General features: G+C 51.0%; 6 protein-coding genes and 1 long non-coding RNA gene across 17 annotated transcripts; 3 read left to right on the forward strand and 4 right to left on the reverse strand.

Moving 5' to 3' along the window:
* Nucleotides 1-1,180: 1,180 nt before the first annotated feature.
* On the forward strand, nt 1,181-95,385 carry Nfix (nuclear factor I X). Of its 5 annotated transcripts, none has more exons than XM_038312544.1 (11): nt 1,181-1,295; nt 28,625-29,156; nt 72,452-72,514; nt 72,719-72,793; nt 73,161-73,281; nt 74,090-74,226; nt 76,906-77,028; nt 78,960-79,135; nt 84,354-84,501; nt 86,525-86,616; nt 91,504-95,385. In XM_038312544.1, exons 1-11 carry the CDS (start codon nt 1,269-1,271, stop codon nt 91,516-91,518), a joined length of 1,509 nt encoding a protein of 502 aa, XP_038168472.1. In that variant the 5' UTR covers nt 1,181-1,268; the 3' UTR covers nt 91,519-95,385. The 5 variants fall into 5 exon arrangements, with proteins under 5 accessions (XP_038168472.1, XP_038168475.1, XP_038168474.1 ...); XM_038312545.1 differs by lacking the exon at nt 1,181-1,295 and adding an exon at nt 27,216-27,563; XM_038312547.1 differs by lacking the exon at nt 84,354-84,501.
* A 229-nt stretch (nt 95,386-95,614) lies between these two features.
* Lyl1 (LYL1 basic helix-loop-helix family member) lies at nt 95,615-98,163 on the reverse strand. The gene is made up of 4 exons (XM_038312550.1): nt 98,003-98,163; nt 97,019-97,374; nt 96,836-96,927; nt 95,615-96,200 (listed from the first exon to the last, which is right to left on the reverse strand). Exons 2-4 carry the CDS (start codon nt 97,348-97,350, stop codon nt 95,788-95,790), a joined length of 837 nt encoding a protein of 278 aa, XP_038168478.1. The 5' UTR covers nt 97,351-97,374; nt 98,003-98,163; the 3' UTR covers nt 95,615-95,787.
* A 2,026-nt stretch (nt 98,164-100,189) lies between these two features.
* Trmt1 (tRNA methyltransferase 1) lies at nt 100,190-114,282 on the reverse strand. 6 transcript variants are annotated; one of them, XM_038312230.1, is made up of 19 exons: nt 114,145-114,282; nt 112,013-112,284; nt 111,772-111,854; nt 111,148-111,339; nt 110,466-110,521; nt 110,078-110,226; nt 109,633-109,820; nt 105,042-105,157; nt 104,840-104,952; nt 103,047-103,195; nt 102,802-102,888; nt 102,648-102,717; nt 102,425-102,559; nt 102,234-102,319; nt 101,709-101,817; nt 101,532-101,608; nt 100,725-100,844; nt 100,510-100,633; nt 100,190-100,374 (listed from the first exon to the last, which is right to left on the reverse strand). In XM_038312230.1, exons 4-19 carry the CDS (start codon nt 111,327-111,329, stop codon nt 100,213-100,215), a joined length of 1,923 nt encoding a protein of 640 aa, XP_038168158.1. In that variant the 5' UTR covers nt 111,330-111,339; nt 111,772-111,854; nt 112,013-112,284; nt 114,145-114,282; the 3' UTR covers nt 100,190-100,212. The 6 variants fall into 6 exon arrangements, with proteins under 6 accessions (XP_038168158.1, XP_038168160.1, XP_038168157.1 ...); XM_038312232.1 differs by lacking the exon at nt 112,013-112,284 and having other exon boundaries at nt 114,145-114,170; XM_038312229.1 differs by lacking the exons at nt 111,772-111,854; nt 112,013-112,284; nt 114,145-114,282 and adding an exon at nt 111,644-111,727.
* On the forward strand, nt 113,000-131,266 carry Nacc1 (nucleus accumbens associated 1). Of its 2 annotated transcripts, none has more exons than XM_038312233.2 (6): nt 113,000-113,154; nt 124,911-125,822; nt 125,912-126,085; nt 127,117-127,222; nt 127,319-127,416; nt 128,444-131,266. In XM_038312233.2, exons 2-6 carry the CDS (start codon nt 124,919-124,921, stop codon nt 128,704-128,706), a joined length of 1,545 nt encoding a protein of 514 aa, XP_038168161.1. In that variant the 5' UTR covers nt 113,000-113,154; nt 124,911-124,918; the 3' UTR covers nt 128,707-131,266. The 2 variants fall into 2 exon arrangements, with proteins under 2 accessions (XP_038168161.1, XP_038168162.1); XM_038312234.2 differs by lacking the exon at nt 113,000-113,154 and adding an exon at nt 113,262-113,437.
* Nucleotides 131,267-132,437: 1,171 nt separating this feature from the next.
* On the reverse strand, nt 132,438-137,257 carry LOC119801637. The gene is made up of 4 exons (XR_005283267.1): nt 136,075-137,257; nt 132,945-133,204; nt 132,748-132,853; nt 132,438-132,495 (listed from the first exon to the last, which is right to left on the reverse strand). It is a non-coding gene; the product is annotated as an uncharacterized LOC119801637 (long non-coding RNA).
* A 2,013-nt stretch (nt 137,258-139,270) lies between these two features.
* On the forward strand, nt 139,271-140,818 carry Ier2 (immediate early response 2). The gene has a single exon (XM_038312851.1). It carries the CDS (start codon nt 139,389-139,391, stop codon nt 140,055-140,057), a length of 669 nt encoding a protein of 222 aa, XP_038168779.1. The 5' UTR covers nt 139,271-139,388; the 3' UTR covers nt 140,058-140,818.
* A 30,473-nt stretch (nt 140,819-171,291) lies between these two features.
* Cacna1a (calcium voltage-gated channel subunit alpha1 A) lies at nt 171,292-441,754 on the reverse strand. The gene is given in 52 exon segments (XM_038312389.1): nt 171,292-172,316; nt 172,664-172,917; nt 174,972-175,158; nt 176,028-176,063; nt 177,853-177,966; nt 178,074-178,212; nt 178,309-178,418; nt 181,126-181,226; nt 181,306-181,413; nt 191,709-191,814; nt 193,890-193,986; nt 197,338-197,465; nt 198,720-198,870; nt 204,549-204,664; nt 204,769-204,834; nt 205,075-205,191; nt 212,208-212,291; nt 217,686-217,796; nt 219,610-219,774; nt 232,809-233,010; nt 234,802-234,939; nt 235,815-235,975; nt 236,699-236,798; nt 244,579-244,685; nt 245,233-245,292; nt 246,079-246,208; nt 247,758-247,896; nt 249,170-249,615; nt 253,852-254,526; nt 256,629-256,722; nt 260,054-260,134; nt 260,248-260,365; nt 264,245-264,279; nt 264,282-264,346; nt 264,587-264,648; nt 264,650-264,719; nt 264,822-264,934; nt 266,713-266,825; nt 270,469-270,678; nt 275,325-275,414; nt 277,384-277,440; nt 280,981-281,096; nt 282,952-283,055; nt 292,816-293,009; nt 297,109-297,261; nt 301,126-301,217; nt 349,862-350,001; nt 350,991-351,096; nt 398,041-398,071; nt 398,074-398,101; nt 398,103-398,340; nt 441,683-441,754. Coding segments are annotated over 52 exon segments (7,167 nt in total). The 5' UTR covers nt 441,721-441,754; the 3' UTR covers nt 171,292-171,845.
* Between the last annotated feature and the right edge of the window lie 24,838 nt (nt 441,755-466,592).

Here is a 466,592-nt window from a genome sequence, read left to right on the forward strand (position 1 = left end):
AGCTTCTGCATGCAGGGATTACAGACATGTGCCAACCCACCCACCTCATTCCCATCTGCAGTGGGAGTGGGGAGTCCTGGGCCTGCAAGAGGAGCTGCAGCACAACCACAAAACACAGATAATTCTCCTAAGTCCCAGGACACATGCAAAGGTATGGGAGACATATGAAGTGTGTGTGTGAGTGTGTGTGTGTGTGTGAGAGAGAGATATTTGGAAGAGTCTCTAAGGTTTGGTTATCAGGATTGTAGATCAGTGTGCCCTAGGGCTGGGCAGCACAATGTGTGATGTGTGTGCCCCTGTACAGCGACACTTTGTGTTCTTTGTATGGGAGTTGCAATGTGTCAGTGCATCCTTTTTATCAGTGTCACCCCGTGTCTGGGTGGATTGTCACAGCTGCCTGCCAAGATATTTTGGCTTAGCTGTGTGTTGGTGTGTCACTGTGTGTCTGGAGTGTGACAAGGTATGGTTGTGTGATCATACGTGTATCACTCCGCAGTTACATGTGTGGCACGTGTATGTATGTTTGTATGGCTCTCAGCGTTGGTCTGCATTGGGACGACATGTGACAGTAGGTGGTGTGTGGATCTTGGTTGTGTCTGTGCCCGGTGTGCACCTCCGTTTCGTGTGACTCCATAAGGATCAGGCCCTACGTTCCTCCGTGACATTTGTGCCCATCCAAGCCCCGCTGCGTGTCAGCGTGTGTCGGCGCCCGAACGCCGGCCAGCACGTGTCGGGGCGGCCGCGTCGGTGTGCGTCCCCGCGTGTGTGTGTATGTGTGTGTGCGTGTGTGTCTGTGTGTGTGCGCGCGTGTGTGCATGTGTGTGCGCGCCGGCCGCGCTCACCCGCCCCGCCCGCCCCTCCCCGCGCCCCTCCTCCCGCCCGCGCCGCCCGCCCGCTCCCTCTCCCCGGAGTGCGCCGCTTCCAAACTTTGTCTAAACTTTCACTTTCACAGCGCGGCGGCGGCGGCGGCGGCGGCGGCGGCGGGCGAGGGCGACCGGCCGAGCGGCGGCGGCATGGAGTAGACGCGCGGCGGCGGCGGCGGCGGACGCGAGAGGCAGCGGCGAGCGCGGCGGCGGCCCGGAGCCCGCGGGGCCGAGCCTGTGAGCGCGGAGCGGCGGTGGGCCGAGCGGGGCCGCGGGCCGGGCGGGCGCCGCGCGGCGGAGGCCGGAGCAGCGGAGCCGGAGCCCGAGTGCCAGCCAGCGCGACGCCGCCTGCCGGGCCTGCCCTCGCCGCGGCCGGCCTCCGCGCTCGCGCCCGGGCGCCCAGCGATGTACTCCCCGTACTGCCTCACCCAGGTACCGGCCGCCGCCCCCGCGCCCCGGGAGGGCCGGGCCGGGGTCCCAGCAGGCGCGCGGGCTGCGGGCGGGGCGCGGGGCGCTGCCCCGGGGCGCGCGGCGGGAGTGCGTGGAGAGTGGGCGAGGGGGGCGAGTGCGCGCGGCGGGGCGCGGCGGACAGCGGACCCCTGCTGCTGCGCGGCGGTGCGGCGTGGTGGCAGGCGCGGGCAGGCAGGGTGACACGGCGGCAGGAGGCAGAGTGGCCCCGGGGCGCCGGGGAGCGCGGGCGGGCGGGCGGCGTTCCCTGAGCGCGGCGCGGCGCGGCGCGGCGGCCCCCGGGGTGGCAGTGGCGGGCGTGAGGGCGACATCTCTGCGCGCGGCTGGGGTGCCCCGAGCGGCCCGGGCGTCTCCCCAAAGTCTTTGTTCAGGCCTCGCATGGGAGCGGGGCTGAGAAAATGGCGGGGCTCCCAAATTTCGGAGGGGCAGGGGAGGGGAGGGAGGGACGGGCGTGCTGCCAGCCCGGGCCGCGCCTCTCTGCGGATCCTGGACGTTTGCAGACGCGGCTTCCCAGCCCCAAACTTTCCTTCATGCAAACTTTCCGGTCTCGGAGACCTGGACCGCCGCGGTGTGGACCTGGAAGTGCCCCAGGGAATCCCGGCCCGCCACCCGCAGGCGGGAAAGGCGGGAGCAGCGGTGGACACCGCAGGCCGACCCCGTTGGGATCAGCCGTCGGGTCAGCCTCTGGCACAGCAGCGCCGACCTTGGCGTGCGGCGGGAGCGCGAGCGCGAGACCGTGTCCCGCCTCCAGCGAAGTTCCCTGCGCAGTGTATAGCGGAGGTTGAGGCCTGGAACAAGCCTGGTGTGCCACCCCGCTCTTCCCAGCCGTGACTCCAAGCACTGAATGGGGCACAAGCTAGCCCAGCCCAGACCTAGAGGGACCCTCACAGTGCTACCTTCAGGACCAGGCCAGGGCAGGTGACAGACAGCAAGCAGAGGGGATTTGTAGAGGTTGTTTAGCCTTGCCGGCCGGTCAGGCCTGTCTTTGGGCGCTCTCTAGGCTAGCCCTGGGTCTCTACTGGCACCCTCTGCTAAGCCAGGGCCCTGTCAGACAAGTGTTAAATGTGCCCCACCTTTGAGTGGGAGCTCATGCCTGTGATGCGTATATATACTGCCAGGTATGTTGAGGGGCATGCCGGCACATTTGGAAGGGTAAAAAGATACATGCAGGTCCGTTGCAGTTCCGACGACACAGCAGTCTTGTATTCCCAGGTACCAGTGTGTGTTTGTGAGTCTAGAATCTATGTGTGTCCACTGTGGGCCGATGGTGGCCAGGCTGTGTGGCACAAACACAGATGACCAGGGGAGATGGTCTGTTTTCCAGTACATACCACATGCAGGTGGGTGTCAGCGGAGGGGCCCATCCTCGCCTGCCCCACACAGTGTACACACATGCAGGTGTCAACAGGCAGTCTGACCACCACAACGGTGTGGCTCTGCACCTCCAAGTTGTCAGCTACCGTATGTTGGGTCCCCCACAGGAGGACCTTGTCAGCTATCTAGATCTGAGCTGGGGCTACCTTCAGGGTGACAATTTGCTGGTCTTTGTGGCTGGTGTTTGAGGCCTCGTAGGACAAAGACCCCATACTCCAGCCGCCACCTTTTCCCCCAGGCTGCTCGCCAGCCTCTAAGACACGCTTGTCAGGCATCTGGGCTTGCCCCCTCCTCACCCCACGGGTCAAGTGAAGAACCCACCCCTGGAGAGAAAATGCCAGCTGATACCCTGGTGACAAGGCTATGAAGGGACTGGGATGGCCCCCAGGATTGGGGTGATGGCCTCGGCTTGGCTCTGTGGCACTCCAGAAGGGAATATGGGCTCCAATCTGTGCGAGTTACATCTTGCACGCGCCAGGCTGCCTGGGAGGGGAGTGGGCACAGTCTCACCAGTCTGCCAGCCCTGCGTGGTGGGCAGGGAAACCCCTTTGCTTAGGGTCCTTGGCAGCCTTCGGTCAGCAGGGTCTGGCTGTCCCTGCCTTTCAGCCACATCTCTCTTCACAAACCTTTCTACCGCCATAGTTTGCCCGCCGTCTTTGCTTTTCCAACCAACCTCTTTCGCTGCCTGCCTTTGTGTGTGTGTGTTTCTCTATCTCTGCTCTTTGTCTGTTCCTTGCCATCTCTGTCCTTCTGTCCATCTAGCTGTCTGTCCCTCTGTCCCTGGCTCTGCTCTGGCTCTGGCCTCTACCTCTGCTTCCCCCATTTCACTCTCAGCCTCTCTTCCCCCACCTCTCGGCCCCCTCTCCCTTTCCTTTTTTTTTTTTTTTCAGACCAGGATTGGCTTCAATTTTAAAGTCAATAAATAATTGAGCCGAACCAAGCTTGGAGCAGCAGGGCCCTGTGGGGCGGCAAGGGGAAGGGTAGTGGGGGGAATCTCCTTCTAGAAAAGAGAAACAGTGATCCATTGGTTGCTGGAGTTGCTGAAGGGCTTTATAGCAGCCGGGCTGGGGCTCAGATGGACATCAGGACTGAGGTGGACTCAGTGGGCCCCTCAACAAGCGGAGACACACACATGTGCCATCACCACCAAGGGGAGGTCGTAAACATCGTATTCACGTTGACATCTACACACACACAACTCTTAACATACACCTCAGCACACATGTGCCCCTGGAGATGGACTGCGTGTATCCGTGTAAGCTCAGACATGAAAACCTCCGTCACATCGCCATCAAGGCCAAACTGTGCGCCTGTATTCATAACCACCAACAATACACACATCACCCCCAAGACAGGCTGTGAGTGGACATGCACAGAAACAGTGGTATCTCCCAGAGTCATGGATTCCTCAGTACACCCTCGACCACGGCAGGTGTAAATGTGCACACAAAGCCCAGGACAGACGAGCCATGGACATACGTCTTCGTATGGAGTCTTGATTTTCAAGTTATGAGCAGAGACTCTCTAATATCTGTATAGGTACACACCCATGTCTTCCCACTCCTGGCCACAAGAACACATATGCTGATATGTGGATAATTGTGAACACACACAAAGACACACATGGAGGGGCACAGATAGGGTCACACTCCGACACGCATCTCTGTCAGTCCCTACAGAACCTTTGATCGTGCGCAGATGTGTACACGCTTGAAGGTGAGCTGGAGCTGCCTTATGTCTCTTTCCCACCTCTGTGGCTTTTCCTGGGTCACTGTGGCCACTCTTCTGTCCTTATAAATTATGACTCGTGCTCACGTTTTGTCTTTTCATTTGTTTCTATGGTGGATGCCTTGCCACGTAGCCCAGGCTGGCCTTGAACTTTTAGTGGTCATCTTGCTTCAGCCTGGTGCTGAGACAGCAGGGCTGGACCTGGTAGTCTTGCTTTTTTGTTTGCTTGAGACAGGACTTCACGTAGCCCAGGCTGCCCTTGAAGTAGTTCTGTACAGATGATAACCTTAAATTCCTGATCCTCTTGCCGCTACCTCTCGAGCCTGAACTGCCATGCCTCGAAGTGCTTGCTGGCTTTTCTCTCTGGCTCTGGCTCTGTGCACACCTTCTGCCCCTAACAGAAGAATGAAACAAGCCAAGTCAGGCTACTTTGGGGACTACAGTGGCGTCCTAGGAGATGTTCCAGTGCTGGATCTGGTTGAGCTCAGAGCCACGGCTTCGCTGGGTTAATACATCTCCAGAAGGAGCCTGGGTTCTTGACCTAGACACGGATGTCTCATGTAGTTTCCATGGCTGCCAGATGGAGGCCGTGAGGGCAGAGGTCAAGGACTAGTCAGCAGTCTCTCTGCATCTCTCAGTCCTGGTCTGTGAAGTACATGTGTACCTTGGCCCTGGGATGTAACTCACTGCTGGGCAATGACTTGTGCTTGAGAACTGCTCCCGTCGCCATATTGGCGACAACTGAGCCTTCCCAGTGTAGAGAAGGCAAGAATACAGGGTAGAGCCCCATGTCACCGTGGCAATCCCAGTGAACAGCCTGGAGGAGGAAGCAAGAATTTGGAAGGACAGGGCTCGGCTCTTTTCCTATTATTGGGGTTTTGTAGGCTGGGCAGAGTGGCAGACTTCACAGTAGGGCGAGGTGACTGGCATGAGATGAGATGACGTTCCCTGTCCAGTGGGAGCCAGGTGTATGCAGGCACAGATTGGTCTGTATAGGAGTGGGACGAAGCATAGAGCCTTGTTCATCCTGATAGTGACTTAGAGATGCCCCCTCTGCTCTAGAGCCGCTTCGCAGTCTGCAGGGAGTTGATTGTGATGGGGACACTCCAGAGAGCAGGACCCCGTGTGAACACTTGACTGAATGCAGGCTTTGTCGGGGGATGCCATGTGGGAAGAATCCTGGGGTGAGCCTGGTTGGGCTGCAGACCTGCCCATGTTTTCAGCTGCTTGGATTCTCTGTCCTTCAGGGATAGGGCTGCAATTTGGGGTGTATCTCCTGCTTGGTATTGGAGATACAGCTTCTGTCCCTGGTGAGATGGGTGTCTCCACCGTCCTGCTGGGTCCAACAAGATGGGTGTCTCCACCGTCCTGCTGGGTCCAACAAGATGGGTGTCTCCACCGTCCTGCTGGGTCCAACAAGCTGGGTGTTTCCACTGCCCTCCTGCATCCAACAGGAGGGGTGTTGCTACTCTCCTGTTTCCAAAGTCCTGGATGTGGAGTTGGAGGTTGAAGGGATGACTGATAGACAGACAGGGTTCTCGAGATTCCAGTAAATGATCAGTAGGCTGGGTGGTTTTGTAGCCACCGTGTCCTCATGGACCCCTGTATGAGCCCATGCGTGTTCCTTTATATTTGTCTTTGAGGGCCTATTGATGGGTGCTACCTGCATTTCACCCTAAGGACTGTCGCACCTTCTTTTATGTATTTAGTGACGGTGTAGTTGGGGTGTGCATTGCCATGCATGGCCGTGCGGCTGTGGCGTGGCCTTGCCCAGCTCTTTGATAGCACTGGGCCTGTTACTTTCACCGTTCTTTTGCCTGTGCTTCAGAGTGGAGTGACTGTATGTAGATCCCACCTACAACAATGGATTGGCCTGTGTCTTTCTGGAAGGATAGCAGTCACATAAATAAATGTGTATTCATAGGTCACATGCGTGTTAGCGTGTACATGCCAGGATGTGTCTCTGTGTGCCGGCAACCCACCCCATGTCATTGTGCATCTTGGGCTTGTCCCTGTGACTGTGGTGTCTCACCACATGGCCTTTCTCTCAGGCATTCCTTGGCTTCTAGACACCATGCATGATGTCCATGTGTCCATGATGTATTCTCCCCCCACCCTCCACTGAGCAGCTGGAAGCAGGCTGGCCTCTTGTCCTTCCCATGAGGTTGTGTGACCATGGTGGCCCTGCTGAGCCTCTGCCTGTTGTGGACAGGAGCTCATTGTGTGGGCAAGGTGCGGTGTGCCGGGACAGCCCATAGACCTCCCTCTGTCTGTCTGCTCAGTGCACATTGATTTTGGCTTCTGCCTGTGGCTGCTCAGGCCTGGCCAGCTGGGTGTATGACTGTCTCTGTGGTCCTGAGACCACTGTTCCTATGGTCCTCAGCACCCTCATTGCTGGGGTCCATAGCCCAGAGCCCCTTGATATCCCTGGGAGGCTCTGAGGGTTCGGATTTGGAAACTGAGGTCCCCTTTCCTTCCCCCTTTCTCTAGCTCTATCCTCTCTCCCTCCTCCTCTCCTCCCCCTCCCGCTCCCTCTCTCCCTCTCTCTCCTGCCAAACGCGTCTTGGCTCTCTCTGAATATCTCTCCTCCTCGATTTTTGGCTCCAGCTCTGGGCTCACTCACTAAAGGAAGAAGGGCTAGCTCCCCACCCCCACCCCTTCCTCAACACCTCCCCCTCCTCAGGAGCCCCTCTGAGGGCGGGAGCAGCCTCTAGCAGGGGCCTGGGCCCCAGAGTAGGCTTGGCCAAGGGGGGCCCAGGCCCAGAGGGTGAAGGGATGAGGGGGATTGGGCCTGGCAGCCTTAGGGGACAGTGGGCAGGGTGACTATGCTGCCAGGCTGAGCAGGCGGGCAGGGAGGGGTCGGGGCACAGAGCTGGGGTGTCTGGCTTCTGGTGGGGCTGGCAGGCCTCTGTGAGGCGCAGCTGTGCCCAGAACTCAGAGTTGCGTTTGCCACCACTACCGATGTGGCTGCGCCAGCTAGAGAGGGGAGGTGGGTATCGGGCACTGCGGCTCTACGCAGCCAATCAGAAGCTGGGTTGCACTGGGGAGCTTTCTACCCACTAAACCCCACCCTGAGGGGAGCTTGGGGTAGTGGCCAGTAGTGGGCAGGGGTCAGTGCTGGGACCCAGCTCTGTCTGCTGGAGCGGATGCCAGCATTCCTAGCATAGGTTGACCAGAGCAGGGTCTGTCTGTCCCCACCTGAATCTGTAATCCAAGCTGGAGGAAGGGACCATTCTGAGGTGCAGTCAACGCCATGTCTCGAGAGGCGACTTTCAGTCTGAAGCACAGGGGAGAGGGGCACAAATCATCCAGGTGGGTCCAGGGAAATACCAGCTTCGATGCAGTCATCTGGTGGGGGAGTTTGTTCTGAGTCCATCTCATCCAAAGTCATACACTCGCTGGCACAGGCGGCCGAAGAGAATCCCATTGGCAGTCCAAACCTCCCTCTATCAGGCACAAACATGTGTGCACACGCACACACACAGACGTGTACATACAAAGAGACTCCCCCCCTCAGACACCTACAGATACCTAGCCGCACCCCAGCATGTCAATGCGCATGGCAGGCAGGGAGCCACGTGTGGGTGGAGATGCACAGGGACTCACAGTCACACAACCACATGCCATGAAGCACCACCACTCAACACACAGTAGCACATGGAACCCACAAACACATGCACACAGTGTCACTGCACACACGAGAACGCCCCCCCCTGCCCCTGCACCAAACACAGGAGCAGGCCTGAGCACACACATGCAGTAGCATACTCGTGGAAGCATGGGCACATAGCCTTCAACCCAGTGTTTCCAGAGTGATTTTACCCAACGGGGGATGTCTGGAAACGTATTTGGTTGGCACACGTGAAGGGGTGTCACAGGCAATAGGTGGGTGGAAGCCAGGGAAATTGTACAGGTCACCCCACTACAAAGAACAATCCAGCCCCAGATACCAGCGGTGCTAAGGTCTGAAACACGGCCTCGCAAATACATTCGGTAACAAACGCACGCGTATGACTAATACATATCTATAGTACATCTGTACATGTAAGACAAAAGGCTGGCTGGCACAGGGTCCCACACAGACCTGGACATTGTCCCATGTGCTGCCACACATATGTGAACCCAGGCAGAGTGATATCCATAGGTTAGTTTGCACTCGGCCACAGCCAGGCCAGGTTAGAAATAAGAGCACCCTTACGGGAGCCATGTCACTGGCTGACTGAGCCACTTGGGCAACCCTGACCTGTCCTGGAGCCCTGGCTCTCTCTCTGGCCTAGCTTGTGGGACACGTCCATCTGTGCCCAGGACATGGATTTCTGGACCCAGCAGCCGAGGTCCCTCCCTTCACTGCCCAGCCGTAGAGAACAGGAAATGGGACAAAGCTAAATTTGAGACCTCGTCTTTGTGGGGCTCTAACCGTTGGCCTTCATTCCTTTGCAGTGCTGGATTAGAACCCGGGGCTCATGAGTGCTACTGCTGAGCTATGCTGAGCTATGCTGAGCTATGCTGAGCTATGCCCTCACGCCAACCCTTTACCTTTTGGTTCTTCACTTCTGACCCTGAGAAAAGAGAGGAAAGTCATAGGTGGCCGAATAGCAGGGAGAGGGAGTCTTCTGTAGAGGGACAGCAAATTGTCCTAAAATCATGCCGACAGTTAGTGTGTATACAGGGCTCACTGTGTTGGGTCCTGAGCTAGGCGACCCTGAGCACATCTCGTATTCTGTGTGAGGCAGGGCTGTCTATTAGCAGAGAGCTGTAGAGCTAGTTTTCTAGGTTGGAATCCCGGCTCTGTTAGGCTAGGCTCTCACTAGCTGTGTGACCTCAGATAGATCACTCAGCCTTTCTGGCTTTTATTTTGAAAGCAGGGTTGTGACCAGCCTTGTAAAAAATATTTCTTTATTTTAGGTGTTTAAGTGTTTTGCCTGCATATATGCCTGTGTACCACATCTGCTCCTGATACCTAAGAGGTAACAGGCCAAAAGGTGTCCGATCCCTTAGCACTGGAACTAGGGATGGTTGTAAGCCACTGTGTGAGTGCTGGGAACTGAACCTTGGTGTTCTGCCAGAGCAGTTATTAAGCCAACTCTCCAGCCTATGGGGGTGAACCCCTTTGATCCTAGTACTTGGGAGACTGAAGCAGAAGGATCAAGAGTTCTAGACCAACTTGATTTATAAATAGCCCAGCCCTGTCTCAAAAATAATGTTCCTTTGTTTGTTTGTTTGTTTTTATTGAGCATGGTGGCTTGCCTTTAAATCCCAGCACTTCAGAGGCAGAGGCAGAAAGGTCCCAACCCAATCATCTCAGCATAGTTTACATGGGAAGGCCCAGGCTAGTCAAGGTTACATAATGGGATCTTGTCTCAATAAACCATAATAATAATAATATAATAATAATAATAATAATAATAAATAAAAAAGAATGTAAAAGAGAAGAGAAATCAGAGGTGTACCTTGCAGAAAATGCTCTGAAATTGAACGGGGATGTGGACATGGGCACTCGATTTTATATACGACAAAACGGGATCCAGAGAAGCATGCCTAGTGCTAGGGTCAAAGGCAGGAGGCCATGTGGTCTCTGCTGGTTTCTGATCTCAACTCTGGGAGTCCTGGGGATGAGGCAGCTCCATAGCCATTTCCGTGGTCTTTCCCTGATTCCTGCAGTCACTACAAGATTTGAAGAGTGCTCAGCCTCAGTCCTGTTTGCACCCCCCTTATTCTGACCTTTAAGGTCTTCTGTTTAGTGCTCATAAGAAAGGTGGTCTTCCAATGCTTGCACCCCACAGGTCAGGCCCCTCAGCATAGCAGGCCCACTGCCGTCTCCCATACCTTACTGGGCACCCAACTGGAGCCTGCATGTAAGGGGTGCAGCCGGGGGGCCTTTACGTTCCTTGACAAATATTTGCCAGGCACCTCCTGGGTGCCAGGCCCTGTTCTAAGCCCTGGGGGCTCGGCATGGTGCAGAACCAGCAAAGGTGCCAGCCCCGGTGGGAAGGCAGACACTGAGCCCGATAAACAAGGGTGTGTCCCGTCCTTGGGACTGTGCTGGGTGCTGTGGGAAAGAGCTCAGCAGGGCCTTCAGAGTGTAGGCAGCTGCAGGATTAGCAGAGGGGGCCTGGGTACCCACTTCTCCTACCCTCGGTCACCCTTTCTTTCTCAGACTGGAAGCGTGGGGGTAAAGGGTGTAGGGCTCAGATTGGGGCTCAACATCTGTCTAAAACCCGAAACTGATCGCCTCTCTGTAACCGCCTTCTCTGCCTCTGTGATATAACGTATGTGTCCACCTAAGACCTGGAGACATAATGACTGTGCCTTCTCCTGTACAGAATCTGGGCCTGGACAGGCACTGAAATTCTCGGCCATGGCACTCTGAGCCAGGGGCGGGGTGGGGGCAACTGGTAGCCCAGCGACGCACTTCCACCTGGAGCCCTAGATTTAGCTCCTGGGGGTGGGCCTGGTTTATTTTTACCTCTGCCTGTCACCCTGGCAGCACCAGGCTACACCATCTTTGTAGAGTCTTGGGGTCCTGCCATACTTTGGGGGAACCTGGCTTTGCATGCTGGGCCTCCAACTCTCACTGGGCCACCAGACCCCCTATATTCATAAAGTTCCTGAATCAAGGGCACTAGGCTGGGGACCTAGGACAAGATCAGTGCTACAGGCTGGCAGCTACCATACCCAGCCTGGTGGCATTTGGTTTGGCCCCCTGCCTGCCCCACCCCCACCCTGTGCCTGGGCAGAGCCGAGCGGCTGCTAGTGCCAGTCTCCATTTCGGAGTTTGCAGTGGGGGGGCATGCTGGGCATCTCCAGTCCGCTGCCTGTCCCGTGCAGCCTGAGGCTTGTTCTCCCCCATGCCTACTCCTTGGAAGGGCTTGGGGCTGCTTTGCCCGCTGCCCGTTTGCAGCCTGGAGCTCGGCGAGGATGTCTGCCTGGCTTCCATCTTTCCTTAGTGATCTTTCTCTCTCTTCATCCTTCTCTGCCTGCTATGGCTCACCATTCCTGGCATCACCTCCCTCCCCCTCCCGTAGGTGCCAACTTCACTTCCAACCCTGCCATTGTTGGCTCTCCCAGCCTCTGCCGCCTAGGGCTGGGACCAAAAATGGGGGTTTGGGAGGTGTGGGCATGTGGGCATCGGGGGCTTGCTGGTTGCTTATCTGCATGTCTGGAGTGGGCATGTTCTCTAAGCCAGTTGGCTGACCTGCCTCTTCATTTAACCTCAAGGTGGGCAGAGCTAGGCTTCTGCAAAAGCAGGGATTCTTTCATTTCTGAACCCCCCCTAGGCCTTGTGCTGGCCTCTGGACATCCAGGAGAGCAGAGTGGCCGTTATCTGCACGCCAGGTGTGGGTAGGCAAAAGCGAGTCTTCATGGATGGGATACCCACACCCTTCCCCTCAAGTTTCTCCCAGCACTACTGGGTTCCCTAGAGCTGGGATGGGGCTGACCAAGCCTGGTATTGGGCACTTGTGCCCCCAGAGGGACAAGGGACTTTGGAGGAACCGGTTTACTGCCCCTCCTCCCCCAAGCCCGCTGCCCGAGTCTCTCTGCACTAAACAAAGTTTGCTAAGTAACTTCAAATGTTATTTGAGGACGGCCTGGCCTCAGCCCAAGGCGGCCCTGTGGAAACTTGTTTTTCGCTGCCGAGCCTGCAAGTATCAAAGACACACTTTCGGATGAGGATGAGGGGGTGCTTCCATGCCTCCCCCCTGCAGCAGGGGCTGGCCCCGAATGGACACTCAGAGCAGACACACTCAGGACACGCGTACCTTCCTGGGACATGCACACCAGAGACAGCAACAAGCCAGCCATAACATGCGGCACACACACTGATGGAGGCCTGAGCCACGTGTGTCTTGTATGTAACACGGGGTAGCGCCCCTAGCCCATGTCCCCAGTGCCTGTCACACAGTTCATATGCTCAGACTAGTTTTTTGTTTTGGGTTCCTGGATATACTTGGATAAATCTCTTCAGCCTCAGTTTCCCTACCCATACAGGGAAGCTGGCCAGTGGGAGAAGCTGAATCCCACACTGGTTGGAATTCCTAGGTTGTATCTAGAATTCCTTGGCCTGGCTGCTTTTTGGCTGTGTTTGGGGTGCCTGGTCTATCCTGAAGGCTTGAGTCCTGAGAATGGGGCCTGTTGTATGAATGCCGCTTATAGGAAGTGGCTGGCGTCGTGACTGTGTGACATGGTGTACTGGCCCCACCTGGAGGCCCTAACACCCACAGACCCCCCCAGCAGCCTGTGCCTACACTGCTGACAAGATCCCCTCTAGCCATCCCTTCCCTCCAGCTTTCATTCTTTCTCCTTTTTTCCATTTTCCCCAGTGCTGGAGAATTCAATCCAGGCCTTGAGCAAGCGAGTGCCCCACCACTGAGCCTGCACCTCAGTTCTTCTTGTTTTGTCCCTGCCTGTCTCAGTCTGTGTCCTCTGTCCTCAAATCCCTTTCTTTCTTCTCCAGGTCTCCATGCCTTTTGCTAGGTCAGAAAAAGAGAGAAATGTTTACAGGACATTTGTCCCTCGCGGAAGCCAGAGAGGCCTCAGGTCCTCCATTCATTGAGGGCCCCAGTCACTCCCTTGGGGCTGGGGGTCACCGAAATCCCAACAAGGACTGATCTCTTAAGTGGACACAGTGGGGGTGCTTTGTTACATGATCTCTGTCTCCTCTGAGGGTAGTGAACTGATGGACCCCCTGGAATATAACAGAAAAAACAAGATTTGAGGGGACCGTGGGATACCACCCCCACACCATGAGAGCTTACCACCCCCACTGTCAAATCCTCACTGAGGTGGGTTTGTAGGGTCTCCCAGCCCCAGCCCCAGCCATTGCTCATCTCCACTCACAGGCAATGCCCGCAACACCCGCCACCCGCAGTCTGTCGCGCGGTGACAGCCTGTCACAGGCACTGCCGCACACCGGCACAATCTGTCGTCCACGCACAGTCTCACACACAACCTGTCACACACACACACACATACACACATACACACACACACACACACAGCGGCACAGTCACACAGCCAGCCTCATGCGATCACACCAAGCGTCACAGCTTGTCACAGACATAGATTCCTCACAATCAAAATAACAGCTACAGACCCATCTCCAGAGCAGTTAGTTCCCTGGGGCCGGCGGGTGCGCAGAGGTACCTGTGACCCACCACATTCCTAACACGGGGCAGCTATGAGTAACCTGTTTATAGAAAAGAAAATAGAGGCCAACAGGCCAGGTACCCTATGGAGCTGGGGAGCGGTTAACCAGGTCACTTCACCTTTCCAGTCCCGCTCCTATCCCCCCAGACTTGACTCCTCCTCCCTAGGAATTCCAGGTGTCCCAAAGCCAGGCTATGAAGTAGAACCTGTGGCTCTTGCTTAAGGGTCATCAAACTGTCGGTAGCTGGGGCAAATTGAAGTGAACCCTCTGACCCAGATGCTCTCTGGTCCCAAATGGTGCTCTGGTGAGCACCGGAATCCTATGGAGTTCCATGCATGATGTGTGCCTGTAATCCCAACACTCAGGAGGCAGAGGCTGAGGCTGAAGGATCGCTGAGAGTTTGAGGCCAGCCTGGTATTCATAGTTTCAGACTAGGCTGGCCTAGAGTGAGAACCTTGTTTCAAAGAGTCAAAACCAAAATCCAAACCAGGAAGCCCAACCAATCACCTCCCAACTGAGAAAGACGACCATAGTAACACAAAAAGCCAGTAGGCAATGCAGGGCTATCCGAGGCTACTGTGTGTACCATGGGCACTGAGCTGTGGGTCTGATGTGTGTATGTATAATGGTAAGGCTAGCGTGGCCATGTGGTCTACAGTGGTGGCAGTCTGTGGTCCTGGGGGAGGGGGGTTCCAGCTGGTAGACTCAGATCTGGCAGCGAGGCGTCAGTGCCTGCCCTGTACACGTGGCTGGAATGGCACTGTGGCTTCTAGGTCTTACCCCTGTGCCAGGCCAGGCCCCAGCATCTCCAGGCATCTGCACCTCTACCCCCAGGGGCCCTCTGCGTTCCAGGGTGCTCCATCCTCCGTTTAGCTGCCTTCTTTAGCTTTCCCCTTCTTTGTTCCACCCCCGCCGGCTCTTGGGGCTTCCCCCATTGGAGTTGCCTCAGCCAAAACCAACACTGCTCCAACGACAACCCTCCGAAGCCTGCAGGGTGAGGGCCCTGCCCCTTGGCCCACTCGGAGCCCAGCTCCCAGCTCCTCTGGGTCGCAACAGCAACCAGGATACACGTGGCCGTGGCCGCAGCTTGGGCGTAGGATGTGTGTGTGGGGGAGCCTGCAATGTAGACTCTTGAGATACCTCAGTAAAGCTTTGGGGGAAGTGCACACACCTAAATAGGATTCAGCGGTGAGGGTCCCACAAGAGTCTCTAGTCACCTCGGATCAGGATCTTAATCTTCTTCACTTGTAGGTCTACCACCCCAGAAAGGCTGCAGGGGGCACACATACTCCTAAAGAAGCCCGGTTGGGCCTTGGAACCCCCTCAGTCCCTCCCCTGCGCATGCCGAGATGAGGGAATCCTACATAGCACGTGTACTACAATGCGCCTGTTCACGGAGGTTCCTGACTCAGGTGGTCTGTGTGCTTGCAAGATCCTCTAGTGCCCACGCTTGTGGCTCCAAGTGCACTGGCACGCAGCATCTCCTCAGCCTGCACACGAGTGTGTTTCACGTGAACTACACACCTGCCAGACTGCCCAGGGCACTTGGCTCCAAAGTCTTATTCAGGCTGTTGGGGGGGGGGGGGAAGGGGCCAGTAGGGGAGGCCTAATTCCCACTCTCCCTCTTTTTTTAAGAACATCCGCTCCCTCAAACGCCCTGGGGGCACAGGTAAGTAGCCTCAGAAGGCTGCTGCCCAGTGGCGCTCCTGCCTGTGCAGAATTTATATTTGCAATTTTATTTTACCTTTTATATATATTTCAGTAACCTCGCCTTCCCCGCTCCTATATGCCTTGGACATTCCACTCCCCACTAAGGCTCCGAACCAAAACCTGCAACCCCCCCCCCTCTCTCTTTTGCGTGTCAGAGACATGAGGCCTAATGCGGGGCTCTATTGAGGATGCCCCACGTTGTTAAAGGCCGAGGTCGGATTGGGCTGCTTGTTTGGATCCTTAGGCCCTCCCCAAACACTATCCCTGTAGTGGGTGCTGGAGACCAGGGGATGTGCATTCTCTTCTCTCTCTCTCTCTCTCATCTCCTCTCTCTCACTCTCTCTCTCTCTCTCTCTCTCTCTCTCTCCTCTCTCTCTCTCTCTCTCTCTCTCGTCTCCCTCCCCCCTCCCTCCCTCCCTCTCTCCTTCTCTCCCTCCCTCTCCCTCTCCTCTCTACCTCAATTCACAAAGAGGACATTTAATGTCCCCAACACCCACCCTTGGCTAAATTGCCACCCGCCAGCAGAGTCCAATGTGGCCACTGGGGCTGTGTGCTTTCAAGTGCTTCGGGTATGTCCAGCGGCCTGGAGCGCCGGACTTCCGAGACCCTATGGGAGTGGCTCAGAAGGAGCACAGTGAGGACTCCCCAGAGAGCCCCGACGTCCTGTCACTGCTGCCCTTTGTGATCTTAAGTCCCCTCTCCAGTCCATTAGACACCATCACGTGCCTGCACGCAGCTCCAGTTCTGTGCTCCCCGTAGGTGCCGCCACACGCTCACGGGTGCCTTCCGTAGTAGCCCCCGGGTGTTCTCTTGGCACCGCAGCGTGTGGCATTCCCCCAGACCCGCTGCCGCCACTGGCTCAAGACTCAGCAGGGGACAGGTGTGGGTGGGGATGGTGATGATGTCTCCCGAGGGCCCTGGCTGGAGGAGGAAGAGCAGCGCCTACTGACTGTCGCTCCTGGCACTGTCCTAACTGCATGGCGGTTCTGCCTAGAGGGACAGCAGGGTCGCGCGGGCCACAGCGGGCATCGCGCACCAAGGCAAAAAGGCGGGAGTGGGCGTCGAGGCCCCGTAGAGCAACGCGCCTGTGGCACTGTGGCCGCGGAGGACTGGAGTGGGTCTTGCCGACACCTTGTCTCGTGGGCAGCGAAGGGGACTAGTGTGAAAGGGACCACGGGCACCCCACACCTGACCGTTTACACCCGCTAAGCACTCGCTGGGGTTGGCGCAGGGAGCCCGTGCCTTCCGTGAAGTCCCTGGTGCGCAGGCGTGTCCCGGCTTCTGATTCAGAAACTACCCGCGCGACCCCACGTCGGTTGCCTCGAGGGTCCCCTCCAGGGTGCGGGGTGCTGTCGAGGGCTGCTTTGCCTCAGCTTTGCCTCAGTTTCTCTGCTGGCGTTCAGCCTACGGGAGAGAGCCAGAGCCGGGTTGCGGCTGAAGCGCTATGGACTCAGCGCGGCGCCTGCTGCTGGTTTTTTTTTTTTTTTTTCTGAGAGGTTCAAAAGCCCGGCGTCCGCCGGGACGCCAGTCGGGTCCAACAGCCCTGCGGCCCCAGGAGCCCGACGACCCTCGCGAAGCCGCCGCTTTGTAGGGAGCATTGGCGGGGAAATATCCCGAGAGATTTTTGTTCCAGTGCTTGGCTGGGGTTGGGGGCGTTTGGCCTTCAAGGAGCGTGGGGAAGAAATGTGACCAAGCGGCAGAAAATGCGCTTCCACCTTTTCTTCAGGCTGCGAGAATCGAGTTGCCTTGTCCAGCCTGGTTTTTGTTCTCTTTTGTTTTGTGTTGTTTAAAGAAAAAAAAATCACCCTAATTTTAAATTTTTGTTTTGTCCCCATGAGCAACATGGTTTTGTCTCTTGGGGCTGACTTCTTGAATTTAGGGAGCCAAAACTACCAGCTCTGTCGGGAGACTTCGTGTCAGGGCGAAAAGAGGGAAAAGTGGGGGAAGAACCTGTACCGATTAATCTGAACCTGTTGGAGAAGGGAGCTGGTGTAGGCTAATGCCCACGAGTCAGAGCCACCCCCAGGTGTCCCAAGAAGCTGCCTGTGGAACCCTCAGGCGCCACGGGAGCAGTCTTCTGAACTACTTCAGTGCGCTTTAATGGTGGGTTCATTTCGTTCCCCAATTGTATATGACTCAACTCGCTTGCAGTTGCTTCCTGCGGGGAGGTGACCCTAGGCAGTGGTTAACAACTAGGCTTGCACCGTGGACTCTGGACCCCAAGACGACCCACCTGAGCTGCAAACTTCTTCTGCACCACTTGGAACGCCCCGGCCACACTTAGCGCCTTAGCGCCCTATTATTGTTTAGGTTCCCTCCCTCCGCACTTAATTTTTTCCATATAAAGTTTTATTATTACTTTTTTAAGTGTGCGAAACTGAGGCTGAATGGTAGAAACAGAAAATAAGAAAAATATACGTGAAAAATGCGGTGGCCTCCGAAAGTGGGGCGGCAGCATCCCCTTGCTCCGTCTTTGTGCTCAGTGGCCGATTTCCCTGGTAGAACCAAGCATGGGGGTGCCCTCCGCTGAAAAGGCGCTATTTTGATTTTAATAATAATAAAAAAAGCCCCGTGTTTCATTTAGGAGTGCACTTTTGTGCTGCCCCTGTAGACAGAGCCCGGGTTTGCCACGGCCGAGTCTGTAATCAGAGAGAAATACCAGCTTTGTTGGGGGTTAGACTGTATCATTGGCTAATGTAGTGGTTTAAAAAAAATAATGCTAAGCATTGGAATAATTAAAGCGTGAGGAATAACTCCTGTCTTCTCTCTCCTCTCCATTCAGCATCGTCTTATGTAAAGACCGAAAGAGCGCTTTTAGGCCAGCCAACCTAGTTAGTTTTAATTCCCGCTCTTTCCCTCCTTACCGCCTTCCCCGGAACTCAACTGATTTGAAAATCCCCTGACTGGTAGAAAGTGGGAAACTTGCTGCCGGGAGGCAGTTCTCCCAGAGTTGGAGACGAGTCTCCCCCGCCCCTGGGCCCTGACCTGCTGCCTGGTTTTCAGTAGGTAGAGCCCGGTTTTAAAAGAGAAAGGAAGAAAGGAGCGGGGGCTCTGGTACCCATGCCAGTAAGGGCACCTTTCCCAGGCTTCTGGCCGGCTTAGGGAGAGCCAGCCCGGGGATAGGGAAGTAGCTTCACTGTATTTTGCTGGTTTTTGTTTTGTTTTGTTTGGGACAGTGTCTCACTGTGTCCCTCTGGCTGTCCTGGAGGTCACTTGTGTAGACCCTGCTGGTCTTGAACACTCAGAGATCTGCCCACCTTTTCCTGCCCTGTCACCCCAGAAAGGATCAAGTGTTTTTAAAAATTGTCCTAGGGGAGGACTTATTTCAATTTAAGCTATATAATTCTTTTCCCCAGCCCATGTGCAAAGAGAAAGTGTGGCTCTGGAGAGCTGCCTCGGCAGTCCTGTGTCCTTGGAGGTCCTGTGTCCTTTCTAGGGGAGATATCTGCCTGCTTGGGCTGGACCTGGCATCTCGTCTTTAGGCAGCACAAATGCTGCTACACATAGGCATAGGCCTGGATTCCAGAGGAAGAATGCTCAGGGACTGGCACTGCCCAGAGAGATGTGGGAATCCAATCCGGATGGGGTTGTAAACAGGGCTGTGGAGGTTTGCCTGGGCCACAGGCCTTCCCCCCAGGAGTTGCGGGGACCACTGAGAAGTAAAGGGCCAGCGGAGTATGGGGGGGGGAGAAGGAAGGAAAGTGAGCCAGAAGAGATGGTGGGGGCTTATCCCACAGAGTGCCTGCAAGCTGCAACGGAGTTATTTAGTATTTACTTATTTGCTTCAGGTGTCTTTAATTAAATGTGTTTCTCTATTTTCCTGGTTATTTGCTGCTCAGACTTTTCAACCATCCCTTGCATCCATCTTTTTACATAAGCAGAAACTTTTTTTCCTCCTTAGAGAGATATCGTGGGAGGTATTTTGCCTTCAGTGCTTTCTCTTTCCTGTTTTTTTAAATTTAATTTTAAAATTATAAAGTAAATTTAGTGCTAGTGAAAGTGGGGGGGGGAGCCAGCTGGGTCTAGTGAAGGGGTAGGCAGACATGCAGAGCTCGGCCTTCCTCAGGGGCAGACTGGTCCCAGAACCCCAAGTTAGCCTGCAGCTGCCTGCTTCTCCCTTGGCCTGCTCCTCCTGTGCCCTCGTCCCTTCATCTCCTGGCAGGAATCTGGTGGGTAGTAACGGGCATGGGCACGGGCACTATTGCATTGCCCGGAGAGTTCATTCACACTTAGGAGCTTCCTGAGCCACAGTCCCTTTGCTTCCAGGCAGGGAAAGAGGAGGGGCCTTGCTCCCCAGTCACTGAGGCTGTTGGCTTTTGGCTCCGTGGGTCCTGCCTGCCTTCCCCCACATGTGCTGCTAGGTTTGCTAAACTGCTGCACAGTTGGATGCCCTGTTGATGGGATCAGTGTTGGGCAGATACACACAGAGAAAGACTCTCTCCCCTGCATTATTGAGGAGAGGGGCTTCTATTCACCACACATTTCTGGGGTCACATGAGCACACACTGGTCTCCGGTCTCCAAGGTGCGTGCACACACAAGTGTTCACATTGGGGCCTTTGGTTTTTGCAGAACTATTCTTCAGGATTCCTAAATTATGGAAACTCTATAGCTTGGGATGTTAAGGCCTGCTCAGTAATACTGAAAATGTTTCTTTCTTAACCTGGGTGGAGTTGCATGGGTGTGTTCTCTTTGTGAAAAGGTACGGAGCAATGCACTCACAATGTGAACATTCTTTATATACAGTGGCTTCTACTAAAAATTTTGTTTAAAAAAAAAAAGAAAGAAAAAGAAAAAAAGGTAAAGGAAAGGCCACCCATTACACATTTAAAATTCAAATTTAAATAAAAATGTGCTCCAGCTTGCTTTACTCAGTTCTTCCTGATAGGAATGGTGGCAAGGCTTGTAAAAATTAGTGGGCTGATAAAGAAATTAAACAACCCCCCCCCCAAATAAAACTCCAAGGCGTGTGGTCCATCCTGAGGAGAGCCCGAAGGCCGCCTGGAAGACTTAGGTAGAGAAGACTCCTTCTCAGAACCAGAGGGTGAAAGTAGTACCTTCCTTGCCAGTTACATTTTGCTGTCAACATCTGGAAAGCAAAATTGCAGCTGTTCTCCCTGCCCCCTCCATTACCACCTCTTTTTTTTTCTGCACTTAAATTTTTTGTGTGCTTGCCATCCATACTTCAATTTTCTATAGTGTAAAAACATTTTCACGGCTGTGTTCAAATTGGATTTTTAGATTTGGACTTTTTAAAAAGCATGCATCTTTTAGTCTGACGGTATAATTTTTGGAGCACTGTGTTTGAACAGGCCAATGATAGCCGCCACAGTTTGCCTTCCTTCTCTCTGCTTCTTCTCTGGCTCTGGCCAGAAGCGCGAGGGAGGACTCCTAGCCGCCCAGGACAAGCTCCCTCTTTTCTCCTCTATGCTTCTTGGGCAGGTAGTGACTGCATCGCCCTCCACCCCCCACAGCCCTTCTGCGGTGTTTTTGTTTTCTCTTTGCCCCCCAAAAATATTTGAACCAAAAAGCCTCTCTTTTTTTTCCTCCACCCACAGCAAACTGAAAGGACTAGTGAACCGTGATTCAACAGAGCGAGGGCGCCTCTTTTCTTCCTTAGCATTAATTAACTCAAGTTCGTTAGGACGTTGGGTCTGTCGCCCACAGTTTTCTCTTGTGTGTGCTGAATCGGGTCATAGAGGGAGACTTCCCGTGCAAACAGTTTGTGTTGGAGCTGGAGGACGCAGAGGGGGAGAGAGGGTGAGAAAGAAAGGGAGCCCGGGAGGGAATGAGCGGGAGGCAGAGGGTGGGCACCATCCGAAATCCTCCCGGCCCTGGTGCCAGCCTTTCTCTGCAGGGGCTAGGCACCGGGGAAATGAGGAATCTAGGGTTTTCTTGGCGGTGATCCTGGCCATAAAATAATTGGGGAGCAGTATATTTTGAGGGATTAGAATATGTCTGAAACTGAACATTTGGGGGTAAGCTGTTTGCCCAGACAGAGCCGGCCCAGCTTTCCCAGAACCCTTGAGCAGTGAAAACCCCAGAGCTCGGGCTCTGCCTGTTGCTGCAGCAACTAAAGAAAGAGGCTCCCTTAGGGCCGAGGGTGCCACGGTGCAGGCTGGCTGGGTACAGGGATCTAGAGAGGCCTGCCCTCTCTGCGCCCCTCTCCCCTCTCGAAGCACAGAGAAGCAAAAATCAAAATGGGGTGGAGTGGATCCTGACTGAGCTCTTGGGGGTCAGGGTGTCTGGGAGTGCAGGTTGTGTGCTCGAATTTAAGGGGGGTGTTGAAGGAGGGGCCTGCTGCTGCAGCACCTACAGTATGCTCCAGCCCGGCCTCCCCAACCCGGCAGATGCTTTTTTCTTGTTCTAGAAGCAAAGACCTTACCTAGTGCAGCCCCCTTCTTTTCCTTCTCTCGCCTTTTGTCAGTTTTTCTGTTCTTTAGAGAAAGTTGTGAAGCTGGTCTGTGTGGTTCCTCCCTTTTCCTGGGCCCTGGGACACTTTCAAAGCCAACCAGGTGGGTGAGGCACCACTCAGCCTTGGCCCCTGAAGCCTTTGGCCTTCACCTGTCCTGCTGGTCTTTGAAAGGATCCCCCATCCCCACTCAGCCCATTGACTAGAGAGAAGAGCGTTCTGGCCTTCCCAGCATTTACTTGTATTTGGTGACACGGAAGTTTCAAGCTAAATAATGAATTAAAGACTAGGGTTTTGTTTCCTATTCCCCATAGAAGACAAGATGAAAGTAAACAATCTCCAGAGGCACTGGAGAGAATAGATCATCTCCTCTAACACCCCCATCCCTATCCTAGCTTGTTCTGTGCCAAGAGGGTGAGGGGAGATGTGCCTGGAGCAGGGGAGCCTTCCAGCCAGGAACGAGGCTGCTTGTTGGCCCGGTCCCAGGCCACAGCTCCCGATTTGTAGCAAGGAGGAGAAAAGGCAGTGCGTGGGGGCGCTCAGGGGCATTTTACAGGAGTATTATGTGGCCTGGTTCTGAGATAGACCCCAAGAGAGACCCAGCTCTGGTGTGGGCAAATCCATCTTCTCGCCCAAGGACATTTTTCACACAAGCCCGGTGGTGGTGGCTGCTGTTCCTGAACGGAGGCCCAAATCAGCCAAAACCCGCTTTGTCCAAATTATCAGGAGCCTCCTCGGAAAGTGCATTTTCCGGTTTCCATTTCTAGCGTTTCCAGACTCTTGGATAGCCTCACTGAGCAGCAGAGCCTCTTTCTGCCTCCCCTCCGAGAGGGAGGCCCCACCCACCCCTAGGACAAGCAGCCAGGTCTCTTCCTTTGCTGAGGCCTGAGGTCCAGTGTTTGCCCACAGCCTCTCCTAGTTTTCTGAGGGAGGAGCACAGATCTGACAAGATGGGAGGTGTGTGTGTGTGTGTGTGTGTGTGTGTGTGTGTGTGTTTTATGGTAGGGTTGTGGTTATGTATGAAGCTGCCCCCTTTCAGCCCAGACCCAGGCAGAATTATAAATGCCAGGAATTAGGCAAACTCACTGGGCCTCTATTTGTGGCCTTTCTGATATCCTACACCTTCTTTACCTACTCTGCATATACGCGGTAGGAAAATGGACCCCGGAATATCTGATGCTTTCTCCTTAGAGCACAGCCATGGGCTTAAACTGTGAGTGCTTAACAAGTATGGGCTGTGGTGCCCAGGAACTGAGAGAATATTCTAGGCCCAGAAAGCTAGCAGCTTGGGGACAAATACGATTTTGTTTTTAAAGGTAAAGAGACCTACCTATGGCTGGGTGTTTGAAACAAGGCCTCTTGTGCTTATTAGCCTCACTACTGGGAAGCAAAGGCCAGTTACCAAATCTGTATCAGTTTGGGGAAATTATTTTGTTTCCTGGAAGGATTTTTAATATTGTACATGTAAGTAAAGGACTGGGTGTGTTCTCTATTTTCCTTAAATAACCCACAAGACCTCAGCTCACAGGACATTGCTCTGAGAGCCTCATGGTTTCCACCCCTGGAAGCCACCATTTTTCTAGTTTTCTTTCTCTTTCCCTCTTGTCCTGGAGCCCTTCTTTATTTTCTTGCTTATTCGTTCTTTCCTTTCTCTTTGTTTTTGACTTTTTTTGCAGCTTCCAGCCAGTTCTGTGCTCTGGGTTTGCCCTCTGCCTCTCTTTCTTTTCTTCCAGTTGCATTTCTGTTTCTGTGGCCTGCTTAATCTTTGGGGTGGAGGGGACGACACATCTCTCTCTCCGTGGTGGCTGGACGTGCATCAGAGCAGCATCTCAATAGAAACTCCTGTGTTTTCACCAAGTTTTATCTTCTCAAAAGTAAGAAGCTTTTCTTTCATGAAGTTAAAATTTTCTCTTCCAAAAACCAAAAATCCATGTTGATTTCGAAAGTGTTATCTCTGGTGTCTTGACTTCTCTTGCAAATGGAGAAAGTACTTTCCAAACTCCCCCTTCTCTCTGTCCTTCCCCTGTTGCTCTAAGCAATTCCTGCTTCCTTTCCCTTTGGTTGATTTTTTCTTTCATTTTCTTTCTCTCTTCCTTTCTTCTCTTCCCCAACAATCTGTAGGTTCCCACATTTGCTCTTTCCAATCCTTGAACCATCATTTCTGTTTGAAATCAGACCTGGAAGCATCTTAAATCATCAATAATTTTCCAGTCTTGGCTTGGGTCTGGCGCATCAGGGTGCAGGAGTGTGACCTCCAGATGGAGGGTGGGATGGGAAAGGAAGGAGTTGGGACAGGGACAGGTAATCTTCCAAAGGGTGCCTGGTGCCTAGATTGTCTCCTAGTGAAAGGGGGAAGGTTCTCTTTTGTTTGGGGGTCTAGGGGCATACACACAGACACACACACACACACACACACACACACACACACGAATAAAGAGCTGTTTTCTCTACTGGGACGGCCTGCTTACAGGAAGCCAGCATGTTCTGCTGGCAAAGTCACAGCAGGCCAAAGACGCTGCCCAATGACCTTCTGCTTACCTTCAAGGTTATAGCCCCCAGCTAGGAGAAAGACAGTTGACAATTGTTCTCCCTTCCAGATTCATGAGGAAGGGCCTGTTGCTGTCCTGCCAGTCTCTGAGGCTTCCTGTAGACATTCCTTGGTTCTGTCACTCCCTCATCAGCTCACCACCCAGGGACCTTTGACTCTTTCCTTCCTCAGCTCTCACACCGTCCTAACATCTGTGGATTTTCTACTAGCCACAGAACTGTCGCTACCCAACCCAGACTTTCAACTGGGTTGTTCCACCACACTGTAGTCCTGAAGAGGAACAGACCAGGATTTGCCACGGAACAATATTGGCCATTTTCTTTTTAATATTTAAATCATAATCAGAATAGCAACAACATCCCCACCACCCTTTGGACCGCCAAATACAAACTCACTTGCAGCTTTTATGACCTCATCTTGACTTTAGAAAGTGAAATTGCTTCCTCAAGGTGGAGAAGGCAGTGTTCATTCTGTCCCTTATGGCACTAGGCGCTAAGCTAGCATCCTTGACTGGTTGGACCAAAGCCTGTTATTCACAGGACGTGAATTATTGAACACCACCCTAAGAGGCCTGTCTGTGATGGCACCTGCCTCCTGCACTGTTCTCTCTAACTGTGTCTCTCGGGTCAGCTGTGAACTCACTACACTGAAGTTGGCCATTTAGGGTTTGGGGTCCCAGGTGCTGGATGGCACCTCCCATTGTGGGGGGGTCTTTTGTTTTGGCACAGTCAGGGGGGTCTTTTGTTTTGGCACAGTCCAGGCGGTCTTCCTGGAGCCTCTTTGCCATTGAACAGAAGGCCACAGAGCACAGGGTTTCAGCTGGTGAGGAAAGGGGCATGAGTGAGCAGTGACCTTTTTCCCTTTGCCAACTTCGGGTTGAGTCTGCAGAGAGGGTGGCTGTGGGGACTGAGCACTGGTCACTGGGCAGTCTGTTGATATCCTACCTCGGCTCTCCCATTCATTTTCTGCCTTCCTTTTGCTTTCCCAGAGGCCTAAAGCAGCTGCCCAGAGCTCTTACTGGAAAGTCCTCCTGGAGTTGCCCCCCCCCCCAGGAAGTGCCTAGTCGGGGACCCGGAGAAAGGACTTTGGCATCACCTCTCATGCCTCTGGTTCCCGAAGGCCCTTGCCTTCTGTTTTGCCATATCTTTTCTCAAGTCTTCTTTCCACCCAGGCTTCTCAGGTTTATATGCTTTTGCACCTTGCATTTTAGTCTGATTTGAGGGACAGGTAAGAAAGCTACCCCGGTGGCCAGCGGCGTGAGTAGCCAGGGCAGATCTGGAGGAGGGAGGAATTGCAGAGGGTGGGAGGTGGGGGTGCTGAGGGGAAGTAGTGCCGGTCTTTCTGCCTCTGTCACTTCTCCCAGGGGCTGGCTGTTGTGTTTGTAGCTGCGTGTGGTGCTTGCCAGAGGAGCGCTGTGACAGGAGGCTATTTTAATAAACTTGCAGCTTCACGAGCCGAGCTGCATTGCGTTGGCATCTCCCGTCACCACTAATGGAGTGTGCGTGGCTGGGTGTGGGCCGAGGGAGGCTGTGAGCTTACTGGGGGCTGAGGAGAAGGCAAGGAGGTGCAGGGTTCCTCGTCCCCGTGTTTGGGAGTGCTCCTGAGTCCTACAGGCGGCAGGGTCTGAGGGACCAAGAGGTGGCAACACCCAACCAACATTCTGTGCTATGCTGTTGGCACGGACACTTTCCGAGCTCTTTCTCCTATTTAGAGTTCTGTAGGCTGGTGCACAGAGTGGAGGAGAAAATGTCCACTTGCCCCACTGTGCTCCATAAAAAAAAATCTAAAAAAAAAATCTAGAACCAGAGAGTGCTGGCCTGAGAGAAGGACTGAAAGCAGAACACAGAGAAGGCGCAGCTGCTTCCCCAAGGCCTTCTGGGGCTCCCGCCCAGCCGCCAGCCCGCCAGGAGTCAGGCCTTTATTTATTTATTTTCTGGCTTAAAAAAAAAAAAAGTCCGCGTCTTCCTCAATCCTAGTGTTCCCACCCCCCAAGTTTGCTGGGTGGCTGCTGCCAAACAGACCCAAGTGGGCGCCTGGGATGAAAAATTCATAACTGCTGGACTTTGCTTTTGCTTGTTCATTAGACGTGAACTTGTCGATTGGGCAAATTGTTTTTGGTCTCCAACTGCAGTGGGGGGGCTCTCCCCACCCTCTCAGCTAGCCCAGCTCCCTCCTCCCCTTGGACTCAGCCATTGGCTGCACGAGGATGCCTCTTTGCCAAATAGGTGGATTCCCCCCACTCTCTTTCGGGCTCTCTCTCTTTCTCTCCCTCCCTCCCTCCCTCCCTCCCCCCCCTCTCTCTCTTCCTTCCTCCCTTTCTCCCTCTCTCCCTTTCCCTCCCTCCCTCTCCCTCTCTCCCTCTCTCTTTCTCTCTCCTTTCCTCTGGCTGTCTCCCTCCCCCTCTTTTACTGACTTGGCACACACAAATGGATGGGGATTGAGCATGAACGGGGAGGGGGGAGTTTGAGAGAAAAAAAGAAGCCACAACCCCCCCACCCTAGCGGTGCTGGTGCACACACACCCTCTCCCGCGCGCGCGCTCACATGCGCACCATCGCACACCCCATCCCATCCCCGTCTTCCTGAGATCCTCGCTCTCTCCCTCCCCCTCTTCCTTCCCTCCCTCCCTGGCTCCCTCTCTCCCTTTTGCTGCGTCTGCCAGCAACGGTCTGCAGCCGGTCAGAACTCGTCCTCTTCCCGAGAATCTGCGAGCTCCCCCTCTTCCTCTGGTCGGGTGGAGGGAGCAGCTCGAAGTTTACACCCTTGTGCCGCTGCCAAAGCCGAAAGCCTTTTCTTCAGCTGCTGCTTTTTCCCTCCTGGTTTTTGTTTTTGTTTTTCGGGGGTGGGGGTGGGGTAGGGTACGTTGTCGTGGGTGAACGTGGGGTGGTGGTGGTAGGAGGTTGGTTTTGATCTTTAATTTTGCATATTTTTTGCTCTTTTATTTTAAACTGCAAGAGGATGCACAGGGGAAGAAATTGAAACAATTTGTTGGCTTTTGTTTACCTGGTGTGTGTAAGAAGCCACCTCGCTCCCTCTCTGCTCGCCATCCCTGACCTTTCTTTCTTTTTACTCCTTAAAAAAATTAATTTCCCCCTCTGTGCAATGGAGCGTGGGGGGTGGAGGGGGAAGGGTTTGAGAATCCACCCAAGCCCGGCCCCTATTCCCCAGAACACCAATAATAACCCCCTTTAAAACATTTACCTTCCTCCCCTGCTCCTCCTCCTCCCCTAGTCCCACCGCCCCTAACTCATAACTCTGTTGAGTCCAGAATCTCAGAATCAGGCGTTGGCTTTGCCGGGTGCTTCACATCAATGGTAATTATTTGATTTTTTCCAGCTTTATTTTTGTAAAAAGAAATCAATTATTATTTAAACTTCAAACAAGCAAACAAGCAAAAAACCAAAAACCAAAACAAAACAAAAGGAAAAAAACTGAGAGAGCCCAGCCCTCTGTCACCTGATTGAGGGTAAAAGGGTTGTGGGAGATTGGGGAAGGGGCCGCAAGACGACCCATGTAGCTTTTAACCCTAATGTGGCTGAGAAAAGCACCTTATTTGGGCTAACAAGAAGTGTTTTGTTCATTATTACTGTGATTAACGTTAGTATCGGTGCCGATAACAAAGCTGAAACCACATATTTAGGATTTAGATCTGATTTTAAAAAATGCTGGGGTGGATGTTCCAGCTGGATCTGAAGGAAAGAAAATGCAAGCAGCCTGGTGAGAGGGGACCCAAAGCCTCTTCCTCCATCTCAGATGGCATTTTCTGTCTTCTCAGGGGGGCAGCCAAACATTGGCCAGTCTGGACAGGAGGACAGAAGGCAGCAAGGCAGCTCTTGCTTGCCCTTCCTTCTGCACCCTCAGGCAGCCGGACACTGCTGGGACCAGCTGACCCTAGTTCACAGCTGCCTTAGAACATGGAGATGTCGTGGGTGCGACAGAACTTGGGGGGGGGTAACCAGCAAGCCCGTGGTGTGTGTAGCAACATTGTCTGTGTGTGTGTGTGTGTGTGTGTGTGTATGGGGGAGAGAGAGAAAGAGAGAGAGGGAGAGAGAGAGAGAGAGAGAGAGAGAGAGAGAGAGAGAGAGAGAGAGAGAGAGAGAGAGAATAGGTGTGTGGACAGGCTCCCGTGCCTCTGTTTGGTTTCTGAGGCTGAGATGGGAGCAAGTGGCTTGCAAAACTGGTGGTGGCTTCAAACCACACTTCAGTAGAACAATCTCAAGAGAAAATTGCTGGGGGGAGGGAGAAGGAGGAGAAGGCGGTTTTCCTAGTGCCCCCTTCTAACGCTGCGTTTTCTCCTTCTCTCTTTCCCCCTCATCCCGTCTTCCCCTCCTCCCGTCCTCCCTCGCCCCGCATGCTCCCGGCTTGCCGCCTGCAGGATGAGTTCCACCCGTTCATCGAGGCGCTGCTGCCTCACGTCCGAGCCTTCTCCTACACCTGGTTCAACCTACAGGCGCGGAAGCGCAAGTACTTCAAGAAGCACGAGAAGCGGATGTCAAAGGACGAGGAGCGCGCGGTGAAGGACGAGCTGCTGGGCGAGAAGCCTGAGATCAAGCAGAAGTGGGCGTCCCGGCTGCTGGCCAAGCTGCGCAAAGACATCCGGCCCGAGTTCCGAGAGGACTTTGTGCTGACCATCACCGGCAAGAAGCCCCCCTGCTGCGTGCTCTCCAACCCCGACCAGAAGGGCAAGATCCGGCGGATTGACTGCCTGCGCCAGGCTGACAAGGTGTGGCGGCTGGACCTGGTCATGGTGATTTTGTTTAAGGGGATCCCCTTGGAAAGTACTGATGGGGAGCGGCTCTACAAGTCGCCCCAGTGCTCGAACCCCGGCCTGTGTGTCCAGCCACATCACATTGGAGTCACAATCAAAGAACTGGACCTTTATCTGGCTTACTTTGTCCACACTCCGGGTAGGTTGTTTTCAACACCCCCTCCCCAGTTTTATTTCACTTGCTGGCATTTGTTCTGTTTATTGTTCTTCCTGTTTCTGAACAGTACTGCTCTGGGCCTCACTGGCAGCTTGTCCTACTGGCCTTCGTATGTGGTGCCCCTCTTACCTTTCCATCCTCTTCCTCTCTGCCCCTTCCCCTTTGCTCTTTCTCCCCTCCTCTCTTGCTATGACACCCAATTTGTGCATCTCGTCTTTCCTAAAGTGAAGATGCTGTCAGTTTTAGGACAGGCCCAAGATGTCTCATAATTACCCACGATGGTGAGAGTTGGAGATGAAGATGATAACATCCACATTAACCACAGCTGATACAGAAAATGAGACGGAAGCGCTAGGGGCTGGGAGAAGGTGCAGGCTGGTGTAGCTTTACTTCATCTCAGGAAAAGCTGGGTTTGGGGGAGGTGGCTGTCAGCAAGTCCAGGAGAGAGGGAAATGTGGAATCTGGCATTTGGGACCCCGGAAGAGGGCACCAGCAGTGGGATGGTTCTGTAGGAGCTGCTGTGCTGGATTTGTTTGTTAGGGAAAGAACATAGTGAGGTTCCTTAAGTTCTGGATGCACACAGTGGTACCAGTGGCCCTGGGCCCCTCTGGAGCAGAGGGGCTTTGTGGGGAGCAGGCCTGCCAGGAAACAGCTTGCTATAGAAGAAGTCTTAAACGAAACCTGTAAAAAAACCTCTCCCTTTTTGTGCCCTAAGTGTTTCCTAGTTGCCTTTGCTCTTCTAGTATTGCCCTGTGTCTGGCCTGGGCTAGTTTAGTGCTCTGGCCTTGCCTCCCTACCCCCCAGCCCCATTTTTCTCTTTCTTTTCATAATTTCTTTCCACTTTTGTTTTCGTACAAATTGAAACAGAGATGGCTGGTTAATTTTTAGCCTCCACTCAGCTACGCCCAATTTACCGCCGCCTTTGAAACCTGGTACTCTGTGATTAAGCAAGGCAGAAGTGTGTTTACATTGTGCCCAACCAACTTGTAATGAGAGGCTAACAAACCTTGTGTGTGTGTGTGTGTGTGTTTTCCTTGCCACTATTTCGGCATTTCCCCCTCATTTCCCTCCTTCCTCCTCTTTGTGTGAATGTGTGAATGTGGCTTTCCTTAAGCTCTGGAAAACTGAAAACCTGCCCTTCCCGAGACAGTGCCTCTGTGTCTTCCTTTGTATTCATTCATAAAAAAAGGCAGTTCATGCCACTGTGGTCACCCCTTGCCTGTTGGGAAAGTTGGGAGGAAGTGGTGTGAGTGGATCCAGGCACCCGGTTGGGAGATGCTTCCAGGAGGCTGTCCTTCTTAGAGAGGACAGGGCTGAGTGTGTGTTGGAGCGAGGAAAAGTGAATTCAAGGTCTCTCTTCTTGCTCATTCCCTCTCCATCTGGCTTGAGGCAGTGGGTATTGCCATAGACCCTTCTGCTCTATAGATCTTTTCAGGCCTGCACGTGGCCTTAAGTGACCCCTCGTTTAGGAAGGCCAGTTTCATGCCCTTCCCTCTCTCCCTGTAGCTTGGATTTTCTCTTATCTTTTTTTTGTGTGGGGTGGGGACGGGGGAAGAAACTAAAGGAGACAAAGTTATTCCTTATTCTCTGTCTATACAGCAAGTCAGGTTATGGAGGGTGAGAGCTTCTCAGTATTGGGGTTACGTGGGGCTGCTCAGAGCGGGGACCTGACAGTATTCTATCCCATAGCTCTTGCATCCATGGAGTCTGAGCCTTCCACTCCTAGAGCTTGGAACCCCAAAATATCTGTAGGGAAAATCAACATCTATCTTCCTCCTAGGCTTCCTCCTCCTCCTCCTTCCTCACTTCTGCTGTTTAGACCCTGGTAGCTGCATTGTTTCCCTGGCCTTGTTGTCCCCTCCCCCCTTTTTTTAAAAAACCATGTATTTGGCAGGGTCTTACTATGTAGCTCTGACTGGCCTAGAACTTGGTATATAGACAAGGATGGCCTTGAACTCATTAGAGATCCACCTACCTTTGCAGCTGAGTGCTGGAATTAGAGACAAGACCAACCAGCCCTAGGCCACATGCTTGGCTACTGCCAGTGTGGGGCTGAGATGGGATGGTGTGCACAAGGAAGGAAACCGTTTCCCAGCCAGGCTCCTGGCTTCTGCACTGGTCTGGCAGGTGGAAGGGGCAAAGGGAAGGAACAGGGCTTCCTCTCCCTAGCTCATGAGATCATTCACCCAGGAATATGAGTGAATTCATAGTACACCGATGTTGCCAAGGCCTTTTCTGGCCAGGCTGAGGCCCAGTCTCCTCAGCAGATACCCGATACGTAACTGAGAACATATTCTTTAGACAGTAACAATGAATGTTCAGGATTTCTTGCTGGAATGGCTAGAATTGCACCTCTCTAGAGGACATTTGGGTGTTGGTAAGGCCAGGGTCACTCCTAGGACGTCGTTGCTTGTTCTTTCCTAAGCCATTCCTGTGTGGCTGGTGTTCATGCTGAGACACTACCTTCCCCTGTACCCTCCCCCCCCCAGTGCACCCAGTGAGCCACAGTGTAAGAACGGAGACCTAGGGCTGGCAGCTGGATAGATGGTCCAGTGCTTAAGACTACTGTTGTTCTTCCAGAGGACCTGGGTTCTGTTCCCAGCGCCCTTAACACATCACAACTATCTGTAACTCCAATTCCAGAAAATCTGACCTCCCTCTTCTGACCTCTGCAGGCACAGGCATGTAGGCCAGACACTCATACACATAAAAATAAACAAATCTTTAAAAAGAAAAGCTGGGTTGAAGAGCTGGGTGGGGCTGAGCTGATGGTGCCAGTTTTTATGACCGATCTTGAGAGGGCAGGAGGCATGAGGGTATGGCTTTGCTTCTAGGTGCCACTGTCGTCCAGGCCCGCGCAGGCCTTTGTGCCCCAGAAGATCTGAGAGATGACATAGTGAGAAGGAATAGAGGATACATATGGGTGACATCTAGAATTTGGGTCTGAAGGGCTGCCACAAAGCCACCTAACTGCCGTGAAGGAATGTCACCCTGTGTCTGTCAGCTTCAGCAGGGATGAAGCAGAAAGCCCCATTGTGGAGAAGAGGCTGTCCAGAAAGGGTGTCCCAGAGCAGGGGATGTGGCAGGGACAGCAGGAGTGGCAGGAGGAGGGCTCTGCCATCAGGAGAGGTGCAGCCCAGGAGGCCTGGCAGACTTGCTGACTGTCTCCAAAACCCGGGAGTGCTCTGGAAGTGGGATGTGACCGTGGATCAACCCTCAAACCTTGGTTTCAGTCCTAGAAAACAGAACTCAAAACTATAAACCACTTCTTTACTGTCGGTAGACAGCACCTCCTGCACCCATGACAGCACCTCACACGTCACATGTCACAGGACCTCAGGCTAGGCGGGAATCATGCGTGTCCCCATTGCCCACAAGGACTGGACCTCACAGCCTGTCCTCGAGCACAGTCTGTGTACACCTCTTGAAAAGCTGAGCCAAATGCGACTGTCACATCTTGTGAGATTTCAAAAAGTCAGCAATTTTTTTTTTTTCCTGAGACAAGGGTCTCAACTGTGTATCTCTGACTGTCCTGGAACTCACTCCGTAGACCAGGCTGGCCTTGAACTCACAGAGATCCACCTGCCTCTGTCTCCCTAGTGCTGGGATCAAATGATCAAATGCATGCTTTGCTGTGTGCAGCTCGACTGTCCTGTACCATGAGGTACCTAGCTGATTAATTGCCAGCTTGCTTTTGTTTCTAGTTCACGTAAATCAGAACCCAAATGAGACGGTGGTTGACTTGTCTAGTAGTGCTGGTCATGGTCATCACTCTCTCTCCGCCTCCACAACTTTTCTGTCAGTTTTTGTTGAGGGAACTGGGTTGTTTCTCCTGTGTGGTTTCCCGTGGAACTTCTGCAGGCTGTGCACTGTGGTTTGGTGTGCCACCAGGCCCTGGGGTAGGCAGACTTGGCCTTATTTGTCATAGGAGATTAGCTAGTAACTCGGGCTTCACCTAACGAACCTTTTCAAGCATGAGATATTCTGATTGACTCTGTTCCTTCCAGGAGTTGGGCTTAGAAGTTCGAGGTGGCTTAGAGGCCTGAGCAGGGAACTCCTGTGTCCTTCGCTGGTGGTGAGTGTTGCCTGTTCCTGTCGGCTGAAAGCGAGTGGAGACCCCTAAGCCTTTTCTGGGCTCCCAACCCTTCTGGCGAGTCTGGTGTCTGTGGGAAAGACTGCCAGAGCACAGCTCCTTTCCGAGCGCTACCCTGAACATGGACCGTGTGTCACCCACTTGTCTGTGTCTTTGAGGCGGCGCCATCTGGTACCAGGGTTGGCAGAGACCACAGGGTCTAGGAACACACATTAGCGAGATCTACGGGTTATTTTGTGATGCAGTGTCTAGTCCCCTTGAGATTTTGCTGTAAGCAGTGCCACCATTGCTTCGGTGATTGGCTCTTATTCTCGCTCAAGGTATACGGCTCACAGGTTAGAACCAGCTTATACATCCACAGACGGCAGTTGTCACAGTGACCACTGTTAAGATTTGCCGAGCCCAGCATGGCTGTCTGTCTCCTTCACCTGTCTTCCTGGGATCATCCAGGTAGAAGCAGATTGTTCTGTACTGTGGCGGTTTCCACCTGAGTAAGGCCTCCGAACTTCCCTTCTTCCCTCTCTCCAAAACGTCCTGGGCAGTGTCCCCAGCCCTGCCAGAGCCCTAGTGCACTTGCCATCTTCTGGGCGGTCCGGCTACATACTAGGAAGGTCCCAGAGCAAAACAAGAGTGCATGGCTCCTGTCCGCAGTTATTGGGAACTGTGACCTCATAACCGCAGCAGAGACCTTGAACCAAATGCAGGGCCTGCAGCACTACACGCTTGTGAAGCCAGCCCGTGTTCTCCATATCGTCCGCTGTCAAGCCTTGGGGGCCCTGGCTGTGGACAGATTACCCTTACCCTTCCTCAGGCTTGGGCGTATTTCCAGAGCCCCTTGACCACCTGCTCCTGTCCTCTTTGTCCATAGGGCTGCCTGCCCAGCCAGGCAGGAACCCCACTCCTCGCGGTTCATAGGGGTCTTAGTAGTGTTCGCTATGCTGGCCACGCTGGAACTGTACCACGAAGGAGAAAATGAGATATCCTTGTCTGAACTGATGCTACAGAGGTCGGACCTTGAGGAGCCAAGTTGGCTGGATGATCCAGTCTGTAGATATGGGCAAGGTGACCAGCCATACTCCGTCATGGGCCCGGCGGGAACCGGCCTTCTGCGGCAGGAGTGCTGGGAGCTAGCCACCAGAAGGACTTCCTGAGGAACTGTTTCACTTTTTGGCACTGCCAGCAAGGGTGGAAGAATGCCCTTCATGAAACACACACTTAGCCTATGGCAAGCAAGGCCCTGGACTTAAGGACTCCCGAGTCTCTGAGAAGGAGGCCCTGTACGTGCCCAGCAGGCGAAGGCCTGAAGATGGCTTCTAAAAGCTCTGTCCAGAAAGCCCAATAGACTTGAACCTGAAGTAATTCTTGCTGGAGAGAGGAAAGGCCCTCAGGGCTTCCTAGGGGGCAGCTTAGTTCAAGGTGACCACAAAGAGGAGTCAGGGGCCTTCTTGCAAAGTTGGGGTGCAGACAGGCAGTGAGACCCTTGTCCAGTATTCTGTGGCAGCAATTGCTCCCACTTTTTCCCTGGAGAAGGTGGCTGCCTCCCCAGCCCCTTCTGTTCCCCTCCCCAAGGAGCTGCCACGCTTAGGTTATTTTATCCTTTGCTGTCCGATTCAGCCGTCTTTTCAAAGGCCCCAGCCGTGTCAGCGCAGGGCTTGCACAAAAGGCCTCTTTGATTTCTTGTTTGTTTTCATTTGCCAGCAGAGGGGGAGGGGGCAGGAGAGAAAGAGCTTCTGGGTTTTGAAATTTTTATTTGGGTTGTTTCATTCTCGGAGCTGGCTCCCTGGAACTCCTGTCTGAGTCGGGGGCTTGGTGGCTGGGCAGAGGGTGCCCAAAGCCATGGGACAAGGCGTAGGGCCCAGAATGTTCATCCCGCAGGACAAGGCTGATAGGCCATTTGTTCGTAGGGGTGAGGCCCAGAGGTGGGAAGGCTCCTGTGGAAGCCCGTGTCTTGGGTAATGGAAGGTCCCAAGTGCCTGACAGCAAGTGACTCCCCCTGTTTGTTGTGTCCCCAGAGGGCTTGAGTGGTTGTAAATCTTGACTTTGCTGGGTTCCCTTTTCTGCTCCCAGACTCCACCACTTGCTTCTTTGGTTCCTTGGACGAGAGTGGGAACACCTCTAAGATACAAGCTTCTCATTTAGGGATTTTAGTATCTCCAGATTCAGCCAGAGCCTTTCCTGCCCCATGCCGGAGAATGGAGCGAGGGTGAGGGTCTGCTCAGTGACTGGGTGGGTGGGTACCTTCCTAGGGATGGTGTCCAGAGGCCAGGCATGCCACTTGTGTAAGGCTGGAGGCAGAATGGCACTGTGGAGGCCCATTTTAGCAGAGCTGAGGCTGAAAGGAAATGGAGGATCTTCTTGGTCCACAGATGCAGACGAGGGACACTCAGGCCAGCCCCTGCCAAGTGTATGCCTGAGCCCCATGTGAGTGTGCCCCGGCACGGACAGGAGGAATGGTGTTGCATACTGTCAGGGCCCTGAAAGGGAGTGGTGGAGACTTGGGTTTGGGCAGGTGGTCACAGTCATCAGTAACAGGGACATGTGCCCACTGGGTGAGGGGGGGGGCGCTGCGCAGGGCCTGGTTGGCAGACGGGAGGAGGAGGCTGGGGGGCTGAGAGATAGATAAATATAGCTGATGGCATTTCTGATGATAGGTTTTTCTTGGCACTGAGGGCACCGTGGAAAACAGCACGACAAACGCCCGGCCCTACAGGCCGCCGTCGCCATTTTAAGCGTGTCTGAGCTGAAGGACTGTTGGCATTAGAACAGGGTCCCAGAAGGTGGAGGGGCTGGGGTGCAGTCATGTGGCTGGATCAGGCTTCCCCCCCTCCTCTCCAAGGGTGCCTGGGTCCCTTACTTTATTTCTGTAGATACTAACACCTGGCTTCTCTATTGGTTTGTAAAATCCGTATGTTTGGAGTTTGCTCTTTGTGTATCTGCTTCCCAGGTGATGGCCCACCCTCATCAAGTGCCTTTACCAGGCAGGAGGAGATATTGGGCCCTTTCCCCGGTTGTGATGACACAGCATGTTGCTGCCGCCCTTAGGGTTAGGCCTCCGTTTGTTGGTATTTGGGGCATATCCTGTAACTGAACGGTAGTTGTCCACCCAGTCTCCCAGAAACTTTCCTGTCTTTTATTGATGGAGGACGGGGATTGCCCCCCTTTTAATTCCAGTTTTCCACTAAAGAGCCAGAGTGGTGTCAGCTCAGCTCAACTCCTCATGACGATTCCTCCCGGATTCTCCCAGTAACCTGCTTTAACTCCATGCTCCTGGCTCTGGGTGTGTGTGCTGCTCTGGTAACAGGGAGGGAGGCCAGACCGAGCTAGACTCAGGGACCCAGGAGGGTGATCTCCCTGCTCCACACAGGGAGGCGTTAGCTCATTCTGTTGGCCGACCGAGTGGACCTTTTCAGGCGGCTTTTGAAGGTTGATTTCCTCCTCTCAAAGGGTGACTGATACAGGCAGGTGTCATCTTATTCATTCCGTAGAGGAGGAAACTGAAGGAGATGTCAGCGGACTCAGGTCACAACATGAATTTCTGGCAGAAGAGGTTCCAGGTCACCTTGGCCTGAGGGTCTCCAAGTTCCTTGAACTTAACCAAGATTACTGGCCTTGGTGGAGTCTCAGAGGAGAAAACCTCATGAGTCCCCATGGGACTCAGTCCCATCTTCCTGATAGTAGCTGCTGCAGCCCGGAAGGGGCCAGAGCCAGGCTGGTAAAGCTCAGCTCAAGGGCTCCCCCAGCTGCTAAGCACGTGGGGAAGAAAACAGCCGACCCCTTGCCCACCTTTTCTCTCTCTCCCCATCCTTTCTGGAAAAGCTCCCTGCTTCTGACCTACACAGAGAGGAGCTAGAGCCCAGGCTCTCTGGACTCTCCTTTCTGCAGCAGCCAGGTACAGCTCTTATCACACCACCTTGGGACTCAGGGGAGATCACTTGCTGGTCCTAGGCTGGGGAGTGTGCAGGAGATCCAGGTACATGGCTAGCCAGGCAAGCAGGATTTGGGATCCATAGTCCTTGTTCTGCCACACCCTTTCCCTGGGAGTCTATTTGGGGTCATAGTTTGAAATTTTTTTAAAAAAGTAATTATCTTAATTAACCAGACGATTGCTGGAAGTTTTATAATAGTCAACAATTCGTTACCGTCTAGGAGCCTTTTCAGTGGTTCTCAACCTGTGGGTCGCGGCCCATTTGGGGGTTGAGTATCAGATATTTACATTACGATTCATAGCACAGTTATAGCTATGAAGTAGCAATGAGAATCATTTTGTGGTTGGGGGTCACCACAACACGAGGAACTATGTTAAAGGGTCGAAGCGTTAGGAAGGTTTAGGAGGGCTGATTTACATGGATGTACCTTTTGTTTCTTTCTTATGCCATTTCTGTGGTGCCAGGGCTGAAACCTAGGACTCTGCCCACGCTAGGCATGTCCTTTGCCACTGACCCATTCCTTACCGCTTCCTTAACATTTGAAAAGTCTGGCACCGCGTATATAAAAACCTCTCCTAATATACCAAGGGCTAGGCTAGCCGAGAGGCTGGCACGTGGCTCAGAATTCCCCTCTGCTTTAGAGTCTAAGACAGGGCCTGACCTCTCACCTCTGGTGTCAGCTCCTCTACCGCCGGGCTTCCCCCGACACCGGTCAACACTCTAGCCAGACCATTCTGTGCCATGGGAACAATCCTGGGCACCGTCAGGCGCCTAGTAGCACCTCTTGGACTCCACCCCCACTAGCTGCTTGTTATGCCTCCCTCATCCAGGTGTGACAGTCACCATGTGCCCAGATATTTCTGGTGTTTTCTGAGGACAGACTCATCCCTGGTCGAGAGAGAACCCCTATCCTGGAAGAAACGGGGTTCAGCTAGAACACCACCTGTCCTTACCGCTTGCCTCGCGAGTTTGGGGCCTCCCCTTTACCTTTGCTTCATGGAGACTGGATCTTTGAACCCTTGCTCTTCTGTGCTCTTCCCAGATGCCTGAGCAGCAGGACCCTTGGGTTGAAGTGGGGCACTGGAGCCACCTGTGTTCTGTTTCCATGGGGATCACACACCTGCCTCTGGTTCTTGGCTTAGGGTGCCATCTTGATTCCTTGTGTTTCATCTCTCTGTGTGCTGTGGCTACTGGTCTGGCAGCCAGTGACCCTTCCAGGATCATCCGTGATCCTTCAGTGTGGAGTTCAGACCGGAACTGTCATGGAAGGGTCTTGTTGAGTATTTGATTTTCTTTATTACATAGTAAAATACTCTTCTGAAAATTTAGACAATGGAGAAGCAGAGAAGATGCTTTCTCAGGCCACCATGTCACGTCTGCAGAAGGCTCACTTCACAGTTCCATGATGGTGCGTGTGTGTGCGTGTGCGTGTGTGTGTTTTAGATCAATTCATATATCAAGTAACCTTTAAATATAGCAATATCTGTTTTAAGAACAGATGGTATATTTGGGATAATTGAATTGGCTTTACCAGTACCACTGTGGCCTTAACTCTTCCCACCCCACCTCTCTGTCCCTGTGCCCCCTCATGCCAGCATTCCTGACCCTGCCTTTCCACTTCCCCAGCTGACAGTTTCATCTTGTCCTTCCTAGGAGAAAGGTGACCAGCAGAGTATGTACTGGTGTCTGAGCGGCCCACATCCTGCTGTGTGTTTGTGGAGAGGGTGTTCCTAAATCAGTGTAGCCCCGATTATCATACAAGTCAGGAAGGCAACCTCTCATATTTGGGCTCTTCCGCCTGCCGGAAGGAACTGAGGAAGGAGGGGAAGAGGCCTGACTGGACCCAGACATCCACATCTGGCTTCGCAAGCCTCTCTTAGAGGGTGAGGACACTTGGGTGTGGGGTAGACCCCCCACCAACTGACCTGGCTTCTTTGAGACTTCCTGCCTTACAAGGGTTGAATGTCATGGAGATGTCAGTGGCCTCTAGTGTTGATTCCATTACATTGTTGTTTCAAGCTTAGAGGAGGGGAGAGAGGGGCACTCAAGGCCAGAAGCTGGGATGGGAGCACCAGACACCAAAAGACTTACGAAGAAATCCAGAGAGGGTTTTGTAGCTGGGCCTACGGGTCTAGGGAAGAAGGCTCCTGTTGAGAGACTGAGAGACAGGCAGTATGGTGACACCTGATGACTCTCCTGGACTGGGTGGAGCCTCAGGAAGAGATCAGGAGATTCCCCAGAGGCAACTTGCAGGAGGCCGGCTGGCCCAGTGCGGCCCTTGGGGAGTGTGTCCTTATTATGCCTGCAGATTATATCCCCATTAGTGCATAATTATTATATAATGGGCATTATTGCATAATGGCAGTTATATAACAGGTGGCCCAGAATACAGACAGGGGGTATAATAAGTGTGTATCCTTCGGCTATAAATAGCCACCAGCCCCACACTGAATATGTGGTCACACCGAGCCATATTATAAATACCCGTTCTGGGCTATAAATTTCTGAGCAGTGACGTCAGCGGCTATGGTACCTAGTTAGGGGGTGGTAGGAGGGACCTGATCCCCACTAGCCACATGACATCATTGTTTCCTTAGTAACAAGACCGCTCCCCAGGGGACCAAGTGAGGAGAGGCCTTTAAAGGGAGGCAGCAGATGGGTGGGGGTGAGGACTGAGCCTGTGACTGACCAGAGTAGGGTTCCCCGGGTGGGTGTTCCGCCCATCTGCTGACAGGGAGGTAGGCAGGTCAGCCTTAGGGCTCCTTCTGTGCAGGCAGCATGCAGGTCAGCTTTAGTCTCATTTCAGACAGAAAAGATGAGCCGAGAGGTTTCTTCTGTCTCTGTGTCTCTCCATGGTTTGGGGGACTCTTGCTGAAAGGGAGTTGACTATGGCCAGACTTAAGCTCTGTGCCATTTCCCTAGCCGAGGTTTGAGGTCAGAATCAGCCAAGACAGAAGAAACATGTGAGCCATTTGACATAGGCCTGAGAACATTGTTGCTGTGGTGGGGAAGAGGAGACAGGACGGTGTCCTGACCGCAGCAGAAGCTGCAAGATGGAGCATAGACGTAGGAGACATAGTTCCTTATGGAATGATAGCGAGCCAGTCCTGTGTTCCTGCATTAAGGAGGTTCATGTTGTCAGCTGGGGCAGGTAGTGAAGTTAGTTCGGGGCAGTGTGTGTGGAAACTTGTACCCTTTGCCAGGAGCTCCCTGGTTGTACTACTTCCCCAGGAAGCTCCTCAGTCCCTGGGAGCCAGGTGGCTTGGACACTGAGTTTTAACCAGTGGTTATTTTGCCTTTTAGAAACATCTGGTAATCATTGTAGTTTCTTTTTTTTTTTTTTTTTTTTTTTTGGACACAGTCTCGCTACGTATCCCTGGATATCCTAGAACTTGCTCTCTAGATCAGGCTGTCCTTGAATTTACAGAGACTTGCTTGCCTCTGCCTCACAAGTGCTAGGATTATCAGGAGGCAGAGGTAGGTGGATCTCTGTGTGTTTGAGGCCAGCCTGGTCTACAAGAGCTAGTCCCAGGACAGGCTCCAAAGCTCCAGAGAAACCCTGTCTCAAAAAAACAAGTGCTAGGATTAAAGATGTACACCACCACTCCCAGCTGGTGGATACTTTTAAAATGTTATTATTGTGTGAATGTGATTGTGTTGTGCAGTATGTGCATGTATGCCACCCCGACTGTGGAGGCCAGCGTGTGTGCCACCCCGACTGTGGAGGTCAAGTTTTGGAGATCAACACAGACCGTCAGGCTCCTTCAACAACTGCTCCCTCATCCTGCCAGCCATGTATATACTTGTTTGTCCCACATTGGGTACAGTCTAGTGCACAGGACAGTCCCTCAAAAACAAAGAAGCAGTGGTCACATGTATCACCAGTCCCGAGATGGAGTTTTGCAGGCCTTGCCGTGCCATGCACTCTCTTTAGAACGTCCCTTGTCTCTGCTGGTGACAGAGCTACTCAACTTGCCTGTGAATTTCTTAAAGTTGTTCCCAGTGCTTTGGTTACGTGTAGGGAGCCCATGAGCCCCACCCCCAGTATACAAATCCCAAGATAGGGAGGACTCGTTTCTACAAAAGCTGGTTTCCCAGACCCCTTGGCTAAGACTGGACAGTGCCCCCAGAGAGGCTTCAACTGATGGGACAGATGAACGGACAGGATAGGAGAGCCTTAGTCCTACTGCGGCATGTGCAGTTTACAGAGGCTCTGTGATGTCTTTTGTATGTGAAGTGCCACCAAAGTGCCCAGCAAACACTTTCTTCTTCACCTGGGTCTACTGTCTGTCACTCACTACCTGGCTGCACTTGGCGCCCTCTGCCTCTGACCACATGCATAACATAGCCAATTGGATTGTGGTTTCCACTGGCCTTTGCTGGAACCCACATACGAACCAGGATGGTGGTGGTACATTGGTCTAGTCTTCAGAGTGGGAGACCTGCTGAGTGGCAACCTGAACCCTGTGTGTGTGAAACCTGACTTTGGGGCTTGGATCTGAGTTGGAGACGGCGAATGAGCTTTCATGGGGAGGCAGGGTGCAGGGTCTGTGTGATGGGCCCTGCCTGCAAGACCAAAAGGAGCTCTGTGGGGAGCTATGCTGTCTTCAAACACAAAAGCTTGTGCGTCTCAGGGCAGTAATCCTCGGTATATTGCCAGCTAGAGGGATGGGGCCAAGGGAGCTGCCCCTGCCCTGAGGATGGGCCAGATGTCTTTCACTTATTTATGGTACTGTGGCTTATAAAGTAGGCCTCGCACACAGTTCTCTGGGCATAGTTTCAAATACATGAATTTCTTTTAAATTAAACAGCATACACACATTTGCCTCTCTCTCTCCTTGCGTGTGTTCATGCACACTCGGTCTGTTCAAGTCATGCGCTGCCCAGAAGTGTTTGTAGCCATGTGGGACAGTAACTGAAGTGATGGCACCAAAGCCACCAGCTAATATTAGATTTTATAACCCAGAGATTCATTAATATAATTACTCACATGCCAGCCTGACTTGGCAAGGACTCTTGAATTGTGTTCCTCTCCAACAAAGTACTCTGGCTGCGGGATGCCCTGGTGAGTTTGAGCCTGTTTTTGTGTAGGCAGAAGACATGCCTCCTTAGTTCCACTCTGGGAGAGGCCAGGTACTTCCATGGTAGCCGGGCCAGGCCTGGCTTTTTGTTTCTTGCCAGGAGACAGGCCCCTTTGGAGCATCTGTGGCAGATGCGGGAGGTCCACTGGGAGGGACCCAACTCTGCTGATTTTACTGGGGCTGGAGTGGATTTTTTTCCTCCCAAGTGACCCTGTGCACATAATGGCATCGGCTTCTCTTGCTAGGCTTCCATCCTGGAGCCGGGACTATGTGTTTTTGTTTTTTTTTTTTTTAATATTTTCTGCCTTTGTGTATAGTAAACACTATATATACGATTCAAAGTCCATTTTGGATTTTTTAAAATTTATTTTTATTTTATCTGCATTGGTGTTTGGCCTGCGCGTATGTCTGCATGAGAGTGTTGGAACTCCTGAAACAGGAGTTACAGACAGTCTTGAGCTGCCATGTGGGTGCTAGAAATTGAACACGGGTCCTCTCGAAGAGCAACCAGTACTCTTAACCTCTAAACCATCTCTCCAGTTCCCATAAGCCCATTTTGAATACAGACTCACCTTCCAGTGGGGATAGCTGACAACGTGTCCTTGAGACAATACAAAGGCCTTCAAGTGGCATAAAAATCAGGAGAAAGGCTGAGGAACAGGGAAGTCAAGGTAGGGAGAACAACAGGCCTTGAAAGTGGGTACCCCAGGGGAGAATCCTGTCAGTGCTTCTGAAACTAAAAGCAGCCTGCTGTGGGGTTACGGGTTGAAAGGGAGCTGGTTTTTCAAAGTACTTCTCTTCTGTTTGTATGAATGAGATGTCAGAAAAATGGAGGGAAACAGCCCTCTTCTTGGCTCTTCTGCCTGGTCATCTTGTTGCAGGTGCTATTGCTCAGTGTATACTCTGGCCCCGGGTCAGCTGGCTCCACCCTCACCCAGGCCATCCCGTCACCGTCACCGCAAGACGTTATTTTTGCAGGTAGAGCCCTTCTAGGCGTAGAACAGACGTAGTCTCCAGTCTCCGTCCTCTCTAGTCAGCCCTCGGGACATCCCGATGGCCTCATTCCTGTGCCAGGTCTCCTCGCCTTTCTAGCCTGATGCCCTGTGGCTTGGATTAACAAGGAGTAGCCCTGGGCCCAGTAGAAAGCTTGACTTCTGTTCTGTGACTCCTTCTGACCTCCTGGCCCTTCAGGCTCCTCCTGCAGCAGGCTGGGAACCTGCCTTCTTGCCCTTTCTCCTAGGAACTGCTCTAAGCCAGGGTCTCCTGCTGAAGACGACTCCCATCCTCTAGCTGGGACGCTAGCTTCCAGAGCTGGAGGCTGGGTTTGGTTATTAGCATTGAATCATGGAAGGAATGTGAGCAGGGAGGGAGGTTTGCTCCTCGGCTTGGAACACATACACCGTTGACCGTGCTGCCACTGCTGTCCCTCACTTGCCCAGACCTCCAGTCTGCCTTTCGGCTTTAAGAGTCTCCAGGTGCACTTCTTCCCTTTCTGCTAGTCCTCAGCCGCCCTCCTCAGCCCTACCTACCCATCCTTGGCGTTAGAAACCTGTCTTTCTTTACAAAGTCCCCCTTGTTGGGTGGACCGGCAGCAGGGACCCTGGATGCAGAGACGTGGACCTCAGTCTGCCACACTGTGATGTAATTTAAGGTTGCTATCTATCCATCTGCTGTCTGTCTGTCTGTTTGCTTGAGACAGGGCCTCTGTGTAGCCCTGGCTGTCCTGGAACGCTGTAGACCAGGCTGGCCTTGAATCACAGAGATCCACCTCCGCCTCCTGAGGGTTGGGATCAAAGGTGTGTGCCACCCCCAATCCCTCTAACCTACCCCTGCCCTCACGGCCTCTCCGGTTGCTTTTTGTTGTTTGGAGTTTCTTAGAGAACCGAAAGAAAGCTCAAGAGGCTAAACCTGCCTTGGGCAAACTTGGCTAAATTTGCGGTGTGTGTGTGTGTGTGTGTGTGTGTGTGTGTGTGTGTGTCAAGGATTTGCCAAGGTCCCATGTGTGCTGGTGGCTTCTCATTTGCTTCTCACTCCATCCATCCACAGTCTTTTTTTTTTATTCTTAAAACTTTAAAAAAAATTTTTTACATTTACTTACTTTATTTTATATGTACTAGCGTCCTGCCTGCCTGCATGTTTGTGCACCACGCGTGTTGTGCCTGATACCCACATAGGACAGATGAAGATATCCGATCGATCTCCCTGGAACTTGAGTTAAGACAGCTGCGAGCTGTCGTGTGGGTGCTGGGAACTGAACCTGGATCCTGTGCAACAAGAGGTACTCTGAACCCCGAGCCCTCCGGTCCCCTCTTTCTTAAAACATTTTTTGAGGGGTGAGTAGCTTGAGATGGGATCTCATTCTGGAGTCCAGGATGACTTTGAAATTGTGGCAATCCCCGTGCTCCAGTCTCTGGAGGTCTGGGACTGTAGACATGTGTCTGTTTAAAAAGTATATATATTTTTAAAACCAGGTGGTGGCGGCGCATGCCTTTAATCCCAGTCCAGGGAGGTATAGGCAGGCGGATCTCTGAGTTCGAGGCCAGCCTGGTCTACAGAGAGAGTTCAGGACAGCCAGGGCCACAGTGAAACTCTTTGTCAAGTAAACAAAAAAAAAAATGAAAGGAAAGATGTTTTACATCCATACAGTACATGTAAAATAAGCTTAAGGAAGTTCAGAAGAGAAAAAGAGAACTGTTACGAGTCTCCATTTAACAACTAATCTTTTATTACATTTCCTAGAGCTATTCATATATATATTTTGAAATTTTATTTAAAATTAGAGTTCTGGATGGTGCTTTCATTTGGAGTGTCTTGTTTGTTCTGTCAGGAGTTGGGGTCCACTATGTTGCCTCGTTCTTGCAAGGCTCCAGGGATTCACCTAACTAGGGAGCTGAGGGAATGAAGAAAACACACACACAAAAAATGACAACAACCAGACACACAAAGACATGGATACATGAATACACAGACAAAGAAGGTGGGATTGGGTGGACTGTGTTCTCTGATAGAAAAGCCTCAGTCCCCCAGCCCAAGCTCAGTGTGTTTATATTTGTTTATGTATGTATTTATTTTGTGGGGCTTTTCGAGACAGGGTTTCTCTGTGTAACAGCCCTGGCTGTCTGGCTGGCCTTGAACTCAGAGACCGGCCTCTGCCTTCCGGGTGCTGGGATTAAAGAGTGCTTCTCCATGCCAGGCTATCATTGTATTTATTATATTCAGCTGAACTGAGAGGCAGATTGGTTGCATGCAGCTGAACAAGGAGGCAGGTTTAGCTAATATCTGTAGTAGCAGACTGTATGGGAAAAGCCGTCAGGCTATCAATATTTGGGGAAGAATGCTATGGTGGACATTTTCTACACACACACACACACACACACACACACACACACACACACACGTCAACACTCTTACTCAGACCCAAGGAAGGCTTTGCCATCTCTTTTAACCTCACCTGGAGACAGCTTTGCCATTCCCGTGGGGGCTGAGTCTTTGTGGTCCTCCGCACGGTCATCCTCATGGCAACAGCACACTTTTACTGGAGACTTCATTCATTCAGAGCTTCCTCTGCTCTCCACACTGTAGACCAGGCTGGCCTCGAACTCACAGCAATCTGTGCCTCTGCCTCCCGAGTGCTGGGACTAACGGTGTGTGCTGTTGTGGCTGGCTTGGGTGCTGCTCTTGGACTTCAGCATTATCGTGCGTCCCACGGCACTCTTGAGTGATTCGGCGCCTTAGCCGTGTTGCCCTTGATTCTTAGCATTTCTAATGACATTTGTTCTTTTTTCCTGTTGGGGATAAAATATTTCCTTTTCAGAAAGTGCTATAGGTACTCATTAAAACATCTTAAAAACGAGGAGCTGAAGAGTTGGCTTTTCAGTTAAGAGTACTGGCTGCCTTTCCAGAGCCCCGTTCAATTCCCAGCATTCACTTGGTTGCTCACAACCGTCTGTAACTCCAGCCCAAGGGGATCTGGCGTTCTTTTGAGGCACTTACGTGATGCAAGACATATATGCAGGCAAAACATCCATACACATTAATAAAAATTAGATAAATTTTACTATAAACCTAAATTAAATAATACTCACTATAAAGTTAAGGATGACCTCTGGTCCTCTGACCTCCACTTCCCAAGTGTTGGACTTACATATGTGTGCTACCATATTCAGCTTACTTATTTTATAAAGAATTAATATAATAAATAAAAACAAAATTTAAAAGAATGCAGCTTGTATGGTAGAGCACATCTATAATCCCAGCACTTGGGTGGCTGTGGCATGAAAATTTTGAGTTCGAAGCCAGCCTGGTATATATATCAAGACCCTTGTTTACTAAAAAGAAGAGGTAAATCACATGTTTTTTAGGGCTTGTGTATGGTTCAATTGGTAGATTATTTGCCTGGCATGCATGAATCCCTGGGTTCTTTCCCAACACCACATAAAATTTAGTGTATAGTTCCATCACACGGAAGAGGCAGGACGAAGGTCATGAGGTCGTGACAAGCTCTAGGCCAGCCCGAACGATGTAAGGATCCCATCTCAAATATAGGAGTCGGTGCAGTGGGTAGGAGGCACCTACTGTGCAAACCTGACCCCCTGAGTGCAGTTCCAGAGTCCATGGTGAAAGAGCCCAGCAGCAAAGGGAGGGACTTCCAGAAGCTGTCTGATATCCACACGCTAGCTGTATCATAAATAAAAAGTCAAAAATTGTAAATGTCAGATATATTTTTAAGAAGTATGCTTTTTAAACGGCAGCATGAAATTTCATGATGTACAAGTGGATGTAACTTCATCCCAATTGTAAATTCAGCCAGGATACTTGGCGGTCACAGCTGTTTACCGGCCTCAGGTGACGCTTCCTAGGGACTGAGTTGCTAGTTGAGCCATCTAGACTCTTCGGAAGATTTTTCTCCTCCTTCAGTACTTACAGTTGCTGCTTGTAATCAGACACTGAAAGCATCAGACCCAGGCTAACTCTTTACATCTGGCTGTTCCCTGCTTACATGCTTTGAGCCCTATAAGAAGGATGCTACTGCCATCACCTGTCCTGTGGGTGCCACCTCAGCATGCTCCTTCATCCCCTGCCAGTGGACCATCGCTCCTGTCTCTCCACCAGCCTCCTCTCCATTCTCCAGCTGTGCTGTATGGGAGTCTGGTCCCCTTCTCTGGGCCTCTGGAGCAGCATTCCTCTTTGGGCAGTCCTTGAAGGGGATGACCGGATAGTCCCAGCTTTTGGTCCAGGGACTTCAAAGTGGCTCTTAATACTGTCTGGTGGTGAGCGGCTAGCTGCTGGCAACACATCTCTAGCACCCTGCTAAGGTGGGTACAGTCTATGCTCTAGCTCCCCTGAGGAAATAGGGCCATCCCTGGCCTACCTGGTACAGCCCATGTGGCCCAGAGGTGGTGTTAGGTCTCTCCCTCCCTCCATCCTTGAGACAGGATTTTACTTGGTATCCTGGGTTGGACTAGAACTCACTATGTGGACCAGGCTAGCCTGAACTTGTGGTTATCCTCCTGCTCCTGCCTGCTGCTAAGGTCACAGGTTCTTGCTATGCTATCCCAGGCTGACCCCAAATCTGCCTGAGTGGCAGGATTCTAAGCCTGTGACATCACACTCCACTTGGAGTTAGGACTTGGACTCACCCACTCTCACTCCACACTCAGGGCAACCTTTCCCTGGGTATCATTTCCTACCTCTTGCTTGGCCAATGGGAGCTGATCTGTCTTGGGGGTACCTGATGTCCCCAACTCCTGTGTGATGTTCCTTCTTGTCTCAGGCCCTGGAAGGTAGGAGGCCCTAGGGGCCTGACAGGAAGTTTGTGCAGTGCAGCACTGGGAGGGGCTAATTGTGTGGGACAGACAGAGGGAGCAGGTGCCCTCTACCCTTCTCCCAGCATGGCAGTGAAGCACCCTCTACCCCTGAGCGCCTGTACCATGGTGCTCAGATAGGTGTGTTTCTGGAGCTTGGCCTGTTCTTTCTAGAGGTGCTCAATACTAACTTGTGGGTGTCTGCTTGCATGTGTGTCAGGAGGTAGGTGTCTGTGTGCAGTGTGGGTCAGAGAGGGGTGTGCGTGTGAACCGGACACATTTCTCTGGTTAGGGGGTTTAAATTCTTGTGAATCTGCGACAACTTGGAAACCAAAGAGAGTGTAGTGATCATTGTCATTCCCAGGGAGCAGGGGCACAGCTGGTGTGTCCCCCAGTTCCCTGACTGGTGCCCTATGGCCGCAGCAGCAGCAGCAGCAGCAGCCTCTGGTCGGGATGTATGTTTGCTGAGAAGTGTCAGGCTCTTCCCGCCCGCTCAGCAGCTGAGCAGTTCCCTTTTGGGGCTCTTTGTGAACCTGCCTCGCTATTAATCTACCTGTTAGTAAAAGAGATTACAATTGCTGTAATTACAGGGCGCTATGTCTCCAAGTCAGGAGTAGGTCTGAGTGAGTGGTGGAGGGTGGGGGTGGCAGAGCCAGCCCCACAGGAAGCAGCTATTAAAAGATTGTGTTTGGAGTGGTACAGGGACAGCAGCCCTTCTGTTGGGCTGAGACCTGAGACTAGGGCCAGTCGGGTCTGGGACCGGGGAGCTGTGGAACCTGTGTGCCTCATGACTGAGGGCGTAGACAGCAGGCGAGGCTCCCAGATGGCAGACACCTCTGAGTAGCACAGGCCCTGGCTTTGCGTCCCACAGGCTCCATGCTGTAGGCTGCCTCTGTTACCGGAGGGACCTCTCAGGCAGAGACACCACCACTCTGAAGTAGTCCTTGTGTTTGAGGTGTGGGTGGGGGATTCTGATGGGGTCCCTTAGCAACCGCTGCTGCTAATTTGAATGGACACACCAGAGAGACTGTTCTGTGCGTGGCCTGGGTCTCAGAGCTGTGTGACTGAGGTGCTTCTGAGGGAAGAGACATGGAGCTATCTTTATAACCTAGGTCTTTTGGGCGGCATCTTTTCTGTCCCCAGGGGTGCTTGGCTGTGGGGGATGCTGCTGGCACTCACCAGATGGACGCCACACTGGACAAGAGCAACCTCCACAGCAGAGGTTCTCGGGCCCTGGTATCTGAAGTGTCAGAGTTGAGGAATCTGGAGCAGAGCAGAAAAGAGTGAGAGCAGGTTAAGATGAGTGAGGGGCACCCCGGGGGCCTCCTCAGTGCAGGCTGGGGCGCTCTGCTACTTCCAAGTGCGGGACCACTCGACCCCATGACTGTATCCCAGGCCAGGGACTAACCCTTCTTGTTCTAACAGATTCTCCCTTCCTGCAGTGGTAAAAGCTCGACCTGAGGTCGGGAGTCTGTCCATCTCACATCTGGGATAGTAAGGTCTGTGTTTGAGACAAAGCTATACTGTGTAGCATAGACTAGCATAGAACTAGCAGCCTTCCTCAGCCTTCCTTAACTTACGTGCTGGGGCTGCAGACTTGTGCCAACACACCTGACCAGTGTGTCCTTACTGCCCACAGAGGCACCTGGGTTGAGGGATTTCGGGCGTTACGGATCCTTCTGAGTGGGAAGGGCTGGCACTTTCCATTGCCCGTCCTAAAAGGACGCTGGCCACACTTGGCCCATCTCTCCTATGTCTTCTGATAACTTGATGGGCCCCATGCGGTGGAGGCTGGCTGCTATCCAGTGCACTGCTTCCTGAATGTCCCTGGGACTCCCCCTCCACTGCCCTGTCTTGATAAACATGGCACCCTGTGGGCACTACTGCTCCCAGTGGGCCTTATTCCTCCCATTGCCGCTTTGATTTCACCTTTGACCCTGGCGCTTGCTCCCTGGGAGAGGACCCCAGACATGGGTTAGGATGGTAGTGTGTGTGTGTGTGTGTGTGTGTGTGTGTGTGTGTGTGTGTTGGGGGGAGCAACCTACAGTGAAGTGGGTGAAAGCATCTGGCCCTATATTTTAGGGTATGTGCATTGCTTGCTTGCCACGTGTGGGGGCTTCTGTGCCCCCTCTGCCTTTGGGCCATGATGTCTTATGTTTTCTGCAGACAAAGCGCTGGATTTTTCAGCTGTTGTGAATGCTGCATTTCACAGCAAGTCCCTAATAGTGGAGTTGCTTTGCACCCCCCCTTCTCTCCCCCTTGACAGCTCCAACCTTATAATTTTACCTTCCTTTACCTCACACGTGTTCCCTTTCTTCCCCTTCCTCTTCCTGGGGTTTCTGCTGCTCATCACTGGGGACCCCCTTTAGGAGGGATTGCTCCTGACAAGAGAGGAGTGGCTCTCTGTCAAACACTGGGAGTTGATATTTTGTTGGTGAAATGTCTGTAAATAGGCTATGAGGTGGTGGTTCCGCATGGGGCCCTGTGCACACGGATCTTTTTATCTGTGCATGTCTCCTCCACACATGTATCAGGGTACGATAGGGAGGGGAGGAAAGCAGGGGGTTTATTTTCTGGGGGCAGGAGTGTAATCTAGGATGTAACCTCGATGTGAGTCGCGGTCCCTGATCAGGAAAAGGCTCTGAGCTGGCTGTTTGAGAGCTGAGCTGGAACAGCTGGCACCTGACTTCAACATCCAAGTATCCTGACCCTCAACGTCTTGAAGGTCAGTGTTGAAGAGAGTCCCTCTTGCCCAGTCCTGAGTGACTGTGGGAGCCCATCTGTCTCTGGGGCTGGCCTCTATAAGGCTCTACCCTGCCCTTGTTTTAAAAGTCGAATGTCTGTTGCCTTCTATGGGCCCCCTTTCTAAGCGTCAAGCAGCTTACCTTTCCTGGGGTTGGCTTTCAGCATTCTCTATGGAACCCCCGGCCGATTTGATTTTATAAGCTCGGCCACATCCGTTTTCCCCACCATTAGCTTTCCAGACCGCGGAATGCTATGCCTGGGAGCCGTTCCACAGCCGACACCCTCCCTGAATCCATTTTGAGTTGCTCTTCTCTGGCCCCATTAGAAAATGTCGGCTCCGACTACACTGCGCTCGCGAACAAAGGTGCAGAACGATTTTGGCTGCTTTGTCCAGGAAATAAATTCCTCTCTGGTGCCAGAAACCATTGAGTGGTGCCATGTGCTGAGCCACAGGACGGGTAGCGTGGAAGCTGGGGTAGGAGCCCATGGGAAGAGACCTTTGTGTGTCTCGTGTTAGCCTCCTGTGGCAGGCTGGTCCCCAGGCTTGGGAAAGACTCAACCCATCTCAGTTAAACCTATGATAAGCTAATGAACCAGGCACTGTGTTTCCCTGTAAGCTGAGTGTTTGAGGCCTGTACACAGGATGAGCCACTAGCCAGCAACAGCCCCAGAGCCTGTCCCCATGCAGCCTGCCACTGATGATGGGGCATTCCCAATACCTGATTACTCCGAACTCTACTTTCTGGCTACAGACAGACATCGATAGGTCCACAGCCTCCAGTGATCTCCCAGCCCACCGACCTTCCCTTTCTCTCTGGTTCCATGTCTTGTGAGGGCACTGCGGCCTAGTCGAGCATATGAGACCCCTCCCTCCTGACACCCCCCCAAACTATCATCTTCTGAATTCTGCTTCTCACTTCCAGATTGTACTGCACCTCACATTACAGACTCCACTCCCAGCAGTCTCAGGCTGACATAAGAAGCTTTGGCCTGTGGTGGCTGGAAAGCATACCCGTACAGTACAGCCATTCTTTACCATGGTTACATTTCTTTATTTTGGGGGGAGGAGCACATGTGCACCGTGACACACATCTGGAGGTTAAAGGACAGCTTTCGAGAGTTCTCTCCTTCCCTCACATGGTCCCAGGGATCAAGCTAAGGTCGTCAAGCTTGGCAGCAGGCAGCTGTGCCTGCTCAGCCGCCTTGCCGGTCTTCATACAGTTATTCTGCTTGTCACTTTCAGCGCCGTATTCAGGAAATGACCCAGAGTCGTGTCTTATAAAATCGGCTCTGTCGGAGACTGACCCTGCTGCAGGCTAATGTCATTGCCCTGAGCACTCATCTTTTTGTTGTATTTAATTAGGTAGGATTTCACCCAGCCTGTGCTGACCTTGAACTCCCCGACCCTCTTGCCTTACTTCCCAAGTGCGTCCCCACTCCTGGCACAAGTACATTTAAAGCAGGTTAGGCTGAGCACTGCTGTTTGCCATATTAAATACATTTTCAACTAATAATACTTTCAAGTTATGATGTGTTTGTCAAAAGGCCAACCCATTGTAAGCTGAGAAGCAATTGTAATTTATCTTAAAACCTTTCATCATTATTATTGTGTGTGAGAGAGTGCATGGGGTGTGTGTGTGTGTGTGCGCGCGCGCATGCGTGTGTGCATGCGTGTGTGCGTGCGTGCATGTGTGTGTGTGTGCGTGTGTGCGTGCGTGCAGGTCAGAGGACAACTTAGTGGCGTTGGTTTTGTCCTTTCACCTTTCTGTGGGTTCCAAGGACGCAGCTCAACTCCTAGGCATATGCAGCGAGTGCCTGGCTCATCGAGTCTTCCCTTTGGCCTGCAGCTTTATTTTAACGTTAAAATTCTGTGTCAGGTAATAGATGCACAGTACTCTGCAGTTACTGCCTCTAATCCTAGAACAATTCCATCTTCCAAGCAGAAACCCCACACCCGTAAGTAGTTAGTCTCCTTTTCTCCATCTCGCCCAGCCCCTGATAACCACCAGTCTGCTGTCTTCTCTATGAGCTGCCCATTCTGACATTTCATGCAGACAGAAACATACACTATGAGTAGGGCTTCATCCGTGTTGCCTGCTGTAGCCTTTATTAATAGTTTATTCTTCTGAAGGGTGAATAATCTTTCACATTATGGATGTGCATGTTGTGATGATCCATTCGTCCACTGATAGACACTGGGGGTCTTTTCCTGCCTCCCCTTTTTTTGAGACAGGGTCTCACTCTGTCACCCTGGCTGGCCTGGAACTTGTTGTGTATCTTTGATCTCCCGGGGATCCATCCTGTGAGTGCTGGATTAAAGGTGTGAGCCACCATACTTGGCTTGCTTTCCCTTTCTGGTGGTGTAAACAGTTCTGTAGTAGCATGTTGTTCCCATGGCCATGTGGATCTACATTGCCTCTCTCGAGCTACCTGGGAGAGGAACCACTGCCTCCTGGAGGTGTGCAGTTGCATCTCACAGGCAGCTGGTCCCACATTCTTCCTCGTCTGTGCTCCTGGCCCGGAACAGTTGCTACCTGCTCAGGCAGGGGTTGTTCCTGCTCGGTTCCCTGATAACCCTTTGGTGGCTGCATCCCTCCGTGCCACCACCCCCACCCATGCCATGTATGCCAACATTAGCAGCTGTCTGCAAGCCACAAGCTCTAAGTGCTGGCCTCTGGACTCACTCATTTCTCTCTGCCCGGCCTTTCTTTTTCCTCTTGTGTTTGAGTGTCTCTCTCTCTCTCTTGTGCCCTAGCCCAGCTGTTACTCCACCTCACTTCAGTTCCTCCATCTTCATGGAGTATCCCGCTTCCAGGGGCCTTTGTCTAGGCCGGTCTACCAGCACGCATGAATTTGTAAGATGCTACACAGGATGTTCTGAGTGTGTGTGCCCCTGGACTAGCCATGGCACATGCCCATGCCCCACAGACATGCACGTGAATGCAGGATTCAGTGCGCCTTGGGATATACCCTAGACCTCTGGGTGTCAGCTCCTCGGTGGCCCCATGGATCAGTTAATGGTGAGGAATGTGACAGGACCTTCAGAGCTCCAGAGTGATGCTGAGCTCCAGATAGGTGACCAGCTCTCTGTTCCCTCCAGCTCTCTGCTCCCTTTTCCCATAAGGCAGGCACTGAGCAGCCCGAGGACAGATGGGGCTGGGAAGTGGCCCTGGACAGAGAGCAGGCAAGCCCTGAAGCGCCTGCCCTGAAGCTACCTGGTGGTAACTGGAGAGAGGTGGGGGTTCTCTTCTTTGCACACCCTGAGGGCCTAGAAGAAGCTACTTTGCTGTTTGAGTCTTGTGTTGTGGTCCTGTAGCTCATGGTGGGCTGGGGCTATCCCATGGGGTTGGGGACACTCCTGCCATGCACTAGCTCCCTTTAGAGCTGGTCACAGTGAATCACTTAGCTCAGCCTCTGCCAAATGACCTAAGGTGGATAGAGTGCCACCTCACTGCAGGCCCAGGGAGGAATAGGAGTGTGTCTAGGGGCTCATGGAGGTGGGGATAGAGGAGCAGAGAGGAGTGCTGTGTGGCCCAGAAGAGTCTGTTTAGTCAGGCATGGCAGCCTTTCCTCCCTTCCCATGGAGCTTCCCTGGCTTTGCCTAACTGGTACTCCAGCTCAGGTCAGCCAGTCACACGCAGACATGCACACACATGAGTGCACACACATGTACACGCACGCGTGCACACACACACACAGACACCAACGCAGAGAGACATAGACAGACAGACAGACACACACAACTCTCTCTCTCTCTCCCAAAGCCTAGCAGGTTCAGGGGCCAGACAGGCAGCAGCGGTGGTAAAGCTCGCTGAGAGGCCCTCCTCCTCCGCCCCCTCCGCCCTCCTTGCTCTGTTCTCCCTGGGCCTCTTCCCCACGTGGCTCATTACAACTCCAGTTGTTCAGGTCCTGACCTCGAGAGCCTTCCCTATTGACCCCTGACCAGCGATACTAATCTGTGTCAACAGGCCCCAGGGGTTAAAGAAACACAACCCGTTGCTGCAGCCTTAGCAGGTGCCTGGAGGGGGCAGGGCAGCTCTGGGAGCTGCTGGACACCGAGGGACAGGCTTAGCGCCCCCCACCCCCACTCCACCGCAGTGTCTACTCTCCCAGCTCCTTCTGTGCTCTTAGACTTTCTCCTCCTTCCCCTCCTCAGCCCTGTCTCTGGCTCTCCGTTGCAGGCCATCACTTCCTTTCTGCCTCTCTTCCCTTAGGTCTCCAGGTCTCCAGGTCTCCACTCCTGTCTGCTGGCATCAGGTAGTGTCTAGGTTGAAACCAAGCTGGGTAGCTGACCACCCTGCACTGCTGATTGGCACATACTTTAGCTCTTCTTTGCTACTTAAATTGTGGTAGGGAGTTTGTGCCCAGATCCTGGCAAGGGGCTATTGAAACACAGGCTGCCCCCCAGTCGTTGTTTGGGGTTCTGTTGGGCCAGCCTAGTCTGTGCCTGCTCAGAGGTTAAGCTGGGAGTCCTTCTGTCCACAGGCATCAGAGGAAGGCAATGGGGTCATCCCTGTGCCTCTCCCTCACAGGAAGTGGAGAGCCACTGTGGTCACCCTGCCTCATCCTGTCTTTAGCCTCTAATCCTTAAGATGGTCTTTCTCTTTGTGGCTCTGGAGCGCGGGCAGCTGGGGAAGAGCACAGGTGCCAACTATTGGGTGGTAGGGGCTGGTATGGAGCAGGGTAATACGTGAGAGGTGGGTGGGCTGGTGTGGCCGGGTGAGCTTGTGTTGGGGGTCTTTTTGATTCTCTCAAGAAACTCAGATGAGAGCCAGGCTAGCTGTGGAGCACCCTTGGGTGTCCCCACTCCTTCCCTAAGTGCTGTCTCTCTTCTGATCTTGATTTCTGTCCCTACCCCCTTACCTCCACCCCCACTCCACTTCCCTCCTCCTCCTTTCTGGCTCCGACTCCCTGGCAGGCTAGAAAGCAATAGATAAACTCTCCAAAAAATTTTAAATTTCCCAAACTTTTCCAGATGCCAAGAAGGGGCCAGAGAAACCCTGCAGTTGCAGAGCAGAGGGTGGAGGGAAACTGTTCCACCTCCTGCCTCTCCCCTACAGGGAGCAGCATGATGTCAGGGCCAGTAGGCAATCCACCTTGGAGGTCAGACCGCTACCAGCCCAGGGAAATGAGACCCTGAGAAACAGGGGAGCCTGGGCCTAAGGGTGCCCTCAGTTGGGCCTGATGTGTGTATATCTGGGAACCAGAAGAGGCACTGTGGGCACAGTGTAAGGACTGATCCCTTTGTGCTCCCCCAAAAGGGTGCTGCCCCCACCTCTGCTGTTCTGTCCATCCGCTCCCTGGACACCTCCTAAAACAAAGGCCTCTTTGTGGTCCTGGCCCACTGGCCTGCTGCCAACTGCATTCTTTGCATGTTTCCTGAGCAAGGATCCTGGCTCAGTGGTCGGCTCCTCCCCTCTCCAGCCTGAGCGCCCCCCCCCCCACAGTCCTGGTGGTTTCTGCAAGTCCCTTTCTCCTCCCACAGTTGCCATCTTCCCTATGGGTGGATGCACCCGCCCTGAGAAGGGGGACCCCCTAGGAAGGAACCAGCCAAAGGGTTCAGCAAGTCCCGCTGAGCTGGAATGGCTTCTCCTTAGGAGCTAAGCACTCCCATGTGTATAACTGGGGACACCAAGGCCCCCCGCTGGCCAGGCAGTTTCGAGAGCACCTCACTCTGGCTGCCCTTTGGTTGGGCTGTGGACCAAGAGCTGGGCAGGGCCACCAGAGCCTTGGGCGGTGCGTTTCCCTTCAATTCTAAGGCCTGTTTCTGTGGCTGAGGCTGGCACTCCAGGGACTGCTTTCCCTCAGGGATGGGGCTTCGTCCTTAGCCTGCCCTATCTCTGATGGGTTCTATACAGGTGCTCTCCTACTGGCACCTCTCCTGCTCCTTAGCAGCAGGGGCACCCTGCTTTACGAGTAGGCCCTGTGGGCCGGCGGGGATGGGAGTAGCCTGACTCTAGGAGAACACACTGGAATACAGGCAGATCTACCCTTCAGTTGTCAGTCACTGCGTACATGGCTGCAGATGCATGCTGTCCTAATGAAGTCCTAGATCTCTCTGCTCTGGGTCCCCTCCTCCCTTGTTAAAAAATGTTCATAATTTGGAAAGAAAAGGAACTTTTTACAAGCTGGCGGATCTAGAGAACTTTCCATCAGTTTTTTCTGGCCTCGTGATGGGTGGGGCCCATTTTTCCTTCCCTGCTCTTCTCATAATCTCCTCTTCGCTGCCCCACCAAACACAGACACACACGCACGCACGCACGCGCGCGCGCACACACACACACACACACACACACACACACACACACACACACCCCTCCCTTAAGGAGGCCTCTAACACCCATCATTCCAGAGAAACGAAGGGGGTTGAGGACCTGTCTCTACTCTCCTGGGCTGTATCCAGGCTCCCCACCCTTCCCCCAGACGCTAGCCCCCACGACAGGCCTAGAATCTCTAGAGTGCTACAGAAGATGTGTCAAGTGAGACCCAGGCCCAAAATCCGCTCACCCTCCCTGAGAGCCTGCTGCACACTCCTGCTGGGCGGGGGTCCTCTGGGTCCAAAACTGCCAGGGGGGGAGCGGGTGCTGAGCTCACTGCCTCGGCATCTGCCCTCCCCCCCACCTCTGGTGTGAGGGCCAGCCGTACTCCCGCCAGCGCCTCGCTCCCTAATAGCTTTTTAAGTCCAACCACATGTGTCTGAGGAGCAGAGCGGTGCCGCCCCTCCTGCCTGAGCTCTCTCCCTGCCTCTGTGAGACCACCCTACAATTAGAGCACCTGGGGCTGGGAACCGGCTCCTCTTCCGAGAGCCAATCTGCTTGCCCCAGGCCCATCTGAGCCAGACCGGCTGGTGACTGGCCTTAGCGGCGCTCAGGAGGGTCACGTGAGGGCGGTACTCTGTTCTGGTCCTGGGGTCCCGGTCCCGATCTCTCTGAGCTTCTTGGGTGCTTGAGCCAAGCTAAGACTCCTTGTTTATGCGTATGCCTCAGTGCTAGGGCTTTGTGCCAACGCTGCTCTCCTTGAACCCAGCCCCATTGGAGTGACCCCACAGTCGCCTCTCTGACTCAGTCCACGTGCGGTTCCCTGTGCGTGTGAGTGGTCTATCGGGAGGCCTGTGGGGTGCGGTTTCGCAGGAGGGGAGTAAGGGCTGAGAACAGACCAGCAAGCAGGCCTGGGGTCCTAATGAGAAAATTGCTTCCAGCCAGCGAGCCCTGCTCTGCGGCTGAAATTGCATCCAGCCCCAGCCAGCTTGAGCTAAAGAAGACCCCGCCCTTTGGCAAGAGTTTGGAGCAGCCTGCTTACGACTCATTCTGCCTGCCCCTGCCCCTGCACCTAAGTTGGGGCAACTTAGCCCTCAGCTCCATGGACCCCGCCGGGGCAGGATTCTGGATCCAAGCACCCCATCCTCCGGAGGTAGAGGAGGGGAAAGAGCTGAAGGGATCCTCTTCTTTCCCTGACACGCAGGTCTGCTGAGGTTACCCACTGTGTGCAGAGGGCTCAGAGAGGTGGGCTGGGGTAAGCAAGGCCACCTGCCAAGTGGCATTTGGCTTGCAGGGAGAGGAATCTCTAGCAGCCCAGGTACAACTCTGCCTGTGTGGAGTCCCATCCTCTGGGCTGCCTCATTTGAAATTCTCAAAGCTTTGCTCCGTGTCCAGAGCCCAGAACCCTACCCCCAGGCAGTGGGTGAAAGGCTGGCTTAGCTTGCTTGCTTTCTCTCTCTTCCTCGCTCATTTTTTTGGTTTCTGAACAGAATTGGCTACAGAATTTGTGGGGCCCAAAGCGAGATGAAAACGCTGGACCTCTTGTTCAAAAGTTAAAAATTTCAAGACAGTGACATCAGAACCCAAGGCCACAAAGGCAGCCGAGGGCAGCCCAGTTTCCGAGGACAGTCCTGCTGCTTATAGACTGCTGACTTGGGACACTGGCTCCTCCTGATTGGACCAGAAGGCCCCTTACTGGTGATGAGGAAGACTTGGGGTTGTGGGTGGGAATCTTTTCTTGATGTCAGGCTTTGTTCTCTGCTGATGCAACACCCCACCCCACCCCAACTTTTGGGCATCCCATTTGGGGGATTTTAGAGATCAGGTTAGAGAAGAAGGAAAGAGAACTGGTTGGTCACATTTGTTCAGCCAGAGCAAAACTGCCCTGGTCACCCTGGGAGATAGCAGAATCACAGCTCCAGGCCTGGGTAGCCCTGAGGGGACCCTGCAGCTTGCTGGGCCCAAGAGGTAGCAGGTTGTTCAGGACCTTCCTGTCCCCCTGGGTGGAACCTCCTCCAGCCACAAATCCCAAAAGATGTGTGGAGGAGCAGGGAACTAGCAGGAGTGCTCAAGGGAAGAAGGCAGGAGGAAGGAAACAACCCCATTGTCATCCCTAAATTACTGGCTGGGATGGCAGGGGAGGAGGCGGAAAGCCGACATTGTTTACTTAATTAAAAGTAAACAACAATTTGCCGCTGCCAGCCTCCCATTAGCTGTGTGTGGAGCCCTAGAGCAGAATAGAGACTGACTTTAGGCTTTCTCCCACAACGCTGACTGCTGATGTCACACCCCCAGCCTTGGCCTCCTGAAGAAGTCCTTCCTACCTAGATCCAGTTCCACACAGGCCCAGGAGGGAAGGTGAACCAAAAACACTCCTGGAGCGCCTTGGGCCCTGTGGGTCAGAATGTGTGTATTGAGACGCTGTTTCAGGACATAGTGGGGGCCTTAGTCTTTTCCCATAGAGACCTTGCTGTGTGACACAGCCAGCCCTGGTTGGCTTGTGGCAGCCAGGGTGGAGCAGAGGCTACTCCCAGCCAGAAGCTGTTTTCTGAGGAAACTACCAGGCCTCATGACCTAGAGGCCCAGAGCACACTACCTGGAGGCCCGGGTCCTCTCTGCCCCCCCCCCTTTCCCTTCTAGTGGTTTATAAACATCCTTCTCCCATCTTTTTGGCTCTGCTCCAAGAAGGGGGCTGTTCAGGGCTCCTGGAGAGCTGAGGAGAAAGTCAAGCTCCACGGAGTGGTGGGAGAGGGCTGTTGGAATGTTAGCTGTCCTGGAGGCCAGGACAGCTGCAGGTAACCGTGGACTGGGGGCACTCCCCTCAGTAGGAGCAGTGGGTGTGAAAGGCTGTGGGGAGCTTCCACTGTCCTCTGTCTGGGGCCTAGGGAGAGCATCTTTCCAAGACCTGTCCCCACCTTTCCTGTGGGAGCCTGTCAGAGTGATGCAGGTTTAACCTGGATCTTGCTCAGCCATGACCTCAGAGGCAGATCACCTGCTAGAATGCACCCAGGGCCTTGTCCTTTGTAGACCGCTCTTAAACCTTGAGGAACCAAGTGACCAGGTAGCGGGTATGGCTCAGAAAAAGAGGCTGATCAAGAACACACATGCCAAGACCGCAGCCCAAGGAGCAGACGCGAGAAAGGCCTTTTCATATACGCATGGAGCCACAGGATTCAACTTCTGCCCTGAGTGACTGGTCTCAGAGCCAGCCCTGCCCCATGGGAACCTTTGTAATTGTGGAGACATTTTGGTTGGGGCTTGCAAGAGGCTTAACACCAAGTGAGAAAAGGCCTGGTATACTGCCTGACCTACAGAGCGTGGACAGCCCCCAGGCTGTGCCTCAGACAACATGCTTGTCACAGTGGCCAGGGTGTGAGGGTTAAGCCTAGCGTGAGATTTGTCCTTCTGAGATTTGTTCCTGCTCTCCCATAGCCCCACTCTTCTACCTCTTTCTTTCCCCGCTCTTTTTGCCTCTTATTTTCTTCCAGGGCCAGGAAATGCATGTGCAAGTGTGCACACACATGCGCGCACACACACACGGGTACACTCATAGATCCTAAGATTCACACACATCAGGACATTCACAGGCACTGGCACGCACAACAATCTGGGAAGTCGGTTCTGCGCGCTTAATTGAATTAAGGGGCTGGGTTTGGCAGGACATTGTGTATCTGAGCTGCAGTTTCTTACATGAGGCAGGAGGCAGCCACTCAGGCTCCCTGTGCACGCACGCCCTTCAGCCCCCCCCACCTCCCATGTCAAAGATCATGCAGAAGGACAAAGGGACGCAGGGACATCCCTCTTTGTTGCTTGCTTTCTCCATGTTATCTCCCAATGTTCAGCTAGCACTACTTGAAGGCCGGGGCCTCCTAAAAAGGTGCTCTCAGCTTGAGGCTGGGGCACTGTCATGGAAAAAAAGGGCCCAGCCAGTCTCTCCTCCTGGTTTTCATCCTGTACTTGCATGGGAGCTGCAAGGTGCTGCTGATTAGAAGGGGAACAGTCTTTGCCAAATTTAACCCCCAACATCCAAGAGGTAGGAATGGTTTGCTCTTGATACTCCAGGCACCCATAAGCAAGGCCAGTAGCTTTAAGGATGGATGAGGAGCATGCCTGTGGTGGCTCGGGGTGCCCGGCACTGAAGCCCTTCCCCACCTTAACCCAGGGGGTAGGGTGTTGTAGAGCTTTGAATTCTTAAGCATTCTCTCTCCTCTGGCTTCCATGCACCCCCACCTCAGCCTCTTCTTTGACAGGGTCTAGGGCGCCTTACCTCCACCCCTATTCACGGAGACAGATCACCACAGTGAGGGTAGTCCCAGCCCAGAGCCAAGGCTCACGCTGAGAAATCCTCAGGAGAGCCTAGCTTCGGACACTCATCAGGTGACTCAAAGACTCATCAGGAATGATACCAGAAGACCATCGGGCCAGCCTCTCCTGAGCCATTTCCCAGCATAGCACGCGCTGGGTCCTGACCCTGCTCTGCCCCAAATCCACAGCTTAGAAGGAGCCTGAGCAAGCTCTTAACAGCTGGCAGTGAAGGCATCCAGAGAGCCACTGGAGGAATCCCAGCTCTGCCTAAGCTCGGTGGGTAGGGGCTGCCTCCCTTGACTACTACATACTGAGGTTGAGGACTGGCCGATGGAGGGGGGAAGAAGCCAGCCCTCGCTGGACCCTTCGAAGCAATCTGCAACTGCCCAGGGTCAGGGGGGCTGCAGGGCGGGCCTCACCTCGGCTAACCTCTGCGCAGAACAAAGGGGCCTTTCTCCGCCTGCAGTCTGGGAGGGTGAGCCTGCCGGCTTCTGCCGCCATTGCAGCCATCGCAAACGTTAGTGTGCTGCGGAGGTTTTGTTTTTGTTTGTTTGTTTTTGTTCTCTCCCCCCCCCCTTTCTGACTTCTTCATTTCTCTCCCTGTCTGAGGTTCCTGATCTGGCTTTCAGTCTCTATTTTTTTTTCCACTCCCACAAGGTGGGTGGTAGAGGGATTTTCCTCTCCCAAGAGTTATCAAGTGCAGAGGCATGTTAGCTTCACCAAGAGGTGAGGGTGTTCAGGGCACATTGGGAGCACTGTTGGGGTCAATGGCTAAAGACCCTCAAATGGAGGCCCCAGCTTACGGGGGCCCTGGGTGGGCCCTCCGATCACACCCCTGTGACCAAACACCTGGCTGCCTTACATTTCGCTTCTTCTCGCCCCCTATAGGCCTCCTCCAGTCAATCCCCCACTGCGAGCTGTTCCTAGTCTGGTGTGCATGGGGAGCTCAGCCTTGATCATATCCTGGGATGAGCTTGGCAGGGGCAGCCCATGGGAGCCGCTGCCTCAGGCAGCTCTGTACTTAGTACACACGCAGGGTCTGGTGGCTGTGCTGGATTCTTGCCCTTTCTCCTGGGCCCTGTGAGTGTTCAGAGTGAACCCTGTCTATCAGCAGGACTTCTAGGCCAGCAGCCCACAGGCTTGCCCTGCTGTGACTGGCAGAGGGCAGCTAGCGTTAACTTGCTGCGCCACCTAGCTACCTTGTTAGGGAGCGCAACGCAGCTCCTTGAGCCCCGGTAGGGTCCTTGAGGACCTTTGGCACCTGCTAGCCAAAGTGGATAGGTGGATAGGTCATTGTGTTCCATTATATGTGTGTAATACTTTCTGTAAAAACTTCCCTACGTAGTGAAAGTCAAGCCCCACTTGCATCTCCTCTGCACAAAGAGGCCTAAGAGACCAGCTAGGAGGTCAAATACAAGACTAAGGTTTGGACCCCAGGCTTCTGAGTCTAGGTCCAAGTCCTTTCCAGCCCCCAGTGCCACATCTGCCTTGCCCATAGTCTCCAGATTAGAAAGTTGGAGTTAGCTGGGCATGGTGGCACACACCTTTAATTCCAGCACTCCAGAGGCAGAGACAGGCAGATCTCTGAGTTGAAGGCCAGCCTGGTCTACAGAGTGAGTTCCAGGATAGCCAGGACTACACACACAGAGAAACCCTGTCTCACAAAACCAAAACAAAAAACCAAAACCAATCAAACAAACAACAGTTGGAGTTGGGGCTGGAGAGATGGTTCAGCAATGAAGAGCACTGGCTACTCTTCCAGAGGATCCAGGTTCAGTTCCTGGCACCCACATGGCAGCTCACAACCATAAATCAGCTTCAGGAGATTTGACATCCTCACACAGACATACATGCAGACAACACACACATAAAATTAAAAAAAAAATAAAAGAAAGCAGACAAGCTTACACGCACGCACGCATGCACAAATTGGAATCAAGATTCCAGGTCCTTCATGTCTTGTCCGAATGGCTCTGGATGCCTCCCAAGCGGAAAAGGAACAGGCCAGGGACAGTGGTCTCTGCCATTTTCTAGGAGCCCTGGACCCCTCCTGTCCATTCAGCCCTTTGAGACTCAGCTGGGGTTTGCAGAGTGGGAAGATGGCCTGTCTTCAGCAGGGTGCTTCTGTTCCCTAGTGCGTCAGAGTAGTAGCCACAATTGCAAGAAAGATCCAGAAGGGGCTCTCACAGCGCTAACTGCCTGTAAGAGGTGGTGGAGGTGACGCAAAGCTAAGAGCCTCACCCTCATGGAACTGGAGGTTCAGGGTTGCTCCCAGCCCAAGCAGCCTGTCGGCTGGGTTCCTGGGAGACCCGTGTCATCCTGGAGCCTCCTTCCACTTCCCATTCTCGCAGCCATGACCCCTCTGGAGGCTGCCCAAGCGGGTAGGGTTGCTGCCCAGGTAGGCTGCTGGGCCTCTAGGTAGGAACAGAGTCCTGCTGAAACATCCTCTCGTCCACCAGCCAGAGTTACCTACCCACAGCCAGGGCACTGTCCTGTAGAGGCCGAGGCAGGTGAGTCAGCCCAGCTGGCCCCTGTGTTAGGTTGAGGTAGGTGGGTTCTGCTTGCTTTTTCCTGCTAAGCCCCCAGCATTCTTGGACAAGTTCTCTACAGGAGGCAGGGCAGTGGACAGCAGGGGAAACAGGGCTGGAGAGGTGCAGGGTAGCAGAGATGCAGGGGCTCGTGCCCGGTCTTCCATCTCTGCCCTAAGGTGAAGAAGCTGAGACTTAGAGACCATCTCTGCAACAGGCTGAGAGGACTCACTTGTGATTTTTTTTTTTTAACATTCTCTTCGTCCCCGCTTCCACAGAAATCTTGGGGGTGGGTATGGAGGCTCCTGGTCTATGGTTTCCCAGATCACTCTCTGCTGCATGCTCTCTAGATAGATGCTGGCAGTGAGAAGCAGCTCACTCTTTCAATGTTATTTCTCCCCTAAAGCAGCACTCTGCCCCTGCCTCCTCCTTTCCCTGCCCCCCTCCACCTGCCGCTATGGCCATCTCTGGCTCTTTTGCATAGGCCTCTATCTCCGAGCTGCTTGGCCTGGCCCTGATTCTCTCCCTAGTTCTTCCCTCTCTGTCAGTCCCTCTAGGTTCCTGGATCAGGGTTTACCACTTCCCACTCCCTTGAAGCTCCCCCTGGTCTGAAGCAGTCACCTCTGTGATGGCCCCTCTCATGCGAGGGCTGGCATTAGGGACTGAGTATTCCTTTCCTTAGTGAAGAATTAGACCAAGGGCAAATGTGTTTGGCTGGGTTAGGGGTGCGGGGTGTTGCCCAGCCCTGGGAAGGGGAAACACTATTAATAGTTACCGGAGCAGCTGGGGATGGGGGTGGATATCTGGCTAGCCTAGCCTGGCCTGGGCAACTCAAAGGTCCAGAAAGGGCAATGCTAGAAATAGAGAGAGGGCATGGGGTGGGGCTCAGCTTCACAGGCCCCGGACTGGGGTGGGCACACACTCCCACCACCGCCACTGACTCTTCCTGGCCATGGTGTATTGAAGGCGTTCTCCACTGTCAGTTTCTACCCGTCACCTTGAGGAGGGACAGGTTCTTAGGCTAGGGGCCACTTGTCTGGACCCCACTGTCACATGATCCCTGGATCCAAGCCCTTGGAAATGCTAGATGCAGCTGCTGGCAAACTGTGGCACCAGCCGACATCACCAGGAGTGGGTTGTCTAAAAACAAGGCAGGGCCATGGGTAACAAGAAGTGTGCCTGCTGCCCCAGGGCTAGGCCTCTGCTTGTAGTGTCCTCAGTTCTCCCAACTCCAGGTGGAGCGGGGAAAGTGCAGAGCAGGTCGTAGGGGCCAGGGCCTCAGCATCGAGGGACAAGTACTGTCATCCTGCTTCTCTGTTGGCCTTGGCCATGTCCTGGTCTCTTTCCCTGTCTCTCCCCATGTGGTGAGCAGCCTCAGGTCACTAACTAATGACCACGGTTGGGAGGACATACCTGTATCAAGGTTCCATCTGGGTCTGCCTTTTAGCGACTGAGAAACCCCTCTGCTGCTGTCTACAGACGGTAATGAGCCAGGCCCTGCTGCTCACTGCTGGGGCCTCTGGGGCCAAAAGCTATAATCTCAGACGTACTTAGTGTGTCACCAGTGAGCTGAAGTGGCATCTGAGCCTAGTGGGGGTAGGGGTGGCGGTGTAAGCATTTCTGTAAGTGGAGATGAAGAAAAATGGCAAACCAGACTTAAGGCTAGCCAGTGTTTAGAGAGCTAGGCTCAGAGCCAGGCTTTGGACCAGGGGCCCTTGTCCATGTTTCCCACTGCTCCTCATCCAGAAACCCAGTGGGCAGGTGTCACCTTTACTTACAGCCAAGGAGCCGGTGTGAACTCTGCCAAGGCCACTGGACTGGGAGGTTCTGAGACATGGATCTGTCCATGTCATTGCCACCTGCCTGCCGTCTGCCTCCCTTTGCCTGGATGTCCCCTTTGTCTCTCCTGTGCTAGGATAAAGCCAGGGCCTCCATACTGGTAGAGTACCACACAGTTCTCCTGCAGTCTAGACCAGCGGTTCCTTCCTGGGCAGCTTCGGACTCAGGAAGGGGAGGCAAGCCTGGGCCAGGTGGCTCCCGCCTCTCCTCATCTGAGAGTCCTACCTGCTCCTTTGGGAGTGTCTGTACTGTCGCCTACCGCTAGCTCTGATGGTAATTTTGTTCTGGTGGAATTCCCTGCCTGTGGAGCCTCCGAGACTTCCCACCGCTATAGCTGCCTAGTAAACCCTGGGTCTGCTTGTTCACGCCTGGTCTCTGAGCTGCTGGGTCTACACGTAGGCCTACCCGTGTTTCCAGTTTTGCCAAGGCTTGGGTGCCTTTGGGAGTGCCCAGTGAGGACTGGGCACTTCTGTTTGTGTCCTCACCTCCTTCCTCTTCTCTGCTGGCCTCAGCCTGTTGTCCCCGAGCACCCAGTGCCATTGCCAGTTTGTCTCACTTGTCCCCCTGCTCAGTGCCCATCTCCAGTTCTCACTAGGCCTCCTGGCGGTGGGCAGACACCAGGCAGGGCACATCTGGCAGCTCATGCCAGGAGAAGACTTCCCTGGAAGGCCAGACTGTCATGGAGGTAGAGGGAGATAAAAATCCCACTCTTGTCTTCTAGAAGAACGCATGAGTTTAGGAACACCATTCTCCTTATGCGAAGATGGGAAGTCTTGGTGCCTGGAGGGTTTCTAACAGGATTCTATTTTCACAACTTGGGCAGGGGGTGTAATCAAGAGCTGCAGGAGACTGCCTTCTCCCCATAGAGGACTTGAGGCTCTTAGAGCCTGGCCATGACTTGGGAAGGAAGGTGTGCCAGTGCTCTTCCTGCTGCCGGCTCTCCTCCAGCATGGCACCAGCGAGGCAGGGAGAGGTTGTGCGCAGGGTAAAATGTCACTTTCCCGTGCTAGCCATAGCCCACCTGTCTGGGCATCCACCTCTTTCCCTGTGCCCCAGCCCACAAGTAGACATATGCTGCTGTGGTCATGTCATTAGTTCCCTCTGGTGCACCCCCTCTCCCCTGGCAGGTCACTCAGATGGAAGTCAGAGAGCCCTTTTAGGTCTGTGAGCTGAGGTGAGGTTGGTAGAGACACAGCACGTTCTCCTCACCCACACAGCTCCAGGCCTGTGGCTCCTGGTCAGGCTCCTGCATCTAAACTGAAAGTCTACAGGTGACAGGAGGGAAGTCCTGGCCCCTGGACAGCTGTGGGTTATGTGTTCATTCTAGCTTGGGGACAGGTGAGGAATATCGGAAAGAAGATGGGGACCTGAGAAGCTCCTTGTCTGCCCAGCCCCACCTCCCTCTGCCCTCTGGCTGCCCTGCACTCTCAAGGACTTCCTCAGTCCAGGTCCCCAGTGTCCTGTTTGCTGAGACAGGGAGAACCCCTTTGTGACCCTTTCCCCAGCCCCCATCTATTGCGGCCCCCTCCTCAGGGTGTCTCAGATTCTCTGACTTGGGTTTCAGGAGGCACAATAGCCACATTCTGCAGCCCTGATTGCTGCAGGCTGGGCCTCTGGCTCTCCTTGAGATTGGGTTTCCTGTGTCCTGGACACTCCGGAATCACAGAGGAGGGGGGGGAGAGGCAGGCAGATGAGATGCAGCCCTGGGGAGGGCAGGAATGGGATCTGGAATCGTACCCCTGCCTGCTTCTGGACCAACGGTTTGCACAGTTGAGGTGTTCCTTTCTGTGACTCTGGGTGTTTCATTCTATTCCACCTTTTCTTGACATTAAGAAGGGGCTGGTGGCATCTGTAGGTGACACGCGTGACTGAGGGTATAGCAAGTGTGCTCATTTGAGTGTCTCCACATGCCTAGGTATACTCTTGGAGTGTTGCTGCGGCCGGTCTATGCACCCCTCCTGGCCCCTAAAGAATATGTTGGGTGAAGTCCATGGAGGCAGCTGGCCAGCGAGCTACACGCAGCTGCCCCCTTGCAGAACGAGCTTGTTTCGCGTGGGAGCCATGGAGTGTTGGCTATAGTGAGCAGGAATTCCTCCCTCACTTGCTAGGAGCCATAAATACATTCTTGTCTGTGGATGGGGATATATATATACACACACATATACATCAGGGTTTTGGGCAATGCTGGGTTCTGACTATGAGAGCCTGCCCTCCAGAGCTCTGCTTAAGAGACAGTCTTCTCAGACACATACATGCACGCGTGTGCAAGCAGACAGAAGTGAGGAAGAAAGGGAATTGCAAAGAGGTACAGGGCCAGAGGGAGAGAATGACAGAGAGTGGGGAACCAAAGAAAGAACGAAAGAAAGAAGGAAGGAAGGAAGGAAGGAAGGAAGGAAGGAAGAAAGAAAGAAAGAAAGAAAGAAAGAAAGAAAGAAAGAAAGAAAGAAAGCCAAAATCACAGTTAAGGCGCAGGGGGTGAGAGGGTGGAGCTAAGGTACCATGAGAAGGGCAGCTTTATGGGCAGCTTTTTGTCTATCCCAAGAGACATTAAGGAGCATGTGGAAAAGGAGGGGCCCATGCTGGCCACTGTCGGTTCCATGTTGTCAGAGACCTCTGGTCTCTGAGCTATTACAGCAGGGGATGGATGATCTGTGGTAACCAGGTAATAATTTGCTGCCGAGGCCCACCTGAGAAACCCACTTGGGTCCATGCCCAGTTAATCCAAACTTATCACCTTACCTGCCCCTTCACAGCCCTGCCTCCCTTCCAGAAACCCTGCAGAGTAGCCAGGACCGCTAGCAGGAGTGGTCTCTACCTCAGAGATGCAGCTTGTTTGTATGTGCAGCCTTAGAGATGAGAACTGTGTACCGCGTGTCACCAGTGGCCCGACCCATAACCACCCAGCAGGACTCAGAATGAACTGTGAGCTCTCTCCAAACCTGGCCCAGGCGAGCAGGGCCCAAACTACCTGCCCATCCAGGGCATCCGTCAAACATGGGCAGGGCTTGGTTTTCAGGTATTTGCATTCTGAGGGCAGAGTGGGAGACACGTTAGAGCCCAGAGCAAAGTATTGTTCTTCAACTCCAGGACTTAGAAGACCATTGAATTGTCTTGGGTTGGGTCCAGGGAAGGTGGTGGTGAATGCTTTGTCCTGGTTCCTTTTCTGAAGGAAGTGGCAGGAGCCCCAGGCTCTGTAAAGTGGGTGCAGGGAGGAGCTTTTTTCTTTTCTCAGCCTGGGCCTGACTGCTCTGACACTGAGACTGGAGCTGTAGCCCTCGCTTCCATGGCAGCCAGGTTGAAGAGGCTGAAGCAAGAAAAGCCCCCAGGGGACATGGCCACAGCGCCCAGTGTTGGACTGGGCAGGACGGGATAGGGGCTGAAGCAGCACCTGCCTGTCTCGTGTGAGCCAGTACCATCCCTGTCCCTCTGCTGTTCCACAGGCCACCAGCTGGCCCATTGTCCCCAGCGAGAAAGCAGACACTGGAGGGGGTTCTGTGTGGGCAGGAGCTCACTAATGTCTACCCACTGGCAGGAGCTCCTAGAGAAGAGTGGCAATGGGCCCGGGACAACGAGGGAGGAAGGGAGGTGGCTGAGGCACAGAGGCGGACAAGGCAAGGCCAGAGTCGGGAAGGCCACCCTCCGCCTCTAGAGCAGAGAACTCGGCCCCCACTGCACAGCCTCAGGTCCCCTACTGTGCTTTTGGCAGTGGGCAGTGTGCAAGGCCTGTGAACAGGAGATAAAGAGTTCAGGCTGAGTATTTTTTCTCACTAACCGTGGATTTGTGTGTTTGTTCAGCTGGTGGCTCTGATAAGCCCCATTCTGCCAGATAAAAGCCAAGCAGCTATGAGGCGGGGCCAGGGATCACGCTGTTGCAAAGGGGCTTTCCTCCTCTCGGTCCTGAATCCCAGGTTATAACCTCCCCCAAGAGTCCCAGGCAGAAGACGGGTCAAGGTGCCTGGACACTTTGTGGCATGCTGCCCCAGGCCCAGCTGCCGGTCCCTAGGGGTATCCAAAACAGGCCCAGGCCTTGTTTCAAGGCATCCCAGAGAGCCACCACATGGAAAAGTTGGCCTCTGGCTCCCATCTCTGGATGGCAAGATGTCCTTTGGCTGGCCCTAGAGCCTGACCACTGAGGACCCAGTGACCTGTCTGATTCACTGCCAACCCCCATCTCGTGCCTACTCAGGATGTGCTCTGAGCTGACAGGGAATTAACCTCCCTTACTTCCCAGATACCCTTAGTCCTGTTGGGCAGGGGTCCATTCTCGCTGAACCATTAGGTCCTTGGGCCTAGACATGGTAGTCAGGGCATCTGCTGCCTTTCAGCAAAGCTGCGGTGTTGCCAGAGCGCCAGTGTTATCCTCCCTGCCCTTTCATGGCACAGGCAGGGATCATAAAAGCTGAGGTTACTACAGATCTGCAAGACCCTGGCTGCAGCTGCCTGCTCCGTAGAGCTGGCTCCTCTGCCTGTGAGCCTAGGTCCAGACTTCCAGTGTTTCTGCCTTTTGTCCTGGAGCTGAGCTGAGTGTGTTGGGGGCTGGTGGTGGCGGCATTGTGGCAATGCTGGCTAGGGCCGCCAGCCATAAGATGGCTGCCAAGGTCTAAAATGGCTGCCAGCAGCGCCCAGAGCCACGCCTGGTGGCGCGTGGCAGCCGGCCTCATCCTCCCCAGCCTCTCCTGCTTGCTCCTTTAATATGAACTAATAGTAATAACAGCAGCACCCTTCGGGGAAGTGTCCTGGTTTAAGAGGATTTCCTGTCTGTCGCACTCTCCTGGAGCCCGTTTGTCTCTGCCTGAGTCACTGGCGCACCTCCATCTCTCTGTCACGTTCTCTGCTCTTTCTGTCCCTTGGCTGGGTGTGTGCACACCCACGTGCACACTCATGGGCACGCAGCTCTCCCTCTCTCCTTGGCCTTTTGCAGGGGGGCCGTTGTACTCCTATAGGGTGGACTCTGAGCCCCCTTTAATCTGACCCAGGTCTGGAGGAGGTCTTTTGGGCTGTGTGGGTTCCAGGATGGGCGGGATCCATGCAGTCTACAGAGCATGTGCCACACAACCTTTGATGGACTCTGCACGCCAGTCTTGAGGCCGTGCCCGTCCTTTAGCTGCACCTTGAGGCAGCTTCACAGTGGGTTTCAGAAAGGCAGGCTCTAGCATAGATCACCTGCGTCCTAGACCCCTTGGCTTCTGCTTGGACTTGAATCAAACCCAGAGATCCAGAGAATGAGAAGAAAATCCATACTGTATGATGCCAGGGTACAATGAGATCTCAAGATGCAGTCGTTATTGGAGGAGAAGGCCCTAGGCCCCTTCCATAGCAGAGAATGCTGAACAAAGAGGTGATCCACCAAGACATGGAGGAGGAACACCTCAAACTGGAGAGGGAGGTTTGTGGGCACCTTCCTAGTAACCTCCACTCTCTTAATTCATAGCAAGATGTACTATTACTTTTGGAATTAAAAAAATATTGAAGGACTGAGGCTGTAACTCAGGGGCAGAGCTCTGGCCATGTGTGCATGAAGCCCTAAATTCAATCCAAGTACTGCCAAGAGAGAGGGAAAAATTGAATGAGATGAAAGAAAATGAGAGCAGACCCTAAAATATGATAGCCTTCTACCCATCCTACCATGAAGTAGCCAGGAGCCTGGCCATGCTCCCAGTCACAGATGAGCAGGGCCCATCAAATCCTCCTGGGAGACAGCAGGATGCACATGGAGCTGTGGGTGGATTCGGGGTGGCTGGACCACTGTGAGGAGCCCAGCAAAGCTGTGGCCAGAACCAGAGCCCAGTGTCAGATGCCACCTCTATGGTCCTTATGAATAGCTGAGTCTTCACCAAGTGCCCTACAACCTACCCCAGCACCCCCACCCTCTCACCAGCTGTCATGCCCAGGCAGGCATTCTGGAGGTCCCCATCTTGCCCCTGGCACAGACAAAGCTTTGGAGGACCTGGGGGGTGAGAGTGGGGGGCTTTCTCAAGCTCTGCAAAATATTCACACACACACTCCACCCTGCCCCCAGCCCTCTGTGAGCTTCTTCCACACAATAGGCCCTTGTCTCAGGGCTCCCTCTGAGCAGCTGTGGCAATGGGGCATGAGACAACCCAGACAGGCTGGCACAAAATGGGTGGCAGCAGGGCACACCTCCCCCTCCGGGTTGCCAGGCATTGCTTTGTAAGCATAAAGGTGAGATGGAGGGGGCATGAGCCCACGGGAACAGCATTCATTAATGAACTTAGGGATGGAATACCCCTGTGGGAGAGGGAGATCCCCAGGGTCCGCCTTGTTAGGGACAATGCCCGTTACCGGCTTCTTCCCTTGGTGCCCTCCTGACTTCTGACTCTTGATCAGGGCTACCTGCCCATGGCAACTCTGACCTCAGGGCTTACTAAACAGTTTCTGGGGGTAGTTTGGGTCGTCACAACTAAAGTGCTATTGGCATCTAGTAGGTAGAGGCCAGAGATGCCATGGCATACCCTGCCCAGGATGCCCGTCCCCCCTGTCTCACTGACCAATCCAGTCCAAATGTTGGGAGTAAAGTACACACTGTCTTTCCTCTCTCCCATTTCCCTGGGCTAGTTCTGGAGCCTGGGTGAAGGGGTCTGTTGCCTAGGGTGGGTGTCCAAGGCTGGAGACTGGGTGCTGGGCTAGTGGTTGTATGAAACTTTGCTCCTGATTTTTCCCCCTCTTGTTTCTCTGCAGAATCCGGACAATCAGATAGTTCAAACCAGCAAGGAGATGCGGACATCAAACCACTGCCCAACGGTCAGTGCCCCGCCCCGTTCTCCTTCCCCTTCACTCAGCTATCCAGGGACTTGGGCTGTCATCCAAGGAGGGAGGCTTACCCTGGTGTTTGCCCCTTTTGGGGGGACACCTGAGGGATGGAGTCAAGCAGGGAAGAACTTGGGGGAAATGGATCTGCATTCCGTCCCGCTCTAGCTCCACTCAACAGCCATTTTCTTTCTTCAGGGCACTTAAGTTTCCAGGACTGCTTTGTGACTTCCGGGGTCTGGAACGTGGCAGAGCTGGTGAGAGTGTCACAGAGTAAGTTGTGTCCTGTCAGGGCCAGGGACCAGGACCAGGGTACAGAAAGGGTTTTCAGATTTCACAGGGTTATATTGGTGACATCTTAGGAACTCTGCCCATTTGACCCTGAGATGGGAGAAGCAGTTGTCCAGATAATCATGTCTCTAACCTCTGCTGGGGGGGGGGGCAGGGATGACCCACAACCAATGGCGCTTCCCTTACAGCCTACCCAGGAAATCCCACAGGAAAAGAGGGGTCTTCCCAGCAGCAGAGACATTGCAGTGAGGTGTTCCTGGGCTTCTGGGAAATGGTTCATGACAACTTAACTGGCCCGTAGGGTCTACAACACCGTATTCCGGCCTCACCAGTCTCTCTGTCTTCCCAGCTCCTGTTGCAACCGCATCAGGGCCCAACTTCTCACTGGCAGACCTGGAGAGCCCCAGTTACTACAACATAAACCAAGTGACCCTGGGACGGCGGTCCATCACCTCCCCTCCTTCCACCAGGTAAGCCAGGACAGTGGCCTCCTCACCTTCCTGACCACTATGGCTCCAGCAGCTCTGCATCTGGGCTGGAGTACTTCCACGTGTCACCATGCTCAGCCATCCATGGAGAGCTTCTTCATGGGACATAGTCCACAACAAGGCATGGCTCTGCCTGGAAGTGAGGCTCAGAGAAGGCCTGTCTTGGAGAGATGTCATTTGAGCCCAGACAAAGCTGGTGGGAGGAGACTCCAGGCAACCTCCCTCTCAGTCAGACTGGGACAAGTTGTCAGGTTGATCCCCACCACGGACTTTAGAGACTAGAAGTCTTTTGGACCCTTTTAGGGGAATGGGGATCGCTTAACGCTAACACATCTCTCAAGTGTTTGCTGTTTGTTTGTTTTTAATCTTGCAGTGGAATATTTTCTACTATTTATTTATTTTTGCTTTTTTGAGTCAAGTTCACCGAGCTGGTCTGGAATTGACTGCAGACCTCCTGTGTTAGCCTTCCGATTACTAGGGTTACAGATGTGGGCTCCCACTGTTGGATAAGTCACTACAATACTCTTGTGACTAAGGTTCATGGCACAAACTGAGAGCTGATAGGAAATGGTGGCTGGGGCATGGAAGGCAGATGACGGTTTTGCCTGTTCTCTGGTGGGCCCTCTAGTAACCTGAGGGAGAGCAGGTCTGAAGGTGTTCTACCCCAGGAACTGGAGTGCTTCTGTGGGCTGGCACTCCCCAGCATACGGAACCTGAGCCTCGTCCCTGGTGGGCGCTTGGACTCTCTTTGGACTTTGGCCCACGTGGCGCTCTTCCTCCCCCTCCCCAGCACCACCAAACGCCCCAAGTCCATCGACGACAGCGAGATGGAGAGTCCAGTTGATGATGTGTTCTACCCTGGGACAGGCCGCTCCCCAGCAGCTGGCAGCAGCCAGTCTAGTGGATGGCCCAATGACGTGGATGCAGGTATGGCGGTGGTCGTTGCAACGTATCGGCCTGTGCTCCCGTGGGCTCTCTTTCGTCAGGTGGCCCTTACAGACTCTCGGTCCTGAGGGTGGCTGGCCATGCCGAAGGAGGGGAGTGGGGTGAGGAGCCTCCCAAGTTGGTAGCTAGCTTGTAGGCATAGTGGGCAGAGCAGATGGTTATCAAGTCTATAGTGCCATTTATTTAAGGCACGGCCTCTTTTTCATAGAACCCCCTTGCTTCAGAGACCTGCCCAGCCTTGTGGTTCCCCACCTGGGCCCAGGGTTGTATTTGAGGCCTCTGGCTCTCTGAGACAGGGGCTGCCCTGGTATCAGGTGCTCAGCAGCGTTCCCGACTCCACCACTAGATGCCAGCAGCCAACATCTACCCCTTCTTCAGTAGGTTGTTTCTTCTTTGAGACAGGGCCTAGCTGTGTGATAGCCAGGCTGGCCTCAAACTCTGACCTCCCCATCCCCACCTCCTGGGTGTTGGGATTGCAGGCTGCATCACCGCATCCGGCCACCCTATTTGGACAACTATAAATGTCCCCACACATTGCCAGATGCCCTCAGGAAGACAGATTTGAGGTGGCTAGCCCTGGCCTCGGGGCCCAGCTTTACAAAGACGCTCAGAATTGAGAGTGAAAGAGCAGAGAGCAGAGATTCCGAAGGAAGCAGCCCAGACCTTCCCAGTCCTTGTTGCATTGGCTTCCTTTTGCGTCCAGACATGGGCTGCTCCAATGCAGGTTGCTAGGGTGGGCAGCCTAGAAGCCCAGAGGGAATACGTGTGCACAGCAGAAACTATGGGTGTCCTTGAGGCCTTGGGACCTGCTTTTGCACAGTGTGCACAGAACTTGCCTGCTCTAAGTGGAGCTGGGGACACTCTGGATAGGGCTAAGGACTGGGTTTCATTGTTTGAACCAGGGTCTGATCTGATGGCAACCTGTCTGGCGGAGAGAGACCCGACCGGGGGAGCCAAGGCAGACCCTGGCATTGACTCTGGTTCCCATGCAAAGACAGCAAAGCTTACCTCCTGGGCTTGGGCTGAGGGAATGGACTTGGCCCTCTCTAAGAGCAACGGAGGAGACTGTGCTTCGTGGAAAAGCACCCCAGCATGACCTGGAGGTCCCCGCTTCCTCGTGACAGCAGGGGCCTGGGTCAGTGTGACCCACACACACCCCTAGGGTATTCTCTGGAGGTTCCCGCTGATAAAGAGGGAATTGGAAAGCTGGAGACTGCCATACCCCAGACCCCAGCCAGGCCTGGCCTTGGGCAGGTGACATCTGCAGGGACTGCTGCTAGGGTATCTTGATGACCTGCTGATTGCCAGTGACTGTCCGCGTTCCCAGGACCCTCCTCGCCAGGCTTCTGCAGCCTTTGCTCTCTGTCTGCTGTACTGCCTGCCATTTCTGTTGCTTCCGGCAGTCCTATCGTGCACTGCGCCCCCAGGATCCCTTACCCCCCAACTTGTCGTTGTTTCCCTGGGCTGCGACAAATCGCCAATTAAGCAGCCCAGCTGCAGGATGGGAACAGCTGGGTAGGCGCTGTGCAGCAGCAGGGACAGCTGTGCACAGCTGGTGGGGCACTCCCCCCTCCTCACCATGCCAGCTATCAGGTGGCACACAGCTGCTGCCAGATAACACCTCTGCTGGTCTCTGGGAGCTCGCCCCCCCCAACCGTGGTTGAAACTCTGGTTTTCTGCTCTGCAGCTCCTCATTCCCATCACAACCTACGAGATTTTTCCCTCAAAGATGGCAGCTCAACATCTGCCTCACCCCCACCTTGCCTGGTCAGCCTGGACATGGCCTCAAAGCTCAGCCCAGGACAGAGAGATACCAAAAGAACGTGCCCCTGGGAACCCTGCATGCCAACCTGTTATTTGGATGCTGCACATACCAGACAGGAATGGCACTGGCTTGAAGTCTCTGACTCTCTAGAGGCAGAGTCCAAACAGGGTCTTTTTTTGTGCCCCTGTCTCTGGCTGGATGCCACCTTTGCTTTTGGCACCAGGGCAGAGAAGAACCCCACTCTCTGAGTCTGGGCAGTTCTTGCCCTCCGACTCGTCCCCAGGGTCCTCCCAGCCCTCCGGCTCCTGTCTTTGTTCTCATGTTGGATGTTGCATCCTCTGGAGCCTCTAACTCTGCTTTCCCTTTCCCTTCTCTTCCTCTTCAGGCTAGAGTATACTAGGACTCTGTCACCTTGTCCCAGGTCCACCCTTGTCCCTCTGGCCCCAGCATGACCTGGAGGTCCCCGCTTCCCCGTGACAGCAAGGGCCTGGGTCAGTGTGACTCACACACACCACTAGGGTATTCTCTGGAGGTTCCCCGCTGATAAAGAGGTCTGCCACCCCCGCCCCCGGCTCACCACCTAGTTCCTGTGGGCTCCTCATGCATCCCTTGCTAGATGCTGGCCTTGCACCCACTGTACTCCTGTACCAGCTGCCAGGGAGCAGGATGCCTTCCTTGCCACGCTTGCCCAGCCTACTCCCCCGTGTTACCAGGGGCCTCGTTTTCCTGTTTCAGAAGCAACCATAGCCAGATCGCACCCCTGAGGTCAGGCCACAGAAGGAGCAGAGCAGGGCCCGAGGTGGAGGAAGGGCTGCTGGGGAGAGAAGGAGCGGGCTGCTTTGCTGGCTTCCCACCCCAGCCAGCTAAACCTGCGTGTTGCTGCTTCCTCCCCGTAGGCCCTGCTTCTCTAAAGAAGTCAGGAAAGCTGGACTTCTGCAGCGCCCTCTCCTCTCAGGGCAGTTCCCCACGCATGGCTTTCACCCACCACCCGCTGCCTGTGCTTGCTGGAGTCAGACCAGGTGAGAGATGGAGGCGGGGCTTCAGGGGACACTGCGGGAGGCAGCCACAGCAAGGGGCAGCTGGCCAGGTACAGTAGGGGCCAGGGCTCACTGTAAGTGACAGATCTGGGCTCCCTGAGCAGAGTCATGGCACAGCAGTGGGGTGGCCTGGGACCGGCCAAGTACTTCTGAGAACCAGGCTTGCCCGTTCGGTTGGTTCCTAGATTTCCTCGCACACGCTAACTCTGGCTGTGTAAGTCTGTGTCGGGTGCATGTTTTGCACATGCTCACTGGGAGCTGCATGCAGCCTCCACCTCCCCTACCAGAAAGTAGTTGAGCCAAATTGCTCCTCTGCGGCTTGGAAAGAGCACGCTCAGCAGTCCAGGCTCCTGGTGTCTGTCCTAGGGCAAACTGGCACCTACTCTGGGCTTCCCTGCCTTTCCCAGAAGCAAAGGGATGGGCCATGGAAGGGACTGTCTTGCTGCTTTGAGGGTACATCTCGTCAGGCCCTGAGAAGATGCTGAATCTTCCCAAGGGTGGGGCCAGGCGGGAACACTCCTCCGAGAACCTGGCTGTGCCCTGCTTGCTACTCTGCTCCCTCAGCACCCATCTGGCAGCAAAGGCCTGGCTTTTGTTTGCACAGGGCCTCGGTCCGCCATTCCTCTCTTCTCTCCTGTAGGACACAACAGGGAGGTTTACCTCCCAGCTTCCTCCTTGGGGCCTCCTGGCTTAGCGCCCAGAGGCAGCCAGCACTGGGGCAGGGTGTGGTGGCCACGAGGTGGGGGCAGGGAGCCCAGGCCTTGTGCCGGCAGCAGGAGGGAGGCAGGCTTCACTCCATTTTTATGAACTCCAGCGAGAAGCCAAGTTTCCTCAGCCCCCTAATGAAACCGAGAGCAAGACTGAGCTGATTGGAAACAGACGGGAGGGGGAGAACTCGGGGAAGCGAGGAGGCCTGTGCAGGGGTGGGAACCGTAAGCGCACAGCGCAGCATTGGGGCCAACACGTGCAGGAGGCCTGCGGATCCCACTTACCCTTGTGGAGTCGTCTATGTGCTAGGTGCCCAGCTTTCACAGGCAGGGCCTGTCCGTGTGGAGTCTCCGGAGCCAGGGTATCCTGCTCTTTGCCCTTCAGGCGGGCTCACATCTAGGACAGGGCAAATGAGCTGTCTGCCAAGGATGCCAAAAACTCAGTCTTCAAGATAAGTAATATATTAATGTATTATTCCTAAAAAAACGGAAGCAGTTGCAAAACATAGGATAAGGCCAACACCTGAAATCCCAGCACACAGGAGGCTGAGGCAGGAGGATTAAGGATTGGAGGCTGTGTGACTCTGTCTAAAAAACAAGTAAGAGCAAAGCATAGACCAGAAAATATGGCAGAGAGCTTGACTAACGTGGACCCCTGGGTTCCGTGCTCAGGACTGAAACAAAAGAAAATCAAGCAGCCAAAACAAGCAAGAATAAAAGGGAGCCAGACACAGGCCTGCAGTCCAGGCTGGGTCAGAAGCTCAAGGTCATCAAGTGCAGCTCAAGGTCATCAGGTCCAGCACGGGCTACAAGAAACCCCACCTCAACAAACAAACAAACCAGAGAAACAACTTCCTGGCAGTTTTAAGCAGATAACACCCAACCCTGCACTTGTAGCACGCTACCCACCTGCCTCAACTACCACCCCCCCCACAGCTCCAGTCAGCCGTTATTTATAGAAGCAAGCAGCTGGCCCTCCCTCAGGTAGTAGTCTACCAGTGTGTGTGTGTGTGTGTGTGTGTGTGTGTGTGTGTTTAAATTGCATTCAAGTGTTTCTTTTTTATTTAGATGACTGAGGGTTTTTGTGCCGGACACCCTGCTTCTGCCCCATTCTGCCTCGGGATCCTCAATCTGTCTGCCACCCCATCTTTCTTTCCTATGTGGCTGCCTTACAACCTTTCCTCTCTCCTGCCTCTGTGCACACAGGGAGCCCCCGGGCCACAGCGTCAGCCCTGCACTTCCCCTCCACGTCCATCATCCAGCAGTCGAGCCCGTATTTTACACACCCAACCATCCGCTACCACCACCACCATGGGCAGGACTCGCTGAAGGAGTTTGTGCAGTTTGTGTGCTCTGACGGCTCGGGTCAGGCCACTGGACAGGTGAGTCCAGAGGGCACAGGAGGCCTCATAGCGTCATATGTCTGTCTGTCCGTCCGTCGTCGGTTCGTCCGATTGTCTTTCTGTCTGTCTGTCTAAGGGCTCATGAGGAGAGGGACAAAAGTCAGGAGCATACATGGAACTGGAATAGCAAAGAGCCCATAGACTCTACCTTGTGAGTAATTTTAGTGGGCTTGGGGCCTGGGTCTGAGTATTGTCCTAGGGTCTGTCTGATAGGGACTAGAGAGGTGGGCAGCTGCCCAACCCTCCCTTCAGGGGCTCCTCGCCCCTTCTATTGACCCTTGGTTCCCAGCAGGAATGAGCCTATAATTGGTCCATTCAATCTAGGCCTTAGACCCCTACCTTTCTAAAATCTACGGAGTCAAAGATTTGACAGATTGTGGACCTGAGTTTGTCTGGCTCATTACTGTTGACATTTGGGCTGTTTCTTCTCTGTGGCGGGAGACTGCCCTGGACTCCGCAGGAGCTATCCCTGCCTGGCCCCCACCTAACTGATGCCAGGACTACTTTCTCCCTCCTAGTCATGGGCGTCAGATCTATCTCCCACTTTCGGTGGGCTCCACGTGAGGCCTGTGTGAAGACCCTGTGCCAGGACTCTTACCTAAGGGCTCCCGCACTGCTGTGATTCTAGAGCAAAGCCCTTCAGATCCACGGTGCTGTGGAGCAGAGGGCCCTGTGGATTGTGGGTTCCTTTTCTGTTAGCCAGCCCCAGGGCCTGGTCCAAACTCAGGGTGCTCAGCAAAGGAATTACCCAGGAGGATAACATGCCAGAGATGCTGGCAGGACATGCTCAGTCTCCAGGGGTCACGAGATGGGATATGGTGGTCCAGACCTCTGGAGAGTCCTGCGGCCAGCAGCACGAAGATTCCCAGCCTCTCAATCAGTGCGGGTAGCCTGGCTCTGAGAAGTCAGCAGGAGGTTGTGCAAAGAGCTTAGAAATCAGGTTGGGAGAGGTGTTCTGGAAACCCACGCCAGAGGCAGTCTGAGAGGAGCAGCAGCGACCCTCGTTCTGGGAAGAACGGTGTTTGCCAGTTCTGGAGTGTGACTGGGCTGGACTCTCTGTCCATCCTGGATCTGGTCCTGTTTGCTCTGGCTTGCTCCCCCATCCCCACCCTTCTGCTGTCCTCATTCTCTTCCCTACTTTATCCCACAAGGGCTTCTCTTGCTGATTCTCCAGTTCCTTAGCACATTGGTGGCCCTCCTGGTTAAGCACTGTATATCTTAGGGGGACGGAAGGGTAGAACTGACCCCTGTTGACCTCTTCAGAGATAGAACTGACTCCAGAGGGATGCCGACCAGCCTGCCTTTTCACCTCAGAGGCAGCTAGGCTTGGAGTCTGGTTGAGCAGGATGTAGGGACCAATGCAAAGAACCATCTCTCACCCCAGGCAACTGAAGGATCAGTTGGCTCCTGTCTCCTGAGGGCTGGTGCTGAGCTTCATCTGTGACCTAACATGTGTAACATAGAACACTCACTTTGCTTAGAGTTATTTTCTCAAGACAGGTACTTATTCCATGAGACTGCAGACAGAGATGTAAGTAGACACCTTGCTGAGAGTAACTAACAGCAGGGAGTAGGGAATCCTCTCAGGGCTTCCTCTGTGACCTGCAGATGAGAGAAAAGCCTGCTGTAGGGGCCCTTGGGGCTGCGGAGGAGAGATGCACTCATGCTGGAGAAGAGGCTGCTTTATTGGGGAACAGAGGCTGTGCTGGGCTCCTCCTGGCCATCACAGAAGCACATCCTCAGATTAGTGTATGTAGAGTCACCCAGAGGCCTCAGTCCTCCACTTGTTTCAGCAGAGGTGGAGCCTGAGAATCCAAGTGTCTCCCAGGTGCCTGCTTCTAGACTTCTGGCCAGAGCACCCCACTTTAGGAACAATCGACCTGGAGCCTAAAGGAGCGGCCTCCTGAGAACCTCCTGAATCCCAGGTTACAGATCAGCGTTTCAGCCATGTAGGGAAAACTACAGACCGTTATCGAGGGCTCCCAGGCACCCTAATATTTTACCCGTTCACCCCAGTCTAGGGTACTTGTTTTGAAGATCACAGGGAGACAGCACTTAAAATGGTACCCCTCAGCAGGAGGAATGGTGCTGGCTGGAAGTATTCAAGGGGTAGCGAAGGGACAGCCAAATGAACGTGGCAAAGGTGCTGGCCCAGTGGGATAATGACTCAGGGAGGCAGGAATGGCACCATCTGTAAGGGGCAAGTGATGTGCTGGGCCAGCGTGTATACTCCTTTTGGTCCCTGCCTCAGCTCCTAAGGTAATGCAGAGCCACAGACTACGATGTTTTAACACCTTGACTTGTATCATTAGGAAAGTTGTGACTAGCCACATTCAGGTGGGGCTGTCCTTTTAGACACTAGCAGGAGACAGAGGCCTCCATGCTGTGTCCTAGCCGCTCAGAGCCCAGAGAGAAACTATGAGGCTGTGATCTACGGGACTGTTCTATTTCCTGTCCGAGGGAAAAAACGGGATGGGAGCCAGACAGGCCATGGATATGAGGGGAGAGGCTACTGCTTGGCTCTCAATGGCACCCCCGCAGAGCCGGAAAACTTGCTCTTTGGTCCTAATGCTGCCTAGAACCACATAATTGCTCTCTCAAAGGGTACTTAGCACAAAAGATTCCAGTCCGGGCACAGATAGGAGTGCCGGACAGCCACAGGTTGTTTGGCCAGATGCTTCTCAACTGTCGGCCTCGGGGTGTGCAGGAATGATAGAAGGAACCATGCAGAGGAACGGTGTGTCAGATCTGGCAGATCATTAGGGATAAAGGCTGGTGAGGAGAAAAACCAGAGCTCTGGGCCAGGTGTAACTGGAGCGGAGCAGGAGCTGCGCATGGCAGTGCATGCCTGTAACCCTGGCCTTTGGGAGGTGGAGGCAGGAGGATCAGATGTCCAGCCATCGTGGAGAGTTGAGTACTTGCCACAGTCTGATGACGTGGGTTTGATCCCAGGAACCCACATAGAGATGGACAGAGACGAAAGGCAGCAGGAAGGACAGCGCAGCCCACTTGGGTTGTCAGACTCGAGTGCTGCCTGAGTCTGCTGGCGTGCTGGAGCCTGGAGGCAGCTGCTGCCATGCCTGACAAAGGGCCCGGAGTGTCCAAGAAGTATAAGACAGTGAGAGACTAGGGTGGTCCCCTTGTGGGTGTGCGGTGCTTTTAGACCAGGCCTTGAGGGGTGCAGGAAGGAGCTTCAGGCAGGGCACTCTGCGGTGAGCAAGTCTGCACTCTGACCTTGCCCTCAGCCTGAGTCCTCAACACCCAAGGAGCTCAGCATGGAAAATACCTAGCAGAAAAGATGGGGTGTGGGGATGGAGGTCTCGAGTGCCTCTTGGGGAGAGTGCACCTTCTATTTTCAAGAAATCTGAGCTAACTTGAACTTGGGGCAGAGAGCCTATGAACCTGTCAAAGGCTCTGGGGTCGGACAGGTCGGGCTCTGCCTCCAGGCATGGCCAGTGTAGTAGGTAACTGTGGATGAACCACTTCCCTGCACAGAACCTCACTGTGCTCGACTGTTGAATGGGTAGAACAAAGCTTCCTTTGCATCTGAGTTTCCCAGAGACAGTACTGTTAGCGCTGAGTGGAGGATGAGAGCCTTCGTCTTGTGTGCTATAGGATATGGATTTGTAGCTACCCACTTGATGCCAATAGCATCTTCTCGGTCTCAAAACTACCTCTGGATGTTGCAGTGTCTTCTGGGATGGGGAGCAGAATGGCCCTGAGGTGAGAACTGTTCCTCAGGAGTAGTTGGAAGGTCAGGCCCAGCATGGATACAATGTCTAGGCTACGGCTGGACACCCAGATCCCTGAGCTGAGCCACTCGCTGTCGGAGCAGAGAGGTGACCCCATGCCCTGACCCCTGCGGTCTCCTTGTCATCGACTAAGTGAGATGAGTGAGGACAGATTGATTGGAGACATCAGGTGGTATTCCAGGGTGTATCCTCCCATAGTCGGAGAAGCACTGGCCAGGTGAGTGGAGCATGCTTATCATTCCAGCACTCGGGATGTCAAGGCAGGAGGATTGCCAGTTTGAGGGCAGCCTGAGAGAGAAAGACCTCCCTAGGACTTGTGCCTAGCTGGCCAGAAGGGCTGAAGTTTGCTCCGTAGGAGAAGAAGAGCTGGGGCCAGGCCTCCCTGCACCTGAGCTGCAGGCAGCATTGAGGGCTTCCTCCCACGCGGCAGGAGGCGTGTTCCAGGTCTCTCCAGGGATACTGCACCTGCCAGTGGCGGGGGAGCCTGTGGTGCTGCGTACTTTCTCTGAATCTTGAAGCTGACCCAGGCACCATCAGGCATGAGGCCTGGAGGAAAAATACAAGTTGAGGCACAAAGGACAAGGAATGAATCCTGGTGGCAGAATGTCCTTGGCTCCTGAGGGCATGCGTTATCCAGGGACTCACTCTTGAAGAACCGCACAGAAGCTGGAGCCACCAATGGCGTGTTTTCCTCACTGGCTGATCTTTATAGAAAAGGCCAGCAGGCTGAGAACAGGATCAGCTGGAGATAGAATGGAGGGTGAGCGACTCAGTGCTGGTGGCCTCCTGGGCCAGGCTGCCCATGGGGTGGATGTTGGCAAGCCTGTGGGTAGTCTGCCAGCCCTAGCCAGGCCCATGGAGGGAGTGTACCTTTGGGACCTTGGAGGTGAGCTGGCTTCTCTTTCCCACCATGAGGACAGGTCTTCCAGGGGCGTGACTGCCCTAGGCACAGTGGTGCGCATTGCTAGGTGGTTCGTTTCTGTACCTAGAACATCTTGCGTGAGAATTGACAAATTAGCTGGGTATGGTGGCTCACGCCTTTAAACCGAGCCCTTGGGAGGCAGAGGCAGGTGGATCTCTGTGCTTTTGAGGCCAGTCTGGTCTACATGGTGAGTCTGAAGCCAGCCAGAGCTACACATTAAGACCCCGTCTCAAAAAGAAAGAAAGGAAGGAAGGATGAACCACCCGTCGGACATCCCCCTTCTTCCTTCCCACTACTTCATAAAGAGAAAGGAAAAAAAAAGAAAGAGACAGAAACGCCCAAGAGACCAAATAGAGGCCTTACACCTCCTCCATCCTGTGCCTAGAGGAAAGGACCCTCCCTCCCACTCCTGCATCTTCCATCGGGAGCACCCGCTCTCAGGAGCAAGTGGCCGGCCGCGCAGGGGAGCGTGTGTCTGTGTGTGATGTGCCTTCATGCGTCACTCTATTTATGTTGTTCGCAGCCCAACGGTAGCGGCCAGGGCAAAGTCCCGGGGTCATTTTTGCTACCGCCGCCGCCTCCAGTGGCCAGACCTGTGCCCCTTCCTATGCCTGATTCCAAAACCACCAGCACGGCCCCAGACGGCGCCGCCTTGACTCCTCCATCACCTTGTAAGTGGACGATGAAACCAAAACCACAGCGCCCAGCATCCCTGGCCCATCTACACAGTCTCCACTGCAGAAAGAGGAGCGCCCCCTCCCAACAAAGCCCCTACCCAGAGCGCCTCAGAGCCTCCCACAGGATGAGCAGGGTTGAACCCTGGCCATGGCCTCCTGGGCCTCAGTTACACCAGCCAGCACCCCATGAGCCCTGCCCACTGCTCCCAGCCAGGCCCTGGCCCAGGCCCCCCTGGGGGGCGGGAGGGAGAGTGCAGTGGGGCACTGGGCCGGGGGTGCTGGCGCGGGTGGGGGGGCGGGAGGCACAGCCATGCCATCTTCATGCCTGATTGCTGCTTTTGTTTTTGTTTTTTGTTGTTTTTTTTTTTTGATTTTTTGGTTTTGTTTTTCAATTTTTTGTTGTTGTTGTTTCGTTGTTCCCTTACACACACCAAAAAAAAAAAAAACAAAAAAACAAAAAAAAACAATTAAATGTAACCACAAGGTGATGCCACCAGCATCCTCTTTTTGCCCTGTCCCCTCACCTCCACCTGGCCCTTGGGCCTCTGAAGATGCAGGAGGCGCTTCTCCAATCCCTTCTTCCCTCAGTTTCCCATTTGATTTCTTGTTGTTCCTCTTTTTTTCTTTTCCTTTTATACCCTCTTCCCATCCTCCTATCCCTTCCCTTCTTTCCCCTCAATTCCTTTCCCAGGTTATAAGTTCCAAAGAGAAGGGAGGGCACCGGGCCCCAGCTTACTTCATCTTTCTTTTTCTTCCTTCCTCCCCCCTCCCTCTCTCTTCTCCCTTCCTTTTTTTCCCTTTAATCCAATGACAAATGGTGCCAAAGGGAAGAGAAGAAATATCTAAGTGGAGAGGTCCCAGCTAGACCCGACGTGAAGGACAGGAGAGGCGGAAGGCGGGCGGCGCGCTGTCTTGGGCTGGCACAGGGGTGGGCAGGCGTCTGAGCTGGGACTGTGCAGCAGGGGTGGCAGGGTGGCCCATGCCAACACCCCTGTCCGTTCGCGCTCTCTGTCTCTCCTTCTCTCCCCTTCCCTGCCCTCTCCATGTCATCTCCTCATTTGCATATGCCATTAGACATGACCACAGTCACTGGAGGTGGGCAGAGTGGGGGCGGGAGCCAGGTTGGAGCTCACTCCTGGAGAAGGGGCAGAATCTGGCGAGCATGTCCTGGGTGTGTCTGGCATAGAGCAGGAGTGAGCGTCCCAGGTGAACTGTGAAACTCTATTTTCCTCTGGGGACTGCTTCCCGACTGTCAGGTTCAGCTACCCCAGATGAGCTCAGGGCTGTTGGGTTCATTTGTCCCCTGGGGCACTGGACAGCTGCCCCCAGGTGGCTGAGCTTTGGGGCTCTTTCTGTGGCCTCTTTCTCTGTCACCTGGCCTGATGCACTGATGGGCAGAGAGTAGCATGGACTCGACCTTTCTGCCACATCACACACCAGGCAGCCAGGCCACAGGGTCTTTTGTGACCACTCCTGCTGGCGTGGTCTCCACCGGACCCCTGTGAGTTCCTGAGCCACTTGCCAACCGGTGGGACTGCCCAAGGTGGTAAGTGGCACAGCCCCCAGGGAGACTGTGGGGCTTGAGAGGTGACCTGTATGAGCGGCCATGCCCAGACAGGCTGGTCAAGGCTTCCCAGCTCCCACGTTTGCACTTCCCCTCTAAAAGTAGAAAAACTAGGGTCTCCGCTGGTGAACCCAGTGCTAACCGTTGTCTCAGTAGGGGACAGAACTAGGCCCAAGGGACTTCAGCTGCAGCCTCAACCGCCGGCCGTTCCTCAGCCCAGCCTTGACAGGCTGAGGCAGGAGGGTATGTGTGCGCTTCTGGTCAGAGAGCGGAAGGGCCTGCAGCCTGGCCTCCCACACTGTAACCCGCACTCATCCTTCCCGACGCCAGCTTACCCTACAGCACATCTAACCTAGTTTCTCCCTTCCTCGGCCGCCCAGAGGGGCAGTGCCCGGGGGGGCCTCATAGCCTGACCTGGTCTTTCCCTTTCTCCTCACCCCCTGCTCCCCACAGCATTCGCAACGACAGGCGCCTCCTCTGCCAACCGGTTTGTCAGCATCGGACCCCGGGACGGCAACTTTCTGAACATCCCACAGCAGTCTCAGGTAGGAGATGCCCCGACGCAGGAGAGGGCAGACAGGGGGCACATCTTGGGATGAAGAGAGAAGCCAGGGTTCTGGGGAGGGCTGTTCCTTCTGAGTTGCATGCCCAGGCTACTGCCCAGCTGAGCAGCCTCCCTAGGCAGCCTCAGGCTCCCTAGCTAATCAGCTAATTGGATAATTAGCTCTGACAACCCTGGACCTGGGAAAGGCAACCCAAGGCTAGAGACCTCTGGGCCATCCAGGAAAAAGCTAAGAGGGAAGACTGGAAGCACTGACTAGGAAGGCAGCCCTGTCTCCTGGATCTCCTACCCTGCTCAGCTCAAGGAAACCTTAGCCTTCCCTGTCTCCCTGGCACTGGGTGGGCTGGATGAAGGTGGGAGAGGGACAAAGTACGGCTGGTGGGCTGCATGCCCAGAGACTGGCATCAAGGGCAGGGTTGGCTGCCGTCCTGGAGGCCCCTCCCCTAAGTCCTCATGAGCCCCATTAGGAGGAAAGTCAGGCTGCTGGAGCCCCCAGTCCCCATTGACCCCACCCCCACTTCCCAAAAGGAGACAAGCCAAACTTGTCCTCCAGCGTGAGGCCCCAGACTGCCTGGAGAATGCATGTGCACACACGGATGTCTCTCATGTGCCTGTGTCTAGAAAGGGTGAGAATAGCAGGCAGAACCCAGGGCCCTTGGCACACAGGGAAGGCCCACCTCAGGGACAGGCCAGGGCAACGTCAGAGGGCCAGGCCTTTCAGAAAAAGCACAAAAATATTCTTTTTTTTTTTTTGTACGTTTTATAAAAACACTTCCTTGCCGGCTTCCTCAGCCCTGGGAAATCCACCCCTGCTCAGAGCCTCAGGGCCACCTCTGTTGGCTCCTGCCCCGCCTCTGCTGAGGCCCCAGTCCAGAGAAAGTTGGTAGATGGAAGTTTTGTGTGTGGTTTAAGGGTCTTTTCTTTCTTTCTTTTCCTTTAACACACACACACCACACACAACTTAGCCAAACTTCAAACTTCAGAGCTCCCTAGTGGTGAGGAGGGGAGGAGAAGGGAACTTCAACCCCCTCCAGCCTCCCACCCCCTTTCCCCAGAGTCACGTCTGACCCGTCTGGTTTCCAGGAGCAACCAGACATGATGTAACACCCAGATGAACTTGAACTTGGGGGCTGAGAAGAAAAACAATGGCTCTGGGCAGGGTCTGGAGCCAGCCCCCTCTGCTCTGTGCCAGGGAGGCCGAGAAAGCCCTGCTGGCAGAAGGTGGGAGGGGGTGCCAGAGGAAGGGACAGCAGGCGGGCCTCCCCTCCCAGCTCTGGGCTGGCACCAGGAGCAGGGCTCCATTGCTCACTCCCTCTCCCCCACTGCCACCCCTGCTCTGCAGTGCAGTGCGCTTGCTCTGCTGCTGCTGCTGAGAGCCCTTCCCTCTCTCTCGGTTTTGCCTTCTTCACTTTCTCTGCTCACTTTACTTGGACGTTTTGAGGCCAAGTCAGAGTCTGAGGCAAGTTCTGGGAGGAAACGGTTTGTCTCTCTCCTCTTCACTGCCTTCGGTGGCAGGTGAGGAAGTGAGTCCTAGCTGCTCCAGGCCCCGTGATTGGGCAGGTGGGTCTGGGGAAGTTAGACACCCTGGAGCAGAAGCCCTTGGGCCTGGGGGCAGGCAGGCGGCTGTAGGGGGACAATCAGGACTGGTTTCCACAGTAACCAGTGACTTTAGCTGATCCTTGGAGCACCAGATGGAGACAGAACAATAGAATGAGGGAAGAAAAGAAAATTTCAGCAATTTTATCATTCCCTAAATAGTGCTTTTTACTTAGTTTTACTCAGTTTGGGGGCTTGGCTTGAGAAGCAGGGAGGGGGTAAACAGAAAAGGCAGCCTGGGCTTGATCGTAGACCCTGCTCTTGCGGCCTGTGTGGAGATGCTATTAAGTCCCCATTCTAGGCCTGAAACCGGAATCTTCATCCCCTGAGGATCCCCCACTCTTGAGACTATAAGGCTATGCAGTTCAAGAAACTTCCAGGGGAGAGTTTGGGCCTTGGTGTGGTGGCCCCATGTCCCATGTATTCTCCACCCACCTGTGTCTGTCATAGGAGCAGAGAGGAGAGGTAGCTCCCCTGGCCTGGAGCAGTGGTGTAGGAGCCCATGTTAGCCATCCCTTGGGTCCCAGAGAACACCAGCGCTAGAAGCCCAGAGCTCTGACTGACTTCAGTCTGGGAGGACACTCCACCTGGTTTCCACCTCAGCTTCCCAGGCCCTTCCTAGCTTTAAATGAGTGGACAAGTGGGACTTTAGGTAGCTGCTTGCCACCCCACAGAGGGAGGCAACCCCTCCTGTGCACATCCTGCCTGGCACCCTGTAAGCAGTCCGCATCACCGGCAGGCAGCACCCTTTGCTGTGGCGGTACCCACGCTTCCAGATGTCCATCCTTTGCACCCGCTGCTGTCCTCACCACTGGCCACAGGCAGTGTTATGCATTGAAATTAGTTAGAAAAAACCATAGGGCTGGAGAGAGAGCTCCGTGGAAGAGCACTTGTTTAACGTTCTTGGTGGCCTGGGTTGAGTCTCCACACCTGAGTCCGCAGTCCACATTCCAGATTCATCTTATGAACCATGGTATCGGTGACCTTACTGGTCAGCACATCTAGGACTCCATTGCCACAGAAGATTCTAGAGGATCTTTGAAGCTCGAGCTTTATTTTTATTTGTGTGTGTGTGTGTGTACACACGCACGAGTGCGTGTGACATGCATGTATGGGCTTCGTCCAGTCAGTTCTCTCCTTCCACCTTTCTGTGGGTTTAGGGAGTAAATTCAGGTCACATGACTTACATGCTGGAACTAAAGGAGCAAGACACTGTGCCTCTCGGACTCCATTGCTGTTTCTCGTGTTTAGTACCCCTGTTTCACGGGGGCACTTACTGCAGTTTCAAACCAGAGCCTCGGGGACAGAGTCTGACATGAGCTGATCAATATTGGAATATTCATGGTTTCAGGTTTTGAATAGAGTTGTTACCCAGGGCCTCAGGCATGCTAGGTAAGGCCACACCCCAACCTAGTAGTGATGGGTTTTCAATTTTTATTTTGTTTTGAGCCAGGACCTCTCTACATAATATAGGCTGGCCTCAAACTTGATCCCCTTGCATCAGCCTCCTGGGTGTTGGGATTACTAGCAAGTTTTTATCACACCTGTATCCAAAATTTGTGTGTGTGTGTGTGTGTGTGTGTGTGTGTGTGTGTGTGTGTGTGTATGAGTTTTGAGACAGGGTCTTGCTCTGGGCTTGGACTGTGAAGTCCTAAGTAATCTCAAATTCCCAACAATCCTCTTGTCTTGGTCTCCTAAGGGCTAAGATAGCAAGAATAAACCATTAATGTGGCTTCCAGTAGAGTGTGTGCGTGTGTGTGTGTGTGTGTGTGTGCGTGTGTGTGTGTGTGTGAGAGAGAGAGAGAGAGAGAAAAAGAGAGAGAGAGAGAGAGAGAGAGAGATTGTTCGTTTGTTTGTTTGTTTTTCAGACAGAGTGTCTTAATGTAACCCTCGTTGTCCTGGAACTCACTATGTAGACCAGGCTGGCCTCCAGCTGACAGAGATCCACCTACTGGGATTAAAGCCATTCACCACCATGGCTGGTTCTAGGAGTATTTTAAATGCTGGACAGTTTCACATGAAATTCTGCCTGGATTTCTGGTTTCTTTTGAAAAGTTGGCAACTCCAGCTGCCTCGTGCCTTCACCCCAACTTAGCAGGCTGGACTTTACCTAAGCAGAGCACCCTTCTTCCCATCCAGCCCTGCCTCCTCATGATTCTGAACATGCAGTAAAGAGGTGCACAGGCTTTAAACTCCCTGCATTGGGGATCCACTGAGTCATCTTAGGACTGTGACCTCAAGCAGGTCAAGGTCACCCATCCTGTGTGTACACCAGTGTGGGCTTGGGACACGGATGGAATGAAGCAGTATCTAGAGTGTATGATCTGTAGTTGGCACTGCCTGGCCCTGTTTACACAAGTCTGTGACACGGAGCTCCAAGATGCCCCCGTTAAAACGCCAGGGAACCTCATTTTGTTTTGAAGGTACTGTCAGGTATACCCAAGCAAGGGGATAGGTCTGGAGAAGAGTCCTCCACTCCCCCTTGGGCAGGAAACCAGAGTAAAGCCTTTGATGGAGGGCGTTGCCAAGCAGCCAGCCCCAGGGGTCCACCCTGTGTGTACTCAGTGTTCACTGCCAGGAGGGCCCTATATACGGGAACGCAGCGCCCCCTGCTGGCTTCCTAGGGAAGCAATGCCCACCGCAGGGAGCTTCAGGCTCTTTTCCCGGTCTAGTACCCTGAAGGCCCAGGATCCTGCTGGGTGGGTGGGCTCTGGCCCCCTCCCCCAGGCTGGCCCCGGTAGGAACTGAAGCCATGTGGTTCCCTGCCCCCAGCCTTTCAGCCCGAGGGACAGGACGTTGGCTGGGATGTACAGACGTGAATTTCTGCTTTTAATCCAAAGAGACAGAAAGAAAACTCAGCAAGAACTCAAGCTGGGCCACCCCCACCCTACTCCGCCATCCCCTGCGGGTATAAAAGCCCCAGCCTGGCATCCTCCCCACCTTCCAGGTCCCACACAAAACCTAAACAATTGCAAACATGGCCAGATCCCAGGTCTTGGCCAGTGCCAGCCATGGGGGTCCCACCCGCTGGGCACAGTGCCCACGGGAAGGCCAGCTGGACTCTTGCATTGGGGAATGGGTCTGGGGGGGATTCCCTTAGAGGGTGGGGAGAATAAGCTGGCTTCTGCCATTGGGGTCAGCTGTCCAGCACCCTGGCTTCTCCTCCTGAGCTCACTGTAGATGGTGGGGCCAGGTGGGGGTGAGATGGGAGCTGGGACCTTTCCGGCTGTTCTCATTGTTGCTTTTTTTTTTTTTTTTCCTGGTCCCGTTTCAGTCCTGGTTCCTCTGATTAAGATCAACAAAGAAACAACAAAATTTTTAAAAAGAGGTTCCTCAAAAGGGGGGAGAAGAAATTTTGAGACATGGAAATATCCCCCAGCCCAGCCCCACCGAAAAGCAAAACTTAGACGTCGTCAGCCACTCAGCCCTTCCCTCCTCCAGCCCGGGTAGCCCTGCGGTCCAAAGCAGCCCAGTCCTGGGAGCCCTCGGAAGGGGTCTCAGCCGAGTTGTACACCAGCAGCCAAGCAGAAAGAAGCATGCTAAGCGGACTCTGCTAAGCAGAGGACAAACAGAAAGAAAAGATGCAACCCAGCCCGGCCTTCCTGGGAAGGAGCAGCCAGCTCGCTGGTCTGCCACCCCTGAGGTTCCTGGGGACCCCTACCCTCCGCTGGACCTAAGCTTCCCTCGGAGTCCAGAGGAACAGCTCATAAAGATGATGGAAGTAGACATTCGAGCTCACCTCCGGACTTCGCCCCCCTCCTCTCCCTCTCGCCCTTCCTGGGAGCCTCTGCTCAGGCTTCTGTCCCCTGCTGCTCTGGACTAGGATGGCCCCGGGGTGGGCAGGGGAAGTTCCTTGGAGGTAGCTAAGCTAAATTCAGCGTTGAGTCCAGAATGGAGGGTGTTCTGCCACCTCCCCCACCCCGAACCGCACGGGCAGTTCTCGGGCCGGACCCCCTCTGTACAGCACACAGGAAAAAGTCAGAATGCTCTGGACTGGACGCTCAGCCCGGCACAGGCACCCTCTTCCATCCCCGCAGGCCGCGAGGGCTGCCCTCTGCCACGCCCCTAGTGAAGGGAGTCGGCCCCAGGTCGCCCCGCACCCCAGCCCTGCATGCAGGTGCCCTCGCTCCGCCCCTCTGCCCTGCCCCTGCCCTTGCCGCACACAGCCCTCCAGGGGCCGGCTGAGAGTGGAGCAGAAAGGGCCCCGGAGCCGAGCGAGGAGGACAAGGCTGCCTCCACCTGCACTAGGTAGGCGTCCTGCTCTCGAGACTTTCAGTTCCTGTGGAGGGTGGGGGGTGTCATCCTTTTAAAAGAGTGTTCTGGAGCTTTCTGGTCCCCTTCCCTTCCCGCCACACCCGTGGCCACTTCTCCCTAGATTTTAGCTGTAATGTCTTTCCTCTTTATTTAGGGGTGGGGCAGTCATTGTTTGGGTCTTTCGCTGTTGCAGTTGGGAACTCCTCTGAGCAACTTGGGAACAATTTCATAACACACCACAGGAAGCAGCTCTCCTCCCAGCCCCCTCCTCCTGCAAGGGATGGTGGAGGCTTGTCCAGAGGGTCTTGAGAAGCCCCCTGGGAGGGAGGGGAACGCGAGCACGCCAGCCCCCCTCCAAGGTGACTGGACCCCTCTGGCTTGTCTTTCTGTGCCTTAGTCCTCCTTCCCTGCATCTCCCCTCCCAGGCCCATTCTCAAGGCCTTGCGCCTCTCCGGTATGAAAACACAAAGCACAGGTCAGGATCCTCCGAAAGTTGGTCCAACATTGCACCACGTGGGGGTGGGTTGTGGGCTTTATTTATTGAGAATCTAGTTGGTGAGGCTGCGGCCCTGAGCGGGCGAATGGCCGCGTGCAGGGAGCTCGGGATTGAGAGGCAGCTGTCCGGGCGGGCGCGCTGCGTGGAAGTTGAATGAAGCCCTCCCCTGTGGCGACCAGGGCCCGGGGTGGAGATCCCGCGGGGGCCCTCCCGGTGCGAGGGGAGGGAGCCCCAGGATGGGGGGCCGGGCGGGCCGGGCGTGACGCGCGGTCAAAGTGCAATGATTTTTCAGTTCGGTTGGCGAAACAGGGTCAGAGCTAAGAGCTAGCGAAAGAGGGTCCCTGCCCGGCCGCGTGCGCCTCTTCGGTTGGTCGAAGACAGTCGGGCTGCGGGCGGGTGCTGTGGGTTTGCGGGGCACACGCCCCGGGCGAGGTCAGAAGCTGCAGGCCAGCTGGGCCGGGGCCCAAGGTGCCCGGCGAGGTACCCCCGGGAGGACCGGGGTGGGGTGGGGGTAGCGCTCCTTTCCCAAGTGGTGTTGTGAGGGGCAGGCGAGGGACGATGAGGGCAACAGATGTGGGGACGTGTTAGGAGAGGAAACAACCCACAAAAAAAAAAATATAGGGGAAATTAACCTTTTTTTTCACTGAACCAAGTGCAATGCATCAGAGAGTTTTCCTATCTTTGTATGTTAAGAGATTAAGAAAAAAATTCTATTTTTGTTGTAATGTCCTCGCGGCTCTGGGGACGCTAAAAGAACTGGGCCTGCCCTGCCCTTAGCGGGGATGAAAGCTGAGTGTTTCTTTTTTTCTTTTTTTTTCTTTTCCTTTTTTTGATAGTTCTCTGGGTTTTTTGTTTGTTTGTTTGATTGGTTGGTTTTTTGCCGTTTTCCTGCGTTGACGAGGATAATCTGGGGTTTTAATTTGTTTCGTCGTTCGGTTTCGGTGGGAGGGCTGAAGAAAACGTTCACATTTTATATTTAAAAAAAAAAACACCTCGACATTTAAAAAAACCAACACGAGATCAAAAGGAAAAGGACGAGAGAAAATTATTTTTAAGATAATTAAACATAAAAAACCCTGGTGCTTATTACATTATAAAGTACGTTTTTAAAAACCCACAAACTATTATACATACGTTTATGAATCAATTAAATATTCTGCACTTGTTAGGAACACGCATATCCCTTCTTTGTTGAGTTTAACGGAACGGGACAGCGGCATGCGCCCCGCGGCTGGGCTGCTCTGGCCGCGGGTCTCCCTGGGCGCTCCTTCCCCCTTTCTCGCCCCCTCCCCCTCCGGGCACTGGGGCGCGGCGGGGGTCCCCGGCCCCTCCCACGCAGAGGTCAATGCCAACGAACAAACGTCCCTTTTCCCTTCCTTCCCACTCCGAGCGCCCTTCTTTGAGCCAGACGCCAACTTGACCCTCACCAGCATTAATCAGGAGCGCGCTCAGCAAGTTGGTAGTTTCCTCCCCAACCCCTTCCCACGTAACACCGCTCTTCCCCTCCCTCCGGGAGGTTCGATGCTCCAGGACAGGTCCAGCCACTCTGACAGGTCGATTTGCCCAGGCCCGCGCACGCACGCACGCACGCACACAGCCCGGCACACATCCCCACCCTACCCCGCAACCAGCCCTGTCGACTGCCTTACACACCCGCCCCCGCGCTGGCCGGCCGACCTAGTGCCTTGTTCTCACCCCCGTGCTGGCGGAGCGGACGCCGCGCTCTGGGTCCCAGAGGGGCCGGGTGGCTCAGACGACCCACCGTTTCCCCACCCCGACCGTGCTGAACGGACCCCCCCACGAGAGAAAAATAAAGGAGCAATAAAGTTATGAGAACTTTTGTCCCCCAATCGAGAGCCCTAGGGGCATCCCAGCCCCACCTCTGCTCCCCCAACCCCATCCACCCTCGGGGCGCCCCCCCCCCCCCGCAAGCCAGCCGGGCCAGCCCCCGCTTTGGCCCCTCTTGGGAGATCCGTGCGCCCCACCAGCACCAGCATCGCGGACCGCAAAGGCCGCCCGTCCCGTCAAACAAGTTTCTTCTTAGGCTAAGAAACGCAGTATATACGAGTATCTCTATATATAGTACTAATGGATTTGGTGTGCTTCCCCCTTAGCGTCCCCTCCCTCTGCTCCTCTTTCAGCCTGGTCTCCCTTCTCTGCCCTCCACCCCCCGTCTCTGCACTGAGATACATAAGAAACAAGGGTAGTTTACTGTCTGTTTTGTTTTCTGGGTTTTCAGTGTCCTAGCGGAATGCAAGTAGGCAGCCAGCCCGTCTGTCCCCTCTCCGCCCGCCCCGCCCCACCCCCGTCACTGCGCTTCTGTTATACCATCTTTGCCTGACTCTCTCCGGCTTCTCCATTGAATGGCTAATGTGTATGTGAAATAAAGAAATAAAGAAAAACAAATGCAAGAGTGCCCGAGTCTTCGATAACGCGGTTAACAGGATCATGGATCGAGCGCAACCAGTTGGGCTCAGTGGGGTGGGCCCTCCCGTACACTGTCCAGGGGCTTCCCGCCTCCAGCAGGGGGCGCCGATGCGAAGGCTTCCAGACCCTTCTCTACCTCTCTCAGCACCCCTAAAGACCCCGTAGTCACTTTGCTTTGTTGGTTCTCTGGCCTCGACCCAGGGAAGAGGACACTAGCAAGGCCACCTCAGGTAGCCTGTGGGAATTTTTTTTGAAAAGTCTGCGGAGCCTCCGAGTCGCCGGTCACCCTTCGAGAACTACAGGGCGTTTCCTCATCTGGGCGACCTCAGTCCCTTTTACAGGGAGTTCACAGCGCAGCAGGCGAGGCGCCACTGCCTTGGGTCACCGCACCTCAGGACTAAGGGCTGTCTGCTCCATCTTGATGGGTAGCACCGACCCATTGGGGTCGCCGTCGCAGTCCCCAGGAAGCATGGGCTGAGAGCACGCAGCCTCCACCCTGTGTCGGGCCCCGCAGCGCGCACCGCTCTCTACTCCCCGGTGCGCAGGTGGCTTGCGGGGCTCGGGAGCGCTGGAGCCCGAGGCAAGCACAGCCGCCTGGTCTCGCAGCAGCCGCACCAGGAAGCCGATGTACTTCATGGCCAGACGCAGCACCTCGTTCTTGCTGAGCTTCCGGTCGGGCGGGTGGGTGGGCAGCAGCTTCCTGAGCTCCGCGAAAGCGCCGTTAACGTGCTGTTGCCGCCAGCGCTCTCGGCTGTTGGTGAACACGCGACGAGCCACCTTCTGGGGTTGGTGCCCTGAGGACCGGAGGAATAGCATTAGCACACAAGCCATAGGGCACCCACTGCTGTCCTCGCTAAAGACCGCTTGAAGCGAGTGTGGGCTGTGTAGACGCCAGGGCTGCTGAGCCTGATCATGCCTTGATGTCTACCCTGTGGCCTCATTCCGAGCGAGCATGTCCTTGGGTTTTCAGAGGTTCTCTTCTTGCCTGCTGTGGGCCTGTGGGTGACTGGTGGCCTATCTGATGGCTGTGGTTGTGTGGGTTCGTGGCATGTGGTTGTGACTGTTGTTTGTGTGGCTGGGGTTCTGAGGTTGATTGTGGTCTCATAGTTCTGTGTGATCCTGGTCCAAGGTTGTCTCTTTCATGACTGTGTTTTCGGGTTGGGGAGCGTCTTCCTGTGGGTGCTATGTCCTGCTGTGGCCATGACTCTAGCTATAACACTTGGCTTGTTGGGACTCAACTGGCCCAGGCTGGCCTCTGAACGGATTACAGGGATAAGCCACCAAGCTAGGTTCGGTAAGGTGGTGTTGCACTGGCTGTCATTTGTGTGAGTTATCCTGTGTTGGTCCACACCTCTCCCTGTGGTAGAGTACAGGTCAATCAGACTTGGGCAGCAGGCACCCACAAATACACAAACATAGACACACTCACCCTCAGCCAAGTCCAGCTCACCGTGGCTTGGTCTTCGCTTCAGCCGGCTGTGAGGGAAGATGCTGAAGGGTCCTGCTGGCCCAATGTAGACGCTGTAAGGTGTTGTGTGTCATGAACGCCTTGTAGGCAAAGCCCCTGCCCACCGACCCTCAGCACTTCCCACAGTCCCAGCTCCCCACTGACCTGTTGAGGAAGGGGTGGGGGTGGTAATGCAGGGCCAGGGTGGGTGGAGCTGCTCCCAAGGCCGCTAACTGCAGCAAGGAGGGCCGAAGAGCACTCAGCTCTGTGGTGGGCATGGCTGCCCCTGTGGGCCTGGTATGACCCAGGTTTATCACTGGCACACCTGGCGGCAACCAGGGGGTGCACGCCGTGTTTCGGTGGTCCACCTCCGCAGGAAGGGGCCCAGGTGAGGCGGGCTTAGGGGGAGGTGCAGGCGCAGGGCTGGAGGCGTGCACCATCTCAACTTTCTCAGTCATGGCGGAACCCACCTCTGCCTGGGCCTGGGGTGGGCACATGGACCCCAAGGATGGAAGGCTAACCTGTGGAAGAGAGCAGAGTTACTGGGACCGCCAGAGACCATGTTTCTCCCACGTGTTTCACCTAAGTGAGCGCTTCAATCTGAAAGCACCTTGAGAGAAAAAGACTGAGTTCAGGAGTCAAAGGCAGATGAATGGACCCAGAAATGACTGCAAGACATGAAGAGGGGACCTCCTCCACAAGAGGGGCTGCCTACTAGGTGCTAGACAGCATTAACCCTGTGAGTGCCTGCTTAGAGTGGTTTGTAAAGGGCTTCTTGCCTCTAAGCCAATTTCTCTGCTACCTGCAGCTGGAGCACAGTAGGGATCCCCTAACTTAGCTCCCGAAACCTATACCACCTTTCCATGGTTGTTGCTGAAGCCTCCACCCTTGCTCAAGGTTCGTCTCACCAACCCTAGCTTCATCAGCATCCAGATTTTTTTGCACCCTACGTAAAGTGTTTGCTGGGCTCCAGGGTCTGGAGTGTCCTGCTAGTGCGTGATTCTCCACCTCTCTGCCCTATCTTCTGCAGCTGGAGAAATTCCCCTGGTTCCTCAGTGGGTCCCAGCGGATGAATGAATAAAAATGAACGAATGAACGCAGAGTGCCCGCGCAAACTCTCCCTCCGAACTTTCAAAGCGTCCTTCTTACCCCGTAGCAGTTGTCGCAGGGCTGTCAATCCAGGCCAGGAGGCGGTTTCCACTGTCCAGTCCGGTCAGTGTGCCCCAGGTGGTCCCGTTGGGCCTCAAAGCTGGGCTGCGCCACCTCCCGGGCTCCGGAGAGCCTGAGCAAGGCTCAGAGGCGGCGGCGGCGTGGTGGGTAACCCCGAGAGAAAGTGAGCAGCTCCTAGACCGACCCGCCTTTTCCCCACCCCCGACAGCCTGGCTTCCTCCCTCTTACCCCCTGGCGCAGAGGCCAGAGGATGCTGGGCCCGTGCAGATAAGGGTCTGACTGCCTGGCCGCGCCTGATAAGGAGCTGCACTGACCCCGGAGGAAACCAGCAGGCAGGGATCACGGGAGCGCGCACCTTCTGGCCCACGGTGGCCAGAACTGGCAGTCACCCCCCAGGGCTTGCTGCTTGCTCCCCTAGGAACTGGAAGACCCTAGCCCTCAGGAGACCCTGGAACCAAACTCCTCCTGTAAAGAGGAAATGAGGCAAGGCTGCCTCTGATGTCCTCTGCGGTTATTCTGGCTTTGAACCCCACCCCCTGCCCAGTGCCTGTGCTGAGGGGGGTGGAAGGGGCCCCTTTCCGGTCCTCTGAGGCCCCATGACCCAAGGGCCCCAGCCTCCAGCCTAGTTCCTCTTTTTTACACATCCCCTGTGGACTTCCCTACCCCCCACACACCCAGGAATAGGGCTCCAGGAGATAGTTTTGGCGATGTGGCCCTTTGGTGTCCTGAACCCTGTGGCACTTCCAAGGTTATTTCCCAAGTTCAGGGGAGTGGAATCCAGAGTGTCAAGAGTTGTGTTTCCCAGAAGCTGCTCCAAGGCTCCCTAAGATGCCAGGGGGGTGGAGTGGTGGCTCAGTGGTTAAGAGCACTGACTGCTCTTCCAGAGGACCTGGGTTCAAGTCCTAGCAACCGCATGGCAGCTCACAACTGTTTGTAACTCCAAGATCTGACATCCTCACACGGACATACATGTAGCAAAACACCAATGTAAGAAAAAAAAAGATGCCAGGCAGGCCACACCACAACGGGGTGCTGTCCCTTGCTGGCAGATATTCTGAATTCTGAAACCCTGGGGGCTGGAGAGCTGGCTCACTGGTTAAGAGCAGTTGATGCTCCTGCAGAGGTCTCAGGTTCTGTTACTAGGAGCCACATGTTGCTCACAATCGTCATCCCTAGCTCCAGTTCTAGGGGATCTGACACCCTCTTAACTCTGAGGGTACCAGAGAAGCACATGGTGCACATACATCCATACATGCAGGGAAAAGTCATATACATAAAAGTACATAAATCTTTAAAAAAAAAAAAAGTCCTGGAAACCCCACAGAAAGCTCCCAATAAGGCTAGGAATGTTGGCTCATGCCTTTAATCCCAGCATTTGGGAGGCAGAGGCAGGTGGATCTCTGTGAATTCAAGGCCAGTCTGCTCAACCTAGAGTTCCAGGACAGCCAGCGAGCTACATTGAGAAAACCTGTCTCTTGGGTTAAAAAAAAAAAAAAAAAAAAAAAAAGGCTTCCAAGAGGAGCTGAGCTCTATGTAGTGTAATAGGCTTGCCCCGTGTATTTGGTGAATTGTAGGCACTCCCAGGGAGGTGCTCAGTGGCCACCCAGCCTTGTTCAAGTGCTGAAGTCACCACCCCACTGCCTCACTTCGTAGTGGCTGGTGAAGTGTGCTTATGCCCCTGCTCTCCTCTACTCCAGAGGAAGGGGACAGAGTCTCTTCACTGGGTGTCTGGGCAGCCGCCTGCCCTGCCTGTGTTCTCAGCAGTCACATCCCTATTGAGCAGGCAGGGCAGGAAGCACCTGGTCTGGAGCGGATGCACTGAGTGCCTGCTTCCGGTCTGGCTTCCGCCACCACGCCAACTGGAGAGAGCGGGGCCCAAGACACCAGGCAATAAGAGACTTCAGGGGGACTAGTGGGGTGCTGGGGGAAATGCCTGGATAGTCAGAGGGGAGGCAGCGCAGGGTGACAGGCGAGCATGCTTGCAGCTGCCTGGGCAAAAGGCGAGCATGCTTGCAGCTGCCGCCCTGTGGCCACCTGATGAACTGCTCTCCTGAATAGCCAGATCAGTTTCCAGGTCAGACTTAAAGCTGCAGTCAGGCAGGAACAAGGACCCAGACAGGAAGAGTCCCCAGGCGACAACCTCCCCATTCAAAATGACAACCAGCAGAAAGTGACATCTCTTTATTGTCTCAGTCCACACCTGGCCCACCAGTGCCCCCAGCAGCAGCCTCTGGTCCAGGGGAGATATTGGTGGTGGACTCTGGACAGTCTGTGAGGAGAGTATCAGCAGAGCCCACAGGTGCTGTAGGGCTGTGTGAGTAACAGCACTGGTCCCCTCGCTGACAGGTACCCTGGTGGGGAAAATCGAGAGTGTGGAGCTCCAGGCTGTGAGCACAGGGCTGGGATTCTTTCCTCAGCTCCCAGCTGCAGCTGTGCCAGTCAGCCTGCCCCCGGGCTTTGTGGCAGGGAAGGTGGAAGAGAATCACCTCCTTGAATCGTTTGCAAGGAAACGTCTTGAGGCGGGCTGCCCTCTGGGCTGGGTCCTCGGCTGGCTCCTTCCGCTTATTTTGTAGCAGCCTCCGTTTCTCCTCCGGATCTTTACTTGCTGCCCTGCCCCCATTCAGAGACAGAGGCTGGTACCCTATCTTTCCTTTGCTCAACCCACCCTAGCCAAGCCCCACTTCTGCAACATTATACTTACCCTGGCCGGGCACGGGGCCGGGGGCCCCAGTTGGCTTCTGGATTGGCCTGGAAGCGCTTGAGTCCTTGCTGGCGGGAGCTGGGGTTGGCATCTTCCCGGATGTTGAAGTTGGCCTTTAGCCTGGACGAATGGGTGGGGGCTGGAGGCAGCAGCCACGCAGAGCCTGCCCACCCTGAGGCAGCACCACAGGGCTGCCAGGCTCAGAGTTCTCCCATTGTCTAACAGCACCTGGGTTTCCTAGGGAATTTCTAACAAAGTGGCCCGATCTGCCCCAGTGGAGCTTGGCTTTGCAGCATCAGAGACAGACAATCGACAAGACAAGATAAATCAGAAGTAACTAGGGCCAGAGGTGTGAACCCAGGTAGAGACTTGCCCAGCATGCACAAGGCTCTAGGTTCCATCCCCAGCACCACAAAGAAATAATAATCGTGTGTCAGGACATGCTACTCTGTAACTGTTTTGGTAGAAGACCTAAGTCAGGATACAATGCTTGATAGGGTGGTACAGTCCAGAAGGCTTCTCTGAAGTGAGAGAGAAGGGCCCAGACAAAGAACCCCAGGCGGGACAGACTTTGTGCTGGGTTCAGGCTACTATGAAGAGAGAGCCATGGAAGGTTCCTCTGACCCAGACACTCACAGATACATAAGGCTGAAGAACAGACGGTGCAGAGAAGAGTGGGAAGGGCACAGAGTGAGGGCAGAAGGTGGGACAGTGGCTCTGGATTCCCCGTGAAGTGTCTGTCTTCTGCGCACATGCACCTGCTATACCTGGGGGGTAGCCTGCCCCCTCCTCCATGTCTGTCCGTACCTGGGCTCCACAGCCAGAATTCGGAAGGCTGGGCTGCTTTCTGACAGCCGCTCCCGTTTTACTGGACACTCCTTCTCCTGGGGACAGAGGTGGAAGAGATGCTAGGCCTGAGGTGCACCCAAGTCACCCTCCCTTCCTTGTCTTCCTGCCTTGAATCATGGGATCACCTGCCCTCACCCAGCAACGCATGATGTCCCAGAGAGCTTGTGGGGGAGCATCTGTCTTCACTGCATTCTTACAAGCGTGGGAGAGAGAGACTCGGAAGCCAGCGTGGAGGAGGGCTGACCTGGGTGCAGAGACCACAAGCAGAGGTTAGACCCTAAAGCAGGCCATGTGGAATGGCATGCTTGTTTCTTCCACAGCAAAGACATGTCACTAACTGTGACATCAAAAACACCTTCCGGGGGCTGGAGAGATGACTCAGTGGTTAAGAGCACTTGCTGCTCTTGCAGAGGACTCTGGGTTTGGATCCCAGTGTCCACATCACAGTGTACAATTCCCTGTAACTCTGAACCTGGGGAATCTGACACCTTCTTCTGGCGTCCTTAGTCATGCACATGGCGTATTTGTACACGTGCAGGCAAAACACACATACATAAAAATTAAAGAACAAAGCACCTGCTGGAGGGCTCATGGCCTCTCAGCTCTGCCCCAGGCACACACTAGACTCTGATGGTCCAAGCTGCCCCCAAAGGCCCTCACCGAAGCTGCAGGAGGCTGGGTGTGTTACAGTGGATGGTGCTGCTCAGATGGTCCAGTGTGTAGTAGAGAGGGACGTCGGGAAGTTCCTGAGAGGTAAGGATGGAGCAGCATGGGCTGCTGGAAGGAAGACGGGCACAGGAGGGTACCCTCCCTGTGTAGGGGTCCCTTCCCTATATCCATCTAGCTCATACCTCAGTAACAACACTCAGGACACCTTGGATCCGCTTGGAGGTGTGGAAGCGGCCAGGATTAGCGGTCACTGCTTTAAGAACTCGGCCAACAAAGTCCAGGTCATGGATGGGATCTGCCCACAAGGGGCCTCCAAGCTGTGAAAACATGTCATACGGATGAGCAAGGGGCATGAATGCGAGAGCGCTAGGACCCTAGTCCACTGCCTCTCTGACCTGGGCCCACCTGGTGACGCTGTCCACAGTGTTCACACTCAGGGGTCACTGGAGGACCACAGGCTGCAGAGAACTTGACCCTGTAAAGAGAGGCAGTTTGAGTAGACGCTGCTGGAAGAGTGGAGACCTTGGGCATCCTTCCAATCCAAATTACCCTTGTTCACCTGCCACCAGGGTCTCCTGATGCTTTGCCAAGACGCTGCAGGTAGAAGGCTCCACAACCCACACACTGGAACACCAGGGCCTGCTTGCTGGAGAAGCCCAGGAGAAGCCATGAGTTTCTGATGTGGTCACTACACCTCAATTTTTCCCTCAGACCAGCTCAGTCCCTTTTCAGATACCAAGAAGGTCCCCTAGGGCAAGACTCGGCTCCTCCCTCAATTCATCAGGTTCGCTCTGCCGGGCTTACCTGGCTGAGGCCTTAACCTTGGCCTGGCCTGTGAAAACGCGCACAAAAACCCGGACATAGAAATCAGCGCTGATGCTGAGCAGTGGCACCACGAAGCGCTGGTAGCAGTTGGCATGCAGGTCCAGGCTATGCAGCACAATTCTCAGGGCCTGGTGGCAGGGGTGAGCATTAGCACTGGGAAGAACAAGCTTGGAAATGAAGTTTGGGTTTAGAGCCCACATTTCCTGGCTGTGGGACACTGGCAAACAGTGTTTTCTGTTCCTCCATTTCCGTGGCTGGTAGCAGGTACTACATGGCTGCAGCCTGCGCCTGTGATTTAACCCACCCAAGCTGAGAGTATGTCTTCACTATAGACAACGGGAGTGTTATCAGGGGCAGCTTCCCGCCTCTTGACATGAAAAAGGTGGTGGCGGGGCTGGAGAGATGGCTCAGCGGTTAAGAGCACTGACTTCTCTTCCAGAGGACCCGGGTTCAATCCCCAGCACCCACATGGCAGCTCACAATTGTCTGAAAATGCAGTTCCATGATATCTGACACCTTCACACCAATGAACATAAAGTTAAATAAATTATTAAAAAATTAAAAAAAAAATAAAAGAAAAAGGTGGTGGCGTTGTGCAGCTCACAAGAGACAGCAAGAGACCTTACGGAATCTTTGCCTCCCCCACCGCTTTTCCTCACCATAGCAACCACACAGGATGGGTACCATGACCACACCTGCTCTGTAGATGCAAAAGTAAGGCCCAGAAAGGCGAAGTCAGAGTCACCAACTAAGCCAGGATTAGAACGCAGAGAAAATGTTTTCTTAGGATATTTTTTTGTCCCAACATTTGGGAGGTGGATGGGAGGGTCTGGAGTTTAAGATTAGCTTCAGCTACATAGCAAGTTCAAGACCAGCTTAGGCTACACAGAGCCTATCTCAAACCCTCAGCACCGTGACTTCTTGTGCTAGGTGTGGCTCGGGGGCAGAGCACCTTGCATGCACAAGTCCATTCCCAGGCAGAACATGAAAACCCAGTTTTGGGGCTGGAGAGATGGCTCACTGGTTAAGGGCACGGGCTGCTCTTCCAGAGGTCTTGAGTTCAATCCCCAGCAACCACATGGTGGCTCACAACCATCTATAGTGGGTTCTGATGCCCTCTTCTGGCATAAAGTTGCCTATGCAGATAGAGCACTTATACACATAAAATAAATAAATCTTAAAAAAAAAAAAAAAAAAGAAAACCCAGTTTCACTCTGAGTGCTACACCTATAATCCAGCACCTTAGACATAGCTGCAGAAGGATCCCTGCTTGTGATACTTAGTATCCGCATTTGGGGAAGGCACAATGGCTCAGTGAGTAAAGGCACCTGCCATGAAGACTGACACGCTGACACTGGGATGATGGAAGCAAAGAATGGACTCTAGGAAGCTGTCCTGACTTCCGTGTTTACCATGGCACACACGCCCCCTCCACACAAAAATTATGTGTGTTGTGTAATTATACACACACACATATAGCCTTGGCTGTCCTGGAACTCTCTATTTAAACCAGGCTGGTATCACAAGGGATCCACCTGCCTTGGCCCACCAAATGCTGGCATACACCACCACACCTAACAAGAAAATATTTAAGGTTACACTATAGAATGCTAGGAGAAAAAAATGACTGTCTAACCACTCCTGCCCATTGACAAAGGATGTTAAGGATCTGCTTGCCAGTCATGTCACAGCTTGGGCTGGACCAGTCCTGGCCATCCGAGGGCACTGAGGAGGTCATCAATACAGGGAGTTTGGAGTGGGGGGACTCTCACCATTTCATGGCAGGCCCGGCTCTTGATGGCCATGGCTCCATACTTGCTATAGCACGTCTCTCCGCTGTTCCCCGCCAATACTGCCATGTCCGTGCAAGTGACACACAGAAGACCTGTGGAGAGGGGCAGGGCAGTGATGACTCTCCAAACACCCTGACCCTACACCTGCTTAGGCATTCTAGATGCTATGGGCCAGCCTCACCTCCATCATTCACGGCTTGCACTGCTGCATCCAGGAAAGGGGCAGGACTGCCATAAGGGTCCAGATCAATGACATCAAAACACTCAGATGCCTTTTGGTGTTGGTACATCAGCATCCTAAATGGGAGGGGTCCAGGCTCTCAGCCTCTTAAACCAAGCCCCTGCCCTGTCCCCTATGGCAAATTGATTTTGGCCTTGAATTTGAGGCCAGCTTAGGGTTTTCTTTATCTTTTTTAGCCATAGGGATGGAACCCAGAGTTTCATGCATGTTAGTCAAGTGTTCTAACGCTGAGCTAAACTCCAACCCCTTTAGTTATTTGCAGTTTGTTTGTTTGTTCAATTCTGTTTTATTTGAGACGTCTCACTATGTAGGTCTGGCTGTCCATGAACTCACTCTGTAGACCAGGCTGGCCTTGAACACACAGAGATGGCCTGGCCACTGCCTCCCAAGTGCTGGGATTAAAGGCGTTCACCACTATGTCTGGCTTCCTTCTGCCATTTGTTAACTAAAAGATTTTTCTGTTTTACATAGGTCTCAATCTCCCCACCTATAACCCTAACGAATAACAGCCAACATGAAGGGCCGTCCCTAGGCTCTTGTAGCTATAAAGACACTGCACTGTAGGGGTTGGTGATGTGGCTCAGTGACTAAGACAGAAAGCTGCTGTTACAGAAGACTTAAGTTCATTCTCAGCACCATGCAGAGATGACTCAGCACGACTACCCTGGACGCCCTGTTCCGACCTCTTCAGTACCTACGCTCACAAATCCCTGTCTCTCTGTCTGTCTGTCTGTCTCTCTCTCTCTCTCTCTCTCTCTCTCTCTCTCTCTCTCTCTCTCTCTCTCTCTCTCTCTCTCTCTCTCTCTCAAACACACACACACAAAATCAAAAACATAGCTGGCTCAGTGGACACACACATCTATCAGCAGTTGGACAAACTGTGGCAGGGAACTGACTCCCACAGTGGCGCTCCGACCACTACATGCCTGCTGTAATACACACACAACCACACACACACTAAGTAAAAGATAAACAAACAAACAAGGGAAACAAGAAAATGGGTCTGTGCCAGGCCTGGTAGTGCAGACCTAGCTTACTGTGAGGCTGAGGCAAGAAAATTCTAAGTTCAAGGCCAGCCCAGGAAACTGAGATCATGCCCAGTGCAAACCAACAGCAGCAAAAATGCTACTGAGTAGAACCAGTTTCGATGACACATTTGCCTGTAGACTCCAGGGAGCTGGAAAAACCCTGAGCTGACGGCCAGCTCAATCAACAGCAGTTCGCGTCTCTTAACTGGTGACACTTAAAAAAAAAAATGATTTGTTTAGTATACACAGTGTTTTATCTGCACGATGCCTGTGCATCATGTACATATCTGGTGCCTTCGGAGGACACAGAAGGGAGTTAGATCTCTAGGGCTGCCTTAATGTTGCTGGGAAGAGAACTCAGGTCCTCTGGGTAAGCAGGCAATGAGCACTCTCTCTAGTCCTACCCATTGATATAACAATCCTCATTTATCTTAGTACAATGTTCTCATGACAAAAATAATTACCAAGCCCAGCAGGGCGATAACACACCTGCACTGTTAGGGCAATCTACAGACACCAGTTCCCCAACTGAACCCAAGACTAACGTGCTGGCAAGCCCCATACCACACAGCTGGAATCCCTGCAGCTGTAAAGCTGAGGTTAGGGACTGTCATGAGCTTGAGACTTCCTCTGCTTCACAGTTAAGGCCCTGCCTAAAAAGAGGGGGGGGGCAGGGATGGGGAGCTGGCTCAGAAGAGTACTTCCTGCTTTTCCAGAGAACACAAGTTTAGTCCACAGTATACAAACTGGGTGGCTTATACCTGCCTAACTTGTTCCAAGAGATAAGACACCCTCTTCTGGCCTCTGTGGGTACCTGCACAAAGGTGCATACATTTACAAAGACACACACATATAAATAAAAATTTTTTAAAAATGAATTGATGGGGTATAGAGAGATGACTTAGCAGGTGAAGGCTCTTGCCACCAAACTGACAACTTGACTCCCTAGGGCACACATGGTAGAAAGAGAACCAACTTGAGCTGTGGTAAGTAAATGCATATGCCAGGCAGTGGTGACGCATGCCTTTAATCCCAGCACTCAGGAGGCAGAAGCAAGCGGAACTCTATGAGTTCAAAGCCAGGGTGGTCTACAAGAGCTAGTTCCAGGACACACTCCAAAGCTACAGAGAAACCCTGCCTCAAAAAATAAATAAAAAATAAATAAATAAACACATACATGTAAGAGACTGACTGACTTTTAAAACAAGGCACTCAAATCTCAAATCATATGATTGTTCAAACAAACAGCATTATAGTCACAACAAGTTTTTAAAAAGCCGGGTGTGCACCTTTAATCTCAGTCCTTGAGAGGCAGGCAAATCTGTCAGGCAATCCTGGTCTACATAGCCGGAGAAACGGCACTGTAGCTTTGGAGTGTGTCCTGGAACTAGCTCTTGTAGACCACCCTGGCTTTGAACTCATAGAGTTCCGCCTGCTTCTGCCTCCTGAGTGCTGGGATTAAAGGCATGCGCCACCACTGCCTGGCACATGCATTTACTTGCCACAGCTCAAGTTGGTTCTCTTTCTACCATGTGTGCCCTAAGGAGTCAAGTTGTCAGTTTGGTGGCAAGGACATTCGCTCCTTGTGCAGAGGGCCCACATTCAGTGCCCAGAACCCACAAGGTGCCTGCCAACCACCCATTGACTCCAGTTCCAGGAGATCCAAAGCCCTTCACAGACATTCATCTGGTGTACATGCATACATACAGGTGAAATAATCAGACACATAAAATATTTAAAATTTAAAAACAAGACAAAGGGCAGGCATTTGGCGACAGAGTGGAAGCAGGCTCCAGAAAGAGTTGAGGCAAGAGAGACTGGCAGTGTAATACAGGCTTAAGATGTCAGAAAAGAAAGTAATTTCTGGTATAAATTTATAATCTCAACTACTTGGAAAACTAAAGAAAACCATGAGTTCAAATTGGTGGGACCATGTGTCAAAACAAAGTCCCTGTAGACAGTCTCAGTTTTCATCATTAAACAGCACCCTTGTACAGAGTCTGGGCAATACACTTCTATTATTTAAGAATCCTACTATGAGCCTGTGTGGGAACTCATACCTTTAAGCCCAGCACTGGGAAGACAGAAGCAACTGGATTTCTATGACTTCCAGGCTATAAAGGACTACAAAGTGAGACCATTTAAAAAAACAAAAAACAAAAAACAAAAAACAAGAATCTTGCAATCAAGCCTGTTGTCATCCTAGCACAAAGGTGGAGGCAGGAGATCGATAGTTCATGGTCACAACTACACAGTTATTGAGAGACCAGCACGAGCTACACAAGACAGCATCTCACCGAGAGAGGCTTTGTGTGCCGGGGATGTAGTTCCATTGGCAGAGTGCTTACCTGGCTCAAGGCTCCATCTGATCCCCGTTACTGAATAAACCAGGTGTGGTACTGTGCGCCTGTAATCCTAGCACTCAGTAAAGAAAGACTCAAGTATCAGAAATTCACCGTCAGAGCTAGGTGTGGTGGTAGCAATCCCAGCACTTGGGAGGCAGATCTCAGAGTTTCAGGCCAGTCAGGGCTACATAAGGTCAGAGCCACCTAAGACAAGACTTTTATCCCCAGACCCACATGTGGAAAGACAGATATGACTGCTGTAAATTGCGTGTACACACACATACACACACAAACCAACCAAACAAACCAAACAAATAAAGGTAATTTAAAAATTAAAAACAAAACAAAATAGCCAGATGGTGGTGCATGCCTTTAGTCCCAGCACTGGAGAGGCAGAATCGGGAGGATCTCTGTGAGTTTGAGGCCAGCCTGGTTTACAGTGTGAGTTCCAGGACAGGCACCAAAGCTACATAGAGAAACCCTGTCTTGAAAAACAAACAAACAAAATAAAATAAATATAAAATAAACATGGCCTGAGAGTTGGCTTCCTGGTTGAGAGCACCTGTTGATCTTGCGGAGTACCTGAGCGCATTTCCCAGCACCCAATGGCTCACAACTTAATTCCCTAGCCAGGGCATCTGATATCGTCTTCTGACCTTAGAGCACCAGGCACACATGTGTAGGCTAAACACTCATGCACATAAAATGAGTACATGTTTTTTTAAATTATAAGAAATCCAAGGTCATCTTCAGTTACAAAGCTAGTTCTGGACTACATATTTCAGCACATGACAGGCTCAGAAGACGACTCTCCAGATGGCTGGGTGGGTATGAGCACTTCCAACACAAGTCTGAGGACCTACTGGTGCTTTCTCAAACACAGAGAAAATAAAATAAAAATTATAAAAATAGCATTGTATAACTCCTGTAAAATTACTATTCTTTTAGAAATGAGGGAATTAGAGTTCGAAGAGGCTAACCCACCCAAGGTCAAACAGGACTAGGGTTGTCCCCAGTTCACCTCATTCCAGGTGTTAAGTTGCAGGCTCGAGGCAGGCCTGACTAGAACCTACTGGAAGCTATTGTTTAGCATGCATGGAGTCCTGGGTTCCATTTCCAGTACCACCCCACAATGACAACAGCAGCCAGTCAACCTACCGGGCGTCTGCCTGGTTGGGCTGGACAAGATGTGCCACACCGTTGAGGTGCACGTTTCGGCCCATGAGCTCTACAGCCCGGGCAGAGGCGTCGTTGGCAACGACAGACCGGAGGCCAGGAACCTCTAGGGCAAATCGGATGGAGCGCAGACCGGAAGCTGCCAGGCCTTCCAGCACTCGTAGACCTTCCTGTTAGAAGTGAGCAAAGACGCCTTACTTCTTCTTTAGTTTTCACTTACTACTGAGTCAGTTCTCTCCTTCCAGCATGGATTCTGGGGATCAAACTCAGGTCTTAAGGCTTTCTTGGCATGTACTTTCCCTGGCTGACGCTCAGGTCTCCATCTTTCTTCTGGGCTCCCGTGGATCTCCCACAACCACCCTCTATAGCTCCGTGGCTCTTTCCTGTCACCCAGACCCCCAAGCTACCCGGCTTACTCAGGTCCTACCTCACAGGTCTCACCAACGGCAGCTGTCCGAGGTTGCTCTCCTGAGGCCAGGGTTTCCTTCTCTTCCTGTTCAGCCTTTTCCTCCTCTTGCTCAGTCAAGTTCAAGTTCACAGACACTTTCTGCAAGTCCTTCTCTCCTGGCACCTTGACTGCAGTCCCCCAGGCAAAAATCAGACGCTATCATCAACGTTCCTCTTAAGAAATTTCACCATAACTTTCAAATCATCAAAATCCTGATGACATGCCAGAAAAGTCTTTCCCCAAGCCGCAGGAGAAAGGCAGGAGGAGTAGAGAACCCAGAGCCTTCAGGAGCCCAAAGAGAGCGGATAAAGTGGGAAGTGAACTTTATGTGACACGACCCCACCCCCAGGCCCGAACCTCCACTTACTCTGGATTCCCTTGGCCCCAAGATGAATTCGAGCAAACTCAGTGATCACAGCACATCTGGAAGAGTGGATGGCAGGGGAGGGTCAGCTTGCAAACCCCTGTATGCCAGCGCGTTAGCTGTGGCCCAGGTCTGAAATCCTCCCTTTTAAGTTCTTGGAAGGTTGTTGTTCCTCCCTAATGCAAAATGTCCTCCCTGTTGCACCAAACTCTAGAGAGGAATCCCCCCTCAAGGGCTAAGATGTTTGTTAACTGTTGTAGCTTTAGGTCGTTAAATCCAGAAAACCTGATAGTGACCTTTTCAAGGTTGGCCTCAGCCCCCAATTCAAAGCATATAAACTGATGTGAAATTTGACTTGCAGGAGAGTTACAAGTCTGTGTGAATACAACTACAGGAACCAGCTCTGGAGAGTCGAGAAAAGGAAAAGGGGGAGTCACACGCCTTGAACACCAGAGAACACTAAAAGGCATACATAGCCCTGGCCCTTGCAATAAAACCCCCGGTGCGAGCCTCATCTTTCAAGATGCTGGCCTTCGATTAAAATTGACTTACTCCTTCCTACCAACTCTTCCCTCCCGAATATTGGCCTTCGAGTAGCTTGCGTCCCGCAGTGATACTCCAGAATAATTTCTACCTCACTGACCCCCATTCCCCTTGGCCAAGCTGACCCCTGACTCTTGCTCACGTCAGATCCCGGTTGAACTCCTGCACTGGGTTGTAGAAAACCTCGTTGGCGTTGGGGAAGACGATCTTGGCGGCGCCCTCGGTGATAGTCGCCTCCGGGGCCGCGAGTGGGCGCTCTTCGCAGGGCTGTGTGCCGTTCTCCATCGCTGGCGGAGAGGGTGGCCCCTGGGCCTTCTGTTCCATGAACTGAGCTCTACAGAGGATGCGGGCCGGACGGAGAGGGCGGCTTAACCACAGGATCGCCCTTGCGTGGGACATCCACGGGCGCCTCAACCCTCCTGCCGTTTCCGAGGGAAGGGAAAGGGCACAGTAGGGTCAGAGTGCTGCATTTCGGGGCGGAGGTGGCCTACACATCTATAAAGTGGGACCTAAAACCCAGTGGCCTCGATAAGGCCTGCGTTTCCAAAGGTACTGGACCCAGAAGAGCCTGAGGCCAACGACGCAGACCCATCCCCACCCACCCATCCACCCAAACACACACACCCGGGCCGCTTCACCTCTCCGCTCACAAGACCCAACAAGTCGCGGTGCACGCTTCCCTCATTAGAACCCGGGAGCGGCCATGTTGGCAAAGAGGGCGGGCCGATCACATGACAATAACTGGCCAATTAGCTACACTACTTACGGTGGGCGACCAGGACCAAAATTCTTCCAGGAAAGGAATGAGCGGACTAGGCTACTTGGGTGATTTTCAATAATACAATTCTTCTACAAGGGAATTTCATTGCCGTTTAATTAAGTTGTCTCCTGTGTACAACTTGCAGGTTAACTCGGGCTCTGGAATAGGATTAGCTGGCTTTAAATCTCAGTTCCACCACACACTCTTAGGCAAGTTACTTAAAATGTAAGTCTCTCCTTTCCCTTACCTGTAAATAAGAATCTTAGCTTCCAAAATAGGGCAAAGATTAAATAATCGAATGTCTGGGAAGTGTGCGGAGGAGCCACGTAGACAATAAGCCCTGAGTATGAAGTCAGGAAAGTGTGGCCATCCGTGGTATGAGTTGTCTTAGCTCGCCTTGCAAGTTCTCTCTCAATGGAGCGTAGATGGTACTCTCAGTCCAGGCTGTTCTGGAACTCACTATGTAGCTCAGGGCGGCATTGAACTCGTTGGGAGTTTCCTGCCTCAGTCTCCCAGATGCTGAAATTATAGACATTAATTACCAGGTCTGGCAGTACTTGTTTTAGCTTTATTTTATTTTTACGCCTGTGTATGTGCGCTTGTGTGCAGGTCCCCAAAGAACAGAGGTCATGGCACCTCTAGAACTGTAGTTAACGGCAACAGTGTGAGCCACCTAATGGGTGCTGGGAACTTAACTCTGTACTGCAAGAGCAGTACACACTCTCACTAGCCGAGTATTCTCTCCAGTCCAGTGCTTTCTCCATCTGAAAAGTTGCCAGACTGCTTTAACGTTATAAAACATAACTATCCAAGTTAGTGCAAAAATGCTAACAGAACTTAGCATCGCTTAAGGACCCTAAATCTTAGGTTTATTGACCTCTTGGGCCTCCGTTTAAAAGTTGTGGCATTCGGTCACTTCCCTCTGTGTGATCTCGAGCGAGTTTCCTCCGTTTCATGAAAGCTCATTTCCATAAAGAGCTTAAAACTGTGTCTGGAACAACAGTCGTTAGTCACTGTTTTCATTTTACAGCAAACAGAGCAAACCGTCCCGTGATAGCCCACTAACTAGGAGTCCACAGAAGAGAGAGCCTGGAAAAAGCCGGCGAGAACTAAAGCGCTCGGAGCGCAGCTAAGCTTGCCTAAGGGGCGGGGCCGAGGCCGTTTCCTCCCTGCCGGCTGCGCCGTGCGCTTCCTCGGCGCTCGGCTGGGGCGGCCTGGCCCACAATGAATGGCCGCCGCGGCTACCACTGCTGCTGAGGCGGAGGCCGCGGAGGCCGCAGAGGCGGAGGCCGAGGCCGAGGCGCAGGGGGGCGCGCCCCGGGCCCAGGCCCGGCCCCAGCTGCCGCTGCGGAGCCCGCCGGGAGGCCCCGGAGCGCGGCCACAGCGCAGGTGAGATGGCCCGCCCCAGGCCCAATTCCGGCCTCCTCCCGCCGGGGCGGCCCGAGGACATCCGAGGTTCCGGCCGAGGGCCGAGAGGGGAGGCCCCGGGGCGCCCGGCTGGGAGCGAGAACCCGAATCCGCGATGCTGACAGCGGCGGGAGGGTGAGGTTGAGGTGGCCGGGCCTCAGCTGGCGGCCTACGGCGTCCAGCCTCGAGCCAGGCCCGCGGGGCTTAAGGGCGGCCGGAGGGAGGCGCCGGTCGCGGGCTCCTGGAAGTCGCCGGGCCGGTGGGGGTAATCGTGAGGAGGCGGCGGGCGAGGCCGGAGGGGGAGGGGAGGCCTCAGGCTGGCCAGGGCGGTGGGGGGGAGGGGGGAAGGCTGCGCGGCCCGAGGGAAAGGGCCTGGAGGGGACCGGGAGAGCCGGAGCCTACAGGTAGGGAGCACAGGGGAGGGGGTGGGCGGGTCAGGTTACAGGCCTGGAGGGGCCGCAAGGAAAAGCCCGGGAAGTCGGACTTGGTGGGTGTGGGCGGAGCCTGCTCGAGTGGGGGCGGACTGGAGCGCCCCGGGATGTTAGCAGGGGGTCACGCGAGGTCAGGGCTCCGAGATGTGGGGGTAAGCGACATCCGGGGGCGCCAGGTAAGGCTGGGGACTACGACAGAGTGTAGGGAGTTTGGAAGAGGCGCAGGACCCGTGGGCTGGGCCGGTGGGAAGTGGGGGCAGGTGAGGGAAAACTAGTGTGACCTAAGGGATCTGCGCCCCCTTCCTCCCCCCCCTCCCCCCCGCCCAAGTGTTTGCTCAGGGTCAGAACCAGGGGGTTTCCTCTTTCCCACGCCTCTTCTCTGGAGCCTCGGCCAACTGCTAGCAGGGACCGGCCAGCGGGTGGGTGGGAGTTTGCGTGGGCTGTTCCGGATACCTAGCTCCAGCATCTGGATGGCCACTGTTCACCCCTCACCCCCACCCCACCCACCTTGTAAGGAGGCAGCCAGCCCAGCAGTCTTTACCTGAGTCCTGTATTCGTTCTCCTCCTTCTGGCGCCGGAACCTGGGGGCTCAAGTCTAGGAGACGAGACCTCACAATCCTGTCTCTGCTCCCTAGCTTTCCAGGCCCAACCTGCTGCTTGGGCCTTAATTCTATGTCCCCTCGGAGGTAAAATACTGGAATGATGAGTGCCCGAAGCTCTGTTGTATCTTGGAGACCAAACAGGCACTTACACATGCTGACTTTTGCCTTGGGGGCTCCAGATCTCAGGACCCATCCTCCCTCCGTGGTGCTCCTTCTAGGCCAGGTAGTTGCTAAGCAGGCCAGCGAATAAGCTCATTGATTGCTCACCACCGCTGGGTCTTAGGCTTTCTCTTCGCAGAGAAAGAAGCTGAGGTTCGGGGCGGGGCTTGTCCCTGGTCATATGACTAGACTGTGGCCTATGCCTAGTAAATCGAGTTGGCCCTCCTGGGGCAGCAGCAGAGAAATTCCTGCTGTTCCGATTCCTTGTTGATGGACTCATCTTGGACCTGGCCTTTTCTGGGCTCCCTGGAGTGACTTAATCAATCCCCTTGCAGATGGATCGTGTTTCCCTGGAGTTCAAGGGGCCTGTCAACTGAGGCCTTCTCCTCTTTCTCTTCCATTCAGCATCTGAGAACCAGGGGCACCGCTATTGGAGGTGGTTATAAAGTGGGGCTTAGTGATTCAGGAGTGGGATTTTGTTTTGCTTGCCTAGACTGTGTTCTTTCCGCTTTGGTTTCTTATCAGACTGCTCCAGCTCTGGACTAATTGCAAAGTGAACAGTGTATTTATGGGCAGGTGTGTGTGTGTGTGTTAGGCTTTTAGTATTTTTTGGTTTTGGTTGCTCTTGGGTTGGGGGAACAGTCTCAGTGTTACTGTAGCTCAGGCTGACCTTGAACTTACTATGTGATCAGGCTAGCCTTGAACTATGGCACTTGTGCCTCAACATCCCAATGCTGAGATTATATAGACATGAGCCACCACACACAGGATGTCCTGGTGACTGATTGGACACCAGAGGCAGGAACCACAAACTTCTGGGTGACTGGTACCAGCAAGTTCTGGGTTTAGTGATGACTTTTCTCCCTGTCCCCTTATCTCCTTGGCGTTTCCAGACCAGCACCACCAACAGCTGCCCCTGCCCTAGTCTGTTGGTTCTGTTGGGGCTGGGGGCTGGACCAGCAGCGGATGGGGCTGGCATTGTTCTCTCCACTCAGCTGCTGCTGCAGCTCTCCTTAAAGCCCTGTCCCCAATAGAACTCCTGCCCCACCAGCTGTCACTGTTAGTTGGACTAGTATCCCTCAGAACCTTTATAATTGTGTTCCGACCACCGGTTCTTGCTGCAGTCTTACACTTTGACTGTTGAAAGACAAGGGACTATTTCCTGCCTGGTTGGACCAAGAGAATCTGCTTGGGCATAGACTGGCTGTTCCCAGGCCTCAGCTGGGTGGGGTATTGAGGACAGATGGTGTCAACTAGTCACAGCTGGAATGCAGAACTGGTAGGAGTTTGTTGGCCCTGCAGTATGGAAGCAGAAATGGTCAGATGGCACCTCCACCTGAAGCTAGAAGAGAAGATGCACTGGTCATACCTGCTTCTCAGTAAGAACCTGAGACAAGCACAACAAGTAGACAGGCTGAAGTGGACAGCTTGATTTCAGTGCTCTGTGCCCATTCCCTTGCTGGGACTGAAGGAGCTGCTCTGAGTAACACATTCAGTAGAAGTTGGCTCTGGCAAATCCTGTTCAGATTGTGATGACCATACTTAGACCAAGGAAATGGTCCCCCAAAGTACAGAGAAAACTAGCTGCTCTGTTAAAGAAGGTGAGGAGATGGTCAGTAGTGTGGGGGCAGAGATATTTCCATTGGATAGTCAAAGATGAACCATGAACTGAATTGAATTAGATGGAAGTTTTGTTGAGGACGGGTATTCTGGATGAGGACAACACATTCAAAGCTTTTATTGAGTGTGCGCCAGGCTCCTGCTGAGTTACCAAAATGTTTTGTCTTTGTGAGGGTAGAGTGAGGGATGACCCCTGGTGTGGGGCAGAGATCCTGGCCACAGGAAAGAAGAACCTGGTCAGAGGATCTCATGGGTCTCCCTAGCACCCCCAGGCAAAGTTCATATCCCTTGACTTATATCCAGAGTGCCCCCTCACCTTGGTTTTTTCAAAATAGGGCTTCTCTGTGTAGCTCTGGCTGTCCTGGAATTCACCGTGTAGACCAGACTGGCCTTGAACTCATAGAGATCCCTCTCTGCCTCCCAAATGTTGGGATTAAAGGCGTGAGCCACCACAGCCCAGCCATTCAGAGTGTCTTAAAATCTGTCCTCCACCACCTCCCTCAGGTTCATGAACTGGGTTTTCTGGAAAACAGTCTGTACTTGGGCTGTACAGGGCCCATTAGAAGGCTGGTGAGTGAGCTCTGACCCAGGGATTCATTGCCAGAGCCAGCGAAACAGCACCTGCAGCAGGTCAGAAGTAACATGTCACAGTCTGTGTGCCCCAAGGATGCTTTTCATCCTGTCTGCTCTCCTGTGCTGCCTCAGCAGAGGTGCAAAAGTTAGAGCCTGTGGGACTTCTGCACCTGGTGTTTTCTAAGAGAACAGAAAAGAGGAGGAGAAATGGACATTATGATAGAAGAGTCAGGTGCCACCTCTAGCCCCCTCTTCTCAGCCCAGAGACCCTGCCTGGAGGTTGTAGGCCTCGGTTTGCCTCGCTGATAAATAAGGACACAGTCGTGCCTGACCTGTTTAGGTTGTCATGGGTGGGAGTAAAGGCACTCCCGGTTTCTAGGAGGCCAGGATTGCTTATTAACTCAAGACACAGTTGTGTAGGATGGCTCCCCACCACCAAGAATTGAGTTGGTGGCCAGACATGGTAATACACACCTCTAATCCCAGTACTAGGTGGCAGAGGCAGGTGAATCCAGGCCAGCCAGGGCAACATAGTGAGAGTGTGTCAACAACAAAAGAATGACCTGTTGTAAATAGCATTGATTTGGTGCTCCACTAATACCTGGTGTCTGGTTTGTGGTGGGGAGGGGGGAGGAACTCCTGTTGTCTTGTGATGAACTAAGCTCTGAAAGTGTTGAGGAACCAACCCTTAGGGACTCCTGCCTGATGGGTAATCCCTGCAACAGCAGAGGTTCCAGGAGATAGTGAAAGACATAAAACGACAGAATTTACAGACAAGAAGGTGCAAAAGAGACAGTACCAATAATAGCAGGTAGTGTTGATGTCAGCTAAGAACTGAGGTTGTTCTATCGTTGCCCCCCCTTCCCTCTCTCAAACATCTGTTTGTGAGACAGTATCTTTTGGGAGTTGGTTCTTTCCACCTTTGGGTTCTAGAGATCAAACTCAGCAGGTGTCTTTACCCACTGAGCCATGTCACCAGCCCATGTATTAATCCATTTTATAAACTGATATCAGGCCAGTAGTACTCTGTATCACCAGTGGCAAGCATTGTCAAAGATTTAAGCCTAGTGGAATACAGAAATGCCTGTTTGCAGGTTCTGTATCTCCATAGTTGACTATAAATTGAAAACTATTCAGAAACAGTGTTGTGTTTACATTGAACATTTACACACTTCATTTGCTTTCTTTTTGTGATTTTAAGGATGGAATTCAGAGCCTGTGCCAGCTGGGCAAGCATTCTACCATTGAACTGCACCCCCTTCCCTGAACAGACTTGTTTCTTCTCATTATCCCCTTAAACAATAGCATTTGAGACAGGATCTAGCTATCGGTCCAGTCTCCCAAATTCTGTGATTAGCAGGGCATGTAACTAGATTCTTTGATTTTATGTATTTACTTTTTTGTTTGTTTGTTTTATTTGTTTGTCTGTGAGGTTTTTTTTAGATTTATTTATTTATTATTTATTTATGCATGCATGCATGCATGCAGTATCCTGCCTGTAGGCCAGAAGAGGGCACCAGATCTCATTAGGTGGTTGTGAGCCACCACGTGGTATCTAGGAATTGAACTCAGGACCTCTGGAAGAGCAGTCAGTGCTCTTAATCACTGAGCCATCTCTCCAGCCCCTGTTTGTGAGTTGTTTTTGTTGTTGTTGTTGCTTGTTTATTTGTTTGTTTGTTTTGAGACAAGGTTTCTCTGTAGCTTTAGAGCCTGTCCTGGAACTAGCTCTTGTAAACCAGGATGGCCTCAAACTCACAGAGATCTGCCTGCCTCTGCCTCCTGAGTGCTGGGATTAAAGGTGTGTGCCACCACTGCCTGACTGTATTTACTTTTTTATTATTAAATATTAGTCTGTTTATTTGGCAGGGCATGAAGATCAGAGGATAACTTGGGGAAGTCAGTTCTCTCCTCCTACCGTGTGGGTCCTAGGGATTCAGGACCCTATTCTGGAGGCAAGTTTTAACTAGTGAGCAATCTTGTTGGCCCTGCAACTAACTGACTTTTAACATCACTCATGTAGCATTTTTATTAGATTTGGTACTAGAAGCCATCTAGAGATAATGTAAGGTCTAGAAGAAGCACTAGGGACAGGCTGGGTGGAAGAGCACTAGCCTGGTATGCAAAGGTCCTTAGGTTCTATCCCCAGCGCCAAAACAAACAAAAACGGGGGAAAAAATCTACAAGAGGATGTGTTTCCATTCTATGTACTACTATGACAATCAGATAAGGGACTGGAGCTTCTATACTTTAAGAGATGTGAGTTCTCCAGGCATGATTTTGTTTTGCTGTTCAGTTTGTTTTGTTATGTCTTGCTGTATAGCCTTAAACTCCTACCTTAGCCTCCCAGGTAGCTAGGACTAAAGTCTCAGTTTTCTGACTTGATAAATGGGGATAGCCAGTCATTATACCTGATCTGTAGGTGCTGTCAGCCAGGGTCCAGAGCCAGGCCAGACTACCTACATGTACCATGTCTCAATACAAACATGAGATGATGGGTTGTCTTGTTTATCGTGTTCCTTTTTTTGCTACCATGGTCCTGCATGGTCTCCAGTGTATCTCAGCAAGCCCCATCTACAGTGAACCATCCTCCCTCAACTCCACTACTGTTATTAGTTATACTTGTCACCTCAGGGTTGGACTTTGCACTTGATCTTTGTGTCCTCTGTTCTGTCTTTGGGGTCTGAAGTCACTCAGAGTGGACGGTGACTTGGAAGGGTAGGCTTGAGATCAGACTTGGTGGCATTACCCAGGCCAGGACTCCATAAAGACAGGCAGAACCGCTGCTGGGCTCTGGAAGGATCTGGAGCTGCCTCAGGCAGAAGCTAGAGTACAGGGGCCATTAAGAGCAAGGAGGAAGGGTAACAGACAGAGATGCCCATTCCTGGAGATGCTGGTGAAGGAAGAAGATGGGGGGACATGGGCAGGAGGAAAACCAGATCACATTGACCTTTGGAGACCCTGTGGTAAGGACCCCCAGGTCATCAGCAGACTCCTTTTCTGGGTGGTAAAGCTTGGCCCATTCAGGTCTCCTGACTGCCTCGGCATTGTCAGTTCTATGGACAGGATTCAGGAACAAACTTAGCCCTGCTCTTTCTGTGATCCAGGCCTCTGTTTTTGCTTCTCTGGCTTGTTCTTCTGAACTGGATGTTAGGAAGGCTCATCTCAGGAAATATCCTGGGAGATGAGATGGGCTTGTCTGAGCTTTTATCGGGCACTGTGAAAGGGAGCTGCTGTTCATCCTATTCCTGCCATAGGTTTAATGACAGCCTTTCAGGGAAAGAAAATGAATTCAGTGTGTGTGTGGGGGGGGGTGCCCTAGCACTTGGGAGGTAGAGGCAGGCAGCTCTTTGTGTTCAAGACCAGCCTGATGTACATAGTGAGACCCTGTCTCAAAAACAGAAGACCACAGAAATAGATGCCAGTTGATTGTGGTGATACACATACTTGGACAGCTAGGACAGGAATTCAATTTCATCCTCTATCTACCTATTCAAGATAGAGTCCAGCCTTGAAATCCTGCCCCAAAAAATAACAGCAAAAAGGTCAAACTATAAGATCCATACAAGTAGACCACTTTTCTCTTTACTATCAATGTTTACTTCCCTTCATACTGTCTGAGTGGGGACTATATGTATCCCTATTGGTGCTGCTTAGGTTGGAACCAGAGACTTTGCCACTGAACTGCCCAGCATAATTTATTGCTCACACCCTGGAAGCTGGAAGTTCAAAATGAAGGTACTGCAAGCTTCGTTTTCATTGTTTGCTGAGGGCCGTAGAAGGTGGAAGTGAGAGGGATGAACATGTTTCCATGGGTGGGTATCTCATGAATGTGGAACTGTCATGAACTAATTACCTCCCAAAAGCCTGCCCTCCCCCCCTTTTTTTTGAAACAGGACCTCTTTTGGCCTGCATGCAGAATCCAAAAGAGGACATCAGATTCCCTAGAACTAGAGATCCATACAGTTATGAGCTGCTATGTGGGTGCTGGGAATTGAACCAGGGTCCTATTGAAAAGCAACCATAGTGCTCTTAACCATGAACCATCTCTTCAGCCCCAGCTTCAAACTTATCTTTTAACACCTCCTGCCCAGAAAATAGATGTGTACTACTGTGCCTGCCAAAGTCCTGCTTAGCTGTTGCATTAGAAATGGATTTTGACATACAAATTAGTTTTTCTTTTTCTTTCTTCCTTTTTATGTTTTGATTTGTTGTTTCAAGGCTGGGTCTCTAGAGCTCAGGCCAGCACTATAGCACTGTTGCCTACCTCATCCACACAGTACTAGGACTGCTGGCGTCATCCTGAGCTGCTTTGTTTGTTTGTTTGTGTGGTGCAAGAGTGGAACCCACTGCTGTGCCTGTGTGACTTTGGTGGACTTCAAGTCTGTTGTCCAAGGCCCTCTTCCCCAAGAGCGAGTGGTCTCTTCCCAGGAAACACCCTGCCAGCCCCCTTCCCACAGATAGTGAGTCAACATCAGTATCACGATCTGAAACTCAGTGACATCAGTTCCCAAGTTTGATCCTAACTTGTGGCTATCCTGAGGTCAGCTGTCAGAGGAGGCCAAGACAACACTTCAGAGCTCCCATTCTTGTTTTATTAGACATGGGATTATATTTGAAGCAATACGAATTAAGTCTTTTTAAAAATACTTTGGGGGGTATTTATATTTTCTGTGTATGGGTATTTTTCCTGCGTGTATGTGTACCATGGGCATGCCACGCCCAGGGAGACCAGAAAAGGGCATCTGATTTCCAGGAACTGGGGTTAGAAACAGTTGAGAGGTCTGGTTTTTGTGGCCCAAGCTGATCCTGAACTCCTATGTTCAGGCTGTCCTTCTACCTCAGTCTCCTGAGTAACTGGAACTACTTGCAAATACGACCATACCTGATCCAGTCCTAGGGTCAAGGGACACAGTGGTGAGCTGCTTGAATAAACTTCCTGCCCCAGTAGGTCCTTCATGAAGCAAAGACAATTTGCTAGATCTTCAGATTTGTTGTGTCGGTGAGACAGATAAAAATACTTGTTGTGGCCGGGCGGTGGTGGCGCACGCCTTTAATCCCAGCACTCGGGAGGCAGAGGCAGGCGGATCTCTGAGTTCGAGGCCAGCCTGGTCTACAAGAGCTAGTTCCAGGACAGGGTCTAGAAACTACAGGGAAACCCTGTCTCGAAAAACCAAAAAAAGAAAAAAGAAAAAAAAAATACTTGTTGTACAAGCCTGGCAGCCTGAGTTCAGTCCCTGGCTCACATAAAGGTGGAAGGAGAACTGACTCTACAGAGTGGTCTTTGATCACCATGCATGTGCTGTGGTGTGGTGTGTGTGTGTGTAAAGGATGATTCAGCAATTAAGAGTTGTAGCTCTTGCAGAGAACTGAGGTTGGACTCGAGTATCCCTTTGGTGGTTCACAACCATCCATAACTGCATTTCCCTCTTCAGACCTCTAAGGGCACCAAGCACACAGGCAGTGCACAGATATACTTGCAGGCAAAACACAAAATGAATAAATGTAATTTTAAACTTAAAAGGCCCAGAGTGATGCTACATGCCTTTAATCCCAGCATTTGGTGGGAATAAGAGGCAGGTAGATTTCTTTGAGTTTAAGTCCAGTCTGGTCTACATATTGAGCTCCAGGCCAGCCAGAGCAACATAGTGGGACTTTGCCTTAGCTTATCTTCTTGAGTGCTGGAACTATGTGGGTGTTCTATTATGAGTCTTTTTCTTAAAAAACCATTTAGATAAAACCAAGTAAACTTAATCCCAGCACATAGGAAGTAGAGGCAGGTGGATCTCTGAATTTAAGACTAGACTGTGGCTGTGTAATGAGATCTGTCTAGAAAGAAAAGGAGAGAGAGGGAGAGGGAGAGAGGGAGGAGAGACTTGGAGCTGGGTGTGGAGGCTCCCCAGCACTGAGAAGGCTGAAGGTAAAGAATTGGTGCACGCTCAAAGCTAGCATAGGTTACATAGCAGAAACCTGTCCACAAATGAAAAGCAATAGGCCTTTTTTTTTCCAAATGAACAGTATGCCCACAAGGTATAAAATTTAAGATCAGAAAATATACTTTGCACAGCTTCCTAGTTCTATGCAAAGGAAAACAGTTGCGGTCTCCTTTTCTGTTTGTCTGGGGTGGGGATTTGGCAGGGTGGCACGCTGGCCTCATTCAGGCCAGTGCGCTGTCCCAGCCCTCTTTGTTGTTTTCGTCCAGCAGTTCTCTTGTGGTTACCACGCACCACCCCTTTAAACTGTGACAGCTACTGAAATGGGGTCTGTATTGCCCAGGCTAGCCTCTGTCTTTAGGCTCAGTGGATCCGCCCCCACTGTGCCCTCCAGAATTGCTAGGTCTACTACACCTGGCTTTGTAGTGATCTTTCATCTATTCAGAATTAGGGAAGGATCTATCAATGATTGATTGTTAACCTTTTTTTTTCTTTTTTTCTTTTCTTTTTTTTTTTTTTTTGTTTTTTCTTTTGATATTTTGAGACAGTGATTGTTAACTTTTTTCTTTTTTTGATATTTTGAGACAGGGTTTCTCTGTAGCTCTCTCCTAGAACTCGCTCTGTAGACCAGGCTGGCCTCGAACTCACAGAGATCTGTCTCTGCCTCTTGAGTGCTGAGATTAAAGGTGTGCGCCACTGCTGTCCGGCTGTTATTTTTTATTTTTATGTGCATTGGTGTTTTGCCTGCATCTATGTCTGTGTGAAGGTGTTAGATCTTGGAGTTACAGACAGTTGTGAGCTGCCATGTGGGTGTTGGAAATTAAACTAGAATCATCTGGAAGAGTAGCCAATCCTCTTAACTGCTGAGCCATCTAGCCCTGCTCATTGTTAACTTAAAGTGATAGTTGGTTACACCAAGAATAAGCACACATTCCCTTTGTTCTAAGCAAACCCGTTTCTTCTTTTTCAGCTCCTTGCAACTATCTGTTTTATGTTTTAATGGATTTGCCTGTTTTGGATATTTAATATAAATGGAATCATATGTCATATGATCCTTCTAAAATCTGGCTTTTTCCTATCATATGAAGAATCTTGAGACTTTTCCCAAGTACTTTCCCCACATTATGTTCTCAACGGATTGTATAAGAGTTCAGAGTTCTCACCTTTGGTACTGCCTGCCTTATTTTAGAGTAGGAATGGAAGTGGCTGAACTTAGAGCCTTGTTCACATACCCCAGCCTTTTACCTGCTTTGTTTCTGCTTTCAAGCCTTAAGTATGAGGTGATAACTGTTTTGCATTATGGTTTGAATATATGTTTTCATGGTGACTAGCAGCATGATCAGTGAGTGCCAAGGGTCATATTCTGGGCTGCAGAAAGTGGTGTGGACATACCAGTGGCCATTTTTAATAGGATGTGAGAATGTTGGTGCAGTGTACTTGTGTCCGCCCTTGTGCAAGAGACTGATCTTGACCATCTGCTCCCAGTGTACCAGTCCACATCCTCACATTCAACCAACCTTAGATCCAGAAAGAGTTTCTCTGATGGTGAAACTCAGTGGTAGAGCATGTGCCCAGCTTATGTAAAACCCTGGATTCCATCCCCAGCAGTGCCCTGAACATTTTAAATGTGGTTTATTTGTGTGTGTGGTTTTTTTGTTCTTTTTACTTTATGTATAAGGATGTTTGCCTATATGTGTGCCTGTTGATCCCCTGGAACTAGGATTTTAGATAGTTATGAGCCACTGTATGGATGCTTGGAGTCAAACTCTGCAGGAATAAAAGTGCTCTTAAGTGATGAGCCATCTCCAGCCCCTGCCCAGAACATTTGAAATCCAGGTATGATGGTTTACACCTATTATACTGGCAATCTGCAGACTGAGGCAGGAGGCGTGCCCTGAGTTCTAGGTCAGCTCTAACGGGAAACTTGTCTACAACAGACAAGTATTTTGAATATGGAAAGTACTTACATAGTGCTTATATTGAACCAGGTATTACAAGTCCTCTAGAGATCGTTTAAAATATATGGAGTCACATCAGTAACCCCAGGTTTAGAGGCAAGAGGACCAAGACTCTGAGGCCAGCTGAGTAATATGAAACCCAGAAGCTTAGTGGTGAGCACTTGCTTAGCAGCGCTGGAAAGCAGAGGAGCTTGAGTGGATGTGGACTCCAGTGCCTGTAGTGCCCCCGAACAGTCAGGACCCTGCAGATACCCATGGGATGACTATGTCATAAAGGCAGGGCTGTGTGGGGACAGGAAGTGGAAGTGGCACTGACATTCTTAGATATATCACAGATTTTACCATGTGAATGTTGTGGCTCCCACAAGCTCTCCATGTAGGAAGGGAGGTTGCCAAGGCAGGGCAGGGCATATGTTGGTTTCTGCCCTCTGACCTGTCCAGTGTCTGTCTCCTGTCCTCATGCAGCTGCTGCCATGGCGCAGACCCTGCAGATGGAGATTCCAAACTTTGGCAACAGCATCCTTGAGTGCCTCAATGAGCAGCGGCTGCAGGGACTATACTGTGATGTGTCAGTGGTGGTTAAGGGCCATGCCTTCAAGGCCCACCGTGCTGTGCTCGCCGCCAGCAGCTCCTACTTCCGGGACCTATTCAACAGCAGCCGCAGTGCTGTGGTGGAACTGCCAGCCGCCGTGCAGCCACAGTCATTCCAGCAGATCCTCACATTTTGCTATACAGGCCGGCTGAGCATGAACATGGGGGACCAGTTCCTGCTCATCTACACAGCCGGCTTCCTGCAGATCCAGGAGATCATGGAGAAGGGCACCGAGTTCTTCCTTAAAGTTAGCTCTCCAAGTTGCGACTCCCAGGGCCTGCACCCGGAGGAGGCCCCATCCTCAGAGCCTCAGAGTCCTGTAGCGCAGACACTGGGCTGGCCTGCCTGTAGCACGCCACTGCCCCTTGTGTCACGGGTCAAGACAGAACAGGAGTTGGACTCCGTACAATGCACACCCATGGCCAAGAGGCTATGGGATAGCAGCCAGAAGGAGGCTGGAGGCAGTGGTAGCAACAATGGCAGCCGCAAGATGGCCAAGTTCTCCACACCAGACTTGGCCCCAAACCGGATGCCCCAGCCAGTCTCAGTGGCCACAGCTACAGCAGCAGTGGCTGTGGTTGCAGTGGGGGGATGTGTGAGTGGACCCAGCATGTCAGAGCGGACCAGCCCAGGTACCTCCAGTGCTTACACCAGTGACAGTCCTGGCTCCTACCACAATGAGGAGGACGAAGAGGAAGATGCAGGTGAAGAGGGTACAGATGAGCAGTACCGTCAGATCTGCAATATGTACACCATGTACAGTATGTTGAACGTTGGTCAGTCAGGTGAGTGCCACCCGTGTGTGTGTGTGTATGTGTCTGTCTGTCTGTATGTGTGTGACATGAATACACTTGCCCCTCCCCTATTTCCACAGCTGAGAAAGTAGAAGCTCTCCCTGAGCAGGTGGTCCTCGAGTCCCGAAGTCGCATCCGGGTGCGACAAGACCTGGCATCTCTTCCAGCTGAACTTATCAACCAGATTGGCAACCGCTGCCACCCAAAGCTCTATGATGAAGGTGACCCCTCTGAGAAGCTGGAGCTCGTGACAGGTGTGCTGACTGTACTTCAGTCCCTCCAATCCCTTGGCTCTGCAACCTCTGGTCTCATGTCACAGTTATTACAAACTAGCCGTCTACCTGTATGTCCCAGGGCAGTTGACATCCTTGGTTTCCATTTGGATAGCAGTTGGTAGCAGCTGTCCAGACGAGAAGTGTTGAATTAGATGGGTTTGGTCTGGGAACTCCTTACCTAGCATACATAAAGCCCTAGATTCCATACCAGGCACTACATGAACTTGGCATGATGGTATACATTTATAATTTCAGCACTCAAGAAGTCAAGGCAGAAGAGTCAAACGATCATGGTTGGCCCTGTTTATACAGCAAATTTGAGACTAGTTGGGATACATGAGACCTTGTCTCAAAAAGGAGTCAAAAAGATTGAGTTTAAGGTGGGGTATGACTCAGTGTACAGAACCAGCATGCTAGAGAGATCCCAAGTTTTGTTGGATTTTTTTTTTTTTTTTTTAAATAAAAACAGGGTTTCTCTGTAGCCTTGGCTATTACTCTGTACACCAGGCTGGTCTGGAACTCAAAGAGATCCACCTGCCTCTACCTCTCAAGTATTGAGATTAAAGGCGTGTGCCAGCACTACCAGCTAGATCCAAGTTTTACTCTCAGCACCACAAAGGGAGGTGGGTAAGAAGAGTGGTACCAAGGGGAGGTGGAATACATCTGAGATCCTAGACTCAGAGTTTGAAGCCAGCCTGAGCTACATAGTAAGACCCTGTCTCAACCAAAAAGAAAGGAGCAGGGAGAGGGAGGAGAGATAAATTGATTTGCTTCTCATCAAAGACCAATTTGTAGGTTTTTGGGTCATAGGAGCTAGTGGAGAGGGGTGTGGCTGGGCCAGAAGTTTGGGGCTCACTGCAATAGGGACCTACGGGTGTGAGTCTTTCTGGACCTCTGCCATCTTGTTTGTACCTACTACCTAGGTGTATTCAGAGCGCCTATGGCACACTTGGGTGTTCAGACTAAGTGAGTTGAGATTTGGGTCCAGATCATATGACTTTTCTTACTAGGCACCAATGTGTACATCACAAGGGCACAGCTCATGAATTGCCACGTCAGTGCAGGCACGAGGCACAAGGTCTTGCTGCGGAGGCTCCTGGCATCTTTCTTTGACCGGTAAGATATACCCGAGAGTCCCAAGGTAGAGGAACAAATTCTCTCACACCTCTACCAAGAACGCTGATGCCCTCCATACCTCTACCCTACCTCCAGGAACACACTGGCCAATAGCTGTGGCACTGGCATTCGTTCTTCCACCAATGACCCCAGACGCAAGCCGCTAGACAGTCGCGTCCTCCATGCTGTCAAGTGTGAGTGTTCTGCTGGGGCCTGGGGTTGGCAGATGGGATTTGTTTTGGTTTTTTGTGGTTTTCAAGACAGGGTTTCTCTGTGTAGCCCTGACTGTCCTGGAACTTGCTCTGTAGACCAGGCTTGTCTCAAACTCAAGAAATCTGCCTGCCTCTGCCTCCCAAGTGCTGGGATTAAAGACCACCACTGTTCAGAGGGCTTTTGTTTTTTCCTTTAATGTTTGACATGATGGATGGGTGGGGTTGGGTTTGGTTGGTTGGTTGATTTTGGATTTTTTTGAGACAGGGTCTCTCTACATAGGTCCTGGTTCAGAAAAGGGGGTGGGGTGTCTGGGGCCAAAGAGGTGGTTCAGCAATTGAACAAGCTGAGTTTGATCCCCTGCAGCCCTCCTACAAGTTGTTCTCTGCCACATATCCAAATAATGATACATTTTAAAACTTGGAATGGTTCTGGCTGGGTGGCAGCCCCAGCAATCAGGAGGCAGAGGCAGGTGGATTTCTGTGAGTTTGAGGCCAGCCTGGTCTACAGAGTGAGTTCCAGGATAGCCAGCGCTATACTGAGAAATACTGTCTTTAAAAACCAAAAGGTCGGGAGGGGGCTGTTCTGACTAGCACTCAAGAGGCTACAGCTACATTGAAAAGTGGGCGGGGGGGGGCGCTTCTGAGGTCCTCTTGTGGCTTATTGAGAAAGAGGTTGTAAATAGGGGTTTCTTCACATTTGGCATATAGTGTGGAAGGGACCTGAGTGCCTTTGTCAAGGAGGAAGATCTCAGGTCCATGGTAGTCAAGAGAAGATTGAGATAGCCAGAACCTATCAAAGGGCAAGTCTGTGGCAGTGGCAGCCACTTGTCAGGGGATGCCTAGGTTTACATTGGCAGTCTCCCAGGCCCTGAATCTTACAACACTACATGTCCCTAAGTGGGTGGGCAGCAGAGTTTGGTGTAGTTAGTGGTATCCACTGGACGTTCATAGAAGCTGGGAGACTTAATAGGAGGAGTCTAGGCCCGAGCTGCCTGCTCTACTCCCACAGACTACTGCCAGAACTTCGCCCCCAACTTCAAGGAGAGCGAGATGAACGCCATTGCAGCTGACATGTGCACCAATGCCCGCCGAGTGGTACGTAAAAGCTGGCTGCCCAAGACCAAGCCGCTGCACCTGGTGGAGGGTGATAGCTACAGCAGCTTCATCAACGACACTGGCAAGATAGAGCCGGACATGATGAGCATGGAACACAGCTTCGAGACAGCCAGCCACGATGGCGAGGCCGGCCCTTCGGCTGAGGTTCTCCAGTAACATGTGTGACACCCCTCCCCTTACAGGATGTCACACACCCCTTCCTATCACATACCCCCACCTACCACCTGGTCACGATCTACTGTCTGTCCCTCCTCAGGACCTGTGAGGAGGTACTCCATGCCCTCTAGCAGGATGCAGTAGCTGGCTGACCAAAGCCAAGCCACCACACCTAGCAGAGGGCGGCACCTACAGCAGCTTTCTCAGTGACAGTGAGAAAGAGCTGAACATGATGGGCATAGACTACAGCTTCCAGACAGACAGACAGCCCCCTCAGAGGAGGTCCTCCAGTAGCCGCCTAGGACCCTCCCATGGATGTCACACTCCCCCTCCTGTCACACACATACCCCCACCACCTTAGTCACGAGCTACTGTCTGTCGTCCCCGGAACCTGCAGGGGGTGCTGCATGCTCCCAGCCTCTCTGCCTCCCTGTCATCCCACACCTTTTCCCCAAAGCAAGCTGGGCTGGGTCAAGAGAGGACAGGCATCAGGTGGGATCTGTGACCTTCCTCAACACTCATGGGGAGCCCTGGTTCCCCTTCCTCTTAGGCATTTCCCAGCACCAGGCCCGGCTAGGGGATGGGCAGAGCTCAAGAAGAGCCTGCCCCTCACTGTGTCTGCTTGGGACTCCATGGGCCCAGGGGTTCTCAGAACCCCTCCCACCACCACCCCCAGTGCTTCCATGTCTCCAAAAGCGCCTTCCTGTCCCTCTCGTCTGTCCCTGCACCTTGGGGCTGGGGTAGGTGAGGCCAAGAGGGACTGTCTACTTTGCAGATGAGGAAACAAGCCCAAAAGGCTTAGAGAAATTTTTAAAACTGACCCTCTGTAGCAGCCTCCATCGTACCCCTCTTAATCCCACCCTGCTCTGCCTCTGTGGGTTCCCTCAGCCCAAGAGGCTGGTTCTAAGAGAGCAGTGCTCCTGTGGGCAGACGAGAGTCTCAGGACAGGTTTCCAGTCTGGCAGAATTTGTGGGTGTGCGTGCGTGCATGCGTGTGTGCGTGCGTAGAGTGTTTGCTTGTAAAAACATGAAGATCATGAGGCAGCAAGACCAGGGTCGGAACCAGGGAGCAGGCTGGGAGGCTGCTGCCCTTCTCCCATCCGACCCTGGGCAGGGCTCCCAGCCCCCACCCCCTGTACATAACTTTTTGAAACATTTTTTTAGCGAATGAAATATTGAAGTATAAGATTTCCTTTTATTTTTCAAATCAATGGGAATGTGTCTGAGGTCCCCTGGGTCCCTGGGCTGTGGAAGGCAGGATGCAGGGAAAACTGAATGTGTGTGTGTGTGGAATGTGGGTGCATGTTTCCACAGGGGCCCATTCCCAGTGCCCCAGGACTCCTGTGGATCCAACCAGCTTCCTCTCCCCCAGGACTACAGTTTAAGGGTGTTCACAGGTCCCAGTTGGCTGAGCCCGCTCCTGGGGGATGAGGCAGGGCAGGGTCCACATCATTGTTGGTGGCTTGTGGAGCTTTCTCTGGCTGTTCCTTTCCACTCTTAACTCTCCAGGAGCCAGCTCTTGGGTTTCTGAGTGTAATATGTGAGCACAGGGTTCTGTTACTCTTCATTACTGTCATTTCACCATCTCACTGGTTCTGTTCTAGCCCTGACCTCCTCCCGCTCCCCAACTCTGCATTCTAGCTGCCTCTTCAGAGGCAAGGAGTTGCAGGATTGGAGAAGGTGGGATGGAGCCTTTTGAGTCAGATCTGGAGACCTGCCTCCAGGCCAGCAGCACCCTCTAATCTGCCAGGGTCCCTCTTAACATCTGATAGTGAGGGTGGGGTGTTGGGTCCTGATTTGGCCCCCAGTACCTTAGCCCTGGGTGACCAAGTGGAGGGGAGTTGACACCCCTAGCTAAAGCACAAGCACCTTAGTCATACCCCCCTCCCTCTACCCTTGTCCTGGCCTGTTGTCCCACCTCCCCCAGCGAAGATCCCAAAGCACAATCTCCTGGAAACTTGGCAAGCAGCTGAGCCTGGCCATGGTGAGGGCAGGCTGTGCTCCCTGCCCAAGCTTAGTAAGGGGGCAGCTCCATGGGACTGAGAGGTCTTGTAGAGTGGGCAGCAGAGCCCATTGGTTCCAAGCACCTCAGGAGGTGGCCCTGACTCCCGGGGCTTGGGGTGGGGGAGGTATAAAGCCAGGGGTGCAGGGGAGAAAACTACTCACTAGGAGAGCCAAAGACAGGGTTGTGCCTTACCTCAGGAGCCACCCCTGCGCCCCTCCTCTGGCGGTCAGCTGCTTGCTCTGCCCTCCTGAGAGCTGCATGCTCCCACCCCAAGCACCCAGGAGAGTGAAAAAGTAACCCACCTAGCAGGAAAGACAACTAGGGGCAAACCCAGTGGCTACCCTCCCACCCATCCACGCCTCTCATGGGGACAGCCATCACCCACTGGCCCATGTGAAGTGCCAATGCCCTTCCCACCCAGAGCCAAGCCCCTACCCTTCCCAGGCCCACAAGTGAGATTGCACATTAACTACTGTACGGAGAGGAGCGGTGTTGGGAAATGTGAACCCTGAGAGTCAGTGATGCTGATAAGAATAAACAAGACGCCTTTGTAACAGCCCTGCTGTTCTCTGCTCACTGGCGAGTGACATGCTGGCTACCCATCCACATAAACACCTGGCTTCTGACAGTCTACCATATGTTGAGATCCTTGGGCTGCCACCAAACTACAGTCTTGCCTGAGATCACAAGTGTAACTAGAAAATAGGCAGGAGCATGCAGAAGGCACAGGGTCCCAGGGCCCAAGAAAGGCCCCAAGAACAAAGAAGCATGGGGAAACAGTGGTGACTCATACCCAGGGGGATTGAAAACCAGAGGATCGGGACTTTAGTTACATGGCAAGAGTCTGTCTAAAGAGGAAGTTGGGGGTTTAGCGCTCAAGTCTCCTCAGGTCACTGGCCTTCACTGTGCCTTCAGACTAGCCCAAGCCCACACCTGTCCATGAGGAGTGTGTCTGTGGAGGTACGTTCTTGTGAAGATAACAAGTTTTTTAATTCCCAGGAGCACCTGGGATTAGGAGGGTGGCTTGATTTGTGGTGTATGAAACAGCTCCCTAACAGAGCTTAGGTTGGTCTATGACTTGTGACTCTTTTACCTTCTAATACCATGTTTCACTGAGACCAGGAGCTTGTATTTTGGTGTAATGAAAAGAAAGTCCATACTCTCTCAGAAAATAGTGTTTGAGGGGGCTGGAGAGAAGGCAGTTACTGCTCTTCAAAGGACCTGGGTTCAATTCCCACCACCCACATGGCAGCTAACAACTGTAACTCCCAAGATCTGACGCCTACACACAGACATGCAGGCAAAACACCAATGCAAGCAAAAACTATAAAAAGAAAAGAAAAAGTAGGGTGTGAGACAAGTGAGATGGTTCATCAGAAAAGGGCTTGATATGCAAGCCTGGTGGCCTGTCTTGGCCCCAGAACCCATGCAGAGGTAGGAAAGAACTCACTTCGCAGTCATCTGATCTCCACATGTCCCATGGAACACTAACAATCAATTTTTTTTAAAAGAGACAAGAACAAAATCTTTTCTGTGTAAAATACAGGCACTTCAGTTCCCAACATATAGATACCTGAGTCCCTGAGAGTAAGCAGGAAGCTTAGAAAAACCACCCAAGGGCTGGAGAGATGACTCAGCGGTTAAGAGCACTGGCTGCTCTTCCAGAAGTCCTGAGTTCAATTCCCAGCAACCACATGGTGGCTGACAACCATCTGTAATGACATCTGGTGCCTTCTTCTGGCATGTGGACATACATGGAGGCAGAATGTTGTATACATAATAAATCTAAAAAAAAGATCAAAATTTAAAAAAGAGAAATCACCCAAAAGATGATCCAAAGCTTGAGTCAACACTATATGGTACATAGATTTATTGCTAAATTTTATTTCTATTGGCACAATTAGAAGGCGTGAAGGAGAGTGGCTTTGGGCAGAGCTTGTATAAGGTCTTCCCAAATCATCACCCTGTAATCACACTTGAATCAAGACCAGTGGCAGAAGCTCAGGTTTCAACCCAAGACCTAAAGGTCCTACTAACTCTAGAAGAGATCCTTGGGTCAGCTTGTTCAGGTTCATTGAACATCCCAAATTCTCTGAATCAGGACCAGGAAAACCACACAACAGGAGCATGTACTGTCATTTGTCTGAAGACAAAGGGGTCAGAAGTCAAGAGGATGGCACCAGTTATTGCCTTCCACCCCCATTCCAGGCTTTACCTACCCTACAGGAACTCACCACTCGTCACGTGGGGCACGTTAGCCATCTTTCTGAGGACCCAATCTATCAGAGACTCTGTGGTGTAGTTCATGAGTAAAGGTATCCAATATGCAGCCAATACCATGGTGGAATCAGCCCCTGTGCACCAGAGAAGCCAGAGGCATGTCCCCCAAGCCCTGGCCGCACATACCCTGCTCATCCAACTCCTCCCCAACAGGACCCGACATGCTCCCAGACACCATTTCCAGCTGTTGATCCTAGTGGTCCATGGTCACCTGCTAAGTAAAGAGGAGCAGCAGCTAGAAAAGATGAGGTTCCACAGCCTTACCCTGCCATACCTCTCCGAGCCCCACAGCCCTGCTGGCTGGCTTGCTGTTGTAGATGTCAAGAGGATTCAGACTTCTGGGCAGCTGGCAGCACCAGGGTAGGTTTGTAGCAAATTGAGAGCACAAAAAGACTGGGTGAGCTGCTCTCCAGACCTGCCCTAAATAGCCATGCCACTTGACATGCCTCAGTTTCCTTGTTTGCTGGTTTGAGACAGGGTCTCACTATGTAGCTCTGGCTGGCTTGGAACTCAGAGATTTCTGTCAGCTTCCCAAAAGCAAGTGCCACCCAGTTGAAGAGAGTTATAGTCTTTATTCCCCAAGAAGGAGATAAGGATGATTAAATTAACTCAATACCTAGCACCGGGCAGTGGTGGCACAGGCCTCTAATCACTGCACTCAGGAGGTGAGGCTGGTGGGTCTCTTTGAGTTCAAGGCCAGCCAGAACTACAGAAAAACCCTGACTTGGGGGAAAAAAAAGAAAAAACTAGGACTCAACAGCAGGAAATGCTAATACACCTTGATTTCTCTTTGTCTTCATGACATTTATTTACCTTGTGTGCATGTCTATATACACTCACTCAGGGCACTATGGCACTAGGCCTTTGTTAATTTCACCATAGTCTAGGTAGGTCATCAACTTAAACATTTCTGCTTTACCTTAGTATCCAAGTACCTGGGATTACAGATGCCTGCCATGTAGCCTATTTTTGTTTTAATTCTGTGTATGTGTCCCCCTGTGCACACCCATACTTCATTTAGGTTTTGAGTTTTTTATTTTTTGTTTTGTTTTTTGAGACAGGGTTTCTCTGTGGCTTTGGAGCCTGTCCTGGAACTAGCTCTGTAGACCAGGCTGGTCTCGAACTCACAGAGATCCGCCTGCCTCTGCCTCCCGAGTGCTGGGATTAAAGGCATGCGCATGCGCCACCTTCGCCCGGCTAGGTTTTGAGTTTTTAAGGTGGTGTCTTTTATCCCTAAACTCCTAGCTGAAGATGACCTTGAACTTCTGATCCTGCCTCTTTCCCCTCGGGCTAGGATGGCAGGTGTAGGTTACCACACCCTCTCTGTGCACTAAGGTAAACAGCCTGAGGAAAGGGTTGCTGTGAGTTCAAGGCCAGCCTCGGTTAGGGAGTGAGCCACAGCCTGGATCTAGACTTAAATCCAGGAGACTTGAACCAGACTTGCTGCAGGAGGAGGTCTTTTCTGGCCTTTCCTGACCCTGTTGATAGGAGGCTGGATCTCTTTTTCTTTTTTTTTTTTTTTTTTTTTTTTTTGGTTTTTCGAGACAGGGTTTCTCTGTAGCTTTGGAGCCTGTCCTGGAACTAGCTCTTGTAGACCAGGCTGGTCTCGAACTCACAGGGATCCGCCTGCCTCTGCCTCCCGAGTGCTGGGATTAAAGGCGTGCGCCACCACCGCCCGGCTTGGATCTCTTTTTCATTTTAATGTTCCAAGGCCCCTGTAGTTCTCAGGTTCTAGCCCGAGACGAGATGGCTAGGTCGTTACTATTTCTGAGACCTCACTGTGCTGTTTGTTCATTTAGTCAGCAGAGCTGTGGGAGTATATATGGGTGGGGTGGAGAGTGTTTCATGATACAACTTCACAGTGAGTTGGGGGGGCAAGATATGGAAGGTTTTTGCTGTATTTTGTTTTTAGTTTTTTTTCCCTTTCTTTGAGACAGGGTTTCTCTGTGTAACCCTGGCTGGCCTTGAACTCAGAGAAAAGTGTGTGCCACCAGGCCCGGCTCTTGCTCCCACCCCAGACTAACTTAAGGAGAAATGTGTAAGCACAGTGCTAGTACATGCACACACACAGTAAAAAGGGGTTTACTGGTTGTATGTCTTAAATCCCGGTGGCCTGGAACATCCAAGCAAACAGATCTCTGACTTTGAGACCAGCCAGGACTACATAGTTTGACCCCATGTGTAACATTAAAAAAAAAGTAAATAAAAAAAAGTAAAATCCTATAGGGGGTGGAAAAATGGCTCAGTGATTAAGAGGGCTTTCTAATTTACAGAGGACCTGAGTTCTGTTCCCAGCACCCATGTCAGACAGCTTACAAACTCCTATAACTGCAACTCCAGGGGGTCAGATGCCTTATGGCCTTGATGGAAACCCACTGCATGTATACATACACAAGAGACACATGTACACATAAGTTAGTTTAAAAAAAAAGACAATCTCAGAAACTAAAAGACAAGGCCTTGGGCTTGTGCCAAGCCTGACCACCTGAGGTTAACCCCTGGGATCCACATGGTGGAAGGAGAAAATCAGCTCTCCTAAGCTGTCTTCTGTGCTCCACAATTCCACACTCAAAATAAATATATAAGCAAGTAAATGTACAACTTTAAGATCTCTAGGCCTGATTGGCCTAGGGCTGCTGAGCTTCCTGTGTTAGCCTCCTGAGCTCCTAGATTACAGGCATGAGCCAGCTCACCAAGCATACCATGAATTTTGTTTGAGATGGAGTTTCTCTGTGTAACCCTGGCCAGCCTGGAACTGGCTACATAGACCACAATAGCCTTGAACCAGCTGCAATCCTCCTGCTTCAGCAGTCCTCCTGAATGCTGGATTAGAGACATAAACCACCATGCCCAGCTCGCCATAGACTCTCCTCATCTCTAAACATCTCCCATGTGTTTCAACACAACAGGTTGAAAGACAACGGGTTATGCCTGCTAAGTACAGATACATCATTTACTTCCAAACGCTTTAAAGTACTGAGAGCTTAGGTGTAGGCATCTATAAAGAGGCAGGTAGAGAACCAAAGAATGCATGGGGGCTGGACATTGACACAGGACAGGTACAGGGTCAGAGAAAGTTAACACCTTGTGATACTTGGGCTGGATGAATCCATTGTCTCTTTATGATTCCTGTCCATGAAGGCCAGTGCTGTGGATGAAGATAGCATTAGAGTCTCGTCACCCTGAAGCAAGCTAAATGTGGTGCTGCATGATTTAATACCAGCACTCATGAGGCAGAGGCAGGTGGATCTCTTGTTGCATCCTGCCAGGTTACAGTGAAACCCTGTCTTAAAAACAGACAAAACACACATCTCCCAATACACCCCACTAGGACATCATCTCACCTGTACTGTCTCCCACTCCACACCGTTCTTTCCTGCATGTCTCCAGCTGGGAGCTTGAACTTGCCTGGATTGGCCTCCACTGTGTGTGAGACACATTAACTCCTTCGACAAACCCCCATTCCTCCAGCCTTTAAACACTACTAGCTGTCCAGCTTCCTTAAAGTGCTGGCTCCCATCGCCCCCTACTGTGGCCAGAGGTTCTGTCATAAAGCCCCAGGATATCGTTTCTTCCAGGTCCTCGAGGTCCCATCCAGTGTTTCCCAGGCCATTCCGAAGCCATTGACGGTCCAATCAAGCCCCACTACAGTGCTTCCCTGCCCGAGCTCACACCAACGCTGGTGCAGACCACGGCCGCATTCACCGCTTTCTGCACCTCGCACGGCTCGGGACAGGGGTCCTTACATCAGCCCCCAAACAAACCGAGGCCCAGACGCTCAACAGCCCTCCCAATATCCTTCCACTCCTCACAGGGAGGAGACCCGTGCACCGGGACGGCTATAACCGAACTGCCTGGCACACGCTAGCCTGCACCTTGCCACTGGCTAGGCACGAAATTGCTCCCTTCCATCCCTTTCCCGCCACTGTCACTCACCCTCGGACTACAAAGAAAGGGTTCTGAGAGACATACCAACTCCCTCCCCCAATTCGGCAGGTACAAGAGCTCCTTCACCACTAGCTAGCGGAATACACCTCCACCCTCTTCATGGAGGGCCACCATCGAGAGCCCAGCCACCAAGAGAGAAAGAGCGTCCCTAGAGGGACAAAGCGTGTCGACTTCCGCCTGCATCTCGGCCATCTTGGTTGTGGGCGTCCAGTACACAAGCCTTCATGCCCAATGTCCTACAGAATTGGGTCGATCCTTAGACTGCTGCTGTGGAACCTCAGTTTCCTTTCTAACCAATATCAATAATCCTAGCTTTCCATAAACCTTAGGGGATTACAGCAGAGTAAGGAGCTCATTTAATCGATGGCATTAAATTGAGCTCAGCAGTTAAGAACACTTAGTGTATCCATTAGGAATGGTGGTACACAACTTTAATCCCAGCACTTCGGAGGCAGAGGTAGGCGGATCTCTGTAAGTTCGAGGCCAGCCTCCTCTACTTAAGGTAGTAAGTTCCAGCATACCTAGAGCTACATAGTGATCCTGTCTCAAATCTCCCTGGCAAAAGAGGAAAAAAAAAAAAAAAACCGCACAAGTTCGGTTCCCAGCACCTACATGACAGCTCCAGTGTCCCGCGCTCTGACGCCCTCTTCTGGCCTCCGCTGCCACTACAAGCACGTGGTACACAGGCATGCAAACATACTTAAAAAAAAACACTCGGCAGACTGAGCTCTATGAATTTCAGGACAGCTGGAACTATACAAGTAAGATCTTCTTCCAAAATACTAAAAATTAATAAAAAGCAGTCGAGATGTCTCCGCGGGTAAAGACACGTGCTACCAAGCCTGAGTACCCGGGTAGCTTCCCCTAGAAGACGGGAGGAGGGAATAGACCCAGACACAGTACTTTGCCCTCTACGCCTGGGAGTGCAGGAGGGGTTCGAAGAAGTTTTTCTGTAAACCCCACAGGTCCGGACTCATCCCGCATGACGGTGCCGCGCGTGGGCACAGCATAAGAGAAGGAAACCATAACCACTGGTCCAGTGGAGAGTCCTCTAGCTGACCGCTCACAGAGTGCCGTACAACCGCACGCGAACCACTCGGGACAGCGCTAGGGGGCTGGAAGGACAGGAGGGGGTGTGGTCTACGATGGCGGCTCCGCCCTCCGGAAGTCCTTGGCTCTGTCTTAGCCGGTAGGCCCTTGTCCTAGTATGGGCATCCGGAAGTGGTTCGCGGCGCCGCAATACGTCACTACATCCAAATTTAGCCAGGGAAGTCGGCCCTGCTGCAGTGGCGGGAAGCCTACACGTTGGTGTGGGGGTGTTCCTTAAAGGACCAGCACAGCAAATGAAAGACAGTATTAGAACTTTATCCTTTTGCAACTAGAATCAGCTTTTTTTGGGGAGGGCTCGTGGCACAGAGTGGAACCGTTGTATGTGTGTGTGTGTGTGTGTGTGTGTGTGTGTGTTCGGGCGCGTGTGGTAATCGAACTCAGGTTGAGGCTTGGCAGTCAGTGACTCTACCCACTGAACTCTCTTAACGGCCCAGATATCTTTCTTGGGATAATTCAGCTTTCCGGGGTGCGAAGGCAGGACACTGCGGTGTCGGCGGGAAAGGGTGGCAAGCCTTACAAAACTGGGACTTCCATGGCACTGCGTTGCGGGAAAACTGGGAGATGTTTAACGCTGAGCGTGAAGACAGAGTCACATTGTGAATACAGGCTATTATAGGGGAGCTCCCTCCAGGTTTAGCCAGCGTTGTCCGAGCCCACTTTCCACCCATATCCGGGAGGATCGAGATAGAAAGGCTGGAGGCTTCAGTTGCCTCTCCCGCCGTAGTACGATCATTCGTTTGTTTAGTAAATACTGCCTCAGGTGTCTCACCTGTGGAGTGGAGGTGAGGGATCAGAGACATTAAATAAAGAGAAAGCTCAACAACCCCGGCGTGCAGTAACAACTTAATAAGTGGCAGCGTTTTTACTGTTCCGAGAACATTAATTAACTGGCCGGTAGGCGCGAGGAACAGTGCCCTCGGGGAATGTACCCCGTTTCCGGTCTTCCCCACTGCAACGGGAAGATTACCACCCCCACTACCTGTTGGTTAGTGGGTGGGCCTCATCGGCTGGTCCGCCCGTGAGTCTGAGAACTCAGAACAACCTGGGGTCTCAAGGCGCAGTGGGGGAAATTCTTCCTTGCCGGAGTTTAAGTCCATTCTCCTTCTAGGCGTAAATTTATTTCTATTTCTTTAAGGAGTCGCTGGCCACTGGAAAGCCCTGATGAAGCCTTCTGATTGGGCGTGGCGTCCCGGTGACGTCATTCAGACTATATTAAAAGGCTCCGGCACGCTTCCCCCGCCGGAACTTCTAGCCGCTTGCGTGATAGTATAAGTTTGCTCTCTGGGCAGCGCCGCCAGTCTCACTCCATTCCCGGCTCTCTACGTTCTCGTCGAGCAAGCATGGAAGTGCAGAAAGAAGCGCAACGCATCATGACCCTGTCGGTGTGGAAGATGTACCACTCCCGCATGCAGCGAGGTGGCTTGCGTCTCCACCGGAGCCTACAGCTGTCCCTCGTCATGCGCAGCGCTCGGGAGCTCTACCTCTCAGCCAAGGTAGAACCCCACCAACCCGAGTTCCCGCCACCCGGCCGGACTCTTGACCCTCGCCTGCACCCAACGCGGGAAGCCGAAGCCCCAGTGAGAGCGGCGCCCCCCGACGCCGAGCAGCCCCCGGAGCCCATGGACACGCAAGAGGAGGCGCTGCGAGTCCAGGAGACCCCTGCGCTGTGTGACCCGTCCCCCGCCAGAGTCAGCCGCAAGCGCCGGAGCAGCAGCGACCTGAGCGACGGCGGTGACGTTGGACTGGTACCAAGCAAGAAGGCCCGTCTAGAAGAAGAGGTAGAGAGGGAGGAGACGTCGGAGGTCGCCGATCGCCTGCAGCTTCCTCCCGCACAAACCGAAGGTGCCTTCCCTAATCTCGCCCGCGTCCTCCAAAGGCGCTTCTCCAGTCTCCTGAACTGTGGGCCCGCCGTGCCCGTGCCGGCGGCCCCCGCCTGCGAGGCCAAGCCAGCCTGCCGCCCGGCCGACAACATGCTCAGCGTGCTGGTGCGAGCCGTAGTCGCCTTCTGAGGTTTCCGAGCGGCGTCACCGGAGCCGAAAACGCACACCCGAGGCCAGGGCCGGCTGGGGAAATCCGGCGGCCCGTGAAGAAGAACCGGGGCCCGAGCCGCCGGAGGCCCGGGGAAAGACCGAGGAGCTGGCGGCGCGGGCGCCTTCTCCCAGACGTGCGTCCGCAAGGTGCTGTTAAAGGACTGTCCCCTCCCTGGCTGGGAGAATGGACACCTGGATCTTGAATCTCAGGGTCGGACTCCCTTGGCCTGGCTGCCCTTCCAAGGCCGTTTCACTAGCCGACGCGTTTCGGCCCCTACAAGTGGCACGCTTGTGCAAGCGGTCCTGGTTGCGTCATGGGGCAGGCGCGGGTGCTTCCTGTTGCCTTGCGTGGGTGTGGGGCCTGGGAGGAGGCCAGGGTGTGGACCCGCCCTAGGGACTGGGAAGTGACTTGAGTCACCTCGCCCCCACAGGCTGCTATAGTTGAGCCGGCCTTCTGCTGAGAGCCTGGACTGAACCGAACAAATCTGTGCGGTCAGCGGAGGGTCTGGAGACCCCCGGAACTGTCAGCATTGTTGCCTGGCGTGGACCACGGCGGGAAGGCGGGGCGGCTGGTCGCAGTTGTAGTCCTCGTCGGGCAGGAAAGGAATTTTTTTTTTTTTTTTTTGTCAGCGTGTTTATGAAGTCTGTTTACCTTTCCTATGGTGGGTTGCCTTTAACCCCCATCCACTTGGCGTTTTACAATGTCAGTTAGGAAAATAAAAGATCGTCCGAGCAAAGAACGCTGCTGTCTGGTTTGCTTCTCTGGAGGGGGAGGAGGGACGGGGTTAAAGGGTCAGAACTGGCAACCGCTCCCTAAGCCTCGGGAACTGGTTTGACCAGGTGCCGAAAGGGAGGGAGGCCAGGTCCCCATTTCTTAGCTTAAAATTGCAGGCTGCTCCTTAAGCTAACCCTGGTGATTTAGGGGATTCCTTGGAAATTAGCATACACTCCGGGGCTCAGCGTGTAGGGAAAGTTTACAACATTTATGGGATACTGGGTGCAGTGTTTGAAAGAGGAGCTGGAGAATTTTAAAGTATAGCGTTGTTCTTTCCCTCCCGTCGACTAGAACGCGTGGAGTGGCGGTGACTGAACTTTGAACATGCCCTTATCCGATTTCTTTACTACCGCTTTATGGCTTCAGGCTGATAAGTGAGTGCTAACTTATAAGTTACCTATCTAGGCCGGACATTGTGGCACATGTCTTAAACGAGCTCTACCTCTCAGCTAAGGTAGAAAGGCCCACCAGCCTTTAATCCAAGCAAAAAGAAAAGCAGAGGCGGGCGGATCTCTTAAGAAGCTAGTCTAGTTTTCGTAGTTAGTTCCAAGTCCACGCAAGCTGTAGTTAGCCTTGGTCCCACCCAGCAGCGGGTTATCCAAACAACACGTAGTAAACTAATTCCTCTCCTTTGGATTCCAAAAAGCTCTAGGCATAACCTAAGGGCGGGACGGGGGGTGGGGTGGGACTCGAAACCCTAAGGACAAAGGAACCGCAGGTGCGGGAGGCTTAAGGAAAGCGCGCCCGACAGCTGGCCCCTCCCCCTCGGGCCTCTTCTGACCCCGGGGCTGAGGGCGGGAGGAGGGGGTTTGCTGTGGAGTGGCGGGCTGACTGCGAAACTCCCTGGAGCATCCGGAGCATCCCAGCCCCCAGCCTCTCCTCCCTCCTGGGAAGTAAAGGTAAAAGCAAGTGCTACCAGGAGTCCCAGCGGAGCCCGGCTACCAGAACTGATTCCTAATTGAAAATCTGAAGGACCCCTAGCCTCGGTCACTGACTCTAGATCTTGGGTTCTCGGGGGATCTTGGGCACACAGGAACGTGGCCAGGCCTGGGAAGTCCCTGGTGGCTAGGGAGGGGGCCTCAGTGCACATCCTGTCCCTGGAACCGCGGGCCCTTCCTTCCCTGGGAAGTGGTTTGTCCGACCCCCATTCGGACTCCCGGCTTCCGGTGCCGCAGCCGCTGTAGGGTGGGGACTGAAACCCTGTTCCCTACACGTGCTAACCTTCTCTTAGGAGGAAACCAGCTACATGAAAAATTGTCATTATCAGAACCTGTATTCCCAACAATTAAGAAAGTTCAAGTCTAACCTAGACTGTCTCATAATAAATCAGTATTAAATAGGGTGTGTGGTGGCCCCAGGAGATTCAAGGTCATTCCTAGCTTCACAGTTTGGGGCCAGTCTAGATTCTATAAGACCTTTTTTGTTGTTTGTTTTTTGAGATATGGTTTCTCTCTGTAGCTTTGGAGCCTGTCCTGGAATTCACTCTATAAACCAGGCTGGCCTCGAACTCACTGAGATCCACCTGCCTCTGTCTCCTCCCGAATGCTGGTTTTAAAAGTACGCACCACTACCGCCCGGCTGCATGAGACCTTTTTGACGACACTCAAAGCCCTGTGATTACTGAGGAAATGCTAGATGAGTAACCTTAACTTTCAGAAAAAATACCGGAAAGTCTCTCTGAATCATAAACACCCCTGAATCGGAAGCCAGCCTTGCTGATGAGGGAGGTGCTAAAGGTTCCGTCCCCAGCACCTCCCTCTCCCCCCAAAAGTAAAGTACAAGGCTGTATGCGAGGTCTGGAATCAGCCCATTAGTTTCAGTACAGGGCCTTTGTATTTATTTATTGTAGAGGTGTATGCGCATACTGTGTTATTTTAAGACATACTGTCTCAGGCTGGAGAGATGGCTTAGAGGCTGGTCCTGGATGCTTTTAATCCCAGCATTTGGGAGGCAGAGGCAGGTGGATCTCCATGAGTTCGAGGCCAGCCTGGTCTACAGAGTGAGTTCCAGGACAGGCTCCAAAGTTATACAGAGAAACCATGTCTTGAAAAAACAAACAAAAAAACAAACAAGCAAACAAACAACAACAAAAAAGCACTGACTGCTTTTCCCGAAGGCCAGGGTTCAATTCCCAGCACCCATGTGGCAGCTCACAACTGTCTGTAACTCGAGGGCCTCTGACACCCTCACATAGCCATACATGAAGGCGTAACACCAATGCATATAAAATAATAATAAATAAATTCTAAGAAGAGAGATACTGTCTCTTGTGCCCCGGACTGTCTTGGAACACCACCTTCTGGGTGTTGAAGTGCTCCATCTGGGGATGGAACTCAGGTCTTCCTGCTTACATGCAAGCACTCTGTGGACTGACCTATCTCCACTCCGTTCCAAATCATACAATTCCAGTGGTACAACCATTACCCTTCCTAGTCTCAAAATCTCCCAACTTTTCTCCCCAGGCTGCAGACAGCAAGTACCTACTCTGTGTCTTGCCTGTTGTAGACAGCTCATGTGAGGGGACTCATTCACCACTTAACCACTTTATGTCAGGCTTCTCGCGGCCACATCGTGTCTTCTGGGTTTATCAGCCATGGAGCACATAAAAGAGCCGTGCATCTAAGGTCCGCATTTGCCACCCATTCTCCATGGTGACTGCTGTGCATGTGCAATGGACATGTGCAGAGATATCTGTGCGAATGTCTGCTTTTAACTCTCCTAAAGATGTACATTTATGAACTCTAAGAGAACTTTTAAGATTTATTTTCTGTGTATGAGTGTATTGCTTGCATGCATGTACATATACCATCACGTGGGTAGCTGGTGTCATCAGAGGCCAGAAGAGGGCATCAGATTCCCTATAACTTGGGACTGGAGAGATGGCTCAGTGGTTAAGAGTACTGGCTATTCTTTCAGAAGACCCAAGTTCAATTCCCAGCACCCACATGGTGAGTCACAACTGTCTGTAACTCCAGTTCCAGGAGACCCAGCACCCTTCCACAGGCTAAACAAAACACCAATGCTCATTAAAAAATAAATTTAAAACAAAACAAACAAATAAAAAAACAGATTTCCCTATAACTGAAGTTATAGATGGTGTAAGCAGCCATGTTAGTTCTGGAAAACAAGCTCTGGTCCTCTGGCCAGTGCTCTTAGCTGTTGACATCTCTCCATCCCCTGCTTTTAAGGGTTTTTTTGGGGGGGGATGGGGAAGGTGACGTGGGGGGCATTCAAGCAGGGTTTCTCTGTGTAGCCTTGGCTTTCCTGGAACTCACTCTGAAGACCAGGCTGGCCTGGAATTCACAGAGATCTGCCTGCCTCTGCCTCCCAAGTGCTGGGATTAAAGGGGCCACTGCCCGGTCCCTGCTTTTAACTTGTAAAGGTTTCATTTGTTTGTCTACTAGGGCTGACAGGATGGCTCCTCAGGTGAAGGGACTGCAGCGAGCCTGAGCACTTTAGTGCCTTCCCCAGGACACATAGGGTGGAAGGAGGAATTGGTTCCTCTAAGGTGTCTTCTAATCCCCACGTGCCCCCGCACACACAAACATTAATTATTTGGGGTGAGGCAGTGAGCGTTCTGAGTTCAAAGGACAGCTGATGGGAGTCAGTTCTCTTCTTTACCATGTGGGTGCTGGGGATGCAACTCCTGTTATTTTGTTTTTTCCCAAGACAAGGTTTCTCTGCATAGCCTGTTCTAGAATTTGCAATTTGCTCTGTAGACCAGGCTGGCCTTGAACTCACAGAAATTCACTTACCTCTACCTCTCAAGTGAACTCCTTTCTTTTTGTTGTTGTTGTTTTGTTTTTTGAGACAGGGTTTCACTGTAGCTATCAAGCCTGTCCTAGACCTAGCTCTTGTGGACCAGGCTGGCCTCGAACTCACAGAGATCCACCTGCCTCTGCCTCCCGAGTATTATAAGGCATGTGCCACTACCACTCAGCGGCTTTCTTGATTTTTGAAAAACCTAAAGACAGGAGTTGAGCTGGGTGGTGGTGCAAACCTTAAATCCCAGCACTTGGGAGACAGGCAGGTGGAGCTCCATGAGTCCAAGGCCAGCCTGGTCTACAATAGACAGGCTCCAAAGCTACACAGGGAATCCCTGTCTTGAGGGGGCGGGGGGAGCAAGAAAGCCTTAGAAACAGAAACAGAGCCACATACTTAGCTAGACCCTGTTTCCTTTTTTATAACAGGATCTCACACAGCACAGGCTAGAAACTGACTGTGTAGCCAGGAATGACCTTGAACTTCTGGTTTTCCAGCCTCACAGGGACCCCTCACTGGGAATAGTTCTAGGCAGCCACTCTCTCAGCTGAACACCTGAACCCCTGCCTCTGCGAGCCCCTGCTTCTGTGCTCTGCTGGGATCTGGTCTACTGACTACATAAATTACAAATGCTCAGGAAGTTATTAAGAACAAATTAAACACAATCATTACTAATGACCATTACTGGGGGCAGGAGAGCTAAGAGCTTATACTGCTCTTCCAGAGAACCCAACTTCAGTTCCCAGCACCCACATCCGTGTAAGGCAGCTCACAACCATCTTTAGCTCCTGTTTCAGAGGATTCCGTGCCTCTGGCCTCTGCAGGCACCAGCACTCACAGGAACACACACAGTTACACATAATTAAAAATAATAAATCCTTCCCAGAGAACTTAGACAACAATGAGGACACTAAGAGAGACTCACATAGATTTAATCTACATGGGAAGTAGAAAAAGACAAGATCTCCTGAGTAAATTGGAAGCATGGGGGACCTTGGGGGGAGTGTTGAAAGGGGGAGGGAAGAGGCAGGGAGAGAAGCAGAGAAAAATGTAGAGCTCAATAAATATCAATTTTAAAAAAGGTCCTTTAGTTGCAAAGCAGAAAAAAAAATATTCTTTTAGAAAATGATCTAGCTATTCATCTCAGAATGCAAAGTTGCTTTTGGTGAATTAATGTCCATATGTAACTTCCTTTGAGGTTTGTCCTTTTTTTGGGGGGGATATAGAATTTATTTGGTGGGTATTGGGAATGGCATAAGAGTAAGGGGTTATGGAGGGGTGGGGGAGAAGGGGAGAGAGAATGGGGGAATAGAAGAGAAGAAAGAGGAAGAAAGGTAAGGGAGAGAGGCGGAAGCTGCCTCTTCAGAAGAGGGATCGACAGAGGAGGGGGGTTGTCCCTTTAATGTTTTTCTTGGGTGTTTTTGTGTTTTGTTTTTTGAAGCAGGATCTCAAGCTATTAAGTCACAGAGATCAGCAGGACCGCCTTCTGATCACCGAGATTAAATACATGGAGCCACCACACTTGCTTTGCTTGATATTTGTGTTGTGTGGTTGTTTTTTGAAACAAGATCTCACTGTGTTGCCCCAGCTGACCTTATCTAGACCAAGCTGGTCTTGAACTTGCAGAAATCCACTCATCTTGGCAAATTTTAAGTGGACTACTACTCTCAACTCTGGGGTCTTTTTCTGCTTGTTTTGTATTTGAAACAAGGTCTCTTGTGGCCCAGAGTGGCCTCAGATTCACTATGTAACTGAGGATGGACTTCAACTTATGCTCCTCCTTCTGCCTCCACTTCCTGAGTACTAAATTGCAGATGTGACCAAGACTCATGAATGCTAGACATGGGCTTTACCTACTGAGCTTCATGTCCAGTCTTCTCTCAGAGCCTCCCACATTCTGGTAAGGGATCCACAACTCAACTACATCATCCCTAGTCCCCCAATCTCCTTCCTTTCTTTTATTTATTTAGTTTGTGATTTTGGCTTACTAAATTGTCCAGTGTAGCATAGACAGGACTTGAACCCTGGTCTCTTCTACCTCAGCTTTCCCAATAGCTGGGATTACTAGAATGCAGTCACCACCACACCGGTCTGATAGTCATTTGAATTATTATTGTTCATATCATTGTGTAGAAGTGTGCCTGAGTGTATGTGCATGCATTGCGTGCTTGTAGGAGCTCTCAGAAGTACGAAGAGGCATTGGATTCTCTGAACTGAAATTCCAGATGTTGTGAGAGGAACACATATCCTTACCAAGAGCAGTAAGTGCTTTATTTGGTGAGAGGAGAGGGGGGCTGTGGTTCGAGACAGGGTCCTGGTTGTCCTGGAACTAGCTCTATAGACCAGGATGGTCTCGAACTCAGAGATCCCACCTGCTCCTGAGTGCTGGGATTAAAGGCACGTGCCACTACCGCCTCTCTCCTATCTCTCCCAGGACATAGATGCCTCCCCCTTTTCTTTTAGTAGATGAGGAAACTGAGGGAGGATGTACTTGCAGGAAAATAAGGGAATAGACATAGTTCCCTTCTCCTGTTTAATGAGCAGATGGCATCGAGGTCAGCTTCTGCAGTCGGGGATGGGCCAGGCCACAGGTCGTGACTAGTCTGAAGGAGGAAGTGTCCAGACCGGTTTCCAGAGTTCTTGGACTCCGGCGAGCCCCACTGGCCCGAGGCAGGGAGACTGCAGAACCTGGCCCAGCAGTTCGCGGGGTGGAGCTCGCACTTGACTCGGCGAGGAAACAAGTCGGGGGTGGAGTTCCGGAGCCCAGGAGTCAGTCAACAGTTCTAGGGGGACGCTTACGTCACCCAGAGACAGGGTGGGACGTGCAGACTTCGCCCTTGCGTGCAGTAACCTGCGCCTTCCGGGAACTCCTGGCCCCTCTTCTCGAGCGGCTCCCGCGGTGGCCCGGGGATCCCCCCCACTCCCGAGCGCGCCACAAGGTCGCGAGCGTGGGCCCTTGTAGCGCGGGAGGGAGGGTCTGGTGGCCCAGGGCGGCCAGAGGTGGAACCGACAGGTTTGCGAGAGCTTGAGGCTCACATACCCCGTGTGGCTTTGAGGGCTGCTAACGCTCCTGCCGGCGCCTGGAGGAACCCAGCATGTCACACCTGTGTCCTGAGAAGCCCACACCCACGCTCCCCTACGAGAGTTTACCCAGGAGCCTGTTAAGCTGAGCTTGGGTCTCCTCAAAATCATGTCCGGAGAAGCTAAGGTCTTAAACGTCCTCCTTTCTGTCTGACCCTTCCAGGAGCCTCTCAGTTCACGGCCCCTCCCTGCGCCTCTAGTTTTCCGACAGCCTTCAGTTTCCTGGCCTGTGGGCCCCAAGGCCACCCCTCCTCCCAGCTAAGAATCTGGGCACTCAGCGACCCCTCCCCCAGGGCCCTGCCTTTCCAGCCCGCCGCCGCCACCCAACTGGCACCAATTAATTTCCTCCCCAGCCGGTCCACTCACATCTGGCCTCCAGCTGCTCGCCCTAGCCCTGCGGGTCTCTGGGGGGCTCCCAGAGACGCTCACAGTTCTTTCCCTGAGCCCACCCACGAGCCCAGGCCATCCCACCGGGTCAGCCGATCCGAAAAGGCTTCCAGATCTCTGGAGTGCTGAAGTCGGACCGAAGGGGAGGTGAAAAGCTTTCGGATTTCTAGATGCGTGGTGGGGGAAGGGAGGAGGCAGGTCCTCCCCGGTACCCGAAAGCCACAGACCAAAACCTTCTGACTTCCAGATGGAAACTGGGGGAGGGCTCCTCCAACTCATGGGCTCTCCCGGACCATGCAGTGACAGACGTGCCCCCACCTTTCCAGCCCGCGCCTGGCTGCTGAGTTTCCTTTTCCTGTTTGCCCTCCCCAAGGGCTGGCCTGGAGAGAGCGCGGGGCCCCTTTGAAGGGGCTCCTGGGAGGGTCTTCCAGGAAGAGGGGGAGGGAACAGACTGGAGAACAATAGGGTCTCTGTGGCGGGTGGTGGAACAGGCATCCTGTTAACCCTTGCCTCTGAAGGCGGCTTTGGGAAGCCCCTCCAAGGCCTAGCCTCTTTGGGGAGGGGGCTCTCCTCGTTTGGGTAAGTGAGGAGGACAAAGGAGCCTGCGGTCAGCAGGATTCCCTTCCGTGGCTTCGGGTAAGAACGCAAGTCACAAGAGTGCACTGGACTGGGTTTGTAGCCTGGGTTTTAGCGCCAAAGTTGAGACCTTGCAACCCCCAAGTGGCCAGGCTCAGCCACCTGTCTCAACATGTCAACTAAAGTAATGAGTCAGAGGTGTGGAAATGGCCCAGCAGTCTTAGTGTGCAAGCATACGTAGGGACCTGAGTTCAAATCCCAGCACAATGTAAAAAACGGAAAATCTACAGTGCCGTGAGGGGTGAATACGGGGAGATCCCTGGGTCGTCAGCCCAGCCGCAGGTTCTTGAGAAACTGTCTCAGGAAAAAAAGGTCAGAGTGTAGAGTCCTGGTCTATGGTTTGCACATAGACCACACATGGAGAAGTGCTTAATTACCTCACTGAAAAGAACTAACAAAGGGTCTAGGAACCCTAAATTCATCTGCGATTGAAGATGTGAGGCACCAGGCCGAACACATTTTAAGTTTAAATACAGAAAACCCGGGGCAGGGTCAAGAGGGCTGCATGATGTGGTTCTGCTCCAAGTATGGCCTCCCTGCTCTTGTCTCAATTCTGGTCCTTATCACTTCAACCAACAAGGAATGGAGCCAAGGAAATCCCATGTGGCAGGCCACATGCTGAGGAAGTAGCTGGGTTCTTGTGTCCCAGGACTAAGCCCACAGGTTAGAAAAAGAGGAGACAGCTTATTAACAAAAGGAAAATGGGCTTCAGAGACAGTTCAGCAAGGGACATCTTTATAGAAGACCTGAGCTGGAGTCACAGCAACTGTCTATAAAGGGGAATCTGTCTGTCGCCCTCCTCTGGGCCTGATGGGAAACTACACCCACTGCAGAAACCTACACACATATACACACAAATCAAAAATCCTAGCACAGTAGAACTCTATGAGTTTGAGGCCAGCCTGGTCTACATATAGAGTTCCAGGATAGCCAGAGCTACATAATAGAACTTGTCTCAGAGAGAGAGAGAGAGAGAGAGAGAGAGAGGAGAGAGAGAGAGAGAGAGAGAGAGAATCTTATTGGGCTAGGCATTGTGGTCTTTAATCTCAGCACTCAGGAGACAGAGACAGGTGGATTTCTGAATTTTAAGTCAGCCTGATCTAGATAGTCAATTCGAAGCCAGCCAGGGCTATATAGTAAGACCCTGTCTCAAAAACCTTCAAAAACATAGTTTAGTCTCCAGATTCCTTTCCAAACTCAACATCTCACCGACTAGGGAACAAAAAGCCTCAAACAGTGAACAGTTTAGGGTGCAGTCACATAGCGTACCCCTGTAATTCTCTGACTCTGAGTCCTGAGACAAGCAGCTGCCAGCTGGAGGAGTGAGGGGCCCAGCGCTGCCGGCTTGTCTGTAACTCCAATGAACTCCAATCATGCCTCGTGCTGAAAAGGACCGCAGTAATCTTTCTATCAGCCCCAGGTGAGACCTGGCTAACAGCCACACTTACCTCTCAGAAAGCGCTGTTCTTCTCTTCCCCGTGCTCTCTCTACCACTTGCCACATGTCATGCGGAGGTCTTTAATGCCTCCGGAGCCAGAGGACAGCAGGCAAGGAAGGCCAACCTGGTCTACAGAGCAGTTCCAGGCTAGCCAGGGCTACAGAGTGAGATCTGTTAAAAACAAAACACCGGGTCTGAAGGGATGGCTCAGTGGTTTAGAGTATTTGTTGCTCTGGCTGAGGAGGGTTCAGTTCCCACCCCCTGCATTGTGGCTCATGATCATCCATAATTCCAGTTCCAGGGATCTGAGGCCTTCCTCTGACTCTGTGGACACTAGCTGCACATACATGCGTGCAGGCAAAGCATTTACACATGTTCAATAGCATAAATCCAAAAAGTAAAAGCAAAAAAAAAAAAACCAAACAAACAAAAAACACTGTCCCCCCAAAAAAAACAAATTAAAAAAAAAAACCTATTGGGGGCTGGAGAGATGGCTCAGAGGTTAAGAGCATTCACTGTTTTTCCAGAGGTCCTGAGTTCAATTCCCAGCAACCACATGGTGGCTCACAGCCATCTGTAATGAGATCTGATGCCCTTTTCTGGTATGCAGACAGACATGCTGTATATATAAAACAAATAAATAAATCCAAAAAAAATAAAATAAAAATCAAAAACACCTCTGTCACTGAACACACAAATATTCCTTTCTGGTTTGGGAGACAGGGTCTTACACTGTAGCCCGGGCCTACAATCCCAACATTCCTTTAACCTCAAGCCTCCCCCACCCCAACATCATTTTACAGGGACCAGGTGAGTAAGCGCCAGTTCCGCAAAGGCCTTCATCCTCTTAGATTCAGGGCTGAAGGAGGGTGCTGCAGTCTCCTGTGCAAGCTGCTGTGGCTCTCTCTAAGGCTCTTCAGCCTCACCTCAGGTTCTCAGGTCAGGAAAGCCCTCTTGTGCTTCAGGGGCCTCCTCTGCTTTCTTTCTCTTGCCATTTTCTTAGATCCTTCCCCCGGGTGCCTTAGTCTCCACAGGGTGAAAACCTCCCACAAGGCCAGTTTGTGCACACACGGCCCACAGGCCCAAAGAGGACAAAGGCATTTGTTTGTTGAGTGACTGCTATTTGAGTAAAACCAAACTGATGTTGCTGAGCACAAGGACACAAAATTAATTAAGGAAAAGAAAGTAATGACTACAACCTGGGCCCCCAGCACTGCAGAGACACACAGCGGTTTCTCCACCACAAGGCCAGCCTGGGCTACGAAGCAAGTTCCAGGACAGTGAGGGTTATTACACAGAGATATCCTGTCTTGAAAAAACAAAAATAAAACGAGAAAGAGAGAGAGAGAGAGAGAGAGAGAGAGAGAGAGAGAGAGAGAGAGAGAGAGAGAGAGAGGAGAGAGAGAGAGAGAGGCCTGTAACCTCAGTACTTGGGAGGTGGAGGCAGGAGGCCCAAATCTTCAAGCCATTGTGAGTTAGTGAGTCCAGGTCTGTACTGCATGAGATCCAGCCTCAAAGGACTGGAGAGAGGGATTACCGAATCTCTCATTCTTGGTTGGTGTCTAGGTTAGCAGCCTAGCCACACAGGAAAGCCTGAATTCCTTTTGGCCTATTAGACCTGAGAGACTAGACTGCCAGGTACACATCAGGGCTTGGCTGAGGTCTGCTCCCTCCTGACCTCAGGTCACCCGAGGGCTCTTGGCCCCTGCTCCCTCATGAACCTTGCCTCTTGGTTCCCAGAAACTGCTGTGAACTTGCAATTACAGTGACTTCCAGAGAAGCTGCAGCTCTCTAATTAGGGTGGGGCAGGGTGGTAGTCCAGGGACTTTCTTACCTCCAGGGTCAAGTGCTGGGAGGGGCATCAGAGACTGACTTTACAGACAGCTTCTGGGCTTTTTTCCCCCTTTTTTCCTTTCTTCTTTACTATTCTTTTTTTTTTTCCCCCAAAAGAAATAGCAGTGTATTTAATACACTGCATGGTGCATGGGGCAGTGATTAGTAGCAACAGGAATACAATGATAACTGCCAGAAGCATTCTGATCAACTGGAAGAGTTTTTAGATTTTGTTTTTATTTTATTTTAGAGCTAGGGTAACCATGACTCATCTGGAACTCCCTGAGTAGCACTCGGTTGTTTTCATTTGTTTGTTTTTCTGAGATGGGGCTTCTTTATTTTTTAATTATTTATTTATTATGTATACAATATTCTGTCTGTTTGTATGCCTGCAGGCCAGAAAGAGGGCACCAGACCCCATTATAGAGGGTTGTGAGCCACCACGTGGTTGCTGGGAATTGAACTCAGGACCTTTGGCAATGCTCTTAACCGCTGAGCCATCTCTCCAGCCTCTCTGAGATGGGGTTCCTATGTGTGACAGCTCTGGGTGTTCTAGAACTTGCTTCGTAGACCCGGCTGGCTTTGAACTCACAGAGGCACACCTGCTTCTGTCTTGAGTGCTGGCATGTGCTACCACTGCCTGGCTTGTTTTTTTGTTTTTTAAATTTATTTTCTGTGTGTGGATGTTTTGTTGCATGTATGTCTGGGAATCACTTGCATGTCTGGTGTCCTCGGAGGTAAGAAAAAAGGGCATCAGATTCCCTGGAGCTGGAGTTCCAGGTGCCCATGGCTGTGAACTACCGTGTAGGTGTTGGGAATCAAATCTTGTCCTTCAGGAGGACACCCGGTGTCCTTAACCATTGAATCATCTCTCCAGCCCCATTTGCTTGATTTTGAGCTAGGATCTCATTTAGCCCTTGAAGTCTCCATGCAGGAATGAGCTCTGTAAACTCAAGGTCAGCCTGGTCTACAGAGTTCCAGGACAGCAGAGCTGTTACACATCCTCCTGACACAACCTAATTGCAGGGATTAAACACGCCTCTCTCCTTGCACTATGTAATCCAGCCTGGCCTTAACTCATGGCAATCCTCCTGCCTCAGATCCACAAGTACTGAGATTACAGGTGCGCGCCACCAGTTCCTCTGTCTGCTGAATTTTCAAGGTGTTGTCATGTGGAATTCCCTTCAGACATGAGCTGGATAGGAAGCCAGATCCCACCGAGGGAGAAGGAGCACAGCTGCCCAGGCTGCTGCCCCAGGAACCCAGCACCTGCTCTGCGCTAGGCTCTCTCACTTTTGCTGCCAGAGAGAACCGCTTTGGGGGAGTGGCTAAGGGGAAGCTCGCTGAGCAAGGCCTTCCGTTTCCACACTTCCTCCACTTTCTTTTTCTTTTCTCTTTTTAAGATTTTATTTGTTTATTATGTATACAATGTTCTGGCCGCATGTATGCCTGCAGGCCAGAACACCAGATCTTATTATAGATGGTTATTAACCACCATGTGGTTGCTGGGAATTAAACTCAGGACCTCTGGAAGAGCAGCCAGTGCTCTTAACCTATTCTTAAGCTATTTCTCCCTGTTTTTTTTTTTTCTCTCTCTCTCCATTTTCAAAGGCAGCATGAGACTTCATAAAAAAATTATTGCTGGGTGGTGGGGGCGCACACCTATAATCCCAGCACACAGAAGGGAGAAGTAAGTGGAGCACTGCGAGTTTAAGGCCATCCTGGTCTACACAGCGAGTTCTAGGATAGACAGAAATACATAGTGAGACCCTTTCTTTAAAAAACAAAAAACATGGGAGGGGGATGGGGGAGAGGGGGAGGGAAATGGGAAGAGGAGAGGAGGCGGAAAATTTTTTTTAAATAATATTTTATTTATTTATTTATTTATTTATTTATTTATTATGTATACAACATTGTGTCTGTGTGTATGGCTGCAGGCCAGAAGAGGGCACCAGACCCCATTCTAGATGGTTGTGAGCCACCATGTGGTTGCTGGGAATTGAACTCAGGACCTTTGGAAGAGCAGGCAATGCTCTTAACCTCTGAGCCATCTCTCCAGCCCCAAGGTGGAAATTTTTAATAAAATTTTTAATAAATTAAAAAAAGAAAAAGAAACAAAACAATAAAAAAATTTTAAAAACAACAACAACAACAAAAAAAAAGCCAAAATGTTAGCTGGGCGGTAGTGGTGCACACATTTAATCCCAACACATCTCTGTGAGTTCAAGGCCAGCCTGGTCTACAAGAGCTAGTTCCAGGACAGGCACCAAAGCTACAGAGAAACCTTGTCTTGAAAAACAAAAAAAAGATAAATAAAATAAAATAAATAGATAAATAAATGAAATGTTCTTGGGAGCAGGGGCATGAGGGAGGTGTGCACATGCCGTAGTGTGCAACTGGAAGGTCAGGGGACAGGCTTGTGTAGTCTGTTCTCTCCCTTGTCTCCCCTGCCCCCCCACAAACATACACACACAAACACAGCTCTTTCGGGGCTCCCTGCCTCTAATCCCAGCACTCCAGGGGTATCTGGGTTCCAGGCCAGCCTGATCTACACAGAGCAAGTTTCAGGACAGCCAAGGCGACACAGAAAAACCCTGTCTGGAAAAACAAAAATAAATAATAAATAAACTAAACCAATCAAAAAAAAAAAAAAAAACCAAAAACCCACAGCTCTCACTCAGAGAGACAAAGGAGATAGTTTGCCCTGGAGCCAAAGTTAAGTGACCATGGACCAGGAACATATATTTATGCTTCCCCAAGTATGATGTCCCAGCATGGAAGTAACTTCATGGAGTTTTTTATAGTAACAGAACAAAGGAAGTTATAAATCAAGGCACTTTCAAAATACATTGGTGATGGGGCTGGAGAGGTGGCTCGAACTGTTGAGAGCACTGGCTGCTTTTCCAGAGGACCCAGGTTCAATCCCTAGCACCTACATGATACCACATACCTGTCTGTAACTCCAGTTCTAGGGCTTCTGATACCCTCACACAGATATACATTAAGGCAAAAACACCAATAAACATAAAATACAAATAAATTATGTATTTAAAAATACATTGATGAGGCAAGTGATTAATCCCAGCACTCGAGAGGCAGAGGCAGGCAGATCTCTGAGTTTGAGGCCAGCCTGGTCTACAGAGTGAATTCCAGGACAGCCAGAGAGGCACAGAGAAACCCTGTCTCAAAAAAATCAAGAACAACAAAACATTGGTGGAAAATTAAGTAGGCAGTTTCATCAGGTGGAGAAGTCGCATCTGTGGGCCTCAGATGCTGCCTGGTGGCGTTGCAGTCTTTTGATTGGTGGAGAATAGGCTTCTGCTGGTTATACATTCTAAAGGTTTTTATCTGTCAGGTGTTAGGTCTGACACAGAGGTGGCTGAGGAAAAGCTGTTTCGTAGGCTAAAGGCCACGCAAGATAAACTGTAATTAGGCTCTCTCAGAATTCCAAAGTCTGAGTAGACCTTGACATTCTTACCAGTTGAACACCTGTCAGACACTTGTTTATAGGAATTCTCTTATCCCTTCCGCCTTGAATATGAGCCCCAAGGGACTGAACTCCGGACTCTAGACTTGTGGCGAGTGCTTTTGTTCGCTGAGTCATTGTGTCGGCCCTGACACCTTGTTTTTCTGCTTGTATGGAGGACTTGATATGACCCATCCAGAGGATAACACCCTTGGCATTTAGATCTGTTTGGACTGAAGGGCACTGGGAGGACTCAGAACTGAGGTCTATCTGATTTTAATAGGCCCTTCAATTTCATTCAAGCTAGTCACAGAAACCCAGATTATTTCTTCCCAAGCAAGACCTGTAATAAACATCAAATATAAATCTTTTCTGTCCTCCACCACCTGGCTCTGTCAAATACTATAAAAGTACCCCCCCCCCCCAAGACAGGGCTTCTCTGTATAGTCCTGGTTGTCCTGGAACACACAGTGTAGATCAGGCTGGCCTTGAATTGAGAGATCTGCCTGCTTCTGCCTCTAAGTGCTGGGATTAAAGGTATGCACCACCACCACCACCGGCAAAACTTCTAAAACAAGGAATTCAAATGCTTTATCTTCCCGCTTGTAAAGCCTTTGTACAGATATTTTGCCCTCCTTAACATGGCCAGTATTAGAGAAGGTGAGCATGAGAACAGTCATGTGGGTTCTGGCGGGGGAGGGGAGATGAGTAGCTACAGGGAGGGAAATCTGTGACCTGGAGCAGCCTGGGAGTTTAGAGTAGAGGAGGAGGTGGGAAGGGCCAGGATGCGAATAGGAACTTGGAGAGTCTGGAGACCAGCGCTGACTTTGGCATGCACCATAGGTACTGGTCAATAGGGAGCCAGATGCCTCATTTGCTAGAGGAAGGAGAGCTAAGGAAGGGGTTCTTGCTGGCAGAAACCCTTTCAGAGGTTCCTAAGGAATGCTAAAAATACCCAACAGCAATCTTATAGTCCAGCATGAGCTGAGCAAGTCACTGGAGCTACCTTTTTGGGGTGCTTAGGGTTTTCCTTCAGGCTACTGGCATTAGTCTCCACGGGCATTAGAATAGGAACCAAGTGCACTTGCTGTCCCGTGTGCTTGTTCCTGTTTTTGTGAGGCATGCGCCCTTCGGGTCAGAAACAAAGTTTCACCTTGTCCAGACACTAATTGGAATGATGGCTTCTTTCTTCGGGATCTGGAACTTCTTTCTCAGGTACCTAGAGAATAGAATCTCTCCCCCCATGTCAACAAGGAAGGCTAGCATGATGTGAGGGTTTTTGTTAGTTTGTTTTAAGGCTTTATTTGTTTTGATACATGTATATGTTTTTTTTTCTTTTTTGGTTTTTGTTTTTTTTTTGTTTTTTTTTTTTTTTTTTTTTTTGGTTTTTCGAGACAGGGTTTCTCTGTAGCTTTGGAGCCTGTCCTGGAGCTAGCTCTTGTAGACCAGGCTGGCCTCGAACTCACAGAGATCCGCCTGCCTCTGCCTCCCAAGTGCTGGGATTAAAGGTGTGCGCCACCACCGCCCGGCAAACAATAAATTTCTCTCCAAGTACCGGTTTCTTTTTTTTTTTTTTTTTTTTAATTTTTCGAGACAGGGTTTCTCTGTGGCTTTGGAGCGTGTCCTGGAGCTAGCTCTTGTAGACCAGGCTGGTCTCGAACTCACAGAGATCTGCCTGCCTCTGCCTCCTGAGTGCTAGGATTAAAGGCATGCGCCACCACCGCCCGGCCTTGTTTTGATACATGTATATGTTTTGCCGGCATGTATGTGCGCCAGATGCATGAGTACCCTCAGAAGTCCGAAGAAGGCACTGACTCCCTCGAAACTGGAGTTACAGCCCTTTGTCAGCTGCAACGCCTGCACTGGACTAAACTCAGGTCCTCTGCAAAAGCAGCGCATCTACCTACCTACCTGCCAGAGCATCTCTCCATCCCTTGTTTTGTTTTTATTTGTTTTGATTTTTGTTTTTGTGAGACAGTGTGGTGGTTTGAGTAAAAATGGTCCCTAAAAGCTCATAGGGAGTGGCACGGCTAGGAGGTGTGGCCTTGTTGAAATAGGTGTGCCCTTGTTGGAGTAGGTGTGCCCTTGTTGGAGTAGGTGTGCCCTTGTTGGAGTAGGTGTGCCCTTGTTGGAGTAGGTGTGCCCTTGTTGGAGGAAGCGTGTCACTGTCACTGGGGATGGGCTTTGAGGTCTCAGATGCTCCAGCCGGGCCCAGTGTGGCCCTCTTTTCCTACTTTCTGCTGATCCAGCACCATGTCTGCCAGCATGACAATGGACTAACCCTCTGAACTGTAAGCCAGCCCCCGTTAAATGCCTTCTTTTGTAAGAGTTATTGTGTGTCTTCACAATAGAAACCCTAAGACAGACAGGTTCTCTCTACATAGCCCTGGCTATACTGGGCCTTGCTCTGTGGATCAGGCTAACCTCAAACTCACCACCTGCCTCTGCCTTCCAAGTGCTGGATTGAAGGCCTGCATCACCATGCCCAGCCCTTGTATTTTTTTTAAAAATATTTATTTATTTATTATGGATACAATATTCTGTCTGTGTGTATGCCTGCTGGCCAGAAGAGGGCACCAGACCTCATTACAGATGGTTGTGAGCCACCATGTGGTTGCTGGGAATTGAACTAAGGACCTTTGGAAGAGCAGGCAATGCTCTTAACCTCTGAGCCATCTCTCCAGCCCCCCCCAGCCCTTGTATTTTGATACAGGGTCTGGTCATGTGGGTCTGCCTGCTCTTGACGTGATCCCCTTGCTTTTGTATCCCTGGTGCTTAGAATGCAGGTATGATCCCATGCCTGACTTGTTTTTGTTTTAGGTGGGGGAGTCATGTAGCCTGTCTTAGTTAGTATAGCTATTGCTGTGAAGAGACACTATAACCATGGCAACTCTTATAAAAGAAAAGCATTTAATTGAGGTGGCAGCTTATGGTTTCAGAGATTTGGTCCATTATCATCATGGTGGGGAGCATGGCAGCATGAAGGCTGACCTGAGGCTAGCTACATCTTGATCAGAAGGAAACAAGAAGTGGACTGGGACACTAGGTGGTATCTTGAGCATACGCGAGACCTCCAAGTCCACCTCCACAGTGAAACACTTCCTCCAACAAGACCATACCTCCTCATAGTGCTCTTTGAACTTACGGGGACCAATTGTATTCAAACTACCACATAACCCAAGCTGGCCTTGAATGTATGACAGAGACAAGAAGACTTTGAGTTTCTGATCCTCCTGTTCCTACTTTCCAACTTCTGGGATTACAAATGTACACCTCTTACCTGAAGAAAATCTCTCTCTTGTTCCTTCTGTGCCATCTCTGTCTTGTGCTTGCGTAGTGCTGACCTGTAAATTCAGCACCCAGGCAGCAGGTGCTACCCTGGGCTACAGGATAAAACCTTGACATCAGTTGGTGGTGGTTTATGCCTTTAATCCCCCCCCCCCCCGCACTCGGGAGGCAGAGACAGGTGGCTCTCCCAGTTCGAGGCCAGCCTGGTCTACAGAGTGAGTTCCAGGACAGCCAGGGAATCCTGTCTCAGACAAAACAAAACAACAACAAGAAAAGCAAGATGAAATAAAAAGAAGAAAGGAAGAAAGAAAGATGCTGATTTTTCTTGCAGGAGCGAGGTCTACCATCTCAGAGCAGGCCTTCTCCTTTTCTCTTTCTTGCCACCCTGTGGCCCTCCCTGGGTGGTGGTGGGTACACAGGCTGCCTGTCTCTTGTGCTTCTACCCTAAGCCAGACCTGCAGCTGGGGCTGGAGAGGCCAGAGCCCAGCTCCACCCTTGTAGCCTTAAATGCCAAGCTCAGACTTGAGTGTCTGGTCAGACCAGGCAGGCAGGTTCAACCTCCCACCGCCCCAACATGCCTGCCTCAAGACTCCAAGCCTGGGAAAAATGGACCCCACCCTCAGGCTGTCCCAGAGGGCACAGGTTCCTCTTGCCACATCAGGCTAGGTGGCATACAATTCACTGTCTTTTTCTTTTTGAGACAGGGTGACCTCCAATTTGTGATCTTCCTGTCACAGCCTCCCAAGTGCCAGGATGACAGGCAGCCCCAACAAACTGGCCAGACTGCTGGCTTCTGCTTCTTTTCTTTGTTCTTCTCCTCCTCCTCCTCCCTTTCCCAGCCCCTCTTTTTTGACAGGGTCTTAGTCCTGGATGGCCTGATAGTATTTTTGTAGACCAACTCAAAAAGAGATCCAGCTGGCTCTTCCTCTCAGGCGCTGGGTGTGTGCCACCACCACTTGCCTTCTATCTTTTAAACAGTATTTTATTAGTCAGGGGTGGGTGGGGTGGTTCACACCTTTAATCCCAGCACTCAAGAGGCAGAGGCAGGTGGATCTAAATGAGATCAAGGCCAGTCTGGTCTAAAGAACTAGTTCCAGGACAGCCAGGGCTGTTACACAGAGAAACCCTGTCTTGAAAAACCAAATAACATCAACAAAAAAACAGTTTATGAACTCATTTACTTATTTGTAGGGGGAAGGACACAATGCGATATACTTGTGTTGCCAGCATGTCCCCAGCATGCTCAGGCTTGAGACCAGTGCCGGTACTGAAGAAGAGAAACAAGGGCCCCGGATGACTCAGCAGGAGCCTTGTCACCCAAACTAAAGACATGATCTGACCTGCACCCACATGGCAGAATGAGCTGACTCCGCAGCCTTGCCCTCTGACATCTACACATGTGTATAACACAGGCTTGTGCCTTTGAGAGCAGATACCTAGAGAGGCCAGAGGCATCCTGCCCCTCTCAATGACTGCAGGCTGGCCGCCTTGTATGGGTGCTGGGAGCTGAGCCCCAGTCCTCTGAAAGAACACTGTGCTTTTTTTTTTTTTTTTTTTTTTTTTTTTTGAGACAAGGTTTCTCTGTAGCTTTGGAGCCTGTCCTGGAACTCACTCTGTAGACCAGGCTGGCCTCAAACTCACAGAGATCCGCCTGCCTCTGCCTCCCGAGTGCTGGGACTAAAGGTGTACGCCACCACTGCCAGTTTGTTGTGTATTTTCATTGAGAGTCTAACCTCTAAAGGCTGAGCCCTGTTTTGTATTTTTGAGATGGAGTCCTACTATGTATTTGACTGTCCCAGAACTTGCAGAGATCCACCTGCCTTTGAATACCAAGTGCTGAGACTGAAAGCTTGTGCTGCTATGCCCAACAGGATTCATTTTATTGACTGGGCGGTGGTGGCGCACGCCTTTAATCCCAGCACTCGGGAGGCAGAGGCAGGTGAATCTCTGTGAGTTCGAGGCCAGCCTGGTCTACAGAGCTAGTTCCAGGAGAGCCAGAGCTATGCACACAGAAACCCTGTCTCAAACAAACAAAACAAAACAGGCTGCTTTTTCTCAACTAAGGCATCAGTGGTGAATAGCGTGGCTACTTCAACATCTGGCAGTGATCTAAGGGACATTCCATATACTGCCACGTGGTTTTTAATTCACTGGCATATTTAGGGGTCTTTCACTCAGTTATTATTACTGAAAAGAGTTTTTAAGCTGAGGGAGGTTCTTTTATAAGAATGGTAAAATACGGGCTGGAGAGATGGCTCAGAGGTTAAGAGCATTGCCTGCTCTTCCAAAGGTCCTGAGTTCAATTCCCAGCAACCACATGGTGGCTCACAACCATCTGTAATGAGATCTGATGCCCTCTTCTGGCTTGCAAGCAGGCACACAGACAGAATATAGTATACATAATAAATAAATTAAAAAAATGCTCCTCTTTAAAAAAAAAAAGAATGGTAAAATACTAGGTTGAGGACAGCATTTGAGACTGTAGCAGGAAAACTGACCAACCATAGAAACAAGTGTGAAAGAATATTCATCCCAAATCTCTGAACGCAATGTGTACCCCCAAGTTGGGAGCCATGACAGTGTTGAGCCTGCGCACACAACCCCTCCAATGCACACACCTGAGGCTGACAGTGTTGAGCCTGCGCACACCCCTCCAGTGCACACACCTGAGATCAGTGTGGAAAGGCCCTGGTCCCTTTCCTAAGAAGGTCATGACTTTGTGTCTGGCTGGTGAGGCAAGCAGTTGCCCACAAAGATCATGCCATTTGCTAGAATAAGACTGCTTTCAGTTATTAATGCTAAGACTAACTCATCCGACACAGGAGTCTGATTGGCCAGAGAGGAGGCTCCAGAGGGTGCGCTCTAAACACTGCACCCATGGAGACAGCTGCTGCCTTGTATTTTCACCGCTGGGCAGCTGAGCCATGTTCCTGTCAAACATGGCCACTCTCATGTATGGCTGGGGAGAAAGGTTTTATTGTAGGAATGAGTGAGAGAACAGCCAGAGGTGTCTGGAAGGGTCCAGACTAAACTGAATCATGAGAGGAAAGAGAGAGGAGCTGAGGAGAGGAGAGAGGAGCTGAAGACCAAGAGGCCAAGAGTCAGCCAAGAGCCAAGAGAGCATGTGTGGCTGAAACGGCTGGTTTATTTGGGGAAGAGGAGCTGTGGGAAGCGAAGGCCAGTACCTGGGCTGGAGAGGTTACGGGTGGGGGAGGGGGTGAGACGCTGGGAGGAGCCACAGGTACTGAGTGAGCCTTGTCCAGGGTTTCTTTAGGACCTGACACTCATCATCATTATTACAGGACATTCATTATTATTACTATTTTCAATCTATCTACTTTTGAGACTGGGTCTCATCTATTAGAAAGCCCATGTGACTCTGAGCTTCAGCCCCGAGCACTGGGATGACGGGAATATTGGCCTGCACCCTGCTTTTCCAGTGCTGTGGACTGAAGCCGGGCCTTTAGACCATCATGCCACCACAAGAGCCAGGCTCTCAGCCCGATTCGCTCTTCGGCTCTTACCCTTTCACCCCCTGACCAGACTCCTTTCCAAGCCTCCAAGCCCCCCCCCCCTCTCTCGCCCCATGCCCAGCGCTATTCTCTTCCTCAGCCAGTGACCTCACTACTCCACACAGGCTGGTCATGACTTTGTGACCACCCTGCTCTACCTTTGTAGTAGCTGGGTGCTAGGGTGGGCACCCAGCCTTCAGTGGCTCCTAACGTTGGCCTGCAGGTCCGTGGTGCTGCACAGTAGTGGGCAGCTCAGGGCACGAGTGCTCCCAGGCCCCGTTTCTGTTGCTCCAGGGTCCCTGCAGCATCCAAGGCCTCAACCATGGGTGAAATTGTTGTAATTTAAAAATCTCAGGAAGAGAAGTCACACCATACAACATGACTCACATGGGAGATTTATCGGAAGAGGAAAGAGAAGGGGCAGAAAGGGGACAGAAAAAGGGGCAGAAACCGGTCCTGGGGACAAGAGTGGTGGGAGAGGGACAGGGAGAGGGGACAGGAGGTGGGCAAGGCCCACCCTTTAAAAGGAACATAGCGAATGTGCACAGGAGGTGCTCTTAGTGACCACAGCTGAGGACGTATCCTGTCAGGACCCAAGGGCAGGCCAGTGCAGATGCCTGAATGCTAACATTCCTCCCTTTTGCTCATCATAAAAAGGTGAGGAGTTGGAAAGGGGTAGCAGGGCATGAGGACGCTGTGTTCTCAAGACTGCATCCTGCCGGCCTGGGGGGGGGGGGTTGACCATCTTTTGGGGACCTGAGAAAGCTGGGGGTGCTGGCCACGTCCCGGGGGAACCGGCTGTTTCACTTCTCACTGTCCATGCTCTATTGGGCCTTTCGGTGCCTCTAGGACCTGGCAAGATGCTGTCTGAGGTGGATCCAAGTCGACTCCCTGGAGCCCACAAGAACTTAAAGCCCCTGCTCCTTTCCCATCTCCACAGCATCACCTGGACACCCTCTGTCTATCTGATTCACCAGGAGACGCAGGCGATTGACTACTGAGGGCAGTCAATAGTAAAAAGTGAGACAGAACAAATTTGTACCACACTGGTAAGGCTGTCTCCCGAGAAGGCAAGGAAAAGTGACCGAGGAAAGGTCACCAGGGCCAGATGGAAATAGAACTGAGTAAATAGAAAGGGGAACTGGTGTGTGCTGAGCAAGACGAAGCTGGCTTCTCCATCCGAATCGCACATCACAGCAAACAGGACATTCAGAGAGGGAGAGTAGACAGAAAAAGAAAGTGGAGAATTCTTCCTCAGTTTCCCGACTGCCTGGCCCGAGGAATACTGAGGTCAGATTCGATTTGAAGGGAGAGGTCAGTAGTCTCCAAAAGACATCCCGATGGGAGCAAGGAGGTGTAAACGATAGCACAGTTCCCGCGACTGAGGCAGATAAGACCCAAGGGTCTGCAATTCCTAGCATCCCACGAATTCAAAGAGGGTCAGATTAAGTAGGCACAGGCTGTCCCGTGTATCATTACTCAGGAAAGAGCCAAGGGGGCTGGAGAGATGGCTCAGAGGTTAAGAGCATTGCCTGCTCTTCCAAAGGTCCTGAGTTCAATTCCCAGCAACCACATGGTGGCTCACAGCCATCTGTAATGAGATCTGATGCCCTCTTCTGGCCTGCAGGCATACACACAGAATATTGTATACATAACAAGTAAATAAATTAAAAAAAGAAAGAAAGAAAGAGCCAAGGGCTCCGAGCCCAAGAGAGACACAGTCGCTTGGTACCAGGACTTCCAGAAGAGTTAGGAGGCTAGGAGAAGACTGTGATCCAGAAAAGTAGCCTCAGTCCAGGGGAGTGGACAGAGGAGAGAGACCCAATTGAATGGAGGTGAAGAAGCTGCCAGTGAAGACAGCAGATTTGTTGCAGGTGGAAGAGAGCGGCTCTGTTGAGGGTGGAGCAGGTGGGCAGGGTCCCAGCGTAAAGTGATTACCTTTCGGTGGGCCCTGCCACTAAGCCAACATGCGGCAAGCAACAGTTAGTGTAAGAGGTTTATTGGGGGAGGGGGAAGGTGGAAGAGTGGAAGGGGTGACACCTCCATCCACCTATCGGATCGCTGGCACAATGTTGCAAAGGCTTCATAAAATATATATAGTGTATAATAGGGATATATATAAAATATAGATATAGAGTGTATATATATATATATAAATAGGGATATATATATAAAATATAGATATAGAGTGTCAGGAAGCAGTCATTTGGATTGCTATCTAAGGGATATTGAGACCAGGTCTAACTGCAAAGGTGAACGGAGTTCCCATGAGTGAGGCAGAGAAGTAAGATCCAAGAGTCTGCAATTCCTAGCGTCCCAGGAATCCGGAGAGGATCTAATTAAGTAGGCACAGGCTGTCCTGTGTGTGGGCCAAGAGCTCCGATCCTGAGAAAGCCATGGTTGCCTGGTACCAGGACTTGATGAGGTCAAAAGGCAAGAGATGAGTCCTCACTCGTGGGAAATGGCCAGAGGTGGGGAAGGGGTGGCTCAGCAATCATGCTGGTGTTGGATGGAGGGGCCCAGTGATATGTTAGTTGGAGAAGCAAGGCCGTTATATGTGGACTAGTTTCCAGGGTCCCAGCTCACCTCAGGGTTCATGGCACCAATATTATAATTTAAAAACCCGCTGTGAAGAGAAGTCACACCAGACAACAGAGCTCACATGGGAGGTTTATTGGAAGAGGAGAGACGATGGGGGGGGGGCAGGCAGAGACCAGTCTCTGAGGACAAGAGTGGCAGGAGAGAAAGAGGGATGGAGGGGGAGGAGAGGGAGAAAGATAGAGACTGGAGGTCCACCTTTTAAAAGGGAACATAGTGAACATGCAAAGGAGGTGCTCTTGGTGGTTGCAGCTGAGGACGTATCCTGTCAGGACCCCAAGGGCAGGCCAGTACAGATGCCTGAATGACATAAAAAAAGATGGTTATAACTTTTTGTTTTGTTTTTCGAGACAGGGTTTCTCTGTAAGTTTCTTTGGAGCCTGTCCTGGAACTAGCTCCGTTGACCAGACTGGCCTTGAACTGACAGAGATCCACCTGTCTCTGCCTCCCTCCTGAGTGCTGGAATTTAAAGGCGTATGCCACCACTGCCTGGCTGGTTATAACATTTTAATGGAATGATAAAAGGCAAAAGTCTGGTGGGCGGTGGTGGCGCACGCCTTTAATCCCAGCACTCGGGAGGCAGAGGCAGGCGGATCTCTGTGAGTTCGAGGCCAGCCTGGTCTACAGAGAGAGTTCCAGGACAGGATCCAAAGTTGCAGAGAAACCCTCTCAAAAAACAAAACAAACAAACAAAAGGCAAAAGTCTGGCAGGCGCACAGTTCAGCCTCCCGGTGATGAAAAGACAAGGTAGATTGCTCAGACTTGAGAAGCCCTGTTCTATATCCACACACCTTTGTTTTGTGATGACCACACAATATCCATAAGTATTTATATTTATTTATTTATTTATTTATTTATTTATTTATTTATTATGTATACAATATTCTGTCTGTGTGTATGCCTGAAGGCTAGAAGAGGGCACCAGACCTCATTACAGATGGTTGTGAGCCACCATGTGGTTGCTGGGAATTGAACTCAGGACCTTTAGAAGAGCAGGCAATGCTCTTAACCACTGAGCCATCTCTCCAGCCCTATCCATAAGTTTTAAATTTATTTTGAGACAGTTTGTAACCTAGACTAGCTTCCATCTTGCAGGGAGTCTCCTGGCTCTGCCTGTGCTGGGATTATAGGTGGTGCATCACCACACTGTTTATAGTTTCTCTCTCTCTCCCTCCCTCCCTCCCTCCCTCCCTCCCTCCCTCCCTCCCTCTCTCTCTCTCTCTTTCTCCTAACATTCATTTAATTATGTGTATGTATGTTTTGTCTGCATGTATGTCTGTGCACCTTGTGGGAGCCTGGTGCCCAAGAAGGCCAGCGGAGGGCACCAGGTTCCCTAGAACTGCATCTTACAGACACTTGTCAGCTGCCTGTGGGTGCTGGGAACCGAACCCATGTCCTCTGAAAGAGCAGCCCATGCTCTTAACTACCGAGCCATCTTCCAGCCCTCTTGTGTCTTTTTGTAATCACTAAAAATGCCCCAAACAAAACTTATTTATCATGTGTGTGTTGTGTGGGCACATTTGGAGGTCAATTTCACCCTTCCACTACATGGTCCTGGGGACTGAACTCAGGCCACCAGGCTTGGTGGCCAGCTACTGTCCCTGCATCTCACCCTCCCTGTTCTTCTAACTTTGAAATGGTTTCACTAAGTGAACTTGGCCGGCTGTGAGTCTGAGACTCTCCTGTGCTTCATTCCCCAATGTAGTCTCGGACAATTTGTTTGTCCAGGATGTGTTGATAGGCACATAGGTTGTCTCCAAGTTAGTTGGTAAGCTTTGTCTGTGGTAAGGGGGGTTGAGACAGGGTCTCTCATGTATCTCTGGCTAGTCTCAAACTGTTTATTTTCCTGTCTCAGCCTCCTGAGTGCTAGGATTACAGGCGCACATCATTATAACAGGCCACTGGTAAGGTTTTGTTGTTTCTGTTTATTTATTTGGTTGGCTTTGGTTTTATGAGACAGGATCTTACTATATAACCCTGGCTATCCTGGGACTTGCTCTGTAGACTAGGCTGGCCTCAAACTCGTAAAGGTCCTCTTGAGTGTTAAGATTAAAAGAATGTAAATGTAAACCAACTTGGTTTACAGACTGAGTTCCAGAACAGCTAGGGCTGTTACACAGAGAAACCCTGTCTTACAAAGGGTATGGTCATGTGCTACCATGCCCAGCCCTGTTTTTTCTTTTCTTTTTTGTTTTGCTTTGCTTTTTTATTTTTGTTTTTTCGAGACAGGGTTTCTCTGTAGCTTTGGTTCCTGTCCTGGAACTAGGTCTTGTAGACCAGGTTGGCTTTGAACTCACAGAGATCTGCCTGCCTCTGCCTCTCTAGTACTAGGATTAAAGGCGTGCGCCACCACCGCCCAGCTGTTTTGCTTTTTTAGAAAGGGTCTCATGTAGCTCAGGCTGGCCTCAACTGTCTAATGTGACCAAGAATAAAGAATAACCTTGAATTCCTCATTCTTCTGCCTTTACTTCCCAAGTGTTGAGATTACAAGAGCATGCTACTATACTTAATCTTAATGAGCTTTTTAATCACGATTTAGATCATACACCACAATCTGGTCTGGTGGTGCCTGTAATCCTAACTATTTCAGAGGTGGCAAGGGAATTGACAGTTCAAGGCCAGTCTGAACTACTTAGGGATGTAGGTCAGAGATGGGGCACTTGCTTAACATGCAAGAAGGCTGTTCGTTCAATCCCCAGGAATAGTTCCAAACCTAAACAACAAAAATATCTCACAAAGAACCGGCCCTTTCAGGAGTAGGTGAGATGGCTCAGCGGTAAAGACGCTTGCTGCCGATACTGACAGCCTGAGCCAGTCTTTGGACCTACTGGGCGGAGAGGACTGACTCCCGCAAGTTTAGCATGATTGGTGCAGTATGGTGCATCTACACACACACACACACACACACACACACACACACACACACACACACATCTGTAGATAAATAAACGTAAAAAGAAGTGAGCATTTTAATTCTCATTAGGCTGGTTCAATGACATTAAGCACATTCTTGCGAAACTTGTGTCCTGTCCTCATTAAACATCAACTTCCCTGTTTGTCCTCTCCACGCCTCCAGGAACCTCTGTTGCCTTTCTGTCTCTGTGTTTAGATCAGCAAGTTTTCAGAAATGGATATTTAAGCATGCCAGTTCTCCTGAGCCTTCAATGGCTCCTACTGGCATTGGGCTAGAACAGAAGGAATAGCAGAAAATCTTAGACCAGTCACCTGGGAAGTAGGTGTTAGACTCTGGCTCTGGATGTGGGGATATCTCAGGCTTTGGGTAGGGGGTGCACTGTGGCTGTGCAGTCTAAGGTGGAGGAGGGAGAATCTTGGCAGCAGGTGCCTTGGCTCAGGGAGGTGTATTTCTGGGTCAAAGTGAAGCTGTGTGGTCTCGTACAGAGAGCAGGAGCTGGGGTGGCCCAGGGTCACACAAACCTTCATTCTATACAGACATTTGGGTCCTGGAGAGACCAAGCTATAGCTGGCACCGTGTTTGAAGCTGCCAAATCCTGGGGTGCTGGTCTGCTGTCCTCACGGGGATGTAAGCTGCTGGGGCAACTCTGGATTACCTCAGGAGAAGGAAAATTTGGAGGCCAGTGTCACAAGGTGCTCAGCTGTCTGCTGCCCTCAGCTTGCTTCAGGCGCCATCCTATGTCTGCCTGGAGGTCCAATGCAGCTGCAGCAACTACATGCATGTTCAGGCCGCTGCTCGGCGCAGTCGCTACACCGCTCAGCAAGAGGATACTACGGCACTCCGAGGCTTCTTTCAGAGCTCACACTTACCAAGCTGAGCTGCTGCCTGAGCCTTCCAGGATGAAAGACAAAGACACAAAGGGGCAAAGTGGCCACTGACTTTCTTCCTTCGCTTCTGAGAAAAGGTAGCTCCAGTGCAGCCTGGCAGTTCTGGATCATATTTACACGTATTTTGATTTTTTTTTTTATTTTTTCGAGACAGGGTTTCTCTGTGGCTTTGGAGCCTGTCCTGGAACTAGCTCTTTTAGACCAGGCTGGCCTTGGACTCACGGAACTCCACCTGCCTCTGTCTCCCAAGTGCTGGGATTTAAGGTTTGCACCACCACCCAGCTGAACACCTGTCTTTAGGTTTTTCAAAAATCAAGAAAGCCGCCGAGTGGTAGTGGCGAATGCCTTATAATACTCGGGAGGCAGAGGCAGGTGAATCTCTGTGAGTTCGAGGCCAGCCTGGTCTACAAGAGCTAGTTCCAGCATAGGATCCAAAACCACATAGAGAAACCCTGTCTCAAAAACAATAAGACTACATTTGAGCACAAGGGAGGCAGAAGCAGGTGGATCTCTGTGAGTTTGAGACCAGCCTGGTTTACACACAGAGTTCCAGGTCAGTCAGGGCTACACAGTGAGGTCCTGTCTCAACACCATCAAAATACATATTTGTTTATTCGAATCTATGTGTGGGGAGCATGCCACTTTGTAGGCATGGAGGTCCAAGGATAATCTGTAGGGTTCAGTTCTCTCCTTCTATCGTAGGGGTTCTAGGGATTGAACTCAGGTCGTTAGGCTTGGTGGCAGGCACCTCAACCTACTGAGCCATTCTGAGGTGGGATCTTGCTGTGCTGAACTCCTGAGTTTAAAGGCTCTTCCTACTTCAACTTTCTGAGTAACTAAGATTGTGGACATGTTCCATCAGTGCAGGCTCCTGACCTACATTTACTTCCTCATTTTAAAAGGTTTATTTTATGTGTTAGGGCTTGCATTTATGTCAACGCAGAAACATGTTGTACCTGCAGAGGCCAGAGGAGGGCGTCCCATCCCCAGGGACTGGAGTTACATATGGCCGTGAACTGCCATGTGGGTGCCGGGAATGAGATCTAGGGCCTCTGGAAGAGCAGTAAGTGCTCTGCTGAGTCAGAACATAGAGCCTACACATTTGTATACCATAAAAAAGAAACTGTGTGTGTATAATAACAATTCTATAAGTTCCATTTTACTAACGCGAAAATAAATAGGGGGACAGAGAAGTTAAATCACAAGGTGAAGTTTACAAAGCCAGTGACATTTTGAGACTATGATGCTAAAGGCTGAGTGGCAATGATAATCCTTCAGTCTAATGACTCAGTTTAAAAATTGAGATGTGGGAGGCTGGAGAAATGGCTCAGCGGTTAAGAGCACTGGCTGCTCTTCCAGAGGACCCAGGCAGCTCATAACTGTCTGTAACTTCTGTTCCAGGGGATCTGACACCCTTACAGATATACATGCAGGCAAAACACCAATGCACATAAAATACAAATAAATAATTAAAAAAGATTTATTAAAGAAGAAAAGAAAAAAATTGAGGTGTGATTGGGTGTGGTGACAAATGCCTTTAATCCCAGCACTTGGGAGGCAGAGGCAAGCACAGATCTCCGAGTTTGAGGTCGGCCTGGTCTACATAGGGAGTTCCAGGACAGCCAGGGCTACATAGTTTGTCTCACAAACAACAAAATAAAACAAAAGGTGGCTAACAATAAAAGACAACTAGTATCAACCTGTGTGATCATCACACAGTTCACATGCATGCACCCCTGTATGTATGCACGGTACCACACATGCTTGACACATACAGCCAGAAGTTGCCCTATTAGGCCAGAGAAACGATCTTGGGGCCCTGACCTTTGTGTGAATAGGCGCGGCTTTCTTTTCCCACTCTTGCTTCAATTTTGCAGATATAGGCCATATTCATAGTATTTTCCAAACAGGCAGGCAGGCAGGCAGGGAGTGAGGGCCTGGGAGACTGGGGCTGGGCAGAGTGCTCTTACCACCAAGGCTGCAGTGTGTAGACAGTGTGTTTGTGTTGTATGAGCGTGGATATCTAGACAGTATGCTGGATGAGGTAGGTGAACAGAGGGTACGGGGTCACTGTATGAACCCGGAAGCGGGAGGGGTATATATTACTTTTCCAAAGGACCTGGACTTGGTTTCCAGGACCAGGGTTAGAAGACTCACAGCTGCCTGTAACTCCAGCTGGCTCAAAAGGCACTTTCACATTTGCCCAAATCCACATATACATAAATAATGATAAATGTTTTAAAAAAACAATCCTGGCCCAACTCATTGCTCTGACGTAATCCAGACTGTTCAGATCTTTGACCTCGCCAGTATTTCTCCATGGCTGAGGCTGGTTCAAGAAGCCAGAGGCCAGGGCAGAACACTTAACACAGAGGAGGGTGGTACCGAAAGCTGGACACAGCCAGGAGAAGCCTCGGTTCTGTGGGACTCTCCTCTCAAGGAGTCACAGATGCCCTTAGCTGGGAGTGAACCCAGGGCTGTCGTTCCTGGTACCTGTGGGCACTGCCTTCGAGCCATGTCCCCAGCGCGGTTTCTCTGGGAGCTAACAAACTGCCTCCCCTCTTCCATCCATTTCCCAAGAGTGACTTGCATGGCATCTTGGTCAAAGGACAAAGACCACTCCAGTTCAGAAGCCCTTGGATTCAAGTTTTTTCGTTTTTATTATTTTTTTTGTTCTTTTTAATGTCATGCAATATTTCACAGTCCCAAGCCCACGTTTTTCAAACAAGATAGGAAAAAAAGAAAAAAAAGTTTTAAAAAGATAAAGGAAAAAAAGAAGCAAGGGAATCGGTGGTGGTGGTAAATTTTTCCTTTTTTTTCCCTTTTGTTATTTCAAGCAGGACCAAATGTCAGAAAAAAAAACCTGTTTTTCTTCAATCTTTTTTTTTGTCCTTTTAAAAACTGTTAGTGTTATTTTCTTGTAGTTGATCTCTGCAGGCAGTAATAAGTTTGGCGTGGCCCGCAAGCACTCCCGTGGGTCTGAGAAGTGTGTGGGGCGTGCAGCCGTCCCTCCGGCTCGCAGCCACCTTGGTTTCGTTCACCGGGAAAACGAAAGATTCAATTGAGATGATAAAACTCATCAATAGAAGCTATTTTTGTTTTTCTCCCCGGTTTTCTTTTTTAAAAACGTTATTGTTTATCATTTGCTGTGCGCCCGCTATAAGCGGGCACTGCGGGGAGGCGGGGCGGCTTAGCACCAGTCGTCCTCGCTCTCGCTGTAGGCGTCGTGCGCGCCCCTGCGGGCTGTGCGCGGCCGCGGCGCGCCGTGCCCCGCGTAGTAGCCGTTGGGCAGCCTGCGGCCGTGGCGCGGTGACGCGCAGCCGGCGGCGCGCGGAGTCCTGGGCGACCGCGGCGCGGGCTCGTGCGCGCCCCCTGGCTGCTCGCGCGGGTCGTCGGACTCGGTGTAGTCGGCACCGCGCGGCCGCGGGCCCTCAGGCGCATGCGCAGGCCAGCGAGGCGCGCGGCGGCAACCCCTGGGCGAGCCGCCAGGGGGCGGGGCGGGACCCGCGAGCCTGCGCGCCGCCGGCCTGCGCGGCGCGGGCGAGTAGGACACGAGCGGCCGCGGGGTGCAGGGGGTCTGGGGGAGCTGGCGGCGGCCGCGTCGCGGCGTGCTGGTGCCGGACGTAGAGGGGGCTGGGCTTCCACTGACGGAACTACTGCCCTACACGAAAATCGAAACAAAGGAAATCAAAAGCAAAGATACCACGGACCAACCAGGAGCACACGGGGACACACAGACGGGAGGGCGGGCGGGCGGGCGGCGGGACGGAGAAGTGGGGGGGGGGGGGCAAACCAACACAACAGTGAGGAGAGAAATGAGAAACGAGCTTCGTAAGTTTCCGAAGTCACTCACAGGCGTCCGCAGGACACGAGTCGCAGGGAAGCAGGGCCAAGGGGACAGCAAGAGCGGCGGGCTGCCCGCGCCCTGCCCCGCCCCCGCCCTCTCCCACCTCCTGCATCCCCGCCCCCGCCCACCCCGTCGGTTCAGTCTGGGCCTGCCACACGCACCTGTCTGTGTGTCGCGTGCTCCCGACCCTCACTGGGAGAGCGGGACCAGCGCTGCTCCCGGGCCCGCGCCCGGCTCGCGTCCGACCGCTCCTGTGCGTAGCGCTCCCGGTCAGGGGCCGGGGGATGGTGGTGGTGGTGGTGATGGTGATGGTGCGGCCGATGCTTCCGGTCCTTGGGCCGGCCCCGGTCTTGGTCCCGATCTTTGGAAGGCAGGTCACCGGATTGGGTGGTCATGCTCAGATCTGTCCCCAGACCTGAGTAGGAGACGATGGTGAGAGAGGGAGAAGGGGCCCAGAGAAGGGAAAGCAGGCCTGGAGGGTCTCCAGGCTCAGTGCAGCAGCCTCTCATTTCCTCCCTACTCTGGAACTCCCCCTCACTTTATTTTTACATTTATTTTCAGCGCACGCATCCTCCCGCGGTGGCACTCATCTGAAAGTTTGACCTTCCACTTTATGGGTTCCAGGAATCAAACTCGGTCTTCAGGCTTCAAACACCTTTACAGGCTAAGCCATTTGCTTGGCCCCTCCCTTTTCTCAGTGTTGAGAATATGACCAAGTTAGGACCATGTACGAGTTAGCTATACCTACTACCCAGACAACATCCCACTCAGCCTGGGGTGTTGCAGTCATGGGTCAGTGGCTAAATGTGTCTGCTGCTCTTGCATAAGATTTTTTCTTAAGATTTATGTATTTATTATGTATACAGCAGTCTGCCTGCATTTATGCCTGCACACCAGAAGAAAACACCAGATTTCATCACAGATGGTTGTGAGCCACCATGTGGTTGCTGGGAATTGAACTCAGGGCCTCTGGAAGAGCAGCCAGTGCTCTTAACCTCTGAGCCATCTCTCCAGCCCCTCTTGCATAAGATCTAAGTTCAGTTTCCTGCAGCCGTGTCCTGCAGCTCACAACTGCCCATAGCTCTAGATCCAGGAAATCCAACACTCACATCCCTCCTACCTCCCATTAAAAAAATAAAAATAAAATGCAGCTGGAAGGTGGTGGCACAGGTCTTTAATCCTAGCACTCGGGAGGCAGAGGCAGGCTGATCTCTGTGAGTTCAAGGCCAGCCTTGTCTACAAGAGTTCATTCCAGGACAGCTAGGCTGTTACACAGAGAAACCCTGTTTCGAAAAAGAAAAAAAAAAAAAATGCAGCGGGGCAGGTATGGTGGCCCACACTTTTAATCCTAGCACTTTGAAGACAGGCAGGCAGATCTTTGAGTTCAAGGCCAGCCTGGTCTATAGAGCAAGTTCTAGCACAGCCAGGGCTATACAGAGAAACCCTGTCTCGGGGGAGGAAACCACCAGCAAAATACCCAACAAACCAAACAGCCTTTAGTTCTAGCATTCAGGAGACAGAAGCAGAAAAATCTCCGTGAGTTCCAGGCCACCAACTAAGACCGCACAGTGAGGTCTCAAAATAACCAAATCTTACTTCTTTTGAATGTTAAAATTTGTGTGAGTGTGGGTGCAAGTATCACAAGATATGGAGGTTGGGACGGTCTTAGATGTTGGCTCTCATCATCTATCTTGTTTGAGACAGGGTCTCTTGTCATCTGCTGTGTATGTCATGCTAGCTGGCCCAAGAGCTTCTGGGGTCTCTTCTGTCTTCATCTCCCATCTCACCGTAGGAGGGCTGGGGTGACGGATGCTCACTGCCCTCTCTGTCTTTATGTGCTTCTTTACAAACGCAGGCCTAGTGCCTGCACGGCAGCTGCTGTACCTTTTGAGCCTCTCCAGCCTCTCTCTCTCTCTCTCTCTCTCTCTCTCTCTCACTCTCTCACTCTCTCTCTCTCTCTTTTTAAAGACGGTGTCTCTCGCTAGCCTGGAACTCAGGTGGGACCTTCCCAGCACCAGGTTACAGATATCCACTCCCATACCTGGTTTGCATGGGTGAGGGATCTTACATCAGCTCAGCTCATCATTCATGTGCAGCGCGTGCTTTACCCTACAGAGACACTACCCAGACCTCTTTCTTTTCTTTTGAGACAGGGTTTCTCTGTGTAGCCCTGACTGTTCTGGAACTTGCTCTGTAGATCAGGCTGGCCTCAAACTCAAAGATCTGCCCTACCTCTGCCTCCTGAGTGCTGGGATTAAAGCCCGACTCCTTCTTTGAATTGGGTTCTTATCTGTATCTTGGCTGGCCTCTAACTCCAGACCCTAGCCCCTTCCTTCCTAGCTTCCCACATGCTCGCATTAGTGGGGTGTATGCCCAGTCTTTGTCCCTACTTCTGCCCTTCAGCCTCCTCCTCCTCCCTACCTTCTGTTTTTTTGCAGAGCCTCTGTCCTTGGTTCTGTGGTAGCCTACCTGTGTCCACATCAGTGTAGCGGCCCAGAGAGCGCTCTGAGGTGCGGTGGCCACGGTCTCTGCGGCGCTGGTGGTACCGCTGATTCTCCTCAGGTGGCACCCGTTCCAGTGAGTAATCGTCCAGTCGTCTGGCTTTGGGCCCCAGCACAGAGGCTGAGCGCTTCATGGGGCTGGTATCAGAGATGGTCTGGGGGGGGGGGGGCAGGCGTGGGCAGAGTTAATGGTCAGCACTTTTGTGGCCTGCTCCTTCCAGCCCTGTAGCTGATGGGTAACAGAATCAGGGTGATGTGACCATCCAGGGACAGTGTCCAGGGGTGCAGTGGAGGTTTGAGTGTCTGGCTTGCTGGCTGCAAGGGTGGACCCTAAGGCTACTTAAGACCACTGACAGGAGTGTTACTGTTTCTTAGGGTGTGTGCTGGACTTTGGCCAGAAGGCCCGGGCTAAGCCTTGCCCCTCTGGTGTTAAGGCTGGCTAGCTGGCAAGAAGCATGCTCCACTTGCAGAGGGCAAGCCTGGGAGCCCTGCTTCTCCTCGGTCCAACTCTCTTGACCCTCATCCCCACCCCCAACTCTGACTCCTATCACCCAGGCCCAGCTTGGGCTGCCCTGGCAGTGGAGGCACTGGAGCGCTCTGAGTCTGCAGTCACTGTCCCACAACCCTTGGTCTTGCTCTGCCATGGACAGTCTTCAGTTCCCAGTAACAGGCAGAAGAAGGCAGGCCTCCTGGGCCAGGCCTGGGCCAGCTCTCATGTGCAGGAGCTAAAGGGACCTGAGGCAGAAGGCTAGTGGTCACTGGAGGAGTTGGAACAGACCCCCAAGAAAGGGGCAGGGTGGACAGGTTGGCCTCTTGGAGGCTCTGAAGACGAAGTGGGGTGCATTGTGGCCCCTTGCATACACAGGACACAACACACAAGGAAGGGGCTCCATGGGGGAGGGGGAGGGTCTGCAACAAAAGGGTGGGGGGTGGGGTGAAGGGCAGGGGAGATGGTGGGTACTGGCACAAAAAGGGCAGGGAGGGAGAGGGGGCTGGAGCCGAGCTGGCCGGGCGCGGTACATACACTGAGGTTATTTCCACGTGGCCGGCCCCTTCTCCTCTGTCCCAGCCCCACAGGATGGCGCACACAGAAAAAAAACAGAAAAAAGGAAATAAATATAAAAGGCAAAAGTGATGGTGAGGTGGTGGGTGGCACATGGTGGAGGTGGTGGGCAGAGAGAGGTTAAACTTTCCGGTGTTGAGTGAGGGGGTGCCCCAGGACCCGGATGGCTGTCCCCCACAACAGGCACAGAAGAAACAGGAGACAAACAGACAGATGGCAGAGACATGAGACTGACAGATGGGACAGCAAGGCCACAGGCTCCTGGCCCATTTCATGCGATGCACTGCGGCACAGCACCCCTCCCCCACCTCACCCCAGCTTCAGCTCAAAGCTCCCAGGTGGCCATCAACCCAGCTTGGCTCATCTCTGTTTTGGGGCCAGCAGGCCAGGCCTGACAGAAGGGACTGGGCAGCCACATGCACCCCAAGGTCACAGCAGCCAGAGGCCAGGCCCTTGGGCCATGATGACCCAGCCAGGCGCAGCAAATATGCTACATAACACAGGGCAAGCTGCCCCAGCCAGACATGCCGGCCCCCCTCCTGCAGCCCCCTCCTCCTGCCCTTTCTCCTTGTCCTCGGACGGGGCGCCTCAGGCCAGCCTGGGCTTTATCCCCATCTCTTACTGTGCATTAGCCAGGCATGCTTTAGTTTCCTCTATCCCCATGGGGCTCTTGCCTTCCCTACAAGGGGCCGAAATAGCTAAGTGAAGCAGCCACACTGAGACACATACCAGGTACACACCCAGCCACGCCACCCCTCCCAGACGCGTGACAGAAGATACGCCCCAGCCATCCCAGGCCCACACAGACTCTGCCTTCAGAGTCCTCAGATGTGCCCTGTTCCTGAAGGCAGCAGGCCATGTGCCTGCATACAAACAGGCGCGATGCCTACAGATGCCTGTTACACTGGTAGCATGCAGGTGCATGTATGTACAGGTACACATGTAAGGTGTGTTTGAACTGCGTGGGTAGCAGGACTTCTTTTTTTTCTGTGATGGGACCCTGCCCATGCTAAGCACACCATGAGCGAGCTCCAGCTTTAGAAGTAGGATTCTCTTTTCTTTCTAAAAATTAGCTTATTATTTGTGTGTATGTGTGTGAGTTTGTGGGCCTGTATGGAGGCCTGAGTAGGCCAGGAAAGGTGTCAGTCCCCTGGAGCTCCCATCACGGGCTGTGAGCTGACATTTGGTGGAGGTGCTGGGGTCAGTGCTGGCCCTTCTGCAGGAGCACTGCACGCTCTCACCCAATGAGCCACCTCTCCAGATAGCAGTCAGGGTTCTTAAGTTCTGTTGTGAGACAGGATCTCACATAGTTGAGGTTGGCCTCAAACTAGCTAAATAGCAGTGTCTGGCCTTGAATTCCTGATCTCCACTTCCCAAATGCTGGGATTATAGATGTAAACCCTATTGTTTGTTTTGAGATATGGTCCAGGTCTGTAGCCTAAACTGGCCTGGACCTCCTCTTCTCAGTTTCCTGAGTGCTTGGGATACCACTACCTGCTGCTGAAGCTGGGATTCCCACCTCTCAGCAGAGCTGGACCCACCCCTTCCCTGTGTTCCCAATAGGGCAGTGACTGCTATGTTCTACAAGGGTGCCCAGTCTCTTGATGGCTTCTGGTAGGGAGTGGTTGGAGGACCAGACCTGCTGGGTGCACTGAAGGAGCAGGGAAAGGGTAAGGGTCCCCTGCAGGAAGCTGCGGGAGATCCCACTCAGCCAGTGTCTCTAAGGGAGAGGTACAGGGTTCTTAGGAAGTGTGTGGGCATGGCCCAGAACCCTGCAAGCTCTCACCTGGTTCTCTGCTGGGAGGCGGGGCATGGAGGCGGCCCTGGCCTGGCCTTCCATGGGGAGGTAGTGTTCGCTGTCTGAGTAGCCATCCGTACCCATTTCTCGCATCTCCACAGACTGTCAGGCAGAGGGTGGGTGGGGCTGGGTGAGTCTGGGGCCTGACCATGTGTGTGGGAGACCCTTTCTGCCTGAACCACCCAGCCTGGGGGAGGGGGCAGCAGCACCTGCGAGTTGGGCTGGCTGTTAGGCATGTCACTGGGTGGCCCTCGCTCTGGGCTCCATGTGCCAGTCTTCTGGAACATCTCTTGGGCTCGCTGGGTCACCCAGGACGGGCTCTCCTTCATGCTGCTTTCCTGAGCCATCCTGCACAGGGACAGAGGCCAAGAAGGACATATGTGCTCTGGGATTCAGGAACCTGGGGCCTCATACCCACTGACAACTGCCCAGCTGGCTACTCACAGGCCTCCTCCTGGGTCCAGCTGAGTGGATGGAAGGGCATTCTGGCTGGGCCCTCCCTCCTGTGTTGGTGATGGAGGTTCCATGCGCTGGAACATGAGTGGTGTCCGGTTCTGGGAAGGCGAGAAGGTAGTGAGCGTGTGCAGGGAGGGCTGACAGAACCAGCACTGACAGGAAGCTGGGGCTGGCCCTGTGATGCTGGGGTCAAATCCAGGGCCTTGTGTCTTCCACCAAGCCACTCCCTCACCCTTGACACCCACCCCCACACAGACAGGTTTGCTCTACTTGTATGTCTATCCATTTCTTCTTCTTTATTTTTTTTTAAGGGTGGATCTTTCCATTTTTAGACCTGGAACTCTGCCTGCCTCTGCCTCCCTAGTGCTCTAGTTAATTTTTTATCTATTACTTAAATTTATTTATTTATATTGTGTATTATGTATGAACAAATAAATTATTTATCTTTATTTATCTTTTTGTGCATCCACATGCCACTGAGAATGGAACTCAGGTCCTCAAAGACAGGAACTTTACCCTCTGAACTATTTTTTGAGACCCTGTTCAACTTTTGACATTGTGACACAATATTGTCATCTATAAAGTTCATTCTGGAGACCCTTGCAACCGAGTTATATATGTATCTCCCACCCAGATTCCTTCAGAACTAAACCATTTATCAGGAACCCTTTACCATGCTCAGCCTCCTCATCCCACACCTTCAACCAGTCCAGAAACCTCTGTGCATGTTCTCCCATATACAGCCACCAGAGGGTGCCAGCGAGCACACAGTGGACAGCTCTTCCAATACTAGATCCCTTTTCTGCACCTATGCCATTTGGAATAATAGCCAGAGTCCACCCTGTACAGGTTAAGCCCTGTACTCCTAGTGCTCTCATCTTCTCCCACATTCTGCCTTGCTCTGTTTTGTCTGTCACCCTGACCTCTTCAGTATCAGGCAAGGTCCAGCCTCAGGGCCTTGTACAGGCTGTTCTCTCTGCTTGCAATGCTCTGGTTTAACACTTTTCCTCGAAGAGTGACACATTCCTTCTTGTTCTTTAACACACAAGGCAAGCAGCTCAAAAAGCGTAAGGAAGTCCCTGAGACTGACCAGATTCACTTGGTCCCTCCCTGCCAGAGTAAGCAACGAGGACAACTAAGAGTCACTGTCAGGAACCAAGCTGCACTACAGAGCCTGGAATATGGCCGGGCGGTGGTGGCGCGCGCCTTTAATCCTAGCACTCGGGAAGCAGAGGCAGGCAGATCTCTGTGAGTTTTTGAGGCCAGCCTGGGCTGCAGATCCAGTTCCAGGATAACCAGGGCTACACAGAGAAATCCTTTCTCAAAAGAAAAAAAATATTTTCCAGTCAGCTGAGCTACCTGCAGAATGTGCTCCAGGTTCCCAACTTTTGTGAGCTGTCACCCATGCTGGGGTGAGTTTTGGTGATACATTGTCTTTGAGTAATTTCTGATTTTGTTTTGTTTTGAGACAGGGTTTCTCTGTGTAACAGTCCTGGGTGTCTTGGAACTGGCTTTGTAGACCAGGCTAGCGTCGAACTCACTGAAATTTGCCTGCCTCTGCCTCCCATGTGCTAGAATTAAATTATAGGCATGTGCCACCACTGCCTGGTTATTTCTGATTCTTTTTTTAAAAATTTATTTATTTATTTATTTATTTATTTATTTATTTATTTATTTATTAGGTATACAATATTCTGTCTGCATATATGCCTCCAGGCCAGAAGAGGGCACCAGATCTCATTACAAGATGGCTGTGAGCCACCATGTGGTTGCTGGGAATTGAACTCAGGACCTTCGGAAGAGCAGGCAATGCTCTTAACCGCTGAGCCATCTCGCCAGCCCTATTTCTGATTCTTTTTTGTTTGTTTTTTGAGATTGGGTTTCTCTGTAGCTTTGGAGCCTGTCCTGGAACTAGCTCTTGTAGACCAGGCTGGCCTCGAACTCACAGAAATCCGCCTGCCTCTGCCTCCAGAGTGCTGGGATTAAAGGTGTGCGCCACCACCGCCTGGCTCATTTCTGATTCTTAAGTAACCCCAATAAAACTCATGTTGTCCTAGTTGAACTTTTGTCTGTTGTGGGTTCCCTATCTGGGGTGAGTGTCAGATCTCTCCTGAAACAGTTTTGTCACACAGCAAATGTCTCACCCTGGAAACAAACCCCTTCCTTCTTTTCTTTCTTTCTATCTGCTTTCCTCTGCCTCCCTAGGGCTGGAATTAAAGGCGTGTGCCACCATGCCTGGTGTCCGACACTTTTAAAAATCTTACCATTTTATGTGCATGTGTGTTTGTGTGCCATACATGATCAGGTGACCACAGAGGCTAGAAGAGGGCATTCCAGGCTGTTGTAAGACACCCCGTGGGTGGTGGGAACTAAACACAGGCTCTCTGCAAGAGCACTCGCCCTCAGCTCTTAACTGCTGAGCCACGTCTCCAGGCCCTTTGCTTTCCACCTCAGCTCTGCTGGGACGGCACTTCTCCTGGGAGGGTGTCCCCGACAGCTTATTTCACACCACACACCCCTGTTCTAGCACTGGATGTTCTTTGGTTGGTTCCGTTTCCCCCCATGGCACTATCTGCCGCTATAAAAACAGTCATTTAGTCTTTTCAACTACGTCAGGGCAGACGTCCATGCCAGAGTCTTAAACAGTGACCGGCACAACAGATACTGAGTACCTGTTGGCGGCTGAAAGTTTATTGGTTAGGTGTTCGTGAAATGGCCCACCCTCAGCACGCTCCTTGTCTTGAGTTCCCATGAAGACCACCAGACCTGGCACCCCACCCCTGGCACCCCCAGCAATGGGAGTACCTGCTCCTCTCTCATGGCCTGAAGCTTCTTGGCCTTGCTCTGCCGGTAGTACTCCATGATCATCATGGCCGCGTAGATCTTGCCCACTGTCAGGTCTGTGGCTGTGGAGGACAGGCAAGCTCTCATGTAGGCCGGGCCCCTCCCTGATCCGCCCCTGCCCCTCCCTGGGCTTGTGCTTACACTTGTGAGGAGTGACCAGCAGATCCAGGGTCTTCTGGGACAGGTTGGGCCAAATGGCCATCATCTCCTTTCGGAGCTCTGCATCCATTTGCTGCTTGTCGGCTCCGCCTACAATTTGGGGAGTAGGAGGTTGGGCATCTGCAGAGCTGGGCTCTGGGGCCACTGTCAGGACCCACAGGTCTGGCCTAGAGGCACCGGAAGGGCCAGGATTGCATCCTGGCTTCCACTTACCAACTGTGTTCCTAGGGTTGGCTACCTCTCACTGCCTCAGTTTCTCCACTGGTGAAAACCATCAAGGTGAGTTATAGCACTTGCCCTACCTGCTGTTTGCTGACCCAAGCAGTGTATGTGTGTGCCACGTTGGGACAGCACCTCCAGGCCATTACTGTCACAGTGCTGAAGTTCAAGTCCACAAACTGGTTGGCATCAGAGTTTTGGGTGGAGGCTACTCTGGGTGCTGGGGATGGAACCCGGGATCTTGCATATACTAGGCAAGAGCTACACCACCGAACCACACCAAAAACGTCTGGAATGACAGACAGCCTTATTCTGTGAACAAGGCAGCCGATAGTTGGTACCAGGAAAGTGTATCAACCAGGTTGGAGACATATAAATATGTGTGCATGCGTGTGGAGGTCAGAGGCGAGCCTTGGCTGTCATTCCTCAGGAGCCATCTGTCTTGTTTTTTGAAACTGGATTTCTCACTGGCCTGGGATTCACCCATTAGGTAAGGGTCCCGAGGATTCATCTGTCTCCACCTACCCAGTGCTCGACTAGTGTTTGTCGCTCTGCACAGGTTCTCGGTGACTGAAGGGCTTCTCACTGTACAGCAAACTTTACTGACTGAGCTGTCTCCCAGCCCCTAGTTTTCCCTGCTGTAAGCTTTCTCTTTCCATCTTTCCATAGCATTTATTTATTTGTGTGTGTGTGTGTGTGTGTGTGTCAGAGAGAGAGAGAGAGAGAGAGAGAGAGAGAGAGAGAGAGAGAGAGAGAGAGAGAGGAAGTCAGAGGACAACTTAGAGGAGCTAGTTCTCTCCTCCCACCATATGGGTTCCAGGTATCCAGTTCATGTCAAAAGCCTTGGTAGCAAACACTTTCACCTGCGGAGCCATTTGACAGTGCCCCAGACCCTGATTTCTCTGTAACTTTGGACCCTGGAACTAGCTCTTGTAGACCAGGCTGGCCTCAAACTCACAGAGATCCACCTGCTTCTGCCTCCTAAGTGCTGGGATTAAAGGCATGCGCCACCACCACCCGGCCTGATTTAAAATTTTATCTTCTTACTGATTTGGGGGTATGTGGGGCTGGGGACTGAACTCAGGACTTAGACATGCTAAGAGCATGCTCTGTTGCTGAGCCACGCACCAGCCCTACTGTGCTGTTATCTGAGTACACAGAACTGAGTGGGCGGTGCATGCCTGCAGACCCAGCGCCCGGAGCTAGAGGCAGGAGGCTCAGAATTCTAGGCCAGCTTCCACTACACAAATATAAAAACTGCTGCTCTAAGCCCGCTATCCTGGTACGAGGGAGGCCGAGGCAGGCGGACTGAACGTTCAGGCCTGGGACTAGGGAGATGGCTTAGTGGGCAGGAGAACATGCTGTGTGTGCACAAGGACCTCAGTGTGGATTCCCAGAAGCCATGGGAAGAGCTGTGCACAGCTGTACACCAGCACTGGAGGGTGGAGGTCCCGAGAGTTTGCTGACTGGCCATGTTGCCCACCATTTGGTGAGCAGATGTGGCCTTGTGGGCTTGAAATTCCAGAGCCACGGACAAAACGTGAGCAAAGGGGCAGGCAACAAAGGAGGGGGCCTGACATCCTTCCTTTGGCACACCCACCAATGGGTGAGTACTCCCGGATGTTCATGTGCACACGGGAGGAGGGAAGAGAGGGAGAAAAGGAAGAGGAGGGAGGGAAAATGAATGAATCACAAAATAAGTTCAAAGTTGGCCTGGATAATTTAACGAGACTCTATCTCAGAAGGAGGGCTGGGGATATGGCTCAGGTGGTAAAGTGTTTGCATACACAGACAGCTGGGTTCCATCCCCAGCACCCAAGATAAATAAATACAAACTAAAAACCAGATACTTGCCCAGCATGTACAAGGCCTTGGGTTCTAATACCAAGATAAAGAGGGGAATGCTTAATGTGTTAGTGAGAGGCAGGGGCATGACTAAGTCTAATCTTTTATTTTTGTTGCTGTTTTTTTTTTTTTTTCTAGACAGGGTTTCTATGTGCAGCCCTGGCTGTCCTGTAAACCAAGTTGGCCTCGAGCTCAGAGATCCACCTGCCTCTGGCTCTATATCCAGTTTGGGGTATGTTTAGTAACGGAACACAGACAAGCAACCCAGTGATCTGTGACAGGAGCCTGTGCTACCCTGACACCCGACAGAGGCTACCAGCCCTTTCCCCACTAGTCCACTGCACAAAATGTTTGTTGTAGCATGTTTCTAGCCCCTTATCCCAGCCATGGGGGTCCCTGGAGCTCCAGGTCGGGAGAGCAGGATTGTGACCCTTCAAGACGGGTATGAGCACAGTGACCTGCCACTTGGAGGATTCATTAGCAGTATGGGGGTCCTCCATGTATCCCTTTACTTTGTGACCCAAGGCAGGTGACAGTAGGGTCAGAGAGTCTTTTTCAAGTCAATCCTTTCTTTGGTGTTTTGAGGCAGGATCTTACTAAACAGCCAGGCTGGCCTGGAACTCAAAGTCCGTCTGCCCCAGTCTCTGCAGTGCTGGGGTCACTGTGCGCTGTGGCAGTAGCTTCCTCTGCCCTAGCTTTAAGGGACTCTGACCAGCAGAGTCCCATTCACAAACAGAAGGTAGACAGCAGAGAAATGACCCGTTTTGGTTTGAGCCACAGAGACCTTGGGGCTGTTACGGTGACAGCCTTCATCGTGGCCTGTGTGGCCTGCTGGAGCAGGACTGAAGTCCTAGACCAGGAGGCTTGGTTGGAGATGTGACTCAGTGTATACTTTTTCTTTAGTGTCCTACTTAGCTTTAACTGTTAATTTGGTTCAGCCTCGCTAGAGCCACCCAGATCAGATGGGCCTGGTGCGTGTCTGTCTGTGGGGTTGTTTGGATGGTTGATGTAAGAAAGCCCCACCTACTGTGGGCAGGCCAGCTCCCTGGGCAGGCGGGCCTGGAGCTGTATAGGGAAGCTAGTTGTCATCTGGGGAGTTTGCTCAGTGCTTTTAGAGGACCCAGGTCCAGTTCCTGCACCCACATGGCACCGCCCGTCTGCAACCCCAGTCCTCGGGGACCTGATGTCCTCTTCTGACCTATGCTTGCAGGTGGTACCCGTGCATCCAGGCAGAAGACTCATTCACATAAAATAAACAAAATAGGCCAAATAAAAAAGAAACAAACTCTTTAGAAAAATAAAATAAAGCCAGGCATGGTGGTACACACCTTTAATCCCAGCACTTGGGAGGCAGAGGCAGGTGAATCTCTCTGAGTTCGAGGCCAGCCTGGTCTATAGAGCAAGTTCCAGGACAGCCAGAGATTTTATACAGAGAAGTCCTGTCTCGAAAAATCCAAAACAACAACAAAAAACAAAAATAAAACCAACCAACCAAACAAAAGCAAGCTAGCTAAAGTCTGGAGAGACTGACTGTAGTTAAGAACACATACGACTTTTGCAAAAGACCCAGGTTCGTTCCCAGGACCACAAGTACCTATAACTCAAGCTCCAGGAACCCAAAGAATCAGACAACCTCTTCTAGTCTCTGCAGGCACCAAGCACACACATGATGCATAGACATGCACCCAGACAGAACACCCATATATGTTAAATAAATAAGAAGTTGCCGGGTGTGGTGGCGTATGCCTTTAGTCCCAGCGCTCGGGAGGCAGAGGCCAGCCTGGCCCACACAGGAGAGGCAGGTGGCACATGCCTGATGCTTAGGGTTGGATCTCTCTTCCCACTCTATGGGTCTGGGAGGATGGACACTGATTTGCAGACCTGGTGACAGCCCTTTGCTCACAGAGCCATCTCTGATGGGGTCTCCTGCACCTTTGGGGACAAGGTTTCTCACTGATCCTGGTGCTCACCCATGTGTCTAGACCGCTATAAAGTGAGTTCCAGGGGTCCATCTGCCTGTTCTCCAGAGCTGTGTTTACAGATGTGCGTCGCCACATCCAGCTTTTATTCAGGTACTGAGTATCCAAGCTCCAGTCCCCACGCTTGAGTGACAGGCACTTTAGTGACTGAGCTGTTTCTTCTGCTCTCTCTCCCCCTTACGATGGTTCAGACATGCTGACCTCTGTCTTAGGTATAGTAGACGCAGCCCTGCTTCAGGACCTCTCAACAAGCTGTTTTCTCTGCAGTGACTGTTCTTACATATGGCTGCCTCACGCAGCTCTTTCAGGTCTGTGTCCAAATGTTTTACTAAAGAGGCATACTGAAGGTACGGTGGCGATGCACACCTTTATATCCCAGCACTCAGGAGGCAGAGGCAGCGGATCTCTGTGAGTTCGAGGCCAGCCTGTTCTTCAGAGAAAATTCCAGGAAAGCCAGAGAAACCCTGTGTTGAGAAACAAAAGGGGGTGGGAAAAAGGGCACATTGGGGGACCTACCATCTCTTTACATCTTATTTTTAAGAGGGTCTCATTGTGTGGCCCTGGTTCATCCAGAACTTGATATGTAGAGTGGAAAGCTCTCAGACTGACAATCCACCTGCCTCTGCCTCCCAATGCTGGGACTAACAACATACTTCACCATGCCTGGCTTTTTTGGGGGGAAGTTATTTTTAAGAAAGATTTTATTTGTTTTTGAGTGTATGATTTGCTTCTTTGTATGTGTGTACTATGTGCATTTCTGGTTACTGTGGATGCCAGAAGAAGGTGTCAGATCTCCTGGAATTGGAGTTAGGAGGTTTGAACCAAACCTGGGTGCTCTGAACTGCTGAGCCATCTCTCCAGGCCTATTAAGGTTGTGTGTGTTTGCAATTTAATAGAGTTATTATGGAGTCATGGATGACCTAGAACTCACAGGTAGGCTACCACATTCTAGCAGACTTCCTATCTTACCCTTCAGCTCCACTGTGGCTGGACCAAGCAATGTTCATGTGTGGACAGAATTGGAAATGGATTTTCCCTGAAATCTTCAGAAAAGAGCTCAGCTTGGGCCTCGTGGAACACTGAGCATAGAGCCACGTAGCCTGCCCGTGTTAAAGTGCTATTTTTTTTCAGATTTATTATGTATTCAATGTTCTGCCTACATGTGTCTCTGCAGGCCAGAAGAGGGCACCAGGTCTCATTACAGGTGGTTGTGAGCCTTCATGTCATTGCTGGGAATTGAACTCAGGACCTCTGGAAGAGCAATGTTCTTACCCACTGAGTCATCTCTCCGGCCCCACTATTTTTTAAAAAATGGTATGTTTTATTTAATATAGGCTGAACCTCAATCAAATTAATTCTATTCATTTATTTGTGTGTGTGTGCCTGTGTGGGTTCTTTTTTTCCCCCCCAACCTCCCTGTGTGGGTTCTTGTGGAGGTCAGAGGAAACTTCTGGGAGTCATTCTCTTTTTCCACCATGTAGGTCCCCGGGATTAAAATCAGGTTGTTAGCCTTTAGTCCGTGTGTGTGTGTGTGTGTGGGGTGCCCATGTTCTCTGTGTATAGGTGTGTGGTGTGTACACAGGTGTGTGCTCTGTGCACAGGTGTGGGGTGTACTGTGTGCATGGGTGTGTGGTGTGTGCTGAGTGCAGAGGTGTGGTGTGTGCTCTGTGCACAGGTGTGGGGTGTACTGTGTGCATGGGTGTGTGGTGTGTGCTGAGTGCAGAGGTGTGGTGTGTGCTCTGTGCACAGGTGTGGGGTGTGCTGTTTGCACAGGTGTGTGGTGTGCTCTGTATACAGGTGTATGGTGTGTGTTCTGTGCACCGGTGTGGGGTGTGCTCTGTTCACAGGTGTGGGTGTGCTCTGTTCACAGGTGTGGGGTGTGCTCTTTCACAGGTGTGGGGTGTGCTCTTTCACAGGTGTGTGGTGTGCTCTGTTCACAGGTGTGGGATGTGCTCTATGCACAGGTGTGGGGTGTGCTGTGCACAGGTGTGGTGTGTGGTGTGTGCACAGGTGTGGTGTGTGCTGTGTGCACGGGTGTGGGGTGTTCTGTGTGCATGGGTGTGGGGTGTGCTGTGTGCATGGGTGTGCTGTGTGCACGGGTGTGGGGTGTGCTCTTTCACAAGTGTGGGGTGTGCTGTGTGCACAGGTGTGGGGTGTGCTGTGTGCACAGATGTGGGTGTGCTCTGTTCACAGGTGTGGTGTGTGCTCTGTTCACAGGTGTGGTGTGCTGTGCACAGGTGTGGGGTGTGCTGTGTGCACAGGTGTGGGGTGTGCTGTGCACAGTGTGGTGTGTGCTGTGTGCACAGGTGTGGTGTGTGCTGTGTGCACGGGTGTGGGGTGTGCTGTGTGCACGGGTGTGGGGTGTGCTGTGTGCACGGGTGTGGGGTGTGCTGTGTGCATGGGTGTGCTGTGTGCACAGGTGTGGGGTGTGCTCTTTCACAAGTGTGGGGTGTGCTGTGTGCACAGGTGTGGGGTGTGCTTGTGCACAGGTATGGGGTATGCTGTGTGCACAGGTGCGGCCCCTACATGCAGAGGCCAGAGCAGGACTTGTGGTGCCCTTCTCTACTTCCTCTCTAGCTACTCTTTTGAGACAGGGTCTCTTGGAGCCTAAAGCTCATGGTTTTGACTCTCAGGATCTGCCTGTCTCTGCCTGCTAATATAGGAGCTACAACAGAGCCATAATGCTCTAGGTTTTGTTGTTATTGATTTTATGTTTGTGTGTGCGTGTGTGTGCACATGCACGTGGGGATTTTCAGGTCCTCACGTTTGCACAGCAAATGCTTTTACCCACTGAGCCATCTTCCCATCTTCCCTGCCATGATGTTTTGTTGTTGTTTTGAAGACAGGGTTTCTCTGTAGCTTTGGAGCCTGTTCTGGAACTCACTCTGTAGACCAGGCTGGCCTCAAACTCACAGAGATCCTGCCTCTGCCTCCCGAGTGCTGGAATTAAAGGAGTGCATTCCCTCCACTGGTTTTATGGCCGGGTTGTTGGATATGAACATCCCCCACGTCACTTCATCACCCGTCTAGAGAAGGGGGGCTGCTGGGGGTGAGTCCCACTTCCTGTACTCGCCAGCTCCCTTGAGGTGGATGCTGTGATCAGTCAGTCTCCTGCTCCTGCGGTCATGTCACCCTGCTGGACTGTATCCCTCTGAAACTGAACCAAAATAAACACCTTCTCTCCCCAAGTTCCTTCTGCTGGGTCGTTTCCACAGCAACAAGGGCCACAGCCCACGGTGTCGAAGCTTCAGCCTCACAAGGTCAGAACCTTCGCTAGCCCCACCCTTTTCTCATGGCCTCTTAGACTGCATCTAAGATCCTGACTGTGCCAATGCTACACAGAAGGGCCATCAGTTTCCCCAAATCCAGCAGGGTGGCCGTGTGGAGGAACTTCCCACAATGTGCAGTGGTCTCATGGGAGAGCCCAAGACAACACGTGCATTCCTGACTTGGCAGGAATCTTACAGTGTTGGTTGTGAAATGCCTCGGAGGTGATCGCCCAGGGCCTTCCCCTCATATTCGGGTCAGCACACAGGATAAACGTAAGACAGAGTGGGAAGCTAACCTTAGAGACTAAAGGACACCACTCTCAGCAGGACATGGTGGCATGCCTTTAATCCTAGTGCTCAGAGGTTGGGGCAGGTGGATCTTTCTTAGTTGAGTCCAGCCTGTGGCCTCACAGACATAGTGAGTTCCTAGATAGCCAGAGCTACATAGAGACCCAGTCACAACCAACCAACTAGCCAACAACAAAAGCCTGCTTCAAAATAAATCCACCTGGGCATGGTGGCCAGGTCTTTAATGCTAGCACGCAGGAAGCAGAGGTACTCGGACTTCTGAGTTTAAGCTAGTCTGGTCTATAATAGCAGCTCCAGTCCAGCTAGGGCTGCAGAGCAAAAGCCTGAAAAGAAAAATAAGAAAGAAAGAGAAAAAAAAGAAAAGAAATCCCAGCACTCAGGAGGCAGAGGCAGGTAGATCTTTGTGAGCTCAAGACTAGCCTGGTCTACACAGTGTGTCAACATACGACAGCCAAGGCTACACAGAGAAACCCTGTCTCAAAAAACAAACAGAACAAAAAACATTGAAAACATGAAAAATTTACCAGCTAGTATAAAAGATTGAAAATTTCAAGAAGAAATGAAATGGGAGAGAGCTAGAGAGATGACTCAGTGGCTATGCACACTTACTGGAGGCATGCGAGCCATGTGGTCACATGTAAATTAATAAAAATGGGTTAATTTAAGTTATGAGCTGGTTAGAAACATGCCTAAGCTACCATAATTACTAATAAGTCTCTGTGTTGTGATTTGGGAGCTGGCAGGAGGAACAGAAATGTCTGCCTACAAATGGCGCCCATGTTGGCTGCCAGATGCGTTTATCTAATTATTCTTTACCAGTAAAAACTCAAGAATCAGATATGTGGTAAGCACCTGAATGATTAGAGAAGTTACCAGTTACCTCCTTTCTATTCATCCTTCTCTAAGACCCACTCTACTACTTCCTGTCTCTCTATCTGTCCTCAGTCCTCCAATCCTCCAAAACCTCTATGGTTAATTTTAGTCAGTCAGTAGCTTAGCTCCACCCTCTGATTCAAAGCAAAGTTTTGACAGTCTTGGAAGTGTCAGAATGCAATCAAAATATTACACAACACTTCCTGCTCCTGCAAAGGACCCACTTTTGGGTCCCAGCATCTATATCGGGCAGTTCACAACCACCTGTAACTCCAGTTCCTGGGCATATGACTTCCTCTTTTGGCCTCCTTGGACACCAGGCACACATGTGGTGCACAGGCCTACACTGTTTCTCTGTGTAGCCCTGGCTGTCCTGGAACTTACTTGTAGACCAGGCTGGCCTTGGACTCAGAGATGCGCCTACAGGGATTAAAGGTATGTGCTGCGACCACCCAGTTTGCATCCCTAAAATTGTTTGTCAGCACTAAAATAAAAGTACCAGCAACAGAACTGAGACGAGACCCTGGCAGCCTGCTCTGCTGCAGATTAGAGCCTCACACAATCAATGGTGACACTGCTACTTCAGAAGGGACGAAGGGAGTATTGGAAATCCTGTCAATATTTAAAAAGATAGGGAGCCCAACACCACTCACAGCACTCAGGAGGCAGAGGCAGGGGGATTGCTTTAAGTTCTGGGCCAGCCTGGTCTACAGAGTGAGAGTGAGTTCCAGGATGGCTCAGACTACATAGAGAGATTGTCTCAAAAAAAAAAAAATCAAAATAAATTAGTTAATTAATTAAAAAAATAAAAAATTAAAAAATAAAAGGAGAGATGCCAGAAAATAAGAAATAAAGAAGGATGGAGGTTGTGGGAGATGAGGATGGAGACTGAGGACTCTAACTCTCCTCATGCTCACACAGTCTCCTCCTCTTCTTTCTTTCCACTCTCTTCTGCAAAGGAACAAAATCCTGTTTCAAAGGAGGAGGCTCTGATGCTACCTGGGCTCTCTGGGCTGAGAACTCTAATGGGGTCTCTTTCTCTTGAGAGCCATCAGAACTCTTGGAGATTTATATTTATATTTATATTTTATTTTATTTTGAGACAGGGTTTCTCTGTAGCTTTGGAGCCTGTCCTGGAACTCACTCTATAGACCAGGCTGGCCTCAAACTCACAGAGATCCGCCTGCCTCTGCCTCCCAAGTGCTGGGATTAAAGGTGTGTGCCACCACTACCCAGCTCAGAGATTTCTTAAAATTACTTTTATTCAAGTATAAGTGTGTGTGTGTGTGTGTGGGGGGGGTTAGAGGGTTGGGGAGGTGTGGAGCAGGCTGCCATAGCGCACATATAAAAGGGAGAAAACTCTTAGCAACTGAATTCAGGTCAGTCGGGCTTGGCGGCAAGTGCTGGCCATGTGGCCAGCCCGCCTCTTTATAAAGACCAGGACCCTAGCTAGTTCAGGACAGTAACTAAGGCGGATTAATGCTGGCCCTCAACCTACCTCTTCCCACTGGGCTGTCTCCACAGATTCGACACCCTTCTGATCTGGGTCAGATCCTACCTCTTCTCTCTGGATCCTGGGGGTGTCTCCCTACTCAAAGGCCAAGTCAGCTCAGCGGGACCCTATGTGGTTCCTACTCCCTGCTTCACTCATTCCTACCTCTCGGGGCTTTGGGGCGCTGGCTGGTCTCAGCCCAGGGCTCCTTTTCCCTATGAGAACACACAACTCATTGTGCTACCTACTTCAAAGACTGAGCGGGCTGCAGGGCTCTCCTCTGTAAGGTGCTGCGTCCCTTTGGCTGGAGGGTAAATGCTTACACAGATGCATGAAAGAGGACAAGGACAGGGGTCCCAGCCCACCCCACCCCTCCCCCAAGTCTACAGCTTGCCTTACCCTTGGCAATCTTGATGTCCAGGGCTGTTCGGATCAGAGCCATGAGGGTGGAGTTGAAGTGCACTGTGTTGTCGTCCGCGACAGGAAGATCCATCCGCAGGAGTCTCTACAGAAAACCCCGGGCCAGGGCGGTCACTCTTGGGCTCTACCGGCATCTTGCAAGCCAACTTCCCCCAACCCAGGGAGACCCAGGAAGAACTCTGAAGCTGGGGCCACTCTCCCTGTGCTCACCTAAGCCAGTGCAGAATTTCTCATATCCCACTCCTCTCCAGGGCTTTCCATACTGCTGACTCCACCCCATCTCTCTCTTTTACCCCCTTTCTGTTTTTGAAGACAGGATCTTGCTAATAGCACAGGCTGTCCTTGGAACTTATGGCAATCCTCCTGCCATGGCTTCCTGAGCAGCTGGGATGCCAGGGCCTGCCACCACCCTAGCCTAAGCTGTTGTGTTTTTTTCTGTTTTAAATCCCACCTTTGGGACCTGAGGCCTAGGAGTTCATAGTCTTGCCCTGCCCCAGAGTTCTTCTCAAAGGCTCCCTCTTATGTCCACCCAAAGAGAAAGAGCAGAAGGCAGATGTCAGCAGCGTGTTCGTGCAGCAGCCTTGCGGTGGGGTCCACGGCCACAGCCGCCGCTCCCCGCCCCCACCCCCTGCTCGGCCCACAATGGGCAGATGATGGGCACCCAGCCGCAGCATTCCATCCTCAGAAGCGGCAGGCACCTCCCACGCAGGCCCCTTGTGGACATGCAGCGAGGCCTACACAGAGCGGTACAAACGGGCACATGCAGACGGAATCTCGAGACTCATTCATAGCTCCGTGGGAAGTGACTGTTGGGGCTCGCCAGATCATGGCTGGCTGTGCAGTAGCAGGGAGAGGGGCAAGGACATTCCTGAGGCCCAGGGAAGGAATTCTGTGTCCCAGGCAAGGGTTCTGCTTGCTCGGTGGCTTGGACAGGGGGATGTTGGGCTCTGAGGTGCCATGGACTGGAGAGGGTGTTAAGGCCAATCTGGGTTTCACCAGGGGATTCACAGAGACAGTAGGGAGACAGTAAACAAAGAATAGGGTAGGAAGTGGGGTGCTGGGGTGGGGCAGGGAGGAGGCAGTAGATAAATGTAGCTGAGGGCACTGTGTCCCGCTGGGCAGGTGTGCATTGTACTGTGTTAAACATGACACAGCTTTTCTTGCACAGTGGGTAACAGAATTTACCTGCAGACAGTGTTCTGTGGAAAATGTGCTATTTTAAATGTGCACAAAGTTGCCTTAGGGAGCCATGGTGGCTTTATCCAGACATCAGGTTGGGGAGGGACAAACGGGACACTTGTGGGAAGAGGCTTAGATCTGAGAAGGCTAGGGAAGCAGCCACACCAGGCTTGGAGAAGCTCTGGAAGGAGAGGGGGCAAGGTGGATGGGAAGGCTGGGCTACGGAGTCACTTCTGGGGCATGGGGTTTGAAGGTCATCCCTGGCCACCTTGAGGATGAACTGAGGGAGCAGATGTCCTCCAGGGCCGGGGGAGATTCCAGGACAGAAGTTTAGAGGAGCAGCCGTCTCCTCGCTCCCTCGGCTGGCATACACCCCCACCCACCCCCAGACCCCTCCAAGGCAGCGTGCAAGGCCTGATTGGTGCACCACGTTCGGGGTGGGGGCAGCGGCAGCCCTCCTGCTTGCTCTGAAACAATGGAGTGGAGAGGCATGTTGGGGCATCTTGGGTAGAGGGTGGCATGGTTCAGGCGCTGGGGAGACATCTCCAGGGCAAGGGGAGGATGGGGGGACTCAGCTGTGGGAGGTGTCAGAGGTCAGCTTCAGATGTGTGGGAGGCCAGGGTTTAAGGGCTCAAGCACAGAACTGTCTGGCTTGGGCCTGGGGCACGCGTTTCTGAAGGGGCAGAGATGTACAATTTGGCTCCCCGGGGTGGGGGTGGGGGTCACATGGGTGCTAGGGGACTGGAGCACTCCCTCCCCCTCCCCGTGGCTTGTTGGCCATAATGGAGTCTCAGAACACTTAGACACTCATCAGAAAGGACACAGTGCGCTGCCGAGAGTCAAAGGGTGCTCACGACTCAGTTACTCGAGAAAAGAAAAAAGAAAAAAGAAGAGGATGTCGGCAGAAGACTCGCTGGGTGTTGTGGTCACCACTGAAAAGTCCCCAGCTCTGGGACATCAGTGTTGGCAAAGATAGACTACCTTGTAAGCCACTCTGGCCGGGCACTTCTTCCCCAGACCCAGGGGTGGGGACATGTGTCTCAGCATCTGATACATGTCCGGGTAAGGCATGCGACCCCTGGCAGCACCAAAAAAACAAAAAACAGGAGGGGTGGGAGGGGCAGAGAACCAAAAGGGTGGGGGGAGAGGCGGAGAAGAAACAGAAAAAGAAAAAAAGAAAAAAGAAAAAAACCAAAAAACAAAAAAACCACACGAGCCGAAAAAATAGAGAAAGAGGCAGAGAACGATAAAATAGATGTTTCAAATAAATGGAAAAGAGGAGAAAAATGGAAGAAAAGGTAATTAAAAATGATTATTCCACTGCTTACAAGCAGGCAGAGAGAGAGAGAAAAGAGAAACAGTCAGATTCCACTTGGGCTCCAGGCTGTGGCTCAGGTGGTGCGGAGCTGGAGGGCTTTACTGTTTGAGGGGCCGAGTATTCTGGCTTGGCTGAGGCTGGTCTCTGAGGGGGCCTGGGTGAGGAAGAGGAGCTAGGACAAGGCGTGGGGGTGGGAAAGGGGCTGGAGGCTTCAGGAGGCAAGGAGAGTGGGGGTAGGGAAGTGCAAAATTGCAACTCCCCCAAGGGATGCGTCTGATTTGGGGGTGTCATTGAGACCACGGGATGGGCAGCTTCAGCTAAGAGCAAGCACAGATGTTCGGAGGGAACAGAGGTAATGTCCCATGCTTCGTGGAGTCTGCATGGCCGCATTCTGGAGGCTAAGAGTTTGCTAGTGTAATGCAAGAGAGAGAGATGGCTCTGTTTTTGAGAAATATATATATATGAAATATATATATGGAAGACCCCAAGCCACACTCATTCAATCGATGCTAGCAGGTTTTAGTGGAAATCAAACCTTGCAAGCAACCCTATGAGGACATTTCTTGCCTAAGCCGAGAGGGGGCGATATTACTCGCAATAAACTGTACATGTCCTTATAGTGAATGCGGCCGCTGAAAGGAGAAGAGAGGGTTAGTGGGGTCCAGGCTTGGTCACCATGGAGAGGGCTCCCCAAGCACACAGTGGGACCAGGGTGATGAGGCTCACGCCTCCTGACTTGAAGGAGTGGGAACCTGGGACAAGTAAACAGTCTGTTGCATTTAGAGACACGTGTGTACCCCGCCCTCAGGGAGAGACTCTGATGGGGTGTGCTGGAGCGCTAGGCTGGGGCCTCTCCACCCGGGGGTCCTCTGCCATCTACATGGGCTGCCCTGGTGTGGGTGGGTGTGTGGCCTAGTGGAGGGGACAGCATCCCAGTGCAGTGACCTAAAATCAAAAAGGAAGAGTTAAAAAGGGACCCCACACCAGCCCCAGCCATATGTCTTGCCCTAGCCTCGCAGACTCAAGGAGGGCTTGTCTGAGGCTGCAGCCATGGGAGAGACGGACAGATCTCTGCATTTATTTTCTTAGGGCCTATCATCTGGGGCCGAGGCCAGACAAAACAGAGCACACAGCACTAAGAGTCCCCCAGTGGTGCTCCTTCGGCCCTGGGCCCAGAAGGAACTAGAATCTGAGGTGCCTCAGTACACTCCAAGTAGTCAAAGTTGCTCTGTGACCTCCCATTCACCAGAAGAGGGTGTGTGGTGTGTGTGTGGTGGTCTCTGTGAGGTAGGCAAACTCAACCTTGTTATCATCAATAGGAGACACCCTCCCCTTTCCTGTGTGATCTACTTTTAAGTTTTTATTTTTCAAGGTGTGGGAGATGGAACTAAGGGCAAGAGTCTACCATTCAGCCACATTCTTAGACCTTGACAGTTTTTATTTTAATAAAATATATTTGTATTTACTTATATATGTATTTGTGGGTGTTCACAGAGGTCAGAAGAGGGCATAAGATCTCCTGGAACTGGAGTTACAGACAGTTGTGAGCCACCATGTGGGATCCAGGAACTGAACCTGAGTCCCCTGCAAGGGCGGCTGGTGCTCTTGACCACTGAGTCAGCTCTTCAGCCTTTCAAATTTTTATATTGAAAAAGTCTTTCATTTAGCCGAGTGGTGGTTTTGCACACCTTTAATTCCAGCACTTGGGAGGGAGAGGCAGGTAGGTCTGTGAGTTCGAGGCCAGCCTGGTCTACAGAGTGAGTTCTGAGTTCCAGGACAGACTCCAAAGCTACACAGAGAAACTTTGTCTTAAAAAAAAACCCCCAAAACCAAACCAACCAACCAACCAAACAAACAAAAAGGCCTATTCATTCATCTTCTGGCTTTTTTGTTATTTTCTTTGCAGATTGTTTTTGTTTAATTGGTGGTGGGGGGCAGGGTCTCACCATGTATGTGGCCTTGGCTGTCCTGAAGCTCATTATATAGATTAGGCTGAGAACTGAACTAGGGTCCTTTGCAAAAGCAGCACATGATCTTCACCACTGAGCCATGTGTCCAGCCCTGTGTGTGTGTGTGCGCATGTGTGAACAACTTGTGGTTGTGGGAGTGTGTGTGTGTGTGAACAACTTGTGGGAGTTGCTTCTCACCATGTGGGTGGGTCCTGGGGATTGAACTCAATCAATCTAGACAGTAGGCACCTTTACACATTGAGTCATCTTGCTAGCCCTAAAATTTGATTTGGAATGGGGTAATGGACCTTGAACTCCTGATTCTCCTGCCTCAGTCTCCTAAAAGCTAGAGCTATAGGTGTGCACCACCATGCCCGGCTCTTTTGAAAGCTTTAGTATCAGTGTTTGGGTTTTGATTGTTTGTTTTTGGTTTTTTAAACAGGGTATCTCTGTGTAACAGCTCTTGCTGTCCTTAAACTATCTCTGTAGGCTTTGAGACCTACCTGCCTCTGCCTCCTGTTTGCTGGGATTACAGGTATGCTCCACCATGCCTGGTTTATTTTGATTTTTTTAAAAAGATTTACTTACTTATTATGTATACAGTTTTCTGCTTGCATGACAGAGGAGGGCACTAGATCTCATTATAGATGGTTGTGAGCCATCAGGTCGTTTCTGGGAATTGAACTCAGAACCTCTGGAAGAGCAGGCAGTGCTCTTAACTTCTGAGCCATCTCTCCAGCTCTATTTTTTGGTTGTTTTTGAAACAATCACTTGTAGCCCAGGTTGGCCCTGCACTCCTGCTTTAGCCTTTTGAGAGTTGGGATCACTTACATGTGCTACAATATCTGGCTTGCTCTAAATTTCTGAGCTGAATTCTGCCACGCTGACTCTGACTCTGGCGCATGTGCCAAGGCTGCCTCTACACTCCCAGGTGAATGGAAGCCAAAGGTTCTTAACATAGGTCACCATAAGATACCGTTAGAGTTGTGGGGGCCAGGGAACCTTGGAAATCCCCATAGTTGACCATCTTCATCTAGAAAGGCTAGAGCTTGGACAAGGGGTGGCATGGCTCCTGCTAAAAACCCTAGGACCCAGTGTCCCACACCAAGAGCTGAGGAGGAGGAGGTGGACAGCACAGTCGGAAGATGTGACGCCTCCTTACCAGGCAGCAGGGTCATACTCGGCCCAGACACGCACGTACTCATCCAGGTGGTGGGGGCCCAGGATGGAGGAGTCTCGCGTGAGGTACTCGAAGTTGTCCATTATGACAGCAACAAAGAGATTCAGCATCTGGGGGCCAAGGGGGCCAATAGGAGTAGAGAGGAGACCATAGGGGTAGGGGAAAGGGACACAGAGATCCAAGGGAAAGAGGAACAGACCAGATGGGGAAAGGGCGCAAACACAAATGGCACAGACACAAAAGACACCTACTCAGAGGCCAATGAGAGCGGAAGCCAGCGGCAAAGGGGAGAGAGACGGGTAGACACACACAGAAGCGAAGCCTGAGACGTACAGTTGGAGGAAGGGGGTGCTGTGTGAGCCCGGGCCAAAGCTAGGGCCTGCTGCAGTCCATATCCACCCACCAGAAATAAATTCAGGTTTTCATTGGGGTCCAGTTCCAACTGCGGAGGCCCTGGGCCTCTGCAGGAGGGAGTGTCTGCTACTGACTCAAAGTAGGGGAGTCAGGGTGTTCCTTAACATCCTACAGTGCACAGACCCACAGACAGACAGCCACCCATCCAGATGTCACTATGTGGGAGACAGTTTGTCAGTAGCAGGGAGGGAGCAAGTCCTCCACCCCAGACACAGTCTACAGAGATTCATTTGCCCAGATCAACGCCAGGGGTAAGGACATGGCCCTCCATGTGCACAGACTCGGCAGGGTAAGGACATGACCCTCCATGTGTGCACAGACTTGGCAGGGTAAGGACATGGCCCTCCATGTGTGCACAGACTCGGCAGGGTAAGGACATGGCCCTCTATGTGTGCACAGACTCGGTAGGGTAAGGACATGGCCCTCCATGTGTGCACAGACTCGGCAGGGTAAGGACATGGCCCTCCATGTGTGCACAGACTCGGTAGGGTAAGGACATGGCCCTCCATGTGCAGACTTGGCAGGGTAAGGACATGGCCCTCCATGTGTGCACAGACTCGGCAGGGTAAGGACATGGCCCTCCATGTGCACAGACTCGGCAGGGTAAGGACATGGCCCTCCATGTGTGCACAGACTCGGCAGGGTAAGGACATGGCCCTCCATGTGTGCACAGACTCGACAGGGTAAGGACATGGCCCTCCATGTGTGCACAGACTCGGTAGGGTAAGGACATGGCCCTCCATGTGCAGACTTGGCAGGGTAAGGACATGGCCGTCCATGTGTACACAGACTTGGCAGGGTAAGGACATGGCCCCTCCATGTGCAGACTTGGCAGGGTAAGGACATGGCCCTCCATGTGTGTACAGACTCGGCAGGGTAAGGACATGGCCCTCCATGTGTGCACAGACTTGGCAGGGTAAGGACATGGCCCTCCATGTGTGCAAACTCACCAGGAATGAGCAAAGGAAGATGAAAGAGACGAAGTAGAAGTATGCGAATTCGTTGCCACAGTCGGCCGTGGTGATCCCGGAGTTCTTGTCGCATGGCTTCCCACTGAGGCACGAGAGCATGATGTTGTGCCATGCTTCCCCGGTGGCACTCCTAAGGATAGGCAGCATCAGTGACCCATGACCTGGGCTCCAGCCCCAAATGGACACCACTGCTTCCCAGAGGGGTACTGGGCTGAGGCTTTGGGCTAGCCAGCCATGGGCCCAAGACCCAGGGAACCATCCTTTTTCCTTAAGTGTCAGAGGGCTCAGAGGGCTCAGAGGGCTCAGTGAGGTGGCTCAGTGAGCACAGGTTCTTGCCACAAGCCCTGACCACAGGGTCCCTGGGTCCCACATGAGAATGGAATTCAACATTCCCCCATCGCCACCTGTGCAACAGGTGCGCCATGCCCCCGCACAGTACGATTTTATAAACAGAAAAAGAATGGAAAGGAAAGTGCGTGAGAAGCCTGAAGTGAGGAGGCTGTGGTAGGGCCTGATGGTGGGGGCCGTCTGTGTGACTCAAAAACTTCTCTCCCTCCATATTCCCATCTCTTAGTGCTTTCTCTCCAGGTTGCTCACCAGGCACGCCAGGCTCTTCCCTGTCTTGGACCAGCACGTCAGCCATGCTCCTGCCTCAGGGCATTCACACTGGCTATATTTTTGCCTAGCTGTCCTTCCTTCCCAGGATCTCTGTATCCCACAGGTCTCACTATAAAGCCTCGGCTGGCCTCACACTCCCAGTCCTCCTGCCTCTTCCTGTGTCCTGGCACTGCGGATGAGCACCGGAACACACTTCCCACGCTCTCTCAACTTGTGTGTGTGTGTGTGTGTGTGTGTGTGTGTGTGTTTTGAGATAAGATTTCTCTGTGTAGTTCTGACTATCCTGGAGCTCACAGAGATCCACCTGCCTCTGCCTCCCGAGTATTGGGATTAAAGGTGTGCACCATTAGGCCCATAAAATTATTATTTTTAACATTATCCTGTGTGTGTAGTTTAGACTGGACTTTCTTCTTCAATTGTTGTGTTGTACAGCATTCTCCTCTAAGGCAAACTATTGGATCTTGCTAAGACCAACTGTCTGCTCATGGAAGAGCGTCACAGGGGCTGCAGAGATGGACAACCACAAGAGACAGGCTACTGTGGATGCCATAGGCAAGGTGGAAGGGAGCCCACGAGACTTCTACCCTGCATAAAGAACTATAGGCAATTAAGGCATGCTGAGAGCAGGGGAAATCGTCTTCCCCAGGGAAGAGTACAGCAGTTAGTTCTCCACTTCCAAAAGGGCAACCTGAAAACACACTGTAACATTGTACAGACTGCGCAGGTTGTATTTATGGACTTAGGAATAATGTTTAAAAGAGAGTACAAAGCAATGAGGGATTGCTGTTCTTGTAGGACACTAGTGTTCCCAGAACACACATGGCAGCTTACAGTAACTTCCGTTCTGAGGGCCCTGACACCTTCTCACCTCTGGAGGGCTCTTGTGTGCTTGTGGTGCACATACAAATGCAGAAGTGTATGTTTACACATACAAAATTAAATACATCTTTAAAAAGATCGTCACAGCTGGACCTGTTAACTTCTGATGGTCTTTCCTAGGAGGAGGGTGTGGGCGGGGTCACTGGCCCCTCGCTGAGCACCAGCCCCTCCTCCCAGCGAGCTGTGTACAGTTCAGCCCTAATGGTACCTGACTTTGAGGTCTGGGGGGGGGGGGCTAGAGTATAAAGGCTGGGAAGCCTGGGGACAGAGGGCGGCACGTGCACAGCTGTGGGGACGCCACCGTCTACACGGAGTGAAAACTTTCCAGTGTGGCTTCAGGTCACCCACACTCCTGTCGGGACCCCCCAGCCACGCCCTGTAAGTCAGCCCTATGAACCCTTCGGTCCCCCAGGGTGCACTTCGGTTTGTCTTTAGGACCTGCAGAGAAAAAATTCTCACAACAGGTGGTAAACTTATTAACATTATTGCGTCTGCTGGTGTGAGAAAGAAGACTGGTAAGAAGAGAAAATGTTGGGAGGATGCAAACGTGGGAAGAGCATTAGCGAAGCAGGGTTATGGATGAAGGATTAAGATGGCTGGATGTTTCCAGAATGAAAGAGAAAGCCAGGAAGTCTACGCATGTCATGTTTGTAAAAGATGAGACTTAGAGATTACACACATGACATTAACATTTCTAAGGTCAAGGTTCAATACATTGATGCTAAACGTCTGTTTAAATCAATGGTGCTATTGATCCGCTCTTGACGATCGCAGGGACTGGCTTAAAGGACAAACATATATGTCTAATCCATGTTTCTTGTAAAAGTGTTTTGTTTTTGTCCGGGAAAATACAGTAGTTAAAATACCTGACTGCTGTAACTGACCTTCTGAGTGTTCAATAACCATGCTTGGAGACCTGTACTGGTGTGGGCAAAGGGATTGAGAAGACAGAACTTTCTTCCTTTCCCTCCAAGGTCAACTAGATTCCAGGGCACTGTGGGACTTCTCTAACATGTCCTGTACCTATGGGGAGTTGCCATGGAGACCCACCAGGTGAACAGGAGTCAACACAGGGCAGAGGACAGAGTCTCAGGGCTTCCGGAGAACTCACTGGTAAGCCTTAGACTTGTCCTCGCATAGATGGAGCGACTATTAAAGGAGCCCAAGTAGTGAACCCTGAGGACCAGACCCGCAAATGGGCTTGACAGGAGAAAAACAAAAGCAAAGAAAGTGACTGATTTGGTCAATTGCATGGTCTTAACTGCCCAGTCAGAAGTGAAACAGAAGACTAATGGTTGGCATCTCCTCAAAAGTGCAAGGAGTTGGCCTCCCCAGACTCTGTGCTGGGCATGATGGTGCACACCTTTAATCCCAGAATTTAGGAGGCAGAAGCAGGTAGATCTCTGTGAGTTCAAGGCCAGTCTGGTCTACATAGTGAGTTCCAGGACAACCAGACCTATGCAGTGAGACCCTATTTAAAAACAAAACAAAACAAAACAAATTCTGCTTCATTTTTGTTTCTTTAAAATGCTCTATTATTTTTATGTGCATTGGTACTTCGCATTATCTGTGTGAGAGTAACAGACAATTGTGAGCTGTCATACGGGCACAAGGCACTGAACCCAGGTCCTCTGGAAGAACAGCCAGTGCTCTTAACTACTGAGCCACCTCTCAGTCTCCAGTTTTTTGTTTTTTTGAGGCAGGGTTTCTCTGTGTAGCCCTGGCTGTCCTGGAATTTGCTGTGTAAACCAGCCTGGCCTCAAATGCAGAGATCTGCCTGCCTCTGCCTTCTGAGTGCTGGGATTAAGGGCGAGTGCCACCACCGCATGCTCAGTCACTCAGATTAAGACTTTAGCCGCTGGGCTGGAGAGATGGCTCAGCGGTTAAGAGCACTGCCTGCTCTTCCAAAGGTCCTGAGTTCAATTCCCGGCAATCACATGGTGGCTCACAACCATCTGTAAATGAGATCTGCTGCCCTCTTCTGGCCTGCAGACATACAGACAGAATATTGTATGAATAACAAATAAATATTTAAAAAAGACTTCAGACGCTGGCTCACAGAAGGACTATTTGTAGTCCTTTTTAAGCTAAAAATTCAAATTCCTTCTCTTTCTCTTTCTAGAGCCATCTGCGAGGGACCACACCCTGATTCTAACCAACCCAACAGTTATGATATTGCCTGAAAACAGATCCTAAGTTCATCACTGTGGAGTCAGGTCATGAAGGCCAAAGGGAAATTAAGGAGGAGCTCGGCAGACGGATGCTCTTGTGAGCCCATCCAAAGACCCTACAGGACATGATCTGGTGTCTCCTGGCTCTCCTGGTCCTGCCTAGGCTAATCCCTCTTGCTGTTCCCTCACATCTCCTTCCACAGAACTGTCAAGGCTTCCTTTCCTCCCACACCTGATAGTTGAGGTCAGATGCGCCCTCTGAAAGGATAACCCAAACCACACTTGATACCCCAATTCAGCTGGGAGGAGCCAGATTGGCTGCTGTCAAAAACTCCCAAAAGCATTAGCATTCAGCATTTGGGGTTACCTCTTCAGGCAATGAAGGGACCAGGAGGCAGAAACTGTCTGGGTAGTTTAGGGTAAAAAGACTAAAGTAAACAGACTTTTTGTTGTTGTTTTTTCAAGACAGTGTTTCTCAGTGTAGCCTTGGCTGTTCTGGAACTCACTCTGTAGACCAGGCTATCCTCGAATTCATAGAGATCTGCCTGCTTCTGCCTCCCAAGTACAGGGATTAAAGGTGTGCGCTGCCACTGCTCAGAATAAACAGATTCTTTCTTGGTTTAAAGCCAAAAATATCCTTGTGCTTCTTAGCAGCCCCATCCTTATCAGAGACCAGATATGCTGTGCTGGTTGATTTACGCCAGTCTGACACACATTCTGGCAATCTAAAAGGAGGGAACCTCCATTGAGAAAATGTGTCCATAAGATCTGGCTGTAAGGCATTTTCTTAATTAGTGATTGATGGGGGAGGGCCCAGCCCATTGGGGGTGGTGCCATCCTTGAGCTAGTTCCTGGGTTCTATGAGAAAGCAGGCTGAGCAAGCCACGGGAAGCAAGCTAGTAAGCAGCACCCCTCCATGGCCTCTGCATCAGCTCCTGCCTCTAGGTTCCTGCCTTGAGTTCCTGTCCTGAATTCCTTCAGTGATGAACAGTGCTGTTGAAATGTAAGTCAAATAAACCTTTTTCTCCCCAACTTGCTCTTTGGTTATGGTGTTTGTCTCAGTAATATAAACCCTAAGACATATACTGAAGTGTTTCGAGGACCCTGATATTTGATCAATTTCCTAAACAATTCTAGGGTCACCATTTCATCAGAGAGCATAATAAAACAGCAGCATGCTGGATAGTTTTATGTTCACTTGACATGGCTTCTGTATCAGCTCCTGTCTGCAGGGTTCTGCCCTGACTTCCTTCAATAATGGACTATGATGTTGAAGTGAAAGCCAAATAAACCTTTTCCTCCCCAACTTGCTTTCGGCCATGGTATTTTTGCGCAGCAATAGAAACCCTAATTAAGACAAAGTAGTAAGTGTCTGTTGAGACAGAACTCCTGGTCAGGAGAACACTTGCCATCAGGGTGAAAAGCTCACATTCCAGCTAGGCCAGGCCGACCAGCTGGTGACGGGCTCTTTCTGTAGGAAGGAGGCTTTCTGTGAACCATGCTTAAGCCATCACCTAGAATAACAATAGTTATCTGTTACTAGAAACTTCTAATGGTCCATATATCTGGCTAAATTTGGGGGGAGGCGTGTAACAAAGGGGGGAAATTGTGAGAAACATCTTTTGTCTGTTGAAGGTAGTTAGCCTGGCAAGGGCTCATGTTTTCTGGATCTTCCTTATCCCTTTGCACAACTGGCTACTCACATCCGCGTGTGAAGTAGAGTTGCCCCCAATGGGATGAAAGTGCCAGCCACTACCTGTGTCAGGGACAAGAGACAGAAGCTACCTGGGATCTGATGTGTTTGCTGGTTGGGTCTTGTTGCATGCTTTGTTTCATTAGAGTGTTCCTTTGTGGGACACGAATTATTCTTTGTTTCTAACTTCTGTAAAACAGGGTCTCACAAGTCTCCCACTTCAAAAGGGGGTCGGGAGGATTCAACTAGGTAACAGCTGGAGTGTTCCTTCTATGCTTCTAACCTGCGGGGATCCTTATCCCGAGAGCGCCAGTGGGAAAAGGGTAGCTGGGCAGACTTAAGTTCACCCCTACTGGAAGAGTCCACATTTCCAGCCAGAATAGTGAACACTCAATGAAGGCAGGTTCACACGCAACCCAAAGAGACGCACGACCCCCACCCCCTCACCGGAAGAGGAGCATGAGCGCCTGGAAGAAGGTCCGGAAGTTATTGTGCTCAGTGATTTGGAACTCATCCTCGTCGCTGTCCTCGTCATCCCCGTCAATGCCGATGTTGCCAAACACCTGGAGAGTGGGAGGGTGACGACTGGGGCGGTCACAGGGACCCTGGCTCCCTCTGAGGCAGGCTCCCCTCCCGCAGCCCTGATACCCCAAGGGTGCGGGATCACCTGCATCCCGATGATGGCGTAGATGAAGAAGAGCATGGCGATCAAGAGACAGACATATGGTAGGGCCTGGAGGGAAGGAAGGCAGTGAGGAAGGGTGCCAGACAGCTTGCCCAGAAATGTCCTCAGAGTCAAGCGATCACGTGCCCCTGGCTGGTAGGGTCAGTGATGAGGCCCTCGGAGTTCTGCTGACACTGGGTACAGCGCAGGTCGTGCTAAAACCACTTTCAGTCTGGTTTCCTCATTTTGCCCTGAGTTAGGGATCTGCTCTGGCTTGAACCAGCAGCAGGAGCAGCCGCTTTGGCTTACCTTGAAGGACTGTACGAAGGTCCAGAGGAGTATGCGGATGGTGTAACCCTGCCGGAGGAGTTTGATGAGTCGGGCGGCACGGAAGAGACGGAGAAAGCTCAGGTTGATGAAGTTATTCTGAGGAGACGAGGAAGAAAGGTGACCATCCACCCACCCTGCGGAGCTTAGAGTAGTCAACACTCACAGAGGTCCCTACATGAAGCCAACCAATAGGAAAAAAAGCAAGCCACACCCCAAATAAGGAGGGAGAGGAGAGAAAGCACTGTTAATGCAATAGAGCAGGGGGGGGGGGGGAATTAAAAAAAAAAGAGTGGGGCAGGGGAGGCGGGTGGGGAAGGAAAAGTTATCAACTCAAAAGCTTAAGCCCACCCAGCCAGGCCCACTCACAAGTGGGGGGAAAAGGGAAGGAGGAGGAGAAAGGAACAGGGTCGGGGAGGAAATAACAAAAGAGTACGGAAAAGAAAATAATACATCCGAATCATCCAATCAGGAAAAAAATCGAGATGGTTTTTATTTCTCCCAACAACCAAATGCACTGAGACGATAGGACACAAGCGGGTCAAGTTGCAGAACCCAGCACAGGAGTACGAAGCATAGACACGGGCGGGGTGGGGGAAGGGCGCCAGCACACGCAGGCCTAGGGGGCAAATGCTGTTCCGAGGCATGTTACGCTCGGGGCCAGAAATGCATCTGTCCTGGGACTCACCGGGCACCCTGCCCTGCCCTGCCCTGCCGAGCTACCCACCCGCTCCTGCCCGCCCTGACCTCACCCCACGGCCCAGAGGAGGAGCGGCTGGAGCCAATGGGGAGAAGCGGAAGGGCATCTTTTCTTACCCCCTTGGCGAGCGGGAATGGGGAGGACGGGAGGGAGCTGGGGCTGTTCGGCTGCAGGGTGAGTCCTCGCTGCCCGCTGAGTCGGAGAAGATGCATTAGGGGCCCTTTTCCCCCCTCTCAGGGATGGCTTCTCAGCTTCTGGGGCTGGGTGGTGTCTCGGGACCAGGCCTGCGGGAAGCAGGAAGGTCTCAGCTCCCGGGGCGAATGAGCTCTGATCAGCCCAGGGCCCACCAAGGGGCCAGTGCTGGGAGGTGGGGGATGAAGCTATCCTTGGCCCCAGGACTACCCTGTCCTCCAAACCCAGGTCTAGTCGCTGCCTCTGCGGCCTCCCACCCAGGCTGTAATTGGGGAGAGGCTGGTTGGAAACTGTGGACACGGCCCAGGACTCTCCAGGGGGCTTCAGGTGAGGTTGGTGAAGGTGGGAAGTGACCCAGTATAGCCAATGAAAGTAATTTGTTGAGCCTGAGCTTTTTTTTTTTTTTTTTTTAGTAAGTGACTAATTTTAAAAATCAGATTTTTGCCTACCATTCTGGCTTTTTGGCTCCCCAAGCCTCTCATAGCTGAGCCCTGGAGCCCTGGAGCCCAGCTCCATGCTCTCCAGTTTCCTAATCTCTCCCATCACTGGCCCACAGAGCATTTGAGTTTTCTGTCATGGTCACTACCTGGAGGCAGGAGGGCCAGAGGCTTACTGGTGCCCCAGTCTAAGGATTTGTACGAGTCCTGAATACAGGTCACGAGGCAAGACTGAATGAAGGTTAGTGACAAAAGGTGCTTGCTTGTGGAAGTGAGTGGCTCTGATGACAGCATCCTTCCTGTTTTTGACATGTCCCTATTTGCACAATGGATCGTTTATTTATTGCAACAGGGTTGTGCTATCACCCAGGCTGATCTGGAATTTGAGATCTTCCTGCCTCTGACTCCCAAGTGCTGGGATTACAGGGGGCATTTCTGTTATTTGGGCAGTGAATGATGTGTTTAACCTGTTTCCCAGAGGGTTCTCTTTGCTGGACCTGTGCCTTGAGCTAGCTCTGGCTTGGAAGCTGAGAGGCAGTGACTGGAGTTTGAAGAATTTCTGAGGCTGGTAAGAGGCCTCTGGGATAAAAGACTTGTCCCTAGATTTCTGGGATGGGGATTAAGCCTTGGGCTCCTACATTAGGACACTGTTGGGTCTAACCATTGTGAGCCTGCAGACCTAGCTAAGAGTCACCCACCATGCCCCGCTGACCTGATGCCTGGTCCTGCCTGGCCACCAGTTTCACTGGGGATGGGACCACTAATTAAGAAGTATTCCTAACCCTTTCCCTCAACCCTCCAGAGAACAAGCCATCCCTTCAATGGGGCAGATCATAACATGTGGGCTCGGCCGAACATGCAGAGGCAGGGGTTCTTAGGAGCTTGGGGGTGAACTGGCACATGCAGAAGCAGGGATCTGGCAGCTGCTGAGCATGCGTACACATGAGGGAGTAGGGGGAGGGACTGGAGAAGTCAGGGGTCTTAGGCCTCATCTGCTCTTCCAGCTCTTCCTGGGCCTGCATGGAGTCCTAGTAGCACACAGAATTCCCCAGAGGAGTCCTTTCTGCTCAAACTCCACCCTGTGCTCAGCAGCGGAGGATGCAGGCTCAGGTGTGTGGGGTATCCTGGACCTTGTGTTCCCTTCCAGTGATGTGCTCAAGGGCAGGTGTCCCTTGGGTTTGCAGAAAGACATGGGCACCACTTACTCCAGATTCCATGTCCTCACTGCCTGCCAATGCGCTTCTCTCCCAGCCCTTCCCGCAGGCCCCAGGCCCCTAACTGGGGTTCTTCTGGGGCATCCAAAGGGTGCCTCAGACTGGCTAGAGGTGTTCTCCCCATAGCCCTGGTCTCCTCCCAATCCTAACTTCCATCGCTAGCTTCCCAAAGACACCCAGCTCTACCCCTCCCCAGGCCCTGCACAGGGCCCTCCTGCCACCTCTGTGTCCCTTGCTGCTTCCTGGCACTCTTATCCAACCTGCCCCAGAAGTGCCCCTGATTCAGATCCTCCAGGTTTAGTCACTGCTCAGGACGAAGCCCAGATGCCCAGTCCCTTCGTCTTTCTGAGCCAGCCCTTCTCTCTGCTGTACCCAAGTCCTCTCACTTGCAGACCCTGACCTCTGCATTCTCTTCCTGGCCACAGGGCTGGGGGCCCAGAACACCTTGCTAATGCTGCCTATTCTTCCAGCAGTAGTTACGGTTTCAAGTCGAATCACGGTTGTAGGACCAAAGTCCACCTCCTCCTACTTCACAGTAGCCAAGCAGAACGGCTATGGGGCCTACAACTCGCTCCTTTTCAGTGGCACCTGACAGGGCCCCACTGGTGTCTGGTGGACGAATGCGTGTTTACTGTGAGCATGCCACTGGAGGTCCTTCAGTGTGTCTCCATGGAGGTCGGCAGACGGGTAGGGATGGAGAACCACAGCTACCAAGGGTTGTGAAGGGCAGGAAGTGTGGTGGGAGTAGATGTGGAGCACACACAGGGCTGTGTGTGTGGGAATGCACATGCACGTTGCGATCCTGAGGTTAATATTAAATGTCTTTGCTGATTCATATGCCACTCCTCCCTGCCCCAGCAGGATTTCATGGTTTCTCTGTAGCTTTGGAGCCTATTCTGGAGCTTGCTCTACAGACCAGGCTGGCCTTGGACTCAGAGATCCACCTGCCTCTGCCTCCCAAGTGCTGGGATTAAAGGTGTGCGCCATGACCACCTAGCTTTTTTTTTTTTTTTTTTTTTTTGCTTTAATTAAATCAGGGACAGGGTTACTGTAGCTCTGGCTGGACTGTACCGTGCTATGTAGAACCTGGCCTCAAACTGCTGTCTTCTAGCCTTAGCTTCCTGAACTCTGAGATCCCAGTTCCGTGCCACCACTGTGTCAGCTCTGGGATGGCTTAGAGTTAGGGGTGTGAGTGGGGTGGAGAAGGGTCACACCCTGGGGGCCTAGAGGAGGGAGAGCATCCCTTTCTTGATAAGGACACAACCCTTTGGAGCCAAATCCCAATCCAGAGTCCAATAAAACCAACCAGAGGGAGCTCTAGGAAAGGGAAGGAAGAGGGCGGGAGACGGACAGAGGAGGGGTGGGCGGGGCATGCAGTGCAGTCACAGTTAATGTAAGGCATTTACACTTCAGAAAGAGGTAACACCAACCGGATTCTAGATGCAGATGTTGAAGATGGAGGGGGAGCGGGCGGGCGGGGGCAGTTGGGGAGGCGATTCAGCGTTTTGTTTTGTTTTTTAAATTTAATTTTTTAGGTGGATTTGTAACCAGTGCCAAAAACCAATGGGTTTCAGTTCCGGGCGGGGAGTGGGGTGGCGGTGGCGGTGGCGGTGGCGGTGGGTTGGGAGGTAAGTCATTGGTGTATGGACACACAGACCACGTCATGGGTGAACAAATGGATTTCATAGTGCATTTTGATTGGATGAGTTTTTCAGACGGCGTTGAGCCAATATACAGTTTAAACAGCAGGCATGGAAAGAGACAAGACAAGAAACACAGTCATTATCCATCGCGCATGGGCAAACCCGCCCCCAGCCAGATCTGGGCAGGACATTAAAGCCCAGGGCTGTGCTAGCATCTTAGCCTCTTGACCCAGAGGGAACTAACTGCCTTCCTGCTTTCCTAGCTCAGCTTGGCTCTAGCCTTAAGGATAGTGGTCTTACCTGGGTCCCAGACAGGGGCTACCAGCACCTAGTGCAGGGTGAGGACAGGTCATATGCCTATCCAACATCTTCCCCTCAAAACGATGGTGTCTTAGGGCAGCTTCACTGTGCACCAAAGTACACACATGGGGACATTAACAATGCTAATAATAATAACCACTGGGAGCCGAATTTTGTGGCAGGTTTTGTGCCAAGCACTTCAGAAGGTAGACTTTTTTGTGTGTGTACTACTGTGGCTAGGAGTAGGGTCTCCCACAAGCAAAACCAGCGTTCTACCACTGAGCCACACACCCAGCTCTTCATCAGTGGGTGGGGTAGGATTTGAGGCATGTGCTCTGCCATGCGGCCATGCCCCAACCCTCACTGTAGGATTGTAGGCAGGGGCTCTACCATTTAACTGCACTTCCAGCCCACTTTCTTTAATTTTTTAAAATTACAGTTATTATTTTGTGTGCCTTTGTGGGTCCCAGGGATTGAACTTAGATAACTTAGTTTTGACTGAGAATGGCTCCTATTGGCTCATATATTTGAATACTTGGTTTCCAGTTGGTGGAACTGTTTGAAAAGGATTAGGAAGGGTGGCCTTGTTGGAGGAGGTGTATTGCCAGGTTGGAGGGGGGTTGAGGTTTCAAAAGTCCATGTCTTTTCTAGGTAGCTCCTGCTCCCTTTTCCTCTGTGTGTGCCTCATGTAAGTTCTCAGCTACTTCTCCAGCTCTGTCTGTGTGCCTGCTCCCATGCTTCCTCCACGATGATCGTGAACTCTACTGCTGGAGCCATAAGCCCTCAATTATATGTATCTTTTATAGGTTGCCTTGGTTATGGTGTCTCTTCACATCAATAGAAAAGTAACTTAAGACAGGTAGTCAGGCTTGGTGGCAAGCACCTTAACCCACGGAGCCCTCTCGATAGCCCCTAACTGTTATTATCTATTCTCCCCTCTACAGCAGAAGCCCTCTGCGGCAGGCACTCTGTGTGCCTGATGTTTTGTCTTGCTCTTTTTGCTCTGTCTCTAACACCTATAACTCCGCTGGAAACAGCAGGTGCTCAATATGTGCCTGCCCAAGTCATGTGTGGAATTGATGAGATTATCCCTGCTGCTTAAGAGATGATCTGACAAGAGCCAACTGGGTGTTGGGAGGGCTGTTTGGCTATTATAATGGTCTAGGTGTCTCTGAATTGACTTCTGTGTGACACCATCCTACTTGCTAGAGAAAGCAGTCAGGATGAACCCTAAGGACGTCTTACTGGCAACTCCAAGTTTCAACCAGCTCTTTCCATCTGCTCTGCTGGGGTGCAGACAGCTCCTCCCAACCTCTAAACCACAGGGATACCGCTCAAGGCTGCCCTGACCCTCCCTTCTGAAGGCCCTAGAAGTGCCAGCCTTACAGAAGTGGGAAAATGGTTGAGTCTGTTATGGGGTTTCCAGAGCTGGCAGGAATCAATCAGGCCTTGGGTGACCTCTTGCCTCTTGGTGCTGGGGTCAGTTTCCTGCTGTGTGGATTGAGACAGCTCACTCCCATCTGTCCCATGCAGGACTTCTTTCCTTCCCCCATTTCTTCTAGGTCAGCAAGGGGCACTGGTGGGAGAGGACGAGGGAGGCAGGGCCTCTCCCCACTGTGCTTTGCTGGCTGCTACTCTGTTCTGTCCCAGCCCTTCCCACTTCAGCATGGTGTTTCACTGGGTGGCTGGGCATTTGGATGTCCTCGAATGCCTCCCCTGGACAGTGTTCTTGCTCATCATTCCTTCAGTCCAACCCTTTGAGACAATTCTTCTCTGCTCTGAGCCCAGACCTTCAATGGGCGTCAGTTCATATGAGGTGTTTGGTACAATATTCTCAATGTGTTTTGGGGTGGAGACCAATTTAGGGTCTTACACAGGTCAAGCCAACACTCTGCTGCTGTGCCACACTCCCGTCCGGTTATTATTATTCCCATTGTCATTGGAGGAAGAACCCACCCCACAATTGGCCCTGGGCATTGATGGTTTGCTTTTTGCCTTCTGGTCCCTGGATCTCCTGAGGGTTCCCAAGCCTGAGCTCACTGGCTCATGGACAAGGACAAGGTCCTGGAGGGGAACTCTGCGACTCTGGATTTACTTGAAAAGGGGTAAGGACAAGGTGTCCTGAGAGGCCTATTTGGAATTCCTGGGGCTTGGGGCGGGCTGTTATTCCAGGAACTATTCTAAGGCCTTGATGGTGCTATTTCCATCATGGCCAGCAGGGGGCAGTGGATCCCAACCTTGTGAGCCAGTTGGAGCAGTAGCTCAGTTCTATTTGCCTTTAAATGTATGAATTCTCAAAGTAGTGAACTGCATTGCTTGTCCTAAGTCACACTCTTTGTCCGTCATTCACCAACCACCAGGCAGGGAAGCACACCGCTCAGTCCTGGCCTATGTCCTGGCTTTGGACACACCCATCTCCCCTCACTGAGACCTTAAGGGGCTATCTGTGTACCCCAAAACCACCACCCAGACAACTCCACACTCATTTCCCATCTCACGCTGTGCATCTGAAGCCCAGCTCTGATCATAGCCCACTGTGCCCCCCGGAACTGCTGCTTCTGGATATCCTTCCTGCCACGCCCGCTACTCCAGCCCGAGTTACCCAGAAAGAAGCTGGTAGGCGACTTACCCCAAACTCGGTGACGAGGATGTCAGTGATGCTGCCCAGAACAGTCACAAAGTCGAAGATGTTCCAGGCATCACGGAAATAATTCTGGAATAGGGACCCACAAGACGGAAATGCTAACAGAGGACTCCATGCCTCACTCCCCAAGGCCAGAAGGGGCACGTGAGGGCAGGACAGAGGTGTGGAAAGAGTGGCTCCCATGTCATGGAACCCTCTGTTCCTGAGCCCTGGTCCTTGACAGCTTGCCCCAGAGGGGATGTGGGGACCTGCCTCTGCTCTTCAAGCCCCCAGACATTACTGAATTCCTCAAAGACACTAGAAGTGGTGACCAGTAAGCGATCCTCAATCTCTCTCTGCTACCCTCTGCCTCTCCCTCCCTCCCTCCCTCCCTCCCTCTGTCTCTCCCTCTCTGCTCCCTCCTCCCTTTCTTGTACACATGTGTTCACATGTGTGTGGCGGCTAGAGGTAAAGTCAGGCATTCTTCTTCGGGAAAAATCCATCTTGTTTTTTGACACAGGATCTCTTGCTCATCTGGAGCTCAATGATTCAGTTAGGCTGGCTGGCGGGCCAGGGAGCCCCAGGGATCCTCCTGACTCTGCCTCCCTTATTACAGATGTGCACCACCATGCCTGGCTTTTAAACGACTTTTAAAAGGTGAATTATCATGTGTGTATGTGGGTGTCTGACTCCCTGGAGTTGGAACTACGGCAGTTGTGTGTGTGTGTAGGGGGGGGGCTTCGTGTGGTGCTTGGGATCAAACTCAGGCCCCCATGCTTGCATTTTATAGATGACACCCATCTCCCTGCCCTGTCTCCAGACTCTCCTAACCCCATGCTTGCACAGTTTATAGACGACACCCATCTCCCTGCCCTGACTCCAGACTCTCCGAATCCTATGCCAGCTGACTATTTCAGGTGGTGGCAAAGCCCCTCCCTGATGAGTGAGACAGCCTCAGATTTGGGGCGTGTGTGTTCCTGCGACTGCTCCTGACTGACCCATGTCCCAGCTGTGTACTGGCTCAAGAGGGACATTACAGGCTGAACTCTTATTCCGTGTTCTTTGGTGACAGTCAGAGCCTCAAATCTCCAGAGACCTCTGCTCCAACAAAAAACTCCCGTGAGCAACTTTTCCTTTGATCTTCTGGCTGTCCTTCCTCCTCACTGGGAAGGCTCCAGAGTTCAAGGAGCTTGCTGTGCTAGCAGGAGGTGCTCAGCAGGTGAGTGCTGGGTACACTTGCCTGGAGGGAATTCAGGTCCCCATGGCACTTCTGGTATTTGGGCCTACCCTTGCCCTCCTATACCATCACGGGCTTTCTTTACTTTTCCATGGTCAGGGCCTGGCAGAAGTTCCTAATTGATAGATAGCCCCTGGGTGTTCAATACTCCACCTCCCTCCTGAGAGCAGTGCAGTCAACTGTGCTCTCTGCTGCCACCTGGAGGCCTCAGGTGGAATGGCCTCGGGCACTCCCCAAGCTAAGCGCTGGCTCTGGCTGCGTCATAAGACACTTTCCACAGGTGGCAGTGGAATCCCTGTCCTTGACTCTTCTCCTCTCTTGCCCATTTCGGAAGTCACCTCCCAAGTAGGTTCCCTGCATTAAATCCTCACCTCAGACTTGGCTTCTGAGGAAGACTCAGCGAAGACAACTTCTAGGTGTCTGGCCACTGATCTTACTAAGCTCAGGTTCTGTCACCTGAATGTCACACGAAGCATTTCTAGTTTTCTGTAAAAGGCTGTGGAGCCTCAACCCTAGCACTGTGGAAGACTGGCTGAGAAGAAGGCAGCTCCTCTCAGTTGCAGGAGGCCACTGCTCCAGCTCTGGTTTCTCAGAAGTGCCAACCAGTGCAAAGGTAAGGAGGGATTGGGTGGTGTCCACTCAGTTGGAAAGGACTTGAACCCATGTTGGGTTAAGCTGGGAGCTGACAACTTCCTGTGACCACTGAGACTCATTCCTCCACAACTCTCCTGTGTAGCACACCCCACAGGAGCCATGGGACTTCTCGGTTGTGCTATCTGCCTGTAGACACCTATCAGGGTCACGGCTCAGGGCCCATTGCTCAGGCTGTGCCTTATGGAGCCTTCTGGGAATATTCATTTAAAAACAGAAGTTTGAGGCCAGATGTGATGGTGCATGCCTTTAATTTCAGAACTCTGGAGGCAGAGGTGGTTCCAATCCACTCAGGGCTACACAGAGAGACCTTGTCTCATAAAAGACCAAAACAAAAGAAAACAAACCCTACAAAGCCGGGCTGGGCTAGAATGCTGCCGCCTGTGCACTCCAGGACTCGGAAGGCTGAGGCTGGGAACTTGAGAGTTTGAGACCAGCCTGGGCTACAGTGTGAATATATAAAAACAACAGAAAACTAAGTTTTGGGGCTGTTACCCAACAACACGGAACTGCTGGAGGTGGGTCTGGAACACCCCAACTTTAAGACATTTGTCCATGTGCTGCTGCTGCTGTGTGTGTGTAGATGTATGCACACATGTGAATTTGGGCCACACCTGTGGATGTCAGAGGCCAGACGTCAATCAAGGGTGTCTTTTGAGACAGGGGTTCCTACTATCTGGAGCTTGCTAGGCTGTTTGGCTAGTGCACCCCAGGAACTGTCCTCAGAGCCAGGGTGCATCACGACACGTTTTTTTTTTTCGTGGGTGCTGGTGTCTGAACTCATGTGGCAAGCACTGCCTGAGTCATCTCCGCAGTCCCTATTAGCTTTATTTTAGCCTTTTCTAGTATCTATAGAGTGTTCGTTCCCCGCCAAGCTTCCTGGGTATTCCTTGGATGAACAGCCTAAGACAAGGACTGAGTGCAAATAACTGATTTGGGAAGTGACTCCCAGAAGGGCAGCCTTACTCTGCTGAAGGAGTGACCCCTTCTAATTGTAATCAGGTGACACCCCCTGGGGAAGAGGGGGAGACTCTGAGACCAGGTTTTCTGGTGCTAAAGCCCTCAAGCACCTCAGTGAGCTAAGGGAAGGACTCTGCCCTCCCAGAGGCCTGGACCAGGTGACAATGTGTAGGCAGTTCACATGCTCTCCGGTTGTTCTTATGGCACCTTTAAGAAGTCCCTCAACACAACTACTACCAAAGGACCGGATCAGGTAAGAGTCCCTGAGGCAGGAGGCTGGGTCATTCACCTGTGTGGCCACGGTAGGTGGTGTAAACTTAAGAAGTGTGGGCTCCAACTGGGGGAAGGGTAGGTTGTAAGCTGAAAGCTCGTCCCTTCCACTCCCACCCCACCTCCCCTGCCGTTGCTTTTTTTTTTTTTTTTTTTTGTTTTGTTTTGTTTTGTTTTTAAGACAGTGGCTCACTACTTAGTTCTGGCTCTCACTGTTTGAACCAGGCTGTCCCGGGGCTCACTGTATAGACCAGGCTTCCCAGGGCTCACTGTATAGACCAGGCTGGCCTGGAGCTCGCTGTGTAGACCAGGCTGGCCTGGAGCTTGCTGTGTAGGCCAGGCTGATCTCAAATTCAGAGATCCCTCCTGCCTTTGCCTTCAGGGTGCTGGGATTAAGGATGAGCACCACCTCACTGGCTGTGCATAATAGTTTTCTTTTGGGGGGGGGGGTGACAGGGTCTCATGTAGTCCAGGCTGGCCTTAAGCTCCCATCTTACTGTCTCTCAAGTGCAGTGTGTATCTCAAAACCTAGCTAACTACCTGAGTTCTGAAACAATTAGCACAAGCTGAATTTCAAGGTATCTGTGAGCCCTCTAAAGCCCTATAAAAATGCTGAATTTTTTTCCTTTTTCTTTTTTTTTTAGGCTTTGTCTTGCTATCTATGTGAACCAGGCTGGTTTTGAACGTGTAATCCTTCCGATTCAGCCTTCAGTGCTAAGGTTACAGGTATATGCTACCAGCCCTGGTTTAAAAACACCTAATATTTCTGTGTCAAATGGATGCAATTAGGAATAGAGCATGCATTTGGTAGGGGCTGTGCCAGAGACCTACAGGTAGAGGCTAGGTAGCCAGTGCTATTGGGAGGTGCTAGATTCTCATGGGAGCGAAGCAGGCCACTGGGGCAAGCCAGCTACTGTCTCCTGGCGCCATTAAGTGGACATCCTGCTCTATCACATGCTCCCACAGGCCTAAAGGCAATAGGGCTGAAATGACACGGGCTAACCTCTGAAACTGAATTAAAGATAAACCTTTCCGGCTTAATAAGTTAAATAAATCAGGTATTTTGCCATCAAGATGAAAGCAAGCACTCTAGCTCAGTTAGCAGCTGGTGAAAACAAGGTGTGATATTTCCCCTCTAATTGCACAGCTCCTCCCTCACCTACTCATCACTTCCCTCGGGGATCTGAGTGCCTTAGATTAAGACTATGTATAGCCTTGCTGACAGCACAAGCCTGTCATCCAAGCCCTTGGGAGGCTGGCACACAAGGATTGCAAGTTCAAAGCCGGCAAGGCCAGTCTGGGACTCTTGTTTTCATTTATGTGTGTATGTGTGCATGTTCCTGTGTATGTACATGTATATATTGTGTGCGTGTAGGCCAGGGCACAAACCCAAGAGCCATATTTAGAAATGTTTGTCACCTTTGAGACAACGTCTCCAGCTGGTCTGGAGGGTTATCAATTAGGTCAGTTGTCAGGACAGGGAACCACAGGGTCCTCCACCCTCTCCTTCCCCAGTGCAAGGATCACTGGCACCATACCTAGATTTTTTAAATAGGACTCTAGGGACTGAATATCTCATGCTTTCATGGCAAGCACTTTATTGACTGGGCCATCTCTCAGCTTTCAGCCTGGTAACTCAGTGAAACTCTGTCAAGGAACAGAGACAGCTCAGCAGTTAGGAGCGCTGGATGCTCTTCTAGAGGACCTGGGTTCAGTTACCAGTATCCACATGACAGCTCACATTCTACTCTCAGGGGACTTGCTGACCTCTTCTGGTTTCCAAGGACACCAAGCCCACATGTGATACACAAACATACACGAAGGCAAAATACCAATACAAATAAGTAAAATTAATTAAAAAATCAAGATGAAAGAGAAAACGACAGTGGGTGGTTCCTGAGGATTCCACTCTGGTGTCTGCTCACTGTGCTGTGGGATCTGCTGGGTTGTGCCCCAAACTGTTCTCTTTCTTTTTTTCCTGCCTCCCTTCCTTCTTTTCTGTCTTTACTTCTGACATGTCTTACTCTGCCCCAGGCTGCCTTGAATTCCAGAGTCTCCTGCCTCAGTCTTCCAAATACTGGGGTGACAGGTGTGCTCCAGCAGGCCTGTGTGATTGCTAGAGATTTGTCCTCTGCGTTCGTGGTTTCATGACCTCAGTATCCCAGACCAGGGTCATCTGGAGGACAGATGAATACATGTACCACTAGCCTCTGGTAAATCTGGATTGGGTCTTCCTGGTATTTATTTCTAGGTCAGTACAAAGCTGTGCAGATCGGGCATGGGCCTCCGCTGGGTACCAGGTCATGGGGCCAGTGCACACACCAACCATCCCCCACCCCCTGCCATTACCCGCAGGCCCCACGTACCAAAATCCCAAAAGCCATGACTTTCAGCACACACTCGAGAGAGAAGAGGGAGGTGAAGACAATGTTGAACACTCGAAGGGCGTTCTCATAGGCCACAGAGGCTCCGTAGAACTAGACGAGGAGGAGAGCAGAGAGTCAGTGGCCGCAGGTCCGATCCGAGAGCCCAGAGAGGACAACAGCTCAGCAAAGCCTCAAGCCACGAGACAGGGTTTCACCCTAGCACAGGCTGGCCTTCAAGTCATGGTAATGATCCTAGTCCGGCCCCCCAAGTGCTGCAGTCACACATGAACCGTGAGCCAGGGAGCAGTCTTTATTTGTGGTGATTTTTATCTGATATCTGAGTATTTATTTACCAGAAAAAATCTCAATGATAACATAGCCAAACTTTCTTGTCAATTAAAAAGGTTTTTGTAAGGACTTTTCTGTTTGTCTACAGGCGTACATGTTTGTATGCATTATATGTGTGAAGCTCTGGATTTCAGAAAGTCTATAGGCCCCCTAGAGCTGGAGTACAGGCAGTTGCGAGCTGCCCTGCAGAGGAACCAGGAACCAAACTCAGATCCTCATGAAAGGCAGTTAGGACTCTTAACCACTGAGCCATCTAGAGCCCTCCATTTTGTATTTATTGTTCGGGGCTAGTAATGGAGTCTCGGGCCTATCTACCACATCCTTCTTTAGTTTTTGTTAGTTTTGTGTATTTTTAACTTTTTTTTTTTGGTTTGGTTTTTTTGAGACAGGGTTTCTCTGTGTAGCTCTGGCTGTCCTGGAACTAGCTCTGTAGACCAGGCTGGCCTCAAACTCACAGAGATCTGCCTGCCTCTGCCTTCCCAAGTGCTGGGATTACAGGCATGTGCCACCACCCTGGCTTATTTTTAAAATTTTAATTGTATATATTTAGTTATTATGTATATATGAGCACATGCACATGTGTGGCGGTCAGAGGACAGCTTGCAGGAGTTGGTTCTCGCCTTCCACCCTGTGGATTCTGGGGATCAAACTCAGGTTTGGTGCAAGTGCCTTAATTACTGAGCCATCTTGCCAGCTCTTTATATTTTTATTTTATTATTATTTTTTTTGTTTTAGAGACAGGGTTTCTCTGTGTAGCCCTGACTGTCCTGGAACTCTCTCTCTGTAGACCAGGCTGACCTTCAACTCACAGAGATCCACCTGCCTCCGCTTCCCAAGTGCTGTATCACCACTGCCCAGCATTATATATTTTTATTTTTGAGACAGGTTGTACTGAGTTGTCCATGCAGTCCTGTATTCATGAGCCCCCGTCCCAGCCTCTGACTGTTGGGATGACAGGCATGCGCTACTGAGCTGGCTGAGCCTCCTGTTGGCACCACTGCTGATTTTTGGTAACCTCCAGTGCTCTACTAGTCAAAGAACACAAAACATTTAAAAACAGAGAGGAGGCCTGGAAGTGTGGCCTCAGTGGTACAGTGATGGCCTAGGATCTCTCAGTGAGGGCTGGGAATATGGCTCAGAGGTAGTGCCCCTCCTAGAATCCCCCAGTGAGAGGCTGGGAATCTTGAAACTCCAGAAGCCCCCATCTCCGACCTATTCCCATGTTCCACCCAGCAAACATTTGAGGAGGGTGTCCACTCCTCTCCATGAGGCCCCCATTGAGCCCTAGAGATCCAGGCATCTGACTTACCAAAGACCAGAGACAGGTGGGCCATGGCGTGTACAGCCACAGGGAGACTGAAGCAAGTGAGGGAATGCCAGAGAGCTGAGGAGACCAGCCCCAGACCTAGTTCACAGTTTCTGGGAGGAAGGGAGGACCTGGCCAGGCAGCGTGGTGGGAACAGTGTGGTGGGCAGAGAGCACAGCAGCGAAGGCTCAGAGGTAGCCCAGTGTGGTCTGGCTGGGATGCTGTGCAAGGGTCTTACATTAGGAGGATTGGGGGGGGGGGCTCACTCACCTTCATCATTAGCACGATGGTGTTGAGAGCGATCATCGCCATGATGGTGTACTCAAAGGGTGGGGACACCACGAACTGCCACATTCGATACTGGAAGCTCTGCTTGTTCTGGGGCATGTGCCTAGTCAGCGGCTTGGCACTGATGGCAAAGTCGATGCAGGCCCTCTGTGGGAGATGCCATTGCATGAGAAGGGCCAACGCAGGGAGGCCAGCTGCTCACAACCTCCGGTGCAGCTGCCCATATCCCTTGTTCTGCTGGCACCAGCTGGGCTCCCTGAAGTCCATGCGGGCTCCTCATAAAAACTGAGTTCTGTTGCCTATGGCAACTTGGGGAGTCACCACACTGCTGCCCAGTTTCTCTCTTGGAATCTCCCTGGCAAGACGTTATCTACAGCACCAGTTTGTGAATGAGGAAAACCAGCTCCAGAGGCTGGGCTTGAGGCACAGCCGAGAAAAGCACTGACTGTGAGGGACACAGAGCAGTGCCTGCCCTTGGGTCTCTCCCCGCCCCCGCTTCCCCATACCTCTCTCCCTCTCTCCAGGACTTCCATGTAGCCCAGCCTGGCTGGTTCCAAGCTGCCAAAGTCAGCAAGATGACCTCCTATGGTGCTACAGACTGGAGTCCAGGGCTTCCAGGACTCTACTGCTTGGGCTTCATTCCTACCACCTGTCTCTCCTTTGGGGACAAAATCTCACTCTGTAGTCAGTGCTGGCTTCAAAATAGTGGTCCCCTTGCTCCACCTTCTGAGTACTGGGATAACAGGTCTGCCACCATGGCCAGCTAAACTATTCTTTATGAGTCCCTTGCTTCTTGTGTGTGAGGGAGGCTGTGGGACACACAAGAGGACGTGATTGTCTGGGGCTGTGGAGGCAGAGGAGCTGGCTACACAACAACAAAGGCCGCATAGTGTGCAGCCATGAGGGACTGGGCTGAAAAAATCATGAGGAATTTGGTTATTACCAGTTGAGGTCTCCATGGGCATCAGGTACTAGAGAACAACACAGAGGGACAGATATTACTGGAGGGATTGGGTATGTGACAGGCAGTGCTCCAAGTCTAGGTCAGTGGATCAGATAGGACTGTGTTCAGGGAGAGTTAAGAGAAAGGCTGATCCATCAAGGACCTTCAGGCTGTCATGGGACTTCGTGGTTTTAGCCATCTTTATGAGGTAGGAGAGGCTCTGGAATATGTATCTTAACGACTCACAGGAACATGTAAATCTGGTTTGCAAAGTACCAAAGCAATTGAAAAAAGGCAAGGCAGACAAAAGGGCCTGGCCTATCCCCTGAAGACAGATTTGGGAAGACATGTATTGAGATTGAGTTCTGAAGGAAAAGGAAAGAAGCCGAATCCGGTGCTTGACACCCTGAGCAACAGTTCACTGAAGAAGGAAGGCGTGACTGCCAGGACAGTGTGCAGGGCAGGTGGGAAAGACTAACTTCTTACCATGTTCTAAATAAAAGATGGTTCAAGATATACAAAGGCAAGTTAATAAGGTGTGTACAAGTTATAAAGTTATAAAGGTCCAAGGACAAAAGCAAGTTATCAGATTTCTCTCTCTCTCATTATGTTGTCATTCACGTCTATTTATTTATTTATTTATTATGTATACAATATTCTGTCTGTGTATATGCCTGCAGGCCAGAAGAGGGCACCAGACCTCATTACAGATGGATGTGAGCCACCATGTGGTTGCTGGGAATTGAACTCAGGACCTTTGGAAAAGCATGCAATGCTCTTAACCTCTGAGCCATCTCTCCAGCCCCCTCACGTCTTAACATTATAAATAAAATGCTGATAAGCTATTAATCTAATTCTGGCAGAGTACTACCACTACTGCAAGATAAAGATTTTAAATTCTCTTTGGTCATTGATGGAGGACTCTCATTGGTTAATAAAGAAACTGCCGTGGCTTTTTGATAGGGCAGGATTTAGATAGGTGGAGTAGACAGAACAGAATGCTGGGAAGAAGGGAAGTTAGTCTGACGCCATATCTCTCCTCTCTGAGTGAGTCGCCATGAAGCCAGCCACCAGGTCAGACATGCTGAATCTTTCCCGATAAGGGACCACCTGTGGTGCTACACAGATTATTAGAAATGGGTTAAGCAAGATTTGAAAGTTAGCCAGTAAGAGGCTAACTTAGCTCTAGCTAATGGGCCAGGCAGTGTTTAAAAGAATACAATTTGTGTGTTGTTATTTCGGGTATAAAGCTAGCAGAGTGGGAGCCGGGCGGGACGAAAAGCAGGCCTGCTCACCTCCTCATCACTGCAGGTCATTTTCTAAGGATACTTATCATTGTGCAAAAACATCGGTCACAGTCATTCTGGCATAAATATATTGCTCTTTATACAACCTATGTGGCTAAAACTTATGTTTTACAAACTTAAAGAATTCTTGTGAGTTCTAGGGAGCCAAACTGAAGGACTCAATTTAAACAGGTCAGATACACCCCTCTCAATTCCCTGGTCCTGATACCTATCCTCCTCAACTACCAGGACCTAAGGAAAATTTTTTTCTTCCTAAACTTAACCTTGTCCTCTTCTCTGCCAACACCTTGCCAGGTCCAAGAGACATTGGACAGTTCCACACCACAAATCTTGGACAGGAGTGAAGCAACCAGCTACTCCATGACCAGAATCCCAGCTTTCTCAGGTTCCCCACAACTGACGCCCACAAATAAGCAGGAAGCAGTCTTGAGAACTCGTGCCCTCATGCCTAACTCCTTGCCTTTTTATTATAAGAGAAAGGTGGGAATGTTGTAATAACAAATCTTCTGGTCTGCCCTGTCATCTGGGTACCCTGTCCCTTTAAGAGACAAGCCCCACCCACCCCCAATATCCCCACTTCCTACCTCTCTTCATGTCTCTCTGTTCTTCTTCTAAAGAGGTAGTCTCTGCCTCTCCCTTCCCTTTTTCTTTGCTCCTCTATCTCTTTCCCCCTTTCTCTCTCCCCTCCATACCCCCTACCTCTTATACCCTTTCCAATACCCACTAAATAAACTCTATACCCAAGCTCTTTCTCTGCATGGTGTATCTGTCTGTCTCCTACCTGCCAGGGGACCTGCTAGGGTTGTGCCACCAGAATTGTAACACTCACTAATGTTTCCTGTTAGTGTTCCATTAGCTGCTGAATCTCAGGAACAATGGGCACTTGCTTGGAATAGATGGCGGTAGATGGTCAGAGTGCCTAGATAGTCTCACAGCAAGGTCTCATATAATGCTAACCCTAGAGTGTCCTACAGACCTGGGAAAGCATCTGTGTGGGAAAGGCATTCCCAGGGGCCATAACCTTGCAGAATGAGAACCTCAGTGACAGGGGTGAGCTTCCTCACAGTGAGTTGTTGGCCAGGGAGTTCTCTGAGCCCCACAGACCATAAAGACCATCGTTACTGCTCTTGGTTGTATGTCAGGAATAGTAAGAGCCTGCTGTTGAAGACACTGCATGTTGTGGTTTCAAGACAGAGAAACAAGGCTGGGGATGACTGCCGTCCCTCTCACCACTGCTGGCTATTTTTATGTAGCACTGAAGAGCGATGTAGACTGCTGAGGTTTGTCACCAATGGTCCGATTCAGCTGTAGACCCCACACGCTATAGAACTACCATACTAGACAAGATGCACTCCTTGGTACAATAACGGTACAATAGTTATGGATGCTAACTGCTGTTATCTGATGGATTGAAGGCTTGCTCTGTAGGAACGGATGCCATCTGGTCTGCAAGCCAGGACAAATGTGTAGCTGCTGAAGTCACACGCCCCAGTGGAGAGTCCACTGCACTCTTTCAATCAACAGAAGTGATACGTCTGTCATACCGTCTACTAAACATCTGTGGTCCACACCTACAGATCTGCTGTTGTCAGTTTGGGTTGTGAAGGGATGTGGTGTGGGAAGTCCTTCTGTATATGTGCTGTTTTTATTGGTTAATGAATAAAGAAACTGCTTTCGGCCAATGGCTTAACAGAATATAGCCAGGCTGGAAAAGATATAGAGAGAGTAGACAGAGTCAGGGAGAAGCCATGCAGCTGCCAGAGGAGAAAGACATGAGCCGCTAGCCAGAACCTTGCTGGTAGGTCATAAGCCTCATAGCAAAATATTAAAGAATAGAAATGGGATAATTTAAGACATAAGAGATAGCCAATAAAAAGCTAGAGCTAATAGGCCAAGCAGTGATTTAATTAATACAGTTTCTGAGTGATTATTTTGGGTCTGAGCTGCTGGGAGCAAACAAGGCCTATGCCAACAGGGATGTTTGCCTGCCTTCCTTTCTTCCTTCCTTCCTTCCTTCCTTCCTTCCTTCCTTCCTTCCTTCCTTCCTTCCTTCCATAACAAGTGGTGGTTATTGCAGAGACTCAAAACTGGTCAAGTTTCAGAGAATAAGTGGCTTTTGGGGGCAAACTGTTCTAATGCTCAGCCCTAAGTGGAGGAAAATTGTTATCCAAGGCTCAAGAACACTGGTGAAGAGGAGGCAGAAACACGTAACAGCCAGAGTTATGTGTAGCTCTCTCCTAGGAAAACCCTTCCTCTAAGCAAGGAGGAAGGCTCACCAGGCTCAGGCAGTACAGGAAGTCCACGTGACTAAGGAAGCTCACAGAGCTGTATTTGGCAGCCCCTCCACAATGCTATATGTGTATAAAGAAGTGCAGGAGAAGAGACTGTTCCACTGAGCTGCCTGCAGTTGTGTAGGAAGCTCCACGAATGGCTACAGTCCTCATGAGTTGTCACCTATGCTGATGTGGGCTTTTTGGTGATGTAGTTGTCTCTGAGTCAACTATGTTTCTCTAAGTGACCCCAGTAAACTCACAGGTTCGCACAGCTAGGCCTGGTTGGCACTGTCTCTTTGTCTTTGGTGCACCATCTGGGAGTAAATAGACATTTGCTTATATGTCCTTAGAGAAATCATATGTTACTCTGGGAGGAACCAAGGGCTAGACCATGGAACACTATTCTTTGCTCTCAAGTATCTTGAAAGAAGGTTGTGTGCTAGCCTGGCCAATAAGAATAAAGGAGGCATGGGCAGGACCACTGACTAGGACATGCAGCACGAGCAAGAAATCAGTTCCTTCGTGGACTCGTGGGGTTGCTTGTTATTGTAGCACAACCGCAGTCAGGATGATTGGTTTAACCTCTCTCCATCTGATGTGTGTATGAGCCCCCACCCAGAAACCCAACTGGTTTAACCTCCCTCCATCTAATGTGTGTATGAGCCCCCACCCAGAAACCCAAAGGAGAGCCATCTTGCAGATTGTCCCCTGCTTGGGAACATTTGCTGTTGTTCTTTCCCCCCCTTTTTTCCCATAAGTTGGTTGTGTTAGATCTCAAACCTAGGACAAAGGACCATCTGAGGTACCCATTAACATATCAAAGTGGACCCAGCATCCTTCAGTCTCTACCTGTTATAGGTTGGCATACCCTGGCCTCTATCCTAAGCTCTCCAGTCCAGGGGCTGGGCTGACATTCTCCCAGCTGCTCTTCCCTATATAATCCAGCCATCTTGGTTACCTAGACTTTTGGTCTACCCTATACTCTCCTGGCCATTCTCTCAGCCCAGGCTACCCATCTTGGTTAGTGGCCTCTCCCCCCTGCCCTCTCCTGACATGGCCAGGCTCAGGGTCATGCTCACTCTGGACTCCCAGCCGTCCCTGCCTCTGGCTATGCTCTCCCTTTTATCTACAATCAATCTTCTTCTCTGTCACACCTGGAAGCAGCCATGCCCTTCCTTTCTCATTTCTTCTTTTCATCCTTCTGGCACCAAAAGCTGGGACTGGCATAGCTGATCCTTTCCAAGGAACTCTGCTGCTCTGACTCTCCTAAGGCTTGCACAGATCATTTGTTTCCGCCCCTCCTGTCATCCATCAATCTGGACCCCAAATTCTAGGGTCTGCCTTCTCACTACTTCTCCCCCCACGCCCACATCCCTCTCCTCGTCTATCCATAACTTTATCCCCGACTCCTAGAGCCTTCTACATCCTCCCAAGGTACCCACCGGGTGCTCCCTTCCTCTCTCAGCTCTGGCCTGCGACACCGTCTGGGTCTCCCTCCCCTGCTCTCTCTCATCTCTACTGGATCAGTGTCATCCCAAGCTGCCTGCTTCTCCACTGTCACCACAAAAGCCACACCAGTGTGCCAGGACGCTCCCTCGCCCCACTGGGCTCAATCACAAGGACAAGTGACATCTTTCCTCTGTGATTTGGAACATTTTTCTCTGACAAGTTTTCTATTCTGCTTGGGGACACCCTGGACAGAAATTCTTGTCACAACATTTCATCCAGCTCAGCGCAGCTAGCTCTCCCTCGCCTCCCCCAGGAGCTGCTGTGCTGCCCCACTATGCCATCTCTCTGCCTGCCACCCTGCCTATGGCCTGGGACTCCTCCCTTTCCTCCACCACTTCTCTACACTTTTTTTGGTCTGTAATGCTTTGCAACCCTGTTCTCTCTCAGCTCCTTCCTGCAGCTTCCTTAAGCCAGTCCAGGCCTGTGTGACCTGTTCTCTCATCTCTCAGATCCTGCCTACAATCCCAGAGCTTCTGCTCTCAGCTACCTGCTAAAGGTTCCTTTTCCCACTCAGAGCTGCCTGCTTTGTCTCTTCCTTAGGTCCTGCCAGGATGCCCCCTGCTCAGGGGGAACTCCTCCCACAACTTCTCTAAGCCCACGCCCACTGGAGGTTACAGAAATTCCCTCTCTCTTCCTCCACAGACTCAGATGTTATTACTACAGCTTCTGCTACAGATCAATGGCCAAAAATTTGATTTCCAAATTCTCACAACTTGTAACTCCTGTCACAGAACAAACAAATGGTCCCTAAATCTCATGTGTCTAAACTTGCTCTGCTTCACACTTCCAAGTCCCTTACCTCTAAGGCTCTACTCACACTCCTAAAAATCTTTTATCTCTAATACACCTCTACACTCTGCTCTGAAAACATCTCTGAAGACCACGCTGTAAACTATCTCAGGAGTTGAGTTCAAAGTTCATTGGGTATGGTTAAAAAGTTCTGTAACATTTGTAACAAAGAAGTCAGTTTAAAACTTGTCCTGAATCATCAGACAGTGGAGGCACATATCTCTAACCCCAGCACTCAGGAGGCAGAGACAGAGGCAGGCGGACGATAGAGCGAGTTCCAGGACAGGTTCCAAAGCTACACAGAGCAATTCTGTCTTGAAAAACAAAACAAAACAAAAAAATTGTAACAAAAGGTTGAGTCTTAATTTGCTATATTCAACTCTTATTTATATTCAAGTCTTATTTAGAAAATACATCTATTCACGGTATATGTAACTTAAATTCAACTCATGTTTAAAAATGATCTACAAAAGATGGCATTTTGAGTACAGCCCCATGGCTGGCAGTCGTCTTACTGAACTTAAAGGGTATGTGCCATGAACTTTACCTCACTGTCTTAGGACGGCCATGTGGTATAAACCAAGCAAGGCAGCACCTATAAAACCTCTCAGTCCTACTGCTTATTATTGTATTTCTTTTTAAACTCAGGAAACACAACAGGCCTAAAATATTTTGGTATGGATTATGATGATAAAACTTTAAGGTTATAAAGGTTTACTCAGATTAACAAAAGCTGATTTAGAGATTTACACCTGACTACTTATGGCTTTGCTAACTGTTCAACCCCAGGCTTCTAGAAAATTTAAATAAGTAACAATATATGTTTGATAAATAAGCTATATTTGATAAGGTTTATAAATTCCTAAGGTCTACTCAAGGTTACAGTAACATTTGTCTAGTGTGGTGATATCTTGCTTGTGCTCTAGCAAATAAAGCTTGCCTGAAGATCAGAGGGCCGAGGTACTCACAAGTTAACTGCAGAGGTCTGAAAGTTTGTATAGATAGACAGGAAGTGATATGGCTGGGCGGAGAGAGGAATATAAGGTGGGAGGAGACAGGCACTCGGCCCCTTTTTTGGCTGAGGAGTTAGCAAGGTAAGAACTGGCTGCGGCTTGCTCCTTTGTCTCTCTGATCTTTCAGCATTTGCCTCAGTATCTGACTCTGGGTTTTAATTATTAAGACCAATTAGAACTCATGCAGCAATTGGTGCCTAACATTAAGGCATGAATTCACGAAAGAGCTGTGTGCCCGGGGTTTTGCGGCCAGTGGGAGCTGCATGTGGAGGCTCCCACTGGGGTCACCGCCCCCGCTGGCTAGATTTTCATTTCTTTTCCCTCCAAGCCTCTGAGCAAGCTTGGGATTTTCCTGTTACAGCCTCTCTACAACAGTCTCCAGCTGCCACCCAAACTCCAGAAGCACCTGGGCTCCAAACGCCACAGAACTTCCCTGACCTAGAACGACTGGCTCTGCCTGCAGGCAGCTCCTGCCACATGTGCATTTCCCAGACAGCTGGCTCCCTCTTGCTTCCCTAAATCCCCTCTCCTCCGGCTGCCACTCTCAGCTCATGGCTACACGCTATCAGCTGCAGCTGTCCTCAGCCAGACTGTGACCGCCTGTGCTCTCCCTCAGACGAGCCACACCTCACAGTTCACCGTCATTGTCAGCAGGTTTGGTGAGACGACTGGGAATTCTTAAAGGGAGGAATTAGTTAAAAGAGAAAAAATAGGAAACACTATTCCAGTGGAGGGAGGGAATTAGGTCCCTGTATGATAATATGCTGGATGGTCTGAAAATGAAACAATTTACATGAGAGGATAAATAATTTAGGTGAGATTTATGTAATGTCAATTATAAACATTATCAGTTTTAATGATTTATTGGGAGGTGATGTGGGATTCCCCTCTGTATGCTGTGAATACCATTGGTTAATAAAGAAACTGTTTTGAGCCCATGATAGGATAGAATAGAACAGAGCTAGGCAGGGAAAACTAAACTGAATGCTGGGAGAAAGGAGGCAGAATCAGAGATAAGTCATAGAGTCACTGCCAGAGACAGATGTGCTGAAACTTTGCTGGTAGGCCACGACCTTGTGGTGATGCACAGATTAATGGAGATGGGTTAAACTAAGATGTAAGAGTTAGCAAATAAGAAGCTAGAGCTAATGGGCCAAACCATTTAAATAATATGGTTTCTGTGTGATTATTTCGGGAGTCTGGGCAGCTGGAAAATGAACAAGTGGCCTCCTTACGACAGGTATACCTGTACAAATTAAGACTGACAATGCTCCAGCATATGTCTCTGGCAAATGAAACAGTTTTTTGCTTATTACAATAGGAAGCGTATTACAGGTATGCCATATTCCTATAGGCAAGCAGTTATAGAAGATCAAATTGGACTCTAAAGGATATGTTAAATAAACATAAAAAGGTAATAAAGACCCCCAGAAATAAAGATTGTATAATGCTTTAACTTTGAATTTTCTAAATGCTAATGAGAAAGAAACAACAGCTTCAGAGAGACAGCGGATAGTAGAAAAATCTATGGAATTAAATCAGCCTGTATACTTTAAAGATGTACTGACCCCAGAATGGAAACCAAGATATGTTACATTGGAGAGGGATTTGCTTTTGTTTCCACAGGAGAAGAAAAGGTATGGATACCATCAAAATTGATAAATGTTCAATTTGAACAAAAGAGATCTCTTAATTAGAAGAGATGATAGTTCATCAATCAGTGTGACCATTCAATCTAAACTAACTTATATGACTAAGAAATGCTTCTCATTTGATCAGATATAACTTCCCAAAAGGGAACCTTCCCAAAGTCAGGGTTGGAGAAGGGTTGTCTTTTTGTCTCTTCAGGAGAATAAAGACATCCAGCTAAGGAATCTGAAGACCACTGGACAAATGAGACATCTGAAGAAAAAGGACAAATCATTCAGAAAAAAAGCGTACCAAGAAAAAGAGTAAATTGGCCTACTGGTATATCACATTTCCAAGAGGATGAAATTTTATGGTTGCAGGCCAGAAGAGGGCATCAGACCTCATTACAGATGGTTGTGAGCCACCATGTGGTTTCTGGGAACTGAACTCAAGACCTTTGGAAGAACAGGCAATGCTCTTAACTGCTGAGCCATCTTTCCAGCCCGAGGATGAAATTTTGTAAATCTTCCCAAATGTTTGTTTCTGCTATTCTTTACAGACATTTAATGGAAATGGTCTTTTTGTAGTCCTAATCCAGTTAAAAATTAAAGCTGGCTTTGGAATTGGAATGTGGCTCTCTCCTTTTCTAAACCCAAACATACTTGTTAAAGGACAATCCAAAATCTTTGTCTCATGTCAGAAGAGCCACCTGATATGGACAGAAGAAAAACCAAAATTAAGGATTACTCTATTGCCACTAATCTCATAATCCTTTGGTTTTATTTTGACTCTGGAACTTTCCCATAAGCCATGAATGAATACTATCTCAAAATTTATAAGATTAATATATCTATATGTATTTAAACATTTTGTTATGATATTGATGGTTATATAGAGTACTAATTCTAGAAAAAGACTCCCTCTAGCTTTCTGTACAAGATCTTGGTTTGAGGTTTAATTCCTAGGTAACTAGGAATTAAATTTTTATACTATTGATGTACATAACAAATACTGATCTTTTAACCTCTTTGAGATCCACTGCATATGACATTTAAAATGTTTTTCTGCAGGGAACCATGACCACTTAACAGTAATCTCTGAAGTCTCCAAAAGGAGGAAGGGAGCCCATAATGACAATTCCACTAGAGCTATGATAAAACCACTAAGCTGAAAACACCACCTAAAGATTGCTTTGGACTACAGTTTCGAGGTGGCTAGCTGAGATGACTCAGTCTAACAGACTACTCTAGCAGGACTTGGGACATTCCCAGTATGCAGAGAGTGGACAACAAACAATATAGTGACCTCTCCCAGGACTTGACAATTAACCCAAAGTTTTCCTTTCAGAGTCACCTAAAGATGCTGTTGCCCCAGAGAGCAGGAAGTATTTTAAGAACATGAAGACCACTTTCCCAAGAGGTGGGGTGGGTGGTTTTTGGTTGTTCAGTGGGTTATGGATATTTGTCATTGTTTAGGGGAATTGGTCACAAATTGTTATTGGTAATGGTCAGGAAAAAAGAAGAACAAAGGAGTTTAGATTCAGGGTTCTCATTTTGAAAAGAAGGGGGATATAGCTATGATAGGATATAAGGGTATATTATTGAGTCTACTCTAAAAAGAAAAAGGAGATATAGAAATAGGATAAAAAGGTAGATTATTGAATCTACTTTTAATCCAAAAAAGCAATAATCAGTTTAAATATTTTACACTGGTATGCATTTTTGTATATTGATACAAATTTAAGGTTATTTTTGTTAAAATATTCTGTATATACATTTTTAATCTTGCTCAAAGTATTGTATCTATATAGCTCATTGGACAATGTAATAGAAATTTCTACTCCTTGAAAGTTATTATTACCAAGTATTTAGGATAATAAGGAAATGCAAGTTAGTAATTAGTCACCTATTACAATTGAACTTGTAGTCACATAAGGTATTTTTTCAAGGTCAAACAGATATATTTTAGATAGATAGGTTGTTTTCAAACACTTCAGAGATCTACAGAATATGGCATTTAAATTAATAACATAGGTTCTTTTCTTTCTTTCTTTTTTATGACATTGAGACATTTTCTGGTCCTGGCAGCACCAATCTGCTTCAGAGAAGAGGATGGACATTGAAGAAACTCCACATGGAGTTTACTTTCTTTGTGGTAAAAGTTAGCCACTGGCTAAGAAAGTACCCTTGACTCAATTGCTGACAGTACACTGTCCAAATTAGACAAAGAGGACACAAAAGAAAGTGACTGTTGAACTTTGCCAAGACAAGTTAGGACAGTCCTTTAGAATATCCTGCTTCACAGAAAAGTCTTTCAAATATGCTAGGCCTGTAGGCCAAAGATGGATGCCCAACACTGGAGAGGACCTTTGGGTGATTGCCCAGGCAGCCAGCTGTTTCTGTCATTTTTCACATTATTTTGGAAGTTCCTTGCTCACATTTCTTGCTTACTCAGGTAATATTATTTCCTTCTTGGGTCTCCGAGGGAGGTGAAAACGTTGTAGTTATAGTTTTCCTTGTTACCAGATTCGGAAAAGAAACTCACTAAAGAGGTGTGGCCTTGTTGGAGTACGTGTGACCTTAGTGAAGGAAGTGTGTCATTGTGGGGGGTGGGCTTTGAGTTCTCCAATTTTCAAACTACTCTGAGTGTCACAGGCAATTTCCTGTCGTCTTCTGATTAAGATGTAGCCAGCACCATGTCTACCTGCATGCCACCATGCTTCCTACCATGATAATAATGGACTAAAACTCTGAACTGTAAGGAGGCCACCTCAATTAAATGTTTTCTTTATAAGAGTTGCTGTGGTCACAGTGTCTCTTCATAGCAATAAAAACCCTACCTAAGACATCCCAGGTGGTCCAGGCTCACAGACTGCTCCAATAAGACCTACACTTCTCTAACCCCAGATAATCTTGAAGAGCCTGGATAGTCGTTGAAATACTCTGTTCTTCTCGGCCTTGGCCAACATTCCAACTTTCTTGGGTACCTAACAATGACACCCCAATGTCAACAGGAAAGAGTCACAGAAAAGACTGCATTCCCCTTATCACTGATTATCAACAAAAAGACTGGGATGTCAGGTCTCAAACCTGGGACAAAAGGCTGAGTTGCCTATTTACACAAAGTGGACACGGCTGCTAGCTTTTCCCAGCATCCTTCAGTCCCTACCTTTCACAGGGTATGGCTGGCATATCCTTACCCTTACCCCAAATTTCCCAGCCCATGGGCTAGACTACCTTTCCCCCAGCTGCTCTTCCTTATATAATCCAGCCATTTTGGTTACCAGGCCTTTTGGTCTACCGTATACCCTCTTGGTCAGTCTCTTGGCCCAGGCTGCCCCTCTTGGTGAGGCGATTCTCTCCTGTCTTTCCTCCCCCCTCTCCTCACACAGCCAGGCTCAGGATCACGTACCCTCTGGACCCTCCCAGATGTCTCTGCCTCTGGCTATACTTTCCTTTTATCTATAATAAGCCCGCCTCCTCCAGTGATGCCCTTCCTTTCTTTTTCATTCAGGTTTCTTGCTGTACATGCGTATGTGTGTGTACATGTGTATGTGTGTGTACATGTGTATGTGTGTGTACATGCGTATGTGTGTGTACATGTGTATGTGTGTGTACATGCGTATGTGTGTGTACATGCGTATGTGTGTGGATGAGAGAGAGAGAGAACAAGACGGAGTACCAGTTTTTAAACAGGGAACACAACTAGGCAGTGGTACCTCATTTTTTTCCAGGCTGTACTCCTCCATCATCTTGTCTCCCTGCTCCTGAAAGGTGATGATGATCAAGGCCACAAAGATGTTGACAAAGAAGAAGGGAAACACCACAAAGTACACCACGTAGAAGATGGACATCTCCATGCGATACCCGGGGCTGGGGCCCTGGTTCTCAAAAGTGGCATCCACTGAGTGCTTGAGGACCCTGTGAAATGTGGGAGGGAGACAGGAGAGCAGCAGAGGGGATGGGAAGGGCAGGGAAACGGGGGGGGGGGGGCAGAGAGACAAGAGATGGAAAAGAGATAAGCCCAGTCAATGCTTTCTGAGAAGCACTGGGTTGATTATGTGCCAAAGAACGCCGAGCATTTCACACACTTTCCCAGCAGCCCTGGCTCCACTTTGCACACAGGGAAACTGACATTCAGCAGTTTGGGACTCTTCTAAGGACCCCTTGGTTGGTATCTAAAGCCAGGTTTGTGGTTACGGATGAGGCAGGGCATCTTGGAAGCAGACATTGGTCAGCGTGGGCATTTAAATACAGGTGGTGGTGGGTGTGAAGGAGGTTCAGTAGCAGCATGTGTGGAAGTGTGGTCAAAGCAGCACCGTAAAGACGCACAGGATGTGTGGCTTAAAAACTCTCTTGGTGGGGCTCGGTGCCTTGAATGTGTTCCATTGGTTCCATGGTTCCATTGCCCTTGGTTCCATTCCCAGCACCACATACACACAGACACAAAGTTCTGTGTCTGGTGAATGCAGTGTTCATGGCTGTCTTGCTCTGTAAATAATCTCTAACCAAAGGAAAAAAATTGGTGTCTAAACAGTGCCTGTGTATAGCAGATGTGATAACATATATGTTCACCGTGATGAACATGGGTACCTTGTTTGGACAAATCATTTCTGTGTGGCTATGACTTTCTTTTTAAATTTATCTTTGTTTGTGTGTGTGTGTGTGTGTGTGTGTGTGTCTATGAGGCAGATAAGTGCAGGTATCCAGAGGCCAGAGGAGGATGCTGAGTCCCCTGGAGCTGGAGTCACGGGTGATGTGAGCCACCAGCCCTGGGTTCTGGGGACTGTCAGGTCTTCTAGGAGAACTGCAAGCATTCTTGCCCACTGGGTCCCAACATTTGAATGTATTAATTTGTGTGTACATGCCTGCCATGTGAGGGAGGATAACTTTTGGGAGTCAGTTCCTTTCTTGCACCATGCAGGTCCCTTTGCCTGCTGAGCTACCTTGCTGACCCTGCCTTATTCTGGGAGACAGAGTCTCTTGCTGACCCTGGAGCTTGCTGGTTTAGCCAAGCTGGACAGCCACGGAGCTCCTGGGACTAGTACTGGGGACTGAAGTGTGTGTCTGCATGCCTGGCTGCTATGCTGCTGCTGAAATTCAAATTCAGGCATTTTACCAACCCCCAGCCCTGGGGCTCGTTCTTTCTTCTTAATTTTTATTTTTTAAAAGATCTTTTATTTGAAACTGTGTGTATGTGTGAGTACGTGCACACAAGTGCAGTGCCCTCAGAGCTCGGAGGTACCAGGTCCCTAGCAATGCAGGTGGTAAAGTCTGGTGTGAGAGCTGGGAGCCCAATTTCTGCCTTCTGGATGGATAGCAGAGCTGTTGAGTCTAGAGTCTTTGTTCTGAGTCTCACTGTGCAGTCCTGGGTGGTCATGGCATCGGGCTCAGAGAGATCCCTGCTTCTGCCACTGTCCCGGGATGCGGGGTTAAAGTCACAGTCACCATGCCCAGTAAGGCTGTTGTTTTTAAGTCTGTGTTTACATTTGTGCTGCTGGGGGAGTAACCTGGGTTTCCCAGCAGCTAGGCCGGAGTTCAGCATCAGAGCCGCACTCAGCCCTGTGGACAGCCCTAAACTATAAGAGCATCATCTTGGTAATGACCTTGGGCACAGAACCAGGCTCTGACACCCCTGTCCTCCCCCCTCCTCCACTCCGCTCCCCTGCTCCCAGGGTCCCCAGCCCTTGCCCTTCCATGCGGGCCACTCACTGCGGCCAGCCCTCGCCCGTCGACACGGTGAAGAGCGTGAGCAGGGCCCAGAGCACGTTGTCGTAGTGGAACTCGTACTTCTTCCACTCTCGGTCCCGGGCCTTCACCTCGTTCTTCTCGTACAGGAGGTACTTGCCTCTGTCACAGAGAGCTGATTAGTCAGCAGGCGCCATCACCTCCCTAAGGCCTTTGTGCTGCCTGGAGGTGCACAGCGCTGTCCCTGTGGGAGCCGAGACCCTGGCTGGAATGTGGGTGTGGGGACACAGACAGGGTGGGGAGGCGAATTTCAGGGACGCCCTATTTCAGGGTTCTCACACCTCAAGAGGCAATGGCTGCTTCTTTCAGAGCAGGAAGGAGTGAGCTTCAGACACCACCTAAGAGTCTAGGAGCCTTTTTGTATGCAGGGTCTCACAATGCAGCCCAGGCTGACTGGAATTCTGGCTCTTCCTGCCTCAGTGTCCCAAGCAGTAGAATGACAGGCCTGTGCCACTATGCCTGGAAGTATCTGAACAGGGCTGCTCAGACACGCCCCAACGAGGGACTATGGAGCCCCACTTCACCAAGTCACTGGGAGACTAGGAGAATGGCTTAACCCAGCTTGTGGGCCCAAATTCTCAAACTGTTTCTTTTATGAGATAGGGTCTCTCTGTGTAGCCCAGGCTTGCTTGGACCTCTGCAACCTCCCATCTCAGCTCCCAAGGGCTGGGACAACAGGTCTGGGCCTCGCGCCGCACACTTCTTCCTTGTTATTACTTTTTATGCCAGGTAGTGGGCCTGCATCTTGCCTTGCACACACCAAGCTCACGCACTAGTTTTTGAGACCAGTGCCCACTCTGTAACTCAGGCTGGTCTCACAACTCAGCCTTCTGAGTGCTGAGGACCTAGGTGTGTACCGCTGTACCTACCCCAGATCCAAGCGGACCCAGAGTCACCCCTCTGTCTCAGTGTCTGGACTGCCGACCCTGTACTTCACCCTCCCTGCCATGGGGTCCCCGAGACGGTGGCCCACCCACCGACAGTCTCGCTCGAACTCCTTGGACTCGTCCGTGCAGTGGAAGAACTTGCCCTTGAAGAGCTGCACGGCCACCACGGCGAAGATGAACATGAAGAGCATGTACACGATCAGGATGTTGAAGACGTTCTTGAGCGAGTTCACCACGCAGTCAAACACGGCCTGCGCCGAGGAAGAGGCAAACACGGAAGAGGCGTGAGGCTGGAAGCACGGCTGCTGCTCCCTCTGGATCCGAGGCACCTGCGGGTTCTAGCAGCTGGCTTGAAATCTTGGGGGAAAGTAGATTCCATGTGTGCATGGACCTTTCCTCACCCCGTCCCTACAGCAGTCTGGGGGCTGTGCACCAGGTGGCCTGTCCCAGGCACCTCACAACCATTTTTGGGCAGGGTCTCGTGTAGCTCAGGCGGGCCTTAAAAGAATGACCTTGACTTTCTAGTCCTCCTGCCTCCACAGTTCGAGTCCCTGGGTATGGAACCCAGTGCTTCTTGTACACGAGGCAAGCACTCTGCCAACTGAGATCCATCCCCATGCCCGACTATTTGAGTGGTTCTGCTGCCCTGGAACTAGTGCCTTTTCACTAGGGTCTGCCCTGTCTCTGCAGACCCACCAAAAGAAATCCCAACCTAGGGCAGATTCTGCCAGCCAACCCCTTTGCTGCCATCTGATGTACAAGCCTAGTAAGCACACCCATATACAAAGGCCACTGGGCAGCTAGCATCTCTTCTAACGTGTTTTGAAACAGGAATCCCCTGTGGATCCAGGCTGACCTTGAACTTGGGATTGTCTTCCCACCATGGTCTGTTTCTCAGACCATTCTGGAATAATGTGCAACCCTTCCATCTGCGCGTGACCAGTCTGAGGGCCCTCTCTCCCGACCTGTCTCACCTTTAGCTTTGGCAGCCGCTTGATGGTCTTTAGAGGTCGTAGCACCCGGAGGACTCGTAGAGACTTAATGGTGTTGATGTCTTTCCCTTTGCTATTGCCACTGTTGGGGGATGTCAGGGTTGGGGAAGGGAAGAGATGGAGTGGAAGTCAGGCTGGGGAGGGGCCCACAACCCCATATGGTCTCTCTTGCCTGCACCCAGGTCTGGGCTGAGTCTGGCACATCCCATCCCTTTCCGATGGATGCTCTAGTTTTGGTCTGGAAACCAGACGGCTTTGAGGAGATCCTGATCTCACAGTTTGCGGAAGACCCCGCCACTGCACTAACTCTTTCCTTTTAGGTTTCTTGAGACAGTGTCTCACTATGGAGCCGTGGCTTGCCAGGAACTACAGAGCTCCTCCTTCACCTGCCTCCCAAGTTCTGGGCTAAAGCGTGCACCATGTGCACCACCATGTGCAGCCTTCCGCATCAACTCTTCCACTGCTCTTTGCCTTTTGGCCTCGGAGGCTGGTGACTGCCAGAGATCTACCCTTCTTCTGAAGGAGTCGGGGTGGTGCACCTCCCTCAAGTTGAAGGACACAGTGACCAGGGGTTGGTCCTTTCAAATGCCAACATGACCTCAGCAATGGTTGCTGCCTCAGTCTGCTAAGGTCCCCATCTATCTTTGCCAGTGGTAAAAAGTGTGGCCTGCTGAGTTTAGCCATGCAGACCCCAAAGACACAGGGGGCTCTTAGCTACCCACAACTTGGTTTCCTAAGAGGATGGTATGTCATGGGACTACCAAGAGCTTGAGGTTAATGGACCCCCACCCTTACTCAGGGCCCAAACACACATCCTAGCATCACATTTGTCTGCTGTCTTCACCCCAAGCCCCAGAGGGTGGTATCCCAAGTGTCCACTGCTCATTGGGGCCACCTTTTACGACAGACCCTAGCGCCCCACACATCTACTTCCTGTCTTTTCATACATACTGGTCACCATTTCATCCTACTGAGGATCCTTCCCAAATCTGAGTTCTTAAAGAGCAAGGCAGACTTTTGGTTTGATATGCCAAGGCCCTCTGCAATCTAGATCAACTCATTGACTGCTACACGGCCCAACCTCTGGCCACAACCCCTGGATTTCTAATTTTTTTTTTCTTTTTCTGCTTTTGGAGAGAAGGCCTTAATGTGGAGTCCTCAAACACACAACATAGGCCAGGTTGTCTTTGAATTCAGAGATCTTCCTGTTTTTGTTTTCCCTCATGAAGGCTGGGTTAAAAAGATGCACATCATCATGCCCAGCCAAAAAACTTTTTTGTTTTCCAAGACAGGGTTTCTCTTAGTAGCTCTGGCTGTCCTGGAGCTCACTCTGTAGACCAGGTTAACCTGAGCTCAGAGATCCACCTGTCTCTGCCTCCCGACTGCTGGGATTAAAGGTGTGTACCACCAGCACCTGAATAGTCAAAAAAACCTTTTAAATTAGATTTATTTTTCTTGTGGGCAAATGTGTGTCACAGCGTGTGTGGACAACATTTGGGAGTTGGTTCTCTCCTTTACCACATAGATCCCGTAGAACTCAGGTTGTCAGGCTTGATGGCAAGTGTCTTTACTAGTTTAGACAGCTCACCAGCTCTTTTTTTTATTTCCTTGAGACAAAGTTTTACCATGTAGCCCACGTTGCCTTGAGATCCTCTGATGTCATGCTCCTGAGTGCTGGGATTATGGGTGTGCGCCATCTGGCTTTGCACGCTGACCACCCAGCAATGCTCCCTTTCCTGATGCCTCCCTCGACAGCTCTGGGCTCCAGTCAGCCTGCTATTTCTGGAGAGAGCTATGTCAGGCTTAGACAAGGGCTGTGTTTAATAGGAAACCCTCAGAGGCCCAACTTGTGATGAATTCTTCTGTGTTTTCTCTTTAATCTTGGCTGTTGTCCCAGCTACTGACTCACAATTGGTGTGAGGTCTCAGGACACTGGAGTGGACCAAGGCTGAAGTCCCAGAGCAAAAATGTTCATACTGGTTACTGCCTAAGTTGTGGGCAGAGCTGCCTAGCACCAGCACCATTTCCTGGTATGGTGAGGAAAGCTGGTTATAGCTGTGTGTGCGCATGAGTGCGTGTGCTTGTGTGCTACTGTGCTTCCAGCCCTCTCGGTCAATGTGTTTCTTGCCTTGGTGTGTGTGCATATGTGTCTGTGTAGATGTGTGCATATGTGTCTGTGTAGATGTGAGCATGTGCAGATTTGTGCATGTGTAGATGTGAGCATGTGTAGATGTGAGCATGTGTCTGTGTAGAGTGTGCATGTGTCTGTGTAGATGTGAGCATGTGTCTGTGTAGACATGTGCATGTGTCTGCGTAGATGTGTGCATGTGTCTGTGTAGACGTGTGTCTGTGTAGATGTGTGCATGTGTCTGTGTGGACGTGTGCATGTGTCTGCATAGACGTGTGCATGTGTCTGTGTAGACGTGTGCATGTGTAGATGTGTGCATGTGTCTGTGTAGACGTGTGCATGTGTAGACGTGTGCATGTGTCTGTGTATGTATGCAGGTGGAGGCACGTCAACTTCAGGTGACATTCTCCAGGTGTCACCACTTATCTTTTGAAGCCGGATCTCGTCCTGGCCAGCAAGGGATCCCCAGGGATCTGTCTCTCCACCCCGAGTTCTGCGTTTATATGTGCGTGCCACCATGTCAGGCTTTCCATGGGTTCTAGAGACTGAACTTGGGTCCTCATGTTTGCATGACAAACACTTAATTATGGTGTCTTTTTTGTTTTGAGAAAGAATCTGTCTATGCATCCCTGGCTGGTCTAGAACTATGCAGACCAGGCTGGCCTCCAACTCAGAGATCCACCTGCCTCTGCCTCTTGAGTGCTGGAATTAAAGGCGTGCGCCACCACCACCCAGTCCTGATATTTCCTCATATATACTTTTGTCCACTGATCAGTGTTTATTTCTAACTGCTTGTTACGTATTAAAGAAGAACACTGACCTCTATATATATATCTTACCGTTTTTGAGGCAGGGACACATTATGTAAGTCAGGCAAACCTGAACCTCTAAGAGGTGTGCCCTACCACAGTGGGCTAGAAGGATGCGCCAGGTAGAGGCTCCTCAGTGTTATGGCCACCTCCTCTCTGGAATGCCCATTTCCCACACCTCAGCTGCTCTGGTGACTCTTCTCCCCAGCTGCTTGGCCCTGCTGACATCACATGTGAGGAAGAACACGTCTTGCCCCTTCTGTTCTGGGTAAGAGCTAGTGGGTCACAGTGGCAGGTGAGGCTGTGAGCCCTTGTGACTCCTCTGCCCCCTGGGGAGCAGGCTCTGGTCATGGTAAGCAACAGGACACCAGCAAGAACAAAGGCCACAGAAAAAGAAGGCCAGAACCAACATGGCTGCGAACGGGGCACGGTAGACAAGACAGGAAAGAGAGAGAGAGAGAGAAGAGAGAGAGAGAGAGAGAGAGAGAGAGAGAGAGAGAGAGAGAGAGAGAGAGAGGCACTTTACCGTGTACTGCTCCTGGTGAGGTGGCATCGGAAGGAGAGACAAATCGTGAGTGGCCTCAGAGAGAACACAGGACACGCACAGACACACATGGGCACTGGGCTCTGGGATCCCGGGGACCAGGGGACCAGCCCCTCCTTCAGTCTCTGCACTGGGCAGGACATGGCCCTGACAGCAGCTCGCAAAGGCAAATTTCCAAGGAGTAAGGCAGCCCTGGGGCTGCCTATTACCCTGGGTGAACTCGCCACTCAGTCACTGCCAAGAGCAGGGTCGCTTCCTACAGCGGTCCTGGTACAGGGGTTCAGCTTGCTGTAGGTGAGTTTCATGGGGAGGGAACAGAGGCTTGAGTGGCGCTCTGACTGCCAACAAGCTTCATCTGAAAAATGGGCTTGTCTTCATGATGCTTCAGTATCAGTAGCCTCCACCTTGACTTATACTGACTTGTCAAGATGTAGCCCAGGCTGGCCTGAACGACTGATCTTCTTGCCTCCAACTTCTAAGTAGCTGAGATGTAGACATGTGTGTCACTCTGGTGGGTGGACCTTTCTGGAAGGAGAGTTGCTGCTGATGGAATCAAGGGCCTCACACATGTTAGGTCAGCGTTCTACTGCTGAGCTGCCCCCAGCCCCTCACTGGGGGATTCTACCTCTGAGCCACTCCTTGAGACGTCTCTTTACTTTTCATTTTGAGATAGGGTCATGCTAAGTTTACAGGCAGTCCTTGACAGTGTGGTCCTCCTGCCTCAGCCTCCTGAGGAGCTGGGATTCCAGGCATCATGTTATATCCAACAATTTTCTTTTTTCAACCCTGAATGGCTTAATGTCTACAAATATCTCTACTGAGCCTTCCCCTGATGTCCAGCTTAGGGCTCTCAGCCCTGCCTGTAAGTCTACAGCCCTTCCCCATGGGCGTTAGCAATGCTTCCAATGGCACTGGCATCTACCTTATCTTTTGTTTGAACTCAGAGTTCCTGCACACCAGGCCAGCACTACCCCTGAGCTCCATCCCCTGTGGCCTTCCCCTAATGTGTATGTGCTGCTGAGTCTTGTGTTACTGCATTTACCTGCAGGAGGATGACACCATTGTGCCCATTTTCCAGATGAGGAAGCTAGCCAGAAAGTGGCAGACTGAGAGTCAAACCCACATGCCTGCATCTTGAGCTTGAATCTGCCTTCCTCGGGGACAGGGCTGATTTAAGGCACTGCAGGAGAGCCCCTCAGGGACAGGGCTGTTGTGAGGGTGTTGCTGAAGGGCCTCTTCTTTAGCTGTTGGGTGTGGCTTTGAGGGTGCAGGAGGAGCTGGATAAGCTACACTCTGGCAGCTATGCCAGAGTCTGCCAGCAGCTGAAGACCTGCTCTGGGGGAGGGGCGGTGGTGCCAGATGGACTCTTGGCAGTGAGGGTGGGATCATGATCTAGCTAGCAGCTGCTGTGAGATGTCAGCTAGCTGCTCCAAAGCATCGGCACTAAGCGTGACGTCCCTCATGGTGACAGCTTGTGAGATGGCTCGTTAGTGATGGTGCATGAAGATGGAGCATGGTTAGTGGATGGAGAGCACATGTATGCACACCCACACCTATGCAACACAGATCACACATATAGATCTGGGTGAGGAGAGGAGGGTGGGATCATTCAGAGGGTTCGGCACATCCCTGGGAGAGCACAGGCAGACAATCAGGGTCCTTGCCTCAATCCCCTTACCCAAGAAGGGAGCAGCCTCCCTCCTCCTCATTCCTGCTCCTCGGCCTCTCAGACCTTCCAGGGAAGGAAGGACCCAGTGGGACAGGTTGCTGGCCTAGATTCCATTCTCCACACACCTCGCCTCAGCCTCAGTTTCTCGTCTGTGGAATGGGGATCACTACTCTGGTGTCACAGCGTCATAGATGACACACACAAGGCGCTTCCTCTCATTAGAGCCATTACAACCTGCTGCATGGGGAAACTGAGGCACCGAGAGTCTACCAGACTTAGGGAACTTTTTCTTCTTCACTGAGACATCTGTGCTCTATAACCCAGGCTGGCTTTAGATTAGCAATCCTCCTGCTTCAACCTCACATTTGCCACCACACCCAGATGGAGGTACCGCTTATTCCTATTGGGGTTTTCCACCTTGTCTATGAGCAGACAGCTCACAGGATAGACAAAGGAAAGGAAAGGAAAGCAGCAAGCTGCTGCTCTACCATGACAACAAGGAGACACACCAAGCAAAGACTCACAAGTTGAAACACCTCAGGTACAAGAGAGCAGAGCCTGCTGCTGGGGACTGGGGGACAAGGAGGTTCTGAAACATCTTTTGGGAAGCAAGCAGCAACTGGCAATCGCTTTTGCTGTTGGGTATGCAGGAGTGACTTAAACAAGGTGCTGGCCAGCTTGCACTGAGCTGCAGTCCTGTCTTCAGTGAGAAGTGGCAGGGCCAAGTGGATTCTTGGTAGTGAGTAGGGGTCAGGGTGTCTCCTCTCCTGCCTCATAGTAAGATTCACAATTCCAAGTTTTTCCAAAGTTCCAAGAGAATCCATGGCCCATGCTTTCAATCTCAGTTTCTGTTAGAACTGCCAGCCTGCAGAGGCACATGGCTGTCCCTGGTCTGACCTTCTCTTACGTAGAAATTAGGGGAAAGGTTAAAAACAAGGAATTATAGGAACACAGCACAGCACTATGTTTGCACCAAATTCGTGGGAACATTAGAAGTCTGACTCTAGAGCTGGGAGCATTGCTCGGGGCTCAGCGCAAAGGCCCCTGGCTCCACCCTCTGGCTCCATCCTCAGGACCAGAAAAAAAGAAAAGAAGGGAAGAGAAGAGAATACAGGGAGGACAGGGAGAGAATCGGAAGAGTGGATAAAAGGAAAGAGAGCTGGGAGTCAGGCCGAGTTAGGCCTGCTGACTATAGAAATGCTGATTCATGTCCACCACAACCACAGCTTGCTGTGCTCCAGGGGGCAGCCTGGGAGGCCCTACTGTGGCCTTTCACCTGGAAATGGGTAACAGTCGGGGTCCTCTGTCATGAAATGGGCACTTAGCGCCAGGGGAGGGAGCAGGCTGAGAGGCCATGCCTACTGAGAGGCAGCCAGTCAGACAGCCCAAAGAAACCCTCAGGTCTCTGTGCAGGGGGTGGGAGGGTCGAGGGGGGCGTGTCAGAGACCTTGTAAGACCTTTCTTTCTGGGTCTGACCTATGTGATAAGCACAGTTTTGGTTCCCAAGATGGATTTCTGGATGAGGAGCAAGTTAGGTCTCCCTGATAGGCCTGCTGCCGGGATCTTGGGCTCCCTCTCCAATTAGACCTACCCTGAGCTCCATCTCAGGCTGGACACCACCTGGAATGGCTATCTAGAAACTTGGATGGCAGAGCTCATGTACCATTGAGAACGGCCACTGAGACACTAGATACCACATCAAGTGGATGCATAGACCTCCGGGGACACTGAGATGACCATTCTGCACTTACGCACCATCTTGGAATGATGGTGAGATTTCAGGTAACATCTGGGAATTGCTTCTGGCCCCTGAGCATGTTTGAGATGGCTTCCTAGAACTCAGCTGCCATCTTGGGATGGCTGTCTGCTTCTTGAGCACAATCTTGAAATGGTTTTCAACAACCTGGACTCCATTTTGGAATGGATGCCCAGACCTAAAGGATCATTTTGGAATGGCTATCTAGAACCTGGGTACCATCTTGGCGTGCACCACCATCACCAGGCCTGGACACCAACTTGCAATGGTCCCTAAACCCTAGAATGTCACCTTGGGATGACAGTAAGAATTCACGGTCATCTTAGAATGGCTGCCCTGTTCTCCAGCACCACCACAAAGTGGATGCTAGCTTGGAATGGTAACTCAGAACTTGGGTGCCATCTTGAAATGGTTGCCATTTTAAAATGGTCACTCAGAAATTAGGAGCCATATTTGAAACTGCCACCTATTACCAGGGTGCCATTGTGGAGTGGTGCCATAGTATATAACCTTGCTGAGGGCAGGGCATCCTAGGAGCCTTGGGAGGACAGAGACACATAGAAGTAGGCCACCAGGAGCCTTGGGGAACAGGTGGGATGGGATCTCATGCACACTTGCTTTCTGATTGTCTTTTCAGGGGCACCCCAAAGAGACAACATGTAGGGGGGTTGTGGGTAGGGAGATGAGATGTCCCCAGAGGCAAGAATACCAGAAGCAGCACAGCAAGAGGCCACCACCTTGCTGTGGGAGGAGTGGAAGGTGGCTCTGGTCCCTTCCTTCCTTTCTTAATGGTGATGGCATGCACAAAGCCAGTTGCAGCACCACTGGGCATACCCTGCCCGCCCCTCATCCCCTCTGGCCCACGGCTCTCATTCCCGTCTCAGAACTCCGGAATATGACCCACATCTGACAGCGGGACTCAGACTGGGGGTGGGGAGCCTTGCATGGAGACTTACGTGAAGGCAAAGGCCACCAGGGCCCCACTGACCACTATGAAGTCCAGAATGTTCCAGAGGTCACGGAAGTAGGCCCCCTGATGCAAGACAAGGCCCAGGTCGATCATCTAGAGGGAGAGAACAGCTTGTTCAGAGCCCCCAACCCTTCGCTAGGATAACTCCCTCCTGGGATGATGGGTGGTTCCTTCTGAGGAAAGGGAGCCTGACCTGATGCTGAAGACCCCAAGCCCAAGCATCAGAGTGCTCTGCCTGAACCCCGGAGAGCATGCACCAGGAAGCCTTGTACGCTGTATTTGGAGCCTCCCAAGACTCTGTCCACCTCTTACTTCTGCTGTGATCTGTGGTTCCTGCCCTCATCATGGCCTACTTGGTCCCTGACAATCCCCTCATCTGTCATCTGAGGGTGCTCGAGAGCGCTCATGCAGAGTCCCAGAGCTCTCCACAGCTCTCACTTCCTTTGATGTGTACACTAAAGTCCTCACAGTCACGGTCACACCTTACTTCCCTGCTCTTCCCTGCCCTCCCTGCTCCTTCCTCCCTCTCTCCACCACACTGTCTGGTGAATTCCCCTCACACACACTCAGCACATCTACTCTTGGATGGAGCTTTTTTTCTTCTCAGAAGGTCTGTGGATGTCCCTAGTACTGTTCTTACCTTGATCACCATCTCAAAGGTAAACACGCCTGTGAAAACATAGTCAAAATACCGCAGCACCTGCACGGACACACAAAGGGACAGGGAAGCCAATCACAGGCTTGCTCAACTTCTAGTAAGTCTACCAGTTGCCCACTGTGGTGTGGGAACACTGAAAATTCCCCAGAAGCAGAGCTTCCACCCAGGAGCCACTCCCAGGCAGGATTAAAGATGTGTAGGTTGTGAATCAAAGTGTCCAGCAGATGGCGGCCAATCCTACCGATTTACCCTGCTAAGGGCTGGTCACCAAGAGTGCCTGTTTCAAGTACTCCAAGCCGCCTTGGACTACTAAGAGGGCCTTGGAGGAGTCCATTCCACCGTGGGGGTGACTGTCCTTGGGATGATGGGGTAGACAGGCCAGTGTCCACACTCAGGGCTCTCCTGTTTCCAGGAGTATCTTCTAAACTCTGGGGCCACCTGGCCATCTGGTTCTCTTTCACTTTGAGGGCACCACTCAGTCTGGGATGATGGACCCTCCCCTTCCTCTCTCCACCATCCTGCCCAGAGTTGGGCTCTAGTTGTTTCTGTCTGGATTGGCAAAAATGGCTTCTGTCCCTGCTTCTAGCTTCATGAACCACCTAGAACACCTTGGGTGTGTGTGTGTGGGGGGGGGAGGCAGGAGCTACAGGTTCAAGGGCTGATAATTACTGAACATGACCAGCAGAGGGTGCTTATGACCACCTGAGTCAGGCTCCTGCCTCCCTTAGGATGAGACCAGCTAGTCATATAATGGGACTGCAGGTGTGGCTCAGAGGTGAATGTCTATCTCGTCTGTTGTTTCAGATGGGGAGCAGAGCCGGGACTCACGTTGTTGCGGGGCGCGTTGGGTTGCACAGGATCCTCAGCGGCCAACGCTATGCTGCTCATGGCAATGACCATGAGGATGCACATCTCGAAGTAGCGCAGGTTCAGGATGTAATGGCACAGCCGGCGAAGGCTGTGGGCGGAGCAGGGAGCCACTTAGATTGCAGGCTCATGGGCCCTTCCCCTCCACCCACCTACAGTCCAATTCCATTGCCCACTCAGACCATCTGTCAAGGACTCTCCATGGGGCACGGGGTAGGTCCCATAGTCCAGTGCGGCTGACACCCTCAGCTGCCTGAGGCAGCCGTGTCGCCTATGGAAGAGTTCCTATCCTCCAAACAACTGAACACTTGGTTTCCGAAGCCAGTGAGATCAATACTACTAATGATTCTGCAGGACATAGAAAGACTTCAATTTTATTCCTTTAGCTAATTACATTATTTATTTGTGTGGGGATGGTGGTTGTGCCGAGGCTTGCCTGTACAGAGCAAAGGACAATTTGTGAGGGTTGACTCTGCGGGTCCTGGGAACTGAGCTCAGGTTGGCAGGCTTCGCAGCCTCTCTACCCACGGAGCCGTTTCAAGGATAGGTTTTCCATGTGTGAAATATTCTAGTGTCTAAAAAAAGAAACTGAGAGTAGTGGCTCCTGTCAGTAATCTGAGCTAGGGAGGTTGTGGCTGAGGAATTACTAAGAGTTCAGGACATCTGGACTATGTCATGAGTTCAGGGCCAGTGTGGTCACAGAGTAAGATCTGGTCTGAAACAAATGACACACACTCAAAACACACACACACACACACACACACACACGACAAAATACACACACACACACACACAAATACAACATTAACAAACATGTGCAGAACAAAACAAAAGACAAGGGCCAGTGAGCTGTAAAGGTGCTCTCCCTGCTAACCTGTGCCCAGTGTCCAATCCCTGGGACCCACATGGAGTTGGAAGGAGAACAATGACTCTAGGAAGCCATGGCAAATACAACACACACACACACACACACACACACACACACACACACTAATGATAAATAAAATTAAAAACAAAACTCAAAACAAATCCCATCACTTCCACCAAGAGCAGAAAACCTGAGCTGCGGCTTAGCTGGCGGAGTGCTTGCCTAGCATGCACAAAGCCTGGTCCACCCCAGGGCCACCCAAACAAGCAAAACCTGTGCTGTTAGAAGCAGCCTGTTCTGGCTCAAGCCTCACCGGCTTTCACTGCACTATTCTGAAAAAAAGTTGTAAATTTATAAAGCACTTGGAACAATACTTGACAGTAAGTGCAACTTAGACATTTGTTTAGTAAAGGAGAAAAACTGAACTTTAGAAAAAAGGGCCCAGAGTCCACATCTGTGTGGTGCAATCGTTATTCACAGAATTCAGAGGCATGACTGCCACACAGGTCGTGCAGGTCGTGGACAGCACGAGGCAGCAATTCCTAAAGACACCTGTCCCAGCAGGGCACAGGTCGGCATTTACGGCAGTGGCTCCCGTCTCACGGCAGGAAGGGCCTTTTCCAGGGTAGTGTGTTACGACAAGTTTATCTCCTGTGACTGAAGCAAGAAGGTCTCCTGAGGGCCTCAAGACTCAAGATGGCGCTGAAGAGAACCTTCTTCCACTGCCTGCCCCGCCCACCGGGGAGCCTGGTGGCCTCTGCCCCACACTCACGGGTTGGTGGTGGAGAGGATGAACATGGAGCTGTAGGGCGGCATGGGTTTCGGGCCATCCTCCCCGGGGTCTGCCTCCTCTTCCTCCTTCTTCTCTTCCTCTTTCTTTGGCAGTGGGTCTGGGTTAGCATTTTTGTTTACTGTTGGAACAAGAATAAACATGGGTTCCTCCATGATTACCCACAAAGCTCTGGACTCCTGGTCATTCCTGGAGCCAACGCTAAGCATAGGACACTGGGGAAAGAGCTTCCTGTACACCAGGCGTCACCCGACCCTGTGGGCTTGGTGCCTGTGCCCACCACCTGACAGAGAAGGGAATCTGGGCACAGGGAAGTAAAGTGGCTAGTCCAAGGTCACACAGCTGCGTTGAACTGGCCCTGGAATGCCAGTTCCCACTCTACAGAGCAATGTTGCCTCCGTCCTCTTAGATTTTCTGATGTGACTAGGACCTGCATGGGGCAGCTGCCCAGAGTAGAGAACTCAGACCCTGTGAGAACACCCAATTCTGACTGCAGCACCTTTCCCCTGGGCAGGCTCCACAGCTCTGTGTGGTTGTTTGTGGACAGGCTGAACCTCCCCAGGGGTCTGTTTCTTCATTCGAAAACTAGTAAAATTAGTTTATTATCAAGACCACCACAGTGAAGTCAGCTGTGGTGGCACACACCTGTAATTCTGCCACCACAGGGAAAGAGAGACAGGAGGGTCACTTCTAGCTTATGCTTGGGCTATACGGTGAGATGCTTGGGCTACACAGTCTCAAAACACAGCAGCCCCAAGCCAAAAACTGACTCACTCCTCACAGGAATGTATGCAGTTGTCTTTAGGGGCCGAAGCCCCAGGTGACCAGAGGAGTGAGGCAGATCCAAACGGGCCACACTGGTGCGTGAGACATCTGATCACCAGGAGAGAGAAGAGCATGCAAACATTCCTCAGTGTGTGCTGTAGTGACAGCAGTTGGGAGAGACACAGACACTGGGATAAACAGACATCGTTGTTAACAGACATGGGGTCCTGGCTGGCCTTAAGGCCACTGCCTAGTTAAGGGTGGCCTTGAACTTGTGAACTTCCTGCCTCCATCTACCACTACTGTAGGTTGTCTGTGGTGCTAGAGTGTGTCTAGGCAAGCACTCTACCAGCCAGGCCAGGTCCCCAGCTCCTTCCTTGCTCATTGTGCCACTAGACCGTTTACAATGACGATGCTTCCAGCTGCGCTGTCCCCAGGCCCCCAGTTTCCACTTGGGGATTCCTTTCTCCCTTGTGGTAGTGTGGGCTCTGTGGAGGGAAGGTAGGGTGTGGAGCATGGCCACAGGCCAAGTCCACTGAGAGCTGCACACAGGGTCTAGTGTTTCTTCCTCCCAAGACTGTGAGCAGAGATTGTAGAGTAAACGGCCCAGCAACCCTGCAGCTCCTCACCTTGGACCACAGTGTGGTTGAGGGGCGGGCAGGCTGGGGGGATCTCCACCGCCATATGCTCGGGTTTCCTGGCAGTCTTCGCTGAGTTGGGCTGGGTGCTGCTGGGGTTGGTGACGATAAGGCTGTTCTCGGGGGTCTTGGGGGGGCCGGGGTTGGACGGGTTGCCCGGGTTGTTGGGCATCCTGCGGCTGGCAGCGTTCTGGGGGTTGGTGGCCAAGGTGGGACCAGGGTTGGTGCTGTTCCCGATCTTGGTGGGGCTTGGGGGAAGGCCACTGTGGCCCAGGCTGTCGTGGGGACTGACAGGCTCCCCGGTGGCCAACTTGTTATTCTTCATGTTGTCAAGGTCCTCAGCCAGTGGCAAGTCCTGGCGGCCCAGGTCCTGCTGGATTGGCCTGGTGGTGGACAGGTTGGGACCAGACATGGGGACCCCGGAGCCCTGGTTCTCTCTAAGGAGAGGATCAAAGTGGAAGAGTGCAGAACTGGTTAGAGAGCACCGCAGCTGCCGGGACCAATACCCAGGCCACAGCATGGCCCAGGACAGTCTGCTGCACTACCCAGCTCATATGAGGCCCCGAGCGTCATCCACCCCGAAAGGAAAGAGAAAGCAATCATTTGCTGATTCTACACTTCACAGAGCGCTGCGCAGCTCCAGGCAGGTCAAGCGGTTATGGACTCTTGTGAACTTTGTAGTGCTGAGGAGGAGCTCAGAGCCTCACACAGGCTGTGGTAACCCTCTAACGCTGAGCCACACCCTCACTGGGGGATTCTAGGCAGGGGCTCTACCTCTGACTCACACCCGTGGTTCTACTGGGGATTTTTTGCTAGCCCAGTGTGCAAAGCCCAATTATAAATTTCCAGTAACTGTTTGCTTTTTGAGACAGGATTTCTCTGCGTAGCCCTGGATGTCCCGGAACTCACTCTGTAGACCAGGCTGGCCTTAAACTCACAGAGAACCACCTGTTTCTGCCTCCTGAGTACTGGAATTAAATGTGTGCACCACCACACCCAGCTCAATTTCCAGTTAATTTTAATCCTTAAGTATCTTTAAGGAAGATTTAGAGGATACACAAAAGTGAAGTTGGGCCCTGTCCCAGTGTCCAGGACAGGTGTTCTTTGTATTAAGTTTGTCTTATGCAGGTTCCCGCTGCCAGCTGCCATGCACTTCTTCCTTGTGGTACCCTCCTGAGACCTAGAGACTGTTCTAGACCATAAAACAGCACCTTTCACTGCCTGCTTCCTGAATGCCCCTCCTCTGCACACTTCCTGACTGACCTCCTCTGCACACTTCCTGACTGACCTCCTCTGCATACTTCCTGACTGCCCCTCCTCTGCACACTTCCTGACTGCCCCTCCTCTGCACGCTTCCTGACTGACCTTCCTCTGCACGCTTCCTGACACAGTTCCTGACTGCCCCCAATACTTCATGCATTACACACCTGAAATGGATAACAAGATCAGCTCCATTTAACAGAGTAAGAAACTGAGGCAGAGGGGAAGACATTTGTCTCTCATGAACCAGCTCAGACGGGACTGAGCTGGAATCTGGTCCTATCTAGAAACCTTTGGCTCCAGCGTCACTCAGCAAAGTAAACAGGTGGTGAACAAAGTGGAGGTGTTGAGGAGTGTGTTAAAGGATCAGGATTCTCTGCTATACAGGGAGAGTGAGCCAGGAAACCCACAACTGCAGTAACCCTCCTTGTACCAATGGGTAGTGGGTTGCCATGGTGACAGATGCAGCTGGAACTACACTGCAAACAGCTGGCCTCGACTGGTCAGGAGACTAGTCCTAGGAGTGGCAGATGTTCGGGAGCTCACAGGTCTCTACCAGGAGTCTGGAGCCTGTGTCTCACTTGGACCCGTGTGGGAACCTGAGTTTAGCAACTACTGAAGGTGCAGGAATGGTGTTCTGGTGCCTGCTTCAGACGTTTAGAGACTTTCAAAAAAACTCCTCCTGCAGGGATGGGGTGCAGCTCAGTTAATAAGGGTGCCTGCCTAGTGTGGTGAACAAAGCCTTGGGTTCCATCACAGCACCAAATAAACCTTGAGGTGGCCGTATATGTCTGTAATCCCAGCAAGCAGGAGGACCAGTTACAGTGAGTCCTATCTCAGAACAACATTTTTAGGGACAGCCATTCTGTCCTCATCACTCTGCCTCTTTTGGTACAGCAGCAGCAGACACAATACAGGGACAAAGCCCCTCCTCCCATCTTTGGCTGCTCCTTACCCTCTTAAGGGATCCAGAGTCCTCCTGACCCATCTCTGGCCCTTTGCCCCCTTTCCTCATATCCTGTAAGCTGGCTGTCTTCTGAGTGATTCCAGGACCTTAACATGTACTGTTCTTGCCTGAAACGCTCCATTTTTCTCTAGGTGCTCCTCTTGTGGTCTGGCCCATCTTGGTCACATTTCTCAGAATGTCTCCGCTATGGTTTTAATGTGTTTGCCCCATCTACTGAGAAACCTAATCCCTAAATTTGTCTGGTGATGGTATTTGGAGGTAAGTGGGGGCTAGATAAGGTCTCAAGGGCAGGGTTCCCATGATGGATGAGTGGCATTCTGAGAGAAAGAAGAGACTAGAACAGGCATGATGGCCCTGGGTCACCGTGTTTGAATGCAGCAACAAGTCCTCAGAGTGCTGGTGTGCTCTGTGACTCTGCAGCCTCCAGAACAGGAAGCTGGATAAACTTCCACTTTTTCTAAACGAGTAACCAACCTCAGGCATTTGGTTATAGCAGTGGAAATGGATGAAACCAACTCTGTAGGCCCCTACCACCTGCAGCTACTGACTGGAATTCAGTCTGGGCTGGAATACAGCTGACCCTTCTCACACTTCACTGAGCAGAGGGAAACACTCAGGAGAGAATGATTTGGAACAATGGTGTTTAAGGGAGCACCGTGCAGACAGAGGCAGTGATATAAGCGAGGGGTGCTGTGAGCACTAGGAGTGGGAAGTGTGAGTCAGTATCCATGACCAGGACCAGCCTCCAGAAGGAGTCTGCCCTCACCCAATCCTCTCACCTCTCATCCCCCCTCTCTGATACAGGATTTCCCTGTGTATCCCAGGCTGACCTGAACTTGTGACCCCTCCCCCACCTTCCTGGTAATGATTTTTGTCTACAGACCCTTGTCTAAACTCATTTGGTTGAGAACCCCACTACTCAGTATGTGGTCCTGGGACCTGCACTGGGCTCCTCTTGTTAGGAACATATAGTCTCATGGTTTCATTGAAGCCTGAGCCCCACCCAGTCACGAGCTGGGTCACACAGGCTAGTAAGACACCTGACATCTCAGGGCCCACACAGCAGAAGAGAAAGCTGACTCTGGCAGGTTGTACAAATGCCTCTTTCCCATAGGCCGGGGTCAGATTTTGTACACCCTTCAAGAATCCAGTGTGATGCTCTCATAGCATTATGAAGGAGGATCAAGAGGACATTAAATTATTATTATTATTATTATTATCATCATCATCATCATCATCATCATTATTGATGTAGCACAGGGTAGTCTCAAACTCACTATGTAACCAAGGCTGGCCTTGAAGTCCAGATCCTCCTGTCCCACTTCCCAAGTACTGGGATCATAGGAATGACGCCACACTTGGCTTGAGGACAGTATTTTTATAACAGATGTCGCTATCAACACAGAAGTCTCTGGGCTCTCTACAGAGAGTCCCTTTATGGTCTTCCGTGAAACATTACAAAATGTTACGAGAAAGATAAGAAAAAGCAGCTACTGGTGGGGTACTGTCTGAGAGATCAGACCTCCCTTCCCCCCATCAAGTAAGCAAAGAACTGGCAAAATGACAGTCGCAGACACTTCGCACACATTAGTGCCCATGCGAGCCCCTGGCAGAGGTGACTGATTTAATTCTGGCAATGACTCGGTCATTTCTGGGGAGTCCGATCATCAGGTGAGAACACTGACGCCAAGAACGCGCTAATTCACCGGGCGGTGGTGGCGCACGCCTTTAATCTCAGCACTCAGGGAGGCAGACACAGGCGGATCTCTGTGAGTTCGAGACCAGCCTGGTCTACAAGAGCTAGTTCCAGGACAGGCTCCAAAGCTACAGAAACCCTGTCACAAAAAACCAAAAAGGAACGCACTAATTCAAGAGTAAACAGCAATAATGAAAAAGCTACATGAATCTGGTGGAGACTATCGGCTCTCCCTAGGGCCTGTGCAAGACGCACAATGCCTTAGTCCTCTAGCCGTTTTGGAAGCCTAGACGGCAGCACCCTAGACTTTTTGTATATAATGCTGGGATGGGATGTAGTTCAGTAGTAGAGTCTCTGCCTAGAATCCCTCAGGAAAGGGCTGAGGGCGTGACTCAGCAGTAGGGGGCCGGCCTAGAGTCCTCCAGTGAGGAGCTGGGGTGTAGCTCAGTGATAGATGCTAGCCTAGAATTCCCCCCGTGACAGGTTGGCTCTGCTGCAGAGTGCCAACCTAAAATCCTTCACTGAGGGGCATAGCTCTGTTGTGGACTCTTGTATATAAGACCCTGGGTACATCCCAGCTCAGAACTACATCTGTTTCCCCATCTGCTAACCCCGGCTGTGGCCGCTGGGTACATCCCCACGGCTTCCGGTATTCTGGGCCTGGTGACTGTCACGCTTGCTACTGGGGAACCTCCTCGGCCCGCCCGGAGTGAAGCCCAACTGGGCACATCCCTCCTGGAGCCCACTCACTTCCTGCGCCGGTGCCTGCGTTCCCTGTCGTCGTGGGCTGGCGGCCCGTGTCGATGTCGCCGCCTGCGCTCCCCATCGTCGCCGTCGCCGTCGGCAGCACGGGCCGGCCTGCTGGCATCGCGGGGACGAGGCCTGCGCTCCGGCCTGTCTTCGGGTTCGTCCCCGGGCCGGCGGCGAGCGCGGTGACGGCGAGGCTCCCCGTCCGCCCCAGGCCGGTGCACGTGGCGGCGGGGCGCGTCCCCGGCCTTGGCGCGCTCGGCGTCCGCGTCCCAGGGCGCGTGCTCGCGGGGCGGCACGTGCTCGCGCTGCTGCGGCTCGCTCTCGCGGCCATACGGGCCTTCCCGGCCAGGCGCGCGCTCAGGGCTCCCGGCCCAGGCGCGCCGCGCGTCGGGGTCGCGCGCGCTCTCGCGGGGTCGCGCGGTCGGGCGCAGCGCGTCGGGCCCGCGGCTCTTGTTGGTATTGTTGTTGCGGTTCTCCTGCGGGTCCACCACGAGCGGCCGGTCCAGGTGCGTCTTGACGTCGGGCCGCAGCGGGCGCGCGTAGGCGGTGGGCCAGCGCTCAGCCGCGTCCCCGTACAGCGCCTCGCGGCTGGCCAGCAGGTTCTGCTTGCGCATCTCGCTGGTGCGCTGCTCCCACACCGACTTGGCGGGCTTCTGGTTCTTCTGCTGCTCCTTTCTGCAAGGCACAAAGGGAGCTGCTTGCCGTGGTGTGCGGCTGTGTGTGAAGGTGGTCGGATAGCGAGGGCTGCGGACCCCTCCCCCCGAGGGTTCTTTCAACTTTATAAATTGATGTATGCATTTGTATGTGAGTGTGCCCTGGCCACGGCAAGTGTGTGATAGTTAGAGGACAACTATCTGCAGTCGGTTCTCTTCTTCCACTGTGTAAGCTCCTAGGGACTGAATTCAGGTATGGGACCTTTACTTAATGGCCTCTTTTGGATTGCCGAGTAGGGGGTCAGTTTCCCACCTCCGCTTCTCACTGCTAGGAAGGACTGGTGTGATTGGTCTGTTGATGGACTCATAGCCCTGTGCACTGATGAGGAGTGACAGAAACCTTAGGAGGCAGGGTCTACTTGGAGGAAGGTTATTTAGAGCCTACCTCTGAAGGACATACTGGCACCTCCCTTCTCTTCTTCTCCAGCACCACGAGCTGAGCAGTTTGGTTCCATTATGGACTTCCATTAAAATGCCCTGCCTCACCACAGGCTCCAGCTGTCTCAGCAGGAGCACTCCTGTCTAGATTCTACCAGAGAGGGACTGGGTGTGTGACTCACTGGTGAAGGCCTGGCTGCCTACCACGTGTGAGTCCCTGGGTTCCATCCCCCAGTGCCAGAATGAATCAATGAATGAATACATAAATAATTTAAATAGTAGTACATAAAGCCAATGTTTGATCCTTTTCTTCCAAAGTGTGGGCAGCTGAGGTGTGCAGGTAGGGGCTGTGAGCAGCTGGGGTGTGCAGGTAGGGGCTGTGGGCAGCTGGGGTGTGCAGGTAGGGGTTGTGGGCAGCTGGGTGTGCAGGTAGGGGCTGTGGGCAGCTGGGGTGTGCAGGTAGAGGTGTGGGCAGCTGGGGTGTGCAGGTAGGGGTTGTGGGCAGCTGGGGTGTGCAGGTAGGGGCTGTGGGCAGCTGGGGTGTGCAGGTAGGGGCTGTGGGCAGCTGGGGTGTGCAGGTAGGGGCTGTGGGCAGCTGGGGTGTGCAGGTAGGGGCTGTGGGCAGCTGGGGTGTGCAGGTAGGGGTTGTGGGCAGCTCTGGAGGAAAGCAGTTGGTTGTGCCTGCCTTTGGGGTAGCACTGGCACTATGGAAGCCTGCCCTACCATAGCCACTTCCCTTGGCCGTCAGCAGGGGTGTGGTTCTGAATGTGGGTGTTTGGGACCCCCCCTTAATAAATACACTTTCACGGTAACTGCCTCTGACCCACCAGTGAAATGTCTGCCCCACCTTTAGAATATGGTTTGAACCCAGCTGTACCCACCATCCTGCTTAGTCTTGCCTCTTTTGTATGGAAAGCCCAGAGTCTTGATCCTGACCTTCAGCCCACATAACCATCCCCACCCCCACAGTCTGTTACCCCAAGAATAACCAGAGGGAACCTGTGAGTATCTGAGTCTGGTCTGGACACCGCACTGCTCAAGAACCCTCTACAGCTCTCAGTTAGGATCCAGAACCCGTTTGCTCGGTGGCCCTCGAGACTTAGCCTACTCCGTTTCCCCTCCACGTCTGTCTCCTCACAGCTCTTTCCCATCCCTGAAACACCCCTGCCTCAGAGCCTTCCTTCTCTCACTGGCTCTCTCACTTCTTTCGAGTTTTGTTTCCTTCTAACTGAGGCCTTGCCTAACAAGATTGTTTTCTGGATCAAGATCCTACTGTGTCTAGTCTGGACCCAGCTGTCCTTGAACTCACACATATCTGCCCGTCTCTGCCTCCAGAGTGAGGTGTGTGCCACCACACCTGGCTATAAAGTCACAGCTTTGGGGGACGGAGTGAAGCTCGGTGGCGGAGCACTGGCCTGGGGTGCACACACGGGGCACAGAAGGGCGGCAGGGCTCGAATTCCTCACTCCTCACCCACTGCCCCTTCCCAGCTGCTTCCTGGAGGCTCCACAGTGTGCAGTTCACTCACTTATCTGTCATCTCCTGGACTGGAACAGCCACGCGCAAGTGTCTGTCCCGCCCCACATGGATGCTGCTCCCAGCCTCTCCCAGGCTCAGCCCTTACGGGCCACCCTGACCCTCCCCACATCCTTGCCTGAGTGGAACCCGAGGCTCGGGGACACTTACACAGCTATAGACATGTTGGCCGCAGACAGGGGACTCACTTCTGCTACCTCCTTGGCTTTCTGTAGTGCCAGTTTCTGGTTGGCTGGCCTCCTCCCTCTTCTTGTTCATCCTAGGAAGCAAATGGGATTCCTGTGCACAAGAACAGGCCTGGGGCTCACTTCCCACCTTGCTGCCAGCGGGGACAACATCTGAAGTACTGAGAAACAAGTTCGGCCTGGACCTTAACCAACTGGAACTAAGGCCCCCAGTCAGACTAGGTGGTGAAATGTACCCCTTGTGTACAGGCAGGCTCTCTAGCCCATTAACCCTTTGTGGCCCCGCTGGTCTGGCACCTGAGATCGTTCTGGCTCAGCACTCCCCAGTGCTGGAATAACAGGCATGTGTGAGTATGCCTGGCTCCTCCTACTGTCTTTTCCTTAACTATTTTTTTGGTGCTGGGGATGGACCCTGAGGCTTTGCGGCAGCTGGAACAGAGCTGTCAGGGAGCTGCACCCCTAGTCCTGAGCCTGTGGGTGTTCTGTGCTTTTCAGGTTTTTTAAATGCTCTGAACAAGCACCCTTAAACATCAGGTACCCCCCCCCCAGGTACCCCAAAGGCAGAGCCACAGCTATACAACCTGTCAATAGTGGGGGGGGGGAAGGCAGCTGGGGACCTTAAGATCTATCGTCAGCCTGTGGGAAGATGGGGAGAGGGGCAGGCTCTATGCTTAAGTCGACGGCCTAGATGGACCATCAAAGGCTGGATGTGCTCGTGCACACCTTTAATCACAGCACTCAAGAGGCAGAGGCTGGAAGATCGCTATGAGTTCAAGGCCAGCCTGGTCTACAGAGCGAGTTCTAGAACAGTCAGGGCTATAAAGCGAAACCCTGTCTCAAGGGAATATATATATATATATATATATGTATATATATATATATACACACACATATATATGTATATATATACGTATATACACACACATATATATGTATATATATACGTATATATACACATATGTATGTATATGTGTATACATATATATATATATCCACCAAGAATAGGAGCCCTGGGGTAGGGCTCTACAGTGTGGCTAACCCACCTTCTGAGATCTTCTGGTGCCAGGAGTAACCTCCACCTTAAAATCTGTCAGTGACAAGGAGGCAGTGTCCCCTCTCCAGGCACCATGCCTAGCATAGCTTAGAACCAGGTCCTGGAAGCATCTGCCTCAACAACACTGAAAAAGCAGGTTCCCAGGCCCCTGGCAGCACCTGCAACACCCAGGGCTGCCTCCGGAATCTGCATTTTTGGCAAGCTCCTGGGAGGGCATGGAGCAATTCAGGTTTAAGTGCAGTGGAGAAGACCACACGTTTCAGATTCAGACAGCAGGGTTCAAATCCCAGCCTTTCCACTTACTGCTGTGTGACCTCCAGCAGGTCTCTCAGCTTTTCTGTGTCTTCTCTTATCACCTGAACTTCGAGGACTCTCTGATTCACCCTGTTTTCTCAGCACCTGGTAAACTGCAGTTTTACTAATGTGTCTGATTCCTAGCCTGTCTCCACAGCTGGGATTCCTGCGCCGAGAGGCCAGGCATCTTAGTGCCATGCACTGCTACGACCCTGGCTCCTAGGCCAGGGCTGTGCTCACTGCAGGCACTCAGTACTGGCTGAGGGATGGCATGCATAAACAGGGGCTCCAGGTGCCTTCCCCTGCTTGAGGATTACACCGTTGTGAAACATGTACAACAGAAGGGGAAGATGGGGTGTGTAGGGGAATGGCCACTTTCACTTTGGAGCGTAGCTGGCCTGTCTTCCCATGCTAGCCTCCTGTATCTCGGCTGGATCGGCCTGTGGTGACACATGCCAGCCAGCTTCATGGTGGCTGAACTCTTGGCTTCATGCCTGGGGTGGGAGACTTCCGCTCTTCCCTGATGGAGGTGGGGCTGGGAAATCCTCCCTTCCTCCCTCCTGCCAGGGTCAACAGATGGAGGGTTGGCAGTCCTTCCTCTGTAGCCCCAGTGTCTGAGTTCTGAGGCACTGAGGATGAGACCGTGAAGCTGAAACTAGGAAGAGCCTGCCTGCAAAGCACTGTGGTGGTTTTTAATTTTGGCAGAGCCGGTACGACCACAAAGAAGATGCTCTGTTCTGACACCCAGGTCGAGGTCCCACCAAGCATCACCCCTGAGGTCTCTTCCCCCAAGTGGATGCACCCGTCTCTGAGCACACAGCCTCCACACATCACCTTGTCCAGTTTCCTTTGCGTAGTATGTATCCTGGCAGCCCTGTTCACGGGCTAGTCCACCGGGGGCCATGTAGATGCATTGTGGAAAGCAGAAACTACCTCCCCTGTCTCCTAGGCTGCCTTGAGGGGCACACGATACCCCAGAATAATTCACTGTCACTGAGTAATGAATGAAGACCTGGGCTTCATCTCACCCAGGTGGCTTTTCTTTCCACTTTGAAATTCTCCCTGTCCCATCTCTTTCCTCTGTCCTTTGCAGGGTTGCAGGGGTTCTGTCTTTGCTATCCCAGTTCCTAGTGTATGGGCACATGCATCTACCCTTCCTGGCCTCAGTTTTCCCACTCCCACTGTGGAGTGAGGATATATGTATATGTGTGTGGGTGTGTGTGTGTATGTACACACACACACACACACACACACACACACTGGGGGGAAGGAAGACAGGCTCTTGCTATGTAGCACAGACTGCTTTAAACTTGCAATCCTCCTGCTTAAGTGCTGTGCTCACAGGCATGCGCCACCATGCTGGCTGCACAATGCTTTATGTGTGGCTGTAGCTGTCATACCATCTGGACAAGGGACTTTGCCTTTCTGACCTCTCCAAAGGGAGACTGGAGTAGTGCGTGGCACCCAAGCACCACCACTGTTTTTTACTGTTGTCTCTTGGAAGGCCAGCCTGCGGGGAATTTCATCTGGCCAGCCCCTCAGCACATGGTCACAGGTGGTTAATATGCCCTCAGCCCCATTCCTGTCCTCCCAGGCAGCTGATCTGTGAGCCATCTTGTCTCTTGCCTCCCATCAGCTGTCCCTAGCAGGCCTCCATATGGAAGCCAGAGGGAGGGCGCAGTGGGAAGTAGATTCCTGGCCACTGTATCTGAGCCTTGCCATGGTTCTGCATTTCCAGAGGTCCAGCTCTATCCATGGCCTATGAAGTCACTCCTTGGCCCATCCTCTGCTTGGTAGCGGTGCCCATTACCCTGGAACTCCTTATTCCTCAAGCCCTTGGATGCAGCTGGCTATCTGTCCTCAGTAGCCACCTTGCTATCCCCTTCCCTTCTGGGCTGTAAACTGTCTTGATCAGGGATGGCATGGCTCCAGGAGAAGCGCCCAATGCTCCCATGCCCAGCAAGAGCCCTGACTCCTGTCCGTCAGTCCCCACATCCCTCCGCCCCTGCTCTCATGATCTGCCATGAGCAGGTGGTTACTACTGTGTCCCTCCACCTTGGTGAGCTCCTGGGCATTGGCCAGGTTGTCCACTGCGATGGCCAGGAACACATTCAGCAGGGTGTCTGTATGTAAAGTCAGGGAAAGCAGCCGATGGGAGCACTGCCCAGAGCCGGGGCATCTGGGTCCCTCCTCCTCCGCCCACACCCAGTCTGTCCCTGGTCCCTATGAAGGATACAGTTCCCGAAGAGGGTGAGGACGATGAAGTAGATGGAGAACACCATGCCGCCTTGCACACCCCCCTGAGACTTGATCCCATCATACATGACCTCATTCCAATCCTCGCCCGTCAGAATCTGAAAGACAGGGACAGACACACAGCCAAACCTCTCTCAGCCAGCAGCTCGTTGGAGCCACAGCTGCAGCCATGATCTGTCGGGCCAAGGTCTTCCTCGACCTCATGTGAGCTCCCATCACTGTGCCTGTAACTGGGGCTCTCAATTTGGCTGTGGGAAATAGGGGGCTTGGGTGCCTCATGGCTTGCTGTAATCCTGTCTTCTCTGACGTGACACAAGGGTTTGCTCTGGGTTGCACGGGTCAGGGCACAGGCTCAACTTCCAGTGAGTTGGTATTTGACCCTGTCTCAAATAGACAGACAAACAACAATTTAAATGGCAGGAGTCCTGGGGATGTAGCTCCAGTGGTAGAGTCCTTGCCTAGCTTGTCATCTGGCATGGTTAATGGACCGTGAGCTGTATGATGTAGGATTCCTGCTAGTAGAATAATAAGAAGAAAGAGAGCGAGAGAGGTCCGGGGAGCAGCTCAGTAATAGAATATTTGCCTAGCATGTATAAACCCTGGGATTCTTTTCTTTCTTTCTTTCTTTTCTTTCTTTCTTTCTTCTTCTTTCTTTCTTCTCCTCCTCCTCCGTCGCTTCCTCTTTTTTTTTTTTTTTTGCTTTAAGACAGGGTTTCTCTGTGTACTCTGGCTGGTCCTGGAACTCATTTTGTAGACCAGGGCCGGCCTTGAACTCACAGAGATCCACCTGCCTCTGCCTCATGAGTGCTGGGATTAAAGGTATGGCTACCACTGCCTGGCCGAAACCTGGGGGCTCTAGCCCCAGGATTGCATAGACCAGACTGTGACACAAGTCTGTCATCCCAGCGCTGGGAGGTGGAGGCACAAAGATGAGGAATTCAAGGACAGCCTTAGCCCTATAGCTAGCATGAGCTAGCCTGGGCTACATGAGACCCTGTCACAAAAAGGGTAATTTATGGAGCAAGATTCCACTGTGGCATTTTGGGGTTCAGCGCTTGTGAGGGTTAGGGAGCCTAAGGTGTGTACCCACCCAGGACTGCCCTGTGCAATGTACAAAGGCAGGTCACACACTGGGAGCAAAAAAAGCTGGAGCAAAAGGTGGCAGTCCCACTGATTAGCATGGAGGAGACCACAGGGGATACCAGGCTTTCTCGTGTGTGTGTGTGTGTGTGTGTGTGTGTGTGCGCGCGCGTGTGTGCTCGTGTTTAAGGTAGGGTTTTGTATAACTAGTTGCCTTCAACCTCCCCAAATAAGTAAGGGATGACTTGAACTCCTGATCCTCTTGCTTCCCCCCACTCCGTGCTGGGATGATAGGCATGTGCCACCGTATCTGGATCCAAAAAGATACTTGAGCAGTGCTCAAATGCTTGAAAAAAAAATCGAGGGGTGTGATGTGAGTTCATATAAGTTCAGCACAGAAAGACAGACTCACCACAATCTCGCTCAGGCTGAAAACTCAGGTTGACCTAGCGGATGGACTAGCTGATTAGAGGCCAGGGAGGGGGTGGATAAGCCCCCATGAAGAGCGGTGGGGAGAGAGGGACAGTGGTGACATGGCATCTTACATACAGCTGTGATGCTCTGGGTTGTATGATGTGCTGAGCCCAGGGCCATGCACATGGTGTCAACATTCTGCCATGCCACAATTCCCACCCTATGTAGATAATCATCCCACAGCCTTTAAAAAGTTCTCTGTCTCTTCAAAGACATACACTAAACATAAAAGTATGTGTATGTGGTGTGTGTCTGTGTGTGGGTTTGTGCATAAGTGGAGATGCCCTCAGAGGCCAGAAGAGGGCGTCAGATTCCTTGGAGCTGGACTTACAGGTGGTTGTGAGCCATCGACATGGGTGGTAGGAACTGAACTCGGGCCCTCTGAGCAGTACATGATATTAATGGATGATTTTCTTCCTTCTTCCTCCCTTCCTCCCTTTCTTCCTTCCTTCCTTTTTCCTTTGAGAGCCAGGCCATCTTCAAACTTAAGTTACACTTGTGTATTTTTTAGTGTGTGTGTGTGTGTGTGTGCACGTGTGTGCATGCTCACGCATATGCCACAGTCCTAGTGTGGAGGTCAGAAGACAACATGTAGAAGTCAGTTCTCTCCTTCCACCATGAGAGTCCCAGAGATCAAACCCAACTTGTCAGGCTTGGCAACAAACACCTTGCTACTGAGGCATCTCATCCGCCCATGGATCTTTTAATTTTTTGAGTTGGGGCCTCACTGTATAGACCAGACTGGCCTCAAACTGACAGAGATCCACCTGCTTCTGCTTCCAAAATACTGGGAACATACCATGCCCAGGCCTTGTGTCTTTTAAAAAGAAAAAAAAAACAACAACAACCCCAGTTTCCCTCCTTCTATCATAGTCTCCCGAGGATGAGGGAAATGGGGAAGAATTCTAGAATGTTTCTGTGCTGTGGCTAGGCCTTCTCGCCTGGCACTGTTAGTCAGGGGTACATCATTCTCTGGGAGGACCAACCTGTGCCCTGCCCAATGCTGAACATCACTGCCTCCAAGCAACCAGATGGCCTCTGTCATTCACCCACTCAACTAGGTGTGACCATCAACACTGTCTGCAGACAATGCCCTGTGCCCCTGGGGGACTGCATTCCCCTGGAGCTTGGCCTGTCAATCATCCATTCTCTGGCTTGGGATGTACTTCACAGCTGTCCTCTCTCGGGCCTTGCCTTGCCGCTCTAAGAAAAGGAAGGATGGAAGCCACATCTTCTATACACTTCCTTCTCCCAAAGAAAAACATAAATTTGAATAAATCTGGAGATTTCAGATCAGCCAGTCCCCAAGCCTTAGTGTAGGTGCCCCAACAAGATACAAGCCTCCTTATCCTGAAAAATGTGGAGACACTTGCTTCCAAGAAAGGCAGATGCAGCCGGGCGGTGGTGGCGCACGCCTTTAATCCCAGCACTCGGGAGGCAGAGGCAGGTGGATCTCTGTGAGTTCGAGGCCAGCCTGGTCTACAAGAGCTAGTTCCAGGACAAGCTCCAAAGCTACAGAGAAACCCTGTCTTGAAAAACCAAAAAAAAAAAAAAAAAAAAAAAAAAAAAAGAAAAAAGGCAGATGCATTAACCAGGCCTTTCTCTTTTTGCTTTGGGTGGGGCCTCACAGCATGGCCTTGAACCGGAGCTCCTCCAGTCTCAGCCTCTGAGTACTGGGATTACAGGTGTGTGCTACTACCCCAGGTTCTCTTTCCTTTTCAGTTGTCCTTTCCACGCCTCTCCTTCCCCCTTTCCTTTTTTCAACAGTGTTTTATGTAGCCCTGACTGACCCCAAGTTCATTAGGAACTGAAAATGACAAACTCCTACTTTCTCTTGCCCCAACCTCAAGTCCTGAGGGTGACAGTCCAGTGTGCATCATGCCCAGCCAGCTTTACTGGCTGTATTGATACTTAAGTAGCTAGAGCCCTGCAGACCCTGGAGGGATGGTTTTGCCCTGGGGAAGCCAATTCCTAGAGATGGGGAAGAATCTGGCCATTGCTCTGACAGCTGTCAGAGTCACTACTGCAGGGGCAGACGCTCCACTTTACTTGCACCTTCTCATGGAAAACCACAAGCAAGGCTCTTCAGTACTCCAGCTGGCCTTGGTACTGTCCTATGTGGTCCTGTAGGCATCCTAAACTCTCTTGGATGTACTAAGTGACAAGCTATCCTCTCCTGTGTGTGTGCATGTGTGTGTGTGCATGCGTGTGTGTGCACGTGAGTGTGTATGTCTAGAATACAGGGCCTCATATGTGCTAAATAAATGCTCTAACACTGAGCTACATCTCCAGTAACAATAAAAACAAGCATTCCAAAACAGTCAGAAAAGGGAAGAAAATAAAGGAATTCAGGGGTGTTCCTGGGCTGCTGGGCAGCCCCTTGCCCTGTGGTTAGGGGCCCGCATCGGCTGATAAGTTCATACCTGAAACACAGTCATTATTGCTGCTGGAAAAGTGCGAAGTTTGGTGGAGGAGTCCCCTCATCAAATTAAACCTGTGGACAGCAAGGACATTTCGTGTTAGCCCTTCCGCTCTAAGCTTGGTTCAGTTTCCTGGTTCCATGGTATGTGTAGGGTATCTGTTTCCCCAAGAAGATAGTGTATTTGGGTACCAGAAGCTCACTGCCCTAGATGACCATTCGATGTCCTGAGGGCAAGTCACAGGATGAGGTCCGGCTTGAAGGAAACCGGGTGGTGGTGGGTGTGGTGTCACGGAAGCTGAGCATGAGTCCCGGGTGGGATGTCCAGATGTCAGGCAGTACTTACTGGCCACCAAACAGCTGCATCCCCAAGAGGGGCAAAGACAACGATAACAGGAAGAGGAGGAAACAGCAGACTTATGATGGACTTCATGGAATTGAGGAGGGAGACAACCAGGTTTCTGAGAGATGCCCAGTACCTGCCGACCGAAGCCAAGGTGGGGATCAGAGCAGGGTATGCACGCTAGGTAGGGTGCCCTCCTCATCCCCTCAACAGAGTGCTAAGAAACCTCAAAACTTACTTTGTGACTTTGAAAATACGCAGTAACCTGAGAGCTCGTAACACGCTGATTCCAAAGGATGTACCAGGTTTTATGACAGCCCAGATGACTTCAAAGATGCTCCCAATGATGACCTGCAACAGAGAATTTAGTCTCGAGGTCATGGTTGACCTCAGGTCTCCCACCCATTTCCAGGGCCTGAACCAGGTCCACCCCTCAGGGAACATAGTGGCCTCTATCGGGAAGTCTCCGCAGGTTAGGCTTATAGGAAGCCTGTGAGGCTGGAAAGAGGTAGGACCTGGCTGGAGGATATCACCAGGGGTCAAAATTCCCTCCTCCTTTAGTTTGTTTCTGCCAGGTTTTGTTTGTATGTTTTGTTTGAGACAGGGTTTTCCTGCATAGCCCTGGCTGTCTTGGAGCTCACTCCGTAGACCAGGCTGTCCTCCAACTCAGAGATCTGTCTTCCTCTGCCTCCAAGGGCTGGGATTAAAAGCATGCACCAGCATGCCTGGGCATCTGTCAGGTATTTTGTCTCAGAGACTAACAGATGGTGGCCCAAACTCATCTTTTTCCTCTATGTTTTTATTTATTAAAAGTGCACATATGCCTGATATCCCAGCACTTTGAGGCTGAGGCAGGAGGATCACTGGAAGTTGGAGGTCAGCCTGAGCTACAAAGAAACACTGTTTCAATCTCTCTCTCTCTCTTCTCTCTCTCTCTCTCCTCTCTCTCTCTCTCTCTCTCTCTCTCACACACACACACACACACAGCCATGAAGCACACACTATAAAATTATCCCTCCGGGTGCACAGAGGCATCCACAAGAGCCTATTGTCTGTCCAGGCTGCCCTGCAGTCTCAGAAATGCCCCATGCATCTTTCCCCTCCTGAGCCACAGCGCTGAGATCTCTGATCTGCTTCCTGTCTGTGGGTCTGCCTCCTTGGCCACTTTACAGAACTGGAATTAGGTGATACGTAACCTTTGATGTCTGGTTTTCTTCACGTTTTCTCTCTCTCTATCTAATTTATATATACTTATTTTAAACTATTTATTGTTATTGTGAATATGATTGGGTATGTTGCCACAATATGAGCAGAGAACAGTTTGCAGGACTTGGTTCTCTTCTTGTACCATGTGGGTCCTGGGAGTTGAACTCAGGTTAGCAGGCTTGGCAGCAAGCACCTTTACCCACTGAGCCATCTTGGTGGCCCAATGTTTTTTTTTTTTGTTTGTTTGTTTTTGTTAAAAAAATTATCATGTAGTCCAAGTCTGCCTTGAATTCATTGTGTAGCCCAAGCTTGAACTATGAGTCCTTTGCACTATGAAGGACAAACTAATCTTGAACGATATAGCTCAGACTGGTCTTGAACTCTTCTTGATCTTGAGATAGACAGAATCTCCACCTCACAAGAGCTGGGATTAAAGTTTCTGCTACCATGGCTGGCCTCGAGATTTTGGAGATAAGGTTTCTCTGTGTAGCCCTGGCTGTCCTGGAGCTTGCTCTGTAGACCAGGCTGGTCTTGAAATCATAGAGCTTCACCTGCCTCTGCCTTCCCAGTGCTGGGATTGAAGGTGTGCGTCACCATTGCCCGACTGCCTTGAGTTTTCCATTCCTTCCATGTTCACCGCAGAACTGCTGGGGTTCTCCACTTCTACTAAGACAGGCTTAACTGTCCCTACCTACGGTGACAGCAGCTGTGTGTCCTCGGTGCCCCCTCCTTCCTCCTCACCTCACATCCAGAGGTGGTGCCAGCCTCCTGATTCCAACCACTGGACAGCCGAGGCTAACCCTCAGGTCCAGGGGCTGAAGGCATGACCCGCACACGGCTCCCTCCACTTTCATATGAAGTCCCTGGGTATCAGCTATCGCCAGTAGATCCAGAAGGAGAGCCCGAGAGAATGCGGTACTCACCCCACAGTCAAAGCAATTGAAGGAAGAGTGGAAGTAAGGCCGCGTCCCGAGCCCGTACATTTTTATAAACATTTCGGACATAAAGAGTCCTAAGAAAATGAATTCTGCATAGTCTGAAAGGAAAAAGGAAGAACTGTGGGTTAGGCCACAGGGAAGGCCCCAAGCCTCTGCTTTTTCTCTCCGTGTCTCCCCGGCAGGCAGGGAGGTAGAGACGATACTACTTGTGTAACATGGCCGAGGATAGCTATGCAAGGATTCTTTTCCCATGGGCTTCAGTTTCTCATAGTTTTTTGCCCTGGTTGATGAGGAACAGCTGGGTGGTAGGATATTGCTACGGGCCTATTTTTGTGTTGACTGATGGATTCCTGTGTGCCTTAGTACATTTACTAAGTGACTAGCTGGGTTTCGGGAATAGCCATACATGTGTGGAATGCCTGTTTAAACTAGACTCGGAGAGGCAGAGATCAGCAATAGAAAGCTGGCCTAGAATCCTCCAATAAGTCTACGGGGTATGGCTCAGTGGTAGAGCACTAACCTAGCATGTATAAAAGCCTTGGGTTCCATTCCAGCACTGCAATAAACAAATGAAGGAGCAAATGGGAAAGAAAGGACAGACTGGGGATTTAGAACAGTTCCCACAGACCTCAGAATTATGGCTCCAAAGCTAATTCTGCTTGACGATACCAAGGTTTGCATGCCTGTGCTCCTTTTGGAAATCTGTGATTTTTTTTTTTTGAGACAGGGTCTCACTACGTAGTCTTGGCATTCCCATTTAGACCAGACTGGCCCCAAGCTCACAGAGATCTGCATGCCTCTGCCTCCCCAAGTGTTGGGATTGAAGGCGTGCGCCACCACACCTGGCCTCTGAAACGGTAATCATACCCATGGGGTATGAAGCTATCAGATCAGTGTGCGGTGGCTGAAGGGGCATCAGGTCCCAGAGTCCTGTCAACAGCACTCGATGTGCCATAACGGGTCTTGATGTGGGAATTTGTCTTCTGGCCTTTCATGGGGACACGGTAGTCACCCTTTCCAGAGGACACAGAACTGGGAGCAGAGACAGCTTTCCAGCAGATAACCAAGTCTCTCCGAATGCCACATGGAAACTTCCCAGGCTCCAGGAATTCAAGAAAGGAACTGTCTGTTGATGTTCAATCACCCAGCCTCTGGTGTTCTGTTGCAGTAGTGTGGCCTGGCTAAGAGGATCGTTAAGAGCCCTAGCTAGGCCCTGCTTTAAAGAGGTGGTTTGACTCGATTACCAAAAACCCCTCATTGTGATTTCTTGTTCTAACTTCCCTTGATTTGTAGGATTCTCTAAAACTCCTTGTTTTCAGGAGAAACCCTTGAGTGTCTGGGGCAGAACAACTAGAGAAGCAGATCTGCCTGTAATAGCTGGTCCCTCTGAGATCCAGCAGGGGGCGCTCTAAGAGGACATCTTTGAGATGCTTGCTCCCTCGTTACCATGGAAACAAGGGAGCTAGTGACAGACGACATTGGAGGGACCAGGAGAACCTCAGGATGGTCAGACCCACCCTCTAAGGAGAGATCCTGAGACCCAGAAGCACATGTCATCGATCCCAACGGTATCTGCTCTGGTCTGGATTGCTCTGAAACTGTGCAAATCTTAAAATTCACACCGTTTCATTCTTTGTTCCTTACAGAACGCCTTAGGACTGAAAACCTCTGATCGATGGACGACAGCCTGAACCTGCTTAGGGGGTAGGATTTCCATCAGACACAGTTTGGACTTAGGAACACAAATCCTGGATTCATCCCTTACAAGCTGTGTGACCTAGGAAAAGTTCCTTCGCCTCTCTGTCTCTGTTTTCATTAACTGGAAAATGGGGCTAACTAAAAGATGTCTATAGACACCAAGGCCTCCGGGCAGGAAGTTCTAATCCCCTGTCTCCTTAACCAGGACAGACTGCAAAATGATTAGTGGAGGGAACTAGGTGAGTAAAAATAGTCGCTATCGAGAGGTCCTGACGGGAAGTAAAGAGCCTGTTCTACACGGCTGGCTCCAGAGGGACCAAGGCAGTGACGCAACTGGAAGTGGGTCAGGTGCAGAGGAAGGACAGTCCCCTTGGGGTGTCCTGTGGGGCCAGACAGCAGGCCTGGGGACCACGATGGCTCAAGAAAACAGTCCCTTAGACTAGAATTCAGGCCTTTTTAGGTCAGAGGCATGACCATCCCTTAGAGCTGTCCTAGGCTACTTCTGAGCAAAGGCAGGAAACAGGTCAGAAGGCTAATAGCTCCAGGAGGAGGCAGCCAGTAGGCACAAAAGATTTAGTAGTTCTCAAGGGGCCTCCAGGGGAGAGGCAGGCCATCCATATCCTTGTCAGGCCTACACTCTCTTCTGTTGATTATCCTTAGAGTTTGTTCAGTCCTGGGGGCTCCCACCTTCCAGTGCCCATGCCCAGTTTAGGCAAATCCTGACATGGGTAGAGGGGTCCTGGCATCCTCTGAGGAACTAAGGCGTGCTCACATTTGTCCTAAAGGGCCCGTTCCAGACAGAGGGGAGGCAAAAGGAGCAGGCAGAGAAAGAGAGGAGAGTGAACAAGGAAGGAGGTAGGGGCCAGGGGCCTAGAATCCCCCAGGGTGGGGTTATGGTCATGGCTCAGTGGTAGAGCCCCTGCATACTATGTGTTAATTCTAATGCTAGCATTGCGAAAAAGACGAGAGAAGAGAGGGGCAGAGGGGGTCGCTGTCTACAGGACAGCAGAGGGGGTCACTGTCTACAGGACAGCAGGGGCAGAGGCAGTCACTTGCAAGACACTTCGTTGTTTTAAGGTTCCCAACCTGAAAATGCACATCTCTCGGACATTCTGAGCAGTGCCACTGTCTCTATGTGGTCTTTTGGTCACTGTCTCTTATCACCCCCATCTGCACTCTGTCTGTATTCCTGTATCTCTCTTAGAAACAGTAGCTGTAGATTCTCAGGACTGTGAGAAAGATGGCTGGGCAAGCCTGGCTGTGTTCTGTGTCCCTTTCAATGGTTCATGTCGCAGAAGGCTGCACTACAGAGCGGGAACACTAAGAGCCAGATTGGGGCCTTAAAAGCTGGGGCTTAGTGGGAAGTGCTTAGGATGCTGACAGTGTGCCTTGTTGTCTGTCTGTCTTACTCTGAGTCCGTCTGTCTTTGCATTCAGATCTATCTCTGCCAGTCTCTCTTTTCTTTTTTGGTTTTTACTACTTTGTGCTTTGTGCATGTGTGTATGTGCCTGCGCGTGCGTGTAAGCGTGTGTGTGTGTGTGTGTGTGTGTGTGTGTGTACATGCCCATGCCACAGTGCTCCTGTGAAGTCACAGGTTTTGTGGGAATCTTTTCTCTTTCTACCAGGTGAGTTCTGGAAGTCAACTTAGGTTTCCAGGCTTCATACCCACGCCTTTACCACTGAGCCATCTAGCCAGGTCCTATCTTTTTCTCTTTCGGATGTCTGCTCCTCTGTGTGTCTTGTCTTGGCTTCCTAGCTGCGGGTGTGAGAACAGGCTCTGGCACACACCCCTTCCGTCCCCATGCCACTCACCTTGAGCTTCTGCCCAGAGCTAAGCCAAAGCAGGTGGCATCATGCCCTTGGCCCTTCCAAACTATGTCTTTGCTCAGCCGCCTCAGGTCTAACACCAGTCTAAGGCAGCTTCACATGTGGCAGTAGCTGCGTGGCCCCATTTCAGCTGCAGAAATGGTCATTGGTCCTAGGCAGGGGCGGGTTGGGGAAGGGCCAAAGGAGGAGCAGAGGCCGGCAGGGAGCAGCACTCACAGAGGAAGTCCGAGAGCCACTCGGGCTGGTTGTAGTGGACGATGGCCACGCACAGCGTGTTGAGGGCTACCAGACTGAGCACGGTCCAGTAGAAGGCCTGAGTTTTGACCATGCGGCGGATGTAGAAACGCATCCTTCTCTCCTTTTTGTGAAAAAAAGTTGAGTTCTCCAGCTTGGCACTTTTAATACTGGCTCTGGCAAAAGGAGACCCTGCCAAGGAAAGGACGGAGAAAGTGAGACTCAGGATGGCCCTTGGTGAGGAGGCCCATGGGCGGGGCGGGGGGGGGGCACAGGAGAGGACAAGATGGAGCTGTGCTGTGCTGCAAGTCCCCTGTGGGAGATACATGCTCCAAAGGCCTTCAGGAAGAGGGCTGGCAGGATGCTGGGTCCCAAGTGATCCACAGGGACTTCCACTTGCAGCATGGAGTGGCTGTTTACGGTTTGGTGCACTTTAGATGTTCAGATCAGGAGCACTCAGCTGAGGGTCACTGGAGAACTGAGGGGTCATGGGCTCTTATTAGGCCCTGAGCTTGGGACAAGACAGAGGCAGAATTCCCACCCATGTGAAAGCTGCTGTTCAAGGAGAACACACATTAAACAGGGATCTGGGACTAAGGGGATGGCTCAATCAGTAAGTGCTTGCTTCAAAACCACAAAGACCTGAGTTCAACCCCAGGACCCACATCAAACTGGAGCAGAAACTTGTAATCCCAGCGCTGGTGACAGCAGACTCGTAGGCCAGCCAGTCTCGTATAATTGCTGGGTCCAGGCCAGTGAGAGACCCGATCTCAAAGGAGGTGCAGGGTTCCTGAGGATGCTCCCTTGGGCTCTCCTCTGGGCTCCACATAAATGTCACCCACATAGATGTGACACCCCTCTAGGTGAGGGCTAGAGCAGGACCCGGTGTCCTCCCTGGCCTCTACATGCAGGCAGGGTGCACATACCTACAAACAAGGCCTACCCCCTGAGTCATCTCCCAGCTCCCAATGGCTTTTAACTTTGTTTGGCTTTGTGGTGTTGAGAGTAGAACCCAGTGCCTTAAGCATTCTGAGAGAGCACTCCCTGTGAGCCCCATTCCAGCCCTTGCTCTTCTTTATTCAAACGGAAGCAATCCTGTCAGAGCCACTGGGATGCATGCCTCCTGCCCAAGAGAATAAGTCACTTCTAACGGTTGGTAAAGGGGCCAGAGATGGAGCTGAGTAGGGAAGCAGGCCCCTAAGGCACTCACTGGGCTGTGCCCTCAGCTTTGCAAAGCCAAGTAAACAAATAAATAAAAGTTGCATGAACAGTAAGTCAAGGAATTGATCTTATTAATTAATTAATCTATAATTAAATAATTTCAAGTGATATATCATAAATAAATCAGGAACATTACAGATTGATTGATGCGCCCACTAAGGAGCATCCAAGAGTGTCAGTTTCCCCTCATCCTTGTCGGCATGGGGTTGGACCACTTTTTCATGTTTGTCAGAATGAAGGATGAAGACTAGAAGCTCACTAAGAGTGGGCATCCGTCTAACTCACAAGGTCTCAACTTGGGCTCTGAAGTACACAACAACATCACCAAAATGCTTGCCTACTAAGATGGAACAAAGCAAAGAGTGGGGCCTGCACAACAGCTCAGCTGGTAAAGGCTTCACCATGAGGCCTGATGACTGGAGTTGGAGATCTAGGACCCACATGAGAGAAAGACAACCTACTTCCACAAGTTGTCTTCTGACTTCCACACATGTATGCTGACATGCATGTCTACACATGCACACGAACACACATACATATACAAAATATTTTTGAGACAAGGTCTTACTATGTAGCCTTGGCTGACCTGGAACTCTAGGTAGACAAGGCTGGCTCAAACTCATAGAAATCCACTTGCCTCTGCCTCCTGAGTGCTGGGATTAAAGGCGTGCGCCACTACATCTGGGCAGACTTATTTTTACATGACGTGTATGAGCATTTTGTCTGTATGTATGTAAGTGCACCGTATGTAGCTGGGGGAGGTCAGAAGAGGATATCAGATCTCCCTGGACTTATAGGTGGTTGTGAGCGGCCATGTGAGTGCTGGGAATTGAACCATGGCCCTCTGCAAGAGCAGTCAGTGCTCTTAATTCTCCGAGGTATTTCTCCATTCCCTAACAAACATAATAATAATTAAAAAAGGAAATCCAGACCTGGTTTTTTAAGGCTCACACCTTAAATTACAGAACCTGGGAAGCAGAGGCACTTAGATCTTTGTGAGATCCAGGTCAGTCAGGGTTCCACAGTGAGACCATGTGTGACAATAAATAAATAATAAATAAATAAAAATGGAAGAAGGAGGAGGAAGAAGGAAAAACAGACAGACAGAACTTCAGGCCACCTGACTGAAAGCATGAAACAAATCAGACATTGCAATCAACACCTTCTCAAAGGACATGAGCAGGTGGGCCCACAAATGGAAACAGAAATAATAGTCCTTACAAACAAAAGTGTGGTTGGGCCAGACATCGAAAACAAGCTTTAAAATAGCAATACAAAGCTCCCTAACTGGGTAAGGGACTGTACAACAGCCAGGTGGGGGCCGGTGACAATCTGTCTTGGACAAGTTCATGAATGAACGTCCTGTTATTCAAGCGCAGAACGGCCTAGGGAGTAAGGAGCTGGGAGTCAGTCATTCATATCTTTGATCCTGTAATTATCCCTAGGAGCACGCCCATCGGGTGTGGGATAACCATGAATGTGCACAGCAGGGTTCTTCCTCAGAGAACCGGGCAAGGAGGAGGTGTCATCTGGTAGAGCCACCCTCGGGGCCCAGAGTTCCAGAGGAAAATGGTGCTGTGGGTGATATTAGAGGGGTGTGTATACACGAACCCCCTCCCCACTGCACCCCCAAACATCCCCAGTGCCTTTGAAGTTCGGCCACTATACTAGCCAGTGGCACTGCTGAGAGCCTTCGGCTCTCACTCAAGGTCATATCCTCTGAGAAGCCTTCCTTGACCACGCTCTACTGTGTCAGGGTGGGCCAAGCCTGGGCTTCATCTCTACAGCTCCCTTATTCTTTTGGGATAGAATTTTTTTCCAATGTGTGTTTTAAATTTTTCAAATTTGCATTAGTAAATTAACTTACTGTATGGAAGAGGTCACACGTGGGCCACAGTGTGCATGTGAAGTTCAGGGGACCCTCCACGTGGATCCTGGGGGTCAAACTCAGGTCAGGCTTAGCAGCAAGCACCTTTGCTGACCTGTCCTGGAACTCCCTCTGTTTCTGTGCTAATGTGTCTGGTGTGTATATGTTTTTGCATGCTCACGTCTGTGCATGTTTGTCTCTGTGTGGGTGACATTTGCGTAGAGCCCGGAGGAGAGCCCGAGGGAGCATCCTCAGGAACCCTGCACCTCCTTTGAGATCGGGTCTCTCACTTGCCTGGACCCAGCGATTAGGCAAGACTGGCTGGCCTGCAAGTCTGCTGTCACCAGAACTGGGATTACAAGTGTTCTGCTCTGTCAGGTTTGATGTGGGTTCTGGGATTGAACCCAGGTGTCCCTGCTTTCAAGGCAACCATCCCCAGCTCCAAATCACTTTTTAATGCGTGTTCTCATTGGGTGGCGACTTTCACGTGGGTGAGAATTCTGCTTCTGTCTTGTGCTGAACCCAGCACCAAATCCCCAACTCCCCAACTCAGTGACCTGTGACCCCAGACTGACATTTCTAATCTAAACATACAAATGTGACCCTACAACGCCATGTGTGGAAAAGTCCACAACAGCACTGGCAAGACCGCCAAAGTGCTCTGGAACTCTGGAGAGCTGTCCTCTCGCCTCTGAAACAGCACTGTGGCACGTGGGCCCTCTCCCAGCACACCATACACAGCAAGGTAATACATAAAAAAAAATCACACATCAACATCATTTCCTGTACAAAATTGTGTTCCAAAATACAATGTGACTTGCTCATTGTGTGTGTCTGTGTCAAGTGTCGTGAGTGTGGAGGTCTGAGGACAGCTTGAGATGGGTCTCTCCTTTCACCATATTGATTCCGGGTATCGAACTCAGGTCATCGAGCTTAGTGGCAAGCACCTCTACCTGCTGAGCCATCTAGCCTGCCCACAACACTGTTGTTGTTATTATTATGCTATTTTCAGACAGAGTCACACCATGCAGCTCTCGTTATCCTGGAATTCACAGAGATCCATGTCGTGGGATTTAAGCGCATGCATCTCCATCCCTGGTCATACAAAAGCATTTTTAAAGGGGCCTAAAATTACCTTTAGGCTCTGTGTATGAGAAACAAATCAATGTTGTTTTAGACTTTGGTTCCACGCCTAAGACAGGACACATCTATATGGAAATATTCCCAAGTCTGGAAATGCCCAGAATCTGAAACAATTTGGGTACAGAGGGGTTTGTTTTGTCACGTTTATATGTTTTTGAAACAGGGTCTCATTGCGTAGTTCAGCTGGTCAGGAACTTGTTAGGCAGACCAGGCTCTGACTCACAGATTCAGCTGCCTCTGCCTGACCACGCTGAGATCACAGGTGTGTCCAGCACACCCTGCTATGCAGAATATTGTGGAGTAGGGGACACTCAGCCATAATGGCTTTAGCCAAGGTAACTAGGAGTAGATGAGTCAAGTTTGGACTTAACCTACAGTAAAGAGATTCATGGGGCTCCTTGAGTTTAGACACTACAATGATATTAGGAGACAGGATCCAATCAGGTATGAGAACCAAAACCAAAACAACCAAAGCAGAATGGGGGGGGGGTGTCGGTATTTTCATCTTAACATGACCTCCAGGACACTGCCACATCCAGCCGCCCAGCCTAGTCGGCCTCCCATTGCTGGGTGATGGCCAGTGGCTGGCACAGAGGTAGGGACTCACCCACAGACGCAATGTCAGCCAGCTGGTCCTCGGCCTCCTCAGGGTTGAGCAGGTCCGTCTTGCTTTTCTTCAGGGTAGCTCTCCGCAGAGCTCCAACAAGGGAAACATGGCGAGAGAAGACGGCATTACCCTTTTATGCCAGGGTGGCAGCAGACACAGCGTACTGCCATGCCCACGATCCACAGCATGCCCACTGCATCCACGTGCAAACTGCCACTGGGGAAGGCAGGGAGTCCAGACGGGAGTCTAGTACTGTTCAGCTATAGTCCAAAGTCCAGGCTCAGAAACACTGTTTTCAACCTGGCCAGTTTTTAATTAGCAATTATTATTTTATGTGCCTGCGTGTTTTGCCTGAGTGTATGTCTGTGTAGCACATGTGTACGGCACACACAGAGGCCAGAAGAAGGCATCTGGTTCCTTGAGACCGGAGTTAAGAATGTTGTGGTCCACCATGTGGGTGCTGAGAAATTAAACCCAGGTCCTCTGGAAGAGCAGCCAGCGCTCTTAACTGCTCGGCCATCTCTCCAGTCCTGCTTGTTTTCTGAGACAGGGTCTCACTACGTAGCCCTGGCTGCCCTGGAATGCACAGGAATTTACCTGCTTCTGCCTCTGGAGCACTGGGATTGCAGGTGTGCATCACAATGCTGGCTCTGGTCCATTTTAATAGTCAGAGCACGGTTCACTTCCTAGAAGTCTTGGGACAGGAGGTATAGTCCACCCTTAACCTAGCACACATGTGCTGCACTGGCTGGGGCTGGGGCAGCTGTCCCGTGCCAAGGCTTGCTCCCCAAGGCTCTCCAGCAGATATACACTCTAAAGGAGACTCAGAACACTCCACAGAGAATCATTCTACTCCCAAGTAAAAGATCTATGATTCTTGATTTCTTTCTGTCATTTTGCTATTAATTTTTTTCCTAATTATTTTTTGTTGCTGCACAAAATAGTGGTTTTTAAGAAAAGATTTAAGCCTGGTGGTGGTGGTGCACACCTTTAATCCTAGCACTCGGGAGGCAGAGGCAGGCAGATAGATCTCTGTAAGCTCAAAGCCAGCATGGTCTACAAGAGCTAGTTTCAGGACAGGCTCCATAGTTACAGAGAAACCCAGTTTCAAAGAACCAAAAGAAAAAGAAAGATTTACAAAAGAAATCAAGTACATGTGTATTTGTGCACGAGTGGCCAGAAGAGGGGTCAGATCTCTGGAGTTGGAGAGACAGGCATGAGCTGCCATGTAGGCGCTGGGAGGGGAACCTGGGTCCTCTGGAAAAGCAGCAAGTGCTCTTAACTGAAGATCCATCTCTCCAGACTCCCCCAAATAGTAGGACATTTTATATACCTGTAACACTACACTGGATTCCTATCTGTCCTCTACTGCTTTTCCTTCCACTGCTGGGCAGAGGGCAGGGCTGGGATTTAGGAAGCAACTGAGCTGTGGGGGCCTGGCTGGTTGGAGTGGACCACATTTGTCAGGGACAGTAAGGGTGGGCAGTCTCTCTCTCTCTCTCTCTCTCTCTCTCTCTCTCTCTCTCTCTCTCTCTCTCTCTCTCTGCCTTTCTTGGCAGTGCTGCAGATGAAACCCAGAACTTTATGCATGTGCTCTGTCAGTCTAGCCAGGAGATGGGATTCTTCCTCATTATTAGTAACACTGGTGTGTGTGCACGTATGTGTGTGCGTATGTGTTAGCTTGTGTCTGAACACACTGCTTTCTCTGCTTCTGCCATGTGGGTTCTGGGGCTGGAACTCAGGCCACTAAGCTTGGACACAGACATTTTCATCCACTAAATCACCTCACCAGCCCTATTATGTGCACTTTACGGAAGAGCGACACAGTGAACACACAGTTAAAGGAGAAAAGGACAAGTCAGGAATGAACCTCCTCCTGCCCCCCACGAGGTTCTGAAATTCCTCCCAGAGGCCCATTCCTCAATAACTCAAACCTCCATGCACAGCCCAGTCTCCCTGGCAAGGCCTACTATACTGGCTAGAACCAGTCACCCGTGCCCAGCCCCAGCTAACCCCACTCCCCTGGGACCCGCCTTCATGCTGAGCTCAGAGCAGTTACCATCAAAAGGGTGCCTCTGCTCCACATCAGTTTCGTCCTCTGCGAGGATCACCTCTTCTGAGGAGAAAAAGCAGAGTTAAGGTCCTTCCTGAAGGGCTTTCCAGGAGACTGACCCTCAAGGACGGACCCTGGCCACACCCACTGCCCCTGGCCAATGGTCTAGTCCAACCTGATCCAGAAAGCTCAGCTGCTTCCTGCATCCTGGCCCCACCTAGCAGAGGGTACAATGGGCAGCAGAAGTAGTTTGGATGTAATTTAGGCATAGATGGGCTCCACATTGTGAAACAGCGCTTTAAGAGGCAGGTCCTTAAGTTACAGGATGTGTGTCCTTGGAAGGGACGTCTGAGCTCTCTGCACAAGTCAGCTGTCAGGGTCCTTTCACTTCCTTGTCTGCTGATGTCTCTTAAGTCCCAGCTCCACCATGTCCAGCACAGACCTAGAGTGTTCTCTAGGCTGAGTTCCTTTGGAGCCATGACCTAGAACCTTAGTTCTGTGGTCAGACGTGAAAGTCCCCACAGGCTCATACACTTGAGACCTTGCTCCCCAGACGGTGGTGGTGTTTGGGAAGGTTGCATGGAGGAAGCGAGTCACTGGGGGCGGGTCTTCCTGCTCACAGCCAAGCCCCACATCTTGTTCTGGTTCTGCTTGCCCGCTGAGTGTGAATGTCATGCAACCAGCCAGCCTACTGCTGCTGCCATCATGCCTCCACCTCCTGCTTCCATGTCTACCCACCCTGACGGGCTCTATCACTTTGGAGCTGTGTGCGAGCCAAAACAAAACCTTTGCCTCTTAGGTTGCTTTCATCACAGCAAGAAGAAAGTAAGAGACACTTAGTAACCGCTGATGCTTACCTCTTCCCGTCAGTAGTCTGCCTTGAATACCACATTATAACTACAACTGGGTTAATGTAACAGCATCGGCTCACCTCAGGCTACTGGCCCTGCTCTACCTGGCCTGCCAGGGACACCAATTCCTTCTGCTTCTGTTGGCTTCTGTTCCAGGAGCTCTGCACTTGCTCTTTCCCCTCTCTCAACCTCTCTCCCACTCAGCAACCCCAGAGCCCCCCTTTCACTTCCTTTAAGTCTGTGTTCAGACTTTTTTGTTCATGGAGACCTTAGCTGTTCAGCTGACCCTAGCTGTCCCCTGCCACCTTGCCTTTTCTCTTCCCTACTTCTGTGTTTGAGACAGTCTCGCTGTATAGCCCAGGCTGGCCTCCCACTCCTGATCCTCCCGTTTTACTGCTCCAGTGCTGAGACAAGGTGTTTCAGGATGTCTGGTCTTGCTTATTTTCCTTCTTAGCTCTTGGTGGGGGGGGCTTGTCTCTCACTAGCCAGCTGCAGGGATCTGCCACATTCTCAGTGTGTACGACCACTGTGCACGGCACAGAGCAGGTGTCCTGTGTTTGCCAGGTGCCTGGTAAATAAACACATGCCTACTGGCGTGAGGTGCTACTCCGACCCTCTCAGCCTGGTTGTCTTACTGGATCCTCAGCAGCCCTGTTCACAGGTGGTCTGCTCCCCACAGGTACTGGTTCTGCTTCCAGACTGACCCCAACACAGCCCCGAAACACCAAGTGAAGCAAAAGTGCATCTATATGGAATATTAGTTTAAGATGTGCTGCATTCTTTTACGTTGCATTTGTCTGATCTGTAAGGCTATGTTATTTGCCTGTCTAAAACATTTGATTGGTCTAATAAAGAGCTGAACGGCCAATAGCTAGGCAGGAGAGGGATAGGCGGGGTTGCCAGGCAGAGAGAATAAATAGGAGGAGGAATCCAGGGAAGAGGAGGAGGACACAAGGGGCCAGCCACACAGCCAGCCACTGTCAGCCATGGAGGAAGAAGGGAAGAAGGCATATAGAATAAAGAAAGGTAAAAAGCCCAGAGGCAAAATGCAAAAGAAGAGAAATGGGATAATATAAGTTAGAAAAGCTGGCTAGAAACAAGCCACACTAAGGCCAGGCATTCATAAGTAAGAATAAGTCTCCATGTATTTATTTGGCAGTTGGGTGGCGGGTTCCCAAAGAATAAAAAACAAACAAACAAACCCAACAACATCTGTACCCAACGTTCACAGACATTTTTCTTGTCCTTCCCTAGCAATACACAACTGCCTAAGGCACTAGCTTACTGTGAGTCCAAGACCCCATAAGAGGTGGTGTGAAGACTACAGATATACTAGGTCATTCTGTAGGGCTCTGGGCATTTGCTGATTCTGGTGGCTGTGGGTTCCTGAAACCAAGCATCCAGATGCCATTGGATTACTTCACCATTATCACCTTCATTTAATAGTCAAGGAAACTGAGTCATTGTAGAGGTACAGAGCTAAGAGGAGTTGGAGATGGGACATGCACCCATGTTTGATTTAAAATGTGACTAGGATAAACCAGCGGTGGCAGAAGCAAGAGGATCAGGAGTTCAAGGTCATCCTTGGCTAGTCTGAGACTAGTCTGGGCTACTTGAGCCCCCGCCCCCCCCCCCCCCCCCCCGTCTCAAAAACAAACACGCCTTTAATTCCAGCACTCTGGAGGCAGAGGCAGGGGATCTCTGTGAGCTCGAGGCCAGCCTGGTCTACAGAGTGAGTTCCAGGACAGGCTCCAAAGCTACAGAAACACCTTGTCTCAGAAAAAAACCAAACAACAACAACAACAACAACAAAAACCAACCAACCAACCAAGATTTCATCTCAAAGTGGTTCCTCTCTCTCTCTCTCTCTCTCTCTCTCTCTCTCTCTCTCTCTGTGTGTGTGTGTTTCTCTCTCTGTCTCTCTCTGTGTGTCTCTCTCTGTCTCTCTGTCCCTCTCTGTCCCTCCCTCTCCCTCTCCCCCCCCTCTCTTTCTCTCTCTCGTCTGAGGGAGGTCTCACTATATATAGCCCAGGCTGTCTTCAAACATAACCTTCCTGCCTCAGTCTCATGTGATGGTTTGTTTTAACGCCACCTTTTCATGAATTAGAATCGTTTGAATGGGAAGCCTTGTCCAAGGAATGGTCTAGTCTTATCTGGTGTGGGAAGAATATGTAGCAGCCCAGAGGGCAATGGCGTGGCAGAGGAGGTTGTCTGGCCGCCTTTCTCAGAGGAGTCAATCTCTTCTTCATTTGCTGCTGCTGATCCTTCCCTGGTATCAGAACCAGCCTTTCCAGGCTTCTGTCACTGAGGACATGTGACTCTCCAGGTTTTTAGTACCAGATAGGGACTTCCAAGGCACCCAAGCCTGCAGATGGAGGAACTACTGTGTCCCTGGGCTTTGCAGTGTGGAGAGCAAGCTAGTAATCAGTGTTCCTCCATGGTGTCTGTTTCAGTTCCTGCGTTGAACTTTGCCCTTGACTTCCCTCGGGGGTGGGCTATAAAGAGTAAGCTAACATCGACCCTTTTGGCCATTGTGTTTGCCACAGCAAGAGCAAGTGAACCAGCAGCGCCTCCAACGCTGGGCTCCAGGTGGGCATCATAGGCCCTGCTCTGTGGTGGATTCTTCCTGCTAAAATCCCAGGCTGGCAACCTGAATCCTCTGTCTCCACCCATCACCCTCGCTTAGGCCCCTCCAATGGGTAACTGTGACTCTAGGATGCCATCCCTGGACACCAGGGTGAAAGGACCTAACCTGCTTTTGAGATCCACTCCATGTATCCATTGAGCTCACGTTCAATCTGCTGTTGTCTCCTGAGCTTCAGAAAAGCCCTCCTGTTCTCCACACGCTCCCTTTCTTTGGCAAACTCCCTGCAGAATCACAAAGAAGCCAGAGGTTGGTGATGATAGGGTTTGATCGGTAAACACCTGTCGACCATGGGCAGAGCCCTGGGATCCCCCCACAGCACAGCATAAACCTGGCATGGGAGCATGTGCCCTGTTATCCCAGCCTTCAGAAGATGGAGGCAGGAGAATCACAAACTCAAGGTCATCATTCTGGGCTGCAGGAGACCCTGTCTTAAAAACAGAAAACACTCTCTTGACTCCCCCAACAACACGGATTCTGTTGTTAGGAAAACTTTCAGAGGCCACGTGTGTTTGGGGATGCAGTGAAGGGCAGTGGTTCTCAACACGGAAGTCAGTCCTTTAGGAGGGCGTCCTAATCTTTCAGGGCTGGGAGTGTCTGACAGTGTACACATTTTCCAATGTTCCCATACATCTGAGCTTGAAGCTAAGCCAACTGCTGCTGCCACACACCAGTCTCCTCTTTCAGAACACTCCTGCTAAACCCCTCCAGTCCGCTTGCTGTCAGCAGCTGTCCTTCCTGTTTGGCTCACAGGGCAGCCATCTTGTGAGTATCAGGTGGTCATCTTGAGACATTAGCTATCTGTCAGCAAAAGTCTTGGATAAGAACGTCAGAGCAGAAACCTGGAGGAACCAGGGGTTGCTATTTGGCAGCATCGGGCTGCATCATGTGCTCCCATAATTCTTTACTGAGAAATATGAAGTCTATTTATAATTAAAATTTTTTAACTAAAGTAATTTTGGGGATTTGGGGGGCATTTATGTTAGAATGCATTTAACATACTTATTTATAATTTTTATTTACGTGTCTGTGTGTGTACCACGCTTAAGCAGGTGCCCTTGGAGTCTAGAAGAGGATGTCAGATCCTGTATAGCTGGAGTTACAGGTGGTTACAAGCTGCCCAGTGTGGATATTGAGAACTGAACTTGGGTCCTCTGCAATAGCAGTAATCACTCTTTTCCTTTTTAGATGTATGTGCTTGAGCATTTTGCCTGCAGGTATGTGTGAGCATCAGGTATGTGCCTGGTGCCAGAGGTCAGAATAGGGCATCACACTCCTGGGAACCAAGCCCATGCCCTCAACTGTTGAATTATCTCTCTAGCCCCACACCTTTATTGAGACAGGGTTTCACTATGGTCTTGAATGCTCAGAGATGCACTTGCTTTTGCCTCCAGAGCACTGGGATCAAGGACGTGCATCAACATGACCAGCCTATCTGTAAGCATGCTTGACCGCTGGGCTATCTCTTCAGTCCCAAGGAAAACACATGTTTGATATCTATCTATCTATCTATCTATCTATCTATCTATCTGTCATTGTTTTGTTTTTATGAGACAGTGTCTCATTCTGTAACCCAACTTGGCCTGGGATGACTATGAAGTACATTTGTGGCAATTCTCCTGTCTCTACTTGAGTGTTGGGATTATATGTGTGAGTCACTGCCCATAGCTTCATAGCTTGTTATTTTTTTATTTTTTTAAGAATTATTTAGTTGCATTTTGTGTGTATGGGTGTTTTGCTTGCATGTATGTCTGTGTACTATGTATATGCCTGGTACCTGGAGGTCAAAAAAAGTTGTTGAATTCCTGGGAACTAGAGTTAAAGATGGTTGTTAATGGCCATCTGGGTTCACTTAAGAGCAGCCAGTGTTCTCAAACACCAAGCCATCTCTCCAGCTCCTCAAAATATTGGTTTTATATATATATTAAAAAAACCAACAGACAAGAAAACCCAATAAGGGTTTCCTCATTGATCGATCCTAGCAGTACACAATCTATACAGTGGGCTTGCTAATAAAACCAGGAAAGAAGTTTACTCATTAGGAAGAGTGGGATGGAGGGTGGACTAGCAGTGACTTACCCAGATAGCACACCCAGTACAAGGTTCAGCATAAAAAAGGAGCCGATGATGATGAGGGGGATGAAGTACAACCAGTTCCAAGTGTTCCCTGAGGCATCGTTGCTCTGCAAAGAGGGAAAGCATGTGAGGTGGGACTGAGGAGCAGCAATAGGGTTAGCTTCACATCTCCTGTGATTGACTTGTGGGATCCTGGCACTCTGGAAGCCAAGTGGAGGATAAAGTTTAGATGGTGGGGAATATCATCAAGGTGCCACCAGGGGACAAAGCTCTCTCATGTCACACACAGTTCTCAAGGAATCTGGGAGCCAAGGTGATACCTAAGAGGATTTTGGACCTGAGTCTGAAATGAGAAGGAAACACACACACACACACACACACACACACACACACACACACACACCACTGAAATGTAGAAAGGTAGAAAGGAATGAATCCCTGGATCCCACATGAATCTTTACATAGTCACCATTTCCCCTTAGAGGAAGCCTTCCTCAAGTTTATCTCCTTCACTCCCTGGAATGCGATGAGAATCACATGACAGAAAAATATCTCTAGGGAGCAGGACTCCACAGATAGAATACTTTTGAAATGGAAAACAGAAAACTGTAAGAGGAGAATGAGAGAAAAAGAAGAGGAAAACAGAAAATGAAGAGCATGGAGAAAGGAGGGGGAAGGGGATGAGAGGAAAGGGGGAGAGTTGGTTGCAGGGAACGACTGGTATGAGCACTAAGTGAGGATTTACTATGTGCCTGCCCTCCTCTAAACATATCACTTATATAATTCACTTGTATCTTCTTCACAAAGCACTGTATAACCACCATGTGTACTTTTGCAACTGGAATGAAGGCTGAGAAAGACAACCAACCAGCCCAGAGTCACAGAGTGCCAGATGTGGGTTTTGAATGTCCAAATCTGTGGACCTGACCTGTGTCCTGGAGAAGATTCTCCTACAGTCTAGGGACAGTGGATTCTTCCAGTGGTTGATCACCTGTGGCACTTGGAAAATGTCTGTGCTTAAGTGTGGCTTTAAAAGCTCATCTTTAGAAGTAAGCACAAGTATTATAGGAAGAAAGCTAAAACAATAAATGCTGACATTACAATCACTAGTGAGGCTATGGAGCAACTGGAACATTCAGGTCCTGCTGACACAAGGGCACTATAATATATTAGTGTCCTGTAGCTACTGTAACAAAAGTCACAAATTGGACGACTTTAAAAATGGAAATTTATCTCACAGTTCTGTAGGGTAGAACTCTAAGGTCAATTTGTGGGCATGGTTGGTTCTTCTGAAGGCCGGGAGAGGATCTGTTTCCCACCTTTCTCCAGGCATCTGATACTTCTCTGGCCGTCCTGTGTCATTCACCTCCAACTCTGCCTTCATCTTAACATGGCAGACTTCCTGTGTGTGTCTGTGACTATATTTATCCTTTCCATAAAGTCATAAAGTCATATGGCTTAGGGACATCTACTGACCCCTAAAATGAAAAATTACGTATGCAGTGACTATTTCCAAATGGTGCCTGCGATGACAGCCAGGCACCAGCACACCAAGATAATGTAAGTTTTGAGAGGTGCATCACCAAGCCCTGGCCACGCCACTCCCAGATGGTTGCCCAATGGAAATGTGAAGCTATGTTCACCTCAGACATGCACACCATGTTCACAGTGCACACCATAAAAATGCCCCAAGCTGTGAACAATCTAGAACATTACCAGCAGGGGGCGGTATACAAGAGTGGGATTCGGATGACAGGCTGCCACAGGAACCTGTACAGCAATGCCAAGTGAAAATTTCCACACACAGACAGCACGCATGTGTGACTGACTCCTAGCCAGACACAGAATTACATGTTGTATAGCAATTTCTTCTGAGATAAAACCAGTCACCTCAGAGGGAGGTTTCTTAATAAACAGAGGATGTTCTTTTTTTGGGGGGGGGGCGGGTTGTTTTGTTTTGGACAGAGGATGTTCTAAGGGGAGGTGAAACAATCCACTTTGCAGGGATTCTCCTTAAATTCAGGAAGCAAACAACTCAAAATCTTCAGGAAGCCTCTGGAACTGACCAGATTCACTATGCCTCTCCCTCCCCAAGGGCTGCTGCTGGACTCTCAGACAAGACGAGCCTCCTGAAAGAAGCAGGGACCAGACACATTGCTTGAGAGAGACTCACACCGCTGGGCCACCTGAGAGAGAGAGTTTTCTACCTGTTTACCTGGCTGCAGGTGTAGTGCATTCCAGGTCTCCAGTTTTTGTGAGCTGCCACCATTGTTGGAGTGGGCTTTGGTGACACAGCTGTCTTTGAGTCATTTTTGTTCTTTTAAGTAACCCCTCACACACACTCCTGTAAGTAACTTCAGGAAAACTTACTGGTTCGCCACACTGGACTTTGGTGGTGTCCGTGCTTTGGTTCCCTGTCTGAGGTGGGTGCGTCCCTCCTCAGAATCCTCCAGGAACAGTACCACACAACAGCATGAAACATTCTGCAGCCAGACACATCAAGGATGCAAGGAAAAAAGCTACCTGTGACCCCAGCTACATGGGAGGTGGGGTGACTCGAGCACAGAGTGCAATGTCAACCCAGGCAGCGCAGACTGTTGCAAAAGCTAACCACTCGCCTTTAATCTAGTCTATATAGAGAATTCCAGCAAGCCAGACGGCAGTGAGAGCCTGTCTAAAAAAATAACACAGTTAAGAGAGGGCTGGGGGTGTGGCTTAGAAGTAGAGCACTGGCATGCATTAGACTCTGAGTTCCATCTCCTGCAATATGAGAAAAAGAATTAGCTACATTTATTGCTAATATATTTACTCACAAAATTAAAGCAAAGAGTCACTTTTAGTCACGGCCACTGACTAAAATGGCCACTGGAGAAAATGAGTGTCCGGGACCCTCCCCAGTCCACAGTCTGGGCTGCCAACCCCAGCACCCAGTTCCCGAAAGACTCTGAAGGAAGAAAGAAGCCATTGGAATATGCTGGACAGAAGGCAGCACGGCTTTGTCCTCCTCTTGGCACGGTGGGGCTGAGCTTCTCGTTCGAGTTCCTCAGGCTAAATATAGTCCTGGGAGCTAGAGCCAGCCCTAGCAGCAGCCAGCAGGAAGCAGGGCTCTGGGCTGTCACATGGGATGGCTCGGATGGGGACAGAGCGGGTGGTGGAGGGGCGGGAAGGTAGCCTCTTTCCTCAGCTGTACTCGGCTGCACTGAACTCCCTGACAAGGGCTGTGTGACAGGCGTGGAGCTTTGGCCTATTGAAACCGACGAAAATCCTCCTGTGAACCCCCAGAAGGAGAGTACGACCATTTGTCCTCTCAGGTGGGAAACCCATGCTCACTGGCCTGCGGTGCATGGAGTCTCCCATGATCCATGAGTGTCACCCAGACTCTGCAGGTATTACATATCAAGATGAAGTCGGCAGGGCAGGTCCTAATCTTGTGATAATGTCCTTTCACAAAGAGGCAGTCAGGACAGAGAGATGGACGTACAGAGAAGGACGAGGCAATGGGGAGGTGAAGGCAGGGATGAAGAATATCAGTGAGCAAAGAGACAGAAAGAAAGGATTCCATACAGGTGTCTGAAGGCCACAGCCTGCTTACACTTCTGGAGTGAGGAGAGGACAAATTTCTGTTGTTTTAAGCCACTCAGTTTAAGGGAAGAAGGGACAGGGAAGGGGCACGTCCGTTAGAGACAGCCCTGATGCCTGCTTTCTCACCTAGCCTCTGACTGACAGTCTTTTCAGGTTTGAGTTCACCCATGGATGAACCCCTCCCCACCAGGAGGCCAGCCACCCTCACTGTCAGGTTCCCAGTGATGAACCTTCTCCCTCTTCCCCCAGAGGCCAGCATCCTCATGATCCACTTCTCAGTTAGGACCATCCTCAACACAGCAGTTGTGAAAACATTACCTGCGCACAATTGCTGGGATAAAACCTCCCGACAAGGGCAACCCAAGGGCAAGTGTTCCAGCTCAGAGTTCAGCCCTGCAGTCCCTCCCAGTGGGGAAGTCAAGACACCAGGAGGTAGGAGCAGCCACGCTGCAGTCAGGAGCAGAGGGGTGGGACTGTGTTTGGTTTTGTTTCTCCTCTTTACACAGTGCAAGATCCCAGCCTAAGAAAGGCTTGTTTCCTTGGTGGTCACTGAGGTCCTTCTTCCTCAGCGGACCTCATTGAGATAGTCTCTCCTGAGCCCGGTGGTGGTGGTGCAAGGCTTTAATACCAGCATTTGGGAGGCGGAGGCAGGCAGATCTCTGTAAGTTGGAGGTTAGCCTGGTCTACAGAGTGAGTTCTAGGACAGCTAGGGCTACACAGAGAAACCCTGTTTCAAACAAACAAAAAACCCAAACCAAAAATCAAACCAACCAACCAACCAACCAACCAACCAACCAACCAAACAAACAAACAAACAACCAAACAAACCAAAAACCAAACCAAGCAAGCAAACAAGAGAAACAGGTGTGCCTAGGTGTGTCTCCAGGTGACTCCAGGTCCTGTGAGGTTGACAACACTCACCACATGTCACGTTCTCGCACCCTGAAGTAACCCTCCCTCATTTATATTCCTGTATCTCCACACTTGTGCACCTGTGAGTTAAGCCCAGTGAATTCACGGGTTTGCCAAACTGGACTCTGGTGGGATCGCTCCTCTGGCTATGGGTTCTCTGTCTGGAGTGGACAGACCTCTGCTTACTTCCCTGGGAAAGGTTAACGGCACCACATCACACAGGTGGGCAGCAAATGGTTTCCCCTTCATTCTGCTTTCTGACTTTTAATGCACATCCCTTCTGGTGGCATTCAGCACCCTGTCTCAGCTGATAGTAAGCAGCCCCCAGGAGCCCGCAGCTCTGACTCATCATGAGCACTGCTGAGTCCTTGTGTGGTGCTTGGCACTTAGTGAGCACTCGATAAATACTCTCCAGGCAAATTAATGGCTGAAGCCCAGAGAAATCCTTAGGTGCCTTCTGCCTTATGGTTTATTTACCTCTTTTTTTTTTTTTTTTTTTGAGCCTGGTTCATTCAGGAAAAAAAAAAAGCCACAGAGAAGATATAAGAAAAAAAAAGACAACCTCAATTTAAGAAGACAATCAACTCTAGTTTCTTAGATAAAGATGAGGTGGATTCGACCCTGAAGAGCCAAGGTTTGGCGGTGACCTTGGAGGCCAGAGGCCCCAGTTTGTACTTGTCAACACGCGGATTCTCAGCTGTTGTTACTCTGGGGACATCCTGTGAGGCCTGTCACCACCGCTGCTTCCTGGGTTCCCTCTCTTACCTTCACCTGCCCCTCCACCTCCTGTGCAGCTTCAGTGCTGCTCAAAAAGACCAGGGCAGTCCTGCCTCAGGGCTTCTGTCCTGGCTGTTCCACCCGCCTGGGTTGTCCTTCTAAGAAGACCTGTGGGCTACTCTCACCTCTGTTAGTCTTCTCAGGAGGAGACTACCCACCTGTCCCTTGGGTAGTCTGTGACCCTTGACTGCCTCACTGCCCTAAGCTCATATGACGGTCTCACACTATCTCAAATGCACCGCATCTACAAGTTTTCTTTAGTATGTGTGTGTCTGCATGTTCCGGTATGTGTTGGGTAAGGGAAGCCACGGCTCCAGTTCCTTTGAGATAGGGTCTCTTACTGGTCTTGGCCTTGTTCCAGTAGGTAAGGCTAGCCCCATGGATTCTCATCTCTGCCTCCACAGAGCTGGGGTTACAGGCATGCAGCACCTTGCCTGGGGTGAGGCCTTCCTGCTGGCAAGACAAGTGTCTCCTGGCTGACTCAGGTTCTAAAGAGTGCAGATCGTACAGGTGTGCAGCCCCGTTCTGTCCGTATGAGCCACACGGAACATAAAATAGTCTGTGCCCACGGTCTGTGATCTCACAGTCACGTCACCCACTAGAAGGGCAACTCTTCAGCGTCTGAAATGTCACGACACAGGAGGTGTCGCCAATACACACACGTACGGTGGGCATTCACAGGGTGCTGCTTATCGCAGGTATTCAACGGTTGCTTGTTGGATGAATGAGTGCTTGGCAGTCCCCCAGAGTCACCTGATTCGAAACGAGACAAGTATCTGTGAATGAGAAAAGGCTTAGGCCACAGATTCATCCCCACTGTTTGTGATCATCAGTCAAGAGGGGTGAGGTTATTAACAGACAGTCCATGGTTTGGCTGCTTCTTCACTGACATTAACCAATGGGAAGAAAGGGAGTAAAAGAGGCTCATGAGGAGAAGGAGGAGAGAAAAGAGGAGGAGGGGAGTAAAAAGGAGAGACAGAGAATGTATACGCAAACTAATGAACGAAAGAAACACTATGGGCATAAGACAAAGAGGGGCTGGCGGCAAGGAATAGTGACCTGCGTTGAATTAGAATTCTGTTTTTTTTTTTAATTGTCTGGGAGACCCAGGAGACTAATCTCTCACTGGGAAGCCTCAGTTTCTTATCTGGAGGATGGTACCCAAAACAGAAGGGCACATCTTCACACAGGGCTGTTTGTTTTTCTCCCTGGGACAGGGTCTCACTCTGTAGCTTTGGCTGGCCTGCAGCTACTGTGTAGGAAAGACTGGTATCAAATTCACAGAAATCCACCTGCCTCTGCTTCCTGGGCACAGCACATTAAAAAAATGATTTATTTATTTATTTGCCTACATGTATGTCTGTGAGGTTGTCAGACCCCTGGAACTGGAGTTACAGGCAGTTGTAAGCCACCTGATATGGGTGCTGGGAACTGAACGCAGGTCCTCAGGAAGAACAGCATGTGTTCTTAATCACTAAGTCATCTTTCCAGCCCCAAATACAAGGCTGTTTTTGAATCTCTTATTTTGGGCAGCAAGATGGTGTTAGGTTGAGCCAAACATGGAGATTGAGGATTTTAGTTACTTGCTAAACTATCACTTTCTGACCACATCAACTGCAGGTGCCACTGTGAGTGCCACTAAGTCTCAGAGTGCTACACAAGGCCTTTGAAACTTGGCACTGCTATGAAACCATGAGACTTATGTGACCCGGTGTGCCACATGACCTGCTGCTACAGATGGCTATCGATACTCCATAATGGCTATCTATCTATCTATCTATCTATCTATCTATCTATCTATCTATCTATCCATCATCTATCTATCTTATATTATGGGTTCTCTCAGAGGTCAGAAGAGGACTCAGATCCTGTAGAGCTGGAGTTATAGGGAGTTGTGAGCTACCCAGTGTGGGTACTGGAAACAGAACCTAGGTCCTCTGCAAGAACACTATGCAGTTTTAACTTCTGCGCCATCTCTTGCCTTCTTTGGTCTTGTATTGAGATAGTGTCATCCTAAGTAGCCCAGCCTGATCTCAAAGTCTCGACCTCCTGTCTTGGCCTCTCCAGTGCCCAGATGACAGCTCTGTGCCACCACATCCAACCCACAAATCTGTTTTAAAAATAGTTTATAAGAATTAAAATATACTTGGTTATGTCCTTCATCTTGCTGTGTGTATGTGTGCATGCATGACTGTATATGCGTGTGTGTATGCATGTATTTGTATGTGTGTGCCTGTGTGTATTCATGTGTGTGCATGTATTGTATGTATATACTTCTATGTGTACACATCCATGTGTATGTTTGTTTTTGCCTATGTGTATTATGTATGTACGTATGCACATGCATGTCTGCATTTGAGAATTACATGCATGTATACATGCATGTGTGTGCGTGTGCATGTGTAGGTCACAGGTTTTTGCATGGATCCTGTGGGTCAACCTCAAGTTCTCATACTTGTGTAGCAAGTACTTTCTCATCTGAGCCACCTCCCCACTGTCATCCCATTTTAAAAAAGCTACCCTGTAAATAAATTTACCTTTTGACCCTGTAATCCCACTTTGGGGCCATAGACTCCATCTGCATCTACAAAAGCATGAAAAACCCACAGTGCAACGGTGCTCATGGCACCATAGTACCTGACCTTCGGTGGTGGGCATCCAGACATGCCTCTCTAAAGGACTGAGCACATAAACTGTGGGCAGCAACACAACGCAATTCTATGCTGGTATACAAAGAATACAAACTCTGTCTTGTCACAAAGACCATTCTAGAATTTTTTTGCTATGAGAAGGAGTGATGGAAAAAGTGTAGAGTGTGGCCCTATGGCATTAAGATGAGCAATACAGATTTTTTTTAAAATGTCTGTGTAGTATGCATGCAATGTGTGTATGCACAAGTCTCTGCCTATGTGTGCAATGTGTGTATGCACAAGTCTCTGCCTATGTGTGCAATGTGTGTATGCACAAATCTCATACCTATGTGTGCAATGTGTGTATGCACAAGTCTCTGCCTATGTGTGCAATGTGTGTATGCACAAGTCTCATACCTGTGTGTGCAATGTGTATATGCACAAATCTCATACCTATGTGTGCAATGTGTGTATGCACAAGTCTCTGCCTATGTGTGCAATGTGTGTATGCACAAGTCTCATACCTGTGTGTGCAATGTGTGTATGCACAAATCTCATACCTATGTGTGCAATGTGTGTATGCACAAGTCTCTGCCTATGTGTGCAATGTGTGTATGCACAAGTCTCTGCCTATGTGTGCAATGTGTGTATGCACATGTCTCTGCCCATGTGTGCAATGTGTGTATGCACAAGTCTCATGCCTATGTGTGCATGCAGAGGCTGTAGGTTGACACTGAGCGCATGCTAATATTGAACAGGGTCTCTCACTTGAACCTGGTTAACGTAGGTTAACCAGGAGATGGTTAGTCCCATCTCCGCCTCTAGATTCCTACAGTTACTGGTAGGTCACCACACACGTGAGAATTCACACTTGTCAGACAAGTGCTTTCTCTACGGAACCATCTCCCAGCCCAAGAGATAGATCTGGTTCTTCTTGTGCAGTCGGTCCTCCGTATCTCTGGTCAGAAATCAGCACACATGTGCACTGAGCACACTCAGTACACCCTGCCCATGCTCCTGAGTTGCATAACATGAATCACGTCCGCAGCACCAATGCAGCAAAGGCTGGCACACCATGGTTTAGAGAACATGGGGAGGTGTTCAGGTTCCACCCCATTTCACACAGGGAATGGAAGTGGCCCTGGACCACGGTATCAGAGGGGCCGTGCAACCAATGACCATGGCTGCTGAGGGATGACTGCACTGGTGTAATGGGCAGTGGGAAGATGCGTCAAGGCACCGAAGGGCCCATGGTGAGGGACAGTGACTAAGCAGAAGGCACGCAGGGCAGGACAGGTACCTTTTCGGATCTGGCTGTGAAGTGGCCACTTTCCAACTGTACCCGTTTCAGAGTGACTAAATCAAATACATCCTGTGCTTCTAGAATCTGGGTGTCTGTCATGCATTGCGGAGGGGGTGAGCCAGCCGTGGTCTGTGACCATGTCCTGTTGCCTCTCTCCCTGCTGTCCACAGTTCTGTCCTGCCAGTGGCTTCTGTAGATGTGTGCAAAGTCCAGTGTGCGTGCCCACGTTCCCCCCACATATGTGCTGGTGGCTGCCTACTGGGGAAAAGGGACACTTTAACCCACAGGGAAGGATCTCGCAGAAATGCATGGATCCAAGCTTAGATAAAGAATTTGGGATTCCAAGTAACTTAGCATGGACACCAACATCCTCACAGTCACCCTCTAGGTCCCATGTACTCCATATGTCATGGGAAGGGATGCCAGGCGCTGGATGGCATTCCCCAGGCAGGAAGGTCCCACTCATGCTGAGTTCAGGCTCGCACACAGAATGCATATTTAACAACCGCTGGCTGATGCGCCATTAAGAAGTACTCTCTCTATATCATCTAGACTTCCACAGCTCAGGAATTTCTAAAGGCCTGGACTCATGCCGCCAGGAAGGGTGTTGAACGCAACTCAGGGCTCCCTCCCCATGCGCCTGTGTGCTCCAGCAGCGCTTACATTGTAGAGGAGATCAGTCCAGCCTTCCATGGTGATGCACTGGAAAACAGTGAGCACAGCGAACAGGATGTTGTCGAACTGAGTGATGCCGTTGTTGGGCCCTTCCCAGTACGGCTGACATTTGGTCCCGTTGGGGCAGGTGCGGGCGGGCTCCTCTGTCCCACACGGAGCCGGCGACTCACTCTGGATGTCGTCTAGAAAGGGGACAGTGGAGAGTAAGAGGGAGGGGTGGGAAGAACCGACTGGGACGAAATATCAGTGTCCAGCTGTAGATCCCTTAGTTCCTATCTGCAGCACCAGAGTCTTCAGCTCCTGGAACTTGCTCTGTAGACCAGCATGGACTTGAACTCAGAGATCACCCTGCCTCTGCCTCCTGAGTGCTGGAATTAAAGGCGTGCGCCCCCCACCTCTGGCTCCTGTCTTTTCTGAACCTGCTGAGATGAAGCCATTTTCTTGAAGGCTATAAATTGTCCTTCAAGGGCAGTTCTGACTGCAACTCAGAAACACTGTCATGGTAATTAGTTATTATTGTGAAAATATTCCCTGTGGTGGTTTTAACAGGAATGGCTGCCACAGACTCATCTTTGAATGCTTGGCCCCCAGGACTGGCACTATTAGGGGGTGTGGCCTTGCTGGAGGAAGTGTGTCAATGGTGGGCTCTGAGGTTTTAGAAGCTTAAGCCAGGTCCAGGATCTCTCTCTTCCTGCTGCCTGCCCATGCAGATGTAGAATTCTTGGCTCCTTCTCGGGCACCATGTCTGCCTACACACCGCCATGCTCCTGCCACAATTATAATGAACTGAGCTTCTGAACTCTAAGCTAGCCCCAGTTCAATGTTTTATATGCAGGGCGGTGGTGGCGCACGCCTTTAATCTCAGCACTCAGCAGAAGCAGGCGGATCTCTGTGAGTTCAAGGCCAGCCTGGTTTACAAGACCTAGTTCCAGGACAGGCTCCAAAGCTACAGAGAAATCTTGTCTCGAAAACCAAAAAAAAAAAAAAAAAAAAAAGCCCCAAAACCCAAAAGTTTTAATTATAAGAATTGCTGTGGTCATGGTGTCTTGTCATAGCAACTGAAACCCTAAGACAGTACCCAATTACCATTTCTATTTCTCCTTTGACCCTTGACCCATGGGTAACTACTCCATATTTCTTTGGAAAAATATACAAGAGAGAGGGGAAGAAAAAGAGAGCGGTGATTTCCCATGCATTTATCATTGGTGCCACTGGTCGCCACACTGAGTGACTCGGGGGCAGCCTTGCTCACGTCCATCACCCACACACACTCAGACCACTCGCTAGATTCCCCAACATCAGATGGTTTCATCCGCAAACAAGAAGCATGCCTCTTGGTTTCCAAACGCTTGTGGCGCTTTCTTTCTGGGTTTGATTGGCAGCCCCGTGAGCCAGCATTCTATGCTGTGGTCTTCATAGTCACTAGCTACTGGGATGTATTCTATGATCCCCAGCATGGTAAGATCAGGGCACCATGAAATGTGCGTCATCTGGGAGAACTTCCAGAGCCTCGCCAACTGCTTTTCTTCACGACATGCATGGGGTTCTGGGGTGAGGGACAGGTACACATGGATCCTACCCTTACCTAAGGGTAGGAACAGAATGTTCTCCCCCAGTACCAGGAGATACATTGTGACATGTCAGGAGTGTCAGGGGATACTATTTAACACTGCGTCCCCAGACAGCCTGCAGGGGAGGAACAGGCAGAACACTCACACAAATCCTTTGGCATTGAAGTGAATGGGGAGGGGCTGGACACCTGGCTCAACCTGGCCACAAACTCATTGCGTAGCTCTAACTCTTGGAAATCCTCCTGCCTCAGCTTCCCCAGAGCTAGGATGGCTGGCTTGAGAAGATGACATGTTTGGAAAGAAAACTAACAGCCAAGTGTATAAAAATCAAGTTTCTCTCAACAGACATCCGTTTCCTGTGTGCAGCTGGCTTTACTGCACCCACTCCAACTGCCATGCAGGGAAGGGGACTGAACGTAACCCCCTGCTACATGGAAACATCCTGTCAACAGTGAAGAACATGTCAGGGGTAGAGAGGGCTCACACCTGTGGCCCCAGCACCCAGGATGTTGGAAGATGACTGGTTTCAGGCTAGCCTGGGCTACGCAGTGAGATTGATTGTCTTAAAACAAGATGAAGACCAAAACCAACCAAAAAACAAAACAAAAACCCAGCACAGTGTGAAGTAAACAAAGGCAGCCAAAGGCCTTGCTTGCAGTTTCGCTATCTAGGCTGCCCCACACTGGACTCATACACAGTGAGGAGACGGGAAAGCAAAACCGTTAAAGCTTAAGGCTCAAGGTTCCACAGGGGCCCCCGGGGGAAGATCACCTGTGTATCTCTGCCCCACTTCCAGTCCAAATCCGGTTCACACGAAACCCCCTGTGATCACCTGGTTAATTCTGGTGTCCCCACTTCCTCAGGCCTCTGGCAGCCCCCCAACTTTCCCGTGAGAGGGCAGCGCGGAGACAACTGCACATCAGCCTCCTTGCCTAGAATGTGTGTGATTTAGGGTCTTGTTCATCCAGGATTCTGGGAACTCTTAGAAAACAGGAAGCATGTCGCTTTGTCTTGGAGTCTGTGAATGTGTGGGATGGCAGTGGGTGACAGGAAGTGGGCTCCCCGAGCCTGTGGCTGGGAACCACCTATCTTTAGCAACATCAGCCAGAGGTGTGCTCGACCCCAGCCCCCTCAAACCTAGTCGTCGACGCCAAGCACTCTCCGGGTTGAGTCGAGAAACACAGCCATCCGGAGTCGGAGAAATTCAGCTATAAATATATTTTAAAATTAGCCTGCTGCCGGGGCGTCTGTGTATATCTGTCTCTTACTCACACATCTTACAGTCTTAATTGGGAGCTCTTTGGATCGCCTCCCGAATCCAGGCTGCTGCCCTCCATGGCTCCACCTACATTAGTCCCCCCACAACCCCACTGGGACCCCAGCCAGATAGTCCTGGATGGGAAAACAAAACAAAAACAAAAACACCCCGGACACATCCCACAGCCTAAGCCCCTAGGTCCTAAGTTAGGGTTTTTTCTGTTTGGGGCTGAGAGACACTTTCTGTGTCTTCTGCCTGCGTGAGACCAGGTGCAGAAATAGATCCGCTTCAATTAACACCTTCTTCATTGGAGAAAGAAATAATTAGGCCATTCTGTATCGAGCAAACTTCACAAGCCCAGGGGAGAAGAAGCAGGAGAAAGAAGAAACAAAGTCCCAGCTTCTAGAACAACCTTCCCAGTGGGGACCTGGCCAGGACACCATCCTCTGTGGATCTGCTGGGGTCAGCTGGTGCAGCTGGTACGAGACCACTTCTGCACACACCACGCTTCCCTGGCTGCCTTTTCCACAAAGGCCCCACACCTCTTTGCCCATGGGTTCCCTCTTTCTCCGGTTATGGAAACCCAGATTGCCTGCTCTGGGACGGGTGATCCAAGTACTGAAACACAGGTACCCCCTCTTGTTTGAGTCTTCTTGGTTCTGGGGCATTCGGGTAGCTCAAGTTTGGGAAGTCTAGGATTGAACTGGAAATGCATCTGGAAGGGCCTGCACCTCCAAATGCGAATGCAGCATGTGCCTTCCACATTGCTGATCAGACCTGAGCTCTGAGTGCACCCTCCATGCTGACCTCTGTGGGCCCAAATCATACCACAGCTCCCTCTGGACTCATGCTCCCAACGGTTAGCTAAAGCAAGAAGGGGCCTTGGGCAGGCAGGCAGCGCCTGCTGGGTGCTAGGTTCTGACTGGATGAAACAGGATCCTGTCAGAGGCAGGGTTCCCATTGCCTGGCAGGACCTTGTCTGCCAGGTGCTGGGTTCTGAAGGAGCAGGGAAGGACCCTCCCTTGTTCGTCCTCTGTTATCTAGCCCAACCCTCCATTTCCGTGGTGAGATATACTATGGTTGTTTTTAGATGCTACAGCATTTGCCTGAGCTCACAGGATAAACTGCTCAAGAGCACACCCTAAGCCCGTCTCTCCATGTCTCCCAGGGGTGCCTCAGGGATCACATCCTAGCAAACCACTTGCTTGCTAGGGGTCCCTCCCCCCACAAGCCCATCACTGTAGCCATGCTGGGGATGTATCCAGGGCCTCATGCATGTTCAACGAGATCTCGGCCCCCAGCCACACACACAGCCTTCTCTCTGGTGAGCTGTGAGAAGACCCATTGCTGCACAGTCCCGGCTGCCAGGGCTGGCGAAACCACTGCCCCTGACTGTCCTTTCTGGAGCTTTGTCTCCTGAGAAAGACCTCGCATCCGACAGTATAGACCTACCTGTCCCCTCTTCAAAGCAGGTGGTATGAAATTTTCCCATATAAAATTCTAACCCTATGATTGCAAAAATAAGGATTGCAAAAAACAGGAGTAGGCCGATCTGCAGCAGAGGGATCATCGCCTTCATGATTGACTTCAAGACGACTTGTAAACCTGGGGAGACAGAGACCAGCCTGTGAGCGAGCACCCCAAGTGCCTCCCACGGAGCGCAGAGTGGAGTTGACGAAGAGGTAGGTGGCCAGCCCTCCCCCCAGGAAAGGCCTCAGTGTTTATGATCTAGACTGTGCTTTTTGAAGAGCTTCAGGACCCCAGGGCTGATAACCAGGACTTTCTTAAGCCATTTTCTGGGACGCTTAGTAGCTTCCCTCCACAAGGGGGTGCTGTTTCCCTAAACGGCCCCAAGTCAAGAGAAGGGTCACCTGTCCCCTTCACCCCGGGGTTTCCTTCAGTTACCAGCAGCCTTGCAGGGCCTGCAGCCAGCACCTCAACTCTCAGCTCCAAAGATCAGATTCCCCATTATCTCCTCAGCTTGTAGCCCTGACCTGTGGAGGCAGCTGCAGGCTAAAAATCACTTCAGTTTTACAGGCTGGGAGCTGAGGCTCAGCGGACTCTGAGGGACAGCAGAGTCAGGGTTCACACCGAGCCTGCTCTTCTTCACTACCACAAAGCTCCTGTGCTCCAGGGAAGTCAGCTGAGAAGGATAACACTGTACGTGGCGTCATGTGACACGCGGGAGGCATGGGCAGGTAGATGTCACCGGGTGTGGGAGATTTGGATGGAGAGTATCCGATGGGGGCCCAGGCAAGCCCTTGTTCTCACAGGGTCCCCCCAGTGTCCTTGTGCCTCACGAGATGTTGCACCCACATTGGTGGATTGGTTCAGCAGCAGCTTTAGGAATTTTTTTTTGAGAGACAGGAAGAGGAGTTAGACTGAAAATGCTCAAAGTTTCATCGCATGTGAAAAGCCCCACGAGTTTAAACTTTTAAGAGATTTAAGTAATTATTGTAATTATTTGTGGAGGTCAGAGGACACCTCTGTGGACTCAGTTCTCTTCTGTGGATCTTGGGGGGTTGAACTTGGGTCACCAGGCTTGTCTGACAAGCCCTTTTCCACTGAGCTATTTTGCCAGCACACTATAATTTTAAAAGCCAAGGAAAGTTAGAATAATTTCTTCTTCCCTTTTCCTCTCTCCTTCCTCTTTGCAAGCTAGAAAGGAGCAGAATAAGACTTGTAACTTCCCTGCAAAACAGGTCAGATCCTGACTGCAGTCTCTGTGCTGTCTGGACCTCCCGGTATCTAGGAGGTTCCCCACGAATGGCAGAATCTGCAGACACCAAGTCTACACCTGAAAGTGGATGCCATGTGCATAGTCTACACACATCCTCCTGTGTCAATACTATTGAGATAACTGTTTGTTTTGAGACAGGGCTTCTCTGTGTAACAACCCTGGCTGTCCTGGAACTCATAGAGATCCGTCTGCCTCCGCCACCCAAGTGCTGGGATCAGTGACATGAGTCTACATAACTGTTAATCCCTAATATAACATTAAGACTGTGTAAGCAGTTGTTAGATTGTGCTGCTCAGGGATAATGGCAAGGAAGATGGGCTCAGTACAGACGAGGTTGTTCACTGGGGGTGTTGAACCACAGTTGGTTGACAGTGAGTGTGAGGCCCACGGACACAGGGCAGATTGAGTAAGGGCCCTTTCCCTGTGTTTGATACAGGTGCTTTTATTTTTTTAATTTTAAGTGATTTATTTTTATTTTATGTGTATGAGTGCTTGGTTTGTAAGCATGTCGGTGCACCATCTGTGTGGCTAGTGCCCACAGAGACCAGATAGAAGGTACTGAATATTCTGGAAATGAAATTAAAGACAATTATGAGTCTCTATGGGGCTGCTGGGAGTTGAACCACAATCACCTGGAAGAGTTGCCAGGGCTTCCTAACTGCTGAGCCATCTCTCCAGCCCCTAAAGATGTATTTGTATGTTTATCTGTGTGTTGTATTTGTGAATCAATTTGTTCAGGTGAGTGCAATGCCATCAGAAGCCAGAAGAGGACGCCTGGAGCTGGAGTTGCCACCAGACAGGGGTGCTGGGAACTGAATTCAAGTCCTCTGTAAGAGCAGCCAGTGCTCTCGATCCCCCGAGTCACCTCTCCAACCCCAGGCGAGTGGTTTGGCTCTGCCTGGTACTCCCACCATGATGGGTGTCTTCACCACAGGCCTAACACAACTGGACAGACAGAACACAGGCTGAAACCAATCCTGACGCAGGCAAACCTTTCTTTCTTCTAAGTTGATTATTGTGGGTGCTCTGTTATAGTTACAACACTCTCCCACCCAAAGGCCATTGGCTGAAGTCTTAGTTCCCAGTCTGTGGAGTAGCTGGGGTGTCGAACTTTAAGGGGTGGGGCTTCGTGGAAGGATGTCGTCACTGTGTGTAAGGCTTTCGCTTTTCTGGCTGCTATGGGGTAAGGCACTGACTATGTGGGTTCACTAATGGGCTGTGGGGCCACAAGCCCAAAAGAAGGAGGTAAGACTAAGGCTTAGAACCTCCTGACTGGAACAAAAACAAACCATTCTTCTTTGCGTTTTTTAAAATTTTTTTTCAATTGCTTTTATTTTATGGATTTTGCATGTTTGTGGGCGTATCAGGGCCAGTGCCTGTGGAGGACAGGAGAGGGCACTGGAGCTACAGACAATTGTAAGCTGACAGGTGGGTGTTGGGAATTGAACCTGGGTCCTCTGGGAGAACAGCCAGTGCCCTCCCTTTTAACCTCTCTCTCTCTCTCTCTCTCTCTCTCTCTCTCTCTCTCTCTCTCTCTCTCTCTCTCTCTCTCTCTCTTTCTCTCTCTCTCTCTCCATAATCTATCTATCTATCTATCTATCTATCTATCTATCTATCTATCTATCCATTCATTCATCATCTATCTATATATTTATCTATCTATCATTGTAAGTATTCTTACGGTGCTGAGGGAGAAGCCAGAGGCCATGATGGCTCAGTAAGTACTGAGAGACATCAGCCACAGCAGAGAAACCTCTTTAAATCTGGGTGGGAGTGACTCTGGTCAGTGAGGCCAGCACACTGAACACAGCGATGGTAGCGGAGCCTAATCCAGAGACTGTTCTGGAAAGGAACAGAGTTTAAACCACTGGACGCATGGAACTGCCAGGAACAGCGTAGCACTTACTTATTCACCTATGTGTGTGCACATACATGTACGTGGGGGCAGAGGTCAACATCAAGTGTGTTCCTTAAGTCTCACTAAACCTGGCACTCATCTGGCCACCAGCTCTAGGGAACCTCTGCCTCCACAGTCCCAGGGCTAGAATTACAGAGGGCTCCACCACACCCGGCTTTTCCGCAAGGCTGCTTTGTGATCGAGCTCAGATCCTCACGCCTGCGTGGTAAGCATTCTACCAACTGAACCATCCCCAGCCGCCCAGAGTAGCTGCTTTCTGATTTCTATCACATGAGACTGTGGGGCAGAAATCGCCCTCAACTGAATCCTGAGCCTGCACTGCGGCACCTCTCCATGGGGGTGAAGCCCAGATATCCATGGAGAACAAGCGTGCGGGATTTGTACAGACCCCCGTCGAGGACTCCTCCGAGTCTTGCTCTTCTCATCTGTGCAATGGGTATCCACCAAGCGGGTGGATGACCAAGTGAGAGCATTGGAGGCTCCATTCATAGGCAGTGAATGCCAACAGTTGCCACCATGGGGTCACGACCTAGGCATGGAGTTCCACTTGCTAACTCTCAAACTGCCCCTTCCTTTTCATCAGACACCTGTGCCTACGTGTCCGCCCTATGACACAGAGACTCTGGTTTATATCATAGGTTACGGGTGCTGAAGACACTCCTGGGAGACGTGGGTGCTCAAGAAAGGCCTCTGGTTTGTGTCCGGAGACAACCTCGACCTGACTCCCCGGAAGCCCCTGAAGGGGCAGCCTGCCCCGACGGGAGTGGGGGCCCCCAAGCAGACCCTTCTAGAAGGATGGAGACTCACGCACTTGGGATTCCAGACACCAGCTTGAGTGGCCGCAGCACACGAACCGCCCTCAGTGTCCGTAGGTCAAACTCCGTCCCGACGGTGGCCAAGATGCTGCAGGAGAAAACAACAGTAAGACAGGAAAGCGAGGAGCAGCGGTAGGTGGATGGGCAGGTGTACGGCGCTATGAGGTCCCCAGCTGGTGACTGGACATCAGCAGGTCAGTTCCATCACCTGTCAAGTGACACTAATGGTTCCCGTCTTACAGAATGAGTGGTGACTTTGACTTTCTGTGTGTGAGATGCATATGTGTACTCGTGGGGAGGGTGCAATACCTCTAACCCCAAACTGCTCATGGGCTGGCTAGCCTGGGGTACATAGCAGTGCAGAGGCAGCAAGAGACACCCTGTTCACAACATGCTTGGTGTATATATGATAATCACAAACGTGTGTCTGCATGTGCCCGCACGCACACACACACACACACACACACATACATACACACAGACAATTAAGACACTGTCTCAATGTATAGCTTTGGCTTTGGTTTGGAACTAAACATGCAGACCAGACCGGCCTCAGACTCATAGAGATCTTCCTGCTTCTGCCTCCGAAGTGTCAGGAGTAGAGGCGTGAACCACCATGTGCAGCAAATATACATATACTTAAGACAGAGTATTGAAATACAGCATTCTTATTATGTAGCCCAGGCTGTCCTTGAACTGTCAGAAATCCTCCTGCCTCTGCCTTCCAGGTGCATCAAGCATGAGCTAACATGCCACATATACACGCACATACCACCACCACCACCACCACCATCACACACACACACACACACACACACACACACACACATTTTTTGAAGACAGTGTCTTATCGTGTAGCTCAGGCTGGCCTTGGCTGTGCACTTCTGATGTCACAGACGCCTGACTGCTGGGATCATGACCGTCCAGTTTTCTCTGGACTTCTTCAGACTTCCTCTGACAGACACCATTCTATTTCTGAGCCCCACTTTCCTCTTTCTGTGCAGACAGAAGCTGTTGCTCAATGTGTGCAAAGGACTTATGTGTCTCCGTGTGTGGAGGAAGCTGAGAGAACCCAGTAAACACATCAAATGTCAGAGTGATGTGTTCTGAGGAGAGGCATGCTGAGAGAAAGGCAGGCTGGGGTTAGTCTCGGAAGGGAAGTGGTGGCATTTACGTCAGTACAGGTGACCGCTCTTTATCACTTGGTGGGGAGAGGGTCAGCTCAGTGTTCTTATCCAGGCTCGGCTGGGGGCATGGCTCAGTGGTAAAGCCCCTGCCTAGAATCCCCAGTGAGGGGCAGGGATGGGGCTCAGTGACAGAGTGTTCGTCTAACATCCACAAGACCCCCAACTTTCATCCCAAGTGGAGGGAGGAGAGAACAGACCAGCACTGCCCAGCAGAACCCAGCATTGCAGAGGGAATTTTCACTTTTCCATATTAAACAAATAAAATGAAACAGGTGAAATTAATTCTACCATATAGTTATCTTCTATGCAAATGACCAACCACTCTCTGTCATCCACAGCGGATGCTTCTGGGATGACCTAGCCCCATCCTGAAACATAGGAAATCACATTCCTTCTATGAAGTGCTGTGGTATTATGCCAAACCTGCACAAATCCTCCTGTGGAGTGTGTGTATGGGCACACATGTGTCACAGGCACTTGTGGAGGTCAGCGGACAACCTTCAGACGCGGATCCTTGCCTTTGCCCTTGTTTGAGACACGCTCTCTTCCCTTCTGCTGCATTAGGCACACAGGTTAAGGCAATTACCACTACACCCAAATCTTGTTTTTTAGACAAGTTCTCATTTTGTAGCCCATGTTGGTCCTGGAAGTGGGGCAATTCTCCTGCCTCAACTTCTTTTTTTTAATATTTATTTATTATGTATACAACATTCTGTCTGTGTGTATGCCAGAAGAGGCCACCAGATCTCATTACAGATGGTTGTGAGCCACCATGTGGTTGCTGGGAATTGAACTCAGGACCTTTGGAAGAGCAGGCAATGCTCTTAACCGCTGAGCCATCTCTCCAGACCCCTGCCTCAACTTCTTGACTGCTGGGATAACTGGTGTGAACCACCAGCTGGGCAGTGGTGGCTCACACTTTTAATCCCAGCACTTGGGAGGAAGAGGCAGGAGGATCTCTGTGAGTTCAAGGCCAGCCTGGTCTACAGCGTGAGTTCCAGGAGTGGCTCCATGGCTACTAAGAAACCCTGTCTTGAAAAGCCAAACAACCAAACCAACAACATAAAAACTGGTGTGAACCACCATCTTCAGCTACAAACACTGCCTCTGAGCTACATTCCCCAGCTCTAAATTATTATGACTTATTATCATTTGTAGAACTGAGGCCGGGAGCCAAGGCCCAGCCGTGTGGAGCAAGTGCCCTGCCATTGAGACACACCTCCAGCTCTCGGCTCTTTGTGACGTTCTCACTCTGTACCCAAACTGGCTTTAAATCTGCGGTCTTTCTGCTTCAGCCTCCCGGGTGTTGAGACCACAAGCACAAGCCACGGCGGCAGTTGGGACTGTACTGTCATAGAACCCCCTTCAAGTCTCCTGTCTGCTCCCACCTTCCAAAGCAAAAGCTGAAATCCTCCTCATGATCCTCAAAGCCCTATTCCCCGCCCACTCCCAGTCTTCTTGTTGATTCTGCTCCAGCCTCCCCAAACTTACAAGGAGTTCAAGGCTACCCTTGACCTAAAACAAACAAATAGCATGGTGGGGCAAGGTCAGAGCTTGGGAGTCGGGGGACTGGTGAAGAGAGCTGGGCACGGGCAGGGCGAGACCAGAGCCTGGTGGTCTAGTGAAGGGAGATGGGCATGGGCAGGGCTGATGCCAGCTATGAAACTGATCCAGGGACACAGCACAGGTTCAAGTTCCTCTGTGTCCAGGGCACAGGCATAAACACTCAGGCTTCAGGCCACCCCAAATGTGCTCACTGTGAGGCCTCAGCTGGAAGCAACACTGGGAGTCATGGAAGGCTGTGGAGCAGAGGAGGGACATGATTAGGGCTGGCAAGGGGAGGATGAGCTTGACACCTGAGAGGACAGATTGGTGGCAATGAAGCCTGAGTTAGGAAGGAGCTGTGAGACCGGCCGGCGTAATGAGGGCTAGAAGTAGGACAGAGGCGGTGGGAGTGCAAAGGAGGCCTTGGGTTATATATAGCTGCCATTAACGCTATGCACCAGGGAGCTTGCCTGGGTGCGCTGCATCTGGCCTGCATCCGAGGCCGGCAGCCGCTCACGTCCCATTTGACAGAGGAGGATGCCAAGACTCACAGAAATCAGTGTACAGAGATCTGAGTCACACCAAGAAGAAACTCAAACTCAGAACCATAGGCTCAGGTCCCCACCTCACAGAACTTGACTCTCAAGGGACTATTTGCATGAGGAAGGGGTCATGGTGGGAAGGAAAAGACACTCCTTTGTTTGGTCAACAGAAACTTAGCTACCAGGCTTTCAGGGAGCACCCTAGACCCCACAGTGAACAACTGAGCGGAGAGGCTGATGGAGGGGAGGAGTGGCATCACCCGCTGCCCCCTGCATCCAACGAGGAAGTAAGCATTGTGTGGGAAAGGGGGCACTGAGGTGACTCCAGGGTTAGGTGTGGGTCAAAGAGCTGGTGCCAACAGAGATGGGAAGAGCTAGGAAGGAGGAGGTTTGCAGGGTATTGGGACGCAGGGTGGGCATGCTGAGTCAGAAATACCTAACTTAAAAGCCTCCAGTAGCACCAGGCACTGTGACCTCACCTTTAATCCCAGCGTTCAGGAGGCAGAGGCAGGTGGATCTCTGTAGGTTCCAGGCCAGGCTGGTCTGCTTAGTGAGATCCTGCCTTAAAAACAAGAAACAAAACAAAACCAAAAAAAAAAAAAAAAAAAACCAGCTAACCAACCAAACAAAAATTTCCAGTAGCTTCCATGAAACTTGCAAGAAAATCGAAACCCTACCATAGTCATGAGCGCTCGCTTGGCTGGGCCCTTGCTGCCCTCACTGAATACTCCCCCAAACATCTTCTCGTTCAGGCATCAGGGACAGTGTGACTCCCCAGCCTCTCTTCTCCTTCACTGAGCTGCACTTCAAATCCCTCTAGTCCAAATTCAGAGGTGCATGCCCAGATCAGCACCCCCATGCACTGCTTTCTCAGTGCCAGCCCCAAGAGGACAGTCACCTTTCCTCTGGCAGTGCCCGCAGTACCGCACGCTTCCTAAATATCTGGTAGGTGAGTGGTACAGCATGACACGCAGCAGGGTGACAGGCAACCAAGTGTCCCCGAAAAGATGGGTGCACTGGAAAAGGAATGGTTCTTGGTCATAGGGGAACTAAGAAAATCCCGATAGCGAGGAAAGAGAAGAAGTAGGTGTGGCTGAGCATAGACCCAACCCCACAACCAAGCAGCCTCCACTCTCTGCAATGAAGGACTCAAAGGGTCCAAATCCAAATTCCTCTGAACACAAGCTTTGTGGCCTTGGGCAGCTCACCTCAGCTCTCTGTGCCTCGGTTTCCCCAAGTAAAATGGACATGGTGACAGTACTTCCTCTATAGATGGAACAATCTCTGGAATGTGCCACCCTCATCCTGGCCTTGCTTAATTGCCTATTTGTGGCCAGATTCTTTTGGGACTTGCTTCCATCAGGCTGCAGGTCTTGGGATGCAAGTATGTAATTCCATTTCCCTTCGTCTCTCCCCTGCATGTGGTGTGCATGCAGGCAGAGGCCAGAGGTTGACGTCCTCGTGCATCTCTCTTCCACGTGATTTATTAATGCACGGTCTCTTCCCCAGAGGGAGCTGGCACACCTGGCATTTGCATGAGGTCTGGGGATCTGAACCCCAGACCTCATGCTTGTATGCCATGCCCTCAGCCCCATCAGTAAGTATGGAGAGAGGCGGTAATTACCATACACGTGTGAATGAGGCGAGGAGCACGTGACAAGGTCTTCGGGTTAGAGCGTGGAGTGGGCAGTAAGGCTGTCGGCTGAGAAATGGAGCAAAACGGAGTGAGTGTGGAAAGTCGTGGAGCTGAGGAGAGCTTTTATGGCTCCCTACCCTAGCTCACACGAGGCACCTGCTTCTTAGACTCAGTCCCAGCACTGGAGGTGAAGCCTGGGAGCATGGCTGTTTCCCACTCATTGGGTTGTCTGGCTGCTCCTGAGTTGGACAAATCCACTTGCTGGAGGACCCACGGGCTCCTCCAATATGCCTGTGGGACCCTACTCTTTCCTGGAATAGGGTGTAAGCCAGGAAGAAAGCACCTCAATGGACAGAAAGAGAGGTGCTCACGAAGAGCAGCGAATGGGGTGCGTGGCACACACATTTAATACCAGCATTTGGGGGACCGTGGCTGGCGATCTCTGAGTTCTGGGCCAGCCAAGGCTACACAATGAGACCATGTCAAAAGAGAACTCAGGGGGCTGGAGAGATGGCTCAGTGGTTAAGAGCATTGCCTGCTCTCCCAAAGGTCCTGAGTTCAATTCCCAGCAACCACATGGTGGCTCACAACCATCTGTAATGAGGTCTGGCGCCCTCTTCTGGCCTTCAGGCATACACACAGACAAAATATTGTATACATAATAAATATTAAAAAAAAAAGAGAGAACTCAGGTGTAGAGGAACTATCCACCCTGTCCTGTGAGGATGAAGCCAGCAAGAGTGTCACCTTGTGTGTGGAGAGCCAACTGGCCTTGGGTTTCTGAGCCTTCAGCCTGAACTTCTTTCTCCCTTACATTTCCCCTCAGGGAGCAGACTGTAGCGGGGCAGATAGACGTGGGACAATGGCCTTTTCTCCTCTCGGGAGGACTGTCATGGAGATCCTTTTACTAAAACCTTCAGAGTCAAACTCATCAGGCAGAAGGGCTCAGAGAGCAGCTTCACCTTGTGTCTGAACAGGGCATTCACCCAAGTGTCTGTTGCATGTTAGCCCCTAGTCAAGTTTTTAAGGTTATTAGTTTTTGCAGTACTGGGAGGATGGAATCCATACAGGCCACATCCCCAGCCCCTCACTGGGGACTCTAGGCTGGTTCTCTGCTGCTGAGCCACGCCCCAGCCCCTCACTGGTGGAGACAAGGCTGGCCCTCTGCTGCCAAGCCACGCCCCAGCCCCTCACTGGTGGAGACAAGGCTGGCCTTCTGCTGCAGAGCCACGCCCTAGCCCCTCACTGGTGGAGACAAGGCTGGCCCTCTGCTGCCGAGCCACATCCCAGGTTCTCACTGGTGGAGACAAGGCTGGCCCTCTGCTGCAGAGCCACGCCCCAGCCCCTCAGTGGTGAGACAAGGCTGGCCCTCTATTGCTGAGCCATGCTCTTAGCCCTTCCTACTCTATTTTTATATTTCTGTCTTGTTAGGCAATCAATGTTGAGTTTAATTTGGTCTTGCCGGAATGTGTCCTTGCACAATCACGTGCTGCCCTCTGACAGCATCTATTTGTAACTGATATGCACAGGATGAAGTTAGCTGTCATGTGCCACTGACTGGTTCCACCCAGAACCACGGTTAAGATGCCGTCTAGGAGGGGCTGATGGACAGGATGTCTGAGGCTCTCACTGGGCTTGGGCCTTGCAGGTATCTTTGTCAAGCTTGAAGGGTAGACCCTTCATGGACACTAGGAGTCCCTGAGCATGCTCTGCAGAGGGCCATGTGGCCACAGTGCTCCTCAGCTCCTGGAGAGGGGGCCTGGGCCTAAAGCCACCGAGCACAGTGGATCTTCTGTGTCCCTGGGTTTCACGTCGCCGCTCTCCTCACCTGGGGTTGAGAACTATTTTACAAAGCGCGAAGGCATGCGTATAACCTGGGTAATGAGGTGACGCAGTCAGGTGTTGGGCCTCCTCTAAGGCTGCCGGGACATCTGAGGGAGGATGTGCATGGTCCTATGAGAGCACTCCAGCATGCCATATGGAGGATTCCAGCATGGCAGGGCTCCCTGGAGTCAGTACCCTGTGGCTGTGGAGGGACAACTGTGTCGCAGGGAGTACTGGAGCTGTGGCAAATGAAGGGCTGGGTTTAGAACTGTATTAAAGCCTCATTTTATTATTAGGGTGTGTATGTGTCTGATGTGTACTTGTGCATATGCGTGGGTCACTCGTGTGTATTGGGATCAGAAGACAAATTTTAGGAGTGTTTTTCTCCTTCCATCAGGTGGGACCTGGGGACTGAACCCAGGTCCCCAATAAAGGTGCCAAGTGTCTTTATCCAGAGTCACCTCGCAGCCCATGAACCCAGGTCCCCAATAAAGGTGCCAAGTGTCTTTATCCAGAGTCACCTCACAGCCCATGAACACAGATCCCCAATAAAGGTGTCAAGTGTCTTTTATCCAGAGTCACCTCTCAGCCCATCATTCATTTACATCCAAGCCCGTGGGCCAGTATAAACATATGCCGTGATGTGGGTGTGTGGGTGCTCCTTCTTAACACCCTGTCAGTATCCCCGCCAATCTAGACAGAGCTTCTCCCTCTAATTTCGTGCCAGCTGCTATCCAAATGATCGATAAAAGTGGGGTCACTCAGAACCTGTAACAGCCTCCTAGTGGTGACTCTCTCCATACAACTGACGAAGCAACAGAGTCACAGAGAGGCTAAGCCATTATCCCAAAGACACACAGACTGTGCACTCACGATGCTCCAGCCTCAGCCTCCCAAGGGGTGAGGTGACAGTGGTGAGGTCACCACTCGGGTTCAGAGCTTGTACTTTTGAGATTCCCTGTGCCATGAGGCTCTGTCCCGGCTCCTCTGCCTCACCTGAGGCAGCTCCAAGTGCTTACCCACCTTCTCCTGAGCACTGTACCCACGTGCAGGGAGCACCTCTCTCCCTTGGTCTTTTAAATTAACGAGGTGAACCAAAGGTCTTGTTTCTGTGGGCCAGTTCCTGAGCCTCTCAGACTACGGGGTTTTCTTAAGAAGCGGCAGGGGCCGAGAGGCAGCTGGGGTTACCTAGATTGCAGAAGTAAGGGTGAAGCAAGTAGGGTCACAAGGGTCTGGGGAGTCTGGTAAGGGGGGAGGAGGGAGACAGTGTTGTGAGCAGGCAGGTATGGGGCTGGGTACTTTCCACACAGAGGACAGAATCGATAGGAACCAGAAACAGATAGGGGATGCGGTGTGGAGGGAAACTCTCAACGAGAGGGATAGGTGTTGAGTGTAGTACCAGTGGTCCTCACCATAGGAGACACTGAGTGAGGGCAACAGGAGCTCACATCAGGCATGAGCTGCAGAGTGAGCCCCGGTCTCAAGCACACAATCCCCCAAAAAGGGAAAAGAGAAAGAAATGGACAACTATATTCATAGACATTTGACACGCACACAGTGACGTCCACAGAAATGGGATGCCCACCATCCCTCATCCTACACAGCCAAGTGAGTGCAGCAGCTCACGAACACATACAAGTGTCTTCCATCCCTGCAAAAACTGAAACAGCCCACTGTGCAGTGTTACACATTTGTAATCCCAGCCCTCTAGAACAAAGCAGGAGGATTTGTAAATTCAAACCAAGCCTTAATTACATAATGAAAACCAGACTGAGAAAAGAAAAAGCAAGCTCTGGGGTATAGTTTAGATGAGGAAGGGCTTCCCACAAAAGCAAGAGGACTTGATTTTACATCCCAGCACACAGCTTGAAAGCCAGGGGTGACGGTGTGTGCCTGGAATCCCAGCACTGGGATCGACAGGATGAGGAGGCCACTGAGCAGCACGCCGGATGGCCAGCTGAAGAATCAAGAAGTTTGAGGGCAGTGAGACTGTCTCAGAAGAGGTGGACGGTGCCTGAGGGGTGCAGCTGAAGGGATGATGGGGCTAGCCTGGGTTCCCTGAGACTCTGTGTTAAAGCAAAACAAAACACCAATAACAATAAGACAAACTAAACAAGACCCTCCGGGGAACAGAACAAAAGCCGAGTAATGGCTAGTGTGTGTGTGGGTCTAAGCTGGGCAGACTGCTTAGGAAAATCAGTCACAACCCTGCATTGCCCCGCTTGAGGTTTCCTTCAAGGTCACAGGTCACTGAACACAGTAGTCTTCTCTGCTACAGCCCACACTGGGCCAAGTCTTCAGAGGCCCAGAGTGGCAATATGTACAGGGTGTCATATGTACAGGTGACATCTGCTGGGAGTTAGGATGACATCAGAGAGACCGAAAAAGGCATGGGGTGGAGCTGGGGATCTGGAAACTGCAGACATTATGTGTCCTGACACAGGCACATGAGACCGTCCACGCTGTACCTCTAAAATATATGTACTCCAACATGAGGCTAAAAAAACAAATTGAGCCAGGCAGTGGTGGCACATGCCTTTAATCCTAGCACTAAGGAGGCAGAGGCAGGTGGATCTCTGTGAGTTCAAGGCCAGTCTGGTCTACAAAGTGAGTTCAGGGCAGTCAAAGCTACACAGAGAAACCATGTCTTGAAAAAAATGAATAAACTGAATACATAGCTAATAAGTATTGAACCACAGACCAGCCTCCAAGATGACCCTTTGAGACAAGTTCAGTTATTTGCTCTAGTTTAAAGACAGAGGTCAAATCCAACTCACAAAGCCGATACACAGTTTAGACAGGTTTTGATGCAATGCTCACTCCTCCTGTTCCCCTCCTTTATCCCCCACCCCTCTCTCTCAGTTATTGTTGAAACCAGGCTGAACCCAAGACTCTCCATCTCTGCCTTGCCTTCCGAGTGCTGGAATTATAGGTGTGTGTTGCCACATGGAATTCTTTTTGTTTGTTTTGTTTTAAAGTTTTTCCTTTTTGTTTTTGTTTTTGGCTTTTTGAGACAGCTTTTCTCTGTAGCTTTGGAGCCTGTCCTGGAACTAGCTCTTGTAGACCAGGCTGGTCTCGAACTCACAGAGATCCGCCTGCCTCTGCCTCCCAAGTGCTGGGATTAAAGGCGTGCGCCACCACCGCCCGGCGTTGTTTTAAAGTTTTATTTCGTTAAATAGTATACAGTATTATGTTATTTATTAGTGTTTGTGTGTGTGTGTGTTTGTGTGTGTCTGTGTATGCCACATATGCACGACACTGTTTGCGGCCAGAAGAGGGCAGTGGATCCTCTGGAGCTGGAGTTACATACAGACGGCTGTGAGTGGCCTGCCACTGGCGCTGGGAGCGGAACTCTAACAGAGCTGGCATCCTCTACAGAAGCAGCATATTTCTTAACCATGGAGCCATCTCTTCATCCCCTCTCATGAACTTCTAAGTACAATTCTTCCTTGGTATCCTGAGGGGGCTAGTTACAGACACTAAAGTCCGTTCTGTAGGATGGAAGTGTTTCCAGGGTGTGTGTACCCTCCCACAGACCTTATGCCAGCAATGGGTGACTCCAACTATTACATCCAGTGAAGATGCCATCTGAGGGGACGCCGTGCAGAGAGAGAGGGCCGCCTGCCCGCTGTGGCCTTTTCCAGAGTAGGAGAAAGCACGTGTGGATTGTTCTGGGACAGAACTGTTGGGGAATATTATTTTAAGGTGTGTTACTTTTGTTTGTGTTGCATCTGCTTAACTCTGTGAAGCTGTGGTACTTTGCCTGTCTAAAACACCCGATGGCCTAATAAAGAGCCGAACGGCCAATAGCGAGGCAGGAGAAAGGATAGGCGGGGCTGGAGGGCCGAGAGGATAAACAGAAGGAGAACTCTGGAAGAGGAGGACATCAGGGGCCAGCCACCCAGCCACCCAGCCACCCAGCCACCCAGCCAGGCATGGAGTCAGAGTGTAAGTGAGATACACAGAAGCAAGAAAAGGAAAAAGCGCAGAGGCAAAAGGTAGATGGGATAATTTAAGTTAAGAAAAGCTGCCTAGAAACAAGTTAAGGTAAGGTCTGACATTCATAACCCAGAATAAGCCTCTGTGTGTGATTTATTTGGGAGCTGGGTAGTGGGCCCCCAAAAGAGTAAAACAGGCAACACCACAGAACAGAGGGAGCAGTAGAACACAGTCCCCAGGCAGTGGAAAGAAGCCTGTGTCCGTCACTGTGTCCGACAACACTTAACGGCATACGTGGGGAGAGCCTGGTTGCTGCGGAGGTTCTGAAGTAGCTAAGGGTGGTCAGAGGTGCAGCAGGTGCGGAGAAGACAGGGAAGAAGACAGTCCCTGTGGCCCCCAGGCTTGTTGTCCTGCACCTCCTGGCCTTAGCTTTTGTTTCCTCCCCGGATACGGTGGAGCCTTATAGCAGCTTCTTCTCATAGTCCATCATGAAGGCCACGGTCCCGTGAAGTCTGCCTCACAAACATCCGCACACTAGGGACGGGATACTGGAGGTGAAGGGGCCTTTAAAAGGCAGAGCCTAGTGCGGGGCCATAGCTCTCATTGGACTATCCTAATTTTCCCAAGAGGGCTGTATAACACAGCAAGACCAGGAATTTCCCTTGTCCCCTGTCTGCATACAATCTCTTCCCATCCACACCCTTGCTACGATGCAACCCAACCATGCAGAGTTGTTAGGGAGGCCCTGCCCAGCTGATGGTATATCCCGCCCTTGGGACTCCTCAACTGTGAACTGAAAAATCTCTTAGCTCTAGAAATTGCCCCGAATAAAAGGTGGGGGTGAGGGGGGGAGCAAAAGAAAAAGAACCAATACCCTGATACAACAAGGCCCACAGGATGCTCCAGAGGATAAAGGTGCCCGAGGCCAACCTCCATGACCACCACACACACACTCAGTGACTGGCTAGACCAGCTAGCCAGGGAGCCTCCCCAGGGGGTACAGATGTCCTTTGCAATGCCAGGCTTCTCTATGTTAAGCTGGGCATGGAAGCCAGGCCCTCACCAGCACACTCTTGATGGAGCTACCACCCAGATCCGCTTTCTCAAATAAGTTAGAGCAACAGGAACCCTGCTTCAGGTTAAAGCACATGTAGTGACCTTTGCTCTCTTTTTACCTGTAAACGTCTACATTTCTGAGAATCTCACCAGGAGATTAAGAACCATGTTCAGGGTGGAGAGATGGCTCAGAGGCTGAGAGCGCTCACTGCTCCTGCAGAGGACAGGAGTTGGGCTCCCACCACCCGTATATCAACTCACAATCTGCAACTCCTGATCTAGAGGATTTGATGTCCTCTTCTGGCTTCCACATGCCCCAGCCCTCACATGCATGTTACAGCACAAACACATATAATTAAAAATGAACACGAACACACACACACACACACACACACACACACACACACACGAACCATGTCAGAGTAAAAACATGTGTCTTGACCTGTGGGTAGGAGGCAGCCTGTGATGGCCGCTCTTGGTTGTCAACTTGACTACATCTGGAATTAACTAAAATAGAGAAATGGCTGGGCACACCTGTGAAGGTTTTTTTTTAAATTAATTAAATCATTTGAAGTGGAGAGATCCCCCTCTGATGCAGATCTTTGAGGTGGGAAGACCCACCTCTAGTCTGGGCCACAGCTTCTGCTGGCATCCTATATAAAGGACACGGAAGAAGGAAGCTTGCTCTCTCTTTGCCTGCTTGTTCTTGCTGTCAATAGCAAGTCCATTCCTTCACTGGCATTAAAGCCTACTTCTTCAGGATTCCAGTGTATACTGAAGACCAGCTGAGACACCCAGCCTCATGGACTGAACAGCTACTGGACTCAGACCTTCCCTTCATTGACAGACATTGTTGGATTAGCTGAACCACAGCCTGTAAACTATTCTAATAAATCCTCCTCCTCCCCCTCCCCCCTCTCTCTCTCTCACACACACACACACATATTCTCTAAGTTCTGTTCCTCTAGAGAGCCCTGACTAATCCAAAGCCCCTGGGTGTTCTTTGATGTTTGATTTTACTGAGTGGTCTTAGCCACTGGCCCTCACAAACCACATTACTCAAGAGGAACTCCTTAGATGCAAATAGGACACTAAGATATTTTAAATCCTTTGAACAATGTAACATCAAAGGTTGCCAAAACACCCTCCAGGTGTACAAGTGTCCTTTTATACGTGTGCACGGGTGTCTATTTCTCCACCAATTGTCTATACTAAAACCCTTCCCGGGCTGGCATGATGGCTCAGCAGGTAAATGCTCTTGCTGCCCAGCCTGGTGACCCGAGTGTGATGCCCAGGACCCAGATGGTAGAAAGAGAGAACCAACTCCTTCAAGTTGTCTTCTGACCTCTGGACATAAGTACAGATGGAAGTACATGCACACACATATGCACACGCATACACACAAAATAAATGTAACAAAAATGAAAAATCCCTTTCCTTAATAGATGCATCTTTCCTACAGACTGGCTCATTTTCTGTGGGGAACCTGAGAACTCAACTCCCCCCGAGAAGTGGCTGAGATGTACAGTGGACGCCTCAGGGAGGACCTGGCCAGAGGCCAGGCCTTCCACCTCTTCCTGCAAACTCAGCTGGCATTGCTGGCAGCATGGTGGGGGGGTCTCGTGGACTGTTTTCTGTTCAGAACAGACAGAATTACTTCTCCTTCCTTATGCCTGTATCTTCCACAGAGGGACAGGGAGTTGGGAGCTGTGGGCTGGAGATGAGGAGCCAGAGTGATGAAGGAGCCTGGGCCCTACCTCGGCACGAAGAAAACTGCTGTGAATCTAGAACATTCCTTTTGGAAACGTGTTTTCTATGCACAGTGGAATATGACCCATCCACTACAAAGCGATGGGCTCTGTGGGAAAAGGGGCCAAGCCTGAGGACCCTCCAGACCTGTGTGCGCTGGTAAGTGCACACATATATGGTTGCACACAAGCTCACACGCACACCCACCCACACGGTCATCTACATATGGGCAAGCTGGAACTCAGATCCCCATGGTTATTCAGCGAGCACGTTACCAAATGAGCCATCTCCCCAGGCCTTTCCCTCCCAATTATTTCTTAATTGTCTCCCCTGGAAACCCAGCCTCAGTTTCCTTCTAGGGAGGACTGAGAAAGATATAAAAAGTATTCCTTTTGGTATAAGGAATGAGGCTTACACTTGATTGCTCAGGAAAAGTGCTGAGCAGGCCCCGGGAGGCTGCCAAAAGTGACTTTTCTCTTTCTCTGAGCAAAGCTGCCTGTGATTGGCTCTGACATGTTTCCACCAGAGGCCTGAGGCCTGAAGAGGGCCCCAGCTGCTAGCCAAAGAGCTGCCCAGGAAATGACAGCACCTTCCCGTGATCCTTAGCTGTCCCAGGAGAGCTCCGGCCTGGTTCTATCCTGACCTCAGACTAACTTTCCAAACTGCAGCTCTGGGCTCAGATTCACTTGCCCCGGTTCTTGGAGTCCCAGTGGTGACCCGGAATCAGGAGAGCTTGGGATTCAGGTACATTCAGGGCACCCACTTCTTCAGGTCTGATTCTTGTACCCTATAGGGTAAGGTGAGATTGGGTGGACTGTCCTCGGACCAGCAGCCCCCCTCCCCAATTAATTAAAACATGAATCACAGCTGAGTCACTAAAGGGAGGGAAAAAAAAAACGGTCAATGAGCCAGTCTGGCTTCCTCCTCCTTCCAGCTCCACAGGGTGAGTCAGCAAAGCGCAGATCAGAAAGCGGGGAGGGGAAGAAGTGAGGTGTGCATCTCGGCCCGAGAAGCACTGTCAGCGCGAGCTGCTTTAGTTCTTGGGTTAGCAAAAAATAGTTCTCCAGCCCTTCCCTCTAGGCCTGTTAGCCAAAGGCTCGCTGAGCACAGCACTCTCACCTGTCCCAGCCTTCATGGCTACTGCAGCTCTCTCTCTTCCTGCTTACTTCAAGCATTATTCCCGCACCCCAAACAAGCAACTCTCCCGTCTCCCCACAAGGCCCTACAACCCCCTTTAAATTCACACATGACGGTCCTGTTCTGTGGGGAGCCACTGCCATGTGGTCAGCAGCAATTGACCACAAGGTGGGAGCCTACCCTGGAAGTGAAGGCCCTTCAGGGTCAGGCTGATGGTGACATGGTCCCTGAGCTGGGACTGGTGGTCCAGGCCCACAATCTCAGCTACTTATATTTGGGAATTGGAGGCAGGAGGATCCCAAGTTCAAAAGCTGAGCAAGAGTGAGTTCAAGGCCAACCCGGGTGACTTGGTGAAATCCTACTTGTTTCAGAGAAAAAAGAAGAGGGTTGGGGTGTAAACTCAGAGACAGTGCTCCAGCCTGGGGGTGCAGCTCAGAGACAGTGCTCCAACCTGGGGGTGCAGCTCAGAGACAGTGCTCCAGCCTGGGGGTGCAGCTCAGAGACAGTGCTCCAGCCTAGGGGTACAGCTCAGAGACAGTGCTCCAGCCTGAGGGTGTAGCTCAGAAACAGTGCTCCAGCCTAGGGGTGCAGCTCAGAGACAGTGCTCCAACCTGGGGTGTAGCTCAGAGACAGTGCTCCAGCCTGAGGGTGTAGCTCAGAGTCAGTGCTCCAGCCTAGGGGTGCAGCTCAGAGACAGTGCTCCAACCTGGGGGTGCAGCTCAGAAACAGTGCTCCAGACTGGGGGTGCAGCTCAGAGACAGTGCTCCAACCTGGGGGTGCAGCTCAGAGACAGTGCTCCAGCCTAGGGGTGCAGCTCAGAGACAGTGCTCCAACCTGGGGGTGCAGCTCAGAGACAGTGCTCCAGCCTGAGGGTGTAGCTCAGAGACAGTGCTCCAGCCTAGGGGTGCAGCTCAGAGACAGTGCTCCAACCTGGGGTGTAGCTCAGAGACAGTGCTCCAGCCTGAGGGTGTAGCTCAGAGACAGTGCTCCAGCCTAGGGGTGCAGCTCAGAGACAGTGCTCCAACCTGAGGGTGCAGCTCAGAAACAGTGCTCCAGACTGGGGGTGCAGCTCAGAGACAGTGCTCCAACCTGGGGGTGCAGCTCAGAGACAGTGCTCCAGCCTAGGGGTGCAGCTCAGAGACAGTGCTCCAACCTGGGGGTGCAGCTCAGAGACAGTGCTCCAACCTGGGGTGTAGCTCAGAGACAGTGCTCCAACCTGGGGGTGCAGCTCAGAGACAGTGCTCCAACCTGGGGTGTAGCTCAGAGACAGTGCTCCAGCCTGAGGGTGTAGCTCAGAGACAGTGCTCCAGCCTAGGGGTGCAGCTCAGAGACAGTGCTCCAACCTGGGGGTGCAGCTCAGAGACAGTGCTCCAGCCTGGGGGTGCAGCTCAGAGACAGTGCTCCAGCCTGGGGGTGCAGCTCAGAGACAGTGCTCCAGCCTGGGGTGTAGCTCAGAGACAGTGCTCCAGCCTGGGGGTGTAGCTCAGAGACAGTGCTCTGGCCCAGACAAGCAATGCCTGGCGACTGGACTATCAGAACCACAAAACTTAACAAAAACGGTAGCACCCAGAGACAGGCTGCATCTGAAGCCTGGCCCAGTGGGATTCTGGGAGAATTAGTTCTGTAAAAGGGGAGGGTGGAAACACAGGTGCAAGAGCTACAGATGAAGGCAGGTCACACACGAGACGTTAGAGCAGAGGACAAACAAGCTCCCTCTCACCCCTGTCCCTGGGAAGGGTGTGGTAGGGAGATATACCCCACTGAGCACTGAGGAGGCTCAGAGACGGGCTCACACTCCAGACAGGCAGTAGGTGGTGTGTGTGTGTGTGTGTGTGTGTGTGTGCGCGCACACACACACGCATGTACATGTCACAGGATACCTTGCAGAAGCTGGTTCTCTCCTTCCACCATTTACATCCCAGGAAATGAACTAAGGTTATTAGGTTTGGCAACAAGCGCCTTTACCCATGGAGCCATCTTGCTGGGGCCAGAGCCAAGATTTTTTCTTTTCTTTTCTTTTTTGTTTTGTTTTGTTTTTTCGAGACACGGTTTCTCTGTAGCTCTGGAATCTGTCCTGGAACTATCTCTTGTAGACCAGGCTGGCCTCAAACTCACAGAGATATGCCTAGCTCTGCCTCCCGAGTGCTGGGATTAAAGGCGCGTGCCACCACTACCCGGCTACAGCTATGATTTATGTTGATGACACTCTTAACTTCTGGTGGTTGAACCGGCAGAGGTGGCGCCCATGCACATAAGTCGGCCCAACTGCAGACGATGCAGGGTGACGGGAGGTGGGGTGGATTCTGAGTCCCTGTACACTATAAGGATCTTCCTCCAGGAGGCTGGCCCTGCCCACCAGCACCACGGCATTTTCCTGTCTACTTTTCCATTCACACCGATCCTACATCTGGCCAAAGAGTGGAGAGCCGATCTGCAGGTTGGCAGTATTGGGAGGTGTGGTCACTGGGAATTGCTGGATACCACCTCTTCCTGCCTCTCACGGCCCTCTCCTTCCCTTTGCCCCCTTCCCAGTCGCTGTGAGGAGCCTGACCTTGCTCCACCTTCCATGACCTCCTGACTCGCCAGAGAAACTTCCAAAACTGTAAGCTCAAATAAACCAACCTTTCTTCTTCAAATCTTGGTTATCTCGAGCATTCTGTGATGCTGATGGGAAGTCGTGCAAGCCAGAAGCAGAGTCGGTTATTATCGGTTCTAAGTGACAGTGTATGAACAATGTGGCTCGTATACACCAGGGTCACCACAAACATGCAAGTCATGCGTGACGAGGACTATGGAGTCACTGGGTAAAAGGAAGCTGATTCTTGCAATATTAAGAACTGAGTTCAGGGCCTGTGCGAGCTAGGCAGGAGCTCTACCACAGAGCCACACCTCAGCTTCTGCTTCTCATTTTATCAGCCTCGTGTATCCCAGGCTCCTTGAGCAGAGATCTTCCTGCCTCTGCCTCCTAGTCCTGGAATTACAGACGTATGCCACCAAACCTAGCTCCCAGTCCTTTTCATACTTTGTATTTTGAGACAAGGTCTCACTAACTCCCAAGACTTGCAATCCTCCTGCCTCAGCCTCCCTAGCAACTGCAGCACCACCTTCTCACTTCCTTCCCTTTCTTCCCCCTGGCACTGAGGGTGGAATCTGGGCCTTTCACATTCAAGGAAAGCTTTGTTGATGAACCCCCATCCCAGCCAGGTAGGAATACCTGAGTAGCATCAACACTGTCATGGGACTGGTCCCATCATATGGAAACCCCATCACTGACTGAAATGTCATGAGATCAAGGTTGATTTGAACACAGTGCTTCTCTTTTGAAACATTCTGGAACATTCTGGGTTTTACACACACACACACACACACACACACACACACACACACACACATTTTAAGGCTTACAAGAATTTGACAAGTCGAGGGCTTTGAACACAATCCTGACTTTGCAGATTTTGGCCCCGGTCTTTCTGGGGGTTCCCCTGTGCTTTCGGGACAGAGTCAACACCCTCCAAGCACCGTTTGATCCCTGCTGACCTTCAGTGCGTTTGTTTCCTTCCCGTTTTCTTCTCTCCAGACATAAACACATGTCTGCAGGACACACACAACATAGGAGAGCACACAAGCAAAGCCCCTGTTTCTGTTTTCTGCATAAATCCGGTGTCCTAGCCACCTGGTGCAGTGTCGGGTGTCCCACTACCTTCAACGACCCACACCTCGCCCCAGTGCCGGTCGTTGGGAATCCAGGGACACCTGGCACTTAGCACACCCAAGGGGCATGCTGCTCCACTTTGAGGGCAACAGCCCAGAGAACACAAAACTCGGGCAGACTGAGTGCGGTTGCTGACTCTGTTTCCTCTGCACTCTCTGGACAAAAGGTGTCTGCTTTCAGGGGATGTGGGTGACGTTTCTCGAGACAGGATCTCGTGTAACCCAGGCCAGGCTTGAGCTCAGTACACAGTTGAGAATGCCCTGTCTGCCTCCACCTTTGCAATGCCGGGACTACAGGTGTGCACCACTGTGCCTGGTGCATGCTGGGGACGGCACCCAGGACTCTACCAACTGATCCCCACTGCAGCCTGGGTCAGTTCTCTCTCTCTCTCCCTCTCCCTATCTCTTTCTCTCTCTCTGTCTAAGATAAGGCCCCTGTGTCTCAGGTTGGTTCCAGATCCACAGCCATCCTCCTGCCTTAGCCTCTCCAGTACTGGGATTGAGGGATTGACAGGTAAGTCACTTATGGAGCTTACAATCATTAAGTGTAACCACGCCTCCCCCCCCCCCCCCCAGGCACACAGTGGCCAAGTCCCTCCCTTGACGACTTCCAGCTGCCAGGTTCCACCCACAGAACACTCTAGCTGCCCTAAGAGCTGGACCCTGCCCCTGCCCTACGGAGTAAAAAGCTCCAGCTCCGGATTTGAAGTCCCACCAATCCCCACCCTGAAAAGCTCCACTCTCAAAAGTTCCACCCCCTCTCTCCAAGAAGCTGTCTATAGAAGCCCTGGCTTCTGTACAGTTCCCTGCTGCTTTTCACCCAAGCAGAGGCAGCTACCCTCCTGGGTTTCTCCTCTCCCAGTGAACCTCTCGTGTGAGGTTTGTTGTGTGGTGTGACTGTTGTATTCCTTGGCTCCCGACTGCCAGGATCCCCTTCCACCTGATCTGTAACTGAAGGTTTCCACTAAGTTCTTACGGAGACTTCCGGACAAATAGTCTTTGCATATTTACAAACAGATGGAAGCCATACTCTGAACCTTGACCACATCTTCATGTGTGAAGGAAACATGATACATTCCCTGCCAAGGGCTTGTCAGGAGAATCAAACAAGCTAATAATTCAGTTTAGTAGAATGGTGGGTTGCATACAGTTGGTGACCTAAAAGTGCCATTAGCATCTATGGATTGGCTTATTCCTTCCTTTCTTCTCTTTAAAAATATGATTAGGTTTCATTGGTTTTCCAAGACTGATTCTCGCTGTATAGCCTAGGTGGTCTCAAATGCCCCTGCCTCAGCCTCCCGGGTGCTGGGACAACGGGCATGCATGCCCAACCCTGCTTGTCCCCCTTCTTCAATGTCTCTGAAGATATAACGGTGATGGGTGCACTGGAGTTTATTCACACCCCCATCCACGCAATCTGGAGTTATTCCCAGCCCTTTGCTGAAAATCTTGATAAATATAGTTGAAGGGATGAACATGTGAACATGAGCAAGAGAAGAAACGGGGTGAGTTGCTGAGTTCAGTCTTCAAAGATACCTTCTAAGCCTCAAGTCCTGTACCCAGGAGTCCCCCCACGGGTCCTGCAGGTCTTTGTCAACAGTGGGGGCAGAAGCTGCCACTGTGTCAAGTCTTGTAGTTGACAGATGGGAACTCTCTCCCCAACGAGGTCCTCACACAGACTAACTGCTTTCCAGCTAGGCCACCATTCCCCCTCTCTCTTTTCAAAAGATTTATTTTTGTTTTTCAATCATGTGTGTGGGTTTATGCACATGAGTGCAGTTTCCTGAGGAGACCATAAAAAGGTCTTTGATTCCCTGGAGCTGGAGTCATAGGTCTGATGTAGATGCTGGGAACTGAGTCTGCTGGAAGACTAGCAAGTGCTCTTAGCCACGGAGCCATCTCCTCAAGCCCTTTCTCTCTCTTTAAAGTAACTGTGTGTATGTGTGTGTGCATGTGTGTGTGTGTGTGCATGTGTGTGTTCCTGTTGAACAGGTGCCACACTGCAGGCATGGAGGTCAAAGAGCAACCTTGGGCATTGGTTCCCCTTCCCACCTTGTTTGAGACAGTTATTCCCCTTCTCCCTGCCAGGCTAGCTGACCGTGAACTTCTGAAGAGTCTCCTGTCTCCAAGTCCTGTCTTGCCACAGAACCACTGAGATTACAGAGGTGTGGTACCATGTCTGGGACATGGGTTCTGGGGATCCAAACTCAGGTCATCATATTTTCGAGGCAAGTACTTTGCCTTCTCCCCAGCCCCTGACTTATGATTGCTACCCTAAAAAGTACAACATTCTTTCCCAATCCACTCATGAATTTTGAAGATATGGCTCACCCCCACGGAGAAGACAGTCAGTGGTCCAAGAGGTACCACCTCACCCGGGGAGGAGATGAAGGTTAATCCCACAAGGTGTCCTTGAGGGGGTGGATGCCTGGTGAGCCTCGGCTGAGCGGTGGGAAGAGCGAACACACAGGTGGGAGGAGGGAGGAGGGTGGAGGGAGGAGGGAGGGGCTGGATCGTGATCTTTATGAAAATGTATTTTTGTAACTCCGGGTTGGAAATAGACACACCAACTTCACACTGACTGTTCCAGCCCCGTGACGTGCTCCTGCTAGCTGGGGCTTTTCCATCCGGCACATCTCCATGGCAACGGGCCACATCTCATTCATGGTGCCATCTCCCAGGTTACCTTGCCGGGCTCATTCATGACTATTGCCATGGAGACTGGTTCATTGATACAATCTTGAGGCTTGAGAACTTGGCTTTCCTGAATGATGGGATTGGATTATGGGGAGCAGTGAGAGGTGGGGGTGGTAAAGGGTCCTGGGCTGAGCTTTGGGGGAGCTAAAGACTAACCGTGCAGAAGGAAGTGGTGGAGGGACATCTGGCAGGCAACAGCCACCAGTTGAGGTGTTTTCTTTTTGTTGTTGTTGTTTTGTTGGTTTTGCTGTTGCTGAGACAGGGCCGTGACATGTGGCTCTGGCTGGCCTGGAACTCACATGACAGAGCTGGTCTCCCAAGTGCTGGATTACAGTATACACCACATCCCACTTCTGGCCAGGGCAACCTGTCTTTCTTTTGACATTTGAGAAAGGTCAACCAGTGCAAGTCACCTTCTTGTAGACTCATGGTCCTTCCTGGTATCTCTGTCTCCAGCCACTAGTATAATGCCCAGAACAGGGTGAACAGTCTACCGGTAGCTACCGAGGATGTTAAAGGTATTGTGCCCAAACCCGTCCTTGAACAGCTGCCAAACACAGACACATCAGAATGCAGTCTGCTGCACACCTTCCACCCCCATGCTCACACTCTGCCCCACTCAGGCCCAAGGGAGTCTTCTTTGCTGTCTCTGCTTGCTGGGCAAGCGCTAACCTAATGTGAAGCCTTCCTTTTCTAATCCGGTGTTTGAATGTGTCCCCTAAAACTCACAGGTTGGAAACCTGATCCCCCAAATCTATATGTTCACGGCCTTTGAGAAGTGATTGGGGTTACTGATGAGATCTTGAGGCGGGGCCTCCCACAAAGGTGCTAGTGCCTATAAGAAGAAGAGGTGAACTAGAACTGGCAGGACAGCTTTGTGTCACCATGATCCTTTACCACGTTCAGTGCTGCAAGAAGCCTCTGCAGTTGCCAGCACCGTGCTGAGACTCTGAAGTCTCCAGAATGAGGAGTCTGGTAAACCTCCATCTTTATAAATGATCTGACTATATTTCCTATAGTAAAGGAAAACAGTATGCTTTCTAGTACGCGAAATGCCATTCTTTCTTGTCCACTGAGGTGTCCCTCTCGTTAATTCTTGGGTACGCAGTGCCTGCCTGTAATTACAGGCAGGGGAACTGTGAGTCCCAGGAAAGCCTGGGTTACACAGTGAGACGCCACTACGAAACAAACAAGAGAAAACAGTCACACCCCGGGATGTGGCTCATTGGTAGACTTCTTCCCTTGTATGTACAAGGTTCTGCGTTTGCCCCTAGCACAATTAAAACAGGCTACGGTGGTGTTTGCCCAGGATTCCAGAAAGAGGACAAGATCAAAGGTCATCCTCAGCTACACTGAGCTCAAGGTCAGTGTAGGCTACAGGAAAACCTGTCACCCCCCCAAAAAAAGAAAAAAAGAAAGTAAATGTGTGAATCCCATTCCATCTGCAGTTAACAACCTAGTTTACTCTTTCAGCCCTTGACAAAACTCTTTTAAAAAAAACCTCTGAGGGCTTTTCTGGGCACATGTGTAGGTGCATGCGTGTGGAGGTCCAACTCTGGGATGATTCCCAGGGAGCAGTTTCTTGAGCAGGGTCTCTCACACAGCCCAGAGCTCATCAATTCAGCGAGGCTAGGCAGCCACTGAGCTCCAGGGATCCCCCTGTCATTACCTCCCCGACATGGGAACACAGGCATGTGCTACCATGTCTCTTGCTAGTTGTTGTTTCTTCTTTTCCTTCCTCTCCTCCTCGTCTTCTTTAGTATGTGTTTTGTCTCATTCTGTCACCCCTGGCTGGTCTGGACTCTCTACAGAGAGCTAGCCTCAGACTCAGAGATTGACCTATCTTGTCTCCCGAGTGCTGAGATTAAAGGTGTGCACGTGTCACAGGGCGTGTGTGAAGGTCAGAGGACAACTTGTAAGATCAGTTTTCTGCTTCCACCATGTGAGTTCCAGTGATCAAAATCTGGCCATCAGCCTGGTGGCAAATGCCTTCACTCAAAGAACCGTCTCACCTGCGCAGTTTCTTAGTTTTGAAAGTGAGCTACGGTAACACAAGAGGCCGATGGAAGATGTGACTCTGTGCGGGAGGATGCACAAAGAACACACGAGACCAACAGCAGGGGAAGTAAGAGCGAAGGTGTGTAGGGCTCCATCCTCTCTGCAAACCTTCTGGGGGCCTGAGATTATTCTCCAGTCAATAATGGAAAATAAGATTCATTTGCCAGAACAGGTTCCACAGACATAAAAGAGCTTGAAGATGGCTTCTGTAGGCATTTCTAAAGTGGGAAGTTACAAGATTGAACTTAAGTATTTCTGTGATGAAAATGGTTTGGCTGGGCCAGACATGCTGGCAACTTCACTACTTAGGAAGCCAAGGCAGAAGGGTATGGAACTCAAAGGCAACCTGGGTCACACAGTGAAACCCCTACCACAAAAGCTTGAGGTGGAAGGAGGAAGAAGTGGGGAAAGGACTTTGGGCATTCCGTCAGCAGGAGTGCAGAGTCGGTGGAGGCCCAAGAGGACGCTGGCCACAGTGGGGACAGATCATGGGTGACAAGACTGTGCCAAGGGCAGGCACTGCATAGAGGTAAACAATGAGCCTGTCCAAGAATGGTGGATGTGGTGACCACAGATTCAAGGAGGGAGTGGTGACTGGGATGGCTCTGAAGGTCCTGGAAATAGGTGGGTGTCACGTTGCTATGGCAGAGAGGGAACAGGCCTGGGCTCTGTGTGCTGTGTGGGGGCCACCTGGGCTGCACCACGACCTAGCCCGTGCCAGGTAGTTGGCGCTGGAGCTCTAGAGAGGCCAACTGTGGTCACAGCATGGGCTGACCATCTGCTCTCCATTCCTATGCTCTCACCGGCCCAGCATTTTGCTAGGATGTATTTCCCAATACCCTTTTCATCTATACAGGATTTCACATGACTAAATCTGGCCAGTGAGACATGGGAGGGAGGGATGGAAACTGTCCCCTAACAGTTTTTCTTCTTTTGTGTGTGCCCTGTGTATGCCTGCACATATATTCATGTGTGTGCACATGTGTGCATCTATTTGCAGGTAGAGGCTTAAGATTTATGTCAGGGGTTTTCCTCTGTTGTTCTTCTGAATCTGTATCTATATCTCTTCAGTATATACACATACATATTCATATACATATATACATATGTGTGTGTATGTACACACATATTTTTTTGAAACATAGTTTCTCTGTGTAGTTCTGGCTGTCCTGGAACTTGCTTTTTATACCAGGCTGGCCGCGAACTCAGAGATCCACCTGCCTCTGCCTCCCCAGTGCTGGGATTAAAGGCATGCTTACCATCACCAGACTATTAATGTGTGTGTGTGTGTGTGCGCGCGTGTGCGTGTGTGTGTGTGTCTGTGTATTTGAGACAGACTAACCTGGAGCTCACTATGTAGTCCAGGCTGGCTTTAAACTCAGAGATCCTCCTGCCTGTACCTCCCGAATGCTGGGAATAAAGGCGTTGTCCCCTTGTACCTGGCTTCACCTTGTCTCTTGCTGAACCTGGAGTTCACTGGTTGCTGGACTGATTGGATGGCCATTGAGCCCAGGCACCTCCTGTCTCTGTCTCCTCAATATGGGGGTTACAGACACACCATCATGCTCAGCTCCTACATGGGTTCCTGGGATTCAAACGCTGGTCCTCATGCTTGCACAGCCAGCACCTAGCCTCTGAGTCATCGCCCCAGGCCACGGTGCCCTAAGCTTTTCTCTAAGTCTTTCCTTCCAGGTTTCATCTCTACCCTTTAGTTACTTACAACTATAGAGGATCCAATGGACGATCCTACAGTTTCATGGACGGAGCCTGGAGCCCTCCGTGACGGGTGGAACTGAGCCCAATCATGCCCAGCTCTGTGGACTGTGGAACAGGCTAGAAATAATGCTATTCCTGTAAGTCACTGAGAGGTGGGGTGGATCATTCCAGCAACAGCCTGTCACGTTACAGATGAGCTCAGCATTTGCTACCGCAGTTCAGTTTAGCCTTCTGGACAGACGTGGAACACTGACAGGCACAGGTGTTTTCATGGTGAGAGAATATAGACGAGACATACGACTGGATTCTTCTCCTTTCCAAATACTTCTGCTTCAGCTACTTAAAACATTTTAATTGTCATTTATGTGTGTGTCCGACAAACGCATGCCATGTGTGCACGGGCGCCTGCGGAGGTCAAAAGAGGACTTCGGAGCCCCTGGAACTAGAGTTACACGGAGTTTGGAGCCACCTGATGTGGCTGCTGGAAATTGAACCCGGATCCTCTGCAAACGCTCTGAACTGCTGAGCCAGCTCTCCAGCCCCTCAACTACTCTTCAAAAGACCTTAACGACAAAATTAGAGTCTGAATCCCAATCCACCAATCTGAAATCCAAGTCTCAGGAATTTAAAGTACTTCTGATCCCAAGCATTCCAGCATTCCCATTCTCTCCCTCCCTTCCCCCCTATATACATATCATGCGCGGCGCGCACACACACACACACACACACGCACGCGCACACACACACGCACACGCACACACTCACACACGCACGCACACATGCACACGTGCACACACACACACACACGCGCACACACACGCACACTCTGAAGACTGAACTTAGGCCCTGTGCATACTAGACAAGCACTCTATCATTAAGCCACATCCTCAGCTGCCTCACCCCTTAAAAAAATTATTGTTTGAGAATTTCATACAATGAAATTTAGTTTTTTCATCCAACCCTCCTCTCCCCTCTCCCTGGTGTCCTTCTCATTGCTTTCTGGTCTCCATGGCCACTGAGTTCAGTCAGTTTTTCCCAGCACGGGGGAGGGTATTTGCTGGAGGCAGTGTGACTTACCAGTGGCTACACCACTTAAGGACAAGATAGGCCCCACTGGGAACTGACAGCAGTCCCCCAAGGAGGGGTGGGGTCTCATGGCCCTGACTCCGTGCATGATGAAATGCTGAGGGACCGGGGTAGCCACTGTTGTGTGAGTTCAAGTCCAGAAGACATCGTTGTGCAGCGTGTTCCTCTATCTACTGGATCTCATATTCTTCTCCTCCGTCTTCCTCGAGGTCCTCTGAGCCTTGGAGTTGCTAACACAGATGTCCCAACTTAGGGCCAAATACCCCACCATGACTCAGACTTGATACCTCAGCAGCCACTGGTTCTGTGTTAATGGCCACCCTCTGCAATAAAAAGCTGGGCATGGCCCTGATCTCAGGTGGGGGTGGGAAGCAGGGATTTAGGACCGGGAGGGTAGAGGGAGAGAGACAAGAAAGAGAAGAAAGGAGGGGGAGAAATAGTGAGGGAAAGAAGAGAGAGGAGGGAGAAGAAGGGAGAGGGAGGAGGGAGAAGAAGGGAGAGGGAGGAGGGAGAAGAAGGGAGAGAGAGGAGGGAGAAGAAGGGAGAGGGAGTTGACACTTTCCAAGGACATCCGCTTTCTCACTGGGGTCTGTTTTTCAGGTTGACTTTGGGACATGTGGGGACAGAGACTGTTGGGTGGGAAGACAGCAGGCAGTCCATGAATCGTGAGAGTCTGGCTATAGATAGAGGGGAGTGTGAGGAAAAGATCAGGAGTGGGTGGATGTTGTGGACCAAATGTCACCCCAAACTCATTCACTAAAGCTTAATATCGGGCTGGTATCATGACAGGGTGCTGGTGGCCAGGCACTCACAATGGAAGAGTGAGTCTTTAATTAGGATAAACTTTGCCCATTCGCGAAGATGCAGATGCTGTAGAGACGAGTGGTGGTGGAGTTGGCACACCGTGAATGTGTTTCACGGCACCAAACACCACATTAAGGATGGCTAAGGTTAGGTGTGGCTTGGCAGTACATGCCTAGAATCCTCCACTGAGGGGCTAGGAATATGCCCCAGCAGTACAGATCCTGCCTAGAATTCCCAAGCGAGGGGCTGGGGATGTGACTCGACAGAACACCTACCCATGTGTACGTCCTTGGGTTCAAGCTCCAGACACACACACACACACACACACACACACACACACACACACACACACACGCACACACACACACCCCAAATGTTAAATTAAAAAAGTTATACTTATTTATTCATATGTGTGTGTGTAGATATATGTGTGCCATGGTGCGTGTGTGTGTGTGTGTGTGTGTGTGTGTAGGTAGGAGACAATCTGTAAGATTGTGTGTTTCTCTCCTTCAAGTGGAGGGGAGGTGGTCCCCAGGAATAGAACTTGGGCAAGCACCAGAAACTGAGGCATCTCACTAGCCCCAATTTTATATCATATATAAAACTGATATCATATTATAGCATATTTTTTTCTTTTTTTTTTTTACCACAATTACATCAAGATAAAAGAAATGTAACTTGCGTGTGTGAAGTTGGTGGTGACCAAATTGCACATTGCACACAGCTCCCAAAATGCCCAGGGTCAGCCTCGGGGACCCTTCAAAGCTCATGGCTTTACAAGTGGGATTGTCACCAGGAGAACAGCTCACTGTTCCAGGAGGTGGCAGCCGCCTGTCCAGGTCAGAAAGCAACTGCCAAGAACTCACTGGCCTCTGGCTGGCAGCCAGCTGTCCATCTGTCAGCTCACATTGGCATCCGGAGGGTGGCAGGGGCCTGGTACCCGCAGTGCAGCCTATGCCTAGTGCTGGCCCCTGGGAGTTTTCCACTTGTCTGGGCAGGGGTGGACAGCGAAGGCTGTCACGCCTGGGTTTTGTGTGCCCCAGGGCACCAGCAGGAGAGTGGCTGGAGACTCAGATTGGGGTAGCGCTGACCATCAAAACAGCACAATGCACACTCAGTACATGTGGGGGTGGTGAAGTTCTTCCACCAGGCAGCCACCCTCCTCCCTCCGCAGCCTTTGGTGCAAACCCTGGGGTTTCCTGGGGACATGAAGCAGGTTTCTCCAGTAAGTCCACGGAGCAGTTAAAAGGAACTCGTGACATCTGTGAACAGGCAGCATGCCCATGGTCAGTCCCATTACCTGCTCTTCCCTAGCACTGATTTTTCATTATTATTTTATGTTTGGATACCAGGGAGGGGAAGCAGGGTCTCAACTATGTTGCCCAGATGACCTCAAGTAACCTTGCCTCAGTCTCCTGAGCACTTGAGACCCCCAAGTGGAAGCCAGGGCTGGACTTTCTGGTCCTGTTTTCCCCTTCAGCCTCCTCCCGCAGACAGTGGAAGCTCACACTGTCTCTGTGACTACACTCTTGTGGATTTTGGAACACTAATCTGAAGCTGGGCTTTGTGGGCTGGCATCTTGGTTCTGCCACTTCCTGGTGACAGAGTGGGAGAGCACAGGAAACCCAGTGCCCTCCTGGGGCCTCTGCGTGGACAGGTGCATACATAAATTAGACCCAGAAGTGACAGCATACAGTGTTTATCCTGTGTGCTCTGCAGGGATTTTCCAAGCCCCTCTGCGCCTTGATTCTAAAAGACTTTGTCCACAGGTAGAAAGAAATTAGTGGACAAAAACACTCTTACAATGGCCATCGGTTGTATGAGATCAACCTGCAGGATGGCTCAGTGGGCAGAGGCACTTGCTGCCAAGCCTGGCATCCTGAGATCTGTCCCTGGTGGAAGGAGAGAACTGACTCCTATGAGCTGTCCTCCGATCTCCACGTGCATGGTGAGACATGCACAAGCACACACATAAATAAGTGAAAAAATAAATATAACATCTTTTAAACTCAGAAGTCCAGACTCAGAGGTCTAGTGGTCTCACAGCATACACTGGGGGAGGATTTGCAGGTGTCAGAAACAGAAGAGGAGCCCCTAGAGATCAGAGGGCAAAGTCAATGCGTCTTGGGGACAGAGTGGACTGAACGGTGGACAGACACGCCTGCACCTGGAGTCTGCACATTTGTCACTTTGGAGACGAGTCTCAGTAGGTGTGCCTTAGGCACTGGGTTATCGTGGGGAACCCGGGCACAGCTGTCCTTAGCACAGGCGGAAAGGGAGTCTTCAGGAGAGGTGGGACAAGCTAGCCTGTGACCAGGGAAGCAGACAGTGGTGGCCATGGCTACAAGCTGAAGTTATGCGGAGCCAACGGGAGTTGGAGGAGGCAGGAAGGGCAGTCTCCAGAGCCAGCAGACGCGGCAGTCAGGTCAGCAGCCTGTTTAGTGCCACGTCCATTAGGATGCAAATGGAAGAAACTTCTGGGTTCGAAGTTATGTGGTCTGTGAGTTTTGCTGGCACAGAAAGACACGGGCCAGTGATTTTAAGAGTTGTCCGGATGGGCAGGTATGCAGCTGTCACCCAGCATTCAGGAGGCAGAGGACAGTCTGAACTTCAAAAAAAAGACCCTGTCTCCCTAAACCAAGCCAAATACACAGAAAGAATGCTGCTAAAGAGAGGACATGTCACTTGAGCATGACAGTCCTGGGTGACATCGGCATCATATAAGCCGGTCCCAGACGAACACTGCACACTCTCACTGCCAGGTGTGTTCACGTGCTTGTGGTGTGTGTGCACCCATGTGCCTGGAGGCCAGAGAAGGATGCTGGGTGTCCGGCTCGACTTCTCCCTGCCTTACTCCCTGAGATGCTCAGGCCCTGGCAAGGACTCCCATTGCTGAGGTTTCCGTCTCTGATAGGCAGCTCCGCTCAGTCTCTCCTCTCAGGATTTTCCACATACATGCTCAATATTACTCTCTAGTATAAAAGAAGTATACTACTGTAAGGAGAGCCCAAGACACAGTCACTCAAAAAAAGTCCTCCACCAAGCAGCCCTGCAGTAAGTCACTTGGGTTGGCATTTGGGCCCCACAGTCAATCAGGGATTCAATACACATGGAGCTAGGCTGGCAGCCAATATCCTCCTGTCTCCACCCTCTCAGTACTGAGGTTACAGGTGTGTTTGAACGTGCCTGGCTTTTTACATGGATGCTGGGATTTGCATGCAGGTCAACGTACATGCAGAGGAAGTGACCTGATCCACAGAGCATCTCCAGGCTCTGGGCATTATTTTAAAAAGACACAATTATAGGAGCAGAGTGTGGAATGATGTCACTTGGGGTTGGGGTGGGACTAAGGAAGTGTAATCAAAGTGCAAGGTTTTAATCAGATGGTGGGACTTACGCAGGAGATCCATTCTGTGCTGTGGGAACTGCCACGACAGCAGTTAGTGATGTCATGCACCCCTGACAACCGTGGGGGGACTTCAAGCACTCTCGCCCCACTTCACCCCACAGTGCCAGCTACCCAGGAGCATCACACATGCCAGAGTGCCTGCAATCTCAGAGCAACAGGCTGCTCAGCAGAGGTGCAGCCTGCATGCCACAGTCACCGAGTGCCAGGCTGACCATGGTCGTTCATAAAGTCAGCCTGGAGTGACTACGTTTCTGGTGACTTGCCAAGGCGACCTGAGGAAAGCTGAGCTACCCTGGTCTGTGAGCCATGCCCAGCCGCACCCTGGCTTCCTCTGATCGCTCTCTACCTGCACTGGACAGACAGAAGAGCTGCAGCACTAGCCTTGTCAAGCCATGCACAGAAATCTGAAGCCCTCCTTGCAGAGCCCCGAAAGACAAAAGATTCCATAGGTAAATTATCTGCCCCCCAAAGAAGTGAAGTCAGGCACTTCCGGCTGGCAACTGGAACACTAAACCCCTGTGCTGGAGGGCATCTGCTTAACCTAGAAAATGCACAGCCTCCTGGGGCTGAGTCAAGTCCAGGAGACCCCACAAATTAGATGGGGCCCCAATAGGCCACAGTGTTATGCAAGAGACCCAGAATACATTTAGCTTCCCCCCAACCAGCAGGGACCCTGAGCAAAAGAGAAGCTCAAGAACTCTCGGCTGTGGTGGGGCCTCTGCAGCCTTTGGTGACGGAGATTCTCATACGTAAGGAACCCTGGGTGCCTGGACAAAATTTGAGTCCCACACAAAAAACACATTTTTCTCTTAGGGCTCAAAGAGCTCCTTCCATCCCCAGCAAAACAAAATACCACTGCACAGAAACAGACACACACAGCACCAAATACCACTGCACAGAAACAGACACACATAGCATCAAATACCACTGCACATAAACACACACACAGCACCAAATACCACTGCACAGAAACAGACACACACACAGCACCAAATACCACTGCACAAAAACAGACACACACAGCACCAAATACCACTGCACAGAAACAGACACACACACAGCACCAAATACCACTGCACAGAAACAGACACACACACACAGCTCCAAATGCCACTGCACAGAAACAGACACACACAGCATCAAATACCACTGCACAGAAACAGACACACACACAGCACCAAATACCACTGCACAGAAACATAGTAAGATGAAGCAGAAGATGCGGGCCCAAGAGCCAGTGGAGACAAGAGTGGGCAAACGGGTCTCTGACTTCAGAGGCTGGTATTTCCAATACCATCTGCATGCGGCTGTTTGTGTATGTGTGTGCAAATGTGTGCACGTGCATGTGGCATCAGACACAGAAACCAGGAGCTTCCTCAAGCATGCTCCACAGAATTCTTTTTGAGAAAGGATCTTCCATTGGACATGGAGACTAGACTGGCTGGCCAGTGAGCCCCAGATCCTAGCTCTGTATGATCACAGGTATGCAGTATGACTGTCAACATTATTGTTTACCATGTATGGGTGTTTTGCCTGCATGTATGGCTGTACATGCAGTGCCCACAGAGGCCAGAAGAGGGCATCAGATCCCCTGGAACTGGCACTTCAGACAGTTGTAAGCTGCCTCACACTGGTGCTGGGAACTGAAGCCCCCACCGGACCCGTCTTCTGGAAGAACAACAAGTGAGTGCTCTTAAACACTGAGCCAATCTCCAGGCCCCGCACCTGGATTTTTAATTGGATCCTTGAGGATCAAACTCCAGCTCTACCCCACATGCTTTTTTTTCCTTTTCTTTCTGTTTTTTTTTTTTTTTGTTTTGTTTTGTTTGTTTTTTGAGACAGGGTTTCTCTGTGTAGCCCTGACTGTCCTGGAATTCACCCTATAGACCGGACTGGCCTCAAACTCAGAGAGATCCACCTGCCTTTGCCTCCTGAGTGCTGGCATTAAAGGCGTGTGTTGTTATTTGCCACCCCCCCCCATATATGTTTTTAAAAACAGTCTCACTGTGTAGCCCAGGTTGTCCTGGACTTGTGGTCCTCTTGCCCCAACCTGCAGCCTGCTGGGGTCACAGATCTTCAGCATCATGCACATATGCTTGAAATGTTTAAACACAGGCATACCTTTTATCTTCCACTGGGGGTGGGGCAGCATAGGGAACACTGGCAGCACCTGCGTCTGTTTTTGATCATTGTTTCCTTTTGATTTTTTGGAAAAAGGTACCAGCAGCCCCTTAACAATATGTGTGCATGTATAATATATATGCATATATACACATATACGTACATATACATACATATGTATACATTTTTTAAATAAAATAACATGCCTGGTACTGTGAGGCTGGCTAAGGATCCATGACTGGGGAGCTCACAAGCCCCAGAGCTGAGCCTCCTACTATTATTTTGCTAAATGGGCACATGACCAAACTGCCCTCCGAATCCGCATCTCTATGCTCCCTGATTAGTGCCTCGGACCTCCTCAGAGAAGATTCTTTGTGCAGCGGGCCACCACTAACGCAGGAACTTATAGCGGGTTAAAGTGCAGAGAGTCAGCCACATATGGGACAGGAGTACCACAGCCTCCCCAGGGATCAGGGATGATGGAGGAGGAGGAGCAGAAAGACTGGACTAGGCAGCAGCATTCGGGATGGGATGGGTCAGCCAGCTAGGTCAGGCTGGCTGGCCAACAAGCCCTGAGGATCCTCTTGCCTCTACCTCCCCAGTGCTGGGGTTACAGGCATGTGCCCAGCTTACATGGGCGCTGGAGATCTGAACTCATGTCCTTCACTCACGTAACCACGCCACACCCCGACACTATCCTTTCATGCGTACCGGCCGGTGGCGCTTCTATACGCCCTATAACGGCACAACAGTCCTTCCCAGGCAACGGCCACCAGCTCAGAACCACGACGGCGCTGCTGCTGACCCCCATCCCAGGCCATGACGTCATTACAAAAGATGGACCAGGGTCAACGTGATCAGTCCACCCGCAGGAGTGGAAACGCTGACTCGGGACTGGGAATGCAGGAATGGCCAGAGGCTGAAGAGGCACAGCCAGAGCCGGAACGAGTGAACGGGAGAGAGAAGGACACCATTTCGACAAGCGAGTAAAGGGAGGCGCGTGCTAAGGTGCTGTCTTGCTAACTGGAGCACAAATCGCACACAGGCCCGGACAGGATCAGAAGCCAGTCATAACCACATCTCCGTGCATCGATGCCCAAGGACGTGGCCCTTTTAGCCTGTCTGGTCTCAGAATTTCTTTCCCACTTGCTATTTTTCTTTCTTCCCTAAAGCTTCTGACAGAAGGGACGCCATGTGGACTCTGCACACAGGCAGCAGCACCCGAGGGGACACAGCATTTCCACCACTAAAGCAGCTACCTTCCATTAACTGATTAGGGCCTGGTGCTCACCAGAGTGCAAGGCCTGGGGTATTTATCTGCAAACAGAAGCAGAGAAAGCATTCTGGAGGATGGCCTCTGCGAACATCACCTTCTGGGTCAGAGAGCTGCGGTACAGGCATGAGGAACTGGGTTCCGATCCCAGGCATCCATGGAAAAAGCCAGACATAGACCCTAGGGCTAGAGAGGAGACAAGAGGATCCCTGGGGCTCTACAGACAGTCAGCACTGCCAATCAAAGAACTCCACGTTCAGAGTGATCCTGCCTCAAAATACAAAGTGGAGAGTGACTGAGGATGTGGCTGGATTCCACGCACAGGAACATGTGCATCCATGCATCAGACCCTCCCTGAAGGCCTCCCTGCAGCTGGGTACAAGGCCCAAAGCTACTTTAGATTTTCATGCCAGAGTTCTCAGTTGGGGCATGATTGGCAAGTCATTAAATGTCTCCTTTCTTGAGTCTTGCATTCTGCATAAAATAAAGAACATGGAGAACTCCCCTCACAGAGCTGCTGGAAGGACCCAATGAGGTGTATTTGAAGGGTGTGGCCTCACGGAGCTGCTGGGGGGACCCAATGAGGTGTGCCTGAAGGATGTGGCCTCACGGAGCTGCTGGGGGGACCCAATGAGGTGTGCCTGAAGGGTGTGGCATCATGGAGCCACTGGGGGGACCCAATGAGGTGTATTTGAAGGGTGTGACCTCACGGAGCTGCTGGAAGGACCCAATGAGGTGTATTCGAAAGGTGTGGCACACAGGACCCAGCCTCTGGGTTCAAGCACACCAGTTCAGCCTTGCGTACCAGTTTGTCACCAGCATGGGACAGCATAGTTCTTACCCTACAGGGTCTTTATGAAGGAGACTTTGTGAAGAACTGGCACCCTCCCATCAGGCACACTCACATCTTAGCAGACAGGTGAGCGAGGGCTACATATTCACAGAAGCACCAAGGGTGTTGTCTCCCTGTGGTCCTGAGGCAGGGGCACGAGGAAGAAGAAAAGCACCCCTTTTGTTCCCGATTTCTTTCTCTCTTTTGTAAGGAGGGAGGTTAGCTCTAGTGATACTGACCAACAGGTCCCTCAAACAGGACATAAAGACTGATAGTAGGTGATGTGGGGGTTGAAGAAATGGCCTAAACAACAGGAGTGATTTACTGCTTGTAAACTCTCGCCAGGGTTGACTCCCTCTCTAAGGCGCATGCTCAGACTATGGCTTCTCTTTCCCCTGGCGAGTTCCCAGCCTTAGGGTTATGTACACCCCCTCAGAGACGTGTGCAACTTCCTTTGCTTTCATAATTCTTTTATTACATTTAGGTGTGTGTGCTTGTCACAGCGTGCGTGCGCATGTGGAAGGCAGAGGATGGCTTCTGGGAGTGAGCTCTCTCCTTCCACCATGTGGACCCCAGGGATTGACCTTTCCAGCTTGGCAACAGCACCTTTACCCACTGAGCTATCTTCATGGCTGCCATTTTTACTTTTGAGACAAGGTCTCTCTCTTTCTATTGCTCAGGCTGGCCTTGAACTTGCAATTCTTCTGCCCCAGTTTCCTGAGTAGCTGGGATTCTAGGAATTTCCTTACTGGCCCAAATCATGCCCAAACATCACAGCGGAGGAGACTGCAGTCACTGCTAAGTACCCTGAGTCCAAATCCCCAGTGGGCACAGAACATCATCTGGCACTGACAAGAGAAAAAACGGAGAGCAGAAAGCATGATCCCATCTCACAGAAAAGAAAACTGAGGTTCAGAGAGGCCTTTTATCCAGTGAGAGAAAAGCCGGAGCTCTCTGCATGGATCATTCCTCATTTCTGAGAGGGAAACATACAGATCTCCAATGCTCAGCCACTGGGGCGAGTTGGAGCCTTCAGTTCCATTTTGCATCTCTACTAATGTCACCAGGCACTGAGCTCCATCCTAGACTCACAGCCCACACCCCCAGGGGCTCCTGGCTCAGCTTTCCCTAGCACTTCCACCAATTCTGCAGCCTCGGCACGCCCCTCTCCTCTCTTCTCCCCCCTCATCTATCTCTTTTTTAGTCTCCTCCCTACTAAATTAGCTTTGCCTTGTCCCTGTCCCCAGTGCACCTGCCCTGGTTTCTCTGACTCCTTGAACTTGGGATATTTTGTCTCAGATGCATTAGGAGCCTCCCTGCCCCACCGCCACTTCCTAAGGCAAGGAATGAGTTGAAGGCACCAGAAGGGAGGGAGGACGGTCTCACATCTTCCTCCTGCTCCGTGTTTAAAGAGCCCACACCCACAAATGGCCAATGAATGCACACAGTGTTCCGTATCCCTGGCCACCAGGGAAATGCAAGTCAAAAGTCCACAACCAGAAAACACCACCACAAACGAAAAGGAGACCGGAGACCACATGCAGGTGAGAGTGGAAACAGGAGGTCTTATTGCAGCAGGCCAGCAGGCGGGGGTGCTGTTAGCCACCCTGGAGGTCAGTGTGCAAGCCAGACAGCTGTCCCAGGCCTGTGATCCTATCTGAGGTGGAAGAGTCAGAAATTCAAGGCCAGCCTGGTCTACACAGAGAGGTTAAGTCTAGTCAGGGCAACTTAGTGAGACTTGTCTCAAACAACTAGAAAATACAAGGGCTGGGCATGGAGCTAAGTGGTAGATTGCTTACCTCGCATGGCTCCCCCCTCCGAGAGAGAGGGGTGAGGGAGAGAAGAGAGAGAGGAGAGAGAGGGGGCAAGAGAGAGAAGAGAGAGATGAGAGAGGGGGCAAGAGAGAGAGAGAAGAGAGGGGACAGAGAGGGAGGGAGAGAGAAAAGAGAGAGAAGAGGAGGGAGAGAGGAGACAGAGAAGAGGAGGGAGAGAGGAGAGAGAGAAGAGAGAGAGGGAAAGGAGAGAGAAAAAGAGGGAGGGAGGGGAGAGAGAGGGAGAGAGGGAGGAGAGAGAGGAAATTGATTACATGACTCGGGCATAGCATGTCTAGATGTTCATACCAAAGGAGTCTATGCCAGCAAAGCACACAGATGCTTGCATAGCCGTGTTCATAGCCACAATCTTTACAAGCCAAGCTACAAAACCAGACTACGATTCTATCAATAGTCAGATAAAGAAAATATGACCTCTATCCACAGGACTATTATTTACCATAAAGAAGAACAGAATTATGTCATCTGCATGAAAATGGATGGAACTGGAGCTAATCCTGCTCAGTGATTGGCCGGCCTTAGAAAGATGAGTTAGGCGTGTTTTCTCTCACATGTGGATTCGGAGGAGGAAGAATGAGAGAGAGTAAGGGGGTGCTGTCAGGAAAGGGAAAGGGGGGCTTACCAAAACAGCGTGCAAGCACAGGCACACCACAGTGAAGTCAGCAGCTTTGAACAGCTAATATGTGCTTAGCAAAATGTTTGGAGGGGAAGGAGAAGGGACTGAGATAAGAGCTGCTGACCCACTGTGCCCTGATCCATATTAAAGTGTCCAGGGAAAGCTCTCACCGACGACCCTGAATAGACGCCACAGTTAAAGCCTGACAGACTCTGCCTCACGGTTCCACCTTATTCGCTGCGGCACTGGCCTCCAGTCGAACCCAGAGCGCCAGCCAACACTTCGCAGGAAGCCCCCTTTCTAGCACTCTTCCAAGTGCTGTGGTACAGGCAGGGGTCGCACCCACACAGAATTTACATAGGTGCTGGGTAACTCCCATCTCCTCGAGTCCATGACAAGCACACTTTACCCTGAGCAGACTCCCCAGCCAGAAGCACCATGGCTCAAAACCTGGCACACCATGTTCCCAACAGCACAGGGAGCCAAAAGGTCTGTTCACAGGGAGGTGGCTCTCAGACCCAAGTGTTCACAGCTGACACATTCCCAAGACCAAATGACAAGGTGGTTTCAAAGGGCTAGGAGAGGAGAATTGGGGGACAGCTTGGAACTGCCCCAAGAAGACTCAAGGGTAAGAACATGTAGAACATCTCCTGACAGCACACTCAGAAATGGCTAAGGTGGATTTGTTGTTGTTGTTTGAGACAGGGTCTCATGCAGCCCAGGCTGGCCTATAAATCAATATAACCAAGGAAGACTTTTTACTCCTGCCCATACTGCCTTTGCCTCCTCCTGGGGTTACAGAAATGAGCCAGCATGCCTGGCTTGTGCACTGCCGGGGATGAACTCCAGGGCCTCCTGCCTGCTGGATGAGTGCTCTGTCAACTTCTACTTTTCTTTTCCCAAAAGGAAGGGTGACGAGGTGGCTGTGAGGAGGCACAGTGATGTGGTGGGGCTGTGCTGCTGCCCCCGACTCTGATTGTCCACAACACTTTGCCGAGAGCATCCATGCTGTGTGCTAGGCTGGGCTATGAGCTTTGAGACACAGTCCTGAACTACATGGAAGGCCCTGCCTTCTGCAGGTTGAACGAAGCCAATGAACCAAGAGAAAAAAGTAAATATGGGGGCTGGAGAGAGAACTCCGCCGCTAAGTGTTTGTCCCACAAGTACGAAGGCCTGAGTTTGACCCCCAGAACCCACTTAAAAAGCCAGGTTCAGTGTGCACACCTGCAGACCCCATACCGGGAAGGCGGGGACAGACAGCTCTCTAAAGCTCATGGGGCAGCCAGCCTAGCTAAAATGGTTGAACTCCAGGGCCAGTGGGGGACCCTGCCTCAAAAAACAACTAAGAAGACATCCAACAACTCCAGCCTGCATATGTTCAGCGCCCCACTCCCAAACACAGAGTAAGGTTTGGTGGCCACCCGTCAGGTGTGCAGGGATCGGGCTTGGGCGGTGATGCTTCTCAGCAAAGGCCCAAGGGCAGGAGAAGCCTAGCAGATGTGGAGAAGAACGTACCAGGCAGGGAGAGCTTGTGGTTGCATCTGAGTGGCGAGACAAGGAGCTGGGGGTCTGGGTCTGGGGACTGCACAGGGGACTTGGGTCTTTTCTAACTCTAGCACTCACTAGTACCTTCTGTTGGCTATTTATAGAACAGACCTAGGGAAGGGAGAGTGGGAGCTGAGTATTTCAGGCTTCCTCTTGAGGCTGCTGAAGTATCTCAGAGAGCACACAGTGAAGTCAAGGCCAGGGTAGGGCTGAGTCAGAACTGGACCATAAGCCAAAGAGAGATCAATGGCATCTAGGGAGATGATGTTGACAGAATAGGAAGGTAGGGAACAGAGATGTAGTGCAGAGGCAGGAGACCTGCACAGGCCCGTGATGTAGGAGGGTTGTCTGTCTATGTTACTTTTATTGGTTAATAAAGAAAACTGCTTGGCCTGATAAGTCAGAACATAGGTAGGCAGGAAAGACAGAAAAGAATGCTGGGAGAAAGAAAGCAGAGTCAGGCAACCGCCATGAAGCTCCTGCCAGAGATGGATGTGGGTTATAATCTTCCCGGTAAGCCATGACCCCATGGTGATACACAGATTACTAGATATGGGTTAAACGAATATGTAAGAGTTAGCCAATAAGAGGCTAGATATAATGGGCCAGGCAGTGTTTAAAAGAATACAATTTGTGTGTTGTTATTTTGGGTGTAAAGCTAGCTGTGCGGGAGCTGGGCGGGATGAAAAGCAGGCCTGCTCACCTCATCACTACAGGCCCGGGCTTCCATCCCCAGAACCTGCCAAGCACACACAAGGGGCCTTGGGTCCCCAGTCAAGGGGGTGTAGTCAAGAGCCAGCCGAGGGCCTGGAGACGGAGAGGAGATCGGAGAAGCTGGGGAAGGGGAAGACAAGGAAAGGAGGAGGAAGGAATAGCACTCATTCTGTCTTCAATCCAGTTAATCCAGACGGGAGCAGTAAAGTCACACGGGGTGCTCTGTCACGTTCCAATGGCCCTGTCAACCCCATGTAAATATGGATCATGCACCATGCTGAACCTGTGAATACATGTGATGGTCGAACAAGGTGTGGTAGCAGAAACCCGTGACCCCAGCGAACAGGGAGACTGAGGCAGGAGACTATCTGGCTAGCTTAAGCTTTCAAGAATAACTCCTATTAATCAAATCAGGCTAACAGTTTGGGCATATTGTCATCTGACTGTCCAATACTGGAGAGGTAAAGGCAGAATTAGGAATTCACAGGTCACCCTTGGCAACATAACTGGTTCAAGTCCAGCCTGAGCTACATGAGACCTGTATCAAGAAAGAGAGAGAGGCCGGGTGGTGGCAGGGGAGGGACCTATCAGTTGTGAGACAGATTCCTGGAAACTGGGCAAAATGAACCTATACTGAGGGCCTTGGGTGGGGGCTGGCCCAACCTGATGGGGTGCCGGTCCGCTGTGCTTAGATTCTTTGTCTTGTCTGCCCAGAAGCCCCAGAAAGCCCCTGACTTCGGCTACGCCACCAAGATGGAGGCAGAAGAGAAGTCACCAAGGCCTGGCCAGTCCCCGCTCTGCAGCCAGTTCAGCTGATTCCTGGGTATTTCTGTGCCTGGGGCCGCTGCCGTACCCCGGGGAACCACTGCTGTACTCTGGGGGCCACAGAGGCAACTGATGTCTGGGATCTGGCGCGTATGTGTCTGATGTCCACGTCAGATGGCAAACAGCAACCATCCCTCTCGTTACCGAGCATGAAAAGAAAGAATGTGGCCACCGAAGGTGCCGATTTAAATCCAGTGTGTGCCTATCGTTGAGCTGTGAGGATCAAGAGTCTTAGCTTCTCTCTCTCTCTCTCGTTTTGATCCCGATAGAGTGGGGAACGGGCGTGACAGGGATACGGTGTGACTCTGACACCAGGTCGTGTTTCAGCAGGTGTCATATTTGCATCCTCCAGTATTACTATCAACATGCGTGTGCGTGAGCATGCATGTGCGTGTGCATGCGTGTGTGTGTGTGTGCGTGTGTGTGTGTGCATGCGTGTGCGTGTGCATGCGCGTGTGTGTGTGTGTGTGTGTGTGTGTATGATCTTTCTGCCACAGCCTCCCAAGTGCTGAGATTACAAGCAATGATCACACCCGGTCCACATTTTGTTTTACTTCTATTCTCTTTCATCTTCTGGGGATGGATCCTAAGGTCTTGTACATCACCAAAAATCTACCACTGAGCCACGCCACAGCCCTCACTGGGGATTCTAGGCAGGCGCTCCATGGCGGCCCCTCAAATCTGAAGTCCCTATTGGGTTTTCTGCCTCTAGCAACTCAATACATCAGCATCACCAGTCCTAGCCCAATGCCGTGAGCTGAGCCTTCATCTGAAAGGAGCCTTCTAGCTGCCTCGGAATAGTGATATCAAGCAACTCACACTTGTGTGTCTCCCAAAGGAGCAATTGAAGACCAGAGTGCACAGTAGAACCAAAGCCCCACAGGGTGACAGGTGGCTGGGGCTGAGGGGTCAGCATGCGCCCGGCATGTGGGAGGTCTTGAGTTCCATGCCCAGCTTACCTAAAGAAAGAACTGGACAGGAATGTTGCCCACCTATATCTCAGCTGCTCAGGAGGCCAAGGAAGGAAGATCACAGCCTAGAGGCCATCTTGGGCTACCCAGTGAGAACACTGGGAAGCAGTGTGGTAATACCTATGCAGCCTGCGTGTCTCCAAGAGACCACACTATATACTACAGATGGAGGGGAGGAGGGAGATGGGAGAGGGAGCGGAGGGGGAGGAAGAGGCCTCTCTCCATCTCAGTCTGACCTCTGAACCACACAGCCCTGTCTCAGGTGAGGGCCTTGTGTCTCTGGGTCAGGACTAGATCCTTCCCACAAAGACGGAGGTGACCTACTTCCCAGCACCTCTGACCATGACAATGTACAGTATCCCGGGCTTGGCAGCCAACAGTCCCCTCTTCCTTCCTGCTCCACTATTTCCTGTGTCTGCCTCAGCGGCCTCCCCGCTGCCCTGGGAGGAAGATCATTGCCTGTAAACTGCAGGGACACTGGCCAGATGCCCCGAGTGAGGCAGACTGGCGTTTGTCACAGCAATTCGGGAGGACAGCCCCAGCCCTGTAGACGGACAGACAACAAGGTCTTCTCCAGCCCCACAGGGGAGATGGCCAAGACAGCTCAATGCTGAGCAAGAAGGTTAACAGTAGCCGGCAGACCCCTCCCTCCCTTGCAGCAGGCAGTGGGCACGGCGCTGTCCAGCGTGCTGAAACCTGCTCCTTCAAAAGCTCCAGATTTCCAAAGGGTTAACAAGATTCTTGGCAAGGAGACCCCACCACCAGGATTAGTTGGAGAAGTGATTTCTAGAATTGTTGCTACGCGGAGGCATGAAGGAAGGGCTTGGTAAAGTCCTGGTCACCTCTCCGAGCATCTGGGAAGTTGGATATGTGTATACCAATTGTTTAGCTCATGGGCTGAGGAAGGTCGTAGTGTAGGTTGAGCATCAGGCACGTGGGTTGTCCAGACATTGTGGTACTGGGGAGAGCCCTATGGCATGCATGAAGGAGATGGGAATGTATGGTGGCCAAGATAGTACTTTGCCTGGGAACTATTCAGTCTGGTGTCAAACTCATGTTTGTCCTGCCTCAGCTTCTCAGGGGCTGGACTGACAGGTACACACAGCTTTACAAAGCGAGAACGGAATAAGAAATCTGCCCAACCTTGTGTGACCTGAACAAGGTGTGGGGGAGCTTTGCCACCCATCGAGCAGATGCACAGAATTCAGTTTCCTTTCCCCTCACCCGCCAGGGCTCCCCACTGAAGGCCTGGGGCTCAGTTCATGGTATGTGTCCTTTACCAGTCTCTGACTCCTGCCACAGCTCGAGAAGACACTATTTCTACAGCTCTTTTCATAAGAAAGAACATCTAGGATGAGGTCCAGGCTGACAGCCAAGATCATAGACTCCCATGACCCTAAAGTCCATGTCTTCATCCCTGGCTCCCACCAACTGGACACTTCTAGTAAAACATATATTTAAATTATTACAGTCAGTGTGTAACAAGGGTGAGGCACATGCATCTGTGGAGGTCAGAGGCTGGATCTGCAGGAGCTGGATCTCTCCTTCCACCACAGGGGTCCTGAGGATGCAACTCGTGTTATCAGGCTGGGCAGCAAGCGTCTTTTCCTCCTGACCCTCTCGACGGCCCCTCTGGTAATCGTTTGCACATTTGCTCCCTTGTCTTTACAACCCAAATAAGGGGAACAAACGAAGGAAGCTCCGGGCTTCGCCTCTTAGAGCTCTCTGCTTAAACTCCCAAGTTGATGGCCAAAGAATTTTTGATTTTGGAGGAAATCATGAAAGACTCAACCAGCCGATTCTGATGGAGAGAGCTGCCCTGGCTTAAATCCACCACCATCAGGTGAAAAGCTGTTTATCTACGGAAGCTATTTAACCTCCACCGCCGCGGTTTCTTCACCTGCAGAATCAGAAGGACTTAGCAGTTTACACACAGACAGGCTGTACTGACACAACTTGTGATTTTTTTCTTCTTCCTTTTTTTTTTTTTAAAGCATTGATTCTGTAGCTACTGCCAGACAGAGAGGCGTGGGGCACAGGATACTGGGAGGCTAGGGCAGGAGAAATGCAAGTTCAACACCAGCTTTGACTACCAGAGCTCAAGGCCAAACTGGGAAATTTAGTAAGATCCTGTCTTAGAATAAAGGGTGTGTATGTGGGTGGGTGGGGGGTGGCCCAGTGGTAGAATGCCTGCTTGGTGTGTGTGTGTGTGTGTGTGTGTGTGTCCCAGTGTCCTGGGTCCACTCCAGCACCACAACCACCAGAAAGGAGACATCAGGCTATTGAGCTAAACAAAGATCTGAGTCGGAGCCTACCTTGGGCTCCTGTGACCCTGGCTCAACACGGCCTCTTGGCAGACTGGCTAGAGAACTGAGGGGCTCAGGCACTGTCACAAGCTGCTTCACCCCTGAAACATTCCACTGTGAAAGGCTCGGGAGCCAGAAGGCAACACTGGACACAAAACTGTTAATGTAATGCCCGGCACATAGGGGGTGCCTGGAAGATGACAGGGATAAGCAGGGCAGCCATGCTGACACTGCTCATGAGAATGGGCAAATCTCACCACGGCCCAAAGCTTGGAAAAAGCAATGCTTTCGTTATACAACCTGCATCGAGAAGTGTGCAAAGCACACACAGTGCGGGAGCCCGTGGAACTCAGAGTGACCAGAAATAACTGTAGAGACACATCACCAAAAAAATGCAACTTGTGCATCAGCATGATGGCGCTGTTTGTTGTTGATTTCGAGATGCTGTTTACATGTGCAAGTGCCCCAGGGCAGCTACATAAGTGAGGAGAAGGTGTGGACTCAGGATGTGCTTCCTCAATCAAACAAAATGGAGTGAACATTAGAGCTTTATGACTTTAGTCAACTCCTTTGATGCCTGCGGATCTGTTCCTCAAACATGCAACAGAAAGGGTAAAGAAGGTGGGAATTCTCTGAGTTTCCCTTTCTTTCTGATTTTTGTTTGTTTGGTTTGGTTTGCGGTACTGTGGATGGAACCCAAGGTCTGAAATACGCTCCCAAGCACAGGGATTGAAAAACAAGGTTTTGTTTATGATTGACAAGTGATTTACCTAGCACTCACTGAGTCATGCTCCCAGCCCCTCCCTGGGGGATGCTGAACCACTGCCCCACATGCTATGATGCATTGAGAATAAGTAACTTGCCTAAAGCCCACTGAGATTGAGCCCAACACTGCATGATCTGTCTCTATCAGCTGATGGCAGCCATGTCCTGAACTGTGCTCTACAATGTTTGATGGTCAAAAGTATCATCATGTTCCAAATGCATAATTGCTTATCTCGCCAACCACCTACCTATGTGAGACTCGCTGCTAGGCCCTTGGCTACCAAGCACTGTGTCTATCTCTCCCGCCAAAGTCCGTTCTCTTTCTCCACCATATGGGGCCCAGGGATAGCAGTCACCAGGTTGTCATCTATTATGTATTGCCCTATTGTTCCAGCGATCTGTCAATCATGGATCTATTCTCAATCTGCATCTTAGTCATTTATCTAATAACTTACCTAGGGGCTAGGAAGATGGCTCGGTGGGTAGAGTACTTGCTGCACAAGTGTGAGGACCTGAGTTTGAATCCCCAGCAACCATGTAAAAAGCTGGGCATTGGCACCGTATGCCTCTGATCCCGGAGAGTGGTGGGTCAGTGAGCTCTAGGTTCTGAGAAAGACCTTGTCTCATAAAATAAAGGGGCCAAGTGATTGGGGAAGACATCAGACATCAACCTCTGGCTTCCACATGTATCTGTAACACCACACACACACACACACACACACACACACACACACACACACACACGTACACTTATACCTAAATATCTCCCTTTGTCTATCTCATATGTTATATTCTGTTTGTCAATAATTTATGTTTCTATCTAACAACCTATATTCTATCATCTATTAGCTGTCTATCCTATCCGTCATCTGCTGCCATCTGTCTATCTACCCATCTACCCTTCCATCTATACACCCCATCCATCCATCCATCCACCCATCCATCCATCCACCCATCCACCCACCCACCCATCCATCCATCAATATATCCATCCATCAATATATCCATCCACACACCCACTGTCCATCCATCCATCCATCCATCCATCCATCCATCCATCCATCCATATGCACATCACAGTATGAACCCAATCATCTCAAACAAACCCCTCATTTCACATTTCCTAAATGTCCATCTCACACATTTTAACCCTCATAATTTTAATTATAATGAAAGTATACTTTAAAAGAAACTGACAAAGGTCACAAAACCAGAATTTCTCTAAGGCCTTTTCTCCTCTCTCCCTTTTCAAAGAGAAAAACAAAAAATGCTTCCCACCCTACAAACCCAGCAAATCCACGGTGAAGATATTTCCCATCAGATCTCACACAAGACAAAGGCAAAAGGCCCTGGCAGTCCGCAAGACACAAACGCTGATGGAGCTGCAGGCCGCTTGGGAATGGAAGGCAGCCAGCCAGCTAATCAGCAAATGCTCATTAAAGCCCCACTTGTCTCAGTGCCCAATAAACGCCCTCGTCCCCTTCCTCCAGGGCACAGTTCAGCACTGGATCACCATGGCTGACAGGTGGGGGGCTGGCTCTGCAGGACCACTCTAGTGCAGCCCAGCAGTCAGAGACCAGCAGCCTAGGGACAGATGTGAGCATTAGGCCCCAGTTAAACAATGTTACCAGACAACAGGGAAGAATGGCCAACCAGATAAACAAGGGAGAGAGGCTGCACAGGAAGGATAGGAGAAGAGGGTGAGAAGCTACAGAGTGTGGGAGGAGGAGCATTCAGGGATGGGCAGTGGGTGGGTCCCCCAAGTCATAGGGAAATTTAGATCAATGACACATGTGCATACACCCATGCACACAGAGTCGAGGACTATAGACCAAAGATGTTCATTCACACTGCACACTACACCCACACCCACACAGAGACACACACACCATCAACATATACACACAAAGACACAAGCACACCACACCACACACACACACACATGCAAACACACGATACAATTGCATACACACATGCAAACACATAGACTACACACACATGCACACACAAATGTCAACCACTCTGCTAAAAAAGGGGAGGGGGTTAGTGGATACAAACGTTCACCTGATATGCCCCAGGCCCTACCATACAGTTTTATAACACAGTTGGCCTGCTGCAAGAGAAGAGAAAACTGCCTGATTCCATGTCAAGTCGCAAGCCACAAGACTTGACGTGATGGCCAGCATGCCTGCCACAAACACAAGGACCCTCACAAGCCAGCTGCACCAGACACAGACTCACGCAAGAACCCCTCTAAGGAGAGACAGGACCTTGAAACACAAGTAAGACGGTAGGGATGGTGGTAATTGTGTTCCAGATCTGAGGGGCATGAGCCCAGCTAGCCCAGGATGGCTAGCGATCAATTTAGCCATCAATTCTGAGATTGGATCCACTAAAGCACGTCTGGAGGCCTGGTGGAATGGTCTCATCAGTAAAGTTACTGTTGCACAGCCAAGACCTGAGTTCAGATTCCGACAACCCGCATAAAATCTGGACGTGGTTGCAACCCCAGCGCTGGAGACAGAAACAGCGGGCTACCTGGGACTCCCTGGATAGCTAGTCCAGTCGACTTGATTAGCTTTAGGCCAGGGAGGTTCTCAGAAAACAAGGTGGGCAGCGCCTGGGGAATCACACTGGAGGTTGACCCCTGGTCTCACACCCCTGTGCACAGAGGTGCAAGAACACACACTCACAGCTACACACACTCACAGACGCAACCACACACATCCACATGCGCACCTACAAAGGTACAAACTTGTACCACACATCTACACACCTTCACACCTACACACACCAAAATACATACCCATTCACACCCATTCACACCCACACAACCTGTACCTACACAGACACCTCTACACTCATACCTATATACATTCAACACACACAAACACACACTCACACACACAATACACTCTCACACCTACACACAGAAACAGGCACGTCTTTCATGGTGTTTCCAGAAACAACCAGAGGTGAACTCTGTCTTAACCAATAGAGTCACTCTGATGGATTTTTAATGTGCTGTTATTAACGGAAGATGGGAACTGTCTGGGGAAAGGGGGTCTCTAGGGCCATCCTGCAGTCCCCCAAGCCCGTCTCCACCTGTCTCTTCCACACTGTGGAGAGCGAAGAGAGGCCTTCACCACTAGCTCCCACCAGTGCAGTGTTCTCCCAAGAGCACAAGCAACCATGGAATGGAGCCTCGCTCCTACCAGCCAAAACAAGGCCTTCCTCTTCGAGCTGGGTATGTCAGACACATTGTTATAATGACTAGGAAAGGAATTAAGATGTGTGACATCCACCAAAAGCAACAGGACTAGGGATGGCAGCAGGAGCCACTAGGAAGGACAACATGCCCAAAGGAAAGAGAGGAGAAAGGGTCCAGGAAAGAGGGGACTCAACTTAGTGACTCAGAGGTGAGCAGAGCGAAGGCAGAGAGGGAACCCCTCCCCAGTCCGTACGAGACTACCAGGTCCATCCTGGGCTCTAACAAGGGTCCATGGAGTCTCTACGAAGACTGGCTGCATAGTCGCTGCCCTAGTTAGCCTCAACTGCCAAGCGAGGGAGTCTCAGTTGAGGGACTGCTTAGGTTAGACTGGTCCACAGGCAAGCCTTTGGACATGGCCTTGTTTGTCGATTGGTGTAGGAGGGCAGTGCCATTCCCTGGACGGGTGGTCCTGAGTTGTATGAGATAGTCAGCTGAGCAGGAGCCAGAGAGTGAGCCTGCAAGCAGGGTTCCTCCACGGTTTCTGCTTCAAGTTCCTGCTTTGATGAACTATGGCCTGGAATCATCAGTTAAATATCTTCCTCCTCTAAGGTGCTTTTGGCCAGTTTATCACAGCAACAGAATGAAAAGAACACTCCCCAAACTCATCTCTATTTGCTCCTGAGCACAAGCTCGTTTCCCAGCTTCTGTTGACTGACTCCTAGCCAATATACACCCCCTTCCCCCGCCCTGCATTGCTGGCGATCAAACCCAGAACTTCATGGAAGGCAAGAACTCTACGGCAGCCCCATCCACTGGGAATATGAACGAGAAGACAAGGTCCAAGCCCTTTCCAGCCCCACAAACTATCCCAGTATCCCTATATCGTTTACCATCTGTTTTATTGTTAACAGATGCAGAATTTCAGAAAACTGCAGTTTGACAGTAAAGAGCCACAATACAGCAAGGGCTCTAGGCTGTCAATCATTTGGGGAGACGAGAGTGACAACTAGAAAGCACCATGTTTGACTTTCAGTGACTGACAAACTTCCATTAAGTAGAAGTCATTCTTAGTTTGGAACCATCTGTTGTAGCAGCCAGTGTGGGAAGTGTACAGACATTTGCTTTTCAGACACAGTTCGTTCCTTGTACCCACACCTGAAAATCCCTTAAAGACATGAGCAAAACCTGCCAAAGTTCAAACCAGTTCATGTGGCCAGAAACCCTCGGCACACAGTCACCACCATGCAATAAAGGCACCACATCTCCAAGCAAAGGATGAGATCCACTAATGAGGAGCTCTCAGACACCTTGGTTGGTCGGTGTAAGGCCCAGCCCTACTGCTGAGCAGCTGGAGGATATTTATCCTTCCCGAGTAATGGGCTGGGAATGGGAACATCTTCCGCCCACTGGGTATGCTGAGAACCACATGATCATGTGCATGAGGCACAGCAGAAATTGCCCCCACAACAGGTCTTTGTTTTAGCTCCAACAGACACAGAAGTGGTGGGGAGAACACTGGACACAGGTTTCCAAGCCCAGCCTGGGCCACACATACCATAATATTAACCAAGCCTTGACAAGCCTCAGGAAAAATATCTGCTATAGAACGTGACGTAGTCGCCTACCCTGTTAGCACCACGACAAAGTCCATGACGTTCCAGCCATTCCTCAGGTAGGAGCCTTTGTGGAAGGCAAAGCCGAGAGCCACGATCTTAATTCCAGCCTCGAAACAGAAGATTCCGATGAAGTATGGTTCTGTGTCATCCTGGAAGGGAGAGAAGGCAGTGTCAGTGGCATGGGTGGTGGAGGGTGGCGTGACCCCAAGGCAGCACACCCTCCAGACAGGCCAAGTGACCAAGGGCTGAGACCTCTGAAACCAAGCCAAAGGAACACACACCGGGAGTTGAGCTGCCTCAGATACTGCGTCACAGCGACAGAGTGCTAAGAACAACCCATTCCTGGGATAGGAACACTGAACTCCTACCCTTAGACATATGGATGCTGCCTTGGTTGAAGTTATGAATGCCAAGAGGGCATTTCCCAGCTTTATAACCTGGTCTAGGGTTGGTGTGGCACCAAGATCAGAGCTTTTGCCTGGAATCCCTTACTAAGGGGCTGGGCCATGGCTCAGTGACAGAGAAGCCAGGAGAGCATGCGTGAGGCTTTGTGTTCCTCCTTAGTATAGCAACACAGCAACAGGCAACAAATCAATATGGTCTGTATTTGACTCCTGGTAGAACCGAACAACCACCAAATGATGTAACTGAGCCATGAACTCTGGGTACAGGCTGGCTCTGAGGCATTGTTGTGGCAACACGAGGCAGCTGCATTTCCGGCTATGTAGACACAAGGATGTGGCTGCCGACCTGGACGTGGCCTACTTCTGCTGGGGAAGATGAGCACGCAGGGAAACAAAGGCTGACGAGGAGCTGCCAGTGGGGCCTCACTGACTGAATCTGAGGCGTGGGTTCGTACTGCTCTGTTCTATATTTATGTATATCCATATTTCTTTTTTTCATAAACAATTTTGTTTCTGAGCATGAAGGAGAAAGTAGAGTTTGGACCGAGCGTGACGTCTTCAAGGATAGTGTGATGGCCACTGTGCTCTGGTGTACACCAGGTCTGCTGGGCTTCAAGGGCGGGGCTGGGCAGTGAGGGCTTCCGTGCCCCCAGGTCACTAGTGACTTTGCAAGGCAGGCCTTCTCCACACATTCTCAGCCCAGGCACCCAGAGTCCCTCCACCCCATTGCTCACCAGCCGTTCAGACATGGGCGTCTTGTCGTCATCAGGGAGGTGCTGCTCCAGGGCCAGGACGATGCAGTTGGCAATGATGGTGGCCAGGATCATGTACTCGAAGGGAGTGTGGGAGTTAAGGAGCAGACCACCAGTGGCTTTGTGCTTAGCATCCTGTCCTCTCCCGGCAACCCAGCCCAACACCCCTAGCCCACCCCTCATCCCCTCAGCCTTTCACATCCCTACCCCAGCGACACACATGCTCACCTGCCTCATCTGTCTGGGGGAAGGGCACCCCTGCAGCTCCCAGCCCTGCACCTGTGACTTTTAAAACATGAGGGTCACATTCAAGCCCGCTCCCCTCTGTCCTCTGCCCTCCTAGTCCCTCTTCTGGTTTCTTCACTCCACCCTCTCTCTGGCTCAACACATTTAGGGTTGCTCACAGGCAGTGACTACACCCCTGCAGAAAATGTCGACCCACTAACTGCGTATAAATCCTCAGGGAAGGATGGAGCCTTGAGAGGCCCTCTTTCCCCCGTGACATGGTGTTGACACAATCTTGTGCAGGCAATCACAGCTGCTCTGAGTTCAAGAGTGCCCCAGCCCGTTCTCCAGGTCTCTCACTCTTCCCACCCCTTGCACAGGTCTGTCTCCACCCCTGCTGTGTGTCATCACTGCAAACGCTGCAGCTCTGCATTGGCTGTGGGGCACAGGGCATTCCCACCAACCACTGCAGGGCCAAGGGCAGAAGAGAGCAAAATCCCCGGACTCAGGGAGAAGCGAGTATGTGATGTGACTCCAGCACACAGAGCACACCAGACAGAACCACAGTGCAGAGAGCGTGTCCCTCTGCATGTGTGTGCTAGCATCCACAAATCCAACTGGCTGGAAGTGGAAAGTATTCAGAGAAAGACAAATGTGTCAGGCAGACCCTATACAACACACTGCAGCAACTAACTTCAGGTCACCTAGAGATGAGGTGGCATCTCTGGGAGGAGGTGTGCAAGCCTGGTAGGCAGATTTTGATATTCCTGGAGTCCAGGAACTGACCCACTGTGAGTATGGAAGGATGACAACGGGTCACGCGTGTAGTAAGACAGCGAGTGCTGTGGAGAGCAGGCAGGAAAGAGGTGAATCACAATGGTCAGGGGGATGGAAGACTCTGCACACTCTGTAAAACGCCCGCTGTGCAAGCCCCAGCCACCACGGGAAAGATGGGTACATTGGTGTACATCTGAAACTCAGGCACTGGGGAGGGGGAGTGGATCCCAAGGATTGCCAGCAATTAGCTGAAACGGGCAACTCTAGGTTTATTGATACTCTGTCTCAAAACTTAGGTGCAGAGCAATTGAAAAAGATGCCTGACGCTGACTTCGATGACCTCTGACTTCTGCATACACACACCCACACATGTGCAAACACACCTATTCATACATGTATACACCCACACACGTGCAAACACACCTATCCATACATGCACACACCCACATACATGCAAACACACCTATCCACACATGCATGCACCCACACAAACATGTGCATATACTCACACACATAAAAAACCCTATGGTCTGCTATGACACCCAAAACATAAATAACAAAAGAAAAATGGATATGGGCCAACAAGACGGCTCGGTGGGTAAAGGCATAGCGACAGTATTGGCCACCTGAGCTGGATCCCGGAACCAACACGATAGGGGAGAAATGACTCCTGAAAGCTGTTTTCTGACCTCCATCCATGAACTGTGCACATGTGTATGTGCATGAGCATGCGCACACCCCCCCAAAAAATGTGCACCATGCATGCATGGCCCCTCTCCTGAAGATTTCTAGAAAGCACCACAGGGCAGGATCAGTTCTCACTCCCACAGAGTGGAGCGAAACAAAGCTAGAGAGAGCCAAGTGCTGGGGGCTGGGGGCTCGGGAATCCTGTGCACTGCTCAGGGAGCATGGAGCTGTGTGGCCTTGGAAATTATCCTGGCACTTCCTAGGAAGGTTAAATATGGAATTACCATCCCACACCGGGATTCTACTCTAAGGAACAGAGCCCAAAGAATTAGAAAATCAGAAGTCAGACAAGCACTGCTAAGTGGCAGAATGTTCTCGACCTGCCCAAGAGTGGAAGATGCCTGAATGGGTATCACTAAGGAGGTTGTCTCTGTCCCGTGTGGACTACTCTGCAGTCCCAAAGAGCGATGCCCTGATACATGAACACAGCTTGAGACCATGAGGTGAGTGGAAGGAGCGAGGCACAAAGAGGCTCATGGCCGCTGTGTATGGAACACACAGCATCAGCAGATCTTCAAGGAAGCTTCCTGGAAGCTGGGGGCTGACGGAGGGGAGAGTGAGGGCTTCAAGTGTGGGAACTAGATGCACAGTTGTACGACACCCCTACTGTACTAAATTCCAGGGCGTTAGTCACTTGAAAACATCTTAGACATTTAGGAGGCAGAGGCAGATCGATCTCTGCGATTTTAAGGCCAGCCAGTTCCAAGCCTCAAGCGAAATTCAGTCTTGGGGTGGGGGTGGGATGCTAGAGAAATGGTTCAGCAGATAAGGGTGTAGAGGACCCAAGTTCAGGCCTGAATCTGCGTGCGCTCTCTCTCTCTCTCTCTCTCTCTCTCTCTCTCTCTCTCTCTCTCTCTCTCTCTCTCTCTCTCTCTCTCTAGCATGTACACACACACACACACACACACACACACACACACACACAGTCTTTTGTGGGCTGGAGAGATGGCTCAGTATAGTCGTTAAAGGCTAAGCCTCATAACCAAACAAATCTTTTATAAAAGTGGACAGAGCAAGCCGGGCGGTGGTGGCGCACGCCTTTAATCCCAGCACTGGGGAGGCAGAGGCAGGTGGATCTCTGTGAGTTCGAGACCAGCCTGGTCTACAAGAGCTAGCTCCAGGACAGGCTCTAAAGCTACAGAGAAACCCTGTCTCGAAAAACCAAAAAAAAAAAAAAAAAAAAAAAAAGTGGACAGAGCAGGCATCTTGGCAGGGGGAACCTGATGACATGACAATATTTGAGAGAAGGGACGCACCCTGTTTCTTTGCCCTTCTCCCTCGCCCCAGGGACTGTCTGCTGGGTCCCTTGGGAGCAACCCATGCTGTTGTTCTATCTTGACACACAGAGAACAGCCCAAGTTCTCTGGCTCAGTCCCTCAGAAGCAGCCCTAGTCCAACAGCTCGTGGATGGAGCAATCTTGGAGCTGGACGGCTGAGAGTGAACAAGTGGATTCTAGATGTGCAACCACAGCACCTGAGGATAGGGAGAACAGGTTCCCAGCCTGATTCAGTGCGTGAGTGGGCACTGTCCTGGACACTGCCAGGAGTGGCGTAGCATGTATGGCTGCTGTCTGCAAAGCCAAATGCATCACGTGTGCCCCCAAGGACAGTGTGCCTCCAGTTACAGGGTGGGAGGACTTGGAGCCTCTCGGTGCTTCCCTCTGAGAAGCTGACTGGCTTGGTCTCCACTTTGTATCTAGATCTGTGTGGCAGTTTGCTTGGGTTTTTGAACCAGGGTCTCAATCTCTAGCCTTGAACTGGGAGCCTCCTGTCTCAGTCTCCCAAGCGATGGGATGACAGGCCACTGGATTTGGTATTCTGGAGGTGCCGTCAAACTACCCCTTAGAAGGCTGGAAGGAACTGAAGCCTAAACCCATTTTCCAGGTGGAAAGGTAAAGGAGGAGACAGTAAACAGAGGAGGAAGCATCTCAGGAAGGAGGGATGGCCAGGCCTTTTCTGTTTGGTATCAGTCTCAGTGCCCAGCTGCAAACAGCAATTCAGGATAACAACAAAAACGACTCACAAGCCCATCCGTGACTGGCGTCTTGCCTCTCAGCGCCAGACCCAGAACAAAGCACTGCAAAGACTTCCCTCTGCCTCACCCTGCAGCCTGGAAAACAAGAGCCAATATTTGCACACACAGAAAGCAAGGCCAAGCCCTTGCTGGCGCTGGCGATTTGAATGAGACTCGCGTTCTCTCTCAGTCAGCCTTCCCAGCCTGGGTGGCTGCTTCTTTGTGGAGCCACCATCTCCCTCTGGCATTCCTTGGCTTCCTGTCCCCAGATGGCTGCCGTGAAACTGCCTTTGCAGCAGCTGGCACCACGTTTAGGTCCTGCTGTGTCAGCAAGGTTCCTAGTGCCTGGGCTTCAGAACCCAGAATCCCTGAGGTCTGAAAGGAAGACTTGGCATGCAGATGAGCAGAAGAGAAACTCCATTTCTTCTTTGCAGCTTCATTGTGTTCTATTTATCAGTTCTGGCGATGCTGGGGATAGAACCCCAAGTCTCACGCATGCTAAGAAGCTACATCCTCAGCCCTCTTCCTACTTTTTATTTCAAGACAGGATCTTGCAGAGTCACCCAGGCTGGCCTCAGTCACTCTGCAGCCCAGGCAAGCCTTACACCTGCAACTCTCCTGCCTCAGCCTCCTGAGTCCCTGCAACGACAGACTCACATCTTCCAGGCTCAGTTCCTGATACCATTTCCTCCTCTTTTTGTCAAATATAAACACACGAGCTCCCAATGGCACTTCACAGACCCCGAGTATGAGTCAGTGACGGTGGGTCTTATGTTCTGGCCACACAAAATAAGCTCTCAATATCATGGGCATTATGGCCCTTTAAGGATGCAGTCTAAGGCCTGCCTCCACTTTCTGAGTCAGGAGAAGCCTTCTAGAGCTTCTAGGCTGTGTTCTGGCACAGTTCGAGGAGCCTGTGCTCTACTTCGGGGTGGGTGGAGCCAGGCACCAGGGCTTTGAGCCCTCTCAGGAGGAGGGGCTCTTCCCTTTTCTCCCAGTTTTCATCTCCGCACCCAGATTCCCAGTGATCCCAAGAGTCCTAGATTCCCTCACTCAGGCCAGGGGGCTAGAAGACACCCTACATCTTGATGAAGCAAGAGTAATGTTGGGATGGGGGAAGGCAAGCAGAAGATTCCAGTTTATAGAACACACAAGCACTCATAGCATATCAGCAGGGCTCATCTCCCTTGGAAGAAAAGCTGAGGTCCTCTCCACTGTCCAGGAGCCTTTACTGCCCCGTTGGCCTGTCTCTTCTATGCTCTGTTTCGGTCATGAACTCCAACCATCATGTCTCCAGATTTTCTAAGCATCCTGGGCACGTTTCCTCTACAGGACCTTTGCATACATTGCCCACACTTCTGAAAGACTTTCTGCAGATACCAACAGAATTTCTTCCCTGGCTTCCTCTAGGTTTCTATTCAAGGGCCACTTCTTTCAACTCTTTTCTCTGTTTAATTTCCCCACACACTGTATTTAAGAGACCACCGTATTTTTCATCTTCATCTTGTCCATTGTCTTTCCTACTAACCAGGCGTGACACCAGCAGGGATTTGCTCTGGCCTCCTTGACTCATGGGCTTCTCTGGTTCCCTTAAGCACGCCTGTGCTGTGCAGCACATACTTCATCAGAGGGAAGGAAGGAGGAGAACCTACATACTGATTTATGTAGCTCCTCATTCATGCCCCCCCCCCCATTTTAGACCCAGCTCCCAGGGACGTGAGAAACCTACAATCGGGGACCTGGGGAAATGGCTCTGGCTAAGGTACTTGGGTCACAAGCATGAGGACATGGGTTTGATTACTGGAACCCATGGAAGAAGCCAGGTCTGTCATCCCAGTGCTGAGGGGGCAGGGACAGGTGGAGCCCTGGGGCTCCTCAGTGCCTAGGTTGGCTGAACTGGTGATCTCCAGGTCAAGAAGAGATCCTGCCCAAAAGGAGGCAGACAATGTGTCTAAGGATGACACTCAAGGTCACACACACACAGGCAAACACATTTATTAAAAAGGCATTTGTAGAGCTAGAGAGATGGGTCACTGATTAAAAGCACTTGTACTCCTCCAGAGGACCCAGGGTCAGTTCCTAGCACCCGCATGGTGGTTCACAAACACCTATATCTCTAGTGCCAGGGAATCCAACCCCCTCTTCTAAACCTCAAGGACACCAGGCATGCACCCGGTGCAATACACACATTCAAGTAAAACACTCCCTCACACACAAATCAAAATCTGGATTTTTTAAGATCTTATAAATGGGTTCCTGCCATGAGGAGAGGGGAAGGGGCCCAGGCAGAGATAGAAGACTGCTCTAGGAAGGAGCAGGGGAGGAGTCTCCTCAGCCCCACCCCCTGCACCTGATTTACAGGTTCTGGCTCACAGTGGTGCTGAGCAATGCCTGTGCTGGCTGCACTGCCCCCTGGGCACTTGGAGACAAAGTCACTGTGTCAGCAGGTCTAGAGTCCTCGGGCAGTGAGGAGGCAGAGGGAAGAAGAGAAGCTAGTCTGTTGGAAAGCCAGGCTGCCTCCCCACTGGCCCCAGCCTCCTCAAAAGGCCCCATGGGCCCCACAGAACATCCTGGGAGGAGACTCTGGAAATGGCTCAGAACTGCTCAGGGAAAAGGCAAGGCTGCATGGGCTCACAGGGTCTCGTCTTTGGGGAATCAGTCCATCAAAGAAAAATCACTTCCCAAAGTGGACATGGCAGTGGGTACCCAGCCCTTAGAAGCCCTTGGAGCAGGCCCTAATCTTACAGCCTGCTCCCACAATGCCCTCCACCCCCTACCTCAGCCCCGGCCTTAAAAGACCCTGTCCCCAGAAGAGGTTTGCAAGAGGCATGCACTGAGGAAGTGCTCGGAAGGAGTCAACCCGGTCTGCAGGAGCCCGCAGACCCATCCTCACAAGAGCGACCTGATACCCAGCTTCCACTGCTTTCAGATGCCAGCAGAGCAAAGGGCCTTTGAGAGCAAGTGATCGCTACAATAAGCAGAAGCTGCCACATTCTGCCACCACCACTGAATGAAGAACTGGGCCCGGACATTCCAGGTCCAGTCATAGCTCAGCCACCATGGCACAGCTGTAGACGGGATGCTGCAGCAGGCAATGTGACCAGGGCTCTGCCCTTGGGGTCCCCTGAAACCACCCTGCCAGATGAGTTCTGTCCTTTTTTAGATGAAGTCAAGGTTCAGACAGATTTTTCTAAACTTGGTCAAGGTCACAGAAGAGGCAGGAGAGCAGGGCGTGCTTACATGGCGGCACACACCACAACCCGCAACTTAATTTTACTCATTTTTTTTCTTTTATTTTTGCAGTGTGAGGATGGAACCCAGGGTCTGACACAGCTAAGGGAGGTGACAACGAGCCACGCCCCAAGTCTGTCACTAGCCCGGCTGCTATAGTTTTGTAAGTTAGACCACTGTGAGACATGAGACCTCACAGATGCTAACAGCACTCTGGCACAGTGCACCCTAGCCCTCACTTGCTGTGCTTTGAAGCATGATTTTGCCTCTGTTTAAAAATAAGAAGGAGGGCCGGGCGGTGGTGGCGCACGCCTTTAATCCCAGCACTCGGGAGGCAGAGGCAGGCGGATCTCTGTGAGTTCAAGACCAGCCTGGTCTACAAGAGCTAGTTCCAGGACAGGCTCCAAAGCCACAGAGAAACCCTGTCTCGAAAAACCAAAAAAAAAAAAAAAATAAGAAGGAGGGTTTTTGGATTTTTTTTTTGAGACACGGTGTTTCAATGTAGTCCAGGCTGGCTTTGAACTGGTGTTCAGGCCATAGCCTCTCAAGTGCAGGGATGTGCTCCACCATGCTTACCCCTGCACTTGAGACCTTAGCCAAACAGATAATATTTCACCAAAGATTTAAGTAACTGCTACTATTAATTCATTCATTAATGACACTGGGGATAATCCAGAGCCTCACACTCACTGGCAAATGCTCTACGGCCAAGCCACAGCTCACAATCTAATTCCCCAACGATCAATCACTGTGTGCTGGCCACACCTTATAAGCCCATCGGAAATGAGTCGCCATGAATGACCAGTCCGGCTTTCACCAACCCATAACGTCTCAAGTTCTCAGGCAGGCCTGCGGAATCTTCAGCTCCCACCAGCAATCACAGGCAAAGCTAGAGAAAGGCTTTCCACCCTCTATCCAGCAGAGGTCCCAGGAGACAGCCTAAGGAAAGGGCAGGCAGGGACATTCAGCACCATGGCCAGCAGCCAACGGGCCAGGGCGGATTCGACGATGCTGCTGGAGAGGGTGGGTAGGGCTTGCTGGAATAGAGTTCAGCACAGGAGCTCTAGCTGGCTCTGCTAGACCTGCATCTCACCTCCACAGTGAAGGAGGGGGCAGAGTCATCGTGTCTTTAAGGACATGAGGAGATAGCTGTTGTGGGGACACAGCTACTTACTCCTTCCCCAGCACTTTCGAGGCAGAGACTGGTGTGTCTCTGTAAATTCAAGGCCAGATTAGTTTACACAGAAAGTTCCAGGCAGGCAGGGATACACACTGAAACTCTGTCTTTAAAAAAAGAAGAATTTAAGCTGACTTGACATGCTTTTTGTTTCATATTATCCGAGGGATTCCAAGGTTTTTGTTTCTTGAAGGCGAGATGTACCAGTGTGCATGCAACGCTGGGAATATGCGTACAGGAAATCCTGCTGAGGTGGGAGAGCCGTGAGTCTGTGCCCGACCTCAAGGACTGCAGAGTAAGCCTGTACCCCCAGCCGCCCTCACCTTCCAAGAAGTGACCCAGGAAAAGTTTCAAGGGCCTGTGAGTCAGAGGGGCTTTGACTTGGGTTAAAAACATGCTTCCCCGAGCCTCAGTTTCCTCCGGATGAGCTGCAAGAAGCAGCCAGAGTGGAGTGCTCAATAGTCAGGGATGGTTTCTATTGCTTATTCCTGCTCCTCCAAAGACTAGAACATTTCATACACTGTGAAAGCAGAGAAGAAGTTCATCCCATTGTAACCAAGCAATGGAGTTTATTGTGTTAAATAGCTGCTGTTGCCAGCATTGCTCCCACCCTCCCCATCCTGCTTCCTCCTTCTCCCTTCCCCCTCCCCCACATCCCTTTCTCCTTTCTCTCCTACTCCCTTTCTTCCCTTTCTCCTTTCTCTTTCCACCTCTTCCTTCCCAAACCCCTGTAGCCCAGCCTGGACTGGCATCGGCCTTGCTCTTCCTGCTTTTACCCTGCCCCATCCCTCCCTGGGACTCTTCTCCCAAGTCTTTGCTACCAGATCTCAAAGCACTGCTGTGCACTGCATTCACCCACTGTTGTGACAACACTCACTAGCCCCACTGCTGCGCACTGCACTCACTCGCCCACTGCTATGTGCTGCCCTCATCCCACTGCTGTGCACTGCCCTTGCCCCACTGCTGTGCACTGAAATCACCCCACTGTTATGTGCTGCCCTCACCCCACTGCTGTGCATTGCACTTGCTCCACTGCTGTGTACTCACTCGCTCCACTGCTGTGCACTTCATTCGTCCCACTGCTGTGGACTGCACTCACCCTACTGAGTGCAACATTTATTTGACGTATTTGTCTGATTATATGAATTGCCCTAATTAGAACAACAGTCCCATTTAGGGCAAGACCTAGGCTCATTCTAGGCCACATCCCAGGCATTTTTTCTGAGTGTAGAACACACAGCAGTTGCTCAATACAAACAACTAACCAGATAAAAGCACAAAGGACCACCTTGTAGAACTGGTGTCAACAGCCTCCTCTAAGTTCCTGGGCTTTACACCATCCCGGACACATTACTGCCTAACAGTATGATGGGCCTCACTCTTTTAAAAGGTGGCGGCCTCATCATTTATTCAGCACTCCCCCAGAACTTCAGCTGGTCTCATTACTGGCAAAGCAGGTCTGACTGCTCGCCTGTATCTCTATGTGCTCGAGAGAATTTCAGAGATACAAAGAAAGGGTCCAAAGGAGCGTATATCTGACATCCATTCGTATGTGAGTCACCCCTGAATTTACAAGGCTGTATTTTTTCCATTATAATAAAGTTATATGAGGGGCCAGCAAGATGGCTCAGTGGGTAAAGGTGCTTGCTGCCAAGCCTGAGATCTAAATTCAGTCATAGGACCCACATCGCGGAAGGAGAGAACCAACTCCCACAAGTCGCTCTCTGCTATTCACACCTGCATGTGTGTGCACACATGCACCCGCATACACACATGCGTGCATTCACACACTAAGCAAAATGTAAAAAAGGAAATGAAATGATATGAGGAGGTGGGGGAAAGAAGGCTTGGGGACCAGTGCTGCCCAAGGATAGCCAGCACCTAGCTCTGGGCTGCACCCCAACCAACCCCTCCTCCCCAAGGGATTATATGAACACATGTGCTTCATATGAAATTAAATCCGTAAGTCAAAAAAAGCTGAAACATGGAAAAATCAATACACAACACCCACAGACACACTCACACATATGGTCTAGAAGTTTCCACGTAAAGCAAGTAAGGTCAGCATCATCCCTTGCAAGCTCCACTGGTAGCACTGAAGTGCTGAATAGCATCTAGTGGGGTGCCCCCAGCCACCCTCTCCATCTTTCTATGAGTACTGAATAGCGTCTGGTCAGGTTCCCCCCGCCACCCTCCCCATCTTTCTATGAAGTACTGAAGAGCATCTGGTCGGGTCCCCTCCCTCTACCCTCCCCATCTTTCTATGATAGCTTTCATGTTGTTCCCTCCCTTAGTGCCCTCTTATTATGAACTGTGTCTTTCCTAGTTTTCTAGATACCAGTTCCCTCCACGGCCCCCTGCCCCAGCATCCGACTCAGGAGCTATCCTTCTCTTTTTCTATTGCTCTTAAATGCAAGCCGGCACCCCAACTGAACTCACAGGGGCCTTCTCCAGCCTCCCTGTTGGCCTTGAGTCCTCTAACCCACACCTCTGTTCTCCCTCCCAAACAGCACCCATCCCAGAAGGCACCCACCAGTCTTGAGCTGTCAAACAATCCCAAAGAACCAACCACCTAGGCTGACACTAGACACAGCCTTAGGTCACAGACAGCCACTGGTGAATCCCCAACTCCCCATGAAGGAGACAGTGGTGAACCTCTGCTCAGGGACAAGCATGTTACCTTGGGAGAAACCATGGTTCTCCCACCAGTGCAAGTTCCACCCATGACTCCGGTCACACCCCCTACCCCACCATCCTTCATATAAAGCAGCAGCCACGCTGTGACTGCCAGCCTCCTCCCACTCTTCTGGGCTCTGCAGACCCAGCTGCCACATGGACCCTCCCGCCCAGTGAGGCCACCTGTGACCTCAGCTGTCAAACCTCAGGATGCTTTGACCTTCTAGATTATCTGTCATCTGTCCACCCACCCATCCACCATTATGTCATCTGTCAGTCTGAGGATAACTGTCAGCTGCCGTCTGTCTGTCCATCATCTACCCACCTAATCGACCATCTATTATCCCCTATTCACCACCTATCTAAATAACCCATCATTTGTCACCTGCCAAAGCTCAGTCTAGTCTACCGGTCCTCCATGTATTTGAGGCAGGGTCTTGCTGTTGCCTGGGCTGGCCAGTCTCAGGCTCCTCAGCCTGCCGGGTCCTGGGGCTGCTGGCTGGGCTCCATGCTGGCTCTCATGACATGTCTGCTTTGACTGCTGCCTTCCTGTGTACATTTGCATTCCCTCCCATCCTCCTGGCCTCTAATCCCAACTTTTCCTTTCCCCTTCCTTTTGTTCTACCAAATCACTAAAAGCCTTAGTCCTGGACAAATATTCCTTCCCTGTGTATCTATGAACCCATGTGCTTGTGTGTCCGTCTGTCCAGCCTATTCATTCTTTCCATCCATCCATGTGCTCATTTGTCTACCCACTGCCTATCTATTCGCTCCTCTGTGCATCTACGTGTGCATGTCTACTATATTTATCATCTCTCCATCCTTAAGTCTGTTCTTTTCCTCTTCTGGGGACTCTTATGCATTTCGGTGGTTGGCATTCTCTACTGCTCCAAACAGAACATGCACCATCCTGCTTAGCATCTGCAGAGGCAGGCTTAGAGTGAACGCACAGCCTGCCCTCACACCCCGGCCTTCAGGTGAGTACAGACAGTGAAGCACCAAGAAGACTAGAGGAAAGGAAAAAGACCCAGCGTCTCCTCATTTTCTCCTGCCCAGTGCGGTCCTAGTGATGGTCAAGTCCCCTAGTGCCTTCTCAGCAGACTCTCAATGTCTGCCTTCATTTCCTAAGGCTGCCACAACAAACTGCCCACTCAGGGTGGAGGCCACGAGCTAAACATCTTCAAAGGGCCCAAGCGAAGGCTCAGCTTCAGGGCAGGGACTAGCAGATGGGGGCACCTTTGGGAGCAACAGCCCTTAGTCAGGGTGAGGCAGAAAGATCAGTGTCGTGAGTTCCAGACCAGCCTGGGCTGTGGCTGAGAACAAGAGCTGGAGTGAACCATAGCGAGGAAAGAGGAATGGGGGTGGGGACAGAAAAGAAAAAAGGGAGGAGGGAAAGGGGAGGAAGGAAGGGGGGAGAAAAAGAGAGTTGGATCCTAGTGGAAGTTGGGTCCCTGGAGACGTGCCCTTGAAGGGGCCTGTGGACTCAGCTGGCCCGCTCTCTTTCCTTATTTTTGACTCCAGATGTAAGCCATTTCCTTTACCAGAGGCCCCAAGACACACATCCACTCAGTCCTGAAATGGAACCAACAGAATCATGAGCCAAAATTAACCTTTTTTCCTCCTAAGTTAATTGCCTTGGGTATTTTGCTATAGTGACAGAGAGCTGATGAATACAGTAACGCAAAACAATGGAGTTTGAGCCGCTCCATGTTCCAGAGGCCAGCTGTTGAAAATTACGATGTCAGCAAAACTGAACCCCCTTCCTTCTTCCCACTACTGCCGTCTGGTCACTCCTTTCTTGTCTCTCTGCATGTCACGTGAGTGGACTCCTGTAATTTGTGACTTGCATGTCTGGCTTCTCACACTGGCACCTGAGGTCTGAGGGAGAAGCCAGCCGCCTCCTCAGGCTTCCCATGTGGTCACACAGTACCTAGCTGGGAACACTGTTCTGGGAGTCTGTGGACCCTGGAGGGGGTAGAGGTCACTGGGGTGGACTTCGAGAGTTCCTAGCTTCCCTCTTTGCTAGTCTGTGGATCTGTATCTTAGCACACTCCCACTGGCGTGAAGTCCTCGCTGAAACAGACTGGCTCTATTTCACATGTGAGCCCGAGCATATCTCTCCTCCCTTGATCTGCTTCTTAGTAGATCTTTGGTGACAGCAAAGAGAAAGTAACTATGCCCTATCCCAGACATTTTGGGTCGAGAGGAAGGTGGCCTGATCTTGGGTGGCAGTGCTGGCAGGAGGGCATGGAGCCTGACTTCAGAAGCAGAACTCACTGGACCTGGTGGGCGCATGAGTGGTGGCAGAGCTGGGATGCCTCCCTTACCTGACCCTACTGCAGTGAGGTCAGCTTGGAGAAGTAGATGGTTTAGGAAGGGAGCTGAAGAGTGGTCCTGGTTCCATAACAGACTGAAAAGCATTCCCCAAAACTTCAGGTTTTCCTGGGACCTAGGAATGTGACCTTAGTTGGAAACAGGGTCTTTACAGATATAAACCGAGTCGGAAACTAAGGAGGTTATGCAGGGTTAGAACCGAAGCAGGATTCTATGCGTGTTTTCACTTTGTGAAGTCAGCTAGGGACTGCAGGGATGTGACCACAGGCTAAAGGCTGCCTGGAGCCACCAGGAGCTGGAGGAGGCAGGGAGCATCTCGATTTGCACTTGTATATCGAGTTAGACAGACATTCTAGAACACTCTGCCCTGCTGAAATGTTCCTCCGCATTTTCCCCAGGTATCTGGATCTGCCCAGCCCTTCCCTCGCCAGCCCCGCGAGGCATGAAGGTTCTCCTTGCTTGGTCATTAAAAAAATACAGCACCACACTGCACCTCACTCCCAAAAGCGCTCACTGTGCAAACACTATTGATCTAATCCAGAGCCTCTGGCCGCAGCCCCGGGAGCTCCATCAATACCAGCCCAGGGCCGCAGGAACATCGGGAGGCCAAGATTTTTCCGCCTGGGTCTCTGCTGACCCTGACTGAATCTCTTTCCATGATGAGGGGCATTTACAGGAAGAGAAGGGATGTGTGCCATGGTTCTCAGATCCTGCTTCGGTGGACAGAAGGAAAGGCCTTGAACCTGATGTCTCCGAGTCATTTGAATCTTCTGTTAGTTTGCAGCTAGGGCTGAGTCCTCAGAGTGCTAAGCCAGCAGGGAACAGCAGAGAAAGAGGAAAAGGATGAAGACTCGAGACCCCAGTCTGATAGCCTGGCCGGGAAAGGAGCAGCATCCAGAATAAGGCAGAAAACCCTTTAAAAGTGGAAATCCGGCACGCTATGAGAGCACATATTTTAATCCCAGCTCTTGGGAGGTAGAATGGGCCGCTCTCTGTGAGTTCCAGACCAACCTGGGCTACATAGTGAGACCCTGCCTCCAAAAGATCAAAAGCAGAAAGTGGAAAGAGAAGATGAGGATGAGAGCTAAAACGAGCTGGTGCAGATTTCTCTGCCCTTCAGCAGGTTGAAAAGAAAAGGGGAGGGAGGGGGTGCAGGTGAGGGGACTACATACAGCCTGGGGCTCAGAAAGAGGAAAAGATAACTGACATTGAAAACCAAAGAAAGAAGAGAGCGGGGGGGGGGCATACTTAACCAGAATTTCAATATATGAACCTGGTTAACAAAAGAGGTGGTCAGCACAGGCCACCTGCTACTGCAGGAACAAGCAGGCCCTGGACCACAGCAGCTGAATGCCCCATGCTCTCCTGATGAAGCAGCATGCCTGCTGCCAACGCAATGGAGACTCTACCTCCTTCCTGCAGCACTGACTCAGGATAGAGCTTTCGTGCGTCCATGATTGAAGGCAGAGAAAAAAAGACAACGGGCGCCTCAGATACTGGCTTTCCAGCTCAATCCAGACAGACCCCACACTGCTCCTCTCATGTTCACCGGCCAGCTCCCACCACATGACCACGCCTGACTTCAAGGGCACAGTTGCTGAGACTCTGATTGGAAAATATTAGTTGAGCCAGGTTCAATGTTGCAAAGCCTGTGATCTCAGCACTGGAGAGGCCGACATAGGAAGACTACTAAGAGTTCAAGACCAGCTTCAGGAACAATGGACGTTTCAAGGCCAGTCCAGGCTACATGACGACCCTGTCTCAGGAAAGCAAGAGGTAGAAACCAGTATAGAGGATATCCTCTTACACGATTTGCTCAGAGCCAAACTGCTCTGCAGGTGTCAGAGGCGGGATATGAGCCCAGGGCTCTAGCCCCTGCTCTTAGCAACGAGGATAAACCTGGATAGCAGGTGGAGACAGGTAGGAAAAGGAACAAGATAATAGCTTGAGGGAGGGAGAGGTGGAAGGAAATGGAAATTTCTAACAGCACAGGCGAGTCTCATCCTCAGAAACAAAACACACTGGAACATGCAGGATGGGAGGAGGGGAAGGAGCCACAGAGGGAGCTGGTGTCCGCACACAGGTGCAGACCCCATGCTGCACAGGCAGAGGTCGGAAGTCGAGGTCTAGGTTTTTCTCAGTTGCCTCGCACTTCCTGATCTCCACCTTATTTTGTGGGATAGGCTCTCTCATTGAACCTGGAGCTCAGCGACCAGCTATGTCCTAGGCTGGCCATGAGTCCCAGAGATCCTACTGTGCTGGCGCCATGGGTTCATACCACTGTGCCTGGCTTTTATAGGAGCGCTGGAGATCTGAACCCAGGACCTCATGCTTGTAGACCAAGCTGGTACTCAGACTAAACACAAAGTCCTGGTCTTCTGTGGTCCTTCTGCCTCAACTCCCCTTGAGCAGAGGGAAGCACCTTGCCTCACAATAGTAAGAACTCATACGGGATGAAGAGTTGGAGGCATGGTGATAAGGCAAGTCCCTACACTCGGTGCTCTTTCTCTCCAGAAACTTCCATCTGTACCATGCTAAAGGCACAGCAAATTATGGCCACGGTGGCATCTGTTTCAGAGATGCAGGAGCGGAGCTTGCCAAGCCCTTTGTCAGCTGTGCGGCCCTCTCTGGACGTCATCTTTTGCTCAGTTCCCAGAAATGTGAACTGCAGTTGGCTGGCCCTGGCTGTTCCCTCTAGCGGCTCCTCCCCACCATTAACGCAGGCCAGCTGGCTTCTGTGCGCTCAGGCCAGCAGTGGGAAGGATGTCAAAGTCAGGTAGCCCAGGTGGGCCATTAGGCAAGACTGTCAGCTCATCACAGCCACTTCCACACTGTCCCCTGCTAGGAATCAGCCCTCACCAATGATGTCCAGGGATCCTACTGGCCAAATTAAAATTACACCTGGAATCTGTGGCTGCCAGAACTGGGTTTGGAGAGGGAAGGGATGAGGAATGACCTTAAGCAGGCGCAGGCCTTCTGCACGGGGAGACCACAAGCTCTGAGGATGCAAGGGAAATGACAGCCGCACAACCCGGAACACAGAGAACGCCATCCGATGGCAGACCTCGAAGTGGCAAACACTCGCAAACGTTTGGCCCCAATTCAAATATTAACACTCACTCACCAGAATGCAGCCCTCCTTGTTGGCTTCCAAACCCACACCAGGTTGACTCTCAGCATCACCCATGCGACCCACACCATCACTTCCTTCTTTCCCTGCTCCTGCCCTTAATCCTGCCCTCTGCCCGTGTTTCCCAGCGAGGACTTCTGAACCAGGCCACTTCCTTCTGTTGCCCCTTGGTGGCTCCAAACCCAAGCAGAGGTTCTCTCCAAGGCCCAGGCTCTGCCCAGCCTGCTCACCTTCCTTCTGCCCTCCATCAACAGCGCTCTCCCTTCCACAGCCACAGACTGTACTTAAATTCTTTGAATACAGTAAACGATGTATTACTTGTGAGGTTGCACGAAGTAATGTGTGGCTTGTTTTGATGTCTCTCTAGCTGTAGACAACAGAAAACTTACTTTCTTGATAATCTGTACATAATGCATCTTTTGAGGTTTATTTTCATTGTTGCTAATTACTTGTGTATGCGCAGGTACCAGATGAGGCCAGGGGGCATTGCATGCCCTACACTGGAGTTACAGGTGGTTGAGAGTTGCCATGTGGGTGCTGGGAACTGAACCCAGGTCCTCTGCCAGAACAGCAAGTGATTTTAACTGCTGAGCCATCTGTCCAGCCCCTAATGTGCAACTTATTATTGTTGTTTGTCACTTAGCATGTGCCATCAGGTTAACATGTCCCTTGTGAGTCTGCTGCTGCTTATAACTCCTCAGAAGGAGTCAGCCCCATGAAGGTGGGGACTCATGTCTGTGTCCTGTGACTTAAGCAGTATCTTTCCTTCTTGGTACCTTCCATCTGCTTCCAGTAGGCAAGAGTGTAGCTCTGGGAAGCAGGGCCACTTTCTGTCCATTTTAGACACAGAGAACAGACATCACCAAGGATGTTGCTCAAGCTGTTAAGTGGCTCAATGCCCAGACCCCCAAAAGCAAGGGTGGGTCACTAGTACCCTCACAGTGGTATATACCATGCCAACTGCGCACCAGGCAGTGGCTCCAAACCAACAGTACTGCACAGGAAAAGCCGGATGCTCTGCCCTCCGGCGAGGCACCCAGCCAGCTGTTTCAGTCTGCCATTATTTTGGGCCCCAATGGTCACTGGTCCACTAGGAAGGAGTACTCTGGATGGGAGATTGACCATCTTTTCATCATGCAACTGTGGAGCCTTCAGAACTCTCTGAAGGTCCATCAGCATTTGCAATCTGCCTTGGGTTTTACTGCTGTAACAAACATCATTGCCAAAAGCAACTTGGGAAGAAAAGAGTTTATTTCATCTTAGACTTCCAGGTAACAGCCTGTCACCACAGGAAGCTATGGCAGGAACCTAGAGGCAAGAACTGAAGCAGAGACCATGGAGGAGGGCTGCTAATTTGCTTGCTCAGCCCCCTTTTTGTTTTTTTTTTTCCCAGACTGATTTCCTTTTTCAAAAAAATTATTTATTTTTTATTTTATGTGCACTGGTGTTTTGCCTGCTCAAATGTCAGGTTCCCTGGAACTGGAGTTAAAGACAGTTATGAGCTGCCCTGAGGGTGCTGGTCCTCTGGGAGGACGGTCAGTGTTCTCAACCGCCGAGCCATCTCTCCAGCCCCTTCAGACTGCTTTGTTACACCACCCAGGACCCAAGGGTGGCACCCATCAATCATTAATCAAGAAAATGCCCCCACAGACTTGTTACAGTCTAGTTACAATATGACAGAGGTAATTCTTCAGTTAAGACTTCTTACCAGGTATGTCTAGGTTTGTGTTGCCTTAACAAAACCCAACCAGTATAAGGTTCAAGGGCAGACAGCTCTCTCATAATTTTCTTTTCATTCCCAGGTGCAATGGTCAACTTTAAGTGTCAACTTGACACAATCCAGAATCAATGACTGGTGAAGAAAGTCTTAGTGAGGGACTGTCTGGATCAGGCTGAACTGTGGGAGATTATGTTAAATGAGGTGATAAGACCCATCCCCTGAGGGAGGCATCATGCCCCGGGCTTAGGTCCTGGACTGTATAAGGAGGAGAAAATGAGCTGGCACACATTCATGTTCTCTCTTGCTTGCCTGTGGATGCTACTCGCTGCAGCAAGCACCTGCCTTGATTTCCTGGTTATGATGAACTGTAGCCTGGAACCAAGAGGTAAAATAAACACTTTCTCCCCTGAGCCACGTTCCTCACGGAGTTTTATCAGAGCGACAGGAAGCAAACTAATGCAGCATGTTTTCAGGCTTGTGAAGCAGCAGTCACAGCCCAACTCCCAAGGAGCAACCTGACTTTTCTTCCCCAGCCAATCTTTTACCTTTCAGGAAACCCAGAGTACCAAGTGTCTCCTTCAGTGTGTGCGTGTGTCCGCCTGTCTGTCTGACCCTGCGTGATGGAGATGCAAGGCTCACCTCAGCTATTGTTCCTTGGGCTCGGCCTACCTTGTTGAGCCCCAGGATCTGTCTTCACAACACTTGGTTTTTATGGGTTCTTCAGAGGGAGCGCTGCTCACCACATTTCCCAGAAGCCCTCTTCTCAGCCACCCAGGAACTCTTTCAGGTATGTTTAATACCTTTTGTTTTCTTATTTCTTCGTCCATATTTTTCACTCTGGCCTAACCATGGCTCTCCACCACCACAAAACAGCGTGCCACAAAATACGATGCCTATGTTTGAAGATCAGGAAAGAGGCTAATACAGGCAGTGCCCGGGGCTTGGAATGTATACCTTCAATGGGAAACTTTGGGGATTTATAACCACGCCCAGTCAGGAGTGGGGCAAAAGTATACTCCACAGCAGCTTCACCCCCTCGTTGCAGAAACAAGGATAGATACAAAGGTAGGTGAGCAGGTCACAGGTAAAAGGGACACTGTCTGTGGATCTACAGGGCACCTGCTGCACTCCAAACACTGCACTGTGCAGGGATGTTCCAGCCACATCAGTGAGGACAGGCAACAGCTCTAGCCATCTGCCCTAGAGAGGTCACTTGCCTACATACATATAAACATGTCAGCATACATGTAAACATGTAAAACATGCTAAGCAGTCTACAGTTCCAGACAGAAATGAGGGGTGGAGGGGGTGGGAACGCAAAGCGTCTGATGTACAAGGTGGGCTCTTAGAATGAAGCTTCTCAGAGTGACCTGAGGGAGGTGAAGAGAATGGAGTCAGGTGCAAAAGCCCTGAGGCCGCCCTGGTGCACCTGCTCGATGAAGAGGCAGTGGAGTCAGTGCAGAGGCCCTGGACTTCCTGGGAGTGGGGAAACCAGCGGCAGGCAAGGAGAGGGAAAACTCTGGAACTCGAATAGAAGTTGGGGAACAGAAGACGAGCAAATTGTGGACCCCACCACCTCACTCCCTGTGTCATCAGACACCCAAGGCTGGCAGCTGTGGGGAAGACAGGACAGAGGACAGGAAGGAGGGCTCTGGGAGACGGGAAAGGAATTGAAACATGACAGTGCCATTGTGCAACCCATCACTCCAGAGGCGGAGGCGGGAGGCCCCAAGTTCCACGCCAGCCTTGGCGACACAGTGAGGTCCTGACTCAAACAGAAGAAAGAAGGGGAGGGCATAGGAGAAAGAGGATGCACTGGAGGGAGGGGACACCGTGTGAGATGGTGCTGACATACCCTAATGCCTCCTTGTGAAACCTCTCTAAACCAGCCCCCAGCCATGCTGTGCAAACGGAGCTTCACTGGCACACCGTGTTCATGTACACAGTACCCACGACCCCGTGTGCGGCATTAACTAACAGAGGCAGGCAGTCCTTCCACGGAAATTCACTCCCCTCACTCGAGCCTGCGGCAGATAGAGGCAGCCAACACCTGTCCTGTAACACCAAGGTGCAGCGTGGAGGGTGGGGAAGAGTCAGCTAGTCAGTGAAGCGCTTGCTCACCAGGATGTGGGACAGAATCTCCAGCATCCGTGTTACCACAAGCAAATAATAGGTAAGTAGAAAGATCCAGAAACAGGCAAGAAGGTGTGTGCCTGTGATCCCAGCTCTGCAGTCGTGGATGGGTGGGTGGAGAAGACAACAAGGTCCCTGGGGCTTGTTTAAATCAGCAAGTTCCAGTTTCAGAGAAAGACCCTCTCTCAAAAAATAAAATAAAACAAAGATAGAAAGACAAACTCAATTTTTCTCTCCCAACAAACACAAAGGCATATTTGTACACACATGCATACCCAAACACCCACACACTCATGTATACACATAACCATACTAACACACACAAAGTAACATATCCCCCAAACACCCCCATACATAACACCATACACCCATACTAACACACACACACACACACCATACACCCATGTACACACACACACACACACACACACACACAATCAGTCCCTTTTATCCATGGGACCCTACTGGATATCCAAAGCCACAGAGGTGACCCCATGTAAAGTATGTGTTCTATGCACAAATAACTGTAGCAAGGGACCAACAAGCATGACAGCGGGCTACAGCCACACACTGAGATGAGCCGCCAGCTTCACCACTCCTGGGGCCCACTGTTAAGTAAGAGTCCCTCGAACGTAAGCATTGTGAACTGCACTAACCTGTCTAGAATGCAGACGGCCAGGAAGGAACTGCCAGGTGGGTAATGTGGACATGCAGCACGCAGGGACCATGCACAGCCTAGAAATCCTAGCATTCTGATTGATAAATACATCGGTAGGGTCGAGGGGGTTGTGATGATACTTAGGATTGCCTAAGGTTAAAACCCTAGAGCCTGTATATTTCTGGAATGATCCGTTCCCTGATTTTAACTATTCTGACCACAGATAAATAAGTACGATAGCGCTGGGGATGGTATGCAAGCAAACTGACCCTCACGTGCAGCCATCCCTGCCGAGGGGTGGGAAGTCAGTAAAGCTGGGAGTTGGTGTGGAAAACCAGTTCTCCTGGGGCACAGGAAAGGGACCCCCCCCCCCCGCACACCAGCCCAGCAGATGTGGTCCTGGTCCTCAGCTCACTGTGTCATGCTGGATGGGGAAGGGGGGAGGCAGGGAGCCTGCTGGCTAGATACCAAGGGCAATAAAGGCCTGTTCTTCCGTTCTGTCTAGAGGGGAGGGACAGTCAAACAGCCCCAGAACAGAAGGAGCTGGGACAGGGCTTCCAGGAGATAAAAGCTGTGGGCAGGGTCCAGCCATTGTCACAGCTGCCGGATGGACCCTGGGAGCCAGAGGGAGGAGTCACTGAGCAAGGCTAGATCTCAAGCCATTGTTAAGTTCTCCGCTGCACCTGCCCATGGCTGGCAAAGCCCAGCTGGCACAGGTGAAGGCGTGGCCGTGGTTCCTGCCTCAGCCAAGGCCGGCCATTCTCAGGTTTCACCCTCAGCTGCCTTAGGCCAAGACCCCTCTCTGGACCATCAGCAGGATGACAAGTGCAGGAACTTCAGTCAAACCACAGTGGAGCCAACCACAAAAAGCCAGAAAACAGAAACAGGCTGGGGGTATGGCCCAGTTGGTGGAACACGTGCCTAGCATTCCGGGATCCCTGGATTCCATCCCGTCAGTGCATTAAACCGGAGCACGCAGCTATACTCCTAACACGGAAAGGCAGAGGCAGAATGATCAGAAGTTCAAGGTCATTCTTGGCTACAGAGTGAGTTCAAGGACAGCCCAGGCTACAAAAGAGCCTTAATTTTAAAAAGAAAGGTCCCCTGACCCTCCCGTGAGTGCCGTGACTCAAGAACACGCAATAAATAAAAACATAAATATCAACTATAACACTTGCATGTGTTCATGAGGTACAGTATAATCTTTGCTATTTCCGGGGTAGCTGGAAGAGAGGAATTTGAGTGTTTCCTGAATAAAGAAACGCGAGCACAAGGCACCGTGTCAAATTCCTGACATCCAAACACTCGAGAGGCTGAGGCAGGTGGATTGAGACTCGTAAGTAAACCTGGGCTAGAGAGTGAAACCCTGTTTTTTAATCTCTTCTTTCCTTCCTTCCCTCCCTCCCTCCCTCCCTCCCTTCCTCCCTCTCTCCCTCCCTCTCTCCTTCCTTCCTTTCCTCCCTCCATTTCCCTCTCCCTCCCTCTCTCCTTTCCTCCCTTTCTTTCAAGTCAAGGTTTCTCTGTGCAGTCCTAGCTACTCTGGAACTCACTTTGTAGACCAGGCTGGCCTTGAACTCGGAGACACACCTACCTCTGCCTCCTGAGTGCTGGGTTTAAAGGTATGTACCATCACTGCACAACCTCCTTGTTTCTAAATAGACAGATGAATTCAGAGGACGATAAATGTGTGCAGATACCAATATGCTTGTGATCTAGATATGACCACAGCTCCCTGCACACACACTGAAGACCTCACCACAGCTCCCTGCACACACACACTGGAGACCTGACCAGAGCTCACTGCACACACACTGGAGACCTGACCACAGCTCAGTGCACACACACTGGAGACCTGACCACAGCTCAGTGCACACACACTGAAGACCTCACCACAGCTCACTGCACACACACTGGAGACCTGACCACAGCTCACTGCACATACTAAAGACCTTACCACAGCTCCCTGCACACACTGAAGGTCTGACCACAGCTCCCTGTACATACCTCACTGCACACACTGAAGACCTGACCACAGCTCCCTGCACACACTGAAGGTCTGACCACAGCTCAGTGCACACACACTGAAGGTCTGATCTCTGCATACTGTTTACATGCACTGAAGACCTGACCTACACACACTACTTTGCATTTATTTGTGTGTCTGCATCAGGGGACATGTGAACCACAGTATGCATGTAGAGGTCAGAGGACAATGTCTGGAAGTCAGATTTCTCCTTCTAGTACATGGATCCCAAGCATTGTACTCAGGTCATCAGGCTTGGTGGCAAGCAAGGCGAAGTCATCTCCAAGTGCCATATTTAAAAATTTAAAGACAAGCATAATGGGGTAGAAGAAGCATAGCTGAGTGGTGTTGTGCCTGCCTAGCATGCCTGAGGCCCTAAGTTTTATTCCCAGCACAATGAGAGGGGAGGGGAGGGAGAGACTAGGTCAGTTTTCCAGTCCCACATCTACTGGGATAGCATGGTGGCACTGGAGCAACAAGAATGGCAATGGCTGAAAGAGACTCTGAAGCAAAGCCCATCAGCTTGGCTCTCTTACTGACAACAGAGGTGACGGACCAGGAAGCCCTGCAGGCCAGGGGCTGACCAGAGCCTCTCAGGGCCAGAATCCCATTGACCATCTGTGGTGACCCTCCAGAGCACGGATCCTTGGCAGGAACTCAGACAGCTTTCTCTGCCAGAGAAGGAGCAGAGTTCAAGGTAACTGGGGTAGGGGGCAGGGGAAGGGGAAAGGGGGGGGGGAAGCAGGAGGCTGGGAGGGTGGAGGGGGCTATGGCCAGATGGCTCTAGGTCTCACCTGCTTCTCCACAGCCACCAGCCTTGCTCCAAGCACACAGTCCTGACTGGGAAGCCAGCAGTCAGTTCTTAACCTAGTCTCATGGCATTCAACTGTACCCTTCTGAACCATGCTCCAAACAGCGGCCACTGGAGCCTTTCCCAGATACATGGCCACGGTACTGCAGTTTCAGCGGCCCGCCTTCAGGACAACGCTTCAGGACAAAGATCAGACTCCCAAGAAGCTGCCACAGGGCCTCTGCCCATGCTTTCCCTCCCAGGCCACACAACAGCAGACGCCTACTAAGGACTCAGTGGGCCACCGCGTCAGAGAAAACTGTCTTATTCATTCATTCATTCCCATGATGTCAGGAGTTGAACCCAGGGTCTCACACACGTGGAGCCATGCCAGCCCAGCAAGGAGACTTGTTTATTTGCCCCTCAGAGAACCTGGACTTGTCCCTCCCTACAGGGCTTGTGACCAGAGAGTGGCAGGGCTCCTTGTCCCACTGTGAGCAGCGTGAAAGCAGCCACTGTGGTGTCATGAACTCCACCATAGCCCAGTGCCTACTACACAGTAGGTTCTCATTGAAAAGTCATGTCTTGAGGAGCCAGCACAGCAGACAAAGCTGCTCGTCACCAAGTCCCATGACCTGAGCTTGATCCCCGGGATCCACCTGGTGTAAGGAGAAACCCACAAGTTGTCCTGACTTCCAAATGCATGCCGTATCACATATACACCCAACACACTGAATAAATTAAAAAAATAAACAGAAATGTAACTTAAAAAGTATGATGCTCCGGGGTCTGAAGAGATGGCTCGGTGGATAAGAACACCTGCTGCGAAGCAAGAGGACCTGAGTTCAAATCCCAGCACTGATATTAGAAGCTGGGCACAGCTGCATATGCTTGTAACCCCAGTGTTGTGGGGGAAAGAGAAGCAAGGATCTCTGCGGCTTGCTGATCAGTTTAGCTCCAGGTTCAGAAAGAGATCACGTCTCAAGGGGTTCAGGTGGAGAGCGACGGAGCAGAGCCCCTATGTCCACTCTGACCTCTGCAACCGCGCCCCCCATGCGCCAAACACACAAACAAAATTAATTAATTTTTAAAAAGTCATGGAAGCCGGGCGGTGGTGGCGCACACCTTTAATCCCAGCACTTGGGAGGCAGAGGCAGGCAGATCTCTGAGTTCGAGGCCAGCCTGGTCTACAAGAGCTAGTTCCAGGACAGGCTACAGGGAAACCCTGTCTCGAAAAACCAAAAAAAAAAAAAAAAAAAGTCATGGAGCAAAAGGTTTAGGGACAATCCAAACCAGAAGGAAAAAAATAGAAATGGAACAGGCTGTCTGGGCTGGTGAGGAGGCTCAGAGGACAAGGGCATCTGCCACCAAGTCAGGTGACCTGCGTTCCATTCCGCAGGACCCACATGGAAGAAAAAGAGGACCAACTCTCATGGCTGTCCTCCGTGGCCCTCCCCTAAATGTGATTAAAAGGTTTGAAGGAAGTTGTCTTGCAGAACTCTTTGGTCAGAAGCCTTTTTGATGAGCCAGGACAGTTCTACAGGAGTGACGAGGAATCAGACCCTTCCTTAACTCCACAAGTAAAAGCCAACCTTGTGCCAAAGAAAAGAGAGCAAAAGTGAAGCCTCCATAAATAATAGAAAATATAGTCATGGCCTCAGAGTGGAAATGGCGTTCTTCAGTAAGATACTAAACTCAACAACTACCAAGAAAAAAAATGTTTAAATTCCTCGTTTTAAAATTAACAGCTGTCAATCAAAAGGCATGGAATGTGGAAAAGTGTTTAGAAGGATGTAATAGTACTATAAAGAGTTATTATCTGAAAACAGAGAAGAGGAAGGATGTAATACCATACTAAAGTGTTATTATCTGAAAACAGAGAAGAGGATGCATATGGTAAATGATGAAGTCATTCCCAAAAAATATAAAGAGCACCTAGGAATCAATATGGAAAAATGAAAAGCAAAAAAAAGCTGGAAAGATGGCTCAGTAAGTAGGTGAAATGCCTGTGCAAGCATGAGGACCCGAATTTGACCCCCAGAACCCACATAAAAATCTGGATGTTGGAGTTTGATTCCCAAAACCCACAAAAAGTCTGGATACTGTGGGATAAGTTTATAATCCCAGGGCCAGGAAAGCAGGAATAGGAGGATCCAAGCTAGTTAGCCCAGTTGACTTGGAAGGTTCCAGATTCAGTGAGAGATTCCAAAAGAGGTAGATGGTATCCCCGAGGATGGCATGGAGGGTATCCTCCAGCCTCCACATGTAGGAAGACACACACACACTAGGCCATGCGCACACAAATATACGTGGAAAGACGGACAAAATGTGAGGCAGGATCACAAGAGAGAGAACAAACTGAAATCACCCACCACCCGCAGAAAGGCCACACACTTGGTTTTGTTTTCCTCACAAAAGACATGACCACGTGTTGAAGAGTGTAGTGCAAGCTGACCCCTACTCCACGGGAGCAGCACTTCACACGAGCCTGTGGTAACTCAGGGTCTGGCAGTTTCCCACAGAGGCGACCAGATCCACAAACAATTCCCCGAAGGGACAAACTACCATCTTTCTCATCGGAAACCAGAGTGGTGCTTGGGGAGGGGATTGAGGGGCCAAAACTTAAAAAAAGACAGGTTCATTCCTCCTCCACAAGACAACTTCATTTACATAAAGTTCAAACGCACTGAGCTATTAGGCTTTGGTAATGTACCAAGGTGACGAGGACCCCCTGGGCGACAAGATGACCAAGTCACTGTTAGTCTTCAAACTGCTCAGGAGCACAGACAGCTTCTGCAAAAAAGTCATGTTCTGTTCCCCGCTCCCATGGCCCGTGGCTCCAACAATGGGTCCCTCCAGCTCAGGGGATCCAATGCCCCCTTCTGGCTTCCTCAGGCAATTACACTCATGTGCACACACACGCAGACACACAATTAAAAATCAAACTTTGAAAATGCCAAACTGTTCTTTGTTTCTCTATCCTTACCCAGCCTGCTCCCTGGTCTGTATTGATCTCTCTCACTCTCTCCCTTCTCCCTTGGCCTCTGCCTGTGTCTTTCTATGCATTCCGGGAAGGGGGGTTGGGAGATATGAATCACCCACAGTCCCATCACAAAGAGATACAGATCAAGAACCGGTTTATGGAAAGAGCAGGGACAAAAAGACAAAGGGAGGGAAAAAGAGAGGGAGAGAGAGCAGATGTGAGAGCAGAAAGTAGACAGACTCAGGAAATGAAACAGGGCGAGGCCTGGGATGGGACCCTGCAGGGAGGAAATGAGAAGCAGACAGGAGATGAGAAGCCAGAATGAAGTGGCCAGAGACAGTGGCGGTGGGATTTCTCCGCCTCAGCACTCCTCCTTCCTTCCCCTCTCCAGTTCCCTCATCTCCTCTACCCCCCACCCGTCACTGTTCCCAACATCACCTCCCTCCATGTCCACCTCCCCTGTCCTCATGGTCTCCCCAACCACCACATAATTATCAAGTGACCTAAAGAAAGAGAAATGATCACCACTGTCCTCAGGGCCGTCTCCCCGCTCCTGCCTCTGCCAGGCTCAGGAGGGGACTGTGGCCGCCTGTCACTCGTATCCCTCATTAACTTTGCTATCAAACATTCTCAGCATGGCCAGTTGTAGGTCTTGTTTATTAAATATTTACGGGGAGACATCCGGCCGAGATGAATCCAGCTCGCGGCCACCCTGGAGGGCCGACTGTGTACCTGCTGCTCTGACTAGCAGAGACTGCTGGTAGGGACCAGGCTTACAGGGGACAGCACCCGCCGCCTGAGCACTCTGGAGACACACAGAGACCCAGGTAGGCATGGAGCCGGGCATCCCCACATCCACACTCGAGTGCCAAGATCATCTACCAGGGAAGAGGAGTCCAAATCCCCAAAACTAGAAAAGTAAACCCAGTGTCCATTCTATGAATATGGGCTGTCACCAGCAATTAGATCCAGGGGGTCTAGAGGGTTCCTTCTGGGACGATGAAAAGAATGTCTTGGAGCTCAGTAGAGGTGACGGTGGCATTGCACCAGGAATGCTACCAAACTGCTTATTTAAAAACAGCTTAGGATGAAGTCCGCCGTGAGGGTCAGCCTGGCGTGCATGACGCTCTGGGTTTTGTCCCCAGCACTGCAGAGGAAAGTTCGCCAGAGATCATAATGGCATAAGCATTTTTGGCTCAATTTTCTTACTTTTCATTTATTATTGGAGGTGCACATGACCCAGCATGTAACTGAGGTTGGTGAATATGGTAGTTTGAATGAACTTGACCCCTGCAGGCTAACGCACTTCAATGTTCGGCTCTCAGCTGGTGGACGGTTGCAGGAAGTATTAGGAGGAGTGGTCTTACTGGGGGGGGGGCTGTTTTTTTTTTTTGAAAGCCTTTGCCAGGCCTGATTCCTCCCCACCCCCATGAGCTTGTGGATCAGATGTGAGCTCTCAGCCACTGCTCCAGCACCATGCTTGCCTGCTGCCTGCCACAATGACCGTGGACTCTCCATCTAAAATGGTGAGCAAGCCCCTAATTGCATGTTTCTCCTCTAAGCTGACTTGGTTATTATGTCTCTGCACAGCCACAGGACAGTGACTGAGACAGAGGACAACCTTGTGGGACTGTTTCTCTCTTCCCACCCATATGTCCTCCAGGGACGTTTCCCTGGTAATTAGGCTCTGTAGCAAAAGTCCTTTATTCCCCTGAGCCATCTTTCTGGTGTACCTCTATTTTCTTTTCTGTTTTTCTTTTTTATATATTTAAAATTATGCATGCATGCAGGTGCTAGTGTGTGTTTCTGTGTGTGTGTGCATACGCATGTACAGGTGCTAGTGTGCGTGTGTATGCATACACATGTGCAGGTGCTAGTGTGTGTGTTTGTGTATGTGCACGCGCATACACATGTGCAGGTGCTAGTGTGTGTGTGTGTCTGTGTGCACGTGCATACACATGTGCAGGTGCTAGTGTGTGCATACATATGTGCAGATGCTAGTGTGTGTGTGTGTGTGCATACACATGTGCAGGTGCTAGTGTGTGTGTGCATAAACATGTGCAGGTGCTAAAGGCTGAAGCATCCGATACCCTAGAGCTGGAATTATAGGCAGATGTGAGTTGCTTAAAATGGATACTGGGAATCAACCTCGGGTCCTCTGCAAGAGCAACAAACACCACTGAACAATCTTCCCAGCCCAATTTTCTTTTTAAAGAATGCAAAGGCTATTTCCTAAAGAGTCGATGTTCGCACTGTTCCAACTATTAGCTGTAAAGCCCAGACAATGAGCTCGCTGGGGTTGTGGCAGCCACGCCTTAATCCTGCACATGGGAGGCAGAGGCAGGCAGGTCTCTATGAGTTTGAAGCAAGCCTGGTCTACAAAGACCAGTAGGGCTGCACAGTAAGACCCTGTCTCAAAACAACAAAAAGTACTCATACATGTAGGAGCGCCTGCTGTCTGTACCCAGGCAGCCCACGCAGCCCTTGGAACCGCAACTTCGTACTCCTGTCACAGACTGGCAGGGAGGTGCCAGATCCCCAGTTTGATAGAAAAGGACCTTCTGGCTCAGAGTGAGTGAGTGACCTTCTGAGGGTCACAGCTCCAGCCTCCACCTACCTGCTCAGTTCACCACCCACCTAGACCCCCGGGGAGATGACTACTGGGATGTGATGGTACACGTGTGAAATCCTGGTACTGGAGATGCTGGGTCAGGGGTCATGAGTTTAATGCTGGCCTGGGTTATAGAACAATACTCTGTAAGGGATGGAGTAAGGTTGTGGCCTGAGCATTTTTTTTGGAAGGTCCAGACTGTTCCGTCACATTGTTACACTGTCATGACATATTGTCACTTGCTGTTCTGTCTATTTTTGTTACATTGTTGTTATGATATTATATTGTTCTGTAAGTTACATTTTAACACACTTAACATGCTATATTATGTCACAGTGTTGCTATGTAGCAACAGGTTAGCCTGGAACTCCTGACTGCAAGGCTCACTCTATGCCCTACTCCCATCTCAGCCTCTCAAGATCCGGGTGCCTGGTGTGCATTACCCGACTGGACATGAGTACCTTCAAATCTTCCAGATGATTCCCCATGTTCTCAGCTATCAGCACGTCTGCCTTGTCCCTCTGCTCCTTGGTGCAGCTCTCTGCAGTTTGAGGTCAGCAACGCTGGACAAGGGTTTTTGAACATCTGTGTATACGTGCCTCCATTTTTGTGTCTAAGTATGACATAAAGGGGGGAAGGAAGAGGTGCCACCTGCCAGTCTGCTGTGGTGTTTCAAAATGCAATTGTCACCCTATCACAGAGGAAGTTCCTCTTGTGCCCATTTTAAAGACCAATAAACTGAGAGTCACTAAGGTCAAGTGGCTCTCAAAGGTCATCACAGATGAGAAGGAATCTAGTCCTAGTTGCCCTCCACTCTGTCCCTTACCTCATCTTGTCTTCACCAGGTACTGAAGGAGTCTTGAGAAAATACGAGCATTTCCCCCATTGGGTTTTACTCCCTTCTTTGCCATCACAGTCCCATACAGCTTCTCTGCTGACTACTGCAAGCGGATCTGTTATGCAGGGCAGAAACAATGCCCACAACCCCTGGGAACTGCCATGAAACCTAAGGTGGAATCAGGCACTTCTTCCACGGTCCTTCAGGAAGAGACTGTACTGGCAACAGCCCATCCATGCCCTCACTTGGCACCAGTGATCAAGTGACAATCTTAACAGAGGAAGAGCGGGGGCTGAGGAAAGGGATCGCCATCGGGGGTGAGAAGAACGGCCCAGCTGCTTTTCATCCATGGGGGAAGAAAAGAAACATCTATCCACCCCAGACACAGAGGACTCTGCCTGAGTCCGCTTGCCGAACTGCATCCATCTGGTGACTAACAGGGACAAGGTTGTGCCCGTAGGCTTGAACTGTCAACTTAATATAACCTGGAACCATCTGGAAAGAGGGTTTCCATTGAGGAACTGTCTAGAGCAGGCTGACCTCTGGGCATGTCTATGGGGGTGGGGACGGTTACCTTGTAACTGATGCGAGAGGCCCCAGGTCACTGTAGGTGGCACCATTCTTTGGTTTGGGAGTCACATGAGTAGAGAAAGCTAGCTGAGTACTTAGCAAGCAGGTGACACGGGGGCATTCAGTTCTCTGCTCTTGACAGTCCATGTGGTGTGACCGGCTGTCTCAGGCTCCTTTCTCTGTGGCTTTTCCCAATGGACTCTAATTTGCCAGTGTGAGCCAAACAAACCCTCTCTCTCCCAAGTTGGTTTTAGTCAGGATATTTTACCACAGCCACAGAAATGACACTGGGACAATGGCGAAGCCAAGCAGCCTTGCCATCCACCTCTACCCCATTGTGGGTAGGACAACCAACTCGGGAGCACCCTTGGTTTACCCTCCACCTCCGCTAGCACTGCCAAGATCACGTGCCACAGAGGGGCATGGCATGTGTGAGAGAGTGTGAGAGTTCGTTGAGCTCCTGCCTCTCTGGGGAGGAGTAAGAGAACCTCCACTGGCTGTCACTGCAACACCATGTAATGGAATCCCAGTCCTCTGTATCCCACCCCAGCCTCTCTGCTCCCTTACACATCAACAGGTCATGCCAATGATTTGGTATCAACAATCCAAGTTCTGGAGCTTGGGGCATGGTACAGAGCCTATCTGGTCATTTAAAGGAGACCAGGCCATTTGGGGGCTGCAAGAGCTTGCTTTTCTCTGAGAGCTGTTTAAACAGTGGAGCTATTATCCCCCACAGGCCACAAGGAGCACGCGCACCTCCAAACTCTTTTCCAAGCCAGCACCTGGCCTGTACGAGTAGCACACAAACTAGGACCCAGCACCCATTTGGGGACTTCTGTAGTATTGAATACTCAGGGAGCACCTCCTTTACAGGGTCTCAGGGCCAAGGGGACTTTGGCAACGCAACATGGGTATCATTTGGGGAGCAGAGCTGGGATATGAACACAGGGAGTTGGTGTGCTTGCTTCTGTACCCTACACCACGATGATACACAGCCCCAATTTCAAAAGCCAAGCGCTAAAGCCGGCAGCCTCTACACAACCCAGACTGCTCCTGAGGACACAGAGCCAGAGCCACACAAACAACCTGTAGGGATTCGAACCACTCTCTCTTGTGTTGTTAGCCAGAGCAGAGTGGGATGCAAACACTACCACTTTTCTTTCTTTCTTTTTAACTCACTTGTGAGCATGTACAGGTTAGGAGCCATGTCTGCTTCCTTTCAGACAGGATCTCTTACTGGCCTAGGCTCACCAACAAGGCTATGCAGGACCCGTCTGTCTCTGCCTCCCTAGTGCTGGGATTATAAGCACACACCATACCGTGCCTGGCTTTTTACATGGGTGGGAGAATTCCAATAAAAGCAGATGGCTGGATGAATGAATATGTTTCCCCTTGAATCTCAACCCTCATCACTCTGTGCCTCTGCCTCCTGGGGATGCCTAAAGGGCACCCTGGTGACAGAAGGAAGGGACACCGGAGCCACAGCCGACACTAGAGCTATCCAAACCAGGAACACAAAGAAAGTGAGGCACGACTTAAGAGCTGGGCACCAGAAGGAGGCAGCAAGCATAGGAGAAGCCCCAGCAGCTTACATTCCCACATCCCCAGCTCCAGCTGAGACCCCTTTCCACACACTCGTCTATATTTATATCAACGGATCTGTCGGTAGCAGGCTTGTGGCTGATCGTGTGAAATCTGAGGTTCACAGAAAACTGGCTTAGACACCCAGCAGGGAAGAAAAGCTGTAAATGAAATTTAAGTCACCCAAAAATCCTAAATCCACCCACTTCCTTCAAAGCAGCCCAAAGCATCAGGGTTTCTCTGCCTGTTTTCTTAGCTCTCAGGGCTGAAGAACTCTTCACTGGCAGGGCTTTCCTGGGTATTTCGGAGTGCTTCACCACGTTTCGGACTCCTACTCAGGTAACAGCGGCATCCAACCCCACCACCCACACCTGTGACAACCAAAAACGTCTCTAGACATCAACAACTAAAGTCACCTCAAGTTCAAAAGTGCAGCTTCACATATGGACCACGATGGTTTCCAGATGCTATCCCTTTCCTTCTCGGCACCATCTGCATCTTGAAATTGCCAATCACCTTGCTTCAAAACCCGCTCCACAGATCCAAAGGCAATGGTAACAAGTATTGGGTGTGGAGACGGCTGAGAATGTGTCAGCACCATGGACAGAGCCTCGGCACAAAGATGTCCCCTGTGGTGTCGCTTAGAACAGTCAGATGGAGGAGGCGGTGGCAGGAGGCTCGCCACAACCCAGAAAGCAGAATATCGCCAGATATTAACAAAAATCTTTTCTGGGGTTTCTGCCAATGCATACAGCACCGTTGAGAGAATTTAAACAAGACGCCCCTTTCTCAAGTTGTTAAGCCCATCTGTCAAAAACTGTCATAATATCTTCAATTTGTTAGAGCAAGATTCTTAAGTTCCACCAACAAATATACAGCTCTCTGGTGCTTCTGACGTGTGATCTGCTACCTTTGCTCAGTGTACAACCTGCCCGACCACACATGGTGGTCTGATGTGTTCCAAGGATGACAGAGAACTGCATTCACAACTCTGTATCCATAAAAATGTATAGAATGAGATGCATCGAAGTATGCTGGGAATTCTTTGAGTACGGGAGAATGTCCATAGATTTCACATTCTTCTTTGTACATTAGATGTTCAGTAAGTGACGAGGCTGAGCCTCTTGGAATAGGTGACCTGGGAAGGAGTTACCTATGGAAGACTTGTAGGATGCAACAGAGGCGGAGTGGACACCATTATGCAAATGAGCAAGGGAGCAGAATGGAAGAGTGGGACCAAAGATACAATAGGAATCAGGCCTCAACGTGTCACAGGAGTCTGTGATTCGGTAATCTGTGAATTCTGGTTGCTGGGTAACCACTGTAGGCATTTCTTTGCTCCCCCTGGAGAAGACATGGTCCCAGTTTTACTACCCGTACAGCAAAAGCCAAGAGCTTCCACTCTCAGTCCCATGACTGAAACAAACAGGTGACATGTCTCCAGAGTTTAATAACATCTGTCAATAACCCTGTTAGCCTTCCCCACAGCATCTCAACATCTCAGCTGAACACTTGCAGGTGGATGGTGCAGGAAGTGCCAAGTGCAATGAAGGCAGGAGCCTGCTCTCTGAGCTTCAAGAGCAGCCTAGTTAGAGAAGCATGACAGAAGCACACAAGCCTACTGAATTTCTGGAAGCAGCAAAGAAGAGTGGATCGGTACTGGAGAAGGTATGACAGGGCAGAAACATGGAATGCCATGGTCCCAAGTCAATGAGAAGAGCATATGTCAGAGACCACACACAGGCCTTGCCCTGACCACGTTCTGACATCTAACAAATACCCGTACACCAGCTTACTCATTTTCTACCTTTCAATCTAATTCCTTTATCATTACATCTACTCATTCATCTACACATTAATCCTTACACCAGCCCATCCATCTACCAATCCACCCATCCACTCACCTATCTTCCCATCCACTCATCCATCCATGTACCCACCCACCAATCTATCCTCCATCTATTTACCCATCTATTTACTCATCCTTCCATCCATCCAACCATCCATCCAACCATCCATCCATCCATCCATCCATCCATCCATCTATCTACTTATCCATCCCTCCATCTGTCCACCCATCCATCCATTCCCCATCCATCCATTCCCCATCCATCCATTCCCCATCCATCCATCCATCCATCCACTCCATATCATCCATCCAACTACCCACCCACCCATCAACCCATTCATCCATCTATCCATCCGTCTACTCCGTATTCATCCATCCATCCACTCATCTATCTACCCATCCATCCATCTGTCCACCCATCTATCTACATTCATCCACTCACCCACCCATCTATCTACTCTGTATCCATCCATCTGTCCACCCATCTATCTACCCATTGATCCATCCACCCACGCAGCCAGCTATCTACTAATCTACCCACCCACCCACCCATCCATCTACTGACCTACCTACGCACTCACTCATTTACCTACCCACACACTCCCCTGTCCATCCAACCGTCCACTCATCTGTCCACTGACCATCCAACATCCATCCATCCACTGTACATCTATCTAAATATCCATCCAGGCAACTATCCACTCATCCATCCATGCACCTGTCTGTGGTAGTCTGAATAAGAATGATCCTTATGGATTCCAGTATTTGAACACTTGGTTCCTAGTTTGTGACGCTGTTTGGGAGCGGGGGTAGGTGATAAAGCCTTGATGGAGACAGCACACCACTGCCGGGGGGGGGTGGCTTTGAGAGTATTTGGGCTTGTCCTATGTCCAGTTTACTCTCTGTTTCAGTTTGTATTTGGAGATGCGTTCTCTCAGCTTCCTGTTCCTGCTGCAATGCCTCCCTGCCATGATGGACTCATTCCTCTGGAATTGTAAACCCCCAAAACTCTTTTGTTTCTAAGATGCCTTGGTCATGGTGTTTCTTCACAGCACCAGAAAAGTAGGCAGGACACTGTCCAGCCATCAGTGCAATCATCCAACAGGAGTGCAAGCCATGCGGCCACGAGTCACAACAGAGACCATTTCAGTGTGACTAAAATCAGACAGAACTGTCAAAAGTTGACACAGGAAAAAACTTGCAAGAGCAGTTAAAGGCCACGAACCTCTCCAACTCTTTCCGATTTCTCCAATGCCCAAACAGTTGTTTGATGCATTGTAACACCCTTGCGGAAGATGGTCAGTGCTTAGGAATCTGAAGTATCAGATGCCTTGAGAAGAGGCACTCATAGGGGCAGGGTGAACAATGGAGAAAGGATGAGGAGAGGAAGGAGGAGCAGTGGGGGGTGAGGAGAGTCTGGCATTGGGTCACAGGGAACGGGAGGGAGATGATTAGGAACATACAAACAGATGGCTGAGAGGTGGGGAAAATCTGGCCTGGGCTTGGGAACCAAGAGATTCTAGTATTAACACTCAGAAAGGCCTGGCGCACAACTTGGTGGTAGAGCACTCATAGAGCACGTGTGTGTAGGGGTGCTGCGCTCCTTCCGCAGCACTTGGGGGGAAAAGAAGAGAAGGCTGTACCTGCCTTCTCCTCAGCTTGGATCCTGAAGCAACAGTGGATGGGCACAAAATAAGATGAGAGACGCGAAAGGAGAATAGAAACACACAGACCTACTATGTGCCATACACTAATCCAAGCACCGGGTCAGAGGAGCCCACATACATCCACCAAGGACTGGGGTATCTTCCCGTGAGAACACCACGGAAAGCACGACATGCACTAAAATAGTAGTTAGTCAGTCAGTCTGTCATCCAAGATGAGAGCCATTAAAATCCTGATGCCCTTAACCCATTGTGTGATGTTGCAATGGACTATCACATGCTCAGTAACCTATAAAGGAAACAAATGCATTTTTCTCACAGCTTTGGGGCCCAATACCAAGGCACATCAATGAGGGTCATCACACCACATCATCCCACAGCAGAGAGCAGAACAGCAAGACAGCAAAGACAGAGAGGGCTGGGAGCTGCAGGAGAATCATCCTGCCCTTTGGGAGCCTATTACCCCGACCACAGCATTCACCCATCCACAAGGGCAGAACTTTCAGGACCTGTTCATCTGAGGAGTCCAGAGCAAGCACTCCCCTCAGAAAGCCAGGCCCCTAACCCTTCATTTGGGGATCCTAGTCCGGGGGGTACTCTACCACTAAGTCTCATCCACAGCCTCTTGCAGAAAGATCTTAGGCAGGGTCTCTACCTCTGAGCTACGCCCCAGTCAGAATCCACTGGGGGATTCCAGGCCAGAGCTCTACCGCTCAGCCATGCCTCCATTTCTACCTCAGTATCCCTTACAGACCTCACCTCTCAACCCTAGTGTGCTGAGGATTAAGATTCTGCATGTGAACTCTAGTTTGCACACTCATTTACAGCAGAAGACAAAGTCAGAGGCCTTCAGAGTTGGGGTCTGAGTTACTGCTGGGCTCAAGTTCTCCACTTGACTTTGCCCCTAAACTCCTCTGCATCCATCGTCACTACCAAGGCCCAAACTATGGATTCCCACACCCGCAGGTGGGCATGGGGCTGACCGAATGATCTAGTCTTGCAGAAGAAACACTGGTGGACTATGAGGTTGCTGAAGACCAGCCCATGTGATGGCTGGTGTCCCCTAAACGCTGACAGCTCTCAGCTGATTCTAGCTGAAACTTGATGCCCATGCATAGACTCAAACAACATCCTGAACTCATTCATTCCCTGACTCGGAAAGTACCCACATTAGCACTGCTCCCTCAAACAAGAGAGATAGAGTCACATCAGACTGGAAATATCCCAAATGGACATCACCAAGGATGGATAAACTGCTGAACTCACCCAGAGCATGAGAGCAGAGACAAAACATATAGACCCTGCAGCTATACAGAACCAGAAGTGAAGCTCAGAAACAGAGTGCAGAGGCCGCAGAGACGGCTCAGTGGCTAAGAGCACTTGTTGCTCTTGCACAAGACCCAAATCCAGTTCCCAGCACCCACACAGTGGTTAATAGTTTAATTCAAAAGACCAGCTGCCTTTGAGAGCCTGGGACCGGGAGTGGACCACAGGGAGAAGCCAGTTTTTCCATTCAGGAGTGTGGCTCAGTAGCGCAGTCTTCACCTGGAGTGTACGAGGCTCTGGGATTCATTCCCATCATCCCCAAATGAAATGAGTAAAGTGGCAATAGCATCAGCAAATGCAATAACATGTATTCAGACCCCAGAGACACAGAGGAGTGACCACAATTAATTAATACCACCTCGCTCTTCAGACTGTGCGGTTCTACTTTGTACAACGAGACCATCCACACCACCTTCGTCTCTTTTTATCCCTTCTGCAGTTCCTCAGACAAAGGAGCCCTGCCCTCACTGAGAAAACAAGAAGCCTGAGGCAGCAGGTGTAAGGGATGGGGTGGCGTCTGCAGCCTGGTCCATCCCCACTTGTTTCGGCTCTACCCTATTTTCTCTGCTCCCCTTCCCTCCTAATCTGGTCCCCTCTAAATGGGGCTTCACAGCAGCAAGTACAAACCCCAAGGCCCCTCCCATGTCCAGGACTATAAGGACAGAAAACTGTACAGGTGAAGGCCTCAAGAGCTTGGCTGACCAGACTCTGCCTAATCCTGTGGAGCAAGGCTTAGTACCGGCATCACTCCCTTGATTTAGGAATAAGGAGAGGTGCTAAGGATGAAAGCCAGGGCCTCCTGCATGGAGCCAGGGCTCTACCACTGAGCCACACCCTAAAACTTGATTTAAGTTTCATGTTCACTTAATACGTTCATTCATATGAAATGCACAGGCCCAAAGCGGAAAGACCACCGGGTGGTGTGAGTGCCGGTCACCAGCAGGGTGACCAAGCCGGACCTGTCCTAGGTTCCAGGGTCTGGAAGTGGGAGCAGCCTGGTGGCAGGTCTGACCCAACCCCCAAACACTTTTAAGACTCAGCACTCAGAATCTAGGGCAGGAAGAGTAAGACCTCCCCCTCCCGGATAAAAGCTAAATAAGAGGCTGGTGGTGCTGCTCACTGGAAGAGCACATGGCGGGCATTGGTGAGACCCTATTTCCATGCCCAGCACTGGGCTGAAAAGGTGAGGGGCGGGGGTCGGAGAGACGGCTCAATCGGTAAAGTGCCTGCCTACAGAACCCACACAAAAAGCCAGGCGTGGTGGCCTGTGCTGGTCACTCCAGGACTAGGGAGGTAGAAACAGAAGGTCCCCAGGGCTCACTGGCCACCCAGCCTGTCCTACTGAGAAAGCTCCGGGCCAATGAGAGACCTTGTCTCAGAAAACAATGTGCCGGCGCCTGAGGAACTACACCAGAGGTTGATTTCTGGCTTCCACACACATTAAATAAACACATAAATAAAGAAACAAAAAGTAAAAGACCCATGCAGAACAAAATCCAGACCTTGCCTGATGGAAGCCAGATGACCGAACTTGACGTCAGCACTTGCTTCCTGGCAATGTCCTCTCTCACAGCCATCTCTCAGCAGCTTCCGGAAAGCAGCGGGCCTCCTCACAAAGCAACTTGGCTTTTCAGAGGGAGGTCACTGTCACCTGGACAGGTGCCTCTGTCACTTAGCGGTCACTGGATACAGTCCTGTCCTTTCTGTTGGGCATGAATGCCCACCACTGAGCTGGATGTGAAGGCTCACATCTGCTGGCCCGGTGCCCAGAAAGCTGAGGCAGGAGGATCACAGGTTCAAGGCTAGCTTAGGCAATTTAGTGGGACTGAAAATAAACAGTAAACAATAGAAAGAAGCAAACAAACCCACCAGCCCAGAAGGTGTAAGGCCCTAGAACTGAACCAGGGGAGACGGCTTGGTCAGTGAATGATAGCTGCACAACCCACATAAAATCAAGGGCAGTAGCATTATATCCTGATGTTAGGGAGGTGGAGATGGGTAGCTCCCTGGGGCTTACAGGCCTTACGTCCTGGCCTAACTGAAGAACCCTAGAGATGGACTCTCAAAAAGGTGAACAGCACCTGAAAAACAACATCCACGGTTGTCCCCTGGTGTCTACAGCTACTTCATCCACACATGCATATGAATACACACACATACACACACACACGCACATGCACACATGCACACCACATATACACACATGAGCACACATGCATTTGCATGTACACAGCACACACACATACGTGCATGTGTACGCACACACACACACCACACACATGAACACACACCCCACATGTTCACATACACCATACACGCACACACACACACACACACACACACACACACACACACACCACACACACCACAGGTTGTGAGGTCTTGGGCTCAATTCCCTGTACTCAGAAGCAAGAATGCATTCATGAAGAGACCAACATCCTCATTTGTCCAGAATGGATGGTCATCTCAAAAACCCAGGACAACTAGGGGTTTACACCATCTTCCCATCTTGCCCTACCCCCCAAGAATATTCCCTGAGTTCATCACTCTCTTAGATAATCAGGGGAAACAGAGCTGGGAGTTTGGATAGGTGTACAATAAACACATTTTTTAAAAAAAATATTTTTATGGTTTATTTAATGTGCATTGGTGTGAAGGTGTTAGATCCCCTGCAACTAGATCTTTAGACAGTTATAAGCTGCCATGTGGGTGCTGGGAATTGAACCCAGGTCCTTTAGAAGAGCAGTCAGTGCTCTTAACCACTAAGCCATCTCTCCAGCCCCTAAACACACTTTTTGTTTTGATTTGGTTTCTGATACAAGGTCTCACTGAGGGTGCAGCCTGACCTTGAAATCATGATCCTCCAGACAGTTGGGTCTATCATACCAAGAAAGCTCCCAAATTCTAACTCAAGATCTGAGCAGTGTTCTGATGGGTGTGCGGTGTGCATGCAGGGAAGGCCAGCGTGGCCCGAGCCCTTGGTCTCATTCTGAGCAGTCTCCTGAGCAGTTCTGAAGGGCAGAACAAGGGGTGGGAGGGAGGCTCCAGGAAGCTAATTACACAGATCAAACTCTCACCCTGTCACCCCTGAGGGAGGGACTGAGCAGCGGAAGGGAAGTAATTTTATCTTAGACCGATGGGAATCGAAAAGTGGGCCAAAAAGACATGAGTTTTTCCTCTTTCCCTGAAAGCTTCTAGAAAGAACCAAGAATGCACCATGTTTGAGGGATATATTCAAAACAGCCATATTCTGCCCAACAAATTCACACTGGCTCATCTTGGGAACACAACACCAGGAAGCTGAGCAAGGACGCCTGGGCTGTTGTCCCAGCCTTCAGGAGGCAGAGCAGCAGAAGTTCAAGAGCAAGCCTCAGCTATATATGGAACTCAAGGCCAGCCTGAGCTACACAAACAAAATCACACAACGGAACAACCCACTGGAGACAGAATGACTCTGGAATTCTGCTTTTAGGTTTTGAAACTTTCTTGACATGCCAACCATTTTCTCTTCATGCCACCCCCATCCTCAAGCCCCTCTGAAGATGCAAACAGAAGCTCTCCCCTCACCACTCAAAATGTGGAAACAGAAGTCCCAACACCAGAGACAAAGTGGCCTCAAGGAGTCTGACACTCGGGGCTGGTCTACCTACATGCTGAAGAATTTTCTGGTTATTGTTTTGGTCTACTGAAGTTTTGGTTTGTCTGAGACAGGGTCTCATGTAGCCCAGACTGGCCTCAGCTTGGCTATGTAGCCAAGGGTAACTGTGAACTTCCTATTCTCCTACCTCCACCTCCTGAGGGCTGGGATCACAGGTATGCACCATCACCCCTAATTTCTGCAATGCTGGGGATGGAACCCAGGGCCTTGTGCATGTTGGGCAAGCACTCTGCCAGCTGAGCCACATCTCCAATCCCTGAAGAGTTTCTTCTCCCCACTGTTCTCTGCAGAACACATGGCCCCTTCCTCAGAGCTGACTCTTGGAGATGCACAGGCTGTATGAGAGCGGGCCAAGTAAACCCTCCTAGCTGGGCTTCATCACAGAGCAAGCACATGCACATTCAATTCCGCGGGAAGCAGGAAATGAGGGTGCACACCCCAAGCACCTGCAGTTAGCCTCCAAGGCTCTGAAGACAGCTTTCCAGTTCCACAGGCCCCGCTTTCAACTCCAAACACCACTCGAGAGACCTTCCCTGACTTACCAGCCTCGTTCACAGCCTCCAGGCACTCTGCCCTGAAACCCCCAAACTTGGAAATGTCAGCTTAAGGGGAATCATATAGGGTACTGGACAGCTTGCAAGTGAGACTGATTCTTCTTGCAGTCACTCAACAAACACATCAGGTGACATCAGCACAGCCCCACTGTAACGAAGAAGACAGACTCCACCCAGTCTGGCTTGGACCCTTTCTAGTGTGAGCACAGAGATCTGTAACCACGCCCACATACAGCCTTTAACACAGCCACTTTCACCACTTTTTCCCATGATGCTCAGTGTTTGACCTTTCACCCTGAGGCTCCCCATGACTTGGAGCTCAGGACCTGAGGTTCAAGTGAAGACAGTGAACAGTCCCCTATGGCACTGTGGAGGGCAGTTTGGCCAACTCACCTTTGGCAAAGTTAAGCCCGTTCCTACCAGGAAACCTACTCATCCCACCCCTGTGTATTTACCAAAGGGAAATGAAATATAGCTCCCCAGCACTCCCAATAAAACCCAGACACCAGCATTGACAGCTGCTCTGTTCATAATTGCCCACCCTGAAGACACTCCAATGTCCTTCAGCTGGGACATGGGACAAACTGTAGCCCATCCACTGAGTACTGCTTAGCAATCCAAAGAGACAATACTGAGGTGCTTTAATCCCAGCACTCAGGAGACAGAGGCAGGCAGATCTCTGTGAGTTTGAGGCCAGCCTGCTGTACATAGTGACTTTCAGGACAGCCAGGGCTGTCTAATGAGATGGGGATTCTGTGGCTGGGGAGTGGGATAGGCTAATGACACTCGAGCTACTACAGACCTACATGAAGCTCACCTCTGAAGTTGAGGTGTTGCTGCCTGCTTCCCAACCATGGGATGCAGCGGATCAAGAACGCAGGCAAATCAAGAGACTTGGTCTCAAATAATCAAGAGCTAGGACTGTAGCTCAGTGGTGGAGCTCTTGCTACCATGCAGGAGACCCTGGGTTTCATCCATAGCACTGAAGGAAAAAAAAAAAAGCTACTGCAAGATTCTATTTCTAGAACCTTCTAGAAAAGGAAAAAAACTACAGCATGGAGATGAGGTCACAGGTCACAAGAGACGGGAGACATGAGGTGCTGACTCAGAAGAGGAACAGGGAATATTTTGGGGAGATGGAGCTGTTCCCTATGTCAAGTAGGGCGCTGGCTCCACAGCCCCACACACCTGTCAAAACTCATCTAGCAGTACACACGGAAGACAAAGCCTGCTACAAAGAGACCACACCTCCTCAAATCTGTTTTCCACGTAGAAGGAAAAGGGCAACAGGGTGTGTCAGGATGATCTGGAGACCCCAAGCCCCGAGCTGGCAGCTAGGAGTTCCCCAGAAGCACACTGGAAACAATCCTAGCGCTCTGAAGGCTGAGACATCAGGACCATGAGTTTAAGATCAACATAAGCTATATAGTAAGACTTCTCTGGCAGCGGAGTGCCCCAGAATGGAAAAGCAGAATCCTGACCCACATCCCAGGGCCAGACAAGAACTATCATCTCAATGAGATGAACTCTGTGAGCACGAGACCCACACCACTACCAAACAGATACTCCTTGGCTTATGGTGGAACCACATCCAAAGAAACACTGACACCATAAACTGACATCACCCGATAAGTTCTGCTGCCCCTCAGTATGTCCACATATCAGCTGTCACCCTTGCTATCACTGTACCACCTGGCAGTACTGTTTGTTCAGCTGCCTGGTATCACAAGCTGTCAACAGACCATGCGCTGCGAGCCCAGGGTAGACCACAGTTCCGAATATGGTACCTATCGCCTTCGTGCCCCTTCTCCATTCTCTGGCTAAGACAGCGAATTGTACGCTGAACACCATAGCTAAGTCAGGAGTCCCCTGCGCCCCGCTGCCGTCCCTGCAGTATTCCTGGTGGGGTGGGGAGATCACTAAACACCCTGCTTTTTCTTCTTCAAAACCTATCCTGACTCTTGCCAAGTGGGCTGCACAGGAGCTGGGGCTTCAGGTCACTGACAGAGCACATGCTTAGCATGCATGAGCCCCTCAAAAGGCCATTATAAACTTCCGAGCCTGTTTGTCTTTGCCTCCAGATGGGCAGATCTTTCTTGAGGTTCTGAGATTTTGGATTTGGAGACTGTGGATGAGGGATCACACCTTTGTGGAGGTTCCCAGTGGCAAGGCCAGGTTAATTACTACTTCCCAGGGTGTTCCTCTGGGAACTCCTGACAAGTAGATGTAGCAGATAGAGAAACTCTATGACTCAGGACATCCCTCCATCTCAACAGAACTGTCCAGAATGTTTCAGGTCAGCCAAGTGTCTGAATATGTGCCGTTACATCTCTGGTGACTCCAGGGTCTCTGAGTTTCTATGATGAGGGCAGAGATGCACCCGCACACAGGCCAGGCCCAGCACTAGCAGAGTCAGAATTTCACAGCCAGTGCAGAGGAGGCATGAGCATAAGGGGACCAGGAAGATGACACTGACATTTGGTGGAACAGGTGGCACCATGAGGGGATGCTCTAGGAAGGCTAAGATGCCCCTTATGGAGTCAACAGATCCTAATTCTGCGGAGGCCATGAGGCCCCTCTTCTCTCAGTTCCAGTCAGACCTACAGTGAGTGGGACCGAGGGTGAAGGTGTGTGTACTTAGGGCAGCTTGCTGAGCAAACAGGGCAGATTACAGATCGTCTTCCGAGTTTCTGGCCCAGATGCAAAGACAACTTTTACTTCTCGTGATTGGCCTCCAGCCTGAGCTGCTGGGAGACAGAAGGATGGGACTGAGGTGGCAAACTGTCCTAGAGTGGAGAGAAAGCAAGGCTCCACCCTCGAGCAGTTAGCCACACTGGACCTGGCAGGAGGAAGGAAGTCTCCCGTGGCAGTCAACTCCGCAGTCCTGCAAACCTTCCCCTCCACAGACAGCAAAGACACTTTTCATATTGCCCCAAGACCCCCAGTAAAAAGATTTCTAAAACAGGCTCCACACATCAAAAAGTCATGGGCTGGTCCACTTGAAGACGAGCTCAGAGGGGGAAATTCCATAGCAGAGAACACCCCTAAGGGCTCTAGGATCAACATCCGTGAGGCCACCAGGCAGTGACATTCTAGATGCCAAAACATCTCTAAGACACAGAGAAGCCAGGCACAAAAGCACACTGCTGCTCCAGTCTCCTTTGCATGAGGCTCACAAGGAGGTTAGAAGCCAGGTAGGTCAGCTGATCTTGCTGGGGTGTGGCCAGAAAAGGAAGGAGAGAGGTCCTTTGGCCTGGAGGCTGAGCAGCCAGCAAGGATGCCAGTCCCAACCTTGTGCTTGCCTGTATGCATCTTAGATTTTATTCCAAAAAGTTCTGGATGTATTTCAACTGCTAAAGTGCTTGCCTAGCATGTGTGCGGCCCATGGTTCCATCCCCACCACAGCATAAAACAGGGTGTGGTGGCTCACGTAACTACTCAACCACATAGTGAGTTTGAGGCCATCCTGAACTACCTGAGACCCTGCACCCCTGAAACATTTTTTTAAGTTTAGAGAAATTGCTTAATTGTTTATTTTTTCAATACCAATAGTATTTGGATTTTTTTTAAAGTCAGTGTTTGTGCAGTGTCTTGACTCCCAGGCAAATCTATTTTATCTCCTCCCACTGGCCTGAATTTCTTGATGGAACAGCCTCGGGTCCTCCGTCCCTCCCTCCCACCCCTCCCGGAAGCAGCTCCATGCATGATGACCTGGCTTGGAGACTGACTAGGCCTGGGGTGGCAAGCGCCCCCTTCCGGAGTGGGGCTGTATAATTCTTCAGACCAGAAAGGTAACAGAAGCGCTGCAGAGAGGGCGGGAAACTGCACACACTCATCCCGAAGATCCCCAGAGAGAGTGAGGCCTGGGCTAGCCAACAGACAAGGCTGGGGTGCTCTCGGAGTGCCCGAGGCTCAGCTCAGCTATGATAGCTCTCAGAGCTTCAGCATCCAGGATGGACGGGGTGAGCTGAGGACAGCAGAAGGGCTCCCCAACTCCTCTGCTTCCTCTTGGAAGGCTTCAGAAGTGGGAAAGTCATTTAACAGTACAGTGGTCACTCCTCGGACAGTCCCTAGAACGGTCCGAAGGCTTGTTCTCATCCTCTGGCATCCTCCAAGCCCCAGCTACTGATTCCAGTATGGGTACTAAAGTCACATGTCCTCTAAGCATTTTACTGGGCTGGAAGTGTTTGGGAGGACACACTGACCAACCTTGGCAAGGAGGAGTTCAGGGGGCAAAATTCTGGCAAAGCACCAACAACACTATGGTTAGGGAGACACCCCTCAAAAAGAAGCCTTCCACTACACAGATCTTAATTTTCACCAGCCTCCACATGAGCCACTTGCTCCAAAACCTCATGCTCTCCCGGTGTAATTTCACAGCCCCAGGAACCGACCATCTGGAGCCCCTAGAAGAGAACGTGCCCATCCGTGCTCTTTGAGCAGGGACTCCAAGAGCCCAAAGGGCCCAGTCCTGGCTGAGACAGACTGGCCCCACCCATTCCTCAAGAGCTAGGGACCCCTTGCAAACTCATGGGATCTGCTCAGCCCGTGGAATTTTGGCCCTCAAGGAATTGGAGCCTGAAAAGAAGTACATTTGGGCATGGCGGGGTGGCCAGCCAGCCTGGGGAGCAGGGTGTGTCCCCCCCCACACCGGGAATCTGGGTCATGCTTAGATGACAGAGAAACCTCGACTCTACCCACCCGCGCCTGCCTGCATCTTCCCAGGTGCTGAGGTTTACGGGCAGCAAAGGAGGACTTAAAGAAATTCGGGGCACCGTGTGTGTGAAATCACTCCTCAGTAGAGGAAAAAGCGCTCTTTCCCTTTTTCCTCTGGTCTTTCGTTGGGGGGGGGGGGGAGGACTATCTGCCCAAGATGCCTATATGGAGACTGATCCTCCTGGTGTTGTTCCCTCCCGGTTCCCCAGGGTGTGAGAAGCCCACAACCAACCAACCAAGCCCACAAGCAGCCCTTCAAAGGGGCTACTTCCTCTCCTTCCTTCTGCCTTCTCTCATCCTGGAACAACCCACCTCAGGTCTTCCCAGGCCATGGGCCCCACCGGGTGGATAGGACTAGGTTTCTTTAGACCCCAAAAGATAACGCTGAAGGGGCTCTGACCTGTGACGGGAGGAACAGGACTTGCATACACGGAGACAGAGGAACAGTTCCCCAAACCACGAAACAGGACAGTCCCCAGATGCAGCTGGCGGCTCACCCAGAGCCACTGAGGCTGGGATGACTCTACAACCAAGCCACATGGTGTCCCATGCCCTAGGCCTGAGGCTCCCACCTTGGGTAAAACACCAGGATTGAGAGGCCGAGGACCTTTTCTATAGGATTTGAGGAGGGCCCACGTGTGGGCCCTAAAGCGTCCAGGCACTGGCCCAACTAGGGCTCCAACGGAAGAAATCAGACCCCATCTGAAGAGCCCCCATCAGTGTCCCTGCGCGACCCAAGATCCAGACCTTCGGTCTTTGCAAGGAACCACTCACTCCCCCGAGTCCCGAGCCTCCTAGGTACTCGCAGGCTCGCTCTGCAGCTGCATCCCAGCAGGCCGGGAGGCTGCTACCCACAGCTCTGGGGCCCTTATCTCCAGCCCCTAGCCGCCGAGGAGACCCCCAGCTCCCACATCCCCCAGGTCTCTCTCTCAGCCCCGCAGAGGGTGGGAGGGAGGAAGAGGAGGAAGAGGTGGAGAAAGAGAAGAGGAGAGGTGGAGGTGAGAGGAGGAGGGGAGGCGCAGCCGCCCGGGCTGGGCAAAGGAATATGGCCATTCCGTGATTCTTTTGGCGTATTTCTCACCACGTTGTCTTCACTGAAGAGGAACAGGGGAGCGGTTGACCGTGAGGCAGTTCTGGCGGACGGGGATTGGGTTGTAGAGGGCCATGGTCCGCGCTCTCTGCGCCATCGACTGCTTGTACATCCTCTGCGCTCCGGGCTGCCCGCCCTGCCGGCTGCCCCCGGCTCCTCGGCCGCCCGCGGCGCCCACGACCACCCCGGCGGCCGGCCCTGAGCCTCCTCCGCCTGCGCCGTAGCGGCCCGGCATCTCGTCTCCAAAGCGGGCCATTCTGCAAAGAGCAAAGGGGCCTCGGTTACGCGGCGGCTGCTGTTGCTGCGGCGAGCGCTGCGGAAGCCACGGCCACCGCCACCACCACCACCACCGCCGCCGCCGCTTCTCAGGCTGGCCGGGCTGTGGGGACGGCGGCTGCACCTGCGACTGCGGAGACGCTCCACGGCCCAGCCCATCGGGCGGCGGCGCCCGGCCCTCGGCTCGGGGGGCTCACGAGCGGGACGGCCCGGCCGAGCCGGGGAGCGCGGCTCGGGACATGCCGGCAGAGGCGGGTGACCCCGGGCGGGAGGAGGGTGGTGCGGGGGAGGGCGCGGGGGCGGGGCGCGGGGGAGGGGCGCGGGCAAAAATAACCGGGGACGCGATCCAGGGCGATCCCCGGCCACCCACTCCGGAGAGGAAAAATTTTTTCAGTTAAAAAAAATCAGTTAAAAAATATATAGTGTAAAAAGATTTTTTTAAAGCAACGCTCCAATGCACACCCCCTTTAAAACGCGAAGTCTAAGCGAAGGACGTCCCCCCTCCCCGGGACGCGGCGAGAAGCTTCAGATTCCTCGGAGGGTCCGGGTCAGCTTGGCATCGTTGCTAAAGGCGTGGGCTCGGCCCATTTGAAAAAGAAGAAAATTAACAAAAAGCCAAAACCAGGGTCTTTGCTACGGGAGAAGGGTGGCAGAGAAGGATCTGTCCGTCTGTTTTGCTGACTTTCCTAGACCTGGAAAGAATAGAAAATTCCTGAAAACGCTGCAGCCCCTCCCCCAAATCCAACCCGGTTGGAGAGCGGGGGGCGGAGGAGCGGGGCGCAGGGGCGCGGCGGGGGCTCGGAGGCGTCAGGGAGCCGCTGGTCCCCGGCTTTGAAAAAAGCCGATCTGTTTTCCTCCTGATTCAGCAGCCGCCGGCTCCTCTGCGCGCGGAAGCGTGTGTGCGCGCAGCCAGGCGCGGCACAGGCTCGGCCGGGGGGAAATTGCAGCAGCGCAGTCTTGAAAATTCCCCACGGGGAGGGGGGGGAAAGGAGGCGAGAGAGAGAGCGAACGAGCGAGGGAGGGCGGTGTGCGCCGCTCGGCAGCGGCTCGGGCTGCGGCAGAGCCTGGCAGCATCCCCACCCCCGAGCGCCTCTCTCCTTCTCCCCCTCCCCCTCCCCCAGTTCCGCTGAAAGTAGAGTGTGCGAGGGGAGAGCTGCCCAGCTAGAATCCGGGGCTAGACCTGGGCCCAGCGCCCTGGAGCAAGAACCCACCCGGCTATGCGCGCAACCAATCACCGGCGCGGGAGCAGGCGCGGACTGGGCACAGGGGGGGAAGTCGGGACAGGATCCTCCCGCACAGAGGACCTTGCCTGCCACCCCAGGTCCGTGTTGCTGCCTAGATACCAGGCGGGCCCAGTTGGAAGGAAGAAACTTAAAGAACGGAGGGCTTGGTGTAGGGACTAGTGTGGGTGGCCGTCGCTGAGGCAAATGAGGGTCTGTTTGAAGCAAAAGACAATTTTTGCGAGCTGGAAGGTCAGAGCACTTCTGGGAGGGTGCAGTTCGCAGGGGGCCTTCCAAGCTAAATGTTTAGGTCCACCCTGGAGACCCTGGCAGGAGCACCTGTGAGCTCCTAGGAGCAAGACCGCTAACTGAGCCCTAGCATGCTAGGCAGGGTGGCTGGCCTGTCGTTGGCAGGGCCCCATCTCTACCAGGCGCTGGATCACCCCCACCTGCCCTCCTTCCCCCCCATTTGGAAATTCCATAAACACAGAGAAACATACAATTAAATACAAATGAACGAGCTGAGAATTGCTACCTTTGTGGGTGTCAGCGCCCCAGAAACCGGACCACAGGCCTACACGGGGGCTGGCTCCATTAGAACCACTGCCTGACCGTTCTTTTAGCTTTACGACTTTAGCACGCCTTCCTCAGCAGAAGCTGCATTTGGGCTCCCTTCGACCCAATAATAAGCATCATTCTGCAGGACCTGGTTTCCTTGGGGTTATCATTTCGTCTTTCAGACTCACCTGCTGTCATCCGTAGCTGTGGGTGATAAGTTTCCTTTGCTGCATGCTACTCTGTGGAGAGATCAGTCCACAGCTTGTCCACTTCTTCTCTATGGGCATATGGGTTCTTTCGAGTTGGGGTCACAGCAACAGCATTGCCTGGGACACCATCTGCATGTGAGCATGCCTGCTTGTGGAGTGAGGCTACGTATCTTCAGGTTTCCAAGATATGAAACTCTTCTAAAGCAGATGTACCAAGGAGTGGTTTGGGAAGTTAGAGAGGTGGATCGGCAGGTAGAGCACAGGGCTGCTCTTCCGGAGGACCTGGTTCGATTTCTAGCACCCACAGCTGTAACTCCAGTTCCGGGGATCCAATTGTACCAGGAAGGCACATGGTACATGCACACACATTCAGGCAAAACACCCATGCCCATGAAATGAAATTTAAAAAGTTCTAAAAGGAGGAGCTCATTTCAGGGAAGAGAAAGATTGCTTCCGCCAAGCCTGAGGACATGAATTGGAATTCCCAGGACTCACATGGAGGAAGGAGAAAACCAGCTCCCCCAGGTTATACTCTGACACCTCCGCAAATGTACACCCCACACAACTAAAAATACCATTTTTAATTATAAAGGGGCAATGTTTGATAGGTGCAGGCTTATCATCCTAGCACTGAGGCTGAGGCAGGAGGATGGGATTTATCATGAACTTTGCTAAGTGTGTGTAGACTGAAAAGGGCAGAGAGAGAGGGCCGAAGAGGCAAGTCTTCTGCTAGTTTAAAGCCTGCCTTGGCCCACGTGGACATTAGTTCATTTGGGATATTCTAGAACAAATAAAATGTCTGTATATAAATTCTTATCTGTGACTTTGGAGGGGCACTTTTAAGATTTATTTTTTAAAAAAAATTGTCAAAAACAAGCCAGGTGTGGTGGCACACACGTGTCACTCAAGAATTCAAGAAGACAGAGGCAGGAGGATTGCTGTAAATTCAATGGCTGACAGTCTGGCTACAGGGTGAGTTCTAGGCTAATCTGGGAGACAGTGTCAAATCCTGCCTCAAAAAAAACAGTGCATTAGCAAAGCACAGCAAAGAATCTGATACAAGCCAGGTGGGGGTGGCGCACGCCTTTAATCCCAGCACTCGGGAGGCAGAGACAGGAGGATCTCTGTGAGTATGAGGCCAGCCTGGTTTACAAGAGCTAGTTCCAGGACAGGCTCCAAAGTTACAGAGAAACCCTGTCCTTGAAAAAAAGCAAAAAAAAAAAAAAAAAAAAAAGAATTTGATTACAGCATAGGCAGACGTGATTAAACACACTGGCAGAGCCGTGAGAAGGGGTCAGGGCTCTCTTCAAGCAGTGACGCTGTTACAATCCAATGGTGTTCTTATGTCGCACGATCTTAAGGTCAATGGCATCTAGCTTGAGGGCAGATTCACGGAGCGGCCGTGGTAAGTGTGGGATGAGTTTGCACCACAAGCGGCCTTGCCCAGAAGCTGTGGCGATCCATCTCCACCTGCAGGGATCTCTGAAAACCTGGAGCTGCTCAGGCCAGAGTGGACCTGGAGGATGGAATCTAGAGTAAAACATCCAGAGAGCCTCCACTTGTGAGTGTGCGTTGTGTGGTGCATGTGCACATAGACACTCGTGCATGTGTGCAAACGCACATGGAGGCCAGAGGACAAACCTTGGTATTGCTCTTCAGGTGGACACCCATCCTTTTAATTAATGAATTGACTGACTGATTGATGAATGGGGGGGGGGCGGGGAACAGAGGTTGCTATCAGGTGTTTTTCTTGACTATTCTCCATGTTTTTTGCATTCAGGGTCTCACTAGTCAGCAACTTGCCAAACAGACTAAATTGACCTGGTGGGTGAAGCGCGAGGGAGTCTCCCAGCCCCGCCTCCCCAGCCCAGGGGATGTGGCACCACTCCCTACTTCCTTCCTTCCCTAGGTTTTGGGGAATCAACTCAGGTCCTCATGCTTGAAAGGCCAGGAAAGTCACCAGCAGAGCCAGCTCCCCAGTCCAGCAGCCCCATTCGCTTGTAAACACTGAGGCTGAGGAAGACTGAAAACCTCACCTAAGCCACTGCCATGAGTCTCAAACCCTAGACACCATGCTGCACAGAGGACCATCCGATTCGCATTTCAGAAAAATGGAATATGTCTACCAGTGCTAAACATCCGAGCAGACCGTGAGCAGTGGGACACTCGGGGTCTGTGTCTCTTATCATTACTGTTATTGTTAGAATGTGTGGGCACGAACGGCACAGCTCACACGTGGGGGGGTCAGAGGAGAATTCGTGACATTGGTTCTCTCCTCCACCTTTCCATGGGTGCCAGGGATAGAACTGGGTCATCCGGCTCTCACAGCAAGCGCCTTTTCCCTGCTGAGCCATTCTCTGTGTGTCTAAGAAGAAGAGGACACGTGTCCACGGACATGCCCAGGATACTGTCTGTGTGGGGACATGCACCTGTTGAATGCATGTGTGGCAGTCAGAAGAAAACAGACTCGAGTTGTTCGGGCTCAACAGCAAACACCGCCCCCCCGTTAAGCCATCTTATCCTTCCAGTCATGGATAATATGTAGATCATATATGGACAATTTATTTTGTTTTATGCCCATTGGTGTTTGCCTGCATGTGTGTCTGTGTGAGGGTGCCAGAAGCCTGGAGCTGGAGTTACAGACAGTTTTAAGCTACCATGTGGGTGCTGGGACTTGAACTCAGGTTTTCTGGAAGAGCAGCCAGTGCTCTAGAAACTGCTGAGCCACCTCTCCAGCCCCCATGTATAATTTCCTACTCTATAAAGTTCAAATCAGAGCTTTGTCATTTGTGAGGTTGAAGTGGTCCACCACATTGATGGTAAAGGAGTGACCAACCTGAAGGGATCTTTAAGAGGCATCTTTCTATGGATGACAATTGTACAAATGTGTTTATTTTGCAAATTTGGGGGGCTAGTGACATGGCTCTGTAGGTAATGGCACTTCTCTGTAAACCTGATATGATTGCTTGAGTCAGATCCCTGAAGTCTGCCACATAAAGATGGAAAGAAAGAAGCCGCTCCACAAATTTTTCCCTGGCTTCCATGTGTGTACCACGTCACACACACACACACACACATACCTATGCACATGCGTCGTACATGCACATTATTTAAGAAGTTAAAAATAAATAAAAATGCTCTTTTTTATTTCAGTCGAGATCTTGTGTAGCCCAGACTGTCTTTAACTGTCCTGCCTCAGTCCTCCACTGTGGGAGTTATGGCCATGAGGTAAACACACTTGGCTTATTTATTTACTTATTGTTTGTTGGTTTGTTTACTGAGACAGGGCCTCACGTAGCCTAAGCTGGCCTTAAACTCACTGTGTCAAGGATGACCTTACGTTTCTGATCCTCCTGCCTCTACCTCCTGAGTGCCAAGATTACGAGTGTGTGCTACCAAGCCCAGCTCTTGGGGTGGGACCCAGAGTCCCATACATACAGAGAAAGTGTTCTGCCAGCTTAGTCGCATCCCAGCCTTGTGTTAAAAACATTCATCAAGGGCCAGATGTGGTGCACACATCTTTAATCCCAGCACTAGGAGGCAGAGACAGGCGAATCTCTGTGAGTTCAAGGCCAGCCTGGTCTACAGAGTGAGTTCCAGGACAGCCAGGGCTCCAGTGAAATCCTGTCTCAAAAAAAAAGTGATGGGCTCTGGGTGCGTTATCACCAGATACTGGTTTTGCATAGAAAAAAAAAACATTCTTTAAGCTAAAGGAATGAATTTCTCATAGAATCTCAAGTGGCTACTGTAGGTCACTTCTGGGCCTTTGACAATACCAGTGACCACTGCTGAACAGGGAGAAAGACTTGGACTGTCAGTTTCCCCTAGCTGGACAAGTTTAATAGCAGGTGGCCAGAGGCCCCAACCGTTGGTTCATCATCTGGGGTCTGTTCGTCAGGTGGTGGCAGTTTGTGGCTCTTGTGTGACTGAAACAGAGCCCTGGAATTGAATGCTCCCATGAGATATGCCCAGATTGCATTCCCCTGCTTACTAACACAATTAACCAGCAAAGCCAGCCATGTTGTGCTGCAAGAAGGGGTCAGGCCAAAGGCATTTGGTCTCTGCCATTCTGGCTGGGTACCCGCCAGTATTATGCCTCGGGGTCTTTGGAGGTAAATGTGATAAAGCTAGCTGGGTGTGGAGGCACACACCTTTAATCCCAGCCTTTGGAGGCAGAAGGAAGATCTGTGTGAGCTAGAAGTCAGTCTGGTCTATACAGTGAATTCAATGTAGTCTGGGGTTGCCTTGAACTTTCAGCAATCCTCCTGCCTCGGCCTCTTAGATATGAGCCATTGCCCCATTTCCTTTTTTATCCCCCCACCCCTTTCTAACCACTTCCTTAGTTCCAGGCAAAACAAGTCTCTCCAACATTTTCTTCACCACCCAGCCCTAGAACAAGCTGTCTCTCCAAGGGGCCTGGCTTCTTCTCACTAGGAAAGACAGTTTGAAACCATCTTGGGGCTGGGTGCCATACAGCATCGTGAGTTTTGTTTGATCAAAGAAAATAGGCACTTTGGCAACCACCAAGAAAATGTGCAAGAACTATCAGGAATGTCTAAAAAGCATGGACAGGAAACCAAGAAATAACACGACACACGCACATTGTCAGAGCTGCGTCTACAGATGTGCCTCCACCTGGGCTGGATTTGGCCATGCCCCACACAGGCCTTCAGTGCTCCGCCACTGATCCCTACCCCTGCCCCTCACTGGGGGATTCCAGGCAGGGGATCCGCCACTGAGCCAAACCCCTGACCCTCACTGGGGGGTTCCAGGTAGGGGATCCGCTACTGAGCCCCACCCTGCCCCCTCACTGGGGGATTCCAGGCTGGGGATCCACCATTGAGCCACACCCCTGCCCTCACTGTGGGATTCCAGGCAGGAGATCCACCACTGAGCAACACCCCTGCCCTCACTGGGGGATTCCAGGCAGGGGATCCACCACTGAGCCACACCCCTGCCCCTCACTGGGGGATTCTCAGCAGGGTCTCTACCACCTGAGCCCCACCCCTGCCCCTCACTGGGGATTCTAGGCAGGGGATCCACCACTGAGCCACACCCCTGCCCCTCACTGGGAGATTATCGGCAGGGGGCTCTACTGCTGGGCTGTGCCCCAACCCGACAAGCAAATGATCAACGTTAGCAGGGATTTAGGAAGGAGGCCACCGCTCTGCATCCCTCTGCCAAGAATGCCCAATTTGAACAATTTGCTTCCAATCAAGGTCAGACGCAGGGATGCGCTGCAGAACCAGTGTTGTAGGAGAGACACAGTAAAGAGCGCAGTTTAAGGCCGAGTGACCTGTCCCAATGAAAGGAAACATAATGTGCATATTCAGCCACAGGGCAGGACCTTCTGCTGCGGACAGAGGATATTACACAGCACAGCTGGTGCCCTGCAGATTGGATAATGATGGATTGGTGCTAATTCCCGGGTGTGGTCGTTTTCTCTGTGCTTATGAGAGAGACGGGTCTATTTCAGGAAAACTCTGTTGCGTTTGCTAAGGTTAAATAAAGGGCCACTGGGTCTCTCAGAGGCCCAAGAAGATGGAGAAAGAGAGGGAGAGGGATCCTGAGTCTAAGTGGGGAAGACTGGCATTTGAGGAAACTGGACAAAGGGCAGGCAGAAATTCTTTGTGCTATTTGTACAATTTTTTGGAAGTCTGAACTTTAAGGAAAGGAGGATGTGTAAACAGTTAGCAAGAGAAAACTCTGTGTGCACAAGCCTCATTGTCCTCCTGGGTGCCTGCTGTGTGCCCAGTGGTTTTGCAGGCATGGACCCCGATGGTGGCTCCCAAGTTAAGAATGGTGATTGAATACATAAATAAACAGAATGAAACAAGCATGTGGTATGCACGAAGGCACTACACGTCTGGAGAAATGAGGGCTAAGAAAGAGGAGCCAGCACAAGAGCCCACAGGGGCTCAGAGTGAGCAGCTGTGTGGAGTGTTGTCACACAGAATGACAGCCCTTTCTCCTTGTCTTGTTGCCCTGCTGTCCTTCTTATGATCACCATGTTGTAAATGAACTTCGTTCTTTTAACAATGTTAAATTGTCCAGTTGTTAAGACATTATTTTTTCAACATCATTATTGTATTTAAACTGATTGTACATGTAAACATTTATTGTATTTAACTTTTTTATTACATTTATTGATTTGTGTGTGTGTGTGTATGTGAGGGGGGGGGAGGGAGAATGTGGGTGGGCACAGTGTCACAGTGCCTATGTGGAGGTCAACATTCAGGAGTCTTTGCTTCCACCATGTTGGTCCCAAGGATTGAACGCAAGTCACCAGGCTTAGTGGCAAGCACCTCTATTGACTGAGCCATTTCACAAGCCCCTAAACTGATCTTATACAAAATGTGACATACGAGGTCAAGTGGCATAGAACATAGGACCAAACGCTGACCTTCAAAAGGCTTAGACGCGGGTTGGAGTGCAAGTTGCTTCCCTGTGAACATTTATGTCGCAGTGAGGAATATCCAGGAAGCATTCCAGAGGAGAGGAGCTGATGCCAGAAGCCAGCCTCCGTCCAGACTTGGCCCACACCACAGTTCAGATCCCCAGCACCCACAGAAGAAAGCTGGGCCTGACCACTGAAACACGAGGTGGAGGAAGGGGCAGACGACTCCTCTGCTAAGAGCCCTGGCTGCTCTGTCAGAGGACTTAGGTCCCATTCCCAGCACACAAGGTGGCTCACGACTGCTTGTAATTATAGCTTCAGGTGACTTAACACCTTCTTCTGGCCTCCCTGGGCACTGTGCACACAAGGTGCACAGACATACACGCAGGCAAAACAGCCACACAAAGTAACAAAATTTCAAAAATTTGAGGCGCACGAGAGAGGCAGTCACCTAATGTCAACCTCTGACCCCCACAAGTTTGTACACGCACACACAAAAAAACCAGACAGTAAATAAAAAAGATCCAGATGGAAAAGACTCTCTGGTGGTGCCATTGAGCAGGCTCCAACTGCTTCGCAGTCTCAGGGAAGGAACAATGACCACTTTTGCTTCTCTTTTGCTCTTCTTTGCAGTTAACAATTTTGTCCTAATTTAAAACTTTTCTTCCTCTGCCAGGAACTTTTAATTTGACAGGAAAATCTCCCTTGCACCCTGTCTGGCTCACAGCCTGCACCTAGATTCCCTCTGGCATCATCTGTGAGAGGCTCTGCCTAGCTCCTTCTCGGACCCTGGCTTCCTCTCTCCTAGTTCACTCCCTCACTGTGATGGAGTCATTCGGCAGTAGTTTTCTGAGAAAGGATGTGCGAGAGGTCCCCTAGTTACTTGTTGCTGCACAAACTAGATCAAACTTCATAACACAGAACAGGGTCTGCCCCGTGGTTCATGCTGGGAGTCTGCTGAGTTGTGCTCCCCATGGCCAATATTACCAAGTGGTAGAAGGGGCAACTGACACATCAAAGGTTTCCCCCAGTCTCAGGAGCCCGGAAAGGTCCAAACAATAGGATTTCTTAGAACCTCTATCTTGTGCGATCCCTCTGTTTAGGGTCTCCACACTGTGGGTTCAGAGTAAATGGGATAAAAATGCCAGAAGTTTCTCTCTCACTGGAGGAAGTCACTGCTGAAGCCTCTGCTGTGATTTTAAGTGGTGAAGAATCCGTTCTGCTTGTTCTGTCCAGTGAGTCAGAAAAGCGCATCGAAGGATGAGAATGTAGCTGTCACTCTCTTCTGGGAAAGCAGCAATTATAAAAGAGAAAACACAGAACAACATGCGGACTGCTGTGAAAAGTGCCGTCTGCCCCCAGAAGAAGCTGGAGACACGTGTGTGCTTGCAAGTCTCTCCTCATACCGCAGGAATAGCGTGACAGGCTGGAGAGACACCACATGAAGGAGCCTGTGCTGTTTTCCAGAAGGACCAAGTTCAGTTTCCAGCTCTCAGAGCAGGAGGCTCACACTGCCTGTAACTCCAGCTCCAGGGGGATCTGACACCCTGTTCTGGACTCCAAGGGCAAGCACCCACCCACCCAACACACACCCACCCACCTACACACACACATACAGAAAAGAGGAGAGAGACCTAAACACAGAGAGAGAGAAGAGAGAGAGGAGAGAGAGAGAGAGATCGAGAGAGAGAGAGAGAGAGAGAGAGAGAAGAGGAGAGGAGAGGAGAGAATAAATCTTAAAAGATAGTGTGGCTGTGTGGCTGTAAATCTGTCCCTGGTTCCTTACTCAGCCCCACCGTGCTCTGAAACAGTTACTGTCACGGTGTTCATTCTGTTTCAGCCCTTGCATGCTTAGAACGGTTTTCCAATGCAGAATTGAGGTCTTTCAGTTCCGAAAAACCGTTCTTGAATCGTTTCTTTGAGGATTTCTACCTGTCTGTGCTCTCTAGCCTCCTAAACTCCCGTTATAAGTAAACTGGCCCTTCTATTTATTTTTTTCAGGTTGATTGCCTTATCTTTTTCTCTCTCTTTGAGGTCATTCTCCCCTTTACCTTTTAATTCCCGTTGAGTTTTATTTCAGTATGATTAGCAGTTCAATGTATCCCTTTTCTGCGGAATTTTCTTGCTTCATACTTTTGTGCATTCCTAACAGTAATTAACAATATTTCATGTATTTTCAAGATTTATTTTTATTTGTCAGCATGTGGGGTATGCACACAGAAAAGCAGTTTCCCCTACAGACCAGAAGAGCATGTTGGGTCCCCTGGAACTGGAGTTCCAGGTTGTTATGAGCCACTATGTGGGTGCTGGGAACCGAACCTGGATCCTCTGCAAAAACAGCCAATGATCTTAACCAGCAAGCCACCTCACAACAGCAGTGTCTGGAAGTTTCTTTGTCCATATGTCTTCCTTTCGTTTGTCTGTTTGGGATCATGCACACAGCTGAAGAGGCCCATGGAAGGGTAGGTATGTTTTGTTGAGGGAGCTCTCCTAGAATATTAGGCTAAGACATCTCCAGTAACATTTTGTATTCCCTCTGAAACTTGTTTCTCCAGAAAAACAAAATAGAAAGTTCTTGTAAATAGACCATTGATAAATACAATGTTTGTGCGTAGTTCTGGCCTGATCTGGATTATAAGAGGAAACTAGAAACTATTTGCTTTCAACAAAAACTATTCAACTAAATGTCTTTCAAATTCTTCCCTCAAAGCATGTGGGTGTGGCTCGGTGGGTGGAGCCCTTGCTTAGTGTTCCTGCAGCCTTGAGCTAGTTCCCAGCCTAGCACAGTAGTGGTGCACACCTCGATTCCAGTACTCAGGAGCTGGGGGCAGGAGGATCAGGACCGCAGGGGCATCCTTGGCTATATAGAGGATTTGAGGCCGACCTGGGCTCATGAGGATCTATCTTTAAAAAAACAAATAATGAATAAACTCCCCTCTGCAAATGTGGAGGTGGCTTCTGTCATGGCAACCAGTGGTCCTCACCTGCTGTCACCAACTGATTTGTTTTTACATTACATTTTTTGCATGTGTGTGGGTTTCCAAGAGTCACTTCTCTCCTGCTGCCCTATGGGTCCTGGGGATGGAATTCAGATTGACAGCCTCGGTGGGAAGTAAGTGCCTTTGCCCATAGGTCAGCTTTTCCATTCTGAGACATAGTTTCACCGTGTGGCCCAGGCTGGCGATGAGCTCCCGGGACTGCTGCCTTGGTCTCTCATGCTGTGGTTACAGCTGTGCACCATCGTGTTCCCTTGAGAGCAGATGGGGCACAGGCCACAGAAGCCTTATTGTATGTGTGTGTGTGTGTGTGTGTATCTTTCTGTCTGTCTGCCACACACACACACACACACACACACACACACACACACACGCGCGCCAAGGCAGGACTGAGCCTTCAAATTCTGCATGCTACAGCTTAGGAGTAAATCCTCCATGGTCAAGCCTCCAGATGAGACCACAGGTCCCCAACACCCAAGTACAGCGTCAGGAAAGACACTCAGTCACACCTGACAGCTGATTGGCAAAAACTGGTACTAATAAAGGACTGATCTGTCAATCTGTTAAATTTGGAATAATTTGTTATGAAATAGTAGACACTCAAATAATTTACATTCTAACTCCAAATAAATATCACCACTGCATGATCAGAAGATTAAATTCATTGAAAATAAGGTTTCCAGCAGCTTCAAAGATGATCAAATTCATAGGTAAATTGTTTTTCAAATGTTTGTTTTATTTTATCTTGTGCATATGTCTTTTCATCATGAGTGTGCAGTGTCTGCAGAGGCCAGAAAGGAGTGGAATCCCGGGACTAGAGCTAAACACAGTTGTGAGCCACCATGTGGGTGCTGGGAACTGAACCCAGGTCCTTTGGAAGAGCAGCCAGTGCTTTTCACCCTGCCTCTCCTAGGGAAATAAAGTATATAATTTAGTGACAAATAAAATTATATACTTCAAGCTGCAGCCAAGTATTGAAAGGAACTGATGATGATGTGGGCAGTTGGAATGATGGACAATTTTCATAGAAGGGAAGGTGTAGCCTGTTGTTGGTTTGTCTTCTTGCAGGCCACAGCATCATTTCCATTGCCATGCAAGGGCTTCATACAGCCGCTGTTGGCCAGGTGTTCCGCGGGTTTTAAGAAAATGCCTGATCTTATGGAAGCATTTTCTTAGTTGAGGTTCCCGCCTCAGAAACTTTTGCTTGTGTCGACTTGACATAAAACCAGCCAGGACAATACGTATGCACACACACGCACACAAACAAAGTAAACCAGACTTAAAATGTAAATTTTGTTGTTTCGGTTTGGTTTTGGCTTAGGTTTGTTTGTTTGTATGTGAGGCAGGATCTCACTATGTAATCCTGATTGGCCTGAAACTCATTGTGTCAACCAGGCCAGCCTTGAACTCACAGAGACCTACCGGCCTCTATCTCCCCAGTGCTGGGTTTAAATGCATGCACCACCGTGTCTGGCTTACAATGCGTTGTTGGTTTTAAAAAACAAATTTGTTTGGGCAACACCCAAAGCTATGTTAGTGTGGAAGGGGAAATTCATGAGGCCTTATCCCTAGACAAAGGACTACAGGCAACTTAGGGATGCTGAGAGCAGACAAGCAGTCTCCCCGGGAGAGAACAGCAACTTGTTATCCAGTACCAAATGCCCAGCCCTGAAAACACATACGTATAAGAGACAGTACACAGACTGCACAGGTTGTATTATATGTTTAGATATAATTAGGAACATGTATGTAGATAGAAAGATAGATAGACAGACAGACAGATAGACAGATAGAGACGCACACATATGCAACAGCAATTAGAAAAAGAGGCATTTGAAAGAAAGCAAGGAGGGGTTTGCAGGAAGATTTCAAGGGAGGAAAAAGATGGGAGAGATGATGTAATTATAGTATAACCTCAAAAATATTTATGAAAAGAAAAAGAAAATGATTTACATTTATTTTAAATTATGTGTGTGTTTAGCATGTGCACGCGTTGGATCTCCCAAAGCTGGCATCACAGGCTGTGGTAGTTTGCCCGACCTGGATACTCAGATCCTCTGTAAGAGCAGGAAGCACTCCTAGCCACTGAGCTTCTCTCCAGACCTAATGTGTTTTTCAGTCATAAAAGCCACATTTCAGGGTTGGAGAGATGGCTCAGTGGTTAAGCACATTGGCTGCTCTTCCAGAAGACCTGGGTTCAATTCCCAGCACCCACATGGAAGTTCACAACTGTCTGTGACTCCAGTTCCAGGGAATCTGACACCCTCACCTAGACATACACACAGATCAAATGCCAGTGCACATAAAAGAAAGAGGGATAAATCATTTTAAAAGTCATATTTCTACTCAAAACTCACTTGTAAATGAATGAATGAATGAATGAATGAATGAATGAATAAGAAAGAAGGGATTTTTTTTAAGGCCAGAGAGATGGCTCCCCAGATAAAGACACTTTCTGCCAGACCTGATGACCTGAGTTCAACCCCTAGGATCCATGTGAACTAACTCAAGCCTCAAGTTAACCTCTGACCTACACACACACACACACACACACACACACACACACACACACACTGTGGCATGTGCACACAGCCCCCACCCTGCCACACATAATTAAACATCATTTATGTATTTCTTAAATGGAAAATTTAAAATACCCCCACATGTCTAGTAGCTGCTTATAGGACTGCACAGGTACGGTTCATTAGTTTGGAATGCTCTCTTGGGTGGCGAGCTCTCCTCTGGAGCAAGCCTTTCTACTGCAGAGGAAGTTGCAATGCTCCAGATGGCAAGGGCTTCTTCAGACTGGCTTTATGTGTAAATGCCATGGAGAGGTCCCTGTCAGCTCCTAAGGACGTGTTGGGATGTGTTGGGTAAGTGAGAAGACAGCTTCCATAGTGTCACACCCACAGAAACTTCAAGGCTGTCGTGAAGGCTTCATCTGCAGTGTGCACCCACTGAAGACCTCAGGCCTTCCCAAGCATCTGCGGTAATTTGGACGGAGTTCGAGTTGGTCCCCATATGTAGGGGGTGATGGGAAAGCAGAGCTTAGCTGGGGTCACTGGGGGTCACTGTCCTTGAAAGGAACTAGGGGACCTTGGTGAGGTCTCACCAATAGACTGCAAAAGAATAACCCCCATGGGAGCTGGAGAGATGGCTCAGAGGTTTAGAGCATTGCCTGCTCTTCCAGAGGTCCTGAGTTCAATTCCCAGCAACCACATGGTGGCTCACAACCATCTGCCTGCATGTGTATCTGTAGACAGAATATTGTATACATAATAAATAAATAATTTTTTTTAAAAGAATAACCCCGATGGATGGATTGCTGCTGCTCAAGGCTTAAGAGCATTGGCCACTTTTGGAGAAAACCTGAGTTCACTTCCCAGCACCCACTATGGGTGCTCAGAACCACATAAATCTCCAGCTCCAGGGAAGCCGACACCCTCTTCTGGCCTCCACCAGCACTGAATTCATGTGGACCTAGAGTGTTGAACTAGAAGTCTGGTTTAGTCCCCAGGGGGACTATCAGGAAGTATTGGAGGCTTTAGAGTTGAGGCCCACAGGGAGGATTGTGGGTTATGGGGAGCAGTGGGGCCACAGCTTCCTCCTCTAGCACTCAGAGCGCTGGAGATGCTTGATCGCTCCATGGACCCTCCAAATCTGGAGACACGGGAAACTCTGGCTTATCTCAGGTGTTATACCAACCTGAGGTGGCCAACACACCTGCCTCGGGCATCTTTTTATACACGGAAAACTAAGGTTACATCTATGTATAAATAGCTGTGAATGTCATTCTGAGGCCAATTTCTTAAATCAGCTGTCCAATCATCAAAATGATAACTAACCAGGGGCTGCTGCGCTCGGTTGAATTTTTCCCTGCTCTCTGCCTTTTTCAGTGCTCAGGATGGAGTCAGGGTCTTGTGCATTCCCGAGAAGCCCCCCATCCATGGCTAGCACACCTTCAACAGTACCCCAGTCCCTGAACTGCAGCTCAGTGTGGCTCCACTCCAAAGAGGCAAGGGAGCCAACTTGGGGGGCTTCCCGGGTCTGTGTCCTGTGTGAAGTAAAATTCTTAAAACCTAGGCATAGTTTAGGCAAAGAAGAGCTGACGTGGAAGTTTGTCTAGGTGGTGACAGCTGTGTTTGGCCACTAAATCACTGATGTCATTTGCTCTAACTTGCTGAGCCTCCCAGAGTCTGAGGCCCAAAGAGTTGTGTAATGCCTGTGTTCTCACAGCCAGGGAACACTGCCCAAGTTCAAGCCAGAAAGGCTGGCTCCAACACCTGCACTTCAATTTTATTATCTGTATTTATTTATGCGCTTTTGTGTTGGGCATGTGGGGGATGCAAGTGGAGGTCAGAGGACAACTGGGGAAATCGGTTCTCTCCTTCCACTGTGTGGGGCCTAGGGATGGTCATCAGGCTTGGTGGCTCCTTTACCCGCTGACCCATCTCCCCAGTCCTATTTTAACTTTGTCTCATGTAACTCAGGTTGACCCTAAACACAACATCCTTCCACCTCAGCCTCCCGAACACTGAAGTAAAAGCTGTGACCACCATGCAGGCCCAGCATCTGTACCCATAACCTTAGAGCCATGTTAAAGGTTAGCTCTTCAGGCAAAGGCCCTTACTGTCCAATCTGCAGAGCAATGCTGCTGGTATTTTGGGGTCCCTTCATGCGCACCAAATTCTATAGGGGAAATTGGGGTTCCCTCTTGGTGCTATTGGCCTTATTAATACAATAATTTAGACATGGGCTCAAATGGAAGTGTTTAAAAGAAAACCCCAGGGCAGATCAGCTGCACACGTCAGCTGCTTCCTGGAGGAGGGGGTGGAGAGCGAAGGGAGAAAGGCATTGGAGCTGGCATGGGGAGGGCAGCCACATGGCACGGAGGGACACCTTAGAGAAAGAGGAAGGAAACTCCCGATGATGATGTTTAAGAAAAGTTACAGTTTTCTCAATTTAGAAAATCAGAAAGACGTACAAGTTACATGGGTGCAGCCGTGTGGTCTGGTAAAGCCTGTGCACGTGGCGCAGGAATTCCGGGGAGGAAAAAGTACATATCTCATTAAAAGATTAATTATTCTGCTTGTGTGTTTAGCATGGCTTTAGGTGGGCCCACCTTCCTAGGAGTTGCCCCTAGAACAAGTGAATGACACAGTCCATCTGGAATAGAGGTATCTCAGATGACCTGAGTTCAAATCCCAGGATGCAAGTAAAAGCCAGATGTGACTGCATGTGTCCATAACCTTAGATTTGGGAGGAGCAGAAGGATTCTGGATCCCTCAACCCAGGGTGGGGAGCCAAGGAAGTCCTGAGTGTGTGTGTGTGTGTGTGTGTGTGTGTGTGTAAGAGCAAATGAGTCCACAGTGTGTATTATTGACATGAGCGTGGGCATAACAAGAACCCCGTTCCTCAGACCCATGAGAGTGGCAAAGCCTTCTTTCCCCTGGTCACAGGAGTGTTTATGGACAACTGACCTGTGTGTGCCTTAACTAGCAACCACTTCTTCCTCCTCCTAGATGGCTGCATCTGGAGACTACTCGACTGCAGAGATCTCCCACAGAGACCACCCCAAGCCCCGTGCGTGCCCAATCAACAGCACCTTTCAGGGTTGTGTGGTTGATGCTCCAGCAGGGTGGGCTCGGATCCCAGCTTTTCTCTACACATGTCTGTGTATCTGTCCTTTCTTCATTCCCTCATCACCCCATCAGGACAGAGCCACACAGAATGCAGCAGCCCAGACGATTTCGGGGCTCTGGGTTCAGGGAGAGATCCTGTCTCCAAGGATAGCTTGGACAGCGAGAGCAGGAGACGCCCGGCATTGCCTTGTGGCCTCACGTGTGCAGACACGTGTGCACACGCACCTGCACACCCCACCCTGCCACCTTCACCCTGGGGTGGTAAGTGAGCACTCCTCATGATGACCATCTTGGCGGTGTGCCTGCCATGTCCAGGGACCTGGCAGTGCCCGAGGACAAACAGGACAACACACTGGAGACACGGACAAGCAAGGTGACAGCAAGAGAACCTGACAGCCCTCCCTCCGGGGGAGCCGAGCCCCATCTGAACTGCGTGTGGACACAGACAGAGGAGTTGAGATGCTGTGTTTCGGGGACTCGAGTGCAGGTCACCCCACAGAGGGACCACAATGGAGTGACCTGCAGGCAGGCAGTGAGTGCCATGTCCGACTTTCTTTTCCTCCCTTCCCAGGCATGGCCTCAGCCTTTGTGACAGAAAGTGCTTTTCCTTGAGGCGTCCATTTAAGAACACAGCTCAAAGAATTATCAAGAAAAAGAAAACCTACATCCCACCCTTCCTACAAAAGATTTAAGGGAAAGATGTAGCTGGGCTCAGTGCTGTGGTAGAAGGCAGTATAAACTGTGATATTGGGTGAGTGAATGACCTCTCTGGTCTTGGTGTACTTAACGTATAAAACAGGAAAGTCATTCTTGTAGTCTGCATATCAGAGACGTTCGCTGTCTCCTCACTCCTCTTTAGTGATAAAAGTATTTGTCTGCATGTGTATTTACGAATGTGGGGTGTGCACATGTTCCTGTGGGTGTGTATGTGTGAGGATGCATGTGTTCAAGGAGGTCAGAGGCTGACATGGTATCTTCCTCAGATGCTCTCCACTGTTCTGAGACAAGGTCTTTCAGGGAACTTCGTCTAGTCTACGAGGCTGCCCAGCCAGAGACCTCCAAGGACTGTCCTCCGCTCTTGGTCTGGGCTCACAGCCTGGTACTGCTGAGTGTGGCATTTATGAGGGTTCTGAGTATCTGAACTTGGCCCTCATGCTCGTGAGCCCGGCACTTTCCTGACGGAGGCCCTCCTCCGCCCATGCTTGCTTGCTTGTTGGTTTTGAGACAGTGTCCTGAGCTCACATGATCCTACCGTGTCGGTCTCTGACTCAAAGTGCCTTTAGTTTTGAGGCAGGATCTCACTCTGTACTCCAGTAGGGCCTAGAATTCAATATAGAGCCCAGCGAGGTCTCAAACTCCTGGCAATCCTCCTGCATCAGCATATCACACTGCGCTGACAAGTGAGTTAGCATAGCCTGTCTCAGAGTAATTTTTTAAACACCAAAATGACTCCATTTTCCCAAAGTAAGTCTGGAATTTTCCGGGTAAATTATACACACACATATTACATACATGCATACCCTTTCCCGTCTGGGTGATAGGGATCCAGCTCTCTACCAAGATGCTGCATTCTTTCCCCTGGGATTTCTCTCTAAAACTTTTATAATTTAGCACTGAAGAGATAACTTAGTGCTCCAGGCACTTGCTGCTCCAGCGGAGGACTGGAGTTCAGATCCCAGCCCGATTTTTCTTTGGACCACCAGCTCACAGATAACGACACAGAGACTTTTTATTAATTATAAAAGCTTGGCCTTAGCTTAGGCTTGTTCCACTAGCTCTTATTACTTATATTAACCCTTTTATATTAATCTATGTTCACCTTGTGAGTTTTTTTTAAAAAAACCTTTCTTTCATTCTGTATGTCCAACTCCCTCTGTGCCTGGTTCGCGTCTCCCTGGCATGCCTAGAATCATCCCGAGTTCCTCTCTTTTTCCCAGAAGTCCTGCCTATCTCTCCTGCCTATTTATTGGCCATTCAGCTTTTTATACACCAACCCCAACAGCACATCTCCACACAGCGTACCAATAGCCCACAACATGGAGTAACCCCAGCCACCTACAACTGCAGCTCCAGGGGAGCTGACCCTGCTCCCCAAGGGGCCTGCACTCACAAACACAGGTATGAAAATAAAAAAATGAGTATCTTTTAAAGTAAATTTTTAAATAAATTTTTATAATTTAAATATTTAAATCTAAATATTTAAATCTTGTCGAAAGTAAACAAATAAAAAGGAACTGGAGAAATGGCTCAGTGATTAAGAGCACTGACTATTCTTCCAGGAACGCAGGACAAAGTCCTAGCACCCATATGGTAGCTCATAACCATCTACAGCTCCAGGAGAGCTGAACCCTCTTCTGGCCTCTGTGGGTACCAGCATGAGTGATGCACAGTCATACATGTAGATAGAACACCCATACATATCAAAATAAGTTATAAAACATGACAAGTTTTCTATGCCTTTCCCAAAACACACTAATGATTTTCTAAAATACTCTTAGCTAGCCCCCTCTCTTTCTGACAAGGCCTCATGCTTCATAGGTCAAGTTGGCCCTGCATGTGCTGTGTAGCCAAGGCTGGTCTTGAACATCTGATCCTTCTGCCTCCACCTCCCAAGGGCTAGGATTACAGGAATGCACCACCACGGTGCTAGGACAGAACTAAGGGTGAGTCTAGGCAGGGGCTCTACCACTGAGCCACTCCCCAGTCCCTCACTGGGGGTTCTAGGCAGGGGCTCTACCACTGAGCCACTCCCCAGTCCCTCACTGGGGGTTCTAGGCAGGGGCTCTACCACTGAGCCACTCCCCAGCCCCACGGTGGGGGATTCTAGGCAGGGCTCTACCACTGAGCCACACCCCAGTACCACCCTGAAGGATTTTAGGCAGGGGCTCTACCACTGATCACACCCCAGCCCCTCACTGGGGGATTCTAGGCAGAGCTGGAACTGTGCTCCAGCCTAGTGTGTTCTCCCTGCAGATCTTCGTTCTCTCCCACCCATCCTCCATCATCTCTGGCCTAGCTACCTTTCCAACCAGTAGAATTGGAAAGATGAAGGAATCAGTGTTATAGGACTAGGGTCTGCTTGCCTGTCTGGCTGTGAACTTCCCAGTGCCATTTTGCTGGCTTTGATAGCTACAGAAAGATCATTGGAGATTTTTTTTTCTGGCAAACTTCCCAGAGAGCAGAGTTTATCTAAACTGGCTAATATGTAGCATTTTCGAGTAATTATTAATAGATGTTTGCATTCTGTTCTTCATGAATGTAGCTGTGAGGCCATTCTCTAATTCAAGGGGACGGGCGCACGATGAGTGTTCAGGGACTCGCGGTCTTCCCAGCGCTCCCCCGCCCTCGGTGGCCTGTCCTGAGCCGCTCACCACAGAATTCTCAGGGGCGTGCTTGGATTTTTCTCCTCCACACCCAAACCCTAAGCCACCTCCATCAGCCATGTGATGTGGGAGGTCCTTCTGTGTACTGTGAATATGTTTTATTACCTACCATTGGTTAATAAAGAATTTGATTTGTTCTATGGCAGGACAGAATAAAGCCAGGTAGGAAATCCAAGCAGAGAGACAACAAGAAAGAAAGCAGCACCAGGGAGATGCCAGCAGCCTCTGGGGAAGCAAGATGTGAGGTGACAAGCTACGAGCCTTGTGGTAAAATATAGACTAATAGAAATGAGTCAATTTAAGTTGTAAGAGCTAGCTAATAGTAAGTTTGAGCTAATAGGCCAAATAGTTCGTAATTAATATTAAGCCTCAGAGTGATTATTCAGGAACTGGTGGGTGGAAGAGAAACCTCCAGTTACAGCCATGTCTTCAAAGTAGGTCCAGAAGTGGCTCCCACAGGATGCACGTCCTGTGCCCATTCCCTCCGCCCCTGCAGATGCCTCCTCCCCATCTCCCACGTCCCCGCTCTGCTGTCATGGCCAGCTGGGTTCCTGCGAACACCTAACATCCTTTCCCACCCACTGTGCACAGAAGCACCCACCAGGTAATTCACCACCACACTCTCCTAAGATCCAGAGTGAGCAACAGAAACCAAGGGATGGAACACCACCCAACAGGCCAGATGTCAACACCTAGTTAGCTCAGTCATCCCAACCCCAGATGCCCAGACACCAGCGCAAATGCACAAGCATTGACAGTCAAGACAATATGTCCCCACCGGAACCCAGGAGCCCTGAGAAGTGCAGTACAGCTGAAACCCAAGACCAGGACTTCACAACAGCGATGATGAGTGTGCCCAGGATCTTAGGGAGGACATGAACACACAAACAGTGGAGTGAAATGACGAGAACCATTCAAGACGTGGAAATAGAAGTAGAATCACCAAAGAAAGCCCAAACTCAGATAAAACTGGAGATGAAAACTTTAAGAAATCAAGTAAAAACCTCAGCGGCAAGTCTCGCCAACAGAGCACAAGACAAGGAGAGGGAATCTTGGGCATTGAAGACAAGGTAGAAGAAACTGATTCCTTAGCCAAAGAAAATGTTAAAGCAAAAGTTTCCAGGCACAAAACATGTAGAAAAACCAGGACACCATGAAAAGACCAAATCTTTGATAATAGGAATAGAGGAAGGAGAAGAAACCCAGGTCAAAGGCACAGAAAAATATTTTCAACAAAATCACAGGAGAAAATTTCCCTAACCTAAGAAAGAGGTGCTTTTAAAGGTGCAAAAAGCTTACAGAACCCCAAATAGAAAAAAAAAGTCGATAGACACATAATAATCAAAACACTAAATAAACAGAACTAAGAAAGAATATTAAAAACAAGAATGGATAAAGACTAAGTATCATATAAAGGCAGACCCATTAGGATTAGACCCGATTTCTCCATGGAGACCCTAAAAGCCAGAAGGATCTGGATGGATGGATGTTCCACAAACTCTGAGAGGCCACAGGTTCCAGCCCAGACTACTATACCCAGCAAAGCTATCAATCACAACAGATGGAAAAAGAAAAACATCCTACAATAAAACCAAATGTAAGCAGTATCAATCTACAAATCCAAAGCTACAGAAGGTGCTAGAAGAAAAACTTTAATCTGAAGAGGTTAGCCACACACAAGAAGAGACTAGGAACAAATAATCCCAGACCAGCAAATCAAAAGTAGGGGAGCCCATACCATAACAATGAAGGAATAAGAATCAATAAACACTGCTCATTGAAAACTCTCAATATTAATGGTCTCAATTCCTTGATTAAAAAAGTTGTAGACTAACAGAGTGGATTAGAAAACAGTATCCTCTCTTCCTTCTTTCCTTCTTTCTTTATTTCTTTTGTCTCCTCATGTAGTCCCAGGATGCCCAGAAACTCACTGTGTAAACCAAACTCACAGAGATCGGCCTGCCTCTGCCTCTGGAGTGCTAGAATTAAAGGCATGCATCACTACGCCTGGTTAGTATCCATCTTTCTGCTGCATCCAAGAAACAAATATCACTATCAAAAATAGACATCATTTCAGAGTAAAAGGATAGGAAAAGATATTCCAAGCAAATGGACCCAAGAAGCAAGCAGGTGTAGCCATCTTCATATCTGACAAAATAGACTTCAAAGCGGGGAAGAAGTGCTCCACATACTCATCAAAGAAAAACTCCACCAGGAGGAAGTTTCAGTTCTTAGTGTCTAGGCACCAAACACAAGGGACCCAAGTTCATGAAAGAAACACTACTATAGCTAAAACCACAGTTATAGTAGGTAACTTTGTGTCGGGTTTTGTCTGGCATATCTCCTCTGGTTAAATAGAAGGCAAATGTATGGATGGACAGAGGAAGAAGTGAGGTCCCTCCAGCAGCAGGCCTTTCTCACTTGAGCGATGTCTCTACGGCCAGGCTGAGCCCTCCAGAGCCTCAGAAGCATGGAGAGCTGATTTGTCTGGGAGCAGAAGAGTTCCGATGGAGAGCAAGGGTTTCAGTTAACTCTATTCCTACATCTGCAGCTAGCTGCAGCCACCTCTGATTTACCACATCTTCTCACCTCCCAGATGCTGGCAATGGAGCCACACAGAGCCCTCACAATCTAGCTACCCTGCCTCCTGGGAGGTGACCAGGAAAGAACATAGCTACGCAAAGGAGAAAGAAGTCAGGGAAGAAAAAAGAGCTTTCTCACTAGCACTAGCTTGAAATCCATTCACCCTGGACAGGATGACTCGGGTTTTAGCACACAATACCCATTTCACAGATGGAAAGAGGAGATGTCACCGAAGCAGCCTTCAAGATGCTTTTAGAATTGGGCCATTGAGACGACTCAGTCAGTGAAGGTGCTTGCTAGCAAGCCCGATGGCCCAAGTTTGCACCAAGAATCCCACACGGTGGATGATGAGCTGATGACCACAAGTAGTCCTCTGCGTTCCACACGCATGCCACAGTGCTTATATGCATGAACACACGCATGTGCACGTGTGTGTGCACACACATACATAGAGAGGCTTAAGACTTTGAATCTTTTAGAACAAAGACACAGGTGGGATCTTGATCCCTGAAGTGTGTGAAGTAACTGCTCACTAAACAATCAAAGAAGATTTAAACAGCCTGTTCTGTACAGGTACTGTCGTCTTGGGACTGGAGATGTGGCTAGCTGGCCTGGCATGCAAGAGGCCTTGGATCCCATCCCTGGGAATGAAAAGACATGCACACACACACACACACACACACACACACACACACACACACACACTCATGCATACATCCACAACATACACATACACATGCATACATACGAATACACACACACACATATACATATACAACTATCTTAGTTATTGTTTCTATTGCTGTAAAAAGACACCCTGACCACTGCAATTCTTATAAAGGAAAATATTTAATTGGGGCCGCTTGCTTACAGTTCAGAGGTTCAGCCCATTATCATCATGGTGGGACATGGCAGTGTGCAGGCCGACATGGTGCTGGAGAAGCAGCTGAGAGTCCTACATCTTCCAGGCACCAGGAAGTGGTCTGCCTCACTGGGCTTGACTTGAGCAATATGAGACCTCAGAGTCTGTGTCCACAGTGACACACTTCCTCCAACAAGACCACACCGCCTAGTCCTAAGAGATTATGGGGCCCAATCACATTCAAACTACCACAACAACATATACACGCACATACACACATGCATACACATACACCGATACATGTACACACACACACTCACACACATGCACACATTCACAGCATATATACATATACCCATAATACATACATGTACATACTTGGCACACAACATACACATGTGCATACATACATAACAAATACATGCACACATACACACTTACACATACACACATACATTCACATACACTCAACATACACATGTGTATATACACACAAATATACACACCGCTGCACATAGCAGAGCAGGGCAAGCGTTGTGTCCTTTCATGACCTAACCAGGAAGTGCTTGCTGTCCACCCCTCTGCCATCCTGCAGCTGTACTAAGAGAATTGGTAAATCCAGCACCTGTGATGAAGGCCAGGAAGCATGACTGCTGGTACCGGGCTTGGAGGCTGCCAGCACCTGCAGACAGCCAAGATGAAGATTTCCTTATTAATTCCAGATTCAGACTGCTGGGTCTGACTTGAAGCTGGGCCAACCCAGCTATGGAACCTTAGGTGGGTCACTCACCTTCTCTGTGCTTGAACTTCCAGATCTGGAAATGAGCGTGAATTTAACATTGCCCTTGTAGGCTCGTGTGGGAGCTACAGCTTGGCATCCTTTGGCAGTGCCTGGGAGGCTGGCAGGGGGGCCTCAAGGCCAAGAACAGCCTGGGCTATGCAGTTTTGCCCTGTCTCAACAAACAAATAAACAAACCTTATCAAATTTAAAGTGTTTTGAGTCACAGGAATGTCTCGGGCTTAGGACTGCTTTCAGAGCTGCCCAGGGCTCTGGCCCCAGCGTGCAGGGTGACTGACCTGAGCGGGTGGGCGGGCACATCTCTGCAGGCTCCCTTCCAGTGATAACAGGAGTACAGAGCTCTGAGACACAGCCTTGGCTCAGCACTTTTGGAGCCTAAAGCTTTGGAAAAAGCCTTTTGAGTCGGGAGAGGAAGAGGAGAACTGGATGGCAAGATGCTGGAGTCTGGGAAAAAATGCTTCTAAGGCAAAAGGGGTGGGGATGTGGCTTGCCGAGCTGTGTACACACCCCAGGGCTGCAGGGACTCCTGCCGTTGCCTACTGTGGTTGGTATGTAAAATAAATGAAAAAATGCTAATTAAATAAAAAAAGATAAAAAGAAACTCCAGTTCGCTCAAAGTAGATTCTAATGCTCCGGACTGTGTCAGGCTGAGAAAGTGCCCAGTCAGGGAAGCGCTTGCCTTAGGAACATGCCGACCTGAGTCAGAGCCTCAGTGGGAAAAGCCATAAAAGCCTAGCAAGGCCTCATGCGCCTGGCTGCATTCGTGCTGCAGGCAGAGGCTAGAGGATTTCAAGTGCTCACTGGCCAGTGAATCAGTAAACTCAAGGTTCAAAAACAGACCCTGTTTCAAAAACTCAGGTGGGGGGACTGGGAGACAGCTCTGCAGGCAAAAGGGCTGGCTGTGCAGGCAAACCTGGGAACTCGGGTTCCTTAAGATCCCTGGAACTTGTGTGAAAAGCCAGATGTGGTGGCACACATCTGTATCTCAGAATTCCCACGGAAATGAGGAATGGAGACAGAGAACCTCTGGCTAGCATCCCTGAAGCAAAGGACAGAGGCCCTACCCAAAGCTAGGTGGAAGGTGAAGACACACACTGTAGCACCCCATCCCCATCCCTTGCGGGGGTCACACAAACAGATGAGAAAAGGGAAAGACCACGCAAGACAGGGTGTGACTGAGGATGACACCCAAACACACATGCGCATGTATCCAAACATACAGAGCGTGAACCCACACGTCCTTTAAACAGAGCATGGTGGTACAAAGCCTTCACCAAGGTAGGCAGGCGGATTGTGAGTTCGAGCTCCATGAGACACCTCCTCAAAGGAAAAACAAAACAAAAGCACCAGAAAGTATTACCAAGAAAACTGTCTGATGGCCCCATCAGGCTCCCAGGAGAGAGACAAGCCTGTCTTTGTGTCTGTGATTGGCAGTCCAGCTGGCCGGCTTAGGACGGGACCTGGACATTTTCGGGACCTAGAGACGTCGCATCTAAAGAGAAAGCCATAAAATGGCGCATTTCTCTGTGTTTCAGTGTGAGGAACGGCAAGCCTTCAGGACCGGAGGCAGCACAGCTCCAGGGGAAGCCAGGAAGCAGTGCGGGTGGGTACAGGCCGTGAGCATGACGGTATCACTGGGAGTGGCGTGTTTCACAGAGAAAGGTTGTCAAGTGTGTCCCAAATCAGTCACCTTTACTCAAGAAGCTGCCCATGTCACTTGAAGTCTGGGTACAGGCGCTATTTCTCAGCTGGCTTTGCAGTTCAGCATGGTCACACGATCAGGGAAAAATCCCAACAGAAGCCTTAGAAACCTGACCAACCGTCTTTATGCTTGGCGGTTGCTTCCTGGAGCTCGGCCCCAGCATGTGGGGTTGAGGTGGTGTGGCCTTTAAGAGGTGAGAGCTGACTCATGGGAGGGACTCGCCAGTGAGACTCCAGCCCGTACATGGGCAATGTCTCCCAGGAGGTTTCTGGGGACAGGGTGAGTTCTCTGGGGAACTGACTGTTAGACTGGACCCCACATTGTTAGTACTATGGCCCTGGTCTCTTCAAATTACTCCGGGGGTTTTCTTGGATCTGCAACCTGCACATGACTCGCTGTGGAAATTCTCAGACCCATCTTTCTGGGCCTAGTGCCTTGTTCTCTCTCTCTCCCCACTCATTTGGATAGTGTATTTCAGGTCCAGAGTTCTGTCTCTATACAGACTGTGGGTGCCTGAGGCCGTCTACTGCCTTGCACCTTAACCAACCACAGGGCACTCATATGCCAAGTTTGATAAAGCTAGGGGCAATTTCTCAATAGAGAGGACAAATGGGCAAATTCATCTGGTCTCAGCTGGTCTCAGGCGAAGAGACCAGCTAACTTCTTTCTCCAGTGTGGAGTCCCATGAATACTAGATAGGAGATCTGCCCTTGGGCCACACCTCTAGCCCCTCAACTGAGGAATCTAGGCAGGGCCATCAAACCACACCAAGCTCTTGGTCTCACTATGTCACCCAGACCGACTGTGACACTGTCATCTTCCTGTCTCGGTATCCAAGGCGGTAGAATGGCAGCTGTGTGCCTGTGCCGCCACATCGGCTGGAGGTGCCAACTCATCCTCGACGGGATTATCCTGAAAGGAAGCCTGTGTGCTAACCAGATGCCCTTTACCTTGGCTGGTGTCCACACCCTGCTGCAAGTTGGGCTGTCTGTGGCCCCTGTTCCCTGACTGGCGGCCACTGCCCTCACCACACACCCGAAGCAGCAGAGTCAGGTGACCATGGACTGAGCCTGAGAAACCATAAGCCACAAGAAATCCTGGCTGCTTCACATTGTGGCTCATAGAGACAGGGTTGGGGAAGCGAAGAATCAGGGTGAGTTCTCCTTCCAGCCCTGGCCTTGCCTCCTACACTTCATGCTGCTTTCCCTGCTCCTTCAAGGCAGGCCACACTCTCACCAGCTGCTCTCTCAGCCAAGGATGACCCAGAAGAGAGCGAGACCCCACCGACAGTGCTAAAATCCAAGCCACTAGAACTTTCTGCAGGGATCATGATAGTGGCTGGGTGTTCATACTAGCCAAGTCATTAGCACCAACAGGCTTCAAGCTGGGCTCAGGCAGACCTGTGTTCAACCCTAGCTCAGCAGTGACTTGTGTTGAAGAGCCTCCAAATAGGAAGTGAAATAAGGGAAGCTGGGCCACAGTTCGGGCAACTGCAAGAGGCAAGAGACTAACGGCTGAGAAGACGAGGGCGCAAGCTCTGGGGCCAGGCTTTCGGGACTTGAAGTCGACTTACATCTTGTGTGATCTCAGACTGACTACTAAGCCTCTCCGTGTTTCCATTTTCTTGTTTGCAAAATGGTGCAACTTTAACACTTGGCATGTGCTGTTACGTTCTCGCTGACTCTCGGGAGGCATTTAGCAAACCTGCTACTCCGAAAAGCCCTCAGAGGACACTGTCGCCTACACCATGGATGTAAATGGTGCCTCCTGACGTTGTCCAAAAGAGCAATGGAGTCCATGGCTGTGTGGGAGACGCTGCCTTGGACACCTCCTTAGAACTGAACAAGGATCAGGATGCTCCATGTCTCAGGACAAGAGACCCAGCCGCAGCTGCAGAGCCATATGCCCAGGAGATACTGGAGCAGGGGTGTAAATTCTGACTCAGGTCAGAGAGGGGCAGAGACAGTGCCCTCTAGTCAGCTGCTTATACTTAGCAGCAATTTGTCCATGGATGGGCAGTGTGGATCAGTGGGCTCCAAAAGGATCCCTGTCTTCTAAAGAAAGCATTCTTTTTTTTAGATTTATTTATTTATTATGTATACAACATTCCTTCCAAGTATGCTTGCATGCCAGAAGAGGGCACCAGATCTCATTATAGATGGCTGTGAGCCACCATGTGGTTGCTGGGAATTGAACTCAGGACCTTTGGAAGAGCAGTCAGTGCTCTTAACCTCTGAGCCATCTCTCCAGCCCCTAAAGAAAGCATTCTTGAGCTGAGTATTGTGGTTCTGCTTGTCATCCAAGCACTAGGGAAGCTGATGCAGGAGGATAACTGCAAGCTTGATTTAAGCGAGTATCTTTAAGGTTGTCCTGGGCTACAGAACAAGACCTTGTTTCAAAAAGAAAGAAAAGAGAGAAAGAAAGAAGGGGGGAAAGGATGTAATGGGGCACGCTTGACGTTGGTTCATGAAGACATTCTTAGTAGATGTGTCCAAGAAGACAGTCTCACCGGGCTGCAGGAGAAGCCAGTCCAGAATAGTCCATAAAGAAAGAGAATGCAGGGGACGTTGGAGGGCTAGCTGGAGCCTTGATTACACTGAGCCAGAAGCTGCATCTCTTGCAGTTCTGAGAACCAACAAAGGCAAAGGACAGCAGCCAGGTGTGGTGCCGGACACCTCGCCCCCCAGCACCCAGGCGGCACAAGCGTGAGGCTGGCCTTGGCTACACAACACAAGCCTGTCTCCAAAGCCAAAACAGCGAGTATGGGATTTCCTCTTGGGAGCATAAAAATGCCTTAAATAAAAGTGGTGGGGAAGAGCCCGCCACACAAGCATGAGGACCCGAGTGAGAGCCCAGAACCCACATAAGAAATAGCGGGACTTGGAAGCACAGCACGGGGAGCAGAGACGGGCAGATTCCAGGGGCTCACTAGCAAGCCAGCCTAGCCTACCTGGCAAGCTCCAGGCCGATGACAAGGCCTGCCTCATAAATAAGGAGCCCGAGGGACAGAAGCTGGGCCTCCACATGCATGCGTGCACACATGCACACGTGTACACATATAAGAGAAGAAAGGAAGAAAGGGAGTGGAGGGGGGAAGAGCAGGGTTGTTGATTTATTCAGTGCCTCGGTTTTCAGTGCGAAGCTCGGGAGATGTTGAACCCGACAACGGCTCTGACTCTCCCGATAGCGCATGCTCAGATCAAAACACCGCATCGCATGGCTGCACTCTGTATGACTGTTTATCAAGTCAAGTTAAAACAGTTTCCATTGTATATCCAAGTGACTATGAACAGCGTTGCTCCCGTCCCACCTAGAGTCACATGGCTAGGATAGCATGAGCCCTAGGCATGTGCAGAGTCTACACGCACCCATCCTAGAGTCACACGGCTAGGACATTAGCCCTACACATGTGCAGAGTCTACATGCACCCATTCAATCAGCTGAGCGCTGAACACATTTGAGGGAACACTGCATCTCCACGGAACATATAGAAGTCCCTGTCATGTCGCTACTTCCCACACAATACAACACAGCTGTCTGCAGAGCAGACAAGTATCGGGCGTTACTAAGTAGTTTAGAGATGGCGTGAGGCACACAGTACTATTTTTACAGAAGGACTTGCTCATTTTGGCAGGCCCTGGCAGTCACAGGGGTCCTGGAGCTGAGTGTCCGGGACCCCGCAGCAGGACTTTATTGCCCTGAGTGGTCTCGGGTTTTCTTTAGCTCACTGTACCCGGGCATGCGCCACTCTAAAGCAGGTGATGCAATTTCACAGACAAGGAGAAAGCCCCGGGGAGGTGCCGCAGAAGTCAGTGGAGTCTGGAATTGGTACCAGGAGTGGGGTGTGACAAGCACACTGTGACTACAAATCTGGTGAGAACTTGGATCAAGGCTTGGTATTGTCCGCTGTTGTTCCTGAGCCCAAGGCACACTGCACTCTGTTCCTCAGTTTCCCCAAGCTCTAGCTCTTGGCCCTTTGTCTTCCCCTGATTTCTTTTTCTAAAGATTTTTAATTTTTTAAAATATTTATTTAGGGGGCTGGAGAGATGGCTCAGAGGTTAAGAGCATTGCCTGCTCTTCCAAAGGTCATGAGTTCAATTCCCAGCAACCACATGGTGGCTCACAACCATCTGTAATGAGGTCTGGTGCCCTCTTCTGGCCTGCAGGCATACACACAGACAGAATTTTGCATACATAATAAATACATACATACATACATACATACATACATATTTAAAATATTTATTTTATATGTATGAGTATTTTGGCTGCATGTAAGTCTGTGCAGCACATGAATAGTTTGTGTCCATGGAGGCCAGAAGAGGGAATTAGATCTCCTGAAATTTAAGCTACAGGTGGTTGTGAGCCACCATGTAGGTGCTGGAAGCTGAACCCAGGTCTTCTGCAGAAGTAACACACGCTAAACCCTGAACTATCTCTCCAGCCCCTGGTTCCTATTTTTTTAAATTATTTGTATCTCTGTTGGGGTGTGCCTTGTGAATTCAGAGGCCAAAAGCTTCAGACTTGTTGGAGCTGGAGTCACAGGTAGTTGTGAGCGCCCGACATGGATGCTGGGAACTAAACTGGGGTCCTTTGCAAGAGCAGTGGATGCTGTTAACCTCTGAGCCCTTTCTCCAGCTCTGTGTCCCAACTTGTTATGGTCTTCTAGGTACCTCTTTACACACACACACACACACACACACACACACACACACACACACCGTCAAGAAATCTCAGTGTGCTCTCTGAATCCACTTCTTCCTTCACCTGTCCCACTTTATTGGGGGACTGTTTGTTGATTTTGAGATCAAGTCTTGCTTACCTAGCCCATTCTAGCTCTGACTCCCAATGCTGGGATGGTAGCCTGTATTCCCAGAATGGCATTTTGCTTTTAATTCACAAAATCTGCAATTTGGATGGGAAAAAAAGCCACATCTTTGTGAGTGTGTGTGTGTTTGTTGTTGTTTTGGTTTTTTTGTTTTTCGAGACAAGATTTCTCTCTAGCTTTGGAATCTGTCTTCGGACTAGCTCTTGTAGACAAGGCTGGCCTCGAACACACAGAGATCCAACTGACTTTGCCTCCCTCCCAAGTGCTGGGATTAAAGGCGTCCGCCACCACCGCCCAACGCCCCACCTTTCTTTTCACCATTTCTAGCTGCAATGGCACTTTGAAGCAATAGATCATAGTGCGGTCAGCAGTGATCATGTGACTGCAACTTTGTTGCCAATAGAGATTGTGTTTCTGTTTCCCGGAAGAGGTCGGGAAGTCCATTGGCTTTCATGACTTCTTTGGCGTCTCCACTAATCCTGTTAGCTCCACTGGTTCTGCTCTGCACGGCTCTTAGAGAAGCATGTTTCAGGACAACTCTAGGATTTCAAACACTTTTAACATGATCGCTTTCCTTCTGTCTGGCACAATCATCTAAAATCCATTCAAAGAGGGATCCCTTGACTTCCCTGGACTGTAGATGACTCATGGCCCGGTGTGGATTCTACCTGCCCATCCTTCTGCTCCAGCTGCGCCCTGTCACTTGAAGCTCACTCAGTGTGGCAGGGATGGGGACCCAAGTCCTAAGCAGATATTTTCTGGGAAGAGGCTAAGCATCTGTGAATGGGCCCCTCCCCTGTGGATGCCTGCAGATGACATAAGCCCAGGAATGTGGATTTTCTGGAAGCATCTGGAATCATCCAGGACCAGTAAAGGGACCTGAATGGTTGGGGGAGCTTCCTCATGAGTAAGCAACTGCTCTTAGCTAGCTTGGATGGAACCACCTCAACATCTAAACAACCAGTAGGACCAACATGCGCTCCCTGGATACACAGAGAGGAATCGATGCCAAGGAGTAAGAACCCAAACGGAATTGGGCTGGAGCTACTCTGTGTCCAGTTAGGAAGCTCGAGTCATGCTTTGTTTTTGATGTGTTTTTGTTTACGTGTGTTCTCACCTCAAAGCTGATTCATAACTTCCAAACTGTAAATGAAGAAACGGGGGGAGGGGTTTTGTCTCAGATGAGCATAAAAGGTAAGGAAGAAAGTGAGGCACTGTAATGTGGGTTAAAATGACCTGGGAGAATCACAGTAGGAGGACCCAGATTCTTCCCGTGCCAATAAAGCTCCATCCCCCAATTGCTGTATCACTGAGCCACACCCCCAACCCCTCTTTGGGGGAATCTAGACAGAGGCTCTACCAATTTCTATACCAATAAATGGCATCAGAGCAAAGACCCACATGGAAGGAACCATCACATGAAAGACATTGCAGGCAGAGGGAACAGCAAGCAGAAAGGCCTTGAAGGCAAAAGCACTTAAGGCCAGGCATGATGGCCTTGAATTTCAGGGCTAGAATGGGCTAGAGAGATGGCTCAGCTTTTGAGAGCATTAGTTGCTATCTCAGACTATCCCAGAGGATCTGACCTTGGTTCCAGTATCCAGTCAGGCTCATGACTGCCTGCAACTCCAGGTCCAGGGAATCAAGTGCCTTTCTCTAGACTTCACAGGCATCTGAACACTTGGCATGCACACACACACACACACACACACACACACACACACACAGAGAGAGAGAGAGAGAGAGAGAGAGAGAGAGAGAGAGAGAGAGAGAGGGAGACAGAGAGAGAGGGAGAGAGAGAGACAGAGAGAGAGACAGAGAGAGAGGGAGAGAGAGAAAAATTATTTTTAAAAATAAAAAAATCTTCTGGCTGTGGCCTGGGGGTAGAGAGCGTGGTTGACACGCATGAGGTCCCTAGTTCCATACCCCAAAACCATAGGAAACCAAACCCCAAAATAACAAAACACGAGGAACAACAGATGGAGTGGTGGGATTTGACCCAGGGGAGAAAGTACAGCCAGAGACAGAGTCAAGGGGTCCGTTTGAGTGGAGCCACTAGCAGAACCTGCAGGGGCCAGCGGTGAGTCACATGAATCATTCCAGCATGTAAGACTGAGACAGGAGGGTCATGACTCGAAGCCAGTCTGCACTGCAGAGTCAGTCAGAAACAACAACCGAAAACAAAACAAACAAAATTACAGGTCTACCCGTGTGCACAGTCGCCATCTAGAAAGTGTGCCGGGGCTGGGGAAATGGCTCCGGTGGTAAAGTCCTGTTTTTACCATGCAAAAAGGACCTGAGAACTTGGTCTTGAGGGTCCTGATCCGACACCTTTCCCTTCACTCCCAGCACTGGGGTATGAAGACGGGCAGATCTATGGGGCTCACTAGCCAGCCAGGCTTGCCCCATTAGCAAGCTCTAGGCCAATCAGAGACCCTGTTTGAAATATAAATGTGGGGTGTTGAAAGCTTAGCATCGTCCTGTGATGGCAGTAAGAGACAGGAAGGGACAGGTCAGCTCAAGCTCACAGACCCCATGAGGAAGGGATGGCTTTGGGCTGTTGGAGACTAGCAACCGGAGGCACAGCCGAATCCTACATCAAAAGTCCAATAAGATCAGAAGGGTGGCTGGGTGGTGGTGGCGCATGCCTGTTAATCCCAGCACTTGCGAGGCAGAGGCAGGAGGATCTCAAGGAATTTGAGGCCAGCCTGGTCTACAAATCAAGTTCCAGGACAGCCAGGACAGTCCTGGACACAGAGAAACCCTGTCTCAGAAAAAAAAATCAGAAGGGTGACTTCAGGGACATGTGCTAACAAGACACTCTGGAGCCAGCAGCTAGCATGGAGAGCCTGCCAGGCACTGTGGGAGGGGCAGGCACTCCAGAGCCTCTGCAGACCTTCCTCTGTGGCTCGAAGCCAAGGCCAGTATTCAAAGGACAAAAAGAGGGTCTCTCTGCCCTGCAAGCCAGCCAGCTGCACTGGAAAAGCAGTGCCCTGGGACCAGACCTATTTCTTTTTAATATCAACTAGGCTAGAATTGTTCAACCTGCCTTCCCCACCCCCCAAAAAAGTGTTCTGATTCCCAAGCAGCTCCTTTTTAAAAGTCAAGTTTCAGTTTGGTTAGAGTTGTTTTCTTTTCCTTGTGGGGACAAGGCGCTGAGACCATTTGTCCTTTCTGCCTCGAGGTGCAGAGACCTGAGGGAGAGTGCCTGCGAGCCTGCTCTGTTAGAGAAGCTGCTGCCTCAGGTTGTGGAGAGGAAACAGTGCAGAAAGCATTTGCCTTCCAAGCATAAGGACCTCAGCTTCATTCCTGAACCCACGGAGAAAGCCTTGTATTCGTGTAACCCTAGCATGAGGGAAGAAGAGTCAGAAAAATCCCTGGACTTGCTATCAGTCAGCTTAGCCTAACTGATGAGCCTCGGTCCCAGTGAGAGACCTCGTGTTTAAAACCAGAGTGGAAGCCGGGCATGGTGGCACCCACCTTTAATCTCAACACTCAAGAGGCAGAAGCAGAAAGATTTACATACTGAGTTCCAGGACAGCCAAGGCTACAAAGAGAGACCTTCACTAAGGAAACAAAGCTAGTGGAGGGTTCCTGAAGAATGACACTCGTGATGACCTCTGACCTCCATGCACATGCTTACATGTGTACATATGACCTGCACACACAAACATGTATACACCCCCACATAAAAGGAACTGTTTGCCCCCCAGAGCTGGATGCTGTCGTTATCTTCACTTTACAGCCAGGAAACTGGGTATAGAGAAGGAGGGGCCTCCCGCCGTCAGGATCAGTGAGTAGTAGGACCAGGATTCAAAGTCTGCAGATGCTAGGCAAGAGCCCTGACACTAAGCCACAACCCCAATCCTAATTGATCTTTCAAATTTTCCAGTGGCAGGCTGGAGAGTTGGTTCAGCGGTTAAGATCACTGGCTGCTCTTCTAGAGGTCCTGAGTTCAATTCCCAGCAACCTTATGGTGGCTCACAGCCATCTGCAATGAGATCTGGTGCCCCCTTCTGGCCTGTCTGTCTACCTGTAGGCAGAATACTGTATACATAATAAATATTTTTTAAAAAGTAAAAATTAAATGTTCCAGTCGCTCTTACTGTGTATGGATGCTCTCACACCTGTGCCACAACATGCATGTGGGGACCAGAAGATAACTCTGTAGAACTGAGTGTCTTCCGGAACACTTGCATGGGTTCCAGGAATTGAACACAGCTCTCCAGACTTGTGCAGAAAGTCCCTCTACTGACTGGGTCATCTTCCTGCGACGGATTTTTTGCCAGACTCGCTGTGCATTTTAAAAGAGCTGGCCTTTTGGGTGAGGATCGGTTATAGTCTGGTAAGAATTAGCATCTTGAGGGAGCTGCCACCAGTGTCTCAGAACCCTGCTCCCTACAGGCTGGAAGCAGAAGACCAGGAGGTGCGGACTGGAGAGCTAGATTTTAGGCTTCGGTGGCCCGGCACCTGCTCAACTCGTGGACCACAGCGCCACCTGGTGGTCGGCTATAGACCCTTCAGCTGGCAGCCGGCGGTTCTTACCCACCAGTCAGCAAACCCCGTTCCTAAAAGGCCCTAAAGGAAATATTTTTCAGCCACAGGAGCCAGACAGTCCGTTTCAAAGACAGTTCTTGCGTTATGAGACAAAACTATCCCCAAATGTTTCCAGAAGTAGGGATACCATGTCCAACTACAGGTAAACACTAAGCAGGGGCCAGAAGGGATGGCTCAGGGAGTAAAGTGCTTGTCATGCAAGCTGAAGAGCCTGACTTCTATCCCCAGAACCCATGTAAAACGTCAGGTGTGGTTAATCCCAGCTCTGGGACTAAACCAGCAAGGCAGAGAGACCACTCCACTCCTAGTTGAGAGCGTTCCTCGCGCCCGGAACTCTAACAGAAGAGAGGCGCCCTCTTCTGGCCTGCTTGGGCACCGGGGGAAGGACGCCTAAGGTTAACCTCTGACTCAAAGACACCTGCAGGCACGTACAAGCTCACGGCACACCTGACCGTCCTTGTGCGCACCTGCGCACACAGAGAATTTTATGGGTCTATGAATGTCCAGAAAACAATCAAAAAGCTCGTAAACAAAACAAACAAACAAACAAAAAAACTAAACAGGGGAGGGAGGAAAGAACAGTCACCAGATGCAGGAATTTGACGCTCATTGCTTAGTGCCTGGTTCCCAGGTGGTGCTATTGAGTTGGGCCTGGATCATGGCAGAACTCACCCTTCTGATGAGTTAATGCATCCAGGCTGAATCCAGGCTGCATTGCTGGGGACTGCTTGGAGGTGGCATGCCAACGGAGGTGTGTTTTTGAAGTGTCCCAGGCCACTTCCTGTTATGATTTGAACCTGAGGTGCCCCCCAAAGGCCTTCTGCTGAAGCCCGTGGTGCTATCCGGAAGTAGTGGAACCTTTGAGGGGTGGAGCCCAGTGGGAGAAAGTGAGGTCACAGGGGGCTGGACCCCAGTAAGCATTTAGAATCCTGATCCCTCTCTCCTTCCAGCAGGCCTTGAGGTGAGACGCCCTGCTCCACCACACAGCCCACCATGACATCCTTGCCATAAACACATAACCCAGAACCTGGAGCTGGTGACCATGGGCTGCAACCTTGGAAGCTGTGAGCCTGCAATTCCGGTTAACAATTTCATCTGAAAATGGCTAAAAGAAAGGATTCCACATGTTCCCACCACATAATATATCGAAACTGATGGCCATGGTAACTCACCCACTTCCCTCACTTCTCAGTGAGCTCAGGGAGAGCAGGTGCGACTCTCATGGTGGCCACAGGCTTCTCTAGAGAGCGCAAGTCAGCATTTGTGCTTTCCTGAGGGGCTGGGGATGGAGCCTGGGGCTGGGGATGGTCGGGAAGCTAGGCAAGCACCCCACCGCTCCCATACACAGCCCATCAATGTAACTTTAAGAAAAAAGTGGGTGGGGCAGCTGTAGAGGGATGGCTCAGTGGTTAAGAGCACTGGTTGCTCTTCCAGAGGACCCAGGCACAATTCCCAGCAAGTACATGACAACTCACAACTATCTGTAACTCTAGTCACTGGCAATCTGAGGCTCTCCTCCGGCCTCCAAGGGTTCTGAGTGCACATGGTACAGAGATGTGCACATAAAATAAATTATATTAAAAGGCGACTCATAGTTGATTACATCCTTGAAAAGTTCATATTATTTTCAAGATTCTCTCTCTGTTCTAGTTTCATTATTGAGCTGGGTGGAGCACAGTGGCTGTGTGTGCAATCCCGGCACTCCAGGGCTGAGGACTCTCAAGGTGATGGAAGAAGGAAGGGCAGAATCAGTGGTGCACGTCTGCAGTCCCAGGACTGTGGGTCCTCAGCAGGAGAGCTTTCTGAGTGCCAAAGCAGCTGGACTGCAGGCTGAGTCCCTGTCACAAAAGAAAGGGAGGAAGGGAGGGAGGGAGGTAAGAAGGGAGGGAGGGAGGAGGATGAAGGAAGGCTCTTAACTCTACAATCCTTAAGGTGACTGACCCTAAGCCCCTTGGCTTTACCGAATCCTCCTGTTCTGTCTTACTGTGCTCAGTGGTGGAAAAAGAGCTGAGCATCCTTGCAGGACAGTATAGGTAGGACCGAGATCTGAGACAGGGTGACGTCCTGCTTGAACCTGTGAAAACTGAGTGATTCAGGGACAGGAGGCTTGAAGCCATGTTTCCTTGGCACGCAGAAGAGACCACTGAGCGGAGACTCCGTCCATCCTGAGACGCAGCAAAACAGTGCCCGTCTAACTTGATCGCTAGCAAAGGGTAGCCAGAACTGACAGACTCAAGAAGACACTGCCCGAGGGGCACTTATCAGGTGACTAACCTTACTCCTTGGGCAAGCGGGGGAGCTTCAGTCACAGGACCCCAGAAGCAGCTCAGGTAACCCAGATACACACTGTAGTACCCAGTACCCATGGGGGCTATCTCTGCTCCTCTCCTCTCCTCTCTTCTCCCCTCCTCTCTTTTTCTCTCTTTGCTCCCCTCCCTTCCTCTTCTCTTCTCTCTTCCTTATCCCCTTCTTCCCTTGCCTTAGTCTCTCTGCTCCTTTTTCTTTTCCTCTTAGACTGGGTTTCTCTGTAGCTTTGGAGCCTGTCCTGAAACTAGCTTTTGTAGACCAGGCTGGCGTCAAACTCACAGAGATCCACCTGCCTCTGCCTTCCGAGTGCTGGGATTGAAGGCATGCACCACCATCACCTGACTTTTTTCCCACTCCTTTCTTTTTTTTAATATTTATTTTTTTTTATTATGTATACAGTATTCTTCCTGCAGGCCTCATTACAGATGGTTGTGAGCCACCATGTGGTTGCTGGGAATTGAACTCAGGACCTTTGGAAGAGCAGGCAATGCTCTTAACCACTGAGCCATCTCTCCAGCCTCCTTCCACCCTTTATCTCTCTTTTTTTTAGGGAAAGGTTTGGCTTTATTGGTTTTTTGTTTGTTTTGTTTTTTGAGACAGGGTTTCATACAGCCCAAGAGGCCTTTGACTTTCTTTGTAGACAAGGATGACCTTGAAGTCTTGCCTCTGTGTTGTCAATGCTGGGATTACAGGCCTGCATTACCACATTTGGGTTTCTGGGGTGCTTAGGTGGAACCCCAAACCTAACACACGCCAGGGGAGTGCTTCACCCACTAAGACGCTGTTTGTTTTGTTTTTCATTCTTTGAAACAGGATTTTACTCTGTGAGCTAAGCTGGCCTGAAATTGATATTGGTTGAAGATGATCTTGAACGTCTAACCTCCTGTTTCCACTTCCTGGGTGGTGGAAGGGTAGGCATGTGCTGCCATGTCCAGCTGAAGAGCAAAGGAAACAGTGGAGAGAGGGTTTAAACATCAGAAAACTTCAGCAAAACCTCACTTTCTAGCAATTCCACCTCATGATATAAACCCCCCAAAACTGAAAGCAGGGCCTCAGAGGGGCATTTGTAGATACATGTTTGGTGTGGCTTCATAGGCAGAGGGGAGGCACAAGGTCCCATCGACAGGACAGGTAAACTAACTGAGGTCTAGAAATGTGATGGAATATTATTCAGCCTTCAAAAGGAAAGATGGGCCGGGAGGGTGGCTCAGCTAGTCGATGCTTGTTTGTAAGCATGAGTACTGACTTTGGTCCCCAGAATCTACACACACCCAGGCATGGTGATGAACACTTGTAATCCCAGCACTGGGGAAGTAGGGACAATGGACTCCTGGAGGCTTCCTAGCGGGCCAGTCTAGATTGCTTGGCAAGTTCCAGATCAGACAAGACTACCTGAGGTTGACCTTTGACCCCCCCTCACAAACACAGACACACGCACGCACACACACACACACACACGATGTGGGAGTCCCCTCTGCGTGCTGTGATTATCATTGATGAATACAGAAACTGCCTTGGCCTGTTGATAGGGCAGAACTTAGGTATGTGGGGAAGATGGAACTGAATGCTGGGAGGAAGAAGGCAGAGAGAGAGAGGGGGGGGGGCATGGAGCTGCTAGAGTCAGACATGCTGAATCTTTGCCTATAAGCCACTGCCATGTGGCCATACACAGATTAATAGAAATGGGTTAAATTAATATAAGAGTTAGCCAATAAGAAGCTAGAGCTAATGGACCAAGCAGTGTTTTAATTAATACAGTTTCTGTGTGGTTATTTTGGTTCCAGGTGGCTGAGGCGAACAAGTGGCCTATAGCAACACACACACACACACACACACACACACACACACACAACACAAAGGAAAGGAATTTTATCCAAGCCTGGTGGCACACACCTGTATTCCAGCACATGGGAAGCAGAGGCAGGAATATCAAGAGGTCAAGGCTAGAATACGAGGGAAGGACAGGGAAAGAAGGGGAGAGAAAAAGAGGAAAGAGGAGAGGAGGAGAAGGCAAGTAAGGATTGTTCTGATATGGCTATTCCATAGCCCAGACTGATCCAGCCAGAGAGATGGACCATTCACACACTTCATCCCTAGGAGCCCCTAGATCAATGGTCACATAGGGACAGGGATTCGACACCAGTTAGGAGGCCAGCAAGCTCCGGGGGTGGCTGGTGATGGTGCTGGAGCCTTCGCTGGCTCATCTAGGTTCTCTGTGTCCTTCTCCATTGCAAAAGCAGAATCAATAATCAAACATAACACAGAGCCCCCTTGTTCCAAGAGATCAGTATTTTTTAAAAAAAAAAGATCCAGGAAAGCGGAAGGTCCACCAGGTACAAGGGCCGTGAGCATTGTGACTGATGCCGTCAGTGTGATGATAGCATGGGGGTGGGTGGGGAAGTCGTGTGCTTTAGAGATGTAGACTGGGCTTATAAAGCCAGCTAAGAGCTGAGATCTGCTCTACAATCCTCAGAAAATAAGAAAGAGAAGAGTGGCTTTGTGGCATGAACCCAGAAATCCTGGCAACTATTGAATGTGATCATGGACTTGTGGGGTTTGAGTGACTTCTACTCAAACATGTGCAGAGCAAAAACACTCACACAGAGCAGTGTCCTAGGGAAAGTAAACCCCAAGGCAGGGGATGGACTTAGAACCGGTGCCTTGTTCCAATGCCATAATGTTCTGCGGAGACTTGGGCGGGAAAGGTGGGTCTCAGCTCCCTGTTCATAAGGGCAGCCCATCACAGCGGAGCCTAAGACAGATGCTCACACTGTCCTCAGTGAAGGGCAGAGAGGGATAGACTGATGTGTGAACTGGCACTCAATCTGTTTTCTCCGTTTTATGCAGTTTGGGGACCAATGAAGAGTTGAGAAAGTACCATTTGCTGAGGGCAGATCTTATGCTTCAGTCCACAAAACCAGCATAACTACCCGGAGATCCTTCTCTGATGTCTCTGGATTCTGTCAAGTTGGCAGTTAACACTAACCCTCACAGGAAGGCCTGGAGTCCTCGAGTTTTGGCCAAGACTGGAGGGTCACAAGTGTGATGCCAGCCCGTGCTATACATCAAGATCTGCCTCCGGTCACAACTCAGCACTCAAGAAGCAGATACAAGTGGTGGTCTGTGAGTTTGAGGCCAGCCTGGTCTACCTAGCAGGTTCCAGGCTAGCCAGGGCTAAATAGAGAGATTCTTGTCTCAAAAAAAGAAAACAAAATGTCTTCAAAATAGGTTATTTCAAAATATTATATATTTTATTGATGTCCTCCTTTCCATTTTTATTTTTATGTATATTACAATGCACATGCCAAGTTTAGCATAACATATGTTTAAATAAGTAAAAGTAAATATGACAGGGGTCTGTCCAAAAGTTGTCTTCATGACAAGGACAGAAATCCTAGCAGAAGAACACCTGCCTAGAATCCCCCAGTGAGGGCCTGGGGGTGTGGCTCAGTGGTAGAGACCCTGCCTAGAATCCCCCAGTGAAGGGCTGGGGGTGTGGCTCAGAAGTAGAGACCCTGCCTAGAATCACCCAGTGAGAGACTAGGGACTTGGCTCAGATTCCACAGTGGATCAGGGACCAGGGATCAGTAAAGTCTACCAGCTATACTATGGCCAACAGAAAGGGCTTACATTGGGAATAAGTTGAAAGCATCCTAGGCCAGGGCTGAGCTTGCACAGGAAGGCCAAAAGAGCTGAGCCCTGGGTCAAGCTCACTGCGGCTAAGTGAGTATTCATTCTCAGTATTGTACCTACCCTTTTCCAGGGACCACAGTGTTTTTCAGTTCTTTAAACCACTTTCCTTGCATGGAGACAATGGCTCAACAGGTTAAGGCACTTGCTTCTAAAGCTGACAACCTCAGTTCAGTTCCCAGAAGCCACACAGCGGAAGGAAGAGAACCACTCCAGCAAGATGTCACCTGACCTCCACATGTGTGCCATGGCCCACCCCTCTCCACATGCAGACAAAAAAAACCCCCACTTTTCCGTCCCTAAAAAGTTGCCTTGCAGCAAGTTTGCAGGAATACCCAGAGTCTCATTGCTTCTGAGAGAACCAAGCAAGGGAGAGTGTGAGTGGGGAGAGCTGAAGAGGAAGGGGTTGGGGAGAAGCCCTGGAAAGGTCCTATCCCGGCACCTATGGAAGGATGGATGGATGGGTTGGCAGATGGGCTGAAGAGTGCATGGGTTGGACATGGGTGGAGGAGGGAGGGGGAAATCAGGGGTGCATGGGAAGATGTACGGATGGGACAACTGATGCATGGGTAGACTAAAGTGGCATTGTTGCTGCCTGTAGATGCTCAAATATGCCACCAGGTGTCGCCATAATCTCTAGGACCACCTGAGAGGTCATATGCTGCAGCTACTCGCCAGAAGTTATACTTCAAACCAGTTGCCACACGTGGTCAGGCCCTTGCATTTGCACACGCGCACCAGCACTCACTGGCTTCACCCAGCACCCCAGCCTCCTCCAGCAACAGAAGAAAACAGCGACAGCTGCAGAGAAGCAGGCTGACCGCACACTGAGCCTCTCTGAGACAGGCAGTGTGTGGAGACGGAGGGACCCCTTAAAGCTGATGGTTTCTGTCCCGCCAGCACCAGCTGCTTGCGCTGTTACTGGTGCTCAAATCACATCCATCATTGTCAGCCCAGAAACCCTCCCCGGCTTTTGCACCTTTGGGGGAAAAACGTTTTTAGTAAGCCTTAGCAATCTGCCTAGAAAAGCAACAGCAAAAGAACATCTCAGCGCGGCTGGTTTCTACAACCACTGAAGGATCCTGGGAAGAGGTTTTCAGTCCCAAGCACCAGGTGGCTGCTCTCCCCCACCCCACCCCCAATCCTCTATTCCCCCGCCCCAGGCCCACTTGGGGTTGATAAACCAAGTCAGGAAAGCACCACACTCTCCCAACCCAAGCTGGCCTCCCACTCTCCCTTCAGCGCAAAGGTCTATCCCTGGCTCTGGAAACTGCAGTGAGAGTCGACAGGGGTTCTGGGGGTGCTTCTAGAAGGCAATATTTCTCAGCCTTTCCCCACCACATCCCCAGCAGAAGCATCAGTCCCCTTCACTAGCCCTTTCTGGCTGCACTGCTTGCAAGAGACCTGGGTCCTTCACAAAGCCGGCTCAGAGAATTCAAGGCAACCCACAGGCAGAATGTTGATCGAGACTCCTAAGGAAAACGTGAGTCTTCAGTAACCACATAGATTATCAGCTCATTGAGCACCCTGAAGCTTGCCAGCTCCGACTGGCCCACGAGCCCACGCACAGCCTGACCCGCACATACTTACTCCCACTCTTTCCTTCTGGCCTGAGGGGTGCTATGCATTTTGTGCGCTTGGTGGGCCAAGATGACATCCCGGTGGTCCACCACGCCACCGCGCCGTTTCAGAGTTGGCCCGTCGAGGCTGCCGCTCATCTGCTGTGACCACGAGACGTGCAGGGGCCTGCGTGAGCCTGCCAGAGTGCAGTCCGCTCCTGGGCAGCTTGGGCGGTGCAGGACGTCATGACTGAGTGGGGGAAGCATGGGGTCAGAGCCCCAGGAGGCCTTCGGCATCCATGGACCTCACTCAGAAATCCCAGGAGAGGAAACTGGAGGGAGAAGGAAGACGGGGAGAGCAGAGTGAGAGAAGCTGCAAGGAAGCCAGGGCCGCGCGAGCAGGTGTGGGCAGGGCAGCAGAGGCCACCCCACCCTGCACCCGGAAGTTCAGCACCCCGGGCCTGGCTGCCAGGATTGAGTATTCCCTTGGCAACTGGGGGACAGGAAAGACACTTCTAGCAGTTGCCGGGCAACACAGGCCGTGGGTTGAAAGGGCACAAGGGTGTGGCTGATGCTGAGCACTAGGACCACCTGGCTCCAGATGCCAGCCAGACTGGGTGGGTTGGGGTAGAGGTGTTTTCTCGCATCTAGCAGTTTCCTTCTGCGGAACGGACCCTCTGGAGCCCCTACTCTCTGTGTTCTGGGCTTGTGACCTGTGAACTCCAGACCCCTGATGGCAAGTTCAAGCTCAGATGTGCTGGGCTAGACGTCTGGTCCCCATCTGCTTCCTTTTGGGGTGTAGGAAGCACAAGGGGGACCAACGGTTAGGTTTTTCATCTCATTTTTTAAAAATGCCTTGTCTGTGTTCATGTGCATGCAGTGCACGTAGCGCATGGACATGTATGCATATGTGTGTGGAGGCCTGTTCAAGTCACCATTTCTTGGGCTGAAACATCCCAGCCCCTTTGATGAGCACAGCGCTTTGAGACTGAGGAGGACAGGAGCAAGGTGGCTCACACGTGTGCTGTGGATACACAGAGAAGCCACTTCCCATGCAAAGAAGACATTCTAGTGAGAGAGGGACAGACAGGGACCAGGATAAGGCAGGAGCAGGGTGTACCTTGGGCTGCTGTCAGCAAGGCCAGCTGTCCACTGTCACCCAGGACTGCCAGAGACCCCAAATCCTACAGAGGCTAGGTCCCCGTAGGGAAAAGGCATAGACTTACATACAGAGTGGAGAACACAGTCCTACAGACTCCAGTCTCTCTAGGAGACCTGGGACACAGTGGGGTTGCTGTGAGTGTGGTCAACACGCTGTTGTTTGGGAATAAGGACAAGGAAAATCATTAAGTGTGTGTTCAGGACAGATTTGCCGTGGGGACTGAGAGCTTTCCCCATCCACAAGGGCCACCGTATGCCCCGGCCTTTGTCGAAGCGACTGGCTCTTATACCGTGCCAAGAGCACAGAGCATCTGTGGGCAGGGGAGGCTGTAGTTTGAGACGCTCTCATTCTGCTGCCTGGGCTGACCTCCAGCCTGCAGGGATCCTCCTGGGATTACAGATGTGTGATTCTTCGGCTGGCTTTATGCAGGGCTGGGGGTTGAGCATGCCTTGCATATGCCAGGCAAGCACCATACCAAACCGAGCTACATCCCCAGCTCATGAGTTACCTATTTAAAAGGCCCTTTCTCCAAATACAGCCTCGTCTAAAGGTACTTGGGATTACACTTGAATATATCAGTTTCAGACAGCACTCAATTTAGCCTTTACAGAGGCTTGACAGGATGTGTTGGGAGCCAGTTATGCATTAAGTGAAGCCAAGAGAAGGCTGCTGTGGAGGTGACCACCAAGCAGGGACCTGAAGGTGATGCAGAAATCATGCAGGCATTTGAATAAAGGACTTTTCATCCCTCCAGAGCAGTGCAAAGGCCCTGAGGCAGAACTGTGTGGGTCTTGCTCACAGGCCAAGCAGGGGCTCATGGGAAGGCCTAAGTAAAGAGGAAAGTGGAGAATGTGAGCACGGAAGGTGATGAGGAGATCCCTCGGGGCATCACGGACCATAGGGAAGACATGCCGTTTGGAATCAATCCTTTCCTTGTGGCGTCTTTTCAAACCCAAACTCATTTCCCTACTCTCAGAACCAGTTGGAAACTTTGTTGCTGGAGCTCCTTCCGCTCCTTCAGCCAATAGCCGCTGAGATACCAGCCCATTGGGGCGTGGTCTCTCTTTTTAAAAATGCGGCCACTTCCCTCCGCTCGCTCTCTGGCTTCCAGCTCCGCTTCCGGTGACTAGGCTCCCTTCCTGGTTGCGCAGAGGGCCGTTGTCTGGGACAGTGATCTATAAGTTTTTGCCCTTCAAATAAATAACTATTCTATTAATCATAATTCCAAACTGGTGTGGGATTGTTTGTGATTTACGCCTTCAAAACTTGGCACAAGCGAGCGCAATTCGGAAGCTTCTCGCGCAGACAGAAGCAACTCCGGCATCTATGCGTGTTCCATACATAAATGCAGAGAATGAGGCAGCCCCAGATCATAAGGCCTCTCTCCTTGCTGTTCACCTTCTTAAAATCCATCATACTCCATGACCAGGGCAGGAACCCTCCAGTCTCTTTAAATCCTGGAACCTGTGGGGCCTACTAGATCCATCCTTCCTGTGCCTTCATGTTTCCCTCTCTTGCCCCTACACCCTCATTCTAAACTGTGAGCATCTCCCACTGCTCCCCTCCCAAAGCACTATGCCTTTAATAGCTGCCAGTTGTTTTGGTGGGGGCATAGACCTGTCTCCCTGACCCCTGTGACAATGTGCTGTTTTACAAACATGCGACTGAGCATGAGAGGTGGGAGCATGGACCTGTCCCACTGACCCCTGCAACGAAGTTCCTGCCCACTGGCAGAATTGTCTGTCCCTAACTAACCTCTCTGTAGTTAGGGACACACAAAAGGAAGACTCTCACAAGTGTAGTGTGCTGCGGATTATATATCTATTCCTGAACTAACACAGAAAAGACCAGGAGCTAGCAAACGTGGCTCAGCTGTAGACGGCCTGCTAAGAATCCCCCAGTGAGGGGTTAGGGGCATGACTCAGAGGTAGAGCCCTTGCCTAGCAAACTTCCAATTCCAGCCAAAATGGGAGGGGGAAGAGTAGATGGTGGATAAATGGGACATTCTCCAGTGTTCCTAGGAACAAGTTCACCTAGAGACGTCATGAGGCATCCTTCAAGCCCTCACGTGGCATCCAGACCCTTCTTCAGGAGAAAAGAGACATGGTGCACCCAGAAGGCCATCTGCCCATCTTTACCCAGAATGTAACAACCAGTTTAGAATCCTGCACACTTTCAGCTTCTGAGCCTCAGAATCAGCACAGGACCATGATACGAATGGGGTCCCTCAGTGCCCCCAGGAGTTTGCTCCCAGGTTCCGTGTGATCACGAGCACTCAGACCCTCTCCACAAAGCCCACTTGGCCTGCGCACAGCCTGCATTCTGACACGGGTGGCGTGTCGATAGCTGTTAGTGTGTGTGGCTTGGCGTGATGGAGGCAGAATATGTCCGTATCCACTTACCGATGTCAATTACGTGTAAGAGGGCGGCATCAGCGGAGACGGCACAGCAGTTGAGAGTGTTTGTTACTCTTCCCAGCACCCATGCTGGAGGGTGGCTGCCTGTAACTCCAGCTCCAGGCTTCTTCTAGGCTCGGCAGACACCTGCGCTCACATGTGTACGTATTCGCCACGCCCCCCCCCACAAATACATAATTTAAGGTAATAAAACAAATCTTTAAAAAAATAAAAATTTTGTATGGGGAGGAGGTGCCTCATGCAGTCAGAGCTAGCCTTGAACTCATTATGTAGTTAGGAATGACAATGAACTCCTGATCCTCCTGCCTCTGCTCCCAAGTTGATGGGATTAAAGGCAGGTTCCAAAACACCCAGTTTACTAGGGATGGAACCCAGCACTCACCATTGAGCCATGACCCAGCCTTTTAAAACATTTTTAGTTCATGATTGCCTGGTTCCAAGACATGGAAGCTGCCGGCAAGTAGGGGCGTGCAGATGCAGAATCCTGAGCCTTCAGGGTGGCCTGGCTCTGGAGACAAGCAACGTTGGGCTGTGAGGAGTGCTGGGTAGCCCTGGAGTTTGGATGTTGTGCAGGCAGGAGTAAGGCTCCTGCAGGGTCTGGGAATCACTGTCCCAGAAAGGAGGTGCCCCACCCCCATGAGCTGCTCAGCAGCCCCAGCTGTCCTGTGTATACACACGGCAGACAAGTAACCCCTGGCCACCAGTAGGCACTCTGCAGCTGGAGCTGGTACAGGCACCTGGGGACCTGGCAAGCAGGTGTGCCCATCTCACCAACTGTGTTTGTCCAACCAGAGAAAAAGACCGAGCACATGGGAATGCCTCACTGGGTGCAGGGGTGTGAGAAGGGACAATGGAGAGAGAACATAAGCTAGGAGCCACTGCATGAATGGGACAGCCTCACAGGCCAGGCCCCATGTGCCCGGTATAGGTAGGGGTTATTGCCTGGCCCATATGATGTGAGAGGCACCACCTGAGATGGGGCTGATGCCCATTGTCAAGCATGGGACCATCTTGTGCAGCCCAGCAATCAGATGGCTCCTGGAGAAGTCCCCGGCCAGGGTTATTACATACCAGATATACAATGAGGCAGGATTATGGCATGCAGCTGGATGAAGGAGGGCAGGTTTTAGCTAGTCTCTGTAGGACGCAGTCTGCAGACTGCCAGCATCTAGGGGACGCTGAGCTGTGGTAGACGTTTTCTGTACACACTGCAACATTCTCCACTCAGAGCTTAGGACGGCTTTGCCTCCCTCTGAGCTTTGCCCCGGGATGATTTTGCCATTTCCCCATGCATCTGAGGCATTAGAGCCCTCGTCATGGCTGTGCCCATGTCAACAGCACACGTTCACTCAGGACCTCATTCACTCGGGGATTCATCTGTAGATAACAAACACACTGAGTTCTGGGGTGCTGAGGCATTCCCTTGACAATAAAACGAAAGTGTCAATGAAAGCCTATAAACCTCGTACCGTGGGACACACCCAGGGCCCTGGCTTCCGCCTAGCTCTAGGCTTCAATGAGAAACCCTCTCTCTAAGGATTAAGGTGGAAAGTGAGGAGAACAGATACCCAAGAGCCTCCCATAGCTTCTGCACAGGTGTGTGTGGACAACCCACACCCACACATGTACCTATACTATACACAGAAACACATGAATATATGTGCACACACAACACACACATGTACCCCACACATATATAACATACATGTATATACATGACAGCACACACATACGCCACAGCAACACATATATACAACAAATCACATATGTTCATACAGCATGCACATGCAAACATGTATCACATACATATGCCATTCACATAAGCACACATATATACCAGGCAATATGCACATATACAACACACATATGTACATATACTAACACAAACACATGCATGCATTGTAGTAACACATTGTGTAGACACAACACATGTGTGGTTTGTGCATGCATATGTGTGGGCACAGGACTGCTATGATGTGCTTATAGAGGTCAGCGGTGACAACTTGCAGGAGATGGTTTTCTCCTTCCACCATGTGGTTTCAGGCATCGAACTCATCTTCACGCTCGGTGGGCAAGTACCTTTGCTCTCTGGGCCATCTCACAAACCCAAAACGTTCAATTTCATATACATATTTACAAATTTTTTAATATGTAAAAAGTTTTTTACCAAGTGTTCAAAAAATGTGCACCCATCCTTGTGTGCCACGCCTAAGCCGTGTGTGTGTGTGTGGTGTGTGTGCACTCACAAGCAGAAGCTAGAGGAGGACCTGTGTAATCTACTGTTCATCTTCTCTCCTTCCCTTGAAACCATGCTGGCAGCCAGCAAGCCCCGCCCCATCCTCGAAGCCCCACCCATCCTCGAGTCTGGGCCTTTCCAGAGCATCCCCGCCACAGACCACGCTGGCTTTCATGTGGGTGCTGGGGATCTAACTTAAGCCCCGTTTCAATAGCTGCTCCATCTTGGGCACTGTTAGAACCGTTGTTCAGACCGCACCAAGCAAAGGTGGGAGGGGAAAAAAAATCAAATCAAATTGGGGTCAATGAGCGCTCTAATGACTGGGGCAAAAAGTCCCATGAGGACAGAGCTAAACAAACTGCCAGACCAGATGGCAAAGGTTGAATGCCAGGCTGAGACCTGCAGGTGGGCATCAGCCAAAGTGTGGGCCTAGTGAGGGGAAACCTGGCCACAGCTGGTACACATCTATGCCCATCCCCACCAGATGGCATGATCTCAGTGTACCTAGGACAGGCACACACATTGGCGTGGACTGCAGGGCAGAGTCGGGGAGACCCCAGACTGTGGCCTAGTGGTTATGGGGCGTATGGCCCCTGAGTCCCAGCTTACCACCAGCTCCGCTCTCCTCCCGCATCCGCCCAGCGGCCATGCATGCTGAGCACCCGCCGTGCGCTGGGCTGAAACTATCTCCTCATTCTCCTGTTTGGCACAAACCAAACTTCACTTCGCTGAAGGTCCTCTCTTCTCTTCACCCCTCCATCGAGCTCAACATGCTTCTGTTCCCCACGCTGCAGAAGATGCTGGCCACCCTCCTGCCTGCCTGTGCATGGGCATCTCCCTTTCTGTGCCTCTTCTAAGCACAGATGCCAGGTCCAGTTGCAGGCCACAGAGCAGAGGCCATGAAGGAACACACACACCTGGGATAGTCTCAGCCTCTGGTGGGCAGAGCAGGCAGATGTCTCCTCCCCAGAACCAATGTGCCTGGGCTCCTTACCAAGGTCTGCCACTGATGCTGTGTGACCTTGGTAAACAATTGCAACTTCTCTGAGCCTATTTTCTTATCAGTAGAGACAGAAATACTTCATAGAATCACACACAAGGGTGAAACACAGTCCCTTTTGTGTTTCCCGGGTTTCCTCACCCAAGCATTGGTTAAAAATGTTTTCTTTAAAATTGCTTTGTGAGGCTCAAAAGACCAGAGTTCAGATACCCATAACCATGTCAAAGCCATGTGGATATGGCAGCCGCCTGCAACCCCAGCCCTGGGAGGTGGAGGCAGGGAGACGTGAGCAAAACAGACAAGGAGAAGAGCTTGAGCAGTGAGTTCCCAGGTTCTCAACAAGGAAGGGAGCAACGAGGGCCTGTACATGCATGTAAACACATGTACATCACACCCTTCACATGCAAGGACATGACCAGCATGCACATATGCCTGCACACCACACACAATAAATAAAATAAACAGACAAACAATTCATTTTAATTTGCATTTGAGGACTGAGGAGTCAGCCCAGGAGGTCATTAGAAACTTGCGTTCCCATGCCTAGCACCCATGGAAAAGCCAGGCCTGGTGGCACACATTTACAGCAGTGACATGGAGGTGGGAGGACATGTGAGGGTCACTGACACATGTGAATGGGGGGACCTAGGTGAAATGGGGGACCTCTGATTTCAGTGTCTCAGGATCAACACCCATGGCTGGCATCTGGCTCCTTATACACACACATACACACACACACACACACACACACACACATACACCACCACACACGTGGTGTGCTGTCACAAGCCAGGCACAATGACTACACCTGTAAACCCAGCTCTAAGCTGGCAGCAAGGGGCCAGCTGGTCTACAGAGTCAGGTGTTTCTCCCCAGCCTCCAGGAAGCTGCTGTCAGTCGCCCTGGGCAGCAGCGGGAGGCCCCCTTGCTAAGAGCATGTCTTTGTCTTTCAAATTCCTTCCTCTGGCTCTGCATTTGAACCCTCAGGTTTGGGTATCAGGCAGCTGTTTGCCAACCTCTTCGCTCTCCCTGCCCTTTGGATAGATGGCATGGCGTCTCTGTGCCACTGAAGTGTTGATGAGTCAACCTGTCAATTTGTTAGGGTGGCCACAATGGATTGGTGGCTCCTCTGTTGAACAAATATTTTACGTTATCAATCTTAAGTAGAGTCTCAGTATGTAGACAAGATGGCCTTGAATTCACAGCAATCCACCTGCCTCTGCCTGCCAAGTGAGTAACCTTGTGCATCAGTGTCCAGCCTTGAACTAGCATTTATTGACTGCTTGCTATGGTTTGGCTCTGAGTTATCTCCAAGAGTCACGTGTTGTAGGATTGGTCCCCATGAACTATGAGCAGAGCTGGGCCTGGGGTGGGTGCTTTGTGAGGCTATGATGTCATTGGTGGGTAATCTATTGGTAAGGGCTACTTAGAGGGGTGGGTTTCGTGAGAGGAAGTCAGGCCATTATGAGTGCACCCTTGAAGCGGCTTCTAGAGCCCCAGTCCTTTCCCTTTTTTCTCCTCTTTTCTCTCAGCTGCCCCAAGTTGGGATCCACTTTAAAACGAATTGAGTTTGAACCTGAACGCAAGCCTGAAATAGGGCTGGGGGGTGACTGAGTTAATCAAGCACTTTGTTCTGCAAGATGAAGCCCTGAGTTCAAAACCCAGAACCCAAGTGAAAAGCTGGATGTGAGGCCCAGAAGATGGCTCAGTGGTTCTGGGTACATACAGCTCTCGACAGGACCTGAGTTTGGCTCTCAGCACCCACATCCAGCAGCTCACAACTTCCTGTTACTTCAGCTCCAGGGGATCTAGTGCCCTCCTCAGGCACTGTGCTCATGTGCACAACCCCCACCTCAACACATACACATAATTAAAACAAATAAAATAAAGTCTTGGATGCTGCAGAGAACCCAGGTTCATTCTTCAGCAGCCACAGCAGCTCACAACCATCTGTAACTCAAGTTCCAGGGCATCCATTGCCCTCTGCTGGGGTCTGCGGGCACCAGGCATGCATGGGGTGCACAGATGTGGATTCAGGCAGAACTCTCATGCACAGAAAATTTTAAAAATTCTCCTTTGACAATGAAGAGAGAGAGGCAGGCAGGGGAGGGAGAGAGGAAGAAGGAAGGAAGGAAGGAAGGAAGGAGGAGGAAGGAAGGAAGGAAGGAAGGCAGAAAGGGAGGGAGGGAGGGAGGGAGGGAGGGAGGGAGGGAGGGAGGGAGGGAGAAAGGAAGGAAGGAAGGACGAAAGGAAGGAAGGAAGGGAAGGCAGAAAGGGAGGGAGGGAGGGAGGGAGAAGGAAGGAAGGAAGACAGGAAGGGAGGGAGGGAGGAGGGAGGAAGGGAGGGAGGGAGGGAGGGAGGGAGGAGGGAGGAACTGTGGTGTGGAGCCAGGACTGTAGCCAGGGAGCTAGGAAGTAGGAAGCAGAGACAGGAAGCCAGGCAGCCGACACACTCCAACCCATGAAAAGACCCCAGCCTCGAGAGGGGTCAACAGCTAAAGAGCTGTTGGCTGTAATGAATGCTGGGGAAGAGCCAACTTTTTTCTGGGGGGTTGACCTTGGTAGGGTGCCATGCTCCAGGGCATATGTGGTAGACACACACACATGTGGGCAGCACTAACTGGACTCTGTGAGGTTTTTAATTGTTTAATTGTTTTACCATGCAGCCCTGACTGGTCTGGAACTCACTCTGTAGACCAGGCTAGCCTTGAACCTACAGAGATCCGCCTGCCTCTGCCTCTGCTCCTGAGAGCTGAGATGGAGGCGTCACCACCACACCCCACTCATCAGTGTGAGAGGCACATGACAGAAGGCAGAGAGGGAGAAATGTGTATGGATGTAAGATATATATCTTATACAAGATACAGTATACAGGGTGGTGAGGACGGCTCAGTGGATTGAGACATTTGCCACCAAAACTGATAATCTTGAAGTACACCCCGCAAACCCACACAGTAGAAGGAGAGAAAATGACTTCCGTAAATTGTCCTCTGACCTCCACAGCACATGGCAGCACTTGCATGTGACTGCGTGTACACAGGACACACAAGATAAAGACAAATATATAACATTGAAAATATACAAATTAAAAGATATGTTGTATAAATTATCAAAGAATACATTTAAAAATATTTTTTTTAAAACCAAGGCTTTTAAAAAGCCTTGACTTCTGATGAAAAGCTGCATTGATCACTGGTTTACACACACACATATGCACATACATGCACGTGAACACAACACACAGTGGTCTTGGGGAGAAATTAGGAGTGTGCATAGTCTAGTCGCCCCTTCTTTTTTGTTGTGGGTGAGAGCATTTCCCATGCTTGTCCTGGCTTTAAGTCTGTTGTTAATAAAAGCAATGTACGGGAGAAATTTCTACCTCACAGTTTAGGACCAGTTCAGCACAGTAGGGAAGTCAAAGCAGGAGCCTGAAGCAGCCATGTCACATATTACAGTCCAGAGAGCATAAACATGCCCACTTCATGCTCAGCCCCCTCTAAGCATATACAGTCCAAGGTGCCCTGCTTAGGGACACAACTCCACCCATGGTGGGGCTGGGTCTTCACACAGATCCAATTAGTGTAATCCAGACAGCCCACAAAGAGGCTGACCAGATGCAGACAGTCTCCGACTGGGACTCTTCCCAGGTGATCTGCCTAGATTGCAAGGTGAAACCACCATCAACCGTACACAGCTCATGTGCGTGAGTGTGCAGTTAGCACCCCAACAATCTGTAAAGATGCATTTAGGAAGAAATATCCATCAGAATGTGAGAGGATCCAGACACAAAGGCCACTCACTATGAGGTTCCATGTACGGAAACAGAGCGCACATGACTCCCAGGACCGATGGCAGACAGTGGTTTGCTGCTGCAGCGGGGTAGGGACAGGAGTGACCCAGATGGTCTCTGCTTGCTCCTATCTGGGGTGGTGGGAGATTCCCAAGGCTACAAGTGGTGACGGCTGCAACACCTCACGGGTGTCCTAAGTACTGTAACAGTTTTGAGGAGAAATCAAGCCAGGTGTGGTGGCTCAGAGGAAGGAGGGAGAGGGACGTCGGAGATGGTTCTACTGGTAAAGCGCTTGCCACGCAAGCATGAGGAGCTGAGTCTAATTTCTCAGAATTTATACAAAATAGTCAGGCACAGTGGCATCCGTACTCCCAACCTGAGCTGACAGAGACGCATGGATCACCTAGAAACTCAGAGGCCACCAGCCTGGAAGAATCTGTAAGCTCTCATCAAGAGGCCTTGTCTCAAAATCAAGGCAGGAGAGCGACTGAGGAAGCCTCTGGCCTCCGCACGCATGGGCACACGTGTGCACACGGTGCATGTGCAGCTTCATACATTTGCCACACACTCCTGCACTATGTGGAAAGAAGGAAGAGGAAAGCCAACACTTCTCCTGGGAGTAAATTTAAAATCGCCTGTGTTTATGGAGCTCGGGTTGCCCACCCCAAGCCTCCCAGGTGCCCTGCTACTGTCCCCAACGAAGAACCCTAATGCATAGGTGGGTGACTGTGAGGCCCCCAGGGTCTCCCAGTCCAGCGAGACTACTCGGTATCTTAGCAACCCTGGAGGTTCTCACCCTGGCCTGGTAGGATCCAAGAATCCTCAAGAAACCCCCCACTCACCACCAATCTCCAGCCTGGGCTGCAGTCCAAGGTCTGCCTTTCCAAGGCAGTGTCTGGGGACTCAGGGAGGGTGGCTCCACCCACTGGTTAGATCAACCCTTTCACCAAGATGAACTTGGCCTTGCTTGAGGGGTCAGAGTGGGCCGGCAGCTCTGAACTGTCTCATACTGTGAGGACAGCCTGGATTGAAAGATCCCAGAATAGAACCGTCCTCTTTGGCTCTTCCCGGGGCCTCCCTGGAGCCTATAAGCAACCCCCACTCCCACCAACAACAATGTAGCCAGGAGGACCAGCACACATTCATATCTTAACTCAGGAGGCTGAAAGCTCCAGACCAGCCTGGGCTACAGAGAAACCCGTCTCAGGAAAATAAAATAAAAATAAACTAATAATCCAACCCCTATGCTAGAGCCTAAAGTGCTGCAGACAGCGCAGGACAGTCCTTCACTGGGCCACTGCCGCATCATTTCTTTCAAAGTCAAATCACCACCTCTTCCTCCTGACCCCAAGGACCCGCTTACTATGGACTCTCTGGGAGAGAAGATGACATTGAAACTAACCCATCTTATATGGAAGGAAAGTGGCACCTGCACCAGGTGGCATCTTTATGATCCTCTATAGGTTCTTGCATCTTAAGGGAAAACAGAACAACAGAGATAAATTCAAGCATTTCTGGAAGGGGGAATCTCCCTGCATCCATGGGTGAGGTGTTGAGGAGGGAAAGGACTTGAAGCCACATAATTGGGTAGCACAGATGTCACACGCTAAGCACACCTAATGACCTGAGATCACCCTAGAAATAAGTTGCAAGGGACATAAGGAGGCCATGTGAAATCCGCCAACCCCGAACCAGACCAGGTTCTGGGCAGGGTGTAATTCAGAAGTGCCCTTGCCTTGAGCTAAGAGCAGAGAGTGCAGGGTGTGTGCTGGCTATTCCTGCTCCCCTAAGCTGCTGTGCTCCAGTCCTATCTGGTTTGGCTTCTTGGGCCAGGTCTCAGGGGATGCACCCCATGCCCCCTACCCTGCAACAAAAACTTTTCGAGGCCAGCCTGGTCTACAAGAGCTAGTTCCAAGACAGGCTCTAGAAACTACAGGGAAACCCTGTCTCGAAAAACCAAAAAAAAAAAACAAAAAAAAAACCATGAGATTGCTGGGGGAATGGGCACCCCAGTCCCGATGGGCCTGGCCCAGCGTCCTGCAGGGGGATTGTGTGTGAGGCTGTCAGCACGGAGAAACTTGGAGGAGAGAAAAATTCACAGGTAAAAAGAGACGAGGAAAGAGAGGAGATAGTCAGAGATAGACAGGAGAGCAATATAAAGAGAAAAAAACAGAAGAGGAAAAACAAAGAGGAAAAAAAGACAGAGTAAAGGCCAGAAACAGAGAAACAGAGAGAAGAGGAGAGAGAGAGAAGAGAGAGAGAGAGAGAGAGAGAGAGAGAGAGAGAGAGAGAGAGAGAGAGAGAGAGGAGAGAGGCCATTCAGAGTTTTCTTGTCCAAAGTCCCAAGTAGCTCGGACCCAGCATCACCAGACCACAGAGATCATGTGGAACCGGTTTGTGGCCAGGGAGCCTGGGCCGGGGACCCCCAAACCCCAGCCACGGGGACGCCCTGGGAGGTACAAGGCCGAGAAAGGACAGGCTGCCTTCTGGACTTGGGCCAGTAACTCTCACAGCCCAGTCACGTGTGCCCAGCAGGTGGCAAAGACACTGGTCGCCAGGGGCTGCAGACCCAGAGCTGGGAATAGTTAGAAGCAAACGGATTTGGGGGCTGGGGATGCGACTGAATGGCAGAGTTATTTTCATATGCGAGACCTGGGTCCCAGCCCACCCCCATAAAAACCATTTTAAAGAGAGAAATAAGTCTATTCACTTACACACACTTCAAGAGAAACTCTCCAGAGAAAGACGTGGTTTCTTTGTTTTGTTTTTCAGAGAATCAAATAAAATTTGAAAATCAACTCAAAAGAAAACTTATTCACAGAGAGGGCTGGAGATCTATTGCAATAAAAAGAAAAACCGATCTCCTAGTCGAACGCCATGTCTTACCCCAGGCACCCCACTGAGGAGCCCTGCTCACCTGCATCGGATCTAGTGAGTGCCTCGGCCAGTTCTCCCGCAGTCGCGAGGATCCCACCTGGTCAACGGCCGAGGCTTGCAAGCAGCGTGTGGTTACACCGACCCATGGACCAGCCCCAGGGGTGCATAAAAGAGCTGCGTGGGGCGCGGAGACCTGCGCAGCGCAGCCAGTGTGGAACAGGGCAGCTGCTCCAGCTGTGGCGCGAAGGAGGGGGCGGCTTCTCCGAAGCTAGGGGGAAGGCTGGACAGACCGAGCCCTGTGATCATTCGCAGCCCAAGTGACCTTCCAACCAGGAGCTGAGAGCAAGCCTCCCCCATCGCTCCTTGCAATGGGCTTTTCTTGGTTTTCTGTGTCCCCTAAGGTGACTTCTCAATGCGGAGCAGAACTAAGGAAGGGAGGGGCTTCGAGGGGCTGGCGTCTCTGAGAAGCAGAGCTGTGGAAACCGCGTTCCACCTACCTGTTCCTGCCGAGGCGGCAGGAAGGCAGGAGGCTGCCCAGAATTTCAGCCATGTCCCCTTTGCCGATGGCGACCTAAATAATTCATGCTTTTAGAAAAGCAGTATTTAGGGTGCAACTGCTAATCCATGCCCCGGAAACAGGTTTCTTCTGCCTTGACCCCCTCAGACCGACATTGCCTCAGCAGGACAGAGAGGGGGAAGCGGGCTCTGGGGCTCAGGATCCTGGACAGCGCACTTCGCGCTTGTCTGCAACTGAGCAGAAGAGGGACTAAAGATCTTTTCCTCCTCTTAAGGAATGGAACCTAGGACTTAGAAAATGCTTGGAAATGTTAGGCAAGGGGTGTACCACACCCCAACCAACGCACCCCGCAATTTACTTTACTTACTCACTGAGTGGTTGATTGGTTGTTTGTTTGATTTATTGATTGAGGCAGGATCTCACTACAGAGCCCTGGCTGTGCTGGAACCCGACAAGGCTGGCCTTGAACTCTCAGAGATTCGCCTGCCTCTGCCTCCCGAGTGTTGGGATTAAAGGCGCGTGTTACCACTGCCAGATCCTACTTACCTCTTTTTGAGGCAGGGTCTCACTATGTAGCCCAGGCTAGCTTAGGACTCTACATCCTGCCTCAGCGTCCGCAGTACTAGGCTCACAGACTTCCGCTGCCACACTGGGTATCTGCATTCTTTTTTAAAGTTGACAGTGTTGTTTTTCCCATAAGAAACAGCGAGGGGCCAGCAAGATGGCTCCTTGGTAAAGGTGCCCACCTCTAAGCCTAACAACCTCTGGTCAACCCTGGGACCACATGTTGAATCTGTGACTAATATTTAATAGGGTCACCCCAGCCCTCGATTCTGCAAGACGTTCTCTAATCTCTTCACATGCACGTGTGCATGCACACACACACACACACACACACACACACACACACACACACACACTCACACACACACACACACACACACACTGGCACACACACACACACACTTTGAGCGAATGTCAGTCTCTGTAGTTAGAGCAAACACTGCTGTCACAAAGGACCAGTGCTCACTTCCCAACAACCCAGCCAGGTGGTTCACAGCCTCTGTTAACTGTGGCTCCAGGCGACGTGACACCCTCTTCTGGTCTCCAAGGGCAGCTGCACTTATGTGTGCAGGCACACATAGAAACAAAAATACATCTTTTTAAACAATATCTCACACACAAAAGAAGGGAGGGGCCAAGCACAGACAAGGAACCTAAGTTCGCTGAAGATGTTGGGAACACCCCCACACCAGGGTTGCTGCACTCTTGCTTCTATTTGGGGGCCCTCAAGATGGCACCAGATATCCCTGAGATGCTGTGGTGGAAGGGAAGAAGCTTTTCTGACAGTTCCAGAGGAAGGTCTCCTAAGGTTGACCTCTGACTCTCCACACTCACCACACAATTGCACACACACACACACACACACCACACACAACACACACCTTTCCCAACAACAAAAACTGTTTCTATCTGAAGAGGTGTTGGAGTCTGCGGAGTGAGAAGAGTACAGCCCCAGGCTGGTGGGCTCGGCCAACTGCTGAGGGAGAGGAAGGAGCCCCTCTGTGCCTTGGTCCAGCGCTGACTCAGCGGCAAAGTGGGAAGGTGCATGAGGTTTGCTGAAGCAGAGGCGGCTTCTGTACTTCCACTCTTTCTGCCCTGTGGAAGCAGCCAGGATCTGTGAATGAATAGGCATTGACTGTGTACAAAGCAATCTCTGTGTATGTGTGTGTGTGTATATATATATGTGGGTGTCTTTCTGTGCATGCACATGCTTCTAGAGCCCAAAGAACAACTCCAGTTATTGGCCTGGATTCATTGTTTAGTTTAGACTAGCTGGCCAATGCACCCCAAGGATCCACCTGCCTCCCCACCTCAGCCCAGGGTGGCAGGCTGTTGCTACCCCACCACCCCTTCCCATTTTCACACGTCTTCTGGGGTACTCAGGCTTGCATAGCAAGCACTTTACCAACTGGGGGATACAAACATTTACACCCAAAAAGTGCTTTTATGAGTTGAAAGCTGTGTTACCTTGAACAAGTCCCCTTCCGCCTGTGTTCACCTCCTGGGTTAAGACCTGAGAAGGGTTGTTTTGACTGTGAAGTCAGATGCTACTGTTGGATGGCACTGTGAGCTGGAAAGGCCGAACAAACACAAGATGTTATTACTGTTAGGCAGGGAGCCCTGGGGGCTGCACAATTAGCATCGAATTTTCCTATCTTATGCCATGTGACTTCTGTGAGTCACTCTGTGAACATAAATAGCCAACCCCAGCTTCCTTAGAAGTCCTTTGGAAATGTCAAAAAGTTCTGATTTTCCTTCACGCGAATGAGACCAGCCTGAGTCAGCTCTCTTCTAACTCCGGTGGCTTTTTAGGTTGAACAATTGCTCGGTTATTCTCTCCTTCCTGTTTACAGAGCCTTGCTGCATTTTCAGTGGGGCAATACTGCTCTCCCAACCCCTTGGGCTTGGGCGTGGCCCTATGTCCTGCTTTAGTTGATGGCACATTGCCAACCTGAGGTATGGGTATGGTCTGTCCTCTTGCACTACCCTGAGAACAAGTGTCCCCAGAGAAGAATGAAAGACACCTGAGCTGTCACCCAACTAAGCTCCACCCAACTGGATTTATGCCAAGCAACCCACACAGTCTCACAAAGAAACCCAGTCTCGCCTTGAACGGGTGATTCCGCCTGCCTCCGATTCCTGACTGCAGGGATGAATGGCACATGTGACCATGCCCAGCTCAAGCCACTGCATTCTGGAGTGGTTTAGAATACGGCTGTAATGGCTCATTCCAGGTGTCAGCTCGGCTGGGCTAAGAGGTACCCACATAGTTGGCAAGACCTGGTTGTTAGGTGTGTCTGCGAAGGGATTTTTCAGAACAGCACCATGTCTCATGTGGGATGTTGTGTTCCAAGGCCTCGGTTGGGTCGTTCAAAGGCATCGTGGGAGACCATTTACTTGTATATTGCTGAGTTTTATTCAACCAGAGAGCATCTGTGGGTCCTGTCCAAATGTAAGGTTGTATGACTAACAGTCATCACTGTGTCTGCCACCACCACGACCACTATCAACACCACCACCACCGTCACTATCATCACCACTATCACTGCCGCCACCACCACCACCGCTGTAACCGCTACCACCATCATCACCATCACCACCACTGTAACCGCTACCACCACCATCACCATCACCACCACTGTAACCGCTACCACCATCACCACCATTATCATCACCACTACAACCATTACCACCACCATCACCATCACTGTAACCGCTACCACCACCATCACCATCACCACCACTGTAACCGCTACCACCATCATCACCATCACCACCACTGCTGTAACACCACCACTGTAACCGCTACCACCATCATCACCATCACCACCACTGTAACCACTACCACCACCACCACCATTATCATCACCACTACAACCATTACCACCACCATCACCATCACTGTAACCGCTACCACCACCATCACCATCACCACCACTGTAACTGCTACCATCATCATCATCACCACCACTGTAACCGCTATCACCATCATCACCATCACCATCACCACCACTGTAACCACTACCACCATCATCACCATCACCACCACTGTAACCGCTACCACCATCATCACCATCACCACCACTACAACCATTACCACCACCATCACCATGACCACCACTGTAACCACCACCATTGTCATCGTCACTATAATCACCATTATCACCACCACCTCCATCTTCGCCACCACCGCAATCACCATCACCGTGGTCTTAGTTTGCTTCCTGTTGCTGTGATAAAGACCATAACCAAGAACACCGTGAGAAGGGAAGAGTTTATTTCTCCTTACAGCTTAGTCCTTCACTGAGAGAGGCCAGAGCAGGAACCAGGAGTCAGGAACTGGAGCGGAGGCCATGGAGGAATGCTGCTTACTGGCTTGTTCCCCCTGCTTGCTCAGCTGCTTCCTTACACACTCCAGACCACCTGTGCAGGGATGGCACCATACATAGTGGGCTAGGCCCTCCCACGTCAATCCAATCATTAATCAAGAAAATGCCCCACAGTCATGCCTACAGATCGGTCTATGGGAGCATTTTCTCAATTGAGAGTCCTTCTTCCCAAACGATTCTAGCTTGTGTCAAGTTGAGATAAAACTAACCAACTAACCAACACAACCATCATTACCACCACCACCATCTCCACCATGACCACCATCACTGCTGTCACCACCATCCCTACCAGCATCACCATGGCCACCATCACTACATCACCACCATGACAATCACCATCGTCACCTGTATCACTACAGTCATCACCACTATGACCCTCATCTCACCATGGCCAACATTACTACATCACCATTATGGTGATCTTCATTGTCACCATTATCTCTTAGGAAAGTCCAGAGCAACAAGATTGGTTAAAGTCCTGAACCCAGAAAACCTGCACTAGACACTTTGCGTCTCCGAGACTTTCGGGAACCCACTAAGCTCTCCGTAACTCAGCTCTACAGTCAGCAACATGTCCATGATAAGGCCCACATTTCCATCCCAGGCTTATGGAAAAGCAGCACACGTGTGTCTGCTGTCTGCTGCTGTGCAGCCTTAGCCAGAGCGGGTTTCCCTTTCCACCAGAGTTCACAGAAAGCAGACCACACTGAAACTGGCGACCAGCCTTCAAAGCACTTAAATTAACCACAAGCATAGTGCTAGCTGGGTGATGTGCTGGATGCAGAAGGCACCTGCTGCAAAATTTGAAAGAGCAATGAGACGTCTCCAGAACATGCAGACAGAAGGAGAGGGAGGTGAGGCCCCCAGCAGAAGGCTACACGAGGCTCTCAGCAACCAGGGCTGCAGGAAGAAGCACCTTAGATCTGCTCACCTTCTCTCTCTTTTTGTCCCTAAGAGACTCCTGTTGGATGAGCTGAATGGCAGGCAGGGAGCAACAGAGCCTGATCTGGTTTAGCTTTCCAGGAACCGAGCAGGTGAGGCACCAGGTCCAGGGAATGGGCAGCCTTTTTCTCCCCAGCTTCCTGATGCTGCAGGTCAGGCAGTCTTTCTCACTAGCTGGCTATGGACTCATCTCATTATCTTACTCTCTTCTTGCTACCAAAGGATACAGGATGAAAAAGAAAGCAGATTCCCTGAGAAGCCTGTGTGATGACTCTCCAGGAGAATCCCCTACAGCACATCTCCATTCCTGGCACCATCATCCTGAGCTACCCACCAGGGAAAGGAGAGCATGCATGTTGTTTGGCCACAGGACAGGGCAGCTGTGCTTCTAACAGCCCCCACAGAGGGAGAGTGCTTGCTCCAAGTTTGCCAGCTTCCCACACAGGCCCTGGCTGGGAACTGTGCCACTTGGCAGCCATCACTCTGAGGACACCTCTGCTGTTTGTCCAGGTGAGCAAATGGCTACTTCCGCGTTCTGGGCAAAGTCCACTTCATCACACGGTGATCATGGCGATGAAAGAAAACAAAACACGGGCGCATGAAAGCCAGGTAGAGTAGCACACACCTGCTGTCCCAGCACTCAGGAGTCCAAGACACGGGGATGGCCAGCCGGGGCTGCAGAGTGAGTTCCAGGGCAGTCTCAGAAGCCTTGTCTCAAATAAAAATAAGTAAGCTGGGCGGTGGTGGTGCACACCTTTAATTCCAGCACTCGGGAGTTAGAGGCAGGGGGATCTGTCTGAGGTCAAGGCCAGCCTGGTCTACAGAGTGAGTTCCAGGATAGCCAGGGCTACACAGTGAAGCTCTGCCTCAAGAACCAGAAAAAAGTAAATAAATAAATAGCAATGCAGCTCCCTCTAATTCCCTTGTCCATCTCTCCTTCACTGGGTCTTACCCCTATGCCAGTTTTCTCTATTTTTGTAAGATAATTCCTGTCTTGAAAACAAAAACCATAAAAACAAGTTTGTGGTATGATTTAAAAGAAACAATGCATGCTTAACATGGAATTAAAGCTGCACCCCCTTCCATGTACTCATACAGGAATGTGCCTCGTGCTGGTAGCTGAACTTGGTAACATAAGGGACACCTAGGTGGATTAGTTTTAAAGAGACACGAAGGGGTCATGGAGAGAAGCAGAGACTTGGCTCTGTGTGACAGGACTGACGTCCCTAGAGAGTCCAGGAGAGGCTACTGTTGAAAACGCAGCCCAGTGGCATTGGGGGTCTGAGAATGTGAAAGCTTAAGTTCCGAGGGTCCAAGAAAGTGGTGTGTGAATGAAGGTTCTGGAGGTAGAGGAGAGTGATTTGGGGTGATGGAAAATGTTCAGATTTCTTTCCCCTCTATGCTATTGTTATATTAGGATTTCAAAGATTCAAGAAACCTATGCTCAATGGTTCTCATGGTGGAGACTGCTCAGTAGGAGGTTGCCAGAAGGGGACATTTGTCCCTATGACACCTAAATCAACTTCTAAAGCACCCATGTGCTTGCTTTCTCTATGATCAAACTAGAGAGTACTGTTGACGTTGGCCAGAGACTTTGGAGGCTGTCACTGGTCTTGTAGGAGACACAGCACATACTAAGGAAGGTGGTCTCCTTGTATGCAGACCAGCCTTGGATATTCTAACTAACAACCCATGGCACCCCAGCTGGGAGATGAGGATCACGGGTGAACTTTACGTCTGGTAAATATTTATCATAGCTGCCCATCAGACACAATCAAAATAAAGAGGGTACCTATCCCAGTCTCTCAAACTCTAGGTATAGGCATCTGGTAGAAGCTCCCCAATGGTCCTTACATCCCTAACATCACCCCTTTTAGACAATATTGATCCCACCTCCATGACACACCATCTCAGACCTTAACCTTTGCATGCACTGGGAGTAAAGGCGTGTGCCACCACGCCTGTCAATGAGAACCTTCTTGCTGCATCACTCCATGGTTGACAGTGAAGGAGAGAGGAGGGAGGGAAGGAGACTTCAGTGCCCAACTCTTCCTGAATTAACAAGATCAGAAATAAAAGGGGACATAACAACAGACACTGAGGGAATCCAAAGAATCTTTAGGTAATACTTCAAAAGCCTGTACTTCACAAAATTGAAAAATCTAAAAGAAACAGACAATTTTCCCACTAGATACCATCTACCAAAGTTAAATAAAGATCAGAGAAACAATTTAAATAGACCAACAGCACCTAAAGAACTAGAAGCAGTTATTAAAATCTCCCAACTAAAACCACCTCAGGACCAGGTAGTTTTAGTGCATAATTCTATCAGATTTTCAAATAAGAGCTAATGCCAATACTCCTCAAATTATTTCACAAAATAGAAAAGAAAGAACATTGCCAAATTTATTTTATGAGGTTATAGACACCCTGATACCCAAACCACACAAAGACTCAATAAAGAAAGAGAATTACAAACCAATTTCCCTCATGAATATTGATGAAAAATGCTCAATAAAATACTTGCAAACCAAATCCAAGAACACATCAAAAAGATCACCCACCATGATCAAGTTAGCTTCATCCCAGAGATGCAGGAGTGATTCAACATACAAAAATCTGTCAGTGTAACCAGACAAACTGAAAGAAAAAAATATATAATCATCTCATTAGATGCTGAGAAAGCCTTTGACAAACTCTAACATCCCTCAAAAATTCTACCAGGGAACTCCTTCAATAAAGTGGCTAGATAAAAAAATAAAGTAAAAAAGAAAATCAGTAGTCCTCCTATGTACAAATGATAAATGGACTCAGAAAGAAACCAGGGAAACAACACCCTCCATAATAGCCACACATAATATAAAATAGCTTGTGTAACTCTAACCAAGCAAGTGGAAGACTTCTATGATGACTTCAAGTCTTTGAAAAAAAAATTGTAGAAGACATCAGTGATGTAGGAGCGTTTCTATCTATCTGTTGTTTCATTGGTTAATTAATAAAGAGCCTGCTTGGCCTGATAGGTCAGAACATAGGTAGGTGGAGTAGACAGAACAGAATGCTGGGAAGAAGGGAAGTGAGGCAGTCGCCATGATTCTCTGACCCGAGACAGATGCCATGGAGCCAGCCACCAGGTCAGACATGCTGAATCTTTCCCGGTAAGCCACGATCTCATGGTGGCATACAGATTATTAGATATGGATTAGTCAAGATGTGAGAGTTAGCCAATAAGAGGCTGAAACTAATGGGCCAAGCAGTGTTTAAATGAATAGTTTGTGTGTTGTTATTTCCGGGGCTAAGCTAGCTATGCGGGAGCCGGGCGGGATGAAAAGCAGGCTGCCCACAGCTCATCACTATACATCAGGAGTTTAAAATATCCCCCATGTTCATGGATCAGTAGGATTAACATAGTAAAATTGGCCATCTTACCAAAAGCAATCTATACCTGCAATGCAACCACCATTAAAATCCCAACACGATTCTTTACAGACCTTGAAAGAACAATACTCAACTTTTTATGGAAAAACAAAAAATCTAGGATAGCAAAAACAATCCTGTACAATAAACAAACTTCCAGATGTATCATCATCCATGATTTCAAGGTGTACTACAGAGCAATAGTAATAAAACCACATGATATCGGCAAACAAACAAACAAACAAACAAACAAAAACCCAGACGGGTTGATCAGTGGAACTGAATTGAAACCCAGGTGTTAATTTACATACCTATGGATACCTGACTTTTGATAAAGAAACCAGAAATATACAATGGAAAAGAAAACTGTCTTCAACAAATGGTGCTGGTCTAACTGGATGTCTGCATGTAAAAGAATGCAAATAAATCCATATCTATCACTCTGCATGAAACACAAGTCCAAGTGGATCAAAGACTTCAGCATAAATCCAGAAACACTGAACCTGATAGAAGAGAAAGCAGAGGATAGCCTTGAATGCATTGGCACAGGAGACAACTTTCTGAGTAGAATACCAGTAGACCAGGCACTAAGATTAATAATTAATAAATAGGACCTCATGAACCTGAAAAGCTTCTGTAAGGCAAGGACACCATCAATAGGACAAAAATGGCAGCCAACAGAATGGGAAAGTATCTTCCCCAACTCCACATCTGTCAGAGGACTGATTTCCAAAATATATAAAGAACTCAAAAAGCTAGACATCAACAAACCAAATAATCCAATTTAAAAATAGTGTACAGATCTAACCAGAAAATTCTCAACAGAGGAATCTCAATTGGCCGAGAAGCGCTTAAAGAAATGTCAACCTACCTCAGGATCCAACAATACCACTCTTGGGAATATACCCAAAAGATGCTCAATCATACTACAAAAGCATTTGTTCAACTATGTTCATAGCAGCATTATTTGTGATAGTCAGAACCTGGAAACAACCTAGATGCCCCTCAATGGAAGAATGAATAAAGAAACTGTGGCACATGTACACATTAGAGTACTACTCAGCGGGGGAAAAAACAATGACATCTTGAATTTTGCATGCAAATGGATGGAATTAGAAAACACTATCCTGAGTGAGATTACTCAGACCCCAAAATATGAATATGGTATGTATTCACTCATTAGTGGATACTAGCCATAAACAAATGACATTGAGCTTACAGTTCATGATCCTAGAGAAGCTAAGTAATAAGGTGAACCCAAAGAAAAACATATATAGATTGACCTAGAAATTTGAAGCAGACAAGATCACCTGACAAAATTTGGGAGCATGGGGCTCGGGGGGATGGAAGGAAGGGGAGAAGGGGAAGAGAAGGGGAGAAAGGAAGGGTTGGGGAGAACTTGAAGGAATGGGATAGTCGAGATGGAGGAAGGACAGATATGAGAACAAGGAAAGAGATATCTTGATTGAGGGAGTCATTTTGGTGTTAGCAAGAAACCTGGCTCTAGAAAAATTCCCAGGAATCCACAAGGATGACCCCAGCTAAGACCCTAAGCAATAGAGGAGAGGGTACCTGAACTGTCCTTGTGTAGTCAGACTGATGATTATCTTTTTTTTTTTTTTTTTGGTTTTTTGAAACAGGGTTTCCCTGTAGTTTCTAGAGCCTGTCCTGGAACTAGCTCTTGTAGACCAGGCTGGTCTCAAACTCACAGAGATCTGCCTGCCTCTGCCTCACGAGTGCTGGGATTAAAGGCGTGCGCCACCACCGCCCAGCCCTGATGATAATCTTAAACATCACCATAGAACCTTCATCCAACAGCAGATGGAAACAGAGGCAGAGACCCACATCAGAGCACTGGACTGAGCTCCCAAGGTCCAGTTGAAGAGTGGAAGGAGGGACAGCATGAGCAAGGAAGTCGAGACCGTGAGGGGTTCACCCGCTGAGACAATTTGCCTGAGCTAATGGAAGCTCACCAACTCCAACTGGACTGGGAATGAATGAGCATGGGATCAAACTAGTCCCTCTGAATGTGGTTGACAGTTAGGGCATACTGAGGGTCCAATGACAATGGCACTGGGATCTGTCTCTACTGCATGTACTGGCTTTTGGGATCCTATTCTCTTTGGATGTATTCCTTGCTCAATCTGGATGTAGTGGGGAGGGCCGTGGACTTTCCACAGGGCAGGGTGCCTTGCCCTCTCTTAAGATTGGAGGGGGTGGGGGGAAGGGTGTGTGGAGGGAATGGGAGGGGAGTGGGAGGAGGAGAGGATGTGGTATTTTGGATTGGTATTTTTTTTAAGTAATAAAAAAAGAAATGTTCAATATCCTTAGTCATCAGGGAAATGCAAATCAAAACGACTCTGAGATTCCATCTTACACCTGTCAGAATGGCTAAGCTCAAAAACACAAGTGACAGCTCACGCTGGCGAGGATGTGGAGACAGAGGAACACTCCTCCACTGCTAGTGAGAGTGCAAGCTTATACAGCCAGTTTGGAAACCAATATGGCGATCTCTCAGAAAACTGAAAATTGGCCTACCTCAAGACACAGCTATACCACTCCTGGGCATACATCCAAAGGATGCTCCACCATACCATAAGGGCACTTGCTCAACTATGTTTGTAACAGCTTCA

Source organism: Arvicola amphibius, chromosome 15 (genome assembly GCF_903992535.2).
Source record: "Arvicola amphibius chromosome 15, mArvAmp1.2, whole genome shotgun sequence".
NCBI lineage: Eukaryota > Metazoa > Chordata > Mammalia > Rodentia > Cricetidae > Arvicola > Arvicola amphibius.

What these genes read in the sequence shown, in the direction of transcription:
- Nfix (XM_038312544.1), top strand. Translation starts at nt 1,269, where the DNA reads ATGTACTCCCCGTACTGCCTCACCCAG. An exon ending in CATCAAACCACTGCCCAACG is followed by an intron (nt 72,515 to 72,718) that starts GTCAGTGCCCCG and finishes TTCTTTCTTCAG; the next exon opens with GGCACTTAAGTTTCCAGGAC. An exon ending in CTTGACTCCTCCATCACCTT is followed by an intron (nt 84,502 to 86,524) that starts GTAAGTGGACGA and finishes TGCTCCCCACAG; the next exon opens with CATTCGCAACGACAGGCGCC.
- Lyl1 (XM_038312550.1), bottom strand. Translation starts at nt 97,350, where the DNA reads ATGTGCCCACCCCAGGCCCAGGCAGAGGTGGGTTCCGCCATGACTGAG. An exon ending in CCCCACCCCTTCCTCAACAG is followed by an intron (nt 96,928 to 97,018) that starts GTCAGTGGGGAG and finishes AACACCTTACAG; the next exon opens with CGTCTACATTGGGCCAGCAG. An exon ending in TGAGCTGGACTTGGCTGAGG is followed by an intron (nt 96,201 to 96,835) that starts GTGAGTGTGTCT and finishes TCCGGTCCTCAG; the next exon opens with GGCACCAACCCCAGAAGGTG.
- Nacc1 (XM_038312233.2), top strand. Translation starts at nt 124,919, where the DNA reads ATGGCGCAGACCCTGCAGATGGAGATTCCAAACTTTGGCAACAGCATC. An exon ending in GTTGAACGTTGGTCAGTCAG is followed by an intron (nt 125,823 to 125,911) that starts GTGAGTGCCACC and finishes CTATTTCCACAG; the next exon opens with CTGAGAAAGTAGAAGCTCTC. An exon ending in CGTCCTCCATGCTGTCAAGT is followed by an intron (nt 127,417 to 128,443) that starts GTGAGTGTTCTG and finishes CTACTCCCACAG; the next exon opens with ACTACTGCCAGAACTTCGCC.
- Trmt1 (XM_038312227.1), bottom strand. Translation starts at nt 111,404, where the DNA reads ATGTCCCACGCAAGGGCGATCCTGTGGTTAAGCCGCCCTCTCCGTCCG. An exon ending in CCCAACCAGGCAGACGCCCG is followed by an intron (nt 105,158 to 109,632) that starts GTAGGTTGACTG and finishes CCTCCCATTTAG; the next exon opens with GATGCTGATGTACCAACACC. An exon ending in ATTCTGGCTGTGGAGCCCAG is followed by an intron (nt 100,845 to 101,531) that starts GTACGGACAGAC and finishes CCATTCGTCCAG; the next exon opens with GCTAAAGGCCAACTTCAACA.
- Ier2 (XM_038312851.1), top strand. Translation starts at nt 139,389, where the DNA reads ATGGAAGTGCAGAAAGAAGCGCAACGCATCATGACCCTGTCGGTGTGG.